Source organism: Panthera pardus, unplaced genomic scaffold (assembly GCF_024362965.1).
Source record: "Panthera pardus isolate Hobbes unplaced genomic scaffold, ASM2436296v1 HiC_scaffold_6, whole genome shotgun sequence".
NCBI classification, from domain to species: domain Eukaryota; kingdom Metazoa; phylum Chordata; class Mammalia; order Carnivora; family Felidae; genus Panthera; species Panthera pardus.
Window position 1 is genome coordinate 111633300 of NW_026526991.1, and position 576716 is coordinate 112210015.

General features: G+C 36.5%; 5 protein-coding genes and 1 long non-coding RNA gene across 12 annotated transcripts; 2 read left to right on the forward strand and 4 right to left on the reverse strand.

Annotated features, from left to right (window-relative positions):
- Positions 1 to 1386: 1386 nt before the first annotated feature.
- LOC128775067 (coiled-coil domain-containing protein 7-like) lies at positions 1387 to 26404 on the reverse strand. Its single transcript, XM_053895744.1, has 6 exons — positions 26340 to 26404; positions 22131 to 22241; positions 6806 to 6916; positions 5593 to 5703; positions 2598 to 2717; positions 1387 to 1606 (listed from the first exon to the last, which is right to left on the reverse strand). The coding sequence occupies exons 1-6, from the start codon at positions 26401 to 26403 to the stop codon at positions 1524 to 1526; spliced, it is 600 nt and encodes a 199-aa protein (XP_053751719.1). The 5' UTR covers position 26404; the 3' UTR covers positions 1387 to 1523.
- A 13960-nt stretch (positions 26405 to 40364) lies between these two features.
- On the reverse strand, positions 40365 to 57011 carry LOC128775008 (coiled-coil domain-containing protein 7-like). Its single transcript, XM_053895359.1, has 5 exons — positions 56899 to 57011; positions 56204 to 56314; positions 44067 to 44177; positions 43592 to 43729; positions 40365 to 40489 (listed from the first exon to the last, which is right to left on the reverse strand). Exons 2-5 carry the CDS (start codon positions 56283 to 56285, stop codon positions 40365 to 40367), a joined length of 456 nt encoding a protein of 151 aa, XP_053751334.1. The 5' UTR covers positions 56286 to 56314; positions 56899 to 57011.
- A 20067-nt stretch (positions 57012 to 77078) lies between these two features.
- LOC109276311 (coiled-coil domain-containing protein 7-like) lies at positions 77079 to 347192 on the reverse strand. Of its 4 annotated transcripts, XR_008419682.1 has the most exons (20): positions 346960 to 347191; positions 345685 to 345780; positions 341964 to 342295; positions 340691 to 340783; positions 335737 to 335820; positions 303844 to 303864; positions 303477 to 303509; positions 293690 to 293856; positions 291816 to 291877; positions 290688 to 290744; positions 277587 to 277662; positions 268408 to 268438; positions 267664 to 267753; positions 259938 to 260023; positions 256238 to 256292; positions 234228 to 234293; positions 218311 to 218529; positions 215154 to 215191; positions 212740 to 212837; positions 77079 to 77192 (listed from the first exon to the last, which is right to left on the reverse strand). XR_008419682.1 is itself a non-coding variant. In XM_019465186.2 (18 exons), exons 2-18 carry the CDS (start codon positions 342240 to 342242, stop codon positions 212831 to 212833), a joined length of 1464 nt encoding a protein of 487 aa, XP_019320731.2. In that variant the 5' UTR covers positions 342243 to 342295; positions 346960 to 347191; the 3' UTR covers positions 212529 to 212830. The 4 variants fall into 4 exon arrangements, 1 of the variants encoding a protein (XP_019320731.2); XR_008419681.1 differs by lacking the exon at positions 345685 to 345780; XR_008419683.1 differs by lacking the exons at positions 234228 to 234293; positions 345685 to 345780 and having other exon boundaries at positions 346960 to 347192.
- A 52172-nt stretch (positions 347193 to 399364) lies between these two features.
- LOC128775089 (uncharacterized) lies at positions 399365 to 408220 on the forward strand. The gene is made up of 3 exons (XR_008419731.1): positions 399365 to 399510; positions 399619 to 399711; positions 407791 to 408220. It is a non-coding gene; the product is annotated as an uncharacterized LOC128775089 (long non-coding RNA).
- Positions 408221 to 410385: 2165 nt separating this feature from the next.
- On the forward strand, positions 410386 to 504091 carry EPC1 (enhancer of polycomb homolog 1). 4 transcript variants are annotated; one of them, XM_019465194.2, is made up of 15 exons: positions 410386 to 410658; positions 472553 to 472712; positions 485314 to 485459; positions 485847 to 486053; positions 486433 to 486581; positions 487473 to 487632; positions 488884 to 489060; positions 489142 to 489231; positions 489314 to 489462; positions 491306 to 491658; positions 498990 to 499108; positions 499189 to 499275; positions 500125 to 500266; positions 500372 to 500735; positions 502711 to 504091. In XM_019465194.2, the coding sequence occupies exons 1-15, from the start codon at positions 410656 to 410658 to the stop codon at positions 502781 to 502783; spliced, it is 2379 nt and encodes a 792-aa protein (XP_019320739.1). In that variant the 5' UTR covers positions 410386 to 410655; the 3' UTR covers positions 502784 to 504091. The 4 variants fall into 4 exon arrangements, with proteins under 4 accessions (XP_019320739.1, XP_019320737.1, XP_019320742.1 ...); XM_019465192.2 differs by lacking the exon at positions 410386 to 410658 and adding an exon at positions 435633 to 435998; XM_019465197.2 differs by lacking the exons at positions 410386 to 410658; positions 500372 to 500735 and adding an exon at positions 435633 to 435998.
- Positions 504092 to 508810: 4719 nt separating this feature from the next.
- LOC109276379 (transcription factor BTF3-like) lies at positions 508811 to 509529 on the reverse strand. Its single transcript, XM_053895084.1, has one exon. It carries the CDS (start codon positions 509479 to 509481, stop codon positions 508978 to 508980), a length of 504 nt encoding a protein of 167 aa, XP_053751059.1. The 5' UTR covers positions 509482 to 509529; the 3' UTR covers positions 508811 to 508977.
- Between the last annotated feature and the right edge of the window lie 67187 nt (positions 509530 to 576716).

A 576716-nucleotide genomic window follows, 5' to 3' on the forward strand; every position in this document is an offset into this window, starting at 1 on the left:
CATGAATAGACATGGACATTTTTCCAAAGATAACATTCAGATGGCCAACAGATACATGAAAAGGTGCTCAACAGCACTGGTCATCAGGGAGACACAAAACTACAATGAGATATCACCTCATACCAGTAAAAATGGCTAAAATTATCAACACAGGAAACAATAGGTGTTGGCAAGGGTGCAGAGAAAGAGGAACCCTCTTACACTGTTTTTGTAATGCAAACTGGTGATGCCTTTTTATATACAATACCAAAAGCACAATCAATGAATAAAATAAAAATGATAAGTTAAATTAAAAGGAAAACAAACTTCTGATCTCTGAAAGGCACTGTTAAGAGAATAATAATACAAGACACAGACGGAAGAAAATATTTGCAGAACATATATCTGATAAAGAACTGTTATTCATAGTATTTAAGGAATGCTTTAAATCTCAACAATTAGAAAACAAATAACCCAATCACAATATTGGCAAGTGATCTGAACAGATACCTTAACAAATAAATCATATAGATGGCACATAAGCATCTGAAAAGAAATTCTACATATGTGTCATCAGGGAATTATAAATTAAAACAATGAGATACTATTACACACCTATTAAAATGGCTAAAATCCAAAACACTGAAAACAACAAATGATGCCAGGGATGTAAATCAATGGGAACTCCAATTCACTGCTGGTTGGAATGCAAAACACTAGAGGCACTTTGCAGATGGTTTGGCAGTTTCTTGTAAAGTTAAATACAGTCTTGCCATATGAGCCAGCAATCACACTTCTAGGTATTTGCCCAAGTTTACTGATAATTTATGTTCCCACAAAAGTTATGTAGATCCCAACAGGTCCTAATTTGGTTTGACACAACCAATTAATGAAGATATTGTTGGGTTTTTCTTGTGGGTTAGGATCATTATAAGAAAATACTAAGATGCTATAGGCACCATTAACTTCTGTCTAAAATCTTAAGAAAAAACTGTAAATACTTATCACAAGAAGGCATACAGCTATATTACCAAAAGACAAAATAAACATTAAGGCACAAAAATATTCCTAGAAAGAAAGATTATACTTTTAAAGAGACAAAGGCTCAGTTTATCAGATATAAATAACAAGTACAAATTTGCACACATTTAATAACCGAGTTTCCAAATACATAAAACAAACCGGAAAAACTACCAGGAAGCACAGAGAAGTCTGTAACCACAGTGGGAGAATTTAACATAACATCTCTTAGTAATATAGAATAGACAGAACTTCAATTAAAGAAGAATTGAACAACCCAATAAATACATTTGAGCTAACAGATGCATACAAAATACATGATTGATTGTAAGGACAAAGTTTTGCTGCTTTCTTTAATTAAAAATAAATCAGTGATATTGAAAATTGTCATACTACTTAGTGTTTTCATTTTAACAGGTATAAATTTCTTACTTTGAGACTGGCTTATTGACAATGTAACTTTATGCTTGAGTAAAAGATTTTCATCTAACATATCTACTTTCTGAGCTATAAGAAGAATGCTTTTAACCCATTAAGAAGACAATTTTATTCATTAATTTGTAATTCAAATACATACCAATTATCGAGGAATATTTCCTTTCATGTTCTGAAACATAATCAAATACCATATTGTTGAAATAGTGATGTCTACTCATTGTTGGGATAGTGATTTACAGAGTGACTATGTGAAATACAGAAATAATGGGAGTACTTTTCAAGAGAATAGTTTTATAAGGTATTCACAATTTAGGATTAAATTCAATATTTTTGTAACAGATAATCGGTGAGGGAATAAAGAAATGGTAAAGAATACATTCAAAACAAATTTAAAAGAATATCAAAAACACATCAGATAAGAAAGACAAAATACAAATCATTTACCCCCAACATATCAATACTTCCATTAAATGTAAATCTTATTAAATGTTCCATTTAAAACACAAAGACTGTTACATTGGATTAAAAAATAACCAACCACAATGCCTTTTGTTTTAAAGTTACACAACTAATTCATAGCAATATGAAAAGACTGAAAGTAAAATGATGAAAAAATTATTCTATGCAAATAATTACATTAAGATACTATGTAAATATTAGATAAAATGGACTAAAAGCACACAAAAAAGTTATTACAAAATGTCCATCATTAAGACAGAAATTTCAGTTCACTAAGAATATATAACATTTTAAAATTTGTGTATTTATTACATACATATGTATATATCTGCATATAATTTATATTTATTATATACAGTAAAAAAGCCTTAGAAAAATAAAACAAAAATTGCAGAACTACAAAGAGTAATAGAGAAATAAACAATCACAGTAGTTGGATTTAATATACTTTCCTCACAAATAATAAGCATAGAATCTCAATGAAATTAAGAAAGCACCAACAACATAATTAATCAACTTGACCAAATGGATAACATACATGCACACACATTACAGATGTAGCATATATATGTATATATGATACAGTATATAGCATGCATTTATGATTGAATATATATATTCATGAACTGAAGAAAGAAATATATTAAATATCTTTTAATAATTTTTTTATTTTAAATAATATTTTTAATAATTATACTTACTAGTAAGTCCCACTTTTCTGGTAGCTCCAAGTGTCTTAATTTGAGATGAGCCTTTTGAGATTAAAACTTCATTATCTTCAGGTGAAAGATTTTTACCTGCTTTTTCATCCATTTTCTCAGCTATAAAAATAGAGACTTTTAACTCAATAAAAAGTAAAAGTTAACTCTCTTTATTTTTAATAAGAACCACTTACAGTTTCTTTCCAGTTTTATAAAATTTAAGCAAATGAACACAATTTAAACAAATAATCAAACACTTCCCCCCCACACACACAAAACAAAACAAAACAAAACAAAACAAAACAAAACAAAACAAAACAAAACAAAATTCTGGTGAATTTTCAAAACAGACTATAAAATTAAATATGAAAATCATCACAGTGCTTTCCTGAAAGTATGTGAAGGTACTTTTGTTACTTTATACACACATTTAGAAAGTTATAATTAGACTTTATTGTACTAAGGGCATTTACATTTTTTAAATACTTAAAAATTTTAAAACGTATAGGATTGATGTAAAAGTTAGACTGATTAGAAAGTAATAATTCCAAAATAAGGAAATGAAATAGAAAGAAAGCTAGGTCAGGTAGGAAGAATACAGAGCACTCCAAAATAGAAATAATTAAATCCAAATGTATCAATAAGTACCATAATTATAAATGGATTATATGTTATAGGGATAGACAAAGACAGTCATACTAGATTTATAAATAATTTAATTATAGGTTATTTATAAGTGACACTACTAAATAATAATAATACAGAAAATTGGAAACTAAGTAGGTGAAAAAAGATATGTCATGTAAATGTAACCAAAATAAATATGCAATAGTTATGTCACTGTCAGACAAAATAGGATTTTGGTCAAAAGACCTTAATGGAGACAGAATAAAATGGCACCTTTCAGAAAAAGAAATCATTGAATTCATAAGAAATTATCTAACATTTGTATTTCTATGCACCTAACAACAGACAGTATAAGGAAAATTGGCAATATAATGAAAATAGTACTGCAGGAATAAATAGATAAGTCCGCAATCATAATGCGAAAATTCAATATGCATCTCTCCATAATTGGTAGGACAAACAAAATTCAAGAAAATCAAGAAATAGGAAATTTAAATAACACAATAAAAATCTGACTTAATAGATGTATGTAAGCTTGTAGCAGAATATACATTCATAAACAAAATTCTGTTCAAATCAATTGAAATTTTAAATAATTTAATAATCATAATTATCATATTCACTACTGAGTCTTTTCTTTCTAACAGTTTTAAGTGTCAGGCAAAATATTTTCATCTGATATCTCATCCATTTTCTGGGCCTCAAGAAGAAAGTCATAAAAGCACTAAATAGAGAACTGGATCTGTGGTAGAACTTTTGGATTTACAATATATGTTATTTATCCAACAATATGTTATGTCATTTTTTAATGATATAAGCAAATCCTGTCTAGTTGAAATATAAATATCATGTGAATATACTTTCACTTGTGTGTATGTAAGCAGTCTTGCTACTTTTACAGAAGCATTAAATATATTTAATTTAGAAATATTATTATAAACATTATTATATATACTTACATATTTAAAATGATTCTTTAGTTTTTTTAGAGTATTCACATTTTAGAATAAAGTCTAAAAATTTTTAATCAGATATGGCTAAGGAAAAACATATAAGGATAAAAAAATACAGAGAGTGAAAAAGTGAAAGAAAAGTAGGAAAAATTACCCAAGAAATGGGGTAATTAAAAGTAGAAATAACTAGATTATATATGATTGAGAACTACTTAAAAGACAAAGAACGAGCTGAATTTTAAGATATTTACACTTATAAGTTTCTTGCAAAAGATACAGCAAAATCACAAAGATATAAGAAACAGGATAGAAAAAAATATATGATGCAAATACCAACCAGAGGTTTATGGAGCTACATTAATAGTAGATAAAGTAGTTTTGGGGGAAAATAAATAAAAACTTCCTAATTAAGACAAAATGTTCTGTCCTTGAAAGATATTATAAATCTTAACTTTATATACCATAAATAATAGAGTGTTATAAGATATAAATCATAAGCTGCCACAACTGCAAGAAAAAATAAATCCCAAAGTAAGATTTAACACATCTAATTCAGTAATTTTAAAACAAAGAGATAAATTATTAATAAGTATCTAAAGTGTGATGGGAATCATTACCAAAGAGCATATGGTTGAAGACATATTCATAAATCCAAAAGTGTTCTCCTGAATTTAATTAAAAATAATTCATAAGATTTACATTTAATTACTTGCTATCAAGATTCATATTTCTAGTAGTTTCAAGTTTTTTACTTTGAACTTGGTTTCTTAAAAATAAAACTTTGTCCTCAGGAAATTGATTTTCCTGTGACATCATTTCATTGTTTTGCTTTTCAAGAGGAAATGCTAAGGAAAAAAAAAACATAAATGTTTGAAATGTCTGGATATGCCAAAAAATCACCAAATTTTCTTCCCATGGAAGAAAAAAATCATGTCAATAATTTTCATTAGTGTGCGTGGAAGCCATTTACTTAATAATTACTGACCTTGCAAATACCAACCAAACAGTATTATTAATTTTGCTTTTGTCTCTATCTTAGGATATACATGCCTTATCTATTTTTTAATATTTACTTATTTTTTGAGAGAAAGAGAGAAAGAGAGAGAGTGTGTAAGCATGGACAGGCGAGGGGCAGAGAGAGAGGGAGACAGAGAATCTGAAGCAGGTTCCAGGCTCTGAGCTGTCAGCACAGAGCCCGATGCAGAGCTTGAACCCAGGAACCATGAGATCTGACCAGAGCTGAAGTCAGACACTCAGCTGACTGAGCCACCCAGGTGCCCCAGGATATTCACACTTTAGATCTGAGTGTAAGGTTTCTGTAAAATATATGCCCAAAAAACATATTCATGAACCAAATGAAATCTGATGAGGTTAATTTAAAATAATTTAAAGTTTCCTATAATTACTATACTTACTTTTACGTCTTTCCTTTCTGGAAGTTATTTTTTTCTTTACTTGCACCTGGGATTTTGATGCTGAATCTTGACTCGCAAACATAAGATTTTCATCAGGTATGCCAAAATAAGCTATAGAAAGAGATAGATTTAGTCTACGAACTGGAAAAACAGATCTATTGTGAAATCCCTAGATTTCAAATTTATAACAAATGCACAGTAGCATTTTCCTTCATTTGTATAAGGTCATAAGTGAATTATTATAATGCTAGAACTGTTATGAAAATGGCTGATTTCAAAACTGTCTCATTATTTCATAAATAAACCTAAGTAACAAATACATTTTATGTTGGTCCTCAGGTATCATGGGTGATTTATACTTAGGCTAATACACAATAATAGACCAAGCAATGAAAACTCATATGCACAAGAGTATTCATTACAGCCTTTTTTGTAATTCCAAAGTACTTAAAACCATTTAAATGTTAAAGCATGGAGACTGGCCAAATAAACTGATACATATATCTCAACTACAGAACTGGTATAATATGAATACTTCTATAATGGTAGATAATTGTACATATGTATGTATGTATGTATATATGTATATGTAAGACATTCTTCACCCATCTGCACTGATACATTTGATGCTTGTCTGATGTCATTTTATGAAACACTGGTTGAAATACTGGTGGGCTGGTGCCCTTTTATATTTAGACTCTTGTTTATATTATCACAAGTGAATAAAGGCTTAATTGTGACTTTCAAATTAGTTTATTGTCTGAATTAACCAACTTCATAGCTAGCAGCTCTCTCTCAGTAACAAATGATGACAGTGTGGCCCAATTAAACCTCTCGCGTTTCTCAATTGGACCTTATGTCAGAATGACACTACTACAGGTCAGAAGTGCCCAATTGTCAAAATCTCCCAAGAACTGTAATCTCACAGATTCAGCTAAAAGATACTTTGAGGTATTACTGGAGAGTTATTGGGCCTTGGTGGATACTTAATGTGTGTCCTATGACTGTGAAATAGTCTTATGATTTGAAATTCCAGCCTGAGGATATTAATGCTTTTACTTTTGTTTTCTAGTTATCTTTGCATATTCACAATTTAGGTTAGAGTGTAAAGTTTCTATAAAACATATGCTCAAAAGTGTCTTCATGAACCAAAGAAAAAAATCTCCTGATGGATTTAAAATAATTTAAACTTATCCATAATTATTATACTTACTATGGCGCCTTTTCTTTCTGTAAGTTATTTGTTTCTCTACTTGCATTTGGGGTTGTGACACTGAATCTTCATTCACAAGCATTAAATTTTCATCTGGTACTCCAAAATGAGCTAAATAAAGAGATGCATTTAGTTCACTAAATGGAAAAGCAGATCTATGAAAACTTCAGATTTAAATTTATAACAAGTGTACAATAGCATTTTCTTTTTATAGCTATAAATAAATTGTCCTAATGGTTGATCTGACATGGAAATGATAAGAAAAGTTTTAATTGATACTACTGAGGCTGTCTCATTATGTCCTAAATATTCTGAGGCAACAAATACATTTCATAACAGTCTCCACTTTTGGGTTATTTATATACTAGGTTAATTGATAACAATAAACCAACCAACAAAAATGCATATGTACAAGGTCTATTCATTACAATATTGTCTGCAATTGCAAAATATTTAAAATCATCTAAATGTTTAAGAATAGGATATTGGTTGAATAAACTAAGGTTATGTTATAAATTATGGTATAGTATAATCTATGGCATATTACATGGTACAAACTGCTTTATGTATTTGCATAAAATTAATAAATATTTCTATAAACTGACAAAAAGAGCTAATGTTTAAGTGGAAAAACTCTTTAAAAAAGTGTATCTAGTATGCTAACTTTTGGGTCAGAAAGAAGTAATCAGAAACAAATAGAGAAATAGATATTAAATTCACAAAATAGAGGAAAAATAAACATGAAAATAATAGTTACTTACCTATAAGAAGATGGGATGGGAGAGAAGTCTAAGGAATGCAAAGAGAAGGACATATATCTTTTGCATAATATTTGCTTTTTGAAGCAGATTAATGCTCTCTATACATTCCAAAAATAAAATTAAATTAACAAGAATAAGAAGAGGAAACTAACACTGAATGCAAGTGAAAGGACTCTAGTGAAGGGATAAAAATAACAATACTAATCCAAATAAGTCATCAATACAGTGTTTGAAAAATACCCTCAATCTTAGGCAAGAATATAGGGGGCAGATTGCAAGAAAAATCACTAAATCATTTGAATAGACTTATTTTTGTAGTGGTATGTGCTGAGCAGTTCCTTAATGAAGTTGAAGCATTATAGGATTGAGCAACTACATGCTCAGGCTCTTAGCTCCAATAAAGATTCAAGATTAACACTGGAAGAAAGAATATACACATATGAAATGGAGGAAGGCAAGAATGAGACATGAGAGATTAGAATTGAAGGTGTCCAGGAGTCCTCATGATTTCTAAAACATGTATATGCACAATATGCATGTATATATTCACATGCACATGTATGCATGAATATGTGTGTGTGTGTGTGTGTGTGTGTGTGTGTGTGTGTGTGTATCTCAATATATATTAGTATAAGTGTATAAACTATGGAGTGCAGATCCAAGTTAAAATCCTATGTGTAATCTTTCAGGTTCAACCCATAGAAAATTACGAAGTTTTTAACTGGCAGTTATCATATGAAAAAGTCTCCTACTCCACACTAGGCCTAAAACACAGCTGGTGTGCTGATCTTTACAAGGAAGTACAATCATGTATTCAGGCCTCTCCAGGTCAGCATGCCCTAGACCAGCTGTTCCATTCATAGACTTCAAATGAGGCACTGTACTGTTCAGGTGACTCTGCTTAGGCTACCTTCCTGGGGAAGCCTTGAGGACAACTTTCTCCTTTCTGACTTAGTTTTCAGTACTTTTCCACTCCTAGCCCTCCCCAAGTCCCTCCATATCCTGGCGCCATAAAATGGCAAGAGCCTTTTGTTTGAGGATCCTTCAGCAGTGAGAGACAATCTCCCCTCTGCATTTGTGATGAACATCTAACACTCCCCTGGTTCCTTTAATGGGGAAAAATGGAACATTGTTAAAGTTGGCCCTTTCCTGTTTTGACTCTTGCTTATAAAATATCATAGTAATTAAAGTAATTAAATTACTTTCAGTTTGGCTTATAAAATATCATAGTAATTAGATAAAGTAATTAAATTACTTTCAGTTTGGCTTATTAATTGACCAACTCAACAACTGTCAGTGCTTTCTCTGACAAATTGGTGAACTGAGCAGAATGGTTAACAGAGTACACTGACTTTCTTTTTTTTTTTTTTTTAATTTTTTTTCAACGTTTTTTATTTATTTTTGGGACAGAGAGAGACAGAGCATGAACGGGGGAGGGGCAGAGAGAGAGGGAGACACAGAATCGGAAACAGGCTCCAGGCTCCGAGCCATCAGCCCAGAGCCTGACGCGGGGCTCGAACTCACGGACCGCGAGATCGTGACCTGGCTGAGGTCGGACGCTTAACCAACTGCGCCACCCAGGCGTCCCGAGTACACTGACTTTCTATCTAGAAGGCAAACACCCTCAACTTCCCATAGGGCACTTTTGAGAGGTATTAGAGAAATCCATCAGACACTCTCCAGTGATGTTAGTGGGTCATTTTCAAGAGTCTGAGAGTTCCATGGGTACTACATCAGCCATGCCAATAGAACTCAGAAAGTACTAGTGGATCCTGGGGGTGTTTTGGGTAGTGGTAGCAACTGGTTACATAACTTTTTCAGGTATTAGGGGGATCACTGGTGCTTCCCTTTAGCCTCTAATTCCTTGGTCAAACTCATATGGTGGTCCAAAATACAGATCCAAAAGAGAGACTCTAGGAAAGCTAGAGAAGTAATTCCCTAACTACTGATATAGTCCTTCAGTGATGACAAGAAAACTCCTCAGAGACTCTGAATGCTGAGTTGTACCCAGTTACCATTGTTAGGTGTAAATATGGTTCTGGCACCAAAAGACAGCCTATAACACAGCAAATTTTTGTTAAGATTCATACCTGAAATAAAAAAAGAACAAAGATCTCTTTGGGATCACTTTGTTTAGTAATCTGACGCTCTTAGAGACTTGGATAGTTTGCCTCCTTAATGAAGGGGGTAATCTTGTTAAACTTAGTGAGAGTGGCACCTCGAGGGTATGACGTTAAAGAACCCCACTTCCAGAGTACAATAACAGCAGCCACTTTGCCTAAGGAAAAACAGGAGGATGGCACTGGGTTGGAAGAATGCAAGCACTCAACACCATCTACATTCTCAGCTGGATAGTATATTGACTCTGAGAGATTTGGCCCACACATGATGAGGTCTTTGGCACTGAACAACATGGATGAATCATCCTTCCATGGATATAGTTTCCTGTGAGCCACCCTACTGGTCTCTTAGATGTACAAATGAGGTTTGTTCATCCAGTTCTTATGGGTTATTGAACTCAATTAAACCTCCTTAAAGGTCATGTTGATCAGTTTGAGACATAATCCAGATCTTCACTGACAATTATTGAGTTTGTAAAACATGGCTCCTGCCCAGATAGCAAAGACTGACCAGAAGAAAGAGTGATGTAAAAATGGTAAGGCTGTGTCCTCCCCTAGACCATTTAGGGTAGGGTATCCCAAAGAAATCTCTAGATCTGGTTACTCAACAGTAGGTTCCTAAAGAGAAGACTGATAAGCTTTGTTACCAAGGGACTCATGGTCAAGTAGTGGGTGGCCTGTGGCTCCAGCAGGCTGCTCAATTAGAGTCTTCAGGATGATCCTCTTATGATTAATACATGTGCTATTCTTTCTGTGCCTCCCAGAGAATCTAGGGCTGAATTATGGAGCCCTGTCAACTTTAAACAGATGTCTCAGCTTTCAAAAATATGCAAGACTAGGGGTTGGGCCAAGGTCCCAGAGTCCCTAGTGGAAAATAATGGTCCTGTACCAAGTTCAGAACTCAATTTATTAGGCCTTCTGGATATTGGTGCATAATTAGCTGTGATCTCCACAATCCTTCACACTATAATGAAGGGGTTATGGGGTAAAACTGTGCCCACTCCTGCCAAAAAGTATAGAATTCCTATCCCCGATTACTTCAGAATGTGACCTTATTTGGAAATAGGGTATTTAAAAAGGTAATCCAGTTAAAATGAGGTCATTATACTAGGCCTTAATCAGATATAAATGGTATCTTTATAAAAACAAGAAACTTGAGCACAGAGACAGACACATATATAGGGAGAACACCATATGAAGATGAAGGCACAGATCAGGTTGATGCATCTATAAGAGAAGAAATGTCAAATATTGCCAGAAAACCACCAGAAGGTAGAAAAGAGCCATGAAACAGATTTTCAATCAAGGTCTCAGAAGAAAACATCATGACCAACATCTGATTCTGGATTTTTACTTGCTGACTGTATGACAATAGTTTTTTGTTCTTTAAGCTACTCAGTTTATGGTATTTCGTTATGCCAGTTTAAGGAAACTAACACAGATTTTTGGATCAGGAAGTGGGCTACTGCTGTAACAAGTACAAAAAAATGTTGAAATGTCTTTGGAATTGGGTAATAGGTAGGAAACTACAAGAGTTTTGAACAGCATGATAAAAACAAAAAAACTAGGGGTGCCTGGGTGGCTCAGTCAGTTAATTGTCTGACTCAGTTTCAGCTCAGGTCAGGATCTTAGTTTTGTGAGTCTGAGCCCAACATCAGGGATTCTCTCTGTCTCCCTCTCTCTCTTGCCTTTCCCCAATTTATGTTACCTCTGTCTCTCTCAAATAAATAAACTTTAAAAAAAAAACCTAGATTACCTTAAAAAGATTGTTGGAAAAATGGACATTAAAGGTGATTCTGGTGAGGGCTAAGAAAGAAAGGGGGAGAACTTTACAAAAAGGTTTTATTATCTTAGGCAATACATATATCATCATGAAGAGAATGTTGTTAGAAATACGAATGATAAAAGAAGTTCTAATAACATTAAAAGGGTTATTTACCATATTCAAGTGGCATTTATTCAAGGATGGATCAACATCTGCAAATCAATCAATGTGACACATCACATTAACAAAATGAAGGATAAAAATCATATTACCTCAATAGATGCAGAAAAATCTTTTGACAAAATTCAACATCCATTCATGATAAAAACTGTCAACAGAATGCTTATAGAGGGAATGTATTTCAACATAATAAAGACCATATATGATAATCCCACAGCTAATAAGATCAACAGTGGAAACCTGAAAGGTTTTTCTCTAAGATTAGAAACAAGACAAGGATTTGTACTCTTACAACTCTATCAGAAAGAGAAATTAAGAAAATCCCATTTACAATAGCATTCAAAATAATAAAATACCTTGGAATAAATTTTACTAAGGAGTCAAAAGACCCATACCCTAAAAACTATAAGACATTGATGAAAGCAATTGAAGAAGACAAAAATAAATGGAAAGATATTCCATGCTCATGGATTGAGAGAATTAATATTGTGAAAATATTCACACCACCTATAGCAATCAAGAGATTCAATGCAATCCTTATCAAAATTCCAGTGATGACTTCCAGGGAAGATGGCAGAGTAGAAGGACCCTAAGCTCACATTGTCACAGATACAACTGGAAAACACTCACATCAGTGTTAATAACCCAGAAAATGACCCAAAGACAGTAAGAACAAACTCCACAGCTAAATGTAGAGAAGCTGTCACACTGAAAAGGGTAGGGAGGGCAGAGATGCAGAGGGGAGCTAAAGGGACCCATAGGACTGTCCACAGGAGCAAAGGACACTGCAGGTGAGGAGACGGGAGAGAAACAGCCTATCACACTGGGGAGCCCAAATGGCAAAGACAAATCCCTATAACATTTGGCTTGGAAAACCAGACGGGCTGAATTTTGTGAGTTCTTGTAAACAGTGGGACTTAAGACCTGAAACTTTAAAAAGTATTGGGCTCGGCTCTCTGGGAGCTAGGAGGATGAAAGGAAACTGAATCCCTGCCCTAAAAGAGACAGCACAGCACACAGCCCTGCATAAATACAGCATAGAAACAGCAGTTTGGAAAACACCTGGGCCATTAAGTAGGAATATTTGTTTACTTATCCCAAAGCATGTGCTGGAGGAGCAGAGATCCTTGGGAGACTCTCCAGGAACAAAGAACCTACCCACAGCCATTTCTTTTCCCACCATCTAGCCTAAACACATGGTCACCTTTGTGAACCAGCACTACCCTAACACTTGATTCCTAAATTGCTAACACCATACATCCTGTCCACAGGCTTCTGCAGATCTTCCCCCTCCAATATACTGTTGACCAGAGCCCATCCAAAGTGATGTCATAAGACTTTAATACGTAAGCAGCCCCGATTGGGGCCAGCACCACTCCAGTGACTCTTCCCCCTGAGGAGAGAACAGTACAATCCCAGCAGTGGGTGGGGTAGTCCGCACCCACCAATGAAAGCTTCACAGGAGACAACACAGGGAACATACCCTGCAGTTCAATGATACTGCATCTCTGATAAATGCCAGGTCTAACTCAACTCAAGCCTAAGGCAGCCCCAGACTGGATCACTAACACTACAGGGACCAAACACTGGCCACAACAGGTAAAAATTCATGTAACTTCTCAGCCACAATAGCAGAGCACATGCAACACACATAGGAGATACCTCTGAAGTGCCAGGTTCAGGTGAACAGAGGACACTGCCCTGCAGGGCACTATAGAAACCCTTCTTCATAACGCCACTACTTTCAAGTGTAGGAGATATAACTGACTTTCCTAGCACAGAGAAACAGACAAAATGAGGAGACAGAGGAATATGTCTCAAATAAAAGAACAGGACAAAATAGGTGGAGATTAAGAGTACACTTATCTTGAGAAGCACTGATTGATCTATAGAATTATTAAATCACTATATTGTACACCTGAAACAAATATAACAATGTATGCTAACATTACTGAAATCAAAATTCAAAAAAATTTTTAAAATTCCTATGGCATTTTCATAGAAATAGAACAAATGATCCTAAAATTAAATGGAGCCACAAAAGATCCCAAACATTCAAAGTAATCTTGAGAAAGAACAAAACTTGAAGCATCACACTTGCATATTTCAAACTATATTACAAAGCTATAGCGATCAAAACAATATAGTATTGTCATAAAAACTGACACATATCAATGGGACAGAATTGGGAGCCCAGAAATAAGCCTGCACATATACAGTCAATTAAACTATGAACAGAGCCAAGAATATACAATGGGGAAACACAGTCTCTTTTTATTTTTAATTTAAATTTTAGTTAATATACAGTGCAATATTGGTCTCAGGAATATAATTCCATATTCACCACTTACATACAACATCCAGTGCTTATCACAAAAAGTGCCTTCCCTGATACCTATTCACCCATCTAGGCCATCTCCCACCACCCCTCCATCAACCCTCAGTTTGTTCTCTATCGTTAAGAGTCTCTTATGGTTTGTTTCCCTCTCTTCTCCCCCACCCTTCCCATATGTTCATCTGTTTTCTTTCTTAAATTTCACATATAAATAGAAACATATTGTATTTGTCTTTCTTATTTCACTTAGCATAATACATTCTAGCATCATCCACATCATTGGAAATGGCAAGATTTCATTCTTTTTGATGACTGAGTGTATACACATACATACATATACACTACATCTTCTTTACCCATTCATCAGTAGATAAACATCTGGGCTCTCTCCATATTTTGGCTATTGCTGATAGCGCTGCTAAAACATTGGAGTGCATGTACTCTTCAAATCTGTATTTTTGTACCCTTGGGGAAATACCTAGTAGTGCAATTGCTGGGTTGTAGGGTAGTTCTATTTTTAGTTTTCTGAGGAACCTCCATACTGCTCTCCAGAGTGGCTGCAACAGTTTGCATTCCCACCAACAGTGCAAAAGGTTTCCCCTTTTTATGCATCCTCACCAACACCTGTTGTTTCTGGTGTTGTTAGTTTTAGCCATTCTGACAGGTATGAGGTGGTATCTCATCATGGTTTTGATTTTTATTTCTCAAATGATGATTGATTTTGAGCACTTTTTTAATGTGTCTGTTAGCCAGCTGGATGTCTTCTTTGGAAAAGGGTCTATTCATGTCTTCTGCACATTTTTTAACTGGGTTGTTTGATTTTTTGTGTTGAGGTTGATGTTTTTTGTACATTTTAGATACTAACCTTTTATCTGATGTCACTTGCAAATTTCTTCTCCTATTCCGTTGGGAGTTTTGTTGATTGTTTCCTTTAATGTGCAGAGGATTTTTTATCTTGATGAAGTTCTAGTAGTTTATGCTTGCTTTCATTTCCCTTGCCTCAGGTGACCAGTCTAGAATGAGGTTGCTCCAGATGAGGTCAAAGAGGTTACTGCCTGTGTTCTCCTCTAGGATTTTGATGGTTTCCTGTCTCACATTCAGGTCTTTCATTTAGAATTTATTTTTTGGTTGGTGCAAAAAAGTGGTCCAGTTTCATTATTTTTCCTGTTGCTTTCCAGTTTTCCCAGTACCATTTGTTTAAGAGACTGTCTTTTTTTCCATTGGATATTCTTTTCTGCTTTGTTGAAGATTAGTTGACCATATAGTTGTGGGCCTATTTCCGGGTTTTCTATTCCATTCGACAAGTCCATTTTTGCCAGTATCATACCTTCTTGATGATTACAGCATTGTAATGTAGCTTGAAATCCAGAATCTTGATACCTCTAGTTTTTTCTTTATCAGGATTGCTTTGGTTACTTGAGATATTTTGTGGTTCCATACAAATTTTAGGATTGTTTATTCTAGCTCTGTGAAGAATTGTGGTGTTATTTTGATAGGGATTTCATTAAATGTGTAGATTACTTTGGGTAGTATAGACATTTTAACTATTTTTCTTCCAATCCATGAACATGTAATGTTTTCCCATTTCTTTGTGTCCTCCACTTACTTTCACAAATCTTCTATAGTTTTCAAAGTACAGATCTTTTATCCCTTTAGTTAGGTTTATTCCTAGGTATCTTATTGTTTTTCATGCAATTATAAATTCCTTGATTTCTTTTTCTGCTGCTTCATTATTGGTATATAGAACTGCAACAGATTTCTTCACATTGATTTTATATCCTGAGTCTTTGCTGAATTCATGTATTAGTTCTAGAAATTTTTTGGTGGGGCCTTTCTGGTTTTCTACATAGAGTATCACATCATCTACAAATAGTGAAATTCTGCCTTCTTCCTTGCTGATTTGTATGCCCTTTATTTCTTTTTGTTGTCTGATTGCTGAGGCTAAGACTTCTAGTACTATGTAAAATAGCAATGGGGAGAGTGGGCACCCTTTTCTTGTTCCTGACCATGGGGGATAGTCTCTCAGGTTTTCCCCACTGAGGATAATATTAGTTGTGAATATTTCATACATGATCTTTATGATGTTATGTTCCATTTTTCCCTATTTTGTTAAGGGTTTTTTTTTTTTTACCAATAATGGATTCTGACAATGGATTTTGACAATAATGTCAAATGTTTCTTCTGCATGTTGACAGGATCATATGGTTCTTGTCCTTTCTTCTATTAATGTGGTGCCTCATGTTGATTGATTTGTGAATATTGAACCAGCCCTGCAGCCCAGGAAAAGTACCGCTTGATTATGGTGAATAATTTTTTAAGGTGTTGTTGAATTTGATTTGCTAGTATCTTATTGAGAATTTCTGCATCCAGGTTCATCAGAGATATTGGTAATTCTTTCTAGTAGGGCCTCTGTTTGGCTTTAGAATTAAGGTAACACTGGGTTCATAGAATGAGTTTGGAAGCTTTTATTCCATTTCTATTTTTGGAACAGTTTGAAAAGAATAGGTAATAACTCTTCTCGAAATGTCTGGTAGAATTCTCCTGGGAGGTCATCTGGCCCAGGACTCTTGTTTGTTTGGAGATTGTTGATTACTGATCCAATCTCTTTGCTCGTTATGGGTCTGTTCAAGTTTTCTATTTCTTCTATTTCTTCCTGCTTCAGTTTTGGTGGTTTGTATGTTTTTAGGAATTTGTCCATTTCATCCAGACTGCTCAGTTTGTTGGCATATAATTTTCATAGTATTTTCTTATAATTGTTTGTATTTCTGTAGTGTTGGCTGTGATCTTTCCTCTTTCATTCGTGATTTTATCTATTTGGGTTCCTTTTTTTATAATGTGGCTAGTTTTATCAATTTTATTCTTTCAGTGAATCAGTTTCATTGATCTTTTCTTCTGCTGATCTCTGCAACAGGGTTCCTCTGGAGTCTTCTGTGTTTCTTTCAAGCCCAGCTAGTATTCTTATGACTGTTGTCATAAATTCTTTTTCAGTTATCTGATCTCAAAACAGCTGTGTTTGAGGGACCAGGAATCTTTAGGGTCCCCCTACTTTTCCACCATCTTAAGTCCTTTGACTGTCTCTTTAAAAAACAGTGTTGCACCCCCCCACACACACCAAATTGCTTCATGAAAATGAAGAACATGTAGTTGAAAACTGGAGGAGAGTTAATCCTTGTATAAAGTAGTAGAGAATTTGACTGAACTGTGTTCTGTTGGGTAGAAAGTAGAACTTGTAAGCAATGAATGTGGATATTTAGTTGAATTTTCTAAGCAATGTGTTTAAGGCACAGTTTGATTTCTTTGTTGTTATAGGAAAATGCCAAAGGAAAGAGATAAATTGAAGAAAATATTTTAAGCAAAAAGAACCAGAACATGAATATTTAGAAAATTCTCAGCCTATTTATATTTAAAGCAAAAAGAAAGAAAGCATGCTTTGAAGTCACAACCCAATTTTCTGGCTAGACAACTGTTTTTATAAAGAAATTTTGGATGTGAGTTGTGGATCTAATCAACTACTACAGCAGAAACACTGCCAGCCTGGACCAAAGGAGACAGAGATAGAATAAAATGAAGGAAGGCTGTCAGACTTCTGTAAGACTTTTTAGAGAAAAAAGTGAATTGATAAAGCCATTCTATGATGAAATATGCTATTCTACAAGAAAAGGGAAGAATAACTCCAAAGGGTAGTTCAAACATCACTGGAGCTACCACTGCTACCAGAGGCTGAGGGCAAAGGCCAAAAGGTTAGGCTGTTGTCTCTTCTGTTCCAAGGAGTGGGGCTGCCACCCATAGCTAAAGTAGGGCCAAACTCCAGATTTCTAAGGGAATAGTGCATGAAGCTAATAGGAATTATTCTCAAGCCTTGAAATCTAACCTAATCTAATTCTCAAGATTTGAAAACTGGCTTAAGACCTATGGCCTCTTTTTTCCTTCTAATTTCTTCCTTTGGGAATAGAAATGCCTGTTCTATGCCTGTCCCACTATTGTATTATTGGGAGAATATAATTTGATATTTAGTTTTACAGGTTCTCAGATGGAGAAGAATTTTGCCTCAGGATTAAACATACTCCAAGTATTACCCATAACTGGATGACTTAGATAGTGATATTTGGGACTTTGAGTTGATGATATTTAGGTGAGATGCTGGAGTTAAAACTGGGGACCTAGGAATGAGATGAGTATATTTTGCATGTGGGAAGAACATGGATATTTAGAAACTAGAGAATAGATTATGGGTTGAACTGTGTTCTCCAACACCAAAAATATGTAGAATTCCTTACCACAAGCAACTCAGAATAAATACCTTGTCTTTATAAAGATAATCAAGTTAAAGTGAGGTCATTAGAGTGGTCCTTAATCCAATATGAATGGTGTCATCAAAACAGGATATTTGGAAAAGAGACATGCACATGGGGAGAACACGATGTGAGGATGAAAGCAGAAATAAGAGCCTCTATAAGGTAAGGAAAACAAAATATTACCAGCAAACTATCAACAGCTAGAACAAAAACATTAAACAGACTCTCAGTAACAATCCCTCAGATGGGACCATCACTGATGACACCTTGATATCAGAATTCCAACCTCTAGAACTTTAAGACAGTAATATTCTGTTGTTTAAGTTATCCAGTTTGTGGTCCTTGGTTATGGAAGCCCTGGGAATCTAATACAAAGGAGAAACAGATAACACTTTCTGTTTTGGTGTCTGAGTCCAAGACCACCAGCACCTTTACCAGATACAACTGTGTGTGAGTCACATTGGACCACTACAGACCTCCATTGTTATGACCTCTACTAATGAATATATATTGATATAGATGTTTTGTCTAAGGGTATCTCTGACTGAATTCACTCCCAAGCCATCAAGGAAATTACTGCAGTTAGAGCCATTTTATGGGGCATGTGAGGACCATGAACCTATTCTGCTAACAGTGCCTAGAGTGCTAGTGTCTACCCCCCAAAAATCAATTAACTAGGGGAGAAAAGATATAAATACCTTCATTTATGAACTTCATGAACCCAAAGTTTTCTGTGAGACTAGTTCTCCATTCAATAGTTCCGTCTGGCCTGTGTACATGGTCCCAGGTACACAGAGAGTCAATTGATTGTGGCTCAGTGACATAGTACAGCCCTGTGCACTAATAAGTAACTGATGATGGGACTGTCACAGAGGGTATTGCCCAAGATAAAGGAAATCAGTATACAATAATTGACTTCTCAGACTCCTTTTTCATCCTCACCATCCATATAGATGATCAGAATCATTTTACACTTCTATGGAATGAATCACAATGTACAACTAAAGTCCATAACTCTACCTATTCCCCCGCTATCTGTCATCAATGGATAGGGCATAACCTAGAAGAAATCCCACTCCTAGAGGGAGCATAAATTTCTACTATGTTGATGATGACATTTTCCTGGTGGGTCCAGACAAGGGCAACATAAAATGACTGCTGCCTTGTTGGCCTACATGTAGCAACACAGCTAGGCCATTACTACAAACAAGGTAGAAAGGCTTAAAATCCAGGATATGATCTAGAAAGAGGCACCACATCTTATTCCAGAGGAGGAAATTGCCAAGCCTTTGGTCTACTATATCTCAACATATACAAAGAGTCCCAGTGATTTTGGAACTACTCAGCTACTGGTTTATTCATATTTTCCAAACAGGGATCTAATGGCATCCATCTTGGGTTACCAGTAAGGCCACTATTTTTGATTAGTCCCCTAACCAACAGAATGTCTATTTTGACTAGGGAACTCCCAATGAGTAAGTTAGAATAATAGGTGATAAGACTGCTGACCAGAATCATATTTCTAGATTCACTTATGTTGGTCATGTTGATTATCAGTCTCAATCAAACCTCCTCATAAGATCATGTCAATACATCTACAACACAATCCATAGCTTAACTGACACATTTCAGGACATGGTAAAAGTGTCTATTGCCTAGAGAAAAAACATTGACCAATGGAGAGAAGGTCATGAAAATAGCAACTCTGATGAAAAATCCAGGCAATGGCCTTACAAAGTCATCTTTGAATCTAGTTGCCAAACAATGGGGTCTCTCAAAGGAACAAATTGGTGGGCTCTCTACCAACAACTCATGGCTAGGTTGTGAGTCATGAAGTTCCCACATAGTAATGGCTACTATGACTAATACAAGTGCTATTCCTTCCAAATATCCCAGTGAACCTTGAGACTTGTGTAGTTTACTTCCTTGATGAAGGGGGTAATCTTTTAAAACTTAGTGAGAGTGACACTTTGTGGGGTCCATCAATACAAACCCTTCTTACTTTTACCCAGACCTCTAAGCTTTCAGAAATGAACATGACCAGAAGTTAGACGTACTCAAGGCCATTATGTTTCTAGTGGGGACCTGAGGACCTATGCTAAGGTCAGAATACAAAGTAGAGGTGGTAAAAAAATTACATTCCTTGGGCCTTTTGGATACTGGTGAACAAATTACTGTGACTCCACAATCTCTGACACAAGGATGAGGAGGAAACATAATTCTGAGTGGTCTGAGGCCACCAACACCAGGTCTCTTTTCTAGACCCAAGTATGGATGAATTCCTTTGGGCCACCCCCATTATTATGGCTTTTACTGCCTAATACATCATTGGTACTTTCTATACCAACCAGTGCTTGCATTTACCCCTAACCTCTGATCAGATTTTCTGAAGGTAGGTTATTTTAGTGGGGTATATGTAAGATCATCACCTACCAAACTACTGGCACCTAGGACCACTGTCTTCCAAACACAATGCCAAAAGCCTAGAGAAGCCTAAAAAAGGGATAACTGCCCTCACTGTTAAACTTTAAAAAGCCAACAAAATTTGCAAATCATTTCTCTATCCAATGGTTCCACTTGGCCTATGTGCAAAACCTCTGAAGTCTAGGCTTTAAATTGATTAGGGCTATGCAATGTGTCAGTGCTGCCTTTGGAACCAGTTGTGACAGTTATAGAGGCTATTGCCCAAAGCGAAGGAACTTACTATACTACAATTAACATCACAAATGCCCTTTTCAGCATTCCCTCTCCATGCAAATGGTCAGGATTAATTTGTTGTATATAGAATGGATTGCATTATACCACAAATGTCCTTCCACAACACTCCCTAAATTCCCTAATTATCTGTAACCCATGCTTGAAAAAGTCCCTGGAAAAAGTCCCACTCCTGGAGGGAGTGCTAGATTTTCAATATATTGATCAAATCATCTCAGTAGGCCATTATTATCAACAAAGTACAAGGACCTAAAACCAAAGAAAAATGTCTGGGCATCCCAGAGAAGCCAATTGTCGTGCTTTGGGTCCACTGTTCCCTCCAAATAAAAAATAATCTGATCATTTGTTAGACTATTCAGATACCGCTACACTCTCACAGGGATAAGAGCACCCATCTGTCAGGTTACCATAAAGACCTTTGGCTGGGACTCTACTGGACAGGATCCCCTTGGAGATCCTTCAACTGACTATCTTAGCTTCCCATTTTCTGGGCCCCTCTGATTTCCATTTGCTGTTTCAGTTACAGATCTCAGCAACACCTAATTTTGCCTGCTAGAGCCTATGGAAGAAGTCACAACAGGTCACAGGCACCCCCTCGGACTTTGGGTCTACAAGCTGCCAAAAAAGTGCATATCCTTTATGTGACAATTATTGGTTTTGGTGAAAACTGAGAACACGACTTTGGTTATGTAATAATCTTCTGATAAGAAATTCGAACCAAAACACATTAATGTATTTCCTTTTGTTCTCTAGTTATATTAGGGTATTCACACTTTAGGCAAAGTTTAAAGTTTCTATAAAATACATGCTCAAATACATATTAACAAACCAAAGAAAGTTCTCATGCATTTAATTTAAACCAATATAGGGGTGCCTGGGAGGCTCAGTTGGTTAAGCATATGACTTCAGCTTAGGTCATGATCTCAGCTCACGTCATGATCTCGGAGTTTGTGAGTTTGAGCCCCACATCAGGCTCTGCATCAGGCTCTGTGCTGACAGCTCAGAGCCTAGAGCCTGCCTCGGATTCTGTGTCTTCCCCTCTCTTTGCTCCTCCCCTGGTTGCACTCTGTGTCTCTCTGTCTCTCTCAAAAATAAATAAACCTTAAAAAAATTTTTTTAAACAATATAAAGTTACCTGTAATTATTATACTTACTACTGATTCTTTCCTCCGTGGATTTTTTTTGTTTTTTAAATTGTACTTGGGTTTTTGACACTGAGTCTTGATGTTTAAGCTTAAGATTTTCATCCAGCACTTCATTAAGAGCTACAAAAAGAGAGAAATTAATAAGAAAACAGATCTACTGTAAAATCTCTAGATTTCAAATTTATAACAAAAGAACAGTAACATTTTCTCCCATTTTTATAAATTAATAAATAAATTATCATAATACTAGATCTAATAGGAAAATTCTAAGAACATTTTTAATGGATGTGTATTGAAGATGTTTCTTTATTTTATAAATATTCCGGACACCAAGTATGCTTATATTAGACTCTAATTTTCTTAGGTTATTTATACTTTAGGTTAAAACATTCAGACACCAACCAATGAAAATGCATATGCACAAGATTAGTCAATGTGGCCTTATTTGTAATTGCAAAATATTCAAAACCATCTAAGTGTTCAAACAGATTTGTTTAATAAATTGATATATATACCATAAACAATAGTATATGTAAATCAAACTATTATGCTATATACCTTAAACTTATACAATGATGTATGTCAGTTATTTTTCATTAAACTGGAAAATTCATATAGTACCAATTATGATACATTATGGTGTGCATATATGTTTGCGCATAAATATATAATATATATGGTATATAGGGAATGTAATGTGGTGCAAATAACTGTACATATAGTGATATATCCCCTTCCCATCTAAGCTAATATATCCAACCCTTGCCTGATATCATTTCATGGGGAAATGAAATATTGGCTGACACACTAGTAGAGCCAGTGCCCTTTTATGTTTAGATTTCTGCTTATATTTTATAATAAGTGAATAAAGCCTTAATTTTTACTTTCAATTTGGCTTGTTGTCTTAAGTTACTTCCTTCACATCTGGCAGCTCTCTCTTTGTGACAAATGGTGACAAGCAAGGTGGCTTAATTAAGCACAGTCTTTCTGGAAAAGTAAAAAGCATGAAGATACTCCAGGACGTTTTGAGATGTTAGAGAAGTCTATGAGATTTCTTGGAGAGTACCAGCTGATTATTTTCTAGAATCTGAGGGTCCAACAATGCACTTTGCCAGCCATATCAACGAACCACGGAATGTTATGGGCCACTCTTGGAGAGCACTAGTAGATTGATTATACACAATTTTTATGTTTGAGAGGTAACAGTGGTGCTTTACTTCAACTCCAAACTCCATGGCCAAAATGCCTGATGGGCCAAATTAGAGATTCAACAGAGGGGCTCTGGGAAATCTAGGGAATCAATTCCTTGGCTAATGTTACTGTCCTCCAATGATAAGATGAAAAATTGTTACACACTTTAAAAGTTTTAATTTATTTTTAATTATTTTGAGAGAGAGAGAACACACACACACAAGCAAGGGAGGGGCAGATCAAAAGAGGGAGACAAAGAATCCCAAGCAGGTTCTGTGCTGTCAGCGTTAAGCCTGACTCAGTGCTCAAATTCACAAACCACGAGATCATGACCCGAACCAAATCAAGAGTCACATGCTTAACTGACTGAGCTACCCAGGTGCCCCAAGAAGGTAATCTTCTTTAACTTAGGAAGGGACAGTGGCACTTTGTGGGGTTCACCACTATAGTACCCTCCTTCAGAATAGTCTTACCACAGAAAACTTGATAGAGACTGACCCAAGTTGTTTTTCTTCCTCAGCTGGAGCTGTTTGGGCTCTGACAGCTTTGGTCCACTCATGATGGGTTCCCTATGACTAAAATACATGTTTGGACCACGACTGCAGAGGCACTAGCAGCTCTGCAAACTACTGGTGGTCCCTTAGTTCTACAATGAGAGAGTAAGATTAGTGGATGATAAGATTGTTAGCAAGATTCTAGGTTCATTAATGCCACTCCTGCTGGTTATCAAGGTGAATTAAACCTCCTCATAAGGTCAGGTCAATTAGTGAGTGACATAACCCAGATCATAAATGACAAATTTTTGGACAGGGAAAAAGCAACTACTGCCAAAATAACAAGGAGCGACCATCAGATAGAGTGACATAGAAATAAATAATCAGGCATATACTCCTAGAAGATTTGGGTAAGAACTTTCTCAGAGATCTCTGGGTCTTGTTACTAAACAATGGGAGTCAAAAGAAAAGATAAATGAACTCTCCACTGAGAAACTCTTGGTCAAGTAGTGTTCTAATAGAAGACAAACAGCAGTCTCCCTAGAGACTGCCCAGTGATGGTACCTCTGCTAATACAAGTGTCCTTCTCCCGGTGAATTATAAAATGAATCAAAGAGCCCTATAAATTTTTACCCAAACTTTTTGGCTTAAAAAAAAGACTATAAAATGACAATGTCCTTATGTCCACAGTGAGAAATGGAGGCTGTATGCCAAAGTCAAATTTCAAAGTAGTCTGGGGAGAATTACATTTCTTGGGGCTTTTGGATAGTGGTATACAGGTAGGTGACTGTAACCCCCAGAATCCCTGGCATAAAAATGAAGGGGAAATTGATAATACTCACCGGTTTTCTGTCTGAAGCCACCCCCCCAATACCCTCACCTAGACTTGACTATGGGCATGGATCCTTTGGGGCTACCACATATCACCATTGTGATGGTGCCCACTCCTGAATGGATTTTTGTTATCGATGTATTGTTTATGTGCACCCCTGAATGCATTCACACTAAACCCTGAAGGGAATTGCTGCAGTTAGCATCATTTTAATGGGGCATATAGAAGACTATAAACTTACCAGACTACCAGCATCTAGTGCTTTTGTCTCTTAAAAACCATATCAATGGTCTTAGGGATAAAAGGAAATAATTGCTCTTATTGTTGTGCATAAGGAAGCCGAGGTTCACCATCTGGCTTTTGAAAAAGGCCTTGGGTGCCTGGACATAATCAATTATTGGTGGCTCAACTGTGTAGTACAGCCTTTGGCACTGGCACTACCTGACATTATAACTGTCATAGAGGCTAGTGCCCAAGCTGAAGGAAATAAGCATGAGGTATTTTATATTACAAATGTCCTTTTTTAGCATCCCTGTCCATACAGATCAGTTTGTCTTATGTGCAATGGGTTGCAATTCACCTTTAAGGCCATTCCACAAGACCATGAGCTGGAAAAAGTCCTATTCTTAGATGGAGCATTACTCTTCCACTATACTGATGACATCTTCCTAGTTGGCCCAGGCAAGGGCATAATCCAACAAGGACTGCATATCATGTTGACCACATAGAACAACATGCATGGGTCATTAATACAGACAAGGCAGAAGGACCTATGACCCATGTAAAATTTCTGAGAATAAACTGGGAAGGGACAGTGTGTCTTACTCCAGAGGAAGAAAATTCCAAGTTTTAGTAATGTTCAGGCTCTTAGCTCCAATAAATACAAAAGATACCCAGTGATTGGTGGCACTCTTCAGCTAATGGTGGTCACACATTCCCTACATGGCTATCTTGATGGTGACACCCACCAATTAGATTACCAAAAAGACTTCTACCCTGAGTGGAACATGACAACATGCCCTGAAATTTCTTCAACTGACCACATAGGCCATCCTTCTCCTTACTCCTTCTAATTCATTTTGCTTTTTGAGTTACAGGTCTCAGCAGCCTCTGTTTGCCAATTGAAATATGTCAGAGGTGCCCATTCAGCTTTTGGACCCAATATCCTGTAGTTTATTGAAAGTAAACATGGTTTGAGAGACTATTAACTAATTATTGGGCGTTAGTGGGCACTGAGCTCAAGAGCCATGACATGAAATCATCTTATAACTAGACATTCCAAACAAATGTTAAATGGTTTTTATTTTATGATATTCACATTTTAGGCCAAAGTGTAAATTTTCTATAGATTATATGCTCAAATACATATCCATGAAGTAAAGAAAAAAAAAAGATCTGATGAGGTTAATTTTAAAAAATTTGAAGTTATAGGGGCATCTGGGTGGCACAGTCCATGGAATATCTGACTTTGGCTCCAGTCATGATCTCGCAGTTCATGGGTTCAGGTCCCACACTGGGCTCGCTGCTGTCAGCGAAGAGCCTGCTTCAGATACTCTGTCTCCTCTCTCTGACCCTCCCCTGCTTGTACTCTCTCAAAAATAAATAAACATTATTTAAAAATTTAAAATTATCTATAATTATCATACTTTTTATAATTATTATAATCTATAATTATTTAAACAGAGTTGTTTCTGTACTTGCATTTGAAGTTTTGACACTGAATCTTGATGCTTAAGCATAAGACTTTTGTCTGGTACATCATCATGAGCTACATAAAGAGATTAATTTAGCCTCAATAGAAGAAACAGATCTACTGTGAAATCTCTAGATTTAAAATTTGTAACAAATACAGGTCGTTTTAATAACATTATAAGCAAATTACCATAAGACAGATGTGACATGAAAATTGTGAGAATACTTTTATTGGGTATGTGTTGAAGCTGTATCACTAACATCTCCATTATAATGTTTTAAATATAATGTTATACTATATATAGTCTCTAGTTTTCTTGGGTTATTTATACTTTAAGTTAATACATACTCATATAACTAAAAGAAACTGTATATGTACATGGTTATTCACTACAGAACACTTGCAATTTGCAAATATTCACAACCACACAAATTTACAAGCAGATTGGTTAAACTAAGGTATACACTACACTCTAACGTATCAATTATGGTAAATAATGTGGTACAAAAAGTGTACATACAGCTATAATATGAATGAAACAGATCTCTATAAACTGATTCCACTCAAGTGGATTTCTAGGAATAATGTTATATTAAAAAAACTGAAAAGGGGAAAACTTATGTGCTACCTTGGGTATGGAAGAAGGAAACATAGTAAATATATCTGAAAACAATGTAATGGTTACCTACAAAATGGCAGGGGAACTGGCATTTGTTTGAGCATACCTTTTGTATGTTTTTAACTTCTGAAGTAGGTTTAATGTTCTACATATTTCAAAATGAAATTAAATCAATAAGGGTAAGAAGGTGAAATGGAAACTGAAAGCAAATTAAGTCAGATTAAACTGCTGAAGGAAAAATAAAAGCACCAATTCATCAATACAATATTTAACATAAACACTTACTCTTGTACATGAGATTTGGGATAGGGAGGGGAAAGTCGACCACAAACAAATCATGAAATATTTTTGGCTGGTTTATTTTTCCATTGGTATATGCTAAGCTATTCTGAGACCATTTGAAAAGCATTGCAAGATTGAACAAATGAGTAAATGTGTTGATATTGTTCAGATATCAGCTACCCCAGCCCAGGAACCCATAAAATGGTAGGAGAAATTAGGTTGGGGTTTCTTCAGCTGTGACACCATTCCCCACCTCAGTATACACTAATGTATTTGACCCTTCTCTGGTGCTCTTCCATGGGGTAAAACAGAACGTTAGTGGAGCTGGTGCTCTCCCTTGTCTAGACTATAGCCATAGCATATGGTAGTAAGTGAATAAAGGTTCATTGTTACTGTAATCTTGTTATCTTAATAGGTCAATTCAAAAACCGAATCTCTGTGTAGCAAATTGCCACAATGAATGTGTGGTCAGTGAAGCAAAATACCTTCCTGGAAGGAACACTTTAGGAGGTGCTATGAGTCTGAAGGATATGATAAGGGGAAGGGTACTACTGGATTATTTGCAAGAGAGCCATAGAACACTATGCCAGTCAGGCAAATGTGTCTCAGAAAGTATGAGAAGATACCATGGGGCTCTCTAGAGTGCTACTGTATTGTTCATATAAGCTTTTCAGTTCTGTAGGAGAACAACTGTTTTTTTCTTTAGCCTCTGATTCAGCTACCAAGATGCCCAATGATTCAAATGAGAGACACAGCAGATAGGCTCTAAGAAAACTAAAGAAGTAGTTTTGTGGCTACGCATGGGTAAAAAAATATTGGAGACACTGCATACTGAGTTACATTCAGGGATTACTGTTAGCTCTAGAATACCCCTAGATATAATGGACAACCTAAGATGCAGTGAGTTACAGAGACTCATATATTCATGAAAAAGAATGTAGAGTACAAGGATTGCTTCGCCCAGCAACTTGAAGAGAACTGGAGATTTGGGTGGTTTGCATTCATGAAGAAGAAGGTAAATCTTGTTAAACTTCATGAGGGAGAGGGGCACACTGTAGGGTTTGATATTGTAGAACCCCTTCTTCAGAGAACCTTAACAATAGTGCCCATATTGCCCAAAGAGACAGAGGAAAAGGGGATTAAAGACATGAACATCCGACACCATTCTCTTTCCTTTGCTGGGTACTATTCTGACATACCATTACGAGTTCCCTGCCACTGAAAAACATATTTGGATCATTTCTTACAGAGGCTCAAATGGCTTTGTGAGGCCCCCTAGTGGTATCTAGGGTAGCAGATGGAGTGAGGACAGTAATGATATGATTTTCAACTAGACTGCAATTTCTAGTTTGTTCCAGGCCATCTTCACTAGTTACCTATTTCAATTAAACTTCCTTAGAAGGCTATGTCATTTGGTTCATGGCACAATCCAGATCTTAACTGACAAGTCTTCAAAAATGGAAAAAGTAGCTACAAACAAGATTTTACTGTTGAGCCAGTGAACAGAGAGACCTAAAAATGGAAATTGGGTACCTACTCCTGAACCATCTGGTAAGGGGTTTTTCTAAAGAAATCCCTAGGTCTAGTTACTCAATAATGGGGTCTCAAGGAAAACACTGATGGACTCTCCACCAAAGATTTCTAAACCAGGTAGTAGGCCATGGGTCCCAATGCACCTCACCACTAAAGTCCAAATTATGATGACCCTTGACTAATACAAGTGTTCTTCCCTTTGCTTCTCCAAGTGATATTGAGAGGAATCAAAGAACTATGTGCCACTTTTACTCAGACCTCTTAGCTTTCAAAAAAACAAAAATTAGGGAAGTGTTGGGTGAATATTCTTATGTCACCAGTGGTGATCTGAGGATGTATGCCAAGGTCAGAATTCAAAAGGGGGGTTGGGGAGAAAATTCATGTCTAGGGCCATTAGGATACTGGTATGTAGATGACCATGATCTCTATAACCTCTGAAACCAGAAACTAGGAGAAACAGATAATATTCTCTGATTTCTCATCTGAGGCTATCACCAAGGTGACACTTGGTCAAACACTACTATGAATGTATCCCTTCAGTCTACCATAAAACTGCATTTTTATAGCCCCCACTACTAAATTTATAATACAACAAAAGTATTTTCTATGTGCAACCCCATTCACATTCATCCCCAAGCCCTGATAGGAACTGCTATATTTAGGGCCATTTGAGTGGGGCATGTAGAAGACTGCAAACCTCCAAACTAAATATCACCTAGTACCTGTGTCTCCAAAAATAAACTCCTGGGAAGAAAAAGAAATACTCTCATTCCTGAGCCTAATGAAGCAAAATTTCCCCCATAAGACTATTTCCAATTTTAATAACTAAGTTGCCCTTTCACATGGCTTTGGGTGCATAGTGACTTGATTAATTTTTGCAGGTAAGTACTATAGTACAGCCCTGGGTACTGGGGGTACCTGAAATTGTAACTGTCATACAGTCTTTTCCAAACTGAAGGAACTTGACATATCCAATGGCCTCTGCTGTATCCTGCTTCATGCAACTTATGTGGAATGAGTTGCAATATACCATTAATGTCCTTCACATGACTACCAAATTGCTCCAATTTCTGTAACCCATGAATAGGTCATGACTTCTAAATGTCCTGCTCCAGAGGGAGGACTAGTGTTTTTTTAAAATATATTTATTTATTTGTGAGAAATAGAGCACAAGCGCAAGAGAGAGAAGAAGACACAAAATCCAAAGCAGGCTCCAGGCTCCAAGCACAGACCCTGACGCGGGGCTCAAACTCACAAACCGTGAGATCATGACCTGAGCCAAAATCGGAAGCTGAACCGACTGAGCCACCCAGGTGCGCTAAGAGGGAGGACTAGTTTTTAGTTGAATGGCCCCAGATAAGGATGCCACCCAAGAAGTACTAGATGCCCGCTTGACCCACTCGTAGCTCTTGGCTAGACTATTAGTACAGAAAAGGTACATTTACCTGGCACCCTAGTAAAATCCCAGACATGATTTCTAAAGGACATGACCTCTCATTCCTGAGGAAAAGATTGCCAAGTTTTGGCTCACTCAACTCCAATAAATAAAAAGAGGCCCAGCAACTAGTGGGACTCTTGACTATTACATTCTCATTTTCCCTGTGTGAAATCCTTGATGATACCATCTGAGATTACCAGAAATGTTACTTATTTTTAGTGAGAATACAACAATAGGATGCCCTAAAGGCCCTCCAACAGACCTCCTGGCTCCCCACCCCCAATGCTCTTTTGATCTCTATTTCGTATTTGAATTATAGATCTCAGAAATATCTGTATGCCAATTGGACCCTATGGCAGAAGGCCACTGCTACAGGTCAGAGGCATCCATTGGGCTTTTGTATCCATAATTACCTGGAGTTGGCTGAAAGGCACATTACTTTGAAGAAATAATTATTCACCTGTTTTGGGGCCTTGGTAAATTATGAGTGCTAGTCTTGTGGCTATATAATGATCATAAGACCATAAATTCCAACCAAAGTGTATCAATATTTTCACTTTTTTTCTCTAGTTATCTTAGGGTATTCATATTTTAGTCAAAGTGTAACATTTCTATAAAATATATGTTCAAGTATAAATTCATGAGCCAAAATAAAAAGATGTTATAATGAGGTTATTTATTTTTATTGAGAGAGAGGAAGAGGGAGAGGGAGGGAGAGAGAGAGAGAGAGAGAGAGAGAGAGAGCGCAAATGCACAAACAGGAGAGGGTCAGAGGGAGACTGAGAGAAAAATTTCAAGCAGGCTCCATGGTCAGTACAGAGCCCAGTGCAGGGCTTGATTCCATGACCCTGGGATCATGACCCAAGCTGAAAATCAAGAATCAGCTGCTTAATCAATGAGCCATCCTGGTGCCCCATCTAATGAGTTTAATTTAAAATAAAATTATTTGTAATATTATACTTAGTATTAGGTCTTTCTCCTTTGTGGCTTCTTTGTTTCTGCACTTCAATTTCTGATTCTGACATTGAGTCTTGATGCTCAGGTAAATTATTTTCATCTGGTACTTCATCCTGAACTACATAAAGAATCATTTTGTCAACTAAATGAAAAAAAAGATACAATGTGAAATCCCTAGGTTTTAAATTTATAACAAGTGTGCATCAGCATTATTTCTCATTTTTAGAAAGTTATAATTAAATTGCCATAATGCTAGATTTTATATGAAAACTGTGCTGTTGAACTAGTTCGATATTCACAAATCAATCAACATGATAAACCATATTAATAAAAGAAAGGATAGGAGCGCCTGGGTGGCTCAGTCGGTTGAGCATCCAACTTCAGCTCAGGTTATGATCTCACAGCTTGTGAGTTTGAGCCCTGCGTCAGGCTGCGTTGACAGCTCAGAGCCTGGAGCCTGCTTCAGTTTCTGTGTCTCCCTCTCTCTCTGTCCCTAACTCACCCACGTTCTGTCTCTGTCTCTCTCAAAAATAAGTAAACATTAAAAAAAATTTTTTTAAGAAAGGATAAGAAATATATGAGCCACTCAATAGATGCAGAAAAAGCATTTGACAAAATACAGCATCCTTTCTGGATAAAAACCCTCAAGAAAGTAGGGATAGAGGGAACATACCTCAACATCATAAAGCTGTATTCCAAAGACCCACAGCAAATATCATCCTCAATGGGGAAAAACTGAGAGCTTTCCCCTGAGGTCAGGAACATGAGAGGGATGTCCACTCTCACCACTGTTGTTCAACATACTGTTTGAAGTCCTAGACTCAGCAATCAGACAACAAAAAGAAATGAAAGGCATACATTGGCAAACAAGAAGTCAGACTTTCATTCCTGTCAGATGCCATGATACTCTACATGGAAAACCACAAAGACTCCACCAAGAAACTGCTAGAACTGATACATGAATTCAGCAAAGTCAAAGGATATAAAATCAATGTACAGAAATTGGTTACATTTCTATATACTGATAATGAAGCAGCAGAAAGAGAAATCAAGGAATCAATCCCATTTACAATTGCACCAAAAACTGTAAGATACCTAGGAATAAACCTAACCAAGATGTAAAAGATATGTACGCTGAAAACTATAAAAACTTATGAAAGAAATTGAAGAAGACACAAAAAAAAATGGAAAAACATTCCATGCTTATGGATTGGAAAAACAAACATTGTTAAAATTTTTATTCTATGCAAATCAATATACACATTCAATGTAATTCCTATCAAAGTAATGACAGCATTCTTCACAGAGCTAGAATAAACAATTCTAAATTTGTATGAAACTATAAAAGACCCTGAATAGCCAAAGTAATGTCGAAAAAGAAAACTAAAGCTGGAGACATCACAATTCCTGACTTCAAGTTGTATCACAAAGCTGTATCATCAATACAGTATGGCACTGACACAAAAACAGACACATAGATCAGTGGAACAGGATATAAAGCCCACAACTGGACCCACAGATGTATGGCCAACTAATCTTTCCAAAGCAGGAAAACTATCCAATGGAAAAAAGAAAGTCTCTTCAGCAAATGTTACTGGGAAAACTGGACAGCGACATGCAAAAAGAATGAAACTGGAACAATTTCTTACACCATAACAAAAATAATTCAAAATGGACTCAAAATGGATGAAAGACCTAAATGTGATATAGGAAACCATCAAAATCTTACAGGAGAAAACAGGTAGTAACCTCTTTGACCTCGGCCACAGCGACTTCTTACCAGATATGTCTCTGGAGGCAAGGAAAACGAAAGCAAAAATGAACTATTGGGACTTCATCAAGATAAAAATCTTGTGCACAGTAAAGGAAACAACCAACAAAACTAAAAGGCAACCAACAGAATGTGACAAGATATTGAAAATGACATATTGGATAAAGATTTAGTATCCAAAGTCTAGTCTGTAAAGAACTTATCAAATTGAACACGCAAAAAGCAAATAACCCAGTTAAGAAATATGCAAAAGATATGAATAGACAATTTTCCAAAAAAGACATCCAGATAGCTAATGGACACATGAAAAGATATTCAGCATCCCTCAACATCAGGGAAATACAAATCAAAACCACACTGAGATATCACCTCACACCTGTCAGAATGGCTAAAATTAACAACTCAGGAAACAACAGATGTTGGTGAGGATACAGAGAAAGGGGAACCCTCTTGCACTGTTGGTGGGAATGAAAACTGGTGCAGCCATTCCAGAAAACAGTATAAAGGTTCCTCAAAAAATTAAAAATAGAACTATCCTATGACCCAGTAATTGCACTACTAGGAATTTATTCAAAGGATACAAAATGCTAATTCGAAGGGACAGATGCACCCCAATGTTTACAGTAATGCTATCAACAATAGCCAAATTATGGAAAGAACCTAAATGCCCATCAATTTGTGTGGGGGGGGTGTGTGTATAATGGAATGTTACCTGGTAATCAAAAAGAATGAAATTTTTCCATTTTCAAAAACGTGGATGGAACTACAGTGTATTACACTAAGCAAAATTAGTCAGACAGAGAAAGACAAATATCAAATGTTAACACTCATGTGGAATTTAAGAAACACAACAGATGAACATAGAGGAAGGGAAGAAAAAATAAGAGACTCTTAAATACAGAGAACAAATTGAGGGTTGCTAGAGGGGAGGTGGGTGGGATGATGGGCTAAATGGGTGATGGGCATTAAGGAGGGTACTTGTTGGAATGAGTACTGGGTATTATATGGAAGTGAGGAATCACTGGGTTCTACTCCTGAAACCAATACTACACTGTTTGTTAAATAACTTGTATTTAAATAAATAAATTTGAAAAAAATAAAGGGAGAAAACTAGGGATGAAATGGTTGTTCTGTAAGTAATCTCTTGACATATTTTTTTTTTTTTACTTTTGTAAAAGGCGAAAAGATTTATACGATCTGAAGAGAAACCAGAGTATATATTTTTTTTTACTTTTGGAAGCAGGTTTGGGTTCCATTTACTTCAAAAATAAAATTAAATCACAAAATAGGAACTACAACTGAAAGCAAACTTAAAGAAATGAACATTGATAATTTAAAAGCATTAATGTAAATAACTCATCAATATAGTATTTGACACGGACCCTCGCTCATAAACAAGAGCATGGAAGAGAGACTATAAACACATGATAAAATATTTTCAGTAGGCTTGATTTTCTAGATTTATGTGCTAAGCAATTCCAAAAAAAAAATTTATGAGCATAATAAGAAGCAAATGAGTAAATGTGTTATGTTATTCAGAGTCAAGATTTACACAGCAGAAGAAAGGACACACACATGAAATGGAGGAAGGCAAAACAAAGCCCTGAGGGGATAGATTAGAATTGAAGGTTTCCAAGATTCATCATGAATTCTAAATATGTTTATGCAGGTTTACCTGCACATGTATATGTATATAGGCATATGAGTATGAATATATACATGTACATATAAGTATATGTGAATACACCCAAGGAATCTAACTCTAGGCCAGATCTTATGTGTGATGTTTCAGACACAAACAAAGATAGTTATAAAGGCATGGGAAAGAGAAGCTTCTCAATCCACAAAAGACTTGATACACAACTAGTCATGTCTCAACCCCTTCTTCTCCCATGCTCTTGTCAATACATAGTGCATTCTTACTCTAGTGGCTTCTAATTGGAGGCTTCCTTATGGTTCTGGGGAAGAGGCGCTTGACTGAAGTATTGTTTACGCACTCCCTCTGTGTACACCACCTCACTGAGGGGCACTTGAAGAAATTTTTCTCAGTTCCACTTTAGTCAGGACTTTTCTACTCCTACCCCTGCTACCACTACCTCCCAAGAACACAGGATCCATAAAATAGCAAGAGACTTTTGTTTGGGGATCCTTCAGCTGTGCGATGATCCTCCCCTATATCTCATACCAGTTTGGACTGATGCATCTAATATTCATCCACTGCTACTCCAAGAGAGGAAACGGAACACTGGTGTAGCTGGGGCCCTTTCCTGTTTAGACTCTTCTTGATACTATTGCATTAAGTGAATAAAGCCTTTTTATTTGTTACTTCTAATTGTTACTTTCATTTTGCTTTTTATTTTAATGGGCCAACTCAAAAACTGGCATATCTCTCAAACTGTAGTGCAGGCAAGGTCAATGAAGTCCAATGCCTTTACGGAAGGCACACTTTGGAAGATGCTAGTGAATCTGTGGGACGTTCTGGGGTTGGGTAGTGGGGTTCTATGAGGTCATTAGAAGAGTCTGAGAGGTGCCTGGGGCATTTTAGCAGTCAGGTCAGTATGTTTTGGACAGTCCTAGCAAACCATGTGGGGTGCTCTAGGAGAATGTGATTTTGGTTTTCACATAAGCTTTACAGTTCTGAGGGGGAACAAAGTTCTTTATTTTTAGACCTTGATTCATTGGCCAAGACACCTGCTGGATCAAATTAGAGATTCACCAGGAAACCTTTTAGAGAACTATGGAAGCAATTTGTGGCTACCGCTTATGGTTCACCAATGATGGGACCTAAAGTCACTGGAGACCCTGCATTCTAAGTTGCACCCAATAACTATTGTTAGCTCTAAGCATGCTCCTGGAACAGCATACCACATAGTGAATAATTAAGACTTGTACTTTAATGAAAAAGAATAAGCGCCATGGTATCACTTTCTCCAGTAACAAAAAAGATCTTAGAGACCTGCTTTCTTTGTCTCCATAGTAAAGGAAATAATCTTGTTAAACTGAGTGAAGGAAAAGGGCACATTTTTGGGCATCTCACTACAGAATACCATCTTCAGAAAGCCTTGACAGTAGCCGTATTGACTGAAGAGGTGACACTAAATGGAGGATGAAAAGAGAAAACATCTGAGACTAGTTACTGTTTTGGTTCTGAAAGGATGGCCCACCCGTGATGAGCTCCCTGCCACCAAAACAATGTTTGGATCACCATTACAGAAGTGACAGTGTCCCTTTAAGCCACACTAGTGGTCCTGATGAAGTGAAGACGGTACATGATAATATTTTTATTTTTTTAATTTTTTTAATTTTTATTTTTTAAGCCGTACTATTATATATATATATATTTTATTATTATGAAATTTATTGTTAAATTGGTTTCCATACAACACCCAGTGCTCATCCCAAAAGGTGCCCTCCTCAATGACCATCACCCACTTTCCCCTCCCTCCCACCCCCCCATCAACCCTCAGTTTATTCTCAGTTTTTAAGAGTCTCTTGTGGTTTGGCTCCCTCTCTCTCTCTTTTTTTTTCCTTCCCCTCCCCCATGGTCTTCTGTTAAGTTTCTCAAGATCCACCTAAGAGTGAAAACATATGGTATCTGTTTTTCTCTCTATGACTTATTTCACTTAGCATAACACTCTCCAGTTCCATCCATGTTGCTACAAAAGGCCATATTTCATTCTTTCTCATTGCCACGTAGTATTCCATTGTATATATAAACCACAATTTCTTTATCCATTCATAAGTTGATGGACATTTAGGCTCTTTCCATAATTTGGCCATTGTTGAAAGTGCTGCTATAAACATTGGGGTACAAGTGCCCCTATGCATCAGCACTCCTGTATCCCTTGGGTAAATTCCTAGCAGTGCTGTTGCTGGGTCATAGGGTAGGTCTATTTTTAATTTTCTGAGGAACCTCCACACTGTTTTCCAGAGTGGCCATACCAGTTTGCATTCCCACCAACAGTGCAAGAGGGTTCCCATTTCTCCACATCCTTGGCAGCATCTATAGTTTCCTGATTTGTTCATTTTAGCCACTCTGACTGGCGTGAGGTGATATCTGAGTGTGGTTTTGATTTGTATTTCCCTGATGAGGAGTAACGTTGAGCATCTTTTCATGTGCCTGTTGGCCATCTGGATGTCTTCTTTAGAGAAGTGTCTATTCATGTTTTCTGCCCATTTCTTCACTGGATTATTTGTTTTTCAGGGGTGGAGTTTGGTGAGTTCTTTATAGATTTTGGATACTAGCCCTTTGTCTGATATGTCATTTGCAAATATCTTTCCCCATTCCGTCGGTTGCCTTTTAGTTTTGTTGATCGTTTCCTTTGCAGTGCAGAATCTTTTTACCTTCATGAGGTACCAATAGTTCATTTTTTCTTTTAATTCCCTTGCCTTTGGGGATGTGTCAAGTAAGGAATTGTTGCAGCCGAGGTCAGAGAGATTTTTTTCCCCTTTTTTCTTTAGGGATTTGATGGTTTTCTGTTTCACATTAAGGTCCTTTTTCCATTTTGAGTTTATTTTTGTGAATGGTGTAAGAAAGTGGTCATTCTAGGTTCATTCTTCTGCATGTTGCTGTCCAGTTCTCCCAGCAACATTTGTTAAAGACTGTATTTTTTCCATTGGATATTCTTTCCTGCTTTGTCAAAGATTAGTTGGCCATACTTTTGTGGGTCCAATTCTGTAGTCTCTATTATTCCATTGGTCCATGTGTCTGTTTTTGTGCCAATACCATGCTGTCTTGATGATCCCAGCTTTGTAGTAGAGGCTAAAGTCTGCGATTGTGATGTGTCCCGCTTTAGTCCCCGCTATTTGGGGTCTTTTGTGGTTCCATACAAATTTTAGGATTGCTTGCTCTAGCTTCGAGAAGAATGTTGGCACAATTTTGATTGGGATTGCGTTGAACATGTAGATTGCTTTGGGTAGTATTGACATTTTAACAATATTTATTCTTCCAATCCATGAGCATGAAATGTTTTTCCATTTCTTTGTATCTTCTTCAATTTCCTTCATAAGCTTTCTACAGTTTTCAGCATACAGATCTTTTACATCTTTGGTTGGGTTTATTCCTAGGTATTTTATAATTCTTGATGTAATTGTGAATGGGATCAGTTTCGTTGTCTTTCTGTTGCTACATTATTAGTGTATAAGAATGCAACTGATTTCTGTACATTAATTTTGTATCCTGTGACTTTGCTGAATTCATGTATCAGTTCTAGCAGACTTTTGGTGGAGTCTACCGGGTTTTCCATGTATAATAACATAGTAAGATTTTTAAATAGACCCAGATTTCTTAATTAATTCATGCCACCCTCACAAAATAGCAAGCTCTATTAAATTTCTTCATAAGATCAGGTCATTGGGTACCATATAATCTGAATATTAAGTGGCAAATCATTACATAAAAATAGCAGCTACTGCTAAGGTAGCAATGATTGACCAATAGTGAAAACAATATAAAAATGGTAATCAGTCACTCACTTCTGGACAATCCAGGTCAAGGCCTTCTCAAAGAGATCTATGAGTGGCTATCCAATAATGGGAATGTCAGGAAAGTAAGTTGATGGACTCTGTACCAAGGCACTAATGGCCCGATACTAGGCAATGGGGTACCCAAAAGGCAGGTGAATTAGGGTCCATATGCTGATGGCCCCTATGACTAATACAAGTTCTACTGCTCAGCTCTTTCCACTGAATCTTGATATGAATCTGAGAGCCTATCAATCTTCATCAAGAACCCTTTGTTTTCAGAAATGAACAAGACTATGCATTAGACCAGGTCCCTTCACCATCAGTGGAAGACCTATGCTATGGTCAGAATTTAATGGGGAGGTAGGAAAGAATGGTGTTTCTTGGGCCTTTGGATACTGATGTTTTTGACTATGATCTTCACAACCTCTGATACCAAGATGTAGGGAAAACACACAATGTTCACTGGGTAAGGGTAAGGGATCTGGGTAACAATACCATTGGGTTTGAGGTCATCGTCAATGGGACCCTTACCCAGATCCAACTATGGATATTTCCCTTTAGATCACTGCAAACTTCCATTGTAATGGCCCAATTAGTATACATATTATTTATAGATGAATTGTCAATGTGAAGTCCCGCTTTGTACCAATTCCTCACCCCTGATGGAAATTGTTGCAGTTAAGTCCATTTTAGTTGGCATGTGGAAGACTGAACCTATCCGATTACCAGTTTCTAGTGCCTTTGTCTCCCAAAACACCTGCCTGAGGATGAAAAAAAAAATATAGCTGCCCTAATTGCTGAGCTGAATGAAATGAAAATTCTCCATAAGACTATTTAACTATCTAATAATTCAGTCAATCTGTGCTCACAACTTTGGGTGTATAGAGACTCAACTGATTTATGCAGCTTAATGTTGTAGTACAGACTTTACAACTATGGTATTTACATTGTGACAGTGCTACAGTCTATGTCCAAATTTGAGGGAACTTGGGATGCAGCAATTGCTATTATGAATGCCCTTTTGAGCATCCCTTTATTGTGGAAGATCATAATCAGTAGCCTTTGGGGATTGGGTTGTCATATGCCACTACTATACTTCCAAAAGGCTGTCAAAATTCTCTGAATATCTGCCATCAACACACAAATGGTGACATGAAAAAGTCCCACTCTCAGAGAAATCAATAGACTTCCACTCTATTGATGACACCTACCAACACGGACACAACTAAACAAATACTGATTGTCCTGCAGATCCACAAATGACAACTCAGTGAGGTTAGTATTACAGCAAGGTACAGTTACCTGGTACCCTAATAGAATTCCTCAACATGCTCTGTAAGGGGCATGACATCTCATTTCAGAGAAGAGTGCCCAGCTTTGTCCCTCTCTACTTTAACAAATGAAAGCCCAGCAATTGATGGGACAAGTCAGTTACTTACACTCTCATATTCCCCATTTAGGGTCTGTGATGGCCTATCTGTGGGATAAGTAGAAGGGCCAGTTCCTTTCAGTAGGGCCATGACCAAGAATATGCCCCAGAGTCCCTCCAACAGGTCACAAGTCTGCCCTTACACTGAGCCCCTCTAATCTCTTTGGCTCATTGACTTACAGAACTCAGGAAAATCTCTTCTCCCTGAAAGAAGGTAAGGCAGGCCACTGCCATAGGTCAGAAGTACCCCTTTGGTCTTTCAAACCCATATCTCCAGGAGACAGATGAAAGGTACACATTCTTTAAGAGATATTATTGGCCAGTTACAGGGCCTTTGCGGACACTGAGTGGTTGCCCTTCACCAAGAAATAACCATAGGATAGGAAATACCAACAAAGAATATCAATACTTCTCCCTTTGTTCTATAGTTATCTTAGGGTACTTAACTTTAGTCAAGCTTTGATTTCTATAAAAAATATACTGAAACAAATATTCATAAACCAAAGAAAAATGATCTTCCAATGAATTTCATTTAAAGCTATCTATAATTACCATACTTATCATAGAATCTTTCCCCTTTGGAAGCTCTTTGTTTTTTTACTTGCAGTTGAGTTTTTGACATTGAGTCTTTAGGATCATGATTTCCAGGTACTTTATCATGAGCTACATAAAGAGAGGCATTTAGTCCAGTAAATGGAAAAACAAAAATATTGTGAGATTCCAGGCTTTCAAAATGTTGACAAATGCACAGCAAAGTTTTCTCTCATTTTTAAAAAGTTATAAGTAAATTATCATAATTATAGGTCCAATATGAAAATGGTGGGAAGAGTTTTTAATGGATGTATTAAAACTGTCTCATTATTCCATTAACATTCATAGTTCTCAAATATGTCTCAATTGAGTTTTTATTTCTGTTAATACTTTAAATTAAAACATAATCATTGATGAAGGAATGAAAATATATATGCACAAGATTATTCATTACAGCATATTTGTAATTGCAAAATATTCAAAACCACATGAATATGCAAACACAGGAGATTGGTTCAATAAACTAAGGTATATACTAGAAACTATAGTAATATCAATTATGGTACATAGTATGATCCAAACAACTGTACATGCAACTCTAAAAGAAATGAAGAAAAGATCCCATCAAACTGATGGAGGAATGTCCAGGATATAATGTTAAGTGGAATAAAAAAACTGGTAGAAAGGGTATCTAGTACATTATCTTTTAGGAAATAACAGAAAGGAAATTTAAAAATAGATATTTACCTTTACAAAATTAAACATGAAAGATAAATCAGAAAAAAAAAGTAGTGGGGCGCCTGGGTGGCTCAGTCGGTTGAGCGTCCAGCTTCGACTCAGGTCATGATCTCGCAGTCTGGGAGTTCAAGCCCCGCGTCAGGCTCTGTGCTGACAGCTCAGAGCCTGGAGCCTGCTTCGGATTCTGTGTCCCCCTCTCTCTGCCCCTCCCCCACTCATGCTCCGTCTCTCTCTGTCTCAGAAATAAATAAACATTAAAAAAAAAATTAAAAAAAAAAAAAGTAGTTTTTTAGTTTTTTCCAAAGTCACTGTGGACGATGTTTGTTGAATTTTACTAAATAACTTTTGATAGTGCTAGGCATGTCCCTCGCACTGAGGAACAGTCTATGATGTAGTATATATTTGAGACTCATTTTTAATGAACAAGTATACAAATCCTTCAACATTGCTTTGCTAGTGAGCTGAGGAGAGCATAGAGTATGAGGTAGTTTGCCTCCATCGTTAAGAAGGTAACTCATGAAATTTAGTGAGGGGATGCATCACAGCAGACTCACTCATTCAGAGTGCCCTGACAGTGGCCACTTGACCAAGGAAGAAAAGGAAGCAGGGAAGGCAATAATGTAAACCCTAGACACACTTGGTCCTCAGCTCCTTTCTCAAGTCTGGCCCACCAATATTGAGTGTCCTTAGACCAGAAAGACTGTTTGGATCACTTTTATAGCCACCTGAAAGATGAGCCACAATGAGCTACTCTGATGGTCCTTTTGTTGAACAATGGGGGGCAAGCACAGTAAACAGATTAGGAGATTGTTAACTAGACTCAGATTTCCAGGGTCATTTGTACCACCTTTACTGGTTTCTAGCACAATTAAACCTCCTTATAAGGTGATGTCAATTGGTTCACAAGACAACCTGAATCTTCTTAACTGACAGATTTCAGGGCAAGGAAAAACCAGCTAATGTGAAATAACGATGTTTGACTAGTGAATGGAGTAACATAAAAATGTTAAGCAGGAACCCACTTCTAAACAATCTGATTAAGTGTTTCCCCAAGGAAAGTTCTGAGTCTGGTTACTCGACAATGGGGCCTCAGGGATGACATTAATGGACTCTCCAACAAGGATTCATGGCCAGATAGTGATCCATAGGTCACCCAACACACAGCCCCACTAGAAGCCAAATGATGATGACATCTAAGACTAACACAAGTGCTCTTCTTTCTGCACTTCTTAGTTTATCTTGGGATAACCAGAGGCCTCTCCTCCCCCATGACCTACTTTTACCCAAACTTTGAGCTTTCAGTATAAACAACAATGAGAATTAGGTCAAGATTCCTATATCTCCATCTGGGGATGAGGGTGTATGCCAAGGTCATGGTTCAATGGGAAGATGGGTGAGAATTGCATTTCTAGGCCTCTTGGATACTGGTGCATATATGAATGTGATCCCTATAATTACTGACACTAGGATGAGGGGAAAAGAGATAAGGTCCAATTGTTTTGGGGCTGAGCATACTAAATGGGACCTTTATCCAAACTCAACTATGGGTGTGTCCTTACAGGCCACTAAAAATCTCCACTGTTATGGCTTTCATTACTGAATGCATTATTTGTATAGATGTATTTTCTATGTACATCTCACTCCTTTCCTCCCCAAGCCCTACTGGCAACTGATGTAGTTTAGGGCCATTTTAATTTGGTATATGGAAAACTATAAGCCTACCAAGCTACCAGTGCCTAGCACCTTTGCCATCCAAGAACACTACTTAGGGAAACAAAAAAAATTACCTTCATTGCTGAGCTTAATAAAACAAAGTTGTCCATGACATTTTTTTCTCTATTCATAAACCCTTTCAGTCTGTGTGTAAGGCCTTGGGTAGCTAGAGACTCAATTTATTAACATCACTCAACACCATAGTACAGAAATGGATGCTAGTGTCACTTGGAATTGTGACCTTCATAGAAGTTTACTGGCCAAGGTGAGTGAAACAGGTATGCAGCAACTGGTATCATAAATGCCCTTTCTAGCATTCCTGTTCAACACCGGTAATTAGGATCACAAGTTTACCTTATGTGTAATGGGTTATAATATACCCTTGATGTCCTTCCATAAGCCCATAACCTGGAAAAAAAGCCCTGCCCCCGATCAAGTACTAACCTTCCACTATATTTATGACATTCTCCACTGGACCCCGATAAGAGTACTACCCAACAAGGACTGAATACTGTAATAACCCACATGCAGCAACACAGCTATACCATTAATATAAACAAGGCACAAGAACCTGATACTCATGCAAAATATGGGGGCAAAATGGAAAGGATTACATTGTCTCACTCCAAGTTCTAAGGGGTAAAGCTTTTTTTTCTCTCTCTACTCAAAAAATACAAAGGAGACCCAGTAATTAGTGGGATTATTTGGCTTCTGGAACTTTCACATTACCTATGCAGACATCTCAATGATACCCATCTATAATTTTACCAAAAAGGCCTCTACCTTTGAGTGGGTCCCAGCCAAACGGATGCCTTACGGATCCTCCAACAGGCCTCTCAGACAACCCTTCTAGTTTGTTCCTTTGATCCACATTTGCTTTTTGAGTTACAGATCTCAACACCTTATCTACCAATTTGAGTTCTATGACAGAAGGACAATGCCACAAGTCAGAGGTGACTGGTGGGTTACTGAACCCAAAATCTTCCTAAAATGTATACCCCTTGAGATACTACTGGTCGGTCTTTGGATCTTAGTGGATACTGAGCACATGACTTATGGATGTGAAATTGTCTTACAAGCAGAAACCAACAAAAGTTATGAATACTTTGACTTTCTTCTCCAATTAGGATATTCAGATTAAAAATCAAACTATAAATTTTCTACAAAATATATGCTCATATACATATTCATGAACCAAAGTAAAACAATCTTCTGATATGATTAATTTAAAATATTTATGTATGATTATTATACTTACTAGTGACTCTTTCCTCTTTAGCAATTTTTTGTTTGTTTACTTGAAGTTGGGTTTTTGACATTGACTCTTGAGGCTCAAGCACAGGATTTTCATCTGTTATGTTGTCATGAGCTACATAAAGAGAGGCTTTTAAATAACCATTTAACGGGGGGTTCCGGAAGATGGCGGCGTAGGAGGACGCGGGGCTCACAGCGCGTCCTGCCGATCACTTAGATTCCACCTACACCTGCCTAAAGAACCCAGAAAACCGCCAGAGGATTAGCAGAAGGGAGTCTCCGGAGTCAAGCGCAGACCAGAGGCCCACGGAAGAGGGTAGGAAGGGCGGCGAGGCGGTGCGCGCTCCACGGACTGGCGGGAGGGAGCCGGGGCGGAGGGGCGGCTCGCCGGCCAAGCAGAGCCCCCGAGTCTGGCTGGCAAAAGCAGAGGGGCCGGACAGACTGTGTTCCGACAGCAAGCGCGACTTAGCGTCTGGGAGGTCATAAGTTAACAGCTCTGCTCGGAAAGCGGGAAGGCTGGAGGACAAAGGGAGGGAGAGCTGCTGAGCCCTCGGACGGCAGAGCTCAGCTTGGCGGGGAACAAAGGCGCCAGCGCCATCTCCCCCGCCCATCCCCCAGCCAAAATCCCAAAGGGAACCAGTTCCTGCCAGGGAACTTGCTCGCTCCGCGCAAACACCCAACTCTGTGCTTCTGCAGAGCCAAACCTCCGGCAGCGGATCTGACTCCCTCCCGCTGCCACAGGGCTCCTCCTGAAGTGGATCACCTAAGGAGAAGCGAGCTAAGCCTGCCCCTCCAGCCCCCGTGCACCTTGCCCACCCACCCCAGCTAATACGCCAGATCCCCAGCAACACAAGCCTGGCAGTGTGCAAGTAGCCCAGACGGGACACGCCACCCCACAGTGAATCCCGCCCCTAGGAGAGGGGAAGAGAAGGCACACACCAGTCTGACTGTGGCCCCAGCAGTGGGCTGGGGGCAGACATCGGGTTGGACTGCGGCCCCGCCCACTAACTCCAGTTATACACCACAGCACAGGGGAAGTGCACTGCAGGTCCTCACCACGCCAGGGACTCTCCAAAATGACCAAACGGAAGAATTCCCCTCAGAAGAATCTCCAGGAAATAACAACAGCTAATGAACTGATCAAAAAGGATTTAAATAATATAACAGAAAGTGAATTTAGAATAATAGTCATAAAATTAATCGCTGGGCTTGAAAACAGTATACAGGACAGCAGAGAATCTCTTGCCACAAAGATCGAGGGACTAAGGAACAGTCACGAGGAGTTGAAAAACGCTTTAAACGAATTGCAAAACAAAATGGAATCCACGATGGCTCGGCTTGAAGAGGCAGAGGAGAGAATAGGTGAACTAGAAGATAAAGTTATGGAGAAAGAGGAAGCTGAAAGAAAGAAAAATAAAAAAATCCAGGAGTATGAGGGGAAAATTAGAGAACTAAGTGATACACTAAAAAAAAATAATATACGCATAATTGGTATCCCAGAGGAGGAAGAGAGAGGGAAGGGTGCTGAAGGGGTACTTGAACAAATTATAGCTGAGAACTTCCCTGAACTGGGGAAGGAAAAAGGCATTGAAATCCAAGAGGCACAGAGAACTCCCTTCAGACGTAACTTGAATCGATCTTCTGCACGACATATCATAGTGAAACTGGCAAAATACAAGGATAAAGAGAAAATTCTGAAAGCAGCAAGGGATAAACGTGCCCTCACATATAAAGGGAGACCTATAAGACTCGTGACTGATCTCTCCTTTGAAACTTGGCAGGCCAGAAAGGCTTGGCACGATATCTACAGTGTGCTAAACAGAAAAAATATGCAGCCGAGAATCCTTTATCCAGCAAGTCTGTCATTTAGAATAGAAGGAGAGATAAAGGTCTTCCCAAACAAACAAAAACTGAAGGAATTTGTCACCACGAAACCAGCCCTACAAGAGATCCTAAGGGGGATCCTGTGAGACAAAGTACCAGAGACATCACTACAAGCATAAAACATACAGACATCACAATGACTCTAAACCCATATCTTTCTATAATAACACTGAATGTAAATGGATTAAATGCGCCAACTAAAAGACATAGGGTATCAGAATGGATAAAAAAACAAGACCCATCTATTTGCTGTCTACAAGAGACTCATTTTAGATCTGAGGACACCTTTAGATTGAGAGTGAGGGGATGGAGAACTATTTATCATGCTCCTGGAAGCCAAAAGAAAGCTGGAGTAGCCATACTTATATCAGACAAACTAGACTTTAAATTAAAGGCTGTAACAAGAGATGAAGAAGGGCATTATATAATAATCACAGGGTCTTTCCACCAGGAAGAGCTAACTATTATAAATGTCTATGTGCCAAATACCCGAGCCCCCAGATATATAAAACAATTACTCATAAACATAAGCAACCTTATTGATAAGAATGTGGTCATTGCAGGGGACTTTAACACCCCACTTACAGAAATGGATAGATCATCTAGACACACAGTCAATAAAGAAACAAGGGCCCTGAAAGATACATTGGATCAGATGGACTTGACAGATATATTTAGAACTCTGCATCCCAAAGCAACAGAATATACTTTCTTCTCGAGTGCACATGGAACATTCTCCAAGATAGATCATATACTGGGTCACAAAACAGCCCTTCATAAGTTTACAAGAATTGAAATTATACCATGCATACTTTCAGACCACAATGCTATGAAGCTTGAAATCAACCACAGGAAAAAGTCTGGAAAACCTCCAAAAGCATGGATGTTAAAGAACACCCTACTAACGAATGAGTGGGTCAACCAGGCAATTAGAGAAGAAATTAAAATATATATGGAAACAAACGAAAATGAAAATACAACAATCCAAACGCTTTGGGATGCAGCGAAGGCAGTCCTGAGAGGAAAATACATTGCAATCCAGGCCTACCTCAAGAAACAAGAAAAATCCCAAATACAAAACCTAACAGCACACCTAAAGGAAATAGAAGCAGAACAGCAAAGGCAGCCTAAACCCAGCAGAAGAAGAGAAATCATAAATATCAGAGCAGAAATAAACAATATAGAATCTAAAAAAACTGTAGAGCAGATCAACGAAACCAAGAGTTGGTTTTTTGAAAAAATAAACAAAATTGACAAACCTCTAGCCAGGCTTCTCAAAAAGAAAAGGGAGATGACCCAAATAGATAAAATCATGAATGAAAATGGAATGATTACAACCAATCCCTCAGAGATACAAACAATTATCAGGGAATACTATGAAAAATTATATGCCAGCAAATTGGACAACCTGGAAGAAATGGACAAATTTCTAAACACCCACACTCTTCCAAAACTCAATCAGGAGGAAATAGAAAGCTTGAACAGACCCATAACCAGCGAAGAAGTTGAATCGGTTATCAAAAATCTCCCAACAAATAAGAGTCCAGGACCAGATGGCTTCCCAGGGGAGTTCTACCAGACATTTAAAGCAGAGATAATACCTATCCTTCTCAAGCTATTCCAAGAAATAGAAAGGGAAGGAAAACTTCCAGACTCATTCTATGAAGCCAGTATTACTTTGATTCCTAAACCAGACAGAGACCCAGTAAACAAAGAGAACTACAGGCCAATATCCCTGATGAATATGGATGCAAAAATTCTTAATAAGATACTAGCAAATCGAATTCAACAGCATATAAAAAGAATTATTCACCATGATCAAGTGGGATTCATTCCTGGGATGCAGGGCTGGTTCAACATTCGCAAATCGATCAACGTGATACATCACATTAACAAAAAAAAAGAGAAGAACCATATGATCCTGTCAATCGATGCAGAAAAGGCCTTTGACAAAATCCAGCACCCTTTCTTAATAAAAACCCTTGAGAAAGTCGGGATAGAAGGAACATACTTAAAGATCATAAAGGCCATTTATGAAAAGCCCACAGCTAACATCATTCTCAACGGGGAAAAACTGAGAGCTTTTTCCCTGAGATCAGGAACACGACAGGGATGCCCACTGTCACCGCTGCTGTTTAATATAGTGCTGGAAGTTCTAGCATCAGCAATCAGACAACAAAAGGAAATCAAAGGCATCAAAATTGGCAAAGATGAAGTCAAGCTTTCGCTTTTTGCAGATGACATGATATTATACATGGAAAATCCGATAGACTCCACCAAAAGTCTGCTAGAACTGATACATGAATTCAGCAAAGTTGCAGGATACAAAATCAATGTGCAGAAATCAGTTGCATTCTTATACACTAACAATGAAGCAACAGAAAGGCAAATGAAGAAACTGATCCCATTCACAATTGCACCAAGAAGCATAAAATACCTAGGAATAAATCTAACCAAAGATGTAAAAGATCTGTATGCTGAAAACTATAGAAAGCTTATGCAGGTAATTGAAGAAGATATAAAGAAATGGAAAGACATTCCCTGCTCATGGATTGGAAGAATAAATATTGTCAAAATGTCAATACTACCCAAAGCTATCTACACATTCAATGCAATCCCAATCAAAATTGCACCAGCATTCTTCTCAAAACTAGAACAAGCAATCCTAAAATTCATATGGAACCACAAAAGGCCCCGAATAGCCAAAGTAATTTTGAAGAAGAAGACCAAAGCAGGAGGCATCACAATCCCAGACTTTAGCCTCTACTACAAAGCTGTCATCATCAAGACAGCATGGTATTGGCATAAAAACAGACACATAGACCAATGGAATAGAATAGAAACCCCAGAACTAGACCCACAAACGTATGGCCAACTCATCTTTGACAAAGCAGGAAAGAACATCCAATGGAAAAAAGACAGTCTCTTTAACAAATGGTGCTGGGAGAACTGGACAGCAACATGCAGAAGGTTGAAACTAGACCACTTTCTCACACCATTCACAAAAATAAACTCAAAATGGATAAAGGACCTGAATGTGAGACAGGAAACCATCAAAACCTTAGAGGAGAAAGCAGGAAAAGACCTCTCTGACCTCAGCTGTAGCAATCTCTTACTCAGCACATCCCCAAAGGCAAGGGAATTAAAAGCAAAAGTGAATTACTGGGACCTTATGAAGATAAAAAGCTTCTGCACAGCAAAGGAAACAACCAACAAAACTAAAAGGCAACCAACGGAATGGGAAAAGATATTTGCAAATGACACATCGGACAAAGGGCTAGTATCCAAAATCTATAAAGAGCTCATCAAACTCCACACCCGAAAAACAAATAACCCAGTGAAGAAATGGGCAGAAAACATGAATAGACACTTCTCTAAAGAAGACATCCGGATGGCCAACAGGCACATGAAAAGATGTTCAACGTCGCTCCTTATCAGGGAAATACAAATCAAAACCACACTCAGATACCACCTCACGCCAGTCAGAGTGGCCAAAATGAAGAAATCAGGAGACTATAGATGCTGGAGAGAATGTGGAGAAACAGGAACCCTCTTGCACTGTTGGTGGGAATGCAAATTGGTGCAGCCGCTCTGGAAAGCAGTGTGGAGGTTCCTCAGAAAATTAAAAATAGACCTACCCTATGACCCAGCAATAGCACTGCTAGGAATTTATCCAAGGGATACAGGAGTACTGATGCATAGGGGCACCTGTACCCCAACGTTTATAGCGGCACTCTCAACAATAGCCAAATTATGGAAAGAGCCTAAATGTCCATCAACTGATGAATGGATAAAGAAATTGTGGTTTATATACACAATGGAATACTACGTGGCAATGAGAAAAAATGAAATATGGCCTTTTGTAGCAACATGGATGGAACTGGAGAGTGTGATGCTAAGTGAAATAAGCCATACAGAGAAAGACAGATACCATATGGTTTCACTCTTATGTGGATCCTGAGAAACATAACAGAAACCCATGGGGGAGGGGAAGGAAAAAAAAAAAAAAAAAAAAGAGGTTAGAGTGGGAGAGAGCCAAAGCATAAGAGACTGTTAAAAACTGAGAACAAACTGAGGGTTGATGGGGGGTGGGAGGGAGGGCAGGGTGGGTGATGGGTATTGAGCAGGGCACCTTTTGGGATGAGCACTGGGTGTTGTATGGAAACCAATTTGACAGTAAATTTCATATATTAAAAAAATAAATGAATAAATAAATAAATAAATAAATAACCATTTAACAAAACAGAACTATTGTGAAATTCCTAAATTTCAAACTTAGGAATAGTCTATAGCAGCATTTTCTTTCACATAAACAATTATAAATACATCACTATAATGTGAATTCTGACATGAATAAGGTGATAAGGGTTTTAATGGGTAATTGTTGGAGCTATCTCCTTAATTCAAGAACATATTTTGCATTAAATATTTATATTAGCCTCTAATTTTCTTGTGTTATTTATACTTTATGTTAATAAATATTAATAAAATTAAATTAAAAATATATGTACATTATCTCTACATTATTTTTAATTGAAAAATATACAAAATTACATAAATGTTCAAGTATGGATGACTGAATAAGATATAATTCTATGAACTATGGCATGGTATAAAATCTCATAAGTAATGTGATAAAGATCTTTATAAGCTGACTTATAAGAATTTCCTGGAGATAATATTACGTGGAAAAAAGAAACCAGAAATGGGGACAATGATTTTAAAAGAAGGAAAATAAAAAAAGAGAGAGCAAAATAGATACTTACCTTTAAAACAGAAAACACAGAAAACATGTAAGAAAAAATACAAATGATCAACTATAAGATGTGAGGGGAATAATGAGGAAGGAATGGTAATCTCTAAGTATACCTTTTTACTTATTTTCTAATTTAGAAGTACGATCACATTATGCATATTCCAAAAATTGAAATAAGGTCAAGTATAAGACAACTAAAATGGAAAGAAACCTTAGAAAGAAAAAGTACTAATCTAAGTAATTCAGCAATATGTTATTTAACATAAACCCTCATTCTTCAACAAGAGAGTAGGGGGCAGACTACAAACATATAACAGAATCTTTCAATAGGTTTATTTTTCTAGTGGCATATACTAAGCAATTCCGAAATAATTTCAGAAACGTTGTAGGGATGAGCAAATTAATATGGTTGTTCAGAGTCAGGTTCACACTATAAAAGAAAGAACATCTGCATATGAAAAAAAGGAAGGGAAGAACAAGTACTGAGGGGATGGACTGAAATTTAAGATGTCCATGAGAACTCATGATTTCTAAATTAATTTAGAAATTAGTTGTTACTTTCAATTTGGCTTGCTATCTAAATATGTCTCTGCATGTGTATATGCATGTATATGTGCACATATGTGTATGTGTGTAGAAATATGTGTATGTGTATATATACATATGTATATATAGGAATCCAACTCCAGGCCAAAATCCTACATTTGACATTTTAGGCCCAATCATAGACAATTACAAAGTTTCTACCTGGCAGTACTCACAGAGGGGAAGGGGAGTGGAATTTACCACCCACACCAAGTTTAATGCACAGCCTGTGAATGCCAGACACTTGAGGTAGTTGCAGTCAAAGACTAAGACCCATCCATGACATGCTCTTATGCATTCTGTTTCCATGCCAGGTGCCTCCATTAGAGGCCTTCTTGTGAAAAAGGGAGGAGTCAGCTAATACACTGTACTTTTTAGGCACTTCTCAATAGTCCACTTTACTAGGGATATTTAAAGATACCTTTCTGATTTCAACTCAGTATTTAGGACTTCTGTACTCCTAGTCATCCTACATCAATATTTGCAAGGCTCCTGGATTAAAAAACAGACCAGAACCTTTTGTTTGGGGCTTCTTCAGCTATGAGATTATCTTCCCCCAAACTTCACTCCCATCTGTACTGATACATCTGACCCTTTGCTGGTTTGGTTCTGTGGAGTAAATGAAAGACGTTTTCCTATTTAGACTCTTGTTTATACTATTGTAGTAAGTGAATAAAAGCTTAACTGTTACTTTCAGTTGGGTTTGCTATCTAAATTGATGAAGTCAAAATTGGCAGCTTTTTCTCTGACAAATTGGCATAGTCAACAATAAAGTAAAATTCTGGAAGGAGAACTTTGGGAGGTGCTAGTGAGTCTACAAGACTCTTTTGAGGGATACAACTGGATCATTCACAAAAGTCATAGGGTCCTACAGGGCACAGCATCAGACAAGACAATGTATCTCCAGAAGTGCTAGTGGACACTGATGGGGGCTCTCCAGGAGAGTACTATTGTATTATTTACATATACTTTACTATTAAATTCTGAGCATGAACAATGGTCCTTCTATTTACCTCTCAATTCACTGGCCAAAACACACAGTGAGTGGTCAAATTAGATATTCAACAGATGAACTCTAAGCTAGGGAAGCAATACCTTGGCTACTGCCTTTGGTCCTCTGGTGATAGGACCTAAAGTTATCAGAGATCTAGCATGCTGAGTTGCATTCAATGCTGTTAATTTTAAGAACCCCTCCTTGTAATAGTTAGCCTACGACTCATTAATTTATTGAGATATGTTCTTAAAGGGAAAAAGAATGTAGGGTCTTGAGGGTCACTTGATCCAGTGACCTGAAGAGACCTTAGAGACTGGGTAGTTCCCCTCAATAATACAGGAGATAATCTTTTTAAACTTATTGAGGGAGACTAGCATCTGTGGGGCTTGTAAATACAAAACTCCTTGGAGAGACTGGGCAACAGCCATGTTGCCCACAGAAGTGGGCATGGAATAGTTCTGTCAAGGTAGCAACTATTGACCAGCAGAAAAAGTGATATCAAATGGTAATTGGTCAGCTAAACCTGGACAAGATAAGCAAAGGTTTTCTAGACGAGATATATAAGTTCAGTTGCCCATCAGTGGGTTCTCAAATGAAGAGACTGAAGGACTCTTTACAAAGGTACTCATGGACAGGTAGTATTCAGGAGCACTCAAGGGTCTGTACCACTATGGTATACATGGTGACAGTTACTCTGACAAAAACAAGTGTTATCACTCTACTCCTTACAATGTTTTTTTCTCTTCCAAACTTTTATTTAAATTCCAGTTAGTTAACATACAGTTAATATCAGTTTCATGTATAGGATTTAGTGATTATCACTTACTTACATACAATACCAAGTGCTCATCACAAATGCCCCTAATCACCCATTTAACCCATCTCCCAGCCCACCTCCCCTCCAGCAACCCTAAGTTTGTTCTCTATAATTAAGAGTCTGATTTATTGTTTGCTCCTCCTTTTTTTTTACATGTTTATCTGTTTCTTAAATTCCACATATGAGTGAAATCATATGGTATTTGTCTTTCTCTGAATAACTTATCTCACTTAGTATAATACTCTCTAGCTCCATTCACGACATTGCAAATAGCAAGATTTCATTCTTTTTTATGGCTGAGTAATATTTCAGTGTGTGTGTGTGTGTGTGTCTGTGTGTGTGTGTGTGTGTGTGTGTGTTACATTTTTATTCATTCACTAGTCAAGCTGTAGTGATCAAGACAGTATATTCACTGGTGCAAAAACAAACACATAGATCAATGGAACAGAATAGAAAACTCAGAAATGAACCCACAACTATAAGGCCAATTAATCTTCAACTAAGCAGGAAACAATATCCAATCAGAAAAATAGTCTCTTCAACAAATGGTTTTGGGAAAACTGGAGAGCAACATGCAAAAGAATGAAACTGAACCATTTTCTTACAACACACATAAAAAAAATTCAAAATATATTAAAGATCTAAATGTGAGACATGAAACCATCAAAATCTCAGAGGAGAACACAGGTAGGAACCTCTTTGACATTGGTCATAGAAGCTTTCTACTAGATACATCTCCTGAGGCAAGGAAACAAAAGCAAAAATGAACATCAAAATAAAACGTCTCTGCACAGTGAAGGAAACAATAAACAAAGCTAAAAGGAAATCTACAGAATTAGAGAAGATATTTAAAAGTGACATATCCGATAAAGGGTTGGTATCCAAAATATATAAATAAATTATAAATGACAACACCCAAAAATGAAAATCCAGTTAAAAAATGGCCAGAAAACATGAATAGACATTTTCCAAAAATAGACATCTAGATGGCTAACACATGAAAATATTCTCAACATCATTCATCATCAGGGAAATATAAATCAAAACTACAATGAGATATTACCTCACCCCATCAGAATGGCTACAATTAACAACACAGGAGACAAAGATGTTGGTAAGTATGCAGATAAAAAGGAACTCTCTTACACTGCTAGTGGGAATGCAAACTGGTGTAGCCACTCTGAAAAACAGTATGGAGGTTCCCCAAAAAGTTAAAAATAGAACTAACTACTACTAGGTATTTACCCAAAGAAATAAAAAATACTGATTTGAAGGGATACATACACTTCAGTGTATATAGCAGCATTATCAACAATAGCCAAATTATGTAAAGAGCCCAAATGTCCTCCCAGTGAATCTTGACAGGAGTCAGAAAGCCCAGCCAATTTTTACTCTGAACTTTTGCCTTTCAAAAATGAAAAATACAAGGGGATAGGCCACATCCCAATATACCCAGTGGACACATGAGGACCTCTGCTAAGGAAGAAGTTAACTGGGAAATGGTAGACAAATGCATTTTTTAATGTCTTTTGAATAGTGGTACATAAGTGGCTGTAATCACAACTCTTGAAATCAGGATGACAGGATGACAGGAACACAAATAATGCTGTCTGGTTTGGGGTCTGAGGCCAACACCAATGGAACTATTATCCAGAACAGACAAGGTCCTCTTGGGTCAACAAAAAATTCCATTGTTATGGCCCCAGAAAATAAATGTATTAGAGATATGTGTTAGAGATATATTGTCTATAAGAAACTGCACTCACATTCTTCCAAGCCCTGATGGAAATTGTTGCAGTTAGAGCCATTTTAGGGGAGCATAAGAAAACAGTTAACCTACCTAATTGCCAGCACCTAGCACCTTTGTCTCCCAAAAATCTTCCTGGGAAATAAGATAAATAATTTCCCTCTTTGCTGATCTTAAGACAGCAAAATCTCCTGGAAACTATGTCCCCATTCAATAAATAAATTGGCTTGTGCATCTGGCCTTGAGTTCATACTCAACTGATTTTGGTCATTCAATACAAAGGACAGTCCTTGGTACTAGCAGTATCTGACACTGACTGACGTAGAAACTATTGTCCACAGTGTGGGAACTTGTTATGCAACAATTGATATTGCAACCCTTTTCAGTATCCCTCTGGCTGGGAATTATTAGTATCAGTTCATTCTTGTGTAGAATGGGTACAACTCATCACTCATATCCCTCCACAAATCTATCTAAATTTTTGATCTGTCACCAATGCATAGATCATAACCTGGAAAATATCCTACTACCAGAGGGAGGAATAGCTTTCTATGTTATTGATAATATCATTATATTGGTTCCAGACAAGGAACTAACCAAAACCAAGGGCTAGACACCTTGCTGATGCACAGGTGGTAACTTGATGGGCCATTATTACAAAGTTCAAGAACCTAGTACCCAAATGAAATTCCTAGGCATTATGTACAAGAGATATGGTGTCTCATCCCATTAGAGGAAACTGGCTTTGGCCCTCTATGCTACAACAATTATAAAGGATACCTGATAATTGATGGAACTATTCACTTACTTGCATGCTCAATGCCCCCTATCACTGGGATTATAAGAAAGGTCATTTACTTTTAATGGATCCACAACCAGAAGAATGACCTGGAAGCCCTCATACTGAGGCAACCCTTCCCCTAGGCTCCTCTGATCCATTTTGCTTTTCGAGTTACAGATCTCAACAATGTCTCTCTTTGTCAGTTGGAACTTTAGGAAGAAAAACACTGCCACAGATAAGAGGCATCTGTTGGACCTTTGAATCCATAATCTCTAGCAGTAGCTAGGTGAAAAATATACACCCTTTAAGAAATAATTAGTGGTCTATTATTGAGCTTCAGTGGATACTGACATATGACTCATGACTGTGAAATAGTCTCAATACAAGCAATTCCAACCAGAAGTTATCAATACTTTTGTTTTTGTTCTTTAACTATCTTAGGGTAATCATACTTTAAATCAAAGTGTAAAAATCTCTATAAAATATATGTTCAAATACATATTCATGAACCAAAGTAAAGAGATTTGATGAATATAACTTAAAATAATTTAGATTTATCTATAATTATTCTACTTACTAATGAATGCTTCACCTTGGGAAGTTTTTTGTTTCTTTACTTGCATTTCTGTTTCTGACTTTGAGTCTTGATGCTTAAGCATAAGGTTTTTATCTGGTACATCATCATTATCTACATAAAGAGATACATTTAGTTCATTAAACAGAAAAACAGTTCTATTTGAAATCTCTAGAGATCACACTTAAAACAAGTATATAGCATTATTTTCTCTCATTTTTATTACCATAATGCTAGACCTAGGATTTTATGATGAGAAGAATTTTAATATGTGTGTGTTGAAGTAGTCTCATTATTTCATAAACATTTCTTGTCATAAAAATATATTTTATATTAGTTCCTACTTGCTTTGGATTCTTTATAGTTTAGGTTAATATATATAGTCATAGCCCAAACAATATAAATGCACGCATACAATATTATTCATTACACCATATTTGTAATTATAAGATACTCAAAAGCACCCAAATATATAAGCATATGAGATTGGTTAAATAACAAAGTAATATCAACTATGATGTATAATGTGGTACAAAGAGTTACACATGTGGCTCTAAAGTAATTTTAAAAATTACTATATCCCAACTTTAAGGGATTGCTAAGAGGTAAGTTTATTTGGGAAAAAGTGCAAATGGAAGCTATCAAGTATGCTTTTAGGAAAAAAAAGAATGGGAAATAAAAAGAAAATATATACTTACCTTTAGAAAAAGAAACACAGGAAAGACAAACCAGAAAATAAAGTAGATTGTCATCAAAAGTTGTGTAGACCCTTCATGTAGATTGCACACAATGACTACTAGATCTAAGCATGTCTCTGGTGCTGATGACAACTTATAATGCAGTGAATTTTTCTCATGTTTAATGAAAAAGAATGTAGGACCCTCAGGATTACTTTGCCTAGGGACCCAAAGAAACCATGAATAGTTTGCCTCCAGCATAAAGGAAGTAATCTTATTAAATGTAGTTAGGGACAGTGGCACTTTGTGAAGTGTGTCACTACAGACTCCCTCATTCAGGAAGTCTTTCAGTGGCCACTTTGCCTAAGAAAGATGAAGAAGGGGTCAAGTGGAAGAAACAACATTAATACCTGAGACGCTCTCCTTCCTTAGTTAGCTACTATTTGGTCTTGAACTGGTTTGGTCCAAATAAGGTGAGTTCTCTACCAAAAAAAAAAAAAAATTGGACCACTTTTACAACCACCTACAAGGTGCTCTGCAAGCCACCTGATAGTTCCTTGGTTCAACAATTAGGAGAGAGCATGGTAAATGATGAGATTGTTTACCGGACTCCGATCTAATTTCATTCTTGCAACTCTCACTGGTTACCTAGCTCAATTAAACCTCCTTACAAGGTGATGTCAGCTGGTTCATGGAACAATCCAGATCTTAACTTAAAAACTTCCAAGCAAAGAAAAGGCAACTACTAGCAAGATACCAACTTTTCACTAGCAGCCAGAATGATGTACAAATGATAAGTGAGTACTTACTCCCGGACCACCTGGTTAAAGTCTTTCCCAAAGACATCTATGGGTCTTGTTACTCAACAATGGGTCTCCAGGAAGAGATTAAAAAGCTCTCCATCAGATACTTGTGACCAGATAATGGTCACTGGGGCATAACACAGAGCCCCACTAAAGTCCACATAGTCCCTCCAGGCCTCCCAGTGAATCTTAAGATGAATCAGAGAACAACCTCCTACTTTTACTCAGATCTCTCAACTTTAAAAAATAAACAAGACTATGTGTTAGGCCAAGGTCCCTATGACCCCATTGGTAACATGGAGGCATTTGGCAAAGTCACAGTTCATTGGGGAGGTGAGGAAGAATTGTATTTCTTGGGCCTTTTGGACCAAGATGAAGGAGTAACAGATAATACTCTCTGGTGTTGGATTTGAAGCAACCAACTATAGGTATATCCCTTCAGCCACCACCACCCCAAACCCTATTGTTATGGACTCCACTACTGAATGTGTTGTTGATATATATGTTTATATACCTGTGCATGCCCAGCCCCTCTCCCTTATCCCTAAGCTATGACAGGAAATCCTGCAATTGTGACCATTTCAGAGACCTCATGTAGAAAACTCTGAACCTAACAGATTACTACTGCCTAGCACCTTTAACTACCAAAGCAACTATTTGGAGGAGAAAAAGAGACAGCTTCCTTATTCTGAGCTTAATGAAGCACAAGTTTTCCATGAGACTATCTCTCCATTCAGTAGTCCTATCTAGCCTGTGGATTAAGCCCCTTGTGTCTGGAGATTCAACTGACTATTAGAGATGCAATGCAATCATGGAGCCCTGTGCAATGATGTTATTCAATATCATTACTGTCATGCAGGTCATTGCCTAAGCAGAGGGAAATATATATAAAGTAATTGATATTTCAAATGTCCCTTTCAACATTTTTATCCACATGGATGCTCAAGATCAGTTTGCCATATATGTAGTGAGTTGCAATACACATGTAATGTCTTTCCACAGGCCATGACCTGGAAAAAGTCCCACTCCCACATAAAACACTAGCTTTCCACTATACACTGATACCCTATACAAATACTGATACCCTCCTTTGAATCTAAACAAGGGTACTATCCAACAAAGACAGAAGGCACATGGATTCACATGTGGTAACAAGACTGGGCCATTAATACAAAAAAAAAAAAAAAAAAAGCACAAGGACCTGGTAACCAAGTAAAATCTCTGGGATTAAACTGGGAAGGGGCAGTGTGTTTCATTCTATAAGAGATAATTGCTAAGCTTTTAGTATCTCTAAGCCCCAATAAATACAAAGGAGGCCCAACAATTGGTAGGACTTTTCAGCTACTAGTGCTTTGGCATCATGATCATCATGTGATCATCTTGATGGAATTCATATATCAGGATACCACAAAGGTCTCTATCCTTGAGTAGGACATAATCATAGAATGACTCAGAGGCCCTCCAACACACCACCCACTCTGTACCCAGAGTGAGTTTTTGACTCACATTTGTGTTTGGGTTATAGTTCTCAGTAACCTCTCAGTTCAGTGTTTAGAGCCTATGGCAGAAGGATACTGCTAGAAGCCAGAGGTGCTCATTGGCCTTTGGTACCATAATCTTCTGGAGTCAGCTGAAAGGTACAATTCCTTTTTTTTTAATTCTCAAGTTAGTTAACATATGTGTAGTCTTGACTTCAGGAGTAGAATCCAGTGATTTATCACTTATGTGTAATACCCCATGCTCATCCCAACAAGTGCCCTCCTTAATGCCCATCACTCATTTTCCCCACTCCCATCAACCCTCAGTTTGTTCTATGTACTTAAGAGTCTTTTTTTTTAATTTTTTTAACGTTTATTTATTTTTGAGACAGAGAGAGACAGAGCATGAACGGGGGAGGATCAGAGAGAGGGAGACACAGAATCTGAAACAGGCTCCAGGCTCTGAGCTGTCAGCACAAAGCCCGACGCGGGGCTCAAACTCATGGATTGCGAGATCATGACCTGAGCTGAAGTCGGCCGCTCAACCGACTGAGCCACCCAGGCTCCCCATGTACTTAAGAGTCTTATGGTTTGCCTCCCTCTCTGTTTTTATCTTATCTTAACTTCCCTTCTCCTATGAAAGGTGCAATACTTTTAAGAGACTATTTTTGGCCTGTTATATGGTTTGGCAAATACTGAGTGTATAACCCATGGATATGAAATAGTCTTAAGACTAGAGAAAAAAAAAACAAAAGTTATTAATAATTTGTCTTTTATTCTGTAGCTATTTTGGAGTACTCACGATTTAGGTTAAAATGTAAAATTGCTATAAAATATAAGCTCAAATACTGATTCATGAATAAAAGAAAACATCTTTTGATGAGTTTAATTTAAAATGATTTAGAGGGTGACATCAGCAAGATGGCAGACTAAGAAGTCTCTGCCCTGAATTCCACTTAACACTGATTTAACAACCATCTATGGATAAAATACATTTATGAGAGCTCCAGAGTTTGGTTGAGAGGTTCCACCACACCAGTGAAGCATAGCATCCTAAAACAGCCATATTAAAAAGGGTAAGAGGAGCACCTGGGTGGCTCAGTTGGCTGAGCATTCAACTCTTGATTTTGGCTCAGGTCATGATCTCACAGTTTCATGAGTTTGACCACAACATTGGGATCTGTGCTGACAGTGCAGAGCCAACTTCAGATTCTCCCTCCCTCCCTCTCCCTCTCTCTCTCTCTGCCCCATCTATGTTCATACTCTGTCTCTCTTAAAATAAATAAAGTTAAAAAAATAATTTTAAAAAGGGCAAGAAAAATGACTTCACTTTATCTGTATCACTCCTCTACCAAGCCATCAGAGCTCTGCACTGAAAGAGATGCCTTCATTCACAATTTCTCCCATGAGGAAAAGAGAGAAGTGAGTTTCAGGCTTCAAAATCCTTTCATGATGATCCCTGAGGCCCACTTCTATCTCTCCTCACCTAGAACACTGAAGGAATAAGCATAGCTTGATTATTTGAAGGCAGCTAAAAGATCAAGCTCTCAAATAAAAACACTTAGCTTTATACTTGAAAGAACTGGAAAGAGAAAAACAAATTATGATCAAAGTTAGTAGAAGGAAAGGAATAATAAAAGTTAGGGCATAAATAAATAAAAATAGAAAAACAATAAAAAAATCACTAAACTAAGAGTTGGATTTTTGAAAAGATAAAATTGACAGCCAATAACTAGGCTAAGAAAAAAGAGAGGACTCAAATAAAATCACAAATGAGGACTATTACTTCTGATGTCACAGAAATTTTTTAAAAATTATAATGGAATATTATGAACGATTAAACATCAACAAATTGGGCCACCATAGAAGAAGTGGGTGAATTCCTAGCAACATACAAAATACTAAGGCTGAATCAAGAAGAAATAGAAAGCTTAAATAGGTAAGTAACAAATAAACGTATTGAGAGTTATCAAAAGGCACTCAACAAAGAAAATTCTAGGATCAGATGACTTCATAGGTGAATTTTACCAAAAATGTGCAGAAAAATTAATACCAACCCTTCTTAAACACACACACATAGTGAGAGAGGCAAGGGGTGTGTGTGTGTGTGTGTGTGTGTGTGTGTGTGTGTGTGTGTGTGTGTAAAGGGAACATTTCTATTTAAATCCATCTGGGCTGATATAACAAAATACCATGGACTGTGTAGCTTGTAAACAAGACAAATTTATTTCTCATAGTTAAGGAAGCTGGGAGTCTAAGATCAAAGATGCAGCAGGGTTATGTTCTGGTGAGAACCCATTCCTGACTCAGCTTACACCTTCTCACTATTCCTTACATGACAGAAGGGATGAAGGATCTCTGTGGGTCTCTTTTATAAGAACACTAATCCCATTCATGAGGGCGTTACCCTCATGACCCAAGCAATTCTCAAAGCCCTCACTTCTAATGCCATCACATTGGTGATTCGGAGTTCAACTTATAAACACAATCATTCACTCATAGCAAATTCTGAAATCTCTTTTTATGAGGCCAGCATTACCCTGATACCAAAGCCAAAGATCCCACAAAAAAACCCACAAAACAATAGGCCAATATCCCTGGTGAACATAGATGCAAAAATCTATAGAAAACAGAATTCAATGGCACATTAAAAAGATCGTGCATCATGACCAAATGGCATTTATTTTAGGGAGGTAGGGATAGTTCAACATATGCAAATAATTCACTATGATATGCCACATTAAAGAGAAAAGTATAAGAAAAATCACATGATAATCTAAACATGCAGAAAAAGCATTTGACAAAATTTCAACTTTTCATAACAGATTCTCAATAAATTAAGTATAAAAAGAATTCACCTCAACACAACAAAGGCCATATATAAGAAAAGCTCACAGCTAACATCATACTCAAGGATAAAAAGCTGAAAGCTTTTTCTCTAAGATCAGGAACAAGACAAGGACATCCACTCTCACCACTTTTATATAATGTGGTATTGGAAGTCTTAGCCAAAACAATTAAATAAGAAAAAATATACAAAGCATCCAAAACTGGAAAGAAAGAAATAACACTGTTTCTATTTGTAGATAATGTGATATTATATATGGAAAAGCCTGAAGCCTCCACCAAAAAATAGTTAAAACTAATAAATTCAATAAAGTAGCAAGATATAAAAACAATATACGAAGGTCAGTTGCATTTACACATATTAACAATAGAGTAGCAGAAAGAAGTAAAATTAGGAAAACAATGTCTTTTACAATAGCATCCAAAAGAATAAAGTTCCTAGGAAGAAATGTAACCAAGGGGGTGAAATACCAGTACACTGAAAATTATAAGACATTTATTAAAGAAATAGAACACATAAATAAATGGAATTATAGTCCATGCTCATGGATTATATGAATTAATATTGCTAAAATGTCTATACTACCAAAAGCAATGTAGAGATTGAATGCAATCCTTATCAAACTTCCAATGGTATTTTCACAGAAACAGAACAATCCTAAGATTTATATGGAACCACAAAACCTCAAATATCCAAAGCAATCTTGAGAAAGAACAAAGGTAGAAGCACCACACTTCCTGATTCAAACTATATACAAATTATAGTAATCAAAACACTATTGCTATAAGGACAGACACATAAATCAATGGGTCAGAATAGAGTTCCCAGAAATAAACCGATGCAAACATGGTAAATTAATGTATGATGAAGGAACCAAAAATATTCGATGTAGTCTATTCAAAAAATGGTGCTGGGAAAACTGGACAGTCATATGCAAAAGAATGAAACTGTGCCACTGTCTTTCACCATACACAAAAATAAAGTCAAAGTGTGTTAAAGACTTGAGTGTAAGACCTGAAACCATAAAACTACTAGAAGTAACCATAGGTGGAAAGCTCCTTGACACAATTTTTGGTGATGATTTTTGAATTTGACACAAAAAGTAAAGGTAACCAAAGGAAAAATAAACAAGTGGGACTAAATCAAGCTCAAAAACTTGTGCTTGGGGCGCCTGGGTGGCTCAGTTAGTTGGGCGGCCGACTTCGGCTCAGGTCATGATCTCGCTGTCCGTGAGTTCGAGCCCCGCGTGGGGCTCTGTGCTGACCGCGCAGAGCCTTGAGCCTGTTTCAGATTCTGTGTCTCCCTCTCTCTCTGACCCTCCCCCGTTCATGCTCTGTCTCTCTCTCTCAAAAATAAATAAACGTTAAAAAAAAAAATAAATAAATAAATAAAAAACTTGTGCTTAGCAAAGGAAACCATCAACAAAATGAAAAGGCAATGTATAGAATCGGGAAAAATATTTGTAAGTCATATATCATATGAAGGGTTAATTTCAAAAATATAAAGAACTCATACAACTTAATAGCAAAGAATCAAACAACCCAATTAAGAAATGGGCAGAAGATTTGAATAGATATTTTTTTCCAATAGAAGTAATACAGATGGCCAACGGGTACATAAAAAGGTAATCATCAGGTAAATGCAAATCAAAACTACAAAGAGATATCACTTCACATGTTTTAGAATGGCTATTATAAAAAAGACATGAAATAAGTGTTGGTAAGGATTTGGAGAAAAGGGAACCCTTGCATACTGTTTTGTTGTTTGTTTTTTGCTTTTTTGTTTGTTTGTCTTTTTGTTCTCAAGTTAGCTAACATACAGTGTAGTCTTGGCTTCAGGCGTAGGTTCCAGTGATTCATCACTTACATATGACACCCAGTGCACATCTGAACAAGTGCCCTCCTTAATGCCCATACCCATTTTCCCCACCTTGGACCCCTATCAACCCTAAGTTTGTTCTCTGTATTTAAGAGTCTTTTATGGTTTGCCTCCCTTTCTGTTTTTATCTTATTTTTCCTACCCTTCCTACCCCTATGATCATCTGTTAACTTTCTCAAATTCCACATATGAGTAAAATCATATGATATATGTCTTTCTCTGACTGACTTATTTCGCTTAGCACAATACCCTCCAGTTCATCCACATTGGTGTAAATGGCAAGATGTCATTCTTTTTCAAGATGAGTAGTATTCCATTGAATATGTATGCCAATTCTTAATCCATTCATCAGTTGATGGGCATTTGGGTTCTTTTCATACTTTGGCTATTGTTGATAGTGCTGCTATAAACACTGGGGTGGATGTACCCCTTCAAATCAGCACTCCTGTATCCTTTGGATAAATTCCTAGTAGTACAATTCCTAGTAGCGCAAATCCTAATAGTGAAATTGATGGGTCACAGGGTAATTCTATTTTTAATGTTTTGATACTCCATACTGTTTTCTGGAGTGGCTGTACCAGTTTGCATTCCCACCAACAGTGCAAGAGTATTCCCCTTTCTCCACATCCTCACCAACATCTGTTGTTGCCCGAGCTGTTAATTTTAGCCATTTTGACAGGTGTGAGGTGGTATCTCAGTGTGGTTTTGATCTCTATTTCCTTGATGATGAGTGATGTTGAGCATCTTTTCATGTGTCTGTTTGCCATCTAAATGTCTTCTTTGGAAAAGTGTTTATTCATTGTTTTTGCCCATTTCTTCACTGGATTATCTGTTTTTGGGGGTGTTGAGTTTGGTAAATTCTTTATAGATGTTTGATACTAACCCTTTATCTCATATGTCACTTACAAATATTTTCTCCCATTCCACCAGGGGCCTTTTAGTTTTGTTGATTGTTTCCTTTGCTTTGCAGAATATTTTTACCTTAATGATGTCCCAATAGTTCATTTTTGCTTTTATTTTCCTTGCCTTCTGAGACATGTCTAGTAAGAAGTTGCTGCAGCCAAGGTCAGAGAGGTTGTTGCCTGTTATCTCCTGTAGTACTTTGGTGGATTCCTGTCTCACATTTAGGTCTTTCATCCATTTTGAATTTATTTTTATGTATGGTGTAAGAAAGTGGTCTAGGTTCATTCTTCCACATGTTGCTGTCCATTTCTCCCAACACCATTTGCTGAAGAGACTATATCTTTCCATTGGATACTCTTTCCTGCTTTGTCAAAGATTAGTTGGCCATATATTTGTGGGTCCATTTATGGGTTCTCTATTCTACTCTATTAGTCTATTTGTCTGTTTTTGTGCCAGTACCATACTGCCTTGATGAGTACAGCTTTGTAATACAGGCTAAAGTCCAGGATTGTGATGCCTCCAGCTTTGGTTTTCTTTGTCAACATTACTGTGGTGAATTAGGTTTTTTTTTGTGATTCCATACAAATTTTCTGATTGTTTGTTCTAGCTCTGTGAAGAATGCTGCTGCTATTTTGACTGGGATTTCATTAAATGTGTAGATTCCTTTGGGTAGTATGGACATTTTAACAAAATTTGTTCTTCCAATCCATGAGCCTTAAATGTTTTTCCATTTCTTTGTGTCTTCTTCAATTTCTTTCATATGCTTTCTATAGTTTTCAGCATACAGATCTTTTACCAGTTTAGTTAGGTTAATTCCTAGGTATTTTATGGTGTTTGATGCAATTGTAAATGGGATCAATTTCAAGATATGTCTTTCTGTTGTTTCATTTTTGGTGTATAGAAATGCGACTAATTTCTGTACATTGATTTAATATCCTGCAACTTTGCTGAATTCTTGTAACAGCTCTAGAAGTTTTTGGTGGAGTGTTTCAGGTTTTCCATGTAGAATATCATGCTAAGAGTCAAAGTTTGACTCTTTCTTTGCTATTTTGAATGCCCTTTATTTCGTTTTGTTGTCTGATTGCTGATGCTAGGACTTGAAATAATGTTAAACAATAATGGTGAGAGTAGATATCCCTGTCGTGTTCCTGATCTCAGGGGGAAAGCTCTCAGTTTTTTCCCATTTGGGATGATATTAGCTGTGGGCCTTTCATATATGGCTTTTAGGATAAGGTATGTTCCTTCTATCCCAACTTTCTGAGGGTTTTTATTAAGAAAAGATGCTGTATTTTGTCAAATTCTTTTGCTGCATCTATTGACAGCATCATATGGTTCTTATCCTTTCTTCTATCAAAGTGATGTATCATGTTGATTGATTTGTGAATATTGAACCAACCCTACAGCCCAGAAATTAATCCCACTTGATCATGGTGAATACTTCTTTTAATATACTGTTGAATTCGATTTGCTAGTATCTTGTGGAGAATTTTTGCATCCGTGTTCCTCAGGGAACTTAGCCTGTAATTCTTTTTAGTGGGGTCTTTGTTTTTGGAATCAAGGTAATGCTGGCTTCATAGAATGATGGGGCGCCTGGGTGGCTCAGTCAGTTAAGCATCCAACTTTGGCTCAGGTCATGATCTCATGGTCCGTGAGTTTGAGCCCTGTGTCGGGCTCTGTACTAACAGCTTAGAGCCTGGAGCCTGCTTCAGATTCTGTGTCTCCCTCTCTCTCTGCCCCTCCCCTGCTTGCACTCTGTCTCTGTCTCTCTCAAGAATAAATATTTTAAAAATTAAAAAAAAAGAATGAGACTGGAAGCTTTACTTCTGTTTCTATTTTTTTTTTTTTTTGCAACAATTTGAGAATGGGTATTAACTCTGCTTTAAATGTCTTGTAGAATTCCCCTGGGAAGTCATCTGGCCCAGGACTCTTCTGTGTTGGGAGATTTTTGATAACTGATTTAATTTCTTTGCTGGGTATGGGTCTGTTCAAACTTTTCCTTTCTTCCTGTTTGAGTTTTGGTAGTGTGTGAATGTTTAGAAATTTGCCCATTTCTTCCAGATTTTCTAGTTTGTTTGCATATAATTTTTCATAGTATTCTCTAATAATTGTATTTCTGTGGTTGGCTGTAATCTCTCCTCTTTCTATCATGATTTTATCTATTTGGGTCCTCTGTCTTTTCTTTTTGAGAAATCTGGCTGAGGGTTTATCAATTTTGTTTATTCTTTCAAAAATCAGATCTTATATGCATTGATCTGTTCTATATCTGTTCTAGTATATTCTACTATATCATTTATTTCTGTTCTAATCTTTATTATTTCTATTCTGCTGGGTTTGTTTGGGCTTTATTTGCAGCTGTCTTTCTAGCTCTTTTAGGTGTAAGCTTAGGTTGTGTATTTAGTACCTTTCTTGCTTCTTGAGATAGACCTGAATTGCAATGTATTTTTCTCTTAGGACTGCCTTTGCTACATCCCAAAGGGTTTGCACTATCGTGTTTTCATTTTCATTTGCTTCCATATATTTTTAAATTTCTTCTTTAATTTCCCGGTAGACCCATTCATTCTTAAGTAGGAAGTTCTTTAACCTCCATGTATTTGGGGACTTTCCAATTTTTTTCTTGTGGCTGATTTCAAGTTTCATAGTGTTGTTCAGTGTTGTGATCTGAAAATATGCATGGTATGATCTCAATCTTTTTACACTTCCTGAGGGCTGTTTTGTGACCTAATATGTGATCTATTTTGGAGAATGTTCCATGTGCACTAAAGAAGAATGTGTATTCTGTTGCTTTAGAATGAAAATTTCTGAATATATCTATTAAGTCCATCTGGCCCAATGTGTCATTCAAAGCCATTGTTCCCTTACTCTCTGCCTAGATGATCTGTCCTTTGTTGTAAGTGGAATATTAAAGTCCCCTATAATCATGATATTATTATCTATACATTTAGTTATGTTTGTGATTGATTTATATATTTTGGTGTCTTACGTTGGGGCATAAATTTTTACAATTGTTGGCTCTTCTTGATGAATAGACCCCTTAATTATGATAGAATGCCCTTTTTCATCTCTTGTTAGACTCTTTGTTTTAAAATCTAGTTTGTCTGGGGGCACCTGGGTGGCTCAGTTGGTTAAGTGTCTGACTTCAGCTCAGGTCATGATCTCATAGCTTGTGAGTTTGAGCCCCGCGTCAGGCTCTATGCTGACAGCTCGGAGCCTAGAGCCTGCTTCGGATTCTGTGTCTCCGTCTCTCTGCCCCTCCCCAACTTGCTCTCTATATCTGTCTCTCTCTCAAAAATAAACATTTAAAAATAAATAAAATAAAATCTAGTTTGTCTGGTAGAAGTATGGCTACTCCATCTTTCTTTTGATATCTGTTAGCATGACAGATGGTTTTCCATCCCCTCACTTTGAATCTGCAGGTGTCCTCAGGTCTGAAATGAATCTCCTGTAGGCAGCATATAGATGGATCTTGTATTTTTTATTCATTCTGATACCCCATGTCTTTTATTGGGCATTTAGTACATTTACATTCAGAATGATTATTGAAAGATACAGATTTAGTGCCACTGTTATCTGTGGGCTTTGTGTTTGTGGAGATGTCTCTGGTCCTTTGTAGTCTTTGCTACTTTCCACTCACAGAATCCCCCTTAGAATCTCCTGCAGGGCTGGTTTAGTGGCCATGAACTTCTTTAGCTTTTGTTTATCTGGGAGAGCCATTATTTCTCCTATTCTGAATGACCACCTTGCTGGATGAAGGATTCTTGGATGCATATTTTTCTTATTTAGCACATTGAATATTTCCTGCCACTCCCTTCTGGCCTGCCAAGTTTCAGTGGAAAGGTCTGCTATTACCCTTATGTGTCTATCCTTGCAAGTTAAGGCCTATTTATCCCTAGCTACTTTCAGAATTCTCTCTTTATCTTTGTATTTTGCCAGTTTCACTATATGTCATGGTGTTGACCTGTTTTTGCCGATTTTAAAGGGAGTTTTCTGTACCTCTTGGACTTGAACGCCTGTTTCCTTCCCCAGATCAGGAAGTTCTCAGCTATAATTTGTTCAAATAAACCTTCTGCCCCTTTCACTGTCTCTTCTTCTGGAACTCCTATGATACAGATACTATTTCATTTCATGGAATCACTTAGCTCTCTAATTCTCCCTTCATAATCTAGTAATTTCCTTTCCTTCTTTTTTTTCAGCTTCATCATTTTCCATAATTTTATCATCTAGTTCATCTATTCTTTCCTCTGCTTCTTCCATCCTGTCACTGTATCTAGTTTATTTTGTATCTCATTTACAGTATTTCTTAATTCATTGTGGCTATTTCTTAGGTCTTTGATATCTTCAGCAATAGATTCTCTGCTATCTTCTATGCCTTTTTCAAGCCCAGCTATTAGTCTTATGACTGTTATTCTAAGTTCTTAGATATATTGTTTATACCTGTTATGAGCACTTCTCTGGCTGTCATTTCTTCCTGGATTTTCTTTTGAAGAGAATTTTTCCTTTTTGCCATTTTGGATAGGTTTCTGTCTTTTATATATTTTAATAGCTTGTTATGAATCCTGTGCCTGCAAGTACTACTGTATTAAGAAAGGGCCATACACTGTCCATGGCCTGGCACTTCAGGAAGTGTTTTTGGAGTGTGTTGCATGCACTCTGTTGTTATTTTATAGCTGCTCTCTCCCACTTGTCAGTCCTCTGCAAAGCTCCTCTTTGCTTGTAGTGGTGGAGTGTTTGTACCTTCCACCAAGTGTGTTTTGAAGTAAAGGAGGGGGGGAAGCTTGATCACATACAAAGAGAAAAATGAAAAGCAGACAGTAAAACAAACAAACAAACAAATCAGGCTTAATCCAGAGAGAGAGAAAGGAAAATAAAGGAGATACAGAAAAGGTATAAAAAGAATAAAGTAAAAATGCCTGATTAAAAAAACAAAACAGAAAAAAATATATTATGATAAAAATTGATCAAAACCAAATCAGAAACTGTAAGCCTGATTCCAACAGAAAAAAGAAGAAGAGGGTGGAAGGAAAATGAAAAGGAAAGGGAAAGAAAGGGAAGGGAGGAAAGGAAAGGAAAGGAAAGGAAAGGAAAGGAAAGGAAAGGAAAGGAAAGGAAAGGAAAGGAAAAGAAGACAGACTAACAGACAAAAACAAAAACCAATTATATGTTGGTAACTGGGTCCTGTGGCTGTGCTGGCTGGTGCAGTCTTCCTCCAGTAGATAAACAGTTGCCAGGCACAGAGGAGGGGGATTTGGTGTAAGTTGGTCCTGCCTCCACTGGGGCCCACTTGTGCTGCTCCCTGAAGTCTCACTGTGTTCCTGTTGGAGAGAAAAATAGCAACACCCCAATCTCTCTGCCTCAGACCAGATGTCTCAAACCACACTGTTCAGGCAGCCCTTACAGAGTAGCGCAGGCAGTGGGCTTACCCTGCTCCAACAGTCTCCTGTGCCTGCTATGTCCTCAGTTGGGATTCTAAACCTGACGTCTTAAAGGGCCCTGCACTATGTAGATCCTGTTCTGGTGGTGTAGTGCCCCTTAGTCCCGCCAATAAAAGGCCTTTGGCTGGCGCCTGCATTGTCTTTTCTCCTTGGGGAGGCAATAAACCCTCTTCCCACAGTACTAGAGGAAGGGCACTGTTCTCTCCCGGTGCACTCCTGAGATGGCTGCTGTCTCCCAAGGCTGGCATCCTCCCATCAGGCACAAGCACACGCAGTGGCTTCAGTCTGGAGAGTCATACACTTTTGACAACTCTGATCTTCAGCTCCTGAGGCTGTTTGCAAAATAGAAACTAGTACTCTCTGATTTCTTGTTCTCTAGTCGATGGTCGAGAGAGGTTTTCCTTACACTAACTCAAAACAGCAATTCCACAACCTCTCTACCTTTCCCTTTGTCTCTCCACAGAATGAGTTTCCTCCCCTCTGTGCCTATTCCATTTTCTCCCCCGATTCACATACATGCACCTCGATCCCACCAAGCTATCTCCCTCCACCTGTGGAGATCCTTCTGTCACCCTGCAGATTGATTTCCTGGGTGTTTCCGAGTGATGTGACCTCAATACAGCTGTGTTTGAGGGATGAGAGAAATCCCATCCCCAACTTCTCCACCATCTTAACTCCTCTCCTTGTGTACTGTTCATAGAAATGTAAATTGGTACAACTACTATAGAAAACTGTGTGGAGGTTCTTCAAAAAATCAAAAATAGAACTAGCATATGTTCCAACAATTCCACTTCTAGGTATTTTTCCAAAGGAAACAAAATAGTAACTCAAAAAGATATCTGAATTCCCTTGTTCACTGTAGCATTAATTACAATAGTTAAGACATGGAAACAATCTAAGTGGCCATCAATAGATGAATGGATTTTAAAACTGACTTACACATATATAGGAATATTATCCACACATAAAAAGAAGAAAATCCTGCCTTTTGTGACAAACTGCATGCAATGAGGGGTTATGCTAAGTGAAGTAAGTCAGAGAAAAAGACAAATACTATATGATTTAACTTATAGGTAGAGCTAAAAAAAGAAAAGGAGGAGGAGGGGGAAGAAGAAGAAAAAGGAGAAGAAGGAGAATAAGAAGAAGGAGGAGGAGGAGAAGGAGGAGGAGGAGGAGAAGAAGGAGAAGGAGAAGAAGAAGAAGAAGAAGAAGAAGAAGAAGAAGAAGAAGAGCACCACCACCACCACACAAAACAGACTGGTGGTTGCCAGAACCGAAACAAGGGCAAATGGGTGAAAATGGTCAAAAGGTGCACATGTCCAGTTATAAAATAAATGAGTCCTGGGGATATAATGTACCACATGGTGATTATAGTTAATGATACTATATTATATACCAGAAAGTTGCTAAGAGAGTAGACCTTAAAAGTTCTCAGCATAAGAAATAAATTGTATCTATGTATGGTGATAGATGTTAATTCTGCATACTGTGGTGATCATTTCACAATATACAGCTAACCCTTCAACAATGTGGGGGTTAGGGGCTCTGACCCCCCCATACAGTCAAAAATCAATGTATAATTTTTGACTCCCCTAAACCTGAACTACTAACACCCTACTGTTTACCAGAAGCCTTGCTGATAGCTAATACAGTTGATTAACAGATACCTTGTATGTTATACGTACTTTCTACTGTACTCTTATAAAGTATGACAAAGAAAAATGTTATTAAGGAAATAATAAGGTACATTTATAGTACTATATTTGAAAAAAATCTTCATATTAGTGGACCTGCATGAACATAGACCCTTATGATGTTCAAGAATCAACTGTACATATACATTGAATCATTATGTTGTACTCTTAAAAGTAATATAATATCACGTCAATTATATCTCAATAAAAAGAACCCTAAATCATAAAAGATAAGAATGGGAATTAAAACTGAAACTAAATATAAGGAAATAAACCTACTGGCATAAGTAAGAAAACAATAATGCAAGTAAATCAATAAAGTGTTTGAAATATACACTTACTCCTGCACAAAACAGTGGAGGGGTAAAGTGTAAACAAATCACAAATCTTGTTTAGTAGGTTTATTTTTCTAGTGTTTTCTCTAGTGCTCTGCATTCTGAAACAATTTAAGAAGCACTAAAATATAGATCAAATGATTAAATATATTGATGTTGTGTAGATTGATTCACACTTCAGAAGGCAGGACATACACACGTGAAATAGAGAAAGGAAAGAACAGGTCTTGAAGGGATAGATTGGAACTGAATATTTCTATGAGAAATAATGATTTCTAAATATTTCTATGAATATGCATATTCATGTATATGTTCACATGTATATGTACGTAAGCATAGGTGAGTATGGCTATGCATATGTATAATATATGTACATGTATGTTGATATGCATATGTGTTTACACTGAAGCATTTTTAACAGCCAAATTCCCATGTGTGATTTTTAGGCCCAACCTTAGACAATTGCAAAGGCCTTATCTGGCAGTTGTCATGGGGGGAATCTTCAGATTCCACGCTACACTTGATTCACAGCCAGTGAAGTGTAGACTTTGGCAGTGGTTGCAGTCAAAGACTAAGGCCCATAAAACTGGAAATATCTGCATTACTAATCCATGTGCCTCAATTTTGAGGCATTTTTATGCATGGAGGATTCAGCTAAGATACTGTACTGTTCATACGCTTCTACATAGTTTGGTTTTTCATTATCATTTCATTGTAGACATTTTTATTAGTTTTGATAGCTTTCACTTCTTTTATTCCTTGCCCTCCCACCACTAACTCACTTCAGCCTCCAAGTCTATACAACAGGAAGAGCCTTTTGTTTGAAACTTCTTTGGTTGTAAGATGATCTTCTCACAACCTACCCCTGCCAGCACTGATATTCTGACTCTCCAATGCTGTTCTATGGAGGAAAACGGAAAGCTGATGTAACTGGAAACTTTTCTTGTTTAGACTCTTTCTAATAAATTACAGTAACAGAATAAATGCTTAATTTCACTTTCAATTTGGCTTTCTATCTTAACTAACCAACTTAAAAACAGGTAGCTCTCTCCTTACAAATTAGTGCAGCCAGCAACGTGGTCAATTAAGCACAATTCCCTTCTAGAAGGAACATTAGTGAATCCTCAGGGCTCCATAAAGTGATACTACTGGGTCATGTGCAAGAGTCAGAGGGTCCCATAGGGCACATGACAGTTCAGGTCAGGGTGTCTCAGGATGTGCTAGTGGACTCTGGAGCATGCTTTAAGAGAGTGCTATTTTATTATTTATTTTTAATTTCTGAGAGGGAACAATGGTTCTTCTATTTATTTCCTTTTTTTTGGCTAAGATACCCAGTGGGTAGGTAAAATTAAACATCCAATAGAGGAATTTTGATAAAGCTGGAGAAGCAAGACCTTAGCTATTACTTATAGTTTTACCAGCTATGGAACCAAAAATTGAAGACCCTGCATGCTGAGTTGTACCCAATGACTATTATTAGTTCTACTGTAGTGGGAACTGATGGGCAGTTTATGATGCAGTGATTTACTGAGATTCATGCTTTAACAAAAGAATGTAGAGTCCTGAGAACCACTTTGTCCGGTGACCTGAAGAAACTTTTAAGACTTGGATAAGTCATCTTCATGTTTAAAGAAGTAATATTTTTAAAGAAGTAATCATGTGGTACTCATTTTTCTCTGACTTATTTTGCTTAGCAAAATGGCAAGATTTCATTCTTTTTGATGGTTGAGTAATATTCCATTGTATGTGTGTATATACATATATACATATATATGTATATATATGCGTATACATTTGTGTATGTGTGTGTACACACACACACACGCACACACGCACACACACACACACACACACACACACACACACACACACCATCTTCTTTGCCCATTCATTAGTCTATGGACATTTGAGCTTTTTCTATAGTTTGGCTATTGTTGATAATACTGCTACAATCATCGGGGTGCATGTGCCCCTTCGAATCTATTTTTGTATCCTTTGGGTAATACTTAGTAGTGCAATTGCTGGGTTATAGGGTAGTTTTATTTTTAACTTTTTGAGAAATTTCCATATTATTTTCCAGGTTGTCTACACCAGTTTGCGTTCATATGTGGAATTTAAGAAAGAAAACAGATGAACATATGGGACTGGAAAAAAAGTGAAAGGAAGCAAACCATAAGAGACTTTTAACTATAGAGAACAAAATGAGGGTTGTAGAGGGAGGTGGGTGGAGGATGGGCTAAATGGGTGATGGGTATTAAGGAGGGCACTTGTTATGATGAGCACTGGATGTTATTGTAAATGATGAATCACTAAATTCTACTCCTGAAACCAATATTACACTATATATTAACTAACTAGAATTTAAATAAAATTTTGAAAAAAAATAAAGTAGTCAAGTAATATTGTTGGTTTCCAAATACAAAAAAACCCTTTCTCAGAGAGTTTTGACAATGGATACATTGCACAAGGAGATGGAAGAAAGGGGTATGAAAAAACACAGACATTCAAGACTCTCTCCTTCCTCAGCTGGGTAATGTTTTGGATTTGACAGATGACTCATTCTTGCCCTTATAAAACATGTTTTAACTATAATTGAAGAGGCTATAGTGATTTCATGAACCGCCCATTGTACTTAGGATATACAATAAAGGTATGAGGATAGTAGATGATATTACTTTTTACCAGACTCAAAATTCTGGGTTCATTAATGCCACTATTGCTGGACATTAAGCTCAATTAAACAAAGTTTCAAGGTCAGGGCAATTAGTCTATGATATTATCTGGATCTTAACTGGAAAATTTCTGGACAAGTAATAGTGGATACTGCCAAAACAGCAATGATTGACCATAAGAGAGAGTGATATAAAAATGGTAATCTAGTAAACACTCCTGGACCATCTAGGCAAAGGTTTTAAAGAGATCAAAGAGTGTGTTTATCCAAAAACAGGCTTAGACTCAATAAGTAGACTAATGGGCTCTTCTCCTAGAACATTATGGCCAGGTAGTGGGATAACAGTGGTTCAACAGACCCACTACTTATGTTAATGGATCCTTTGATTAATACAGGTGCTATGTTTCTGTTTTTCCCAGTGATCCTTTCCAAGAATCAGAGTGCTCCACCAACTATTACCAAGATATTATGGCTTTCAAAAATAAATAAGACAATGGGTTGTTCCAGGCCTCATGTACCCACAGCGGGGGAGGCGGGGAGGGAATGAGAAGACTTCTGCTCTCATCATAATTCAGTGGAGATGTGCAGGAAACTTTCATTTCTGGGCCTTTGAGATACTGGTGCATAGAAGACAATGATCTCCACAACGTTTGACACCAAAATGAGGGGGAAACCAATAATGTTCATTGGTTTGGGGTCCAAAGCCACCACTAATGGGAAACTTATTCAAAATTCCACAATGATGTGCCCACTCAGGCCACCTCAAAACTCTACCCCCGCTACTAAATGTATTGTCAGTATAGAAGTATTACCTACATGAATGTCTAGTTGATTTCACCCTAACCCTTGGTATAATTTGCCACTTTATCAAGACAGGTGGAAGACTGTGAAACTACCCAACTATTAGCATCTAGTACCTTGTTTCTCAAAAACATCCACCAGGGAAAATAAAATAAATAACTGCCCTTATTGATGAGCTTAATGAAGCAAAAATTCTTCTTGTGACTGCTTCTCCATTAAATAACTCAATATACCTTAGGTATATGTCCTTGTGTGCATAGAGACTCCAGTGATTATTCATAGCTCGGTGATGTAGTACTGAGGCACTAGTTGTATACAATATTATGACTGTCATGGAAGTTAATATCCATAGTGAAGGAATTTGGTATTCTGTAATAGACAGTACAGATACCCTATCCAGAAACTTTGTACACATAGATGATCAAGATAAATTTGTCATATGTGGATTGGATTGCAACCCACCATTAATATTCTTTCACAAGGCTCCATAAATCTTCCAACTATCTGTGTCAATAAACAGTTGTGACCTAGAAATGTTCTAAACTCAGAGAGAGCACTAAGCTTCCATTCTATTAATACATCCAAGTGGGCCCAGACAAGGGCACAACTTAACAAGGACCAGACATCCTATAGACCTACATGTGGCAACATAGCTGGACCATTAAAACAAACAAGGCACAGTTACCAAGTACCTAATAGAAATTCCTGGGCATAATCTGTAAGCAGCACAATGTCTCAACCCAGAGAACAAGACTGCCCATTCTGCTTCAACGAATGAAAATGAGGCATAACTACTGGCAGAAATATTTGGCTACTTGCACTCTCATATTCCCCATGTGGGGTTTTTGATGACATTCATCTATTAGGTTACCTCAAAGGTCCCTCCTTTTCGTGGGGCCACAGCCAAGAGAATGTATTTGAAGCCCTCCAACAGGACTCGTAGGGTGCCTTTCCTCTAGGCTCCTCTGATCATTTGCTATATGACTCACAGTTCTCAGTAACATCTCTGTTTACCAATTAGAGTTGTGGTAGGAGCCTTCTGCCACAGGTCAGAAACATCTACCACATCCTGCTGAAAGGCTTGCATCCTTTGCAAGAAAATTACTGGCCCATAATTGGCCTTGGTGTCTGAGTGTAGAACTTATGATTGTGAAATAATATTACAACCAGAAATACCAACGAAAGTTATGAAAAATTTGACTTTTGTTCTCTAATTATCTGAGGGTATTTACAATTAAGGTCAAAGGAACTACAAATGTCCCATAAAATATGATCTGAAACATATACTCATGAACCAAAGGGAAAAAATCTTCTACTGAGTTTAATTAAAATAATTTAAAGTTATCTTTAATTGTACTTACTAATGTTTCTTTCCCCTTTGGATGTTCTCTGTTTCTTTACTTGCATTTGTGTTTTTGATATTGAATCTTGGTTTTCATCAAGCATAAGATTTCCATCTGGTACTTCAACCTGAGCTACATAAAGAGACACATTTAGTTGAATAAATATAGAAACAGATCTGTTGTGAAACCCCTAACTTTCAAGTTTATAACAAGTATAAAGCAGAATTTATCCTCATTTCTATAAAGTTATAAATAAATTGCCATAATGTCAGATCTGATATGAAAATAGGAGAATTTTAATATATATGTATTAAAACTATCTCATAATTTCATTAATAATCTTTGGCATCAAATGCACTTTATGTTAATCTCTGTTAGGCATTTTATGCTTAAGTTAAAATTTAATCATAGGACAAGACATCAGCAAGATGGGGACTAGTAAGGTCCAGGCCTTCATCCCCCCCCCCCCCCAAAACACTGAGTTAGCAACAGTGTACAAACCAAAACACCTTTTAAAGAACTCTAAAAACCAGTTTGAAGCTGCTTTGCCCAAGTGAATTACTTACCAAGAAAAACTGCACCAAAAAGAATAAAAAGGATTATGGCATTTTTCCCACTTTAGATGCACCCTTTCCCTGGTGCAGCATGCCACAATCACAGGGAAGGCTCCCAATTTCCAGCTTCTCTCTTGGGATGAAAAGAAAAAGGTGGAACTTGTATCTAACTTTGTGGAAAATCTGGGAGCACCTGAGTTACTGGTTTCGATCTTGCCTGACTTGAAATACTGATGGAAACAGCTGCATAGATAAATACCAGGTTGGAAGCTGCTGAAAACAAAGGTGAGTACCATGGCACATTAGAGGTATAGGATGTATGTAATTCTGCACATGACAGAAGAGCAAGAGATTACAGGCAGAAAAATACTACAGGAACCAAAACCAAAAACTCCTGAGAAGAAATAGGGGAGACCCTCTTAGGGAAATTATGAGAGTTAAAAGCAGCCATGAATAAAAGAGCATACACAAGCCCAGAGAATACACATTCCCCAGAAAAGGTTTGAGAAGTCTCAGAACCTCTCTGCAAGGCTGATTTGTCAAAGTATTTCCCTGCATGAAGCCAGTTTGTAAATACTGAGAGAGATGCTGTGCTTTCAAAATCATAAATCTCAACAAAAAATGACAAGACATACCACAACAAACAAACAATAAAAACATGTCTTAATGAAATAAGGAATATGATGCCTGAATAAAATTTAAATAGCAGCATTATCAACAACAGCCAAATTACAGAAAGAGCCCAAATGTCCATCGACTGATGAATGGATAAAGATTATGTGTTATGTATATATATAGTATTCCGTCATATATATATATATATATATATATATATATATATATATTATATACTATATATATAACATATATATGGAATACACATATATTATAATGGAATTATAATGGAATATATATACATATATATGCATATATATAATGGAATATTATTCAACCATAAAAAAGAATGAAATCTTTCCATTTCAATGACATGGATGGAGGCTAGAGAATATTATGCTAAGTGAAATAAGTCAGTCAAAGAAAGACAAATACCATATGATTTCACTCATATGTAAAATTTAAGAAACAGAAAAAATACACATAGGGAATAAAAGAGAGGAAAATCAAGAAACAGAGTCTTAACCATAGAGAACAAACCAGAGGGTTATCAGAGGGGAGGTGAGTAGGGGGAAGATGTATTAAATAGATGATGGGGATTAAGAAGTATATTTGTTGTGATGAGCACCAGGTGTTATATGTAAATGTTGAATCACTAAATTCTACACATAAAACTAATATTACATTTAATGTTAACTAACTGGAATTTAAACAAAAAACTTGGAAAAAATATCAACAAAGGTATAGAAACTGTTTTTAAAAATTCTGGAGCTGAGCAATACAATAACTGAATTGAAAAATTCACTAAAGGTGTTCAATAACAAATTTTCTCAGGAAGAAAAAGAATAGAAACCTGGAAGACAAGTCACTTGAAATTTCTGGAGTAAGGAGAAAAAAAAGGTGAAGAAACCATAAAGGATTTACCAGACACTATCAAGTTGACCAAGATACACAATATAGAAATCCCAGAGTGGAAGAGAGGGAATAAGGAGCAGAGACTTTATTTGAAGAAATTATGACCAAAAAAATCCCAAATTTGAGAAAAGAAATGGATGTACAAATTCAACCAGCTGAATGAACTCTAACTAGGAAAAACCCAAAAGACCAACACTGAAACACATTACAAACTGTTAAAAGACAAACACATGAAAAGATGCTCAACGTGATGCATTATCAGGGAAATACAAATCAAAACCACACTCAGATACAACCTCACGCCAGAGTGACTAAAATGAACAAATCAGGAGACTATAGATGCTGCCAAGGATGTGGAGAAATGGGAATCATCTTGCACTGTTGGTGGGAATGCAAACTGGTGCAGCCACTCTGGAAAACAGTATGGAGGTTCCTCAAAAAATTAAAAATAGATCTACCCTATGACCCAGCAATAGCACTGTTAGGAATTTACCCAAGGGATACAGGAGTGCTGATGCATAGGGGCACTTGTACCCCAATGTTTATAGCAGCACTTTCAACAATGGCCAAATTATGGAAAGAGCCTAAATGTCCATCAACTGATGAATGGATAAAGAAATTGTAGCTTATATACACAATGGAATACTACATGGCAATGAGAAAGAATGAAATATGTAGCAACGTGGATGGAACTGGAGAGTGTTATGCTAAGTGAAATAGGTCATACAGAGAAAGACAGATACCATATGTTTTCACTCTTATGTGGATCCTGAGAAACTTAACAGAATACCATGGGGGAGGGAAAGGAAAAAAAAGGTTAGAGAAGGAGGGAGCCAAAACATAAGAGACTCTTAAAAACTGAGAACAAACTGAGCGTTGATGGGGGATGGGGGATGGGTACTGAGGAGGGCACCTGTTGGGATGAGCACTGGGTGTTGTATGGAAACCAATTTGACATAAATTTCATATTAAAAAAAAGACAAACACAAAGAGAGAATCTTAAAAGCAGCAAAAGAAAAACAATTTGCTACATACAAGGAAGCCTCTATAACTTTACACCAGTAGATTTCTCAGCAAGAACCTTGTAGGCCAGAAGACATTGGGATAACATATTAAAAGTGCCAAAAGAAAATACTGTCAACCAAGCATACTATATTTGGCAAAACTGTCCTTCAAAAATGAAGGGAAAATTAAGACTTACCCAGATAGCAAAAGCTGAGGAAGTTCCTAGCACTAGACCTATTAACTAGCACTAGATACTATTAACAGGCAAATGAGATTTTTAGTCAAAAACTATTACAAAAGAGAGGTGCCTGGGTGGCTCAGTCGGTTGGGCATCCAACTCAGGATCAGGTCATGATCTCACAGTTCATGGGTTCAAACCCTGAGTCAGGCTCTGTGCTAACAACTCAGAGCCTGGAGCCTGCTTCAGATTCTGTGTCTCCCTCTCTCTCTGCCCCTCCGCCACTCATTCTCTGTCTGTCTCTCTCTCTCTCAAAAATAAACATTAAAAAAAAAACTATTACAAAAGACAAATTAAGACATCTGATAATAAAAAGTTAATTCTTCAAGAATAATAACAATAATAAATATCTATGCACAATACATGAAACTTCTAAATATATGAAGCGAACATTAATCAGAATGAATAAAAAATAGGAAATAAAACAAAAATTGTAGTACACTTCAATACCCCACTTTCAAATAATGGAAAGAACAATAAGGAAATCAGAGTACTTGAAAAACACTACAGACAAGTTGGACATTACAGATATATGTAGAAATCTCCAACAATAGCAGAATACACATTTTTCTCAAGTGTACAGGGAACATTCTCCAGGATAGACCACATGTTGGCCACAGGCAAGTCTTAACAAAATTTGAAAGACTGAAATCATGCAAAGTAACTTTTCTGATCACAATGAAAAGAAACTAAAAATCAACAGTAGCAGAAACACTGAGAAATCCACACATATATTGAAAATTTAAAATACATTCTTAAAAAACCAAGGGGTCAAACCAGAAATCATAAGGAAAATTAGAAAATATCTTGAGATATGGAAAATGAAAACCTAACATCCAAGATGTATGCAATGTAGTGAAAGTAGTTTCAAAGGCAAATTTATAACTGTGAACACTTACATTAAAAAGTAAGAGGGGAGCCTGGGTAGTTCAGTCGGTTAAGCGTCCAACTCTTGGTGTCACCTCAGGTCATGATCTATCACAGGTGGTGAGTTTGAGCCCCACATCCAGCCCCACATCCAGCCTTGCATCCAGCCCCGCATCAGGCTCCTTACTTGTCAGTGCCTGGGATTCTCTCTCTACCTCTCTCTCTGCCTCTCCCCTGCTAGCTCTCTCTGTCTCTCAAAATAAATAAATAAACTTAAAAAAAGGAAGAAACATCCCCCCCAAAAAAACAATCTAGCTTCACACCTCGATGAACTAGCAAAAGAAGAAAAAAATCCAGAGCTATCAGAATAAAGGAAATAATAAATATTAGAGCAGAGATAATGAAATGGAGAAGAGGAAAACAATAAATAAAATCAATGAAACCAAGAATTGGTTCGTTGAAAAAATAAAAAAAAAATTGAAACACATAGCTAGATTAGCTAGGATGAAAAGGAACAAGATTCAAATAATTATATAAAAAATGAAAGAAGGTATATTACAACTGATACCACAAGAATAAAAAGGATTATAAGAGAACATTACAAACAATTCCATGCCAAGAACTACACAACATACCATCTGAATCATGAATAAACAGAAAATCCAAAATAAGTAGTAATAAATAGTAAACAGATTAAATCAGTAATCAAAACCTCCCAACAAATTAAAGACCAGGATCAGATAGCTCCACTGGAGAATTCTACCACGTATTTAAAGATAATTTAACACATATCCTCCTCAAACTGATCCAAATAACTGAATGAAAGACAACACTTCCAAACTCATGTTATTAGGCTAGCACTATCTTATACCAAAGTCAAACACACTACATGAAAAGAAACTTACAGGCCAGTATCCCTGATAAACATACATAAAAAATCCTTAACAATATACTAGCAAACAGAATTAAAGAGCTTGTTGAAAGGATTAAACTCAGAGCTAAGTGGGACTTTTTTCCTGAAATGCAAGGATGAATCAATATATGAAAATCAATTAATGTCATGTGCTAATATTAACAGCATTAAAACACACAAACACACGCACACACACACGACCATCTCAACTGAAGCAGAAACAGCATGTGAAAAAATTCAACATCCTCTCATTATTAAAGTAAAAGACCAAACATTTTTCCTCTGAGATAAGAAAAAAGGAAAGATGAACATTCACTATTTCTATTCAACAGTACTAGAATTCCTAACCATAGCAGGTGAGTGAGTGAGTGAGTGAGTAAATAAATAAATAAATAAATAAATAAATAAAATTTATACAGAAAGAAGTAAAATTATTTCTGTTCACAGATAACAGGATCTTTATACATAGAAAACCCTAAAGGGTCATATAAAATGTATTAGAATTAATGAATGAATTCAGCAAAAGTTCAGGATACAAAATCACAGTACAAAAACTGTACATTTCTATACTCTATCAATGTAAAATATGAAAAGTAAACTAAAAAGAAAAATAAGTCTATCAACAATAATAAAATAAGTAGGAATAAATTTAACCAAGGAGGCAAAATATATGTACACTGAAAACTATAAAACACTACTAAAAAAAATTAAAGACAACACAAATAAATGGAAGACATCTTATGTTTATGGATTAGATAAATTAATATTGTTAAAACATTCGTACTGCCTAAGGCAATCTATAGATACAGTGTAATCCCTAAAAAAATTTTATGTGCATTTTTTGTAGAGATAGAAATTTAAAAATTCATCCTAAAATTTATACAGAATCTCAAAGAAATAATAACAAACTTAGAGGTCTAACATTTCCTAATTTTAAAACTTATTACAAAGCAAAAGTAATCAAAATAGTTTGCTCGTGGCATAAAGATACATAGACAAATAGAATAGAGACAGGAAAATTGTAGCAGAGTAGGAGGACCCTAGGCTCACCTCATCCCATAAATACAACTAGGAAATTATGAAATCATCCTAAATGCCACATAAATTGGCCTAAGACTAACAGAACAAACTCCAAAACTAAAGGGGGAGAAGAAGCCACATGAAAGAAGGTAGGAAGTGCAGAGATGTGATCTAAGGGCAAAATGGTTCCTAGGGGCTGCTGCAGAAGAGAGATAGCCATGCTTACAGAGAAGGGTTAAAAGAGAGAGAGAGAAGCACACAGGGAAATGCACAAAGAGAACCTGTCCCCATAGCCATTGGGTTGGAAAACAAGAGGCTGAATTTCATGAGTTCTTGCAATCAGGGAGGTTTAAAGTCTGGAGTATTAAAGGTCAGTGGGTTTGCCTGGGATAGACCCTGGAGAGCACTGTGCTGCTCTTAGAGAGAAGGCAGGCAAAAAACCAGAAGGCATACAGCATGGATATAGAGATTTGAAGAGTGCCTGGGAGTACCCAGTAGGGAGATTATTTGCTCTTCTCAAAGCATGTCCCTGAGAGGCAGAATTCACAGAGATACCACTCTAGGAACAAAGGAGCTACCCTGTGCCATTTCCCTCCCCACCGCTCTGGATAAACACAGAACCACTTGCAGGAAGCAGTGCAATGCGGACAAAGTCTGCCTAACTTCCTTACAATAACCACCATCCCCCCACACTTCATTGTAATTGCCCACTCAGTCATGCTTACCTCAGTCCCAGCATGGTGGGCCCCTCCCCAACAAGACCAGCACAAACCCCTGCCCATTCCATTTCTCCCAACTGCAGAGTTTCACAGGGCCTCAGTTCCAGTGGAGGTAATGACAGGTCTCATTTCACAAACAGACAAGAGCATGCCTGGTTAAAACTCACCACTTTCAGGCCAGGTGCCAAACACTGCCCACAGCAGGCAAGGAGAACCTCTGCAGATAACTTCCCTGAAGGATAGAGCAGCCAAAACACAACACCAGAGAACACACAACATACACTGTAGGCACTCCCTGAAGTGTGAGGCCCTGGGCACTACATGACCTCTTCTTCATAAGGCCAGTATTTTCAGGAGCAGAAGATATAACTGGCTTTTCCAACACAGAGAACAGGCATAAATTTAGATAAAAATTTAGAGAAAATGAGAAGACATGGGAATTTATACTAAATGAAAGAACAAGATAAGGCCACGTCCAGAGATCTAAGTAAAACAGATATAATAACATGCTTAATGCAGATTTTAGAGCAATTATCATAAAGGGGACACTTGGCTGGCTCAGGCAGTAAAGTATGTGAATCTGATCTCAAGATCATGAGTTTGAATCCCATGTGGAGGGTAGAGATCACTTTAAAAATAAAAAATAGGAGGAGGAGGGGTCAACATGGCAGAGAAGTAGGAGGATCCAAAGTTCCCTCCTCTCTCAAAGCAGAGTTGAGGCCAAAGGACTATGAACTCCAAGAGTCTGGGTGGCAAAGTGATAGAGATGCTTCTAGGGACCCACCAGGGCAATCTGACAGGCCATAGGTTCATGATTGCAAACTGGGAGGGATAAAATGAACAAAGGGGAGGGATCCCCTTCTGTGGAGAGACAAAGGGAAGAGAAAGAGAGGCTGGGGAAATGTAGGATGGTATCTGGACAAGAGAAAAACATGGACTGGGACAGAGAAAGATCCAATCTCTAACTGCAAGGCTCTCTTTGGACTGGGGCTGGCTGTCCTGTTCGCGCACGTGGGGAGAAGGGGAGCCAGCCCCAGGCTCTGTAACTAGTTCAGAGATTCAGTCTGCAGTGGGAGAAAGCAATCCCCTCCCTGGAGTGTTCTGGGAAGAAGGCATATATCCACTCAAAGGAGCAGCACTTCCCCCAAAACATGGGCAGATGGAGTAAGAACCTTAAAGACATCAGGGTTTAAGTCACAGCCGAGCACCAGGGAGGTGCAGGAGATGGTGGAAAGGGACAATTGCATGCAGGCCACTGTGAGCCAGCAGAATAGCTCTTCCCTGGAAGTAGGACAAATGGAGCAGGAATCTTTAAGACATCGGGGATTAAATCCCAGCCAAGTTCCAGGGAGGCATGGGAGTCATGGAGTGGGACAAACCACCTCGTTTGTGACTGTTGCACAGTGAAGATGGCTTGTACAGAGTGGTTTGGGACACCTGGTCCACGGAGAAGAGACTGGAGCATCACCATTTTTCTCCCCATCACCAACAAGGCTGGGCTTCAGGAAATGGATAGGGGGCCCACAGGAGAGGCAGGACCTGCCTACACCAAATCACTCTGCCCCATGCCTGATGACTGCTTATCTACAAGAGCGAGATTGACACTGACAAACCAGATATCCCCTAGTCCATACCAGCGCTGTTGCACTGCCTTATTTAATCCTCAGACAATTCTTATTATATATATGTATTCAACCTTCCATTTCTTGTTCTTATCTCTTTTTTCCTCTAGACTGGTTACACTGGTTGTTTGTTTAAGCAGGCATATGTAATCTATTCTCTTGATACATGTTCTACACCTCCTTCCTTATTTTCCTTTCTCTCTCTCTGGATTAAGCCCTATAGTTTCTCTGTCTGGTTAATTTTATTTTCTTTTCTTTTCCCCAGTCCCTGTCATTTCTCTCTTTGTATAGGATAAGGCCTCTTCCAGCAGCACTTCCTCCACCCTGTTGTTTACTTGTAGCTGGTGTTTCTGGGTTTTTTTTGTTTTGTTTTTTTGTTTATTTGTGCATTTGCTTGTTTTTGTTTTCTGTTTGTTTTTTTGTTGTTTGTTTTCCTTTCCAGGGCTTTCAAAGAAAAAATCAAAGCATACCTGGGGGAGGGTCCAAAACATGGTAGGGAGATAAAGTAATCAAAGTCACAACAATAGAGAGCAAGTAACACTCTCCAAAAACCACCTCCTGAAGGGCTAGGCCCTGGACAGTGTATGACCTCTCTTTAATATACTAGTGCTCATAGGTGCAGGGCACATAACAAGATTTTAAAACAAATAAGGGACAGAAAACTAGCCAAAATGATGACACAGAAGAATTCTCCTCAAAAGAAATTCGAGAAAGAAATGAGAGATAAAGAATTGATCAAAACACATGTAAACAATATAACTGAAGGAGAATTTAGAATAATAGTCATAAGATTAATCGTTGGGCTTGAAAACAGTATAGAAGACAGCAGAGAATCTATTGCTGCAGAGATCAAGGAACTAAATAATAGACATGATGAATTAAAAAATGCTGTAAATGAGGTGTAAAATAAACTCGAGACAGTGACAGTAAGGATTGGGGAGGCAGAGGGGAAATTAAGTGAATGGAAAAAGATGAAGCTAAGAAAAAGAGAGAGAAAAAACACTGAACCACGAGGGGAGAATTAGAGAGCTAAGTGACTCAATGAAACGGAACAATATCCATATCATAGGAGTTCCTGAAGAAGAAGAGAAAAGGGCTGAAGGTGTACTTGCACAAATCACATCTGAAACAGACATTGAAATCCAGGAGGCACAGAGAACTCCCTTCAGACATAATTTAAATTGATACTCTGCACTACATATCATAGTGAAACTGGCAAAATACAAGGGTAAAGAGAGAATTCTGAAAGCAGCTAGGGATAAACAGGACTTAACCTACAAGGGTAGACACATAAGGGTAGTAGCAGACCCATATACTGAAACTTGGCAGCCCAGAAAGGAGTGACAAAAATTTTCAATGTGCTGAATAAGAAAAACATGCAGCCAAGAATCCTTTATCCAGCAAGCCTGTCATTCAGAATAAAAGGAGAGATAAAGGCTTTCCCCAAAACAACAACAAAAAAAAACAATAAAAAAAACTGAATGAATTCATTACCACTAAACCAGTCCTACAAGAGATCCTAAGGGGGACTCTGTGAGTGGAATGTTGCAAGGACCACGAAGTAGCAGAGACATCACTATAAGCACGAAACCTACAGATAACACAATGATGCTAAACGCATATCTTTCAATAATAACACTGAATGAAAATGGACTAAATCCTCCATCAAAAGACATAAGGTATCAGAATGGATAACAAACAAGACCTATTTGCTGTCTACAAGCGACTCATTTCAGGCCTGAGGACACCTTCAGATTGAAAGTGAGGGGATGGAGAACTATCTATCATGCTACTGGAAGTCAAAAGAAAGCTTGGACTAGCCATACTTATATCAAACAAACTAGACTTTAAATTAAAGGCTGTAACAAGAGATGAGGAAGGGCATTATATAATAATTACAGGGTCTACCCATCAGGAAGAGCTAACAATTATAAATGTCTATGTGCTGAATATTGGAGCCCCCAAATATATAAAACAATTAATCACAAACATAAGCAACCTTATTGATAAGAATGTGGTAATTGCAGGGAACATTAATACTCCACTTACTACAATGTACAGATCATCTACACAGAAAATCAATACAGAAACAATGGCCATGAATGATACACTGGACCAGATGGACTTGACAGATATACTAGAACTTTTCATCCAAAAGCAGCAGAATATACATTCTTCTCAAGTGCACACAGAACATTCTCCAAGACAGATCACATACTGGTTCACAAAATAGTCCTCAATAAATACAAAAGAATTGAGATCACACCATGCACACTTTCAGATCTCAATGCTAAGAAACTTAAAATCAACCACAGGAAAAAGTTTGGAAAACCTCTAAATGCATGGAGGTTAAAGAACATCTTAGTAAATAACGAGCTGGTCAACTAGGCAATTAAAGAGAAAAGTCAAAAATATATGAAAACAAATGAAAATGAAACACAACAATCCAACCTTTTGGGATGCAGCAAAGCAGTCCTAAGAGGAAAATACACTTCAATCCAGGCCTGTCTCAAGAAACAAGAAAATCCCAAATACAAAATCTAACAGCACACCTAAAGGAATTAGAAGTAGAATAACAAAGAAACCCCAAACCCAGCAGAAGAAGAGAAATAATGATCAGAGGAGAAATAAACAATATCGAATCCAAGAAAAAGAAAAGATCAATGAAACTAAGAGTTGTTTTTTTGAAAAATTAAGCAAAATTGATAAACTCCTACCCCAACTTCTCAAAAAGAGAGAGGACCCAAACAGATAAAATCATGAAAATGGATTTATCACAATCAATCCCTCAGAAATACAAGGAATTACCAGAGAATACTATGAAAAATTATATGCCAACAAACAGGACAATCTGGAAGAAATGGACAAATTCTTAGACACCCACACACTACCAAAACTCAAACAGGAAGAAATAGAAAATTTGAACACACCCATAATTAGTGAAGAAATTGAATCTGTTATCAAAAATTTCCCTACAAACAAGAGTCGTGGACTAGATGGCATCCCTGGGAAATTCTACCAGACATTTAAAGCAGAGTTAATACCTATCCTTCTCAAGCTATTCCAAAAATAGAAACGGAAGAAAAGTTTCTGGACTCATTCTATGAAGCCAGCATACCTTGATTCCCAAACCAGACAGAGACACCACAAAAAAAAGGAGAATTATAGGCCAATATCTCTGATGAACATGGATGCAAAAATTCTCTACAGGATACTAGCAAATCGAATTCGACAGTATATTAAAAGAATTATTCACCATGATCAAATGGGATTCATTACTGGGCTGTAGGGCTGGTTCAATATTTGCAATTCAATCAATTCATACATCAAATTAATAGAAGAAAGGACAAAAACTATATGATCTGTCAATAGATGCAGCAAAGCATTTGACAAAATACAGCATCCTTTCTTAATAAAAACCCTCAAGAAAGTTGGGATAGAAGGAACATACCTTAACATCATAAAAGCCATATATGAAAAGCCCACAGCTAATATCATCCTCAATGGGAAAAACTGAGAACTTTCCCCCTGAGATCAGGAACACAACAGGGATGTTCACTCTCACCACTGTTGTTTAACATAGTGTTGGAAGTCCTAACTTCAGCAATAAGACAACAAAATGAAATCAAAGGCAGCAAAATTGGAAAATAAGAAGTAAACTTTTCACTTTTCACAGATGACATGATAGTCTACATGGAAAATCAAAAAGACTCCACCAAAAGACTCCTAGAACTGATACATGAATTCAGCAAAGTCACAGGGTACAAAATCAATGTACAGAAATAGGTTGCATTTCTACACACCAGTAATGAAGCATTAGAAAGAGAAATAAAGAAACTGATCCATTTACAATTGCACCAGGAACCATAAAATACCTGGGAATAAACCTAACCAAAGAAATAAAGGCTCTGTATGCTGAAAAACTATAGAAAACTTATGAAGGAAACTGAAGAAAACACAAATAAATGAAAAAAACATTCCATGCTCATGGATTGGAAGAATAAGTATTGTTAAAATGTCAATACTACCCAAAGCAATCTACACATTCCATGCAATCTCAATCAAAATTGCACTGGCATTCTTCTTAAAGGTAGAACAAACAATCCTAAAATTTGTATGGAACCACAAAATACCCCAAATAGCCAAAGTAATATTGAAGAAAACCAAAGCGGGAGGCATCACAATCCCAGACTTCATCATCTACTACAAAGCTGTAATAATCAAGACAGTATGGTGTTGACACAAAAGTATACACATAGATCAATGGAATAGAATAGAGAACCCAGAATAGGACCCACAAATGTATGGCCAATCTTTGTCAGTCTTTGACAAAGCAGGAAATAGCATTCAATGGAAAAAAAGACAGTCTCTTAAGCAAATTGTGCTGGGAGAACTGGACAGCAACATGTAGAAGAATGAACCTAGACCACTTTCTTACACCATACACAAAAATAAATTCACAATGGATGAAAGACCTAAATGTAAGACAGGAAACCATCAAAACCCAAGAGGAGAAAGCAGGCAAAAACATCTTTGACCTCAGCCACAGCAATTTCTTGCTTGACACATCTCCAAAGGCAAGGCAATTAAAAGCAAAAATGAACTATTGGGACCTCATCAAGATAAAAAGCTTCTGAGAGGAGAAGCCAAGATGGCGAATAGCATGAAGGGTTTTTTTGTGTCTCGCATCCATGAAATACAGCCAGATCACTGCTAAACCATTCTGCACACCTAGAAAACTGATTCAAGGATTAACGCAACATATATGCACAATCTGAACCACAGAACTCAGCAGGTACATGGTACAGAGAGGTGAACTGGGGGAGAGAAAAGCCACGGAGGGCAGGGAGCTGTTTTTGTGTGAGGAGAGAGAAGGGAGATGGGGTGGGGGAGAATACAGGAAATGCTCCTCCCTCCTCCAAAAACAGCTAGAGAGAAAGTGGAAAAGTGGTAACAGCCACAGGGACTGAACTAAAAAGGGAGAAAGGAGAAATAAGAGGGTTTCAATTCTACTAAGACTCTATAAACAGGGTGGGGGCACACAGAATCTGAAATCTGCAGCTTGATATCTGGCAGTGCTCTGGTGAGAAGGGCAAATCCCCAGGAGCAGAGTGAAGTCTGGGGGTCTTCAAGCCACATGAGGAGAGGCAGTTCCCCTGCTGGGAGGACATCTGGTAGAGTCTATGTGGCTTCCTCAAAGGCAAAGGCCCAAGTGGACCCAGGAGAACAACCACATTCACTGATGCTGAACAAGGTCTTTGGGGGTGAAGCCTTGTGCCAGATATGTGTTGTGATTTACCATAATGCCTGAAACACTGCTGCTACATGATCCTGTGAACTTTTTCTGGTGTGGGCTGGCACCCAGCCACAGTCTCTAGGCATCAGCAGCAGTATGGTCTGGCAAACATTCCTGGGTTTGGCCAGCACCTGGCCATTGCTCCTTGAGACCCTCCCACAGAGGGGCAAAAGGAATCAAAGTCACAGTCCCTCAGATATAAGGTTTTGGGGAAAACAGCCACATCTGAGATAAAACTCAGCAGGAGTTGCTGCCTGGGGTTTGGTCACAGACAGTGTCAAAGAGGGGAGTAGAAGCCAAAGACAAAGGACAGGTGCACAGTTGCAGATTGGGGAAAACAGAGTTCCAATACTAGAGACTGGGTAGCTGAGTGATTCCATTTTCAACCCTCCCGCACATGTGTATACACACCTATAAGCGCCACAATTCATACCAGTAAGCTAAGCAGTGCCATCTAGTGCAGAATGGAACCATTACATTAAGCCCAGCCCAACTGGGCCAACCTCAGTCTTCAGGAACACGTCTCTGCAAATGCTTAGTTTATGGACTATAAAGCACTTCATAGTTTGACTTCTAGGGGAAAACAAAGTAATTTCAAACGTATTTCAGTCTGTTCACTGGTCCATTTATTCAATTTGTTTTCTTTTTTCTCTTTTTTATTTCTTTTTTGTTGAATACAGAAAGAGAAAAAAATATTTTTATTTTCAATTTTTGTTAAAAATATTTTTCATTTTTTCTACTATAATTTTACTTTTTGTAAATTTATTCAAATTCTATTTAACTTCCATCATTTCATTTTATTCTATTTCAGTTTATTCATTTCTTCAAATTTTCAAATGATTTCTTTTTCTTTTCTTTCCCCTTTTTTCTCTAATCAAGCCCCTTTCAACACCCAGACAAAAACACACCTAGAATCTAGCATCATCTTTTTGATTTTTGTGTGTGTGTGTGTGGTTTTTAATTTTTTAATTTAAAATTTTTTTAATTTTAATTTTTTTAATTTTTTACCTCCTTAATTCCTTTTCTCCCTTCAAAATGATGAAACAAAGGAATTCACCCCAAAAGAAAGAGCAGGAAGAAACAACAGCCAGGGAATTACCCAACACAGATACAAACAAGATGTCTGAAACAGAATTTAGAATCACGACAATAAGAATACTAGCTGGAGTTGAAAATAGATTAGAATCCCTTTCGGCAGAGATAAAAGAAGTAAAAGCTAGTAAGGATGAAATAAAAATGCCATAACTGAGCTGCAATCTCGAAAGGATGCCACAGTGGCAAGGATGGATGAGGCAGAGTGATACAGAGGAAAAACTTATGGAGAACAATGAAGCAGAAAAAAGAGGGAGGCTAAGGCAAAAGAGCACGATTTAAGAATTAGAGAAATCAGTGACTCATTAAAAAGGAACAACATCAGAATCATAGGGGTCCCAGTAGATAAAGAGAGAGAGAAAAGGATAGAAGGGTTGTGTGGACAAATCATAGTGGAAAACATTTCTAACCTGGGGAAAGACATAGACATCAAATTCCAGGAAGCACAGAGGACTCCTGTTAGGTTCAACAAAATCCAACTATCAACAAGGCATATCATAGTCAAATTCACAAAATACTCAGGCAAGGAAAGAATCATGAAAGCAGCAAGGGGAAAAAGTCATTAAACTACAAGGGAAGATACATCCAGTTTGCATCAGATTTATGCACAGAAACTTGGCAGGCCAGAAAAGAGTGGCAGGATATATTCAATGTGTTGAATCAGAAAACCATGCAGCCAAGAATTCCATATCCAGCAAAGCTGTCATTCAAAATAGAGGGAGAGATTAAATTTTCCCAGACAAACAAAAATTAAAGGAGTTTGTGACCACTAAACCAGCCCTGCAAGAAATTTTAATGGGGACTCCCTGAGGGGAGAAAACATGAAAACAAACAAACAAACAAACAAACACCAAAAGCAACAAAGACTAGAAAGGACTAGAGAATACCACCAGAAGCTCCACCTCTACAAGCATCATAATGGCAATAAATTCATATCTTTAATTTCTCACTCTAAATGTCAATGGACTAAACGCTCCAATAAAAATACATAGGGTAACAGAATGGATAAGAAAACAAGATCCATCTATATGCTGTTTACAAGAGACCCACTTTAGACCTAAAGACACCTTCAGATTGTAAGTAATGGGGTAGAGAACCATCTATAATGCTAATGTTCAACAAAAGAAAGCCAGAGTATCCATACTTATCTCAGATAATTTAGACTTTAAAATAAAGACTGTATCAAGAGATGAAGAAGGGCATTATATCATAATTACAGGGTCTATCCATCAAGAAGACCTAACAATTATAAACATTTATGCTCTAAATGTGGAATAACCAAATATATCAATCAATTAATCACAAACAAGAAGAAACTAATTGATATTAATACTATAATAGTAGGGAACTTCAACACCCCATGTAAAACAATGGACAGATCATCTAATCAGAAAATCAACAAGGAGACAATGGCTTTGAATGACACATTGGACCAGATGGACCTAACAGATATATTCAGAACATTTCATCCTAAAGCAGCAGAATATACATTCTTCTCCAGTGCACATGGAATGTTCTCCAGAATAACCCACATACTGGGACACAAATCAACCCTCAACAAGTACAAAAAGATCAAGATCATACCATGCCTATTTTCAGACCACAACCCAACGAAACTCAAAATCAACCAGAAGAAAAAATTTGGAAAGTTTACAAATTCTTGGAGACTAAAGAACATCCTACTAAAGAATGAATGGGCTAACCAAGAAGTTAAAGATGAAATTAAAAAGTACGTGGAAGCCAATGAAAATGATAACACCACAACCCAAAACCTCTGGGATGCAGCAAAGGTTGTAGTAAGAAGAAAGTATATAACAATCTAGGACTTCCTAAAGAAGGAAGGTCTCAGATACACAACCTAACCTTACACATTAAAGAGCTGGAAAAATAACAGCAAATAAAACCCAAAACCAGAAGAAGACAGGAAATAACAAAGATTAGAGCAGAAATTAATGCTATTGAAACCAAAACAACAATAACAACAACAACAACAACAAAAAACACAGTAGAACAGATCAATGAAACCAGGAGCTGGTTCTTTGAAAGAATTAACAAAATTGATAAACCACTAGCCAGTTTGATCAAAAAGAAAAAGGAAAGGACCCAAATAAATAAAATCAAGAATGAAAGAGGAGAGATCATAACCAACACAACAGAAATAAAAACAATAATAATATTATGAGCAATTATATGCCAATAAAATGGGCAATCTGGAAGAAATGGACAAATTCCTAGAAACATATAGACTACCAAAACTGAAACAGGAAGAAATAGAAAATTTGAACAAACCCATAAGCAGTAAAGAAATCGAATTAGAAATTTAAAATTTCCCAAAAAACAAGAGTCCAGGGCCAGATGGCTTTCCAGGGGAATTCTACCAAACATTTAAGGAAGACTTAACACCTATTCTCTTAAAGCTGTTCCAAAAAATAGATATGGAAGGAAAACTTCCAAACTCTTTCTATGAAGCCAGCATTACCTTGATTCCAAAACCAGACAGAGACCCCACTAAAAATGAGAACTATAGGCCAATTTCCCTGATGAACATGAATGCAAAAATCCTCAGCAAGATATTAGCCAACTGGATCCAACAATACATTAAAAAAAATTATTCACCACGACCAAGTGGGATTTATAACTGGGATGCAGGGCTGGTTCAATATCCACAAAACAATTAACGAGATTCATCACATCAATAAAAGAAAGGACAAGAACCATATGATTCTCTCAATAGATGCAGAGAAAGCATTTCACAAAATACAGCATCCTTTCTTGATAAAAACCCTCAAGAAAGTAGGGAGAGAAGGATCATACCTCGAGATCATAAAAGCCATATATGAACAACCCCATGCTAATATCATCCTCAATGGGGAAAACATGAGAGCTTTCCCCCTAAGGTCAGGAACAAGATAGGGATGTCCACTCTCACCACTGTTATTCAATATAGTATTGGAAGTCTTAGCCTCTGCAGTCAGACAACACAAAGAAATAAATGACATCCAAATTGGCCAGGAGGAGGTCAAACTTTCACTCTTCACAGATGACATAATACTCTATATGGAAAACCCAAAACATTCCACAAAAAAACTGATAGAATTGATTCATGAATTCAACAAAGTTGCAGGATATACAATAAACTCACAGAAATTGGTTGCATTCCTATACACCAACAATGAAGCGACAGAATGGGAAATCAAGGAATCGATTCCATTCACAGTGGCACAGAAAACCATAAAATACCTAGGAATAAATGTAACCAAAAAACTATAGAAAGCTTATGAAAGAAATTGAAGAAGACACAAAGAAATGGAAAAAGATTCCATGCTCCTGGATAGGAAGAACAAATATTGTTAAAATGCCGATACTAACCAAAGCGACCTACATATTCGATGCAATCCCTATCAAAGTAACACCAGCATTCTTCACAGAGCTAGAACAAACAATCCTAAAATTTGTATGGAACCAGAAAAGACCCTGATAGCCAAAGCATCTTGAAAAAGAAAACCAAAGCAGGAGGCATCACAATCCCAGACTTCAAGATATACTACAAAGCTGTAATCATCAAGACAGTATGGTACTGCCACAAGAGCAGAAACTCAGATCAGTGGAACAGAATAGAGAACCCAGAAATGGACCCACAGACATATGGCCAACTATCTTTGATAAAGCAGGAAAGAATATCGAATGGATTAAAGACAGCCTCTTCAGCAAGTGGTGATGGGAAAACTGGATAGCGTCATGCAGAAGAATGAACCTGGACCACTTTCTTACACCATACACAAAAATAAACTCAAAATGGATGAAAGACCTCAATGTAAGACAGGAAGCCATCAAAATCCTTGAGGAGAAAGCCGGCAAAAACCTCTTTGATCTTGGCCACAGCAACTTCTTACTCAACACATCTCTGGAGGCAAGGGAAACAAAAGCAAAAATGAACTACTGGGACCTCATAAAAATAAAAAGCTTCTGTATAACGAAGGAAACAATCAACAAAACTAAAAGGCAACTGACATAATGGGGGAAGATATTTGCAAATGACATATCACATAAAGGGTTAGTATCCAAAATCTATAAAGAACTTCTCAAACTCAATACCCAAAAAACAAATAATCCAGTGAAGAAACGGGCAAAAGACATGAATAGACACTTCTCCAAAGAAGACATCCAGATGCCAACTGACACATGAAAAAATGCTCCACATCAGGAAAATCAGGGAAATGCAAATCAAAACCACAATGAGATACCACCTTATACCTGTCAAATGGTTGTGTGTGTGTGTGTGTGTGTGTGTGTGTGTGTGTGTATATATATACATATATATATATATATATATATATATGTATATATATATATATATATATATATATATATATATACAGGAATATATATATATATATATAGGAATATATATATATATATATATATATGAATATATATATATATATATATATACACACACACACACACACACACACACACAATGGAGCATTACTTGGCAACCAAAAGAATGAAATCTTGCCATTTGCAACTACATGGATGGAACTGGAGGGTATTATGCTAAGTGAAATTAGTAAGTCAGAGAAAGACAAAAATCATATGACTTCATTCATATGAGGACTTTAAGAGACAAAACAGATGAACATAAGGGAAAGGAAACAAAAATAATACAAAAACAGGGATGGGGACAAAACAGAAGAGACTCATAAATATGGAGAACAAACTGAGGGTTACGGGAGGGGTTGTGGGAGGGGGGATGGGTTAAATGGGTAAGGGACATTAAGGAATCTACTCCTGAAATCAGTGTTGCACTATATGCTAACTAATTTGGATGTAAATTCAAAAATTAAAAGGAAAGGGAAAAAAAGATAAAATTTTCTGCATCTCAAAGGAAAGAATCAACAATACTAAAAGGCAACTGATGGAATGGGAAAAGATATTAGCAAAGGACATATTGTATGAAGGCTTAGTATCCAAAATCTATAGAGAACTTACCAAACTCAACACCCGAAAAACAAAAATCCAGTGAAGAATTGGGCAGAAGACAGGAATAGACACTTTTCCAAAGAAGACATCCAGATGGCCAACCAACAGATGATACATTGCTCAACATCACTCATCATCAGGGAAATAAAAATCAAATCCACATGGAGATACTACCTAACACCGGTCAGAATGGCCAAAATTAACAACTCAGGAAACTACAGGTGCTGGTGAGGATGTGGAGAAATGAAACCCTTTTGTACTATTGGTGGGAATGCAAACTGGTGCAGCTGCTCTGGAAAACTGTGGAGTTTCCTCAAAAAATTAAAAATAGAACTACCCTATGACTCAGAAATAACACTGCTAGGAATTTATCCAAAGGATACAGGAGTTCTGATTCATAGGGGCACATGTACTCCAATGTTTATAGCAGCACTTTCAACAATAGCCAAATTATGGAAAGAGCCTAAATGTCCGTCAATTTATGAATGGATAAAGAAGATGTGGTTTATATATACAATGGAATACTACTTGGCAATTAGAAAGAATGAAATCATGCCATTTGAAGCAATATGGATGGAACTGGAAGGTATTATGCTGAGTGAAATAAGTCAGTCAGAAAAGGACAGATATCGGGGCGCCTGGGTGGCTCAGTCGGTTGGGTGTCTCACGGTCCATGAGTTCAAGCCCCGCGTCGGGCTCTGTGCTGACAGCTCAGAGACTGGAGCCTGTTTCAGATTCTGTGTCTCCCTCTCTCTCTGCCCCTCCCCTGTTCATACTCTGTCTCTCTCTGCCTCAAAAATAAATAAACGTTAAAAAATTAAAAAAAAAAAAAGGACAGATATCATATATTTTCAGTCATATGTGGATCTTGAGAAACTTAACAGAAGACCATGGGGGGAAGGAAGGGGAACAAAATAGTTACAAACAGAGAGTGAGGGAGGCAAATCATAAGAGTCTCTTAAATACAGAGAAAAAACTGAGGGTGGATAGGAGGGTGGGGGAGAGGGGAAAATGAGTGATGGGCATTGAGGAGGGCACTTGCTGGGATGAGCACTGGGTGTTGTATATAAGTGATGAACCATGGGAATCTACCCCAAAAACCAAGAGCACACTTTACACACTGTATGTTAGCCAATTTGACAATAATTTACATTTAAAAAAATAAAAATAAGAAATTAATAAAATCTAAAACAATGATCTTAATGATATTCACTGATGCTTGAGAAGAGACTGGAAGACATCAGTGAGTCCCTTATCACAGAGATGAAAGACTAAAAAAAAAAGAATCAATCAGAGATGAAGAATGCAATAAATGAGATTGGGAACATGCTTGTTGCAATGAACAGCAGGCTGGGAGAAGCAGAGGAATGAATTAATGACCTGGAAAACAAAGCAACGATAAGCAATGAAGCTGAACAAAAGAGAGAAAGAAGAATTGTGTAATACAAGAATAGACTTAGAGAACCCAATGATCCCATCAAACATAATAACATTTATATTATAAGAGTCCCAGAAGAAAATGGAGAGAAAAGGGGTAAGTATATTTATTTGAAGAAATAATAGTTGAAAACTTCCCTAATCTGAGGAAGGAAGCACAGGAGGCACAGATCCGGGAGGCAGAGAGAACTCCAATCAAATCAACAAAAGCAGGGCAACACCAAGACATATTGTAATTAAATTTGCAAAATATAGTGATAAAGAAAAAAATCTTAAAAGCATCAAGACAAAAGAAGTCATTAACTTACAAGAAAAAAAAACTCATAAGGCTAGCAGGAGATTTTTCAACAGAAATTGGCAAGCCAGAAGGGAGTGGCATGATATATTCAATGTGATGAATGGAAAAAATCTGCAGGCAAGAATACTCTATCCAGCAAGGGTATCATTCAGAATACATAGATAAAGAATTCCCCAGACAAACAAAAAGTAAAGGAGTTCATGACCACTAAGCAAGCCCTCCAAGAAATATTAAAGGGGATTCTTTGAGTAGAAAGGAGAGACCAAAGTGATAGTATAAACATAGGAAACACAAAAGCAAGTAAAATGAATATTTCTATAAACAATCTGAAAGAACTCACCAAAAAAGGATATAAAATATTTCCAAAATGTACAGAGCAGAGGAGAAAAGAAGGGGTTTAAACATAAATGACCACCAAATTAATATAGACTGCTATTTGTAGGAGGTTATATACAAACCTACTAGTAACCATATAGAAAACCTCTAATAAATATATAAGAATAAGGAGAAAGAAATCCAAATATATCATTAAAGAAAATCAGCAAAACATGAAAGAGAGAAAAACAAGAAAGGATCAGAGAAATTCTTCAGAAACAACCACAAATCAAGTAACAAAATGGTAATAAATACATATTTATCAATAATTACATTAAATGTAAGTGGACTAATCATTCCAATCAAAAAACATAGGGTGTCAGAATGGATTAATAAAAACAAGACCCATCTATATGCTGCCTACAAGAGACTCATTTGAAACCTAAAGACAGCTACAGATTGAAAGTGAGGGGAAGAGAAACATTTGTCATGCAAATGGATGTCAAAAGAAAGCCAGAGTAGCAATACTTATATTGGACAAACTGGATTTTAAAATAAGACTCTATACTATCAGACCCAAATATTCTTAGTCTCTCTGAAATAAAAATTAAAAAATCACAAACCCAAATTCAGTAATTAATGCTTTAGCATTTTATCTCATTTGGAAAAGTGCTAGATGTCCAAAAAATTCAATCCCATTTATCACGCAAGCAAAACTTTAGTTTCTGGTTACCAAAGACTTTGAAAGCCATCTTAATTACTCCTGAAAACTTACAGACAGAATTAAGCATCATTTTAAGCCATCTTTTTGCTAACAAATTGTAACAGATAACATGAGCTTATTTGACCTTCAGCAAACCTAGATAGAATAAGTTTCATATTTGGTGCTGATAACTCCAAAGACATGTCTATCTTAATTAAATGGTAAACATGCTTTGTACTTTATAACTTTCTGAGGTTTTTAAACAAACTTCCCCAAGATTTAAATTGTAAATGAAGTCCTTTTGATTAATTAGGCTTGTTTGGTATGTTAAGTTACTCTGGAAGCACCATTAAACAAATAGTAAGTCTTAGGTTACATTTGGGTAAATGCTTTATTCTAGAGATTATATGCAATTCTTAAAGTTTCAATATTTTCTGCTATAAGGCCATCACTTGATATCCTAACTATTGAAGTGTTATGTGCCACAGAAATAACTGGATTTCCTTGCCAGCTATACTGTAATCTCTTATCAGACCCTTAACTGTGTCCATTTTTGAGTCTTTGTGTCAGTTTTTGTGACTCTTATTGGAAAAATTGCTGGTTCTCTAATATTTGCTTTTATAGATTAAGGAACTTCCTCTTAAGAGGTCTGTAATATACAAAAATGTGATAAAGTTTTCACTTATAAAAAAACTAAAGTGTTTAACTTTTTTCTCTACCCGAACCCTCTGAAATTCACAAGCTCAGTGAGGGTTCTTTCTTCCATGGCAATCATACTTATTTGCATAAGTTCAATAAGAATCTTCTTCTTGTACCAGGACACTACTGGAAACATTGGTTATTTTGCCAAGGCTTTGACTGGAATGTCATATTTGAGAGATATGCATAGAATCAGATGTGACCATACAGCTTTCAGGAACTAAGGTTGACTTTATGAAGCATGTAGCCAATAAAGTCCCTTGGAAATATTGGCCTGATACCTTACTTACAGAGTTCCCAGCAGCCTTACCAGGTGAAAGAATGTCACTTTCTGGCAGGTGCAGGAAGATCAAGATATTCGGGGGACATTGTGAAGAGGAATTTGCCCAAATCAACAGGTATTGCAAGCATATCTGATGGCAAATACTTGGCTTAGCTTCTGGCCTGGAGAGGCTACTAAAAGTTCAATCTAGATTCCTTAGAAAAAGTTCCAGCAAAGCAAATTTTAAAGATCTATATGACCAATCACTATTTTTGCTATGCTTATGTGATTAAGCCAATTATGTTAAAACTGGATTTGTTTTACAAACAAATTGGTCTTTTTTTTAAATTTTTTTAATGTTTATTTTTGAGAAAGACAGAGAGACAGAGTGCAAGCTGGGGAGGGGCAGAGAGAGGGAGACACAGAATCTGAACAGGCTTCAGGCTCTGAGCTGTTAGCACAGAGCCCAACATGGGGCTCGAACTCACAAACTGTGAGATCATGACCTGAGCTGAAGTCAAACCTTTAACTGACTGAGCCACCCAGGCACACCAAAAATGAATTAGTCTAGGGGCACCTGGGTGGCTCAGTTGGTTAAGCATCTGACTTCAGCTCAGGTCATGATCTCACAGTTTGTGAGTTTGAGCCCCATGTCGGCCTCTGTGCTGACAGCTCAGAGTCTGGAGACTGTTTTGGATTCTGTGTCTCCCTCTCTCTCTGCCCCTCCCCCACTCACACTCTATCTGTCCGTCTGTCTTTCTCTCTCAAAAATAAATAAACATTAAAAAATTTTTTTAAAGTGAATTAGTCTTGATTTGACTATCTGGAAATGAGGGTAATTGGAAAAACTATGTTTCAATGACACAATTTTATGGATGTTAAATTCTGGTTCTGATTGTCTTTAGATATTTGTTGTTTGCTTAAACTAGACAACTTGAGGTAAACTTCAGAAAACATTGTCAAAATAGCATAGGTATGGACAATCTTCTTGCTTGTTATTCTGTGGGGGAAAATAACAGAATCTCATGGGCAGTGACTATTTAAACAATTGGAAAATGGGATCAATTCCTCCAACAATTGTATATAAAAATCCTTTTCTCATTGAAGACCTATCAATAGAAAAAGACTACAGTGCTTTATTAAATTATTCACTTGAGGCTGGGTTTATTCATAAATCTCTAAATGTACAAATCATATCCTCCCTAAACCTGATCTAGCAGCTACTAGAAACCTACCCCATATAAACCCAGTAGACCTGGTTTATTTAAAGGATTGGAAGTCTAATATATATCAGGGGATTTAATTCAAAGGTGGAAGGGCCCCTACTGGGTCATATTATGTACTCCCACTGAAGTAAAGTTAAAGGGGCACTCTTAATGGGCTCATATATCTAGAATAAAACCTATACCTCCTTTACAGTGGTGAGGGAGCATGGGGCAAGCTGAGGGCAAAGTACATATCAGCTAATAGTGCGTGCGCGCACACACACACACACACACACACACACACACACTCCTGCCCACATGGGATATGTGTGATATTCCTTGGACATTCCTCGCTACCCACAAACAAAGGAAAGGGGTTTAAGTGCTTGCTACATTGACATGGAAAACTAAGGCAAATGAAAAATTAAATTCTCTTACTGCCTACAGCCCATTAACAAGTCCTTGAAACAGGCAAAGTGACCTCCCTCTAGGAGCTCAGCTGCCTCGATAATGACACTTTGCCAGGGGCAAAAGGGTATCTTGGCTTAACATTATCCAGACCTCCCAGGGTCCTTTGAGTCTACTTTAGCATACAAAAATTCCTTCAAAACTTCCTTTATCTCAACACCCCAAGATATATGCTGGCAATCATACTCCAAGCTTATGGCCCCATGATATACATCTGAAGGGTCTCATGACTGAGGTTTTCCTAAATGATAACAAATGTCATTTGTCTTACACAGCTAGCTCCTCAAGGTCCTGGAAATCTTGCTTCCAAAGTACCTTAGAGACTTACTCTATCCCTAACCCCCTCCCAACCTGAGTGTACATAATCAGTTACCTGTCACAACCCCAGTGCAGCTCTTTCTGCCCACGGGTCCTGTCCTGTGCTTTAATAAAATCACCTTTTTGCAAGAAAGATGTCTTCAAGAATTCTTTCTTGGCCATCAGCTCCAAACCCCCCCATCACCCCAAAACCCAATCAACAGTAAATTAATGAGCAAACTAATGTGCATTCTTATTCCTGTGAACCTGTGGAAGACCTCAAATTCCTCTTCAAATCACAATAAAGGACTGGAGGAAAATTTTAGTTAACTAACACATATTTCTAAATATATCTGTGCATGTATATATACATATACATATATACACACACTATATATACATATATATACATATTTATTTATATTTATATACACATTATATAAATATATAATGATATGCCTCATAAGAGAAAGCTGCCTTCTCTACATCTGATAGCCAGTGCATTGCAGTCTCTGAAAGGAGTTATTGTCAAGGATTCATGTCCTTCTGGGCTATCCATGTTCTTACATATTTCTGCATTCCTATCCTAGACACCTGCATTCAGAGGGCTACTTATGAGAGGTGAATGGCTTTAGTGGAGACACTTTTCAAGTCCCTCTGCCAAAACTGACCTATTAGGGGACCTTGAAGATATTATTTATCCATTCTAACTCAGTATTTGGTTTTTCCCTCCTAGACTTTCTACCTCCTTTCCCTGGTCCCAAGATCCAGAGAACAACAGGACCTTTATGTTTGGAACCCCTTCAAAAGTGAAATGATCTCCCTTTCTACACTGATACAACTGTCCCTTTCTTGGTGCCATTCTATGGAAAGAAATGAACACTAGGGAGCCAGTTCCCTTTCCTATTTAATCTTTTAATCTAATCACAGTAAGTGAATAAAGCCTTAATTGTTACATTGAATTTGGCTTATTGTCTTATGTAACTACACAGACATCTGGAAACTCTATCTATGACAAGTTGGCACAGAAAACAGGATAGTCAATTAAGTGCAATGTTATTCTGGAAAAACAAAAATCCAGAAGATTCCATGGAGCCACTTTTGGAAGATAATAGAGAAGTCCACAGACTTCTGGTTTGCAAGACTTTGGAAGTCTGGAGGTACACTTCATCAGCCATGCCAGTGGGTCCAATGCAGTTTGGTCTACAATGCAGTTTGGTCTTGGAAAGTAGTAGCAAATACTTTCTGTAAGCATTTCAGTTCTGCGGGGTACCAACTGTCCTTCTCTTTAGCCCCTGTCTACATGGACAAGATGCCATGTAGTAGTCAAATTAGAGATTCAACAGAGGTGGCTCTGAGAAAGCTAGGGAAGCAGTTTTGGGGCTATAACTTATGATTATCCACTGATGAGATTAAAAGTCATCAGACAGTCTGTGAGCAGAGTTGTAGATGCTCTAAGCAAGTCCCTGGCACCAACGAATACCCATGATGCAGCTAGTTATAGAGACTAGTTTTTTAATGAAAAAGAATACAGAACCTTTCAGTACTGCTTTTCCCAGGTGTCTGAAGAGACTTTAGAGGCTGAGTAGCTTGCCTTCACAATGAAGGAGGTAAATCTTATTAAAGGAAGTAAGGGAAAGTGGTACCTTTTGGAGTAACTAACTATAAAATCCCACCTTCAGAATACCCTGAAAGGGGCCACTTTGCCCAAGGAAGTAGAAGAAAGGGAATAAATGAGAGGCAAACACCAAAGACCCTCTCTACTCTCAAATGGGTACTATTTAGGTTCCAAAAGATTTGACCCACCTGTAATGAGCTCCCTGTGACTAAAATATGTTTGGACCACTCTTGCAGAGTGCTTTAGCAGTCCCACAAACCATATTCATGTCACCTTGGTTCTACAAAGAGAGAATGAGAAAAGTCCATGATAAGATTATTAACTAGACTCAAACTTCTAGGTTCATTCATGCAACTGTTGCTGATTATCAAGCTCAATTAAACCTCCCTATAAGTTCAGGTCAATTTGTCTATACACAATTTGGATCATAACTAACAAATCTGGGGGCATGTAAAAACTACTGACAAAATACTAGATATAGACCATCAGAGAGAGTGACATAAAAAGGGTAATCATATACATACTCCTAGACACCCCAAACAATGGTCTTCCTGGAGTGATCTTTGGATCTTGCTACTTAACAATGTTTTCTTAGTTGAGAAGTAGATGGGATGTCTACCAAGGAGCTCAGGACCATAGCATGCCTTTGAGGGTGCAAAATGAAGCCCCTAAAGTCTTCAGGGTGATAGCTCTATGATTAATATTAAGTGCTATTTCCTTTGCCTTCCCCAGTAAATCTTGATATGAATGAAAAATCCTGCAAACCTTAAACCAGAACTTTCAGTTTTTAAACATAAACAAAACTATGTATCAGGCCAAAGGCTCTATGTCCTCACCAGGGAAAGAAGGCCCTATACCAAAGTCAGAGTTCAATGGGGACATGGAGAAGAACTGCACTGGGGGTGACCTTTTGGATACTGGCACAAAGGTGTTTCTGATATACACAACCTATGACACCAGAATGAAGGGAAAATAGATAATCCTTTCTGGCTTAGAGTATGAAGCCACTGTCACCAGGACTCCTATCCTAATTTGACTATGGGTAGGACCAGTGGACCACCACAGACCTCCACTATTATGGTGCCCACTACATTATATGTATAAATGCATTGTATAAATGCAATGTACAAATGCATTGTCTATGTGAACCTCTGCTTTCCTTGAAAGGAACTGTTTCAGTTAAGGCTACTTTAGTGGGATATGTTGAAGGCTGTGTGCCTAACTCACCTACCAGCCCCTGATGCTTTTGTCGCTCAAAAACAAATTCCTGAGGGAAAAAAATACCTGCCCTCATTGTGTGCTTCAGGAAGACAAAGTTTCACCAAATGACCTATGCATGAGATTTGCGGTTTCTGGAATCTCAATTAATTATAGGTAGTTCAACTTGCCTTCGGTGACATGTCTAGTAAAAAGTTGCTTTGGCCAAAGTCAGAGGTTGCTGTCTGTGTTCTTCGGTAGGATTTTAATGGTTTCCTGTCTCACATTTAGGTCTTTAATCCATTTTGAATTTATTTTTGTGTACAGTGAAGAAAGTAGTCCAGTTTTATCCTTCTGCATGTTGCAGTCCAATTTTCCCAGCCCCATTTGCTGAATGAGACTGTCTTTTTTCCATTGGATATTCTTTCCTCCTTTGTTAAAGGTTAGTTGGCCATATAGTTGTGGGTCCATTTCTGGGTTTTATATTCTGTTTCATTGATCTATGTGTCTATTTTTGCCAATACTATACTATCTTGATGACTACAGTTTTGTAATATAGCCTGAAGTCTGGAATCATAATGCCTCCAGTTTTGTTTCTAGCAGGATTGTTTTGACTATTTGGGGTCTTTTGTGGTTCCATACAAATTTTAGAATTGCTCTAGCTCTGTGAAGAATGCTAGTGGCATTTGATAGCAACTGTGTTAAATGTGCTAATTGCTTTGGGTAGTATAGACATTTTAACAGTATTTGTTCATTCAGTCCATGACCATGGAATGTTTTTCCTCTTCACTTTCTTTCATAAGTCTTCTATAGTTTTCAGATCTTTTACCTCTTTAGTTAGGTTTATTCCTAAGTATCTCATTGTTTTTGGTGCAATTGTAAATGTGATTTATTCCTTGTTATGCTGCTTCACTACTGGTATATATTAAATGCATTCTGCATGTTAATTTTATATCCTGTGACTCTCCTGAATTCGTGTATTAGTTCTAGCAATTTTTTGGTGGAGTCTTTTGGGTTTTCTACATACAGTGTTTGGTCATCTGAAAACAGTGAAAAGTTTGACTTCTTCCTTGCTGATTTGTATACCTTTTATTTCTTTTTGTTGTCTGATTGCTGAGGCTGAGTACTATGTTAAATAGTAATGGTAAGAGTGGGCATCCTTGTCTTGTTCCTGACCATAAGGGAAAGGCTCTCACATTTTTCACAATGAGGATGATATTAGCTGTGGGTCTTTTGCATATGACCTTTATGTTGTTGAGGTATCTTCCATCTATCCCTACTTTGTTGAGAGTTTTTATCAAGAATGGATGCTGCTTTTTGTCAAACGCTTTATCTGCATCTATTGACAGAATCATATGGTTCTTATCTTTTCTTTTACTAATGAGGTGTATCACATGGATTGATTTGGGTATATTGAACCAGTCCTATAGCCCAGGAATAAATCCCACTTGATCATGGTAAATAATTCTTTTAATATAATGTTGTATTTGATTTGCTAGTATCTTGTTGAGAATTTTTGCATCCATGCTCATCAGGGATATTGGCCTGTAATTTTCCTTTTTAGTGGGATCTTTATCTGGTTTTGGGATCAAGGTAATGCTGGCCTAAATAGAATGAATCTGGAAGCTTTCCTTCTGTTTCTATTTTTGGAACAATTTGAGAAGAATATGTATTAACTCTGCTTTAAATGTCTGGTAGAATTCCCCTGGGAAGTCATCTGGCCCAGGAATCTTGTTTATTGGGATATTTTTGATTACTGATTCAATTTCTTTGCTGGCTATGAGCCTGTTCAAATTTTCTATGTCTTCCTGTTTCAGTTTTAGTTGTTTGTGAGTTTCTAGGAATTTGCTCATTTCTCCCATATTGCCTAGTTTGTTGGCATATAATTTCTCATAGTATTCTCTTTTATAGGTTTGTTTTCTAAAATTTATTTTATTCATTTTGAGAGAGAGAGAGAGAGAGAGAGAGAGAGAGAGAGAAAGCATGCAGGGGAGGAGCAGAGAGAGAGGGAGAGAGAATTCCAAGCAGGCTCCATGCTGTCACTGTGAAGTCCAAAGCAGGGCTTGATCTCATGAACTGTGAGATCATGACCTAAGCCAAAATCAAGAGTCAGATGCCTAACTGACTGCTATAAAAGGAATGCAAAAGATCTCTACAAAATGAATTGGGAGGATTTCTAGAAGCTAATGTTAGGTGGAAAAAAACTGTGAAATAGAGAATACCTAGCATGCTACCTTTTGTAAAAGAAAGAAGGTAACATAGAAATAAAGAGAAGGGGAAGACAGGTTTTTTTTTTAATGAAATATTAAAGAACAAACTAGAAAACAATTTAATTGGATACCTATAAGAGAAGGATGAGGACTGAGTAATGTAAGGAAAAGAAAGATACTTTATATATCTCTTTTTGCATATTTATCACTTTTGAAAGTTCATTTTTACATATTCCAAAAAATAACTTTTAAATATGAGAAGGAAGACTAAAATTGAAAGCAAACTTAATGAACCTAATGATGGAAAAAACAAGGACGTACCCCAGTAATCAATCACCAGTATTTGACATACACCTTCAGTCTTAGGCAAGAGAGTGGGGTGTGTAAACATCCACAAAATTTTTAGTAGTTTCGCCTCTTTCTAGTGCTGTCAGGTAAGCAGCTGTGAATCAATTTTAGAAGTATTATAGAACAAAGCAAAAGTATAAATGTGTTCATGTTGCTCAAAGTTAGAATTCACACTGTGACTACATATATGAAATGGAGGAAGGCAATAATAAGTCCTGAATGAAGTAACTGGAATTGAAAATGTCTGTAAGAACTCGTGATTTCTAAATATGTCTATGTATGTATATGTATATGCATATGTGGTCATTTGTGTGTGTATGTAGGTCTCTTTGTTTATGAATACACACACGTGTGTTTGTATATACCAGTGTTCCAATTCCAAGTCAAAATGCTATATGTGATCTTTCAGCCTTTATCATAGGCAATTACAAAGACTTTACCTGGAAGTCATTATGGGGTAAAATTTCCTACCTCGCACTCATTGGATGCACAGCAAGTGCACTGAAGGCACTAGAGGTAGTTGCAGTCAATGACTAAAGCTAACACTTACCTCCACTTCTGGCTGACCATGATCTTACACATGAGAGATCTGCATTCTCACCCAGGCACCTCCATTCAGAGCCTCCTTATAGAGGAGTAATCCTTAGCTGAGACACTGTACTGTTCATGTGTCTATACCCAGACTACCTTAGCAGGTAGACCTGGGGGACACGTTTCTCTGACTCAGTATAACATACTTACTTACTCCAAACTCTGATCCTTCTAACTTTCCCTGGGCCCATGGTCCTTAAAACATCAGGGACTTTTCTGCATCAGGGGATGCAGAGAAATGTTTCCTTTCTCCACTCCTGTCTATGATGAGATACCTGACCCTTACCCAGTACTGTTCTGTGGGAAAAATGAAAGGTTGGTAGAGTTTCAGCTCTTTTTTTGTTTAGACTCTTGCTTATACTATCACAGTAAGTGGATTGTTATCTTAATTGACCAACCTGACAACTGGCAGCTCTCTCTCACAAATTCGTACAACTGAGCAAAGTGGTCAATGAAACATAATGCTTTTCTGAAAAAGCAAAATTGGCAAAGCACTTTTGGGAGTGTTAAGAAAGACATGGGTCACTCTTGGACCTTGCAAATAGATCATTGAAACGTCTGAGGATCCAATCAAGCACGTTGCCAGGCGTACCAATGAGTTTCAGAAAGTGCTGGTAGATGCCACAGAACACTCTCAGAAAGTTCTAATGGATTGCTAAATAATACTTTCAGTTTGAGGGGAACATTTGTCTTTAACTTTAGCCTCCAAAATTCTGGCTAAGTTACCCTGGTGAGTTAAATTAGAGATCTAACAGAGAGACTTTAAAAAAGCTAGAAAAGCAATTCCGTAGCTAATAATTATAAGACCAAAAGTCATCAGACCCTGCAAGCTGAGTTGTACTCTATGGCTATTGTGAACTCTGTCCTAACACTGATAGCACAAATCACAGCAAGTTTTTAAGACTCACACCTTTACTGAAAAAGAATGTAAAGGTCTTTGGAATAACTTTGTTCAGTGATCTGATGAGATCTTACAGACTTAAGTAGTTTGCCTGCATAATGAAGGAGGCAATCTTATTAAATATAATAAGTGATAAAGGCATCCTGTGAGGTGCATTACTCCCTACAGACCACCTATTTCAGAGTGTGCTGACAGTAGCCACATTGTCTAGGGATAAGGAAAAAAATGGAAAGAAATATAAAATGATGCAAAAAACTGAAATCATCTCCATCATCATCTGGGTAGTAGTAATAGACTCATTACTTGTTTGGGTCCACAAGTAATGAGTTTCCATAATGAAAAACATGGATAACTGTCTTCCGGAAAGCCAGGTAGCCTCTTAGGTACATAAAAGAGTGAGAAGAATATATGATCAGATTGTTGACTAGTTTCGTATTTCTAGATTCGCTTCCTTCAATACTATTGGTCGTGGAGCACAAACCTACTCATAATGTGTGTCAATCAGTTGTGACACTCAGATCTTAATTGACACATTTTGAAAATGCAAAATTTGGCTGTTGCCAAGACAAAGAGTGATGTAAAAATGGTAATAATGCACCCTCTACTGGATGATATAGGCAATGTCCTTGCTTAAGATCATTGGGTCTGATTACCACACAGTGGAGTCTCAAAGGAATAGATTGATTGTCTCTCTACCAAGGTACTCATGGTAAGATTATGGGCCATGAAGGACATAACATGTAAACTCACTAGTGTCTACATAATGCCACTATGAATACAAGTGTTATTTCCTCTACTATCACTACAGTGAATCTTGAAATGAATCAGAGAACCCCATATACATTCACCCTGATCTCAGCTTTCAAAAATAAATAAAACTAGGAGTTATATCAAAACGTCTATATTCCCAATAGAGATATAAAGACCTATTCCAAGGACAAAGTTCAATAGACAGGTGGGGCAGAATGACAATTCCATTTCTTGGGTCTTTTGAATATTGCTGTACTGGTAACCATGATCCCCACAAACCCTGGTATCAACATGAGAAAGAAATAGATAAAGCTCCCTGGTTTGGAGCCACCCAACACTAAAAACCAGACTATGGTGGATTCCATTATTATTGCCTCTACTAATGAATATATTATTGGTATACATAGATACATTATCTATGTGATCCACCACTCATATTCACTCCCAAGTACTGACAGAATTTTCTGCAGTTAGGGCATTTTTTTTTTTTTAATTTTTTTTTTTCAACGTTTTTTATTTTATTTTTTTTGGGACAGAGAGAGACAGAGCATGAACGGGGGAGGGGCAGAGAGAGAGGGAGACACAGAATCGGAAACAGGCTCCAGGCTCCGAGCCATCAGCCCAGAGCCCGACGCGGGGCTCGAACTCACAGACCGCGAGATCGTGACCTGGCTGAAGTCGGACGCTTAACCGACTGCGCCACCCAGGCGCCCCAGTTAGGGCATTTTAATGGAGCTTACGGAAGATCCTGAGCCACAGAACTACCAGAACCTAGTGCCAATATCTACCAAAAACAGGGCGCCTAGGTGGCTTGCTTGATTAAGCATCTGACTTTGGCTCAGGTCATGATCTCATGGTTTGTGGGTTCAAGCCCCGCGTCAGGCTCTGCGCTGACAGCTCAGAGCCTGGAGCCTGCTTTGGATTCTGTGTCTCCCTCTCTCTCTTCCCCTCTCCCACTCATGCTCTCTCTCTCTCTCTCTCTCTCTCTCTCTCTCTCTAAAAATAAATAAACATTAAAAAAAATTTTAATATCTACGAAAAACAATACTGACTGCCTGGGTATAAAAAAAAAATAACTGCCCTTGTTACTGAGTTTAAGGAGGCAAACAAATTTTGTAGACTGTTTCTCAATTAAATTGCCTCATCTAGCCTGTGCACAAAACTTTTGGGTGCCTAGAGACTGATTAAGGCTCTACAAAGCATTTGTACCACTGACATTGTGGTGCTGACACTGGCACTGTCATAGAAGCTATTACTGAAGATGAAGGAACTTGGTATACAGCAACCAACATCTTGAACTCCCTTTATAACATCCCTCTTCATGCTAATGACCAGGATCAATTTACCCTTGTAAAATTGGTTGAAATATGCCACTAATGTCCTTCCACAAGTCTCCTTAAAGTCCCCATCTGTCTGTCACCAATGTATAGGGCAGGATCTGGAAAAAGTCCCATTTGCAGAGGGAATACTAGCCGTTCACCATATTGATGACATCCTTCTGGTGGGCGCAAACAAGGACACTATCCATCAAGGACTGCATATCGTGCTGATCCATATGGGGCAATATGGCTGGGTCATTAATATAAAAAAGGTACAAGGACCTAGTATCCAAGTGAAATTCCAGGGAAGGATCTGTATGAGATAAGACATCTTATTCCAAAGAAGATGTTTGTGAATCTTTTGGCCTTCTCTTCCCCAAATTATAACAAGAGTTTGAATATTGGTGGGACTACTTTGACTACTGATACTTTCTACCCAAAGAGGTTTCATAGCACATATTTATGGGGCTAGCAGAAGGGCTGTTACCTTTGATGGAGACCCAGCCAACAAGATGTTATAGAGTACCTCCAATAGGCCACTCAAGCTGCTTTTCCTTGAACTTCTCTGATCCCCATTTGGTTTCTGAGTTACTGATCTCAATAATATATCTGTACACCCACTGAAACCTATCGCAAAAAAGACACTGACACAGGTCTGAAGAACCCATTGACCTTTTGGACTGGTAATCTCCCAGGTTTGGCTGAAAGGTACATACCCTTTGTGAGGCAATTATTGGCCTACTATTGCCCTTGGTGGGTACTGAGTACATGACGCATTGCTGTGGAATAGTCTTAATCAGAAATTCCAATCAATAATCTTGTTTTTGATCTCTAATTATCTTAGGGTATTCACACTTTTTAATTAATTAATTAATTCATTCATTCATTCATTCATTCATTTTGAGAGAGAGAGAACATGTGCAAGTATATGAGCAGGGGAGGGGCAGAAAAAGAGGGAGAGAGAAAATTCCAAGCAGGCTCTGCACTGACAGCATGGAGCCTGACATGGGGCTCAATCCCACAAAACTGAGCTGAAATCAAGAGTCAGATGCTTAACTGACTGAGCCAGGCACTGCAGGGAATTCACACTTTATATCAACATGTAACATTTCTACAAAACACATGCTGACCTATATTTTCATGAAGCAACAGAAAAAAACCCTCTGATGAGTTTAATTTAAATTAATATGCAGGTTTTTTTTTAATACTTACTAGCGAATCTTTTCTTCCAGGAGTTTTTTGTTTCTCTAATTGCATTTGGGTTTTTGACACTAAATCTTGATGCTCAAGCACAAGCTCTTCATTTGGTAATTCATCATAACCTACAAAAGAAATGCATTTAGGCCATTAAATAGAAAAAAAAAACCATCAGATCCATTATGAAGTACCTAAACTTCAAATTTATACAAGTGTACAGCAGAATTTTCCCTCATTTTGATAAAGCCAAAAATACCATAATGCAAGATATGATATGAAAATGGTGAGAAAAGTTTTGATGAGTATTTTTATACTCTTATTATTTCATAAACATTTATAGAAATTAAACATCAGTTCCAGTTTTCTTAAGCTAATATAAACTTAGCCTAAGATAAAGAGATACCAAACAATAAAACACATATGCACAGGTTACTTATAGCTTCACTTGTAACTGCATAATATTCAAAACCACCTAAGTGTTCAAGCATAGATTACTGTTTGAATAACTGAAGAAATATACTATAAACTATGGTATGACATAAACAATGATATATAATATGATACAAACAGCTGTACATACAACTGTATAATGAATAGAAAATTTCTCCAGAATTTGACAGGAGAATTTCTTGGAGAGAATGTTAAGTGAAAAATAAAGTAAAAAAAAGTAGATATCTAGTTTTTTACCTATCCATGTGAGAAAGAAGAGGAAATAAGGGGAAAAATATAGAGACATTTACCTTTACAAAATGAAACACAAGAATGATAAACCAGAAAACAACTTACTTAAAACAGAAGGGATAAATTGGGGGATGCAAGGGTGTGGCTTCAGGAAAAAAATCTCTCCCTCTTAAATATTTTCATTTTTGGAAGTAGGCTAATATTTCTATATATTCCTAAAACAAATTGTACTAACAAAAATAAGAATAGGGTACTAAAAATGAAGGCAACTTAAGAAATTAGTCAACTTTGGGGTGCCTGGATGGCTCAGTTGGTTAAACGTCCGAATTTGGTTCAGGTCATGATCTCACTGATTTCGAGCCCAGCGTCGGGCTCTGTGCTGACATCTCAGAACATGGAGCCTGTTTCAGATTCTGTGTCTCCCTCTCTCTCTAATCCTCCTCCGTTCATGCTCTCTCTGTCTCAAAAATAAACGTTAAAAAAAAAAAAACTAAAAAAGAAATTAGTCAACTTGGCGTGCCTGCATGGTTCAGTTGGTTAAGCATCCAACTTCTGCTCAGGTCATGATCTTGCAGTTCATGGATTGGAGCCCAATGCTGTGCACTGATGGTGTGGAGCCTGCTTGGGATTCTTCCTCTGTCCCACTGTCTCTGCCCCTCCCCTTTCTCTCTCTCTCTCTCAAAATAAATAAACTTAAAAAAAATTTTTTTTAATGAGCCAACTCAAGAAGAGGAAAAAGGGACTAATTTAGGTACTCATGATATAGTAATATATCCTCAGTCTTGGGTAAGAGAAATAAAATCATAAAATCTTTGGTTTGGTTTGTTTTTCTACTGGTATCAGCTACACAATTCTAAAACAATTTTAGGGTCTTCTAAAATTGAGCAAATGAGTAAATACATTGATGCTATACTTATACACACATACCTACATATACATGTTCATACATATGTATACATATTCATACACACATATAATTACATACCACAAATGTATAGATAGAAATACAGATATGCACAAACACAGACACACACACACACACACACACACACACACATACATACACCCCAGCACCAATGGACACCATTAGTTTTCAAATGTTCGTTTCTAGTAACATTTCCAAAAAAAAAAAAAACAAAAAACAAAAAAACAAGTCTACTAGGAAAAATGGCTGATTCTACCTATGTGCAGGAAATGTTTGAGATTGGCGTGGTACATCTTGTCATACTAAATATCAAGGAATTTCTCAATGTCTAGTGTAATAAGTTTATAGTACTTAACTTGAATAAAATCCCACTAGCCAATGCCATAACAATTTTAGAGCTAAAAAAGAATAGTATAAGCTATGAAACCATTGGAAGAATGGGAATCCATGATCTCATTCCAATAATTTTTAAAAAGGGGAAAAAAATATGAGTGAGGATAAGCCCTTACTTTCAAGAATGTCAGGTACCAATTGGATAAACATGGATATGGTATTAGAGTTGGGAAATAATCATTTTGGAACCTTCAAACTAGAGACTAGTTCAGCAATGTATTATGAATACATCCTAAATCTAGGAAATTATGATAGAGAATAGGATATTTGCATGATCTGAATGTATCTTCCTACAGATTACTTATTATCTGCTAAGGAGAAAATAGTAAGATGGAGGAAAACAGTTTGACCCATTGATCACTATTAAAATCACAAATTAATGATAGATGTACACAGTGTAGCTCTGGATGTGATACCCTAAGAACATCAGAAATATCCAAACTGAGGAAACTTTCTTTAAAGATACATTATTCTTCAAAGAATATAATGTCATAAAAGACAAAGAAGACCTAAGGAAATATCCTAGTTTAAAGAAGGATAGAAACATAACAACTACATGAAATACCTAATAATAAACTGGATTCTGCATGAAAGGGAAAAATGTTATAAAGAATAATATTGGGTTAAATGACAAATATTGGATTGTGAATGGTAGATTAGGAGAAAACTAGTATACTGATCTTAAGTTTACTGAAAGTATCAACTGTATTGTCACTACACAGACAACATGCTTAAACGTAGGAAATATATGTTTAAAGGGCTATGACATACCCAACTTACTCTTAAATAGTTCAGAAATAGTCCAAAATATGCCTTATAAAAGAGAGCAAAAGATAAAGACAAAAAAGCAAACAAGAAAAATGTTAACAATAGATGATTCTACATGAAGAATATATAGGTGTTCTTTGTACTGTTTTTTAACCTCTTTTTAAATTTAAAATTACTTACAAATTGAAACCTTTTTAAAGTCATTTTTTAAATAATGAAGAAAGATAAAATGAATGTGAGAAAAAGTAACAGATATTAAAAACAGACAAACATATGGATAATAAGAGTCGCTGAAGATAAATCAGGCCCTTGCACCAGGGAGCTCACATGGGGAAGACTAATGCCCTTAAAGTTTGACTTTAAAAACCAGAGGGGCGGAAGAGTGGGAAGATGGCGGCGTAGGAGGACGCTGAGCTCACCGAGTCCTGCGGATTACTTAGATTCCACCCACACCTGCTTAAATAACCCAGAAAACCGCCAGAGATTAGCAGAATGGATTCTCCAGAGCCAAGCATAGACGAGAGGTCCACAGAAGAGGGTAAGAGGGGCGGAGAGGCAGTGTGCTACACGGACTGACAGGAGGGAGACGGGGTGGAGGGGCCGCCCGCTGGGCAAGCAGACCCCCAAGTCTGGCTTGCAAAAGCAGAGGGGCCAGACAGAGTGTGTTCGGACAGCAAGCAGGACTTAACATCTGGAAGGTTACAAGCTAACAGCTCTGCTCAGAGAGCAGGATGGCTGGAGGACAACAGGAGGGAGAGTTGTTGAGCCCCAGACGACAGAGTGCAGCTTGGCGGGGAACAAAGGCGCTCCTCATTGCCATCTCCCTCGCCCAACCCCCAGCCAAAATCCCAAAGGGAACCAGTTCCTGCCAGGGAACTTGCTTGCACCGCACAAACACCAAACGCTGTGCTTCTGCGGATCCATCCCTTCAGCGGGTCTGACTCCCTCCCAGTGCCGCAGGGCCCCTCCTGAAGAGGAACTCCCAAAGTCAAGTGAGCTGAGCCTGCCCGTCCCACCCCTATGCACCTTGCTGATCCACCCCAGCTAATACACCAGATCCCCAGCACCACAAGCTTGGCACTGTGCAAGTAGCCCAGACGGGCCTCGCCATCCCACAGTAAATCCCACCCCTAGGAGAGGGAAAGAGAAGGCACACACCAGTCTGACTGTGGCCACAGCTGTGGGCTGGGGACAGACATCAGGTCTGACTGCGGCCCCACCCACCAACGCGAGTTATTCAAGACAACACAGGGGAAGTGCCCCGAAGTTCCGCACCACTCCAGGGACTATCCAAAATGACAAAACAGAAGAATTCCCCTCAAAAAAAAAGTCCAGGAAATAACGACAGCTAACGAACTGATAAAAAAATGATTTAAACAATATAACAGAAAGTGAATTTAGAATAATAGTCATAAAATTAATCGCTGGGTTTGAAAACCGTATAAAGGACAGCAGAGAATCTATTGCTACAGAGATCAAGGGACTAAGGAACAGCCAGGAGGAGCTAAAAAATGCTATTAATGAGCTGCAAAATAAAATGGAGAAAACCACGGCTCGGATTGAAGAGGCAAAGGAGAGAATAGGTGAACTAGAAGATAAAATTATGGAAAAAGAGGAAGCTGAGAAAAAGAGAGATAAAAAAATCCAGGAGTATGAGGGGAAAATTAGAGAACTAAGTGATGCACTAAAGAGAAATAATCTACACATAATTGGTATTCCAGAGGAGGAAGAGAGAGGGAAAGGTGCTGAAGGTGTACTTGAAGAAATAATAGCTGAGAACTTCCCGGATCTGGGGAAGGAAAAAGGCATTGAAATCCAAGAGGCACAGAGAACTCCCTTCAGACGTAACTTGAATCGATCTTCTGCACGACATATCATAGTGAAACTGGCAAAATACAAGGATAAAGAGAAAATTCTGAAAGCAGCTAGAGATTAACGTGCTCTAACATATAAAGGGAGACCTATAAGACTCATGACCGATCTCTCTACTGAAACTTGGCAGGCCAGAAAGGAATGGCAGGAGATCTTCAATGTGATGAACAGAAAAAATATGCAGCCAAGAATCCTTTATCCAGCAAGTCTGTCATTTAGAATAGAAGGAGAGATAAAGGTCTTCCCAAACAAACAAAAACTGAAGGAATTCGTCACCACTAAACCAGCCCTACAAGAGATCCTAAGGGGGATCCTGTGAGACAAAGTACCAGAGACATCGCTACAAGCATGAAACCTACAGACATCACAATGACTCTAAACCCATATCTTTCTATAATAACACTGAATGTAAATGGACTAAATGTGCCAACCAAAAGACATAGGGTATCAGAATGGATAAAAAAACAAGACCCATCTATTTGCTGTCTACAAGAGACTCATTTTAAATCTGAGGACACCTTCAGATTGAGAGTGAGGGGATGGAGAACTATTTATCATGCCACTGGAAGTCAAAAGAAAGTTGGAGTAGCCATACTTATATCAGACAAGCTAGACTTTAAATTAAACATTGTAACAAGAGATGAAGAAAGGCATTATATAATAATTACAGGATCTATCCATCAGGAAGAGCTAACAATTATAAATGTCTATGTGCCGAATACCGGAGCCCCCAAATATATAAAACAATTACTCACAAAACCTTATTGATAAGAATGTGGTAATTGCAGGGGACTTTAACACTCCCCTTACAGAAATGGATAGATCATCTAGACACACAGTCAATAAAGAAACAAGGGCCCTGATGATACATTGGATCAGATGGACTTGACAGATATATTTGGAACTCTGTATCCCAAAGCAACAGAATATACTTTCTTCTCAAGTGCACATGGAACATTCTCCAAGATAGATCACATACTGGGCCACAAAAAAGCCCTTCATAAATATACAAGAATTGAAATCATACCATGCATACTTTCAGACCACAATGCTATGAAGCTTGAAATCAACCACAGGAAAAAGTCTGGAAAACCTCCAAAAGCATGGAGGTTAAAGAACACCCTACTAAAGAATGAATGGGTCAACCAGGCAATTAGAGGAGAAGTTAAAATATATATGGAAACAAACGAAAATGAAAATACAACAATCCAAACGCTTTGGGATGCAGCGAAGGCAGTCCTGAGAGGAAAATACATTGCAATCCAGGCCTATCTCAAGAAACAAGAAAAATCCCAAATACAAAATCTAACAGCACACCTAAAGGAAATAGAAGCAGAACAGCAAAGGCAGCCTAAACCCAGCAGGAGAAATAATAAAGATCAGAGCAGAAATAAACAATATAGAATCTAAAAAAACGGTAGAGCAGATCAACGAAACCAAGAGTTGGTTTTTTGAAAAAATAAACAAAATTGACAAACCTCTAGCCAGGCTTCTCAAAAAGAAAAGGGAGATGACCCAAATAGATAAAATCATGAATGAAAAAGGAATGATTACAACCAATCCCTCAGAGATACAAACAATTATCAGGGAATACTATGAAAAATTATATGCCAGCAAATTGGACAACCTGGAAGAAATGGACAAATTTCTAAACACCCACACTCTTCCAAAACTCAATCAGGAGGAAATAGAAAGCTTGAACAGACCCATAACCAGCGAAGAAATTGAATCGGTTATCAAAAATCTCCCAACAAATAAGAGTCCAGGACCAGATGGCTTCCCAGGGGAGTTCTACCAGACATTTAAAGCAGAGATAATACCTATCCTTCTCAAGCTATTCCAAGAAATAGAAAGGGAAGGAAAACTTCCAGACTCATTCTATGAAGCCAGTATTACTTTGATTCCTAAACCAGACAGAGACCCAGTAAACAAAGAGAACTTCAGGCCAATATCCCTGATGAATATGGATGCAAAAATTCTCAATAAGATACTAGCAAATCGAATTCAACAGCCTATAAAAAGAATTATTCACGATGATCAAGTGGGATTCATTCCCGGGATCCAGGGCTGGTTCAACATTCGCAAATCCATCAACGTGATACATCACATTAATAAAAGAAAAGATAAGAACCATATGATCCTGTCAATCAATGCAGAAAAGGCATTTGACAAAATTCAGCAACTTTCTTAATTAAAAACCCTGGAGAAAGTCGGGATAGAAGGAACATACTTAAACATCATAAAAGCCATTTATGGAAAGCCCACAGCTAACATCATCCTCAATGGGGAAAAACTGAGAGCTTTTTACCTGAGATCAGGAGCACAACAGGGATGCCCACTCTCACCGCTGTTGTTTAACATAGTGTTGGAAGTTCTAGCATCAGCAATCAGACAACAAAAGGATATCAAAGGCATCAAAATTGGCAAAGATGAAGTTAAGCTTTCACTTTTTGCAGATGACATGATATTATACATGGAAAATCCGATAGACTCCACCAAAAGTCTGCTAGAACTGATACATGAATTCAGCAAAGTTGCAGGATACAAAATCAATGTACAGAAATCAGTTGCATTCTTATACACTAACAATGAAGCAACAGAAAGACAAATAAAGAAACTGATCCCATTCACAATTGCACCAAGAAACATAAAATACCTAGGAATAAATCTAACCGAAGATGTAAAAGATCTGTATGCTGAAAACTATAGAAAGCTTATGAAGGATACTGAAGAAGATATAAAGAAATGGAAAAACATTCCGTGTTCATGGGTTGGAAGAATAAATATTGTCAAAATGTCAATACTACCCAAAGCTATCTACACATTCAATGCAATCCCAATCAAAATTGCACCAGCATTCTTCTCAAAACTAGAACAAGCACTCCTAAAATTCATATGGAACCACAAAAGGCTCCGAATAGCCAAAGTAATTTTGAAGAAGACGACCAAAGCAGGAGGCATCACAATCCCAGACTTTAGCCTCTACTACAAAGCTGTAATCATCAAGACAGCATGGTATTGGCACAAAAACAGACACATAGACCAATGGAATAGAATAGAAACCCCAGAACTAGACCCACAAACGTATGGCCAACTAATCTTTGACAAAGCAGGAAAGAACATCCAATGGGAAAAAGGCAGTCTCTTTAACAAATGGTGCTGGGAGAACTGGACAGCAACATGCAGAAGATTGAAACCAGACCACTTTCTCATACCATTCACAAAAATAAACTCAAAATGGATAAAGGACCTGAATGTGAGACAGGAAACTATCAAAACCCCAGAGGAGAAAGCAGGAAAAGACCTCTCTGACCTCAGCTGTAGCAATTTCTTACTTGACACATCCCCAAAGGCAAGGGAATTAAAAGCAAAAATGAACTACTGGGACCTTATGAAGATAAAAAGCTTCTGCACAGCAAAGGAAACAACCAACAAAACTAAAAGGCAACCAACGGAATGGGAAAAGATATTTGCAAATGACATATCGGACAAAGGGCTAGTATCCAAAGTCTATAGAAAGCTCACCAAACTCCACACCCAAAACACAAATAACCCAGTGAAGAAATGGGCAGAAAACATGAATAGACACTTCTCTAAAGAAGACATCCGGGTGGCCAACAGGCACATGAAAAGATGCTCAACGTCGCTCCTCATCAGGGAAATACAAATCAAAACCACACTCAGATATCACCTCACGCCAGTCAGAGTGGCCAAAATGAACAAATCGGGAGACTAGATGCTGGAGAGGATGTGGAGAAACGGAAACCCTCTTGCACTGTTGGTGGGAATGCAAATTGGTGCAGCCACTCTGGAAAACAGTGTGGAGGTTCCTCAGAAAATTAAAAATAGACCTACCCTATGACCCAGTAATAGCACTGCTAGGAATTTACTCAAGGGATACAGGAGTACTGATGCATAGGGGCACTTGTACCCCAATGTTTATAGCAGCACTCTCAACAATAGCCAAATTATGGAAAGAGCCTAAATGTCCATCAAGTGATGAATGGATAAAGAAATTGTGGTTTATATACACAATGGAGTACTACCTGGCAATGAGAAAGAATGAAATATGGCCCTTTGTAGCAATGTGGATGGAACTGGAGAGTGTGATGCTAAGTGAAATAAGCCATACAGAAAAAGACAGATACCATATGGTTTCACTCTTATGTGGATCCTGAGAAACTTAACAGAAACCCATGAGGGAGGGGAAGGATAAAAAAAGAGGTTAGAGTGGGAGAGAGCGAAGGCATGAGAGACTCTTAAAAACTGAGAACAAACTGAGGGCTGATGGGGGGTGGGAGGGCAGGGAGGGTGGGTGATGGGTATTGAGGAGGGCACCTTTTGGGATGAGCACTGGGTGTTGTTTGGAAACCAATTTGACAATAAATTTCATATATTGAAAAAAATAAATATATATAAACATTAAAATATAAATAAATAAATAAATAAATAAATAAATAAATAAATAAACATTAAAAAAAATAAAAAATAAAAACCAGAGCGGCTGGGACACCTGTGTGGCTCAGTCAGTTAAGCATCCATTCAGCTCAGGTCATTATCTCACAGTTGGCGAGTTCAAGACCTTCATTGGGCTCTGTGCTAACAGTTCAGAGCCTGGAGCCTGCTTTGGCTGGGTCTCCCTCTCTGTCTGCCCGTCCCTGACTCACACACTGTCTCTGTCTCTGTCTCTCTCTCTCTCTCAACTAAATAAACATTAAAAAAAATTTTTTTAAACCAGAGGGGCTGAATTCTGTGAAAAACCAGTCATACATCAAGCCTAGAGCTTTCAAAGCTGGCTGTATCAGCATTGGGCAATTGGGGAGGGTGAGCGATGGCTCAGTCACAACACTGAAAGAGACAGAAATCTTCATGGAGAGGCAACATAAAAACAGCAGTTTACACAATGCGGGTGCATGGTGGGGAGCAAGTGAGAGATAGGTCTCCTCATACTGATTTCAGAGTATGTTGGGGGACTTCTCCAAAAATGAGGGAGTTAGAAGGCACCATTTTCCTCCCCCAGTACCCAACCCCCAGTATGAAAACACAGCCATCTTAGAGAAGCGGGGCTGCACAGACACCTGCTACTGAATCTACTAGTGGTGTGCTATGCCCATGAGTTCTCCTGAGAACTAGCCCACTCCAAAGCCTGCTAGTCCTGCAGAGTACCTTGCATGTACAGAGTACCTGTGCCCCAGCTACTGATACATGACAGACCCAGGCACATCCAGCCATTGTTGCACATCATATCCATCCTCAAGCCCCTGGCAGCCCCAGTACACAGCCCCCAAATGCAGGAAAACTTTAGGAGATCCGGCAAAGGACTAGTGACCCAGCACAGATTTTGCTAATACCACCACTCCATTCCAAGTTCCCTGGCAGGCACATCCCCTCAGAGCTGGCCTGCTTGGGGTTCCCCTAACATCACAGAAAGAAAGCACAGCCCAAAACAGGCAGAGAGTCAGAGAGACAATTGCACTAAAAGGAAAAGTGACTCAGACACAACAGCAGGGCATAAGCAACACACATAGGATACTATCCTAAGTGCCAGGTTCTGATGAAGGGGAGGCATTGCACTGCCAGGCACTCCAGGGCCACTTCATCATAAAGTCATTACTTTCAAAAGCGGGAGATACAGTTGACTATCTTAACACATAAACAGGCACAGAGAGGCAGACAAAATGAGGAAACAGATAAATTTATCCCAAATGAAAGAACAAGACAGTCTATATTAAGTTGATGATAACAATTAAGTTTGAACCCATTCTTTATCCCCTCCCCCATATATTAGGTTTAGGGTGTCATAACTTACATTACTTTATTTCCAGAATCCTTTCACTAATATTTATACATATACTTAATTTTAATGCTTTTGTAATTCTACTTTTCTTATTCCTATTTATGGTCTTTCCTTTCCACTCAAAGAGTCCCTTTTTACATTTCCTGTACAGCTTGTTAAGTGGTGATTGATTGCTTTAACTTTTGTTTGTCTAGGAAATTCTTTACCTCTCCTTCTATTCTTAATGATAGCCTTGCTAGATAGAGTATTCTTTCTGCAGATTTTTCTCAGTCAGCACTTTGAATATATCATACCACTCCCTTCTAGCTTGTCAAGTTTCTGTTGAAAAAACTATCTACTTCTGTTCTTAAGGGTTTTCATTGTAAGTTACTGACTTCTGTTGTCTTTATCTCTGCATTTTGCAAATGTAATTACAATATGTCTTGGTGTTGGTGTGTTTTTGTTGATTTTGATCAGAGTTCTCTGGGCCTCCTGGATCAGGATGTTTGTCTCCTTCCCCAGATAAGGGAAGTTTTCAGCTGCTCTTTTCTCAAATAAATTTTCTATCCCCTTTTCTCTCTTCTTCTTCTTCCAGTACTCCTATAAAGAAATGTTATTAGGTTCAGTGGAGTTACTGAGTTGTCTATGTCATTTCTTGGTTCCATAATTCTTTCTCCCTTTTGTTCAGCTTCCTTATTTTCTAATATTTTATCTTCTGTTGTAACTAATTTATTACTCTGCTTCTTCCAGCCTCCAGTTCATTGCATCAAGCCTCTTTCCGATATTGTTTTTTATGAATATAATTTATTGTCGAATTGGCTTACATGCAACACCCAGTGCTCATCCCAACAATTGCCCTCCTCAATCCCCATCACCCAGTTTCCTTCTCTCCCACCCCCATCCACCTTTAGTTTGTTCTCTGTATTTAAGAGTCTCTTGTGGTTGGCCTCCCTCCATCTCTGTTTATATCTATTTTTCCCCTTCCTTTTCCCCATGGTCTTCTGTTCAGTTTCTCAAAATCCACATATGAGTGAAAACATATATGTTTTCCTTCTCTGACTGACTTATTTCACTCAGCATAATACCTTCCAGTTCTATCCACTTTGCTGCAAATGACAGGATTTCATTCTTTCTCATTGCCAAGTGGTATTCCATTGAATATATAAACCACATCTTCTTTATCCATTCATGTGTTGATGGACATTTATGCTCTTTGCATAATTTGGCTATTGTTGAAAGCACTGCTATAAACATTGGGGTACACGTGCCCCTATGCATCAGCACTTCTGTATCCTTTGGATAAATTCCTAGCAGTGCTATTACTGGGTCTTAGGGTAGTTCTATTTTTAATTTTTTTAGGAACATCCACACTGTTTTCCAGAGTGGCTGCATCAGTTTGCATTCCCATCACCAGTTTCTCCACATCCTTGTCAGCATCTGTAGTTTCCTGAGTTGTTCATTTTAGCCACTCTGACTGGTGGGAGGTGATATCTCAGTGTGGCTTTGATTTTTATTTCCCTGATTGTGAGTGACATCGAGCATCTTTTCATATGTCTGTTGGCATCTGGATGTCTTCTTTGGAAAAGTGTCTATTCATGTCTTCTGCCCATTTCTTCACTGGATTATTTGTTTTTTGAGTGTTGATTTTAGTAAGTTCTTAATAGATTTTGGACACTAACCCTTTATCTGACATATGTCATTTGCAAATACCTTGTCCCATTCCGTTGGTTGCCTTTCAGTTTTGTTGATTGTTTCTTTTGCCTTGCAGAAGCCTTTTATCTTAATGAGGTACCAATAGCTCACTTGTGCTTTTAATTCCTTTGCCTTTGGAGACATGTCAAGCAAGAAATTGCTGTGGCTGAGGTCAAAGAGGGTGTTGCCTGATTTCTCCTCTTGGGTTTTGATGGTTTCCTATCTAACATTTAGGTCTTTAATCTATTTTGAGTTTATTTTTGTGTATGTTGTAAGAAAGTGGTCTAGGTTCATTCTTCTGCATGTTGCTGTCCAGTTCTCCTAGCACCATTTGCTAAAGAGACTGTCTTTTTTCCATTGGATCCTCTTTCCTGCTTTGTCAAAAATTAGCTGGTCATACATTTGTGGGTCCAATTCTACATTCTCTATTCTATTCCATTGATCTATGTGTCTGTTTTTGTGCCAATACCATTCTGTCTTGATGATTACAGTTTTATTATAGAGGCTGAAGTCTAGGATTGTGTTGCCTCCCACTTTAGTTTTCTTCTTCAATATTACTTTGGATATTTGGGGTCGTTTGTGGTTCCATACAAATTTTAGGATTGTTTGTTCTAGCTTTGAGAAGAATGCTAGTGCAATTTTGATTGGTTTTGCATGGACTGTGTAGATTGCTTTGGGTGATATTGAAATTTTAACAATATTTATTCTTCCAATCTATGACTATGAAATGTTTTTCCATTTCTTTGTGTCTTCTTCAATTTCCTTCATAAACTTTCTATAGTTTTCAGCAGACATGTCTTTTACATCTTTGGTTAGGTTTATTTCTAGGTATTTTACGGTTCTTGGTGCAATTGTAAATGGGATAAGATTCTTTATTTCTCTTTCTGTTGCTTCATTATTGGTGTATAAAAATGCAACCTATTTCTGTATATTGATTTTGTACCCTGTGACTCTGCTGAATTCATGTATCAGTTCTAGGAGTCTTTTGGTGGAGTTGTTCAGGTTTTCCACGTAGAGTATCATGTCGTCTGTGAAAAGTGAAAGTTGCCAATTTTGCTGCCTTTGATTTTATTTTCTTGTCTTATTGCTGAGAGTAGGAATTCCAACACATGTTAAACAACAGTGGTGAGAGTGAACATCTCTGTCATGTCCCTATCTCAGGGGGAAAGCTCTCAGTTTTCCCCACTGAGGATAATATTAGATTTGGGATTTTGATATATGGCTTTATGATGTTCAAGTATGTTCCTTCTGTCCCAACTTTCTTGAGGGTTTTTATTAAGAAACGATGTTGTATTTTGTCAAATGCTTTTTCTGCATCTATTGACAGGGTCATATGGTTCTCATCCTTTATTAATGTGATGTATCACATTGATTCATTTGTGAATACTGAACCAGCCCTGCAGCCCAGTAATGAATCCCACTTGATCATGGTGAATAATTCTTTTTATATGCTGTTGAATTTGATTTGCTAGTATCTTGTTGAGAATTTTTTCATCTATGTTTATCAGAGATATTGGCCTGTAGTTCTCCTTTTTTGTGGGGTTGGTTTAGTAATCAAGGTAATGCTGCCTTCATAGAATGAGTCCAGAAACTTTCCTTCCATTTCTATTTTTTGGAACAGCTTGAGAAGAATAGGTATTAACTCTGCTTTAAATGTCTGGTAGAATTCCCCAGGGTTGCCATCTAGTCTATGACTCTTGTTTGTAGGGAGATTTTTGATAACTGATTCAATTTCTTCACTAATTATGGGTGTGTTCAAATTTTCTATTTCTTCCTGTTTGAGTTTTGGTAGTGTGTGGGTGTTTAGGAATTTGTCCATTTCTTCCAGGTTGTCCTGTTTGTTGGCGTATAATTTTTCATAATATTCTCTGATAATTGCTTGTATTTCTGAGGGATTTGTTGTGATAAATCCACTTTCATTCATTATTTTATCTATTTGGGTCCTCTCTCTTTTCTTTTTGAGAAGTTATGCTAGGGGGTTATCAATTTTAATTTTTCAAAAAACCAACTCTTAGTTTCATTGATCTGTTCTACTTTGGGGTTTTTTGGATCCTGTATTGTTTATTTCTGCTCTGATCTTTATTCTTTCTTTACTTCTGCTGGGTTTGGGGTGTGTTTGTTGTTCTGCTTCTATTTCCTTTAGGTGTGCTGTTAGATTTTGTATATGGAATTTTTCTTGTTTCTTGAGATAGGCCTGGATTGCAATGTATTTTCCTCTTAGGACTGCCTTTGCTGCATCCCAAAAAGTTGGATTGTTGTGTTTTCATCTTCATTTGTTTCCATATATTTTTTAATTTTCCCTTTAATTGCCTGCTGACCAAATCATTCTTTAGTAGATGTTTTTTAAACTCCATGCATTTGGAGGTTTTCCAAACTTTTACTTGTTGATTTTAAGTTTCATAGCATTGAGGTGTGAAAGTGTGCATGGTATGATCTCAAATCTTTTGTATTCACTGAGGGCTATTTGTGAACCAGTATGTGATCTATCTAGGAGAATGTTCCATGTGCACTCAAGAAGAATATATATTCTGCTGCTTTTGCATGAAAAGTTCTAAATATACCCGTCAAGTCCATCTGGTCCAGTGTATCATTCAGGGCCATTGTTTATTTATTGATTTTCTGTCTAGATGATTGTTATAAGTGGAGTATTAAAGTCCCCTGCAATTATCACATGCTTACCAATAAGGTTGCTTACGTTTGTGATTGTTTTATATATTTGGGTGCTTCTAAATTCAGTGCATAAACCTTTATAATTGTTAGCTCTTCTTGTTGGATAGACCCCGTAATTATTATATAATGCTCTTCTTAATCTCTTGTTATAGTCTTTAGTTTAAAATCTAGTTTGTCTGATATAAGTATGGCCTCTCCAGCTTTGTTTTGACTCTCAATAGCATGATAGATGTTTCTCCTTCCCCTCACTTTCAATCTGAAAGTGTCCTCAGATCTAAAATGGGTCTCTTGTAGACAGCAAATAGATGGGTCTGGTCTTTTTATCCATCCTGATCCCCTATGTCTTTTGATTGGAGCACTTAGTCTGTTTACATTCAGTGTTATTATTGAAAGATATGGATTTAGAGTCTCTGTGTTATCTGTAGGTTTCATGCTTGTACTGATGTCTCTGGTCCTTTGTGGTCTTCACAATACTCACAGAGTCCCCCTTTGAATCTCTTGTAGGGCTTGTTTAGTGGTGATGAATTCCTTCAGTTTTTTGTTTGTTTGTTTGTTTTTCTGGGAAAGCCTTTATCTCTCCTTCTATTCTGAATGAGAGGCTTGTTGAATAAAGGATTCTTGGCTGTTTATTTTTCCTATTCAGCACATTGAAATTTTTCTGCCACTCCTTTCTGGCCTGCCAAGTGTCAGTAGATAGGGTGCTGCTAAACTTATGTGTCTACCCTTGTAGGTTTAGTCCCATTTATTCCTGGCTGTTTTCAGAATTCTCTCTTTATCCTTGTATTTTGCCAGTTTCACTATGATATGTCATGCAGAAGATTGATTTCAGTCTGAAGGGAGTTCTCTGTGCCTCCTAGATTTCAATGTCTGTTTGTTTCCTTCCCCAGATTGGGGAGGTTCTCAGCTATGATTTGTTCAAGCACACCTTCGACCCCTTTCTCTCTTCTTCTTCTTCTTCTGGAACTCCTGTGATACGGATATTGTTCTGATTCATTGAGACACTTAGTTCTCTAATTCTCCCCTCATGGTCCAGAATTTTTTTATCTTTTTCTCAGCTTCATCTTTTTCCATACTTTTATATTCTATTTCACCTATTCTCCCCTCTACCTCTTCAATTCTGGCTGTCACCACCTCTAGTTTATTTTGCACCTCATTTACAGCATTTTTAAATTCATCCTGATTATTTTTAATTCCTTGATCTCTGCAGCAATAGATTCTCTGCTACCTTCTATGCTTTTTTTAAGCCCAGTGATTAATGTTGAGTATTATTCTAAATTATCATTCAGTTATATTTTTTATATCTGTTTGGAGCAATTCTTTAGCTGTCATTTCTTCCAGGAATTTCTTTTGAGGAGGATCTTCTGTATCATCATTTTTGCTAGTTTTCTGTCCCTTATGTGTTTTAAAAGCTTGTTATGTGTCCTGCACCTGTGAGCACTACTGTATTAAAGAAGGGTCATACATTGTCCAGGGCCTGGCCCTTCAGGAGGTGCTTTTTAGAGAGTTACTTGCTCTCTGTTGTTGTGACTGTGATTTTTTTTTTTATCTCCTTACTGGTAGTGATGTTTCGGACCCTCCACCAGGTGTCTTTTGATTTGTTCATTGAAGTAGCCCTGGAAAGGAAAACAAACAAACAAAATCAAGCAGAAAATAAACACACACACACACACACACACACACAACCAGAAACAGCAGCTACAAGTAAACAACAGGGTGGAGGCAGTGTTGATGAAAGCGGCCTTATCCCATACAAAGAGAGATGACGGGGGATGGGGGGGGTGTGGGGAGGGGGGCAGGAGGAAAAAAAGGATAAAAATTGACCAGAGAAACTATATGGCTTAATTCAGAGAGAGAGAGAGAAAGGAGAATAAAGAAGGAGGTATGGAACATGTATCAAGAGAATGGATTAAATATGTCTGCTTAAACAAAACAACAACCAGAGTAACCTGACTAGAGGAGGGAAGAGATAAGGAGGAAAGGAAGGAAGACTAGATCTATATAATAAGAATTGTCCAAGAATTAAACCAGTCAATGCAACAGCACTGGTCTGGAGGAGGGGCTGGCTGGTTCATCATCATCAATCCCGCTCCAGTAGATAAGCCATTACCAGGTGGGGAGGGGTATGGTTTGGTGCAGGCGGGTCCTGCCTCTACTGTGGGCCCTTGCTATCCCTTCGCTGAAGCCCCACCTTGTTGGTGATGGGGAAAAAAATGGTGACACCCCAGTCCCTTCTCCTCAGACCAGGTATCCCAAACCACTCTGTTCGAGCTATCCTCCCTGTGCCATGGGTGCAAACGAGGCAGTTTGTCCCGCTCCACCAACTCCCATGCCCTGGCGCTTGGCTGAGATTCAAACTCCCACTCTGTGCACCCCAGTACTGGGGAGTAGAGCTCCACACTGCCCTCTGGCATGTGCTGCATGCAGTCTGCTGTTCTGTTCTGACTGCTCTATCCTTCAGGCAAGCCTTCTTCAGAGGTTCTCCTTGCTTGCTAATGGGCAGTTTTTGGTCCCTGGCCTGAATGTGGTGAGTTTCAACTAGATGTATTCTGGTCTTCTTGTGAAATGAGACCCGTCACTACCTCCACTGGCACTGAAGCCCTGCAAAATTCTCTGGTCAGGAGATATGGTGTGGGCAGGTGTTTGTGCTGGTCTTGTGGAGGAGAGGCCTGCCACACTGAGACTGAGGTAAGCATGACTGAGGAGCTCCACCAGAGTGCAGGGGAGAGGCTTGGTGTAAGCAAGTTAGGCAGCCAGTGCCTTTACTGTACTGCTTCCCACAGGTGCCTCTGTATTTATGCAGAGGGGTGGGGGAGGGAAGTGGTGCAGGCCAGGTCCTTTGTTGCCAGAGAGATGTCTCTGTGACCTGCCTTTTAGAAACATGCTCTGAGAAAACAATCATCTCTCTATGTTCCCCAGGCACTCTTAGACCAGGGTTTCCAAGCTGTATGCCCTGCAGTTGTTTGCCTTACCTTCTCTCCAGGAGCAGCACAGTGCCCTCCAGGCTCTATTTCTGCTAAACCTGCTGACCTTAACAACTCCAGGCTTTAAGCCCTACTGGTTTCAAGAATTCAACAAAATTCAGCCCCTCTCATTATCCAAGCCAATGGCTATGGGGAAATATTCTCCTCGTGCATTCTCCAGTGTGCTCTCCCTCTCACCCTTTTCTGCAACCATGGATCCCTCCCCTTCACAGCAGCCAGGATCTGTTTCTCCTCTAAACCATATCTTCACATTTTCTACTTTCTTTAATGTGGCCCCTTCTTTCTCTTTAGTTGTGGTGTTTATTCTGTCAATCTTCAGGACAATTTCTTGGGTTTTTAGGATGAGTTGATAGTCATCTAGTTGTAGTAATGGAACAAGGTAAGCCTCGGGTCCTCCTACTCCACCACCATCTTCCTGTCTCCCCATTTTGGCCTATATGGCATTTTAATGATATTAAATTTTCCAACCCATAAACATGAAATATCTGTTTGTTCATGTCCTCTTCAATATCTTTCACCAATGTGGGTTTTTGTTTGTTTGTTTTTTGTTTTTTTTTGTTTTTTTGTTTTTGTCTTGGGTGTTTGAGTACAGGTCTTTCACCTCTTTGGTTAAGTTTACTTTTAGATATTTTATTATTTTTGGTGCAATTGTAAGTTGTGTTTTCTTAATTTCTCATTCTACTACTTTGTTATTGGTGTGTAGAAATGCTGCCAGTTTCTAAGTATTAATTTTGTATCTTGCAACTTTACTGAATTCATAAATCAGTTCTAGTAGATTTTGGTGGAGGCTTTAGAGTTTTCTATGTATACTATGTCATCTGCAAATAGTGAGAGTTTAAATTCTTCTTTACCAATAGGGATGTTTTGCATTTCCTTTCCTTATCTGATTGCTGTGGCTATTTCCAGTACCATGCTGCATAAAAGCTGGAGTGGACATCCTTGTCTTATTCCTGATCTTAGCGGAAAAGCTCTGCTTCTCACCATTATGATATTAGCTTTTTTTCATATATGGCCTTTGTTATGCTAACCAGTGTTCCCTCTAAACTCCCTTTGTTCAGAGCTTTTATCATGAAAGCAGGTTAAATTCTGTCCATTTTTTTATGCATCTGAGATGATCATATAATTTTTATCTTTCATTTGGTTTGCAAATACTGAACCATCTTTGTATCCCAGAATAAATCCCATTTGGTTGTGGTGAATGAGCTTTTTAATGTGTTATTGTATGTGGTTTGCTAATATTTTGCTGACAATTTTTGCATCTGTGTTCATGAGAGATATTGGCCTATAGTTTTTTTTATGGTCTTAGGTTTTGGTATCATTATAACGCTAGTGTTGTAGAATATATTTGAAAGCTTTCTTTCCTCTTTTATTTTCTGGAATAGTTTGAGAATATGTATTAACTCTCCTTTAAATATTTGTAGAATTCACCTGTCCATCTATCTATCTGGTCTTGGACTTTAATTTTTTGGAATTTTTTTTATTATGAATTCAATTTCATTACTTGTAATCAGTCTGTTCAGATTTTCTATTTTTTCCTGATTCAGTTTTGGAAGACTGTATATTTCTAGGAATTTATCCATTTCTCCTATGCTGTAAAATTTGTTGGCATGTAAGTTTTCATAATAATCTCTTGCAATTCTTTATATTTCTGCGATACCAGTTGTTAATTTCCTGTCTCAGTTTGATTTTATTTACTTGGGCCTTTTCTCTTTTTTTTTCTTAATGAGTCTGGCTAAGGGTTTATCAACTTTTTTAATCTTTTCAAAGAGCCAGCTCTTAGTTTTATTGATATTTTTCTAATTGTTTTAGTCTCTATGTCACCTATTTTTGCTCTGATATTCACATTTCTTTCTTCTACTTGTTTTGGGTTTTGTTTGTTTCTTTTATAGCTCCTTTAGGTGTAAAGTTAAATTGTTTATTTGAGTTTCAGGGATGACTTGATATTTAGAACAATATATTAATTGATTATAAAGGTCTTATGAAAATCTCAGTTGATCTGCAAAGAAAATATTTTTCCATTCTTAATGAGTAATGAATAAAAGGAAATTTGCATTGGGCAAATATTAAAATCAATATGAAACATTATAAGTATTCCCATTAAAGTTGAAAACAAATAATAGTTCCTCCCCACTAACTATTTATTTAACATTATCCAAGAGATCTTAACTGATGCAAAATGACCAAAAAAAAATGAGGAAATAATATAAGGACACTAATGATAATTATTTACAATTGATAAGATTTTCCATCTAAATTTTTGAAGATAATCAAATATTAGAATTGATAGAGTTCAGTACAGTAGCAGGATCAGACAAGTAGTCAAATGTCAATTATTCTTCAGATCTGTAATATCCATTTAGAAAATATGATAGAAAATATTACCTTCAAATCACAATAGTGTTTTAAAAACAAGCAATTAGAACTAAAATTACAAAAGTCAAGGCAAAGATTTTTTAAATATAAACTAGAATGATAAATCAATAAAAGTAGTTAAAATCGCAATACATTGTTTGGTGGCACTTAAGCTAATTTAAGTTTATTCAAAAGAGTAAATGCACAACGGTCAAGAAAAAATAGAAACCTAGGTAAAATTAAGATCAAGGTATTCTACTGACACCAAATTTACCAGAAGTCTCAAATTTGTCCTTTTTGAACCAGGACAAGAATATACAAGTAGGTCAATGTAACTGAATAGTGAATCATGAAATAAATCTACAGATCTATTAAATCAGTTTCCTTTTGTGTCAGTTAAGAAAGTATTCAATAAAAGGTATTAAAATAGTCGGCTAACTATACAGAAGAAGTTAATAATAAATCTTCATCTTACACTATATGAGAATACATGCATAATCCATTACTACTCTCTCCTTTAGTAACAAAGTCCTGATTTTTAGCTTGAGTATATGACAGCCAGCTAAACTAACATATTTCTCAGCCTCCTTTACCCAAAAATATCCACATGACTAATTTTTAATTTAGAAAATGAAATGTAGTTGGAAGTGTATGTAGGAAATTCAAGAACTCTCACTAAAAAAAACCCCACAGTATTCTTTTTAAGACACTTTTATCTACCTTGCTAGAATGCAGATATGAGGCAGATGATAAGGTAGAAAAAGTAACAAAATATAGCTTGGCTCCTTATTTACTGTGAAACCACCAAACCTTTGACTACATAGTTTTAGAATTGTTTATGTGGGAAAGAAATTTCCAAATTGTTAAAGCCAGTATTACAAGAATATTTCCTGTTAAATGTAACCAAAACTAACAATAACTGATACAACACACACACACACACACACACACACACACACACACACACACACACAAGGAATGTAAATAAAGTTTAAAAAAAAAACAAGTTCTATAAAGAAAAAAGCTCTTAAGGCAACAACAAATTTTAGGATAATTATAATTTGTATACATATGTTTATATATATAAAATCTTGAGTTTGAGATAGTATTTCTAAGTCTATCATGAAACCAAGGAGACAAAAAGAAAAATTAATACACATTCTTCAAAGACACCATAAAAATAAAAATTTAAATAATAAACTGGGAAAAATTATTTATAACATATACAGAAAGCACAAAGGTCAATATCTACAACAAATAATTAAAAAAAAATAAAAGTTAGTATACATAAATGTTCAAGGACATGAACAAATATGACCCACAAAAATATGTATATATAATCAGTAACTGTACAGTGTTAAGTCCACACTCAGTACCTGACACAAAGTTGTACCCAATATTTCTTAAATATATAGAACTCATTCATGTTTTTCAAGGATAAGTAAAGCAACAAAATTAAATTTGGCTCAAATTTGACAGAAATATTAAAGGTTTATATTATTTCAGTGTGGAGAACAGTGATAGAAAAGGGAAAATTAATACATACTAGAGGGGAGGGTCACCTGGGTAGCTCAGTCAGTTAAGTGTCCCACTCTTGACTTTGGCTCAGGTCATGATTTCATGATCCCTGAGATCTAGCCCTGCATTGGGATGTGTGCTGATAGTGTGGAGCCTGCTTGGGATTATCTCTCCCTCTCTCTCAAAATAAATAAATAAACTTTAAAAAATACACATTTGAGGGTAAAATAAATTGATAAAACCTTTCAGAGGACAACTTGGCGATTTCTATCACTTTTTAATGTATATACATTAAGACCTAACAATCTTACAAAATCCTACAATACCACTAAGACCAAAAAACAATTAAATATTCACAAGGAACATATATTAATCATTGTTTGTAGTAAGGAAGAAGTAAAACCTATCTATACTTAAAAAAATGAAGTTGATAAATAAATGTCCATTGAAAACCATGATCTATATGTTGTAATGAAATGAAGGGCACAATATTTTGTTAAGCAGAAGAAAAAAGAGTCCCATTTTTTGATTGGGGAAAAAAGCTCTGTGATTGAATGGAGTTTGTATGCAAATAAAACACTTTATGATAGGATACACATTCAATTATCAACATGGGTATCACTTTGATATGAGTGGGGGGAAAGTAAAGAGAAGAAAGTCTCATTTTTCTTATACATTTTTGTATTGTTTGACTCTATTACGTGAACAAATATTACCATTAAAATTAAACATAAATATTTTTATTTAAAAATTTGTATCTTTGGGGGTGCCTGGGTGGCTCAGTGGATTAAGTGACTCTTGATTTCGGCTCAGGTCATGATCTCAAGGTAAGTGGGATCAAGCCCCATGTCAGGCTCTGCACCAACAGCATGGAGCCTGCTTGGGATTCTCTCCCTCTCTCTCTCTCTGGCTCTCTCCCTCTCTCTTTCTCAAATAAAGAAACTTTAAAAAAATGTATTTTTATAATCTCTGGAAGGAAGGAAAAATCAAAACAAGTAAGCATTATCCATATAACTACAAGGAATTCTTGAACAGAAAGCAGAAATAATATATATCAACCCTATTTATTTTAATAAACAAATAGCTTAAATTCCCTGTTCATAGACAAATGAACAAAAATATTTAAGAAGGGCACTTGTGATGAAAACTGGGTGCTATATGTAAGTGATGAATCACTAAATTCTACACCTGAAACTCATATTGCACTGTATGTTAACTAGCTGAAATTTAAATACAAACATGGGGGGAAATTTCATATTGGTTTCAAAAGTAAAATCAAACTACATATTGCTTAAGAGAAATGACTCATTGCTTAAGCAAAATGACTGGAGATTTAAAAACATACACAGGAAAATATTTAAAAGGTAACTAGAAATTTTAAAATGATGATAATATTCAGGTCATCCAAAGCAACACTCAAAAAAAAAAAAAAAAACTAAATTCAATGACACATTGAAGAAAGCCAAAAATCTACTTTTTAAAATTAATGAGAATACTGGTCAAATAAATCATCACCATCAACACTTTCAGAACTATAAGTTTTATTTTTTTTAACCTGGGCTTAATATCTTATTTATTTATTTATTTATTTATTTATTTATTTATTTTTATTTATTTATTTAAACTCAAGTTAGTTAACATATAGTGTTATATTAGTTTCAGGTATAGAATTTAGTGATTCATAACTTACATATAACACCCAGTGTTCATCCCAACAAGTGCCCTCCCACCCTCCTTAATGCCCATCACCCATTTAGCCTATCCCCCCATACAACTCCTGTTCAGCACCCCAGTTTCATCTCTGTATTTAAGAGTCACTTATGGTTTGCCTGCATCTCTATTTTTACCTTATTTTTCCTTCCCTTCTCTTATGTTCATCTATCGTGCTTTTTTAATTCAACACGAGTGAAATCATATAGGATTTGTCTTTCTCTGATTGACTTACTTTGCTTAGCATTATAAACTCTAGTTCTATCCATGTGGTTGAAAATGGCAAGATTTCATTCTTTTTTATGGCTGAGTAATATTCCATTATAGATGTATACCACATATTCTTCATCCAGTCATCAGTCAATGGACATTTGGGTTCTTTCCATAATTTGGGTATTGTTGATATCACTGTCATTAAAAACGGGGTGCATGTGCCCCACTGAATCAGCATTTTGGTATCCTCTGGATAAACACTTAGTAGTGCAATTGCTGGGATGTAAGGTAGGCTCTATTTTTAATTTTTTGCAGAATCTCCATACTGTTTTCCAGAGCAGCTGCTCCAGTTTGCAATCCCACCACCAGTGCAAGAGTGTTCCCCTTTCTCTGCAGCCTCCTCAACATCTGTTGTTTCCTGAGTTGTTAATTTTAGCCATTCTGATGGGTGAGATGTGATATCTCATTGTGGTTTTGATTTCTATTTCCCTGATGATGAGTGATGTTGAGCACCTTTTCATGTATCTGGATGTCTTCTTTGGAAAAGAGTCTATTCATGTCTCCTGCCCATTTCTTCACTGGATTATTTAGTTTGTGGTTATTGAGTTTGATAAGGTCTTACAGATTTTGGATACTAATCCTTTATCTGATATGTCATTTGGAAATATCTTCTCCCATTCCATCTGTTGCCTTCTAGTTTTGTTGATTGTTTCCTTCATTGAGGAGAAGCTTTTTATCTTGATGAGTCCCCAATAGTTCATTTTTTCTTTTGTTTCCCTTGCCTCCAGAGACATGTCTAGTAAGAAGTTGCTGTGGCTGAGGTCAAAGAGACTGCTGCCTGTCTTCTCCTCTAGAATATTGATGGTTTCCTGTTTTACCTTTAGGTCTTTCATCCATTTTGAATTTATTTTTGTGGATAGTGTAAGAAAGTGGTCCAGGTTCATTCTCCTGCATGCTGCTTTCCAGTTTTCCCAATGCCATTTGCTGAAGAGACTTTTTTTTCCATTGGATACTCTCTCCTGCTTTGTCAATGATTAGTTGGCCATACATTTGTGGGTCCATTTCTGAGTTTTCTATTCTGTTCCATTGATCTATGTGTCTGTTTTTGTGCCAGTACCATACTTTCTTGATAACTACAGCTTTGTAATACAGTTTGAAGCCTGGAATTGTGATGCCTCCAGATTTTTTTTCTTTCTTTTTTTTAATGTTTATTTATTTCTCAGAGAGAGAGAGAACGAGAGAGCACAAGTGGGGAAAGGGCAGAGAAAGAGTGAGACACAAAATCTGAAAAAGATTCCAGGTTCCAAGCCATCAGCACAGAGCCTCACATAGTGTCAAACTGTGAGATCAGGACCTGAACTGAAGTCAGATACTCGACTGATTGAGCCATCCAGATGCCCCCTGGTTTTCTTTTTTGAACATTACTTTGGCTATTCAGGCTCTTTTTTGTTTTCATACAAATTTTAAAATTGTTTGTTCTAGCTCTGTGAAAAATACTGGTGTTATTTTTATAAGGGATTGCATTGAATGTGTCAATTGGTTTGGGTAGTATAGACATTTTAACTATATTGGCTCTTCCAATCCATGAGTATGGAATGTTTTTCTATTTCTTTATATGTTCTTCAATTTCTTTCATAACCTTTGTAAAATTTTCAGCATACTGATCTTTTACCTCTTTGATTAAGTTTAATCCTAGGTGTCTTATGGTTTTTGGTGAAATTGTAAATGGGATCAATTCCTTGATTTCTCTTTCTGTTGCTTCATTATTGGTGTATAGAAATGCAACTGATTTCTGTACATTGATTTTGTATCCTGCAATTTTGGTGAATTCGTGTATCAGTTCTAGGTTTTTTTGGTGGAGATTTTTGGGTTTTCCACATAGAGTATCATGTCTTCTGCATAGAGTGAAAGACCCTTTGCAGACTTCTTCCTACCAATTTATATGCATTTTATTTCTTTTTGTTTTCTGGTTGTTGAGGCTAGGACTTCCAGTAGTAAGCTGATCAATAGTGGTGAGAGTGGACATCCCTGTCGTGTTCCTGACCTTATGGGGAAAGCTCTCAGTTTTTCCTCACTGAGGATGATATTAGCTGTGGGTCTTTCATATATGGCCTCTATGATGTTGATGTTTCATATATTTCTTCTATCCCTACTTTTTGAGGGATTTTATCAAGAAAATGTTTTGTATTTTGTCCAATGCTTTTTCTGCATCTATTGAAAGGATCATAGGGTTCTAATCCTTTCTTTTATTAATGTGCTGTATCATAATGATTGATTTGCAAATATTGTACCAGCCCTGTACCCCAGGTGAAGAATTCCTTTAATGTGCTATTTAATTTGATTTGCTAGTATCTTGTTGAGAATATTTGCATCCAGATTCATCAGGCATATTAGCCTGTAATTCTCCTCTTTAGTGGGCCTTTGCCTGGTTTTGGATTCATAGTAATGCTGGCTTTATAGGATGAGTTTGGAAGCTTTCCTTTCATTTCTATTTTTTGGAACAGTTTGACAAAAATAGATATTAACTCTTCTTTAAATGTCTGTTAGAATTCCCCTGGGAAGCCATCTGTCCCAGTACTCTTGTTTGCTGGGAGATTTTTGATTACTGATTCAATTTCTTTGCTGGTTTGCATCTGTTCAAATTTTCTATTTATTCATGTTCCAGTGTTTGTCATTTGTATGTTTTCAGGAATTTGACCATTTCTTCCAGATTGCCCAATTTGTTCGCTTATAAATTCTCACAGTATTTTCTTACAATTGTTTGTATTTCTGTAGTGTTGGTTTTGACTTCTCTTTCACTTATGATTTTATCTATTTGGGTACTTTCCCTTTTCCGATAAGTCTGGCTAGGGGTTTATCAATTTGTTAATACTTTCAAAGAACCAGCTCTTAGTTTTGGTGATCTGTTCTACTGCTTTGTTTCTATATCATTTATTTCTGCTCTGGTATTTTTCATTTCCTTTCTTCTGTCTACTTTAGAACTTATTTGCTGTTCCTTTTCTAGCTTATTTAGGTATAAGGTTAGATTGCATATTTGGGACCTATCTTGCTTCTTGAGATAGGCCTGAACTGCAATATACTTCCTTCTCAGGACTGCATTTGCTTCATTCCAAAGGGTTTGGACTGTCATGTTTTCATTTTCATTTGTTTCTACGTATCTTTTTTATTTCTTCTTTAATTTTCTGGTTAACTCATTCATTCTTTAGTAGGATGTTCTTTAATCTTCATAAATTTTTTGCCTTTCCAAATTTTTTCTTGTGGTTGACTTCAAGTTTCAGAGCATTGTGATATGAAAATATACATGCTATGATCTCAATCTTCTTGTAAGTGTTGAGGACTGATTTGTGACCAAGTATGTGTCTATTCTGGAGAATGTTCCTTGCGCACTCGAGGAAAATGTGTTCCACTGTTAAGGTGAAATGTTCTGAATATATCTGTTAAGTCCATGTAGTCCAGTGTGTCATTCAAAGCCATTGTTTCCCTGTTGATTTTCTGTTTACATGATCTGTCCATTGTTGTAAATGGGGCATTAAAGTCCCTTGCTGTTATTTTATTATTATCAATGAGTTTCTTGATGTTTGTTTTAATTGATTTATATGTTTAGGTGCTCCAAGTTGGGGACATAAATATTTACAACTGTTAGATCTTCTTAAAGGATAGGTCCCTTAATTATGATATAATGCCTTTCTTCATCTCTTGTTACGGTCTTTGTTTTAAAATCAGTTTGCCTGATATAATATGGCTACTCTGATTTTCTTTTCACATCCATTAACATGATAGATGGTTCTCCATCCCCTCACTTGCAATTTTTTGGTGTCTTTAGGTCTAAAATGAGTCTTGTATGTAGCATATAGACAAGCAGAATCTTGTTTGTTATCCATTCTGACACGCTGTGCCTTTCGATTGGAGCATTTAGTCCATTTACATTCAGAGTGATTACTGAAGATATGAATTTAGTGCCATTGTGTTACTTGTAGAGTTGGTGATTCTGGTGATGTTCTCTGGTCCTTTGTACTCTTTGTTGCTTTCGTCTTCCTAGTTTTTCTCTACTCAGAGAGTACCTCTTAACATTTCAGGGCTGGTTTAGTTATCACGAACCCCTTTTTGTGTGTTTTTGTTTGTCTGGAAAACTATTTATCTCTTCTTCTATTCTGAATGCCTTGCTGGATAAAGAATTCTTGGCTGCGTATTCTTTCCATTCAGCACATTGAATATTTCCTGCCACTCTCTTCTGGCCTGACAAGTTTCAGTGGACATTGCTGCTAACCTTATGTGTCCACCCTTGTAGATTAAGGACATTTGTCCCCGAGCTGCTTTCAGAATTCTCTTTTTACCTTTGTATTTTTCAAGTTTCACTATGATAGGTCATGATTTTTACCTGTTTTGTTGATTTTGAGTGTAATCTCTGTGGTTCTTGGACTTGAATGCCTGTTTCTTTCCCCAGATTAGCTAAATTCTCAGCTATAATTTGTTCAAATAAACCTTCTGTAAGTTGGTAAGTTGTGTTTTTTTTTACCACTCTTCTGGGATTCCTATGATATGGGTATTGTTTCACTTTATGGAATCACCAAGTTCCTTAAGTTTCCCCTTGTAATCTAGTAGTTTACTTTCCCTCTTCTTTTCAGCTTCATTATTTTTGTGTAATTTTATATTCTGTATCACCTATTCTCTCCTCTGCTTCCTCAATCTTTGTTGTGACTGTATCCAGCCAGTTTTTCATCTCAGTTATAAGAATTTTTATTTCAGCCTGACTGGGTTTTAGGTCTTTGATCTCTGCAGCAGAGTTTCTCTGGTGTCTTATATGCTTTTTACAGGACCAGCTATTAGTGTTATGACTGTTGCTCTAAATTCTGTTCAGATATATTGCTTTTATCTGTTTTGAGCAAGTCCCTGCCTATGCTTTCTACTTGATCCTTCTTTTGGGGAGAAATCTTCTGTCTTGTCATTTTGGCTAAGTTTCTGTCTTTTGTGTGTTTTAAAAGCTTGTCAGTTTCTCTGCACTGAGAATAATGCTATATTAAAAAGGGGTTATACACCACCCAGGATCTGGCACTTCAGAAAGTGTTTCTGGTGCAGAAAAGTTCCTTGCTTGCAATCGGGAGTGTTTGGACTTTTAACTAGGTGTGCTTTCATTTGTTTGTCCATAAGCCTGGACCTATTTCCACCAGAAATGCAGGTGTCATTTTGAAGCATTTGATTTTCAGTACGTTAGTGCATGCAAGGTCCTGCCACTGCTGGTCCTCTGGAGGAGAGATCCATGGCATTAGCTCAGAGTCAGTCTTGCCCCAGTAAATAAGTAATAGCCAGGCACAGGGGGACAGGTTTGGTGTAAGTGGGCCCTGCCTCCACTGGGGGCTGCTGTGCTGTTCTCTGAAGTCCCACCATATTGGTGTTGGGGGGAAAATGTCACAACCCCAATCTCTCATCCCCAGACAGGGGATCTCACATCCCCTGCTGTTCAAGCAGCCCTCACAGAGTAGTGAGGGCAGTCAGCTAGCCCTGTGCCACAACTCTCCACTTAGATTCAAAACATAAAGTCTTAAAAGACATGACACGGTGCTAACTTGACCCCCTCCTCTAGAGTAGAGCCTTTCCACACTGTGTCTGAAGTCCTTTGTCCCAGTAAAACAGTCCCATGCCTACACAGTGCACAGAATCTATTGTGCAGCACTGCTAAAAGTAGCAACAATGTTATATTCCCTCTAGGTGCACTTCTATCCCCTGCTGATGAAATACCTCTCACTAGTGCCTAAAGGGTCTTTTGTCCCTGGGCAGGCAATGTATCCTTTTCCAAAAGTACTCCAGGAAGGGGAATGTGCACTTGATACACATGTATATGCACTTGTGGAGTGTATGTAAGGTTGTATTGATATACAGTGATGAACAAAATTCCACTTAATTAAAAACTAATTAAATTAATTAAAAATAATTTTATAATATTAATAATTATATTTACTACTGAGCCTTTCTAGCAGCTCTAAGTGTTAAGCAAAATATTAACTGATATTTCATCAATCCTCTGGCTACAAAAAGAAAAAATTTTGGGGGCGCCTGTGTGGTTCAGTTGGTTAAACATCCAACTTCAGCTCAGGTCATGAGCTGAACCAGGAGGTTGGTGAGTTAGAGCCCCATGTCAGGCTCTGGGCTGAAAGCTCAGAGCCTGGAGCCTACTTCAGATTCTGTGTCTCCCTCTTTCTCTGCCCCTCCCACCCATCCTCCTTCCCTCTGTATCTCTCTCTCAAAAATAAATAAACATTAAAAAATAAGAAGAAAGATTTTTAAATGCACTAAATAGAAAACCAGATCTGTGGGGGCGCCTGGGTGGTTCAGTCGGTTAAGCGGCCGACTTCGGCTCAGGTCATGATCTCGCGGTCCGTGAGTTCGAGCACTGCCTTGGGCTCTGTGCTGACAGCTCAGAGCCTGGAGCCTGTTTCAGATTCTGTGTCTCCCTCTTTCTTTGACCCTCCCCTGTTCATGCTCTGTCTCTCCCTGTCTCAAAAATAAATAAACGTTAAAAAAAAAACAGATCTCTGATGTGAGGACTAGATTTGTAATATATGTTAATTACCCAACAATATTTTGTCTCATTTGCAACAAATGAGATAATGGTATAAGCAAATCACACTCTGTGTAATAAACTATTGAAAGACACTATTGAAGTATAAACCTATCTGACTAGATCTTTCACTATGCAAGCAGAATCAGTCCTGTCACTTTTCAGATACTCAGATATCAATAACTTTAATGATTTTCATTTAATATTAATATTAATAATTTAAAATATTTTCTAGTTTTCTTGGAAAATACATACTTTAGAATAAAGTTAAAATACTGGATATCAGATATATCTAAGGAAAAATACAATAATATTATAAAAATATAGAGCAAAACAGAGTAAAAGAAACTTATCAGGCATGGGCACCTGGGTAGCTCAGTTTGTTGAGCATCTGACTTCAGCTCAGGTCATGATCCTGTGGTTCATGAGTTCAAGCCCCACAACAGGCTCTCTGCTGTCAGCCCATCAGTGCAGAGCCTACTTTGGATCATCTGTCCCCCTCTTTCTGCCCCCCCAATTGTGTTCTCCCAAAAATACATAAATCTTAAAAAAAAAAGAAACTTACCATGCAGGAAAATAGGAAGCACAAAGAAAATGAAATAATTTAATCTCAAAATATCAAAATTGGATCGAGTGTGATTATGAGTGCTAATGAAAATACATAGATATCAGAATGAATTTGAAAAATATACAACAGTAAGTTTCACACAAGAGGTAAAGAAAAATAAAGATACAGGAAAGTTAAAGCAAAAAAAATAGAAAAATAATCTATCATGCATATACCAACCAGAAGATGATGGGAACTACATTAATAGCAGACATGGTAGCTTTTAAGGCAAACAGGAAAACCGAAACCATAAAAATTATAAAATCAGTCCCTTCATTAAAACAAAGGGGTCTGTCCTCTAGGGGTATTATAACTTTTAAATTTATATATATATGAATAAAATGTTATAATTTATGAAGCAAAACCTGATACAACATAAGAAATAGAGAAATCCATAATCGTAAAGGGAAATTTAACACATGTGACTCAGTAATTATGGAATAAATAGAAATTACTAATAAAGACCTGAGAATATGAGTAAAATAATTGTAGATATATTCATGAACTATGGGGGGAAAAAACCTTTTGAATTTATTTGAAAATAATTACAATGTTTTAAATTAATTACTATCAGAGCTTTCATTTCTGGTAGGTTTATGACTCTTGAGATAGTCTTTTTAAAATTAAAGCCATGTCTTCAGGCAATTGATTTGCAATAGATAATATATCGTTTTGCTGAGTTATAAGAAATGTTAAAAAAAATTAACAAACAGATCTATTATAAAAATTCTGGATATGCCAACTAATCAGCAAAATTTCTTCTCATTTGTGGAAAGGGAAGAGGAATGCAAAACTATAGCAATAAACTTTATTTATTTAAATAACAGTCTTGTTACATAGTAATCATTGACCAGCACAAATACCAAGCAAAAGGTATCAAAGCTTTTACTACAGTTGCCTAGTTATCTTAGGGTATTCACACATATCAAAGTGTAAAATATCTGTAAAGTATATGCTGTAACAAATACTAGCCTTAAAGCAAATAAAAATGATCTTTTTAAGTGTTTAACTTAAAATAATTTAAAGATATCTGTAATTATACTTTCCATTGTGTCTATTAAGTCTAGAAGTTCTTTGTTTCAACACTTGTATGGGGGTGTTTGACACTGCACCATTCCCAAGCATAATATTTTCATCTGGTCTTTATCATGAGCTACATAAAGAAATGCATTTAGTCTACTAAATGGAAAAACGATTGTAAAATATCTAAATTTCAAGTTTAAAACAAATGAACAGTAGCATTTTCTCTCATTTTTATAAAGTTGTAAGTAAATTATCAAAATGCTAGATCTGAAATAAAAATTGTAAGAACAGCTTTAATGAAGCTGTGTTTTAAGCTGTTTCATTATTTCCAGGACATAATGTTAAGGGGGGGTGGGGGGGGTGGGGAAGCGGCATGAGAAAAAGGATCTTCAGTATGCTCCCTATTGAGTGAGAACAGAGGGGAAATTACAAAAAAAAAAAAAAAGGTAGAGAGAAATAAAGAAACACTTTTACAAAATGAAAAACAAGAAAGGTTATTCAGTAAACTATATATTCAGTTACCTTCAAGGGAGTGGATGGTGGCCTGGGCATGCAAAGGGAAGAGATACAGGAGAAATGAAACTTCTGTAAGTATGCTTTTTGCTATTTATACTTTAAGAAGTATATATTACCCCCCAAAATTAAATGAACATGATAAGGAAAATAAAATAAAACTAAAAATAAACAAATGAAATTTCTGAAGTAAAAAATAAAGAATTAATCTAAGTAACCTAAGAATACAACCGTGCATATATCCTCAGTCTTAGTGAAGAGAATAAGATGCAAATAAAATCATGAAATCTTTTAGTATACTTGTTTCTAGCTCTATGTGCTAAGCAGCTTCTCAAACAAATGTAAAGCATTAAGGATATATCAAATGAATATAAGTGTTGATATAATTCAATCAAGTTCAAACTGTAAAAGAAAAAATTACACATACAAAACAAAGGAAGTAAAGAATAAAACTTGAGGGAATGGATTGTAATTAAAGACGTCCATGAGGACTTATGGTTTCCAAAGAAGTCTATTTATGTGTATATGCATGTGTGGATGTAAAAGTATATATGTGTATGAATATATGCCTAGGTGTATGTATATATATTCAGGAGTCCAGTTTCAGGCCAAAATTCTGTGCGTTATATTTCATGCCCAACCATAGACAGACAGTTACAGAAAAATATTTCAATAACAATAAACACTTCAATACCCCAATTTGAATAATAAAGCACTAAGCACTAGATCAAAAAAGAAATACAGTAATTGAACAACACTGTGAACTAACTAGACCTCTGTAAAAGCTTGCAGATATCTATAGCATACTCAACAAAAGCTGAATTCATGTTCTTCTCAAATGCATTTAGAACGTTATCCAAGATAAACAATATGCTGAATTCATGTTCTTCTCAAATGCATTTAGAACGTTATCCAAGATAAACAATATGCTATACCATAAATCAAGCCTCAATAAACTTAATAGGATTGGCATCATACAAAGTACGTCCTCTAACTCCTATGGAATGGACATTAGAAATCAATAACAGAAGGAGATCAAAGAAATTCACAAATGAGTTAATTTTAAACACACTCCTAAATGACCAATGATCCAAAGGAGAAATCACAAGAAAAACTAGAGAATACTCTGAGATAAAGAAAAAACAAAGACATACCATGCTAAAATTTATTGGATGCAGTTAAAATGATGCTTAGAGGAAAATTTATAGTTTTCAACAACTACTTTGAAAAAGAGAGACCATAATTAATGAACAAACTAAATGCAAAGCAAGTAGAAGAAAGCAAATAATAGAGACTAGAGCAGAAATAAAAAAAAATAGAGGGGGAAAAGAAAAGAAATTCAATGATCCCTGAAATGCTTGGTTGGTTTCATAAGCAAAAATGAGTCACTCAATGTACTGAGCCATATTATTAGAATAAAAGACAATATGTGATGGGGTTTCTGGCTAGGGCAATTTGGGCAAGAAAAAAAAAATAAAAATCAATATTAGAAATAAATAAATAAAACTATCTCTTCTTGCATGTGTACATAAAATATCAATACACAAAATTCAATTGTATTCTAATACACTAGCAATGAACAATGATAAAATGAAATTAAGAAAATAATTCCATTTATAATTGTATAAAAATAAAATATTCAAGAATGAATTTAACAAAATAAGTTAAGACTTGCACACTCATTTGCTTTGTTTCTTACATTCCACATATGGATGAAGTCATATGGTATTGGTCTTTCTCTGGCTAACTTATTTTGCTTAACATTATACTCTTTAGCTTCTTCCATGTCATTGCAAATGGCAAGATTTCATTCTTTTTATGGCTGAATGATATTCCAGTGTGTGTGTGTGTGTGTGTGTGTGTGTGTACATATCTTTAGTCATCAACTGTATGTGAAAAGGGAGAAAAACAGAGAGAGAAACCAAGAAACAGACTCTTAATTATAGAAAACTGATGGTTATCGGAAGGGAGAGGGTGGAGGGATGGGTTAAATAGGTGATGGGGATTAAGGAGTGCACCTGTTGTGATGAGCACTGGGTGATGTATGGAATTGTTGAGTCACTATATTGTATACTTGAAAACTAATATAACACTGTACGTTAACAGAACTGGAATTAAAATTAAAATGTAAACTAATATCTAAAACTAAGACTTGTACACTGGAAGTATAAAACATCACTGAAAGTAATTAAACAAGGTACAACAAATTGGAAAGCCATCCCCTGGTAGTGGAGTTTTAGACTTAATATTGTTAAAATCACAATATACTACAAATGATCTACAGATTCAGTTTAATCCCTATAAAAACCTCAGATGCCTATTTTATATAAATTGATAAGGTAGTACTAAAATCCATATGGAAATGTAAGGAACCTATAATATCCTTAAAAAAGTCTTAAGAAGAAAAAAAGTTAGAGAACTCCCATTTTCTGCTTTAAAAACTTAGTACAATCATAAAGATAATGTAATATTGATAATAAGCACAGGAATACAGATAAATAAAATATAGAGTTCAGAAATAAACCTTACATTTATGATGAATTGATTATTTTATTATTTAAGTATAGTTTACATAAAATGTTACATTAGTTTCTGGTGTACAATGTAGTAATTCAACTTCTCTATATATTAGGTTATGCTGTCCACAGGTATAGCTATTATCTGTCACCAAACAATGCTATTACAGTATCATTGGCTATATTTCCTATTCCATGCATTTTATTTCCATGGCTTATTCATTCCATACCTGGAAGCCTGTATCTCCCACTCTTCTTCACTCATTTTGCCCATCCTCCTACCCTTCTCCTCTCTGGTAACCATCACTTTGTTCTCTATTTATAGGTTGCAACAACCTGGGTGGACCTAGAAGGTATTATGTTACATCAAATAAGCCAAACTGAGAAGGACAAAAACCATATGATTTTACTTCCATGTGAACTAGAGGTTTCATCACTCACATGTCTGGCTTAGCTGGGACAGTTGATGGTTTGGGCTTCTTGAGATTGAGCATTCCAAAAGAGCCAGGCAAAAGCCATAGAGCATCACTTACAACTTATTCTACTCATGGAAGCATTGACAAGCCAGCCAGTCCAACAGGAAGGTACATAGACCACCCTCTTGATTAGAAGTGTCAAAGAATTTGGGATTACATTTTTATACTGCCACAATAATATATAAATTATAAAAGTTTATTTAAATTTAAAGTCATTCTGGATCAACATTCAATATCACACATTTGAGATTTAAATACAAGCTGTAATAATATTCATTACATGTGCAGTGACAAAAATTACATTCATCTTATTAAAAGTACTCTATTTGTTTTATATTAATTATATAGGAAGAAGCACAACTTATGAACAAAATTTTAAAGGTGTATATTATAATAGACTTTGATTCAAATGTATACCAAAGTGCAGATTGAAATTTAATAATATAATGTTGGATTAAAAAGATAATTTTGCTTTATGTACTGATATTTCAAATTCTTTTAAATGAACATAACAACACCAGATTATTTTTCAATGTTTATGTTTCATTTGTAAACAATGAGGTAAGTCAGTACATTTTATATTGCTATTTTAAAACATTTCTCTTCAACATTCAAAGAATATAATAGTGTTATTCTCAATAAGTGTAAAGCTAATCTGGATACAAATTTCATTATTCTTCCCCACTCAAACCTTGGTATTTATGTGCTAAATAAACTTACAATAAGAAAATTAGCAAAATTACTTTATACCCCACATAGCTTATTGTATAACAGTACTTCCAATTCTTACATTTAACTAAAAGCTATACTGAGAATACAAATCTAACTATGTACAATTGAGAAGAAAAGAACATTTAAGGCTGAAAAATGGGGAAGTGATATCAGTGAGATAGTGGAACAGGAGGTCCTAGTCCTTGTGCCCCACAAAAACAATAATTTAACAGCTATCCGTGACAAAAATTAGCACTGGGAGAACTCTGGAGGGCAATTAAGAAGTTGCAGCAGCCCAGTGGATGACAAAAAACAAAGATGGCCACATAGAAAAGTATAGAAAGCATTTTACTTTCATCACCCTATCCCCAGGCTGACATAGCTCAGAGTCCAGAGGAATACCCTCAGCTATTATTTTGCCTGTCCCCCACAACTGGGAAAAAGGCAAGAACAACCCTAGCAGCATTCACCACATAGGACCCCAACAACACTTGCCAACACCATCGACCCCCTCACACCCTGTGCTGATGAAGACCCCAGCTGACAGAATTACATAAAGCACAAGCTGCCGCGCTCCCCAATAGCCAGAGCCAATGCTGTAAATCCCATCAGAACCCATACCACTGTGCAAAATTCAGACCAGCACCACTACAAGTCCCCTTAGACTCAGTACTGCCACATAGCCCTTAGATAATTAGACAGATAAAAGAAATCAAAAGCATCCAAACTGAACAGAAAGTAATGTTGGCAGATGACATAATCATATATGTAGAAAACCCTACAGATTCAACAAAGAAAACTGTTAGAAATAAAGAACTCAGTAATTTGCAGGATATAAAATCAGCGTCAAAAATCAATGACATTTCTACACACAACCCTGAAAAGGAAATTTAAAAAATATTCCAACTCACAAAACAACAAAAAAAATAAAATCACTGAAAACTACAAGATATTGACAAAGAAAAATTTCAAAGACAAAGATAAATGGAAAGACATTTGATGTTCGTGGAAGAATTACTATTATAAAAATATCCATACTACCCAAAATGATTTACAGTCTCAAAGGAAATTCTTCACAAAACCAAATGGCACCCTTTACAGAAGTAGAAAAATGATCCTAAGATTCACATGAAACCACGAAAGACCCAAATAACCAAAGCAATTTTGAACATGAAGAACAAAGCTAGAGACACCTTCCTCGTGATTTCAAAATATATTATTTTGAAACTAAAGTATTAAAACATTATGGTACTGGCATAAAAACAGATATATAGGCAAAAGAAATAGAACAGAGAGCCCAAAAATAATCTACACATGTATGGCAAACTGATCTTTGACAAGGGTACCAGGAACACACAATGGGGAAAAGATCAGTTTCTTCACTAAATGCTGTTGGAAATGGATACCTACATGCAGAAGAATGAAATTGGGTCCTATTTGACACTATATACAAAAATCATTTGAAAAGGATTAAATATTTAAATGCAAGACCACAAATCATAAAAATACTAGAGGAAACAAAGAAAAAGTTTCTTGACATTGATCTGGGCAATGATTTAATGGATAGGATGCCAAAAGCACAAGCAACAGAGCAAAAATAGACAAATAAAATTGCATGGGAAAAAAAAAACTATTGCACAGCAATGAAAACAACAGAGTGAAAGGGCAACCTAAAGAATTGGAGAAAATATTTGTAAACCACACATCTGATAATTAGTTAATATCTACAATATATTTTTAGAGGAGCCAAGATGGCGGAACAGCATGGAAGCTTTCTGTGTGTCTCCCATCCATAAAATACAACCAGACCAACACTGAATCATCCTACACACCTAGAAAACTGATTGGAGGATTAATACAACAATCTGCACAACCTGAACCACAGAATTCAGCAGGTACATGGCATGGAGGGCTGAACTTGGGGAGCAAGAAGCCCCAAAAGGTAGGTGGAGAGAGGATGGAGACTGAGAAGGGGCGGAGAATACAGGAAAATCATCCCTCCCCAAAAGCAGCTGGAGAGAAAGTGGAAAATTAGAAACAGCCACAGGGAGGGGCGCCTGGGTGGCTCAGTCGGTTGGGCGGCCGACTTCGGCTCAGGTCATGATCTCGCGGTCCATGAGTTCGAGCCCTGCGTGGGGCTCTGTGCTGACAGCTCAGAGCCTGGAGCTTGTTTCAGATTCTGTGTCTCCCTCTCTCTGACCCTCCCCCGTTCATGCTCTGTCTCAAAAATAAATAAATGTAAAAAAAAAAATTTTAAAAAAGAAACAGCCACACGGACTAAACTAAAAAGGGAGAAAGGAAAAAGGAGACGGTTTAAATTCCATTAAGACTATAAACAAGGGGAGTGCAAAGGCTGCAATTCCGCAGCTCGATACCTGGTGGTGCTCTGGTGGGAAGGGAGAATCCCCAGGAACAGAGTGGGGTCTGGGAGGTTCTCGGGGCACATGGGGAAAAGCAGTTTCACTGCTGGAAGGACATTTGGTACAGACTGTTGAAGCCAGCTGGTCCCAGCAGACCCTGGAAGGTGGCCACATTCACTGGTGCTGGGGCAAGGTCGCTATGGGTGAAGCCTGGTGCCAGATGTGTGTTGTGATTTTCCATAATCCCTGAGATGCTGCTGCTACACTGTCTCACGAACATTCTCTGGGATGGGCTGGCACCCAGCTGCAGTCTCAGGGCACTGGCAGCAGCAGGGTCCAGTGGGCATACCTGGGTGCAGCCGATATTTGGCCATTGCTCATTTGGTCATTGCTCGGTGAGACCCTCCTGCAGAGGGTCAGAACGGGTCAAAGCTGCAGTCCTTTAGAAGTAGAGGGCTGGGGAAAACAGCTACATCTGATACAAGGCTTGGGAGAGAGGTGCTGCCTGGGGCCTGGTCACGGAGAGTGAAAAAGTGGGGAGTGGACGAGAGCTGAAGAAAGAGGATGGGTGAATGACTGCTGATCTAGGAAAATAGACTGGGTAGCTAGATGGCGTCATTTTCACTGCTCCCGCGCATGTGCATATGCACCTATGAGGCCCCACAACATCCACCCCAGTAGGCTAGCAGCACCACCTAGTGGAGAGCAGAGCTCTTACACTGAGCCTCACCCAACTGGGCCAGCTTTGCTCTTCAAGAACATAAGTCTCACAGCTGACTTAATTCATGGACTATAAAGAGCTACATAGACTGACTTTGAGGGGAAAACCAAGCAATTTCAGTCCTACTTCAATCTGTTAGCAGGTTCATCTATTCAATTTTCTATTCAACTTTCTTTTTTTTTCTTTTTCCTTTTTCTCTTTTACAATTCTTTTCTTTTTCTTGAATACAGAAAGAGGAAAAAAATCATTTTTATTTTCAACTTTTATTAAAAATATCTTTAATTTTTATTACTATACTTTTTACTTTTGTGTAAGTTTTTTCAAATTCTATTTTACTTCCATCATTTTATTTTAGTCTACTACAGTGTATTCACTTTTTCAAATTTTCAAACGATTTTTTCTTTTTTTATCTATTTCTTTTTCATTTTTTATTTTTCTTACAGAAAATGAAAAAATTCATATTTTTTTTTAATTTTTATTAAAATATTTTTCTTTAATTTTTTTCTACTATATTCTTTACTTTTGTGTACATTTTTTCAAATTCTATTTTACCCCCATCATCTCATTTTACTCTACTTCAGTGTATTCATTTTTTCAAATTCTCAAACGATCTCCTTCCCCGCCCTTTTTTTTCTCTAATCTGTCACCACTTTCAACACCCAGACCAAAACACATCTAGGATCTAGCATCATCTATTCGATTTTTGTGTGTGTGGTTTTAATTTTTAATTCCAATATTTCTTAATCTTAATTTTTTTATTTCAATTTTACTACTTCATTAACTCCTTTTCTCCCTTCAAAATGACAAAATGAAGGAATTCACCACAAAAGAAAGAGCACGAAGAAACAACAGCCAGGGATTTAACCAACACAGATACAAGCAAGATGTCTGAACCAGAATTTAGAATCACAATAATAAGAATACTAACTGGAGTCGAAAATAGATTATAATCCCTTTATGCAGAGATAAAATAAGTACAAAATATCCAGAATGAAATTGAAAATGCTATAACTGAGTGCAATCATGGATGGATGCAGTGGTGGCAAGGATGGATGAGGCAGAACAGAGAATCAGTGATATAAAGGACAAACTTATAGAGAATAAATATAGCAGAAAAAAAGAGGGAGATTAAGGCAAAAGAGCATGATTTAAGAATTAGAGAAATCAGTGACTCATTAAAAGGAACAACATCAGAATAATAGGGGTCCAAGAAGAGGAAGACAGAAAAATAGGGGTAGAAGGGTTATGTGAGCAAATCATAGAGGAAAACTTTCCTAACCTGGGGAAAGACACAGACATCAAAATCCAGGAAGCACAGAGGACGCCCATTAGATTCAACAAAAACTGACCATCAACAGGCATATCATAGTCAAATTCACAAAATACTCAGGCGAGGAGAGAATCATGAAAGCAGCAAGGGGAAAAAAGTCCCTAACATACAAGGGGAGACAGATCAGGTTTGTAGCAGACCTATCCACAGAAACTTGGCAGGCCAGAAAGGAGTGGTGGGATATATTCAGTGTGCTGAATCAGAAAAATATGCAGCCAAGAATTCTTTATCCAGCAAGGCTGTCATTCAAAATAGAAGGAGAGAAAAAAAGTTTCCCAGACAAACAAAAATTAAAGGACTTTGTGACCACTGCAAGAAATGACCCTGCAAGAAATTTATAATTTATATATATATATGTATATACATATATATATATGAATAAATACCAAAAGAAACAAAGATTAGAAAGGACCAGAGAACACCACCAGAATCTCCAACTCTACAAGCATCATGATGGCAATAAATTCATATCTTTCAGTACTCACTCTAAACGTCAATGGACTCAGTTCTCCAATCAAGGCATAGGGTAACAGAATGGATAAGAAAACAAGATCCATCTATATGCTGTTTACAAGAGACCCACTTTAGACCTAAAGACACCTTCAGATTGAAAATAAGGGGATGGAGAACCATCTATCATGCTAATGGTCAACAAAAGAAAGCCAGAGTAGCCATACTTATATCAGACAATCTAGACTTTAAAATAAAGACTGTATCAAGGGATGCAGAGGGCATTATATCATAATCAAGGTGTCTATGGACCAAGAAGACCTAACAATTGTAAACATTTATGTGCCTAATGTAATAGCACCCAAATATATAAATCCATTAAACACAAACATAAAGAAACTCATCAATAGTAATACCATAGTAGTAGGAGACTTCAACACCCCACTCACAGCAATGGACAGATCATCTAATAAAAAACTCAACAAGGAAACAATGGCTTTGAATGACACACTGGACCAGATGGATGTAACAGATATATTCAGAACATTTCATCCTAAAGCAGCAAATATACATTCTTCTCCAATGCACACGGAATGTTCTCCAGAATAGACCATATACTGGGACACAAATCAGCCTTAAGTAAGTACAAAAAGATTGAGATCATACTGTGCATATTTTCAGACCACAACGCTATGAAACTCAAAATCAACCACAAGAAAAATTTAAAAAGGTAACAAATACTTGGAGACTAAAGAACATCCTACTAAAGAATAAATGGGCTAACCAATCAGTTAAAGAGGAAATTAAAAAGTATATGGAAGTCAATAAAAATGATAACACCACAACCCAAAACCTCTGGGATGCAGCAAAGGTGGTCATAAGAGGAAAGTATATAGCAATCCAGGCCTTCCTAAAGAAGGAAGAAAGATCTCAGATACACAACCTAACCTTACACCTTAAGGAGAATGAAAAAGAACAGCAAATAAAACCCAAAACCAGCAGAAGACAGGAAATAATAAAGATCAGAGCAGAAATTAATACTATCGAAACAAACAAAAAAAAAAAAACAGTAGAACAGATCAGTGAAACCAGAAGCTTGTTCTTTGAAAGAATTAACAAAATTGATAAACCACTAGCCAGTTTGATCAAGAAGAAAAAGGAAAGGACCCAAATAAATAAAATCAAGAATGAAAGAGGAGAGATCATAACCAACACAACAGAAATAAAAACAATAATAATATTATGAGCAATTATATGCCAATAAAATGGGCAATCTGGAAGAAATGGACAAATTCCTAGAAACATATAGACTACCAAAACTGAAACAGGAAGAAATAGAAAATTTGAACAAACCCATAAGCAGTAAAGAAATCGAATTAGAAATTTAAAATTTCCCAAAAAACAAGAGTCCAGGGCCAGATGGCTTTCCAGGGGAATTCTACCAAACATTTAAGGAAGACTTAACACCTATTCTCTTAAAGCTGTTCCAAAAAATAGATATGGAAGGAAAACTTCCAAACTCTTTCTATGAAGCCAGCATTACCTTGATTCCAAAACCAGACAGAGACCCCACTAAAAATGAGAACTATAGGCCAATTTCCCTGATGAACATGAATGCAAAAATCCTCAGCAAGATATTAGCCAACTGGATCCAACAATACATTAAAAAAAATTATTCACCACGACCAAGTGGGATTTATAACTGGGATGCAGGGCTGGTTCAATATCCACAAAACAATTAACGAGATTCATCACATCAATAAAAGAAAGGACAAGAACCATATGATTCTCTCAATAGATGCAGAGAAAGCATTTCACAAAATACAGCATCCTTTCTTGATAAAAACCCTCAAGAAAGTAGGGAGAGAAGGATCATACCTCGAGATCATAAAAGCCATATATGAACAACCCCATGCTAATATCATCCTCAATGGGGAAAACATGAGAGCTTTCCCCCTAAGGTCAGGAACAAGACAGGGATGTCCACTCTCACCACTGTTATTCAATATAGTATTGGAAGTCTTAGCCTCTGCAGTCAGACAACACAAAGAAATAAATGACATCCAAATTGGCCAGGAGGAGGTCAAACTTTCACTCTTCACAGATGACATGATACTCTATATGGAAAACCCAAAACATTCCATCAAAAAACTGCTAGAACTGATTCATGAATTCAGCAAGGTCACAGGATATAAAATCAACACACAGAAATCTGCTGCATTTCTATACACCAACAATGAAGCAACAGAAAGAGAAATCAAGGAATAGATCCCATTTACAGTTGCACAAAAAAACATAAAATACCTAGGAATAAATCTAACCAAAGAGGTGAAAAATCTATACACTGAAAACTATAGAAAGCTTATGAAAGAAATTGAAGAAGACACAAAAAAATGGAAAAAGATTCCATGCTCCTGGGTAGGAAAAACAAATATTGTTAAAGTGCCGATACTACCCAAAGCAATCTACATATTCAATGCAATCCCTATCAAAGTAACACCAGCATTCTTCACAGAGCTAGAACAATCCTAAAATTTGTATGGAACCAGAAAAGACCCTGATAGCCAAAGAAATCTTGAAAAAGAAAGCCAAAGTAGGAGGCATCACAATCCCAGACTTAAAGCTATACTACAAAGTTGTAATCATCAAGACAGTATGGTACTGCCACAAGAGCAGATCAATGGAACAGAATAGAGAACCCAGAAACGGACCCACAAACGTATGGCCAACTAATCATTGACAAAGCAGGAAAGAATATCCAATGGAATAAAGACAGTCTCTTCAGCAAGTGGTGCTGGGAAAACTGGGTAGCGACATGCGGAAAAATGAACCTGGACCACTTTCTTACACCACACACAAAAATAAACTCAAAATGGATGAAAGACCTCAATGTAAGACAGGAAGCCATCAAAATTCTTGAGGAGAAAGCAGGCAAAAACCTCTTTGATCTTGGCCACAGCAACTTCTTACTCAACACATCTCTGGAGGCAAGGGAAACAAAAGCAAAAATGAACTACTGGGACCTCATAAAAATAAAAAGCTTCTGCACGGTGAAGGAAACAAGCAACAAAACTAAAAGGCAACCAACAGAATGGGAGAAGATATTTGCAAATGACATATCAGATAAAGGGTTAGTATCCAAAATCTATAAAGAACTTACCAAACTCAACACCCCAAAAACAAGTAATCAGTGAAGAAATAGGCAAAAGACATGAATAGACACTTCTCCAAAGAAGATATCCAGATGCCAACCAACACATGAAAAAAGGCTCTACATCACTCATCATCAGGAAAATACAAATCAAAACCACAATGAGATACCACCTCACACCTGTCAGAATGGCTAACATTAACAACTCAGACAACAACAGATATTGGCGAGATGTGGAGAAAGAGGATCTCTTTTGCCTTATTGGTGGGAATGCAAGCTGGTGCAGCCACTCTGGAAACTAGTATGGAGGTTCCTCAAAAAACTAAAAATAGAACTACCCTATGACCCAGCAATTGCACTACTAGGCATTTATCCATGGGATACAGGTGTGCTGTTTCTAAGGGACACATGTGCCCCCAGGTTTATCGCAGCACTATCAACAATAGCCAAAGTATGGAAAGAGCCCAAATGTCCATCGATGGATAAATGGATAAAGAAGATGTGGTATATGTATACAATGGAGTATTACACAGCAATCAAAAAGAATGAAATCTTGCCATTTGCAACTACTTGAGAAAGACAAAAATCATATGACTTCACTCATATGAGGACTTTAAGAGACAAAACAGATGAACATAAGGGAAGGGAAACAAAAATATATAAAACCAGGGAGGGGGACAAAACAGAAGAGACTCATAAATATGGAGAACAAACTTAGGGCTATTGGAGGGGTTGTTGGAGGGAAGATGGGCTAAATGGGTAAGGGGAATTAAGGAATCTACTCCTGAAATCAGGGAAATACATCAGGGAAGGAAATACAAATCAAACCACAATGAGATGTCACCTTACACTTTTTAGGTTGGTTATTATTAAAAAAGAATGACAAGTGTTGGTGAAAATGTGGAGGAAAAAAATGGAACATTGTTCACTGTCAGTGAGAATGAAAAATGGTAAGGCCATTATGGAAAACAATAGGAATGTTCCTCAAAAAATTAAAAATAAAACTACCACACAATCTGGCAATCCCACTCCTGGTTATTTATCCAACAGAATTCAACTCAGGATATGAAAAAGATATTTACAGTCCATTGTCACTGCAGCATTATTAACAATAACCAAGATGTAAAAGCAACATTAATGCCCATCAACAGTGAATGGATAAAGAAAATACAATACACACACACAAAATTGAATGTTATTTTGTCTTTCAAAAGTAAGACATTCTATCATTTGCAACAGTGTGGATGAATCTTGAGGGCATCAGGCAAAGTTAAATAAGTCAGTCACAGAAGGACAAATACTCCATGATTCCACTTATATGACATATCTAAAGTAGTCAAGGTCATAGAAGCAGAAAGTAGATTGGTGGTTGCCATGACTGAGGTTGAGGAAAAAGGTAAGTCTCTGTTCATTAGATATAAAATTTCAAGTTTACAACATAAAAATGTTCTCGAGATCTATTGTACAACGTTTTGCTACAAGCAAAAACACTTAAGAATTTGTTAACAGGATGCATCTCATGTGTGGTTTTTAGCCACAATAAAAAGTCAGTGAAGTTCAATTCCAAACATTCAGAAGGTGGAGAGACATAAATATTTGGAGAACAGCACTAATGATATTACATTAATATAAGTGCAAAAATCTAAAATAAATACAATAAAATTAAGTAGTATTTAAAGATGCATCATGTTCAATTAAAATTTAGTACTGATGCATAAATAGCTCCATATTAGTTCACTATATTAGTAAGTAATTAAAGAGAAAAATCAGATAAGAATCTGAATCCTAAAAGAGAATTTGATTTTTTCAATCTTAGTGGATAAGGAATAAAAAAGAAACTTGAAAAAGTCTTCCTAAAGTAAATATTACACTTAATATAAAGCAGTAGAATCATTCTCATTAAAGTCAGGAAAAAATAGGAGATACTTCCATAACTGCTATTATTTAATAATGTTAATATTATTTAATAACTCTTCCATAACTGTTATCATTTAACTATTTGCCTTTCTCTAAAAATTATAGAGAGGTGAACAACAAGTAAATGGAAAGATGCTCAACATCAGTAATCATTAGAGAAATTCAAATCAATATCACAATGAGATATCACACCATACCCATTAGAATGATTACTATTCAAAAACATAATAAAAAATAAGTGCTGATGAGGATGTGGAAAAATTGGAACCCTAGCACACTGTTGTGGGAAATGTAAAATAGTGGAATTGTAAAACTGCTAGAAAACAGTATGGACATTGTTCAAAATATTAAAAAAAGAACTCCCATATATACAGCAATCCTACTTCTGTGTATAGATCCAAAAGAACTGAAAGCAGGGTCTCACAGAGATATTTGCAAACCCATATTCATTGCAGCATGATTCACAAAGGTTGGAAGGAAACCAAATGTCCATCAATGGATGGATAAATGATATGTGGCATATACATACAATGAAATATTACTCTGAATTAAAAATAAAGGAAATAATATCACTACAACACTGATGAACCTTGAGGACATTATACTAAGTGAAATAATATAGTCACAGAAAGATAAACTCTGTATGATTCCACTCATATGAGATATCTAACATAGTCAAATTCACAGAAACAAAAATTAAATGGTGGTTACTATCAGCTGTGGATAGGAGCAATGGGGAATTATTGTTTAATGGATTTAGAATTTCAGTTTTGAAAGATAAGAAAGTTCTAGAAATCTGTTACACAGCAAGTTGTACATACTTAAAAACCAACTGTCCACATATGTTAGTAACTGCACACGTGGTTAAATGGTCAATTACGTGCTACATGTTTTGCCACAATTAAAAATTAAAAGATTCAGGGTGCCTGGGTGGCTCAGTCAGTTGAGTGTCCAACTTTGACTCAGGTCATGAACTCACGGTTCGTGGGTTTGAGCCCCGCATTGGGCTCTGTGCTGACAGCTCAGAGCCTGGAGCCTGCTTCAGATTCTGTGTCTCTGTCTCTCTGCCCCTCTCCCACTCAACTCTCTCTCTCTCTCTCAAAAGTAAATAAATATTTAAAACAAATTAAAAGATTCAAAAATTAAAAGAGTTTAGCAAAGTACTGGCTAGTTTGCTATGAGAAGTTAAAAGGAGCATAAGATCCCAGATATTCCTGTACTTCTGAGGTTTAAAATGTGGCTATTTATTATCAGATCAAATAAACTGACATTAAAACACACTTCAAGACAGGGGCACCTGGATGGCTCAGTCAGTTAAGTGTCTGACTTTGGATCAGGTCATGATCCGTGGTTTGTGAGTTAGAAATTACTTTAGTGTTACACTTCTTTACAGTATGTTCTTTATGGTAGCTTGTGGATTTGGTGTCTGTCTCGAAGTGTATTTTAATGTCTCTTATTTGGTGTAATAATAAACAGCTTCATATTCAACCTCACAAATAAATTAGAACATCCAAGGTCTTTATGCTCCTTTTAACTTCTGATTGTAAACTAGTCAGACTCAGAAAGATAAATCCCATATGATCTGACCCATTTGTGGAATCTAGAAAAAAAATAATGAAATAAATTTAAGAAGACAAAAATAAGTGGAAAGCTATCCTTAGTTCTTGGATTGGAAGACTTAATATGATGAAAATGTTCATTATCAAACAAAGAAATCTACAGATTCAATGTAAACCTAATCAAAATTCCAGCAGCATTTTTCACAGAAAAAAGAAAAACTGCCCTAGAATTTTATTGGAACCCCAGAATGCCCCCACATAGCCAAAGCAATCTTGAGAAAAAAGAAAAAATTTATAAGCATTACATTTCCTGATTTCAAACAATACTATACCATAGTATAGTATTATACTATACTAAGTAGTTCTACATCAAAATGAAGACCCCTGCTCATTAAAAAAAGACAAATAATCCATGTTAACAAATAGGCAAAGGAGCTGAACAGATATTTTTCCAAATACACACACACACACACACACACACACACACACACACACACACCACAAATGCATAAAGGTAATTGGAGAAGAGAAGAAAGATGGCAACAAAAGGATCCTAAACTCATCTCAAACCCACAAACCCAACTGGATAAATATCAACTACTTCTAAATACCCCAGAAATCAACCTGAAAATGTACAAACACCACAACTAAATGGAGAGAAGAGGTCACATAGAAGAAAGTAGGAAGTGCAGAGACATGGTTTAGGAGAGAAATGGATCAACAGTGCTGTGGAGGGGAGGGAGCCATGGTTGTGGAGAAGGGTGACAGAGAGAGGAGAGAGACAGGAGCACACAGGGGAATGCACAAGAACATTTACCTGAAGCCACTGTCCTGGAAAATGAGAGGGGTAAAATTTCATGAGTTCTTGCAACCAGAGGGGCTTAAAGCCTAACAATTTAAAGGTCAGCAGGCTTGGCTGGATAGAGCCCAGAGGACACTGCCCGGTTCCCGGAGAGAAGGCAGGCAAACAACTTGGGGGCAGATATCCTGAAAACAGTAATCTGTGTGTCTAGGGCATACAGGGGAGATTATTCCCTCTTCTCAGAGTGCATCCTGAGAGGCAGCATTCACAGATATGCCTCTCTGAGAGCAAAGAAGGAGGTTGGTGCCATGTCCTTCCCCACCATTCAGTATAAACAGAGAACCACCTGTAGGGAGCAGCACAGTGCAAGTATTCATTGCCTAATATGCTTACACAAAGTCCCACCTCCCTTCACTCTAGCAAGACTGCCACTCTCAGTCAAACCTGCTTCAATCCCAATGCAGTGGGCTCCTCCACCACAAAACTAGCACAAAACTCTGCCCATATCACATCTCCCAACCAGAGAGTTCTGCAGGATCTGAGTTCTCATGGAAGTGGTGTCAACCCCATTTCACAAGCACACCAGAGCACACTTAGTTAAAACACCACATTCAGGCCAGAGACCAAAAGCAGCCCATGGCAGGCAAGAAGAGCCTCTGCAGATGACTGGACTAAAGGATAGGGCAACCAAATCTTGCCTCTCTGATGGGCAGAGAGCATGCAGCACACACCAGAGACACTCTTGAAGTGCCAGGCCCTGGACACTATATTACTTCTTCTTCATAAGGCCATTACTTTTAGGAATAGGAGACATGACTGACTTTTCTAACACACAGAGGAAGGCAGATACTTAGACACAATAGAAATACAGAGGAATTTATCCCAGATGAAAGAATAAGACCATGGCCAGAATCTAAGCAAAACAGAAAAAATAACAAGCCAGATGGAGAATTTAAACCAACAATCATAAGGATGTTCACTGGACTTAAGAAAATAAATAGAAGACATCAGTTAGACCCTTACCACAGAGATAAAAGAGTTAAAAAAGAAACAATCAAGTTGAAGAAAGCAATGAATGAGATTGGAAACGGGCTTGAGGCAATGAATAGCAGGTTGGAATAAGTACAGGAACAAATTAGTAACATTAGAAGATAAAATACTGGAAAATAATGAAGCTGAACAAAAGAGAGTAAAAAGAATTATGGAATCCAAGAATAGACATAGGGAACTCAGTGACTCCATCAAACATAGTAACATTCATTACAGGAGTCCCAAAAGAAGAGAAAAGGGGGCAGAAAATTTATTTGAGGAAATAATAGTTGAAAACTTCCCTAATCTGGGGAAGGAAACAGACATCCAGATCCAGGAGGCATAGAGAAGTACCATCAAAATTGAAAAAGGCAGGCCAATACCAGGACATATTATAATTAAATTTACAAAATATAGCAATAAAGAAAAAAATCTTAAAATCAGCAAAAGGACAAAAGAAGTCCTTACTTACAAGGGAAGACCCATTAGGCTAGCTGCAGATCCCTCAAGAGTAACATGGCAAGCCAGAAGGGAGTGGCATGATATATTCAACATGCTGAGAGGGAAAAATCTGCAACCAAGAATACTTTATCCAGCAAGGCTATCATTCAGAATAAAAGGAGAGATAAAGTTTCCCAGACAAAGAAAAACTAAAGAAGTTCAATGACCCAAAACCAGCCCTTCAAGAAATATCAAAGGGGACATTTTGTGTGGAAAGGAGAGACCAAAAGTGACAAAGACAAGAAAGGATTAGAGGCATTTATTAGAGACAAACATTTATAAAACATGTAATAAAATGGCAATAAATACATAACTATCAATAATTACTTAGAATGTAAGAATCAGTACAGCACACCTCTCTGCCACAAGACCAGGACAAACCTGTTACATGCACCAAATCTAATGACCATAGAGTGCTGCAGAGCTTTAGCTCCTGAGTAAATTGGAAATTCTTTCTTTCTTTCTTTCTTCTTTTTTTCTTTCTTTCTTTCTTTCTTTCTTTCTTTCTTTCTTTCTTTCTTTTTCTTCCTTCCTTCCTTCCTTCCTTCCTTCCTTCCTTCCTTCCTTCCTTCCTTCCTTCTTTTGGACCTCTTCATAATGTAGCCATTACTCTCAGGAACAGGAATATAACAGGATTTACTAACAATCACCCCCCACACACACACAAACAAACACACACACACAAAACAGTGATCTAGACAAAATGACAAGATGGAGGAATTCACCCTAAAAGAAAGAACAGGAGGAAGTAAAAGATAGGGATTTAATCAATACAGATATAAGTAAAATGTCTGAACCAGAATTTGAAACAATTATAAGGATATTAGCTGGGCTTAAGAAAAGAATAGAAAACACTAGAGACTCCCTTGATGCAGAGATTAAAGAACTAAAAACTAGTTAGGCTAAATTAAAAAGTCTATAACTGAAATGCAAACTTGAATGGATGCCATGACAACAAGAATGAACAAAGCAGCAGAGTGAATCAGTGATATAAAAGATAAAATTATGGAAAATAATGAAGCTGAAAAGAGGGAAAGAAAGGTGTTTGATCACGAATATATAATTAAGGGAAATCAGTGACTCCATAAAGAGTAATAACATTCATATCATAGGAATACCAGAAGATGAAGAGTGAGAAAAGGGGGTAGAAGGTTTATTTCAGCAAATTATAGCTGAAAACTTCCCTAATTGGGGGAAGGAAACAGACACTGAAATCCAAGAAGGACAGAGAACTCCCATTAAATTCAACAAAAGCTTGCCGTAGTAGGACATATCATGGTCAATTTCACAAAAAAATAAATAGATAAGGTAAGATTCCTGAAAGCAGCAAGGGAAAAAAACTCCTTAATATACTTGGGAAGACAGATCAGGCTTGTAGCAGATCTGTCCACAGAAACTTGGCAGGCCAGAAGGGAATGGCATTGATATATTTAACATGCTGAATGGGAAAAATAAGTAGCCAAGAATTCTTTATCCACCAGGGCTGTCATTCAGAATAAAAGGAGAAATAAAGAGTTTCCCAGACAAACAAAAACTAAAGGAGTTTGTTACTACCAAACCAGCCCTGAAGAAATATTAAAAGGGACTCTTTGAGTGGGAAAAAAGGCCAAAAGCAACAAAGACTATAAAGGAACAGAGAAACGTCACCTGAAACACCAACTTTACAGGTAACACAATGGCACTAAATTTATATCTACCAATAACAACTCTGAATGTAAATGGGCTAAATGATTTAATCAAAAGACATAGAGTATCCTAATGGATAAAAAAAAAAAAAACAAAAAAAACAAAAAAAAAAAAACAAGACCTATCTGTATGCTGCCTACAAGAGACTCATTTTAACCTAAAGACACCTGCATATTGAAAGTGAAGATATGGAGAACCATCCTTCATAAAAATGGACAACAAGAGAGCCAGAATAACCATACTTAAATCAGACAAACTAGATTTTAAACTAAAGATGGTAATAAGAGATGAAGAAGGGCATCACATCATTATTAAGGGATCTATCCATCAAGAAGATCTAACAATTATAAATATTTATGCCCCCAGCTTAGAAGACCCTATATACATAAATCAATTAACAAAAAATATGAAGGAGCTCATTAATACAATAATAGTAGGGGACTTGGAACACCCCACTTATAGCAATGGATAGGTCATAGCAGAAAATCAACAAGGAAATAATGACTTTGAATGGCTTTGAATGGACTTAACAGATAATTCAGAACATTTTATCCTAAAGTAGCAGAACACATTTCAAGTGCACAAAGAACATTCTCCAAAACAGATCTAATACTGGGTCACAAATAAGCCCTCAACAAGTACAACAAAATATGGATTATACCATGCATATTTTCAGACCACAATGCTAAGAAACTTTAAATCAACCACAAGAAAAAATTTGAAAACACCAAAAATAAATGAGGGTTAAAGAACATACTACTACTACTACTACTACTACTACTACTACTACTACTACTACTAAATAAGGAAATTAAAGAAGAAAAATATACATGGAAGAAAATGAAAATGAAAACACAACAGTCAAAACTTTTGGGATTAAGTAAAGGTCATCCTAAGAGGGAAGTATTTTGCAATATTGGCTTATCTCAATAAGCAAGAAAATTCTCATACACTTAAACCTAAAGGAGCTATAAAAGGAACAGCAAATAAAGCCTAAAGACAGCAAGATAAGGGAAATAATAAAGACCAGAGCAGAAATAAATGATATAGGAACAAAAAGCCAGTAGAACAAATCAATGAAACTAAGAGCTGGTTCTATGAAACAATAAAACTGATAACTTCCTAACAAGACTTATCAAAAAAAAAAAGAAATGAATAAATTCATGAAGGAAAGAGAAGAGATCATAGCCAACATCACAGAAATACAAACAATCATAAGAAAATATATGAAAAAATATATGCCAACAAACTGGGCAATCTGGAAGAAATGGAAAAATTCCTAGAAACATACAAACCACCAAACCTGAAACAGGAAGAAATAGAAAATCTGAACAGATCCATAGCTAGCAAAGAAATTGAGTTAGTAATCAAAACCCTCCCAACAAATAAAGCCCAGGGAGAGATGGCTTCCCAGGGGAATTCTACCTGACTTTTAAGAATAGTTTTACCTATTCTTAAATTGCTCCAAAAAATAGAAATGGAAGGAAAACTTCCAAATATAAGGCCAGCATTACCTTGATTCCAAAACCAGACAAAGACCCCACTAAAAAGGGGAATTACAAGCCAATATCCCTGAAGAATATGGATGCAAAAATTCTCACCATGGTACTAGAAAATTGAATCTAACAGACATTAAAAGAATTATTAACCATGATCAAGAGGGAATTATTCCTGGGCTGTAGGGTTGGTTCAGTATTCACAGATCAATCAGTGTGATACACCACTTAATAAAAGAAAGGATAAGACCCATAAGGTCCTCTCAATAGATGCAGAAAAATCATTTGATGACATAGGGCATCTATTTTTGATAAAAAAACAAAACCTTTAACAAAGTAGGGATAGATGGAACAGACCTCAACATCTTAAAGGCCATATACAAAAGATCCACAGCTAATATCCCCAATGGAGAAATTCTGAGAGCTTTACTCTATGGTCAGGAATAAGACAGGGATGTCCACTGTAACCATTACTATTTAACATAATACTGGAAGCCTTAGCCTTAGTAATCAGACACCAAAAAATAAAAATAAAAATATAAACAAACAAATAAATAAATAATAATAAAATAAAAGGTATCCAAACTAGCAAGGAAGAAGTCAAACACTCACTATTTGCAGATGCGTGATACTCTACATAGGAAACCCAAAAGGCTCCACCAAAGAATTGCTACAATACATGAATTCAGCAAAGTCTCAAGATATAATATCAATGTACAGATATCTGTTGCATTTCTATACACCAAAATAACGAAGCAGCCAAAAAGGAATTAAGGAATCAATCCCATTTGCAATTGCACCAAATACAATAAGATACATAGGGATAGATCTAATCAAAACTCTGTACTCTGAAACCTATAGAACACCAAAGAAAGAAATTGAGGAGGACACAAAGAAATGGAAAAACATTCCATGGCCATGGATCAGAACAAACATTGTTAAAATATCTATACTACCCAAAGCAGTCTACACATTTAATGCAATCCCTATTAAAATACCAACAACATTTTTCACAGAGCTAGAACAAACAATCCTAAAATTTGTATGGAACCACAACGGAATCCAAATAGCTAAATCAATCCCGAGAAAGAAAAGCACAGCTGGAGACATCACAATTCCAGACCTTAAGCTATATTACACAGCTGTAGTCATCAAGACAGTATGGTACTGGCACAAAAACAGATACATAGATCAATGGGAGAGAACAGAAAACCCAGAAATGGACCCACAACTATATGTTCAATTGATCTTTGACAAAGCAGGAAAGAATATCCAGTGGAAAAAAAGACAGTCTCTTCAATGAATAGTGTTGGGAAAATTGGACAGCAACATTCAAAAGAAGGAAACTGGACCATTTTCTTATACAGTACACAAAAGTAAATTCCAAATGGGTGAAAGACCTAAATATGAGACAGGAAACAATTAAAATCTTAGAGAGAAAAGGCAGCAACCTCTTTGATTTCTGTCAAAGCATCTTCTTAGCAGACGTGTCTCTGGAGGCAAGGGAAACAAAGGCAAACACGGACTATTGGGATTTCATGAAGCTTCAGGACAGTGAAGGAAACAATTAACAAAATTAAAAGGCAGCCTATGGAATGGGAGAAGTTATTTTCAAAAGACATATCAGATACAGAGTTGGTATCCAAAATCTAAAAGAACTTATAAAGCTCAAAACCCAAAAAACAAATAATCCAGTTAAAAAATGGGAAGAAAACATGAATAGACATTTTCCCAAAAGAGACATATAGACACCTAACAGACACATGAACAGATGCTCAACATCGCTCATCATCAGGAAAATTCAAATCAAACTATGATGAGATACCACCTCACACCTGTCAGAATGGCTTAACTTAACATGTAGGGAACTATAGGTGTTGGTGAGAATGAGGAGAAACAGGAACTCTCTTATGCTTGATGGGAAAACAAACTGGTACAGTCACTCTGGAAAAGAGTATGGAGGTGTTCTTGTAACACAACTCTTGAGCTATGCCTGATGGGATGGAAGATTCCTAGTGAATTATAACTGTACTTCATTTATATTCTGTTTGGTTTCTCAATGTCAGGCACTTCACTAAGTATTGGCAATTTAGAAAAGATGAATCTCGAAGGGGCACATGCACCCCAATGTTTATAGCACCACTGTTGGCAATAGCCAGGGTATGGAAAGAGCCCAAATGTCCATTGACTGATGAATGGATAAAGAAGATGTGGTATATAAATACAATGGAATATTACTTGGAAGTCAAAAGGAATGAAATCTTGCCATTTGCAACAATGTGGATGGAACTAGAGTGTATTATGCTAAGTGAAATAAGTCAATCAGAGAAGGACAAATATCATATGACTTCACTCATATGTGGAATTCAAGAAACAAAACAGATGAACATAGGGGAAGAGAAGGAAAAATAAGATAAAAATAGAGAGGGAAACAAACCATAAGAGACTCTTAGGTACATAGAAGAGGGTTGCTGGTGGGATGTTGGGTGGGTGGGGGATGGGCTAAATGGGTGATGGGCATTAAGGAAAGCAATCATTGGGATGAGTACTGGGTGTTATACATAAGTGATGAATCACTAAATTCTACTCCTGAAATCATTATTACACTATATGTTAACTACCCTGGATTTAAAATAAAATAATAAAATAAAAGATAATAAAATAAAATGAAATAAAATAAAATAAAATAATGTAACTGGATCAAACACCTTAATCAAAATACATAGAATGAATGGACAAAAAAATAATTCCACTATATTCGGCCTATAAGAGGCTTAGATTTAAGCCCATACATATACTGAATTTTAAAAGATGAAAAAAATGTATTTCATGCAGATGGGAACCAAAAGAGATCAGGGTGGCTACACTTATATCAGACAAAGCACACTTTAATTCAAAAACCACCACAAGAGATAACGAAGGACAAAAATAAAAGGGTCAATTCACCATGATGATTCAACAATAATTTATATGCAGCCAACGTCAGAGCATGTAAATATTCAAGCAAACAGTGATATGGGTGCCTGGCTCTTGATTTAAGCTCAGGTCATAATCCCAGTGTTGTGGGATCAAGCCTCACATTGGGCTGCATGTTGAGCATAGAGCCTGCTTGAGTTTCTTGCTCTCTCTCCCTCTGTCCCTCTCTCCTGATTGTGCTCTCTCTCTCTCTCTAAACTAAAAAAAAAAAAAAAATAAATTAATAAAATAAAATAAAATAAGGCAAACACTGACAGAATTGAAGACAGAAATAGCAGCAATCAAATAATAGACGGTTCCAGCTCGAGATGTCAATGTAAGAGTGTCATGTACTCCTTTCTTCCTTTCTACAGCTATATATATAAAACAATTTCCTCTGGAAAAAAAAGCCAAAAGCTAGCTGAGCAACTCACACACATCAGGTGATGAGGAAAATATGCACATCAAAGTGGGTAGAAAGGCTGATACACAATCTGGTTGTAAACCCCACCCTGAGCATGGTGACTCACAATCTGGAGGGAGTTCAAAACCCAAGCTTCTCCCTGAAGATCAAAGTTTTTTAGGGTATTTTTTTAATGTTTATTTTGAGAGAGAGCGAGCATGATCATGCAGGGGAGGGGCAGAGAGAGAGGGAGAAAGAGAATTCCAAGCAGGCTCCATTCTGTTAGCATAAAGCCCAACAAGGAAGGGTCTTGATAATCATGAACCATGAGATCATGACCTGAACCAAAATCAAAAATCAAACACTTAACCGACTGAACCATTCAGGCACTCCAAAGGGTTTTAACTACACAACTGGCACTCCAACTTTTAAGACCTACACCTGAGAATTGAACTCAACCTCTTCCAAACTTCTGTTTATGTTGTTATTTTGACTTATTACCATGAATCACAAATGTTCTTACTGACATCTAGAATGGTGAGTCCTTTCCATAAGAGACTCAATTTACTTTGCCCAGATCCATAGAAGAATCACAATCTATGTCAGTGTTAGCCTTACAAAATGTACTTCTTATGTAATAATTCTTAAAGGTGGAAATTACTCCTTGATCTACAGGCTGAAGAATGGATGTGTTAGCAGGTGTGAAAACATTAATCTTTGTAAATCTCCACCAGAGTTTTTGGGTGATGAGGTGCATTGTCAATGAGCATAATATTTTATTTGGTTTTATATTTTGAAAGGAACTTTTTTTTCCTGGCACTAGGTTGCAACAGTGGGCTTTAAAATATACAGTAAATCATATTGTAAAAATATGTGCTGTCATACAGACTTTGTTGTTCCATTTACAGCATAAAGTGCAGGCAGAGGATTTTCAGAATGGTAAATAAGCATTGGATTCAACTTAAAGTCACCACCTGCATTCACCCCTAGCAAGAAAATCAGCTTGTTGTTTGAAGCTTCAAACCCCAGCACTGACTTCTCCTCTAGCTACAAAAGTCCTAAGTGACGTCTTCCAATAAAAGGCTGTTTTGTCTAATTGAAAATCTGTCATTTAGTGTAGCCACCCTAATTAATTATCTTAGCTAGATCTGGATAAATAGCTACAGTTCCTCTCTTAGCACTTGCTGCTTCACCCTGTGCTTTTATGTTATGGAGATGGTTTCTTTTCCTTAAATTTCATAAGTCAACTTCTGCTGCCTTCAGAATTTTCTTCTGCAGCTTCCTTACCTCTCTCAGCTTTCAGAGAATTGAAGAGTCTTAGGACTTTGCTCTGGATTATGCTTTGGTTTAAGTGAATAGCGTAGCTGGTTTGATCTTCTATTCAGACCACTAACAGCAATAAGGCTGTTTCACTTTTTTAGCATGGCTATACACTGAAGTAGTACTTTTAATTTCCTTCAAGAACTTTATATTTGTATTCAGAACCTGGCTGTTTGGCTAAAGAGGCCTAAGTTTTTATCTATGTCAGCTTTGATCATACTTTCCTCAGTAAGCTTAATCATTTCCAGCTTTTGATTTAAAGTGAGAAATGTGCTACTCTTCCTTTCCTTGAACACTTAGAGTCCGTTTTATGATTATTAATTGGCCTAATTTCAGCACTGTTATGTCTCAGGCCATAGGGAGGTCCAAAGAGAGGGAGAGAGATGGGGGAATTGCTGGTTGGTGGGGAATTCAGAACACAAAAAAACATTAAGTTCACTATCTATATGACCGCAGTTTGTGTCACTCCAAACAATTAGAATGCTAAAATCTAAGATCACTAATCACAGATCCTCATAACAAACATATGAATAATGAAAAAGTTTGATATATTGTGGGAATTAACACTATGTGACACAGAGACAGGAAGTGAACAAATGCTGTTGGAAAAATGGTGCTGATAGATTTGCTTGACACAGGGTTGTCACAAAACTACAATTTGTAGAACATAAAGTATTTGTGAGGCACAGTAAAGCACAATAAAATGAAGTATGCCTATAGTGGAATTAATGGATCATATAGTAGCTCTATTTTTAATTTTTTGAGAAAACTCCATGCTGTTTTCAATAGTGGCTTCTCCAATTTACATTCCCACCAACAGTGCATGAGAGTTCCCTTTCTTCACATCCTCACCAAAACTTATTTCTTTTCTTTTTGATAAGAGCCATTTCAACAGGTGTAAGGTGATATCTCGTTATGGTAGTGATTTACATTTTCCTGATGATTAGTGATATAGAACATCTTTTCATGTACCTGTTGGCCATATGGGTCTTCCTTAAAATAAAATGTCTATTCAGATACTCTGTTCATTTTTTAGTCAGATTCCTTAGCTTTGTTATTCGTATTGAATTTTAAGTATCTTCATATACTTTTAGATATTAGTCCCTTATTACATATATGATTTGCAAATATCTTATGCCATTCAGTCACTTGTTGTTGTCAGCTTCCTTCACTGTGCAGAAACTTCCTAGTTTGATGTAGTCCCATTTATTTTTGCATTTGCTTCCAATGCCTTTGCAGTCAGATTCAAAGAAACATCACTTAGACTTTTATCAAGGAGTTTATCACCCATGTTTTATTCTAAGAGTTTATGGTTTTATGTTTTACATTCAAGTCTCAAACCCATTTTTAGTTAATTTTGGTATACGGTATAAGATAGTGGTCCAGTTTTCCCAACACAACTTTTGATTTAAACTTTTGATTTTTGATTTAAAGTGAGAAATGTGCTACTCTTCCTTTCCTTGAACACTTAGAGTCCGTTTTATGATTATTAATTGGCCTAATTAATAGGCCAATTAGATAATTGAAGAAATTGTCCTTTTCTCACTACATATTCTTGTTTCTTTTATTGAAAATCCATTAATCACTTATATACATGGATTTATTTCTGGGCTTTCTATTCTGTCCCATTAATCTATGTGCCTATTTTTGTGCAAATACTGCACTTTTTTGATTACTTAAGATTTGTGGTATAGGTTTAAGTTTCTATTTTAATTCTAGTTACATAACCTATAGTGTTATATTAGCTTCAGGTGTACAATATAGTGATTCAACACTTCCATACTTCAACGTGTGCTCACATGACAAGTGCACCCCTTAATCCTCATCACCTATTTAACTCATCCCCCCTCCCACCTCCCCTCTGAGATTAGACAGACATATAGATATAGATACACACACACACACACACACACACACACACACACACACACACCACTTATCCATTCATCAATTGATGGATATGTTGGCTGATTCCTATCTGGGCTACTGTAAATAATGCTGCTATAAATAAAGGGGTGCATGTACCCCCTTTGAATTAATGTTCTTGTATTCTTTGGTTAAATACTCAATACTGCAATTGCTGGGTTGTAGATTACTATATTTTTAACTTTTGAAGTCAGTTCTACTTTTAACTTTCTTTGTTTTGAACTTTTATTTATTTATTTTGAGAGAGACAGAGAGAGACCGAGAGAAAGAAATGGAGTGCACCTGAGGAGGGGAGGGCCATAGAGAGAAGGAGAGAGAAAGAATCCCAAGCAGGCTCCACACTGTCAGCCTAGAGCCTGAGGTTCAAACTCACAAACCGTGACATCATGACCTGACCTGAAATCAAGAGTTGGACACTCAACTAACTGAGCCACCCAAGTGCTCCAACTTTCTACATTTTCTATTTTTAACTTTTGTTTTCCAGAGTGGCTGCACCAGTTTGTATTCCCACCAACAGTGCACAATTGTCCTTTTTCTCCACATCCTCACCAACACCTGTTGTTTCTTTTGTTCATTTTAGTCATTCTGGCAGGGGTGAGGTGGTATCTTATACTTTTGATTTGCATTTCCCTGATAAGTGATGATTAGCATCTTTTCATGTGTCTGTTACCCATCTGGATGTCTTCTTTGGATAAATGTATGTTCATGTCTTTTGCCCATTTTTTAATTGGATTATTTGTTTCTTGGGTGTTGAATTGTGTAAGTTCTTTATATATTTTAGATACTAATCCTTTATCAAATGTGCCATTTGCAAATACCTTATCCCATGCCATAGGTTTTGTCTTTTAGTTTTGTTAATTGATTCCCTCACTGTGCATAGACTTTTTATTTTGATATAGTACCAATAGTTTATTTTTGCTTTTGTTTCCCTTGCCTCAGGAGATGTGTCTAATAAGAAGTTACTATAGCCAATGTCAAACAGATTACTGCCTATGTTCTCCTCTAGGATTTTGATGGTTTTATGTCTCACATTTAGGTCTTTAATCCATTTTTAATTTATTTTTGTGTATGCTGTACAAAAGTGGTCCAGTTTAAATCTTTGCATTTTACTGTCCAGTTTTCACAATACAATTTTTTGAAAAGACTTTTTTTTCCATTGGATATTCTTTCTTGCTTTGTCAAAGATTAAATGACCATACAGGTGTGGGTTCACTTCTGGGTTTTCTATACTGTTCCATTGATCTATGTGTCTGTTTTTGTCCCAATACCACATTGTTTTGATCACTACAGCTTTGTAATTTAATTTGAAGTCTAGAATTGCTATGCCTCTAGCTTTCCTTTTCTTTTTCAAGATTGCTTTGGCTATTTGGGGTCTTTTGTGGTTTCATACAAATTTTAGGATTGTTTGTTTTAGTTCTGTGAAAAAAATGCTATAAGTATTTGGACAGATATTGCATTAAATGCATATGTTTGGGGCAGTATAGACTTTTTAACAATATTCGTTCTTCCAATCCACGAGCATGAAATGTCTTTCCATTTCTTGGTGTCAACTTCAGTTTCTTTCACCAGTGTTTTATAATATTCAGAATACACATCTTTCACCTCTTCGGTTAGGTTTATTCCTAATTATCTTATTATATTTTGATGCAATTATAAATAGGATTGCTTTCTTAATTTCTCTTTCTGCTGTTTAATTATTGGTGTATAAAAATTCAGTGAGTTTTGTATCCTGTGGCTTTACTTAATCCGTGTCTCAGTTCTAGCAATTTTATTGGTGGAGTCTTGCAAGTTTTCTCTATATAGTGTCATGCCATCTGCAAACAGTGAAAGTTTTACTTCCTCCTTATTGATCTAGATGCCTTTCATTTCTTTTTGTTGTCTGATTGCTGTGGCTAGGACTTCCAGTCCTGTGTTGAATAAAGTGTTTAGAGTGGACATCCTTGTCTTGTTCTTAACCTTAGGGGAAAAGATCTCAGTTTTTCCCCATTGGGTATAATGCTAGCTGTGTGTTTTTCATATATAGTCTTTATTATTTTTAAGTATGTTCCCTCTAAACCTCCCTTTTTGAGGGTTTTTATCATGAATGCCTACTGTACTTTGTCAAATACTTTTTCTGCATCTAATGAAATGATCACATTGTTCTTATCTTCTCTCTTATTGACATCAATGCATCATGCTGATTGATTCACAAATATTGAACCACACTTGTAACCCAAGAATATAACCCACTTGATCATGCTGATTTTTAAATGTATTTTTGAATTCTGTTTGCTAGTATTTTGTTGAGAATTTTTGCATCTGTGTTCATCAGGGATATTTGCCTGTAGCTCTCTTTTTCAATGGTGTCGTTATCTGGTTTAGGTATCAGAGTAATGTTGTCCTCATAAAACGAATTTGGAAGTTTTACTTCCTCTTCTATATTTTGGAATAGTTTGAGAATAGGTATTAACTCTTCTTTAAATATTTGGTAGAATTTGCCTATGAAGACAGCTGTTTCTGGACTTCTGTTTGTTGTGAGTTTTTTATTATTGATTCAATTTCTTGGCTGGTTATTGATCTGTTCAAGTTTTCTATTTTGTGTGTGTGTGTTTCAGTTTTGATAGTTTATGTTTCTAGGAATTTATCCATTTCTTCTAGGTTGTCCAATTTTTTGACATATAGTTTTTTTTATATATTTGCTTATGATCATTTGTATTTCTGTGGTGTTGATTATTATGTATTTTTCTGTCATTTGTGATTTTACTTACTGAATCCTTTCTCTTTTATCTTGTTAAGTTTCTCTAGGGTTTTATCAATATTGTTGATTTATTCAAAGAACCAGCTGCTGGTTTCATTGATCTGTTCTACGGTGTTTGTTTGTTTGTTTGTTTTTAGTTCTATTTCATTTATTTCTGCTCAAATCTTTATTTCCTTCTTTCTACCAGCTTTAGGCTCCATTCGTTGTTCTTTTTCTAGCTCCTTTAGGTGTAATATTAGGTTAAGATTTTTCTTTCTTCCTGATATAGGCCTGTATTGTGATATACATCCTTCCTAGAACCACTTTTGCTGTATCCCAAATGTTTTATTTAGACTGGTTTTTTTTTTTTCATTTTCACTTGATTCCATACAATTTTTATTCCTTGTTTATTTGATGGTTCACCCATTTATGGCTCAGTAGCATATTATTTAGTCTCCACATATTTGTGGTCTTTCCAGATTTTTTCTTACAGTTGACTTCTATTTTCATAGCCTTATACTCAACATACACATGGTAGTATTTTGATTTTCTTGAATTTATTGAGATTTGTTTTGTGGGCTAATATGTGAACTATTATGGAGAATATTCCATGTGCAATTGAAAATAATTCTGATGTTTTAGGGTGGAATGTTCTGAATACATCTGTTAAATCCATCTGTTCAAGTGTGTCATTCAAAGCCAATGTTTCGGGGCGCCTGGGTGGCTCAGTCTGTTGAGGGTCTGACTTCAGCTCAGGTCATGACCTCACAGTTCATGGGTTCGTGCCCTGCATCAGGCTCTGTGCTGACCGCTTGCTTAGAACCTGGAGCCTGCTTCAGATTCTGTGCCTCCTTCTCTCTCTGCCCCTCTCCAGCTCATGCTTTGTCTCACTCTGTTTCTCAAAAATAAATAAATGTAAAAAAAATTAATAAAAAATTTACAAAGACAATGATTCCTCTTTTATTTTCTGTTTAGATGATCTGTCCATTGATGTAACTGGGGTGTTAAAGTCCCCTAGTATTATTGTGTTATTATCAATATGTTCCTTTATGTTTGTTATTAGCTGTTTGTGTACTTGGGTTGTTGGATTGTCCCTTTTATGATAATCTAGTATCTGTCTTCTCTCTTGTTACAGTCTTTGTTTTAAAGTGTAGTTTGTCCAACTTCACTTCATGTCACAATCTCATGGTTGGTGGGTTCAAGCCTTGCATCAGGCTCTGGGCTGGCAGCTGAGAGCCTGGAGACTGCTTTAGATTCTGTCTCACTCTCTCTTTGCCCTACCCCTGCTCATGCTCAGTCTCTCTCTCTCTCTCTCTCTCTCTCTCTTTTTCAAAAATAAATAAACATTTAAATTTTTTCATAAAAAAAATAAAGTCTAGTTTGTCCAATATAAGTATTCCTACTCTAGCTTTCTTTTAACATTCATTTGCATGGTAGATGTTTCCCCATCCCCTCACTTTCAATCTGCAGGTGTCTTTAGGTCTAATATTGGTCTCTTTAGGTAGCATATAAATGAGTCTCTTTTTTTATCCATTATGACACCCTATCTCTTTTTATTGGAGCATTTAGTCTGTTTACATTCAGAGTAATTATTGATAGATATGTATTTATTGTCATTTTATTACCTGTTTGTGATTTTTTTTCTGAAGATTTTCCCTGATGCTTTCTTGTCTTTCTCACATTCATGTTTTGCTGATTTTCTTTAGGGATATATTTGGATTTCTTTTTATTCTTTGCATGTTTAGTTGTTTTATATATGGTTACCATTAGGTTTGTATATAAACTTTTTTGCATATAACAGTCTATATTAAGTTGATGGCTGTTTAAGTTTGAACTCATTATTTTCTCCTCTCCTCCCCACATTTTAGGTATGTATTATTATATTTTATACCCTTTTTGGTGTGAGTTCTTTGACATTTTTATAGAAATATTCATTTTTACTGCTTTTTTGTTTCCCAACTTTATATTGTCCCTTTTGATCTCTTCTTTCCAGAGTCCCCTTTAATATTTCTTGCAGGGCTGGTTTAGTGGTCATGAGCTCCTTTAGCTTTTGCTTGTCTGAGAAACTCTTTGTCTTTCCTTCTATTCTGAGTGATAGCCTTGCTGGGAATAGTAGTTGTGGCTGCAGATATTTTCCATGTGGCTTCTTGAATATATCATGCCTTCTGTCTCCCTTCTGACTTGCCAAGATTCTATTGAAAAATCTCCTGCTATCCTTATGTGTTTTCCCTTGTAAGTTACTGACTTATTCTGTCTTGTTGCTTTTAAGATTTTTTCTTTATCTCTGTATTTTGCAAACGTAATTATAATATGTTATGGTGTATGTATGCTTTTGTTTATGAGTCCTTTGTGCCTCTTGGATCTGGATATCTGTTTCCTTCCCCAGATTAGGGAAGTTTTTAGCTAGTATTTCTTCAAATAAATTTTCTGCTCCCTTTTCTCTCTTCTTCTAGGACTCCTATATTGCAAATGTTATTATGTTTTAGGGACTCACTGAGTTTCCTAAGTTTATTCTCATTTGTGTAATTGTCTTTTCTCTCTTCTATTCAAGTTGAATACTTTCCATTACTCTATCTTCTTGGTCACTAATTCATTTCTCTTCTTCTTCTCTCATCTTGTTCATTCCATCAAGTGTGTTCCTCATTTCATGTATTGAGTCCTTTATCTCTACTATGTTATTTCTTATCTCTGTGTTAAGGGTGTCACTCATGTCTTCCATTCTTTTCTCAAGTCTAGGGAGTATCATTGTGATCATTGTTTTATATTCTCTATTAGCCATGTTACTTATATTTGTTTCACTTAGAACTCTAACTGTGGCTTTGTCCTGTTCTTTAACTTGGGATAAATTTCCCTGTCTCTTCATTTTGTCTACATCTCTGGGTCTGTTTATGTGTGGTAAGTCAGCTGTGACTTCTTCTCTTGAAAGTAATGACTTTATGAATAGGAGGTCCTGGAATGCCCTCCAGTGCAATGTCCCCAGTTCACCAGAAACTGACACTTCAGGAGACAGTCCTATGTGTGTGGCTTTTTCCCTGTCGTTCTGTCTGAGTCACTGTTGTTTTTGATGCAGTCCTCTGCACTGATCCTCTGCCTGTTGTGGCTGTGCTTGCTTTCTATGTTCTTAGTGGGAATGCAGGCAAGCCAGCTCTGAGGAACATGCCCACCAAGGAACTTAAGAGCAGGGCAGAAGTGGTAGCAAATTTTGTGTTGGGCCACTAGTCCTATGCCAGATCCCCCAAAGTGCTGTGGTGGTTGGGGGATGTGTGCCAGGGTTGCCAGGAATGCATGGCTGGTTGTGGTGTGTAATAATGGCTTGAAGTGGCTTGGGCCAGCATATGATGATGGCTGGGAACATGCTGCATCTGATGTAGCAGCTGGGCCAGTCACATTGCAGCAGCTATGCACCTGGAAGTGGTCTGGGTGCACACACAGATTTAACAAGATTTGCCCTGAGTCCTGGGTGAAGGCAAAAAGTATCTGTGCAGTCCCAAATACTACAGGTGGCTCTGTGTTTATGCTGAGGGGTGGGAAGAAAAATGGTGCCTGACAGCACCCTCATTTTCAGTGAAGTCCCCCAACACACTCCAAAATCTGTATGAACAGATCTGTCTCCTGTTTGCCCCCTGATGTTGTGTAAAGTGCTGTTTTTATGTAACCTCTCTGTGTGCAGGCTGCTTGTCTCTTCAAAGACACTGACACAGCTGTCACTTTCCCTCCCATCTCCCAATGCTGAGTCAGCTTTTAAAGCTTCAGACTCCAAGTCCACTTGTTTTACAACAAAAGTTCAGCCCCTCTGGGGCTGGAAGAATAGACTTCCCCATGTGTGCTCCCTGGCGTCAGGGCCCATTTCCCTGCCCTCTCTGCATGTGCAGCTCCCTCTCTCCTGCTGGCAACCTCTCCCTGCTTTTCTGAATTTCCTAACCTTTCAGATGCAGTTTCTTCCCTATATTTAGTTGTGAAGTTTGTTCTGATAGCCTTTGGATCACTCCCTGGTTTTACTAACTTGGATGTGGATGATATGTAATTGTAAATGTGGTACAAGGTGAGGTCAGGGTCCTCCTACTCTGCCATCTTTGTAATTATGGAGGCTGAGAAGTCCCATGGTCTGCCATCTGCAAACTAGGAAACCAAGAAATACAGGGGTGTAATTCAGTTTGAGTCTGAAGGCTTGAGAATTAGAAGGCCAGTGGTATAAATCTCAGTCTGAGTCAGAAGGCCAGAAAACTAGGAGCACCTATGTCAGAAAGATGGATGTCTCAGCTCAAGGAAAGACTTTGTAGTATAGTTTAAAATTAGAAAGCATAATGTCTCTGCCTTTGTTCTTGCTCAAGATTGTTTTGGCCATTAAGGGTCATTTTTGTTTCCTTGAAAAATTTAGAATTATTTGTTCTAGTTCTGTGGAAAATGACGTTGAATTTTGATAGGTATTGAACTGAATCTGTAGAATTCTTTGGGCAGTATGGACATTTTAACAATATTGATTCTTACAATTCATGAGCACAGAATATCTACCCAGTTATTTGTTTCTTCAATTTCTTTCCTCAACTTCTTACAGATTTCAGTGTAGAAATATTTTATCTATTGGTTAAATTTATTCCTAGGTATGTTATTTTTTCTGATGCAATTGTACATAATATTGTTTTCTTTTTTCATTTTTTTAATGTTTATTTTTAATTCTGAGAGAGAAAAAAACAGAGCTTGAGCAAGGGAGGGACAGAGAGAGAGGGAGACACAGAATTTGAAGAAGGCTCCAGGCTCTAAGCTTTCAGCACCAGAATCTGACGTGGGGCTTGAACTTATGAACCACGAGCTCAAGACCTGAGCCAAAGTTGGACACTTAACAGACTGAGCCACCCAGGCACCCCTATAATATCATTTCTTGATTAGTCTTCCTGATATTTCATTATAAGTACAGAGAAACACAACAGATTTCTGTATATTAATTTTGTATCTTGCAACTTTAATGAATTCATTTGTTAGTTCTAATAGTTTTTTGGTGGAGTCTTTAGGATTTTCTATATGCAGTATGTCACCTACAAATAGTGACAGTTACTTCTTCCTAATTGGGATGATTTTTATTTATTTTTCTTACTTAATTGCTATGGCTAAGTCTTCCAATACTATGTTGAATAAAAGTAGGGAGAATGGACATCCTTATCTTGATCCTTATTGATTTTCTGTCTGGATAATCTATTCATTGACATAGTGGGGTGTTCCCTACTATTATTATATTGCTGTCAATTTGTCCCTTTAGGTCTATTTATATTTGCTCTATATATTTTGATGTTTCTGTATTAAATGCATATATATTTATAAATGTTATGCCTTCTTGCTGGATTGGCCCTTTTATTATTATGTATGTCCTCTCTTTGTCTTTTATTACAGCCTTTGTTTTAAAATCTTTTTTGTCTGTTATAGGTACAGTTACAGCATCTTTCTTTGTTTTTCCATCTCTTCATTTTTTGTATGTGTGTGTTTTTACTTCTGAGAAGAGTCTCTTGTAGGCAGTATACAAATGTGTCTCTTTTTTCCCCTATTCATTAACCCTATGTCTTTTATTTGAGAAATTCAGTTAATTTACATTTATAGCAATTATTGATAGGTATGTACTTATTAAGTATGGCTCCTAATCATAGCAACAGTCCACAATAGGATGTAGATGGGATCAGATTCAGTAATTCACAAAACTCCCATTGTAATGCTTCAACACAGCTCAAGTTTTTCTGTGATTTGTTATTACTTCAAATATTAGGACACCAAAATTCTGCAAACCATGTTTAAAGTTTTGAAAGTTACACAATATCTTATTTAATTTGCACTGCTAAAAGTAGTAATAACAGTGGCTGTAGGCCTCTCAGTCTAAATCATACATGGAAAATTCTCTTCCTGGTATATACGATATAAGACTTCTTTTTTCTCAACCATTTTTAAACAATTTAATTGTATGTACTTAACATGTACAATGTGATCATTCGATATACATATATATTGAAGAATGATTACCAAGATCAAGATAATTAATATTTCGATCATATCATATACATACTAATGGCAATTCTGGGTTTTTGCTTTTTGTTGGTTTTGATGAGAATGCTTAAGATCTACTCTTAACAACTTCAAGTTTATAATGCCATATTACTGACTATAGTCCCCATTTTGTACATCAGATCCTCAGAACATATTCTTCTTCTAACTGAAATATTGGGCCTTTTGACCTATATCAACTTATTTCTCTCTTCCCCAAGCCCATGTTAACCACAATTCTGTTTCTGTGAAGTTGAGATTTTTGTATTTGTTTTTTATATTCCACATAAAAGTGATATTATACAGTGTTTTTTCTCTTTCTGGTTTACTTCACTTAGCACAATGATCTCCAGATTCATCTATGTAGTCATAAATGGAAGGATTTCTTTTTTATGGAAGAATGATATTTCATTGTATATATCTTTATCACATTCTCTTTATCCACTCATCCATGGAAGAATATTTACGTTGTTTCCATATCTTGGATATTCTGATTAATGCTGCAATGGACATGAATGTACAACTTCTTGGGTGTAAAGTACTGATTTAATTTCTTCAGATATATAACCAGGAGGGGGATTGCTGGATCATATCATAAAAATTTAATTTTTAATTTTTTGAGGAGCTTCCATACTGTTTTCCATAATGGCTGTACTGTTTGATATTCCCACCAGTGGTATATAAGGGTTCCCTTGTCTTCACCTCCTTGCCAACATTTGTGATCTCTTTTCTATTTTTTTTTAATTTTTTTAATGTTTATTTATTTCTGAGAAAGAGAGAGCACACCAGTGGGTGAGCAGGGGAGGGGCAGAGAAAGAGAGAGAGAGGGAGACAGAATCTGAAGCAGGCTCCAGGCTCTAGCTGTCAGCACAGAGCCTCATGTGGGGCTCAAACTCACAAACTGTGAGATCATGACCTAAGCCGAGGTTGGATGCCCAACTGACTGTGCCACCCAGGCGCCCCTATCTCTTTTCTTTTTTACCATAACCATCTTAACAGGTATGAGGTGACGTCTCATCATGGTTTTTCATTTGCATTTCCCTGATGATTAGTGATGTTAAGTACCTTTTCATACCCCTGTTGGATATTTGTACATCTCTTTGAGAAATACCTATTCAAATTCATTGCCCATTTTTAATTTATGTTTTTTTTTTTACTATTAAGTTATATGAGTTCTTCATAATTTTGAATATTGGCCCTTTATCAGATGTATGGTTTGTGAATATCTTCCCCCATTCTGTAAGCTGTCTTTTCAATTGATTATTTTACTGTGCACCAAACTTTTAATGTAGTCCTGCTTGTTTATTTTAGATTTTTGTTGCCTGTTCTTTTGATATCTCATCCAAGAAATCATTACAAAGGCCAATATCAAGGTTCTTTTCCCTTAAGTTCTATAAGTTCTATGGTAAGGTCTTATGTTTAAGTCTTCGATCCATTTCAAGTTATTTTTTGTGAATAATGTAAGATAGGGTCTAGTTTCATGCATTTGCAATATGGATATTCAGTTGTACCAACATCATTTATTAAAGAGACTATACTTTCCCCCATTGTGAGTTCTTGGCACCCTTGTCAAAAATTAGTTCGACATTTTCACATGGGTTTATGTCTGGGCTTTCTATTGTATTCAACTGATCTATGTGCCTGCTTTCATACCAGTACCATGCTGGTTTTATTAATATAGATTTATAATAAAGCTTGAAATATGGTAGTGTGATGCTCTCAGCTTTATTCTTTTTCAGGGTTGCTTTGGTCTTGGGGGGGGGGGGTCTTTGGTGATTATATATAAATTTTAGAAAAATTTTTTTCTATTTATATAGAAAATGTCATTGGAATATTAATTGCAATTGATTTGAATCTGTAGATCATTTTGGGTAGTATGAATATTTTCATAATATTAATTCTTCAGGTACAAGAACATGTGATATCGTGCAACATGTTTGTGTCTTGCTCATTCTCTTTCACCACTGTCTTACAGTTTTTAGTGTATAGGTCTTTGATCTCCTTGTCAATGTTATTCCTAAGTATTTTTAATGCTATGATAAATGACATTTCTTTCTTAATTTCTCTTTCAGATAACTCATTTCATTGTTGCTGTATAAAAATACCACTCTTCTATATATTGATTTTGTATTCTATAACATTACCAAAGTCATTTATGAGTTCTAACAGTTTCTTGGTGGAGTCTTTAGGGATATTCTATATGTAAGATCATATAATTTGCAAACAGATAATTTTACTTCTTGCTTTCCAAAACGGATGCCTTTGATTTCTTTTTCTTACAAATTGGTATGGTTATAACTTCCATCACTATGTTCAATAGAAATGGTGACAGCGGGCATCTACATCTTATTCTTGATCTTAGAAGAAAGGCTTTTAACTTTTCACCATTGGGTATGACATTAGCTGTGAGCTTGTCATATATAGCTTTTATTACACTGAGGAACATTCCTTCTATACTCAACTCCTTGAGTGCTTTTTATCATGAAAGAATGTTGCATTTTGCCAAATGATTTTTTTTAATCTACTGAGATGATCACATGATTTTTTTCATTCTATTAATGTGGTGTATCCATTGTTGATTAATCTTTGCATCTTAGGCAGAAAAACCCACTAGATCATAATGAATGATCCTTTTACTGTGCTGTTGAATGTGGTTCGCTAATATTTTCTTGAGAAACTTTACATCTATATCTATCAGGGATTCAGGTCTGTATATTTCTTTGCTTGCATTGCTTTTGTCTATCTCTGATGTCCAGGTAATGCTGGCCTCCTAAAATGAACTTGGAAGTGTTAACTACTTTTCAATTTTTAAAATGATTTTAAAGTGGATTTGGTTAATTTTTCTTTAAATGTGTAATAGTGAAGCCCTCTGTTCCTACATTTTTCTTAGTTTCAGGATTTATGATTACTTCAGTCTTACTCATTGTTGATTCATTCAGATTTTTTTTTATGATTCATTCTAGGTAGTTCCTTATTTGTAGTGTGTCTCTATTTCTACTTTCTGATCAGTTGGTATTTGGTTTATATATTTAGTTGCTCTTATGTTAGGTGCATAAATATTTGAAAATGTTATATCATCTTGATGAAATGACCCCTTTTTATTATATAATGACCTCCTTTGTCTCTTGTCACATTCTTTGGCTTAGGCCTATTTTGTTTAATGTAAATATAGCCACTTCTCTGTTTGGTTCATATTTCTATGGAATATCTTTTTCCATTGCTTCTCTTTCAAGCCATCTGTTTTCTGAAAGCTGAAACAAGTCTCTCATAGGAAGCATATACTGGGGTTTTGTTTGTTAGTTTTTACCATTCAGCCATGCATTTTACCATTCAGCCATGCATTACTAGCCATGCAAGTAAAACAAATAACAGGGAACACATTACAAAACACAAATTATAAAAAAGATAGTAACAGACTTCTATGAACAATTATACACCAATAAATTGGGTAACCCAGAAGAAATGGATAAATTCCTATAAACATACAACTTCCCAAGAATGAATCATGAAGAAATAGAAAATATGATGAGATGAATTACTAGTAAGGAGATGAATTAGTAATCAAAAAACTGCCAAAAAAAGAAAAGTCCAATACCATATGGCTTCACTGGCAAGTTCTACCAAATATTTTAAAAAGAATTTATAGTAATCCTTTTCAAACTCTTTTCAAAAAATGAAGAGAAAGGAATACGTCCAAACTCATTTTTCCAATGCCAACATTACTCTGATACAAAAACCAGAAAAGGACACTACAAGAAAAGAACATTACATGCCAACATCTCTGATGAACCTAGGTGTGGAAATATTCAAAATATATTCACCAAAGTCAACATTACATTAAAAGGTCATACACCATCACCAAGGGGGATTTAGTCCTAGGATGTTCAACATATGCAAATCAATAAATGTGATATACATTAACAAAATGAAGGATAAAAACCATATGATCCTATCAGTAGATGCATAAAAACATCTGCCAAATTCAATGTCCTTTCATGGTAAAAACTTGCCAACAAAATGACCATACAGGGAATATATACCAACATAATAAAAACTATAAATGACAAGTCCAATGCTAACAGCGTATTTGCCAAAGAGAGTGGAAAGATTTTCCTCTAAGATCAAGAACAAGAAAAGGATGCACATATTTTCTACTTTTATTCAGCTTAGTATTGGAAATTATTGCCATAGCAATTAGGCAAGAAAAAATAAATAAGAGGCATATACATTGAAAAAGAAGAAAAATTGTTACTGTTTGAAGATGATATGATCTCATGTACAGAAAATCCTAGGGAAACCTGGGTGGCTCAGTCGGTTAAGCAGCCAACTTCAGCTCAGGTCATGATCTCACCAGTGGTGAATTCGAGCTCCATGTTAGGCACTGTGCTGACAGTTTAGAGCGTGGATCCTGCTTCAGATTCTGTGTCTCCCTCTCTCTCTGCCTCTCCTGCTCATGCTCTGTCTCCCTCTGTCTCTCAAAACTGAATAAATGTTAAAAAAAAATTTTAAATAAAAAAAGAAAATCCTAAAGACTCCAACAACAAACTGTTAGAACTAATATAAAAATTCAGTAAAATTTGAGGATACAAACTCAATATACAAAAATCCCAGCATTTCTATGCAATAAAATGAACTATCTGAAGAAGATAAATAGCACTGCCATTTCCAGTAGCATCAAAAAGAATAAAATACTTAAGAATAAATTTAACAAAGGAGGGTAAAATCTGTACACTGAAACTACTAAACTTTGATGAAAGAAATTGAAGAACACAAAACATTATTAAAATATTCAATGATTGTTTATTGAGAAAAATCAATATTTTTAAAATGTCTATTGTGCCCAAAGTGATCCTCAGTCAATGCATCCCTATCAAAATCCCAATGGTGTTTTTCACAGAAATAGAAATAACAATCCTAGTATTTGTATGGAACCACAAAAGAGCTAGACTAGCCATAGAAATCTTGAGAAAAAAGAATAGAGCTGGAGACATCACACTTCTTGAATTCAAACTACAGACTACACTAGTCCAAACAGTATTATATTGGTATTGAAGTGACACACTGATGAATGGAACAGAACAGAGAGCCAAGAAATAAACCCATGCAATATTATCAATTAATTTTTAACAAAGTAGCCAAGAATATACAATGAACATACAAAGGACAGTCTTCAATAAGTGATGCTTATTAAATATTAAATAACCACAAATTTAAGCATGAAGCCAGGCCACTATATTACACCATAAACATTGAATTCAAAATAGATTAAAGGTTTGGATATCAATAACTCAAACTGCAAAACTCAGGAGAAAATCCAATGTCTACCTGACATTGGATTTACTTATATTTTGTTTTTGATTTTACACCAAAAGTCAAAATTATAAAAAATAAACAAGTGGGACTGCCCCAAACAAAAAGCTTCTGCACAGTTAAGAAAGTCCACAAAATGAAAAGGCAACAGCATGGGTGAAAGTATTTCCACACACCACTTATCACAGAAGATATTAATATCCAAATATAAAAAAAGCCATGCAATTCAACAACAAAATAATAAATAATATAATTTTTAAAAGGTAAAATAACAGAAATAAACATTTTTCAAAAAAAAGACATACAAATAACAAACAGGTACAAGAAAAGGTACTCAACATCATCAGAGAAATACAAATCAAATCACAATGAACTATCACCTTGAGAATGCATATTAATCAAAAGGATAAGATATAAGTGTTGGCAAAAATGTGGAAAAACAGAACACTTTTACACCACTGGTAGGAATATAAACTGTTATATCCATTATGGAGAATAGTATGCAAGTTCCTCAAAAAATTAAAAATAGAACTACCATGTGGCCTAGCATTCCTACTTCTGGGCATATATCCAAAGGAATAGAAATTAGTATCTCAAAAAGACATTTTCACACCCATATTCACTCCAGCATAGTCACAATAGCCAAGATACGGAACCAATCTCAAGTGTCTATCAGTGGATAAAGCAGATGTATTCAGTCATTGGAAAGAAGGATATCTTGTCACTTGTGACAACTTGGATTATTTGGAGTCATAAGTGAAATAAGCCAGACAGATAAATACTGTTTAAAAAAAGTCAAACTCATAGGGGTGCCTGGGTGGCTCAGTTGGTTGAGTGTCTGACTTCGATTCAAGTAATGATCTCGTAGTTGACGAGTTCAAGCCCCACGTTGGGCTCTGTCCTGACCACTCAGAGCCTAGAGCCTCTATCAGATTCTGTGTCTCCCTCTCTCTCTGCCCATCCCTGCCCATGCTCTGTCTGTCTCTGTCTCAAAAATTTAAAAAAAAAGTCAAACTCATAGAAACAGAGAATGGAATAGAAGAAAAGATAATGTAGTTACCAGAGGGTGAGGGTGAAACACTTGGGTATCTCAGGTGTGTGGGACACTGCCAAAGAGAATAAGTTCTCTCTCACAGCATCCACAGTACTGAAGAAGGAGCTTCATGAAGAGAAGGAAGAGATCACAAGAGTGGCAGAAAGAATTCTCAGAGCACATAAAAGAGATTCAATCCCCACTGGTGCATCATAAATTCCACCTGATAATCCACACATGAGCTTCTGGAAAGCCTCAACTGTGGACCATGAGCACTGCTGGTGACCTGTGTACCTCACCAATACCTTCTCCCACTCTATAGCTGGATTCCCTATGTATGAACCCAAAGGCAGCCATGAAAGCAAGCTTTAGTGGTTGTATAGGATACAATGGCAAAAAGCAGACTAGGGTCTGTAGGTCAGAAAGAAAACACAAAATTGGTGGTGACGCCACCATTGAAAAAACAAGAGAAAGTTGTTGGCCTGCTGTGCTGTAGGAGTGAAGACATGCAAGCTTAAGAATTATGCGACAAGAGGGAGCAAGAAGCATGAAGCAAGTGTACCCATTCAAGGTCTGAGAAAGCCTCAAATCTCTAGTAGCGCTGACAAAACTTATTTGTCCCCTGAAAGTAGTTAGTAAAATTGGATGAAGGGGCAGCTACTTCTTATGCAAGTACAGCAATGCAAAACTCCAAGGGACATGAAAATTCAAGGAAACAAGACAGTACCGAAGTATCACAATAATCATCCCTTAACTGAACCTAAAGACTTCAAGATCTATAATCTATCTGATAAAGAAATCAAAATAGTTGTTTTAAGGAAATTCAATGACTTAAAAGAAGACACAAAAAGACAATTAACAAAATCATGAAACAATATTCAAATGACAAATTTAACAAGAGATAGAAATTTTAAAAAATTCTGAAGCTGAAAAATTCAATGAATGAAATGAGACATGCTATAGAGAGCATCAAGATCAGAATAGACCAAACACACAAACAAAAAAAATCCATGTATTAAAAGACAGGAACTTTGAAATTAACCAGTCAGAGAGCAACAACAACAACAGAAAGAATGAAATGGAGTGAAAAAAATCTAATGATCTGGAAGACTCCATCAAAAGAACCAATAGGCAAACTGTGGATCCAGAGGATTAAAAACGGCATAGGAAGCAGAAAGTTTATTTAAAGAAACAATGGTGGAGGACCTCCCTAATCTGAGTGGAAATGTGGACATCCAAGTTCATGAAAATCACAGGACAACAAACAAAATAACTTACAGAGATTCTCTCTGACAAAAATTATAATAAAAGTGTCAAAAATCAAAGAAGAATATTAAAAGCAGCAAGAGAAAAGAAGATTGTGACCTACAAGGGTACTCCCATGAGGCTATCAGTTAAATTTCTCTTGGAAACAGGCCAGGAGAGAGTGAAATAAATTCAAAGTGCTAAAAGAAAAAGAAAAAAGCAAACCAAGAATACTCTATTTGGTAAATATCCTTCAGAAATGAAAGATAAATACTTTCCCAGACAAAAAATAGCTGAGAGAATTCATTACCTCTAGACTTGCCTTTCAGGAAATGCTGAAACGAGTTCCTCAAGCTGATAAAAACATTTTAATCAGTAACATGAAAACATATGAACATATGGAACACAGTTGAATGACTATGTTGTACACCTGCAATTAAAATTACACTGTATGTTAACTGGAATTCATATAAAAACTTAAAAAATAAATATAAGTGACTAATGTAAATATATATATATATATTATCAAATTCAGAATACTCTAATACTGTAATATGTAATGTAATATTTAATTATAGTAAAAAGGTTAAAAGATAAAAGAAAAATAACTATAGCTACTATAAGCTGCTAAAGAGTACACAATACAAAAAGAATAAATTGTGACATTAAAAATATAAAAGGAGGTAAAAGGGTAGGTAGTCTTTGTATGCAGTTAAAGTTGTTATCAGCCTAAAATAGACTGTTATACCTATAAGATATTTTATGTAAGCTTCCTGGTGTTCTAATACAAAAACCAATGGTATATTCACAAAAACTGAAGAGAAGGGAATCAAAGCATGCCTCTACAGATATAACAAATTCACAAAGGAAATCAAAGAAAAGAAGAACAAAGGAAAGACAAAACAACCAGAAAAAATTATGATGAAATTACTAAGTCCTTACTTATGAACAATTACTCTAAGTGTTAATAAATTAAATTATCCAATCAAAAGGCAAGGAGTTGCTGGAGAAATAATAAAGCAAGACCCAACACTGCTGCCTAGAAGAGAATCACTTCATCTTTAAAAACATACATAGGCTCTAAGGGAAAAGATGGAAAAAATATTCCATCAGGTGGAAACTATAAGAAAGCATGGGTAGCTATACTCACAACAGAAAAAAAAATAGACTTTATGCCATAATGGTAACAAGAGACAAAGAGGCCATTATATAAAGATTCAGGGGACAATTCATCAAGAATATAAAACAATCATAAATATATACACACACAAAATCAGAGCATTTAGCATATTAAGCAAATAGTACTAAGGGAAGAAATTGACAACATAATGATAGGGGACTACAATACTTTCAACAATGGAGAAATCATCCAGATAGAAAATCATTTAAGAAATGTTGAAATTCAATTGTATTTTGAAACAAATGGATCTAATAGACATATATAAAACATTTCATCCAAAAGCAGAAAAATACACATTCTTCTCAAGCACACACAGAACATTCTGCAAGGTGGATCATACGATATGTCATACAAATAGTCTTAGCAGATTTAAGGAAATTGAAATCACACCATGTATCTTTTCCAACAACAATGGTGTGATACTAGAAATCAATAAAAGAAGGAAAATTGGAAAATTCATGTATAAGAGGAAATTCAATCACAGACTTCTCAAAAACCATGCACCAAAGAAGAAACCAAAAGGGAAGAATAACATCTTTAAACAAATGAAAATATAAACACAACAAATCAAATTCTAAAGTAGTTCTAAAAGGAATGTGGATAGCAATAAATACCCATATTAAGATTTATATAAGAGATTAAACTTCCAGGGAAGTGGCAGAAAAGGAGGACCCCAAACTTACTTTATCCCATGGATACAACTAAGTAGCACTCACATCAGTACAAACTACCCAGAAAACTACCCAAAGACTGGCCAAACTCCACAGCTAAATGTTCAGAAGAAGCCACACCAAATGGGTAGGAAGGGTGAGGACAAGGTGGGAATCTAAACCCAGGGTGTCTGACTGCTGGAGTGAGGGAACTGTGGGTGTGGAAAGGGGTGAGAAAGAAACTATCCCACTGAAGAGACTACAAGGGGAAGAGGAATCCACATAACATTTGACTTTGAAAATCAGAGGGGCTGAATGTCATGAACTACTACAACTAGTGAGACTTAAAAGCCTGGAATTTTAAAAATCATCAGGCTGAGCTCTGGGAGAGCCTGGAATGCAACAGGAAGCTGAGTTCCCATCTTTAAATAGATAGTACAGCAAATAGCCCATGGAGATACAGCTTGGCATCAGTAGTTTGGAAGGTGCATGAGCTTACAGGAGAATTAGTTACTGATCTCAAAGTTTCCTGAGGGACTATCCAGGAACAAAGGAGCTGGCAGGTGTCAGTTCCCCCATCTCCCACCCCCAGCATAAACACATAGCCACCTGTGGAAACCAGCACAATGGGCATTCAGTACCTAACTAGTTTACACCAAGCCCCACCCCCTCCAGCCAGGCCTGCCTCAATCCTGGGGCTGCAGATACCCTCTCCCAGAAGACCTACACAAATCGTGCCAACACTCCATTTCCTGACCTCCCACAGAGGATGCACACACCCTTTTAAAACTGCACACACCCCCTCCTGCATGCTTAGTGGAGCTATCCTCACTAGACCAGTCTCCACTGCAGCTATGCACATCCCCTATAGAGAAGGACACAGGAACACAGCTTGTAGCACTGTAACTCATTTGTGCACTCTTTGCAGAGCAGCCCTAGTTAGCCCCAGTCTCCACAGCAGCTTATATACCCTTTGGAGGAGGACTGGGGTGCCCACCTTACGGCACTGCTCTCCCACCCATGCCCATGTTGTGGAGTGGCCCCTGCTGGCCCAGTCTCTAGCATGGCTGCATGTCCCTGTGGAAGGGAACCTGCACCATCTAGTTAAAAATATATGTTCTATTCACTACTTTCAATAACAAGACATAGCTGACTTTCCTAAGACACAGAAACAGACACAGAGAGGCAAAATGAGGAGAGAGAGGAATAGATCACAAATGAAAGAACAGGACAAAACCACAGCAAGAGACCTATGCAAAACAGATATAAGTCACATGCCTTATAGAGAATTTAAAATAATGATCTTATAATCACTGAACTTGAGAAAAGAGTGGAGGATATCAGTGAGACCCCTAACACAGAGATGAAAAAGAACCAATCAGGGATGCAGAATACAATAAATGAAATTCAGAATACACTTGATGGAGTAAAAAGCAGACTGGAAGAAGCAGAAGAAGGAATGAATGAAATAGGAGACAAAGTAATGGAAAGTAATCAAGCTGAACAAATGAGAGAAAAAACAATGATGCAAAGTAAAAATAGACTGAGGAAACTCAGTGACTACATCAAGCATAGTAACAGTGTTTTTCTATCAGTACTGCCTCCACCTTGTTCTTTACTTGTAGCTGGTGTTTCTGGTTTTTTGCTTTTGGATTGTGTGTGCGTGTGCGTGTGCATGTGCGTGTGTGTGTGTGTGTGTGTGTGTGTTGTCTGTTTTTATTTCTCTGTGTGTTTGCATGTCTTTGTTTCCTTTTTGTCTGTTTGTTTTTCTTTCCAGGGCTACTTCAAGGAACAAACCAAGCACACCTCATGGAGGGTCCAAAACATCACTACAAGAAATAAAATAACCAAAGTCACAACAACAGAGAGCAAGTAACACTCTCTAAAAATCACTTCCTGAAGGGCCAGGCCCTGGACAGTGTATGACCCCCCTTCCCCCTTTATAGCATTGCTCGCAGATGCAGAGTACAGAACAAGCTTTTAAAAATCATAAGGGACAGAAAACTAGCCAAAATAATGAAATGGAAGAATTCTCCTCAAAAGAAATTGCAGGAAGAAGTGACAGCTAAATAACTGATCAAAACAGATATAAGCAATATAACTGAACAAGAATTTAGAATACTAGACATAAGATTAATCTCTGGGCTTGAAAAATGCATAGAAAACAGCAGAGAATCTATTACTGTAGAGATTAAGGAACCAACAAATAGTCATGATGAATTAAAAAATGCTATAAATGAGGTGCAAAATAAAATGGAGGTGGCCACATTGCGGATTGAAGAGGCGGAGGGAGAATAGTTGAATTAGAAGATAAAATTATGAAAAAGAGGAAGCTAAGAGAAACAGAGAGTAAAAAAAATCCAGGATCAAGAGGGGAGAATTAGAGAACTAAGTGATGCAATCAAACGAAACAATAACCATATCATAGGAATTCCAGAAGAAGACAAAGAGTGGCTGAAGGTGTACTTGAACAAACCATAGCTGAGAACTTCCCCAATATGGGGAAGGAAACAGACATTGAAATCCAAGAGGCACAGAGAACTCTCTTCAGACGTAACTTGAATCAATCTTCTGCACGACATATCATAGTGAAACTGGCAAAATACAAGGATAAAGAGGGGTGCCTGGGTGGCTCAGTTGGCTAAGTGTTCGACTTCAGCTCAGGTCAATCTCGCAGTTTGTGAGTTCAAGCCCTACATCGAGCTCTGTGCTGAGAGCTCAGAGCCTGGATCCTGCTTCAGATTCTGTGTCTCCCTCTCTCTCTGCTCCTCCCCTACTCATGCTCTCTCTCTCTCAAAAATAAATAAACATCAAAAAAACAAGGATAGAGACAGAATTCTGAAAGCAGCTAGGGATAAACCAGACTTAACATACAAAGGTAGAAGCATAAGGGTTGTAGCAGACCTATCTACTGAAACTTGGCAGGTCAGAAAGGAATGGCAGGAAATCTTCAATGTGATGAACAGAAAAAAAAATATGCAGCCAAGAATCCTTTATCCAGCAAGCCTGTCATTCAAAATAGAAGGAGACATAAAGGCTTTTCAAAAAAAACTGAATGAATTCATCAACACTAAACCAGCCCTACAAGAGATCCTAACGGGGACTCTGAGTGTAATGTTGCAAGGACCACAAAGTACCAGAGACATCACTACAGGCATGAAACCTACAGATAACACAATGATGCTAAACCCATATCTTTCAATAACACTGAATGAAAATGGAGTAAATGCTCCAATCAAAAGACATAAGGTATCAGAATGGATAAAAAAAAAAAAACAAGATCTGTCTATTTGCTGTCTAGAAGAGACTCATTTCAGACCTGAGGATACCTACAGATTGACAGTGAGGCAATGGAGAACTATCTATCATGGTACTAGAAGTCAAAAGAGAGCTTGGACTAGCCATACTTATATCAGACAAACTGGACTTTAAATTAAAGGCTGTAGCAAGAGATGAATAAGGGTATTATATAATAATTACAGGGTCTATTCATCAGGAAGAGCTAACAATTATCAATTCTATGGACCGAATATGAAAGCCCCCAAATATATAAAACAATTAATCGCAAACATAAGCAACCTTATTGATAAGAATGTGGTCATTGTAGGGGACTTTAATACTCCACTTACAACAATGGATAGATGATCTAGACAGAGAATCAGTAAAGAAACAATGGCCCTGAACAATACACTGGACCAGATGGACTTGACAGATATATTTAGAACTCTGCACCCCAAAGCAGCAGAATGTACTTTCTTCTTGAGTGCACATGGAACATTCTTCAAGATAGATCACATACTGGGTAGCAAAACAGCCCTCAATAAATATAAAAGAATTGAGATCATCCATGCACACTTTTAGACCACAATGCTATGAAACTTGAAATCAACCACAGGAAAAGTCTGGAAAACCTCCAAAAGCATGGAGGTTAAAGGACATCTACTAAAGAACGAATTGGTCAACCAGGATTCTTTAATATACTGCATATTTTAAATTAAAAGAAAACACTAATAGATATGCAAAGAATAAAGAGAAAGGAATCTAAGTATATCACTAAAGTAAACCATCAAACCATGAAAGAGAGAAAGAGACGAAAGGATCAGAGAAAAACTATATAAACAACCACAAAATAAGCAACAAAATGGCAATAAATACAAATCTATCAATAATGAGGTTGAATGTAAATGGACTAATGTCCCAATCAAAAGATCCCCAGTGACAGAATGGATAAAAAATAAATAAAAAATAAAAATGAAAACAAGACCCATCTATACACTGCCTACAAGAGACTCATTTTAGACCTAAAGATACTTGCAGATTGAAAGTGAAGGGATGGGTAAAAAATCTATCATGCAAAGGGATGTCAAAAGAAAGCTGGAGGTGCAATATTTGTACCAGACCAAATAGGATTTAAAACAAAGTCTGTAACAAGAGACAATGAAGGACACTATGTAACCATAAAGGGGACAATCTGACAAGAAGACATAACAATTGTAAATACTTATGTTTCCAACATGGAGGGACTAAAATATATAAAACAATAACAAACATAAAAGAACAAATCAATAATAATACAATAATAGTAGGGGATTTTAAGCCTCCACTTACTTCAATGGACAGATGATATAAACATAAAATCAAAAGGAAACAATGGATTTAACAGATAGCAGCATTTTCTACAATAGCCAAACTATGGAAACAGCCCAAGCGTCCATCAACTGATGAGTAGATAAAGAAAATGAAGCATACATACAATGGAATATTACTTAGCCATAAAAAAGAATGAGATCTTGCTATTTGTGATGACATGGATGGAGCTAGTATTTTTAAAAAAAAATATTTATATTTGAGAGAGAGAGGGAGATGAGGAGGAGAGAGAGAGAAACAGACTGCAAGCAGGAGAGGGGCAGAGAGAGAGAGACACACACACAGAATCTGAAGGAGGCTCCAGGCTCTGAAATGTCAGCACAGGGCCTGACATGGGGCTCAAACTCACAAGCCATGAAATCATGACCTGACCTGAAGTCAGACACTTAACCAACTGAGTCACCCAGGTGCCCCAAGACAGTATTATGCTAAGCAACATAAGTCAGTCAGAAAAAGACAAATATCATGATTTCATTCGCATGTGGAATTTAAGAAAGAAAATAAACAAGCAAGGGGAAAAAGAGCAAGAAGAAAACCATGAAACAGATTTTTAACTATAAAGAACAAACTGATAGTAACCAGAAAGTGGGGGGTGGGCAGGTGAGTGAAATAGGGATTAAGGAGAGCACTTGCTGTGATGAGCACTGGATGCTATATGGAAGTGTTGAATCACTATATATATCACCAGAAACTAATACTACACTGCATGTTAACTAATTGGAATTTAAATAAAACCTTTTTTAAAATCATAAGGAAAATGCACTTATGGCACTGTATTGTATTTCTTGAAAGAAAAATCTGCATATAAGTGGACCCATGTAGTTCAAACCTGTGTTGTTCAAGGGCCAATGGTTTAATAAATTAGAAAGATAGCAAATAAATGATCTAATTTCACACCTCAAAGAACTAGAAAAGAAGAACAAATTAAGCCCAAACATAGCTGAAGTAAGGAAATAATAAAGGCAAGAATGAAAAGAGATTAAATGGAGCCCAGAAAAATGATAGAAAAGATCAACAAGAGTAGGTTTTTTTCCAAAAGATAAACAAAATTGATAAAGGTTTAGCAAGACTAAGAAAAAAAAAAAAAGAATGATAAATAAAACCAGAATGAAAGAGGAGAAATTACAACTGACAGGACAGAAATTCATAGGATCCTAAGAGACTACTATGAACAAATATAAGCCAAGAAATTAGATAATCAGGACAAAATGAATAAGTTCCTAGAATTATACAACCTACCAGGACTGAAGCAGGAAGATACAGAAAGTCTGAAAGACCAATAACAAGTAAGGATATTACCATGTAATCAAAACCCTCTCAGCATAGAAAACTCCACAACAGGATTGTTTAACTGGTGAATTCTACAAAACATTCAAAGAAAAACTAACGCCAATCATTCTCACACTCTTCCCAAAATTTGAGGAGGAAGGAACACTTCCAAACTCATTGCATGAGTCTAGTATTACCTGATTCCAAATGCCAGATATGGACAGTACAAGAAAAGAAAACTACAGGATCATACACTATAACCAAGTGCAATTTAACCTCGGGATACAGGGATATTTCATCATACATAAATCAATAATTGTGATATATCACAATTCATTTGGCAAAATATAACCTTCATGATAAAAACCCTCAACAGCTTAGGTGTATAAGGTATGTAAGTCAACAGAAGAAAGGCCATATATGACAAACACATAGCTAATATTATACTCAGTGAAGAAAAATGTAAAGCTTTTCCTCTAAGATCAGGCACAAGACAAGTGTACCCATTGTCACCACTCCTATTCAATACAGTACTAGAAGTTCTAACTGGAACAATCAGGCAAGACAAAGAAATAACAGGTATCTAAATAGGAAAAAAAGAATTAAAAATTTTGTTATATGCAGATGATAAGATTTTGCACAGTTGATTCTTGAACAACATAGGTTTGAACTGCATGGGTCCACTTATATGCAGATTCTTTTTGAGAAATGCAGTACAGTACTGTAAATGTAGTTTATCTTTTATGATTTTCTTAACATTTTTTCTCTAGCTCACTTTATTGTAAGAATACAGTACCTAATACATATAACATATAAAATATGTGTTAATTGTTACATATTATTGGTAAGGTTCTGGTCAACAGTAGGCTATTAATAGTTAAGTTTGGGGATAGATAAAAGTTATACACATATTTTTGACTGCACAGGGGATTAGCACCCCACCTCTGCATTATTCAAGGGTCAACTGTCTATTGAAAATCCCCAAGACTAAAACCTGTGGAATATGAGCAATGAGTTTAGTAAAAGCTACAGGATGCAGAATCAATACACAGTTTCTCAAAAAGCTAAAATTAGAATTATCATATGATCCAGATATTACACTCCTACCAAAAATAATTGAAAACAGAGACTTAAACAGCTACTGTACACCACGTTCATTGAAGCATTATTCACAATAGCCAAAAGATGGAAGCAACCCAAATGTTTATCAGCAGGTACATGGATAAACAAAAGGTGATATATCCATGCAATGAAATATTATTCAGCCATAAAAAAGGAATAAAGTTCTGATACATGCTACAATATGAAGTTTGAAAACATTATGCTAAGTGAAATAGGCCAGACACAAAAGGACAAATATTGTATGATTCCACTTAATATGAAATATAATAGGCATGTTCATACAGATAGAAAGTAAATTAGAGGCTACCTGGGGCTCAACAGAGGCAGGAATGGGAGTTATTGCTTAGTGAGTTTCTTTTTGTGGTGATGAAAAGTTGTGGAAATCGATGTAGCAATGGTTGCACAACATCACGAATGTCATTAATGCCACTGAATTGTACACTTAAAGATAATTAAAATGGCAAATTTTATGTTATGTATATTTTACCACAATAAAAAAAATTAGCAGATTGATTAAACTCAGGCCAACTGCTGGTTAAAATTTGTAATAAAATTTTATTATTTTATTATTGAAAAAAGAAAACATCATGATCATGAGAATATTTATCTCAGATAACCTGGTAACATAAGTGAAACAGTAGAGATACTCTCATCTCAAAGCACAATAGAAGAGTAACTCTCCTGCCTGCCACATCACAACCATTTAATTTTGTTTTGAAAGTTCAAGCTAATCCAGTAAGATATGGGTCAATTATTAAAGTTATATATGTTGGTTAGGAATAACAAATTTATCATTGTTTTAAAACATATAAAATATATTATATAAAACACCTAAAGAATCTGGCTAAAATATTATTATTTATACCACAAATCATCTTTTTCTCTGCTATCCCTTGATGAATTTTTGACCTGATATTTTATGTTAAAAATTCATAATGCCAAATACTGTTATTTGGTTGAGGCAAAGCTATCACTTCTCTTTTACATAGATCTTAGTTGAAATAAACTCTTTGAGTAATATAATGTTAACTCACCAAATTAATTTTTACAGATTGGTCAATTTATTTATGTATTATGTGATGACTCTCCAAGGAGTTATTTCTATATTTAATAATGTTCTATATTTAAAAATGTCCCTCCATTTATTTGTAATTATAGAATGGGAAACACAATAAAAAACTCACAAAACAGAAAATCTTTTTACCTTGAAATTCTCATTTCTTGGTAAGTTTGTTTTTCAGTCTTACTTTATAATTTCTCTTCTACAACAGCAACCTTAATAATAAAAGTTATAATAAGTGATTTCAAATTATATATCTTGGAACTCTGATTACCATCTTCCAGAGCAACAATTTTTACTCATATCTACAATGTTATTGCAGCAATGTTTTACTTTTATATCCTGAATATAAACATAAAAAACATGAGAACATTAATGGATCTGAAAGCATTTGAGAACATGTGTGTGGAGGGAACCCAAACTATATTGTGATTCTCCTCATAAATAATTCCAAATAAATCATGTTAATTATGATCATGATTCTAGTTTAGATTTATATTTTAGTCTGATTCAATCTCTAGACTAACTCAACTGGCTTATGAAATTATTTTTAAGGCCACTCTAATAATTTCTATGATAAAAATATACTGTAAATAAATTCATATTGAATATATATAAATAACCCTTTTTATCATTTCTACCCAGGATTTTTGCTCTAAGATTTTCCTAATCAAATACTGTTTTAACAAAAGCAAGTCTAATAATGTTCTAGGGCTTGTTTAAGGTATATAAAATCATTTCAAAATAACTATGCTTTCACAATTACCTTATTGTATAAAAATATTTTTTCTAGATGAACCTGAAATGAAAATTTCCCTGTCTCAGTTAGGAATTGTATATCTTTTATCATTTTAACTCTAAGCCACAACTTCTTTATCGACACACCTTAGAATTTTTTGTTAAAATATTACTATGATTCTCAAATATTAAACATCCTAAATATAAAACAGATTGGGTTAAAAATGCATACTTTTTATTCCCTTTAAATAAGAACATATTAATGAGTTTTAATTAACATTTACTTAAAATATTAAAGGAGTCTAGCAATTCAAAGTAAACAGCTTTCAAATCATTGTACCTTTCAAATCATCTTACCTTTGATATGTCACTACCCATCGGCTTCCTTTTAGTCACAGGGGGTTAAATGAATGATTCTGTCACTGTTTCCTTCCCTTGAAGTGATGTACTGACAGACAGTAAATCTTCTATCTCTTTGATAGTAATCTTGTTAATGATTTATCATGGGTCTTTAATGGAGGCATATGGGATAGGTCTTTATCAGCTGAAACTTCATTTGAACTCCTTACAAAGTCTGACCCATCTTGAGAATTTAGGATCTGTGAAAGATCTGAAATAGCAGAGCTAGCTCTTTTCTTCTCTGAGCTTTAGAATTACAAAACATCTGGTATTAGATAATGTGAAGAACATTTTTTATTTGTAATTGAAGAATCATTTTCATAATCTATATGAATATTAAATAAGAAATCCTAATAATTAATTAATAGTAATGCAAATATGAAGTTGCTGCTAGATAGCTAGTTGAAGGTAATATATTTTCTGGGATTTAAAATAGAAGTTACACTTAAAATACTTAACATAAGAGCTATTCGAGGTCATAACAGGCCACAGAACAAAAAATATTTGGTCAAAGTTGAGCACAAGACATTTTGGAGGATGCCCTTAAGTACATTTATTTCAAAGTTGTTTTTCCACAATTTCATTTCAGAATGAAAATAAAAATAAAAATTTCTCTATAGCAGTTTTAATATTAAAAGATCACTGTCTTCCACAAGAGTCCATTTCCAAGCTCTGAGTTAGTTTTCTTCCAGGTAATAATCATTTATTCTTTACCATTTGGCAGGATCAGCTTATTAAGATTCCAGACCTAGGGTAACCATATGCCATCGTTTGCCTGTACAGTCTCACTTTATGCCTGCCCTAGCTTTCCAGGTTAGATGATAATTTCAATGGTCAAACTACCTGTGTTCTATAGAATTTAACATAGCTTTTCTATCCCTACCAAATACAACAGAGTTTGATGGCTCTTCATTTTATACAGCTATTACTCCAGTTAATATGATTTGCCTAAGATGCATTGCAATGTCTAAAAATAATTTAAATTTTAGTCACACAGATGTAAAACTTTACAATGTTAACTATTGCTGCCCATCTTAATCTTTCACTTAGGATGAATTTCAAACACCAGAGTTTGGATTATAAAAAAGACAGGTATGGAGGACAATTCTGAGACCAAAACGGTAAGATAATTAATGATTAAAAAGAAATATAATAGGGGTGCCTGTGTGGCTCAGTCAGTTAAGCAGCTGACTTCGGCTCAGGTCATGATCTCATGGTCCGTAAGTTCGAGCTCCGCACTGGGCTCTATGATGACAGCTCAGAGCCTGGAGCCTGCTTCAGATTCTGTGTCTCCCTCTCTCTCTCTGACCCTCGCCCACCAATGCTGTCTCTCTCTGTCTCAAAAATAAATAAACATTAAAAAAAGTTTTTTAAAGAAATATAATCTGACAAACAGATTTTTGTTATTTTTTTTTTCATTTTTTTTTTGTGAGTGTGTTATAAAATGAATTCCAATATTGAAGTAAAGAGAATAGGTGGCTGCCTGTCCTAAATTAAGGGTGATATCTCAAACTCAAACATGATTTAATACTTTTATTAGGTATTTCATTTTAAATGACTGGTTAGAAAATAGTCTAACACTCTTCTGGAAACTATTTTTGAAGATATGTCCTATAGGACTGTTGTCATTAGGCCACTGAAGCATAACAATTGTTCAAGTACATGATATAAATTGATGTTTTACAAACATACTGAAGCTATACACAAATCACCACTCCTGTCACTAATATTACCACACAGCTATAAGCAGAAAGCAAAATATTTTTAAAGATTTTGAAATGTTTATTAGGGGATATCATTAGTCACTTGATTCTACACAGATAAATGATCCTATTATAACAATAGACACAAAGTGTGGCAATCTCAAGAACAAGGCCTTAAATACAATACAAAGAATATAATACAAAGTTTATTTATAACCATACTTCCACATACAAGCATTCCCCACTTATACTGGCTCCCAAAATCATAAAGAACTATTGAATAACACCATAATAATTCTGCTGAGGGGAAACAAGAATGAAAAATACTATAAAGGCATGTAAGCAGTACTGTGTTCAAGCTCACATCAGCCAAACAGATAGCTCTAAGAAGTGGAGACAGGCATACCTTCAAGCCCTGATGTTTGTTTGGATTATAAAAGAAAAGAAGAGGAAAGGGAAGAAGAGGAGGAGGAGGAGGAGGAGGAGGAGGAGGGGAAAAGAAGAGGAGAAGAAAGGAGGAAGAGGATAGTCTATGGAAGGCAGCCTATATTCACATAGAATATAATAATGATTTGCCCTATCCCTGTTCTTTGGTAAATTATCAAAAAAATATATGTTATGTCTTGCTAAATTTGCATAATTTGTTGTCCACTTTTAATTAAGATTCTTTCTAGTTATTATCACTCCATGATAAAACACTACAATATAATAGTATATGTATGAGCACGTATTTCAACAGATATGATGTAAGCAGGTTGACAGTATTCTGCATTACAGTCTTCAATATTACTGAAGTAATATAAAGAATAAATCTCTTGGGGCACCTGGGTGGCTCAGTCAGTTGAACGTTTGACTCTTGATTTTGGCTTAGGTCACGATCTCACGATTCGTGAGATTGAGCCCCACATCCGGCTCTGCACTGACAGCAGGGAGCCTGCTTCAGATTCTGTCTCTCTCTCTTTGCCCCTTCCCTGCTTTCCCTCTCTCTTTCTCTCTATCAAAATAAATAAACATTTAAAAAAAAGAATAAATCTCCTCTTGCTTGCTAAAGCATCTGTTAATTCTGAAGATCTGAGCATTGCATCCTTTTCTCACCAAGCAAATAGATGTATAAAATCATAATCTGTTATGCATATCATCATAGACACCCTTTTAACACATTGTCATCCAGGCAAAATTAAAGATTTCCATTGAATTACTGCCCAAGTAAGATATTTTGTCTGTTTCTGTTCCAAGTCCTTCTTTTTTTCAGCTTTCCTTATTAACTCCATCCATTTTCTAAACTGTCAACACAATCCCCAAGGCATTTCCCTCCTTCCTTAGGAAAAAAAATTCTCTTGTAAGTATTGATATATACACTGAACTTTTAATTATCAATGGAAATATAGAGGAGGATGCATTTGATATTTTTATCTGCAATAACAGAAGATGTGGAATGCATTCCTATATACAAGGAAAACAAAAGATCTAGGATTCAAAGTATATAGTACAATCTTAAATGATTCTAAAAATTAACTTTATAGGAAAATTTCAATATAGCAAATGTAAAATTAACATTCAAAAATTATCAAATTTTTATAAAAAATTATAATTAGCATTGGTCAAATTCTTCATTGTAATTAGTTTCAGCTAGAAGGAACTAGAAAGGAACTCAAAAATTAGAAAAGATTCAGTAAAAACAAATAACTAAAAACCTGGAAAAATTAAATGTTAAGATACTAGAATTATTTCACCTGGAGAAAATAAGGCTGGTGGACTATTTAGAAATAGTTTGTAAATGCGTAAATATACCTTACACTGAAAATGTTGACTAGCTACAAATAACAACTATTGTTAATACTGAAATAATTAAAAATAGGACTTAAACTATAAAATAAGGAAATTATATGAAACAAAAAAGGGAAACTATTCTAACACTAGAAAAAACAAATGGTTGGCTAATAAGGATGATAAACATATTTTCTTTTGCATGGCCCTGGTAGATATTTCCCTTTCCCTAGTTGGTAACTTGGCAGAGATTCTCAAAATCTTTCACTGATACCTATAATGTTGGACGGTGAACTCCCTCCAGATGCTCTTTTATTGACATGTCTACTTTCCCTTCCTCAGGGAGTTTCATAGTTACAAAATCATCTATTTTTCTCTGCACCCCTCCCAACTTCTCTATAAATATATAAGCTAGAATGTGAATAGGATCCTTTCCCTAGAGTACTCTTATCTGTCAAGTTATCTCTAGCCCAAACATTCCTTGTGAAAATGAGTTTGGAATATTGCATGTATTCTGCTTCTACTCTGCTTGTAAAGTTTTTTTTTTTCTGATAAATACTATTATATTGTAAAAACATACATTGTGTACTAAGTTGTATATGACTTATCTGGATATTATAGCTTTTGAAAACAGAAATAGTTTGATTGGCCACCACTGAGGTGGGAAATAAACTCACTGGAAGCTTTACATCAAACTGTTGAGTTAGAATGGCCAATATCTCAGTGGCCATATTATATATAGTCACTAAAGCCTCAGAGAGGAAAATTACTTTGCCAAACTATAATGGCTAGAGCCCGCATAGCCACAGAGGTATGGGACACCATAACCTTGAAGTAGGTAGGACAGCCACATAGTCCATAGACCACTGAAGCCCAGAAATGGGGGAAGATTTCTTAGAAATCCTGGAGCCAATTTGCTATAAAAGAAAAATCTGGAGCAATAAACTTAGAAGTAGGTGGCTACAGCACCTTATTTACTAAGGTAAAATCAAAGAGGCTAGGTCAGCAAAGCCAATACTGAAAGTTAACAGGCCAATACTAAAGCCTGAAAGGGACTTAGAAAAATTGGATGGATAAGCTACTTTGTTGTTGGCCTCTCTTGAAACTGAAGGGAGAAAAACTATCGGGCTGATACAAAATTTGGAATGAACAGTTAACACATATAGGACAAACTGAGATGGTGCCCTGACCTTTCTGGCTCTCCAGAGAGTGAGACTCAAGCATTCCTAAACTGGCTATGTACTGAATCTTACATGTTGTGTAGAAATGAATTAACATAGCAGGGCTGAGACTTTTATCCTTAAATAGGCCTATTTATAAGATTGGCTCATGGCTGGCATCTAGGAAGCTGCCGGGGTTCCCACTATTCCCAGTACTGATAAGAGTGGCTCACTGTGCCAAAACTGTACAAAACAGTGTGCTTTATCCTGAACACCTGCTTTCCTTCTGGGAGTATGTATTTCTAGTATATTGTAGGCACAGGGTATCTATATGGCAAGCTACCAGTAAAAAAAACCTGGGTACTGAGTCTCTAATGAGCTTACCTGGTAGACAACATTTCATGTGTCACAATTTGTTGCTGGAGTAATCAAGCATGTCCTATGTGACTCCACTAAGAGAGGACTTTTGGATGCTTATACCTGGTATCTTCCAAACTTTGCCCCATATACCTTTTATACATACATATTTATATATATTTAAATATAATATTCAAATATTATATTTTATATATAAATATATTTATGTTATATATAAATAATATATTAAAATATATATAGATAATTTATTGTCGTTAGCTAACATACAGTGTATACAGTGTGCTCTTGGCTTCGTGATTCATCACTTACATAAAACATCCAGTGCTCATCCCAACAAGTACCCTCCTCAATGCCCATCACCCACTTTCCCCACTCCCCTTCCCAACCCCATTCCCTTCCATCCTCAGTTTGTTGTCTGCATTTAAAAGCCCCATATACTTTTCGCCTTTGATGATTTTTCTTTGTATCCTTTTGCTATAATATCATGATAATGACTATCTGCTGAGCCATGTAAGTCCCCCTAGTAAATCACTGTACCTAGGGATGGTCTTGTAGACCCCCAACACAGTTGGTATTAGGAGTGGTATTCACTAGAATGGCCTGCAGATGCACTAAAATACGAAGAAAGCATTGTTTGGGAAAAGAAATTATGAAAGGTTGGGATGGAATATGATTAATTTTAGGTGGCTATGAAGTCATCTATGGTATGAAGTAGCAGCTGAGAGGTAAAAGTTTACCTGTAGAATTTGAAAATAATACATCCAACTCCAGGAGAATTGGCTTGCTGGACCCCCTGGCTACTTTTCTGGTGAAATTAAGGGAAAAGATGTAGCCTGGGTGAAGTCTTTGGTGTTTGTTCTCTCCACCAAGTGGGAGGATAAAGGGCCTAAACATACTCAAAGGTGGGCTTTGGATATGCCAAGGGCTGTAAAAACCAGTTTGTAGTCACTTTTTCCTTCAGATGGAAGAGAAAAAGTTTAAATCAGCTCCTAGTGCTGAAGCAAAGCTTTAAAAAGACCAAAGGGGAAAAAAGTGGAGGTGGGGGATAGGGTTGGGGTGGGGGGGGGGGTCTCTAGTCTTTTCTTCAACCCAACCCTGTTAGTGCTGTAGCATTGCGCCCTTCCCCTTGCATTCCAGCTTAGATCTCTAATGTTAGCCCTGTAAATGCTAAATGTATTGCTAGTATACATTTGAAATGAGTAAAAAGGACAATATTTTTAAATGTTTATGTATTTATTTTTGAGAGAGAGAGAGAGAGAGTGGGGGAGGGGCAGAGAGAGAGATAGAGGGGGACAGAGAATCCCAAGCAGACTTCGTGCTGTCAGGGCAGAGCCTGATTGGGGGGGGGGGGGGGGGGGGGGACTCAGACTCATGACCTGAGATCATGTGAGATCATGACCTGAGCTGAAATCAAGAGTCAGATGCTTAACCGAATGAGCCACCCAGATGCCCCCCAAAAGGAGAATATTTTAATGGCTTTGTATTTTGTAACTACTGCATTGGTATATGATAAAAATTGATGTGAAATGCTATATTTTTTAATTTCATAAATGCTAGAAGAATCATCCTGATGAGGGAAATCTGCAAAGAAAATGTACTAATGAAATTCTGTTGCCAAGGGTAGCTTGGAATTTAAATTCTTTAGATATTGAAAATAGGTTAATATTCCATAATTCATGATTTTTGCCAATTGAAAGCTCTGGAAAAGGAAAGGCAACAGGGGCAAGAGAGGCAATCCCTAAATGAAAATACACTTTTGGAGTTTTAAATGGAAGCTTCTGGTTGCCAATAGGGTCTTGTAAAATCAGACATTTGACTCTTAAAGCATGATAATTTTCTGACCTGATGTGCATATTTTTGAGTGAGTCAGTTTGGGTTGTAAGACTGACAAGGAAGGTTTGGTAATGCCTTGATTGCCATTTGGACTTGTAATAGGGCTCTCTGTCTCTATAGCATCTCAGCTTTGCTACTAATAAAAATAAAAATTAATTAAAGAAAAAAAGCTAATTTGAAGATCCTGATTGCCTGGACCTGAAACCTGATACTGTCTGCTATAGGCTGTTCCAGCCTCAGCATGGGTTGTTCTAAAGAATGAAAAGCAGACATGGGCTTAATCAGACTCTGGGACACTTACAGATTTAGGACACCTGTCTTTTGAGTTCCTAAACTCTCAAAACATCATGTGTGTAGACTGGACCATCTGGATCACATACAAATATCCACAGAAAAGATCTTGTTCTCTGATGAAACCATCTTAAATTCAGCTGCTTATCTACTCTGTGTACAGAGACTAACTGCCTCCCTCACTTTCCCTGCTGAAAGTTGCAAGTTGGGAGAGGTACATCTCAAAGGACTGTGGCCACTGCATGCTCTTAATAGATCAAACTGTCACCTCCCTCTATCAATGTTGATTATTGTGTTTGACTTGCTAGATTAGTCAAGAGTCAATTTGCAACAATGGACTGATACTCTTACTCCACTTCTCTCACCTGTCTCCTCACCTGTGGTATACACACCTTAGTAAGTTGGTTTGACTATTAAAACAGTTGTTAACACCGAGGGATTGATTGTTTTTTCTAGGCTGCTCACTGGATAAGTGATCAGAACATCAGAGATGGGAGGTTATGGCAAATCCATTTTGAAATTTTTGAAAATTCAGAATTTGCCCTAATTTCCAAACATGTTGTATCTTTCTGGTTAGCACACACAAAAATGCTTTTCTGAAAAAATGCTTTTGTCCTTCTTGAATACAACTCTCCTTATCAAAAAATATGGATGAAAGTAGAACATGATTTGGGAAAAAATGTAAAGTTTTGATTACTAAATGAAAACACTGATTTTTGTAACACCTGACAAAAAACAAAACCCCAGCACCTTAGGAGGCACTAGAAAGGGGGAGGGTACTAATAACCTTTGTTTTTCAGAACTATTTCAGAAGTTTTCCCCTCTTTCTGAAGGAAAATGCCCTGTGCTACCTTTCCACAGTGCTGAGAGCACTCTGAATTCAAACTGACTGCTGAGACCTAAGATCACACCTGACAGTGCTGATTATGAGATAGCAGGGGGTGGCCCAAATTCTGCACTTCCCATGCAGAACAGCTTCAAGTGTCATGTACACCTTCTAGGTAGATTAACTGGTGTCATTCACAAGAAAGAGTGTTTGGAACTGACTGCTTTTGAGCAGTCCTTTTAAAACAGAAGGACTCAACTAAATCAATCCTAAGGTGGGAGGCCACCTGGGGGCCCTGTTCACCTCTACTGCCTAAACTAATGTAAGTGCATTTGGGGTGCTCTAACAATTATCAAGTCTTTGTTTCCAGAGGTACCATGTGTCTGGGATTTTATATTTCTTTTATGTGTGCCCTGACTGTCATGATAAAGTCTCAGTCCTAGAAAGCCTTCTTTCTTTCTGTCAGCTTCAACTTACTGGCCAGAGTTGGACAGTTCCTGAATTAGTGCTATAGGTAAGGTGAAGAAAAGATCAATATAGAAAATGCCACTTGGCATTCTAAGATGGGATTTGTTTTACTAACAGAGGCCAGGACTCCTAAAGGTTATAACTGAGACTAATAATACAGGTTAGTCTCACCCTAGAGGATGGGAACTCACTGATAACAATTTTACTGTAAAAATGTGTTGGCTACAGGGGTGTACTGCACAAAAAAAAGAGTGAGCCCAGCAGGATTAAGACTACTTAGAATTACCTGATTTCAAGGTTGAGTCTTGGCCAGCGTTTAGGAACTTGGATTTGGTGAGGGTTCCTACAATTCCAAGAACTGATAAGAGTGGCTCACTGTGTCAGACCTGTTTGTACAAATACTGTGATTCATGAGAGTACCTGCTTTCCCTCTGATAGCCTGGAATTTTAGTAACTGGCAGGTGGAGGGTGCTACATGATTAGTCTCAATAAAAACCCTGGGCACCGAGTCTCTAATGAGCTTGACATTTCATATGTATTGCCATAATTCATTGCTAAAAGAATTAGGAGCATCCTGTGTGACTCTGCTGGAAGAGGCCTCTTGGAAGTTTGCACCTGGTTTATTCCAAATTTTCTCTCATGAAACTTTTTCCTTTACTGATTTTGCTTTGCAACCTTTTGCTATAACAAAGTATAGCCATGATAATGACTCTAGATTGAGTCCTATGAGTTCTGCCCCTGATGGGAATGGTCTTAGGAACCCCTGACACACAGGGCTACTATTTTTGTACTCTATATTACAAACAATTTTGCTGCTTCTCTTAGATTATATAACTGACATGGAAGTTCTGAAATACTAAACCGAGAATAGATACACAGCCATGCTGTTTGGACAACTACCCTATTGGTCAAGTACCTGAACTTGGGATGAACTGTGCAAACCTACCATTCAATAATATTCCATATAAAAAAAGTAAGCATAAATTACTCTCAAAACAAAATTTGACGCATGCAGGGATGCTATGGAATGCCAATATGTCTGGTTAAAAAAACATTGGGCACCATAGTTGACTATTGAAGCTTCAACAATGAAAAAAACAACTGTACCCCCTACTCAAGTCTTTGTCATTACACCAGCTACTGAATACATTGCCACCACTACAGATACATGTTGTAGCAAAACATGCAACATACCTTTACTATTCCTTCTTGGGAATATTTGAATTCCTGACATACATTTTTAATAGATGGAATAAAACTAGCACAATGCTAACTGGTAGCAATTTCAAGACATTCTATTACATAGAGGACAGTGGCCCAACACTAAAGAAGTACTGCTTGTTTTCTAGGCATATCTGATTAAAGATAATTCTAAATGAAAACACAATCCAGGTCCTGTCATTCAAATGAATTTTGGGGAGGGGATCATTATTTGGACAGTACCAAGAAGACAAATTTATTGGCCCTGCAGCCCCCAGCCACAAAGGACTTTCTTCTTTAGGTACTGATCACATCACATTCTACACATAGTAACTCTTCAAAGTATCTGTATCACAGTAACTAATTTTAAATGGAAGCTCCCACATTAAGAAGTTATGGAAGAGTTTCAGGCATCACAAAAGCAAGTTTTAACTTTATATCTGCCATATTCTTCAGACTCATGGGATTACAGATACATGATGTAAGCTAACTTTTACTGACTGGAGCTTTTGGCAACAATACTTCAAATTATTTGTCAGCTCCTGGATCTCTGAACTCAATTACTTCTTCCCACTGCTAAATATCACATGCCTTTGGCCTATTACTGGGCCTTAATGTGGCACATTTTCTCACTTTTCAACCAAACATTCCTATTCCATGATGGATCTTCTCTAAAATCTCATAAGGTGGTACAAGTCTGGGAAAATTCTATTAAAAAGGCAACTGACTTAGCACATTCAATCAAGGGCCAATCCTAGTCCTTAAGACCTTGGCCAAATTAACAAAATATGTCCACACATTCACTAGACACAGAGATACTCCCCTGCTGTTTTAACCAAATCACTGACTTAGACCTCTGCTTACAAGATTTGCCACCAGACAAGAAAACGATTCACTGATCCAACAGCCTCTCTCAAAGATCTTAAAATCTAATGAAGTGCTGCATTTGTCCACCACAATAATGGTAAGTTGTTAAAATCCCATGAAATTGTACATTCTTCAAAACTAGGTGAATTTCAGGCATTGTTCATAGCCACAGAGTACACTCTTAGATTGAATTATACTTTCATTGCTAATGGTCTAGTTGCATGGGTCAGGTCATTAGGCCACCCAGGACAAAACTATTAAATACACATACTTTCCCTACATTTTCCCTGAGACGTTCCCTACACAAGGAAATAGGTAGAACAACTTAAGTAACAAACCCAATCCTTATTTTTTATGTGTACATTGCCCATGAGAAGGAACTAAATCTAAAGGAAAATATCTGAAATGAAAAAGCCAATCAAGAATGTATGACCATCATGTCTACTATGGACTTGGGGCCATCTTCAAATCTATACTGCCATGAAGGAATAAGATGTTTAATAGGGAATTTATCTAGAAGACAGAAAAGCCACTGTTGCCCATCAACTCCATTCTATTTGCCATCTAAGTCACTTTCTTTAAAAACAACCTCTGTAGCACTTGTCAATCCAGCTTCCCCTTGTTGTTTACAAGTTATAGGCTGCCATACCCTGTAAGGGCCTCTCTGCAATGGTTGAACTCCACTGCACTTTGGAAATAAAGAGTGAAAGAAAATGTTGTTTCAAGATAAATAATATATTCCCCTTCTTTTTTTCACTCCCTGCTATGATCTCAGTGGAATGGACAAAGCACACTGTTCATTTAAAAGATGGACATTGTGTTTGCATCATATTCTTCTGCAAGCATCCTCTTTTAACCCTGCAGGTGACTTCTGAGGGAAAATAGTAACTTTGGGGTCCCTGCTGAATTTATCATTGCATAACAATGACAACCTCATCTCTAGGAAGGAATAACAGATCTCAATTTGTCAGGTGTGAACATACCTGACCTTGGGAAATGGTTGGAGAGGGGATATCAAGGGAGATAATGAATAAATTTCTCTCTTACTGCAGATATTATATAGATATTCCAAAAGGGCCATTTTTGACCATTCAGGAAGTAAAGCTTATAATGACTCTGTGTGTTTGTGTGTGTGTGTGTATGTGTGTACACATGAGTGCATGTATGTGTTTATGCATCCATGCTGGTTTTGCACCCAAACCTAACCCACCGTGGACCTTACTGGCATCTTTCTCCCAAGCAATACTGTGGAAATCGTTATAAGAAACCGGTGTCAGCCAGACCTAATGAAAAGACGTATTAGTAAGACCCCAAGACCAAGAAGCGGACAGAGGAAAGACAAATCTCTGTTAGGGGATGGCCCTGGCGGCTCTCTCCATTCTCCCTTTTGGTTGTTTGGCAGAACTGGCTCACCAGGACTGTTGAATGGAAAAACAACTCTCACTGATACCAGTTATGTTAATATACAAATGCTTACTCCTCCAGGAGTTACCTTTTTCTAACAAGACCATTGCCCTAAGCAGCCCTAAGCACTGTAACATGATTGACTAGATGTTCTCTATCCCCTCCCAACTCCTCTATAGTTTTGTAGTGTTATGTGAGGAGGAAATCCCTCTCAGGAGCACTTCCTATGGAGAATTCAATGTGCTTTTCCAGGGAATAATGATAGTTTAGGAGATATTGTACCCCTCACTATTTCTTCATTTGTAAGATTTCCTCTATAAAATCTACCTTACACCTACAATTGGGGCCACTAGTAATATGTTTCTTGCACAACCATTAACTGAGGAAATTATAAAGTCTCCTTTAGAGTTTTTAAAAAGGTAAGTCTCTATTTTTAGTTTATTCTGGTAAAAATTGGAAAGGGGCAAAATATTTATTTCTTAATTAGATAATCTCTTTTCTTGATACATAATACCTTCCTTGATCACCCAATCTAAATTATCCTCCCCTGTGACTCTATCAGAAAGGGAGTTTTATTATCTTCATTTATTATTCTTTAAAGTTATCTTGTTTATGTATTTCCACTTGTTTATTGCCTCTCTTTCCCACTATAATGTAAACATCACAAGAGAAGAGAGCTTATTTGTGTTATTTATCAGTAAAATCCAATGTTCAAAAGAGTACCTGACATACGAAGGTGACAAAAATATTTGTTGAATGATTAAGTTTAGTGAATAAATGAATGAGTAAATTTAATAGCTACTCATCTAATCTATGAAGGAAAAAATGGACACATATTAATACCCTTTCTCTTTTGTATTTATGTTTTCGTGTTTAATAAATTTAATTAGTATTGGGGAAGAAAGTTGTAAAAAAACATTTAGAAAAAAGTTGGATGTGTAACTCTTAAAAATAAAACACCAAGAAATAGTTAACATTTTCATATCCAAAAAGTGTAAATTTCAACGCCATAAAACATTTAAGAAAAGCTAACACCACATATGATATGAAACATAATTACTAACATCTATTGTGTTGATTAAATATTTGCCATTAACTCATTCCCTAAACCAAAACAAAGTGCTCAATGCTGTAAAGCGCAAAAAAAAAAAAAATGTACTTTATTGTAATCAATACCATATGTCTGTTCAGGTGGGATCTCCTTGCTTCACTCCCATCCACTCTCTGAAGGTTTGGGAGACTTTTCCAAAGAATTTCAGAAATTCTATTAGGATCTAAGAAGTAACCCAAAATGAAGTTTGATGAATAATATTATGTCATGGGCTTAACAGTTTGAATTTTTATTATATTTAGCAATATTCAACCTACAGCTGTTAAGGGAAATGCTATAAAACCTATCAAGCTAAAGCAACCTATTTCATGTCCTATCTCCCATTTTCTACTCAGTTTAAACTTAAAAAAAAATTACTGGTCTCTCCCTGGCACACTATATAGATTCTAAACACCCTTGTCTTTGCTTCAACTGTTCAGTCCACGCATAACACCTTTTCTTCATATTTCCCTGTCAAAATCTAACCCAGCTATCTTTCTTAAACTAAATGCTGTTACTCTCAATACAGCCAGAAACAACTTTTCCTTCTTTTTGGTGCATCTCTTGGTAACTTTTTATTGAAGGCATCTTCTGCATTATAATGTACTTATTTATGTACATGTCTTGTCTGTCTTACTAGAATATTAATGCATTGAGGGCAAAGATGATACAGTTGTCATCTTTGTATTATATATATACATAATACCTAGCTCAGTGCTTTGCACAGCATGGACACTCAGTCCACATTTCCCTGTTTGAACTAAATTTAATGGAAATAATCTTCCTCCTGAAGTTAGGGAATACTGTATGAATTAACATTAATAAGGGAAAAAGCCATTTAAGAGGAATTTTTTGATATTCATTCTATGACCTTTTTCTGTTCTTAATGTCCTATATTCCCTATCATCCTCAGTCCACTATTCCCCATACAACCCTTCTTTCATTCTTCCACTTCATATTACTCTTAATTGTGACTTATTGGCCAATAAGTCTGGGCTGGCCAGAGTAGTAACTCAAAGTAACACTATCATAACCCTTCTTCAAGATTTTTCCAAAAGCTCATACACAGTATCTGAGACTGCCTTTACTATGCCTTCATAGAAAGTAGAAATTCTATTTAAAATAATTTCATTTAAGCCAATATTTCTACATTCTGAGATTCACCAAATGTATAGTCTATCAAATTCAGCAACAGCAACTAAGCATTCAATATTAAAAAAAAAAACTTATATGAAAAGTTATCACTTCATGTTCTTCAGGGTGACAAATTATTAGCTTTCCAACATTTTCAAATCCTATACTTCACCATGTGTCCACAGAAAAACTACAGTAGTATGCCATACTCTACCATAATCTTAACATGAATATAAGAGTATCATGCTTTATTTGTTTCTATTCCTACAGTTCATAAGCTGGTTAAGTTCCAATTAAAGTTGAAGACAATTATTAATAATTTTTCTTATATCTTATCACATAGTCATAATACTGACCATATATAATCATAATGTGAAGTAATAAATGACAAGAACTCTACCCATAAGTTTATAAAGCAACAAATAAATGTCTAATCTTCTCCTGATATATCAAAAAAATACTTTTAAAATTTAGTCGCTTCAGACATTAAACTGGACCTTTTCAAAACTTCTGGCCATTAATCATTAAATTTATTACCTAATTCTTGCTAATTCATCTGGGTCTGTAATCTAGAAACATTAAAAATAGTAATGAAGCAGAGAAATGCACACTACTGGATAATACTTTCTTCTTTTCTGTATGGCAGCCAAGGTCAAAATTAATAATTCAAGTCAATGACTGAAAAGAAATATTGACATAGTTTATTCTCATTGAATAGCTACCTAACTTATTGACAGAATTTGCTGTTTCACTAATCTATGTGGTTCAGGATTTCTGTTTCTTGACTGGTTTGTGAATAGGTCTGTGAATCATAACATTAATCAAACAGACTCACTCACTAGTGAAAACTGTAAGATTAATTGGATACATCAACCAACTCAATTATTTATGTGCATGCAAAAATGAATGATTAAGCAAAAATGAAATGCAAAAAAAATTTTTAAGTGAGTTGTTTCATGTACAGAGGTCATGATTCTGAATGAGGTAAGTAATCCCACTCATAAGTGTTTTTCCCAAGATAAAAAAAAATGTTCTTACACAAAAAATCATTTTTTTAAAAAGGGTCATGTTCAGTTTCTATATGAAAATTTAATTGTTGTTGGGGCAGGGGGCACGAGGGAAAATGGCTTTGTACATCAGATCTGGTCCTTAGCGTACATTTTTCACTTAAAAATTTGTATTTTCACAGTATCCAAAATTGTCAATCTTTGACAACATCTACAGTTTAGACATTAGTTTCAAAGAGTACAATATTGTAAGCAAAGATATAAATCAATGAGTTTTATGATACTGAATTTAGAATGGCTATTTTGCCATTTAGGCACATAAACTGACAAAGATTAAAAAATATTTTTAAATGTTTTACCTTTTGTCAGCTGGGCTTCCATTTGTGAAAATTGAGATCTGTAATAAAAATACTAAATTTAAATACACTAAATATGCACATCAAATGTTTACATTAAATTATTCAGAAAAATATCATTCAAAGCAGGTTTTGAAATATGACAATTTGTAAGATTAAGGTGTCAAAAAAGCTAAGAAATTACCATAGTTGGCATTGGAAGAAATATTTTAGAAGATGAACTACTACAAAAATTATATTTCTAAATGAAAGCAAAGAGGGCTTTATATTTATAGTAAATAAAAACTATTTAAACATATCCATTACATAATTAAATATATCCATCACATAATTGTTCAATCTTTTTAATATTCTTTTGAAATATTTATACTTCAAATGCCAATAGTATACTAACATGGTGATACTAACACATAGTATACTAATATGATAGTGCTTTTTTATAATTTAAAAAATTTGTAGGGGTACCAGGATGGCTCAGTTGGTTAAGCAACCAACTCTTAGTTTTGGCTCAAGTCATGATCTCACAGTTCATTCCTGAGATGGAGCCCTGCACTGGGCTCTGTGATGACAGTACAGAGCCTGCTCTCTCTTCCTCTCTTTCTCTGTCCTACTCCCCCCCGCCCCACCAAAATAAACAAATAAACTTTCAAAAAGTAAATAACTTGTAAAAGTATATTGAGAATCCATGCTCAAATCTGGATGGAACTGGAGAGTGTGATGCTAAGTGAAATAAGCCATACAGAGAAAGACAGATAACATATGTTTTCACGCTTATGTGGATCCTGAGAAACTTAGCAGAAATCCATGGAGGAGGGGAAGGAGAAAAAAAAAAAGAGCTTAGAGTGTGAGAGAGCCAAAGCATAAGAGACTCTTAAAAACTGAGAACAATCTGAGGGTTGATGGAGGGTGGGAGGGAAGAGAGGGTGGGTGATGGGTATTGAGGAGGGCACCTTTTGGGATGAGCACTGGGTGTTGTATGGAAACCAATTTGACAATAAATTTCATATATTGAAAAAAAATGAAGTCTAAGACAAAAAAAAAAAGAAACAAAAAAGAGAATCCATGCCCAAAATATGCTTATTGAGGTGTTTGATCAAAAATGTAGGAATCTAGAACCTCAAGAGTGTGATTTTATTAATAGATTACCTCTTGGGAAGAGAACATGTTTTCCTGTAGCATAATGGGGATACTAGATTTTATCCCAGGCCTGAATTTTACCTAACTCAGTTTCTTTCATACAGAGATTAGCTAGCTTTATCCTTACCCACCTGTGGCAAAGACTTCTGGTGTTCAACAAACTAATTTTCTTTTCTTAAGGCACATTACTAGTCTACATTTCTAAGTCCCTCCTGCAATTAAGTGTGGTAAATTAATTATGAGAGAAAATGATGTGTACCCCCTTCCGGCCTGGTCGGTGAAAATGACTCATGTCTGGTCTTTCATCTTCTTTTCTAGTAGCTGGATGTCTATGCCCAATATGGCCCAGCAAGCCAATGTAAGATGTCAAAACCTCCATATACCAGGATACCTGAATCAACCTATAGAGCAGGACTCCCTAACACAAACACACCTGAACTTCCCAGAAGTATTTACATGAGAAAATAAGTTTCTATTGTACGTGAGTCATTGCCTATATGTGACAAGAGTTGGCCTATATACTAAGTAATATACCACCGTGGGTTTTCATATGGCTTATGTAGATAACTAGACAGAAATAAATGATAATAAAGGCTAACATTCACATAGTCCTTCATGATATACAAAAGCATTTCATAAACATTATCCCATTTTATGCTAACATTCTTATACAGTATTATCATCCTCCATTAACTAAGAGTTTTATAGAAAAATATGTTTTGGGGCGCCTGGGTGGCTCAGTCGGTTAAGCATCTGACTTCAGCTCAGGTCACGATCTCATGGTCCGTGAGTTCAAGCCCTGCATCAGGCTCTGTGCTAACAGCTCAGAGCCTGGAGCCTATTTCAGATTCTGTATCTCCCTCTCTCTCTGCCCCTCCCCCATTCATGCTGTCTCTCTCTGTCTCAAAAATAAACAAAAAAAAAAATTTTTTTTAAGAAAAATATGTTTATATCCTGATACATAGAAATGATAATAGGTCTTACCTTAACCTCTGCTTTAAAAAAGACTACTACTACAATAAGCAGCTTTAGAAATAGGCATGAAAACAAAGAGGAACTACTTCTGACATATGTCATTAAGATGTAAATATGACAGGCCTTTTATGTATGTAATCTAATGTTCAGTGGTAGGAGTTCTAAATATTTTTCTTTCACTCCTTTTAGATTTTAAGTTTCTGTCACTAGTGGCACAGAGTGATAAGCTGGGAGATTCTGGCACACATACACATAAACTCTCATTTTGAAAACAACAAGGAAGAACACTAAAGAATATGAAATACTATTAAAGAAATGAGACCTGACAATAGCTATACTGCCACAACAAGGACAAGCAAAATTGTCTTCTCTACAACTTTGCTTTCTTTTCTTGAACTCTTCCCATTATTTACCAATAAAGTTGCTTCTGTGTAGACTGTTTTACTCTTCTAAGGCATGAATCTATTCTGAATCTATTATATTGATAAATCTATTGATCTACTATGAATCCACTACACAGCAGAAACAAAAATAAATTCTTCTTCAAGAGTTTTTTCTCCACAGATAATAGCTGTACTTGCAGTGAGCAAAGCATAACACATCTACTTAACAAATCATTATGTTGTATACATGAAACTAATACATTGTGTGTCAACTGTACTTCAGTAAAAAGATAAATGTGAAGAGAGCTTTTCCCCATAGTTTTGCATTTATATTTAATTTTATTAACTTATAGCAAATTCTCTTTAGTCTATGAACTCCTATTTTTTTCTGGCTCTCAAATCACAGGTGTTTATTAAATGATCATTCAAAACTAATACATATCTAATTTATAAATTTGTATTCGAGATAATGAATTGTAATAACCAAATGTAAAAGGCAAAAAGTCCAAGCCAAAACAAACAAACAAAAAAAAACAGGGCACAGGATTTTTTAAAAAAAACATATACAAATGGAGTAAACAAAAATATAAAAGACAAACTTCTTACAGCACATATTACCATTTTTCTTTCTTGTACTGTTTCCTCTATTTTGGGAAATTCCTTACCTGTGAATGTTCTTGGATTTTTGCATTTGTCTTTTGTCTACCTGAAGCTGTAACTAATGCTTCCCTTGTCTCTTTTTCCAATGGTATATGTTTTGAATCTTCAACTTTTATTTTGCTAATACCCATTTCCATTGTTGTCTTGGTCTTCTCTTCACTATTAAGTAATTCTTTCTCTTGATTTAGGAAACGGTCAAGTTGATGCTTAGCGCTTTCAGCTTCCTGTTTGTAAAAAAGTAACCACTTATCAAGCATTTATTTGTGACATTTTTCTGACAATATTACAACTTTCAATAATCTCACTATATTCACGTCCACATTATTTTTCAACTTTATTTGTGCTAAGTTGGAGGAAGCTAAATTAAACCATGGCTATAATACACAGTTTAATCCATAATTAAAATTAAAAACTGTGAAAACATCTTCCACTTTGAAGACTATTATTTTTTTTAAATACCTATTATTTTTTTAAAGCTCTAATTATTATAGAGGCATAATAAAGAATAAAAGGTATATATTATAAAATGTGATAGACTGTAACCAGGATAATTAATATCTATAATATCAAATAAAAGAAAATGTGGAAAATAATTTTTTCTAGAATATAATTTTTCTTTAAAAATGCCACTTTTAATAATTTTTTAGTTACTTAGATCAACAAAAATAAAGTTCACAAATAATCTCACCATAAACAGAAAACTCACTGTTAACATTTGATATATCTTTTTTCATTGTTTCTAAATATAACTAATACATATATGTATTTTTAAAATTTTTATCTATACTGGGTTCTACTATACATATACAATATGTTTTCTATTAAATAATGTTATAGATATGTTTCAATGACAATAAATAAACATCTAAATTAGAATAGCTAATGAAAGTACGTTTAATAGTATATTTTTATTTAGCAATATTTTTTATGAGTGGACAGTGGTAAATTTTTGCTCTCAAAATTTTTTATATTATACTTACTTGAACAAAACCACTTTACACTCTTTTCTTCTTTATGATAAATTTTTATAAGTGCAATGATTCAATGAAAGGCCTATGTCATCCTCAAACTTTTGCTGTGTATTTTCTTACAGAAAAGTATTAATTCATAATAATAGAGTAACGTAAAAGATTACTCAATTCAACATACATCCACAAATACTAGACATTTCTGTTCCTAAGATTTTTACCGAAATGGTAGATAAAAAAAAATTCTACCCACTATTATTTTAATTTTCATTTATTTGATAACTAGTGAAGTTGAATATATCCATAGGCATTTACTACCCTTTTGTGTTTCTAAATTACCACCTGCCTAATCGTGTCCTTTGTCTATGTAGGGGAAGGGCTACTCATAATTTTCATATATTTGTAAAAAATATTCATATAAAACATTTTCTAAAGAATTGCAATTCTCTTTATATCTCATGATTTTTTACCATATAAAAGTTTTAAATTTATAGTAGCCAAATACACTAACATATTCCTTTGTTAGTAACATAATGCTTAGAAAACTTTGCTCTAGCCAAGACCATATAACTGCTACCCAGTATTTCTTCTAAGATCTTCATACATCATTTATTAATTTTGATTCTTAAATCAACCTACAATTTATTTTGGTGTATCTCATGAATACATGAGAATTATTTTTTCATAGTGGTTTACTTTTTGTGACTATTTTACCTTTGTATGAAAAATTTTCTTTTTATTTATTTTTTTAATATGAAATTTATTGTCAAATTGATTTCCATAAACACCCAGTGCTCATCCCAACAGGTGCCCTCCTCAATGCCCATCACCGACCCTCCGCCACTTCCACCTCCCATCAACCCTCAGTTTGTTCTCAGTTTTTAAGAGTCTCTTATGCTTTGGCTCTCTCCCTAACATTTTTTTTCCTTCCCCTCCCCCATGGTCTTCTGTTAAGTTTCTCAGGATCCACATAAGAGTGAAAACATATGGTATCTGTCTTTCTCTGTATGACTTATTTCACTTAGCATAACACTCTCCAGTTCCATCCACGTTGCTACAAAAGGCCAGATTTCATTCTTTCTCATTGCCACGTAGTACTCCATTGTGTATATAAACCACAATTTCTTTATCCATTCATCAGTTGATGAACATTAGGCTCTTTCCATAATTTGGCTATTGTTGAAAGTGCTGCTAAAAACATTGGGGTATACAATCAGTGCTGCTATACATCAGCAGTCCTGTATCCCTTGGGTAAATTCCTAGCAGTGCTATTGCTGGTCATAGGGTAGGTCTATTTTTAATTTTGGGAGGAACCTCCACACTGTTTTCCAGAGCAGCTGCACCAGTTTGCATTCCCACTAACAGTGCAAGAGGGTTCCCGTTTCTCCACATCCTCTCCAGCATCTATAGTCTCCTGATTTGTTCACTTTAGTCACTCTGACTGGTGGGAGGTGGTATCTCAGTGTGGTTTTGATTTGTATTTCCCTGATGAGGAGTGACGTTGAACATCTTTTCATGTGCCTGTTGGCCATCTGGATGTCTTCTTTAGAGAAGTGTCTATTCATGTCTTCTGCCCATTTCTTTACTGGATTATTTGTTTTTCAGGTGTGGAGTTTGGTGAGTTCTTTATAGATTTTGGATACTAGCCCTTTATCTGATATGTCATTTGCAAATATCTTTTCCCATTCCGTTGGTTGCCTATTAGTTTTGTTGATTGTTTCCTTTGCAGTGCAGAAGCTTTTTATCTTCATGAGGTCCCAATAGTTCATTTTTGCTTTTAATTCCCTTGCCTTTGGGGATGTGTCAAGTAAGGAATTGCTGCAGCTGAGGTCAGAGATGTTTTCTTTCCAGCTTTCTCCTCTAGGGTATTGATGGTTTCCTGTCTCACACTCAGGTCCTTTATCCATTTTGAGTTTGTTTTTGTGAATGGTGTAAGAAAGTGGTCTAATTTCATTCTTCTGCATGTTGCTGTCCAGTTCTCCCAGCAACATTTGTTAAAGACTGTCTTTTTTCCATTGGATATTCTTTCCTGCTTTGTCAAAGATTAGTTGGCCATAATTTTGTGGGTCCAATTCTGGAGTCTCTATTCTATTCCATTGGTCTATGTGTCTGTTTTTGTGCCAATACCATGCTGTCTTGATGCTTACAGCTTTGTACTAGAGGCTAAAGTCTGGGATTGTGATGTTTCCCGCTTTGGTCTTCTTCAATATTATGTTGGCTATTCGAGGTCTTTTGTGGTTCCATACAAATTTTAGGATTGCCTGTTCTAGCTTCAAGAAGAATGCTGGTGCAATTTTGATTGGGATTGCATTGAATGTGTAGATTGCTTTGGGTAGTATTGATATTTTAACAATATTTATTCTTCCAACCCATGAGCACGGAATGTTTTTCCATTTCTTTGTATCTTCTTCAATTTCCTTCATAAGCTTTCTATAGTTTTCAGCATGCAGATCTTTTACATCTTTGGTTAGGTTTATTCCTAGGTACTTTACGATTCTTGGTGCAATTATGAATGGGATCGGTTTATTTGTCTTTCTGTTGCTTCATTATTAATGTATAAGAATGCGACTGATTTCTGTACATTGATTTTGTATCCTGCAACTTTGCTGAATTCATGTATCAGTTCTAGCAGACTGTCAGGTTTTCCATGTATAATATCATGTCATCTGCAAAAAGTGAAAGCTTAACTTCATCTTTGCCAATTTTAATGCCTTTGATTTCCTTTTGTTGTCTGATTGCTGATGCTAGGACTTCCAACACTATATTAAACAACAGTGGTGAGAGTGGATATCCCTGTAGTGTTCCTGATCTCAGGGGGAAAGCTCTCAGTTTTTCCCCACTGAGGATGATATTAGCTGTGGGACTTTCATAAATAGCTTTTATAATGTTTAAGTATGTTCCTTCTATCCCGACTTTCTCAAGGGTTTTTTATTAACAAAGAATCCTGAATTTTGTCAAATGGTTTTTCTGCATCGATTGACAGGATCATATGGGTTTTTTCTTTTCTTTTCTTTTTCTTTTCTTTTCTTTTCTTTTCTCTTCTCTTCTCTTCTCTTCTCTTCTCTTCTCTTCTCTTTTCTTTTCTTTTCTTTTCAATGTGATGTATCACATTGATTGATTTGCAAATGTTGAACCAGCCCTGCAGCTCAGGAATAAATCCTACTTGATCATGGTGAATAATTCTTTTTATATGCTGTTGAATACGATTTGCTAGTATCTTGTTGAGAATTTTTGCGTCCATATTCATCAGAGATATTGGCCTGTAGTTCTCTTTTTTTTGCCGGGTCTCTGTCTGGTTTAAGAATCAAAGTAATACTGGCTTCATACAGTGAGTCTGGAAGTTTTCCTTCCCTTTATATTTTTTGGAACAGCTTGGGAAGGATAGGTATTATCTCTGCTTTAAATGTGGTAGAATTCCCCAGGGAAGCCATCTGGTCCTGGACTCCTATTTTTTGGGAGATTTTTGATGACTGATTCAATTTCTTCACTGGTTATGGGTCTGTTCAAGTTTTCTATTTCTTCCCTTTTGAGTTTTGGAAGTGTATGGGTGCATAGGAATTTCTACATTTCTTCCAGGTTGTCCAGGTTGTTGGCATATAATTTTTCATAGTATTCCCTGATAATTGCTTGTATTTCTGAGGGATTGGTTGTAATAATTCCATTTTCATTTGTGATTTTATCTATTTGGGTCCTCTCTCTTTTCTTTTTGAGAAGTCTGGCTAGACTTCAACTTTGTTTATTTTTTCAAAAAACCAACTCTTGGTTTCATTGATCTGCTCTACTGTTTTTTTAGATTCTATATTATTTATTTCTGCCCTGATCTTTATTATTTCTCTTCTTCTTCTGGGCTTGGGGTGTCTGTGCTGTTATGCTTCTATTTCCTTTAGGTGTTCTGTTAGATTTTGTATTTGGGATATTTCTTGTTTCTTGAGATAGGCCTGGATTGCAATGTATTTTCCTCTCAGGACTGCCTTCGCTGCATCCCAAAGCATTTGGATTGTTGTATTTTCATTTTCATTTGTTTCCATATATTTTTTAATTTCTTCTCTAATTGCCTGGTTGACCCATTCATTCTTTAGTAGGGTGTTCTTTAACCTCCATGCTTTTGGAGGTTTTCCAGACTTTTTCCTGTGGTTGATTTCAAGCTTCATAGCATTGTGGTCTGAAGTGTGCATGGTATGATCTCAATTCTTGTATACTTATCAAGGGCTGTTTTTTGACCCAGTATGTGATCTATCTTGGAGAATGTTCCATGTGCATTCAAGAAGAAAGTATATTCTGTTGCTTTGGGATGCAGAGTTCTAAATATATCTGTCAAGTCCATCTGATCCAGTGTATCATTCAGGACCCATGTTTCTTTAGTGATCCTGTGTCCAGATGATTTATCCATTGTTGTAAGTGTGGTATTAAAGTCCCCTGCAATTACCACATTCTTATCAATAAGGTTGCTTATGTTTGTGATTGTTTTATATATTTGGGGGCTCCTGTATTCGGTGCATAGACATTGATAATTGTTAGCTCTTCCTAATGGATAGTCCCCGTAATTATTATATAATACCTTTCTTCATCTCTTGTTACAACCTTTAATTTAAAGTCTAGTTTGTCTGATATAAGTATAGCTACTCCAGTTTTCTTTTGACTTCCAGTAGCATGATAGATAGTTCTCCATCCCCTCACTTTCAATCTGAAGGTGTCCTCAGGTCTGAAATGAGTCTCTTGTAGATAGCAAATAGATGAGTCTTGTTTTTTATCCATTCTGATACCCTATGTCTTTTGATTGGAGCATTTAGTCCATTTACATTCAGTGGTATTATTGAACGATATGGTTTTAGGGTTTCTGTGTTATCTGTAGGTTTCATGCTTGTAGTGAGGTCTCTGGTACTTTGTGGTCCTTGCAACATTCCACTCAGAGTCCCCCTTAGGATCTCTTGTAGGGCTGGTTTAGTGGTGATGAATTCCTTCAGTTTTTGTTTGTTTGAAAACCTTTATCTCTCCTTCTATTCTGAATTACAGACTTCCTGGATGAAGGATTCTCAGCTGCATATTTTTTCTGTTCATCACATTGAAGATAATCTGCCATTCCTTTCTGACCTGTCAAGTTTCAGTAGATCGGTCTGCCACTACTCTTATGTGTCTACCTTTGTAAGTTAGAGCCTGTTTATCCCTAGCTTCTTTCAGAATTTTCTCTTTATTCTTGTATTTTGCCAGTTTCACTATGATATGTCATGCAGAAGACCGATTCAAGTTATGTCTGAAGGGAGTTCTCTGTGCCTCCCGGATTTCAATGCCTTTTTCCTTCCCCAGATCAAGGAAGTTCTCAGCTATGATTTATTCAAGTACACCTTCATCCCCTTTCTCTCTCTCTTCTTCTTCTTCTGGAATTCCTATGACATGGATATTTTCCTGTTTGATTGCATCACTTAATTCTCTAATTCTCCCCTCATACTCTTGGATTTATTTCTTTCTCAGCTTCCTCTTTTTCCATAATTTTATCTTCTAATTCACCTATTCTCTCCTCTGCCTCTTCAATCCGTGCTATGGCCACCTCCATTTTATTTTGCACCTCATTTATAGCCTTTTTTAGGTCCTCATGACTATTTCTTAGTCCCTTGATCTCTGTAACAATAGATTCTCTGCTGACCTCTATGCTTTTTTCAAACCCAGCGATGAATTTTATGAATATTGTTCTAAATTCTTGTTCCATTATATTGCTTAAATTGTTTTTGATCAATTCGTTAGCTGTCACTACTTCCTGGAGTTTCTTTTGAGGAGAGTTCTTTCGTTTCATCATTTTGTGTAGTCCCTGGGGTGGCTCCAAACTGCAGGGCACTTCCCCTGTGCTGTCGTGTTGGTGTGTAACTCGTGTTGGTGGGCAGGGCTGCAGTCAGACCCGATGTCTGCCCCTAGCCCACTGCTGGGGCCACAGTCAGACTGGTGTGTACCTTATCTTCCTTTCTCCCAGGAACAGGACTCACTGTGGAGTGCTGTGGCCCCTGTCTGGGCTACTTGTACACTGCCAGGCTTGTGGTGCTGCTTTGATGGGATCTGGTGGATTAACCAAGGTGGATCTATAAGGTGCACAGGGGCAGGAAGGGCAGGCTTAGCTCGCTTTGTGGTCTGTGGTCCCCTGTGGGAGGGGCCCTCCAGCACCGGGAGGGAGGCAGAATGTTGGAGGGATGGATCCCCAGAAGCACAGTGTTGGGCATTTGCGTGGTGCCAGCAAGTTCGGTGATGGGAACTGGTTCCCTTTGGAAATTCAGCTGGGGAATGGGAGAGGGAAATGGCACTTTCCAGCACCTTTGCTTCCCCGCCAAGCTGAGCTCTGTCTTCTGGGATACCTACCTGGTGTCCTCTTGCCATCTCCGCTCTCTGAGAGCAGAGCTGTTGACTTTTAATATTCCAGATGTTAAGTCCCGCTGGCTGTCAGAACTCACAGAGTCAGGCCCCTCTGCCTTTGCAAGCCAGACTTTGGGGGCTCTGCCTTTCCAGGTGGGCTGCCCCTCCACCACCCCGGCTCCCTCCCACCAGTCTGTGTAGCACACACCACCTCTCCACCCTTCCTTCCCTCTTCCATGTCCCTCTTGTCTATGCTTGGCTCTGCAGAGTCCGTCCTGCTAGTCTTCTGGCAGTTTTCTGGGTTATTTAGGCAGATGTGGGTGGAATCTAAGCAATGAGCAGGACGAGGTGAGACCAGCGTCTTCCTACACCACCATCTTCCCCTCTGAGTCTCAAGTCAGAGCTATAAAAAAAATTTTTCAAGGGCACCTGGTGGCTCAGTCAGTTGAGTCTGTGACTTGACTTAAACTAGGGTCATGATCCTGGGGTCATGGGATCCAGCCCTGCATTGGACTGACTCCCCACTAAGCATGTAGCCTGCTTGGGATTCTGTCTGTCTCTCTCTCTCCCTCTGCCCCTCTGCCTCTCTCTCTAACTTAGAAAAACTTTAAATAACTAAAACTATAAAATAATAAATTATTACATTCATTTGAATCTGTTTCTGGATTTTTCATTCAGTACCAAATCCAGTACCACATTGACTTAGTTATTATAGTGTTACATTACATATTGATTTTTGAATAACTAAATTCTTATTATTCTTTTGTATAATCACGTTTCATTTCTCAATATATCCTATAATAATTCTGTTAAGCTCAAAAATAATTCCACTTATACCTAGAAATAAATTGCTTTAAATATATATATCACTTTGGAAAAAATGGAACATTGAAATATTTATAATATTGAACCTTCGAAACCAAATATAAATTTCTATTTCTTCACTGTTCATCTATATCTCTCAGTAAAGTATATTTTTCTTCATATAAAACTCTGTATTTTTTGTTAAATATGCTACTGTAATATTATAAATAGAATTATCTCTGTCATAGTTTCTAAATGGTTGTTTTGGATAAAAATAAAAATTTTTTTTCTTTTGCTTTCTTTAGATTTTAATTCCAGTGTAGTTAATGTACAGTATTATAATAGTTTCAGGCATATAAAATGGTGATTCAGCAGTTCCACATATAACTCAGTGCTCATCCAGATTAGTGTACTCTTGATCCCCTCCAACTATTTCACCCATCCTTCCACCTACCTCCTTCTGGTAACCATCCATTTGTTCTCTATACTTAAGAGCCTGTTTTTTGGTTTGTCTCCCTCTTTTTTTTTTCTTTGTTTTGTCTCTTAAATTCCACGTATAAGTGAAATCATATGGTAACTGTCTTTCTCTTATTTTACTTAGCATCATACTCTAGCTCTATCCATGCTGTTGCAAATGACAAGATTTCATTCTTTTTTATGGTTGAGTAATATTGCATTATATATACACACGTATGTGTGTTATATTTAACATCTTTATCCATTAATCTATCAATAGACACTTGAGGTGCTTTCATAGTTTGGCTATTGTAAATAATGCTGCAGTAAACATAGAGGTGTATATATCCCTTTGAATTGTTTTTCTTTTAATTTAGTGTTTTGTATTCTTTGGGTAAAATAGCCAGTGTACTAGATCATAAAGTAGTTCTATTTTTAATATTTTGAGGAACCACCATACTGTCTTCCACAGCGGCTGCACCAGTTTGTATTCCCAGCTACAGTGTCCCAGGGTTCCTTTTTCTACACATCTTCACTGACACTTGATGTGTCTTGAGGATTTGATTTTAACCAATCTGACAGGGATGAGGTAATATCTCACTGTGGTTTTGATTTGCACTTCCCTGATGATGAGTATGTTGAGTATGTTTTCATGCATCTGTTAGCAATCTAGAAGTCTTCTTTTGAGAAATGTCTGTTCATATATTCTGCCCATTTTTTAATTGGATAATGTGTTTTTTGAGTGCTGAGTTGTGTCAGTTCTTTATATATCTTTCATACTAACCCTTTATCAGATATGTCATTTGCAAATATCTTCTCCCATTCATAGGCAGCCTCTTAGTTTTGTTGGTTGTTTCTTCAATGTGTAAAAGCTTTTTATTCTGATGTAGTCCCAATAGACTATTTTTGCTTTTGTTTCCCTTGCCACAGGAGACCTATCTAGAAACATGTTGCCATGGCAGATGTCAGAGAAATTATTGCCTTTGCACTCTCTTCTAGGATTTTTATGATGTCAGGTCTCACATTTAAATCTTTAATCCATTTTTAATTTACTTTTGTGTATGCTATGAGAAAATAGTTCAGTTTCATTTTTTTGCACGCAGCTGTCCAGTTTTCTCAGCACTATTTGTTGAAGAAACTTTTCCCCATTGCATATTCTTTCCTCCTTTTCCAAAGTTTAATTGACAATATAATTGTGGGTTTACTTCTGGGTTTTGTATTCTGTGCCATTGATCTAGGTGTCTATTTTTGTGCCAATACCATACTCTTTTGATTACTACAACTCTAAAATATAACTTAAAGTCGGGAACTGTGATAATCCAGTTTTGTTTTTCTCTTCAAGATTTCTTTGGCTATTCAGGGTCTATTATCGTTCCCTACAAATATGTTTGCTGTCCCTGTGAAAATGCTATCAGTATTTTGATAGAGATTGCATTAAATCTGTAGATTGCTTTGGGTAGTACAGAAATTTTAAAAATATTTGTTCTTCCAATACATGAGCACAGAATGTCTTTCCATGTCTTTGTGTCATCATCAATTTCTTTCATCAATGTTTTATACTTTTCACTGTACAAGTGTTTCCCTTCTTCGGTTAGGTTTATTCCTAGGTATTTTATTATTTTTGGCACAATTCTAAATGGGATTATTTTCTTAATAGTTTTTTCTGCTGCTTCATTATTGGTGTATAGAAATGCAACAGATTTTTGTACATCAATTTTGTATACTGTGACTTTATTGAATTCATTTATCAGTTCTAGCAGGGTTTTTTTTTTTTTGGTGGAATCTTTCAGGTTTTCAATATCATGTCATCTGCAAACAGTGAAAGTTTTACTTTTTCCTTGAAATTTTGGATGCTTTTTATTTCTTTTTGTTCTCTGATTGCTGTGGCTAGGACTTCCACTACTAAGTTGAATAAAAGTGGTGAGAGTGGACATCCTTGTCTTGTCCTGACCATAGAGGAAAAGCTCTCAGTTTTTCCCTATTTAGGATATAAAGTGTGGGTTTTTCATATAAAACTTGTTTCCTTGTTGATTTTCTGTTTATATGATCTATTCATTGATGTAAGTAGGGCGTTAAAGTTCCCTACTATTATTGTATTACTATCAACTAGTTCCTTTATGTTTGTTGTTAATTATTTTATGTATTTAGGTACTCCCATGTCAGGTGCATAAATACTTAAAATTGTTGTATCTTCTTGTTGGATTTCCCTCTTTATTATTATATAGTGTCTTTCTTTGTCTCTTAATACAGTCTTTGTTTTAAGGTCTATTTTGTCTGATATAAGTATTGCTCCTCTGGCTTTTTTTTTTTTTTTTTGACATACATTTGCATGATAAATATTTCTCCATCCACTTATTTTCAAACTGCAGGTGTCTTTAGGTCTAAATGGGTCTCTGGTAGGCAGCATATAGATGCATCTTGTTTTTATACCCATTCTAACATCCTATATCTTTGATTGGAGTGCTTAATCCATTTACATTCAAATTAGTCCATTTACATTCAAAGTAATTATTGATGGCTATGTATTTATGCAATTTTATTACTCATTTTGTAGTTGTTTCTGAAGACTTTTCTCTGATTCTTTCTTGTCTTTCTTTCATGGTTTCCTGATTTTCTTTAGTGATATATTTGGATTTCTTTTCTTTATTCTTTGCATGTTTATTAGTGTTTTTTGATATGTGGTAACCTTTAGGTTTGTATATAACCTCTCCTGCAAATAGTCTATATTAAGTTGATGGTTGTTTAATTTTGAACCCATTCTTTTCTCCTTTCCTCCCCACATTTCAGGTATATGTGTTATATTTTAGATTCTTTTTCTGTGAATTACTTGACTGATTTCTTATAGAAATATTCATTTTTACTCTTTTTATGTTTTCTGTCTTTATACTATCACTTGTGGTCCCTCCTTTCCACTCAACAACTCCCCTTTAATACTTCCTGCAGAGCTGGTTTAGTGGTCACACACTCCTTTAGTTTTTACTTGCCTGGAAAACTCTATTTCTCCTTCTATTCTGAATTATAGCCTTGCTAGATAGAGTATTCTTGGCTGCATATTTTACCCTTCAGCACTTTGAATATATCATGCCACTCCCTTCTGGTCTGTCAAGTTTCTGTTGAAAAATCTATTAGCCTACTTGGTTTTCCTTTGTTGGTTAATGACTTCTTTTTTCTCACGGCTTTTAAGATATTTTTCTTTATCACTATATTTTGCAAATTTAATTACAATATGTCTTGGGGTAAGCCTGCTTTTGTTGATTCTGATGGGAGTTCCCTATGCCTCCTGGATCTGGATGTCTGTTTCCTTCCCTAGATTAGGGAAGATTTAGCAATGCCCCCCTTCCTCTCTCTTCTTCTGGGACTCCTATAATATGAATATTATTACCTTTGATGGAGTCAGTAAGTTCCCTAAGTCTATTATCACTTTGTATAATTCTTTCACTCTTTTGTTCAGCTTCATAGCTTTCTATTATTTTGTCTTCTAGGTCATAAATTCATTCTTCTGCTTCTTTCAGCCTGCTTTTCATTGCATCAAGTATCTTTCTAATCTCACTTATTGTACTTTTCACCTCTGATTGATATTTCAACTGTCTTATTTCTGTGGTAAGGATCTCACTGATTGATGTCTTCCATTCTTTTCTCAAGCCCAGTGAGTATCCTTATCATTGTTGCTTTAAATTCTCCATCAGGCATGTTACTTATATCTGTTTCACTTAGATCTCTAACCATGGACTTATCTTCTTTTGTTTGGGATAAATTCCTCCATCTTTGCATTTGGTCTAAGTCTCTACCTTCTTCTGTGTACTAGAAAAGCCACTTATGTCTCCAGCTTCTGAAGGTATTGGCCTTATGAAGAAGAGGTCATGTACTGTCCAGGGCCTCGTGCTTCAGGGAGGGTCTCTGGTGTGTGCTGCACGCACTCTGCTGTTCTGTTCTGGCTGCTCTATCCTTCAGGCAAGTCATCTACAGAGGCTCTCCTTGCTTGCTACAAGCAGTGTTTGATCCTTGACCTGAATGTGGTGAGTTTTAATTAAGTGTGCTCTGGTTTCCTTGTGAAATGAGAACTGTCTCCACCTCACTGGAACTGAGAAACCTCCTTGGTTGAGAGACGTGATGTGGGCAGGAATTTGTGCTGGTCTTCTGGGAGAGGGGCCAACTGTAATGGGACTGAGGTAAGTGTGACTGGGAAGGGCAGTTGCACTGGAATACAGGGGAATGGGGCTTAAGGTAAGCAAATTTAGATTTCTAGTGTCCACACTGCACTACTTCCCACAGGTAGCTCTGTGTTTATGCTAAGGGGTAGGTCAGAGAAATGATGGCCAGCTCCTTTGCCCCACAGAGAGGTGTCTCTATGAATGCTTCCTCTCATTATTGCTCTAAGAAGAGCAATAATCTCCCCACTGTGTACCCCAGGTGCTCTTTAGATCACTGGTTCCACACTGTATGTCTCCAATTTGTTTGTCTGCCTTCTCTCCAGGAACAGTACACTGCCCTCTGGGCTCTATCCCAGCTAAGCCTGCTAACTTTTAAAACTCTAGGCTTTAAGCTCTGCTCATTGTAAGAATTCATTAAATCCAGCCCCTCTTGTTTTCCAAGCCACTGGGCTTTGGGGAGACATTCTTCTGTGCATTTCCTTGCATATCCTTCTCTCCCTCACCCTTCTTCATTACCACAGCTACTTCCCTTCTACTACAGTCAGGATCTGTTTCTCCCCTAAACCACATCTTTGCACTTTCTATTATCTTTGATGTAGCTTCTATCTTTAGTTGTGGAGTTTGTTCTGTCAGTCTTCAGGTCAATTTCTGGGGCATTTAAGAGTGATTCCATAGTTATCTAGCTACATTTTTGAGACAAAGTGAGTCTAGGGTCCTCCTATTCTGCCACGATCTCCCTGTCTCCTCTCTTGCTGCTTTAAAAAAATTTTTCTGTATCACTACTTTTTGCCATTTTGATTACCATGTGTCCAATCCAGATCCAGGAGAATCTAGATATCTATTTCCTTCCTCAGATTAGGGAAGTTTTCAGCTATTATTTTTTCAAATAAATTTTCTGCCCCCTTTTGTCTCTCCTTCTTCTTGGATCCCATACTGAAATTATTATGCTTGATCAAGTCACTGAATTCCTTAACTCTATTCTCATTTTGCATAATTTCTTTTTCTCTTAACTTGCTCAGCTTGATTGCTTTCCATTACTCCATGACTCTTCCAGGTCATTAATTTGTTCCTCTGCTTCCTCTAGTCTGCTATTTTGTCCGTCATGAGTTTTTTTTTTCTTTTTTTTTTTTTGTAATGTTTATTTATTTTTGAGAGAGAGAGAGAGAAGGAGGGAGGGAGCAAGGGAAGGACAGAGAGAAGGGGAGACACAGAATCCAAAGCAGGCTCCAGGCTCTGAGCTATCAGCACAGAGCCCAACATGAGGCTCAAATCCACAAACCGTGAGATCATGACCTGGGCCAAAGTCAGCCACTTAACTGACTGAGCCACTCAGGCACCCCGCCTTGTGTATTTTTAATTTCAATTAGCATGTTCTTGGGTCTCTGCTTGGTTCTTTTTTATCTCTTTCTTAAGAGTCTCACTCATGTCTTCTACTCTTTTCTCAAGTCGAATGAGTATCATTATAATCATTACTTTAAGTTCTCTATCAGGCATAACACTTATATCTGTCTCACTTAGGTCTCCTGCTATGATTTTTGTCCTATTCTTTCATTTGGGATATATTCCTCTGTCTCCTCATTTCACCTAACTCTGTGTGTCTGCTTTTGTATTTTAGGAAAGTCAGCTACATCTCCTGCTCTGAAAAGTGGCCTTATGAAGAAGAGATCCTGTAGTGCCCCAATGTAGTGTCCCCTGTCCCAAGAAACTGGTGCTCAGGGGTGTCTTCTGTGCATTGTATATACCCTCCTGTTGTGTCCTAGCCACTTTTTCCTTCACTCCAGTTATCTGCAGAGGTTCTCTTTGCCTGCTGTTGGCAGTGTTTGGTCCCTGGCCATGGAGGAGCACATTTTACAAGATGCACAGCAGTCTGCTTGTGAAATAAGACCTTCCAGCATTGCCAGGACCAGTGCTGTATGGGTGGGGTGCACAATTTTAACAAGGTTACATCTTGGGCTTCCACAGACCTGCCACCACTGCCAGGACCAATGCCCCACAAAACGAGCAGGCCAAGAGACAAGGTGTTGGTGATGGTTGCATGGGTCTTCTGGGGAAAGGGACCCACAGCACCAGGACTGAGGTAAATGTGATGATGAAGGTTGAGTCTGGTGAAGGGTGAGGGGTTGAGGCTTGGTGTAAGCAAGTTAGATACTGAATGTTGGCACCATACTGGTTCCAGCAGGTGGCTCTGTGTTTATGCTGGAGGGTAAATAACTCTCCTTCCCATATACTCCAGGCATTTTTCAAACTGTGCTTCTTTCTACAGGTTATTTGTTGTGCTGTCTCTTTAAGGGCAGGACTCAGCTTCCTAATGCCCTCTGGGTTCTCCCAGAGCCAACCCGCTAATTTTTAAATTTCTAGGCCATAAGTCCTGCTACTTGTAAGAACTCATGAAATTTGGAGCCTCTTGTTTTCAAAACCAAATGTTATAGAAATTCATCTTTCCCATGTGGGCTCCCCAGTGTGACAATCTGTTTCTCTTCCTTCTCTTCATCCATTGTATCCCTCCCTTCTTGGGACATGTCCTCACTCTTACCCTCTTCGATGTGGCCTCTGTTCTACCTTTACTCATGGAGTTTGTTCTGCCAGGCTTCACATTGTTTTCTGGATTATTTATGCTGATATAAGTGTTATCTAGCTGTATCTGGAGTGAAATATGCTTACAGTCCTCGTATTCCACCATTTTCCCAGCCTTCTTCTATTGCTTTTTTATATCTATTTTGTCCTCAGCCAGCTTTTTGAATTATATCATTAATAAATTTGTGTATTATCTTGCATTTTTCCAAAGGAAAATTAATATACAAATAATCATACTTTTGTCTATCCACTTATGAAAATGTTTGTAGCTTTTTCCTTTCTTTGATCATTTAACACAAATTTCAGTGAGTGGTAAAAAACCAGCATCCTAGTTTAATTGAGTTTAGTTGGAATGCCTGCAGGATTTCACATATAACAGTGTCTCAGCTTGAAATAGATTTATTTGATTAAGCAAGTTTACTTTTCTTTCTATCTAGTTTACCATTTTTAATAAGAATGAGTATTAAATTTTATTAATATATCCTAGTACATAAAATGAATATACTTTAAATCTGGCAAAAAAGTACAACACATAAACCTATTCATTTTCAAGGTCAAAATCATTCATTTAGAAGTTGTTTACAGATATTTCCTTCATTTGTTAACAATTTTAAAAGAACCTTTATCATTTACCTGTAAAGCCTGTTTCAATTTTTCCTGAAGGACTTTGTTCTCAACTTCCAGAGCAAATGCTACTTTCTGTGATATAATACAAAGGAAAAATATATTCATTTTAGTAGCTCTGTTTCTATAAATTGTTACAATTGTCATCTGTCTATAATCCACAGATAGCCAAGATGATGATTTGAACATACACATTTATTCACATATTTCTGTGGCATAATGGTGGATAATTTCTGCAGCTGTAGCTTCCTATTGATTTTGTATAGGAAAAATGACCTTGAATCTGGTAAATTATAACTACAATAAGCTAAATATTTCATATCTCTGCTTCTCTAGACCTGATATATTTAAATATAAACATTTCAAATTTTATGAAAAAAAGCAACTCTACTCTTAACAGAAAATAAACACAGTTCTGAGTTTGTGTGAATGAATGGACTCTGTTACACATGAAATGTATCAAGAATTCTCCATGAGATGGGAGACAGTTTGAGGAACCATATCTAAGATCCCCTGTTCTGCTTCTGGTACAGCAGAGAAAGTTGCTAGTGAACAGACCCTGCCACACATAAAAACTACAAACTCAAAACAAAAACAAACATCAACACTGAAGAGAAACCAAAAATAAGTAGATTATTGAGAGAAAGTAACACTTGGAAGAAGAAAAGAGTCCTAGGTAAAATTCTTATTTCCTGGCTTGTAATCTGAAGTCAAGCGCTACATGAGCCAGACAGGGCACCTAATAGCTGATAGAAAGCAATTTTTTAGACCTTATAAACCAGAGGAAGGAAATCACTGCAAAACTTAGGGCAAGTCATACAAAGAAGAGAGCTTGATTGAGATAAGGAGCCCGAAACTCTGTATAAACCCTGCCCAAATCTCACTCAAGCCCAAACCACATATGCATAGGGAAGACTCTAAGAAGCCTATCAAAAGCTAAAAGAACTGAATGCAATTTGAGCTCCTCCTAAACACAGAATTTTCATTTTGCATCCAAAAACATTATTTATATATTAAAACAAAACAAGACAAAAGTAGGACTAACCGTACTAGAAGAATATAGTAGAATCCAGAGCTTAAAGATGATATTCTCAATATTCAATAATTTATAATTACTTGACATTTGAAGAAACAGCAAAATGAGACTTACTCAAAAGATAAAAATAATCTACAGAGAGTGATCCTAAGACAGATTCTACTTTAAAGTTAGTGTAGAAGAATTTTAAATCAACTATTATTACAAAACCCAAAGTAAGAGAAAATATGTTCATAATGAATGAAATAATAAAAATCTTGGTAGATTAATACAAACTATAAAAATACCCAATGTAAATTATAGTAGAAAAAAATACAGCACCTGAATTTTTAAAAAATGTAATTGATGAGCCTAGGTAGGAGCAAATAGGATAAGACAGTGGGAAAAGTCAGGCCATTTGAAGATACATCAGTAGAAAATACCTATCTAAAGACAAAGAGAACAAAGATTTTTAAAATGAAGAGGGACTGAGGAACATAAGGGATACTATCAAAAATCTAACATGTAATTTTATTCCCATAAGGAAAAGAGAGAGTGATATAAAAAGTAATGAAATAATACCTGAAATTTTCCCAAATTTTCATCAGAGTGAAATGCTGAAAACCAAGTAAAATGAGAAAAATCTTAAAAGTAGACAAAGACAATGCCAAATTACACACAGAGAAATGATTATTTGAATGACTGTCTCTCATCAGAAAAATATGATCTCCAAATGAAAACAGAAAACCATCTTTAAAATAGAGAACAAATGTTTCTCTTCTGAAAAAATTATTTTTAGAAACTAAAAAATGTTTTAAATCTACATTTTTATTCTCATTGAAATCTGAGAGGACACAGTATCTATAAAAATAGAAACAGGTAATAATGAAGACAAAAACAACTCTTCTAGCTACTGCTCAAGAGCTCTCTACATATGATTTATGTGTTGAAAAAACTCACATTCATAAACAGGCATAGAAATATAATAAGCCATCTAATGGGATTAAGCAACTTCAGAGAGGGAGACCAAGCTGAACAATCCAAGGAGGCATCTCCATTAAGGCAGCTCTAAAGGGACAGACAGAAAATAACTACAAAAAAAAATTAGAACTCAGAGAGCTCTGATGGATGCAATTATTTTTTTAAACATGTTTTTAACTTAAAATGTCAAGAGGAAAGACTCTGTTGGGCTTCCTGGGAAGATGACAGAGTAGGAGGACCCTAAACTCACCTCATCCCACAGATACAACTAGATAACACACCAGTGCAAATAACCCAGACAAAGACCCAAAGACTAGAAGCAAAAATCCACAACTAAATGTAGACAAAAGGCTAGTACATCAAAGAGGGTAGAAAGGGCAGAGATGCTGTAAGGACCTAAATGGACAGCAGACCACCCATGGGAGGGAAGGATCTGTGGGTGCATAGAGTGGTGAGAAACAGACTGTCAACACAGAGAGCCTGAATGGGGAAGTTGAATTCCCGTAGCATTTGGCCTTGAAAATCAGAGGAGCCTGGGGCACCCAGATGGCTCAGTGGTTTGAGTGTTGGACTTCAGCTCAGGTCATGATCTCACAGTGCATGAGTTCAAGCCCTGCATACGGTTCTCTGCTGTCAGCACAGAGCCCACTTCAGATCCTCTGTTCCCCTCTCTCTCTGCCCCTCTCCAGCTGGTGCTATCTCTCTCAAAATCAATAAATAATTTTTTTAAAAAAATATGAAAATCAGGGGGGCTGGATTTCATGAGTTCTTACAACCATCAGGACTTAAACCCTAGAACTTTCAAAATCAGTAGTTCCACTCTGGCAGAGTCTGGAGGGCATGCATTAGGAAGCTGAGTCCCCAGTCTTAAAGAGACAGTGAAACATCTGGGAAGATATACAGCTTAGAAGCAGCAGTTGCAAAAATACCTGGGGCATGTAGGAGGGAGAGTTAGTAATCTCAGAGTTCACTGATGGACTTCTCCAGGAAAAAAACGAGCTGGCAGGTGATATTTCCCTCCCTCTCCCACAGTATAGTCACACAGCCACCTGCAGGAACCAGCCAGGCACTGGCATTCACTACCTAACCTCCCTATACCATGCTTTGCCCCCTCCAGCTGAGTCTACCTCAGTCCTAAAACTACAGGTCCCCTCCCCATAAAACTGGTGAAAACCTTGTCAATTGCATCTCCCAACCTCGTACAGAGGATGAACGCACCTCATTAAAATGGTAGCTCCTGAGCAGCCTTGGCTGTCACAGTCTCAGAACGGGCTGCAAACCCCTTGTGGAAGGTGACAGAGACAGCCTTGTTAAAACAGTGTCCCACCCACTACTTTCAAGAAGAAGAGTTGTAGCTGAGTTTCCTAAAACACAGAAACAGACACACAGAGGTAGGCAAAATGAGGAGACAGAAGAATATGTCCCAAATGAAAGAACAGGTCAAAATTATAGCAAGAGACCTAAGTAAAAAAGATGTACCTATTATGCCTGATAGAGAATTAAAAATAATGATTATAAGGATACCCACTGGACTTGAGAAGAAGAGTGGAAGACATCAGTAAGACCCTTAACAAAGAGATAAAAAAAGAACCAGGCAGAGACCCAAGAACACACTAATTAAAATTAAAAATAGACATGATGGAATAAATAGCAGGCTAGAGGAAGCAGAGGAACAAATTAATGGCCTAGAAGACAGAGTAATGGAAAGTAATCAACTTAAGCAAGTGGGAGAAAAAAATAAACAAAATGAGAATAGATTTAGGAAACTCAATGACTTCATCAAGCATAATATTTACAGTATAGGGATCCTAGAAGAAAGAGAGACAAAAGGGGGCAGAAAATTTGTTTGAAGAAATAATAGCTGAAAACTTCCCTAATCTGGGGAAGGAAACAGATATCTAGATCCAGAAGGGACAGAGATGCCTCAACAAAATCAACCCAAGGAGGTCCACACCAAGACACATGCTAATCAAACTGTTGTGACAAAGAAAAAAAATTTTAAAGCAGCAAGAAAAAAGAAGACAGTTACATGCAAGGGAAACCCCGGAAGGCTATCAGCAGGTTTTTCAGCAGGACCTTCACAGGACAGAAAGGAGTAGCGTGATATATTAAAAGTGCTAAAAGGAAGAAATCCACAGCCAATAATACCCTATTCAGTAAGGCTATGATTCAGAATAGAAGGAGAGTTAGTGAGTTTCTCAGACAAATAAAAACTAAAGGAGTTCATGCCCACTAGAACAGCTCTAAGAAATATTAAAGGGGACTCTTAGAGTGGAAAGGAAAGACTGTAAGTAAGAACATGAATAGTGAAAAACACAAAAGAAGTAAAAATAAGTATATATCTGTTCAAGGGATATATTTGTTCAAGGTATTCACAAAATAATTTAAAATATGACATTACACACCTTAAATGGGGGTGGAAGAGTAAAGAATGGGTTCCAATTTAAGTGACCATCAACATAATACAGACTGTTACATGCAGAAGATGTTATACACAAACGTAATGGTAATCACAAACCAAAAATGAGTAATAAATATGCAAGGAATAAAAAGAATGGAATCCAAGTACATCACTAAAGAAAGACAGCAAATGATTAAAAACAGCAAGGGATAAAAGAATCAGAGAAAACCTGTAGAAACAACCACAAAACATGTAACAAAATGGTTGAGCGTAAATGGACTAAATGCTTGAATCAAATGACACAGAGACAGAGAGAACTAAAAAACCAAGATTCATTCATATGCTTCCTACAAGACACTAATTTCAGACCTAAAGACACCTGTAGATTGAAAGTGAAGGAATGGAGAAACATCATGCAAATGGATGTCAAAAGAAAGCTTAAGTAGCAATATTTATGTCAGACAAAATAGACTTTAAAAAAGAGTTTAACAAGAGATAAAGAATAATACTACATAAATAATAAAAGTGGACAATCCAACAGAAGATACAACAATTTTGTATATATTGTACAATGTTGTAAATATTTATGCACTTAACATGGAAGCACTGAAATATGCAAAAGTTAATAACAAAAATAAAGGAACTAATCAGTAGTAATAAAATAATAGAAGAGGGCTTTAACATCCCACTTACATTTATGAACAGATCATCCAAACATAAAATCCACAAGGGAAAAACTGGCTTTGAATGACATGTTGGACCAGATGGACCTGACAGATATATCCAGAACACTCCATCATATAACAGTAGAATACACATTCTTTTCAAGTAAACATGGAACATTCTCCATAGTTGATCACATATTAGGCCACAAACAAATTCAAGAAATTCCAAGATATCATGGTCATACCATGCAACTTTTCTGACCACAATGCTATGAAACTAGAAATCAACCACAAGAAAAATATGGAAAGACCACTAATATATGGAGGTTAAATAACATGCTATTAAACAATTAATGGGTCAGCCATGAAATCAAAGAAAAAATTAAAAATTACATGGAGACAAATGAAATGAAAATATAAAGGTACAAAATTTCGGGATCCAGCAAAGTTTTAACAGAAAAGTTTATAGCAAAATATACCTACCTCAAAAAGGAAGAAAAATCTCAAACAACTTAACCTTACACCTAAAGGAGTTAAAAAAGAAGAACAAACAAAACCCCAAAACAGCAGAAGGAAGAAAACAATAAAGATTAGAGCAGAAATAAATGATATAGAATCTAAAAAATAAGAGAACAAATCAATGAAACCAGGAGCTGGCTCTTTGAAGAGAGGGACAAAATTGGTAAACCTGTAGACAGACTCATAAAAAAAGAGGTGGTACTCTAATAAAACTCTAAATCACAAGTGAAAGAGAAGAAACAACAATCAGCACCACAGTAATACAAAAAATATAAGGTAATATTATGAAAAATTATATTCCAACAAATTGGACAACCTGGAAGAAATGGATAAATTCCTAGAAACATATAACCTACCAAAACTGAATCCAGAAGAAAGAGAAAATTTGAACAGACTGATTACCAGCAAAGAAATTGAATCAGTAATCAAAAAAATCCCAACAAAGAAAAGTCCAGGACCAGAGGGCTTCACAGGTGAATTCTACAAAACATCTAAAGAAGAGTTAATACGTATTTTTCTCAACAAATAAAAGACAAAGAAAAACTTCCAAATTCATTCTATAAGGCCAGCATTACCACAAAAAAGAGAACTATCATCCTAGTATCTCTGATGAACACAAATGCAAAAATCCTGAACAAAACACTAGCAAACCAAATCCAACAATACATTAAAAGCATCATTCACCACAATCAAGTGGGATTTATTACTGTGATGCAAGGTTGGTTCAATATTCACATGCTATATAACATCAATAAGAGAAAGGATAAAAACCATATGATCATTTCAATAAATGCAAAAAAAGCATTTGATAAAGTGTAACATCCATTCATGATAAAAACTCTAAACCAAGTAGTTTAGCAGGAACATACCTCAAGTTAATAAAGGCCTTATATGAAAAACCACAGCAAACATCATACTCAATGGTGAATAACTGAGAGCTTTTCCCCTAAAGTCAGAAACAACACCAGGATGTCCACTCACATCACTTTTATTTAATATAATAATGGAAGTCCTAGCCACAGCAATCAGACAACAAAAAGAAATAAAAGGCATCCAAATTTGTAAGGCAGAAGTAAAACTTTCACTATTTGCAGATGACATGATGCTATACATAAAAAATCTGAAAGACTCCACAAAAAAACTACCAGAACTGATTGATTTAGTAAAGTCATGGAATACTAAATATACAAAAATCTGTTTAATTTCTATACACTAATGATGCAGTAGCAGAAAGAGAATTTCAGAAAATAATCCCATTTATAATTGCATCAAAATCAAAAGATACCTAGGAATAAACTTAACCAAAGAGGTAAAAGACCTGTACTCTGAAAAGTATAAAACATTTATGAAAGAAATTGACAATGACACAAAGAAATGGGAAGACATAGCACACTCAAGGTTTGGAGGAACAAATATTGTTTAATGTCTATAGTACATAAAGCAATCTACACATTTAATGCAATCCCTATCAAAATACTAACAGTATTTTTCACAAAACTATAACAATCCTAAAATTTGTATGGAACCACAAAATACCTAAAATAGCCAAAGAAATATTGAAATTGAAAAGGCAAAGCTGGAGGTATCACAATTCCAGACTTCATGTTGCATTACAAAGCCACAGCAATCAACACAGTATGGTACTGACACAAAAACAGACAAATAGATCAATGGAACAGAATGGAAGACACAGAAACACAATTATAATGGTCAATTAAACCTTGACAAAGGAGGAAACAATATGCAAAGAAAGAGACATTTTCTCCAAAAAATAGGGTGGGAAAACTAGACAGCAACATAAAAAAGAATGAAATTGGACCACTTTCTCATAGCATACACAAAAATAAACTCACAATGGATTAAACACCCAAGTATGAGACAAGACCATAAAAATCCCAGAAGAGAGCACAGGGTTTAATTTCTCTGACATTGACAATAGCAATGTGTTTCTAGATATGTCTCCCAAGGCAAGGGAAACAAAAGCAAAAATAAACTATTGGGACTTCATCAAAATAAAAATCCACTTCACAGTGAAGGAAACAATCAACAAAAGTAAAATGCAACCTATGGAATGGGAGAAGACATTTGCAAATAACATATCTGATAAAGCATTGTATCCAACATGAATAAAGACCTGATACAACTCAACACCCAAAAACCAAATAATCCAATTTAAAAATGGACAAAAGATATGAACAGATATTTCTCCAAAGAAGACATCCAGATGGCCACCAGATACATGAAAAGATGCTCAACACCACTCATCATGAGGGAAATGCAAATTAAAGCTACATTGAGGTATCATCTCACACCTGTCAGAATGACTAAAATCAATAACACAAGAAACAACAGGTGCTGTCAAGGATGGGGAGAAAAAGAAACCCTGGTGTACTTTTGGTGGGAATGCAAACTGGTGCAGCCCTTGTGGAAAAAAGCACGGAGGTTCTTCAAAAAGTTAAAATTAGAACTATCTTATGATCCAATAATCCCACTACTGGGTATTTACCAAAAACTACAAAAACACTAATTCAAAGAGATACATGCACCTCTATGTGTATTTCAGCATCATTTACAATAGCCACATTATTGAAGCAGCTCAAATGTCCATCAATAGGTGAACGGATTTAGAAGATGTGGATATATATATGATGGTATATTATTCAGCCATAAAAAAGAACAGAATCTTGCCATTTGTAACAACATGGACGGTTCTAGAGAGTATAATGCTAAGCGTAGTAAGTCAGTCAGAGAATGACAAATACCATATGATTTCACTTATGCGTAGAGTGTAAGAAAAAAAACCAAATGAATAAATGTGAAAAGAAAGAGCAAGAGAGGCAAATCAAGAAACAGACTCAACTACAGAGAACTATAGGTGGAGTCGGGTGAGGTGATGTGTAAAATAGGTGATGGGGTTTAAAGAGTACACTTACCATGATAGGCATTAAGTTATGTATAGAATTGTTCAGTCACTATATTGTACACCTAAAACTAATATAACACTGTGTGATAACTATATTAGAATTAAAATTAATAACAATTTTAAAAAGTCAAGAAGAAATAAAAAGGAGAAAGGCTACTTTTGAAAATTGATTTAAAACTATGGAAAGTAAACAAAATAAATATTTCATAGCACACACCTACACACACAAACATACGAATAGAAGCCAAGACCAAAAATATAGAAAACCTAAAGATTAGATCTAGGAATCATAATATTTAAATATTAGTCTCATAAGGGTAAGATAAAAAAAATATAAATAATAATGAAATAAGTATGACAATAAAACTTCCTTGATTAAATAAAAAAATTTAAGATCTGGTGAAATTTCTATACTTCAATGAGAAATAAAGGCAAGAAGAAGACTGGGTCCCAAACAACATGCAACTACTATACCCACCTGACACTCTTTACCCAAACCTTCCATGAGAAAAAAATAATATTCTATCATGTTTAAGATATTGAATTGTATGGGGTCTCTTTATATAGCAGCCTAATATATTTACTAATAAAGATACAGATAAATCTAGATACCATTGAATTTTATAAAGAGAGAAAGGGTGGGAAGAGAAAGGGAAAGAAAACATGTACTCCATATGGTAGAATACAATGGCCATAAATTGTAGTAGCTCCCCTCAAAAGATGGAGTCTATTTTTTCAACTCCTTAAAAGTGGGCTGGCCTGTGACTTGCATTGGCCAATAGGATACAATGCAAAAGACAGTATCTGAGGTTTTTTAGATATTGGCCAAAAGAAGTCTTTCCAGCTTTGTTGTGCTCTTACTATTGTAAATCCTTCTGTAAACCACCCAGGGCTAGCCTTTTAGAGGATATGAGACTAGGAAGAGGTCCCATCTGTCACAGATGTCCCACCTGGGACTGCATACATGTGGATAAAGCTAAAACCATCCAACCCAAGCCAAGCCTTCCCAAAGAACACTTAACCAGTCACTCTGAGAAATGACTATCTACTGTATTTCTTTTATTCTAGAGTTAGTTAACATACAGTGTAGTCTTGGCTTCACCAGTAGAATCCAGTGTTCATCTCAACAAGTGTCCTCCTCAATGCCCATCACCCGTTTTCTCCACCCCCATCACCCTCAGTTTGTTCTCTGTTTAGAGTCTCTTATGGTTTGCTCCCCTTGCTGTTTTTATCTTATTTTTCCTTCCCTTCCCCTATGTTCATCTGTTGAGTTTCTCAAATTCCACATTTGCATGAAATCATGTTATATATGTGTTTCTCTGATGGACTTATTTCACTTACCATAGTACCCTCCAGTTCCATCCATGTTGGTGCAAATGGTAAGATTGCATTCTTTTTCATCACTGAGTAGTATTCCAGTGTGTGTGTGTGTGTGTGTGTGTGTGTGTGTGTGTGTGTATTACATATCTTCTTTATCCATTCATCAGTTGATGTACAATTTGGGCTCTTTCCACAATTTGGCTATTGTTGATAGTGCTTTTTTTTTTTTTTTTTAATTTTTTTTTTTCAACGTTTTTTATTTATTTTTGGGACAGAGAGAGACAGAGCATGAACGGGGGAGGGACAGAGAAAGAGGGAGACACAGAATCGGAAACAGGCTCCAGGCTCCGAGCCATCAGCCCAGAGCCTGACGCGGGGCTCGAACTCACGGACCGCGAGATCGTGACCTGGCTGAAGTCGGACGCTTAACCGACTGCGCCAACCAGGCGCCCCTGTTGATAGTGCTTTTAAACATCGGGGTACATGTGCTACTATGAATTGGATAAATTCCTAGTAGTGCTATTCCTGGGTCATAAGGTAAATGGGCATCTGGGTGGCTCAGTCATTAAGCATATGACTTTGGCTCAGGTCATGATCTCACCGTTCATGAGTTTGAGTCCCACATCGGGTGAGCTTGAGCACTGCATAGGGTGAGCTTAAGCCCCGCTTCCAGTGATTCCTGCCTCTCTTTCTCTCGTTCCTTCTGCCCCTCCTGGATTCTCTCTCTCTCTCTCTCTCTCTCTCTGTCTCTCTCTCTCTGTCCCTTGCTCACTTATACCCATTCTCTGAATTATTTAAAATAAAATAATTAAAAAATATATGTACCACATCTTCTTAACCCATTCATCAGTGGATGGACATTTAGGCTCTTTCCATAATTTGGTTATTGTTGATTTAGCACTGTGATAAACATTGGGGTATATGTGCCCCTATGAATCATCATTCCTGTATCCCTTGGATAAATTCCTAGTAGTGTAATTGATGGGTCACAGGGTAATTCTAATTTTTTTTAAGGAACCTCCACATTGTTTTCCAGAGTGGCTGCACTAGTTTGCATCCCCACCAGCAGTGCAAAAGAGATCCTCTTTCTCCACATCCTCACCAACATCTGTTGTTCCCTGAGTTGTTAAGTTTAGCCACTCTATTATGAGGTGGTATCTCATTGTGGTTTTGATTTGTATTTCCCTGAAGATGAGTGATGCTGAGCATCTTTTCACATGTCTGTTAGCCATCTGGATGTCTTCTTTGGAAAAGTGTCTATTCATGTCTTCTGCCCATTTCTTCAGATTATTTGTTTTTTAAGTGTTGAGTTGGGTAAATTCTTTATAGATTTTTGATACTAAAACTTTATTCAATATGTCATTTGCAAATATAGTCTCCCATTCCATCAGTTGCCTTTTAGTTTTGTTGATTGTTTCCTTTGCTCTGAAGAACCTTTTTATCTTGGTGGGGTCCCAATAGTTCATTTTTGCTTTTATTTCCCTTGTTTTCAGAGACATGTCAAGTAAGATGCTGCTTGGCCAAGGTCAAAGAGATTGCTGCCTATTTTCTCCTTCAGGATTTTGATGGTTTCCTGTCTCACATTTAGGTCTTTCATCCATTTTGAAATCATTTTTGTGTATGGTGTAAGAAAGTGGTCCATTTCTCCCAGCACTGTTTGCTGAAGAGACTGTCTTTTTTCCATTGGATACTGTTTCCTGATGTGTCAAAGATTAGTTGGCCATATGTCTGTGGGTCCATTCCTGGGTTCTGTGTTCTCTTCCATTGATCTATGTGTCTGTTTTTGTGCCAGTAGCATACTGTCTTGATGGTTACAGCTTTGTAATACAAGTAAAAGTTGGGATTGTGATTTATCCAGGATTGATTTTCTTTTTCAACATTACTTTGGATATTCAGGGTTTTTTGTGGTTCCATATACAATTTAAGATTACTTGTTCCAGGTCCGTGAAGAATGTTGGTGTGATTTTGATTGGGATTGCATTGATTTCTGCCTATATGATCTGTCCATTGTTGTAAGTGGAGTATTAAAACCCCTACAATCCCAGTATTATCTATACATTTATATATGTTTGTGATTAATTGATTTATATATTTGGGGATTTCCACATTTGGGAACAATTTCCACAATTGTTAGCTCTTCTTGATGGATAGACCCCTTAATTATGATATAATGCCCTTCTTCATCTCTTGTTACAGCCTTTGTTTTAAAATCTAATTTGTCTGATAGAAGTATGGCTATTCCAGCTTCGTTTTGAATTCCAGTAGCATGATGGTTCTCCATCCCCTCACTTTCAATCTGCAGGTGTCCTCAGGTCTAAAATGAGTCTCTTGTAGGCAGCATATAGATAGATCTTATTTTTTTCAATCCATTCTGATACCCTATGTCTTTTGATTGGGACATTTAGTCCATTTACATTCAGAGTGATTACTGAAAGATATGGATTTAGTGCCATTGTGTTATCTGTAGGTTTTGTGATAGCTCTGGTCCTTTGTAGTCTGCTACTTTCCACTCACAGAATCCCCCTTCAGATCTCCTGCAGGACTAGTTTAGTGGTCATGAACTCCTTTAGTTTTTCTTTGGGAAAGCTTTCTCTCTCCCTTCTATTCTGAATGACAGGCTTGCTGGATAAAGGATTCTTGGCTGCTTATTTTTCCTATTAAGCACATTGAATATTTCCTGCCACTCCCTTTTGACCTGCCAAGTTTCAGTGGATAGGTCTGCTACTACCCTTATGTGTCTACCCTTGTAGGTTAAGGCCCATTTGTCCCTAGCTGCTTTCAGCATTCTCTCTTTATCTTTGTATTTTGCCAGTTTCACTATGATATGTCATGGTGTTGACCTGTTTTTGTTGATTTTTAAGGGAGTTCTCTGTGCCTCTTGGCCCTGGGTGCCTGTTTCCTCCCCCAGATTAGGGAAGTTCTCAGCTATAATTTGTTCAAATAAACCTTCTGCCCCTTTCTCTCTTCTTCTTCTTCTTCTGGAACTTCTATGAAATGGATATTGTTTCATTTCATGGAATGATTTAGCTAATTCTCCCTTTGTGGTCTAGTAATTAAATTTCACCCCCCCCTTTTTTTTAGCTTCATCATTTTCCATAATTTTATCATCTATTTCACCTATTCTTCCCTCTGCTTCTTCCATCCTCACTCTCACTGTATCTAGTTTATTTTGCATCTCATTTACAACATTTCTTAATTCATTGTGACTATTTCTTAGGTTTTTGACCTCAGCAACAATAGATTCTCTGTTGTTTTCTATGCTTTTTCAAGCTATTACTCTTATGACTGTGATTCTAAGTTCTTGTTCAGATATATTGTTTATATCTGTTGTGAGAAATTATCTGGCTATCATTTCTCCCTGAATTTTCTTTTGAGGAGAGTTCTTTCATCATTTTGGCTGGTTTCTGTCTTTTGTATGTTTTAGTAGCTTGTTATGTGTCCTGCACCTGCAAGTACTACTATATTAAAAAGGGGTCATACACTGTCCAGGACTGGCACTTCAGGAAGTATTTTTGGAGTGTGGTGCATGCACTCTGTTGTGCTTTGACTGCTCTATTCCACTAGTCAATCCTCTGTAAAGCTCATCCTTGCTTGTAGTGATGGAGTGTTTGGACTTTCAACCAGGTGTGCTTTCATTTGTTCACTCAAGTAACCATGGAAAAAAAGGAAAAGGTGGGGAAGCCTTATCCCATATAAAGAGAAAAATGAAAGGGAAAAAGAAAAAAAAAGCAGAGGGTCAAAAGAACTATAAGACTTAATCCAGAGAGAAAGTAAAATAAAAAGAAGTTATAAGAATTGATAAAAAAAAAATCAGAAACTATGAGCCTGATTCCAAAAGAAAAAAAGAAGAGGGTAGAAATAAAAAGAAAAGGGAAGAACAAACAAATAGAAGATAGAACAAAAGCCAGTTGTTTGTTGGTGCCTGAGACCAGTGGGTGTATAAGTCTGGAGGAGAGGCTGGCTCTGTTGGCTCAGTCTTCCTCCAGTTGATAAGCAGTTGCCAGTCACAGAGGAGGGGGGCTTGGTGTTAGTGGGTCCTTCCTTTACTGGGGACTGCTGTGCTGCTCCCTGAAGCTCCACTGTGGTGGTATTCGGTAGAAAAATGGCAACACCCAATTTCTCCTCCCCAGACCAGGTATCTCATACCACACTGTTCAGGCAGCCCTCACAGAATATCATGGGCAGTTGGCTTGCCCTGCTCCACAGTCTCCCATGCCCTCTAGGTGCTTGGCTGGAATTCTGATGTCTTAAAGGGCCCTGCACCACATGGGACCATGTGCCCCTCAGCCCTGCTGATAAAGGGCCTTTCATCCTTGGGGAAGCAATAAATTCTCTTCCCACAGTACTTGAGAAAGGGGACTGTTCTCTCCCAGTGTGCCCCTGAGATCGCTACAGCACCCTGGAGCTGGCTCCTTCCCTCTCAGGTGCGCCCACACAGCCAGCTCTGGTCCAGAGAAAGTCACACACTTTCGTACCTTCAAGTTTTAGCTCCTAAGGCTGTTTGCAAAATAGAAACTGGCACTCTCCATTTTTCTCATTCCTGAGTCCATGGTCCAGAGAGGTTTTCCTCTTGTGCTAACAAGATAGTAAAGCCCTCTCATTTTCTCTCCCTTTTGTCTCTCCACAGAAGAGGTTCCTTCCCCTCCATGCCTATGCCATTTTATCTCCTCCAATTCATATGCACGTACCTCATACCTCGATCCTGCCAAACTGTCTCCCTCCACCTGTGGAGATCCTTCTGCCACGCTACAGATTGATTTCCTGGATGTTCCAAGTGATCTGTCCTCCATACAGCTGTGTTTGAGGGATGAGGGAAATCCTGGTCCCCCTACTTCCCCACCATCTTTACTCCTCCCTGAATAACTATTGTTTTAAATCACCAAGTTTTGGAGTACTTTTGTCATTTAAGAAAAGTTCACAAGCATACTTTGTAATAGAAAATATGCATTATTTTATGTCATTAGAACATTTACAAAAATTTGATACTGTGTTTATTTCCATAATTGGCTACCAACAATTTCTCCTACTCTATGCCTTGTGAATATTGGCTAGCCTTAAGAATTCCTTACAGAATGTGATGGAAAAACTACAAAAGCTTTCAATTCCAGTCTCTAACAAGCCTTATGGGTTTTGCTCTTGCCAATCTGGAAAACTGATATTGGAAGCTGAAAAATAGGGGGGAGGCTCTGTTATATAGTTATAGAACAATAAACAAACTTCAGGCTTAGAATAACTTGCAGGGTTAAAACCATACCCAATAAACTTGTGGATCTGGCTAAGGAAATTTCCAGCCAGAATACTTAAAACACTATTTGGCTTATACTACTGATATGCAATAAATTTATTGCAAGAGAAATAAACTAAAGAAAGAACTGTTCAATTTTAAAGCAGAAATCAGAAAACATATAGAGAATCTGGGACTGCCCACAAAAGAAATTCTCAAAGTAAGAAATCACTAGGGCAAAGATCAAAGCCATAGTACTGACAGTAAAATGTAGTTTCAGAATCAAAGTCAAATCAAGGGTGTGACTATAAGGCTCCCTGTTAAGACCTCAGAAAGACTTAAATATTCTTTGTGGATCCTAGTAAGACAAAAGTGCTTAATAATTAAAGGTATTGTCCTGCAGAAGGCTGGCATACTTTAAGTAAGACGTTTATTATGGATGTAGCTTTGGGGTAAAAGAAGGAATCACAGTAACATACAAAGAAAACAAAGTTTTAAGAGAAACATCATCATATTACACTTAAAATGACAGACATTTCAAAATTAAAAGAGATCTCTAGGTCCCCAATAAGCTATGAGAAGGAAGCATGCTGAGTGAGCTATTCAGTTACAAACATGAGCCATTTCTTATGGAAAAGGAATGATGATTCAGAGAGGAAAATCTACATGCCACACTCCAAAATAAGGACTACTTTATTTTTGGATTAGGGAATCATTCCCAGGGAGCAAAACTAGACTTCAATCAAAGTACATACCCTACCCTGAAAGTCAGGAGAACTGGTGACGTGTGTCTGCTTGGATTTCATAGCAGATTTCTCAACTATGTGCTTTCTGTTTCCCCTCTATTTGAATAATAGTTTCTATTGCAATTATCCTATCCTTTTCTCAGTAGTATGTGTTAAGTATGTGTTGGGAGGAGTGGGGTACAGATAACTCAACTTTTTAGATAACAGATTTCCAGATCAAGAACAGCTGTGCCAAGAACCCACATCTAGACCTGGTACAGATGATAAGATTTCCCTCCCTTTAAGTCTTGGCTGGCCCCTAACCAATAAAATGTAATGGGAATTATGTTCTCAGGTTTCTGAGCCCAGGTCATAAGAGGACTTGCAGCTACTACTTTTGACCTATTAGATTCCAGCTGTCATGTAAGGATGCTTGGGTTTTACTACTAAATGATGAGTAATGACATGAGAGAGAAAAATTCAGCCCTTAGTCATTGCACCAACCACCAGACTTCTGAGGAAGCCATCTTGAACAGTCCACAGCTGAATGAAGCCACATGAGTAACACAGCTGATAAAACATGAAGCATAGGAATCATCCCACTGGGCCCAGCCAACCCCAAAATCAATTAGAAATAATTATTGATCTATTAAGCCTCTAAATGTTGGTGTAGCTTGCTATAGAATAATAGAAAAATGAAGCAAAAATATGCATTTGACCACAAAGAAAACCTTTAAAACATCCAGAAAGTAGAGAATTTGTACGTCTTATTGTCTGCTGTTAATTTTATAAAAAGGTAAACCAACAATAAAAAAGTAAACTACACTTTTTGAAACAAAGGAAACTTAGAACACCTATAGAATTCAATATTCAGTGAAAAATGTATAGTTTGAATAGTGTTTATTGTCATAAAATGAGTGCAAAAATAAATTACATATAACAACTAATGCAGATTTGAAAATGAATTAAAAATAAAGAAAAAAGATCAAATAAATTAACAAAGATGAAGATTAAAATAGTTAAATAGAAAACATTAACAGCAACAAGAAATAAAATAGTAAAACAGTTAAATAGAACATAAAATCAGTTAGTTGAAAGCACTTAAAATATACAATCTCCTAGCAAATCTGATTGAAAGGAAAAGAAACAAAAAGAGATACTTTTATAAATGAAAAATAAATGGGAAAAGATGTAGAAATAGAGATTCAAAAAAACAATAAAAAGAACACTAAGCATAATGTAAAATTATAAGCAATTTCAAAACCATTAAAAATGGATGAATCTATATTAAAATATAAACTACCCAAATACACACACCAATAATCTAAAAAGGAATTGAAAAAGTGGTCAAAGAAGTACCATTTTTGTTTAAAAAGGCTCCTAGGTGATTTTGTAGTTAAGTTCTATATAATCTTCCAATTATGTCTCCCTTATTAAAAAAAAAAAGGTCCTTTTTAAATTCTGATTAGAAATGCATTATTACCTTTGTTATATTAATTTGAAAGGATCAATATTTTTATAAATTTAAATCTTTCCATTTGGCAACACTGAAATTTACATTACAATATCATTTACAACTCCATCTTAATAAATTCATATAGCATAATTAGCTAGTTTATCACTGAGTTAAATTACTCCCAAAACTCTCTAATTATTCTTCCTGACTGCAAAATCCAATCTCTATCCCAAAATTCATCTTTCATAAAACTGGAAGAGTAATCTTAATTAAAAATACCAAATGGGGGGGCGCCTGGGTGGCTCAGTTGGTTAGGCGACCGACTTCGGCTCAGGTCATGATCTTGCAGTTTGTGAGTTCAAGCCCCGCGTCTGGCCCTGTGCTGACAGCTCAGAACCTGGAGCCTGCTTCGGATTTTGTGTCTCTGCTTCTCTCTACCCCTCCCCTGCTCACGCTCTGTGTCTCTCTGTATCTCAATAGTAAATAAACGTTAAAAAAAATTATTAAAAAAAAACATTAAAAATACCAAATGGATCAGTCTTAATATTCTTCAATAAGTCCCCATTTCTTATTCAAAATACAAATTATTATGCCATCCATAAATGGCCTCTATCAGGCATCCTACTATTCTTCTCCTCAATCCAAAAATCCTATCATACTCAAGAACTGGAATTTCTCTGAATAGTCTTTGTTCCCTCAAGCCTTTGTCTCTACACATTCTATAGAGATCCTTCCTGTTTTCTAACCCCATATTCTCAATTACTATATCATAATCCCATTTTATAGTACATTATGTTGGAATAGGGACATTATGTCTCAACTATGTGTTAAAAATTTCAGCTTTGAAATTAATGTTATATGTCAATTATATCTCAATTTTTAAACAAAAAATTAGAAGCCTTAGATTTAAAAAAAATCAATATTTTTTGTCAAGTCTGTCCCTCCTACATTACATTATATTATGATATGTGCAAGAAATTTTTTCAAGTACAGATGGAATGTAATTATAATTACTGTTTATATTTGTATTAAGGACTTAATATCCTTAATACTTAAAAGTATGTAATTTTAACAGAAAGAATTCATGACACTATACATAGAAAAAACTAAGTGAAGTTTCTATAAATTTTAAGAGTTGATGATCCTTGAAAAGAAACAGTAAATGGGAGATCACACTTGAATTTACACTTTTTAGCCCCACTGACAGGATCACTGGGCTATCCAGTCCAACCAGAGTGCATCTTAGAACTCTGCAAATCTGGTCAAGTTATTTAATATCTCAGAGTTTCCTTTTCTAAAAATTGAATATAGCAGTCTCCCATTATCCACAGTTTTGCTTTCTGCAGTCTCAGTTACCTATGGTCAGCCATACTCTTGACTATAGTCACAAGATCAATAGTAGCCTACTACGTCACAATGCCTATGTAATTTCACCTCACTTTATTTCATCATGTGTGCATTTTATCATCTCATCACAAAAAGGATGAGTACAGTACAATAAGATTTTGAGAGAAATCACATTCATATAACTTTTACTGCAGTAATTGTTGTAATTGTTTTCTTTTATTATTAGTAATTGTTGTTAATCTCTTACTTCACCTAAGTTATAAATTAAGCTTTATCATAGATATGTATGCATGTACAAGAGAAAATATAGGATATACAGGATTTGGTATCATCCATGGTTTCAGGCATCCCCTGACAGTCTTGGAATGTATCCCTCTGGATAAGGGAGGACTACTGTAATAATAATTACTGCTAAGCATAACAAAATATGCTGTATGTGATTTGACTCACAAAACATTCAAATATGTAAAATATTTCTATTTTCTAAAAAATATGTTTGTCCTCATCCATATGATTAACCTGCCAATTGCCCACTTAGTAGATAGTTGCCTAGAGTAAATACAATCTATTTTTCTAACAAATAAAATGAAAATCACGTTAATAGAATAACAAAATATTTTTATCACTTTATCTAAACATGATTTTTTTTAAGTACAACTCTGGCTACTGACTGCTAGTCTATATAATGTCTTTGATGAAAAAGGACCCTTTGTTCAGGCAAATGCAACTATTCAAGGGTATACACTTGGCAAACCATGGGTTAGATTTCAACACCCACTTGTACCTTAACCCACCCCCTTGTTTAAGGCATAATTTGTACAAAGTAAGGGCAACCTTGGGTCCAAATGGATTATTTTATCTACGTCCTTGAAATACGTTAGAATAATTATTGGAATAATGATCCTCTAAAAGGTACACAACAAACAACAAAAAGCTAGCTCACTTAAAAACTAAAAGTTTTATATGACTTGTAAAACACTTTAAAAGCATTATAATTACTTGAACAGATGGATAATAATACCAACTGATTCTATTATCCATGCTGCCTGAGGAAGCAAAACCAAATGTATTTTCACTAACTGCAAATGCCAAGTAGGGTTCAGAGAGCCATATTTTCAGTTCAGATTTCACTACTAATTTATTCTCTAACTCCAAGTTAGTCACTTTTTAGCTTCTATTGATCTCTGTAAAATGGCCTAGATCAGTGATAGTACAGAAAGGCATTTTGGAGGAAGAAGATAAATTCCTTTAAAATTCTCATTAAATCCATAGACCTTATCCAGAAAAAAAAAAAAATACACTTACATAGAAAATTTTGACCTTAAATTCAGAAAAGAATAATTTTAAATGACATTAGCTGCTACAGACTAAATGTTTGTGTCCCCCCGCAAAATTCATGTGTTCTAACCTAATCTCCAATGTGATGGCATTTGGAAGTAGGGCCTTTGGGAAGTGATTAGGGCATGAAGGTAATACCCTCATGAATGGTTTAGTGGCCTTATAAAAGAGGCTCCAGACACCTCCCTTGCCCTTTCTGCCATGTGAAGACACAGCAAGAAAATGGTCTTCTATGAACCAGGAATTGGGCTCTCACCAGACAACAAGTCTGCTGGTGCTTTGATCTTAGACTTCCCAGCCTCCAGAACTGTGTGAAATAAATGTTTGTTATTTAAGTCACCCATTCTTTGTTATAGAAGCCTAGTATGGTCTGAATTTTTGTGTCCCGCTTCCCTCCTCTCCCGACCTACAAATTCACATGTTGAAATCCTAATGCCCAATGTGCTGGTATTAGGATGGGGGCCCTCATGAATGAGATTAATGTCCATACAAAGGAGGACTGAGAGAATGCCTTTGCCTTTCCTGTCATATGAGAAAGAACATGAAGTCTGCAACCCAGAAGAGAGCCCTCACCCCACCACGTTGACACCCTGATCTTGAACTTCCAGACCCAAGAACTGAGAAACAAATTTCTGTTTTTTATAAACTACCCATTCCCTGATATTTTGTTAAAGCAGTCCAAATGGAATAAAACACAACCCAAATGAACTAAAACACTAACTTAAAAACTTCAAATATTAACTATATAATGGGATTATAATAATTTTAAATACACAAATAAATATACTGTTAAATATACTGTTCTGTATAAAATAAAATGTTAAGTATGGTAGGCAGAATTCTAATATGGCCAGCATGATCTCCATCCTTGTGGTTATGCTCTAAATAATCCACTCCTTTTGACTATGGGTGGGACCTGTGAGTTGATTCTAGCCAATAGAATATAGCAAAGTGATGAGATACCACTCCTTTTATTAGACTGCATTATATAGCTAACATGACAAGATATCATTCTCATGATCATGTTACATTATATAAGACGGTCAGCAAAATAGAGAAACCGGCCTTGAGGAAAAAGCAAGCTGCTGTGATGTAAACTGCCTATGGAAAGGTCTCATGGCTGAGTGCCTCAGTCCTAGGAAGGAAATGAAGTTTGCCACATCCAGTTGAGCTTGGAAGAGTAACTCAACTTACAGAATAGAATAGACCCTAGCCATTACCTTGATTGCAGTTTAGTGAGACCTTGAACATAAGACACAGCTAAGCCTGCTCAGCCTCCTAACCCATTCAAACTGTGAGATAATACAAGTTATTTTAATAACTGAAAAATTTATGGTAACTTGTTATGCAGGAATAGAAAACAAATACCATAAAGTTGAACACTTTATATTCAACATCTCAAGTGGCCCTCTCATTTTCTTCCCAAATTTATGTTACTTGATTCTTGAACTATTCACATACATTTGTGGGACACAACTCCAGCCACTCACTAAAATGAGTGGTGTGATCCTCTGACAAGTCATTATAAAAAATAAAAAAAAAAAGTGAACTTGTAGCAAAAAAAAAAAAAAAGTATTCCAAAGCCAAGATGAAATAAAGGTTACTTACCTTTCATTCGATCACATAAAAAAGAGTGGACTCTATAAGTCACAATTACTGAAGAGCTTTTTCTTATTTGATTCTTACACCTCATATACCTTTTTAAGATAAATAGATACCGTTTTACCCATTTTAGTAATCAAAAATATAAAGCTCAAGTAGGTTAAATGAACTTCCATTGTCACAGAACTAGTAAATCACTGTTATGACTTTCAAGATGACCTTCTTTCCTCCATGATATTGTCTATAATTGAATAAACCATGGTAATTTTCATAACCTTGACAGTAAACATGCCTGGATTTACCATTTTATTTTCTGAAAAAAAACTTACTGAGAAAGTCAACCAACAAGAAATATCTTAGAAAGAATGTTAATACAAAAATACACACAAATGTACACACACACACATATATCCCCATGTTCACATACATACTAATGTTATCTACATACATAATTATCAGAGTGACTATTAATTAAATTTAGATGCATAGAGTATGTGTGTTACCTGAACTTGAAGCAAATCTTCTTTTACTTTAAGCTCTTTTACTAGAAACTTCTTCCTGTTATTAAAAAAGGTTTTTAAATTTATCATAATATTTTAAATTGCATGACTACTTTGCTTTCTTATTAGTACTTAAACCATTTTTAAAGAAAGAAAATTTCTCAAAACAATCATATTTTTAAGAGACATAAAATCCATATAAGTGATAAATAATTGAATAACATTTCTCAAGCTAACTTCTCATTGTTATGATTAAAATATGCAAGGGAGATGAGGCAAGGATTGTCAAAGTACACTGGTCATTTTTTCCCCCTCTGGTCATCTTTTCTTAAGTTTTATTTAAAGTCCAGTTAGTTGGGGCACTTGGGTGGCTCAGTCGGTTAAGCAGCTGACTTCAGGTCAACAGGATCTCGCGGTTAGTGGGTCCGAGCCCCGCATGGGACTCTCCTGACAGCTCAGACCCTGGAGCTTGCTTTGGGTTCTATGTTTCCCTCTCTCCCTCTCCCTCCCCTGCTTACATTCTGTGTCTCTCTCTCACATATAAATTAACATTAAATTTTTTCTTAATACATAAAGTCCAGTTAGTTAACATACAGAGTTATATTAGTTTCAGATGTACAATACAGTGATTCAATACTTCCATATAACACCCAGTGCTCATCACAAGTGTACTCCTTAATCCCCATCACTTATTTAACCCATCCCCCCACCCACCTCCCCTCTGGTAACCACCAGTTTGTTCTCGATAGTTAAGAGTCTGTTTCTTGCTTTGCCAACAACACAAGAAACAACACATGTTGGCAAGGATGTGGAGAAAGGGGAGCCCTCTTGCACTGTTGATGAGAATGCAAACCGGTACAGCCATTCTGGAAAACAGTATAATGGTCCCTCAAAAATTTAAAAATAGAACTACCCTATGATCCAGCGATGGCATTACTAGGTATTTACAACGAGAGTACAAAAATACTAATCCAAAGGGATACATGCATTATCTACAATAGCTAAATTATAGAAACAGCCCAAGTGTCCATCAACTTATGAGTGGATAAAGATGATGTGATACCCCACCACCACCACATACACACATGCACACACACTGGAATAATACCCAGCCATTAAAAAGAATGAAATCTTTGGGAATACAAGCTGGTGCAGCCACTCTAGAAAATAATATGGAGGTTCCTCAAAAAATTGAAAATAGAACTACCCTACAACCCAGCAATTGCACTACTAGGTATTTATCCAGGGGATACCGGTATGCTGTTATAGAAGGGACACATGTACCCCAATGATTATAGCATCACTATCAACAATAGCCAAAGTATGGAAAGAGCCCATATGTCCATCGATGGATGAATGGATAAAGAAGATGTGGTGTGTGTGTGTGTGTGTGTGTGTGTGTGTGTGTGTGTGTGTGTATAAAATGGAGTATTACTCGGCAACCAAAAAGAATGAAATCTTGCCATTTGCAACTATGTGGATGGAACTGGAGGATATTATGCTAAGTGAAGTTAGTCAGAGAAGGACAAAAATCATACGACTTCACTCATATGAGGACTTTAAGAGACAAAACAGATGAACATAAGGGAAGGGAAACCAAAATAATATAAAAACAGGGAGGGGGCAAAGCATAAGAGACTTATAAATATGCAGAACAAACAGAAGGATACTAGAGGGGGTGTGGGAGGAGCGTTGGGCATTAAGGTAAGGGGCATTAAAGAATCTACTCCTGAAATCATTATTGCACTATATGCTAACTAATTTGGATGTAAAGTTTAAAAAAATAATATTAAGTATTAAGTTCAAAAAAAAAACTGATAGTGGCACCAGGAGATAACCAGATAACTAGAGGATCAAACATCTCAGAGGAATACAGCAGGGAGAGAGCTCAATCTATAACATGACACCTGTTTTCAATGCCATGATATCAGACAAGTACCTGTACATTTAGATGCAATCAAGGAAGGATGGAGGTAGGGCTGGGGAAATCTTAAATTGATAGGATTTAAATTAGAAACGACCAGGAAAATCTTGAAACATATCCATTTCAAATCTTGTAATGTCTAATTCTATGGCATTAGCTAGATTAGATTTTTTGGAGGTTACAAATAGAAACAAAGAGGTTATAATTTTGTATTCATGAGTCAGAGGATTGTAAATGCTATATCTTTGTTCCCACAACTTTTTCTAAATAGACTCAACATGTTGATTTTCCACGAGAAGTTAGCTTTAGGGGCTGGCTAGCCTGGACCATAACTGCAACCTGACAATTGCCTTTGGGAAATTTTTTTTTTTAATGTTTATTTACTTTTGAGAGAGAGAAAGAGTGTGAGCAGGGGAGGGGATGAGAGAGAGAGGGAGACAAAGGATCCAAAGCAGGCTCTGTGCTGACAGCGGGGCTCAAATTCACAAAGTAGTTTGAGACCATGACTTGAGCTGAAGTTCATTGCCTAACTGACTGAGCCACCCAGGCACCCTGCCTTTTGGGAATTTAAACCGGACCTCAGAGCATCAAGAGGGGATTTTTCCTTTTTGATATGGGTCCTCCTTTATCCAGAAGTTAGTCATTAAAATCATGGCAATGTTCTATTGTTTAAGAAGATGAAAAAACTGATATTTTGGTAACTAATATATCCCAGCACCTACAGCAGTGCTTCCACAAAACAAGCTCTCAATAAATCTATGTTGAATAAATTAAAAAAAAAGGAATGAAATCTTGCCATTTGCAACAATGTGGGTGGAGCTTAGTAGTATGCTAGGTGAACTAAGCCATTCAGAGAAAGACAAATACCATATGATTTTACTCGTATGTGGAATTAAAGAAACAAAACAAATGAGCAAAAGAAAAAAAAAGAAAGAAAGTAGTCATCTTTTCCTCTCTGAGACAAAGGTCAAGGCTACTTATCCAATGAATTTCTTTTCAGAATTTATAAAACTCTATAAAGATTGAATTCACAGTTCCTTTTTAAAATTATGTATTTATATTAGGGGTTTTTAAATGTTTATTTATTTTTGAGAGAGAAAGAGAGACAGAGCATGAATGAGGGAGGGGCAGAGAGAGAGGGAGACACCAAATATGAAGCAGGCTCCAGGTTCTCAGTTGTCAACACAGAATTCGATGCAGGGCTCAAACTCATGAACCGTGAGATCATGACCTGAGCGGAAGTAGGACACTTAACCAACTGAGCCACCCAGGCACCCCATATTAGGGTTTGACTAAAGCAAATTCAAAATGCAAAAAAAAAATTATATTACTAAAGAGATATTCACTTAAAAAGGCCACTTTACAATAATCCACATGCATAAAAAATAGATCATTCCTTTCACAAAATAAGTATAATCAAGAAAAAAAAAAAGAATAGCCCAGACTGAGGAGTTAATATACAAATCACAAATCACTAGCTAAACATCAAGGAAATAATGTAAATCCTCTGTCCCTAAAATGATTTACAGATTTAACTCTGTTTACTTATTCCTGACTATCTGGTTCATTCTCCTAACCTACCTTTAGTTCTTTGTTCTTCCTTTCCCAGCCCTCTTCCTCCGTCATATCCTGGTCTGCTTATAAAACTATGGTATTACATAGTGTTACATTTTTTAGAAACCTGTTAAAAGTTATGTTTATATGACCTCAAATTGTTTGTATAAAATGAAAATGTAAATTAACAAGGAAAAAATATAAACATGTAGCTTTATATCTTACTCTTCTGTATCCTCAGATTTTCTTTTGTCTTTTTTCTTCTCCATTTTTATAGTTTTCTTTGTTCGATCATATGTAGACTTTGCTTTCTGTGTAATTTTATATAAGCCAGAAACAAACAGTTAATGAGACAATAATTAGAGGGAAATAAAAGATAATATGCATTACTAAGATTTCCATTTTACTTTGAGAATCACTATACTATGTTTCAAGAAAAATTATCTAAAAAGAAGCACAACAAAATTAAGGATACAATCAGAACGCTTGTTATGGTACTCTACTGAATGTAAGTTGTATATAAGTTAATACATATCAAAAGAAGTAAATTCCCCTGACAAATTACAGCCAGGTCTTCTCTAATACATACATATCTTCCTGAAAATCATCTATGAAAACTCATGCACTAAAAACTGCAGGATATATGAGAGAAATGAGGTAAGGTGCCCAGCATGCAACAAACATTGTCAATGATACATTTTTTAAAAATAGAAACCTAATAAAAACAGTTCCATTTTACAAAGTTAGATGATTTGAGAAACACATAGTATGAGAAATATAGTTCTTTATTTTGAGAAAGACATGAGGTGTGTTTGTGGAAGTGATCATCGAATAGGTTGCAAATTGTTATCGTGTAGTTTGGGAAGAAGGATGATCTGAAATCACATAAAAAGTTGTAATGACAGATGTGGACTGGTGTGGTACACTACAAACATGGTGAACGAATACAGTGTGCAGAGTCTGCTTTCTCCTTTTACCTAGTACTCTTAGCAGATGAATTTGTGCATAAACACATGTAAAATTCATATTATGTTCAAATTGTTTGTGTTAGAACAAATTTGCATTTCAAAACAAATATTACAGCAGAACTAACCACATATTTTAAAGTATTATTGAATGACTATGTAGTAATAGATTATTTTATACAAGAAAGTTGAGAAAAAAATTAACAATTAGATTACTGAAATTTGTAGATGAGCTTAATAATAGAGACCTATTACGGCATTAGGTGTTTATTTCCTGTTTTATACAACAACTCCCAAAAGATACAACTTCACTATAGTGGTAAAGTTCTCACAAGTTAAACACAAAGTGTAATAATCCTCATAAAATATGAAAAAACCTGTATAATAATGAATTGCAATGGAATTCTTAAGGTCTCCAGGTAACTTTCTAGTTTAAATATGAGTTTGGGGATATATTTCTTATACAGAAAAATCTAATATACATTGGCCATCAAAAATACTTTAAAAATGAAAGGAAAAAAGACTAAAAGTAATGAACAGATCATCAGTTACTTGTGAGAAAACTTCAAGTGGACAAAGATACTTGTAATTTCAGTACATAATGGAGAGAAGAAGTGAGCAAAGAAAATAAATATTTGAAGAAACAATGGACAAATTTTACTTTCAAATTTGACAAAACTTTATGCTCACAAACCCACAAAAAATATAAGGAAAACTAGTTCTAAGACATGTGATAATAAAATTATAAGCAATGATGAGGATAAAATCTTAAAAGCAGAGGAGGAAAGCAGATTATATATAAAATAAAGTGGACAGCAGACTTTTCAGAAACAATGCAAGCCAGAAGATAAAAAAGAAACTCTTTAAAGTACTAGAAAAAAAGAACCAGCCAACCTAGAATTCTTTGTCCAGAGAAAATATGTTTTAAAACTGAATACAAAAGAAAAAAGTTTTTCAGAAATCAAAAAGTTGAAAGAATGAATCAGCTGCAGACCTGGACAACAATAACAAAAATTATGAAGAATCCTTTAAGCACAAGAAAAATGACACTAGACAGAAATAAGGAAATATACAAATTAAAGACCAACATAAATGATAATTAAATGGGTAAATAAATATAAAGACTGTTTTCCTTATTATTTAAATCTCTTTAAAAGGTAATAATTTACAGCTAAACTAATAACAATGTGTTGTGCAGCTTATACCATAGGTAGTAAAATGTATGAAAATAGTGGTACTCAGGCTGGAAAAGGACAAAGCACATTATCTTAAGGTTCTTAAGTACAGTCTTAAAGGTTCTTAAGTAAAGTTTTAAAACAAGACTGTAAACCCTTTACTATAAAGCAAGCAATTGAGCAGCAAGTTAAAAAGTAATAAAGATTTTGTTACCTGGAAGTGTGGTGCTATTGTAACATATAACTAAAAATGTAGAAGTGGTTTCAGAATTGGGAAGTAGGCAGAGGCTGAAAGAATTTTATGGAGCATGAAAAAAATATTTAGCAAATTATGAAAAGAAGAAAAATATTTTAACCTGATAAACAATATTGAAAGAGAAAGAAAGAGCAGGCAGAATGACCATAGAAACAAGAATATTTCCTTTTAAAATCAGGAACAAATGAAAAATACCTACTCTCATCATGTCTATTCAATATCATTCTAGAGGTCTTTGCCAGTTTAGCCAGGCAAGAAAAAGAAATAGTATTACAATTGGAAAGCAAGAAAATTTAGGCTATTATTAGTCACATATACTTTGGATACAAAATTAAGTAAACAAAATTTATTACACTTCTCTAATGACAGTTTGAAAATATTTTTAAAAGATAGCAATTAAAATAGCATAAAAATCTGAAACATTTATACTTTATACAGCAAGGCTGTCATTCAGAATAAAAGGAGAGATAAAGATTTTCCAAGACAAGCAAAAACTAAAGGAGTTTTGTGAACGCTAAACCAGCTCTACATGAAATGTTAAAAGGGACTCTTTGAGTAGGAAAGAGAGACCAAAAGCAACAAAGACTAGAAAGGAACAGAGACAATCTATAGGAACACTGACTTTACAGGTAATACAATGGCACTAAATTCATACCTACCAATAATGACTGAATGCAAATGGACTAAATGCTCCAATCAAAGACATAAGGTATAAGAATGGATACAAAAATAATACCTATCAATATGCTGCTTACAAGAGACTCATTTTAGAACCAAAGACATTTCCAGATTGAAAGTGAGGGTACAGAGAACCATTTTTCTTGCTAATGGATTTCAAAAGACAGGTGGAGTAGCCATACTTATATCAAACTCAATTTTAAACCAAAGACTGTAATAAGAGATGAAGAAGGGCACTACATTATAATAAAGGAGTCTACCCAACAAAAAGATATACCAATTTTAAATATTTATGCTCCCAACTTGAAATCAGCCAAATATATTAGTAAAAAAACACTTAAAGAAACTCATTGATAATAATACAAGAATAGTAGGGGACTTTAACAACACACTTACAACAATAGACAGATCATGTAAGCAGAATACCAACAAGGAAACAATGGCTTTGAATGGCATACTGGACAAGATAGACTTAAAAGATATATTCAGAGTATTTCATCCTAAAGCAGAAGAATACAAATTCTTTTAAAGTGTACACAGAACATTCTCCAGAATTGATCACATACTGGGTCACATATCAGCCCTCAACCAGTACAAAATATTGAGATCCTACCATGGGTATCTTCAGACTGCACAATGCTATGAAACTTGATATCAACCACAGGAAAAATTTTGGAAAGACCACAAACACATGGAGGTTGAAGAACATTCTACTAAAGAATGAATGGGCTAACCAGGAAATTAAAGAAGAAATAGGGGTGCCAGAAGGCTCAGTCAGTTGAGCACCCAACTTCAGCTCAGGTCATGATCTTATGGTTCATGAGTTTGAGCCCTACATCAGGCTCTCTGCTGTCAGCACACAGCCCACTTCAAATATTCTGCCCCATCTCTCTCTGCCCCTCCCCTACTCCAGCTCGTTCACTACCTCCCTATCTCTCTCTCTCTCAAAAAAAATAAAACATTAAAGAAGAAATTAAAAAATGCATGGAAGCAATGAAAATGAAAATACAACAGTCCAAAACCTCTGGGATGCAGCAAAGGTGGTCATAACAGGGGAGAATATAGCAATACAGCCCTTACCCAAAAAGCAAGAAAAGTCTCAAATACACAATCTAACCTTACACCTAAAGGAGCTGGAAAAAGAGCAGCAAATAAAACCTAAAACAAACAGAAAAAGGTAAATAATAAAGATTAGAGCAGAAATAAATGAAATAGGAATTTAAAAAAAAACATTAGAACAGATCAACAAAACTAGGAGCTAGTTCTTTGAAAGAATTAACAAAATCAATAAGTCCCTAGGCAGACTTATTAAAAATCGAGAGGGGGGGGGGGAGAAAGGACCCAAATAAATAAAACCTCAAAAGAAAGAGACATCATGACCAAACACCACAGAAGTACAAACAATTAAAAGAGATTATGAAAAATTATATGCCAACAAATTAGGCAATCTGGAAGAAAATGGATAAAATTCCTAGAAACATATAAACTACCAAAACTGAAACAGGAAGAAATATAAAATTTGAAAAGACCCATAACCAGCAAAGAAATTGAATTAGTAATCAAAAATCTCCCAACGAACAAGAGTCCAGGGCCAGATGGCTTCCCAGGGGAATTCTATCAAACAGTTAAAGAGTTAATACCTATTTTTCTCAAACTGTTCCAAAAAATAGAAACGGAAGGCAAACTTCCAAACTCATTATATTAGGCAGGCACTACCTTCATTCCAAAACCATGCAAAGACCCCACTGAAAAGGAGAATTACAGGCCAATATCCCTGCTGAACACAGATGCAAAAATTCTCAAAAAGATACTAGTAAATCAAATACAACAGCACATACAAAGCATCATTCACCATGATCAAGTGGGATTTATTCCAGGGCTGCAGGGTTGGTTCAATATTTGTAAATCAATCAACATGATACATCACATTAATAAGAGAAAGGATAAGAACCATATAATCTTCTCAATAGATGCAGAAAAAGCATTTGACAAAATAAAGAATCTATTCTTGATAAAAGCCCTCAAGAAAGTAGGGATAGAAGGAACACACTTCAACATCATAAAGGCCATACATGAAAGACCCACCACTAATATCATCTCAATGGGGAAAAACTGAGAGATTTCCCCCTAAGTTCAGGAACATGACAGGGATGTCCACTCTCAACACTGTTCAACATAGTACTGGATGTCCTCGCCTCATTTTCATAAAGAAGAAAAGGCATCCGAATTGGCTAGGAAGAAGTCAAACTTCCACTCTTAGCAGATGACATGATACTCTATGCAGAAAACATGAAAGACTCCACCAAAAAACTGCTAGAACTAATACATGAATTCAGCAAAGTTGCAGGATACAAAATCAATGTACAGAAATCGGTTGCATTTCTGTACACCGGTAATGAAGCAACAGAAACAGAAATTGAGAAATTGATCCCATTTACAATTGCACCAAAACCCATAAGATACCCATTAATAAACCTAAGCAAAGAAGCAAAAGATCTGTACTCTGAAAATTAAGGAACACTTGTGAAAGAAACTGAAGACACAAAGAAATGAAAAAATATTCCATGCTCATGCATTGGAAGAACAAACATTGTTAAAATGTCCATACTATCCAAAGCAATCTACACATTTAATGCAATCCCTATCAAAGTACCAACAACATTTTTCACAGTGCTAAAACAAACAATTCAAAAATTTGTATGGAACCGCAAAAGACCCCAACCATCCAAAGTAATGTTGCAAAGAGAAAAAAAAGAAAAGAAAGAAAGAAAAAGCAAAGTGGGAGGCATCACAATTCCAGACTTAAAGCTGTACTACAAAGCTGTAATCATCAAGACATTATGGTACTGGCACAAAAACAGACACATAGATCAATGGAACAGAATAGAAAACCCACAATGGACCCACAACTGTATGGTCAACTAATCTTTGACAAAGCAGAAAAGAATAATCAATGGGAAAAAAGATAGTCTCCTCAGCAAATGGTGCTGGAAGAATGGACCACTTTCTTACACCATACACAAAAATAAATTGAAAATGGATGAAAGACCTAAATGTGAGACAGGAAACCATCAAAATCCTAGAGGAGAAAACTAATGGTGTTGGGAAAACTGGACAGTGACATGAAGAAGAATGAAACTGGATCACTTTCTTACACTATACACAAAAATTCAAAATGGATGAAAGATCTAAATATGAGAAAGGAAACAAAGTCTTGGAGGAGACACAAGCAGGAACCTCCTTGACCTCACCCGTAGCAAGGTCTTAGTACACACATCACCTGAGACAACAGAAACAAAAACAAAAATAAACTACTGGGCCTTCATCAAGATAAAAAGCTTCTGCACAGTGATGGAGACAATCAACAAAACTAAAAGGCAATTTACAGAATGGAACAAAATATTTGCAAATGACATACCTGATAAAGGCTTAGTAGCCAAAATGTATAAAGAACTTTTATAAAACTCAATAGCCAAAATAAATAATCCAGTTAAAAAATGGGCAGAAGACATAGACATTTTCCAAAGAAGACATCCAGATGGCCAACAGACACATGAAAAGATGCTCAACATCCCTTATCATCAGGGAAATACAAATCAAAATTACAATGAGGTACCACCTCATATCTGTCAGAATGGCTAAAATTAACAACATAAGAAACAACAGGTGTTGGTGAGGATGCAGAGAAAGGGGAACCCTCTTGCATTGTTGGGTGGGAATGGAAACTGGTGCAACCACTCTGGAAAACAGCATGGAGGTTCCTCAAAAGTTAAAAATAAAACTACCCTGTGATCCACTATTTACACTACTAGATATTTATCCAGAGAATACAAAAATAGGAATTCAAAGGGATACATGCACCTCTATCATCAACCAAGAGCCAAATTATGGAAAGAGCCCAAATGTCCACTGACTGATGAATGAATAAGGAAGATATGGGGTGTGTGTGTGTGTGTGTGCATATATATATATATACATATATATATACATATACATATATACATATATATACATATACATATGCATACACATATATATACATATATATATATATATACACACACACACCCCATATCTATATATAGCATATCTATATGTATATCTATATCTATATCCATATCTAGATAGATATATAGATGATATAGATATAGATAGATATAGATATAGATATAGATATAGATGATATAGATATAGATATATAGATATAGATATATACAGTGCAATATTACTCAGCCATTAAAAAAGAATGAATTCTTGCCATTCAGTATTATGCTAAGCAAAATAAGTCAGTCAGAGAAAGAAAAATACCATAGGATTTCACTCATATGTGGAACTTAAGAAACAAAACAAAGGATCATGGGTTAAAACAGAGAGAGGAAAACTAAGAAACAGACTCTTAACTATAAAGAACAAATTGATGGTTACCAAACAGGAGGTGCGTACAGGACAAGTTAAATAGGTGATGAGGACTGAGCGCACTTGTGATCAGCACCAGGTGTTGCATGTAAGGGTTAAATCACTAAATTGTACAGCTTAACTAATATACTTTATGTTAAATAACTAGAATTTTTAAAAACCTTTAAAAAATAAAATATATTTGAAAAATCTAATTTGTTGATATTTTAATAAATAAATATTTGGCCTAGAAATGTCTTGTGGAATGTTTAAATTTTATGTCTGTTTTTCATAGTATCTGGTTTTAATAGCTAATATGGTAATTTAGAAAATAGCGTTATTTTACTTTCACAGCATAGCTATTATCTATAATTAATATCAAAAGTGTGTTATAAACATTTAAATATATCTTTGATGTCTGTCCTACAAAAATAAGGCTTTTTAGGTATTCTTCCATTTTCAGACACTAAAATTGAACTAACCTCTGTAGTCTTCAACTTTTGTAGTTCATTTTCCAGCACCAATTTCTCCTCTAGTAACACTTGGAAATTACTTTGCATTTCTTTGTATTTCTAAAAACAAAGAATATAATTTTAGTAATAATGAAAATCATACAGGGGCACCTGGGTGGCTCAGTAGGTTGAGTGCCAGACTTCAGCTCAGGTCATGATCTTACTGTTCCTGAGTTCGAGCCCCATGTTAGACTCTGTGCTGACAATGCAGAGCCTGCTTTGGATTCTCTGTCTCTCTCTCTCCAAATGACAATGACTCTCTCTCTCTCTCCCCCTCCCTCTCAAAAATAAATAAATATTTTTTTAAAAAGAAAATCATATGTTTCATCACAGAGAAGCTATTTGGGCACTTAATTATTAAAGTAAGAAAGTCTCCATGAACTCATGAAATAATGAACCATTGATATTAATCTGCATAATGAACTACAATTGGGGCTGAAAGAGGCAAAGGAGCTAGAAGTAACAATAAATGGAAATGTAGAAGAACATGGGGTATTATAGTTCAATATTTTAGAAGTGAAGTGTTTTTGAGTGACAATAAGGTCTAGTAAAATAAAAAAAGACAAAGCTTTCCAGCTCACATATACATAGAAATTTCTTGAATAAACTGAGGAAGCACTAAACCTTTATTGAAGATTATGCATCCTGACAATTTCTAGACTCTAATATTTTCACAGGCAGAGTGCAATTTCAAACTGAGAGTGCTATACTTACATCCTCTAACAAACCTTGATCATTCATAGCTCTGAAAAACAAACCAAAAATATCTGTAATGTATTATCATTTTACATTCATATTTTTATTTATGTAACATACTTATATATTTTCTTTGAAAAAATTAAAAATAATATAAATAATGTTAGAATACACTTTGACCATTATTCCAAAAATCCAGTGCTCTCTCTAGAGATATTATTAGATTTCTGTGTATCTTTTCAGAACCTGTTCAATACATTTATATAATACTACATATATCTATTTGATTCTATAATTCTTGTTAGTGGGTTGGGTGACTGCCTTGTTTTCTTTTTCATGTAAATTACAGCAATGTATATATTGTCCTAAACTTATTATTTTCACTTCACACAATGTCTGAGATCTATTTATATTGGTAAACATAGATGTATCTCACTCCTTTTAAGTACCACTTCTTATTCCATAGCAGGATTTAGCAAACTTTTTCTATAAAGAGCCAGATAGTAAATATTTTAGACTTTACAGGCCAGATGAACTGTCACCACTGCCCAACTCTGCAAAACCAGGCATAAATGATAGGAAAATGAAAGGACTTGGCTAGATTTGACTCATGGGCTGAAGTTTGCCAAAAACTGTTCCAAGGTATGGGTAAACTATAGATTTTTATTTTGGACAAATGAGTTACTTATTATAATCCAAATTGTATAAAGCTTTAAGATATAATTAACATACCATACAATTCACTCATTTAAAGTATACAACTCAATGGCTTTTCATATATTCACCAAGTTGAGCAACTATTACCACTATTTAATTTTGGAACATTTTGATTACCTCAAAAAGAAACCCTGTACCAATTAGCAGTCACTCCCTATTCTTCCCAACACTGTCCCCAAACCTGGCAGGCACTAATCTATTTCCTATATCTATAGATTTGCCTATTCTGGATATTTCATACAAATAAAATTATATGTGGTCTTTTGGAACTGGTTTATTACACTTAGTGTACTGTTTTCAAGATTCATCCATGTTGTAGCATATATCAGTACTATGTTCCTTGGTACTGCCAAATATTATTCCATTGTACACATTTGATTTATCCATAATCCATATAGGCATTTAGATTATTTCCACTTTGGGGCTATTATGAATAATGCTACTATGAACATCCATGTACAAGTTTTTGCTTGTACATAGGTTTTCCATCTCTCAGGTATAAACCTAGGAACAGAATTGCTGGGTCATATATTGACATTGTATTTAACATTTTAAGGAACTGACAAACTGGTTTCCATAGCAGACACACCACTTCAATTCCCACCAGCAACGTATAAGGGTCCCAATTTCTCTAAATCCTTGCCAACAATTGTTATTGTCATCTTTTTTTATTACAGCCATCCTAATCGATGTGAAGTGGTATATCATTGTAATTTTTATTTGAAATTCCCTAAAGGCTAATGATGTTCAGCATCACTTCATGTGCTTATCGGCCATTAGTATATCTTGCTTCAGAAAATGTCTTTTCAGATTATTTGTCCATTTTTAAATTGTGTTATTTATCTTCTTATTATGCAGGTATAAGAATTATTTATATACTCTGGATACAAGTTCCTTATCAAATATATGATTTGCGAATAGTTTTCACATTCTAGGTGTTGTCTTTTCATATGCTTAATGTATCATTTGCAGTACAAAGGTTTTTAGTTTTATGAAAGTCAACTTATCTATTTTCTTCTCTTTTGTTGGTTGTACTTTTGGTGTCCTATTTAAAAAACCATTACATTACTCAACGTCACAAAGATTTATTCCTGTGTTTCTTCTAAAAGGCTCTTTTGCATATAGATATCCAGTTGCCCAAGTACCAATTATTAAAAAGACTATCCTTTCCACAAATGATATATCTAATAAAGGATTAATATTCAAAATATATAAAGAACTTATACAAGTCAACACCAAAAAATATATAATCTGATTTTAAAATGGGCAAAGTACATGAATGACATTTTTCCAAAGACATAAGCATAGAAAACTGACACATGAAAAGATGTTCAACATCACTAATCATCAGGGAAATGGAAATCAAAACCACGATTAGATATCACCTCACATCTGTTAGAATGGCTAAAATCAAAAACACAAGAAATAACAAGTGCTGATGAGGATGTAGAGAAAAAAAAAAAACAAACCCTTGTGTACTTTTGGTGGAATGCAAGCTGATGTAGCCACTGTGGAAAACAGTATGGAGATTCCTCAAAAAATTAAAAATAGAGCTATCTTACAATCCAGTAATTACACTACTGGGTATTTAACCAAAGAATACACAAATACTAATTTGAATAGTAGATGCACCCTTATATTTATTCCAGCATTATTTACAATAGCCAAACTATGGAAGTAGCAAAGTCTCCATCAATAGATAATTTGATAAAGAAGACATTTGTATATGTACATATACACACATACAGTGGATCATTCAGCCATATAAAGAATGAAATCCTGCCATTTGCAACAACATGGATCTAGAAGGTACAGTGTTAAGTGAAAGTCAAAGACAGATACCATATGATTTTACTCATGTGGAATTTAAGAAACAAAATAAATAAACAAAGGGAAAAAAAGAGAAAGAAACAAACCAAGAAACAAACCCCTAAATATAAACTGGTGGTTACCAGAGAGGAGGTGGGTGGGTAAATGGCTGAAATAAAGGGGATTAAGAGTACCCCGAGTAATGTATAGAATTACTGAATCATCATATTGTACACCTGAAATATAACACTGTATTTTTATTATACTTGAATAAAAAATTAAAATTAAAATATTTTTAAAAGACTATGAAAAAATTAATTGACCATAAATGTAAGGGTTTATTTCTGGACATTCAAGTTTATTCCATTGATGTGTGTAGGTATAACTTTATGCCAATACCACATTGTCTTGATTACTACAGCCCTGTATGAAGTTTTAAAATTAGTTAAATGTGAATCCTTCAACTTTGTTCTTCTTAAGATTTCTTTGGCTCTTCTGGATTCCTTGTATTTCCACATGAATTTTAGGATCAGCTTGTCAGTTCATGCAATAAGAAAGCTGGCATTTTGAAAGAGATTGCATTGAATCTCTAGATCAGTTTGGGGAACACTGCCATTTTAAGATTATTAAGTCTAACAGTCCATGAAAATGGAATGTCTATCCATTTAACTAGGTCTTCTTTAAGTTCTTTCAATGATGTTTTGTAGTTTTCAGTGCACAAGTCTTACACTTCTTTTGTTAAATTCATTCTTGTTGTCTTTGGTGGTATTTTAAATGGATTTTTTTTTTTTAATTTCACTTTTGGAATGTTCATCATTAGTGTATTAGATTCCTGGGGCTGCTGTAACAAAGTATCACAATCTGGGTAACTTAAAACTACAAATATTTTATGCTCTCACAGTTCTGGAGACTACAAATCTAAAATTCAGTTGTTAGGGCCATGCTCCTTCTAGAACCTCTAGAGGAGAATCCTTGTTTGCCTCTTTCAGCTCCTAGTAGTGCCTGGTATTCTCCGGATTGTAGTAGCACAAATCCAATCTCTGCCTCCGTAACTTCTTCCCTCTTTCTATACTGTCTTCTCCAATTATTACAAGGATACCAGTCATATTGGATTAAGGGCCCATCCTACCCCAGTATGACCTCATCTTAACTAATTACGTCTACAATGACCCTATTTAAAAATAAGTTCAGGGGCACCCTGGTGGCTCAGTCAGTTGAGCGTCCTACTCTTGATTTCAGCTCAGGTCATGATCTCACAGTTGGTGAGTTTCAGCTCCACATCAGGTTCTGTGCTGATAGTGTGGAGCCTGCTTGGGATTCTCTCTCTCCCTCTCTCTGGCCCTCCCCTGCTAACTCTCTCTGTCTCTCTCTCAAAACCAAATAAACTTAAAAAATTAATTAATTAGTTAATTAATTAATTCAATATGAGGTGCTGGGAGTTAGAGCTTCAACATAATTTTGGCGGGGGGAGCAATTCAACCCATAACAGTTAGTATATAGAAATACAATTGATTTTTATTTATGAATCTGGTGTAATGCAAAAGATGAATTCATTTGTTTCTTCAAATCGTTTTTAGCAGATCCCTTAAGATTTTCTATACACAAGATCATGACGTCTACAAAAAGAAGTAGTTTTACTTCTTCCTTCCCAATATGAACACCTTTCACTCCTTGTCTTCTCTAATTGCCCTGGATAGAACTTGTACTACAATGATGAATAGATGTGGTGAGATGTCCTGTCTTGTTCCTGATCTTAGAATTTATTAAGTCCTTCACCATTAAGTATAGTGTTAGCTATGGGTTTTGGTAGTAGTTAGCCTAGATCAGATTAAGGAAGCACTCTTCTGTTCCTAGTTTGTGAAGTATTCCTACAATGAAATGCTTGGATTTTGTCAAATGCTTTTACTTTGTCTAGTAAGCTGATCATGTGATCTTTTTTCTCCTTCATTCAATCAGTATTGGGTATTACATTAATTGATATTTGCATTTAAAACCAACTTTACTGGGGCGCCTGGGTGGCTCAGTCGGTTGAGCGTCCGACTTCAGCTCAGGTCACGATCTCGCGGTCCACGAGTTCGAGCCCCGTGTCGGGCTCTGGGCTGATGGCTCAGAGCCTGGAGCTTGCTTCCGGGCTCTGGGCTGATGGCTCAGAGCCTGGAGCTTGCTTCCGATTCTGTGTCTCCCTCTCTCTCTGCCCCTCCCCCGTTCATGCTGTGTCTCTCTCTGTCTCAAAAATAAATAAACGTTAAAAAAAAATTAAAAAAATAAATAAATAAATAAATAAATAAATAAAACCAACTTTACAAAAAAAAAAAAAAACAAAACAACTTTACATTCCTGGGATAAATTCTACTTGCTTGTGGTGTGTAATCCATTTTATATAATACTGGATTCAATTTGCTAGTGTTTTGCTGAGAATTTTGGCATTCATATTCACAACATATTGGTCTACAGTTTTCTTTTCTTGTGATAGTATTGTCTGATTTTGATGTTACAATAATACTCTAGTAATTAGAATATAACATTCTTGTCTCACAAAATAAGTTGTGTTAACTCCTCTTCTACTTTTTGGAAAAGCTTGTGAAGGGATGGTATTAATTCTTCTTTAAATATTTGCTAGTATTCACCACTGAAGCCCTTTGGCTTGAGCATTTCTTGGTGGAAACTAAATTAAGTACTAATTAATTCTTTTCGATTCTTAAAGTTCCATTCAGATTTTCAAGTTCTTCTTGAATCAATTTAGTTTGTATCCTTCTAGAAATTTGCCCATATCATGTAAGTTATTTAATTTGTTGTCATACAGTTGTTTATAGTATTCTCATATAATCCTTTTATCATAGATTATTGGGCCATACTCCTACTAACAAAAATTGGAATTCTATTTTTTTGCTATTGTCACAAGCATATGATAAGTTCCTTTTTACATATGTCTCCTTGAACATATTCCTTTATCTAAGATAGATTTAAAACTCTATTTTTTAGTAAATTTTGCTAAATTGTCCTGGAAAATGGGCAATTCCTATTGTACTGATTTTTTAAAAGTATTCATTGTACTACATCTCCATCAAGATTTGTTATAGGAAAATGTTTACTTGTTGTTAAACCAATGGCAAAAAAAATACATCACTGCTGTTTTGCTTTGTATTTCATTAATCACAAGTCAGACTGAGTATCCCCTAAAACATTTATTGGCCACTTTTTTTTTGTTTCTTCCTTAAATTATCTATAAGCTTTGCCTATTTTTTTTTAAGTTTATTTATTTTGAGAGAAAGAGAGAGACACCATGAGTGGGGGAGGGGCAGAGACACAGGGAGAGAGAGAAAATCCCAAGCAAGTTCCACACCATCAACACAGAGTCCAATGTGGGGCTCTAACCCATGAAACCATGAGCAGAAACCAGAGTCCAAGGCTTAACCGACTGAGCCACCCCAGGTGCCCCTGCTTTGCCTATTTTTTAGGGTTTTTGGCCTTTTTTAAGAGTTATATATTCCTATTATCACTCCACTCTATTGTACATGCACAAATATTTTCTCACAGTCCACTGCTTATCTTTTAACTTTGATTCCTTTGAATAAGATGTTTTTAATTTTGATAGAGTAAAATGCCTTACCTGTATGTACGGTTTTGTTTTCTTACATTTAAGGCTGTACTCAACATTAGATTCAGTTTTTTGAAGGTGTGAAGAAAAAAGCTGTCATTATGTTTTGGCCAAATGGATACTTTTACCTTGCCAGTGCCCTGCCTGGACACTATGACTCCTTCTCCTCTGATATAACTACAACTACCTGTGATACATGTACGGGGCTACAGCTTGAAAAGCAAGACAGTCTACTACCCTTACTTCTGACCCCTATGTCTCATTAGAAAGAAAACCTCATGATGGATTTCTTAATGGGCCTATTTGCCTTCAGGACCACACATGATCCTGGCGATGGGCAATGTTCTCACCAATGTTGACATCCGCAACACTGGACACCAGCTCTCAGCACTCTGTTCACCAAAGAGGTATTATGCCTTCACAAACCGTCCTATTATCCAATCTCTAATTGGAATCCCAATTTTTCCCATAATTGAAGAAAGAACTTTTCAAGGTCCACTGGGTCTATGCTTGCTTTTCTACTTCCCAATATCCACAGAGCAACACCTAGATAGTGAAGTGACCAGACCCTGAAGAATAAGTCTATTAGCTTCCCAAAAGACCAGGATAATTGCCCTGTCATGCTAGTGTATAATTCACACACAATAATGAAATACACTCCTTTTTCCTATGTTATCCTATATTAACATGCTCATCACTGAGCATCTCAGTAGCCCCCGCCTCCGTTTTCTGGGAACTACCAGAATCAATATACCCCTCTGAATCAATATAATTTCTGAGAGAGCTCATAGGACCATAAGTCTTTAACTACAGTTGATTGGTCAGTTCAGAAATAGGAACCTGTCTCCAAGTTGCACCAATGATTTTCTCACCTAGGACTTTTAGATTTGGAAAATCCAAATACTATCTTTCAGAGTGACTGAAAGACTAAACCTTAGGAATTGCCAGCAATCATGGATTCCCACCTATAGGCAAAAAATAAACAAAAAAGAAAATAGAAAGAAAGAAGAGATCTGCACTAGAAGAAAATGAAGCTCATGTAAAGAGGAAAAAACAGTATCTTCAAAGTGTTCAAGTTCTGGTTTATAACTGTTTCTGAGATTGAGCCATAGTGCTGTTGTGAGGTTCAGTAAGTCTTTTGCTCGGACTAATCTGAGTTGAGATTTTGTCCCAAGCACTCAGTCACATGGTAGAAGTTCAACAGAGAATGTTCTAAAAGTTTTAGTATAGTTTTAGCTTTAATGACCTCAGAAATATAAATGCTACAGACTTACAAAAAAATTAAACCTTTGAAAGTTTAATTATTTCCATTTCTTTAATATACTGAGTTTTGTGAACTTTGAACAATAAATTAATTTGTTGCAGTCCCTCTGAATATGGAAAATGCTGACCTAAACAAAAAACTTTAACTGAAAAAAAAGTTTAATTATTATTCAGAATTTTTAAATAAGTGTGAAAGAAACATATATAATCAAATTTCAAAATGTTTTTTGAACAATTGTATCATTATAGTTCTGAAGTTATTAAAGTTTAAAACTATGCTAAGACTTTTGCCACACCCTATATTTAACAGAATTTTCAAGGATGTGACTGTAACAAGTTGTTAAAGGAAGCATTTACAGAGATCCTAAGCTCCCAGTAATAGTAATAGGTGAGGCAGATGACCATTTGCACTTAAAAAAAGTTGGCAGCCAAGAAAGTGCACTAAAACCTTTCACTGATATAGACAATATAAAAGGGTTAGGAAAGAAGATTTAGAAAGGGTATTTCTCTGCAGGTAGCTATTGGGTGTCTTGAGCCATATCCAAACCCTTGAGAGGAGAATATGCTTGCCCTGATCTCAAGCCTAGTGAGAGGCACTATAAGAAGAATGCTTAGAAAATTTGGTATGTATTATCTGTAATTATGGCAAAAGAAGGCAGTGACAGTCAAGTAAGACTTTTCCTATATACATTACCTTTATTTCCTCCCTTCCCAAATACATGGAGAACAGAAACTGTAATTAGTTAGTCAGAAAGGAGGTAATGAAAAAGAAAAGCTAATCATAACCCCCAGGAGGCACCAGCTGGGATACTGGGTAAGGGGAAAGGGAGAAAAGTCTTAACTTTGAATAAAAATTAAAATATTAAAAATAAAAATTAAAAAAAATTAAAATTAAAAAATAAAAATTAAAAAAATAAAAATTAAAAATTAAAAATTAAAAATTAAAATATTAAAAAATAAAATTAAAATATTAAAATATGTAATATTTGACATAGAATTTTAATTTCCCAATTTGTACAGTGTTTCTAAATTAAATTTAAATCAATTATTAGTTAAAAGTGATCAAAAAAGTCATGGTCCTACCTCAGTTTTTGTCCAGGAGCAGGAGGAAAATGAGCCCCAATTAGCAAATATAAATGAACCCAAAGTGTCCAAATAAAAATTTCTTTGTGATTTCATTCTACAAGACATGCTTTTTCAACATACCAGTTTTGTAACTAATATAATCTTAGCCACCTGAAAGAACTATAGGTAATCCACAGTGACTATTTCTGGTTCCTCATATACGTGAAATCATGTAACTTTGCCTTCTTGTGACTGGGTTATTTTACTAAGTATAATGTCCTCAAGGTTCATTCATGTTGTACCATATGTCAGAATTTCTTTCTTTTTAAGACTAAAAAATATCCCATTGTATGTATATATCACATTTTATTTATCTATTTACCTGTTGGACACTTGGGTTGCTTCCACCCCTTGCTATTGTAAATAATGCTACAGTAAACATGGGTGTATAAATATCTTTGAGACCCTGATTTCAATTTTGCAGGGCATATATCTAGAAATGAAATTACTGGATCATAGGGTAATTGTAATTTAATTTTTTTTTTTAGAAACTGACATACTGTTTTCTATTGTGGCTATACAATTTGAAATTCTACATGATTATAATTAAAAATTTTTAAATTATACATATCATAAAAATTTATATAAGAACACCAAACTTTTTTAATAATCTTGTTTCCAATTTTTTAAAATAAATGTATACTCATTTTCATAATTAGGAAAAGGAGTTATTTTAAAAGCTTACCTCTCCAACATATGTGACTGTTTTTCAAACATTTTCAACATGACATTCAATCGGTTAGTCAGTGAACAAGCAGTTTCTATTGTGAAAAAAAGGGAAAACATGCAAACGTATTACAAATGGCCAAATTTATACCTCTACGCTGATATAACTCACTGCTATATGTGTGAGAACTAGACAAACATGAAGACACAGCAAAGTCACATGTGTATCCAAAGAACAAAATGCTTACGATAAAAATAGTTTCCATTTTATTAAATACCCAATATGTCACTTTGCTACTTTACATTCTTTTAATCTTCAAAATAACCAAAAAAGAAGATATTCTTACCATTTTCAAATAAATAAATTGAGCCTCAGAGAGGTTAAAGCTATGATCAAAACTATGCATCTATTAAGTGACAAAATTGGATTGAGGTCAATGTGTGTGTGAACTCCTTATAACATTGCATAGAAGAGGACTCTAAGATTCTAAGAAAAAACTGCTTTGGATGATGCTGCTAAATCAATAAGGTCTATGGGAAGACCCTAACAAGCCTGTTAAGTTTTCCACCTGAATCAAATAACTCAAAAGTTTAACTAAAACGCTACTTAAAAAGAAACCAGCATAATGAGAATCCATATAATCAATGAACTCTCAGGGTAATAACACAAGATTCTTCAATCTTGTGACAAAAAGCATATGAGAGAGGACAGTCCCTTCATTAAGTTTGCTGCTAGATAAACCAAACATAAAATAAATATACACGGATAATGTTAAATAATATGGAAGCATTCCACAGTCCTAAGTATCAGTTATATTTATTTCTATTCCACACATCAAAATAGTGGTATAGAGAAATATAATAAATGTTTAGGAGCTGAGAAGAGAAAGGAGAAGGACAGAAATCAGCTGAGTCTTAAGGAAGGGACAGACCTTAATTAGTAGGAAGACAAGCAAACATCAGAAGTAAAGATAGGAAAAGTAGAAATGTGCAACATATATCATGGGAACCAACTAAGTCAAATATACAAAGAAAACAAGTAAATCAGAAACTGCTTTAGGAGGATCAATGCTCCTTAAATATTCAAAGGGTATACTGAAAGAAGTTAACTTTTGAAGAATCAAATTTAGAATTTTTTATAGGCAAGGGAGAATAACATAAAATGTTTCCATAAAATATTATACCATTTCACCTTTTTTAACTTTATTTATTTGAGAGAGACAGATAGCGTGCAAGCAGGGGAAGAGCAGAGAGAAAGGGAGAGAGAATCCCAAGCAGGCTCCACACTGTCAGCACAGAGCTCGACACGGGACTGAAACCCATGAACTGTGAGATCATGACCTGAGCCAAAATCAAGAGTTGGATGCTCACCCGACTGAGCCACCCAGGTGCCCCTACCATATGACTTTTTAAGGTTAATTTGCTAATAGCATAGGGTGTGATGTAAAATTATGCCCTGGATATGGTAAAGGATTATAAAGAACACAAACTGTTATTTCCATCACACTTCACAAGAGGGAGAATAGGCCCTGCTATGGGCCAATATTCATCTGTTCAAACTCTAATCTCCAATATGATGAGACTTGGAGGTGGGGCCTCTGAGAGGTAATTAAATCAGTAGGCATATGAGATATAAGAGAAAACAGAGTCTGCTTACTTTCTCTACTTTTCCATCATTTGAGGATACAGCAAGAAAAGAGCCATCTGCAAACCAGGAAGAAGGCTTTCACCAGAACTCAACCATACTGGAACACTGATCTCAGACTTCTCAGCCTTCAGAATCGTGAGAAATAAATTTCTGTTGTTTATGCCACTCAATCTGTGGTATTTTGTTAGAGCAGTCCAAACTAAGACAGGCCCCCATCTGTGACTCTACTAATTTCTACCCAGGAATTTCTACCCAGTATCATAGAATCTACGGATGCTAATAGTATGTTTCCATTACCAGGTGGAATAGCTTGAGTAATCAACCAATTGTTATTCTTCAAGTTCTTATTATGAATAATTTGAAAACCAAAAAAAAAAAAAAAATCAGGAAACCCATTTCTTTTATTTTTTAGATTTTTTTTATTTTTAATAATAATAATCTCTACACCCAAAGTGGAGCTTAGACTCACAACCCCAAGATCAGGAGTTGCATGCTCTACTGACTGAGCCAGCCAGTCACCTCCATTTCTAAGTCTTACTGACATGTTCCAGTGAAGATCCTCTTCCTGAGAAGAGTACCCTGGTTAACAAGGTGGCCTGTGAGGTAAGCTTGAGGTAGTTAAAATGGTAACAGGAGATTTAGCTGCATATTGTGGAGGAAGGGGGACCCCTTTTATCTCTTTTATAAAAGCTGTTGTATCTTATTAATGAATTGATAAAAATTGTTAATATTTAATGCATATAACTTATCAATGGATAGTTTTTTTCCTCTTTGGACGAGTTCTAAGAGATAGCATCTAGGATTCATGTACATAGATGGATTATAAAAATGGGATAAAATATAAATTAAAATGCTTTTATCTTGTATCCCCTTAAATCTCAAGGAAAATGTCTCTAAGAGTTTATGTAAAGCTATTCTTTTTAAATGCTATTCTATTTTTTAACGTTTTTAAAAATATTTATTTTTAAAAAAGTTTTTCTATTTAAAAGCCATTGCTATGAATGGACCATAATTCATTTAGCCAGTCCTAAAAATGCATGTTGTTTCCATGTTTATGTTTATACAAATATGCTAACAGGAGTTACTCCCTATAGAAACAGAAATATAGGAATTACCTATATGAACATCTATGGGAGAATTATAAATTAATACATAACCATAAAATAGAATGCTATAGTGCTGGTGGGAAAGCAAACTGGTGCAGCCACCGTGGAAAACAGTATAGAGCTTCCTCAAAAAGTTAAAAATAGATCTACCCTATGACCTAGCAATTGCACTACTATGTATTTATCCAAAGGATACAAAAATTCTGATTTAAGGGGCACATGCACCCCAATGTTTATAGCAGCACTATTGGCAATAGACAAAGTATGGAAAGAACCTAAATGTCCATCAACTGATGAATGGATAAAGAAATTGTGGTTTATATACACAATGGAGTACTGCTTGGCCATGAGAAGAATGAAATATGGCCTTTTGTAGCAACGTGGATGGAACTGGAGACTGTTATGCTAAGTGAAATAAGTCATACAGAGAAAGACAGATAGCATATGTTTTCACTCCTATGTGGATCCTGAGAAACTTAACAGAAGACCATGGGGGAGGGGAAGGAAAAAAAAAGAGAGGTTAGAGAGGGAGGGAACCAAAACATAAGAGACTGTTAAAAACTGAGAACAAACTGAGGGTTGATGGGGGGTGGGAGGGAGGGGAGGGTGGGTGATGGGTATTGAGGAGGGCACCTGTTGGGATGAGCACTGGGTGTTGTATGCAAATCAATTTGACAATAAATTTCATATTTAAAAAAAAAGAAATTAATCCCCTTAGTATTATTTTATATTTTATAATCATGCTTACTGAATCATACATAAAAATATATTTACATTTTAATGAATAATTACAAAGCAAGCATCCACCAAACCACCACTCAAGATCAACAACTGGATACCTGGGGTTGCCAATATCCTAGAAGCTCTTTATGTGTCCCTCCCTATTCACAACCCTTTCTTTCAACTTACTATCCTGTTTTTTTTTTTCTCATCTTTATATCTTTTCTATATTTTTTAATATCCTTAACCAACATATTTTCCCAGATTTTAATTTATAACAAATGAAAGCACTCCCTGTGTTTATGACTTGCTTCTTTCAATCAATATCACATTTCAAAAGTTAATGGTATTCTGAGTAGCTATTTTAAAATTTTTCATTATGGTAAGATTTTCCACTCCACAAATAAACCACAATTTGTTTATCCACCCTACTCTACAAATATTTAGGATCTTCAATTTGGGGGCTGTTACAAAAAAAAAAAAACTTGGTATGAAAATTCTTTCACATGTATCAAATGGCAGAGTAGGAGACCCAGCTTCCATGCTTCCACAAAGATCAACCATTAAAAAGTTTTCCACGAATGAAAACAACTCAGGGAGAGTTCCAGAGTCCACTTAAAAAACTTTAGCCACACACTGAAACAAAAAAACTTGAGAAAAATTAACTGCTTTAAAATGAGAGGAATAAAAGCTTCTTTTTGCCTACATCATCCTATCCCCCAAGCCATCATTACTTAGCACCAAACTGGGATTTCCCAGATAGAAAGAATTCCCCTGGCATGTAAAAAGAGAGTTGGGTTAGCATTTCCTCCACTCCATAAAGGATCTGCTTAGGTTTCACCCCACCCAGAGACAGATAAAGCTGGGACATATAAATACAGCTAGGAACAGGGAAAAAGAGCAGGTCCCACCAATATAAGCACACAGATGTGAGTGACTGTAGTTCCGTGACCTGCTCCACAGATGACCACAGCAGCTTTCATGACTGAAGAAACTAATGGCCAGCACAGCCACTGAGAACACCCCGCAAATTTCACTGGATTTTGTCCCACAGGTATTTGCAATGGCTAATGTCTCCCCCCAGTCCCCACCACACACACCTACTACCACCACCACTGGAGCCCAAGAACCACACAAGCAGCAAACCTAAGACTGTGTGGCTATGGGAGTGCAAAATACCAGCCTAGATCCCCGTGGCCAACATCCAATCACCATACGCTCATTCAGGGCTAGCCCCTCCATTCGTACATCTGCATGCTTCCAACTCAACCCATCACCAGCCTCTACTGCCATGCACATGCCCAGAGGGAGACTATGCAGTCATAGAAGAGCACTGCCAATAGCCAAATCTTCGCAGCTGTTTGCAGGCCTCTGTAGAGGAGGCTCTGTCTTCTGTCACTGTCCTGCACCACTGCATTCACCTGTAGCTAAACCCTCCAACTATTTATCCACAGACCCCTAGCCTATTACCAGCCTCCACTGCTGTATGGCTATAAAAAACCTAGAAGCCATAGTAGTGCACACAGACAGTCAGGTTCCCCAAGCTATCTGTGTGCCCACAACTGGCTTAGCCCTGGATGTCTTCCCTGGCCCCCACTGCTACCTATGTTTTTACAACTGGCCACTGCCACTACACACACACCTGCTGAGGCCCTTGGCCAAGACTGTGTATACCACCAGCTCTGGCCAAATCACTGATTGCTCTGGTTCCTTGCAGTTGACCCTAGAAACAATGCTAAGGACCTCAAGAGCCTCTGAAGTCTCTGCAGACCCCTGTAATATTTGCCAAAGACCATGAAATTGTTGATGCTGTGGGCTGAAATGGCTTGAGCTGGCAAATCGCAATACTTGAGACCTGGTTCTGCCACATGCCCCCTCATTTGCCCCACACCATTAGACATGGGTCATGACACTCTTCAGCATCCCCCCACCTGCAGTTGAAGATCTTTCCTTACTGAACTCAGTCCATGAAGTCTAAAACAGCTAACTGCTTCTTCAAATGTGTAGACAACTATGCAAGAATACAGGAACCACAAAGAATCAGGAAAACATGACTCCACCAAAGGAATATAGTAAATCCCCAGTAATTGGCCCCAAATAAATAAAGATATAGGACTTGACCAACAAAGAACTCAAAATAATTTTTCTGAAGATGCTCATAGAGCTACAAGAGAACACATATAAGCAATTTCATGATATAGATAAAATAATACAAGAGAAAAATGAGACAGTCAACAAACATATAAGTCATTTAAAAAATAGAAATTTTGGAGTTGAAAAATATCGTGAAATAAACAAGAAAAAGTGGGACTACATCAAACTAAAAAGTTCCTGCACAGCAAAGGAAAACATCAACAAAATGAAAAGGCATGCTATAGAAAGGGAAAAATGTTTGCAAACCATATATCTGGTAAGAAGTTAATATCCAAAATATGTTTTTTTAATCCAATAAAAAATGGACAGAACACCTGGATGGACATTTTTCCAAAGACATACAAATGGTAACAGGTACTTGAAAATGTGTTCAACAACATTAATGTAATGTAAATCATCAGGGAAATGTAAATCAAAACAACAGTAAGATATCATCTCACACCTGTCAGAATGTCTATTATCTAAAAGACAAGAGGTAACAGTTGTTGGTGAGGTGTGCAGAAAAAGAACACTGTGTACTGTTGGTGGGAACGTGACCTGGCATAGCCACAATGGAAGACAGTATGGAGGTCCCTCAAAAAATTAAAAATAGAACTACTGTATGATCTAGCCATCCTACTTCTAGGTATATATCCAAATAAAATGAAATCACTGTCTCAAAGAGACATCTGCTCTCCCACACCCACTGCAGCATTATTTACAATAGCCAACACATGGAAACAATCTAGAAGTCCATAGACAGATGAATGAATGAAGAAAATGTGAGGGGTGTGTGTGTGTGTGTGTACATACACATATACATTCAATGGAAGATTATTCAGCCATAAAAAGGGAAATTATGCCCTTTGTGACAACACAGATGGACCCTGAGGACATTATGCTAACTGAAATAATTCAGAAAGAGAAAAACAAATACTATATGATCTCTCTTACATGTGGAATATAAACTATTGAAAAAGAAACAGAATAGAATGGTGGTTTCCAGGAGCTGTGGCATGGGGGAAATGGGGAGATGTTGGTCAAAGGGTACACACTTTCAGTTATAATATGAATAAGTTCTGAGAATCAAATATACAACATGCTGACAGGAGTTAATACTGTATTGTATACTTGAAAGCTGCAATGAGAGTAGAGTTTTAATGTTCTCACCAAAACAACACCAACAACAAAATGGTAATTATAAGAGATACAGGATAAATAAACTACCCATATTGCAGTAAGCATTTTGCAATATATGTGTATCAAATCATTTTGATTACCTTAAACTTATACAATGTTATATGCAATTATATATCAATAAGGCTATGAAAAAAGAGTCTAAGGGTATGCACATCTGCAACTTAATTAAAGAAAAGCTACTTTGGGGCGCCTGGGTGGCTCAGTCGGTTAAGCGTCCGACTTCGCTCAGGTCAAGATCTCGCGGTATGTGAGTTCGAGCCCCGCGTTGGGCTCTGTGCTGACGGCTCAGAGCCTGGACCCTGTTTCGGATTCTGTGTCTCCCTCTCTCTCTGACCCTCCCCCGTTCATGCTCTGTCTCTCTCTGTCTCAAAAATAAATAAATGTTAAAAAAAAAAAAAAGCTACTTTTCAAAGTTATGCGTATGAAGAGTTCCTGTTGGTATATACCCTTATTAACACATGACATTGTTACACTTTTTAATTTTTGACAATTTGAGAGGTATGAAACAGTTTCCCATGGTGGTTAGTTTGCAATTCCTTGATTGTTCGGTCTCAGATATCTGGATTTATTATTTGGTTAAATTCCTACTTATCCAAAAGATAATTGTCATTTTTTCTGGATTTATAACAATTCCTTATGTCTTCTGTATGCTAATCATTTAACAGTTTCAGGTAATCAAAATCTCTTTTTCCACTACGATTTATTTCAAATTTTCCTGATGGTATCTCTTGACAAACAGAAATTTTTAATTTTAACATAGTCAATTTTATCAAATTTATCCCTTATGACTGGTACTTTTATGTCTAGTATTAAAAGCCATTCTCTTACCACACAGTAATGAGGATATTCTTGTAAATAATCCAAGAAAATATGTAAACTTTTGCCTTTCATATGTAGGTGTTTAATGACATGGAGTTAATTTTCGAATATGCTATGAGGGAGTGCTCCAACTTTATTTTCCCCATATACATATCAATTATCATAATACCACTTATTGAAAACCCCATGTTTTCTCAACTTATCTGTAATGCCACCTTTGTTACATATCACATACCTAAATGCATTATGTCTGATTTGGGGCTTCAATGCTATTCAGTTGGCTTACTTGTCTTTCTTTCCCTATCTTAACTATTACAGATATATAATAAGTCTTCCAACTTGGAAAAATATTTTTCTAATTTCATTTTCATTAGTATCCAAAAAAATGAAGCTCCTACAGATAAATTTAATGAAACACTACAAGAACTTTTCTCTAAAAACTATAAAACATTGCAAAAAACCAAGACCTAAAAATGGAAATATAAACTATTTTCATGTAATGTAAATATTGAGTTAAAAAACCAAACGTTCAATTTTGAATTTGGTTTTGTTTATGTTGTGAGAAAGTGGTCCAGTTTCATTCTTTGTGTGTTGCTGTCCAGTTTTCCCAACACCACTTGTTGAAGAGAATTTTTTTTTCCATTGGATATTCTTTCTTGCTTTGTTGAAGATCAGTTGACCATATAGTTGTGGACTCATTTCTGGGTTTTCTATTCTGTTCCACTGACCTAGTTTTGTGCCAGTACCATACTGCCTTGATCACTATAGCTTTCTAATATAACTTGAAGCCTAGAATTGTGACGCCTCCAGCTTTGCTTTTCTTTTTCAAGATTAGCTATTCAAGCTCTTTTGTGGTTCCATACAAATATATTCATCTGTTAAGTTTCTTAAATTCCACATATAAGTGAAATCATATGGTATCCATCTTTCTCTGACTTATTTCCCTTAGCATAATACCCACCAGTTCCATCCACGTTGTTGAAAATGGCAAGATTTGATTCTTTTTCATCACTGAGTAGTATTCCATTGTGTATATATACCACATCTTCTTAATCCATTCATCAGTTGATAAACATTTGGGCTCTTTCCATACTTTGGCTATTGTTGACAGAGCTGCTATAAACATTGGGGTGCACGTGCCCCTATGAATCAGCACTCCTATATCCTTTGGATAAATTCCTAGTAGTGCAATTGCTGGGTCATAAGGTAGTTAGTTCTATTTTTAATTTTTTGAGTAACCTCTACTCTGTTTTCCAGAGCAGCTGCACCAGTTTGCATTCCCACCAACAGTGCAAGAGTGTTCTCCTTTCTCCACATCCTTGCCAACACCTGTTTCTTGCATTTTTTATTTTGGCCACTCTGACTGGTGTGAGGACAGAACTAGAGTATATTATGCTAAGTGAAATAAGTCAGGCAGAGAAAGACAATTTTTATGATTTCATATTTGGAATTTAACACAACAGATGAACACAGGGAAAGGGAAGGAAAAACAAGATAAAAACAGAGGGAGGCAAACCATAGGAGACTCTTAAATACAGAGAACAAACTGAGGGTTTTTGGAGAGGAGATGGGTGGGGAACAGGCTAAACAAGTAATGGGTATAAAGGAGGGCACTTGTTGGTATGAGCACTGGGTGTTATACGTAAGTGATGAAACACTGGGTTCTACTCCTGAAACCAACACTACACTGTATGTTAACTTGAATTTATTTTTTTTTAATATGAAATTTATTATCAAATTGGTTTCCATATAACACCCAGTGCTCATCCCAGCAGGTGCCCTCCTCAATGCCCATCACCCACTTTCCCCTCCCTCCCACCCCCCATCAACCCTCAGTTTATTCTGTTTTTAAGAGTCTCTTATGGTTTGGCTCCCTCCCTCTCTAACTTTTTTTCCCCTTCCCCTCCCCCATGGTCTTCTGTTAAGTTTCTCAGGACCCACATAAGAGTGAAATTAACTTGAATTTAAATAAATTAATTTTAGGGGTGCCTGGGTGGCTCAGTCAGTTCAGTGTCCAACTTGAGCTCTGGTCATGATCTTGCAGTTTCATGAGTTTGAGCCCTGCTTTGGGCTCTGCACTGATAGTGTGGAGCCTGCTTGGGATTCTCTCTCTCTCCCTCTCTCTGTGCCCCTCCACTAGTCACACTGTCTCTGTATCTCTCAAAATAAATAAATAAACTTTAATAAATAAATGTTTAAAATTAGTAAAAGATCTGAACAAATGCCTCACCAAAGATGGCAAAAAAAAGTATGAAAAAAATCTCAACATCAGATATTACAAATTAGAGCAATGAGACACCACTAAAAACTTTTAGAATGGCTAAAATCCAAAATTCTGATAACACCAAATGTTGACAAAGATATAGGGCAATAGGAATTCTTATTCTCATTGCTGGTGGGGATACAAAATGATACAGTCCCTTTGCAAGATGGTTTACCAGTTTCTTAAAAAAACTAAACATACATTTACTATATGATCCAGCAATTGCACTCCTTGGTATTCACCCCAATGAGCTGAAAAACATGTACACACACACACACACACAAAATAATCTTTTAGCAGCTTTTCTTTAATTGCAAAAACTTAGAAGCAACCAAGTTGTCCTTCAGTAGATGAATGGATTAAACAAACTATGGTACATCCATATAATGGATTATTATTCATTAATAAAAATAAATCAACTATAAAACCACAAAAATCATTAAGAAGGAAATTTGAATGCATACTGCTAAGTAAAAGAAAGACTGTATGAGTCCAAATATATGACATACTTGGAAGGGCAATACTATAGAGACATCAAAAAGATTAATGATTGCCAAGGACTCAGGTAGATGGAGGGCGAAATAAATAGGTAGAACATGTGATGCAAGGCAGTGAAACCTGTCTGTATGATATTGTAATGGTGAATACATGACATTATACATTTGTCAAAACCTATAGAACTCTATAGCACAAAGAGTGAACCCAATGTAAGCTTGGAATTTAATTAATAATATTGTATTAGGGGCGCCTGAGTGGCTCAGTCGGTTAGGCGGCCGACTTCGGCTCAGGTCATGATCTCATGGTCCGTGAGTTCGAGCCCCGCGTCAGGCTCTGTGCTGACGGCTCAGAGCCTGTTTCGGATTCTGTGTCTCCCTCTCTCTGACCCTCCCCTGTTCATGCTCTGTCTCTCCCTGTCTCAAAAATAAATAAAAATGTTTAAAAAATTTAAAAAATAATAATAATATTGTATTAATATTGTATTGTATTGTATTGTATTGTATTATATTGTATTGTATTGGTTCATCAATTTTAACAAATGTAGCACACTAATGAAAAATGTTAATAAAACTGTGCAGAGAGTAGGCAGCAGAGAATGGGCATATGGGAACTCTGTACTTTCTGCTCAAGTTTTCCATAAACCTAAAACTGCTATAAAGAAATAAATTTCATTAATTATGAAATGAAGCAATATCAAAGTTAAATAGTATAAACACAGAGTGGAATACAAAGATAACTTTTGCCTTGTTGATTAGGCTATGATATCAAATTTAGAGAATGGGAAGAGAATAAAGTTTGGCCAGAGAATATGAAAAGGGTACACTTAGCAGAAAAAGAGAGCATATACAAGTAAAACTGAATAATACTGAGAGAAAGCATATTTATACTAAAGGAGCCCAGGGACTGAGGCAGCTGTCATGGAAAAAGATAGCTCATAGATACACAGAACATGTATGTGTGTTGAACATGTATATATGTATGTTGAATGGGGGGTGGAGGTGGGGTGGGAAAACTGGGTGAAAGAGGTCAAAAGGTACAAACTTCCAGTTATGAAATAAGTAAGTTATGGGATGTAATGTACAGATGGTGTCTATAGTTAGTAATACTGTATTGCATATTTGAAAGTTGCTAAGAGAGTAGATCTTGAAAGTTCTCATCACAAGAACAAAAAATTCTTGTAATCTAACTAGATTTATTGTGATGATCATCTTGCAAATTGTACAAATATCACACACTTGAAGCTAATGTAATGTATGTCAATTATACCTCAATTAAATAAATGAATGAAGAGACAGAGACAGACAAAAGGAGAACATTTTTAAGTAATCAGTAACACTTCTATTATATTTAATTCTTTTGGTTTTGTGGTTAGAGGATGTGTTCCAATCAGCCTATATGTGGGCATAGAGACTTCTGTTTTTGTCCATGAAGGAGCATCAGGGACTAGAATTATTCTTGGGGGAAAATATGTAAAACAGCAATATTCAGACATTGGAAAACAAGCAGAAGGAAAAGAAAGGAACAGAGCCCTTTGATAACCCCATCTTACTTCCTGAAGTTTCCAGGCCACAGCATAAGGAAGGGGGACCCAGAGTCTACTGCTTTCCTGGGGTTCAGAGACAAAGTTTAGATTTTTGGAAGCCCAAAGCAGCTAGAATTCACAGGACACAGTATTAGAGACAGCTGCACAGATTCAGAAAGACAGCCCTAGAGATGTGCAGAGAGTTTTCCTGGATGTAAAAAGAAACTTTCACTACCCACTCCAAAGCTCTAGATAGCTTTCTACTCATGTAGTCAGTCAGGACTTTTGGATCAAAGGTCTCTACAGAATTTGGGAGCAGTGTAGAATCAAGCTGTAGAATTAATCACTGTTGAATTAAAGCCTTTGGTTTAAATATGGCAACACTAGGGTTTAAAGCCGAAGTGGAAAGAGAACAGGATTCCTGTCAACCTTTTCTACACAAGTTTTATTTTCTAACTTATAATATAAATTGTACTCTACAGCATATATTACATCATTGTTTCAAAATTCTTTCTAGTATCTTGACATAAGCAAGGTAATTTCTCCTTTCTGTTGAAAAGTAGTCAGAAGTTCAACAGAGCAGTTCTAGCAGCTCTTTATATTCATGAAGCAATTGGTACTCAGCTGTTATCAAAGAATTAGTGCATATGAGATGATCTATAATTCACAGAAACAAAATCTACAAATGACCTTTTAAGTTTATTGCTGTTCCATCTCAAAGGCTTGGCACGCCTGAAACATTTCAGCAGCATACTCTAATCACAACCAAAACTCCTCCATCCCTTGGGGTGCCTGGGTGGCTCAGTCGGTTAAGTGCTTGACTTCGGTTCAGGTCATGATCTCAAGGTTCATGAGTTTGAGCCCTGTGTCTGACTCTGTGCTGACAGCTCAGAGCCTGGAGCCTGCTTTGGATTCTGTGTCTCCCTCTCTCTGCCCTTCCCCTGCTAATGCTCTTTCTCTCAAAAATAAATAAACATTAAAAAAATTGTTTTTAAATCTCTGTCCTCAAAAATGAGTCTATTTTTTGTAGCATGTAGCCTTAATTAGGAATTTCAATACTTGCTTGATAGTCAGTTCAACTGTATGGCTCCAAACTCCAGGGACTCTATGTTATTACTTTAATAATAACTTTAAATTATAGAAAACTATAGAAATTAATGCACTTGACAGAAGTTGTTAACACAATAATGTTTAAATGAGTGGAAACTTACGTGGATCAGTTGCAGAAACATCTATAAATTCTTTAGTTGGGTGGGTTTTTATGAATTCTGAAATAACAGTATATTTGTCATATGTTTAATATATCAATTATACATATTGAGTTTAAAGAAAACTCTAAAAAAAACAATAGAGCTCCCAACAGTGGAAAGCCTCCCAATCAGGCATCAAATGGTAATATCTGAATGAATGTATATAACAATTGAGTATTATAAACTCATCATTTTCTCAACAACACTTGTTCCTCTTACATTCTTTTAATTAATGTTACCATGATTTAATCTCCCTTCCTTTCATATCTAATCACCAAGTTTTCCCAATTTTACCAGTAAATTTTCTCAAATCTACCCCTATTCTTGTTTATTTATGCTCTCATATAAGAACTCATCACACATCTAAAACACAGCAATAACTTTCCTTCCCTATACCTAGTCCCCAAATATAGCTTCTACAATGTGGCCAGAATAATCTGTCTACAATTAAATCCAACCATGTCACTTTCTTACAAAAAGTCTTCAGTGATTCCCTAGCATATACGAGGAAAAAAAAAAGTTCCCTAGCACAGCATCCAATCCCTCTGACTAGGCTCTCTCTTATCTTATCCCTACCTTCTAGCTTCAAATTCTAATACCATTCAACTTGCAATTCCCTATTCATGCTCTTTGCTCATACTAGGTCTTCTTCGTAAAAAACCAGATATCTCCCTTCTTCATTTGACTAGATCCTATTATGTAAAGGATCCTTTGTCCTTTACAGTTGCATAAAATCTTTCCAACTCCCTCAGGTTGAACAAATTGGCTCTCTGTGGATTCACTGAAAATTACACATAACCTTTATCATGCATTCTCATGTATTACACTATATTAAAATGATACATAATGTGCTTGTGTCCTTACTACATTGTGTATTTTATGGTGGTAACAACCAAGGTTTATTCGTTTTGTACAACTCCCAGAATCTGAAACATAATAACTTTTATTGAAAATATCAAACTCACTATTGAATATATCTTTAAATTTACTATTATATAATTTTATGGATATAAATTTTTAAACTAAGTCTCAAATGTTAATGTAATATAGAAAAACTTATAATGCTACACATGTATAAAATATTATCACCTTCAATTATCTGCTGTATGGTTTCATAACTTTGCAATGCTCCTGGTAAATTTTCACTATGCCTGTTTAAATTTCAATAAATACAGCATGTATTTATTATCAAAGAATAAGAGTTTAAATTACACTTAATAAATAGAATATATGCTCTAGATATTATACAGTTTGTAAAATAAAATTTAACATATTTTTTAACTTTTATTCACAGACAATAAGGTAAATTAATTAGTACCAAGCAAATAAGTATAAAAGTCACATTATGTAATTCTAAAAATTCTATGTATTCCATGAATATAATTATGTATATCAACAACAATCTTAATAAAAACAGCAAAAGTAAATTGAATAAAAATAGGATATTTCTTTTAATGGTGAAATTGTTAAGAGCACAAGTTCTAGAGACAAGCTGCTTGGCTCAAAACTTGTCTTTCCCACTTACTAATTATATGACCTTGGGTAAGTTATTTAATGCCTCTGACTTTTAGTTTCTTCATCTATTAAAATTGGGATATTAGAGTACATATCTCAGAAAGTAGTGCTCTTCAGATAACTGTTTCCACGCTGTATGTCCACAGGCTGTTTGCCCTGCCTTTTTGCCAAGAGCAACCCCAGTGCCCTCTGATTTCACTCATATGTAGAATTTAAGAAACAAAACAGGGGCCCCTGGGTGACTCAGTCAGTTAAGAGTCTGACTTTTGATTTCAGCTCAGTTCATGATCTCCCAGTTGGTAAGACTGAGCCCCACATCAGGCTCCCCACTGACATCATGGAGCCCCTTGGGATCCTCTCTCCTTCTCTGCCCCTACCCCACTCACACTCTCTCTCAAAATAAACTTTAAAAAAAAGAAACAAAGAAATGGGAAAAAGGGGGGAAAGCTAGAAAGACAAATTAAAAAGCAGACTTTTAATTACAGAGAACAAACTGATGGTTGGAAGAGGAGAAGTGAGAGGAGGGATGGGTAAAATAGGTGATGGGGATTAAGGAGTGCATCTGTCATGATAAGCACCAGCATGGAACTGCTAAATCACTATTTTGTACACCTGAAACTAATATAATGATGTATGTTAACTATACTGGAATTAAAATAAAAAATAAAATAACAAAATAACAAAAGTTGAATATGTCAGACATCTAATGTATAGCATGCTGTTTACAGTTAACAATATTAATGTATACTTCATATTTGCTAAGAGTGAATCTTAAAGTGTTTTCACCACACACAAAAAAAGTAACTATGTGAGGTGGGAAAAAAAAGTCCTAAAAGGTATTCCATGATAATAATTTAGTCATCTATTAAATTCAAGACAGATAAACCTCAAATATCAAAAGTCAGATAATAGGAGTATCATTGTAATCAATCATTTGAATCTTTCTCCCATCTGTCAAAAAAAAAGGCTTTCCACAACTAGAAAGTAGAGAATTTTTCTTTAGAACATATCCCTGTCCCTATGAAATTTTTAATGATGCTGTTCATAAATAACTTTATCTTAGTTTCCTATTTACTATAGAAGCTACATAATCAAACTGAGAGAATATTTTAAAAGCCAGATATTTAAGCCAGCCATTCCAACAGAACTTTCTAGCAACAGCCACATGTGGCTACTAAGCATTTGAAATATGGGTAGTATGACTGCAGAATTGACTTTTTAATTAAATTGAACTGAATTTCAATTTTAGTAGCTAGATGTGACTAGTGACTACTGATTTGCCGGTGCCACTTCAAATTGTCAAAAATTTCAAATAGGAGCAAGCTGAGTAGACTATTTGATATGATTTAGAAATTACATACAGCACAATATCTGAACCATTACATTTGTTACTACTTTATACCCACTCTTATTGTTTTGAATTCTATTAACTCTTATATTTTACTTACTTGGGTTTAGACAACAAGGCTTTCAAGGAGTATAAAGACTCTTGTTTAAGACGATTTTTCAGTTCTTCTAGTTTTTGCACCTGCTTTACTACTTGAGCAAGGCTTAAAGTGACTGTTTTTTCAGGTGCTGGAAACTCTGTTTCTAAAAAATTTTGATCTTTACTTATCTAAAACATAAAATTAGCCAGTTACTTAGGAAATACCATTTTGCAACTATATCTCAAAGAAATTTCATCATTTTATTTACAAGTTAAATAATTTTTATATTTTATCTATAACTACAATGAAATAATAATATTTTATAAATATAATTTAAGAGTAATTATCTAGCAACAGAATTATAGCTAAGTGTTGACTTTTACATGTCAAAACTCAAATCCTTAATATATGAGAATTTTAAGCAAGTTCAATAACAATTGTAGCAGAATAATTAACGGTAATTCAAAATATTTACAAGAGAATTCTAAAGTAATTGATTTCCCAAAATCCTTTTTAAGAATACTCTTACCCATGATAAATATGGAAATACAGTAATTTGCTCTCAAAACCAATACTTTCTACTACTAACTCCCAGAAGTTAATATATAAGTCTATGAAACTGGCATTCTTCCATCTGTATGTGGAAAACTGAGACCCATTTGGATGTCTCAAGACTTTTTGAACAGACCAAGCTACAGAATAATGAGCAATCAGGAGAATCAGTAGGATCCATAGAATAAGATGATAGACCATAACTGGTATTCTAGACAATGTCTATTTAAAGAAAGTTCATCAAGATGAATGCCCCCCCATCCAAAAAAACAAAACAAACAAAAATAAAAAATAAAAAAAATGAAAGAAATATCAAACAGCTAACATGTGGAGACATAAGCAATCAGAGTAGCAATGGAGGTAAAAAAAAAAAAATTCAGAATAGCAGAGATCCACCCACATATATACCTCTGACCCTTATGATGTGAGGGGAAGCTAAAAAGAAAAAAAAAAAAAAGTAGTAGTAGTCAAGGCATAGTCCTAAAACCTAGCAAAGAGAAATTCTAGCAATGGGAATTTAAAAGAGACATTTTAGTAATGGCTACTTGAAATGGAATTAGGATATAACAGCAAGAAGTAAACACTGGGCAATGTTCTGGAAGTCTGAAACTGGGGGATACAGGACAACCGGAAGAGATGTATGGAAACTCTATGGACAACGGCACGATCCCAAAGAGAGGACATAATTTGGTATATAAGATACATTGCCAAATCATAAATGGAATCTAAAACCATCATAAATGGATCCAAAAAGTGATGTAGCAATCAGCCACAGTTACAATTTATTAACTCTCATCTAAAAATTCATTCTTACTATGAAAAATTATATGCCAACAAACTGGACAACCCGGAAAATGGACAAAGTCCTAGACATCCGCACACTGCCAAAACTCAAACAGGAAGAAAGAAAATCTGAACAGACCCATAACCAGCAAAGAAATTGAATCGGTTATCAAAAATCTCCCAATAAATAAGAGTCCTGAGCCAGATGGCTTCCCAGGGGAATTCTACCAGACATTTAAAGCAGAGTTAATACCTATCCTTTTCAAGCTCTTCCAAAAAATTGAAACAGAAGGAAAGCTTCCGGACTCATTCTATGAAGCCAGCATTACCTTGATTCCCAAACTAGACAGAGACCCCACAAAAAAGGAGAATTACAGGCCAATATCTCTGATGAAAATGGATGTAAAATTCTCAACAAGACACTAGCAAATTGCATTCAACAGTATATTAAAAAGAATTATTCACCAGGATCAAGTGGGATTCATTCCTGGGCTACAGGGCTGGTTCAATATTTTCAAATCAATCAATGTGATACATCACATTAATAGAAGAAAGGATAAGAACGATATGATCCTGTCAATAGATGCAGAAAAAACATTTGACAAAATACAGCATCCTTTCTTTATAAAAACCCCCAAAAGGTTGGGATAGAAGGAACATACCTTAACATCATAAAAGCCATATATGAAAAGCCCACAGCTAATATCATCCTCAATGGGGAAAAATTGAGAGCTTTCTCCCTGAGGTCAGGAAAATGACAGGGATGTCCACTCTCACCAATGTTGGGGTTTTTTTTAATTTTTTTTTTTACATTTATTTATTTTTTGAGAGACATAGAGAGAGCACAAGTTGGGGAGCGGCAGAGAGAGAAGGAGACACAGAATCTGAAGCAGGCTCCAGACTCTGAGCTGTCAGCACAGAGCCTGACACAGGGCTTGAACTCACAAACCATGAGGTCATGACCTGAGCTGAAGTCAGACGCTTAACCGACTGAGCCACCCAGGCGCCCCTCACCAATGTTGTTTAACATAGTGTTGGAAGTCCTAGCTACAACAGACAACAAAATGAAATAAAAGGCATCTAAATTGGCAAAGAAGAAGTCAACCTTTCACTTTTTGCAGATGACATGATACTCTACATGGAAAACCCAAAAGACTCCACCAAAAAGCTGCTAGAACTGGTACGTGAATTCAGCAAACTTGCAGGATATAAAATCAATGTACAGAAATCGGTCTCATTTCTATACGCCAATAATGAAGCATTGGAAAGAGAAATAAAGAAACTGATCTATTTACAATTGCACCAGGAACCATAAAATACCTGGGAATAAACCTAACCAAAGAAGTAAAGGATCTGTACTATGAAAATTAAGGAACACTTGTGAAAGAAATTGAAGACACAAAGAAATGGAAAAATATTCCCTGCTCATGGATTGCAAGAACAAACATTGTTAAAGTGTCCATACTACCCAGAGCAATTTACACATTCAATACACAATCAAAATAGCACCAGCATTCTTTTCAGAGCTAGAACAATCCTAAAATTTGTATGCAACCAGAAAAGACCCTGAAAAGCCAAAGTAATGTTGAAAAAGAAAAACATAGGGGGAGGCATCACAATCCAAGACCTTAGCCTGTACTACAAAGCTGTAGTCATCAAGACAGTATGGTATTGGCACAAAAACAGACACATAGACCAATAGAATACAACAGAAAACCCAGAACTGGACCCAAAAATGTATGGCCAACTAATCTTCGACAAAGCAGGAAAGGGTATCCAATGGAAAAAAGATAGTCTCTTTAGCAAGATTCTGAGAGAACTGGACAGCAACATGCAGAAGGATGAAACTGGAACATTCTCTTCCACAATACACAAAAATAAATTCAAATGGATGAAAGACCTAAACGTGAGACAGGAAATCATCAAAACCCCTACAGGAGAAAACAGGCAACAACCTCTTTGACCGCGGCCACAGCAACATCTTATTTGACATGTCTCTGAGGGCAAGGGAAATAAAAGCAAAAATGAACTATTGGTAGCTCATCAATAAAAAAAAAAAGCTTCTGCACAGCAAAGGAAAGAATCAACAAAACTAAAAGGCAACCAGTGGAATGGGAGAAAATATTTGCAAATGACACATCAGATAAAGGGTTAGTATCCAAAATCTTTAAAGAATTTACCAAACTCAACATCCAAAAACAAATAATCCAGTGAAGAAGGATGAAACTTATTCCAGGGAAGAAGACGTGAATAGACACTTTCTGAAGAAGACTTCCAGATGGCTAGCAGACACATGAAAAGATGTCCAACATCACTAATAATCAGGGAAATATATATCAAAACTACACCAGTCAGAGTGGCTAAAATTAACAACTCAGGAAACAACACATGTTGGCAAGAATGTGGAGAAATGGGAACCCTCTTGCACTGTTGGTGGGAATGCAAACTGGAAAACAGTGTGAAGATTACTCAAAAAATTAAAAATAGAACTACCCTATGACCCAGCAATTGCACTACTGGGAATTTATCCAAAGGATAGAGGAGTGCTGATTCATAGGGGCACATGTACCCCAACGTTTACCACAGGACTATCAACAATAGCATATTATGGAAAGAGCCCAAATGTCCATAAACTGATGAATGGAAAAAGAAGACGTGGTGTACATATACAATGGACTACTACTCAGCAATGAAGAAGAATGAAATCTTGCCATTCACAACAACATGGATGGAACTGGAGGGTATTATGCTAAGTGAAATAAGTCAGGAGAAAGATGGATACCATGTTTTCACTCATATGTGGAATCTGAGAAACTTAATAGAAGACCATGGGAGAAGGGAAAGAAAAAAAATAGTTACAGAGAGGGGGGGAAACCGTAAGACTCTTAAATACAGAAAACAAACTGAGGGTTGATGGGGGTGGGGGGGTTAGGTGGGTGAGAAAAATGGGTGATGAGCATTGAGGAAGGCACTTGTTGGGATGAGCACTGGGTATTGTATGTAAGTGATGAATTACAGGAATCTCCCCCTGAAGTCAGGAGCACACTGTATACACTGTGTGTTAGCTAACTTGACAATAAATTATATATAAAGAATGACCAAATAAGATAAGAACACATTATATAAATAAATTTTTAAAAAATAAATTAAAAAAATAAAGAATTCATAAAATTTAAATAAACATTTTTTAAAAAGAGGATTCTTATATATCTTCAAAAGCTTGACTGTCCAGTTTTGCTGTCTCCACTGAATAGGCTGGTAAAACAAGGGCTTCATAATAATATAATAAAATATATTGTACTAAAAAATAATAAAAAATAAAATAAAATAAAAATCCATTCTTGGGGCACCTGGGTGGTTCAGTCAGTTTAAGCGTCCGACTTCATCTCAGGTCATGATCTCACAGTTCATGGGTTTGAGCCCCACGTTGAGCTCTGTGCTGACAGCTCAGAGCCTAGAGCCTGGAGCCTGCTTCGGAGTCTGTCTCCCTCTCTCTCTGCCCCTCCCCCACTCACACTCTGTCTCTCTCAAAAGCAAATAAACATTAAAAAAATTAGGGATGCCTGGGTGGCTCAGTCGGTTAAATAACTAGCTCTTGATTTCAGCTCAGGTCATGATCTTGCAGTTCATGGGTTTGAGCCCCACATCGGGTTCTGCACTGATGGTGTGGAGCCTGCTTGGGATTCTCTATCTCCCTCTCTCTCTGCCCCTCCCCTGTTCATTCTCTCATTCTCTCCCTCTCTCTCTTTCTCAAAATAAATAAACTTAAAAAAAAATTAAAAATCGGGGCACCTGGGTGGCTCAGTTGGTTAAGCATCTGACTTCAGCTCAAGTCATGATCTTGCGGTTTGTGGGTTTGAGGCCCACGTCAGGCTCTGTGCTAACAGCTCAGAGCCTAGAGCCTGTTTAGGATTCTGTGTCTCCTCCTCTCTCTGCCCCTCCCCTGCTCATGCTCTGTCTCTGTCTCTCAATAATAAATAAACGTAAAAAAATTTTTTTAATTAAAAATCCATTCTTCATTGCTGTGCTTACAATAGTGGAACATTTCTGACAGGTAGCATGTTAACCTTTATCAATGGAGGGTTCTAGACACTACAAAAAGAAGCAGCTTTGTTCCTAGTTCTGTCATCTCTCTCTGCTTAATCCTAGGGCACTGCATAGTATACCTAGTAGAGCTCACCTCCAAAAAGTTACAATAGCACCACCCCATAGGTGTCTTCCTCACAAGGTCCCTGGCATGGCTCATTCCCTCAGGCAGCTTCTCCTAGAACTTCTTACAAAATCTACCAGTGCAGAAACCCCTTCAGGAATCTTTCCAGCATACCACCCTTGGAGACAGCAAAAGGAACAGCACCTCTCCAGAAGATGGCTTTCCCCAGTACCAGAGAGGATGGCTTCCCAATGTATCACCCTTATGACCAGCTTCCCAGTAAGTCCTGGTTCCACCACTATGGCACCCCAGAAAACTCAGTGATGACAGCTGCTCCTTCTTCACAAGTTCTGGACTTTAGCCCTGGGTTAGGGACAGGGTAAGGATGGGGGTATTAAGATTTGTTCCTTCTTTAAGTACTTTGCTTCCATCCTATCAATAGAGGCTGTTCCTTATATCTTCTATCCCTATATTCTTTAGAGTTGCCTTTACCTCTTGGTAGGGATTCTCCTATATTAGTAATTCTTTATATTGAACTTTCCCTATTCAAATTACAGTGTAGTTTTTATCTTTTGATTAGACCCTAACTGATACATTGCATTTCCTGTTAAGAATTCAATTTAAACATGAGTCCTTTCTGGGAGAAGAGATGATATCACAGAACTAAAGGAATATGGAATAGACAATGAGATTATCAGCTACAAGATTTCATCAAAGACACCTACTTGGCACAGGTTCCAGCAGAACCACATAGCCTATGTGCTAATCCTACATTTCTCTAGTGCAGCTCACCACACATTCTGAAGGCTTCAACATGTATCTCTGTTGATGTAACATGACCGCAGGCATTAGCCTCACCAGCATGTACTATCAATAAAATGTGTCAGCAATAAAAACAAGATTATTCCAAGATTCTCAAATGTTAGTATACATAATAATCCTCTAAGAAATCCTATTAAGGGGCGCCTGGGTTGCTCAGTCAGTTGAGCATCCAACTTTGGCTCAGGTCATGATCTTGTGGTTTATGAGTTCGAGCCCCACGTCAGGCTCTGTGCTGACAGCTCAGAGCCTGGATCCCGCTTTGGATTCTGTGTCTCCCTCTCTCTGTTCCTCCCCCACTCGCACTCTGTCTCACTGTCTCTCTCTCAAAAATAAAGAATAAAAAAATTTTTTAAAGAATTCCTATTAAAAAGGCATATTGCTAACCTATACACATACAAAAAGAACTTTAATTCAGGAACTCTGACATGGAGTTCTGAAATGGGCATTTGGAACAGGTATCTTGGGTAATACTTAAACATGATCCATCAAACATATTTAAGAAACCATTCATCAAAAGTCATAAGATAATACAAACACATTGGCAATGTATCTAATACACACCAAATTTAGTAATTATTCATAATAATTAATTATGGATTTAAAAACTGAAAAATTTGGAATTCTAGATCAGAAGTTTAGTTCTATACTAAAGGTTCCTCCTTGTGAATATGAATGCATACACCAGGATTTCAGAAATACTGGAAATGATGGTAACTGGCACTAAAGTGTAAATAGTAGATACAGAGAAAGATCAACATATATGAAAGCTATTTAGGACATAAAATCAAAAGGACTCAGGAATGTATTGAATATTAAGAAATCAAGTTGTCAAGGTTAATCGCCACATTTCTGTTTTACCCAACTGGATAGATATTACTACCATTCACTGAGACAGGGAACACTGGAAGAAGTGTAAGTTTAAGGGTAAAAAAATTATTGGTTTTGATTCATTGGGTGTGAGGTGAAATAGTCTAGTAGGCAATTATATACCCATCTGGAGTTCAGAGGATGATTTTGAGCAAGAAGTGTACATTTCTAAATTACCAGTATAAACGTAACACTTAAATTGAAAAACCAGTTGTGGTTGCCTAGGGGGTAAGTTTAAAGTAAAGAAAATAAAAGGAGGATATAGAATGAAATCTCAAGGCGCTCAAATATTTATTGGTTATAAAATAAAGGTGGTTCTAAAAAGGAAACAGCTAAAGAGGTAAAACAGTAGCCAAGAAAGCGTAATTCACAAAAGTCAAAGAAATAGTGTTTTAAAAATGACGAAATGATTGACAATGTCAAGTATAGCTAAGGTAAAGAAAATTCCTATTGAATTTGACAATATAAAAGTTTCATAGAACCAAACAGAATGTTTTCTTTATTATGGAGAGAGAATCTAATCAGGGTAGGCTGAGAAATGCTTTGGAAGAAAAGAGTATATATAATAAATTGATGCCAAAAAATGAGCTCTGAAGTTTCAAAGTATGGCCCTCAGCTAAACTGTTAAGTTTTTATAGAAAATCCACAAAAACCCCAATTATTTTTGATAGCCCTAGTTGGCTCTTTCAAGGAGAGAACATCCAGATTAACCTCTTCACTAGATGCCAATTTATCAGCTAATAATTTTTTTTATAAAAGACTCAACTAGTTTTATTGTCCCTCAACTATCTTCAAGGCTTTTCCTCTCCTCACTTTTATAAATCTTTGATTTTGCCTTTATTTAAAAAAAACAATAATTTTTTTAATGTTTATTTATTCTTGACAGAGAGAGAGAGAGAGAGAGAGAGACAGAGCGTGAGCAGGGAAGGGGCAGAGAGAGGGAGACACAGAACCCAAAGCAGGCTCAAGGCTCTGAGCTGTCAGCACAGAGCCCAACATGGGGCTCAAACCCATGAACCATGAGATCATGACCTGAGACGAAGTCAGATGCTTAACCGAGTCACCCAACAGTAATGTAATAACTATTTCCCTTATGAGTAAATTTGCATACAATTTTTTTTAAAGATTGGTTATGAAGGGCAAAAAAGAAATAGGCCAGTAATTGGAGGGAATGTGGCATCAAATTAGAGAGACATGAGTATATTTAAAACCTGAAAGGAAGAACACAATTGGTTAGGAAAAGTTTAATATGTGAGAATGATTAATCAATTTCTTAAGATAAGATCCAAAACAAGTAAAAGAATGAGTCTTATGTAAGAAGAGGAACAATATTTGTTTAATAAGAAGAAAGAAGAAAGGAGGAGTGAATGAGCATGGATTTAAATAAGCTGTTTGGTAATTTAGGAGTTCTAACCGGTGGCTTATATATCAGGCATTTCAAGTGACTCATTGAGAGTGTAAATGAAAATGGGACTGAGGGAATATAGGTTTGAGATGATGGCTGAAAAGGATTGAAATTCATTTCAGAAATGCAATAGAATTGCCAGGCAATATTCAAAATAATTATGTCTGAATAATCATGTCACTTTCTTCATCATTGTTTTACAACTAAGCTAAAGGCCCAAAAAGTAAATATTTGCATTTATTCAAGTTTAAGTTTTGTTAGACAAATGCAATGAAAAGAGAAAGAGGTAAACAATATTAGGAAGTTAAGAAATTCACTGTGATTAAGTACCTACTGTCTAAGCTAAAAAGAAAAATTCACTGTGATTAAGTACCTACTGTCTAAGCTAAAAAATACTGCAGGAAGGTAAAGGAATGAATGAACCAGTAGTCTTGATGAAGTCAAAGAATGGCCAGAATAGTATTTAAAGCAATAATTGATAAGTCAGAAATTTTTAGTTCAAGAATGAGTTTCCTGGGGGCGACTCAGTGGCTCAGTCGGTTAAGCATCCAGCTTCAGCTCAAGTCATGATCTGACAGTTCGTGGGTTCAAGCCCCACGTCTGGCTCTGCACTGACAGTGTGGAGCCTACTTGGGATTCTCTCTCTTCCTCTCTCTCTCTCTTCCTCTCCTCCACTCATGCTCCCTCTCTCTTTCAAAATAAATAAATAAACTTAAAAAAAACAGCATAAAGTCTTTCCCAAAATGGAATTAAAAACCCTTAAGGTTAGAGACCGATAGTTTTCAAAATGGTCATAAAACATCTGAAAATCTAAAGTATAAAAAAAATCATGAAAATACCATTAAATTTAAATAAAACCAATATAAAATTGTATAAGTAAGCATATTATAATATCATACATGTTTTTTAAATACAGGAGAAAGGTTTAAGCTGATATAAGTTTTTCCTTGTCACTTACTCTTTTACATAAATTAGGAAAGAATGATAATTAAATTTCCATTATTTATTTTTAAGAGAAAGAATGTGTCAAACTCAGAGCATCTCAGATACATGCAGGAATATAGTGCGTAATCAAGGAGAAACATTTTATTCTAACCTTTTGTTCCTTCTCTACCTAAGTCAAAAGATTATAAACAATAGTTATTCAAAAAATCTTAACTAATTTCAAATTGATTTTCAAATGAGACAAAATATCAATTTAATTCACAATTAAGAAATGTTATACTTACCTCCTCCATCTGATTGACCTGTAGCTGAAACCACTTTAAAAAAAAGAAAGAAAGAAAGAAAGAAATACTTATTGACAAGTTATTCAAACATGTGGGTGGGTACAGGTGTGTGTGTGTGTGGGTGGGTGGGTGTGTGTGTGTGTGTACTTCATCTATCAAATATTAGCCATGAACTAAACATCATTTATCCTAGGGTTCAGAATTGGGCTAATGCAACATACAACTGGAATATAACATTTTAAAATTTATATAGTTGCAAGTTTGGGAGTTCTTTTTACTTCCTCAAAACTTAGAAACCTCTTCTTCATTAGTGTATATTTCTGTATTATAATTTCAGTAGGCTTAAACTGTAATATATTGAACATACCTTAAAAAGAGATTCCAAAATCTGGAAAATAAAGTTTTAATTAAAACATTTAAATATAAAATTATTCACTATGTTATGATATGATAAACTATTTAATTCTCTATAATTTTCAATAAGAAAAATATACAAATTATTAAAATAAAACTGTAAATCTACAATCCAAGATAACATTTTTATAATTACAGATATAGTTTTTAGCACATCATGCATAGACAACTCAGTTCTAGAAAACTGTCCACCATTATAGATATATAGTATGATACCCAAAAATAATGTACATTTTTTATTTCATATATTAGTTAATATAAATAAGGAATAAAATTAAGATTCCTCTTGGAAGAGATTTTTTTCATAAAGCATAGAGTATAATAATGAAAAGCATTATCATAAGAACATTATCTCTTCAGTAAAACTTGCTCTGTTGAAGGGCCTAAAAATTGAGATACAAAATATTATATTACTACTTGATATTTTTAATAGGAAATGCATACAACTGGTCTGGGAGACTGTGACAGAAACTGAATATCCAAAATGAATCACACAATCCTAAATACCAATATTTACCACTTAGAAAATATAATGTTCAAATGATTACATTTGAAACACACCCACAAAAGGCCATTCTATCACATCCAGATAAAAGTTCTGAATTACATTGTTAAAAAAAAATTAGTACATTCATTAGAGCAGGAAAAAAAAGTTACTTAAGTGAAAAATCAGACTAGTCTAAAAATTTTTTTTGCCATACTAACACTAAATCAATAGTTCAAAAAGTGTAGTCCCCAAACCAAGAGCATCAGCATCACCTAAACAATCATATTTGTTAGTAATGTAAATTCTTAGGCCTCATCCCAGCCAACTGAATCAAAAACTCTGGGAGTAGGGCCAGCAATTTGTGTTTTAACTGGCCCTCCAATTGATTCCATTGCATGCTAAAGTTTGAGAATCACTGTGCTAAATAATAAGAAATCAAAAATCTAAGCAAAAAGGGCTGAGATCCTCAACAAAAAATACCAAAGTAAATAAATATCCATGTCTGAAGAGAAACATTTTTAGTTGCATAAGGATTTAGAAACTAATGTTCACTGAGGCACACTACCTTGGAATAAACTCATTCTTTCCACTATCAAGAGATTCCAAGGTTCTCAAAACCTCCTTTCCTATCTCAGAAGATGATAGGAAACCATCATATATCAATTCACTCATTCATTACAGCCAGAGTCCAACAATTATTTAAACCACTAAAAGCCCAGAGAACAAAGACTTTCTCAACTACTGAGGAAACCTACATCTTCAGTTTTAGTAATGCTGAACCTAGAACACTACTGATAAAAGTGGAGAATGAAAACTGACCAGAAGTGAGGAAAATCAATTTTACACAAACACTAAACAGAAAACGAAAATTCTATGAAAATGTAGAGGAACGTATATAAAGTTCCCAGGAAAAATATTAAACTTCTATTCTAATTTTATTTATCATTTAAGTGTGAAGCCAAAATGAAACTGTTTTCAGAAATTCAAAGGCTCCCAAATGATTTCACCACACATTCTAACCTAACAAACAACAATAAAATTTATTCTTAGAAAAGTAAATGTAAGAAAAAACTATAGGGAAGGTAATCAGTATATACCTTACTCTTTTGTTTGTTTCAAGTTTTTATTTAAATTCCAGTTAGTTAACATATTGTGCAATATTAGTTTCAGGGTAGATTTAGTGATTCATCACTTACATGTAACACCCAGTGCTCATCACAAGTGTCCTCCTTAATACCCATCATCCATTTAAACCATCATCACCGCACCCACCTCCTCTCCAGCAACCCTCAGTTTGCTCTCAATAGTTAGGAGTCTGGGATGCCTGGTTGGTTCAGTTGCTTAAAGAGAACAACCTTTGATTTTGGCTCAGGTTATGATCACACAGCTCATGAGACTGAGCCCAGCATCAGGCTCTGCACTGGCAGCATAGATCCTGCCTGGGATTCTCATTCTCCCTCTCTCTCTCTGCTCATGCTCACTCTCACTCTTTCTCTCTTTCTCTTAAAATTAATAAACTTAAAAAAATTATAATTGACTCTGTTTTATGGTTTGCCTCTTTCTCCCCCCTATGTTCATCTGTTTTGTTTCTGAAATTCCACATGACTGAAATCATATGGCATTCGCCTTTCTCTGACATTTCATTTAGCATAATACTCCCTAGCTCCATCCATGTCATTGCCAATGGCAAGATTTCATTTTTTTGATGGCTAATATCCCATTATGTGTGTGTGTGTGTGTGTGTGTGTGTGTGTCTGTGTGTGTATACCACAAATTCTTTATCCATTCATCAGTTAATGGACACTTGGGCTCTTTCCATAATTTGGCTAGTGTTGATATATTGCTGCTATAACATAAATATCAGGGTGCATGTATCCCATTGAATTAGTATTTTCATAGTCTTTGGGTAAATACCTAGTAGTTCAATCACTAGATATTGGGGTAGTTCTATGTTTAACTTTTTGAGGGACCTCTATACTGTTTCCAGAGTGGCTACATCAGTTTGCATTCCCACCAACAGTGTAGGAGGGTTTTCCTTTCTCTGCATCTTTGCCAACGTCTGTTGTTTCCTGTGTTATTAAATTTTAGCCATTCTGATAGGTGTATCTCATAGTTTTGATTCATATTTCTCTGATGATGACTGATAGTGAGTACCTTTTCATGTGTCTGTTAGCCATCAGAGTAAATACCCTACTCAAAAAACTATTAATGGGGCTGGCTCTCAATGCCACTGTAATAAAAAGCTTCCTAATGAAAAGATGGCATAATATTTTTTAAGTGAAATAATAAGCTGTAACTAACATTCAGATAGGCATAGTGTGTCACTGAAACCAAGAGAAGAACATTTCAAGAAGAACAAAATGTTCAACAGAGTTATATTTGCGGAGTTGTCAAGAGTCATGAACAATGAATTTAACACCATGGAGTTAGGGGGAAGCAGTCATTACTATCATTACAGGACTAGTTCATGGGACATTGGGGGCAGAATTCAAACTGAAGTATAAATGAAGGGGAGAAAAATTAATATAAGTATTAACAAGAGGACTATTTGGGAAAAGGTAGAGCAATATAGGAAAGCACTAGAAAAAAATGTACACTCAATGGAAGGGTTTTATAAAACTTTAAAAGCCAACAAACATTTTATTTTTTCCTATGAAATTAACATACCAAAACAACATGCCTTAGTTGCTAAAATTTTCTAAAAGGGTAGAATATATTTTGATATATTTATAGGCTATTTGTATTTCCTTCTGTGTGAAATGCCTTTTTATTTCCCTTGAGCATTTTCTATTGATTTATCTTATACTTATTATAAATAAATGTTATTTATATATTCTGGATAATCCCTTGTCACTTATATGTTATCTAAGCACTTTCCCCTATTTGAACCTTCTCTTGTACATCTCTTTATGAATCTTTATACAATAGAGGTTTTAATTTTAATATAGTTGGATTTATCCAACTTTCTTTTTATGACATATTTAATCTTGTAATTATTCATTTCTCTAGGTCATAAAGACAGTCTCTAAATATTGTTTCTAAATATTTTTGGTTTTTTCTTCTACATTTCGGTCTTTAATTCATCACAAAATGGTTTTTTTTATATATACTATAAAGTAGGGATCAACTTTTGTCTTTTCGTTATCCCAGAGCCATTTATTATACAGTAATCCTCTCCTTGCCTACAGTTTCACTTTCCAGTTTCAGTTACCTTTGGTCAACCACTGTCCAGAAGCAGATATCCCTGCTTCTGACATATCATCAGAAAGTCAACAGTAGTCTTACAGTATGTCATAATGCCTATATCATTCACCTCACTGCATCTCATTAAGTAGATATTTTATTATCTCAATTATAAGAGAAAGGGTTAAATACAGTATAATAAGATATTTTTAGAGACCTCATTCACATAATTGTTATTGTTATGTGCCCTAATTTATTAATAGTTGTTGTTACTCTCTTACTGTTCCTAATTTATAAATTTAACTTTATCATAGGTATGCATGTATAGCATAACACACAGCATGTATGTGTGGATGTATGTATATGTGTATGTGTGTGTGTGTGTATGTATGTACTATCCATGTAGGCATCCCACTGGGGATCTGAGAACATATCCTCCACAAATCCACAGATAATGGGGGATTATGTACTGTACTGGAGGTCATTAGTAACATATTCCATATATGAAAGGATCTATTTCTGAGTTTTTATTCAATTCCATTGGTCTATCTAGTCTTGCACCAAAAGTACACAATTATAATAAATATAGCTTTATAACAAGTTTTGATATCTGCTAGGGCAAATTGTCTCATTTTGTTCTTTTTCCTCAGACCTCATTTGTCTATTCTTGACCCATTGAACTTCTATATAAAATCCAGAATCAGTTGTAAATTTGCATCAAATAAGACCTATTTTGGGTATTTAGAGAGTGATGACAGCAAAAATGGTAGAATAGGGAACTCAAAGGGCCTATCCTACATGGAAACATGAAAACATGAGCAAAAACTGTCATGACCAAGTTTTCAGAACTCTGAAAAATAGTCAAGGCTTTACAGGAACCAAGTAATGCTGAATAAATTAAAATGTGACTTACACACTGTAGGAGAACTTTGTGACATTTCAACAGTCTTGCCCTCCCCTAGTACAATGGTAGTCATAAAGTTGACAACCTCCATTTCTGATTTGGGTATGTGGTTCTAGAGGAAACAAAGATCTATTGCCAAGGAACTTTGTTTGTCTGTTTCGACCTTTCTGAGGGTTCTCTGAAGGACTTGCAGCTTTTGCCTTTGTTTCATCTAGCTCAGAACTCTCTCATGGCAAAAAACAAACAAACAAACAGCTGAGTGGAGGGAATTACTCAAAAACACTGAAAGGAAAATGAACAAGCCACTGCTCCCTGTAGAAAAAGATTGCAGTTGTGGCAAATAATATACATGTCAAAATCCTAGAAGAAAAAGCTATAGCAACAGTAACTTTGGAAAATAAGGATTTTGAAAAGATCCCATATATAAGAGGAATCTAGTGAGCCACATACTTACCCTGGCCAGGATTCATGCTCACAAAATATCTGAGTGACACTAAACTTTCACCTCCGGCTTATCTTTAGCTCAACGCAAACAAAAAATGAAGGCTAACTCAAGATTTGTAAACAGCTTAGCTAAGTTTTGAAGGAGGGTCCCAACACAGATCTAAACTTAAAGGAACAGGAAAAATGTTTTTCTCCTTTTATTTTTTGTGGCTCAAGGCATATAAGAAAATCTTTGTCAAATATACTACCTGACCACAAGCTAAAGGCACAGAAACTTGAGAGATGAAATATATCAAAGAATACAGATCTTCAAGATAGTTTATTTTTATTGTTTTGTTTATTTTAGAGGGAGAGAGAGAGAGAGAACGAGCAGGAGAGAGGGGCAGAGGAGCTTGATATGACCCTGCAATCATGACCTGAGGTGAGTTGGACACTCAACCAACTGATCCACCAAGGCACCCCTCAAATAAATAGTTCAAATTTCTGATATCCAATCTGGATTGCAAGGAGTCATATCAATCACTCTGTCCTAACAATAAAAGCTGAATGAACTGAAAATCAACGATTCATCTTATGTCCATCACAAAATTGAGGTCACAGAGCAAATCACAGCATCAAAAATAGAAGAGACAGACAGGTGATACTGAGAATTATAAATTCCCAGAGCAGAAATCCCTAAGAACAAATCTCCCCAAATTTGACATGTAAGTAGGTATTTATATGAAGTAAAATGAACAAGAGATCTTTAATAAGATTAACAACTGTTTTCTTCTCAGAAACTATGGACATCAGAAGGTAGCGTGATGGCATATTTTAAATGCAATTAAGAAAAGAATACTATATGCCAAGTGTTACATACCTGGCAAGATTATACTTCAAAAATGAAGGAGAACTTAAGAAAAGATAATGCCATAATTAAGTGTAAGAAAATTATGGATAAAAAATTTAAAATATGACATCATATACATAAACTGCAAAGGAGGGAGTAAAAAAGAACAAAAAGAAGTTTTTTAGAATGTGTTTGACTTAAATGACTGGCCACTTAATAGAGACTGTTATGTACTTAAGATGTTATATATGAACTTCATGCTAACCACAAACCCAAAATCTATAAAAGATACAGAAAAAAAGAGAAAGAAACCAAATGTAACACTAGAGAAACTCATAAATCACAAAGAAAGAGAGAAAGAGAAGAATGAAGCAGAGAAGAACTACAAAAAAATTAAATAAATTTTAAAAATTAAATAAATATAATTAATTAATTAATTAATTAAATGACAATAAGTACATACCTATCAATAATTACTTTAAATATAAATGGCCTAATTCTTCAATCAAAGACATAGGGTGGCATAATGGATTAAAAAAAATAAAAGAACCATCTACATGTTGCCTATAAAAGACTCAACTCAGACCCAAAGACACATGCAGACTAAAAGTGAAGTGATGGAAAAATATTAACCATACAAATGGAAGCAAAACAAGAAGTAATATTTACATCAGATAAAATAGTTTTAAACAAAGACTAATAAAATACAAAAAGGGCATTACATAATAATAAAATAAAGAGAACAATCAAACAAGAGAATATAACAATTATAAATATCAATGCACCCAATATTAGAGCACATAAATATGTAAAGCAAATATTGACAGACATAAAGGGAGAAACTGATTATAATACATTAATAGGAGGAGACTTTAACATCTCACTTACATCAATGGATAGATCATTCAGGTAGAAAATCAATATGGAAACAGAATCTCTGGATGACACATTAGACTAGTTGGACATAACACATATATAAAGAACATTCCATCCAAAATAACAAAATACATATTCTTCTCAAGTGCACATGGAACATTCTCCAGAAGACATCATATTAACATATGACACAAAACAAGTCTGAATAAATTTTAAAATACTGAAATCATACCATGCATCTTTTTCAACCAGAGTGGTATGAAACTAGAAATCAATCATAAGACACTGAAAAGAACACGAACATGTAAAGGCTAAACAACAGGCTACTAAACAACCAATGAGTCAATGAAGAAATCAAAGAAAAATGTAGAAATATATGGAGACAAATGAAAACACAATTGCCCAAAATCTTTGGGACACAGCAAAATCAGTATTAAGAGGGAGATAGTTAGCAACACAGGCCTACCTCAAGAAACAAGAAAAAGCTCAAAAGCAATCTAACCTTACATTAAAATGAACTAGGAAAAGAACAAACAAAGCCCAAAGAGATTAAAAGTAAGAAAATAATAAGATCAGAGTACAAATAAATAACATAAGACTTCTTAAAAAGGAAAAGATCAATGAATGAAACCAAGAGCCGGTTCGTTAAAAAGATAAACAAAATTGATAAGCCCTTAGCCAGACTCATCAAGGAAAAAAAAAAAAAAGAAAAACTCAAATAAAATCAGAAACAAAAGAGAATAAACAGCTTACACCACAGAAATATAATGCAATATAAGAGAAAACGATGAAAAATTATACATCAGCAAATTGGACAACCTAAAAGAAATAAATAAATTCTTAGAAATTGAATCAGGAAGATAGAAAATCTGAAGGCCAATTACTAGTATACTAGTAATGAAATTGAATCAGTAATCAAAAAATTGCCAAAAAAATAAAAGTCTAGGACTAGACACATTTATAGGTGAATTCTGCCAAGCACTTAAAGAATAGTACTTATTCTCATACTATTTCAAAAAATAGAAAAAAAAAAAAAGGAAAGTCCCCAAATTCACTTTATAAGGCCAACATTATTCTAATATCAAAATCAGACAAGGACACCACAAATAAAAAAACTATAGGTCAATATCTCTGATGAACATAGATGGAAAAATCCTCAGCAAAATACAGGCAAACCACATTCAACAATACATTAAAAGGATCATTCACTGTGATCAAGAGGAATTTATTCTGGGGGTGCAAGAATGGTTCAAATTTGCAAATCAATGTGAAACTTCATATCAACAAAAGAGAAGGATTAAAATCCATATGATCATCCCAATAGGTGCAGGAAAAGCATCTGACAAAAATCAACAGCCATTGGTGATAAACTCTCAATAAAGTGGGTTTAGAAGAAACATACATCAACATAACAAAGGCCATATAGTTAAAAAAAAGGAAAAAGAAAAGGGAAAAAAAAAAAACAGGGCCAGGGAACCTGAGTGGCTCAGTCAGTTAAGCAACCAACTCTTGATTTTGGCTCAGATCATGACCTCACAGTTTGTGAGATTGAGCCCCGCATCAGGCATGGAACCTGTTTGGGATTCTCTCTCTCCTCTCTGCCCCTCCCCACTCTCAAAATAAATAGATATTAAAATTTTTTAAATGGCTAACATCATACTCAATGAGGAAAAATTTGGAGCTTTTCCCTTAAGGTCAGGAACAAAATAGGATGTCTACTCTCACCACTATTGTTCAACATAGAAAGAAGTGTTAGCTATAGCAATCAGGCAAGAAAAAAAAAAATGCAAGGCATCCATTTTGGTAAGGAAGAAGTTAAACTCATTATTTCCATATGGCATAATAATACACACAGAAAACTCTAAACTATTAGAATTATTAGAAATAAAAAATTAATTCAGTAACATTGTAGTGTATAAAAATAATACTCAGAAATCTGTTTCATTTCTATAAACTTATAGAAATTAGCAGAAGGAGAAGTTAAGAGAACTTACAATTATACCAAAACAAAAACTAAATACCTAGGAATAAATTTAACAAAGGTGGTGAAAGACATGTACTCTGAAAACTATAAAACACTTATGAAAGAAATGGAAGATGACGCAAACAAATGTAAAGATATTCCATGCTAATGGATTGAAAGATTTAATATTCTTAAAATGTCCATACTACCCAAAGCAATCTGCAGAGTCAACGCAATCCCTATCAAAATACTAACATACTAGCATTTTCACAAAACTAGAATAAATAATCCCAAAATTTATATAGAACCACAAAGACTGCAAATAGCCAATGCAATCTTGAAAAAGAAAAACAAAGCTGGAGGTATCAGAAGTCCAGATTTCATGATACACTACAAAGTGGGGCAGCTGGGTAGCTCAGTTGGTTGACCATCTAACTTAATTTCTGCTCAAACTCTTAATTTCTGCTCAGTGATGATCTCAGTGTTGTGGGATCGAGTCCCACATCAGAATCCATGCTGAGTATGGAACCTGCTTGAGATTCTCTCTCCCTCTCTCTCTCTCTCTCTCTCCCCCGCCCGCCCCCACCGTGCCCTTCTCACTGCTTGCATTCTCTCTCTCTCTCTAAAGAAAAAAAAAAAAAAAAAGATACACTACAGAGCTGTAGTAATGAAAACAGTATGATACTGGCAGAAAAATAGACTCATAGATCAATGGAACAAAATAGAAAATCCACAAATAAACCCTGCTTATATGATCAAATAATTCACAACAAAGAAGGCAAGAATATACAATAGGGAAAGACACTCTCTTCAATAAATGGTGCTAGGAAGACTGGAGAGCTATATGCAAAAGAATGAAACTGAATTTTGCACAGCTAGAAAATTGATCTGAGGATTAACACAACAATCTGCATAACTTGAGCCACAGAATTCAATAGGTACACAGCAGAGAGGTGAGCTGGGGGAGAGAGAAGCCACAGAGGATAGGGAGCTGTTTTTGCAGATAGAGGAAACAGAAAAGGGGGGAGAGTGCAGGAAAAGCACTCCCCCAAAAGTAGCTGGAGAGAAAGAGAAAGAGTGGAAATACCCACAAGTGACTGAACAAGAAAGGGAGAAAGGAAAAAGGAGATGGTTTCAATACCATTAGCACTCTATAAACAGAGGAGCACAGAGTCTGGAAAAAACTCCACAGCTCAATACCTGATGGAGCTCTGGTGGGAAGGGTGAATCCTCAGGAGCAGACAGTGAGGTCCGAGGGGTCTACAGCCCACATGGGGAGAAGTGGTTCCCCTGCCAGGAGGGAATTTGGTAGAAGCCACAGAGCCTGCCTACAGGCAAAGGTCCCAGCGGACCCCAGAGAACAGCCATGTTTGCTGGTATTGGAACAAAGACACCAGGGTGCTTCAGATGAAACCTGGCACTGGCTGTGTGTTGCATTTGCCATAATCTCTGAACCTCTGCTGCCATGCAATCACAGGAACTTTTTCTGGGGCAAGTAGGCACCATCCACAATCTCTGAACCACTGCAAAAGCATGACCACACAAAAGTTCCCAGGGGCAAGCCGGCAGCCAGCCATTGCCCAGCAAGGGCGTCCCCTAGAGGGTCAGAGTTGATGCTGCAGGGCTCTCAGAAGTGAAGGGTATGGAAACACAGCCCCATATGAGATATAATTCATGAGGAAGGTGTCACCTGGCAGGCTGACAGTTTGGATATGTACAGTGTAGAAACAGGAAGTGGATGGAAGCTGGAGACAAAGGAGGGGTACTTGATGACTGGTTGTTGAGAACACAGAGTTCTGACACCAGAGACTGGGAAGCTGGGTGACATCAATTAAACCTCTCCCATGCATGCATGCCACACCAATCCACCCCAGTCACCTAAGCAGAGCCACATAGTGGGAGAACAGAGCCATTACACCAAGCCTCATCCAACTGTGCCAACCAAGCTCAGGCCCTAGAGCACAAGTCTGTCTGCCTGCTTAGTGTACGAACTATAAAGTGCTTCATAGTTAGACTTCTAGGGGAAACTGGATGTAATTTTATTGGGATTTCATTCTGTTTGCTGCTCCATCTATTCATTACTTCTTTATTCTGTTTTCTTTTTTTTTGTTTCATTTATTTTTCTTTTCTTATTCTTGGATACAGAAAAAGAAAAAATTTATTTTTATTTTCTGCTTTTTAATTTTTTTAATTTTTACTATATTTTTTTATTTTTGGAAATGTTTTATTCTATTTTACTTTCTTCATTTCATTTTATTCTATTATATACTTTTCTAAAATTTTTAAACATTTCCTTACTTTTCTTTCTTTCCCTTTTTCCTCTATTCTATCAAGCTTCTTTCAATAACCAGATGAAAACACACTAGGATCTAGCTTCCTTTATTTAACTGTTTATGTTGTTTTTAATTTTTTAATTTAAATTTTTATGTTATTAATTCTTTTTCTTCCTCCAAAAATGACCAAATGAAGGAATTCATCCCAAAAGAAAGAACAGGAAGAAAGGACAGCCAGGGACTTAATCAACACAGATATAAGGAAGATGTCTGAACTAGAATTTAGAATCACAATAATAAGAATACTAACTGGGGTTGAAAAAGCATAGAATCCCTTTCTGCAGAGAAAAAGGGGTAAAATCTAGTCAGGACAAAATTAAAAATGGTAAAACTGAGATGCAATCTTGAATGGATGTCATGGCAGCAAGGACGGATGAAGCAGAGCCATGAATCACCAATATAGAAGGTGAAATTATGGAGAATAATGAAACAGAAAAAAAGAGGAAAACTAAGGCAAAACAGCACGACATAAGAATCAGAGAACCCAGTGACTCATTAAAAAGGAATAACATCAAAATCATAGGAGTCCCAGAAGATACAGAGAGAGAAAAAGGGGTACAAGGTCTATGTGAGCAAATCACAGTGGAAGCCATTTCTAACTAACCTAGGGAAAGACACAGACATCAAAACCAAGAAGCACAGAGAACTCCTGTGCTTCAACAGAAACTGACCATAAACAAGGCATATCATAATCAAATTCACAAAATACATAGAAAAGGAAAGATTTATGAAAGCAGCAATGGAAAAAAAGTACTTAACCTATAAGGGAAGACAGACCAGGTTCATAACAGACCCATCCACAGAAACTTGGCAGGCCAGAAAGGCGTGGCAGGATATATTCAACATGCTGAACTGGAAAAATATACAGCCAAGAATTCTGTATCCAGCTAGGCTGTCATTCAAATATTGCTAAAATGTCAATACTACCCAAAGCAATCTACACATTCAATGCAATCCCTATCAAAATTGCACCAGCATTCTTCTCAAAGCTAGAATGAACAATGCTAAAATTTGTATGGAACTAGAAAAGACCCCAAAAAGCCAAAGTAGTGTTGAAAAAGAAAACCAAAGTGGAAGGCATCACAATCCCAGACTTTAGTCTGTACTACAAAGCTGTAAGAATCAAGACAGGATGATATTGGCACAAAAACAGACACATAGACCAAAGAAACAGAATAGAGAACCCAGAAATATACGCACAAATGTATGGCCAACTAATTTGTGACAAGGCAGGAAAGAATATACAATGGAATAAAGACAGTCTCTTCAGCAAATGGTGTTGGGAAAACTGGACAGCTACATTCAGAAGATTGAACCTAGACTACTTTCTTACACCATACACAAAAATAAACTCAAAATGGATGAAAGACCTAAACATAAGTCAGGAAGCCATCAAAATCCTAGGGGATAAAGCAGGCAAAAATTTCTTTGACTTCAGCCACAGCAACTTCTTACTCAACATGTCTCTAGAGGCAAGGGAAACAAAAGCAAAAATGAACAATTGGGACCTCATCAAAATAAAAATCTTCTGCATGGAGAAGGAAACAATCAGAAAAACTAAAAGGTAACTGATGAAATGGGAGAAGATATTTGCAAAGACTTATCAGATAAAGGATTAGTATCCAAAATCTATAAAGAACTTATCAAACTTAACAGCCAGAAAACAAATAATCCAGTGAAGAAAAAGCTAAAAGACATGAATAGACACTTTTCCAAAGAAGACATCCAGATGTCCAACAGACATATGAAAAAATTCTCAATGTCACTCATTATCAGGGAAATACAAATCAAAACCACAATGAGATACCACCTCATACCTGTCAGAATGGCTAACATTAACAACTCAGGCAACAACAGATGTTGGCAAGGTTGCAGAGAAAGAGGAACACTTTTTCACTGCTGGTGGGGATGCAAACTGGTGCAGTCACTCTGGAGAACAGTATGGAGGTTCCTCAGAAAACTAGAAATAGAACTACCCTACAACCCAGCAATTGCACCACTAGGTATTTATCCAGAGGATACAGGTATGTTGTTTCAAAGGGGCACATGGACCCCAATGTTTATAGAAGTGCTATTGACAATAGCCAAAGTATATGGAAAGAGCCCAAATGTCAATTGACGGATGAAGGGATAAAGGATAAAGAAGGTGTGGTGTGTATGTGTGTGTGTGTATACATACATACATACATATATGTATGAAAGAGATTTAGACACACACACATACACACAATGGCAGTATTGGCAATCAAAAAGAATGAAATCTTGCCATTTGCAACAATGTGGATGAAGCTAGAGTGTATTATGCTAAGCAAAATTAGTCAGAGAAAGACAAATATCATATGACTTCACTCATATGTGGAATTTAAGATACAAAACAGATGAACATAAGGGAATGGAAGCAAAAATAATATAAAAGCAGGAAGGGGGACAAAACATAAGATGCTCTTAATTTAGAGAACAAACTGAGAGCTGCCGGATGGGTTGTGTGTAGGGGGATGGGCTAAATGGGCAAGGGGCATTAAGGAGGACACCTGTTGGGATGAGCACTGGGTGTTATATGTAGGGGATGAATCAATGGATTCCACTCCTGAAGTCACTATTGTACTATATGCTAACTAACTTGGATGTAAATTAAAACAAATGAATGGATGAATGAAACTGGATCAATTTTTTACATAATACATGCAAATAAGCTAAAATGAATTAAAGACCTAAATGTGAGACCTGAAACCATAAAAATCCTAGAAGAGAATGCAGACAGTAATTTTTTTTAATTTTTTTGACACCAATGATAGCAACATTTTTCTAGCTAGGTCTGCTAAGGAAAAGGAAACGAAAGCAAAAATAAACTATTAAGATAACAACCAAATAAAAAGCTTTTTCACAGCAAATGAACCATCTAAAAACAAACAGACAATCTACTGAATGGGAGAATACATTTGCAAATGATATATCTGATAAGGGGTTAATATCCAAAATATCAAAGAATTTATACAACTCAAAACCAAAAAGAAGAAGGAAGAAGCTGTGAAGGGGGAGGAGGAGGGGAGGAGGAAGAGGAGGAGGAGGAAGGGGGAGGAGGAGGGGAGAAGAAAGAGGAGAAAAAGAAGGAGAAGGAGTAGGAAGTAAAGGAGGAGGAGGAGGAAGTAGAGGAGGAAGAAGAGGAGGAGGAGAAAAACACAATCCAATTTAAAAAATGGGCAGACTGAATAGACATTTTTCCAAAGATGACATACAGATAGCCAATAGACACATGAAAAGATGCTCAATATCACTAATTATCAGGGAAATGCAAATCAAAACCACAACAATAACTTCACAGCTGTCAGAATGACTAGTATAAAAAAGAGAAAGAAATAATGAATGTTGGAAAGGATATGAAGAAAAGAAAACTCTTGTGCACTGTTGGTGGTATTGTAAGTTGGCGAAACTATTGTGGAAAACAGTATAGAGACTCCTGAAACAAGTTAAAAATAGAAATGCCAATCTGATTTTTGAATGCAGAATTTAATCTATATTTAATGTAACTACCTACCCAGAAGGATTTATTTCTGTCGGTTTGCTATTTTTCTGTATATCATACTTTTTAAGAAACTCAGTTCCTCTATTAATTCCTTTTGTTTAGTTTAATTTTTTTGTAATATACTGTTTTGGTGCCTTTCTCATTTGCCTTTTTTGTATATTTTAAAATTATTTATTAGTAGTTACCTTAGGGTTACAATGAGTATCATAAACTTTTATAGTGTGAATTAGTGCTAACTTAAATTTAAAATTATACATCTCTGTTCCTATACAGCTTCACCCTCCCCTTTTATTGTCATGAAGTAGGCTTTTACACATTGTGTGCTCATTAACATAGATTTATAAATGATTTATGTTTTTTGTCTTTTATATTATATGAAAAAAGAGGATTCAAAAACCAAAAATGTGTTATTTTTTGTATTTTATATTCAATTACATAGTTACTTTCTTTTTAATTTTTTTGAGTATATTTGACACACAATGTTATATTAGTATCAGGTATACATAGTGATTCAACAACTCTGTAAGTAATGCTACACAAATGTAGCTACCATCGATCACCATGCAATACTATTACAATACCACTGATTATATTCCCTATGTTGTACCTTTAATTCCCATGATTTTATTGATTCCATAATTAGAAGCCTATATCTCCTACTCCCTTTCACCCATCTTGCCCATCCTCTACCTCCTCCCCTCTGGCAATCAGTTTGTTCTCTGTATTTATAGATCCGATTCTGCTGTTTCTTTATTTGGTTTTTCAGATTCCACATATAGTGAAATCATATGACGTTTGTCTTTCTCTGTCTGACTTATTTTACTTAACACAGTATCTTCTAGGTCTATCTGTATTGCCAAAAATGGCAAGATCTCACTCTTTTTTATGGCTAAGTAATATTCCACTGTGTACATACTACATCATCTTTACCAATTCATCTATTGATGGACACTTGGGACTGCTTTGATACCTTGGTGATTGTAAATAATGCTGCAATAAACATACGGTTGAAGATATATTTTCAACTTAGTATTTTCATTTTCTTTAGTAGAATATTGAATAAACACAGAATAAATATTCTGTAGTAGAATTATTGGATCAAATGGTATTTCTAACTTTTTGAGGAAACTCCATACTATTTTCCATTGTGGTTGTTAAAGTATAATGAATCTGAACTAATTAATAATAATTTAGACATACCTTTTTATTCTTTTAAGTTGGGAGATATATTTGTATATTCTTGGTATTTAAGGACTATTTAAAATTAGAATGTCATAAAAAGAAATTTAACATTTTAGAATATGAGATTTAAGTATATAAAAAGAAATCACATTTTTTATTCCATTATAGTAATTGCAATTTTCATGTTACACGTTACACAAAACTACCTGGCAAAAAAAAAAAAAAATACAAACTTTCTACTGTTTATTTCTAAGATATTAATTTAAAAATTTGTTTAATAAAATGAGATTATAGATAATAAACCAGTAGTGGAGACAAAATGATATACTAAAAAATGATTCAAGTAAATTAAGTCAGGGCAAGATGTGGGAACAGATCCCCCCAAAAATGGCAATCTTATACCCAAACTTGTTAATTATTATACTAAAAAAAAAAAAAAAGGTTTGTCTATATGAAACACATTTCAAATAGAAAGATATAAATAGGTTAAGTAGAAGAGATATTATGACAACACTAATCATAAGAAAACTAGAGTAGCTATATCAATATCAGACAAAGCAGACTACAGGATGAGAAATATTACCACAGACATATGAACTACTATTTCATAATACCAAATGGTCAATTCATCAAAAGGGAGTAATAAATTATTGGATTCACCCAGTGCTCATCCCAACAAGTGCCCTCCTCAATGCCCAACACCCATTTTCTCCCCTCCCCTGCCCCTCCATCAATGTGGTTTGTTCTCTGTATTTAAGAGTCTCTTATGGTTTGCCTTCCTCTCTGTTTGAAACTATTTTTCCCCTTCCCTTTTTCCCACGGTCTTCTGTTAAGTTTCTCAAGTTCTACATATGAGTGAAAATATACGGTATCTGTCTTTGTCTGACTGGCTTAATTCACTTAGCATAATACCCTCCAGTTCCATCCACATTGCTGCAAGTGTCAGGATTTCATTATTTCTCATTGCAAAGTAGTATTTCATTTTACATATAAACCACATCTTCTTTATCATTTCATCAGTTTCCATAATTTGGCTATTGTTGAAAATGCTGCTTTAAACATTGGGGTACACATGTCCCTAGCATCAGCACTCCTGTATCCTCTGGATAAATTCTAGTAGTGGATTGCTGGGTTGTAGGGTAGTTCTATTTTTAATTTTTTTGAGGAACCTCCACACTATTTTCCAGAGCAGCTGCACCAGTTTGTATTCCCACCAACATTGCAAGAGGGTTCCCATTTCTCCACATCCTCACCAGTATGTGTTGTTTCCTGAGTTGCTAATTTTAGCCACTCTGACCGGTGTGAGATTGTATCTCAATGTGATTTTGATTTGTATTTTCCTGATGATGAATGATGTTGAGCATCTTTTCATGTGTCTGTTGGCCATCTGGATGTCTTCTTTGGAAAAGTGTCTATTCATGTCTTCTGCCCATTTCTTCACTGGATTATTTGTTTTTCAGGTATTGAGTTGGTAAGTTCTTTATAGATTTTAGATACTAACTCTTTATCCGACGTGTCATTTGCAAGTATCTTCTCCCATTCCGTTGGTTGCCTTTTAGTTTTGTTGTTTCCTTTACAATGCAGAAGGTTTTATCTTCATAAGGTCCCAATAGCTCATTTTGCTTTTATTTCCCTTGCCTTTAGAGACGTGTCAAGCAAGAAATTCCTGTGGCTGAGGTCAAAGAGGCTGTTGCCTGTTTTCTCCTCAAGGGTTTGGATGGTTTCCTGACTCACATTTAGGTCTTTCATCCATTTTAGTTTATTTTTGTGTATGGTGTAAGAAAGTGGTCTAGTTTCATTCTTCTGCATGTCGCTGTCCAGTTCTCCCAGCATCATTTGCTAAAGAGACTGTCTTTTTCCCATTGGATACCCTTTCCTACTTTGTCAAAGATGAGTTGGCCATACATTTGTGGGTCCATTTCTGGATTCTTTATTCTATTCCTTTGGTCTATGTGTCTGTTTTTGTGCTAATACCATACTGTCTTGATGCTTACAGCTTTGTAGTACAGACTAAAGTCTGGGATTATGATGCCTCCCGCTTTTTCTTTTTCAACATTACTTTGGCTTTTTGGGGTCTTTTCTAGTTCCATACAAATTTTAGGATTGTTGGTTCTAGCTTTGAGAAGAATGCTGGTGCAATTTTGATAGGGATTGCTTTGAACATGTAGATTGCTTTGGGTAGTATTGACATTTTAGCAATATTTGTTCTTCCAATCCATGAGCATGGAATGTTTTTCCATTTCTTTGTGTCTTCTTCAATTTCTTTCATAGGTTTTCTACAGTTTTCAGCATACAGATCTTTTACCTCTTTGGTTAGGTTTATTTCTAGGTATTTTATGGTTCTTGGTGAAATTGTAAATGGGATCGATTTCTTGATTTCTCTTTCAGTTGCTTCATTATTGTTGTATAAAAATACAACCTATTTCTGTACATTGATTTTATATCTTGCAACTTTGCTGAATTCATGTATGAGTTCTAGCATATTTTTCATGGAGTTTTTTGCGTTCCCCATATAGAGTATCATGTCATCTGCCAAAAGGGAAAATTTGACTTCTTTTTGCCAATTTGGATGTCTTTTATTTCAATTTGTTGTCTGATTGCTGAGGTTAGGACTTCCAACACTATGTTAAACAACAGTGGTGAGACTGGACATCCCTGTCATGTTCCTGATCTCTGGGAGAAAGCTCTCAGTTTTTCCCCATTGAGGATGATGTTAGCTGTGGGCTTTTCATACATGACTTTTATGATGTTAAGGCATGTTCCTTCTATCCCACTTTTTGAGGGTTTTTATAAAGAAAGGATGTTGTATTTTGTCAAATGTTTTTTCTGCATCTATTGATAGGATCATTTGGTTCTTATCCTTTCTTCTATTAATGTGATGTATCACATTGATTGATTTGCAAATATTGAACCAGCCCTGCAGCCCAGGAATGAATCCCATTTGATTGTGGTGAATAATTCTTTTAATATACTGTTGAAATCAATTTGCTAGTATCTTGTTGAGAATTTTTGCATCCATGTTCATCAGGGATATTGGCCTGTAATTCTCCTTTTAGTGGAGTCTCTGGTTTGGGAATCAAGGTAATCATAGAATGAGTCTGGAAGCTTTCCTTCCATTTCTATTTTTTGGAACAGCTTGAAAAGGAAAGGTATTAACTCTGCTTTAAATGTCTGGTAGAATTCCGGCAAGCCATCTGGCTCAGGGCTCTTATTTGTTGGGAGATTTTTGATAACTGATTCAATTTCTTTGCTGGTTAAGGGTCTGTTCAAATTTTGTCTTCCTGTTTGAGTTTCGGTAGTGTGTGTGGGTCTAGGAATTTGTCCATTTCTTCCAGGTTGTCCAGTTTATAGGTATATAATTTTTCATAGTATTCCGATAATTATTTGTATTTCTGTGTTGTTGGTTGTCATCTGTCCTTTGTCATTCATGATTTTATCTGTTTGGGATCTCTCTCTTTTCTTTTTGAGAAGCTGGCTAGGGGGTTATCAATTTTGTTTATTTTTTCAAAAAAAACAGCTCTTGGATTCATCAATCTGTTCTACTGTTTTTTTAGATTCTATATTGTGTATTTCTGCTCTGATCTTTATTATTTATCTTCTTCTGCTGGCACTGGGGTTTCTTTGCTGCTCTGCTTCTAGTTCCTTTAGGTGTGCTGTCAGATTTTGTATTTGGGATTTTTCTTGTTTCTTGAGATAGGCTGGATTGCAATGTATTTTCCTCTTAGGACTGCCTTTGTTGCATCCCAAAGGGTTTGGAGTGTTGTATTTTCATTTTCATCTGCTTCTATATATTTTTTTGATTTCTTCTTTAATTGCCTGTTTGACACATTCATTCTTTAGTAGGATGTTCTTTAACCTCCATGCATTTGGAGGTTTTCCAAACTTTTCTTCTGGTTTTCAAATTTCATAGCACTGTATCTGAAAATATGCATGGTATGATCTCAATTCTGTTGTATTTACTGAGGTTTGTTTTGTGACCCAGTATGTGATCTATCTTGGAGAATGTTCCATGTGCACTCGAGAAGAATGTGTATTCTGCTGCTTTTGGGTGAAAAGTCCTAAATATATTGTCAAGTCCATCTGGTCCAGTGTATCATTCAGGGCCATTGTTTCTTCATTGATTTCTGCCTAAATGATCTGTCTATTGCTTTAAGTGGAGTATTAAAGTCAACTGCAATTACCATATTCTTATCAATAAGATTGTGATTGATTTATATACTTGGGTTCCTCCAAATTGGGTGCATAAACATTTATAATTGTTAACTGTTTTTGATGGATAGACCCCATAATTATGATATAAGGCCCTTCTTCATCTCTGGTTACAACCTTTAGTTTAAAATCTAGTTTGTCTGATATAAATATGGCTACTCCAGCTTTCTTTTGACTTCCAGTAGCATGATAGATTGTTCTCCATCCCCTTGCTTTCAATCTGAAGGTGTCCTCAGGTCTAAAATCGGTCTCCTGTAGACAGCATGTAGATGGATCTTGGATTTTTATCCATTCTGATACCCTGTTTTTTAAATTTTTTTAATCTTTATTTATTCTTGAGAAACAGAGTGTTGGTGTGTGAACAGGGGAGGGACAGAGAGAGTGGGAGACAGAATCTGAAGCAGGCTCTAGGCTCTGAGCTGTCAGAACAGAGCCCAACGTGGAGCTCAAACTCATGAACCCATGAGATCATGACCAGAACCAAAGTAAACACTTAACTGACTGAGCCACCAAGGTGCCCTAGATACCCTATGTCTTTTGATTAGAGCATTTAATCCATTTACATTCAGTGTTATTACTGAAAGATATGGGTTTAGTGCCACTGTGTTATCTCTAGGTTTCATGCTTGTGGTGATGTCCCTGGTCCTTTGTAGTCTTTACAACATTCCACTCACAGAGTCCTCCCTAGGAACTCTTGCAGGGCTGGTTTAGTGATGATAAACTCCTTCAATTATTGTCTGTCTGGGAAAGCCATTATCTCTCCTTCTATTCTGAATGACAGCCTTGCTGGATAAAGGATTCTTGACTGCATACTTTTCCTATTCAGCACATTGAATATTTCCTGCTACTCCCTTCTGGCCTGCAAAGTTTCAGTGGATAGGTCTGCTACTATCCTTATGTATTTACCCTTGTAGGTTAAGGCCCATTTGTCCCTACATGCTTTCAGAATTCTCTCTTTATCTTTGTATTTTGTCAGTTTCACTATGATATGCCATGGAGAAGACCTAGTCCTGTTATATCTGAAGGGCGTTCTCTGTTCCTCCTGGATTTGGATGTCTGTTCCTTCCCCTGATTAGGGAAGTTCTCAGCTATAATTTGTTCAAGTAAACTTTCTGCCCCTTTCTCTCTCTCTTCTTCTTCTTCTTCTGGAACTCCTATGATATGGATATTATTACATTTCATTGAATCACTTAATTCTCTAATTCTCCCCTCATGGTCCAGTATTTTTTTCTCTTTTTCTCAACTTCATCATTTTCCATAATTTTATCTTCTATTTCACTTATTCTCCCTTCTGCCTCACCTCTTCTATCCTGTCACTGCATCTAGTTTGTTTTGCACCTCATTTACATTTCTTAATTTGTCATGACTATTTTTTAGTTCCTTGATCTCTGCAGCAATAGATTCTCTGTCTTCTATGCTTTTCTCAAGCCCAGTGATTAATCTTATAAGTATTATTCTAAATTCTTGATCAGATATATTGTTTATATCTATTTTGAGCAATTCTTTAGCTGTCATTTCTTCCTGGAATTTCTTTTGAGAATAATGCTTCTGTTTCATCATTTTGGCTAGTTATTTCTCCCTTATGTGTTTTAATAGCTTGTTTTGTGTCCTGCACCTGTGAGCAACTATATTAAAAAGGGGTCATATGCTGTCTAGGCCCTGACCCTTCAGGAGATGTTTTTGGAGTGTGTTATGTGCTCTCTGTTGTTTTGACTCTGGTTGCTTTATCTCCTTACTCATAGTGGTGGTTTGGACCTTCCATCAGGTGTGCTTTGATTTGTTCGTTGAAGTAATCCTGGGGAAAAAAAAACTAAAAAATGGAGGAGCTGGTGGTGGAAGAAGCCTTATCCCTTACAAAGAGAGAAATGACAGGGACAGGGAAAAAGAAAAGAAAATTGACCAGGCAGAGAAACTATATGGCTTACTCCAGAGAGAGAGAGGAAAATAAAGGAGGAGATACAAAAGAGAATAAATATGTCTGCCTAAACAAACCAAAACCAGAATAACCAGACTAGAGAAGAAATAAGAGAAAGAAAAAGAACAGGAAAAAATACACACACACACACACACACACACACACACACACACACACACATATATATATATATATATATTTATATATTTATATATACACACACACTTATAAATATATATATACACACATATATACATACATATATATGTGTGTATTTTTATATGTATATGTGTGTGTATATATATGCATATGTGTGTGTGTGTGTGTGTGTGTGTGTGTGTGTGTGTATCAAGAACTGACCAAGAATTAAATCAGAAAATGCAAAACTGCTTGGGTGCCTTGGATGCCTTGGAACCAGTGTCTGGGCTGGTCTGGAGGAGGGGCTGTCTGGTTGGTAAATATCAATCTTGCTCTGGTAGATACATAGTTACCAGGCACCAAGGGGCGTGGTTTGGTGTAGGCACATCATACCTCCACTGTGGGCCCCTTGTCCTTTCCCTGAAGCCCCACATCATTGGTGATGGGGAGAAAAATGGTGACATGCCAGTCTCTCCTCCCTGGATGGGTTGTCCCAAGCCACTTTGTTTAGGCCATCTTCACAGTGATTTCAGGGGCACGAGTAAGCCAGTTTTTTTCACTCCAGTCTCCCGCACCTCCCAGGTCATCGGATGAGATTCAAACCTCAATGTCTTAAAGGATCCCACTCCTCACTCCCTGGTTCAGGGAAAGTGCCACTCCACCCCACCCACAAAGGGCATCTGGCTTCTCACAATGCTGCGCCGGCACAAACAAGGTGGTTTGTCCTGATCCACAGTTTCTGGTGCCTCCTAGGTGATCAGCTGAGATTTGAACCCCCATGTCTTAAGGGATCCTGTACTGTGTGCTCCAGTTCCAGGGTAGAGCCACTCCACCTAGCTGATAAAGGGCCTCTGGCTGGCGGACACAAGCAGGGTCCTTGTCCTTGGAATGGCTCTTGTCCTCCCCACAGCACTCAAGGGAGGGGATTATACTCTCCAACTGCAGACTGTACCTCTGAGCTAGTTACTGAGCCCAGGGCTGGCTCCCCTGCCCCCCCAGGTGTGTGAACAGGGCAGCTTGCCCCAGTCTGGAGAAAGTCCCACAGTTAGAAATTGGAACTATCTCCATTTTTTCCAATCCCTGGTCCATGGTTTTTCTCTTGTCCAAATACAATCCTACACTTGTACAACCTCTCTTTCTCTTCCTTTTGTCTCTCCGCAGAAGGGGATCCCTCCCCTCTGTGCCTATGCCACCCTTTTGTCTCTTCCCATTCACAATCACACACCTATGAACTGCCAAGTTGTCCAATGGGCCCCTGGAGATGTCTCTGTCACTTTGCAGCCCAGACTCTTGGAATTCCAAGTCCTCTGGCCTCAACACTGCTGTGGTTGCGGGACGAGGGAACTTCAGGCCCTCCTAGTTCTCTGCCATGTTGACCACCAATCCTGTTAGCTTGTCTTTTTGATGATAGTCATTCTAACAAGTATGAGGTGATATCTCACTGTGGTTTTGATTTGCATTACCGTAATGATTAGTGATGTTGAGCACTTTTCCATGTACATATTGACCATTTGAATGTCTTCTTTGGAAAAAATGTTCCCCTGCCCATTTTCTAATTGGACTGTTTGGGTTTCCCCCCAGTATATATAGAAGTTCTATATATACTTTGGATATTAACACCTTATCAGATATGTGCTTTACAAACATTTTCACCCATTCTTTAGGTTGTCTTTTCATTTTGTTGATGGTTTCCTTCACTGTGCAGAAGATTTTTAGTTTGATACAGTCTTATTTGTTTACTTTTGCTTTGTTACCTTTGTTTTTGATATCACATGCAAAAGAATCATTGCCAAGACTGACTGACTTCAAGGAGCTTATCCCAAGTTTTCATCTGGGAGCTTTATTGTTTTAAGTCTTATAGTCAAGTCTTTAATCCATATTGAGTTGATTTTTGTGCATGGTGTAAGAGAAGGGTCCAGTTTTCCCAAAACCATTTATTGAAGAGACTATCCTTTCTCCACTGTATATTCCTGGCTCCTGTGTCATATATTAATTGACCATATATGTATGGGTTTATTTCTGGGCTCTCTATTCTTTCCCATCAATCCACGTGCTTTTATGCCAATGCCATGTCGTTTTGATAACTATAGCTTTGTAATATAGTTCGAAATAGAAGACTGATGCCTCCAGCTTTGTTCTTATTCTCAAGATTGCTTTGACTGTTTGGGGTCTTTTGTCACTTCTTACAAATTTTAGGATTTTTTCCTATTTCTGTGAGAAAATATCATTGGAATCTTAATATGGGTTGCACTGAATCTGCAGGCTGTTTGGAGTAGCATGGACATTTTAACAATATTATTCTTCCAATCCATGAACATCAAATATATCCCCATTTATTTCTTTCTTCAATTTTTTTTTATCAATATCTTATAGTTCTTAGTGTACAGATATCTCATATCCTTGGTTAAACCTTTCCCTAAGTATTCTGTTCTTTAATTCTTCACTTTCAACCCTTCTGTATTTTTTTTAATTTTTTTTAAATGTTTTTATTTATTCTTGAGACAGAGAGAGACAGAGCATGAGTGGGGAAGGGGCAGAGAGAGAGGGAGACACAGAATCTGAAGCAGGCTCCAGGCTCTGAGCTGTCAGCACAGAGCCCGACACGGGGCTCAAACTCACAGACTGTAAGATCGTGACCTGAGCCGAAGTCAGACGCTTAACCAACTGAGCCACCCAGGAGCCCCAACCCTTCTGTATTTTTATGCTTTAATATATTTCTAGTAAACATATAGTTTGAATTCATTTTTAACCAAATTTGTCCTTTAATTGGTATATTTACTGACATATTTAGATTTATTTCCATTATCTACTTTCTAATTATTTTTTCCTCTCTTTTTTTAGAATCTTTTGGATTTTTTTTTTGTCATTCAATTTTCCTCTACTAGGATAAAAATTCGACACATAACATATATTTTTTAAAAAGAAATTTTAATAGGAATACCTAACTTATTAAAGTCATTACTATTCTCCCAAACAAGGACCTTAGATTATATTTCAATTGCAATTAATTCCAAGTCTAAGTTCTCTCCTGATGTACGTGATAATTATCATGCATTTTTATTCTATCATATTTTCTAATCCATAAGATTTGGTTATTAATATATATTTATATTACACGCATATACATATATACACTTATTCAATATTTACTACATTTATCATGTAGGCTGCTCTACTTGTTACTCAGACCTTTCCTCTGGATTATTTTTATCTCTCCAAAAAAACATCTCATAGCATTTCTGTTTTTATTGAAGTATAATTGACACATGTTACATTAGTTTCAGACATACAACATAGTGATTTGACAACTTTATATATTATGCTATGTTCACCACAAGTGTAGCTATCATCTGTCACCATACAACATGATTACAGTACCATTTCCTATGCTTTAACTTTCATCCCTCTGACTTATTCATTACATAACTTAAAGCCGGAAACTCCCACTCCCCTTTACTCCTTTTTGTCCACTCCCATCATCTCTAGCAGCCACCTGTTTGTTCTCCATATTTATGGCTGTTTCTGTTTTTTTCTTTGTTTGTTGATTTGTTTTCTTCTCTAGATTCCACATATAAGTGAAATCATATGGCATTTGTCTAACTTATTTCACTTAGCATAAAACACTCAAAGTCCATTCATGTTGTCACAAATGGCAAGGTCTCATTCTTTTTATGGCTGAGTAATCTTCCATTGCATATAGATACCACATCTTCTTTATCTATTCATCTATTGATGTACATTGGGTTGCTTCTATATCTTAGCTGTTGTAAATAATGCTGCAATGAATATGAGGGTATATACATATATTTTTGAGTTAGAGTTTTTGCCTTCAAATAGGTAAAACTAGTAAAGGAAAAAGAAAAAAGAACTAATCCAAGTAACTCATGAATACAGAATTTAACATACACCTTATACTCAGTCTTGGGAAAGAGTACTGCCAAGGGATGAGGTAGGGGGATAGTATAAAAGAAATCATGAAATCTCTTTAGTAGATTTGTTTTTATAGTGATATAACAAGAAATCCTTAAACAATCTTGTAAGTATTATAGGGTTCAGAAAAAGAATAAATGTGTTGATGTTAAGAGTTAGGATTCTCACTATGGAAAGAAGGAGTATACATATGAAATTGAGGAAGGCAAGAACAAGCCCTGAGGTGAGAGACTAGAATTAAAGGTGTCTCTGAGATTTTGAGATTTCTAAATGTGTCTGTTCATGTATGTGTGTGTGTGTGTGTGTGTACATGTGCACTTTATTTTTATGTAGAAATATGAGCACATGAACTATGTTTATGGTATGTGTGCATACCTGTATACATTTCCTAGTTCTGTCTGCTGAAACGGCATAAAAGCAAAGACACTCCAGAATCACTGGGCATTTTTAATATCATTCCTCATTAAAGAAATAAGACTTTGTCAGCAAGATAGTGAATATGAAGCCTGAAACCCTCCTTCCCCCACAAAGACAGGGATTTTACATCAAACAAACCAAATGCCTCTGAGAAATCCAAAAACCAGTTAAACTTTAACGTTTCCTGTACCTTAGGCAAGGACAAGACCAACCACATCAACATCAAACACCACTTAAAAAAAAAAACTTATACTCTCAACATTAACTTGCCAGAGCCTCTCCCTATCCTGACACTGTAGCACAACTGGGAAGAAATCCCCAACTCTTGTCTTCCCTCTGGGGATGGAAAGGAGTAGAACACATATTCAACACTCTGATTTGGGAGCCAGGAGGTTGCCCAAATGGCCAGTTTCCCTCTTGCCTCTATCCAAGTATTGACAGCAATAGGGTGCCAGAATCTCTGAGAACTAAGACCATCAACCATTCACCAGAGTACATGAAGCACCAGAGATTGCAGTACCAAAAATAGACAGTAGGTGGAGTTCCTTACTGAAATTTATAACCGCACCACTGGGAGTACCTGCCTCAAAGATTACACACATAAACCCAGAGGGAATGCCTACCCAAAAAGGGCCTAAGAAGCCTCCAGTATCTAGGCAGGCTGAATGGAGAAAGTCTTCCCTATAGGAAATCAGACCACAAAGTCTGGAAGAGATGCCAAAATTCTAACAACAAAAAGTAACAAGACATAGAAAGAGGGAAACATGGCACATTCAAAAAAACAAATTAAATCTCCACAAACTAATCTTTTTTTTTAAGTTTATTTATTTTTGAGAGACAGAAAGAGCACAAATGGGGGAGGGGCAAAGAGAGAGGGAGACAGAGAATCCAAAGCAGGCTCCAGGTTCTGAGCTGTCAGCACAGAGCCTTACATGGGGCCCAAACCCACAGACCATGAAATCATGACCTAAGCCAAAGTGAGATGCTCAACCAACTGAGCCACCTAGGTGCCCCTCCAGAAACTAACTTTAAAGAAACAGAAATGTATGAATTACGAAGAATTCAAAACTGTCATCATGAAGATACTTAATGAGCTAAAAGAGAGCACAAGACAACCAAAGGAAATGAGAAAAACCATACATAAACATGAGAATATCAAGAAAAAAAATAAAAACTATGAAGAAAAACCACACAGAAATTCTGGAACTAAAGAATACAATAATTGAATTGAAAAATCCATTACAGGAATGCAACAGCTGACTTGACCAATTAGAAGAAAGAATCAGAAAACTAGAAGACAAGATCTTCAAAATAATCAAGACAGAAAAGGGAAAAAAAAAGAAAAGAATGAAGGAAAATAAAGAGAGCCTAAAGGATATATGGGATACCATGGAATGGTACAAAATATGAATTATGGGAACTGAAGAAGGAAGAAAAAAGAAAGCAGGCATGGAACTTATTTGAAGAAATGATAAAAATTCCCCAAATCTGAAAAGAAAATAGACATACAAATTCAAATAGCTTAAAGATCTCCAATTAGGAAAATATCAAAAGAAATCTACACTGAGATACATCATACTAAGCTGTCAAAAGTCACAGAGATAGAATCTTGTCAACAGCAAGAAAAATGTTCTACATTACATATAAGAAAGTTTATACCAGATCATCAGCAAATTTTTAACCATTAAGATTATGGGCTATTAGGGAGCACTGAAAGAAAACTGCCAAACAAAAATACTATATCTTGCAAAACTATTCTTCAAATATGAGGGAGAAATCAGGACTTTCCCAGATAAAAAGAACTGCTGAAAAGAATTCATTACCACTAGACCTTCCTTATAAGAAACCCTGAAGGAGTCCTAAAAGTTGAAGAGAAATAACAATAAACATCAACACAAAACCATACAAAAATATAAAATTCCCTTAAAAATATAAACATATCAACAAATATCCTGTAGTATTCTTAAGCAGGCAAATAAATCACTTATAAATTTGGTACAGAATTTTTTAAGATGAAAACTAATTATAAACTTAAGTTAATGGGCATACAATGTAAAAAGAGGTAATTTATGTCATGAATAACATAAAGTAGGAGAGGCAGGGATGTAAATAGTAGAGTTTTTATATGTAATTGAAGTTGTTATCCATTTAAAATAGATTGTTGTAACTTTAATAAGTTTTATATAATTGCAATGGTAACCACAAAGTAAATAACTATAGAATATAAACAAGGGGAAACAAGAAGGGAATCAAAATACATCACTACAAAAAAATCAACAAAACACAAAAGAAGATACCAAGAGAGAAAAAGAGGAACCAAAAGCTACCAAACAGAAAGCATAAACATAATGGCAATAGTAAGCATCTCCTACAAGTACTATATGCTGCCTCTAAGAGGCTGTCTTTAAATCTTAGAACTCACACAGGCTCAAAGTAAAAGGCCAGAAGAAGATATTCCATAGAAACAGGAACTTAAAGAGAGCAAGGGTGGCCATTCTTAGACAAAATAGAGATTAAGACAAAACTGTCAAAAAATAAAGAAAAAAGAAAGATATATATAATGATAAAAGGGCCAATTCACTAGAAATATATAACAATTATAAATATATATGCACCTAATATTAAAGCACCCAAATATGTGAAGCAAACACTAACAGAACTAAAGGGAGAAACAGCAACACAATAATATTAGGACATTTCAATATCCCCACTTTCAGTTATGGCAAGAACAGTCAGACAGAATATCAATAAGAAATGAAGGACTAGAGGCGCCTGGGTGGCTCAGTCGGTTGAGCATCTGACTTCAGCTCAGGTCATGATCTCGTGGTTCGTGAGTTCAAGCTCCGCTTCTGGCTCTGTGCTGATAGCTCAGAGCCTGGAGCCTGCTTCAGATTCTGTGTCCCTCTCTCTCTCCGCCCCACCCCTGCTTGTGCTCTGTCTCTGTCTTTCAAAAATGAATAAACATAAAAAAAATTTTTTAAGAAATGAAGGACTAAACAATACTGTAAAATAGATATACATAACAAACATATACAGAACACTCCACCTAACGACAGCAAAATACATGTTCTTCTCAAGCACTCATGGAACATTCTCCAAGACAGACTACATGTTAAGGACACAAAACAAGTTTTAACAAATTTTAAGATCAAAATCACACAAAGCATCTTTTTAAACACAATGGTATAAAATTAGAAATCAATAGTAGAAAGAAAACAAAAAAAAAATCCACAAATATGTGAAAATTAAACAACATGCTCTTGAACAATCCATGGATCAAAGAAAAAATCATAATGGAATTTAGAAAATATCTGAAGATAAATGAAAACAAAACACAAAATACCAAAACTATGAGATTTGGCAAAAATCAGTACTAAAAGTTTATGGAGGTAAGTGTTTACATTTAAAAAGATCACAAACTGAGACACTTGGGTTGTTCAGTTGGTTAAGCATCCAACTTTTGATTTCAGCTCAGGTCATGGTCTCATGGTTCCTGAGGTGAAGCCCTACATCAGACTTTGCACTAACAGTGCTGAGACTGCTTGGGATTCTCTATTCCCTTCTCTCTGTCTCTCTCTCTTTCTCTCTCTCAAAAATAAATAAATATTCAAAAAATAAATTAAATAAATAAAAAGATCACAAACAATAACCTTTTATCTAAAGGAACAAAAAAAAATTTGTTTAAAGCCAGAGTTTGCAAAAGAAAGGAAATAATAAATATTGGAGCAGAGATAAATGAAATAGAGATAGGAAACAAAAATGATACCAAGAGTTGTTTTTAAAAAGATTAACAAGGGGACGCCTGGGTGGCTCAGTCAGTTAAGCCTCTGATTCTTGATTTCAGCTTAGGTCATGATCTCACAGTTCGTGAATTCAAGCACATCAGGCTCTGCCTGACAATGTGGAGCCTGCTTGGGTTTCTCTCTCTGCCCCTCCCCTGCTCACATTGTCTGTCTCTCTCCCTCTCTCTCAAAATAAATAAACTTAAAAAATAAAAAAAAAGGGGGCACTGGGTGGCTCAGTCGGTTGGGCGTCCAACTTCAGCTCAGGTCATGATCTCGCGGTCTGTGAGTTCGAGCCCTGCGTCGGGCTCTGTGCTGACAGCTCAGAGCCTGGAGCCTGTTTCAGATTCTGTGTCTCCCTCTCTCTCTCTGACCTTCCCCCGTTCATGCTCTCTCTCTCTCTGTCTCAAAAATAAATAAACGTTAAAAAAAAATTTTTTTAAATAAAATAAAAAATTAAAAAATAAAAAAAAAGATTAACAAAAGTAACAAGCTTTAGCTAGATTAACTATGAAAAAAAGAGAATATTCAAATAATTAAAATTAGAAATGAAAGAGGATATATTACAGTGATGTCCACTTTGCTCAAAGACAAAAGATCATAAAAGACTACTATACACAATTATATGCCAAAATATTGGATAACCTAGAAGAAATGGATAAATTCCTAGAAACATATAACCTACTGAGGCCAAACCATGAAAAAATTTAAAAATCTGAACAGACCTATAACTAGTGAGGAAACTGAAGCAGTAATCAAAAACCTCCCAACAAAGAAAAACCCGGAACGAGATGGCTTCACCAGGGCATTCTATCATTTAAAACACCAACCCTTCTCAAACTCTCCCAAAGAATCAAAAAGGAGGAATTCTCCAAACCTATTCCATGAGGACTGCATTATCCTGATATCAAAACGAGACAAAGACACAAGAAAACTACAGACCAATATCCCTGATTAATAATGATGCAAAAATCTTAAACAAAATACTAGCAAACAGAATTCAAAAGCAAATTAAAAGGTAAAACCAAGTAGGATTTATGTCTGGAACATAAGCCTGGCTCACTATTTGTAATAACATGAAACAATGTAATACACCACATAAACAAATGAAGGACAAGAACCACATGATCATCTCAATAGATTCAAGAAAAGGTTTTGATAAAATTCAACTCCTTGATGGTTAAAAAAAAAAAAAAAAAAACCTCAATAAACTAAGAATAGAAGAAAACTAACTCAGCATAAAAATCCTTATGTAAACAGGCCACAACAAATTTTTGTTTTCTTCATGCATGTGTTTTTTAAAATTTTCATTAATTATGACATATTGCCTTTGTAATATAATTTACCTTATTAAAAACACTAAAATAAAAATACTCTTAATACTATATTTTCATCTGTAAACATGAAAATACCAATGACTCTATCAATGCTGTACTTAAAGGAAAATTCACAGATCTAAATGCCTATGTTAAGAATAAAAAAAAAATAATACTTTCTAATGCCTTTTGTAACTCATTAAGGCATTGTATCTAGACTAATATTGCTACATGATATTACATCCAAATTCAAACAACCAACATAGCTTTAAAATATTTTATCACTATAATTATTTTAATAGCAATTTTTAATAAATATAAAATGTATTAGTATAAAATTTATTAACAGTACCAATAATTTAAATTAAAACAATAAATGATATTTTGGATTCCATAATTTATGCAGAATACATACATGACGTTCTTCCTTAGCTGCTGCTTCTAACTGAGCTGCAAATTGTGAACAACATATCAAGAATGAATTCAGATCATCCCCAACCTTTTGAAAAGAATAAAACAAAGTTACTTTTAATTTCAGAACCCATACGCATACCCATCTATATTATAGTACATTTGTTTTTAAAAATAGTTTTTGTCTATAATTTATGTCCCTTCAAACATATAAGACAAGAAATTGTGCTCCAAATGCTATACTAGCAAATTCTCCCAGAAAGTGGAAGAGAGTACATTCTGGGGAGTGGCCCATGAATGACATACCCAACTATGCATCTCTTCTCATTCTCCTCTACATAGTTGTAGAAAATCAAGCATCCCAGATTTAGACTCCTGAAATTTATGAGCAGCCAAAAAAAGGTAGCAATTCTGTATATACCTTATAAATATCTCTTTGTGTTAGAAAATTAACACTAATTATAACTTCTGAATATAAGTATACTTATCAAGAGCTATAGTCTTTCACCCTCAATAAGCAAATGAAGACTTTGAGGAAAAAATAGTGACAGATTAAAATGTTACAATGACTTAAAAAAAAAGTCACAATGACTGAACCTTTTATAGTAGAGTGGTGATTTGTAAATCAGAGACAACCTATGATAAACAAATCTAGATGCTTATATACAGTTAGGATTCTCATAGAGTGTTCTCCATGAGGAATATGCTTATTCAACGTCACATTTTAAAACATACTCATACGCTCATATATTTTTTTTGTCATGGTAAAGATCTATACCCATATAGAAGAGTGGGAAAACTGAATTAGTCATTCAGGAGAGCAGGAAAATGAAGTAACTAGAGTTACTAATCATAAATATGAGACTATACACATGCTTGAGGACCATCTTCTATTCAGATTTAGAAGCCACAAATATAGGGATTGATTTGATGAGGGTTGCAGTTTAACAAAATAAAATCAATAAAGCATGACAGGGCAAGAGAGTTAAGTACTTATGTGTGGGAGCAATAATAATAAGGGAACATGGAATTTAAGCTAGGTAAGTAAGAATAGAAGAAGTATTTGGGACAGTAAAATGTAATAGGACCAATGGATTATAGTTCCCAATGGAATCAAAGGACTTTTGGAGTCAGAATATTAGACAGACTAAGTGGGAAAGATAAGAGGTAGTGACCAGAAATTAAGATTATTGAAACTTAAATTATGGAAAAGTAACAGTTATTGGTTATGACAAAGACTAAAGGATATCATCTTGTTGGTTAGTGGCTGACATAGAAGATAAGATCATTAGAGTGAATGATCATTCAGTGAACTAAGAGGCCACATTATTTGGAAAGATCTTCTACATGGATATTAAAATCATCAAAAATTATGACAACAGTGCTGTAAGACAAGTAGAATACCAGTATAATACAGACTGTTAGTCACCTACTAATTATTATGTTTTTCCTTGAGGATATTGAAAAGGAGAGGACATAAGGAAAATGTGATGAACTGAATTCTGCAGAACACTTTGCAGATGAGCAAAGAACCAAAGCCATATCCATACCTAAAGGGAGCATGGTGGAAAAAGAAGAGCACTTGGCCTAGTTGTGCCAAGTGTGCCAAGTCAGCCACGTCAAAAAGCAGGCCTACCACTGACAAACAGAATTCAGAGTATGAAGAAAAACCAGCTGAGCCTTTGACAGTCATTTAAGCTGGCAGATAGACTAGAATGAGAAAAGCTCCTAAGGCAAATCACTGAACCCAAACATTTTTCTTTTACCAAACTCCTCCCCATCTCAATTTTGCCATAAAGATGGCAGAAAAGGAGGCCTACGTACCCATTAGGAATGGTCAGAATTAAAAAGACTGACAATACCAATTCTGGTAAGAATGTGCAGCCACCGGAACTCTCATAGAGAGCTGGTAGGAACATACAATGATTCCGCCATGTTGGGAAACAGTTTATGAGCAATCACTCATAAAGTTAAACATGTATTTATAACTCACCAATCCTATTCCAAAGAAACTATCCACGATGAATAAAAACATATATCCTCACAAAGACTTGTACACAATGTCCACAGAAGCTTCACTCATAACAGTCAAAATAGTTACTGCATCCAACCACCTAAATGTTTATTAACTGGTGAATGGATTACAAACTGTGGGATAGTCATACAATGGAATACTCTTCACACCAAAGAAACTAGTGATATACAGAACAACATGGATGAGTCTCAAATACATGATGAAGTAGGGAAGGCTATATATATATATATATATATATATATATATATATATATATATAGTGACTACATATTATATGATTTCATTTATATGACATTCTAGAGAAGGTAAAAGTATAGTGACAGATTGACAGATCAGTGTTTGTCTAGAGCCAGGGTGGGAGGAAAGGACTGACTGTAAGTGGGATACAAGGAAGCTTTTGGGGATAACAAAATGTTTTATAGTTTGGCAATTACACAACTATAAAAAGGAGGAACTAAAAACCAGAGGAATCTCATCCTGCATGTTCTTGTGGTAATTGTATTTGAAGTTCTACCAGGAATGAACCAAAATGTGAACCAAAACTATTTAAAATCAGAGTTCAAACTCTTCCCTGCTAAAATACTTGCAAGATCAAATAAATCAACCCCTCAGGGGAAGCAGCAATATGTACGATTATGGGTTAGACAAACCATACAATAACTCAACTTAATTAAAATATGGATCAGTTCCTGCTCAAATCAGTTCTTAGAAGAATGCGAATGATTAGCTTTTCATGCTAAATGTCAGAAAGGAAACAGTAAGGATTCTCTAGAAAATAAAACATTGTACCACAGTTTCCAATATTTTTCTAAATATAATGCTTGGGATCCAACTAAAAAAAATCATAAAACATATGAATAACCAGGAAAATACAATCCATAATCAAAAGGAAAAATAGAAGTAAATACACTGATGATCCAGATACTGAAAATTAGCAAAGATTTTTAAAACTCTGTTACTGATAAAAGAATTTGCAGAAAAATATTGGTAGACAGGTAAAGAGATAGATAATAGCAGGAGAAATATAAAACTCCCTAAAAAGTAACCAAAAGATAATCTTAAATGTGAAAATTATGATATTTGAAATAAAAATTTCATTGGATAGAGTTTAACAGCAGATCAGACACCACAGAAAGGATCAGTGAGTTTGAAGATAGAATAACATATATTGCCCAAACTGAATCAAAGAAAGAGAAAAAACTGAAATGAATGAACAGAGAGTAACTTCTTATACAGTAACAAGCATTCTAATATATGTGTAATTAGAGTCTCATAAAAAAGGATCAGAGAGGCAGTAAAATATGTAAAGAAATAATGAATGAAAATTTCCAAATTTGATGAAAAACATCAACTCACAAACTCAGCTTGATAGACTGCAAATAGAATAAATATACATAAAAAATAATTTTGGACTTCTGGTCATCATGGACTAGGCCCATTCCTCTAATCACCCCTCCTACAGTTAAAATCCATAGACAATACAACAAACTAACACAGGCAAATTCTGAAAGGAAGAAAGAGAAAGGCAGAGATCTCAAAACTTGAGGAATACATGAATTCTTTAGGTTTTCTTTTTACCTACATATAAAATGGATGGGACACTGGAAAAGCCTGACTCATGGAACTTCCAATAAGCACAGACTTAAAAAAAAAAAAAAAAAAAGCACAACAACTAAGAAAAGCCAAAGGACTGTAAAAAGGGGGTCTCTAGCATAACCAAAATCTTTTTGACAATGCCTAATCCTACTTGAGCCAAACACCAAGAATAAGCTGCACCCACTATCCATGTGTCGATAGGACTAAAAAATAATGTGGCAGTGAAAATTAGCCATCCAATTCCCCCACCAGAGTGATGATGTTGAGACCAACCAGGGAACTGAACTTCCACTCTTGTCTGAAATTAGCAGTCATAATGACTCAAGGATATCTGCTCTCATCACTATTATTAAATATAATACTTGAAGCCAGAGCCAGCACAAGAGAAGGAAATAAAAAGCATTCAGACTGGATAGGAAGAAGTAAAATTGTCTCTACATGAAGATGACATAATTGTCCATGTAGAAAATCCAAAAAATCTATAGAAAAACTAGAATGAAAAAATACATTGAACAAGGTTGTTTAAGATACAAGATCAACATACAAAAATCAATCATTATTTCTATCTACTACTTACAAAATGTGGAAACTAAAATTTAATACAATGCCATTAAAAAGTGTTCCAAAAAACATGAAATATTAATGCATAAAATCTAACAAACCATGTACAGGATCTGTATGATGAAAATTACAAAATGGTGATGAAAGAAATCAAACAAGACTGAAACAAATGGAGAATCATACAATGTTCATGAATTGAAAGACTCAACATAGGTGTTTTATTACATGGAGCCAAACTCAATCCCTAACTAACAAAAATAATTATAAAATAGAAAAATAATACTCTACAAGTGTATTAAAGTACAGTTGAATATTATGAAACATGTAAAATAATTCATCTCATCAGTAGGTTAAAGGAGAACCACATACTTAATCACCTTAAGAGTTACATAATTTGTATATACCAGATATTTGTTAGAATTCAATAAATTCTTGGGTTTTTTTTATTTAGCAAAATACAAATAGAAGGACACTTTCTTAACATGATAAAGAATATACATCTAAAACCAACAAGTAACCAAATGTTTAAGAATTAAACAGAACAGGCACTAGCAATAAAAATACGTTTAAAATACAGATAGGTCTTAATTAAACTTTAAGATAAGTGTTAGCAGAGGATAGAAAAATCAATACTCTACTTTCAAGTTCCTTAACCAGGTCATTTTCATGGATGGGAATTCATTCTGAGAACATAAATGGATTCCAAAAGAAAATCTTAACCCTTTTCAGTGTTAAATGTTTCTACATTAGGATTATATACACTTACAGATAAAGTTAATTCTTCATGTTCAGGCTTCACAACTGATTTTTCTCCATCTACAATGCTAAATCCATAGGCTTCCTCCAAAGTAGAAACAACCTATGAGTAAATCAAAGCAAATTTTTATTTTAATAATTTTATGTAAATTATATGTAAATTTATTAAGTGTAAAAAAACACTTAATCAAACATGTCAGGACCTTCTTAGCAATAAGACTTCTTTCTACCAGTGCCATAAACTTAAACTTTCCATCTCACATCCCATCTTATATCACCCTGAAGAATAAGAAACAGTCCTCAACTCTACTCTGTAAGAAAGTCCCTATGACTCCCATTTCTGTGTTCATAGGCATGTAAAAGGCGATCTATGAATAGTTGAAGCATCAACTCCACTTATCACCAAAGTATTTCCTCAAAATCTGAGGGACTCAAATTTCTTCTTCGAAAAGAAGCGGACAAAATAGAAATGTAAACTAGAGAGCAATAAATTTTTTAAGGAAATTCTCTGAGCTAACCCTTCAAACTTTGAACAAACTTGTATTTTGGAAATTTGACAAAACTATATTCTTTTTATATTTGTGCTACCTCCCTCATTGTTCTCATTTGGTATGTGGTACATTCACAATTCAATTCTGGATCACTGTGCAAAGAGAAACTCAGAAAAAAGGAGATTTTTTTTTTTCCCAACACTAAGAGCTAAAGTTTCTAAAGTGCTGAGAAGAGTTAACATAGCAGGAATGAGCCAGAAAGGACTATCATTAGAAAGATCTGCTTTCAAGGTTGGCCTTAGACTGCTGCCTCAGAACTTGGATTTCATGAGTGTTCCCATCATTCACTGATAACAGTGGCTCATTGTCCTTAAACTGTTTGTACAAACAATGTGGTTTATGCTAAACATCTGCTTTCCTTCAGGGAGTGTGGAATTTTGGTACATGCTAAGCAAAATACCTAGATGAGCAACCCCCAATAAAACCCTGGGCACTGAGTCTCTAATGAGCTTCTCCAAAAGACATTTCACATGTGCTGTCATAATTTGTTGTTGGAGTAATTAAGCACATCCTGTGTGACTTTAAAGGAAGAGGAATCTTGGACCTAGTTTCCTCCCGACTTCACTCCATAAGCCTTTTCCTTTTGCTTGATTTTGCTTTGTATCTTTTCACTGTACTAGATCTTAGCCATCAGTAGGTCTATATTTTGAGTCTAGTGCACCTTCCTAGCAAATCTCTAAGCCTAGGGATGGTCATGGAAACCCTAAACACAGGGACCAACAAGTGTCTTACCATCTTTAGATGTTGGGTAATTTTTCTGATCAATTCATCTTCTGCTATTAACTCCTTTGTCTTACTCGATGCAATGGGCAAAGCATATCTTACGATGGATTCCCCTGCTGGTGGAGATCCTAAGACCATTGGTTCAAGTTTATCATGTACTAATTTTGCACTATGTTTTTCCTTTGCTTTAAGTGACAACGGTGCAGTAAATATTCCTTTTTTGTAAGTTAAATCTGGAACATTTGCCAATTTATTACTAGAGGCTGACAGATGTTTTGTGGACTTCATTTTGTTATTTTACTTCACTTCCAAATTACAGGTGAAAAAAATTGTATTCCTCCCTGTAAATAAAACATTAAGATTTCAGATTAAAAATTAGGGCAGGATTACCAATTGCCGTGAAGATGGTGAATACCAAAACCAGCACTGCAGAAATCACAAAATGGAGAGGAAACCATTCCTAACAATAACAACAAAAAAATTTTTAAAAAAGAAAAAAAGCCTGTGAGAAATCCTTAAAGGTGACTGAAGACTGATTTATGTATGAGTATTTAGGATGGGGAGTTTTATATCTATCATTATTTGCATAGGAATAATAGCCTAGACCCAGGGTAACAACAGAGTAATATCAAGGCAGCACCAAAATCATGCTGGGTCCCCCCAAAAAATATATTCAAGTTCTAACCCCTGGCACCTGTGAATATGACCATATTTGAAAATACCATTTTTGTAGATGTAACCAAGTGAAGATGAGGTTATACTAGATTAGAGTGGGCCCTAAATCCAATGACTGGTATCATTATAAGAAAGCCAAATGAAGACAAAGATACACAGATGTATACAGAAAAAGGTCATGTAATGATAGAGACAGAGACTGGAGTAAATCAGCTACAAGCCAAGGAACGTTAAATTTTCCCAGCATCCTTGCTAGGAAAAAGCAAGGGAAATTCTTCTTTCGAAACTTTAGAAGGAGCATAGCACTGCAAACACTTTGATTTCAGACTCTTAGACTCTGGAACTGTAAGAGAATAAATTACTATTGTTTTAAGCAACCTAGTTTGTGGTATTTTGTTATGGCAGCCCTAGGAAACAAATACACACAAAAAAATTTCCCTAAATTTGATGGGAGGGACCTAAACTGTGGCCTGTTTTTTGATCATTTCATAATAACAGATTACTAGACAAGAGTAGCTGACACTCCCAAAGACATATGAGTTCACAGGCAAAAATAACTTGACACCTGAAAAATACAAGCTTTGCAAAGGAAAGAAGAAAGAAAGAAAGAAAGAAAGAAAGAAAGAAAGAAAGAAAGAAAGAAAGAAAGAAAGAAAGAAAACTAAAAGAAAAGGTCCAGAGGCACCTGGCTAGCTCAGTCCGAAGAGCATGAGACTCTTGATCTCGGGGTTGTAAGATCAGGCCCCATGTTGGGTGTAGAAATTATATAAATACATACATACATGCATATATACATACCTATATACATGCTTTTAAAAAAAAGTTTAAAAAAGACAAACCAAAAATATACAAATACACACAAACAGAATATTAGCAACACAAAACAGGTACATGAGTATTTTTTTAAAGACTCAAGTAGAAATACTACAAACGAAAAATGTAATAAACATAACTGATCACAGAATAATACTGCTGAAGAATAAATTAGGCAAATGGAAGATCAGAGTGAGATATTCTGCCAGAAAGCAGCAGAAAACGATAAAGAGATAGAAATGAAAAAGAAAATAAGAGATACGTAGAAGAATTATACAAATATCAAAAACCAGATAAAAGAAGATCCAGTGAGGAAAAAAAATATGAAATGGACAGGAGGAAATATTTGAATAAATAATAAAGATAAATTTCTCAGACTTAAGGATAGTGGAAAGCACAGATCAAAAGTGTTCACAAAATACCAAAAAGGAAACAGATAAACAACAAAACATAATTAATGAAATAAATATAAAAGCCTCAAAAAGAAAAATTTGGAAGTTTTCAGAAGGAAAGAGCATATAACCTAAAAAAGAGGAAGAATTCAATTTTTAATTCAAGTTTTAAATAAAATTTCTTCTTAAAGGAATCTATATTTTGTCTAAATTGCAAGCTCTTTGGATGCAGTCTAGCTGAAGAATAAAAATGGATGCAAAGATTAGCAGCATTTATCACATATTCTCGAACATGAATAAAGTAAAATACACATCATCAGTAAGTATTAAAAATTAATATATTTTAAAGAATTTAAACAATTAGCAATCCTATGAAAATTGGGAAAATATAGGCCTGCATTTGTTGACAACATATAAACATGATTAAATTTTTGAAGAAGTAGTACCTAGCATAGAGAGGGTCATCTAATAAATTTTAATAGACTAATAATAGATATTTTTTTAATTTGGCATGGAAAAAGTCAATGGCATCCTGTTAGCACATTTATGCAAAATACAAATATCAACACCAAATAATAGACTATTTTAGGAAGTAAAATAAAAACCAAAAAATAAATATTATATGATACATTATAAATGAAATCAGTTACAATAACATTTTTACAAGCTAATTATTTCTCAATTATTTCGGACACAATCGCTAAGGTAAACCACAGAAAGCACATAAAAATTATTGATATAATTGTGGATTTCCAAAATGCAAATATTTCTATATGTGAACATGTATTAGGATTTTAACCAAGAGATGACACAGCTGGAGAAGAATCTACTGTTTAGATTACTTACAAAAAAAAATTAAAAAATATATATATCACATTATGTATATATATATATGTATATATATATATATATATATATATATACACACATATATATAACAGCAATACAATGCCTCAAATACGTATGAGAAAAAACAAACAGAAAATACTCAAAAATGAAAAATCTGTAATATTTTGCACAGTTCATCAAGACTTTTTTTTTTAACTTGGTAGTGAATGATAGAGCAAAAATATCTTCTGACAACACTGAAAATTTTTCATTCTCAAACTGTACAATTGCTTTATTGTTGTAATGAAACACTACATAGTTAACTGAAAACAGTTGTCAAACATAATTTTTATATCATAGTCAAATAAATATTGGGAAAGATTATTTGATGTCATGTCACTCAAAATTCATTTGAAGAATGCAATGGTTTTGGAAACTGTTGACAATAATAAATATATACATTGTAGAACATAAGCCAAAGTCCCCCGTTGGAAAATATATCCATTTATATTTTTCTAATATTAATAGTGGCATAATATTTTTTTAATTTTTTTTTAACGTTTATTTATTTTTGAGACAGAGAGAGACAGAGCATGAACGGGGGAGGGGCAGAGAGAGAGGGAGACACAGAATCGGAAGCAGGCTCCAGGCTCTGAGCCGTCAGCCCAGAGCCTGAGCCTGACGTGGGGCTCGAACTCACGGACCGCGAGATCGTGACCTGGCTTAAGTCGGACGCTTAACCGACTGAGCCACCCAGGCGCCCCAGTGGCATAATATTTTAAATAAAGGTAATGTAATAAGTGATACAGAAACTAAAATTTAATTTACAAAATTGAAAAGCATCAAAAGAATTTCAAAGAAATTATATTGCCAAAGACAATGCATCAAAAGCATCAGGTCTGAGAGAAAAGGACCAGCAAAAATGACTTAAGAATGATTGATCAATGAGCCAGAAGGTAAAACCAGGAGAGGATGTATTGAAAATAAAGTGAAAAACAAACAAACAAACAAAAAAAACTTACGAGTAAATGATGAACTGCGTTAAATGCTGGGCGGGTAAGATGAGGACTAAGAATTAACCACCGGATTTAGCGACAAGAAGGTAGGTCATTTGTGACCTAAAGGATAGCAACAGTTTTAAGAGTGACGGGAGGTGAATGCCTGAAATATGGGCAAAAGGAAGATTTTTTAAGAGAAAAGTAACATGTTTGTATGCTGTTGTAGGTTGAATTATGCCCTCTCCCCCCAAAAAAATATGTTCAAGTCCTAACCCCAGAACCTGTGAATGTGACCTTATTTGTTAATAAGATCTTTGTAGATGGAACCAAGACGGATTCAAACTGTATTGGAGTGGGCCCCAACCCCAATGGTGTGCTTCCTGGAAGAAACTCAGACCTCCAGGCGCATGGGGAGACCACCACGTGAAGACAGAGGCGAAGATGAGAGCAAGGAGTCTAAGGGACACCAACTGGCAGCGGCCACCAGAAGCTGGGAGGAAACACGGAACAAAATCCTGAGAGCCTCCAGGAGGAACCAGCACTGCCACACTCTTCAGACTTCAGCGTCCAGAAACAGAGGATAAATTTTTGTTGTTTTAAGCCACCCAGTTTGTGGTACTTGTTTAGGCAACCCTAGGAAATTAATACATATGCTGATGGAAATGACCCAGCAGAAAGCAAAATGTATTGATTGGTATGGAGGGAGACTGCTGGAATGATATCCTTGAGTAAACAAGGGGATATAGGTTTTAATGCATAAATGCTCCCGTGCACTTAAGGCAGGACCAGGGAAACTTCTGCGGTGACAGACAGGAAGGCTGAGACGCCCGCTACTTCAGGAAACCAATTGAGAAAAAGACGGGCCGCGCACCAGGTGCAACCAAACAACCTAATAAATGGACCCATGAAGTTCACACGCCTATAAAAATAAAGGTTACATGGACTAAACGCTTGTATTTACAAGAAATATTTAGGGATTTTACGTATTGTCTTCATTTAATCCTAACTATCCTAGGAGGAGTAGATCACCACAAATTTGCCCAAGTTTATCAGTCACCTTCTACCACAAAGAAAACGTTTTCTGGTCTCCCTTCAAGGATTCATCTCAAACGCTTTAATGATACAGTACACAACGAAATGGGGCAGGGGGCGACATAGGGCAGAGAAGCTAGGATTATCGTCTTAGATTTCGCTTCAACAGAGGCACAGCTGCCGCTTTTGCCAGAGAACACAACAGAAACCCTCACACTCCGCGGAGGGAAGGACCGCAGGCGCCTCCCCTCCCAGTGGCTAGAATACCTGCTGAGGCCGCTGGAAGCCAGGTTACTGGGCGGTTTTGCCTTGGCCAAGCGGGCTCTAAGGTGAAAGAGGTGGAAATGCCGAGCCTCCCAGACTTCCTTCAAGGCGGAAGCCTGCAAACCCTTCAGACTCCAGCCTTGCTATTTTACAAACTGACATTTGGGCGGAAAGGCCGGGCCTCTGCGCCCTGAGGCGGCGGCAACGACCGGCCCGGCGCTAAGCGGCGAGGTGGGCGGTTGACGCCGCGTCACCGACGCCCCCGCCGCGCGCCCCCGCCCCGAGAGACCCGCGCCGCGCGCCCCCGCCGCGCGCGATCCGCCGCCGCTCTAGGAGCCAAAGCCCGAACCGAGTCTTTCCCGGAACTGAAGGCTAGAGGATTTTCGGCAACTGTGGAGCCCTACGAAGTAATACAGTCCAGACTGCGCTTTCTGTGTTTCTTGCTCCCTGGGCTGTGTACCTCCCTCCAGGACGCTGCACAACTGAGATTCTTTTAGTCATTTGGCCTAAAGAAATAAAACAGGGGCCTCTTTGGTGCTTTGAGAACTTGGGCTTCATCACCAGCAAAACCTGAGCCCCAGGCCCTTAAAGTCTGCAGTTGTCTAAAGTTCTTTACAATCCGGGGTTTGGTAGAGTCCCTTACCAGACTTAAGCTCCCAGGGAATTGTGCAGCGGCTTCGTATTGTAAAAATAAAATGTACCAGAGAGGCATCTGGGTGGCTTAGTCCCTTAAGCCTTTTGAGTCTTGATTTCTGCTCAAGTCATGCCCTCACAGCTCCAGACACCAAATCCTGCTTCAGGGTCCATCCTGATAGCACCGAGCCTGCTTGGGGTTCTCTCTCTCTCTCTCTCTCTCTCTCTCTCTGCCCATCCCCTGCTTGTACTCTCTCTCAAAATAAATAAACTTAAAAAATAATTAAAATGGACTACAAAGTTGCATCATGCCACACAACAGTCTATTGCCATCAGTTTGCATACTACTTGCAAAAGATGTAATTTTCCAAGGTAGAGTTTTTTTGATAGTTTGACTTCAAGAAATGAATTTTTTCTTTTAAAAAATGAAAACTATTGATTTAAAACACTCTCCAAATAAAGTTTTGTTGCCCAAAGTACAATGTTTTAATATTTAAAAATACTAACTTGATATAATTTAATTTTTTAATAATGGCTTGTTTGGTTTGCTATATGAATATTCAAGTAAATAGTTCTAGGGCACCTGGGTGGCTCAGTTGGTTAAGCGTCTGACTTCTGCTCAGGTCACGATCTTGCAATTCACGGGTTCAAACCCCACATTGGGCTCTATGCTGACAGCTCAGAGCCTGGATCCTGCTTCAGATTCTGTGTCTCCCTCTTTTTCTGACCCTCCCCTGCTTGTTCTCTCTCTCTCTCTCTCTCAAAAATAAATAAAAACATTTTTAGAAACATAGCCCAGAACAAAATCTGAAACAAGAAGTACAAAAATGGAAGAGGGCTCCAAATTGAGACATAGAAGGATCCTGAACTCACCTCCTCCCCCAAACACAAGAAATTTCCAGCTACATATGGAAAAATTCCCTCTGCAAAGGACTTTGGAAACTAAGTGAACAGCACTTCTGCAACATAGGAGAAAAGGGCCACATTGAGACAGGTAGGAGAGGTAAAGACCAAGTCTTGCAAGAAACCTCTCCAAATCCCAGCAGACCCACAATTAGGAGAGATCTCATAACAGAAGAGCTAGTCCCTGAGGACAAAGGCTCCCCAACTCTTGGGATCTGCACCAGAGAAACAAGCCACAGAATGTCTGGCCTTGAAAAACAAGGCTTACTTCCAGGAGAACCATGTGGCTCTAATAACGGAACATCCACTCTTAAAGGGCTTGTGCCTAGACTCATTCACCACCCTTACCCTCCAGAGCCAAAGCAACAGTTTAAAAAGCACCTACATCATATGCAAAGGAGACTCATTTGCTAATCTTAAAAATATTTCAATTTATATTCAATTGATAATGTGGTCATTTCAAGGATCTGGTACAATTTAAATTCTTACAAAAAGAAGTGGAATTTCCTATTGACTCATTTTCTAATTTTCAGAGTTATATAGAAGGTATGTGATACAGTGATATATTTATTCATATATATAAACTAATATGCTTATATGTAACATAAACTTTCTATATATTGAGATATACACATTTAAAAGACAGAAAATATTTGTGTTTTATCCTTTCCTAGATATCAGCATACAATAAATGCTTGTTAAGTAAATGTTACAACTTTTTTTCAAAAGTGCAAAAATGTAAGAGATCCATGGAAAATTGTATCCCAATAGATGGAAAAAGAGATACCATGCTAACATTACTCAAAAGAAAGCTGTAGTTTTTATATCAATTACAGAAAAACTGGATTTTTGAGTAAAGATGATTACCAGGGATAAAATGGGTTATTACATAATGATAAATAAGTCATTCATTAAGAAGACATAACAATCCTAAACATTTATGAAACTAACAAGAGAGGATCAAAATACACAAAACAAAAGCTGATAGGACTCCAAGAAGAATAGACAAACCTACAATTAAAATCTACAATTAAAGTCAGAGATTTCATCATATCTCCCTCCATAAAATATGTAGACAGAAAATCAGTTAGGATATAGAAACTTGAATACCGCTTTCAACACTAACAACATTATCAACCAAATAGTAATTCATGTGTCAAAGAAATAGTCAAAATAGAAATTATTTTGAACTGAATGAAAATAAAAACAAATCATATCAAAATGTGCAGGATGCTGCTAAAGTAACATATAAAGGTAAATTCCTACACACCTGTAATAGAAAAGAAGAAAGCTCTCAAATAAATGACTTCAAATTAGAAAGGAAAGGCACTAAAAAAAGAAGAGCAAATGAAACACAAAGGAAGAATAAAGGAAATGGTTAAGAACAGAAATCAATCAATAAAAAATAAATATAAACTCATCAGTATAAACTCTACAGATGTCAACAAGATAATAAGGGACTTTATGAACAACTTTATGCCTATAAATTCAAAATCTTGGACAAAATGGATAAATTTCCTGAAAGACAGAAATGACCAAAGCTTATTCAAGAAATTGATATCGTGAGTACTATTATATGTACTAAAGAAATTGAATTTGTAGTTAAAAAATCAAGAAAAGTTTTCCACCAAAAGAACCCTAAGCCCAGATGGCATCATTGGTGAATAATATAAAACATTAAAGAATAAGCAGTAAAAATTTTATACAAATGAGATCCAGAAAATTGCAGAGGATCCAGGAATACTTCCCAACTCATTTTGTGAGGCAGCATTACCCTAACACTGACATCAAAAACATTATAAGAAAAGAAAACTACAGGTCAATATCCCACATGAACATATATGCAATAATTGTCAATGAAATTTTAGCAAATTGAACCAAACAATATATAAAAAAATAGTAGTCATGACCAGCTGGGGTTTATTCCAGGGATGCAAGTTTGCAATAACATATGAGAATCAATGCAGGGCGCCTGGGTGGCTCAGTAGATTAAGCGTCCATCTTCACCTTAGGTCATGATCTTGCTGTTCCAGAGTTCAAGGCCCCTGTCAGGCTTTGTGCTGACAGCTCAGAGCCTGGAGCCTGTTTCAGATTCTGTGTCTCCCTCTCTCTCTGCCTCTCTTTCTCTCTCTCTCTCTCTCTCTCTCTCTCTCTCTCTCTCTCAAAGATAAATGAATGTTAAAAAAGTTTTTATAAAGGGGTACCTGGGTGGTTCAGTTGGTTGAGTGTCCAACTTTGGCTCGGGTCATGGTCTTACGGTTCATGAGTTCAAGCCCCACATCACGCTCTGTGCTGACAGTGAGGAGCCTGGAGCCTGCTTCCGATTCTGTGTCTCCCTCTCTGCCCCTGCCTTGCTTGCACTCTGTCTCTCCATCTCTCTCAAAAATAAACATTAAAAAATTTTTTTTTTTAATTTCATAGTTACAAACAGAGGGGGGGGGAGGCAAACCATAGGAGGCTCTTAAATACAGAGAACAAATTTGAGGGTTAATAGAGGTGGGGGAGAGGAGAAAGTGGGTAATAAGCATTGAGAAGGGCATTTGTTGGGATGAGCACTGGATGTTGTATGTAAGCCAATTTGACAATAAATTATATTAAAAAAATTTTTAAAAGCATGATAATGTAATTCATCATATTTACAGGCTAAACACACACACATATGCACACAGATGATTATCTAAAGAGGGGCTGAAAAAAATAATTGAAAAAATCCAACATCCATTCCAGATTTTTCATAATCTGAAAACTTGAATTAGAAATTTTCTCAGCCGTGGGGCGCCTGGGTGGCTTGGTCGGTTAAGCGTCCAACTTCGGCTCAGGTCATGATCTCAGGGTCCGTGAGTTCGAGCCCCGCGTCGGGCTCTGTGCTGACTGCTCAGAGCCTGGAGCCTGTTTCAGATTCTGTGTCTCCCTCTCTCTCTGCCCCTCCCCTGTTCACGCTCTCTCTCTGTCTCAAAAATAAATAAAAACGTTAAAAAAATTTAAAAAAAGAAAAAAAAAGAAATTTTCTCAGCCTTATAAAACACATCAGTGAAAACCTATAGCTAATATCATACTTAATGGTAAAGATTGACCGCTTTCTCTCTATGATAAGGAACAGGACAAGGATGTCTGTTCTCATTACTTCTTTTCAACAATGTACTTAATGGAAGTCCTAACCAATGTGAAAGCCCAGGAAAAAGAAATGAAGGCATTCAAACTGCAAAGGAAGAAAAATGAAATTTTGATAAAGAGACAAAATGATCTATGTAGAAAATCTGATGAAATCTTCAAAAATTAACTAATAAGCATAACATGGTTGCAGGATACAAGACCAAAATACAAAAACCAATTGTGTTTCTGTATGCTCTTGATAAACAATGAGAAAGTAAAATACAATAAACACCACTTACCATGGTATCAAATACATGAAATATATATACATACTACTGAAAAAAATGTGCAAAACCTCTACACTGAAAATTATAAAAACTTGCTGAGAGAAAATAAAGATCTAAATAAATGCCGATATACTGGGCTCATGAATTAGAAGATTTAATAATGTTAAGATGTGAGTTCTCCCCTACTTGATCTATAAATTCAATATAATCCCAATCAAAATACCAACAGGTCTTTTCAAAGAAATGGTACTAAAATTCCTTTCAAAACGCAAAGGACATGCAATAAGCAAAACAACTTTGAAAAAGAATAAAGTTGGAGGATTTCAAACAAAAAGTATAGTCCTAGAGGAGTCCCTGGTGTCCCCGGGAATAAAGTCTTATTGACCATTTTTGAGCAACGCTCCCCTCCCCCAAGTGGCACCTATTGCTCTCATAAGTGCACACGTTGACAGTGGTTCCAACATGGCCTCCCAGCCACTGATACACCTTAGGTTTCTTACTTCTGTTCAACTAATTGAGAGTCCTTGTATTTGGAGGGACTATACGATGGCAGTCAGTCCAATCTGTCCTGTTTGTTTATAATAACAGTTGGGTGGGATTTGTCCATCCCATGAAATGCCTGAATAACAGGTATGAGAAAGTCTGTGAAAAAGACAACAAATATTTTGACAAGGTTTTGCATAGGAGGTGAAGAAGCTGGGGCCATTTGCTGCTACTTCCAATACTGAGAAGCAAGATTGAGAAAACAGCAATCAAATTGTAATCAAAGCCATACGGCAGAGAGCAATTCAGAAGTCAGTTACATTCAAAAAATATGATTTGCAAGACAAAAATAGATGGTGGCTGCACTATAGCCATTGTTAGGGATGATCTTGAATAACAGTGTTGAAGCAAATTTTTCCTAATGAGAGAAGTTGTGAGCAGTGCCTCTGTTTATCCACTTTGCAGGGAAGAAGTGGCTCAACATAAGAATATATATGGACTCATGGATGGTGGAAAATTGCTTGGCCTACTGATCAAGGGCATAGAAGGAAATAGACTGACAGGTCAGAGACAAGATCCTACGTAGAGGCATGTGGACAGACACATGAAATTTTCCATATCACATATAACTGCCTACTTAGAAGGCATCCACTGCAGAAGAAGCACTGAACAACTTAGTGGACAAAATCATTCAGCTAATTGATATTAGCCAACCTCTGTCTTCAGGCATACTGAACCTGGCACATTGGGCACATGAAAAAGTGGTCACAGTAGGAGAGATGGAGGCTACACATCAGTCCAAAACCATGAAGTTCCTCTTACCAAGGCCAATCAAGCTACTGAATATCCACCATGACAGCAACAGAGGCCAATAACCTAGTGTGACACCATTCCTTGAGGAGGCCACCGGGTCATTTGGGGGCAAGTTGATTAATTTGTGCCCATTCCATCCTGGAAGAACCAGTGAAATACATGGGTTTGGAAGCATAGGGATGGAAGCAGGAGATATCCCAGTTAGCATCATTCCCAATAACCACTAAAGAACTCTGTGCTTTTCTTCCTGCAACTCTGGACTTTGGAAACTTAAAAATCTAGGTCCCCAAAGGGAACAGCAAGTCTCCTATTGAACTACAAGCTACAGCTTCCACAGCTGCCACAGCTGCCACCTAGACACCCTGGGATCCTTGTATCCAGGAACCAGGATGCTGGAAGAGGACTGACCACTTGGCAGGCATAAATGATACTGATCAACAGGGTAAACTAAAACTAATGTTACACAGTGGTAGCAGGGAGGAATACATGTGTAATTCAGGTGACCCACCTGAGTGTCTCTTAGTACTCTCTTTCCCAGTTACAACTGTGAATGAGCAAATGCAGCAAACCTAGCCTAAGAACTGTGTGGGCCCTGGGGATCAGATCAGTCAGGAGTTTGGGTCACACCACCAGGTAAGCTGGGTGAGTAAGTTGGGTCATGACCAACACAGGGAATAGCTGAAGACAAGGAAATTTAGAACGGATGGTGGAGAAAGGACATGATAAGTGTGAGTTTCAGCCCCCAAATTAACTGCAGCAGTGGAGACTGTAGTTCAGCCCATAGACCTCCCTATTTTAAGTTTATTCTCAGAAAGAGAGGTCCACAGGAGAAACGTGTAAGAAGAAATACATGCAAAGCAGAGCGTGAACTGTGACAACCATGAAGACCTCACTGTGATGATCACATTTCCCTTCAAGAAAGAACCTGAAGCAAAGAGTATGGGTTGCTGAAAGCCTCTGGCTATGGATGCCATCAGGCTCTGTTTCAGCCTTTGAGATAAGTCCACTTGCCTCTTGGGCATTCCCCAGCTGATGACTAAGCACACAGCGATGTAAAGATTTGCTATTTCTGGCCATTGTGGGACTCCTCCATGAGCATTCTCTGTACTTGAGATCCCAACAGGGCTTTCCGAGACTTTCTCACCTATGCCATGGTCTGATCCTCTTTCATTCTCCCTCTCCTTTCACAGGTACCAGCTCAGCATCATTGTCTGAAAGCTTCCTCTGCCACTCCTGCTCCTTCTTCCCTTTACAGTGGTAACCCCTAATAAATCTCTTTCATTTGTAACTTCATCTTAGCACCTGCTTCCTGGAGGACCCAAATCAACAAAGAACTAAATGTAAAAACAAAAACCATAAATCTAAAAGAAAACATGAGAGAATGTATTCATGACCTTGGTATGGGTCTTAGACAAGACACAACTATAGCATCAGTTGACTAGTACTTAGTCAAGTACTAACTGTAAAAAAAGAAATTGATAAACTGGACTTCTTTCACAGTTAAAATGAATTATCTTTCAACAGATGAATACATAAACAAACTATGATGTGTCATTACAATGTAATACTGTTCAGCAATAAATAGAAGGGAACTATTGATACACAAAACAATTTGGATGAATCTGGAAAGCCATTATGCTAAGTGAAAGTACCCAATCTCACAAAGTTACATACTGTATCATTCCATTTATATGACATTTTCAAAAAGACAAAACTGTAATAATGGAGAACAGATTAGTATTTTCCAGGGGTTAGAGGTAGGGGAGTGTGTGATTATAAAAGGGTAGCATAAGGGAGTGTTTTAGCATTATGAAACTATTCTGTATCTATATTCACAATGGTTACATCCATTCATGTGTTAAAATTCACAGCAATGTACACCAAAGAAGTCAATTTTACTATATGTAATTTTTTAAATAAAAAAAAACAAAAATAATCACCCACATACTGATGCTTTGCTTAAAATTATTCAATGAATGAATGTTTAGGGCTGAAGTTGTTGCAGCATATGGTAGGTGTGTGTTTAATTTTGTCACAAGATGACAGGCTTTTTTCCAGGGTGTTTGTTCTATATCTTGATTGGGGTATGCACTTGTGTCAAAACTCATCAAACTGAGCACTTACAATGGCTGCAATTTATTTTATGTATAATATACTTCAATAAAGCTGATTAAAAAGAAAATGCTTTAAATTATCCTTACATATCAATAATAAAAGGATTTGAACAGACATTTCACAAATGAATACATAGCATCAATTATTCATTGATGAGCAACATTATTTCTCATTAAGATAATGCAGATTAAAAGCACAATGAGATACCACTACATAGCCACTAGAATGGCTAAATATCACTGAATACCAACTGTTCCAAGAATATAGAACTACTGGAATTCTCATACATTTCTCATGAGTGTGTGAAATGGTACTCAATTTTCAAAAACATTTTGGTCATTTCTTATAAGGTAACCATAATCTTACCCTCTGACTAAGCAATTCCATCCATATGTACACAAAAATACATGGACATGGAACATTTGATTGTAATAGTACAAAACTTAAACCATATAAATGTCCATTAAAAGGACTACGAGTAACCAAACTGTGTCATACTCATATAATAGAATGCTAATCAGTAACATGAGTAATAATCACTGCCACACACAGTGTCATAAATAAATCTCACAGACATTATAAGCAAAAGAAGATAAATACAAAAGTCTATATACTGTATGATTCCATTTATATGAATTTCAAAAAAAGTAAAACAAATATATATAGTGATATATGTTTGTCAGCCTCCAAGATGCCGTCAATGATCTTTGCCTCCTGGTTTTCATATCCTTGTGTAGTCCCTTCCTACACTGAATCATGTCTGGCCACGTGACCACTACAATATTGTAGAAGTGACAGTGCATGACTTCCAGAGTTAAGTCATAAAATACATTGCAGTTTCTGCCTCAGCCTCACTTGAATTGCTGACTCTGGGAAGCCAGCCACCATAGCACAAGGACACTTAAGCAGACTTGCATAAGGCTCATGTGAGGAAGAACTTGCCGGCCCTGTGAATAAGCCACCATTCAAACATTCAGATAACTACAATCCTGGGCCTTGCTGACATGTGACACAATCTCAAGAAAGGCTCTAGTGAAACCATCTAAACAATGGAGTCCCAAATTCCTGACCCACAAAACTTACAAAATGTAATAAGTATTGCTTAGTATTTTAAGCCACAAAGTTTTGGATAATCATTTATGCAGCAATAGATACCTAAGACATGATAAAAACCAAAACAATATTTGTGGGAAGGGGCATATTGACTGAAAAGAAGCACAGGGTAACTTTTAGGGGTAATAGAAATGTTCTATATCTTAATCCTGATGATGTTTATATGGATGTATTCATATGTCAAACTTTTGAACTAAATGCTTATGATCTATGCATTTTATTGCATTTAATACATATGAATAAAAATTAAACGAACAATAAAGAAAACATGATTCAGGAAAGAAAAAGTTCATTCATAATAGTAACTACACCATAAAATATCTAGAAACAAACATTAAAAATGTGCAAATTCATGGGCGCCTGGGTGGCTCAGTGGGTTAAGTGTCTGACTTGATTTCAGCTCAAGTCATGATCTCATGGTTTGGTTCCTGAAATGGAGCCCTGTGTCAGGCTCTGCATTGACAGCATGGAGCCTGCTTGGGATTAACTCTCTTGCTCCCTTGCCCTCTCTCTCAAAATAAGTAAATAAACATTTTTTAAATATGCAAATTCTATACAAAAAAAAAAAAAAAAGACTAACTCCTTGGAGAATAATATCAAGGGGGATAAAGACCTGAATAAAAAGAGAGACAGACCATGTTCATAATAATAAAGGTAATTAAAACGACTAACTTTTGTTGAGTGCTTTTAATGTAGCAGACTCTGGTTCAAGCACTGCACATGGATTATATCATATTATACCTTAAAATAACACATGAAGTTATTTCTATTTCATAGACAATGAAACAAATTGAGAGGTTAGGTCAATATTGTCAATATGTCTATTCTGCAGATAGCAATCCTTAAATTCAGTGTTATACCAAGCAAAAACTCCAACACCATTTTTATGAAATTTGGAGGACTAATTCCACAATATATATATATGGAAGAGAGAAAGAACAGTGACAGGGGGATATGCTTTATCAAATCATGCAAAGTATGCAAAATAAATAGTGACTTAAATGGACAAATTTGGAAAAGAAAAACATTAACAAATAAGTAGGGAAACTGAATATAAAGCCCAGAAATAGATCCATAGATACAAAAATTTCTAATTGTAAAAATACGATATTTCGAATCACTGGTGAAAGAATATGCAATTCAGTAAAATGGTTTGGATATATATCTACCGTCTGGGAAATAACCTACATTGAGTTCCAACTTCATACCATATAACAAGTTCTAAATCAATTAAAATATTAAATGCTAAGTAGCTACAAAGTATTAGAAAGAAAAGAAATGTAGGGGCACCTGGGTGGCAGAGTTGGTTAACTGTCCAACTCTTGGTTTGAGTCAGGTCATGATCTCATGGTTTGTGAGTTCAAGGCCTGTGTCACTCTCTGAGCTGTCAGCTTGGGAATCTGTCTCCCTCTCTCTCTGCCCCTCCTCCACTCATGCTTGAGCACTTTCCCTTTCTAGAAAGAAAGAAAGAAAGAAAGAAAGAAAGAAAGAAAGAAAGAAAGAAAGAAAGAAAGAAAAGTAATGTAAAATTTTATAAGCTTGGGATAGGAATAGGCTTACACTCAAAGCTCAAAATCCAGCAAGGAAAAAATGAAAAGATTTGATTACATGATTTTAAAATTTCTATTTATTGCATGATATCACGAGCAAAACTTAAAAGACATATTTGCAACATATGTAACTAACAAAGAATATATAAAGACCTTCTAAAAAGACACCTGGGCACTTCTAAAAGGAGCGCCTGCATGGCTCAGTCAGCTAAGTGTCCAACTCTTGATCTCAGCTCAGGTCTTGATCTCACTTGAGTTTAAGCCCCGTGTTGGGCTCCATGCTGAGTGTGGAGCCTACTTAAAATTTTAAAAAATAATAAATAAATAAACAGACAAGTCAATAGAAAAATTAACTTTAAATACATAGTTCATGCATTTTGAACTAAATTCAAAAATTTGAAATTCACGTAGGCAAAAAAGCATAAGAAAATATGTTCAGGGCACCTGGGTGGCTCAGTTGGTTAAGTGTCTGACTTCAGCTCAGGTCACAATCTCACGATTTGTAACTTTGAGACCCACGTTGGGCTCTGTGGCTAACAGTTCAGAACCTGGAGCCTGCTTTGGATCCTATGTCTCCCTCTCTCTCTGCCCCTCCCCTACTTGCACGCTGTCTCTCTCAAGAATAAATAAACATTTTAAAAAAAATTTTAAAGAAAATATGTTCAAATTTTCTAGTAATTGTGAAAATGAAACCTAACATGAGATGTCACCTTATACCATCAAAATGGCAAAAATTAAAATAGTGATTATATCCACAGTTCACAAGGATTTGGGGAAAGGAACAATCTTATGCATACTTCATGAGAAAACCAATTAACAAAATCCTTTTGTAAAACAATTCAATATTATTTTTCAAAGTTAAAATTTTACATATTCTTTGACAGAATAATTTTACAACCATGAATCTATCTTATAGAAATGTCCAAATACATGCACAAAAATATTTTAACAAGAATGTTTATTATAGCATTATTTATGATAGTGAAAATTCTTAAATAATACAAATGTCTGTCAAAACAGAGGTCACTTTAATAAATTGGGATATATCCAAAATATTTTGTAATGATATGCAGCTATTAAGAATAGGAACTTTGTATATCACTATGGAATAACCACTAAGACATGTCCATTGAAAATTGTATAATTATGCATAAATTATTATTTTATTTGTTTAAATAACCTGTATGTACTTCTGTAGATTATATGTGTATAAACATATATTAATGCAGCGAGAAAAATCTCAAAGGATACATATCAAAACATTTAAATTCAAGTTAGTTAACATGCAGTGTAGTATTGGCTTCAGGAGTAGAACCCAATGTTTCATCACTTACATATAACACCCAGTGCTCTTCCCAACAAGTGCCCTCCTTAATGCCCATCACCAGTTTAGCCCATCTCCCCAACCACCTCCCCTCCAGCAACCCTCAGTTTGTTCTCTATATTTAAGAGTCTATTATGGTTGCCTCCCTCTCTATTTTTGTCTTATTTTTCATTCCCTTCCCCTCTGTTCATCTGTTTTGTTTCTTAAATTCCACATGTGAGTGAAATCATATAATAGAATGTGTATATGTAAGGTGGAAAATGAAGATGAACTTTATTGCTCTATGTGTTCATGCACATCTGAGGCTTTCATAAAAATACAGTAATTTATTTCTATTACCTGTACAACAAAAAGTACAGAGAAATATAATCATCAAAAATCCATTCCACTTACAATGTACAGTTTATTCAATATAAGACTCTGTGATACTTTGGTAGGTATTATTGCCAACCTTTTTTATAATTTTCAACATCAATTTTTACATTTTATTCAACAAATATTTATTTAAGGTTACTAAGCAACAAGCACTGTGTTGGGTACTTAGACGTAGTAGCCAGAGAAAACACAGTCAACTGCCCTTATAGAGTTCACAGTCTATTTGGAAGTAGAAAAAATTAATAAGTAGTTAAATAAAATGCAATGAATGTTCGAACTAAGGAAATACAGGGTACAAGGAAGAGGAAATAATAAGAAAACCTGATTTAATCTAATCTAAAACTAAATCAAAGAGCACAGAAAGCTCTAAGAAAGGAGATACACCCCCCAAAAGAGATGATTACATTAAAACTGAAATGTAGGCTTGGAGTAGCCAGGCAGAATAGGAGGGAATGCTAGGGAAGGAGGGGAAAAGACCAAAATGAGAACATTCAGGGCAGAAAGAATTATCATATGCAAAGTAGGTATGGTTGGAACATAGCGGGTGAGGTTTGAGTGGCAAGAGGTTAATTTGGAGAGACAGCCCAGGACCTATCTGTCAAGTTTCTGATTAGCCCTGGTAAGAAAGGAAGAACTTTATCTAAAAGCCAATGGGAAGTCTGATGTGGAAACAAAGGCAAAAGAAAAAAATTAAATTCCCTTTCAGTATACAGCCCATTGACAAGTCCTTGAAGCAGACACAATGACCTTCCTCTAGGACTCAGCTGTCTCAGATGTTAACACTTTGCTAAGGGCAAAAGGCAATATTAGCTTAATATTATCCCTCCCCCAACCCCAGGACCCTGTAAGTCTACCTCAACATACAAAAATTACTTTGGAAATGTCCTTTTTCTCTAACCCCCCCAAGATCTATGTTAACAATCATCGTCCAAGCATATGGCTTACTGATATACATCTGAAGGGTCTCATGACTAAGGTTTTACTAGACAGTGGTAAATGACCTTTTCCTAACAATAACTAGTTCCTCAAGGTGCTGGAAACCTTACTTCCAAAATTCCTTAGAGACTTACACTAAACTTCACCTCCCTCCCAACTTGAAGGTATGTAATCAGTCACCTGGCACAACTCCAGGACAGCTCTTTCTCCCCAAGAGTCCTGTCCCCATGCTTTAATATTTTTTTTCTTTCTTTTATTTTAGAGAGAAAGAGAGAATGCCAGCAGGGGAGAACAGCAGAGGGAGAGAGAGAGAATCCCAAGCAGTTTCCTTGCTCAGTCTGGAGCCCAAAGCAGGGCTCAAACTCACCATCCAGAGACCATGACCTAGACAAAATCAAAAGTCAGAGGCTTAACCCACTGAGCCACCCAAGCACCCCTGTCCTGGTGCTTCAATTAAACCACCTTTTTACACCTAAGACAGCTCCTATTGGCTCCAAGCCCCAACATTTCCACATCAAAGTCACTAAACAGTTTAATGCAGGAGCCTAACAGGCTTAGGTTTATAGCACATTTTTGAAAGACCACATCAGATGATTGTGGAGAAAGGACTCCAATGGTACAAAAATGGAGACAGAAAAATCCATCAGAATGCAGTTTCAGTAAGCCAGATAATAAAGACAGAGATGTGAGTAGATTTGAAAGATATTCAACCCAAGTAATTCAGTGGGATCTAGCAACTAGGTGGATGTGTGAGGACAGGGAGAGGAAAGAATACAGAATACATTCCACCAAGGGGGTCGGACAGGGGGCCGGGCAGGGGCAGGGGAATAAGGCTGCAGGAATTGGTGGCAGCAATGAGGCAGGCTGCGCTAGAGGCAAAGGTCGTGCTGGAGGCACTAGTCTAAAAGAACATGAGGGAGCAGCCACTGGCCAGAGCAAGGAGGACTTGGTTGAGGTTTGTGGGCGGGAAGGAGAGGGACACAGAAATGGGAGTGGACCGACTCCTGGGCCTGGGCAGCTGCAGTAGCTCCAGAGGCCAAGTGACGTCATTCCGAAAAGACAAGGAGGCCGCCAAACTGGGGCTCTGAGTGTTTGTGCAAGGTATGCACGCAGCCTTTAGAAGCTGGAAATGACAATAAATAGATTCTCCACTAGAGCCTACAAAAGGAACACAGCCATGGCAGTTCCATTTTGGACTTCTGACCTGCAGACTATAAAATACTAAACTTGTATTGTCTGAAGCCACTAAATCTATGGTAATTTGTAATGGCAGCAATAATACAGGTGTTCTTTAAAACAGCGTATCAACCTGGGTTCTCCCATAGACAACAGGTGATTTTGCCTCAACAGCGTATCAACCTGGGTTCTCCCATAGACAACAGGTGAATTGCCTCAAGATAAGACAGAGGCAATTATTTTTTGATTTCTTGAATCCAGAGTTCTCATACACCTACAAACTTTGTGTACATGCATAACCTCCTTTTCATCAAACTAAGAAAAGACTTTGTTCTTTCTGAAACCTTATTCTCTTCACCTGTCTCTATCTTCTAACAACTCATTTTCACTGGGTCTTGCTCTATCAGTGATCTCTATCTTGTATCTTTACTCTCTCCCTCTCAACAGAGTCTACACATCAGTCTATAAACAGGCTCAAATAATAACCGTATTTATTGAGACCTTTTCTATATACCAGACATTAGGCTGTGGTCTACTTCATTATAGCACTGAATCCTCTGAGACTGAATTTGATGAGTAGTGGCAGATTTACAGTGAGGCCTTAAACTTAAACCTTAAACCTCAAACCTCAAAACATTCAACTGCACAAGTCATATCCAAAGCATATCTAATTTTGTATTTTAAGTTTTATTTATTTATTTTGAGAGAGAGAGAGCGCACATGTGAGCAAGAGCACAAGCAGGGGAGGGACAGAGAGAGGGAAGACAGAATCCCAAGCAGGCTCCACATACATCAGCACAGACCCTGACTTGGGGTTCAAACTCACGAGCTATGAGATCATGACCTGAGCAGAGATCCAGGGTCAGACACTTAGCTGACTACACCACCTAGGTGCCCCTTGTATTACTCTTCTTGAAAAGGCCCCCAAACTGTATGAACTTCAAAATTCCACAAAACCATGATCTATACCTGTCTATGCGGTAAATATTATTATTGTCCCCATCTTACAAATAAGAAAACTGCCATAGTGAGGTTTTACAATTCACCTAAGATTATATAAACAGTCAGGGACATAGCAATATTTCTACCTAATTATTTCTGACTCTCAAGTCTAGAGATTGCTAATTTGCCCATTAAATTAACCTGTTTCTTCAGGGAACTTCTTACCTTAATACATCCCTTCCTTTGCAACTTGTTTTCCTCTAGTTAGTATTTTATCTGTCTTGTTCATTTCATAATCCAAAGAATAATCTAAACTTACCAGCTCTACTTCCTTATCTCCCATTTACTTTTAACTCACTATAATCCAGTTTCTATCTACCCCCACTAAAATTCTTACTGTCTCCAACTGCACCATACTCAAACCATTCCTTCCCTCCTGAAGCTTTCTTTTTCCTTAGTTACTAAGACATACTTTCCTCTTTCTCCCTCTTTTTCTATGACTGCCTTCTTTTATTTATTGTGCTTCTATTTGTCCCACCTCCTCATCCCACTCTTTTTTTATCCCCTCTTTAAATATCAAATTTAAATTTTCTTGTATTTTTTATTGCACCCTTTCATTTCCTTACAGTGGTCTCATTTTCACACATCCTACAGCTTTAACTAGACTCCAATAGTCACAAATCTATACCTCTATCTTAGCCATGTATCATGAATTAAAGACCTATTAATACAATTGCCCACTGGACATCTCCATCTAGATAAACTGCTTCCAATTTAACAGATCTAAATCCAAATTTAGATCTAAATCAACTCTTCCTTCTGCTTAATTTATCTAGTCAATTAAGCCAGACCCTAGGAATGATACTTGAATCTTCCCATTTCCTCATATTCTATATGTAATCTTAAGCAAGTCATTGTGGTTCTACATTTTATTTCTCTTCTTCAACCCTACCGGGATTGCTTCAGCTCAGACTATCACTATATCTGACATCTTTTATCATAAAAATACTTATAATTTGTCTTACTAATCTGCATTTAACCTCCTCTACACACACATACATGTACATACACACACATGCACATACATACACACATACACAAACATACTCCTAAATAGTCACTTCCTCCAGGGTGCTTTTTTCTAAAATGCAAATCAAATCACATTACTTCTCCTGTTTAAAGCCATTCTCATCTTCCTATTGCAGAAGTAACCAAATTTTAATGTGTTGTAGGGCCATTATCTGTCCCTAATTACATTTGACCTTAACTTCCGAGGTTTCTGCCTCAAATCTGTACTTGAACCATTGTGAACTTTTTGTAGGAATTAAACCACGTTGTTCTACACTTCTTTCACACACCTGTAATTCTCTCTGGCAAGCTTCCATTTCTATTGTCCTCCATAAAAGTTCTACAAATTCCTTAGGACTCAACATATGTTGAAGCCTGAAGCCTTCCTTTCCCCCTCATCAGGTAAAATTGACTACCTCTTCACATTGTGCTTTGTTATTTCACTTTGTATACTTCTGTACAATATTTAATAATATGCAAAGATAGAATCTACAATATCTAAGATGAAAAACACACTGTATTGATTAATAATAAATTAGACGTTGTAGTAGAATAGGTTAGGGAACTTGAAGACCTAGAAAAGGGCACTATTCAAAACACAGAGAGAAAAAACTGAAAAAAAAATTACAGAGTAGCATTGAGCTGTGGGATAATTTCAAAAAACCTAGTATTATGGTACTGAAGATGCCAATAGTGGTTGGGAAAAGGGAGGAATTTGAAGAAATAATGGCCAAAAAACCTAAATTTGATAAAAACCCATGGATACAGGAATTTCAATGAACAACACACACACACACACACACACACACACACACACACACAGGAAACCTATACCAATACACACCATAATCAAATTAGTTAAAACCAGGGAATAAAAGAAAATCTTGAAAACAACTAGAAAAACAAGACATTACTGACAAAAGAACAAAGGTGAGGATGACAGCAGACTTTTTGTCAAAAACTAGGCAAACCAAAAAACAGGAAACCAACATCTTCAAAAGTACTGAAAGAAAAAATTGCCAATCTAGTACTTTTACTCAGTAAGATAATGAATCAACATCTTCTCAGTGAGATTTTTTAAAACAAAACAAAATAAAAAATTTTTCAGAGATCCATATTCATCAGATAGTGACATAAATCATTCCTGACTTCAGTCCCCTCACAAGAAGACTTCCTATCCATAGACAAGACAACATTGTGAAAATTCCAAAGCCCAGAGAGTGAGACTGCAGCACCACTCTGGACCACAGAGACTAAGAAGAAACACATTAGAAGGGTAAGAAGAGTGACTACATCCTGACTGCATCAGGCTAGCACAATCCTGCACTGACAGGGTCTCCATGGGCCTACAGTTTTTCCAGTGAGAAAAGAGAGCCCAAGGTGGACATCCAACTCACCCAGTGTTGCAGAACACTTCCTGAGATATCCCTCAGGTGTTGCTTCATGGTTGCTGCAGGGTTCAACCACTGGGGATCAGATTGAGATGGAGAATGGGGGTAAAGCCTACAGCAACCAGTGCTAAGATCTTGGTGGACAGCATTCCTGCTTACAGCAGTAACAGAGCAGAGAACTCTCATCTGCAAAACCAAGCTGGAGGCCCCATCTGGCCAGAATGCTTGGTGTGCAGTTCTGTCTTATTTGGATCCCAAACCAACAAGCAGAACTGACCGTGGAGTCTGTTCTACAACCCCACCTTGCCAGGAAATAAGTTCACAGCCCTGCCTAACTACTGAATGTAACTTCCAATCATGCCCGGCAGAAAGCCTGGCCAGTTAACTCAGGCAAACACAGACACCATCCTAAAGCCCTACTTCTAGAAGGAGCCAAGACAGCAGCCCTGCATAACTGTTAATTATAGCCACTGGTCCCACATAACCAGGGAACCTAAACAGTGACCCTGAGCATCCTCAGAGATCAACCTATGGTATCACCCAGGCAAGAAGCCCAGCCTACAGCCCTGCCTAAAAACAGAGCCCAGCCTATGGCTCTGATTGATGAGCATACCCCAAGGCCTGGTCCAGACAGAAAGCTCAGTCAGTGACCCTGCCTAATCATAGAGCATACCCTGAGGCCTTACCCAATGAGTGAGCACAGACAGCAACTCCACCTGACCATGAAGCACAGTGTCTAGCCCCAACCAGCTATGGGATACAGGTGGAGGCCCCCTCCCAATCAGGCACCGGCCAGAGACCTTATCCAACAGCAGAACATAGTGAACAGCCTACCTGATTGCAAGCTCGGTCTGAGGCCCCATCTAACCATAAAGCTCTGCCTATAGAACCACATGAATACAGAGTCCAAAATCTATCCTTTTTTAAATGGAACCACAGGGGACCCAGATTAGCCAAAAGAGTTCTGAGAAAGAAGGAAAAAACTAAAGACACCACATTCTTGATTTCAAACTATATTATATATACTATAATCAGAACAATGTGGTACTGCATAAGAATAGACATATAAACCAATGCAACAGAATGGAGAGCTCAGAAAAACAAACCCATACCTAGTCAACTAATATTTGACAAGCAACCCAAGAATACTCAAGGGAAAGAATAGTCTCTTCAATAAATGGTGCTGAGAAAACTGGATAATCACATGACATGCAAAACAAATTAAGTTGGAACTTTATCTTACACCACTCACAAAAATTAACTTGAAATGGATTATAAACTTAAATGTAAATCCTGAAACTGTTCCCAAGAGAAAACATTGGGAAAAAGCTCCTTGACATTGGTCACAGCAATGATTTTTGGATGATACCAAAAGCACAAGCAATAAAAGAAAAATAAGTAGGACTATGTCAAACTGAGAAGTTTCTACAATGCAAAAGAAATGACCAACAAAATGACAAACTACGAAATGGGAGAAAACATTTGCAAACCACACATCTGATAAAGGGTTAATATCCAAAATACATAAAGAACTCATACAAATCCATAGCAAAAAAAATAATCTAATTTTTAAAATGGGCGAAGACCTGAATAGACATTTTTCCAAAGAAGACATACAAATACCCAACTAGTACATGAAAAGATGCTCCACATCAGTAATAATTAGGGAAACACAAATCAAAACCACAATGGATATCATCAAAAAGACAAGAGATAACAAGTTCTGGCAAGGATGTAGAGTAAAGTAAATCTTATACAGTATTGGTGGGAATGTAAATTTGTACAACCACTATGGAAAACTCTCTGAAGTTTCCTCAGAAAATTAAAAATAGAACTACCATGTGATCCAGCAATCTCACTTCTTGGTATATATCTGAAGGAAAAGAAATCACTATCTCAAGGAGATATATATACCTCATGTTCATTTAAGCATTATTTACAATAGTTAAGACATGAAAATAATATAAATGACCATCAATATGAGTCAATAAAGAAAATGTGATATATATACATATATACACATATACATATGTGACTTTCTGTGCCATAGAACAAGTCCCAATAAATTTACAAAAATTTGAGTCATGTGAAATTGTTCTCAGACCTCAATGGAATAATATTGGGAAAATCCCCAAATACCTGGAAAAAAGTAATGCAAATCTAGAAACAAAAAGGTGTGTGTGGGGGGGGGGGGTGAAGGAAACAAAGAGGAAATTATAAAGTACTTTAAGTTGATAGAAAATACATATATAAAAATTTTTGAGGTACAAGAAAATCAGGGAAAAATAAAACTAATTAGATATATGAAAAAAGAAAATAAGTCAAATCAATGTCCTCAGTTTACACCTTAAAAAAAAATGAAGACCAAAATTAAAAATTAACAAAAGAAAGAAAATACTGACAATCAGACAGGAATCAATGAACTAACAAACCAACATATAGAAGATATTAATAAAACAAAAAGCTTGTTCTCTGGGAGGATAACAAAATAGACAAATATTTAGCCATGCTGATCAGGAAGAAAAGAGAGAAGACATAAATTACTAAATCAGGAATGAGAGACATGACATCACTATGGATTAGAGGGGAAATAAAAGAATTATAAGGGAAAGGTATAACTGTCTTTTTTTGTAAGTTTATTTATTTTGAGAGAGAGAGAGCACAAGCAGGAGAGGGGCAGAGAAAGAGAGACAGAATCCCAAGCAGGCTCCACACTGCCAGCACAGAGCCCAGCACAGGGTCTTGAACCCACTAACTGTGAGATCATGACCTGAGCCAAAACCAGGAGTCAGACGCTTAACCAACTGAGTTACCCAGGCACCCCAGTATAATTATCTTTATATCCAAAATTCAATGATTCGGATGAATAGATAAATTCTTTGAAAAGTACAAACTACCAAAACTCAAGTCAAGAAGAGAAAAAAAAATTCTTTACAAACTTACCTAGAAAATATATCTTAACTCATTCTTTCAGCCAGCATTACTCTTTAACCAAAACCAGATAAAGATACTATAATAAAAAAAAACATACAGACTAATATCCCTTATGAATATAAGTTAAATTTAACAGTATAGTAAGAGAATAATTCATCATGAACAAATGGGATTTATTCCAGGAATGTGAAGTTGGTTTAATATTCAAAATCAATCAGTGCAATTCACAACATAAAAAAAAAAACATATCATAATATCAATTACTGTGGAAAAAGAATTGCCAAGATCCAGCATCCACTCCTATTTTTTTTTTAATTCTTGATAATCCAGGAATAAAATGGGACTTTCTTAACCTGATAAAAGGCATTAATGAGAAAACTATCTTAATTTAAAGAATATCATTTGCAATAGCATGAAAAATATGAAGTGCTTAAGGATAAATCTGACAACAGGTGTGCAATACACGCACACTAAAAACTATAAACTATTGCTGAAATCAATTAAAGACTATGTTAGTCTACTTGGACTGCTATGACAAAATGCCACAGACTGGGTTACCTATAAACAACAAACATTTATTTCTCACACTTATGGAGGCTAGAGATGCCAACATCAGTGCTGCATTAGCAGTGGACCACTTTCTCCAAGAGATTTTGGTCAAAATTGGTTTTATCAAATGTTTGAAGAGGCAATTCAGAAACAGGGCATGATTGGCTAGAAGTCCAGGATTTCCTAATAAGGCTGGCAGGTCGAGGGTAAAATAAGCTACCTAAAGCTGAGTTGGTGGATTATGACTAGCATATGCTAAGTTTTCTTGACAGGTATTTCCTGTAAGTGCAAGCTGATGTAGGTTTAGATTTGTGATGTGAGTCAGGCCACTAAGGTGGCCTCCATTTTGTGGGTCCTGATATATGATTTAACTTCATCAGATTTCATACAGAAAGGAAGACTATATTATTGGGGAATGGAGGAGGAGTGACCTTTGTCATAAAGTGGCAAAGAACTTGGTTGAATTGTGTTAGTGTCCTATTCTTTTGTGGAAGATACAACTTGTGAGTGTTGAAATTAGATTATTTGGCAGAGGAAACATGCAAGCAAAGTGTGGAAGTTTGTGTCTTGGTTTCTATTGACTTCTTATAGTAAAATGCAAGGAGAAATGACAATTGCTAATCAAACTGGAAGCAGAACTTTAAAATTTGGGAAAATTTTATTCATATTGGGAAAAACAAGAAATCCTGTTAGGGAGAGAACAAAAAGTACACGGTCAAATTAGATAAAGAGATTATTTTGGATTATTATGGATAAGCTATCTCAACAGAAGCTAGGAGCTATTCATCAAGACAATGGGGAGATTAGTCAGCCATCTAAGTACAAGTCAGGATCTGTAGTCAAAAACCCCATAGAGATTTTGGAGCTGCCTTCCCGTCACAGGTCCAGAGTGGACAGGATCATAGAGAAACCCCATTAAGGCAATACCCAACAGAGCCTTGGAAGTAGGGTCACCCCCATAAACCCAGAGTAGTAGAGCCACCACCTGACTCCAGCTTCAGGGAGATTCAAGTGCTGTTGACCCAGGCACAAAGCTATCATGGAGGTGGAATCACTGCAGAGAATACCTGCGGGGGCAGGCCCAGGGACGCAGGTGCTCCCGGGCTGGCCACCCAGAGCCCTACAGGCAGGGCTATCCAGACACATGAAAAGATGCTCAACATCACTCCTCATCAGGGAAATACAAATCAAAACCACAGTCAGATACCACCTCACACCAGTCAGAGTGGCTAAAATGAACAAATCAGGAGACTATAGATGCTGGCGAGGATGTGGAGAAATGGGATCTCTCTTGCACTGTTGGTGGGAATGCAAACTGGTGCAGCCACTCTGGAAAACAGTATGGAGATTCCTCAAAAAATTAAAAATAGAACTACCCTATGACCCAGCAATAACACCGCTAGGAATTTACCCAAGGGATACAGGAGCGCTGATGCATAGGGGCACATGTACCCCAATGTTTATAGTAGCATTTTCAACAATAGCCAAATTATGGAAAGAATCTAAATGTCCATCAACTGACAAATGGATAAAGAAGATGTGGTTTATATATACAATGGAATACTACTTGGCAATGAGAAAGAATGAAACCTGGCCATTTGCAGCAACATGGAGGGTATAATGCTAAGTGAAATAAGTCAGTCAGAGAAAGACAGATACCATGTTTTCACTCATATGTGGATCTTGAGAAACTTAACAGAAGACCATGGGGAAGGGGAAGGGGGGAATAAAACGTTACAGAGAGGGAGGGAGGCAAACCATAAATACTGAGAACAAACTGAGGGTTGATGGGGAGAGGAAAGTGGGTGATGGGCATTGAGGAGGGCACATGTTGGGATGAGCACCGGTGTTGTATGGAAACCAATCTGACGATAAATTATATCAAAAATAAATAAATAAATAAATAAATAAATAAATATTTAATAAATAAAAATTAAAAACAAAACAAAGAAGTTCCTCTTAAGAAGGTAACAGACACCACCTACTCCCCTTCTGGTTTCCCTCAAGAATTTGACAAAAGACCTAACTAAAAACAAGTAGTAGACCATGAAACAGTACGACTCACAAAGATCGGTATGGCCATAGACCACCCCTCTTACAACGGAAAGCAGCCAATCAAAAAGGAATGACCAAGCATTTAGAGTTACCTAGCCAATAAGGGTAGAACCTGAGAAGAAACAAGGGAAAAGGAGCCCACCAAAACCCTATATAACAAAGTCCCTTGCCTATTGTCTCAGACATTTATTTTCAAATGCCCCTTCTCTTCAAAGAGAGATTTCATACTATTCTTACTTTCTAATCTTATACTCTAATAAACTTTTGCCTGCTGCTCATTTTATTCTTTGTCTACCTCTTCATTCTTCAAAGCAATGAAACAACAAACCCAGGTATTGAGGTAAAGAATCCTGCCTGCAACACAAGAGCAGAATGCTATGATCTGAATATTTCTCTCCCCCTAAAACTCATATGTTGCAATTTGATGAGGGACCATAAGACAAGCTGAGGACAAAGCACAAGCTAGCATACTTCCACACCCCAGGTGGGGTATGTGTGATCTTCCTAAGGCACTTCTTGCTGTCCAAGAACAAAGGAAAGGACAACAAAGGATGAGAGTCTCCATCAGTTTACAAATATCTTAGTACAATTACAAAAAAAGGGGGGGGGCAATCTTATTAATAGTCTAAAGCCCAGGAAATCCCTACCATCTTAATGTTAATACTTTGCTAGAGGGAAAAACAACCTTAACTTGACAATAGCTAGACCTCCAGTAATCTAGGAGTCTTCTTAAGCACACGGAAATCCCTTTAAGAAACTTCTTCTGGGGTTGCCTGGGTGGCTCAGTCGGTTAAGCGGCCGACTTCGGCTCAGGTCATGATCTTGCGGTCCGTGAGTTCGAGCCCCGCGTCAGGCTCTGTGCTGACTGCTCAGAGCCTGGAGCCTATTTCAGATTCTGTGTCTCCCTCTCTCTCTGACCCTCCCTCATTCATGCTCTGTCTCTCTCTGTCTCAAAAATAAATAAACGTTAAAAAAAATTTTTTAAAAAGAAACTTCCTCTTGACTTTACCTCCCCCAACTCCATAGTGTATGTAGTATATAATCAGTTACTCTTCACAATCCCAGTGCAGCCCTTTCTGCCTATGGCCCTGTCCCCGTGCTTTAAAAAAATCACTTTTTTGCACCAAAGACATCTTCAAGAATTCTTTCTTGGCCATCAGTTCTGAACCCCACCACCACCACAAAATCCCTCCAAAACCTACTCCCTGAAGTGATGGTATCAGGAGGTAGGGTCTTTGGGAGATGATTAGGTCATGAGGGCACAACAGAACTGTGAGAAATCGGTATTTGCTGTTTATAAGTGACCAAGTCTATGGTAGCCTGAACAGACTAAAACATGGACCCACATATATAGGGTCCCTTGAATTTCAACGAAGTTGCAAAAGGAGCTTCTTTCAACAAAGCTGCAAAAGCAACTCAAATTATGCTATAAAATTGAACATTCATATGCAAAAAAAGAACCTTGGAGAACTTTGGCCCATACCACCATCATATCAAAATAACTTAAAGTGGATCATAAAGCAAAAATGTAAAACTTAAAACTATAAAACTTAATGAATCAAGGAAGAAAAGCCTATGTAACTTTGGGTTGGGCAAAGATTTCTCAATACTATTCCAAAAGCATGATCCATAAAATAGAAAACTAGTAAACTAGACTTCATCAAAATTTAGACCTGCTTTCGGAAAAATACTGTCCAAAAATTAAAAACTAAACCACAGACCAAGAAAAAATATTTGCAAATCACATATCTGATGAAGGACTTATATCCAAAATAGACTAAAATACTCAAACCTTAATAATGAGAAACGAGCAATCCATTAAAAAATGAGCAAAAGATTTGAACAGACGCTTCACCAAAGAAGATATATGGATGACTAGTAAGCACCTGTTTAACATCATCAGTCATTAAGAAAATGCAAATTAAAACCACTACATTAGAATATCTAAAACTAAAAACATTGACTATACCAAGTGTGGGTATGGATGCAGAAGAACTGGAAAGTTCATATAATGCCAGTAGGGAAGTATACCCAGTTTTTGGAAGTTTCTTAAAAAGTTAAACCTACAAGAGTGCCTGGGTGGCTCAGTCAGTTAAGCGTCTGACTCTTGATTTTGACTCAGGTTATCTTCTCACAGTTCTGAGCTGACTGCACAAAGCCTGCTTGGGATTCTCTCTCCTCTCTCTCTCTCTCTCTCTCTCTCTCTGCCTCTCCCCTCATGTGCTCTCTCTCTCTCTTTCTCTCTCAAAATAAATAAATATACATTTTTTAAAAAGTTAAACATATGTATCATATATAATCTAACCATTCCACTCATATATACTCAAGAGAAATGAATGCTTGTGCATGAATATTCACAGTAACTTTATTTTAAAATGCTGTGTGAAACAAGCAACACTAAAGATGACACATACTGTATGATTCCATTTACATAAACTTCTAGGAAATGCAAAACCTGCCGTTCCAGAAAGCAGATAAGTTATTTCCTGGGATGAAGGAAAGGGCAGAGAGGAGAGGAATGTACTATTCCAAAGGGGCACAGAATATTTTTTGAGTAATGATTATATTCTTACTCTTAATTGTGGTGATAGTCTTATGGATATATAATTGATATGCCTGTGTGTGTTTGTGTGAAAAAAACAATTATATTCTTTCTGGCACCCTATTGTATATCAATTATATCTCAATAAAGATGTTTTAAAAAAAGAAATAAAAATAAACCTCTAGTCCCAAATCATAATTTTAAATCTAAATAAATGAACTATTATCAAAATTTTATGAAATTATTCACCCACTATAGGCCAAGCACTATGCCAGTTGCTTTAGAGGAACAAAAGAAAAATAGTAGAGTCCTTGCGCTTAATCACATAACCAAAATATTTGCAAGGTAGCATATATCAAGAGTATTGAATAGTTTTTGACTTTAAGGAATATGGCAGAGTAGGAGGATCCTAAATTAATCTCTGTCCTACAAACACACCTAGATAAGAGCCAACCCAGAAAATGACTCAAAGTTGGGCAGACAGACTTTCCAAAGTTAATGGTAGAGAGGAGGCCACATCAAAAAGGGTAGGAGAGGTGGAGACACCATTGAGAACAAAACACTTACTAAAACTAACCACAAACAGGAGGGACACCACAAGTACAAAGAAGGGAAAAGAGCAAATCCCACACCAGGCACTCCAACATGGGAAACCTGCACAGAGAAGATGAATCCCCATGACATCTGGCTTTGAAACACAATGGGACTTAACTTGGAGAATTTTTACAGCCAGCAGTGCTTACTTATGTCTGGGTACTTTAAAAAGCAACAAACTTAGCTCTAGGAGAGCCAGAGGCAATAGCACACTGAGTCCCTGCTCTTACAGAGACAGCATAATGAACAACACCCCCTTCCCCAAGATAGAGCATAGAAGGAGCAGTTTGAAAAACACCTAGGAGAATATGTGAAAATTTATTTACTAATCTCAGAATCAGTGCTGAAAGGTTAGAGATGTTTAGAAGATTTCTCTAAGAACAAAAGAGCTGGAAGATTCTATTTCTTCCCCTATACCCATCCTCCCACCCCTAGCCTAGCTAGCTTGGATATTTGCAGGAATCAACACAAACACTCTTAACTACTTTGCTAACACTGTGTGCCCCATCCCCACATTTTACAGAGGATGTGTCCCATCCAATCCACCCCACTTGGCAGGAATCCCTCCAAAGTGGCTCCTGCCATGTTTCATCCTACAGGCAGCCTTGGCAAGGACCAGAGACACTCCAAGTGACTCCTGCCCTGTGGGGAGGGGAAGATAACTACATACACCAGGTCAACTGCAGACCCAGGAAATGAAGTTTATAACTGGCAGTCCATAAAGAGTGCCCTGCCAACCAGTGCATGTCCAGCCTTGGCAATATCTGATCTAACATCTGGCACTGCTCACCAACAAAAACCTCTCAGGGGGCAACACCTGAATAGACATTTTTCCAAGGGCAACAGACACATGAAAAGATGCTCAACATCACTACTTATCAGGGAAATGCAAATTTCCTGTCAGAATGGCTAAAATCAAAAACACAAGAAATAACTAGTGTTGGTAATGATGTGGCAATACAGGAACATTTGTGCACCATTGGGAATATAAATCGGTGCAGTCACTGTAGAAAACAAGAGGTTCCTTAAAAAATTAAAAGTATAATTACCCTATGATCCAATAATTCCACTACTCAGTATTTACTCAAAGAAAATGAAAACACTAATTTGAAAAGATATATGCACACCCTTGTATGTTGCAGCATGATATAAAATAACCAAGGTATGGAAGCAACCCAAGTGTCCATCCATAGATGAATTGATGAAGAAGATGTGGTACACACACACACACACACACACACACACACACACACTGGAGTATTATTTAGCCATAAAAAAAAGAATGAGACCTTGCCCTTTGCAACAACATGGATGGACCTAGAAGGGTTATGCTATGTGAAATAAGTCACAGAAAGACAAATATCATATGATTTTACTCTTGTGGAATTTAAGAGACAAAACAAAGAAAAAATGAGACAAACAAAAAACCATACTGTTCATGTAAAACCAAAAAGCAAACTTGAGACAACTGGGAAAATTTATAAACTGACAAAATATTTGAATAGAAGAAAGACATATTTTAATTTTATTCCATTGGAAAAGAATCCAAATTGTTTATAAGTGAATACATGGGATTTTTTTTCCAAACTCTCCTTTGCTGAGTTTGGAAATTTTAAGAAAATTTTAATATAAATGGTATCCTCAGTTTAATGTTTATATTGCAATTCCTCAAAATAATTAAACATTACACATATGAATGGGGAAAAAACCCCATACTCTTAATACAAAGAAGAAACTGGTGGGTACCAGAGGGGAGGTGGGTGGAAAGAAGGACAAAATAGATAAAGGGGATTAAGAGTACTTATCTTGGGGTGCTTGGGTGGCTCAGTCACTTAAGCATCCGACTCTTGATTTCAGCACAGGTAATGATTCTTAGTTCGTGAGATAGGCCCTCCATTGGGCTCTGCATCGGCAGCGTGGATCCTCCCCTCCCTCTCTCTCTGCCCCTCTCCTGCTTGAGCTCTATCTCTCTCTCTCTCAAAATAAATAAATAAATAAATAACCACTTAAATTTTTTTTAAAAAAAGAGTACACTTACCTTGAAGGATATTGAAAAATGTATAGTATTGTTGAATCATTATACTGTACACCTAAAATTAATATAACACCGCATGTTAATTATACTTTAATATGTGTATGTATATACACATATATACATCTATATTTAAGGTATATATACATAGGCAAACATTCCTACACAATAGAGAAATTAAAAGGGTAATTATTCCCATTGTAGAGTAATATACTAGCGTTCTTTTAAAAGTACAGAACTTGTGGGGCACCTGGGTGGCTCAGTTGGTTAAGCGTCCAACTGTAGCTCAGGTCATGAGCTCACAGTTCTTGAGTTCAAGCCCTGTGTTGGGCTCTGTGCTGACAACTCCGGGCCTGGAGCCTGCTTTCGCTTCTGTGTCTCCCTCTCTCTCTGTTCCTCCCCTACTTGCACTTTCCCTCTCTCTGTCTCTCTCAAAAATAAATAAAGAGCAAACATTTTTTTTTTTACAAAATAAAAGTACAGAGCTTGCCTTTGCATTAAAATATTGTATCTATAATTTGCAAGTCTTTCAGGAATTGATCTCATATAAATTATAATGTACCTCCATTTAAATAGATTATTATAGAGAGCAGCTCCTTTTAATCAGGGGGAAGAACCCTGAAACAGGTAAGTTTTAGGTGAGTTTCAAAGGACATGGTATTAAGGACATGGTATTAAAGGACATTTAAGAAATGGTAGATGGGGACTTGGGTAAATTATTCCAGGTGAGGAAAATACCCTTAGTGGCAAGCTTAAAAGACAAATGAATTCAAAGAAAATGGAAACTGGGGAAACAGTAGAGAGCCAGGCTTGAAGGTCATTAATAAAAAGGGTTTTTGAAAATAAATTAGCTTTTAAAACTGGTGAATGTTACTCAGAGAAGCTATGGGTCTGAGAAAGTATGGAAATGGATAAGTGTCATTGGGTATATTTCCATAAGTAATGTCAACCCCTTTGGGGAATTTTCTGCATATGGATCATCCTCCTCCCCTCCTAATTCAAAATGGATAAAAGAGGGGCTTCTGGGTGGCTCAGTTTGTTAAGCATCCGACTTCAGCTCAGGTCATAATCTCACAGTTCGTGGGTTCGAGCCCCACATTGGGCTCTGTGCTGATAGTTCAGCCTGGAGCTTGCTTTGTGTTCTGTGCCTCCCTCTCTCTCTGCTCCTCCCCTGCTCACACGTTCTCTCTCTCTCAAAAATAAATAAATTTTTAAAAATGGATAAAAGACTTAAATATAAGGTATGAAATTGTAAAACTCCTAGAATAAAACATGGGGGTTAGCTCCTTGACATCAGTCTTGGCAATGATTTTTTTTTAGATATGACACAAAAAGCAAAAGCAACAAAAGAAAAAATAAACTAGTGGAACTACATTAAACTAAAAAGGTTCTGTACAGCAGAGGAAACATCAGCAACATTAAAAGGCAACTTATAGAATGGGAGAAAATATTTGAAAATCATGTATTTGATAAGAAGTTAATATCCAAAATATATATAAGGAACTCTTACAACTCCATAACAAAACAAAACAAAACACCTGATTAAAAACTGAATAGACATTTTTCTGAAGAAGACACACAAATGACCAACATGTACATGAAAAGGTACCCAACATCACTAATATTCATGTTGACACAAATCAAAACCACAATGAGCTATCACCTCACAGCTACTAGAACAACTATCTTGGAAAGTACAAGAGATAACAAGTGTTGGTGAGGAAGCAGAGAAAAAGGAACCCTCATGCACTGTTGGCAGGAATGTACATTGGTACAGCAACTATGAAAAACAGTATGGAGGTTCTTCAAAAAATTAAAACTAGAAGTACCATATGATTCAGCAATCCCACTTCTGGGTATAATCTGAAGTAAACGAAATCACTATCTGGAAGAGATACATGCACACTATGTTCATTGCACCATGACTCTCAATAGCTAAGACATGGAAATAGCCTAAGTATACATCAAGAGATGAATAGGTAGGGGCACCTGGGTGGTTCAGTCGGGTTAAGCATCTGCCTTCAGCTCAGGTCATGACCTCACAGTTCATGAGTTCCAGCCCCACGTCTGGCTCTGTGCTGTCAGATTCTCTATCTCTCCCCTCTCTCTCTGCCCCTACCTTGCGTGCGCTCTCTCTCTCTCTCAAAATAAATAAATAAACTTTTTAAAAAAATTCTTAAAAAGAGATGAATAGGTAAATAAAATATGGTTTTTAGATATATGTACACACACACACACACACACACACACACACACAATGGAGTATTATTCAGCCATTTAAAATGAAGGAAATCCTGCCAGGGGTGGGAAGTGGGTGAAAGTGGTCAAAAGGTACAAACGTCCAGTTATAAGATAAATGACTTCTGGGGATGTAATGTACAGCGTGGTGATTATAGTTAACAATACTGCTGTATATTTGAAAGTTGATAAGAGAGAAGATCTTAAAAGTTCTCATCCCAGGAAGAAAAGAAATTGTAACTATGTGAGATGATGGATGGTAACTAAACTTATGTGATGACCATTTTGTATTTATACATATTTCAAGTTATTATATTGAACACCTTAAGCTAATACAATATTATATATCAATTATAGCTTAATAAAACAAGTAGGGGGGAGAAATGTTGACCCCATTTATAGAATTCTCCACAGCTAGATCACCCTCCTCCATCACCCCCTACACACACACACACACACACACACACACACACACACTTCTTCCTGAAGCAGAGAGAGAAAAGGAATAGTTCCAACAGCTACAAAGGATAAATAATAGTTGTACCAGGTTGAATCAGAGAAAGTATTTTCTACTAAACACCAAGACTTCCTTCTGCCTGTTTCCAAGGGGCCAGCTATGGGGAAGTTAGCAGTGCATCTGCATTCAATGAAGGTCTTGGAAGAGACCCAAATCACCACATCGGAAGAGTTCCAAGAACTCTGCGAGGCTGTATGTTCCAAACAGAAAGAAAGAACACAGAAAGCAAGGTTTGAAGTGGAGCCCAGAAAGGAATCTAGTAACAGGAAGCAGGAGTGTGGAAAATGAACATTTTTTTTTTTTTTTTGAAAATGAACATTTTATTTTATTTTTTTTTTTATTTTTTATTTTTGGGACAGAGAGAGACAGAGCATGAACGGGGGAGGGGCAGAGAGAGAGGGAGACACAGAATCGGAAACAGGCTCCAGGCTCCGAGCCATCAGCCCAGAGCCTGACGCGGGGCTCGAACTCACGGACCGCGAGATCGTGACCTGGCTGAAGTCGGACGCTTAACCGACTGCGCCACCCAGGCGCCCCGAAAATGAACATTTTAAATTAAAGTTGCTCAGGGATTCTCAGAATCAATAGACAATATACATGCTTAATGTTTGAAATATGCTTTTTTACAGCATTCCTTTTTGTTCACTAAACTTCTTCATATGATTTTGAACAAGTGTGCTGACAGAGAACAAACAGCCCATGAAAGAGAACACTGGCTGATTCTGGGTAATAAATATTCCCATGTGTACATATACCAAAGAAAGTGCTATATTCATAAGGAGCATATTAGTGACGAGAGGATGCTTTCTAAGAACATATTTCACTTTTTAGGTCCACAATAATAATATGCAGTGTTGGGGCATCATATCCTTCAACACATGGAGAAACGTAATATTAAATGAAATCTAAGAATCTGGGCAAGTATCTTAGAAAATTCATTTTTGGGGGTTAAAAAATGCCACCCCCCCCCCCCCCCCCAGTGGAGTGTCTGGCTAGCTCAGTCGGTGGAGCCTGCGACTCTTGATCTGAGGTTGTGACTTCATGTCCCCTATTGGGCATGGTGATTATGTTAAAAAAAAAAAAAAAAAGTAAGTCCACCCAGAAAAACTCTGTCACAAGCTGCAACATGGATGAACCTTGAGGACATTATGTTAAGTGAAATAAGCCAGTCACAAAAAGACAAACATTATGGGGTGCCTGGGTGGCTCAGTCAGTTAAGGGTTCAACTTTAGCTCAGGTCATGATCTTGCAGTTCATGAGTTCGAGCCCCACGTGGGGTTCTGTGCTGTGTCTGCCTCTCTCTGCCCCTCCACCACTTGTGCTCTGTTTCTCAAAAATGAATAAACATTAGGGGCGCCTGGGTGGCTCAGTCGGTTAAGCGTCTGACATTGGCTCAGGGCATGATCTCACAGTCCGTGAGTTCGAGCCCCGCATCGGGGTCTGTGCTGACAGCTCAGAGCCTGGAGCCTGCTTCGGATTCTGTGTCTCCCTCTCTCTCTCTGACCCTCCCCTGCTCGTGTTCTGTCTCTCTCTGTCTCAAAAATAAAAACATTAAAAAATTTTTTAAAAAATGAATAAACATTAAAAAACATTTTTTTAATAAAAAAATGTTTTAAAAAGACATTCTGTGATCCACTCATACTGTTATCTATCTAGTCAAATCTACAGAAACAGAAAGTCAAATGGTGGTTGCCAGGAGCTGAGAAAGAAGTATATGAAAAATTGTTATTTAATGGATATACAGTTTTAGTTTTGCAAGATGAAAAAGTTCTGGCATTGGATGCACAACAATAAGAATATATTTTACAATACTGAACCATACATTTAAAAATGTTTAAGATGGGATATTTTACCTTATGCATGTTTTACGAAAGCTAAAAAAAATTTTTTTAAACAAGGGAAAAGAGTCAGTCCACCAAGTACACAGGCTTTCTGAGAAGCAGTTGCAGAAGGACTGAACAAACATTTGAAGTACATACAATGTAATATTTTTAAGTATGCAGTCGGAAGAAAGAATAAAGTAAAAGAGCATTTACTGGGTCTCAGTGCAGGCTCATCAATATTAGATCCTTCACATATGTTGTATTAAATTCTTACAATAATCCTGAAAGTAGATATTCTGGTCCAGATGCTGATATGCTAGTCCTGAAAAAATTGGGGTTTAGAAAGGACAAATATCTTGCCCAAGTTTCTGCAGCTAATAAGCAGCCTAGGGGAATAAGGTTGCCCATTACTGGAAGATAAGAGGGTCATTACAATGAAAGTTTAGAGAATTAAGAGAATTAGTTTTCTACCTGTCCCACTTTATTGTCACTTTTCTTTCCCACTTACTGAATCCAGAGAATAAATTTAAAAGCTAAGTTATTCTAGCATTTATGGAGGAAATTGCAGGGAAAAGCCTTGAGAGTTTCTTAATTATAGCATAAAATTTTGAAACTGGAAGTCGTATCAAGTTACCTGACAGAAAACAGTGCCTGGGAAAAGGATTCACAAGCCTAATCCCGTGAAGTGAGCCTCCAGGGGGAAAACAAAATATGGTTAGCAGCCATGCACATTTTTCACATATATATGTTTAAGTTTCTCTTGATATAAAGTGTGTCAGTCAGAATACCAGATAAAATTGAACTTCTCCACCACTTAATAAATACCTTTCGTAAAAGTGAACCAAGGACTTTGTATCAGTCAAGGTCATATCAGGAAACAGATGGCACACACAAACTCTGCAATTTGAGGAAAGTTTAATAAGGAGCTATTCATGAAGGTGTGGGCAGGATACAAGGAAATCACAAGGGATAGCACAGTACCTTGGGGCTAGTGACTTCAGGGGTTATCCTCCCCTCTCCAAGGCCATCATGGACTAAGGGAGTGCACTATTCCTGAAACGCAGAGAGAGAGCATGGTTGATGCTGTCTTTTGGCCACAGGATGCAAGCAGTTTGCAGTGACCCAGCAGCGAGAAACTCCAGAAATTAAATCTCTCTATTCCCACTCTCCTCTATTCCTGTTTCTGATCTTCTGTCAATGCTCTCCATTGGCTGCACCTTATTTAGGCCTTTTAAGGCACAGAGTAAGGTGGAAAAGAATGGAGAGTGCATTTGGAGAGGCAAACAAAAGGTATCCAGCAGAGACTGACTAATATTTTATAGCTCGTGTGTGAAAATAAGTTAAGGAAGAACTAACAACAAAAAACAAGTCCTCTGGGGTTTGTTTGTTTGCTTGTTGTAATAAAATATATTAGAAAACTTACCACTAAGTCTGAGAAATGTGTTAGTTAGGTTTTGCTATAACAATGCAGCATCACAAACAACTCCCAAATCTCAGTAGATTACAATAATAAACATTTATCTTTTACTCTCAGGTCTACAAGTCAGTTCTGGTTCAATTACATTTGGCTAAGTTAACTGGACATGTCTCCTGGCTGAAGGTTGGGATCAGTTGTGCTTCACGTATCTTCTCATTCTGGAATTCAGGCTAAATGGCCAATGATTACATAGAGCATGGCAGCTGGTAGGTGCACAAAGGGAAAAACAGAAACCATAACATCTGTTAAATCTGTATTTTTTACTGGGATGCTTATCATTTCCACCTTATTGAATCTGCCAACGGAAGACTTTTGACCAAGCCCAATGTCAATGGAGTGGAAACATCAATGTATCGAGAAGGGTAGAGTGAATATTTTCTAAACAATAATTAATCTACTATGCTTAGTAAAACTGCCTCTGAAAATATACCTTATATAGAAACACCCAGGCTTTATGACTACAAATAGATTTTTATCCCATTAACTGTTTTTTATATATATACTTTTCTTCTTATTAAAAGTATCCTCTGGGTGTGATTATGCATTCCCTGCCAATCACATTTACCTTCTATGTTACTGAAAGAAACTGTCTAGGTAAACACTGTTAACAGAAATGTTAGCCTAAAAGCACATTTATGCACCTTCACGTATAGGTATAGGTGTAGGCCTCTGTGTAATGCACCTAGAAAAAGATGAAAAGCACTAAAAGTTTATACATCACACCCTAGTAACTTATTCAAATTTCAAAGCTACTCATAGCCCTTCCTAAATCAGCAGAATTTTTAAAACATATTAAAGCTGATTTTTAAAGATTTATATGTTCAATGTTTCCTTGCTGCCCATCTACAGTTACAATGTTTTTTTCCAGCTTTATTGGGATGTGATTGGCATACAGCATTGTGTAAGTTTAAGGTATACAAATTGTTGAATTAATACATTTATTACCACTGTAGCCTTAGCTAATACTTTTATCACATTATATAACTGCCATTTCATTTTTGTGGTGAAAAATTTAATATTACTCTCCTAAAAACTTTCAAGTATGTAATACAGTATTATTAACTAAACTCACAATGCTATACATTAGATCCCCAGAACTTATATCTTCTAACTGGAAGTCTGTATTATTTGTCCAACATCTCTCCATTTCTCTCATCCCCATGGTAACCACCATTCTACTCTGTTTCTACCCGTTCACTTTTTTTAGATTCTGCATGTAAGTGATATCATACAGAATTTGTCTTTCCTTGTCTGACTTATTTTACATAGCATAATGCTCTCAAGGTCCACTTGTGTTGCTGCAAATGGCAAGATCTTCTTTCTCGTGGCTGAATAATATTCCATTACATATATATCACCACATTTTTCTACCCATTCATCCATTAACAGACATTTGGTTATTTCCCTATCTTGGCCATTGTGAATAATGCTGCAATAAACATGGACATGCAGATATCTCATCAAAATCTTGTTTTTGTTTTTGCATCTATATTTTTCAGGGTTATTGATCTGTGGTTTTCTTGAAGTGTCTTTGTCTGGCTTTTGGTATCAGAGTAATTCTAGGCTTGTAATTTTGTAATTTTGGAAATGTTCCCTCCTCAATTTTTGGAAGTGTTTGATTTTAATTTTTCTTTAAATATTTGATAGAATTTACCAGGGAAACCATCTGGTCCTGGATTTTTCTTTGTTGGGAGCTTTTTGATTACTGATTAATGTTCCTACTCATTATTAGTATGTTCGTATTTTCTATTTCTTCATGATTCAGTCTGATAAGTTGTATGTTTCTAGGAATTTATCCATTCTTCTAGGTTATCCAATTTGTCGGTGTATAATTATATATACTAATTTCTTATGATTTCTGTGTATTTCAGTTGCAATATCTCTTCTTTCACTTCTGATTTTGAGTCTTCTGTCTTGCTTAGTCTAGCTAAAGGTTTTCAATTTTGCTTATCTTTTAAAAAACAGCTCTTAGTTTTGTGATCTCTTCTATTATTTTTCTGATCTCTATTTCATTTATTTCTGCTCTGATCTTTGTTATTTCCTTCCATCTGCTAACTTTAGGCTTAGTTTGTTCTTCTTTTTCTAGTTCCTTGATTTGTAAAATTAGGTTATTTCCAAAGATAAAGAGAAGGAATCAGAGCATACTACCACAGAAAATCACCAATTAGCAAGGGCAGAAAGAGAAGGAAAAAGAAACAAGGAAACTACAAAAAAAAAGCCAAAAAATGATTAATAAGATGACATTAATAAGTCTTTACATATCAATAATTTCTCTAAACAGAATGAATTCTTCAATCACAAAACACATTGTGGCTGGCTGGATTAATAAAAGCAAGACCCAACTATATTTTGCCTACAGAAAACTCATTTCAGCTTTAAGGAAAACATGGGCTCAAAGTGAAAGGATGAAAAAAAGACATTCTATGCAAGTGGAAACCAAAAGACAACAAGGATCACTATACCTACACCAGACAAAGGAGACTTTATGCCAGAAATGGTTAACAAGAGACAAAGAAGATCATTATATAAGATAAATGGGTCTATGTGTCAACTATACTTCAAAAAAGTTAATTTCTTTTAATTAAAAAAAATAAAATTAAAAAGTTTTTTTAAAAGATAAATAGGTCGACTCATTAAGAGGATATAATCATCATAAAGGCACCCAACATGGGACCACCTAAGTATATTAACCAAATACTAACAGGTCTGAAGGACAAAATAGATAACAATACAATAATGGTAGGGTACTGCACTTGCATCAATGGGTAGATCATTCAGACAGAAAATCAGCAAGGAAACAATGGACTTGAACCATGCTCTAGACCAAATGGACCTAATGGACCTATAAAGAACAGTCCACCAATAGCGTCAGAATATACATCCTTCTCAAGCACACACAGAACACCATCTAGGATAGATCCTATGATAGGTCACATAACAAGTCTTATCAAATTAAAGAAGACTGAAATTATACCAAGTATCCTTCCAGCTACAACGGTATGTAACTAGAAATTAACAACAATAGGAAAGCTGGAAAATTCACAAAAGTGGAAATTAAATAACACACCCTTGAAAAACCAATGCATAAAGAAGAAATCAAAAGGGAAACCAAAAATTATCTCAAAACAAATGAAAATGGAGACACAATCTACCAAAATTTGTAGGATGCAGCAGAAGCAGTTCTAAGAGGGAAATGTAGAGAAATAAATGCATAAAGTAAGAACAAAAGAAAGATCTCAAATAAACAACCTGACTTTACACCTCAAGGAACCATGATTTTTTTTATCTACTAATTTATGTATTATGCATGAAAGAAGGAAAATCACAAAAACCTCAAAAAGGATTTAAGCAGTTATACAGGTAAACTTATGATCCTGTTTAGGAATTTTTTTCCCGTGTGCCTGACAAAGGGTTGTGCCACCTTTGATTAGATAGTTCTGGTGACAGACAGTCACCATCTAATGTGGTAGTCTTTTGGACACTCTCCTTTCGTTTTTTAATATTTTTAAAAATATTTATTTATTTTTGAGAGAGACATAGACAGAGTGTGAGTGGGGGAGGGGCAGAGAGAGGGAGACACAGAATCTGAGCTGTCAGCAAAGAGCCAGACGCAGAGCTCGAACTCACAAACCGTGAAATCATGACCTGAGCAGAAGTCAGACGCTTAACCGACTGAGCCACCCCAGGTGCCCCTTCGACACTCTCTTTGATGGAATGTTATAGTTTACTCATTTTTTTTTAGTAAATTCTACACCAAAATGGGGCCTAAACTCATGATCCCAAGATCAAGAGTTGCATGCTCCTCCAACTGAGCAAGCCAGGTCCCCCATTTGTTTTGTTTTTTTAATTGATCCCAAATCTTCCTTTCTTCAGCTTCCTCTCAATTGTTCCTAGGTTTGTCCTTGAGAGTAAAGCAAATGCATCCCCTCTTCTGTTAGGATAGTTGCTCCATATTTGGAAACAGCTAGAATGTGTGCTACTACCCTCCCTGTCCCCCACCTCTCACTCCACCAGAGCTCTAGTCTCTTAAGACAAGGGCTCTTTCCAAAAGTCTTCATATATCAGTGTCTCCAGAACTCTTCTCACCCTGTTTGCACTCTTTTAGATTACACTAAGAAAAAAAAATATTCAGGGAGATTTAATTTTATATTTTAAATATTAAGTATTCATGGGGTGTCTGGGTGGCTCAATCAGTTGAGCGTCCAACTCTTGATTTTGGCTCAGGTCACAATCTCATGGTTTGTGAGATCAAGCCACCTGTGGGGCTCTGTGCTGACAGCATGGAGCCTGCTTGGGATTCTCTCTCTCTCTCTCTCTCTCTCTCTCTCTCTCTCTCTCTGTCCCTCCCCTGCTCACACTCTCTCTCTCCCTCAAAAAAAAAAAATTAAATAAATAAATAAATAAATATTACGTATTCACATTCACTATGCCTTCCCCAAGCATCCAACCTAAAATAACTTTCATTATATTCTTTCAGGGTATCTTGTTCTATTCCTTTATAGTACTTATCATATATAAGTGATACTTACAAATCTAATTAATCATAAATACCTAATTTAGATAACACTTTAAATTATTAAATATTTATTTAATAATTTAATTATATCTATAATAATATCTGTCTCTTCCACTGGTCTGTAAGTTCTCTGAGAGCAGGAACTATATTTATTTTGCTCACCATCTTATTTCTTGTTTTCAGCATAATCCATGCTACACAGTATATATTAATAAGTATTTATTGACTGATTCTCAGCTGTTGAATAAAATGAAATTCACATTGTGAACATAATTAAAGAAAACAGAGTGTCATTGTCTTCCTACATAGGAAAAATATCCTGGAAGAAATTAAGAAAAAGCAAATTTTGAAGAAGACAAGGGTCCTGGATTGATGGAGAAAGCAGGGGAAAACACTCCAGCATGTAGCGCTTTATCTAACGTAGTAGAGAATGGTAACTGTTTACTAAAGTCCATATTCCCTTCTTCCTGGACATATGGTTAGGTTACATTTCTAAGCCTCCCTTCCTGTTAGACAACTCCTTTGCTGGTGACTAATTTATGTTCATGCTGGAACATGAACATAAGTGAGGGCTACTGCTTTTGCATTTCTGTTTTAGAAGTGTCTCCTTGCCCTTTTGTCTCTTCCCAGCCTCATCAATGCAGATAACAACAAGGCCACAAGTGGTTTATTCTCCATTTGGGGTGGAGCCACAAGTTGGAAGGAGCCTGGGTCCATTTTGGACTCCTCGGAGCAGAGCTGTCCCACTCACTTGGATTGTACATTTTCTATTACTGCATAGAAGAGACATAAACTTCTTTGCTCTTTAGGCTACATTATCAGTGGGTCTCTTCTTATAACAAGTTACCTTTGTGGGACACCTGGATGGCTCAGTAGGTTAAGCGTCCCACTCTTGATTTCGGCTCTGGTCAGGATCTCACAGTTCATGAGACCAAGCCCCACATTGGGCTCTGTGTTAACAGTGCAGAGCCTGCTTGGGATTCTCTCTCCCCCTGCTCCTACCCCGCTCACATGCACAAACACACCCTCTTTCTGTCTCAAAATAAATAAATAAACTTAAAACAAAATTTTACCCTTTGCCCTAAGACATCTGTCATTTAGAAAATGTTTGATCAATATTGCTTGAATTCACAGTATAGAGAATGACATGTGTGGCATAGTCTAAAAGAATCTAATCACAAACAGAGGAGATGAATATGCTTCAGACAAGAAGCTAATGAAGAGTAGTGAGAAATCGCTAACCAATTGTGGGAAATATTGGGGGTTATTATAAGCATATATTAAAAATATTTTTAAATAATATAAATTGTATTATTAAACTCTCATGTACCACTCCCTCAAAATGAATAAATGTCAGCATTTTTGGAACTCAGTTCAGATTTTTTTCATTTTTTTAAAGAAATAGTACCTTATAGCAGGAACTTGGGTGGCTCAGTCGGTTAAGAGTCTGACTTCAGCTCAGGTCATGATCTCACAGCTCGTGAGTTCAAGCCCCACTTAGGGCTCTATGCTGACAGCTCAGAGCCTGGGGCTTGCTTCAGATTCTGTGTCTCCCTCTGTCTCTGCACCTCTCCTGCTTGCATTCTGTCTCTCTCTCTCTCTCTCTCTCAAAAATAAGTTAACATTAAAAAAAAGAAAGAAATAAAATAGTACCTTATAAAAAATTACTGTCCCCTATAATTATCCTGCCTGGAGGAGGTTTTTCAACATTCCTCCCAAAGTCTGGTACCTACAGTTGAAACCCAAATAAGGACTAATCATGAGAGTACAGAGTCTATTACTCACTGGGATTGGGACGGTAAAGTTCTAATAGCAAAAACCACGATTGCATTTCTTACTTAACAAGTGCTTAACACTACTTGCTTATGTTAAAGTGGAAATTTACTAACACTGCCTAGCCATCTTTCACATTAACTACTACCACCTGTTCTCCCCTTTCTAGGCTAACAAAACTTGTGAAATTGACTTCTGACATAAGTGCACCACCCGACATTTACTACTTGTAATTGTTCCCCTGTTATTTTGGTCTATTGGTGACAGGGCATGACTTTTATTCAGGAGAATTTTTGGCATCTAGTTGCAGACATTGCCCATTTATGAGGACTAAAAACTCCTAGGTGGATCCTAGCACTTCCAATACTTTATAATAAGTTTATCACTTGGTTCCTTTCCCAAAACCGGTCAATATATCAGGCAGATACAGGTGCCTGGTAAAAGCAGGGTCCTATTTTAGTATTTCTGTTTTGTTTTGTTTTGTTTTGAATCTGAAGAGGTTTCATCTAAAAGTTGCTAGACATTTTCTGCCACAAGGAGTAGCGACATCAATTATTCCTTAGAACAGACTTCCTTTGTTTTGAAAAAACTACACGAAGGAGCCATTTAATTATATTTCCCCCAATTGTTCTGTGGATTGTTCTGTGGTGGCATGGAAGTTGTTTGCTTACAAGGGCAGACTGGGTGAAATTAGCCCAAGAGATTTCCAGATAGTATTATTGAGCAAGAAAAGTAAGATGCACAGAGATGTGTATGATTCCATTTATGTAAAACAAATGAAACAAAAATGTGAACGTGTATAAATATGTTTTTAAGTGGCTACATGATCATAGAAAAAGTACATTAGGCTACATACACCAGACTGTGAACATGGGATGGTTTTGTGGTACAAGGAAAAGCAAAAACAGGGAAGACAAGTAACAAAATAAATAAATAAAAATAAACTTTAAAAAAGATATTTTTAGAAAAGAACACTAAAAAGTAACAGTACCATGTAATATAAGTGAAAGATTGGACTTTGCTAAACTAGTTGAAGTCATCATTTTTTCAAATATAAAAGCAATGTGGTAACAGATTTGTGAGGGTTTAGGGACATATGTGTTTTAAGATGAATATCAAAACACAAAACAATAACAACAACAACAACAACAAACCCTTATGTACACTAGTAGAAAGATGATAGTAAAACCCTCTATGACAAAAGCAAGTGCAAATTATCTCAAGTGTTTCTGTTAACAGATTTTAAAAATGCAGTTTGAGGTTACAGTTAATAGCATCTTAAGTAGAGGGAAAAGAAATGCCAAATAAAGCAGATTTGATTCCAGATCATGGAATAAAATAGGCAGGCTATAATGGCTTGTTTCAGGTATGACTTAAGATCCTTCCACCAGTGGAGCATCTAGGTGGCTCAGTCAATTAGGTATCTGACTCTTGATTTCAGCTCACATAATGATCTCACGATTCAGGAGATAAAGCCCTGTGTCAGGCTCTGTACTGACAGCATGGAGCCTGCTTCAGGTTCTCTCTCTCTGCCCCTACCCCACTCGTTCTCTCTCTCTCTCTCTGTCTCTCTGTCTCTCTCTCTCAGTAAATAAATAAGCTTTTTTTTTAAAGGCTCCTCCACCACAGGTATTAATGTAACCATTTTACAGATGATGAAACTGAGTCTTTGAAAGTTTTGGCAGCTTTCCTAAGATTACTCTACTTGAATTTGAGCCCATTTCACATAATTCCAAAACCCATGTACTACTCACTATCATAATAATTGTCTCACTATAGAATGATATACTATAGATTTAAAATTCATTTAGGAGCATGACATACATATCCTGTATTTGCCATGGCAGGCTATATTGTATTCCAGAGTAGTGCCACCGAGTTCTTCTTTTCTTTTGTATCAACCCAAATGTTCTCTGTGTTTCCATGCCCCAATATATATATATTATCATTATCATTATCATTTAATAAGTTTTATATTTATTAGATCTGTATAGGCTCACAAACCTATATGATCTTCACACACCTCCATCTCGCTGACTTCTTCTGTCTTACTCCACTCCAGCCACTCTGGCCTCCTTGTTGTTCCTCAAACACAATAAGCATGTTCCTGCCTCAGTGCTTTTGTACTTGCTATTTCCTCTACCTGGAATAGTCTTCCTTCAGATGTCTACTTGATTCACTCTCCTCCTTCACAATGAATCTTTTCCAGATCAACTTACTTAAAATTAGAATCTTTGTGGCTAATCTGACTCTTGCTAAATGGTATCTCCTGTTTTATTTTTTCTATCACATTCATTATCATTTAATAAGTTTTATATTTATTTACTTTGTTTGATCCCTACCACAAAAATGTAAACTTCACAGGGCATTGATTTTCTCTTTTTTTTTTTTTTTTTTTTTTTTACTGGCATGTCACAAGCATCTAAAATAGTACTTGGAACACAATAGGTTCTCAATGTGTGGAACAAATGAATAAGTGCATTGCTGTTCTCCTTTCCAATATTCAGATCTGATAGTATGATGTTCATTAGATATGTCTTTTAAGTACCACATTCTGGTCATGCATCTCATGCTATAAATGTCTACAATTTCTACATGCCTGTGATTTCTAGAGATAAAAACAGGACTGAGGGGTCAGTGGTGAGACAAGTGAGTCAATAATATTGTTGAAGAAATTGTGATTGTATAATATGAAAATATAATTTTTATCTATGCCTATACTTTACACAAAAATGAATCTAGGTAGATTATATACATATTTTTAAGTGGTGCAAAGCTACAGAAATTCAAATTTTATGTTGTCATTAGAAGGGTAATAAACAGGGGCACTGGGTGGCTCAGTAGGTTAAGCGTCAGACGGCGGCTCAGGTCATGATCTCATGGCTCATTAGTTCAAGCCCTGCATCAGGCTCTGTGCTGACAGCTCAGAGCCTGGAGCCTGCTTCGGATTCTGTGTCTCCCTGTCTCTCTCTGCCCCTCCCTTGCTCATGCTCTGTCTCTCTCTGTCTCTCAAAAATGAATAAACGTTAAAAAAATTTTTAAAGAAGGGTAATAAACAATGTCAATATTGCAAAAAGAAATCAAACAAATTTATAAGAAAAAAGTTAAGGTTTTAGTGGCTAAAAGGGCAAGGTGTAAATAATTTATATAATGAATACACAATTTGTAAACAAACATGGAAAAACCTTCAATGAGTTAACAACAAATGCAAATGAAAACTATAATATGGTATCATCTGACATTTAGAAAGCAATGTGGTTAAATGGCTATCACAATGTTAAATGAAAAAGGCAGAATTCAAAATTATATCTGTCATGGTTATAATTATGTATATGGACATGGACAGGAAGGGAACCCAAAAGCTAGATGTAACTTGGTCTGCTGGTTTTATGAGCATACTGAAATTTAAAGTTTATTTTCATCCCTTCCTTACCCTACCCTATCCTATGTTTTGGTATGTTGACATTTGAGGTCAATCCTCACCTGGCCAGTTTTGGTTTTATTGTTGTTGCAGTTTTAAACTGAGAAATACTAATTTTCTATCTCTGTCACACCATATTTTTTCCCAGAGCATTAGGCTTTGTAGTTTTGAGAGCCAGAATAGTACAGAGGTTACAAGCACAGACTCTAGAGCCAGACTGCCCTAGTTTGAATCCTACTTTTTACTTGACCTTGGGCAAGTTACTCCAATGGCTCAATTACTTCACCTTTAAAATGGACATAATAATAGGGGCGCCTGGGTGGCTCAGTCGGTTAAGCGTCAGACTTCGGCTCAGGTCATGATCTCACGGTCCATGAGTTCGAGCCCTGCGTCGGGCTCTGTGCTGACCGCTCAGAGCCTGGAGCCTGTTTCAGATTCTGTGTCTCCTCTCTCTCTCTCTGACCTTCCCCCATTCATGCTCTGTCTCTCTCTGTCTCAAAAATAAATAAACGTTAAAAAAAATAATAAAAATAAATAAAATGGACATAATAGTAATCCCTCACTTGTGTGGTTTTTGCAAGGATTAAAAAAGTTCATGCATGTAAAGCACTTAGGACAGCACATAGCACTAGATAATAGTGACTATTATTATTATTATTTTAATTAATTAGTTAAATAATTGATTATTTTCTCTCTGTCTCTCAATATTCTCAATATTCTTGATTAGATTGAAACTCTTGTCAAGCAAGCTCGACAACCTTAAGAATCATAGGGTTCTTCCGTCTTGCACTGTTGGTGGGAATGCAAACTGGTGCAGCCACTCTGGAAAACAGTGTGGAGGTTCCTCAAAAAATTAAAAATAGATCCACCCAATGACCCAGCAATAGCACTGCTAGGAACTTACCCAAAGAATACAGGAGTGCTGATGCATAGGAGCACTTTACCCCAATGTTTATAGCAGCCAAACAATAGCCAAATTATGGAAAGAGCCTAAATGTCCATCAACTGATGAATGGATAAAGAAATTGTGGTTTATATACACAATGGAATACTACCTGGCAATGAGAAAGAATGAAATATGGCCTTTTGTAGCAACATGGATGGAACTGGAGAGTGTTATGCTAAGTGAAATAAGTCATACAGAGAAAGACAGATAGCATATGTTTTCACTCTTACGTGGATCCTGAGAAACTTAACAGAAAACCATGGGGGAGGGGAAGGGAAAAAAAAGGTTAGAGAGGGAGGGAGCCAAAACACAAGAGACTCTTAAAAACTGAGAACAAACTGAGGGTTGATGGGCGTTGGGAGGGAGCGGAGGGTGGGCGATGGGCATTGAGGAGGGCACCTGTTGGGATGAACACTGGGCGTTGTATGGAAACCAATTTGACAATAAATTTCATATTAAAAAAAAAGAATCATAGGGTTCTTTGCCAGGAGTCTGTTGTTTTCAAACTATAATTAATGGTTCAGGTAATGACAAATCTGATCTCTAATGCCATCTTTGTACTATGTAACCACAGAACACAGTCAGGCAAGTCACAGTTTCTCCAGGTGGCAGAACAGACTCGAAAGGGTTGGGATCTGGAGCTAAACCACCAACCATGTGGGACAGACAGAGGAAGAACAGATCCCTCCCTAGGTACTAGGAAATTAAGTCTTAACATTTGCTGAAATACGTGTCATGTTCCAGTTATTGTGCTAAGTCTAAAAGCAGAGTAGTCGGTAAGAAAAGCCATTGCTTTCATAAAGGGTAAAGACAAACATCAAATAATCACAAGTGCAATAAGTGCTACTCAGAGATCCAGGATTCTAGGGGAGCTTACAGTCTGACAAGCGGATATTCCAACCACATGATCACAGTCAACAGAACACAGGTTGATCCAGCATAGGCTGCTGTCAAAGTGAGTGGCAGTATCTGGCAATAAGGAATACATAGCAATTATTACTCAAAACTACAGGAGGCATGCTGGGACTCTTTATTCTGGAAGTTCCTGCCACCAGGCAACATCAAGGAGAGAACTCAGATACTCAGAAGATTAAAACAGATTGGCACATCCTGAAAGGAGGTGAAAAGAATGTACCGTATTCTAAAACTCCAAGTAATTCAGTATGGCTGGAGCCCAGACAGGAGGAGCCCTGGGAAGGGAGGCAGGAGCAGCAAGCAGGGACTAGATCTTGAGAGCATTTTCATACCACATGGTGGACATCTGCCAAAAACCTGCAGCCTGCTGGCTGGGGAGTACTATCAGGCTCAGTTCTCTTGCTCCTTTCCACCTAACAATAGCACCACACTGAGCCTCTGCCAGTGTGGAGAGAGGCATTTTCTAGCCGCCACATGAACCCAAATGGTCCAAACCCACATTCAGAAGGACTTGTAACTAATATGGGCTGTACAGTTGCACCTGAGAGCACAAACAAGGGGTAAGGCTCTCTTTTCCTTCTCTCTCTTTCTTCCTCCCTCTCTCTCTCTCTCTCTTTTTCTCTCTCCTGCTTTTTTAGGTTAAAGTCCAACAACTTCTTTTCTAATGAATAAATAGCTCAATGTTTATTTTGCCTTTTCCCTCCTATGTCCAAGGGAAATGATAACATAGTCCTTAATTTTTCTTGCTTTGAATGGGGTTTGCTGAAAGGGGGTACTAGTGTCAGTAGGTGGCAGCATGGAAGGAAGCTCTGCTGGGAATTCTCCATCCAAAGGGAAGAAACACCCACATGCCTACAGAAAAATAAAATAGGCCTTTTTATCTCATCTGTGAGTTCTTTCTCTGTGATCGTTTTTCTTGGAATCATGCTGATATTCACTTTGTTATTATTTTAAAACTATATAATTTTGGAACTATATTTGTGCTATAAACACTACATACTTGTACCACATAGATTACCTTTATGAAATAACTTCACATTTATAGAAGATTTGGCATTCTACTCTAAGAAAAACTTTCTCTCCTGCTTGTTTGCTTATCTCTGTATGGACTTGTGTATTCCTATTTTGTTCAATGCGTTGTAGTGTGTTACTGTCCTTACTTACTTTTATGTGCAAAATGAACCAGACTTGGCCAGTGGGGATCCCTTCAAGCTAGCTTCTATGTCCTTTGACAAGTGTTTATAATTGTTTGAGCATTTCCTTACTCTCTTGAACAACAGGTGATCCTAAATCATCTTGCATTTTCTTTGCCTCAGCTCTGGTACCAACCATTTCCAACAAATACTGGTTCCTTTTAGCAAATATCAATATTTAGAAACCAAGATCTAGGCACTCACCATGTTCATTTCTACTGAGCTGTCATTGCTTCTAAGCTCTCTCAGAGAACAGAGCTAGGAAATATATGCATGTATACACATAGACATACAAACACACACACATTTATATTTATCTCTATATGTATCCATGTATGTATATTTTTTAAACTCATTAGTTTACATACCAATACTTTTAATTCCAATTCAGCACTTCAGGTTCTCTCCGGCCTTCCTCTTTCCATATCTGTAAACTCTTTCTCCAACAGTGAGAAACCTGACTCACATGATCCTCAGTGTGTTTATTTATTTGTTCAATCTACCTGTATGTAATTGATCTATCTACCATGTTGGTTGTCTGCTTAGCCCCAGGCACTGCCATTTCCACAGCAACTGCCTCTTTCAGAGGAGGAGAATGGATAGAAAGAGTGGCTTAATGAGAGGAAAAGAAAAATGGAAGAAAGGAAGGAAGGAAGGAAGGAAGGAAGGAAGGAAGGAAGGAAGGAAGGAAGGAAGAAAGGAAGGGCCAGTTCCATCTTAAAGCTTCCCACCTACAGATTGTTCAAAAAACCAAGGGCTTACTCAAAGGCAAGTGTTCAATAGTGTTTCCAAATGCCAAATAGGGAAAGAAACAGAGAGTCTGATCAGCATTCAACTGTCTGTGCTTCTTGCAGTAACTCAAAGTTTCTGTCAATAATAATCTCAGAGAGTCCTACAGAGGCTTTTCTACAGACACTGTGATTATGGTTGAGGGTATTGCTGCCATTGCCATAGTACTGTCCCTATTTGGGCTCCACAGTTATATTTCTTCTAATTTATACTCACACACCTGTCCATGATCAACCACCATGTCATAATATCTGTGTTAAAAGGAGCCTACACACAGTGCTGAGACCAACCCTTCCCCATGGAAGCTTTTATATTGAAAGCTAAAGCTCTTAGAGACCAAATACAAAGACACAAATACTTCTATGAGGAGTTATCAGGCCTTTATCCTGCCTAGAAAGATCTTGATATTCTTTTTAGATAAAAACAGTGATAATTTCTGGCTTTTTCAGGATAGTGATGGTGCATAACAGGATCTGCAATTTACAAAATTCCGGGGCACACATACTTTTATTTAAGAAAAGGTAGGAAATTACCTTAGAGACATATGTGAAATATGAATATTTTATCACACTTAGAAGACCTCAGCAAAATTCCAATATATGAAGAATATTCTTCACTTCCTCTTAGAGAACTTGTGGCACCCTCTGATGATAAATCTGAATCCCTCCTTAGATAATAATTTATCCCCTTTACAGAAATCTCTAGTCCAGGTAGTAGTAAGCTTTCCTCAACAACATCACATTCAAGCCAACTTTAGAAATGCTCCTTTAAAGTCCAGAAGCTTAATTTCTGGGCCAAATCTGTCCAGAATGGATCAGAATAGTACCCAACTGTCCACCAACCATAGAAATGAGAAATAAATGATAGTATATTCAAAAGCAAAATATTACACAGCAGTGAGTGTACTACAACTATGCAGCAGCACTGCATCTCACAAACATAACCAAATGTGAAAGTAGGCATCGTGTATGATTCTGTTCCTACACGATGTCTACTTTCATGTTCAAATATAGACAAAGCCAGTACATGGTGCTACAAGTCAGAATTGCAGTCACTTGTGGGGGAATAGCTAGAAGAGGGCATAAAGGGGGTTTCCAGAATTCTAACACTATTCTGTTTCTTGATCTGGGTCCTATCCATTCTGTAAAATTTCATCAAGCTATACACTTAAAATTTATATATTTTTACTGTGTATATTAAATTCAATCAATATATATTTATGCCTCAAAAGGCTCCTTGAGTGAAACACCACTGATCCTTAAGGAAGGATCCAGAAATTTTCAGGGAAAAAGGACCATTCTTAGGTCACTTTCTAACATCTTCAGGAAAGGTCAGGATTGTTTTAAGTCCCCTGGTTATGACAGTAGGCTTCTCTTCTGTCTCCACACCTGCTTACTCTGACTGACCTTAGCCCCATATATTTGAATCAGACCATGTGGGTACCATTTTGTGACTAGAGGATTTTTGGAGGTGAGTGAAACTCCATGTTTATACATATATTTTGAGAAGGCTGACTCTCCCCAAGTCAAATTTGCCAATTTTTTTTTAATGTTTATTTACTTTTGAGAGAGAGAGAGAGAGAGAGAGAGAGAGAGAGAGAATGAGCGGGGGAGGGGCAGAGAGAAAGGGAGACAGAATCCAAAGCAGGCTCCAGGGTCTGAGCCCCAATGAGGGGCTCGAACCCACAAACTGTGAGACCGTGACCTGAGCCAAAGTTAGACGCTTAACCTACCGAGCCACCCAGGTGCCCCAAATTTGTCAAAATTTAATTGAGAGCCTACTGAACATCAAGTCACATTCAAGGCCTGGAGACTACTCATGCTGAGGTGGGGAAATCCAGTCATGACAGGTAAACATCTCTAGAAAGTAGGAAAATTTAATGATCTTCTTGAAAATGTTGAATTTAAGATTTCAAAGATCCAGAACCAGAAATCTTGAGCTGATATCCCATTTCTCAGTCTTAAGTAGTAGATAGTTTTGAAAGCTCCCCATACCCAAAGTGGTTCTTTGCCCTTCAAAATGATGTGAGCCTGTAGCCACATTTAGAGCTATGGGACTTAAATTGGTAGGGGAAATTGGATTTTTGTTGCTTTGGAGAAGAGAGAAAAAGACAAATAAAATGTGTGTCTTTATGACTTACTTTTCCATAGGATTCAAAAGATGTTAATCCATAAATTTGTGAACTCCCCATTTGGCTCTCTGGGAACCAATCTAATCTTAAGGTAACATATATGTAACTATTCCCTATGCACAATGAAGATATGCAGCTATTGAATATATTCACAGCAGCATGTCCCTGGAATAGTTTCAGGTTGATGTCTGGCTCTGCTTATTCTTACCGTTATTATCAGCACACCTATTCATACCCCAAATCTTGCTCAACTGATTTAAAGACACTTTCTAACTTTTTTTCATTGCTTCTATGTCATCTTTGCAGTTTTTTTCCTTTTTTAATTATTTGTGAACACTCCTTAGTCTCAGCCCAATTCCTAAAACTGCCACAATATCCAACTAACAATTTTCATTTTTTCCTCATATATTTTTTCCAAAATACATCATAACAAGTTATCCAAGACTTTAACCAAGTTATATTCTTGCATTCTTGGCAACTGAATCATTGAAAGAATGAGTCTGATAATCATCCCCAATGACATTTTTATCAGGGCTTTCATAAAATAATCCCTATATTGGAGCAATTAATAGTTTATTTGAATTTTTCTTGAAAAACAAATTATATTTAGAATGGTTCTGTAATCTGTGTACTTTTCCTAAGAGACTCCTTCTAGGTCTTTCTTTGTTCATCTCGTGACCAATAATATCCACAAATATAACTACCACCTAAGCAACTCAGGTATTTTATAAGCCCATAAAAAGGTAAAAGAACCTTCAGAATGTGTGTATATTTTCAAAGTCATTAGATTAATCTAGAAGTATCATCTGAAGCAGAATTTTGTTTAGGAATCAGGATGTGTAATTTTTAACACCGAGAACATATGCTCTCCTTTTTTCTTCCCCTCTTTATTTCTCCACTACTGTGATTCTTCCCTTCATTTGAACAGCTTCTAAGCTCTTTATTCTAAGATTGTGCCCTGTTTTTGCTTTTCTTTATTAATCTTACTACTCAAAATCTGAAAGTAGGATTCAGTAAACTTTCTAGTGAAACCAAAGGGGACGTTTGTCAAACTTGGCACCCTCTGGTTTAAGGTCTGTATCATGCCGCTGATACTTATAGTTTCCAACCTCTGTTGGCTCCTTTACAATCTAATGCCCTGTAGTCTCTACTTACTTTCTGGCATAGGAAATCTCTCCTCTTTCCTTACAGATAACATGGTAAATGGTTTTGAAGCTTTTTCAAATGAGGAAAGTGATGGCACTAAAAGTTGCATTGATCGTATACTATTTTATAGTTTATGAGATAGTTTACGGGATTGTTAGAAATAAATGACAGGCCTCCTAATTCCCAATCCCTATGTCTGGAAAGAATTTAATACTATTGTCTTACTCTCATTTTACTTAGTTTTAAGATTATCATCTATTAATAATAAGTGTAACTGTTCTCCCATTAATGATGGCAATATAAAGTCTTCCTTCCAAATAATTTATTTAAGTAAAAATGCCATTACATTAAAGAAACTTTAAATAAATAATAGCAAAGGTGATATGAGGATATGGCAAAAATCGTGAAAATCAAATGACTAAAGTTTGGGAACCATCACTATTTGGGAAACTATTTGGGAAACTATAAAGACTGATGTAGAATGATGGCAGGGCAACCGAAAGTCAAATGTCATTTACTCTGTTCTCTAGATGGTACTTAATGATTCCCGTGCTCTCTTATGACATCAGTTGAGGTCATAATGGCAAGAGACAATCCCAGGCTTTCCGCTTGCCTGACTCCAGCCAATAGCTGACTGGCAATTAGAGAAGCAATCCTATCACACGTTTGGAATAGTCAGAAAATGTGCTGATAGGAGCCAATCAGAGCGACAATCTTCAGGCCCTATAAAAAACATAAAACTGACCCAAGAAAAGAAATAGGTAAGTTGGCCAGTATCAGGGAGCATAGATTTGCATGCTACCTCACCTCTGGGGCACCAGTCTCTGATTTTTTTTTTTTTTTTTTTTTTTTTTTTTGGCTCTTTCTAGAAACTAGATGTGAATCCTGGGCAAGTGTACAACAGTGACAGAAAGAGCACTATGCTCTGGGTAACCCTAAAAGTTTACTAAGGACACTGTAAGGTGGGAACCATCTTTGCTTGGTATTTATGGTATTTCTATTATAGCAAATATTCTTTTTAGCTAAAAAATGATAAACATCTTGTTTAAGTGGCAAGTAGTTGGGATGGAAGTTTTGTTTTTGGCAAAGCCATAAGTGGGGGGGACAGGGCTAGGGAGACTGACACAAAGATCTTGCCCTAAACCCTTACAGGGGGACAGAAGTTAGAAGAGGAAGCTCATGCTTTTGTTTAAGAAAAATTTATAGGAACAAAAATTATAACAATATTTATTAACTTTAGGAAAATTTTAAAACTTTTATAAGCTTCAATGTCTTCATCTGAAAATAAAGAGAGCAATAACATACCTCATACTAATTATTGTGCAGATTACATGAGATAATGAATATAAATCACCAGGTCACACTAATGCTCCATAAATGTGACTTCTCCACGAAGGCAAAAGAACTGAGGTCAAGATCTGAATCTTACCAGTTATGTAACCATGGGTCAGTTTATTTATTTATGACTCAAAATTTTCCAAAATGTATATGAGGCAGATTATAAAAATTCCAAATAACAAAATAGTATACATAAAATTTCAGAATCAGGGAAAATATAAATTGGAATGGAAAACCAAGTGAAAAGAAAAAATATAACATATATGTTCAGACCATTAAGTCTTTTAACAAGTACTAATGTGTACTAAAGTATAAAGTTAGCTCTGGGCTTCCTAGCAACCCGAAAGAAGATGGGAAAATGTTTGAACAAAATATCCCTTCATTCTCCATGGGGAAGAAAAATATCAAATGCTCATGACAAACGTGTTTTCGAAGCTTTAGTCTCCTCATCCTTAAAATAATAAAAAATATTATCTAGCTTTCAGGTTAGATGTTGAAGACTAAGTGGAATAATGTATATGAAAAAGTACTTTTAAACTTAATGTGCTATATAAATGTTATTTATTATTCCATATACTTTATCTAATAGAGCAGGCTTCTCACACTTTGGGATCTTCTCTTAAGTTACTGAGCTAAATTACTTTTACCATAGGAATATCTAGCATCTCCAGGTACTATTCTAATTATTTACATGTATTCAATTCCTCTTGACAATAATAGTAGCTGATATTTTATTATCCCAAATCAGATGAAGAAATTGGGACACAGAGAGGTTAAGTAACATTCCCAAGATTACTCTGCTAGTATGTGGCAGTGGTAACATGAATACCCAGGAAATTTGGCATCTCAATACATGATTTTAACCATACTTGTACACAGTTACAACTAGGTATAAATTCCTTATACTCACAGGGCTTATGTAACTATAAAGAATACCCATCTATAAATTGAATATAAACCAACCAATAAAACCAATAAGTTTTAAATTAAAGGTCTTAATGTGATGTGACAGAAGATAATTGTTTTCCCCATAACTACTAGTAGCATGAATTTGATGAATTTGGTCAGGTTAAAACCAGGTAGTGCAAGACTACATTACCTCATCACTGTTTTTCATCCAAATTACTGTAAACCATTGTTCATATAGCTTATAGTGATATTATGTCTTTACTTGATATAAACACATCATTTACATATTAAGTCTGCTTTGGTTCTTTTCTCATTAGTTCCCTGATTAAAGTAGAATTGCTTGGTGCTAACTCAATTATAAAAACAGACTAAAATTGCAGAGTAGCACTTGGCCGTAGGGAGGTCATTCAGATGATGCACAATATGCTTCTTACTTTTAAATTATTGTTTAAATGAAAATTAAAAATTTTTAAATTCTCACGGAGAGCTCAGAGATACCAGTTTGAGAAATCCCACCAGAGACTATTCTTTAAAAAGCAGGTGACCAGACGATCTCTTTGTAATTTGATGTGCAACCCTATCCCACTCTGTTGCCAGAGAGGAAGAACTGAGCACCACCTCCTGCCAGTAAGAGAAGAAAGTCTCTAAGCAATGTCTATACTCCTCCAAGTTTCCACCTCTTTCTATCATGTACCCAGGGCTCCTTGGGGCATCTTGAGGTGGCGAGTCCAGCTAGTCTGAGTCCTATCAGAAAAGAGGGAGACTTTAGGGAGATTTGGCTACAATAAACCTGTTCTGATGGTACCAAGTGCCACATGCTAGCCCTAGTGGCCTCAGACTGACAAGGGGCTCTTTCGGGATTCTTTCAGCAATAGCCAAGTCCCAAGACCATGCTCAACTTGAATTCCAAGCCAAAAGGGTCTCAGTTCTCAATGAACAGTTCAGGCCCAGGGTGAAAGCAGATCCAGAAGCACTGCTTCAGGATCAGTTCAAAATAGATAGGAATTTAGCCTTGTTTCCTATTGTAAGTATTCTTCAAATTATGTTTTGCAAACTTACGTTTGATGTATTGGTTTCCAAATATGCACAATGGACACAGCATACTGATGTGAAGATACAAATAGTTTTAAGATGTCTGTTACTGAGGATTGCATATTAAAGACTTCTTTGAGGACAGCAAAAATGTTGCAATAATCTCTACAGAGAAGCAAAGACAAGAGTCCAGCATGCCAGTGTCTGGCTTAAAATTACCATGAAATAAAGAGCCAATAGCACGGATCTTTACTAGCAGTTCTGAGAATGAAGCCTGGACCCTAAAATAGAGTGACTAACTCAATCTCATGATGACTGAAACCTGATCTTGGCCTCATCAACATTTTACACTAACTCCTGGATAAGCAATCGCTTTAAAGAACCCCCAGTAAGGATAAATAACACCCATCTGGCATTTTCTTTTGCTAGGTGAAAAATGATAAGAGGTAAATGATAAACGATAGTAAGTCTGAAAATAAGGAAGGTCGTATCAACAACTTATCATATATAGAATAAGGTAGCAAACAGTTGGCTGCCACCAGGGCTGTAGGCTTATTTATAAAAAGTTGATCTAAAATGACCATATTTTCTGATTTTCCCTGTATAATCCAGGCTGTTGTACCAGTACAGTTATTAATAGCGCCATTTTCACTCTTGAAAATTTCTCAATTTTACTACAAATTATCTAGTCACCCTAGTCACCCTATCTATGACACCATCCCATGTTATTTTATACTCCGCCTCCCCTTCTGATCCTCTTCTCCCTCATCCCCTAGGAATCCCTTATCATCGTCTTTACTCATTGACCATCTTTCCCTGTTTTCCAAGTGTTTCATCCTCCAAAGTTACCCCTCTATTCAGTATTCACTCCCATGTAACCCAAATTCATTCAACTCAAATGATCCTGGGAAATGATTAGAAAGCAAGCAATGTGGTTATTACATGGAAAGGAGTTTGTGCTATCTGTGATTTTACAAATAATTTAGAACTATAGAATGGGGGGACAGTTATCTAATGCCTCTTGAAAATCTCTGCCACTTGTCAAAGTAGGGTGCAATTGTGTTAATTATGTAATCACTTCTGTCTGAGTTATTTTTGTGACTGCTATTATATATACACTTGTTCAGTTATATAATAGGGATCGCTGACTTGGCACCCTTTATTCTGAAAGTTTGCCAACACAAAAAGAAGTACAAGGAAAGACATTAGAAAGAGATCCAAAGAAGCAGGATTATATTCTTTATTACACATTTCCATATTTTCCAAGTGGCTTGAATTAAGTTTATATTACTTTTCACCATCTGGAAGGAAAAATGAATATAATAGAGGAGAATAATATGTAAGAAAAGAGTAAAGATCACTTAGGCCACTACTTATTCTTATCAACAAGAAAATATGAAAGCTAGCTTTGACATTGGATAATTGTCAGCTGGTTACAAACACATGTGTTTATATCACATATAAAATAAAGCTTCTTTCAGTGGTCAAAAAGTTAAAGTGAATCATCACACCAGCAATCCAGCTTTGCAAGAACTGCCTCTCTTTTATTAGTTACCCTTAACTGGCAAGATAAAGCCCCGCCCACCCCCCCACCCCCCCCACCCCCCCACTGCTTCCCACTGTGTGCCATAGCAAGGTGTTAACCAAGACAGACAGGAATAAGTCTTGTAAAAGCACATTTTTAAGGGGTGCTATTTCTTTGCACCACCTACTTTGAGCACCAGAATTTTTACTGCAATTGTCAGTTGAGGGCTATTCAAATTCCCAAATTCTAACTTATAACAATGCCTAAAGTGTTCTTTTAATGCAGAACAAATTCATTACAAATAACTGACCTAAATATTAAAATACAGTAACCACCTATGCAGATTCCTTCATTAAAATCAACCCCCATTCCCCCCACCCTAAGAAATTATAAGAAGCCTTAGCTAGATTTAGCTAGATATAGCTAGGGAAATTATTTACAATTTGATCCTGTTAAACTCTTCTTCCTTTGTCATCCTAGACCTGAATTATTTACTGACTTTTTCTTCCCAATAATAATTCATGTTCTATAACAGTAAATGATCTTTCTTGTATGGAAGCTTTAATGATTTCTCACAGAAAATTTTCATCTCTTTTTCTATAATTATTCAATCTCATACTTTAAGCAAGAAGCACCAAACGTGCTTCTGTTGCTGTGGTTATTCCAATTCCTCTTTGACCTCAAATCTACACAAGGGTTAAATTTTAAACAGGATAGTCTCTGTCAGTATACGATTTTTTTCATCACCAATTTGCAGGTGGGAGTGGTGGGGGTCATGGAGGGAAATATGTTCTATTTTTTTTAATAGCACAAAGAATAACTTTCATATTGAATACTAGAAGAAAAATTCCTCTTTTTCATATTTTTACTATGATACTTCCCATAGCATACTACAATACAAGAAAACTCCAAGCTAGGGTCTAGGTTTACTGTTTTAACCATTTCGTGTCCACAGGTCCATAACAGGTCAGTTACCACAGAGTCTTGAATTCTGATAAGCCATAGAGGAATGAGACGTTTGAGTAACAGCTGAGGTCACCCAAGATTTAGGGTTCAGAGGATGAAAATGGCTGCTGCTGGTGGAGGCATGCATATAGCTGTCAAGAATATAAGAAAAAGAATGTTGAGAGAGTGAATAGTGTTGGAATATGCAGTTCTAGAATACTTGCCAGCAACATGATTAAAGGAAAACATAAATATAGGAGAACCATTTTTTAATAAGAGAAATGAGTAGTTGTCTTAGGCACTTAGAACAGAGGTTATTGAATATTTTTTAAAGAATTATATCTTTCATCTTGTTCCTCACCATGTCTATTGCAAATTATCAGATCCCATCACTCTGTAATAATTAAAATAGCTTTCTTTTATTAAGAAATAACATGCATACAATATAATAGATTTAATGTACTAATCAAAGTATAGCTCAAGAATTTTTGCATATATGTGTACACATATGACATACATATATACATACAAATATGCATATCTTATATCTATGTAACCAAATGTAACCAAAACCCAGATTATAAAGTCCCCTTCTCAGCCTAGAATTATACAGCAATTTAAAAGTAACTGATTTTAACAGAGAAAATAATTTGAAGATCACTCACACTGATTGTACTAGAAAATGCATTAGTTATGAAGAAGAGACCCCATAAAACAGTGCTTTTAGACAAATTAGTGGTTTTCTATTTCCCTTATGTGAAAAAAGAAAATCCAGATGGAATGAAGGCTCCACAGAACCTAATGTTCTTCCTTCTATGCAGCTACCCCTAGCCATGAGCCATCCTCTTGGCTGTCACAGAGCTCCTGACTCCACCTAGGTGTGGTGACCACATTCCAAGCAGGAAGAAAGGTGAAGGTGAAGAGCAAAGGGCCCTGCCTGCTGAGTCAGGCCCCTATCAATGCTTTCTCAGAAACTCCACCAAATCACTTCTGCCTAAATCTCACTGTTTAAAACTGTGTGGCAAATAGTTTGGGGGGTAGCAAACCCAAAACAAAATTAGAATCTTTCTTTCTTTATTAGTAAGAAAGAAAGAGGGGCTGGATACTGGCTAGCCAACAGTCCCAGCCACACCAATGGTCACAAACTCCTCCCATGAATGACCTTTCTTGAAAATGCCACTGTGCTTAGATACATGCAATCTAAAATCATCCCACAATGGGTAATGAGTTCTGAAGTAAAACTCCTATAATCTCTGCCACAGATATAAAATTAAAACATTTGGAAAAGACTGGTGAGGTACTGCTTCAAAATATGTTTCCTAGAAAAGAATCATAACATTTCACTATTCTTAAGAAGGAAAATACAGGAAAAATATTAAAGGGTAAAATTAAAAGAATTTGTTTAAGACCACACAAATAACTAAAGAAATTTGATAACATGGTGCACATTAATTCATTATGGTCCACAAATGGAAGTTTGGCCATTTCCAAATTGTAACTCTTTTCATGATCATTTGGATTATGAGCTTTGATTTAAACTAAGAATGATTTTTTTTTAAAGAAACTGAATGGACTAGCATCTTCAGATGCACAGTCTCTTAACCACAATTATGAATTCCCAAAATTTGAAAACTAAAAACTTTTTTGCAAGTTGCAGTATCTGTTTGGTGACAAAAGCTGACTTGACTGATATGGGGCTACTTATAGTCTTTATTTACCCCCATTTAGTGTGATTGGTCATATATTTTATTATTATATTTGGTTATGGAATGCTGCATCGTATTACTGCTTTAAAATTATGGTAGTTCCCTCTCATCCATGGGCGATACATTCCAAGACCCGTAAGGGATGCCCAAAACCTCAAACAGTACCAAACCCTATGTATACTGTTTTTTTCCTACACATAAATACCTTTGATAAAATCTAATTTGTAATTTAGGTACAGTAAGAGATTGACAATAACTAATAGTAAAATTATAACAATATACTATAATAAAAGTTATGCGAATTTTGTGTCTCTCTCAAAACATCTTACTCTACTGTACTCACCCTTCTTGTTGTGGTGATGTGAGCTGATAAAATGCTACATCATGAGATGAAGTGAGGGGCATGATGCCGGCATTGTGACAGAGCATCAGCCAACTATTGACCTTCTTACAACTGGTCAGGAGGAGGATCATCTGGTTCCTGTGGAGGGTTGGCCATGGGTAACTGAAACTGCAAAAAGCAAAACTGTGGATAAGGGGGACTACTATGGTTTAAAACTCTGAATTCCAAACCATGTTTTCCTTCACCTCACAGTTTTAAGAGGTAAAGGTCTTAAAAACTGCATTACCTAATTGGTTCACAATTTGATTTGTTTAGAGATTCCTATTACTATCAAAGCTCATTCGAGGAATTACACATCATTGCTTTTAAATATTTTCTAAGTCTTGGAATCTAAGAAGTCGAACACATTTATTTCTGCCCAAGTGTACATAGCATTTTGGTTCAGTAACAAACAGTAAATTCAAAAAGGATAACTTTTTATTACTATTGTATTAGTTAAATTCTAGCTTTATAATAATGCTTTGGCTCATTTGTTTAATGTTTATTTATTTTTGAGAGAGAGACAGAGACAGAGTGTAAGCAGGGAAGGGGCAGAGAGAGAGGGAGACACAGAATCTGAAGTAGGCTCCAGGCTCTGAGCTGTCAGCACAGAGCCCAACGTGGGGTTGAACCATGAGACCATGATCTGAGCTGAAGTCGGACACTTAACCAACTGAGCCACCCAGGCACCCCTAGCTCATTTGTTTAAAAAAAAAAAAAAGTGTTAATTGAGCTTTGTGCAACTGATAAGAAATATAAGGTTTTTTGAATAAAAATATACCAAAATCAAACTTGAAAAGAAGCAGAAAATGAGGCAAATGGTTGCCTGAATTCTTCCTTTTCATTTTACTGGTAATATGTATGATCTTAGATATTTGTTTCTTATTCATATGTATTTATGAACTGAGTCATGGTCAATGGCTATAGTGATGCAGGCAAAATGTAGATTTTTAAAATATAATACCAAAACACTGTGATGCAGCTGTGTAAATTCACAATTTGCATGGAGTTTAGGTTTTTTCCTCCACTTCACCACAGCTTCTCTGGATCTCATCGTCACTAAAACTTCCAAAATCTCAAATTCCAACTTTCTACTCTCTGGATATAATTCACTTAGATATGGAACTCCTTTCTGTAGCTTACAAACCTCTGCAGAGACTAATTTCTGACCTCATCTGATGTCATTTTCCCTTTCTCTCAATAGGCTGCACAGACATTGGCCTCATTTTACTTCCTGGAATACTTCAAGCTCCATTCTGCCTCAGGGCATTAGCACATGTTGTAACCTCCTTCTGGTCTGCTATTTTTCATGTATTTTTCAAGTTTGGCTCCTTCTCATCCTTTAAGTCTAGTTTCAATGTCACCTTCTTAGAAACAATTTCTTTTAACACCTTATCTGTGTGTTGCCCTCCCTGTTACTAAGACTGCACTCTATGTCTTTAATAGCACTTACAATTTACAATTACATATTTATTTGCTTGCTTTCTTCTGTCTCCCCACTAGACTATGAACTCTTTGAAGGAGATGGTAAACTGTCTCTTGTTCATTAATATATATGTAGCACCAAGCATCACATCTGGCACATTCCAAGCTCTGAAGAACTATTTGAATAAACATGAGAATTATTTATCCTATGTCTTTCAGTAATTTTTTCTAAACATCTCACTCTACATTTTACCTTTGCCCAAGCAAAAGATGTCCAAATCTTGTGTATCATGAATGTTGGCTCAAAAACTCTGAAGAAAATTCTCCCATAAGAAAATATATAATTAGAAATATTAGAAGATTCTAATTTATAGATAATAAAGTATATACACACATGCACATCTACATATGTATATATGAATGTACATATATAATTATATATGTGGATGTGTGTGCATATAAAGGAGTGGTGGAAAGGATGGGAGAGAAAAGAACTAGACTAAGATCGTGGAGAGACAAAAGGACACAGTGAAAACGGCCTCTAGAAAATTGTTTCTATTGGAAAGAAAAGTGCTTAAAAATTACTCAAGAATGTTAGTCTACTCTGTTCATTAGATAGCTTTTTAAGGATGTTTTCCTGACTATAATCAAATAAATATCACAGAATTTTATTGTCATCAGGTCACTATTGATGAGATTACAAAATAATCTCTTTACCGCAGTCGTTCATTAAATATATTTGCATCCAAGTCTTTCGTCATCTACTCCAGTTGAAGGAGAGCAGGGACAATAGACATAGCCCAGAGAAGGGATCTAGTTAGGTTCTATCTAAATTGGCCTAGGACCCATGCCTGTAGGTGTCTGTCTGGCAAAAGCAAATGAATGCATGGTAAGCCGTACCTCCTGGTTTACCGTGGACAGTCCCTGTTTATTCCAATCATCATATAGTTAATAATATGTCCCCTTTCACTCTCAAGTGTCCTGATTAAAATGATGAATTATATAGTCACCTTAGCTATCGCTCCTTAAGAATGTTACCTATTAAATGCCAGGCAGGGAAAGGGATGCCAGACCAACAGGTATGTGCACAGGGGGAAAGGGATCCTGAAGAACTAGGCAATTCCTCACCCCTTTTCTTCATCCAGTTCCTTTAAACATTGCTCTATCCTTGGCTCATTAGAAGTTTAGCTGGAGAAGAATTTTGAATGTGTTCAATTAACAAATATGCAGTATTAGACACATTTCGATATTTGCTGGCTTTTTGACTTTACATTTACAATCATCATGTTGCATTCATTTTGTATTAATTTTTTTTTAAGTCTCAGACTTCATTTTTATTTAAAAGTCCAATTGGAACCACCAAATACCTGACTCAGCTCACAACTAGAGACAGAGCATCAAATTTCCCAGCCCACTTAATTTGAAAGCTTGCCAAGATAGGTGAAAGACCTTATAAATATGTAAAGCAGGAAGTTCAAATTACAGTCAAGTAAATCTCTAGTGATTGATGTTCTTTTCAAAACAATTAAAAAAAAAAACTCATAAAAGCAGCACATTTCTAAGACCCCCTTACCAGAGGTTTCACCAGAGTTCAGACTGGACAATGTACTTTTAGTACTCTATTTATTTTGGATTTTTACCACTTCCTGGAGGCCGGGAGGAGGCACAGTGGGAGGATCCAAAAAAACTCAGTACCACAGCCATTTTGTTTGTAAGGCAGAGTGGTAGAATTCTGTCAGCCAGTAAAGGTTTTTGAAACAGAATTTTTAAGGAGGAAAAAAAAAAAAGTATGTCTATTGTTTTAAATTTAACCACTAAAATCGTTTTATTTTTATTCTTTGCACAAATGGTAGTTATTGCAGCTAACGAGTTCTATTTTTACAAGGAATTAAATCTCTCTAAGCTACAGGAGTCGTGAATTTTGTTCAAGGAGGACTGCCTTCTTTAGGTACCTATGATGTGAAATCAACAATGTTTTGATGGAAATAGTTTTTTTTTTTTAATGGCCATATTTGTATCCAAATTACATATCCACGTTTGCGAAGTGATCAACGATTTGCTTAAGAAATGCGTTATATTCCGTTAAAACCCCCATACAGGAAATAAGAGGGTTCCTTAAGACGTTAAAAGGGCATTTTCCTGAGCTTACAGGCAGTCGTGGGTGCTATTGTTTTGCAGTGTCACTTAATAGCGAGCTTAGACTTTTGTCGTTTGGGTGGCTGTGCTTTTAAAAGCCCAGTGTAAAATGGCACACACACTGCATTTTTTTCCGAGCTGCAGGAGGCGGGGGGAGCGGGGGATAGTGCAGACTGTAGGGACACTGCCCTCCTAACCAATCAGAGCACGCCTGCTTGCCATCGCAAAGTTGTTAACCCCAGAGTCTTCTGGCTGCCGCTGCCTCCTCTGCTTTTAATCTTCCGTGGATATTTCTCCGATTTTTTCCAAACGCCCACAGATCCTGGGGGAAGCCACCCTATTCAGCCACTGATCATGGAAGAAAGTATTACTTTTTATTTACCAAATATTTTAAAGATGTTTGAAGATCCATATGCTGCCTGGAGGCTGTTGTTTCTAGGGACACAAGTATCCAGCCTATATTGTTACAATTATTTTTCAAGAACTGGCTTCTTCTTTGCCTACACTAATGGTAAGTTTGTATTTTTTAACATTTATTTCATTAAATCTTTGAATGAGCCACCAGATAAAGAGGATTTTCATTGTGTTTCTTCTAACAAAACCAATCTTTGTATTTTTCTTTAGCTTTGATCTCTGCATATTCCACCTAATCTTGTCTGGTTAATTTTTACTAAAAGAAAGAAAGATAGTTTTTTTGTTTTCATTATTAAAGCTAAATGTTTATAATATAAATTATACTTTAATTACTGTGAACTACAGGAGAACTCAGCTATTTCAAGATGGACTTGTTTTGTGCCAGCAATGTTGGTAATGCCAAATATGTGCATATCCCCTTTATAAAAATTATGTATTACCTAATTTGTCCAGGACTAAATTATCAGCAGGCAAACTATGGATGTAGTTTTTGTTTCTTTCTTTCTTTCTTTCTTTCTTTTTTAACTGGCCTATTGTGGTTTTCTTGATGGATTACTTGGATACAAACTACCGAAAAGCTGCCCTTGGTATAATGAAGGTGGAGATTGACATAACCGGGTTTATATTAAGTTATGGCTGTTACTAAATAGTGGGTCTTTTATTTGCTGATCAGATCTAAACTTGTATTCCATAATATTAATTCTTTGAGGCTCTTCATTAGATAATCTTTGTAGATCTAGCTTGTTTTTCTCCAAAAAGGTATCTTTGGGAGACATTTTGTAATTTTTGGCATTTTTCTAATTTTTTTTCTTTTTGCACACGGTGGGAGATCTTTTTTGTTTTGCATTGATCTGTGTTGGTGGCGCTGTCGTGCTCCTCAACAATTTATGTCAGTTTCACTAAAAGAAAAAAGGAGGAAAAAAAAAGAGGTGGGGCAAGATTTGATCTATTATCTTATCCCTTTATTTCCTTAAAGAAAGTTCAATTTGGTCAGAGGAATTATTCAGTTGTATGATTGAAATGTTTTTGTTTTTTTTGTGTACACTGTGAACTGTGGGTGAGAGCAGACATGTCGTCACAACCAGTCCAGGGAGCATCAGAGACAAGCATGCAGTTTGCAGTTGTGTTTTATCTGATCTGATTATCTCTAGATCAGAATTTTTCAGTAATAAGCTGTTGGTTTACCCTCTCTTTCCCCGGTAACATTTTGCATTTTCTTTATATCACAATACCATACGTATTCATGTTTTTTCAATGTAACAAAACATTTGAGTTTTAGTTCACTCAATGTTGTAAAAGTTTAATTTCGTTTTGAACCTAGAGATTTCTTAAATAACTATTCTAAGTTTCTCCTAGGAATTTTCTACTAGTTTGATGTACAATAATGCCTACATTATTATTTTGAAATGATACTTCAATTAGATTTATGTATATTCTTGTTTTGAAAAAAGCAAATATTTTGGAATAACATAATTTTTTGAGAATATATACACAACTGCTTCTAACTTTTAAAATACTGGTATTCATGTATCTAAATGTAGGTAAATGTTTTTCATCTTTGTTCTTATTGAGAATTATCTGATTAGAGAATATGGGGTTTAGGCCCAAAGCCTCCCAAGAACAAAATGTATACTATGATATGACATAGGTTATACCCGTCTCTGTGGACATTTTAGTTGTTTATGAAGAGTGTAAGTATGTCCTTTATTTACAAAGAAAGTGGGAGGGATCAATAATTGTACCTAAAAACATAATATTTTTCCAAATAAAGTAAAAACAACTGAAATATTACCCTAGACTACCTTACCATATGATTGAATAATTTCTTGAGAGAGTGAAAATTTCTGGACATATTGTCTTTATTCACTTTGAAATATGTAAATGCTCATTTCACTGATCATTTAAAATTCTGAAGTAAAAACGTGTTAAAATGACTAGGAATAGTATTTCTGATTTTTGTGTCCCTATAATTTACCTGTATAGGACTCTTTCCTTGAACTTTCACAAATAATTATGTATTATGTCTATATTTTGCTTATACAATGCTACAAAAATTTGAAACTGTCCACTGTAACATTTTATTTCTTTATAAAATGTAAATGCCCCCAGCAAGACTAGTTTTGACATTATAGATTATTTATAGAATGAAATACTGCAGGTGTAAATATATTATCTAACCCTCTGATTATTCTGGAGAGTTTAGTTCTCTGAAGTTGATCTACTGAATAAAATAGACTTCCCAATATGTTTGTTGCTAAAATATTCTGTTATTCAGCTGGTGATATATTTTATTTTAATTTGTAAAAACTAAAAAGGTTTATATATTGTAGCCCCCCTTTTAAAAACAAACTGATGCTATGAAGTCCATATGTAGCTATGCAATGCTCTTTGTTCTCCTATATCATTGACTATTACATCATTGATTATGAAGTAACCATTATAGTTAAATTTTCACTTTTTAAAATCAACCATATTATATTTATATTAAAGATAGTCTTTTATGTATGACTCTTATATCACTATGTAGGTAAGGAGGTTTAAATCTAGGAGGCAAAAACAATTTATTATTTTATATTATTCTCCATTTTTAAATCCACCTTGTACCTCATTTTAGCTCTGGATTCTATGGACATTAATTCTTTTTTTAATTGACAACATTTTTGTGGGCATTTAGTTCATGAGTTTGGTGTGATTTAGATTAGAATTGTTATAAACTATAATGTTTCTCTCATGAAAAAAAATCTTTATTTATTAAATGAAGTCTAGAGAGAACTCAGTTTTCCATAGTAACAGTTGCCAGATCACGAGCAATGAGAAAATAATTTTTTTAATCCTGAAATGTCATTTTAGTTAATAATTACACATTTATTTCTTTTTTGCATACCATTTTATCAGAGATAGGAGGAAATAACAAAATTGACTATATTAAAATGGCATATCATATTTTTTACCCTGCTCATCCCTCTCATGGGGGGGAGGGGTCAATGAGTAGTGAAATAGCCAAAAACAGGTTGCAGAAAAAAATGAATAAATGATGCCAAAGACACGGAGAATCTGTAAATCAGATTCTAAACAATAAACCTCAGAAAAATGAACTTGAAATTATGGAGTTCAGTCAATAACAGAAATAATCTGAAAATTTTATTAAGACTTAATGTAATGAACCAACACAATGTCCCAATTTATTAACTCGTATTCATTAGTATTGCTAAAGTTTGAGGAAATTTTCAGGTTAGCCATACCTATTAGGAAAAATGAAATAACAAAAGGAAGAGATATTAAGACAACCTAACATAAAATGCTAAAAATATTAGCCAAAACCAATCTAATATTCCTTGGAATGAACTTCTGGAGAAGAAGGAAATATAGCTAAAAATTTAGCTCTTAGAAAACCAAATTCAATACAGGCCTGAAATCTCACATTTCCAACTCCACCTACTTCTTGTGCATATTGACCTCTGCTGTTTCTTGGACATATCATTACTTTCCATAAGACCATACAGATTCACTACAGTCCTCAGCATTTTTGTGCAAGGAAAGAGAGGGGGAAAGTAACAGACAAAATGGGTATTTGTGGTATAACTTTTTTTTATCTCTCCAAAAAGATTCTTAAATGGAGAGTCTAAAGAGAAAGTAAAACAAAGAAATTGTTTGTTTATGAAAAAGATGAAAGGGTTGTACTTTATACATGATTTGTTCAACATTTTTAAATTTTATTTTATTTTTAATGTTTATTTTTGAGAGAGAAAGAGCTCGAGCTTGTGGGGGAGGGGCAGAGAGAGAGAAGGAGACACAGAATCCCAAGCAAGCTCCAGGCTCTGAGCTGTCAGCACAGAGCCTGACTCAGGGCTTGAACTCATGAACTGTGCGACCATGACCTGAACTGAAGTCAGACACTTAACTGACTGAGCCACCCAGGCACCCCAATTTGTTCAACATTTATTTTTATTTGGGGATTTATTTGTTCTAGATTTTCCTACATATTATGTGCCAGTGTGCTAAGATGCTGGGTATAATATTAAGAAGAGGCATGCATCCCTGCTCTCATGGAGTTTATAGTCCAAGAAGGTTCAAAGTTCTAATCTAAGGTGTTAGATATTGGTAGGGTGGGAGAGGTCCCATTTGGGAATAAAGGCCAAATAAGATTTCTGGAGTAAAAAAAAATTGTGTTTAATTTAAATATGTTCTTATGGGGATTTAACAAGTGTCCTTCTATTGAAGAATCATTATTTGGGCACCAAATAGTCACACATTGAGGGGAAAATAGCCCTTAGATTTTAGATACAGCCCAAATAGATGCTATATAAATAGACAGTTAACTAATCCAAATTTCTCTTGCAAAGTGAGAAATAAAACATAAATTTATTGGGGCACCTGGGTGGCTCAGTTGGTTAAGCGTCTGACTCCGGCTCAGGTCATGATCTCGCGGTTCGTGAGTTCAAGCCCCGCATCGGGCTCTGTGCTGACAGCTCAGAGCCTGGAGCCTGTTTCAGATTCTGTGTCTCCCTCTCTCTCTCTGACCCTCCCCCATTCATGCTCTGTCTCTCTCTGTCTCAAAAATAAATAAACATTAAAAAAAATTTTTTTTTAAAAACATAAACTTATTTTCTTGAAAAGAGAGATGGAGAAGATCACTCTGGTAGTACTAATTTGGGGTGTGTCCTTGTGAGGTCCATTTAACGAAAACTTTTAAATGTGGTAGAGCCCGATTTTGTACATTTTGTACATTTTATTCACATTGTCATGAAATAAATGTCTGAACTTAATATAAACTGTGAAATGAAGCAGGGAAATACAATTGCAGTGTTAAAGGATTATATCAAAATTAAAATATTTATTTTTATTTTAAAATCTGTAATAGTTTTAGTGGTATATATAACAGAAACTTTTTAAATAAAAACAAATATTTTAATCTACAAAAGTAACATAATTACACATTTGGCTAATAGTTAATTAGTTAAGCACATCAGATATGGAGCAGGAAATTAAGACCACTGTTATGGGGCACCTGGGTGGCTCAGTCGGTTAAGCACCTGTCTCTTGACTTCGGCTCAGATCATGATCTTGTGGTTTTTGAGACTGAGCCCCACATGGGGCTCTGCAGTGACAGTGAGGAGCCTACTTGGGATTCTCTCCCTCTCTCTCTCTGCTTCTCCTCCTCTCTCTCTCTCAAAATAATTAAATAAAATGTAAAAAAAAAAGTTGTTTAGAAAAAGACTGTTGTTATATGCAGATGATATTGAGCAGAAGGCTCTTCATTAAGGATTCTCTATATATGGTTTAAGATGACCTCAAGAATAAAGTAATAAAATTATTTTGCTATAGAGCCAATTAATCCACACTAGCTAGATGTATTATGCCATTTAGTTTGCTTTTGTACTAACATAGAACCTTACTGACAGCGGCATAAAAATATGGACATTTATTATTTCAACTAAATCATTAACAGGAAGCAAGCCTGTTCTAGGTTTCGTTCAATGGCTTAACAATGTTACCAAGCTCCTTAGCAGTTTACATTTTTTTATATTGCCACAATGTCAGCAATGTCTTTCCTCATAGGCACATTATGACTGCTGCAGCTCCAAGCATCATAGCCTGATATTACAATTTCCAAAGGGAAGAGAGTTTCTCTTAATGCATCTTTTTATAAGGGAAGAAATTCTTTCCCAGAGGCTCATAGCACCATGTTTCTTACAGCTCATTGACTAGGTTTGTAGGATGTGTTCATACCTTACCCAGGCATGATAAAGAGATGAAATTTCTCATGATTGGTTTGGCTAGGCAAGAGCTCTTAGAAGGATGAATACCTTCTCAGTATCCAGTGCTCAATATGGTAGCTTCTATTTGCTTTGTATCAATTTTAACTGCTTTGTGTGAACTTCTTGAATGATAAAACTTAAATATCTGTTTTCACAGAGACCAGACTGGGCACAAAGACAGCTAATTAAAACACACACACGCACACACACACACTGAAAACAAACATTTAATCAGAGCCTACTTTGCTCCAGCTTCTATCTAAATTCTACTTTTTTGTTATATCCTTAAATTCTCACACAAACTTTGGAAATAGGACAATTGTTATACCCATTTTCCAGAAGAAGAACCTGAGGCTTAGAGATTTGGCTCAGGTTACCTAGTAAATGAAAAAGCTGGAGTTTGAACCTGGGAAGTTTGAAATCAGAGGCTGTGTACTTACCTATTCTTCTATACTATCACATTAGACATTTGTAAAATTTATGTTATGTAAATGGACATCTTTTAAAAGCACTATATGATGTCACTGTTTAAATAAATCTAGTAACATTTTCGTTAAAACAGTAATTGGCCACCTAACTTACCAGCTGTGTATATATCTGATTTTTGTACGTTGAGTTTGCTGAAGGCACACTTGTACCACATCTTGTCTCTTCAGGAATATCTCATGAAATTCTGTCAGAAGTTGGGTTTTTATAGGGAAGAAAAAGATCAAAGCCTAGAGATTCCGTGAGGCTTAGTTGCAGTGGGTAAATACATCATTCATAGCAGTATGTCCCAATAGAATTTTGGCATCTATTTCACAACTTCCAAGTTCAGTTTTATGTACAGAATGTTTCAGTCTTAACCACGTTGGGGATGTATGGAAGTTTACCCCCTGGGATATTTTGGGGGGATTCACTGTACTCTAGATCAGTGGATCTCAAACTTTAGTGTGCCCAGAATCACTTTAAACACAGATTGCTAGACCCCACACCTAGGGTTCTTGACTCGATTGGTGGAGGTGGAGCCTGAGAAGCTATATTTTTGGCAACCTCCCAGATGCTGCTGGTGCTGCTGATGCTGTTGGTCCCCAGGGACCACCCTTTGAGACCCTGCTCTAGAGAGTTGGATGGTACCTGCCGTGATAAATAGTTTGCCTTTGAAATATGCCAAACTTAAGAGGATGTCATTTAATACTTGGCAAATACATGAATAAACACACATTGAAATATTCAATAGGGTTGTCAGGATAGCCTCACTGAAAGGGTGAGAATTGAGCAATGACCTAAACGGAGGAGTCTTCTTATGCCTCAGCATGAATATCACATTTCAGATTTATTTGCCAACAAATCATATATGTGTGTATTTTTAGCCTTTTTTAAGCAGCAATCTACAATTTACAAATTATTTTTAAAAGTAGGTAAAAATAGAACTTAGTTGTGTTCAATAGCAACTTACATCTGAGAAAGACTTCTATATCCATGGCATTTTTCTGTTTTTTCTCAAGATTTTATCCCACCAGCCATTAATGGCCCACATTCATTAATAGGACATGGTTTCGATGAGACTGAGAAAGAGGCTGCCATGCCAATGACCTATATTTAGCTTTGAAACTCAGGCTGCTGCCCCAATCCACTGGAAACTCTCCAACCTCCAAGACAAAGGTCACAACCTCTAGTTGAAAAACACTATCACATGCCAAGGAGCAAAGACGACCTTTGCAAAGAGTTTAATTGCTCCAGTGCTTTGACACTTAAGAAATTTTTATTTCTGAAGGCCTTTGCTCGCTTTTCAGTAAAATAGAAAGTCCAAGAAACAAACTGCCAACATAAATGAGTAAAAGGCAGATTCAATGTCCTTAAGATTCCCAGAAGCCGATGTAAACTTTGAGCTATCCTTTCAAACCACTAGAGGCTTCATCAGGAAGCTAATGTGAAGTACCCTGAAGAGACAAGAGTAGTAAGGGTGGACTGGTGTGGTCCACTATCAAAAAAGAGTCATTCAGCATCCATATGATGATAAACTTAGAGCATTTTAAATGGTCTGAACCTGACAAACTGTGCTGTCCAACACGGTAGTCAAGAGCCTCCTGTAACTATGTAAGTTTAAATTAGAATTAAAATTAAAAATTTGGTAGCTACACCTGGCTGGTGGCTACCATATTGAGCAACAGATTCATGGAACATTTCTATCTTAGTCTGTTCAGGCTGCTATTACAATACCATAGCATGGGTAGGTTATAAACAAGCAAACAAAAACATTCATTGCTCATAGCTACAGAGCCTGGAAGTCCAAAATCAAGGTGCTGGCTGATTCAAGGGTCCAGTGAGGGTCATAATGTCCTGGTCCATAGATGGCTGTCTTTTTGCCTTCTGTGTCCTCACGCAGCAGAAGAGGTAAGGGAGCTCTTTGGGGTTTGTTTTACAGAGGCACAAATCCAATTCACGACATTTCTACCCTCATGACCTAATCACCTCCCAAAGACCCCACTTCCAAACGCCATCACATCAGGATTTAGTATTTCAATATATGAATTTGGGGGGACATAAGCATTCAATCTATAGCAGTTTCCACGATTGCAGAAAATTCCGTTGGACAGCACTGGTTCTTCAGACTATGGCAGGCTCACACTGTTGCACGAGTGCTTCTCAACTCCTCCTGTAGTTAGAATCATCCAGAAACTTAAAAACAAAATGCCTGCACCACATCCCCAGAGATTCTAGTTGGTCTAAGATCAGATCTAGGCATAAGCATTTTCCAAAAGTGACTCACAGGATTCTGATACACAGCTGGGGTTGAGAATTGCTAAGTTACTCACTCTACTGAAGTAAGCCCTAAACCAAACATTTAAGAGGTTAGTAGATTTAGAACTGCTACATCTCATCTTAATATTTCAAAAGCTATAATCCATCTCATGTAAAGTGAGGAAGGTTCAAACCAAATTAAAGAATAACTGGACAGTCAGGCCAATTCTGTGGGATAAAGCATTGACTGCCTAATGAACACAACATCAGCTGGAAGAAAAACGGCCCAATAGCCACTGTTAGTTTTGCATACTAAAAGACTATTCTGAAATTAATTTGAGTTTTTAAAAAATAATGCGAAGTTTATTAAAGTTAATATCCAAGGAAGCTCTTCCTTATGTTTTAAATTTAATTTACAAATCTTATCATATTTATAAATCTTGCAAGTTTTAGAAATCATGGTCTTTTAAATTTTGGTCTTATTTATAGTATTACTTAAATGCTTTCCAACTCTTTATTCCCCTTTATACTGCACTTATAAACTTACTGCGTAAACATTTTCAAGAAGTTAAGAAAGTCTTACATATCTAATAAATTTAACTTCTAAGTATGGTGACTAAGTTCTCTTTAATGTTTCAACACACATATAACTTTGTAGGAATTATACTTAAAAGTCTAATAGGCTGAGCTCTTACAAAACACTTTTGTACTTATTCTACATCTTTCTGGAGTTTAAAGAGTCTTACCTACTAAGAATGTCTTACCTACTAGGAATATTTTAACCCCAGAAAGATTTAGAATGAGTCTAACAAACCAATTATGTCCTACCAAAAAATTTTGGAGTGATGCCTTCCCAAGTGAAAATTTTTATCTGCCTTCTCAGCTTATTGTGGTGCCTAGATGAGAAGAGGTTTTGGCTGCAGCACACTGTATCTGTGTCTGAGACACTAATGTAATATGCTGAGCCTTATTTATATTCATTGTATCAAAAAAAAGTAAAATTATTTGCTCAAGATATTGAGTCATACCTTTCTGGACCTTTTTCCAAGTCAGGTTAGGATCTTTGATCCACACACACGCACAAGTGGCTACAACAATGAACAAATATTTATAGGTTGTGCATTTCTTAATCCTTTAGATATATCCTTTAGATATAAAGGGTTTTATCTAAAGGTTTTATCTATATTTATATCTAAATCTAGACACCTTTGAACTTGGCAGAATCCTTCACATACTGTAGTATAGGACAATCAACTCTTGGATATACTAAGAGTTACTTAATTGACACAATCTCTTTCATGGCTTTGTCTGAATATATGATCACAATTTCCAAGCATATTCTACTGACAAGGTTGTTTTTTTTTTTTAACCCTCACAAGAGCTGACAAGAGGCTTCTTCATACACATTTCTATTGAAGACATATGAGAACAATTTAAGTACACAGCTTTTCCTGATCTGTTTGAGTCCTAGCTCTGCCCTTGACTACATGTATAACCTTGGGCCAGTTACTTAATTGTGCAGACCCTCAGTTTCCTCTTCTATGAAACAAGGTAATATCACCTACCTCACCTGGTTTTGTGAGACTACAATGAGGGAAAGCACTTAAAGCACCAAATATAGCACCTGACATGTCTAAGCACTCAGTATATGCTCTATGTTCATTTTTTCATAGACCCCCCCCCCTTGATGTCAGTGATCAAAATAGGCTTTGTGCAGTGTGTTGGGAATTAAAAAGATAACCCCATTCAGGTGTATGGATATCGCAGTATTAGGGAGGCTCTCATTATCCTCCACAGTTACTCTTAAAAGTCAGTAAATCCCAGTAAAATGTCAGTAAAGTCAGAGATCCTTTTCAGTGTAATGATTAAGGTTCCTTTGTTACCTGCATTTTGTTCACTAAATATATCTCAATAAATTTATTGAGTTTCTACTGTATTAAAAACAACAGCAACAACATTGTGCTGAGCCTTAGAGGATTAGGGAGAAGAGAAAAGCCAATGAGAATTGGGGTAGACTTCATGGAGAAAGATACTTTTGACTAGGGCCTTGAAAGACAGTAGGCTTTAACATGTAGAAACTGAGAAAAGACATTCCAGGTAAAGAAAGCCATGTGAGCACAGGCAAGGAGGAGAGAAAACACATGGCATTTGGAGATGCCAGCTAGAAGTCCAGTGTAGGTACAAAGTAAGCTATAATTTGGGGGGGGGGGTGCAGAAACTGGGAGAAATGGACCTGTGATGGTAGCTTGGAGCCATCACAAGGAGGATTCGGAATCCCAAGCTAGGGAATCTGGATGTCCGTTATTGCCAATAGAATACCAATTCAAGTGTTTGTAATTAGCCAAAAAATGGTGATGGGATAAATAGGAGGAAACTGCTTCTTTCTTACATCACTGTTTGCCTATTAGCCTGAGTAGAAGAAAACTTCAATGGTCTAGATCTCTGGCCAGGTAAGTTTTGATGGGGGGAATAAAGAGGAATAGAAAAGGTTGAAAAATGTGGGACAGTTTTCAGTAAGTGTGGACACTGGGCAGCAGGGGGCAGCATGAGGGCACTGAAAAGTTAAAAGAATGTGTAGGGCATTTGCTTCTGTAATATTTCTTGACAATTATGAATTTGCATCTATAAGGCTACTTATATTAATAATAACTTAGTGTTCTTTTCCCAGAAATGAATAAATTAAAAGAGAAAAGAAGAAAAGTAACAGGCTGGCTGATGGCAGAATAACATCACTGTTTATTTAAGAGCATAGAAATAAACAGTTGTCTATGTATTATTTCCTTTCAGAGTTCATATAGATTTGAAAATGTCTAAATTTCAATTTGAAAGCAATTGGTTTTCGTTTGAAAAACCTTTATGACTCTTAACTATTTTGCATTTTTTCAAAGTACCCTTGTTCAGCTACACTGTGTCTAAAGGAACTAGTAAAAAAAAAAAAAAAAATGAGAAAACACCTGAAAATAAAATTTTAGTTAAATAATGAATACAAATTTTAATATACATTCTATTTTACACACAAATATATGGAATTTTAAGTTTTGGCCTTTTATGACTGTGATATTTTGGTACTTTCAAATGGAATTTTTCTTTCTATATAAAATTTGAGACTATCCTAAATTTCACATTTTTCTGGTGAAGTTCACCTTTTTACTAACCTTTTTAGAAGTTTGGATGGTTCGTGATAGGAAGAATAGAAAATTAGAAGTTTCCCTTTAGATTTTTTTTTTTTTTAGCTCTGGAATTTACCATTGTGAATGCTCCATTACACCCACCAGAAAATCTCTCTCTCTTCCGTTGTATGAGGAAGATGGTGTAATACTGTTCATATACCACACACTTACAGAGAAACTTTCTTTGTTCCTTCAAGATTCTCTCAGTGCCCATCACACATGTTTAGGAGGCTGTGATCTCTGCATGGATTGCCCTTCATGTCCTGCTTTTTATTGCCTCATTTCACCTTTATGTATGCTTCTTTCCTTGTATTAACATAATACGTTATACTTGTCACTTGAAGAAAATTTTTAAAATTTTTTTAATGTCTATTTGGTTTTTTTTTTGGGGGGGGGAAGGGACAGACAGAGAGGGAGACACAGAATGTGAAGCAGGCTCCAGGCTCAACTGTCAGCATAGAGCCTGATGCGGGGCTCAAACTCACGAACCGGGGCTGAAGTCTAATGCCCAACCGACTGAGCCACCAAGGCACAAAAAAAATTTTTTTAATGTTTATTTATTTTTGAGAGAAAGAGAGAAAGACAGAGCATGAGCGGGGGATGGGAAAAGAGAGGGAGACACAGAATCCAAAGCAGGCTCCAGGCTCTGAGCTGTCAGCACAGAGCAGTGAGATCATGACCTGAGCCGAAGTTGGACGCTTAATCAACTGAGCCACTCTGGCACTCCTATACTCGTCACTTTAAATGGCCACATAAACTGGGGGCTGACTATTCCATAATTGTTGAATATTGATTTCCACCTTCATTAAGGAAAATTTGAAATGATGAATAAGTGTTCAGTCCTTAAATAACATGAAAGGAGATAAAAACAAATAGCTTCATAAGTTTATGAACCATTTTCTCTATATTTCATTTCAATCATTTGTAAATTTAAAAATATAAAAATAGAAAATTTTTAACATTACCTTTCAAACCAGGATACACCAGTATGTACACACAGGACATACCCTGTTTGTTTTTACAGGAACTAAGTCCATTAAAGGAAATAACATCTTTTTCTTTTGTATCTCCCATGGTTCATAATACAATGCTTGCACAGAGGCAGGGGCCAATAATTCAAACATTAGGAAAATTTATTAAAGTGTATGAAACATAATCTAGTTTTTTGATGTAAAGATTTAAATGTACTCTTTATACTTCTTAAATTGTTAAACTGGTTAAATTGTTACTATTATTGTTCTGGTTGTTTCTATTTGGTATTTTTCTTAGTGCCAGGATAATAGTATTGGGTTATTTTCTTGATTTATTACATAGAAATTCCCTGTACTTTTCCAGTGAGAATATCAGACTAATTGCAGCTCTATTACTAGATTTAATTATTTTGATCATTTCTGCTTCAGCTTTTATTTTGAACTTTGTCTCTTTCTTCAGATAATAATTCTCAATCCTTATTTTCCAGTTTTAATGATATCTTTATAAGCTACATGGATTTCTCAGATCACATTTGACCATAGTTATGGCAAAGCTACTTCTACTAAGCATCCTTTTGTTTAAGCATTGAGTGTTACTAATTACCAACTAGCAGAGGATTACATCTTTGACTCACACAGTGAAATCACTCGCCCTCTAGGGCATAGCTTTCACTTTATTTGCTCTTACACTCTTCGTAAGGGTTTTCTATACTATGTAAACATATAGCCAAGAAATACGAAAGGCATAATTACTATGAAAATCATATATCTCAATTTTAATTATCTTAAACTTTTACATTTAAAAAATTTCACATATCCTCATTTTTTTTCTACCAACTATAGAAAAGGCAAGATGTTCATACAGTTTGACAGTCGGAAAGTTGGGAGGGATCAAGTCTTAGTGCTTTTTTTCAAAGTCCATTTTTTTCAAATGGCCCAAGGACATTAAGATCAAGATTACACAGCTAGTTGGTGTTAAGAAGCAGGATTAGAACCTACATCTTTTAACATAAAATGTTCGTGAATAACTATTTAATACAGATGAGATAGCCAAGCATGAGTTATTTTTTAATTCATTGATGACTCAATTATAAAATGTAACATGGCTTAAAAACCTTTTCTTTCTTTCTAAAAATAGTCTTAAAAACCCACATAACAGAGGCACTGCTATTATTATAAAGTTAGATTCTTTTCTCTATACTTAAAATTGTTTTGTTTTTTATTCCCACTGAGAATTGAGAAAACAGAATTTTAAGAAAGACCATTAGAATGTAGTTCAAAATTACTCCTGAAGAACCGTTAATTTTCAAGTAGACCATGAAAGTGTATTTGAAGAAGCACAGATTCTGGAACAACCCAAGAAAATAAAGACAGAGAGTTCTGCTAAGATGGAAGAACAGAAGACACACAGTAGTGTCTGCTACAAACCTGATATAAGGGTGTGTGTGTGTGTGTGTGTGTGTGTGTGTGTGTGTGCGCGCGCGCGCGCGCGCTAGCATTTTTGTGACTACAAGGACAAAAGATAGGGTTTAAAAAATTGGGGGAGGGGCGCCTGGGTGGCTCAGTCGGTTGAGCGTCCGACTTCAGCTCAGGTCACGATCTTGCGGTCCGTGAGTTCGAGCCCCGCGTCAGGCTCTGGGATGGCCCAGAGCCTGGAGTCTGCTTCCGATTCTGTGTCTCCCTCTCTCTCTGCCCCTCCCCGGTTCATGCTCTGTCTCTCTCTGTCTCAAAAATAAATAAATGTTAAAAAAAAAAAAAAAAATGGGGGGAGAAGGAACGCTTTTTTATTCAGATAACATTTCCTTCTTTTTAAGGTTTGGGCTTTGAGTATTTCTGTTTGAAGAAAATAAGGACCGAACAGCTAGTGTATACCCCGTTTAGTATTTATATTAAAATGAAGGTAATTAGGACTTGGTTCAGCCTACTCCAGGGCAACCAACTTTCCAACCTATACTGGAAACTATTCCTTATCTGTTTTTAAGAAAAATGCTCATCTTTTTTGGTGAAATAGTATTATCTAATAATTCTTATTGGAATCTTACTATAATAACAGGCACAGAAACTATATTGTAAAATTTTGTTGGAATTAAATGAGATAGTGCAGGGGAACCTGGGTGGCTCAGTCACTTGGGCATCTGGCTTCAGCTCAGTTCATGATCTCATGGTTTGGAGTTTGAGCCCCACCTCGGGCTCTGTGCTAACATTTTTTTTTACAAATTAAAAAAAAATTTTAATAAGAGAATGCATGTAAAGCAGCCAGCCACAGTAAGAACTCAGTAAATTTGGTTACGTGGTTTCTATACCAAACAATATTTGGAGGCATGAACTATGTCCATGTTACAGAGGAGAAAATTGCAACTCAAAGAAGTAATAATTTAAGTTTACAGAGCTAGGAAAAAGCAGAGTTGAGAATCAAACCCAAATCACCTCTGATTCTGGCGTTAGTATTTTAACCACTACATATTAGCCATTTGTTTTATTGGTGTATCATCTGCTAGAAACCTTAAATGCTGCTTTTTAAATGGGGGAAATTGGGCTGCCTGGGTGGCTTAGTCAGTTAAGCCTCTGACTTCAGCTCAGGTCATGGTCTCACAGCTCATGAGTTTGAGCCCCACATTGGGCTCTGTGCTGACAGCTCAGAGCCTGGAGACTGCTTTGGATTCTGTGTCTCCTTCTCTCTCTGCCCGTCTCCTGCTTGTGTTCTGTCTCTCTCTTTCTGTCTCTCTCTCTCTCTCAAAAATAAACAAATATTTAAAAAATGCTTTTAAATTAAAAATAATAAAATGTGGGAAATTAGTGAGCAGAGAAAATTCAGGGAAAAACATTTTTATTAATTTTCTGTTCTAAATGGAGTGATGATGAGAAAGAGGAATTTTTGAGAAAAATATATTAAAATTATAAAAATTTATAATTGTAAGAATTAGAATATAGATACATTTCTTAGAATAATTCAAACTTACGATAGGTTTTAAGGGGCAAAAAAAGATTATTGAAAAATAAATGAAATGGGTGAATTTGGTATTGTGTTCAAGATTTTCCATTTAAGGAAATGTCCAAAGCCCCCTCAGTCTGCCAACAATCTTCTGTGATCAACTGCATGATTTGGACAGGTCATAGATTTTCTGTTCCAATATGCTATTTTGGGGCAAGGGTATGTGTATGCCCTTCCTAACCACTACAGTGAAATTGAAATAATAAATTTTTCCTTAATATTTGTTTAGTACTTTGTAGCTGTCAAAAATTTTTCACTACATTACCTCATTTGTTCTTCATACTGGCCTAAAAGAGAGGAAAACAAGTATTCTTTAAACTAAGTATATGAGATACTTAAGGCTTAGAAACTAAATCATTTCTATGGGATCATACTGCTGGGAACTGGTAGGTATTAGATTAGCATCCAGAGCTTTAAACATGGATGCCAGTATTCCTTTTAGCACGTGATGCCTCGACTGACTTACTGTACCATGTTGCTACTCGGAGTCCAAAATGTTACTTATCCTTTGACTGTTTTTACACAAAGCACTCAGCCTAAGGGAAACAGTAGCAGCTTGTACAGAGAGGCTCTGACCCCCTGGGGAGCTTGCTTGACCAGATTTGGAGATTGAGTAGTCACTGACTTCAATGAGTCATTTGTCAATGGGGGGGAAAGGTGCACCAGAGCTCCTTGTAGATTTAAACCTAGGAATGATACAAAGTTACTAAAGGGAAACAAAACAAAAAAAATCTAATTTTTTTTGATGTTTTATTTATTCTTGAGAGAGAGAGACAGAGACAGAGACAAAGCACGAGTGGGGGAGGGGCAGAGCAAGAGAGGGACACAGAATCCGAAGCAGACTCCAGGCTCTGAGCTCTCAGCGCAGAGCCCAACGTGGGGCTGGAAGTCACAAGCGGTGATATCATGACCTGAGCCAAAGTCTGACGCTTTACGGACTGAGCCATCCTGGCACCCCAAAACAAAAAAAAATCTAGATGAATGTAATGTTTTATCTAAATTAGTTGTGTGTGTGTGTGTGTGTGTGTGTGTGTGTGTATCTTGTTGGACTTTGGTTTCATGTGAGGACTTTTTTAGCTTGGTTTTGTTTTGTGTCCTTAGGTAAGAATTTTGAAAGTCTTTACAATTCATGTTGTATATGTATATATATACATGTATGTATATATATGTATACATATATGTATATATACATGCAATACATGTATGTATATGTATACTATATATACAGTATTTTATACTGTATATATAGAAAAAAAAAGCTCTGAAAAATAAAATGACCTATGGGATAAAATAGAATTAAAATGTCCTTTAAAAATCGCTCATGTTTATTGAGCATTACTTTTGTGTCAGGTTCCTGATAAACTCTTTGCATTAATGATTCTATTGAATCAATGTATCAACCTACATGGCAGATTCTGTTGATTACTATTTCACTGATGGAGAAACTGCAGCTCCAAGAGTTTTAAGTTAGAATAGAAATCTCTGAATCAAAGTGGTTCACCATGTTCTTTTTAATAGAGAAAGTTTTAGGCAGAAACATAGCTAAATATTTCGGTTTATTTGGTATTAAATACCCAATACATTGTCAAAGTATAGCAATCTGCTAAATTCTGTGTCAGAATTCTGTTCATTTTTATACTTAAATGTCTTATTTTACACTGGTTTTAGCAGGATAAAAATCTTAACTGATAATAAGGATAATACTTTACATTTATAAGATCGTTACGCTTTTTTCAAAGTTCACATGTCAGACTTCTCAAGTAATTAAAGGAATAACTTGATCAGAAAAAAAGCTTTTATTTCCTTGAATTACCTAGATTAGAATTTCCCAAAGTGTGTGTTTATAGAACTAAAGGTAATAATTGATAGTACATAGTAAGGGGTTGCATGGTCAGATAAATTTGGAAAATACTGTAATAAGCATTTGTAAAAGATTTCTTTTCTGCAGTTGTCCTGATCCTTTGCCTTATGAGCCTATACATTTTTTAAAAATATATATAATAGTATTTTTCTAACTTACTGCTTTTTTTTTTTTAATGTTTATTTATTTTGATGGGGGTGCACAGAGAGAGAAGGAGAGAGAGAGAATCCCAAGCAGACTGTAGGCTGTCAGTGCAGAGCCCAATGCAGGGCTCAAACTCATGAACCACGAGATCATGACCTGAGCTGAAATCAAGAGTCGGACAGTTAACTGAGCCACCCAGGTGCTACATATGTGCTACCACAGTGTACCTGTGTTTAATTTTTGGCTTATGAGTCTAGTGTTTGGGAAACTTAATTCAGAAGAAATCTTAAGATCTGGATATGACTTATGTCCTTATTAGTTACTCATTTAAGCAAATTGGGTTGGTTTTTTGTTTACTAGTTTCTGCAACTTTAAAGATGGAAGATAAGTTTTACTTCCTCCTGTAATTAGGATTTTGTAAAGACTTGTGAAATAATGGAATGTATTCTCTTTTAATGTCTAATGTGGGAGGTGCTGATGATGTTAGCCACGCTGTGTCCCTGGCTCTGTCCTGAAGCAAAGCTGATTTTTGGCCTTGAGGTGCTCTCACTCCTGTGGGCAAGTAACAAGAAAACTATCACAGAAAAAGTATTGGGAAATCACTTCAAAATTTTACTTGGCTTTGGCTTGCCTGGTAAATGATTAATTAACATGCTTCAGGCACCACTCAGCCTATGACTCCTCCAGTTCACATCTCAACTCACCAGAGTATATTTTCCGCCCACAGTGTCCTATAGAAATCTTGCTGGCTATGATCTCCAGTGACGGCCTCATTCTTTTTGGTCTTCCTCATTAATCTTTTTGGTCCTCCTTGAAACATTTACCTCACCCAGCTTCTCTCTGTGCTTCTCCCAGCCTCTTGTCTCTCCTTCTCTGTTCTTTTCCTGGCTCTTGTCCCTTTGCTGTCTCCTCGATGTTGGTATCTCTCCGGCTCTGTTCTCCATGCCCTTCTCCTACTCCATGAATCATTCTTCACACCTATAATCTCAGTCCTTGCGGTTGAAATCGTCACTTTCCCTTCCCTACTCCGGAAGAGAGGAGAAACTGGATTTAGAGTATTTATCTAACTAATCGGCACAACAGTTGCTCAACGTATCATAAAGAATACAGTGAAAGTAAAACTTTAATTTCACTAATACTAACTTATTAGATGATAGAGAAGATAATTCTGTGCCCCACGTTTCAAAAGGAGAATGATTTCCTGCCTTGAGTCATAAAAGCAATAATAGCAACTCAAAAAGTCTCTCTCTCTTGAAAGCCCTCTTCTCAATCTTTTTTGGTTTTTGTTTACCACCCACTAATAAATTTGATATAAACCTTCCAATATGAATTTCTACTTCATGAACAGTTTTTCTCTTTTCTCCAAGTTTCATTTCTTCACCCTATGTACCATTTATACCATACTGATTTGTTTATGTTGCTTAGTAAAACTAAAGCTCAACTATAGTATGTTTTATGTGCTCAGACTGTAAGACACCTAAAAGGTTACTACATTCCCTTTCCCTCCCTCCCTTTTCCTCCTCCTCTCCCAGCCCGCTCCTCTCTTCTCTCCTAACTTGCTCATTTTTATGTCTTTGCTCCTTACAACCTTGGACTAACACCTGGGCTGTACACAGTAGTCTGTCAGTGAGTTCCACTCACTGCATTAAATGAGTTAACACTAATTTAACAAAATTCAGTTTAGATAAATACTACCAAATATGATATATATGTTTTAGTTCTTCAATTTCCTTGTTTTCTAAGGCGGACTTTTATTCTTCTGGCAAATTAATTGTTGGAATGTGTGACATTCCTCTAAAGTACTAAATTGTTATTCAAGTTTCAAATGATTTCCTGTTTATAACTCCCACTTATGCATCCAACTGCCTCCAGTAGTCTAGTGTTATCCTCACTAAAATAATGCCACAGAAGTCTCATCAACTGCCTACTAGGACTGGGGAAGAAAAGCTCAGATCATGTGTGGGACCTGGGAATTAAGGAAGCCCAGTCCTCAAAATGGTTAAACTTACCTAATCACCTTTTTTCTTTCCAGAGAAAATTTAGACCATTTTGGCAAAATCCTTGCTGGGTTCATAATAGATTTTCTACAAATTTAGGATTTTATATTTCACAACAAGATGTATTATTTTTTTAATTTTTAAATTTCAATACTGCTGGCACCATTTTGCGAATTTTTAAAAATATTCTAATTCATTCTCAGGCCCAATTTGTTTGAGTTGTGTTTCTTTTTCTTTTCTTTTCTTTTTTTTTTTCCAGTTAAAATTTGTATTGGAGATAAAGGTAAACTGAAATAACTTTGAGTCCATCCTGCTACAGTTTGCTAAGATTAATATTTTCCCTTTATTCTTTTAAGGTAGAGATAGATTATTTCTGGATATATTCTGAATATTTTATCAAATATAGATCTTAAATATTCCATACAGAATTCCATGTATAAATCAACTCTGTAGAAGAATCAGTTCAGATATTATTTCTTTGACACCCTATTAAATACATTACAAAACAATTGCAATATTTACTTTCCAATATTTCCTTGAGGGGGGAAAAACACATCATGAAAGCATTTCCAGTTTTTATTTTCCTAAATGTTATGTTGGAAGAATTATTTGATGCCATTGCTTTATATAGCTTATCGTGAAAATAAGAAGCAGAAAGTTAGGAAAAATAACTTTAAGTGAAAATTTAGTGCTTTTGCACAATGCTCCCTTATAGCCCTATATCATTTTCTCATGTTGAGATCATTATTATGCATTCACACATTTTAAAGAAATTAATTTCACTTTTTCTCAGTTAAATGTAAAAGCAATATCTCACTTTATTATTAACTCTATGAGGCTATAGGGATCATGCAGATCATTGTTCTGCAGCACAAACTGCTTTACCTAGTTCTTAGTAAATATCCAATCAATATTTGTTGAATGCTTGAAGGAATGAAGAATCTAGACTCCTGCTAGCAAAACTGGCATCATGGTTTTTTAAATCTTATTGTTTAATCAAAGAGAGTGTAACTTCTTTGCATCACCATCCATTCTTGCCCTCTTTCCTTCCTGCCTCAGAAGACAATTCTAACATTAATCAATTTATACGATTCTTTGTTTTCAGTGTACAAACATGCCCACATCTCTCCCACTTTCAAAAACAACACAATCTGTGACCCAAATAGCTACCCCTTTGTCTCTGCCTCTCCTCCCTTCATTGCCAAGCCTCTTGAAAGGGAAGGCTACATTCAACATCTCTTTTTTCTGACTTGTAGTTCACTCCATGCTTCACTTTATAACCTGGATATGGGGGCTTCACTCTGGAATCAGACACTAGGGATTTCAATCTCAGCGTTGCCCATCATCAGCTTTGTGACCATAGGCAGTTTCTGCAACCTTTATAACAGGACAGATCTCATAGGACTCTCATGAAAATTAAATGAGATAATACATTTAAAATGTACTTCTGCATTGCCTGGCACATAGTAAATGGTAGGTATTATTCTTACTGATTGGAAGTGTAATGGGAGTTCAGAGATGAGAAAGAATGGTGCAGACTTAAGAAGAATTATTTTGAATTCACATAACCACTCACTCATTCTTCATATTAGGAAATTAGAACCCAGAGAGATTAAGTAGTCACAATTTCGTGGAGGGCATGATATTTGATTTGGATTTTGAGGGATAATAACAATAGTTTATAATTACTGAATGTTTACTGTGGGCTAGAGACCATTCTAAATATTTACATGGAATGTTTTATTGAATCTTCAAAACATTCCTGTGAGGTCGTATTTCGCATTTCGTTAGCTAGAAATATACTGTCAGTCAGGGAGAACTGAGAAAAAGGAATGAATAAAAATCTGGAGGCAGGAAAGACATGCTGATTTCTAAAGATGGTTATGAGACATACCAGCCAGAGTGAAGAGCTTGTCTTAGGCAATAATGAGAAACGATGTTGGACAGAGTTAGGCAAAGTTATGAGGCCTTAACAACCATACCAAAAATAAAAATTTTTTTGGCTTTATCTAATGGGCAAAATAAAGGGAAGATATAAATAAGTGACTTGGGGAAGGGAGGATACCCACGGAATGGGGATTTAGGCACACCGGTTGGGTGGCATGAACTGTGAAGCCCTGAAGGGCAGTTTGTCCTTCATATACCCAGGAACCTCTACCAGCCACTATTAGTTACCACTAGCCACTAAGAGAGTACCTGCAGCTTCCTGTTAGGTAGGTGGTTAATAACGGTTTCTTGAAGGAAGGAATGAATATAATTATGAATTCCCACTTTCCAGTTGGGAAGTGATGAGAGCTGGCACTATGGTTAAGGCAATGGGAATGGAAATAAGGAGACAAATCCTAGATACAGTTTCAAAGAATAAATAATAAGACTTGGGCACATATTAGACATGAACTAAAATTTAGAACCATACTTCAGGTTTATTATATATAGCAAACTGCAGTGTTAGAGCAGTTGCATTTCACACATTCTTGGTTGTGTTTTCAGCAGAATTTCTGTCTTTGGTGTAAACTGAAATGAAGCACATTTCAGCATGATGATATGAGTAATTATTATTACCATTAAAACTTCTATCTCTTTACTTCCTACTCCTACTCCCTCAACCCAAGAGCTTACCACTTTTACCACACACCTGGTTTGTTTTTGGAGTCTTCTACTGAACTCTGGCCAAATAAACCTCACCTTCACACACCTGGCAGTTGCCTTCTCTCACTGTTTTGTTCATACAGTTGCTTTCTCCCATGAATACCTTTTCTTCTACCAGTTCATTGCCATTACCAGCTGGAATATTAGTCATCTTTCAGAACCAAATCACATGCTATCTTCTCCATGATGTCTGATCCGCCCAGGTGAAACTGACTTTTCCTTCTGAACTCCCATAGCAATGCACTTCACCATACTGCCTAATACTCGTCATTTGGTTTACTGGGTATCCCCTTATCAGAATCTTACTTGTATTCCCTGCATTTAAGCCTGAACCTTTATTTCTGCACTCCTGGCCCTTAGGAGAGAGGGAACTGAATTGAGTATGAAGCTTGAGACTCCGGTCTTTGGGTCCTTGAGAACCCAGTAGGACCTGGGAGTCAGAAATCCAGGTCATTGAGATGGATGGAGAGTCGCTGCAAAAAGAAAATGTCACTTAGCAGGCATATTATCTGCGAAAAGGCAACCTTAATTTGTAAGCATATCTCTGAACCTGCCATGGAGGATGATTCTAGAATTTCTAGAGAACAAGGAACTGATTTGTACAGTATCCATAAGGGATGTAGAAAATGTTATCCATAAGCTGTTATTTTCATGAAGTTTAAAAATATATATATTTGTTTCCGTGGTGGTTCATTCATAACTTAAGATCCTGTTTTGTTCTATAAAGTCTGTAAAGACTTTGTGCTATGAAGTCTTCTATAAAATCAATGGAATTCTACTTGTGGGATTTTTAGAAATCTAATATTGTAGGTTGCAGAGGACTACTAGACTAATATTGAGCCAGAACTCTTAAACTTGGCTAAATAGGTGTCTATTTCACAGTGTGGTTGGCAATTCTGGAGGTTCCCAGAATATGATACGGGCTCTCGTGGCTAATTCTTTGCACATGCTGCTTCTCTTGCCTAATATACTTTTCATTTTTTTTTTTTTTTTTTTGGCAAGGTTAACTCATACTTATCCTACACAATTTTGACTCAGATATCATCTCCCCCAAAAAAACCTTCCCTGAATGCTTTCATTAGAGCACTGCCTATGGATTGGGTGCCACTCCTGCCTGTTCCCACAATAGCCTGTGCTTTCATTATAACACTTACTTCAGGTGTGGCAGTTTTCATCTACAGGTCCTTCTGCTCGAGCTCTGAGCTCTGCCAGTGATAAGTCATCAGCAGCATACTTAGAAGGCCACGAGGGCTCATAAATGTTTGCTCATTGAATAAATGCACAGTATTAGTATAGAAAATGTGGATGAAAGTCCCTCTGCCTCCCAGAGGTAAGTTGTCAGTATGAGAATTTTAGGGTAATTTTTGAGAACTGGAGTCTGTGTGTTCCTTTTCTTCTCCCCACCTGGTAGAGTGTAGCTAAACCAGCCTGGAAGATAGCAGTTTCCTATGTGCCTTAAGCAAGTTAACAGTTCCCGTCCAACCCAGTATTTAAGAATTGTGATTATTTTTACTGTGTAGCCCCCAGGGAGAAAAGCAGACTTATAAAACATTTTTCTATCCCAGTGAACTTTTGAAATTTTGCTGCCAAACCTACTAAACCCACCCTAACAGTCTTTCTGGTTTTTGTTTAATATGCCACCGGAAAGAGCTCTCTGGATACCTAGTTTCATGTATAATATAAAGCAAAAATTAATATATCAGTTCTTCCCCTTTTTTTCTGTTTTGATTTGGCAGGAGCACTACAGGCTTTATATGATTCAATCTTATAAAGTTTTTCAGAGAACAAATGATAAGTGTGAACCCATGACTATGTTATAGAAGCAGCTTTTTCCTTCAGTGCAAACAAAATCATGAGCTACATATAATGAATTGGCTGTGCAATCCTGAAGTAGGTCGCTTAAAAAAAATTTTTTTTTCCCTTAAGGTCATAGTGCCCGATAAGAACTCCTTTTGCTTCAATTACAATAAAAGTGTGAATATGGGTACATAAAATGCAAGATTAAAAAAAGACCTATTTTGGAGCGGAGAAGGATGCGTACCGTTTATACTGAGTTCAGTGGATGGCAACTGACCAAAGATTTGCTGCGGAACCTGTCAAATATTATAATCCAGAATTTCATTAGATGCAAAAATAATCGCTGGTAAAAGTTCACCCAAAGTATTATTTTGCCCGTAATTTCGTTTGTATTTTTGTTTTAAAGACCTAAAAAGCCGCGATAACTAAGACATGCATTCACCCACTGAATTTGCCATCGGTGCGCAGCGCCGTCTGGAGCGCCCCTCCTAACCCCCACCGAGGGCGGCTTTGGCCCCCCAGAGTCGCCCCCGCCCCTTGCGCTGGCCGCTGGCGGGGGTGACAGGTGCCGAGCCCGCCCACCCCCGAGTATAGCACCACCCCGCAATTCTCCCGCCGTTGCCTTTCGCTAAGCCGGCTTGCGGCTGGGTAGTTTGCCTGCACCTTTGCCTGTCAGAAAACGGCGCGGGGAGGGAGCGAGCGTGAGAAAGTGAGCGTGTGCGCTATAGGAAGGAACAGGAGGGTCGAGGCGTCGGCTCCCGGCGTCCGAGCGCCCAGTCTGCCCCGTCCCGCCCGTCCGCCTCCGGGCCTGCGGAGGGTGGGGGCCGCGAGCAGCGAGGCCGGCGGGCGCCGGGGGTTGGCGGGACGCGCGCTCCGTGCCGGCGCCCGGCCTCGAGCCCGCGCTCCCCCCCCCCCCCGCGTGCCCGCGCCGCTGCGCGATGCAGTGTGGGGAATGGCTGGGGTTGGCTGAAGAGCGCACAGTGGAGTTTTAATGTCCGCCATGTTGGCCATGGCGTATTGAAGAGAGCGAGCGAGAGAGGAGCGGAGCGGCACAGCCTCCCACCCTCCCGGCTGGTGTTAGTGCCCGGACGGCGGGCTCTGCGCTCCGCCCCTCAAGTCCCCGGCAGCGGTAGGCGAGTGGGGACCGAACCCCCGGTTCTCCATGATCCCGCTGGCCGGGGCCGTTTCCCCAGAGCGGAGAGGTATCTGCTGCGCCTGAGATGAGTAAACTGTCGTTTCGGGCGCGGGCGCTAGACGCCTCGAAGCCACTGCCGGTTTTCCGCTGTGAGGATCTGCCCGACCTGCACGAATACGCCTCGATAAACCGGGCCGTGCCGCAGATGCCCACCGGAATGGAGAAGGAAGAGGAGTCGGTACGTGTTAACTCCCCTGTCCGACCCAGCGCCAGGCCCCGCTCCCTCTGCTGCCTGCGGCGGCGGCGGAGCAGCATACCCACACAAAATGGCCGCCATCTTCTCTTCGCCGCCGACTCTCAGTCGCCGGCCGGGCCTTTACCCCGCCTCCCCCGGCCTCGACCCCCGGCCGCCGCGGCCCGGCGGGGCCTCCTCTAAGGCCACCCGCCGACCCCGGCCACTTGTACCCGGGTCCCGCGGAGTTCGGGAGCCCGAAAGGCACAAAGGGGTCACGTGACGAAGCTGCCGGCAGCCATTTTGTGGTCTTAGTTCTTGGGTTGGGCCTTGTGCATCCGGAGAGGGGAACGGGCTTGGGTGGCGGTGGGGGTGCGGCGAGCCGGGAGCCGCGGAGGACCCGCCTGCAGCCCTCCCGGCAGGCCGCTGGGTGGCGTTCTAGGGCCACCTCGGCCTTCGCGCGCTGCGGGCGCTGGGGAGCGCAGGTTCCGTGCACAGTGGGGGAATTTCGCTTCCCGATGGCCTGGAAAGGTGGCTGGGCTCTGTGCGGCCCCCACGCGGAGCCTCACTGGGGCATGTAATGTTGACAGCAGGTCTGTGAGGCTTGTAGTCCTTTTACCCCCTGCAACAGAGTGTTGAGAGTACTGCGTGTTTGCGCGGATGACTTTTATAGAAGATAAGGTTCATTTTCTGTATCTTTGGGACTTTTGCATTCATTCCTCCCCAATTCTAATTAGTCGAAGGGTAATAAACTACTATCTATCCCTGACTTTTTCTTTGATCTTTGAGACTATGTTGCAGACTTATTTTGGAGTACGTAGCTTTTCTAAAGCCTGTAACTTTATTAATAGCTTTTTTTTTTTTTTTTTTTTTTTTTTAAGTGTAAGTCTGCCTTCTTTCTGGTTTCTCAACATAGGGGAAGAAAAGACCCAATTTAAGAAGATGTTATAGATCTAGATTTCGAAAGAGGGTCCTTACTTATCGATAACCGAACTAAAGTTAAGTGAATTCATTTTACAGAAATCTTCACATTCAGATGTTTTATATCGGGTGGGTTTCAGTATTTAACTATTTACAGCAAATAGACATTTTATCATAGCTATGGCTTTACCTTGTTGTGGAAACTGGGTTGAGACAGGGATAATAGAATCTTCCTCTCATTTCCCCCAGATTCTTGACAGTATAACTTGATGACTTCTAATCCTAAGGAATTGCATACTTTGGTTTTCAGGTACAGCCATTTTAAACAGGGTGCAGTGTATTGACAGTTCAAGGAAATCAAGGAGTCGCAAGATTTGTGTGCTACAATTTTGTTGTGGAAAATTGTACTGTAATACTTCTATTTGGTACTGTACGAATTTTAAATGTAGAAATTATGCTCTGTAATGTTGATTTTGAAAATAAAGCTCTTCAAATTGTTTGGGTTATTTAACCTTTTAAAGTAAAATAGTTCTGACAGTTGAATGTTATTTTTGAGAGTAGTGTTTTAAATCTAACTTTACAGATAAGCTAAGTGATAAGTGCATGTAGTAGTTGAGATTGTCTGGTGTAGCACTGACTTTCAGCACTTATCAGACAGAACCTCTCAATTTATTTTACTTGTGTCAACTTTAGAGTAGATTGGTGCCATTTATTTTTTAATAAGTGATTTGTTTTTAAAAATTAAAGTGCTTGTGACTGCAGAATCTTGTCTTTTGGTTTTATTTTTGTTTCTAAGTTTTACAGATCATACTTTCAAGTTGGCGTGTTGGTGTTATACTGCCTTGGAATTTAATTTGTAGTTCTTGTTTTGCAGCCAGGGAAGGTGGGGAGATGCTTTATAAAAGCAAGGTAGCACTACAGTACATGTTAGACATTTAGTTAAGTCTTGCTTCTGAGTATTTTGGACAGTCTCGAGCTACAACCTGAACTCCGAGCTGAACTCAACTAAAGTATCAATGTTTGTTAAATTTTATAGATAATTTTGTTCACGGAAATAATTTTGACATCTTATAGTGCAATGGATATCATTAGTAACATGTGCAGTCTCTCTGAGGAATGTGAGGGATTTTTATTTCCCTTTAAGCTACCTTTTTCCATCATCTGTTTAGAATTTGTTTCAATTTACATCCAGCCAAAACTATGATCAGTGAAGCATAGACATCAAGAATAGATACTGAATTTAATAAAAGGATGTAAGCACTACCAAGTAAATTGCTGCTGTACAGTCCTGGTTCATGTTGTCAGTAGTAGTAGGCCATATAAGTCACAATATTGAAAATAGCATGCTACACAATATTGAAAATGTAGGCTAAACATAGAAATAATTGAATTCTGAGTTAACTTTAGAAAAACAAAAATATTTTGATAATTTGTTGAAGCATGATGTACTTGTAAAGGTGAATGGTTAAAACAAACTTTTGCCTTGGACATTGAGGGTCTAGCTAAAAAAAGTATAATGGTATGTTGATCATGAAAGATGGGGCAGATTTAAATGACAGTTTTGTATATACCCCCTGATTAAGAAAGCATTTCATGATCAAAATGTATCTGCAGTATTGTCATGTGAACTGTCTGGTAATTGTTACCATATTTTGTTTCTGTGGTGAAGGACAGACAAATTCTAGGTCTTACCACTGAGAAAATAAAACTTACTAATGTACTCCTATTTAACCAATTTTAATAATATAAGCTGAACACAATTAGGCATGCCTCTTAATTTTTAAGAAACAACTTTAAGCAGAAATTCTCCCCCCCACCCCCGTGGCTTTACTCAATTTTAGAATTTAGTTGTTATTTATTAGTGTAGTTGGATTGAAAAATAACTCCAAAAATTGTAATAAATTGAAGAACTTGACTGAGTCTTAGATGTTTAGGGATTAAATGTTTGAATTGGTACACTGTCATACATTGTAGCTTGCTAAGTCAAAAAACAACATTTGATGAAGTCTTGGAGTTGATGAATTACAGAAGTAATTTTCAAATAGGAAGTCAATAGACTGTCAGTTCTAAAATGAGATAAATGAGTCCCTTTGGGTTTAAAAAAGAAAAATTTGGGTAAGTTGAGAGGGCAGATGTTTGCACCATTATAATATTTTAACATTTTTGTTAAGATTATAATCTTAAATTTGAGATCTTAACTTTGAAGTTAGAAATGTTGAAATACTAAGTCTAGTGCCACGGCTTCTCTTTTAATTGAAGGGATAACTTTGCAAGATGTTAGTACTATTGGTGTGTTTTTAATAAAATTGATTTATGTTGGTTAGAATTGGAGCTTTACATTAAAGTATAATTCTGCTAGGAAAGACATTCTGAAAACATTGGTTTTAAAGTGATAATTAATAAATTGGAACTACCTGGTTCCTATAGTGTAACTTTTTCATTGGGATGTCCAGGGTGTTGTGGCTCTATTATGAGTGGAGAGTTAACCTTTCTACTCCTATTACCTAGTCTGATTTGGGTAGAATAGGTGATGTAATTGATACTACCCTACACAGCTACCTTTGAGACTGTTAGAAATAGGGTCTAGCCATTATAATCCAGCACCTTGTTTTAATTGGGTTCTATCTGGACAAAATGGTCTCATACACCTGCCTTTCTCTCCTCTTAGAACTACCATCCATTATTAGGTCCTGTATATAATGTTATTAGATCCAAGTTAAGGACTAGTTATAAAGTGGACGGGTTTTTGTTTGTTTTTAATTAGGGATAAATTAGAAATATGTATATATCTCTGAAATGAGGAAAAATAAATGTTACATTTTCAAAAATTGATAAAAGTCTAGTTTTTCTACTTTGATCAATTTAAATGTTTTCTCATTTTTTGAAATAAACCAAAAATCTTTTTTTTCCCCTTTAAAATTTTATGAGCTAAGATTTTTTTAGTCCTTGTATTTGGAGCTGTAAAATTAGATTTCTTCCTTCTTTCTTGGAAGTGAAGAAAAATATGTGAAATCTCAGTTACAGTAGAAGCAAAGTTTAATTTTTACAAATAGTTTGAATTAGAAAGGACTCGAGAATTTTTTTTTTTGCATTAAGTAGCCAATAACTAGTCTATTTAAAATGAAAGATAATTGAGAAGCAATAGTAAAATTTAGTTTCCAATTTCTACCTGAAGATATTTTTTTAATTTATTTTTTTAGGTAAGCTATATGGCCAGCATGGGGCTTGAACTCATGACCCTAAGATCAAGACCCACATGCTCTACTGCCTGAGCCAATCAGGTCCCCCCCACCAAGATATTTTTGAGAAATTTCTAAGTTGTAAGGACTGCATGGAAATTATTCTGGAAGTAGTGAATTCCCACGATATGCATATAAAATTTTGTGATGGTATATTTTTCTAGGAGAAAAGTTCATATTTGTCCATCAGTTTCTCAAAGCATTGGTAACAAATTGGAGCAGAAAGCTCAAGATTAAGGGCTACTAACTCTCCTAGAAATTTCAAGTGAAGTCATTTTGGTTTTATTAGACTTATTAGGAGAAGGATAATTCTATCCTTAGCTATAGGCAACTCAGGAAGAGACGACTCTTTTCCACCCCGCCCCCCCTCCTTTCTTTCTTAATTGGCTTAAGGAAGAGACTACTCTTAACTGCAAAAGGAACCTCTTGAAAACTATGGTTCCTAGGTGCCTAAAGAGCTCTTGTTTCGGTGTACTATTTGATATTTAAAATTTTGGATTAATACCATTTGAACTTAGAGTTCATTTTCTTATAAAACAATGGTAATGAAAACTGACAGGCTTACATTATCTATCATGTTTTGTAGAGGCTTTGTGATCTGTAATGGAGTTTGTGCTGAACTACCATTTCTTTCTTTTAATCAACAGTACTTAATTAAAAATACTGTCTAAATGTAAGGTAGCTAAATTTTGTAAACGAGGAATAATCTGTACTCACAGGTTCATGAATTTGTGGGTAGATTAAGTATTAAACCAACAGTCCTAAAAACTAGGTTTTAGTTTTATATTTTGCATACTACTACATCACGGTAGTAAAAACAGATGAGATAGAAAGATTTGGAATCTAATATATATGATTCAGTTTTCCTAAAAAGTTAAGGTTATTTCTTATCAGCGGTTGGTTAAAACAGCAGTTTTAAAGCAAAAGCTAGCATTTAAATGTATATTTATTTGATAGAGAGCACATGTGCATGCTCATGCTCTTGAGCAGGGGAGGGGCAGAGAGAATTTCTAGCAGGCCTGACATTGCCCTGCGCAGAGCCTGATGCAGGGCTCCTATCTACTGACCATGAGATCATGACCTGAGCCAAGATCTCAGTTGGCTTAACCAACTGAGCCACCTAGGCACCCCCAAAAGATAGCATTTTAAAAGTAACAGTAATACCATGGGATGAAGACATAGTTTGTAATTCTGCTTCTTAAGATAACCAGCAAGGAAAAGAGAATTTTATATTGTAATTTGGGAGTGAAATGAGTTGTGAGTTTCTAAGTGCAAAGTGGTATGAAAATATGAAATACAAAGACAGGAGTAGAGTATGTCTTTTACTTTTTAAAGTAAATTTTTGAACCCTCAAAGTATGATTTACGTTAGTGTTTTGTAAATTTTTTGTAAGAATATATCAATTTATTGGGAAATCGATGAGAAATGATTCAAATATTTTAAATAAGTTGCTAGAACTACTTTCAATGAGTTGCTTGAAGCTTTGTCGTCTGCAACACATTTGTAAATTTTGGCAGGTCTTGATCAAGTTTATGTAACTTAAAGCCTGCGATTATAGGAAACGATTTTGAGTTATTGAGTGTTTTAAACATAGTGGAGACCCAACTTTAAATATATATGAAGTGAATTTCATCCACCAACCCCAGTGTAGTAGGTAGATGAAAAACAAAAACATGTAGTTAAATCTATTATGACCCATTATTTGAGTTGTAGCTTTGATGAATGGGGATATAATCAGTTCTTTGAAAGGTTTCGGTCAGCTTCTGTTAATGCATGGTGACAAGTTTGCTGAATTTTTAACAGATTATTAAAGCAGATTTTGGTTGAATTCACTTCAGTATAGAGTTCTGGCTGAAATGACATGGCCTTAGAGTGAATCCAGGGGTAAAGATAATGTGAGATTTAAAACATCCCATCAATGATTTAATAGTTTCAATTTTTTTTATATATTGGGATGAATTATTTTCAGTATTTTAGAACCACAAGTAGCAGTTGTATATTCTCTGAGAAAATGTATTTTGGCTTTTGTGGCTTACTTACATTTACACAATCCCTTGTATTTGGGATTATCCAATATGAATGTGTTAGATATGTTTTTTGTCCTTGTAGCGTTGTATGTAGTTGCAAAAAGTGTGTCTTTAAATTTGGGTAATAATTTGAGAAAGACAATTTTATTTTTATATTTTTAAAAATATTTATCTTTGAGAGAGAGAGAGAGAGAGAGAGAGAGAAGGAGACACAGAATCTGAAACAGGCTCCAGGCTCCAGGCTCTGAGCTGTCAGCACAGAGCCCGACGCAGGGCTCGAACCAACGAACCATGACATCATGACCTGAGCCGAAGTCAGCCACTTAACCAAGCTGCCCAGGCGCCCCAGGAAAACCAATTTTAGACTCAAGGCCTCGTGCAGCTTCCGACAGTTGAGTGTATGCACACCTGCTTCCACTCACCCAGGTTTTCTTAACTGCAAAGTGAAGTAAGGCTATAGTAATTTCCTGTTGTAATGAGTATATTATGGTCTGTTTCCAGAAGTATTTTATGTGTTTACAGAATAGTCATTCCATCTTGAATTAGTTAATAATTTCATTTGCATATTATATAAACATAATTTACATGGAAATGAAGGTAGTCTGGGTGCAGGGATAATTGGTTCCAGTTTAGTCCAGAAAGACTCACAAGTTCTAAAGGATTTAAAGAACATAAACTGGTGCTGTAGTCACAAAGCTTTTATTGTTATGAGAATTTGAAATTAGAGCCAGAATTGTGTAGTTGTGGTTGCAAATTTGTGTTTCACCTGTAAGAGTGTAAAGGGAAACAGAATTTGTGTTTCACCTGTAAGAGTCTAAAGAGAAACAATATAAATATGGCTGTTTTGAAGCCTGAAACAAGAATTTGATCATTATTCTAATACATAGGTGGAGATATTTGAGATGAGGTATGTTGTACACAGACTGAGAAAATGTAGATTAGCCCATTTTCAATCACTTTTGTGGCAAATACTTGTGCATTTGCTTTGAGGCAAGGATTGTTATAGTTCCCATGGTTACAACACTGAACAAACAGGGTTCCTTTTTTCATGGGTCTTACATTCTAGAATATAGGCTGTATTAGGGCAGGAATTTTTGTCTTGCTTTATTTCACTGATGTGTTTTCAGCACCCAAAAGAGTGCCTGGCATGTAGTAAGTGTTCAATATTTGCTTCATTGAATGAATTCTGTAATGGGGAAACACAAAAAAGGCAAATGACAGTAAAAACTATAACTCTTATGTTCCGCTCTTAACAGTGGAACAAGTTAATTTCAGATGGAAGGAGGAAGATAGAGTTTTCTTGGCATAGATGGTCAAGGAACGTTGGATCTGAACCTGGACTGGTGGGAACGAGCCAACCCTTTGAAAATCTGGGTGAAGAACATTCCAGGCAGAGAGACCCACAGATGCAGAGAATATGAGGTAGGAATAGAAGGCAAATATGACCAGGGCAAAATGAAAAAAGGTCCTCTGAGACTCAGGACCCAACGATAGTCAGGAGTCTATATCTGGTAAGGTATTATAGGCTACTACAAGGAGTTTGGATTGTTCAGAAATGAAGTAAGCCATTAGAGAATTTCAGGCAAAGGAGTGCCATGATCTGAAGTCATGTTTTTCAAGATTATTCTTGCTATCATATGGGAGAATGAGGCATATTGAGCAAGAATGAGAGTTGGTGACTTTAACTAGGGTGGTGGTAGTGGAGATAAAGAGAAATGGATGGATTTGAGGTATATTTTAAAGGTAGAACCAGCAGAAGTTGCTGGTGGATCTGAATGTATTAGATGGAGAGAAAGAATCAAGGATTAACTCTTGATTTTTACCTTGAGCACCTGGATGGTAGGTGATTAGGCCACTTACTGAAATAGGGACAGAGAAGGGAGGATACAGAAAGAATGGATGTGTTTGAAGTGCCTCTTGTCCATGTTTAACTGGATATGTAAGAGTGTAGTGAATTAGAACAGTCTGCACTGGAAGTGTATGTAATATTTTAAAGTCATGGGTTGGTGCTATAAATTGGCAAGTCTTTGGGAGATGGCTTTTAAAGCTGTGCCTTGTGGCTCAGCTAAAGGAGGAGCTATTAAAGAAGTAGGAAGAAAATTATCAAAGTGTTTCAAGAAAGGAAATTGGTTAACTGTGTCCACTGAGAAGATGAGTAGGGGAAAGTGATTGTTTAATTTGATTAGATGTGTGCCATTGGCCTATTTTGGTGGAGTAAGTAGGAAGGAAAGCCCGGTGAGGATAGAAGAAATAATGAGAGATAAAAGAATCATGGCAATTGTAGACGATGCTTTGCAATAGTTCTGCTATGAAAAGGAACAGAAAAAACAGGACAGTGGCTGAAGTAGGCTGGGAGATCAACAAATGATTTCTTTTAAAAATGAGTTACATTGGGTGTAAATGTAATTAATTTAAAAAATAATAAAAATGAGTTACAGAGTTTCAGCAGACACAAAGGGAAGGTAGGACATAAATGAGGGAAGCAAAGCTAGTCCTCAGTTTCCCCATCTCTACCCACCTAGTTTCCAGGCTTCGAGCATATGTAGAGGAGATCCCAAATAGACCCTGACTGACAGCCTCCTTGAGTTGGAAGAGAGAAAATTCAGAGTTTGGGGAAGCTTAAGTGGCTTCAGGTCAGGGTATCAGACACGCACAGAGAGCTCCAGAGATTCCCTTGAGGGTGCCTGAAAACTGATCTGAGCCTGTCTGAGGAAACTTTGAAGGCTGAGGCAAAAGCAACTGTAAAGAAGTAGGAGGGACAGTCCTGGGAGCTCACACAGGACTAGGAATGTGTTGTGTTCTCACTAGCCAGAGTGGAAAGACATCCTAATAACATGGGGCATCAGGTAAGATTTCTCAGAAGAGTTACTTCCTTAGTTTTAGGGCCAAATTAGCTCTAAAGACTGTTCAGGATACAGCCTAACAAAGATTAAACACTATTCTCAAAAGGATCAGACTAATTACAGGTAACTTAACTGTGTCCCAGAATAATGCTGAAAAATATTCAAAAGAATACTAAAAGATCCTACAACATAAAACTTAGTGTTTAGCATCCAATAAAAAAATTACCAGGTATGCAAAGAAGCTGGAACATCTAACTAACGACTAAGGAAAAAATACGGAAGACACAGAAGTAACCCAGGTAATAGAATTAGTAGACCAAAATGTTAAAAGAGTCATTATAAATAGTAGACTTAGTGTAATAGTTGGAATGATGTTGTTAAAAAGGATAAAATAATCCTGTCCCCTCTTCCACTGGGGACTTTGTTCCTAAAAACTATTTCCTTAAAACTGTCTCTCCTGGATCAATTTCATAGAGGGGGTTGGTCGCTAATTAGAGCAGAAATACTTCTTCCTCTTTAAAAGTAAGAAAAAAGGCAGATGTGAGAAAAAAAACTCAGTTCAGTTGTTAGAATTGACAGTGGGAGAATGAGGTAATTTATTCTATGATTCTATTTTCTCTGTGAAGTATGAGGTGAGGTCATCACCTCAGAGTGAGGGGGGGTGGGACCTTAAGACAGATGAAGGTATGTGTGGGAAAGCTGACTTACTAGAGAAATGTGGTATGATTGATGGATGAGCTGAGGGCTCAATATTTGTGATCATTTAAAGTGAGACCTGTCAGCTCACTTCAGCAGTTGAATGCAAGCATTAAAATTGAGTTCAAGCACCAAGTAGGTATATGATAGGGGTTTTGGGGGGTTAACGTTTGCCCAACAAGTACAAAGGAAGAAGAGAGGGATGAGAAGATTAGTGAGGTAGATTGTCATGATAGACCATGGAATCTAAACTGGGTGAGCAGGGAAAGGAGATATCAAGAAGCTGATGAATAGTGGAGAAGTGGTAGGAGTCATTGGCATAAAAGGCTTTGTGGGAGGCAACTGCTGGAATAGGTGAAACTAAATCATGAGGGTGGTGGTTAAAAAGTGAGACGCTTGATTTTGGATGTCAGAGGTGGCACAGTTACTAGTGAAGGCAAGAGCTAGAATATAATCACAGGAATGGTGGCTAAGGTGGAACACAGAAAAAGATCAATGTGGGTGAGAAGGTCATGATGGCAGAAGTGTAGTTAGTAGTAGTTGAGAACAAGACTGGAAGCTCTGTGACTCGACCAAGAGAGTGTGTATGACAGCTTTGGGGAGAATGATGTTCTGAATTTCTGAGGGGGTTATGATTTTTGAAAGGAGAACAAAGAAATGGTATGGGATTGGTGGTGGAAAGCAAGGAGGATGAATACTTAACCCACCTCTAAGTAAGTTGGACATGGGAAAATAAATAGCTGCTTCTTAAAAGGGCTATAGGGAGCACTATTTCAGGAAGACACTGCCAGGCTTCAGTCAGGGCAAGAAGTTGAGGGAACAATGAAAGAAATTTGAGAATTTTATGAAGAGGATATCTCTATTCTAGATAACTGAGTGGAAGAGTTTGGGAAAGCAAGGAAGTGTGGAAGATTGGATCACATTAGGTGATGTTGAGGTCAGAGTGATGATAAGAGCCAGGGAAATGCTATTAAGTTTTGGACTCTGTTGGCAAAGAGGTTTATCCAGCCAACTTCAGATGCACAAACGGTTCAGGATACCTTCCTAGTAGATACTCTGATCTATATGAGCCATTCCTGCAGCTACATATGGTGTGATAGCCTGAAGGATGTGCATCCCCACTAGGTAGAAACTGGCTGCTTGAGGAACTCCAAGGAATATCTATCACTCCTGCTGCAGTTATATACAGGCATACCTCAAAGATACTGTGGGTTCAGTTCCAGGTCTTGCATAGCGTGAATACTGGAACAAGGCGAATCAAATGAATTTTTTGGTTTCCCAGTGCATTTAAAGTTAGGTTTACACTATACTGGAGTCTATTAAGTGTGTAATAAGATGTCAAAAAAAAGTACATACCTTAATTAAAAAATACCTTATTGCTAAAAAACGTTAACTATCATTTGAGCTTTCATTGAGTCATAATCATTGATCACAGATCACCATAACAAATATAATAATGAAAAAATTTTTGAAATATTGTGAGAATTACCAAACTGTGACACAAAGATAGTAGTAAGCACATGCAGTTGAAAAAATGAGGCCTATACACTTGCTCTGTGCAGAGTTGCCACAAACCTTCAATTTATAAAAAAACACACTACCTGTGAAGCTCAATAAAATGAGGTATGCCTGTAAATATCTTTACAATAAAGGATTTGGGTACAGTATGCTTGTTTCAGGATCCAGCAAGTGGATATTTGAGGTTGTTATTGAGTATCTGAGAACTCTCCTTTCTCTGCGTGGTTCTCCACCGGGACTATACTATTCTCTCATCTTCAGGATATTCTGGAAAATTGTGGAAATGCTTTTGATTGTCACAATTTTGGGGAGATGGTCTTGGGGTCAGGAACAGTATGAGTTCCATCATGCAAAGAGTAGTCCTGCAACACAAAGAATTGCCCGTGGGACTTTTGACTATCCCACAGAACATCCTAGTAGGTGAAATTTCCACTTGTAAATTTTCTGAGTCTAGGACCTAAATGTAAAGTGTTTTTGTACAGTTTTTATATATACTAACATTTCTAAGATTGCTACTAGTATATAAAATAAGAGAATATTATACTGTGTTTTGTTTAGAACTTTTGTAGTGAGTTGTTACCATTTTGGAAATAACTTCATCAACATCATTTGTAGTATTTGAATCAACAGACCTAAAGCATAAACTCTGTTTTTTTTTAACTGTCACATTCACAGTGATTCTTTGTAGACGTGTAGCATCTGTGATTGCTTCATTTTGTCTTCCTAGGTACATACCCCAATCATTTACATGTTGAAATACATATTTGATTGTAAATTACTTTCCTTTTATTTCTACTTTGTTTTGCAGTAGGTTCTTGGATTGATTTGAAAAATATGTAAAGCAGAATAGTGAAGGAATTTGAAAAGAAGGAGCATTGGATCTGATAGGATTGAAAATAGCTACTCTACTGGGCTCAAAACATGAGCAGTGGAGTTAGGTTTTATTTCAAGTTCTGGTTGTCCTACTTAACCCCAAGTCTGGTATAATTGAGATCTTGTGTAAAGTTTTTAGCATGGTGCCTTATTATGCAGTAACTGCACAGATCTTTTTAGTTTACTGTTTTAGTTTCATTTTTAATCCTTGAAGGATAGAAATGTGTTTTTTAGGTTGGTTTTAAAATTTTCAGCAAATTTCCATTATATAACAAGTGATTTTTGTTATAGAGTGTTTTGATAGTACTAATTTTGATACACATATAGTTGTATTCATGATAGAATGTGAGATACTAAGCAAGGTGTCAAAGAACATGGCCTTAAGTAGACAAGTATATCGACCAAATGGATTGTTTTCTCTCCTTAAATACAGGCTTGGTTTCCCAGTGGATGCTAAGATGTATACAATATGTTTTGAAGAATTCATCAGCTGAAAAAAAAAAGATTTCTGCACTTTTTTACAGGTTCTGTACCCTTTAATGATCTTCAGTTTTTAAGGCTGCTCCTTCACGTAAACCTACGCTTTTCAATCTAAGAATTCCTTAAAACGATTAGTCTGCCTTATTCTGAAAGGTTTATAATTGCTTCTTAATTGGTCTCACTATGGTTTTCAAATTTATAACCCCCTCAAAATTGTCAGCATACTCTCTAAAATTTGAATATGGCTGTTGCTTTGATATCTAAAATCTTTTAAATTGTTCCTTTTTCTGATAGAGTAGAATGCAACAACTCTTCAGTGGAGTTTATTGGGTTCTGATGATCTGACTTACCTCTATTTTCAGTCTCTTCCCTGCTTACATTCTGTATTAGTTATTAATTGCTGCACAATAAATCACTCCCAAACTTAGCAGCATAGAGCAGTAAATACTTAATATCTTACACAGTTCTTGAGGGCTAGGAATCTAGGAGCAGCTTTTCTGAACAATCCTGGCCGAGGGTCTTTCATAAGGTCCCAGTAAAGCTCTTGGTTAGGGCTGCAGTCTTCTAAAGGTTTGACTGACTCTGGAGAATTTCACTTCCACACTCCCTCACATAGTTGTTAGCAAGCTTCAATTCCTTGCTGACTGGAGGCCTCATGAACTTCTCCAGCAGGCTTACCCCAAAGATAGTGATCCAAAAGAAAAAGAGCACAAGTAAGAGAGCACAAAAGACCAGAATAGTAGTCTTTTATGACTGACTTTGGAAGTTACATATATGGTCACACAAACCAAGGCAGGTAAATGTAGGAGGAACTACAACAAGGTTGTGAATGCCAGGAGATGGGGACCATTGGAAGCTGACTACCACAGTAGCCACATGCAGAATAAATGCTCTCCCTTTCAAAGCTGCTACAGGTCTCATCCCATTATAGTATCAGCTCATAATCCAGAATCCCATCCAAATTGGTTTCAGATACCTGTTGTTGCTCCTCAAATTTCTCTCAGCGTGTTAAGCTAAAGGGGAGTATCCACCCCCTCCCTCACACACCCAGTATGCAGTACAGGGTAAGGCTTAGGAAAATCCTTTAAACCATTCCCATTCAGAGCAGGAGGCAGAGGGTAGACAGTAGTAGACAGAAGACGGTTGGTTCCTGGTCCAAAGCATATCTGAAATCAGTCACACAAATTATGATAGTTCCTTGGTTGAATGTCAGTTCATGAGTATAATTCACCCAAGGCTCTCAACTTTGTCTTTTGGGCATTTGGTTCTGCCCTCTGCGCACCCTTTCTTTTTCATGAAAGGTAGAACATGTTTGTTATTGAGTTTTCTTAGCTTTCTTCCTGCCAACATTTTAGGATTCTGAAGACCTTTTTTCATTTTATATTGTTTCTTGTCTCATTAGTTCAAGCTGGCAGTGTTTCAGAATATGTAATTCTTAAAAAAAAAAAAAACTTGTAGGTCTTCTATGTACTTTATGGGGTCTATTTCATTAGTTAAATGCCACACCGTGAATATATTTAAGAGAAGCCTTTTACTACCGAGAGCTGCTGCTGAGATACCACACCCTTAAGCTTCCTAAAAGCCTTATTGTTTGAGAGAATCTGAAGAGAGTTGTTCTCTTTACTAGGCCTTTTGTCTGGCACAGTCTTTGATCTTTCTGAGGTTTTAACAAAAGATTTTATACTCACTCCCTCAGCTTAGTTTTAGACCACGTTTTTTCCATTGGTGCCCTGGATTTGATATTGGCTCAGAGACCATTTCTAAATTTTAGTGTTGTTTGCATCCTGGAGAAATTGCACATTTTCAAAACCCTCACTCAAGTCCCGGCTCTTCTTTAACAGTTCTTCATTTAGTTTGTTTTTGTCTTTGTCTTTGTCTTTTTTTTCTTTTTTTTTTTTTTACCATATAAAGCCAAAAAACAAGGCAGCACTTTTCAACTCTCTGGTTTAAAAATCTCCTTAGCTAAATCACCCAGGTTATTAGGTAACATTTTCTACTTTTCACATAACTAAAGGTAACAACAGTGTTCTTGAACTTTCTGTACCCTTCCTAACAGGGATACCCTTCCTGTAACATCTACCTCACTTTTCTGCCCTCATTGTAGCCTTATAAAATGCCATGAAGCTTTTATTAACAGTTTCTCCACTAATACTGTCCTTAGAGGCCATGGTCTAGTTCCAAAGCCATTCCAGCATTTTAGGTTTTTGTTACACCATGAGGACTCTCGGTACCAATATATGTGTTAGTTATCCCTTGCTGCATCACTACTTATCCAAACCCTAGCAGCTTAAAACAATCTGACCTACCTTTTCTCAGGATCAGGAATCTGGGAGTTGGTTTACTGGGTGATTGTGGCTCCGTATCTGCAGAAAGCTGTTCAGGGTTGCAGTCACCTCAAGTGGAAAATGTGCTTCCAGGCTCACTTATGTTGGCTAGAGGTTTCTGTTCCTCATCACACGGGACTCTTCATTTACTACCTATTTGTCCTCCTCACAAACAGACAGCTGGCTTTCCCCAAGCAAATGATCCAATAGAAAGAAACAGTGTGCTCAACTAAGAGAGTGCCTAAGACAAAAGCTGCAGTCTTTTGTAACTTAATCTTGGAGGTGATTGAGACACCATCATTCCTGCTGTATGCTACCGTAAGCCCTCTGCTCAATAAACTGAACTACTTATTGCACTTAATATTCTTTTAATTGCTCACCTCTGCCTTTCCTTACACTATCCCCTTTTACCCCAAAAGCCTTTTCTTTCTTTCCACAGGGTCACTCAACAAACTCCGGTTTGCTGTCAACTTTTATGAAGCCTTTATTGACATACCTTCCCAAGCCCTGTCATATATAACCTAACTTGTAGAAAATAAACTCGTTTATGTGATTATTTCCTAGTATCTAAAAGCCCTTTGAAAGCAGAAATAGTGTTATATCTTAACCACTTAATATTGTTCTGGCACCAATGTTTAATTAATGATTAAATGATTCTGAGAAAATCTAGGTACTTCATGATTTTTTTGTTATCTAAAATGGTAATCAGATACCTGTTTTAAATGCCTGTGAGCTTTTGGAGTGAAACTAATAAAGTAGGATTTAAGCTATAATTTTTATGTGTTTTTGTAAGATTAGGAAGAACATGAGACATTCTAATAATGATTATGCCAAAATTTTAAGCCAGAAAAAATGTCATGACCTTTCTAAAAATACATTTTGTGAGACACTGTGCTAAAAGTACTTATTTTATATTGTGTAGATTTATCAAATATGAGTAAGCTTATACTTACAAAGTGTAATGATAAATATTATGGGGTCTGTAGACATGTCTTTTCCTTCAAAGGGTTCATAATTCATATGATAAATAAACTATAATCTGAGGCAGTCTTTTTAAGTCCCTGTTGTAAAGATACTTACAGAGTGTAATGATAAATATTATGGGGTCTGTAGACATGTCTTTTCCTTCAAAGGGTTCATAATTCATATGATAAATAAACTATAATCTGAGGCAGTCTTTTTAAGTCCCTGTTGTAAAGATTAGGAATACATACCTATTTTTACTTTGGGTAGTTTATCACTCCAAATATAATAAGGGGAGCCTGGGTGGCTCAGTCAGTTAAGCACTGGACTCTTGATCTCAGGGTCATGAATTCAAGCCCTACGCTGGGCTCTCTGGACTGGGTGTGAAGCCTGCTTAAAAAAAAAGTCTAGTAAAACCTCGCAAACCAACTTCTAATGTTAAGTCCTGAAAAGTCATCTTTTTTGCCCCATTTGAAGTAAATAAAGTAAAAATCATGCAAGATCAAAATCAGTTATTTTACTCTAAAGTGTTTATATTAAAATACCTTTTCTTTGATGTGAAAGAGTTTTTGAAAACCAAGATTTTGGTTGTAAATACCACTTTATTTGCAAGTTTCCTTTTCCTCTACCATAGTGACATCTTGACACTGTATATGAGAATTCTGTATGAATGCTTTTCCCTTGGTTAATTTTTCCTTTGCAGTGCAGTACCAATAAAATAAGAACAGTTTGTTTTGTTCATTTTGCATATCAGTAAATGTAGAATCCACTCCACAAAAATACATTATTTTGTTTTTGAGTTTTTCCGTGCACTATCTAAAAACATTTATTGAACTCTGTTTATTTTTTTGTCTGAACTTTTGTGTTGTGATTTAGTAAAATACACTTGAGAAATTTCTAACTTTTGTAATAATGAAACAACATCTTGGTTTTTTTATTTTGTTTTGTTTTGTTTTTGAAGATGGGATAGAGTAAAGAAATGTTTGAGAGGATTAACGTTTCCCCCTGGTCTTTGTATTTTTTAGGACTGGGTATTTTCATATAAAATTTCTCAGTTGAACCTTGGTTCTTGTTCATATGTAGAACTCTTATTTCTCAAGGATTCCTAATAATTTGTATCACTGGCAAGAAACCAGTTAAATTACTGTAATGCCCCTTTATTTCTGCCCAGCTACCTTAAATCCTTCCTGGAATAAATCTTAAGTTTGAATAAAAACCATCTGTAATTTCTAAGATTTGGATCTAGAAAGCCTTATCGGTTAGGAAATAATGGAATATAATCTAATGTTTACTGTATAAAGTGGCATGAAATAAGATGACCACTCATTCCTAATAGCTGTGTATCTTCTACAAGTATGGGGGTGGGGGGGAGCTGTTGGAAAGGCATCCTTTTGATATAAATATGTTATGCTACCCATAACATCTTGGTGTTATGCTGTCCCTTAAGTTTAATGCATTCAGATTTATTATGAATTACAGTGGAGAAATTAGAGAATCAAGAGGAAAGTTCAGGTAGGGCAGCAAGAACTTAAAATACCCTGAATAACAATTCCTAAATAATTCAGATGTTGTCTCCATTGCCACTTCCCTAATTCAAAGTACTATCATACTCTTGCCTAGACTTAAGTATTTTCCTAAGAAGTCTTCCCAAGACTGCAATTACTGCCTTCCCCAGTATTAGCAAAACCAGTGGTCCATTGAATACTGTGAAATCTCATTGTGTCGCTTCCTGCTGAAAACCTCTGAAGAGCTCCCATTGCTCTTAAAGTGGCTTATATATTAGGCCTTATGTAACCTGGCCCCTACCTTCATTTAGTTCCTCCAAATCCTTTGAGGTCCCTCCATCCACAGGAGGATCATTTATTGCCATGTGCTGATACATTATTTCTCTACAGGTTGGTTTAGTAATCTCAGATCTCAGCTCCAGGTCACCTCCTTCGGTATCTATCCGTTAGGATAGGTCTGTTACATTCTCCCATAACATAACTTTTTAGCAATTACTGTTACAAACTTCCATCTCATTTATTTGATTATTTGCTTAGTCTTTACCATGTGATTCTTGGGTCCAAGCACCTTTGGCATTTGAGCTTAAATTTCTTCATTATTTGTTGAATAAATGGGTACATTATTGGCCTGTTAATTTATTCATATATCTCTAGTTCAGTGTATCCCGAGTTGTGTTTAAAGATTAAGAGCATAAATCCCATTATAATTTAGAGTTACAGGACAATAGTAGTATTTCCATCAAATTTTTTTACCATGTGGTTACATGTGATTAGACAGGTCACTTAACTACTAGACCTCACTTTTGTCATTTGTAGAAGGAACTAGTTGATATGTAAGCTTGCCTCTGACTCAGATGTTCAGTGGTGTTAATGGTTTCCCTTCATCAGATGGGACAAAGATTGATTTCTAGCTTCATTGTCCATTAGGTTGATTTGGAGGTTCTGTTCCACGTGACTCCAACTCTGGGATTCAGCTGAAAGAGCAGCCTCCATCCTCAATTTGGCTGGATGCTGTGATAGAGGAAAGAGCTCTGGAAGATCTCTTATCTTGGATCTTAATGCTCTGGCTGGAAATTACATGTCACATAGGCTCACAGCTCATTGGCCAGAAGGAGCCACATGGTTCCACCTAACTATAAAAGGACCAGTAGGTACAGCCCTACCATATGACCAGAAGGCAAAGAAAAAATATCCGGCAAACAACACCAATGACAGATCTACCCTTCTCATCAACCAAAGATTTGAATCACTGTCTTTAAAGCAAAATATACTCTTTTCCTCTCCCAGTGAACCCGCCCAAAAGTCCTAGCTAAACTGCGTCAAGCTTGAAGTCTTAGGATTTCCAGGTGATGTACATAATTCTCTGCATCCAGTTTGGATGTGTTTTTTTCTTGATCTGGAAACGTGTGAATGAAAATACTATCTCCGTCACTGCCTGCTACCACCCCCCCAACCCCCCCCCCACTGTAAATACACCCAGTATACATCAGATATATATTGTGGTATGATAACCACAATAAACACTCCCATTTGGATAATGAGAGGAAAACATAGCACTCCCTAATCTAAAGCAACTCAAAAATCTCACCAGGCTGACTTTTAAAAGGGTCCCTTTCCTCTGGATATGGGGAATATTCTTATTTGGGTACTAAATCTGCTCTTCTGGAAGGTCTCTCCAGTCCATTGTTTGTTGTGGCTCTTGGCATTCTTTAATTCTCCATCATCTTCCCTAGCCTCATCTGAAGTAGGTATTAGAAAATATTAGGGAAGGTAATGCAAGTATACTTCTAAATCAGTCAGATTTTAATATGGGCTTTTGATTTTTGTTAATTGGCAGCACAACTTTGTAGTAGGCTTCTAATGTGTTTTCATTTAAGCTCAGTATGCTAGTAGCCTGTATTCATAGTTCTTTATCAGATGCCAGTCTCCTAATTGCTAGTAGCATAAACCTATTAACTTTTGCTGGAAAAGCTACACCCTTAATGTCCTTTCTTTTTCCTCAGAGCTGTTTTGTTCATCTGAAAGCATTAACACAGTTTTAATTGGGTCTCTGCTTTTGAGACTCTAATCAATTCAAGTGTTTTACTCTGAGCTGAAACTTACCCTCAAGGTCTGCTGCTCTTCCTTTGTTAGTCAATAGCCTTCTTGATTTTTACTTATGACTCAGATGGAGAAACATTCTTCAAATGCTACAAGTCCCTGTCATTCTTGTTTTACAAACTAATCCGTTTTTTAAATTTGTTACTTACAATACTGAACACAGAGCAACCAGCACACCGTTTTGGTGTTTTTTAACCTCTTCTCCTAAAACTACAGCTTTATTAAGTACATTATTTGCTTTTCAAACTATAACTGCCTTTTATTTCAAATAATTTGTACTCCCTAATATGGATTATCATCCTTCCATCCTCTGAGAAGTGTCCTTCCTGCTTGGCCCCCAAACTAATGGAATATATTTTAGTCTTTGCGTTACAACAGTATCCCACTTCTGGAGCCAATTTATGTCAGGATCAACTAGGTTCTGATGTGATAAGAAGCAGCTTCAAAAGTTTATTTCTTGTTTTATGTAACATTTTTTCATGGATCAGGTGGGGAACTAGGCAGATGGCAGCAGTCAACATCTCAAGTATGGTGACAGAAGGAGATTGCGAGTGTTTCACCAGCAGCAAAATACTCTGGCCTAGATACAGTAAGTCACTTTGATTCACAACTCATTGGCCAGAATTAGGCACCTAGTCCCACCAGCCACAGGAGAGCCAGAAAGCACAATATTACTGTGTGCCTGGGAGGCAGCCAGGAATAATTTGATGAACAGAACTAAGGGCTATCCATTACACTTTCCGTATTTCTCTTTGTGTGTTGGGAAAAGAGGATGAAGAAAGGAGGGTATTTGAAGACATTTGTGAAGACATAAAAGGTATACCTTCAGTAAGCTATGTTCTGAACCTAAGGTTTTTAACCTATCCTCCTTTAGTCCATTTAAATCATAAGTTTTGCATTCTTACCATGGTTTGGTGAGATTATAATATAAATATCTCTTACTAGAAGGTATACTTTGGTTGGCATCATCAGATTGAGATAAGCGTAAATTTCTAATTAAGTACAGGTGTTTAACATCAGCCCTTTGGTGGCATTTATTACTGGAAAATTTGCCTTTATGGGGTTAAAAAAAATTGGCAGTGTCTGCCATAGTTTGCTTCTTTAAAATGGGATCATGAAAGTATATTACTTTTGTTTAGGTATAGAAGAGTCAGTTTTATTCTGACCAAATTTAATGCAGCTTCTAAGATAAAACTTAAAAGCATGATTTAATTAATGCTTTTGTAATGCTTTAAATATTATCTCAAAGCTTTAGTTATTTCATCTCTTTCTGCTATGAAATAAGAGAATTCATGCAATGTTTATATAAGCCTAAAGACCTTTGCAAGAAAGAATATAATTTCCCTTCTCTTATGAATATAAATACTAACTAGAGAATAATTCAAATGTGAAGATTAAATCTAAAACTGCTGTAGGTATGTTGTTCAAGTTTTGCAACCATTTGCCCTTCCCAAATAAAAGTTACGCATTTTTCTCTTCATAGGAAAGAGAAAACCAAATTTATTTCAGGTAGCATAAATTAGTTTTAAAATGTTCCAGTGAGTTATCTCATATCCATTGTAGGATAAGATGAGTGGTGAAAATAATCTTTGAAGTGAATTACTGCCATGAATTTAACTTGATCAGGAAAGCTGAGAGAACAGGGCTTCCTTATGACTGCAGTGCAGGTTTTGGTTTTTTTTTTTCTTTTGTACTTTAGAGTGTATAGAGTTCTCGTTCTTTTGTAAAAGCTGAAAAAGTGAGTGGAGTTACTATAGTAATGTACCTGAGTTTGTCATATAAAGTTCTTGAAGTTTACAGTGAGTGAGATTTGACAGTCTTCGGAAGTTAGGATTGTTTTTAACAATGACGGACTGCCAATAAAAATTAAGAGGTTTAAAATGTCCTTATTTATAGGATTAGTTAGAAAGGACCTCATTTAAGAAAACACGGGTAAATTTGAACTTAGTCTTATCAACTTATTGATTCACATATAGCTACAGTAAAACAATGTCTATTAATAACTTAGCCATTTATTGAAATTTGCTGTTACAATAATACACCAGTTTTATAGACACAGTTTCACTTAATCCTCAATGCAGTTTTTATAAATTAGGTAGCATTTTCTGCCCTTTAATGATAAGGAAAAAAAGGTTAAGTTGGTATCATTATTTATATTATTAGAAGCTAGTAAGTATGTGCTAGGTGCTATGCTGAAAGGTTACCTGCATTTCTTCATTTTATCTTTATAATGGCAGTTACCTCATTTTACTAAAAAGAAAATTTAGGGTTAAAGAAGTTAAGTCACAGTTTAAGTGACACAATTGGAATTCCAATCCAGGTTTCTGACATCAAAGTGTGTGCTTTTAAATAGTATACCTTGTAAATGTCTTCCTATTTGATAAAGGGTATTCTAATAAAAAATTAATATTAAAATCAAATTTTATTTCCATACAATATGTTTTGTAATTTATAAGAAGATAATTTGTGACACAAAATAACATTAAATTAGAATGATTTGGGATTAAAAATACTTATTTTCGTCCACCACTGTGTTTAAATAAAGGGGGAGTGAGTTTGAGTAAGTAAAGGAAACAGACATATAATTTAAAAAGAAAGTTTTGAGACTATCAGAGCACCTTTTATTTTTTAGCTACTACAAGACACAGCTTTCAGAAATTATCACACTGGGAGTTTAATGGTTTTGGTGAAACCAAGGGACTTGGTATTAGTTAAGAAAAGAAAATTTGTGAGATTAGTTTTAGTGTATGAACTTCCTATACTTTCTTTGTATACTAGCCACGTTATAGTGTTTTCCACAGTTACTTAAACATGCACAAAACTTAGCATTCATACAAACCCTGAAAGTTTATACTTTTGATAGGTAAAACAAAATATTAATAAGAACAATATAACAGCAGCTAAGTCTTGATTGCTACATCGACTTGCAGAAAAATACAAGAGATAAATCTGTTATTTTTGATGGAAGAACAAGTTTCTAACGAGTCTGTTTCATTCTTCTTAGATCCTTATCTCTCTAGGGTGGTAAATCACTTAGTATCCTCTTGACTTCTTTTATGGTAGATTATATAATAATACCTAAATAAAATACTTTAAAGCCAAAATGAACTCCTTCCCAATTAGCTGTTAATTCAAAGCTTATTCTCTTTTTGGAGGAAATCTCATATTACTATTTATTTCTGTAAAGAAATTACTTTGTTTCCACATTTGGTAAATGTGGTATCAGAGATATAATAAAGTGTCCAGTATAGTAAAAATTTTAGTGTAAAATAAGTATAAATTTTAATGTATTTCTATGGTCTATTCAGCAAGGTAAAACAATGCTTATTAGAAGAAAACATACTTTATACTTTACTGTGGACCTGTATGTATGTAGGGATGATAGATGATTAAGAGTAGTTACACAGGAAACATACGTACCTGGTCTTGGTTCTCCTAGGACTTACTCTTGCTCTGCTCCATCCTTCATATCCATGGTGCCTGGGTACTACCAGCAGTTAAGCTGTTTGAGCATTAATTTAGTAAAACACCTCAAAGAGAATCCTGTAAGAGAAGTTGGGGAATTGCTGTTATTTCCTTATCTGGTTGTAGCTTTCCACTGATCCTTGTAGCCATGATGCTGTTGTTATCTCTTCATCTGTTTAAAGTCCTTTCTGCTTCTCTCTTAGTATTCTGAGTCCTCCCCTGAGTACCAGCCAGAACGCAACCGTACATGGGGAAGGCAAAAGAAGACAAGAAGGAGGAATTAAGGCACAGTAGAAAGACCATGGGGTTCTGGAGTCAGACCTTAATCCAAATCCTTCTTCCACCACTTCGGGCAAGTGACTTAATCTTACTGAGTTTCACTTTCCCCGTAAAATAGGTATAGTACTACATTTTAAGAATGAAGGTTAAGTATCTAATATAGGGTCTAAACATAGAGATAAAATTTTACTTAATAAACTTAACTTCCCCCTTCTTACTGTCATTTTCACCATGTAAATAGGGCATGCTTTCGTGTCTGTCAGTGATCCACCTTACCACAACCAGACTGCTAAATCTTCAAAAGTAAACAGTGTAAATAACTACCAATATTAAGAGTCTCCAAATTTTATAAGAGTCAGATAGTAAATATTTTAGGCTTTGCAGTTCTTACAGTCTGTCACAACTACTCAGCTCTGCTATTGTAGGGCACAAGCAGCATGGGCAATATGTAAATGAATGAGTATGGCTATGTTCTACTAAAACTGTTTACAAAAACAGATGGTGAGCCAGATTTGCGCCCCCCCCCCCCCCCCCCCCCCCCCGGCTATAGTTTGCCAACTGCTGGTCTGTACTACTGTCCATAAAAGGGAGTTCTATTGTCAGAGATTTCATAGTCTAAAAACAGCCCCCCCTTTTTAAAAACAAACAGTGAAAAATACCTCAGTATGAGTTAACAGTGAAGTCATAAGGTTATGTTTCCCGAAATTGATAGACTTTCTTATTGTAGAAGAGAATGGTTTTTATATGCCACAGTTTAACATATAACTTTAATGCTTACCATACTTTTTAATATGATAATGCTTACCATACTTTTTAATACTGAAAATTAAAGGTTTGGTCCCACCAAACATTTAGATGAATTACACTAAATGGTCAGTAATAATTAGGATATATTGACTTCTGTATTACTCATTTGGAAAATCATAGTGCATTTTAGTATATGTAAAACCTGTGAAGATTCTTCTGTACAGAAACTGTTCAACATTATTTATCCCTGTCCATGCATTTCTCAAAATGAATCACACAACTCTTCACATAACACTTAATGCTGTCTCTAGAACTATTCAGAAGACAGTATTCTGATAATATCTAGTTTAGGTAAGGAAATTAATTTAAAGAGCCAGAAAACTTTCACTGACATGTGATCAGAGATAGTGCAGTTACTTGGCAGTAATTCTGGAAGAAGTACTTGTACCTCTTCCTCTGGATTTCAAGGAGTCTTGTTTTTCTCTCTTTTTACTCTTTTTTTTTTTTTTTTAAGCTATTATTGGGAAATAATTTCAAGTTTACAAAAAAGTTGTAAGAAAGAGTAGTACACCCATACATACCAATTGTTAACATTTTGCCCAATGTGCTTTATTGTTTGCTTTTTCATATGCTATCATGTATTGTATGTGTTTGTATAACACATGCACATACATAATATATTTTTCCAAACCATGTGAGACTAAATTGTCTACATCATGGTCCTTTATTCCTAAATATTTCAGTGGGTATTTAATCTTTTATGGTACAGATAGTCTTTGAAGATTACAGTCTCTTTAATTTTTTTTATTTTTAACAGAGGATCCCATTTTGAGTTTGATGTTTTCTCAATTAGATTCAGGTTTTGCACTCCCAGGTAGAATATTACATAAAGGATGTCATATTCTCATGGTATCACATCTGGAGGCACATATACCTATCTGCCTCTCATTGATAATGTTAGTTTTGATCACCTAGTCAAGGTGTGGACCAGTCTCTCCACTGTATAGTTACATCTTGCATCTAATAAGCAATCTAATAAGCAACTGCATCTAATAAGCAATCTGAGGGGAATCTACATCTTTTGGGGAATTAATATAATGAAGTTGTTAAGAGTTCATACTAGAGTCACAGCTGGGTTTGAATCCAGCTAATTGAATGAACTTAGGCAAGTTTACTGATACGTGAAATACGTGAAATACGTGATGATAGTTGCCACATCTTTTTCTGTGTGTGTATATAACATACATTGTTATGAGCTTTAAATGAAATAAGATATACGAAGGCCTGGCATGTAATAAATGTTCAGTACATGTTGGCTATTACTATTTTAGTTCTGGAAAGATGAATTAATAGACACAGTAATAAATTCTAAGGCTTTATACCCAAAGTTATAAAGGACTTCACGAAGTTGTTTCTTCCAAGTAGATTAATATTTTATCTGGGGCACCTAGGTGGCTCAGTCAGTTGAGTGTCCAGCTGTTAGCTCAGGTCTTAGTCTCAAAGGTCGTGAGTTCAAGCCCCACATTGGGCATCACGCTGGGCGTGAGCCTACTTTAAAAAAAAGATTAATATTTTATCCAAGATGAATGACTTTTTAAAAATATCTTATTATTGAGCTTGTTCTAATTCTTGGTATTCTTCCCTACCTATTGTGCTCTGTCCCTTCTGGTATGTGTGAGGCAGGTAGTTTAAGGGTGAAACCCCTATCAGGAAGTTTTTTTCTGAATTCTTACTTGCTTAGTTTTCAATTTCATGAGGATTTTAATTGAATTTTTATGAAACAGACATTTTAAAAATCACCTGTATCTATTTTCTATTCTACCACTATGAAAGTGTCATGTAATAGTTGTAAGAGACTTTATGAAAGGGGTAGATATCCTAGTAGAAGTATAAGGAGTAGAGAGAGGTTTAGATGGACTTAAAGACAGGGAATATCACATATAGGTATCACTAACAAGTTCTTTTAGGTGTTCCCTGTGGTTGGAGTGTGAAAATCGGTAAAAAGTAATAAAGTGTTAGACTGGAAGAATTAGCTAGAGCTAGATCATGCCAAGAAGTTTGAATTTCATCATGAAGGCAGTAGACAACCAAGGGTTAAATGTCAGAGTGATGGGATCTAACTTTTAGAAAGGCCCCTGGCAGTAGCGTTAGAAGGGAATTAGAGGATAGTGATACTAGAAGTAAGAAGGCTAGTTGCTGCCTGAACTGTAACAATAGGATTAAAAAAAAAAAAAAAAGCTGAATAATTTCTAGACATAAAATGAATGAGAAATCTATAGGATCTGATGGCCTTATTTGGAAATGGGGAAGTAGGAAGCAAGAGAGAGATGGAAAAATCAAGTCTCCTGACTTGCGTGACTAGATATATGATGGTGCAATTCACTGCATTAGGTATTACGAGAGCAAGAACAGATTTGGAGAGTCAGCAGGTGGGGATGTTCATGTTCGTGTTCTGTGAGGTATGTCTGTGGAACGTATAGTAAGAGGTCTTTATACATGTGCCTAGAGTTTAGCAGAAATCTGGGCTAGAAATTAAGGTTTCGAATCATGTCATCAGCATACAAATGGCAGTTAACGCCATGATCATGGATGAAATTGCAAGAGTGAATATGTACAAGGGCTAAGGACTAAATCTTGGCATAGCTTTTGTTTGTATTAGATTATATAAACACATTTAATTTTAGACAAGTTTAAATTTGATTATTCAATACTGTTGATTTAGGGTAGTAACCTCCCAAAATGAGAAACACCGTTTGTATTTTATTTGACTGTGTGAGTTAAAAGGTATTAAATAATGAGAGATGACTAGCTAGCTCTCCAGGATATGTCAGAGGCTTAGAAGTCATCAGCATAAAGATTATAACCAGAAACAAGAGATTTTTGAGCCTTTTTACATTTAATTTTTAGGGAAGCATTCCAATTAGATTGTCACTTCTGTGGGACGCCTGGGTGGCTCAGTTGGTTGGGCGACCAACTTTGGCTCAGGTCATGATCTCACAGTTTGTGAGTTCGAGCCCCACGTCAGCTCTGTGCTGATAGCTCAGAGCCTGGAGCCTACTTCAGATTCTGTGTCTCCCCCTCTCTCTACCTCCTCCCCCCCCCCCCCGCCCCTGCTCATGCTCTGTGTCTGTCTCTCTATAATAAATAAACATTAAAAAAAAATTTAGATTGTCACTTCTGTGAGAGTAGAAAGAAACTAATTTCAGTCCCTTCCCCTTCACATGCCAGTCAGCACATTGGGCATGCAGGCTCTTAGTAAATACAGCACAAGCCAAGTCTAAAGGGATGTAAGGGGTGCAAAAAGGAATGAGAAGGCAAGCAACAAAATTGAGCTTAATTTTGTCTGGGGCTACCTTTGACCATGTTACATAATACTTTATGTCCTGAATATTTTGTAAGAAATGGACTAAGTTGACACTATTTCACACCGCAGAGAAGAAACAACACTGGACTATTTTACATGTACCTTAGCAAAGGTCTTATTTTACTGTTTTATACTCTAGAAATAAAGTAAATTCAGAGTATTGATCTCTAAGTGGGAGAAGGGGTAGAGGGTAATAGTTTTATGTTCTTTTACCATTTATTCCTTGTAGAAAATAGTAAGAATTGAATTGTTCTTTTTCATCCCAAATAATCCATATGTTCAACTATTTTAACTATTCACATGAGTATTTTAAATACAAAAGCCAAATGTGTTTAAGCCTTAATTTGTTTCTTTGCTTTTATGAAATTTAATCTTAGTTTTTTTATGAAGTCTATTCCAAACCAGAACAGTTTGTGGACCTTAAATAATTGGCGCAATTCACTGGCTCATCTATTCAATAAATATTTCTTCGGTATTTGTGTTAGGCACAGTTCTAGACCTATGGCAGAGCTAAGCAAAAAACAAATTCCTACCTTCATGGATCTTATATTTTAAGGAGAAGGAGATAAGACAAATAAAACAATAAGTAAATTCAGTAGTCTGCAAGGAGCTAAGTACTATAGAGGAAAACAAGGGGGTGGGATAAAGTGTTCTAGAGTTAAGAGATGAGAGAGATTTCATATTTTTTTGCAACATTTTATTATGAAAATTTTCAAACATATACAGTGAAGTTTCAAGAATTTACAGTGACGACCTGTATACCCACTAGCTAGTTTCTACTGTTAACATTTTACTCTACTTTATGTCCTATCCATCCATCTCCCCATCCATTTTTTGATGCATTTCAAAGGAAATTGCAGACATCAGTGCATGATTTCCTAAATATTTCAACATACATGTCATTAATACAGTTCAGTATTTACTGTTGTTTTCTTTTGAGGTAAAATTCACATACAAAGAAATTCACAAATAGTATATGCTAGCTGAATTTTGACAACTCATATACTTTCATAACCCAACCCTCATCAAGATATGGAGCATTGTTACCATCATCCCTGAAAGTGTCTTCATTCCCCTTCCCAATTAATCCTTACCCCCACTCCCCAGAAACAAGTACTGTTTTGATTTTTTTTCACCATAGATTAATTTTGGCTGTTTTAAAATTTCACATAAATGGACTCAAAGAATGTGGACTCTTTTATAAAGCTATTTTTACTTACCTCGGTGTTTTGGGGATTTACTCATATTGTTGCATGTATAAGTAGTTCCTTTTTGTTGCTGAGTATTATTCCACTACATTACTATACCGTGGTTTGTTCATCTGTCCTATCGATGGATATCTGGGTTGTGTCCACTTTGGAACTACTATGAATAAAACCATATGAATAGTCTTATTCACGTCTTGTTGTGGGCTTGTGTAAATTTAACCTACGAGTGAGATTACTGGGCATGTGGAATGGGTATGTTTGGTAAGATCTTCCATACCTTTTTCTCAGTGACACCGTGTATGCGAGTTCTAGTTATTCCACATCCTCACCATCATTTGGTATTGTCAGCCTCAAGTTTAGATATTCTGGTGGCTGGCAAAGAATGATCTTTGTGCAAAGATGACTTTTGAACAAAGACTTGAAGAAGGTGAGGGAGCAAGCTATTTAAGTTTGAAAAACAAATAATCTAGTATGGAAAAGCAAAGTGAATGAAGAGGAAAATAGTGAATGATGCCAGAAAAGGGGGAATACAAATCATTTGGGACCTTGTAAGCAGTTTTAAGAACTTTGGCTTTTATTCTGAATGAGGTAAGAAATAACTGGAATATTTTAAATGGAACAATGGCATGACTTGCATATTAACAGATTGGCTATTCTATGAAGAATGGTAAAAAATGGAAGCAGGGAAACCAGTCAGAAAGTTCTTCTAATGAGCCAATCGTGAGTTGGGTGTTTGGATGTAGAAAACTACACAGTCCTTGCTGAAGCCATGTTCCTGAATAGGCACTGATGTTTAGTTCTTAGAAATGTCATCAGAGAATAGAAGAGAAAGTAATGCAGCTCAGCCTTTGTGTTCAAGTAGCAGTGGAGTCTAGCTCTACATGCGTAAATAATCAGGGGTTAAATTTCTCAAGTGGCTTTTTATAAATTAGTAATCACTTATTTCCCCATAAGGAATTTCATATATTGTTGCTTATAATAGCGTGTTTTAATTTCTTAACCCAGAGGGTCTAAATGTGGTCCTAATTGTTGTTACGTCTAAGTGTTAAGGTCATTATTTGCTTAAACAAAAACTTAATAAGTGAATATAATTTAATCTTTATTTAGGAATTTGTACAAAATGACCTTAAATAGCTCTTTTCGGTTTGCTAATATTTATTAGATATTATAAAACAAAGTATTGAGTGCCTGCAATAAAGCAAAATATAGTACTAGATGCTGAACAAGTTACAAAGATAATTGTATTTAGTCTTCATCCTTAAAAAAAATTTAGAGTCCCCAAATAATACAAGAGAATACATCTTTTAAAGGAAAAAAATTGAAGGTTAATTAAACATAGTGTCCACATTTTAGAGACCAGTATATATACAATTACAACACAATTTCTAAATAGAGAATGTAGTACTATAGAAGCACAAACTGGGGAGCATTTGTGCTAAGATGAGGCAGAGGAAAGATAATTTTAAAATAGACCTAGAAGAACAAGTGGGAATTTTCCATGGAGGAGCGGGGGCATGGTGAATGGTAATGTCAGCAGAGGTAGCCATTCATCCATGTGAGCAAAAGCACAGAGCATATGCTTAAGAGACCTTTGCAATACTGTCCCTTCAGATAATTTTTATCTACACATAGCTAATGTCAGTCTCATTTAATCAATAAAAATGGTATTTTCTGACTTCTCAAATGTAAGTGACATGCCCTGTTTAGAACCAGTTAACCCTTTCACATTAACTACCAATGCATTTAACAAAGAGACCATAAAAAAGCACCCGAAAGGGCAACCTCTTTCTAGGGATAAGCAAAAGTAACAAAGAGGAGAGTAAAAGAAAAAAGCATTAACTGCGTGAGAGAAGAGAGGGAAAGTTGGGTAAGGGGGGGAAAAAACCAAAATAATACAAATAGGTAGCAAAGTGACTTGCTGGACTTGGAGTCTATGAGGAAGCTAGGATTCTTACGTATTCTTATGTATTCTTATTCTGTCTGTAAAACCCATGCTCTTCCTGTGTACTAGGTGGGCTGAAGTAACATGAGTGAATACTTACGGAGCTTAGTGTCATGATAGCAAGTTTCATGGACACATGACGATGTGCCTCTGAACTTTCTAAAGATTATTGTTCAGTCTTTCCAGATCTTTTTTATTGTTCATATTGCTATGTATAGAAAACATAATTACTTGCAGTACAAGAAGCTTTTTAAGTTATTTGCTTAATCATAAGTTATAGTTAACCTAACTCCATTTTATGTGGGATCAAATATTAAAGAATTCTTTAGATCATTTAATTTTATTTACTTTGTTCCTTGTAAAACCAAACTTGAGAATTTATGCCTCTGTTATTTTATGAAAAATTATAATTGTTCTTGATATTTTGGTAATTAATTTTTAGTTGCAACTGTGCTTAATATAAATACAGTATAAATTTTACCTCCCCACTGTGTCAAATGTATAAGTAGTCTTCAAACATAGTTATTCCCTTTTTTTTTTTTAAACAGTCTTTTAAGTAACTCCCATTACTGCAGATGTTAGCTTTGCACAAGTGAAAATGATACTGTCCTTGAAATCCTTTTCCTATTTATGTTTACAATAACACATTGTACTTTTTCTTCATAGCACTTACCACACTGTACAATTTATTTTTAAGACTATTGTATTAGTATCTGCTCTCTAGTAGAGTGTAAGCTTTACAATGTTAGGAACTGTGTGTATTTTATTTACAACATTGTGTTCCCAGTGCCAGGCACATGGTTGGCACTCGATAAATATGGACTGAGTTAATGAACAAATTTAATCCTAGATGTTCTGCTCTGTATCTCTAGTTTTTGTTCTCTACCAGCATTTCCCAAACTATTACAGAAGTTCTCCATGAGCTATTAACAGATATTTTCTGAAAAAAAAATGATTCTGTGGTCATAAGTTTGGAAGGACTGCATCCCCGTTCTTGAACAACCCCAATTTCCATTAGTATGTTAAGACCTCTCAGAAGTCCTAAAGTTCAAAAAAAAAAAAAAAATCTAAGGTTAGAATCCAGCATTTTGTCTTTTTTAACTGTCATACTCTTTACTAGACTATTTGAAATTATTGGAACACAGCTGACCTATTTAATGTTGCAAGTAGATGTATTCAAAAATTTCATTGACAGATCTTATCTTCAGTGAATATCTAACTTTCTATATAAATTGTAATTGAAAATTGGATTATCTGTCTTAGGTATTTAGTCCAGGCATTCAATAACTTATTGAATTGAATTCAGAACTCATTCTCATTTATTCATTTGTTACTTGGTTTCACGATTCTACATCTTCCTACTCAAATTAAAAATCTCATTTTCACTTATAATGTGATGTTACTGTAATGTAATTTGTTCTGTTTCCTAGAAATAGATGTATATAGTTTTGGGTTTTAAAAATACTTTCCTAGAAAGCTGCAAGTATATTTTACTCTTGAACTAAACTAACTTAAATGGGGAAGGTTTTACTGAACCAAATAAATTACGTCTTTTACAAATCAACACTGTTTTATAAAATCATTTAGTGAAATGTACTCAAATATTTTTTTGTCCAAAAGTATTATAGGTACATTTTAGAAAATATAGGAAACAACGTACAAAAGAGCATTTCAAAATTGTACCACTTAGAGATAATTTGTTAACTCTTTGGTGTCTATACTTTGAAACTTTGTGTGTGTGCGTGCATACATGTGTGTGCATATGTGTATATGTGTATACACATACATACATACATACATATTTATTCAGCAAATATTTAAGCACTATGCTTTGTGCCCAGCTCTTGTTTTAGGGTGGCTGTTTAACAGTGACCAGAATAGACAAAAGTCCCTGTCTTCATGCTGCTTAGATTGGGGTGGCAGAGGAGGGTGAGGAGAAAGGGGTGACAATAGTAAACGGGTATATGAGATGTCAGAGGATGGTAAGTGCTGTGAAAAAATAAAGCAGGGAAAGGAATAAAAGAATATAGAGATTTGTTTTATATATATGCTCATCTACTTTTAGACTTTTTTGTGAATGTGCTTATGTTCAATTATATCTTTTTATTTTAAAAAAGATTAATTACTACAAATATCCTGAACATACAGTTTTTACATCTTTTTAAAAGATGTAAAAAGATTTTACAACTTTTTAATAAGTTGTTTTTTTTCCATATTAAATATTATTCTGAGCCATTTAAAGTCTGCACATATTCCATTTTATAGAATATGGTTTATTATCTACGTAGCAACCAAGGTGATCTTTTAAAACCTTTCAGCCACTATTGCCCTTAGTAAAAGGACAGATCCTTAACATGACCAATGACTGTGCATGATTTGGTGCTAATCCCCCGAGCAGACAGCATCTGTTATTCTCGCTCACTCACCATGCTCCAGCCATAGTGGCCTGTGTTTGGTCCCCTTCCTGTCTTAAAGTCCTCATACATACATGGGGAAAGGGAAAATAGGGATATATAAAGTTATAGCTATATCCCAGTTGTTGAGGAATGCTTTGAAAGACTTAGAACTTAACCATAAGTCTTTTATACTCTACACAGTTAGGGTCCTTCGTACCCTATTCTTCATCTAACTTTTTATTATAAAAATTTTCAAACTTAGAGAAAAGCTGAACAACCTAGATTCCAAACTTGTTAGTTTTGCAGTTTATTTTTTACTCTATAATAAAATGTATCTATAATTGAACCATTCAAAAGTATATTGCACACATTATGACACTACCCCTGTAAGCCATGTATTAGGGGGAAAATATTTTCTTGACTGTTAAAGATAGGAGGAAATTGTGGGAAGTATTTTATTTAAAAAAAAAAAAAGGTTTTTTAGGGCAGGAAGTATTCACTCTAATATTAATAAATAAAAATTTGGTTTCATAGTTATGGAAAATAGATAAAACCATAAGGAAAAATCTACAGGACACTGTTCAAGCTACAGAGACTATAAATGGTAACTGTTAAGCATATAGAACATTCTTTAGTTTTTCTAATAATAAAAGATACATATTTGCTACCATATGTTGAATAGTATGTTTCATGCATTTTAATCACAATTCCATAAGGTAAGTGCACAATGTACACTTAGAGATAATAAAACATGCTGGGATAAATATCTTGTCTCAAGTCCTAAAGACCTAGAGCTAGTAAACCATGGAGCCAACATTCAGATCCAGAGCACTCTTGGTTGCCAAAGTCCATGTTCTTAACCGGCATACCATATTGCCTATAAAAGTCAAAACATTTTAAGGGTTCTATTTCACACCTGGAAAGTAATTTTCTTTATGGTTCATCTAGAAAAATAAATGAGATAGCCAGGAATATTCTGAAAAAGGAATTATGAGGGAGGAGTTGCCTTACTAGATAATGAAATGTAGTATGAGGCTACACTATTAAAATCAGTTAAATCTGGCATAAGGGACAATTGGATAGAGTAGGAAAAAAGTTTAGGAATACTCCCAAGTGCAAGGGAAATTTATTCTAGGATACAGGCACATTTTTTTTAAGTTTATTTATTTATTTTGAGAGAGAGAGGTGTGTGTGGAGGGGAGTGGCAGAGAGAGGGAGAGGGCGAGAGAATCCCAAACAGGCTCCTACTGTCAGTGTGGTGCTGGATGCTGGCCTTGATCCCACAAACCATGAGATCATGACCTGAGCTGAAACCAAGAGTCGCGTGTTGAGCTACCCAGGCATCCCAATACTGGCACATTTTTAATCATAAAGAGAATAGATGATTTTATGCATGACATTAGGAAAAGTGGCTTGCCATCGTCTGTCCTTATACAAAAAAAGGAAAAGACCGTATGTCTCATGTTCACCTCCACAAGTGATAATAGATTAACTGTTCTAAATTAGGAACAAAATGCAAATTAAGAGTAATGTGCCTTGCTTCCCCACTCCCTTCTTGAGTTTGGTATAAGTATGCAGGGCAGAGGTCAAAGAAAATTTTTCTCAACATTTAAGGGAATCTGAGAATAGAAAAAGTATACATGTGACTGACTTCCCAGCTGGAGCTTACAGAAGCACCCTGTGTCAATAGATAAGGGCCAGTAGATATGACAACAAACTATACTAAAGTATAAAGATACAATTAGCCAGTAGGGAACCTAAATCAAAGATCAAATTGAATTATAAAAAAGAATTTGTGTACACCCTGGTTTGTGACTATACAATTTATACCTCTTATTAAACATGACAAAACCATAAAGGAAAAAGATTAATAAATTTAACAGAACGTTCTTGCATGGAAAAAATAAAAACAGAAGTCAAATTTAAGGAAAATACTTGGAAAATGTATTACCTGGAGCCAATTTCCTTAATATTAGAAAAGAAATAATCTATTTAAATGTCGAGAAAGAAAAGCACTTTTGAAAATGAGCAAACAGCAGCAAAATTTAAGAAAAAGTTAATCATCCTTATAAAGAAATTAACCTAAAATAACTAGATGGATGATTTTAAAATTTAAAAGTCTCATTAAGATGCTGCAGGCAGTATTTTGTTGGAACCCCATGTGTCCTTTGAGGACTTTCATTTGCAGTGCTTTCACCAAGCCACAAAGCTGTCTTGTATGTAACAGTACAGGAGTGATTTTTGTAGCATTCAGGGAAAAAGGTAGGCACTTAGGTTGTTTCCAGGGTTTGGTTTTGTTTTGTAATGTTTTTTCCCTATCAGTTGGTGTCTGGTTAAATAAGTCAGGTACATCCATATAGTAGGACACAAGGCAGCTGTTGCAAAATTGTAGTAGAAGTGTCAGTGTGGAAAGATCTCCAGGATATATCAAGTGAACCAGCGCCCTAGAAATAAAGCTCTGTGTGTTGCATAGGAGAATCCTATCTGAATTTTAAATCTTACCTGAATATGAGGACTGGAATTCTCTGTTTTCATACCATTGGAATATTTTTTTGTCCTTAAACTTGTATTTTATATATTTTTTTAAAAATCAGTTTAATGAAACATTTACCAAAATTCAGTGATGATACATGGGCTGGGTGAGAACAGGTATTTTTATGGCGCTGGTGGTATCACAAACTGGTAAAATCTTTCTGTGTGGTGACTAAATCAAAGTTTATTTTTAGTACCTGTTATATGCTATATGCCACACATTATACTAAACATTTCAGGCACATTTATGTTACTTAAACCTCCAACCAACTCTATAAAGTAGATTATTTTTCTCTTTCTGTAGGAAACAGATTTAGAAAACTAAAGTATCTTTCCAGGAGTCACAGACTCTGAAGCCTATGCTTTCAACCCCTGTCCTCACTCCAGTATGATTCAAAAGGGATCTGGAAATTCATAAGGGGTTATAGAGACAAAAGACCAGGTTTGAATGTGTCCATTTCATAAACTAAAAATGGAGATAATAATCTCTTTCTTTTAAAAGATATTAGTTGATGTATATGAAGGTATTTTTCCACATTTATGAAGCATTCTATGAAAAAGGAGATTAGAATAATTTTTTATCCATATCTTTCTTCATACAAATTTAAATGTTTTAACCCTTTTTCTTTGAATTTCATCTATAAAATGCAAACTTTAACAGTTTAGTCAATTTTTTGGAATCTTTTGTATAATTTAACTCAATTTCAGTGTAATACCTTTCTTAAATTGAGAAAGTATACAGTGTATTTAACAAAACCTTGTTTCTTCTTAATATGTTTTTACCACTAACTGTATTGTCAGCATCCTTTCAAAGCTATTAAAATCCTTCTTTTTATTTTTCTTTAATTTTTTTAATGTTTGTTTTTGAGAGAGAGCACGAGTGGGGGAGGGCAGAGAGAGAGGGAGACAGAATCTGAAGCAGGCTCTAGGCTCTGAGCTGTCAGCACAGAGCCCAATGTGGGGCTTGAACCCACAAACCATGAGATCATGACCTGAGCCGAAGTCTGACACTTAACCAACTGAACCACCCATATGCCCCTAAAGTCCTTCTATTTTTAAAGTAAAAACCTCTTCATAAAGTATACGTTCTGTTGGCTATTTTAAAATACATAGACTTACCTATTTTTTCCTCTTTTAGGAACACCATCTTCAGCGGGCTATTTCAGCACAGCAGGTGTATGGCGAGAAGAGGGATAATATGGTCATACCAGTCCCAGAGGCAGAAAGTAATATTGCTTACTATGAGTCTATCTATCCTGGGGAATTTAAGATGCCAAAGCAGCTCATTCACATACAGCGTAAGTAATTACTCTTTTAATAATTATATTTCCTATATTATCTGCTTAACTTGACATGTTTTTACTTTTACCTGTTCAAGGCCTTCTTAGGTATCCATTTCATTGACTGGCATCAGCTTAGAGAGTTACTAGAGCCCATTTTCGACTTGTTTGTTTGTTTGTTTGTTTGAGAGAGAAGGCACAAGAGGGGCAGAGAGAGAGAGAAAATCCCATGGGCAGAGGGAGAGAAGTGGTGTTCACCCAGGGCTCGTGCTCTCCCAATGCAGAGCTTGAACTTACAAACTGTGAGATCATGACCTGAGCCGAAGTCAGATGCTTAACGACTGAGCCACCCAGGAACCCCATTTTCAACTTTTAAAATTGAGATTTCTACTTGACAAAAAAAGATGGCATTTTCATCCTACGTTTTTAGTTTCATCTCAACATATGATCTTATGCTACTTTCAGATAATGAATATACCTAAGATGTGGAAATGGTTTTCTTACTATTGAGAAATAGTAATATGAGTAGCCTTAAAGAACTTCTTAGTATAAGTCAGGAATCACCAAACTTTTTCTGTAAAGGGTCAGATAGTATATATCTTAGCCTTTTAGAGTCATTCAGTCTGTCACAACTGTTCAGCTCTACTGTTGAAAGGCAAAATCAACAATAGACAATACATAAACAAATGGGCATAGCTGTGTTTCAATAAAACTTGATTGACAAAAACAGATGGCAACCCAGTATTGGCCCTTGGACCATAGTTTGCCAACCTCTGATCTTTAATTCTATTTACTTTTTAAAATTTGGTGGATTTTGGGGGGTTGTTGTTTTAATTTGAGACAGCTCACGAGCTGGGGAGAGGGGCCCAGGGGGAAAGGACAGAGACAGATAGAGGGAATCGTAAACAACCTCAGCGCTGAGCGAGCTCGATCCCACAATCCTGGGATCTCCCTGAGCCGAAATCAGGAGTCCCATTCTCAAATGACTGAGCCACCCAGGCATCCCTAAATTTAGTGTTCTAATTGGTAACTTGTTTCACTTGATAGTGATAAGTTCTTCATTAGCAATAATCCTTTGATAGCTATCACATTTGATGATGAACAGCTGAGAGCTTGTAAACTTAAGAGACTTAAATTTCATTTACTCCATCCTCAAGTAGTTGACAACTTAAAAACATAGTTGAAAGTTTATATAGGTAAAATTTGTACAGCTTTCATTGTTATGTTGTTGACCTTTATGATTAAGACATTTTTCCAGCAGAATGTCCAAACTTTTTTTTTCTGTCTAAGCCTTTTTCAGGACCATATAAATCTGTGTTGTTTTTAGAATAATTATTTAAAATTAATTTTATTTTCCTCATTTAACCTTTCCTCTATCTGATCTAGTTTCTGTCCTAAATTCTAAACATTTATTTTACTATTTCTTAAATGTGAAAAAAAAAAACAAAACACATAGTGTCTATATTGGCTCTTATCAGTACTATATTAGCATTTGATATATTTTTTTTAATTTTTCTTAATGTTTCTTTATTTTTGAGAGAGAGACCACATGAGTGGGGAGGGGTAGAGAGAAGGAGACACAGGATCTGAAGCAGGCTCCAGGCTCTGAGCTGCCAGCACAGAGACTGATTAGGGGCTCGAACCCATGAACCGTGAGATCATGACTTGAGCCGAAGTCAAATACTTAATTGATTGAGCCACGCTGGTGCCTTTTAACTTGATGTTAAATCTAACTTGTATGTAACCTTCTTCATTTCCTTTAGGAAAAATAAATACATATTTTTTCCAATTTACTAAAGGTTACTTTGAACCAAATAAGTGGCATGTGCTTTCTTGCCCACTCACATGTTTAGTTACATTTATGGCACAGACATTTTAAACAAATTTGATCAGTATTAGAACCTAAAAATTAGTTCTCTGAAAAATCATGGGAGTTTGAAAATTATAGATCATCATCAGATCTATATATGTTAACTGGGGCCACATTGTATTCCACAGCCACAGGTAATATTCATATGAATGTATGTGTTTGGGTTAAAGCAGGATTAAGTAAAATAAAATTATATTAATCAATTTACATAAACATTACTATCAGAAAAAAATTTGGAATGCATGTTTTACAAATAGCTCATTGATGACCAAAACCCACAAAACACATTTTAGTGGTAACTAGTAGATTAAATTACAGTCAGAAGAGTCAAAAGGTGCAATATTTATAAAGGAATTGACCTTGCTGTTGTTGTAACCAAGTAATAGTAATAAAATGGCAGCAGAATTGTAGCTTATTTGGGAAGAAACTTTTTTAGTCAGTACAAATTTGAAGTATGTTGTCTCTGGAAAGCTGTATACATTGGAATATCAATCAAGACAGTCTGCTAATTGGTGTTAGCTGCCATTGAATTTCTTTCAACATTTTATTTTGGGTAATTGTAAATTCACAGGATAATACATTAGTGTTAGATACTTCAGTCAAGATACTCAACTACATGGGAATGCAAGCTGCTGCAGCCACTCTGGAAAACAGTATGGAGGTTCCTCAAAAAACTAAAAATAGAACTACCCTACGACTCAGCAATTTCACTTCTAGGCATTTATCCACGGGATACAGGTGTGCTGTTTCGAAGGGACACATGCACCCCCAGGTTTATCGCAGCACTATCAACAATAGCCAAAGTATGGAAAGAGCCCAAATGTCCATCGATGGATGAAAGGATAAAGAAGATGTGGTATATATATACAATGGAGTATTACTCGGCAATCAAAAAGAATGCAATCTTGCCATTTGCAACTACGTGGATGGAACTGGAGGGTATTATGCTAAGTGAAACTAGTCAGAGAAAGACAAAAATCATATGACTTCACTCATATGAGGACTTTAAGAGACAAAACAGATGACCATAAGGGAAGGGAAACAAAAATACTATAAAAACAGGGAGGGGGACAAAACAGAAGAGATTCATAAATGTGGAGAACAAACTGAAGGTTACTGGAGGGGTTGTGGGAGGGGAGATGGGCTAAATGGGTAAGGGGCACTAAGGAATCTACTCCTGAAATCATTGTTTCACTATATGCTAACTAATTTGGATGTAAATTTAAAAAAATAAAAAAACAAGTTAATAAAAAAAAGAAGATACTCAATTATATCATCCCCACAGGATTCCATGTCGTTACTCCTTTATAGCCAAACCTAGTCCCTGGCAACTGCTAATGTGTTCTCCATCTCTGTAATTATGTTAGTTCATGAATGTAACATAAACAGAATCATGCAGTGTGTGTCCAAACTTTAGAGAGTGGCTTTTTTCACTTAGCATATATCCTTGGAGTTCATCCAACTTGTTTCATGAATTATAGTTCTTCCTTCTTATTGGCAAGCAGTAGTCCATAATATGTATGTACCACAATTTGTGTAGCCACTGACCCAATGAAAGACATTTGGGTAGTTTTCAGGTTTTGACTATTATAAATAAAGCTGCTGTGAACATTCATCTGCAGGTTTTTGTGTGAACTCCTGGGATAAATACCTATGAGTGCAGTTGCTGGGTCCATTTTTAGTTTGACAAGAACTTCCACAGTATTTCCCGGAGTATCTGTACCATGTTACATTATCAGCAGCAGTGTATGTGTGATCCAGTTTCTCCTGTATTCTTGTCAGCATTTGGGGTTATCACTTTTTTATTTTAACCATTCTAATAGGTATGCATTGATAGACCTCAGTATACTTTAAATTTGTATTTCACTAAATAGCTAATATGTTAAATACCTTTTCATGTGTTTATTTGCCTTCTATGTATCCTCTTTGATGAAATGATTGTGTTTGTGTTTGCCTGTTTTCTAAGTAGATTGTTTTAACATTGAGTTTGAGGATTGTTTTATTTATATATTCTAGACACAAAGTCTTTGTCATATATGTGATTTAGACATATTTTCTCTCAGTATATAATGTCTTTTCATTCTCTTAACTGAGTCTTGTCACAGAACAAAAGTTTTTAATTTTGATGAGATCAAATTTATCAGTTACATGTAAGTATATGATCAGTTTTGAGTGTGTGAGGTTTAGGTCAAGGGTTTTTTTTTGTTTGTTTGTGCTTTGTTTTGGTTTTATTTCTGGATGTACAATTGCTCCAGCATCATTTATTGAAGAAACCCTCCCTCCTCCATTGAATTGCTTTTGCTTCTTGGCCAAAAATTAAGCATATTGATTTGGATCTGTTTCTGGGTTCTATATTCTATTCCACTGATTTCCATTTATTTCAAGATGGTACCACTGTTTAGATTACTGCAGCTCTATGATAACCTTTGATATCAGGAAGAGTCATTCCTTCTTTATTTTTCTTTTTCAACATTATTTTGGGTATTCTAGGGCCTTCAATAAGCTTGTCTGTATCCACAAAGAAACTTGATAAGATTAGATTAAACCTATAGATCACTATAGGGAGAATTGACATCTTTAATATGTTGAGTCTTCAGTCCATGACCACAGTGTGACTCTGCAAGTATTTAGTTCTTCTTTAATTTCTTTCATTGACGCTTCATAATTTTCATTATACAGATCCTGTACACATTTCTTTATTATTTAAAAATAATTAATGTTTATCTACTTATTTTGAGAGAGAGAGAGAGCATGAGCTGGGAAGGGGCAGAGAAAGAATCCCAAGCAGGCTCCATGCTACCAGCACAGAGACTGACATGGGACTCAAACTCATGAACCGTGAGATCATAACCTGAGCCGAAATCAAGAGTCGATGCTTAACTGAGCCACCCAGGCACCCCAGATCCTGTACACATTTCTTTAGATTTATACCTGAGTGTTTTATTTTCTGTGGAGCAATTGAAAATGGTATAGCATTTTTGATTGGTTTCCACCTGTTCATTGTCAGTATACAGAAATGCAGGTAAAATTGTTTGTCTTATGTACTGTGGCCTTAATTGAAATTGCTTGTTCTAGGAAATGTTTGCAGATTCTTTGGAATTTTCTACATAGAAAATCACACTGTAGTCTGCAGATAGAGACAGTTTTATTTTTCCTTTTCAATCTGTCTTATTTCTCTTTCTTGCATTAGTATAGTGTCTAAAACTTCAATACTGTGTTAAACTATGTGATGAGAGCAGGCATCCTTGCCTTGTTCCTGATCTTAGAAGGAAATAATTAAGTCTTTCACCATTAAGTATTATGTTACCTGCAAGTGTTTTTGTAGTTGCCTTTTATGAGATTGTCATATATGTGATTTGGAAATATTTTTTCTCAGTATATATAATGTGACTTTTCATCCTCTTAACAGAGTCTTCCAAAGAGCAAAAGGTATTTTTCTGAGATCCAGTTTATTAGTTTTACTCTTATGGATCGTGATTTTTACTCCTAGTGTACTGAGAGTTTTTATCATGAATTGTGTTGAATTTTGTCAAATACTTTTTCTACACCAATGGATAGCATCATTTGATTTTTCTTCTTTAGTCTGTTGATGTGATAAGTTATTGATTTTCAGATATTGAACCATACCTGGAATAAATCCCACTTAGCTGTAGTGTATTTTTTTTTATACCTTGTTGGGTAGAATTTGCTAAAATTTAATTGGGGAGTTTTGCTTCTACGTTCATGAGAGATAATGTTTGTGTATGTGTGTGTGTGTGCCATGTGCACGTGCCCTGTCTTGTTTCTCTTTTTTTTAATCTTTTTTTTTTTTTAATGTTTATTCATTTTTGAGAGAGAGAGAGAGAGAGCACGTAAGTGGGAGGAGGGGCAGAGGGTGGACTGGAGACAGGATCCAAAGGGGTCTCTGCCTGACAGGAGTGAGCCTGGTGCCGGGCTCGAACTCACAAATTGTGAGATCATAACTTAAGCTGAAGTCGCACACTCAAACAACTGAGCCACCCAGGCACCCCTGCCTTGTTTGGTTTTGGTATCAGAGTAATAGTGGCTTCATAAAACAGGTTGGAAAGTATTCTCTCTTACTGTTTTCTGGAAGAAATTGTGTAAGATTTATGTTAATTCTTTAAAACTTGGTATTGGCTTTTAATATAATACAATAAAAATAATTATGGTGTAAATTTCTGCAAAGTTAAAATTGAATTTTGACTACAAGGTGGTCTAGTAAATTACTTATGAAGGGTACATTACCTTGAACTATATATATGGACTGGTTCATTGTAGTTCCCCTAATTCCTATTTTGTAAAGCTCTTAAGCTAATGTTACACAAATTCTTCTTGGGAGTTGTTTGTTTTTTGTTTTTTTTTTAATTTTTTTTGTTTATTTTTGAGTGAGTGAGCACAAGCGGGGGAGGGGCAGAGAGAGAGAGGGAGACACAGAATTCAGAAGCAGGCTCCAGGCTCTGAGCTGTCAGCACAGAGCCCGACGCAGGGCTCAAACTCACAGACTGCAAGATCATGACCTGAGCCGAAGTTGGACGCTTAACCAACTGAGGCACCCAGGTGCCCTACTTCTTGGGAGTTTTTCAGGTGATAGATAATTAGTATTCCCTAAAAAAAGCAACGGTCAAACATGTTTGAGAATGATTACATATTGTATTCCCCTATCATAATGTATAGTATCATTTTTATAGGCTCTGGGAGTCTTGTGGCTAAAAAAAAAAAAGCTTCTTTTAACGCACCATTTTCCAATTGTGTGTTTGTTACATGTTCTGTTAACATTTCTTTGAACTTTAGTTTGGAAAAGTTCATCTCTGTCCTTGTCTTTGACTGGCTTAGGGAAGAAATCAGAATTTTCTCCCTTTTTCCCTAGTGGGAGCTCTGAAGGAAAAAAACCAATGCTAAAACCATTATCCGCTTCAGTCTTTAGGTACTCTGTAAGGTATTTCACTGAGTGTTGGCTACTCAGCATCTCTTGATCCAAATATCATGTAATGTTGTTTCTCTTTTGATTAGTGACCTGTAAAGTTTCTGGATTACACAGCTAGGACTTCTTTCCTATTTATACTGGAAGAAAGGACAAAACAGTCTGACCAGAATGAATAGACAGGAACAACTCTCTCTCCCCCTTCCTTTTGCACTTGGGTCTTAAGACTCTCCTGTTAATCCTGAAAGGAAACTTTTTTTTTTTTAAACCTTATTTTAGAGAGCACAAGTGTAAGCAGGGAGAGGGTCAAAGGGGGAGAGGGATGGGGGAATCTTAAAACAGGCTCCATGCTCAGGGCAGAGCCCAATGCAGGGCTTGATCTTACTATCCTGGGATCATAACCTGAGCCGAAATCAAGAGTTGGCTACTCAACCAACTGAGCCACCCAGGCACCCCAAGGAAACCTGTTTTTAAAGAGCAATCTTAATGTACATTTATATAAGTATATATGTGTATACTTAGGTATATATATTTATAGCTCTGTCCACTGGAAAAACCAAGAAGCAAGATTAAAGCAATGGAAAAATTAAGAATAACATGAATTATAAAGCATTGAAAAATGTAGGAATTCGTGAATCCATACTGATGATAAAAAATGGTGAAGAGTCGTCTCCTGCTTTTGTAATATAAAGCCAAAAGCTGAATGGTACACTGTGAAGAGAGTGCTAGAGTTACAAAGTCATTTTGCAGTTAATCATGATCAAGATTGAATCATGTAAGAATCATCAGTGTGTTCTCAATAGAAGAGGAAATTTTGAAAAGGAGCAGAATATTTGCATGGTCTTAAGCTCTCCCTACAAATTGCTTATTACTTACAAGAGGGGGAAAAAAACAAACAGTAGTTATGCAGTGGAATAATTGGGTAATTTCTTGACTGATGAAAATTATCATCACTTATGAGGAACAGATGAACACTGTGTGCCTCTAGATGTGATACACTGAGAAGGACTAAGACAGTTGAGTATTGCAGTATGCCATCAGAGAGTGCATAGTCTAATCACAATGGGAATAATAAGAAGAAAGGTTCTGGGGAGAGGTGTGTATTCTCAAAAATATTAGTGTGTAAAAGACAAAGACTGTGAAAATGTTCCAGATTAAAGGAAGCCAAAGAGACAGTAACAAAAATAATACCTGATCCTAGACTGGTCCTGTGCTGGATCAGCTGGCAAAATTGGAATATAGGCAGGAAATTAAATTGTTGTATGAGTGTAAATTTATGAGGTTGATGACTATACTGTGATTATATAAAAGAATCTAAGGAAATACACTCTGAAGTGTTTAGCAGTAAAGAGCAATTGTGAATGTTACTTACCCTCCAATGTCCCCCAAAATAAAGTATGTATGTATATATCGATATAAAATAGAGAATGCATGCAAATGATAATAAAATTTAACAGGTGAATCTGGGAAAGGATATGCAGGTATTCCTTATACTCTTTTCATTTTGCAATTTTTGTAGGTGTGAATTTCTATATGAAAAGGTTTTTTTAAAATAGATCTTTGTTGAACCTACTTTCTAAAGTACCTCTCAGCATGGATGTATCCTGTCTTTATGCCCTGATTCTGAAAGATTGCATTTTCTCCTTCCTTTGCCTACCTCCCCATCCCCCTGCAACACTCCATCTTCCCCCATTATTCTTCTGATACTATGTTCTAACATATAAAATCCATAAAATCAACCACAGAACTTTATCAAAAAGGATTTTGTATCTGTGATTTAAATCTTTCAAATCTGGGATTCTCTATTCATTCTCCTCAAGTACATTCTGGAAGTGACTCTAAGCTCTGTTTACTTAGAAATATAAAGAAGTTGAAGACTTCGATGATCTAGTTAGCCAATGATAGCTTTGTCTTCTTAGGTCTAAGGCAAAGATGTCAAATACTACCACACCATAGTAAATATCACTATTAACAATATTTTCTCCTGCTCAGCATTTATTTTAAGAACTTTGCAAGTTGATATTACCAATCATTGAGGGTTAGTGCTTGAGTTGAAACCCATTTACCATTCCTGGTCTGACAAATGTCTCCTGAACCTTGGATGGTGTGCCTTCTTTTCAATCAGGGATTACATTCTGTTTCTAATCCACAATTTGTGCCATTTGATGGACCCAAATATCCTTTCACTATTTGCCTCTTGTAGTTTTATTTTTTTATTACTATTTTTTTTTTTAGTTTATTTCTTTGGAGAGAGAGAAAGAGAATGGGCGTGCACATGCAAATGGCAGAGGAGCAGAGACAGACAGAGAGAGAGAGAGAGAGAGGGAGAAAGAGAATCCCAAGCAGGCTGTACACCCATCGTGGAGCCCAATGCAGGGCTCAGTTCACAACCATGGTATCATGACCTGAGCTAAAATTAAGAGTTGGACACTTAAACCAACTGAGCCACCCAGGCGCCCCTGCCTCTTATATTTTTAAAATGCTGTTTAGTGTTATGGTCTGAGTTATATATGCCATTTGTTATATAAACATTTATATACATTTCATCTCTATTACTTGACTCTAAGCATGAGACTGTGGTTTGTACTACTTTGTATTTCCTTTAAAAATAATCAATTTATATGTACTATTATGTTCTTGCTTAGATTTCTTTACTGCATTTTCTCCTCCATCTGTGTATTTTGTTTAACCATATACATATCTGGGTTTATCCCTATCAAAATATTTTAAAAGGAGTCAGCCTCTACAATATGGTTCCTGTTTTTAAGCAATTACTGGCTAGCTAGGTCTCATTTTAATTGACAACTTAATTACAAGATGCAATCCATTTGCCTGTTTCTCTACAGACCCTATTTTCTATTTTGAACAAACTCAGTAACATGGCCCAGAAAGTTTGAAGATACTCCTATTTTTAGGACCATGATAAATACATTATATCTTTATCAGCTGCAGTTGAGCTAGCATTTGGAAGGGACAGGTTTGGCTGAAGCCAAATTACACGTTAAACATTGGCTTTGGTTTTTTTGGTCAAATGAAATCCTAAAGTGAATTTTTACATGTTAGCATTTTTCTAGGATATTAATATTTTTATATCTGAACAAGATTTGGTTCTCCTTATATTTTAAGATCTTACATGTGTTTGCACCAACTATAAAAGGAAAGTTTCTTGCAGAGGCAAGAGCAGTCTGACCATCAGATACTTGTTAACTTCTGTAAAAGGCAGGAGCACTCCTAGGATAGGGATCTTCCTTTCCAGTCTTGATTGCCTTCCTCCATATGTTAGATGAGACTTGTCATTCATGATATAATGTATGTCAAATATATTTTGGTAAGGCAATAATAAGGTGATAGTAGATGGGTTTGTTTAATTTTTGTGAATAAGTTTGGTAAGTGTGATTTGATCTGAAAAATTATTTTATAGCGGAGGATGCCAAAGTAATATATAAATGAGACCCTAAAAATATATAAAAATACCCTTAAGAAGCAGAACATTGCTGGTTGGTCCGTATCAGTTTGGCTCTTTGTATTATCAGGATCACCACTTTTTAATAGAACTTTCAGTGATGATGGAAATATTTTATAATCTGTGCTTTCAGGTATAGCACTAGCCACATGTAGCTATTTAATACTTGAAATGTGGTTAATGTGACTAAGGTACTAGATTTTTAATTTAATCTTATTACTTTAAATTGGCTAGTGGCTATCCTATTGAACAATACAGCTATGGATTGTTTTGGTTAGGGACCCAAGAAAACAAGTATTTTTAATCTAACAGTGTTTAATTTTAATCTACTTCAGAATCTCCAAAAGTTCTGTTTACATAACAATAACAAACAAATAGATCATGGAAAGTCATTGGAGGGCCAAGGGTTATAAGAAACATGGGTGCTGAGATGATAATGTATAGAGTTGTTGTTTTTTTTAAATTTTTTAGAGAGCACTCTGAGCAAGGGAGGGGCAGAGAGAGGGAGTGAGAGAATCCCAAGCAGGCTTCAGGCTCAGTAGGGAGCCCAATGCAAGGCTCAGTCTCAAAAACCATGAGATCATGACCTGAGCCTAAATCAAGAGTCTGACAGTGAACCAACTGAGCCACCCAGGCACCTCAGTATACAGACATATTTAATGAAGGAGTCTAAATATTTTAATTAGGAATGTTACAGAAGTGTAATGTAGGTCAAAACGGAAAATGAACAATGCTATGTAATATGTTCAATTCTACAAATATTTATTGGATTCCTATAGGCCAGGTACTATTTTAAACTTAAAGCAAGGATGTAGATTTCAGGCAGCCAAAGGACCCCCTCTTGTACTTATCACGGATATCACTAATGGATGACTACATACTTTTTCAGGGTTTTTTTCCCCACTTGAATAGAGGCAGTATCAGTATGTTTTTCAGTAGGGTACAGCAAACAGTTGGCATACAAGATGAACATGTTTACTGTCTCTGCACTAGAGGTACAAAGATACAATGAAGTAAATTCACAGAGGTAAAGTCACAATGCCTCCTTTCAAGGAAATCAGTCATATTCTAATACTTATCAAGTAGATTATAAAGTATGTGTAGAAAATAGTACAAAAGAAGGGCATTGATCTAGAACAGGAATTTTTAAGCTTGGTACCACAGCTTTTAGGGATATTTGAATTGCTGGTGGTTTATGCAGAATGTTATATGTTCACACAGTCTTTTTTCTGGGGAGAGGGTTCATAACTTCTAAAAAAGCAAAAAGTGACAAGGAACCATCTACTAGTTGGGGGGGCAGTCAAGAAGGAATTCCACAGGACTTGATGTCAGGTTGGATTTTGAAAAGATTAGTCGTTTGCAGTCATTTGCTAGGTGGGCAAGCAGAAAATAGCTAATATAAAGACATGAGATAGCATGCTGTATGAAATACATAAAATTTGAGAGGCACCTGGCTGGCTCACTCAATAGAGCACACAATTCTTGATCTCAGAGTTGTGAGTTCAGGCCCCACATCAGGTGTAGAAATTACTTAAAAAAGAAATACATGATATTTGCTACGGCAAAAAGTACTGATGAGATTGGAGAGACTCGGTCAAAAAGGACCTCAAACAGTCCTGAGGATTTGGATTCTGAGATGATGGGAAGTTAAGGAAGGGAAAGGTGTGAGACATTTTGATATCAAGCTATTTGATATTTTATTTATATTATCAACCTAGTTTAATATTGGGAAGTATTGAAGGACATTTGATAATATAGTATAGAGCAGTGGTTCTTGGCCTTTTTTTTCTAATCCTAACAAATATAGAAATACATCACATTTCTATCACCATGACAGTGATTGTCATAAGGAAACAAACCTTAGCAGATGTGCATTCATTGAGTGAAAGCTATTACTGTTATTGGCAGTGGCTGCTAACACTTCAGCTTTAAATACCACTCCCTAAGCATTTGGTAAAATAGTTAAATAATTTATTAGGTAGGACTTAAATATTCTAGAAACAATCTTATTTAAAGACCTTTTCCTTTTATATTATGTCAAACCATATGAAATTGCCGATATTACATCATTTTTAAGCTATACGATTTTCATATAGTACAATACATTTGATAATCTCTTTCTGTTCTTAATGGCTTCTAGTTTATTTGCTTTTGAGGTGGGAGGAAGGGTTCACATCCATTGTCTTTTATGACTCATGTCTCTATTAACAGTAAGGATAGTCTCCTTTCTTAAACTTTAAATGTGGGAAACATACATTTCTTATTTTGTTAGAAAATCTAGATCTTGTTTTTATCCAGACATCTGTGAGAGGTTTTTGTCAGTGGATTCACATAGTAAATGATTGCTTATGGTTTCTTCTGTCAGCTTTTAGTTTGGATGCTGAACAGCCTGATTATGATTTGGATTCTGAAGATGAAGTATTTGTGAATAAACTGAAAAAGAAAATGGACATCTGCCCATTGCAGTTTGAGGAGATGATTGACCGTCTAGAAAAAGGCAGTGGTCAGCAGGTAAAACTTCATTGTATATGTAATAAGTGTGTGTTTCCATACCTATATGGAAATAGGATAATGTTGAGGTTAGGATAAGTGAGCAGACTCTGGAGTTAACAAGCATGAATTCATATCCCATATCTGCCCAGTACTAACGTGCATAATCTTGAGTGATATGTTTAAATTTCTCCACGCCTCATTTTCCCCCTCTGTAAAATAGAGATGATAAACATGATAAGATTGTTGTAAAAATTAACTAAAATAAAGCATCAGTGGCTGACATGTATAAGGCACTCCACATTTGCTGTTATTAATTATTGCTGTTTTGATTGTCATTAAAGTTGGAAGTACTTTTGAACCTTATGTATGTATTCTATGAAAATGACATAATGATTTTACATTTAGCCAGTCAGTCTGCAGGAAGCCAAGCTACTGCTAAAAGAAGATGATGAATTAATTAGAGAAGTTTATGAATACTGGATTAAAAAGAGAAAAAACTGCCGGGGGCCATCTCTTATCCCATCAGTAAAACAAGAGAAGCGAGATGGTTCCAGCACAAATGATCCTTATGTGGCTTTTAGAAGGCGTACTGAAAAAATGCAGACTCGAAAAGTAAGTGAATTTGGAAAACTTCTTTCGTAATTTTTTTTTGATATAAGAAAAATTATTTATACTTACAAATATCTCAGTATCTGAAGGTGGTATTTTAATTTGTGTTTAAATAGACTTTCTATACAAAATAATGAAAAGTATTAATTTAAAGTGAATCAACCTTAGGATTCATTACATAGCTATTAATGATATATTTTAATGTTAAACTATTTAAAAATCCTATATATAATTGATCCTGGTGATCCATATTCCCTTTCAGTATCTTTAAAATTCTAACTAACCTATCAAATATATCTATTCTTATATGTTAGTAGTGGTGTTCAGAATGCCACTAGTTAGAAATGTTACTGACATTCAAAAAACAACTCCATATTTGCAGAATCGCAAAAATGATGAAGCCTCTTATGAAAAAATGCTTAAGCTGCGTCGAGATCTGAGTCGGGCTGTTACTATCCTAGAGATGATAAAAAGAAGAGAAAAGAGTAAAAGGGAGCTATTGCACTTAACACTGGAAATTATGGAAAAGAGGTAAAGTATACTTTAATAGGAATACTTCAATAGGAAGTATGGTACCATTAGCATTTTATATATTGAAGTATGATACCTAAGCAGTTAACCCCAGAAATACCTTCTATTAATAAGTAGAGACTATATAAATGCGTGATATGGTATACTTTGTTTAATTTTACATGTGTTCCTCTATTTTCTTTAAAAGTGACTGGGTTCAGTAAAATTAAAATATGCCAAGTATAAGCTTATTCTTTTGTCCTTAGTTGAGTGCAAGGCTGGGAGGGAAAGAACATTTGTCAGTCCTACAGCTTTTAATTTACTCACTAGATGGTACTGATTTTTTTTTTTTTTAAACACATACTGGGTTTTTGTTTTTGTTTTTTTTTTACAGACAAGTGTAAAGAAGGGAGGGGGAAAGGCCCATAATCTCAACATTCAGTCATTCAGGAAAGTACACAATGAAAACTTTAAGCCTCACTCCCCTATTTCTCAGTCATTATCTCCAAAGAAAACCACTATTAAATTTCTTATAATTTGTTTCAGGAAAATTAGTTTTATAGTAAAGCACAAAGCAATTCAAATTAGCAGAAAGTTCCTCAACACCATTTTAGGCATTAATTTCAACATCTCCACCAAATCTTTCACCAAAATTGGTAAGTTATAGTTCGAGCCTTTTTTTTTTTCCAACAGTCATCTACTTATGGTGCCAAGATAAAGTTTTAAGCCAAAACTAAACAGAAGAAACAAAAGGAATTATGTAATCTTTAATAAGCATTCAGCAAATAGTCAAAGTTTAATTGTAATCTTAAATCTAGTCAGTGTTTATAATTATGTATCAGGTATTAATAGTTATGTACAGAACTAACTTTAACTTTCTAAGCTTTTTTTAATTTTGTTTTATAATTTCAGGTATAATTTGGGTGACTACAATGGAGAGATCATGTCTGAGGTCATGGCACAGAGACAACCAATGAAACCTACCTATGCCATCCCCATCATCCCTATTACTAATAGCAGTCAATTTAAACATCAGGAAGCAATGGATGTGAAGGAGTTTAAAGCAAATAAGGTAGGGGCATCTGGGTGGCTCAGTCAGTTAAGCATCCAACTTCGGCTCAGGTCATGATCTCACAGCTCATGAGTTCAAGCCCTGTGTCAGTCTCTGTGCTGACAGCTCAGAACTTGGAGCCTGCTTTGGATTCTGTGTCTGCTCTCTGCCTTTCCCCCACTCACCCTCTGTCTCTCTGTCCTTCAAAAATAAATAAACATTTTAAAAAATGCAAAAAAAAAAGCAAATAAAGTGATAAAAATTTTTGTGATAACAATAGCTGATAATGGAATGGTATTTTATCATTAGAGTGAAGAAAGAAAACCCATATAAATCTTACTATGAAATATGCCACAAAGTCAGGTTGTGATTCAAGGCTAGCCTGTCGATACAGCAATAGGAATTGTAAAGAGAGATACCATATAGATTAACTTTTTACCAATTAACTTTTCCCAAAAAAACTGTAATTGAAACTTGATATAAATATTTAGCATATGTACATAACCATGCTACTTGTCATGACTTTTTCTTTCTGACAAGGATTATTTTTTGCCTCTAACCTTTCTTGCCTATTGAATACTTCATACTTCTCCTAGCCTTTGCTGTTACCTGCCATACATATTTCTAAAATCACTCAGTGCATCAGCTCATTCACTCTTGCTTTTGTATTTTATCCTGCGTTGCCTCTGTTTAATGATTTCATCTCTTTATCATCTAAAACTGCTCAAATTCGCCACTCCACATAGCCTTTATTGTTCAGCTCTCAAATCCTTACCACTCTATTTTTGTGACACCTCCACATTATAACTTTATGTCCCAGTATGGTAATAGTTATCTGAGGTTTGCTTTGTGTATCTGTAAAATTATTTTCATTATTATTTTCCCAAAATTGATTTGTTAATTCTTTAAAATAAAGACTAGATCCCCCTTTTTTAATTCTCTTCTGGATTTTTCGTAGAAAATTAAGAAAAAGGTACAGGAGCCAATGGTAAATACTAACTGCAGGATTTCAGAAGCTCAAGAATTTCTATTCTGTTTTAACTGAAACAAAATATTTTATGAGGTTGTGTTTAGGTTGTAGGAACATACCCATGTGTCACAGAGACCAACCTCTAAGATTTTACAGTAAAAGATGACAAAACATAAAGTCTTCTATCTCTTCTGAGTATGAATGACTTCATTATAGCTATAAATTTCTTTTTAAAATTACCCAAACTGTAAGTTTGATGAACATGGTTTCTAGAGTTTGATTAATATATGACTTTATTGCAGCAAGATAAAGCTGATCTTATCCGACCTAAACGTAAATATGAGAAGAAGCCCAAAGTCTTACCATCGTCTGCTGCTGCTACTCCTCAACAGACGAGTCCTGCCGCACTGCCAGTCTTTAATGCTAAAGATTTAAATCAGTATGACTTTCCCAGCTCAGATGAAGAACCTCTCTCCCAGGTAAATATGAGAAACTCTCTATGAATATAGAGGAGGGATGTAAGAAGTCACGTGTTTTGACTCACTTCATTTTATTTAAAGGTTTTGTCTGGCTCTTCAGAAGCTGAAGAAGAAAATGATCCTGATGGTCCCTTTGCTTTCCGTAGGAAAGCAGGCTGTCAGTACTATGCTGTAAGTTTCAGGTTCTCTTTTTCAATAATAAACTGTTCACCTTTAACTGACAAAATGAAATAATTTGGATTTTTTTTTTAAGCCTCACTTAGACCAAACTGGCAACTGGCCTTGGACTAGTCCTAAAGATGGAGGATTAGGGGATGTACGATATAGATACTGCTTAACTACCCTCACCGTACCCCAAAGGTGTATTGGATTTGCACGAAGACGGGTTGGGCGCGGTGGAAGGTAAGGCATTTCTGTACTCCTAGCATAGGGATATTTTAGACAGTAGGGAGTCAGATCTAGAGCTGAAAACGAGGTAATCCTTCTCAGTAGTTCATTTGTTCCCATTTGCTGTTCTTAACTGATGTTTTTACTAAAATCCTTAAAGAAACTGCAAAAAGTTATTTCAGAAGTTCTGGGAGATATTAGGAGAAAGGATTGAATAGGCTAGGAATGTCATAAAACTTGGGGCACTTGGCTGGCCCAGCCAGTTAAGCATTCGACCCTTGATTTTGGCTAAGGTCATGATCCCAGGGTCATGAGATCAAGCCCCACATAGGGCTCCATGCTGAGAGTGGAGCCTGCTTAAAATTCTCTCTCTCCCTCTGCCGTTCTCTCCTGCTCACACTTTCTCTCTCTAAAATAAAATAATTAAAAATCAAACAACAACAACAACAAGAAATGTCATATAACTAGTATACTAAGTCGTTTAACTCATCAGTGAAAAGGATCCAGGATCAATGCATAACCTGACCCTGACATCCCAGTTTTTCTGGATCTAATCGCTCTTCTTTTGTTTAAACGTGATGGAACCAACCCATGTATATTCTAGATGCCTTTATGTAAGAATCTGTGTATTTGTGCAGGAGGCAAGAAGGAATTACAGAGCACATAAAAGTGCAGAAAAAGAAAATTATTCCTATGTTGGTGAAAAAAAATATGTAAGACAGAACATTAAGGTGCTTTTGGGAGAAAATCTAATGATGTAATTTATAGTGAATTATTGCTTATATATGTGTTTCTTTCATTTTTGAATCTTAATTTCAGTTTTTAATCACTTAAAACGTAAGTTTAGAGTTGTCTGAGCACTGAAATATATTTTATTTAGTGCTTTTCCTCACATTATTGTGTTGACATCAATAGTAGTCAAAATTCTCTATGTTGGCTATATTTTGTTCTGTACTAGCATTTATCAGTGGTAGCATTTTAAGATAGAATCATTTTTATAAAGTTTATATAAATAACATAAAAGTATATCCTCTAGAGTAGTGGGTATCAAATACTTTGTCTATAAGAAATTTTAATGAGGGGTGCCTAGGTGGCTCAGTTTGTTGAGCTTCTAACTCTACTTTGGCTCAGATCATGATCCCAAGGTCGTGGGATTGAGCCCCACAGGCTCTGCACTGAGTGTGGAGCCTACGTAAGATTTTCTTCCCCTCTCTCCCTCCCTCTCGCTCGCTCTCTCTCTCTTCCTCCCTTATTCCCTCTGCCCTTCCTCCCTGCTTGCGCGCACGCTCTCTCTCAAAAACATAAAGACAAATAATTTTTAAATAAAGAAATCTTAATGATGTAAAATATCCGAAAGATCGTATACTTTTTATTGCACTTCTACCTCTCCCCTACCCCTGTCAAAAAAAAAAATGAAGTGTTTGCTTAATAGAGAACAGGTATTTTATAACATATTTTGGTGCTTTGTAATGGAAATAAAAACCTTTGGTTGAAAAGCAATTTGAAAAGAAAAATATTCTCATGTTTTATCAGTAACTTATACTAGTAGACCAACTCCTAGAACTGTTGAAAGACTCTTACTGATGTAAAATGAATAGTATACGTTATTCTTTAAGGTGGAGTACTCTCTTTAATCAGATAATTATAAAGTAAAAGAACTTTTATCAGAAGTTGAGAATTTTTTAAAAAAAGAAAAGAAATTGGGAGTTTAGCCTATAGGAGCCAAATACTGAAATAATCAAATTCATAGCTTTTAAACATTTAGTCTGAGATGGCTTTGGGGGAATTGAGTGGGTCTTTTTAATATAATTTTTGAATAGCTATTTTACATGTATGTTCCCTGCCTTATTTTTAATAGGGTCTTACTGGACAGAGCTCACTCAGACTATGACAGTATGTTTCGCCATCTGGATTTGGAAATGCTTTCCTCTCCACAACATTCTCCAGTCAATCAGTTTGCCAATACCTCAGAAACAAATACCTCGGACAAATCTTTCTCTAAAGACCTCAGTCAGATACTAGTCAATATCAAATCATGTAGATGGCGGCATTTTAGGCCTCGGACACCATCCCTACATGACAGTGACAATGATGAACTCTCCTGTAGAAAATTATATAGGAGTATAAATCGAACAGGAACAGCACAACCTGGGACCCAGACATGCAGTACCTCCACGCAAAGTAAAAGTAGCAGTGGTTCAGCACATTTTGGTATGTGTTTTTGTTATGATGTACATTTCTATAGAAATGTCAGGTTCATTAATTTTTTGAGTGTGTGGTCTATTTAAGTTTAAAAGTCCTTTTCCCTCAAAATAATGAGAGAAAAAAAGGACTTGGTCAAGTATTCATTTGAATTCTGTTTGTACATGTGTTTCTCATTTAAATAAACCCACATTACAAAGGTGAATTATTACTATTTAATATATGACATTTGTTTCCTGGGTACACTCTGTGAACCACAATTCCTGATTCAGCAATTATATTTTCAAATAATAAGAAAAGAAAATGGGCTGTTAATTGTTACTATTTTATACTTGGACACTTCTCTAGTCTTTTTTTTAAACTGTAAAAGTAGACCAGCAAGTCAGTAGATATGCAAAAGCCTTACCTAATGATAGTAATGCAGAACAATTTATAAGAGGGAAAATAATTTTTCAGAAAACAATATTTAAATATTTAAAGGATTATTTTAATTTTATAGGATTGTAATTTTGGAAACATTTCTAGATAATATCTGCTTTAGCATTATGGCTATATTGTGAAATGTGTCTAAAATAAATGCTGTCTTAAAATATAGTCCTAAGATTTTAGCTTTCTATTTTAAAGCATAAATCTGTGTTATACGAAGCATGTAGATTATAGAAATTCACTGTTAAAATTATGTTACCACAGATTTTTGTAAAGATAATTTAAATACTCATTTTGAAGGGACTGTAAAGATATTTATTGCATCGCCCCAATTATCTGGTAAGGTACAGCCAAACCTTCTAACAAATACGAGAACGTGCTGCTTATTGTTAAAGACCTCCAGAAAAGGTTCTATAAACCAATTTACTTTGTGTCTAGAAAACAAGTACTTCTGTGAAATGGAAATCCTTAGTTCATAAGAAAAATAATCACATTTCAGAAATCTAAATTATTCTGAGGCCTAACAGAGTAGTATAGTTCCATTAATTTCTGAGTGTATATATATATCATGGAAAGTTAATCTTCCCTGCTATTACAGTCTTAAAAATCAAAATAACTTTTCAATATGAAGGAAACATATAGTGTGGGGTGTAAACATGTAATATGTTTTCCCTGATAGATTTTTAGGCTCTATAAATTCCTTGAGACTTCTTGTAGAAAATTGGCATGTTCTGTCAATCCCCATCTTCTCAGTCCTTAAATAGAGAAGTTGAGGGAGTGCCTGGTGAGCTCAGTCGGTAGAGCATGAGACTCTTGATCTCTGGGTTGTTTGAGCCCCACATTGGGTGTAGAGATTACTTAGAAAAATAAAATCTTTAATAAAAAAGAATAGAGGAGTTGAATTTTATAACTATCCTAAGGATCTTTTAATGATCTTTTTTTATGTAAATTGTTTTGCTATACTACGTAAGTAAGCATTGATATTATGAAACTTACCTGATTTGTGTTTGCCAAAGAATATTAAAAGGTGAACTTTGAACAGTAGTAGTATTACCAAAAGTTTAGCTGAAAAAAAATTTTTAGTAACTGTGATTTTCTTTTTAATCATTTCCTTGCCCATATATACAACTTCTAGAAAATGGGTTTATCAGTTTTTTGTCATTGCACTTAATTGTTTTCAATTTTCCCTTAATTTTTACTAGATCTTTTGTATACTTAGAGAATAGTTGCCTACAGATTGCTGTAGGGAAATGCTTTATTTTTTGCTATTTGTGAATACTCAAGAAACCTAAAGCTCTTCTCTTTATGCTCTATAAAGTATATTATAGTAGAATCATATCATAAGTACATTTAACTTTAGAAATTCAACTATAGGCCCCTGGAGAAAAAATAAAATTTTAACAGTTCAAAAAGTATATAGGATTATAAATACAATTCTACTGAAAGAATATAGTCTCCAGAATTGGCCACTCTGGCAATGGCAGAAGTGAATCTGTTGTTTCTCACAGAGTGTCAGTGCCTCCTGAGGTGCCACCTTCATTCATAGGTGAAGCATCTCACCTCCATCAGTGTAATTATAATTTTAAAGATAAATTTTTTCATACAGCATGGCCCCCAGATACAAGCCAAACTATTTCATCTGGTACTCAACCACAAAAATTGATCTCATCTGATGCAAAAGGAAAAACTGCTGAGCTTATTGAAAGAGATAACATCCATCATGGCACACTCTAAAGGAATTTTCAAGGCTTAATTTTTACCATACTGACTTTGGAACTTAACTATTAGATAAGATAGGAGTCAATTGATATATACTTACTTGCCTACTGCTTAAGCCAAGTATTTTGATTTAGCCATTTTTTTCTGTCATTGTTTTAAATACCAATATTTATTCATATGTTGTGGCATAGTGATACACCCTCTGAACTGATTGTCCTTTTCCTAAATAATCACCTACAAGAGCCTATTTCTTCTCATTTTCAAATAGGAAATTCTAAATGAGGATTATCAAGAGTCCATTATTTTTAGTAAAAGGTATGAGCTTTATTTAACACCAACTTTTATAGTTTCTGGTGCTCAGAATTTTTTTGCTTGCTTCCCAGTCTTGGCCATTTTGCATAGTTGTGTGGCCAGATGGGTAACCTGGTTAGTCTGGCATTAGGTAGTCTGGTTAGTCAGGTACCAGAGTGCTTGGTCCACTGGATAACACACAGCAGAATGACACAGTGCTGAGGAACTTGGGAAGACTTAACTATAATGCGTATTTAGAATTTCTAGGGCTAGATCTTAGTATGTATGGCTAAATTGTGTATCTTAATCTTCAGTTAATATGTGATTTGGACAGTTTCCAAATACAGTATTGTTTTTTTTTTAATCTATAAAAGTACCTTTGAAAATGTTTGTTCAGTGACTAAGTATTCATTTGCATGCGTTTGAGTTTCGGGGATACAAGATATCAGAACTAACACCGTTTTTTCATAATTAGAAAGGACTATATAATTTTGAAAGACTGTAAGTAGAAAAGTGGTTTGTAAACCACCATTCTATGTTCAGGAGGATTTGAATTCCTAGTTCCCACTGAAATTTCATCAGCATTCTACAGATTAGGCTTATTTTCATAAATTAATAGGATATATGTAGCTGGAATGATGTTCTAAGTCTTAGGATCTGTAGCTTACTTAAATTAGTGCAATTTACTTCATAAAAATTGTAACATAAAATTTTAAAAGGAACTCTAGTTTGAACCTTAAATATTTTTATGGTTAGATTTTATAAAATTGTAGGACCTTAATCCTTATCCAAGCGTGTTTCACAGTTCAGAATTACATCCTCCGCAGGGTCTGGAGTAGCACCCATAGTAAAATTAATAGTTCTCTCTATGCTGAAGTAGAACAATATTCACAATAAGGGGAAGCTTGGGCCACAGATAATCTCATGTTCAAGTAATTTGTGGCCCAATGAATTCAGGTTCAGTCATGTTTGGCCATCTATGGCAATATACCATGTTTTTTTTTTCAGGTTGGATTTCTGGGTGGCTGACAAATGCTTAGGAACCGTAAAACTTTCGTTCAAGCTTGCTGACTTAGGGGATCATACTTTAATACTTTCTAAAGTCATTTCATTTTATATTTATTTATTTAAAGTTACCTTTTCCTGTATTGAAATAATTTTCTGACTACTGCTAAAAGAAATTTCTAATTGAGGATTCTCTTTTAAAATAGGTGTTTGGGTTTGTTGTTGGTGGGTTTTTTTGTTTTTTGTTTTTTTGTCTTTGTTTTCACAAACAAAACGACATACATTTTGGTAATCTTAAATCTGTCTTCTCAAACTGAATTTTCAAATTATTAACTAAGTACCTGTCATCCTCACTACTCCCACTTCAGATCATTTCAGTTGATCTGCTCCAGCTGCAGGAATGTGACTTAAAGAGCAACAGCTTGAGCTATAGGCTATTCCAGGTGCTGGGTTACCACATAATAGTTTCTTTGTCCAAGTAGACTGGTAACATTTTAGATTATTTCATCTAAATTCCTACCCCAGAGAATTATTAGCAGCTACCAAAACAACAGTGGTCGTTGTAGACCTTTGCCTAAACACCTCTAGGGAGGGCACATTCAGCAGTTTTCAGGTTATTCTAGAGTTCGGAATCTTGTTTAGAAAGTTCGTCCATATATTAAACAAAAGCTGCCCCCTTAAATTGAAATCTACAGATTCCTCTTTTACCCTTAGAAGCATGCTGAATAAGTTTTCTTGCTTTCCAACATCATAGTATCCTTCAAATATTTGACGTCTTACCATGCTTCTTCCCTCTTCTCAGCTTTTAATCATGTCCCTCACGTGACTCCTCTCCCATACCTAGACTCCTGTCAGGTGTTCTATATATGAGGCTGTTTGTTTTTTTAAAGCACTTGAGTCACACTGTTGGGTATATAAAAAGTTTGATTATTTCTTGTAGATAGTATTAAATCTAAAACTTTTATCTATTTCTTTTCATATTTAAAATCTCATTGGTTTGGGGATGGATTTTCCCCCTTCCACTGTTAACTATCTTTGTGACCTCAGATGAAAGTTTCTTCATCTTTAGTGTGAAGTGATAGGAGGACATCACCAAGGATGCCACCTAATCTAAAAATTTGGAGTTCTGTGAAACGCTTCTGATTCTAGGTTTGGTCATCTGTTCATGAAACCATCCTGTCCATCCTTAAGTAAATTGCAAACCTGACTACCACACCCTGTCTGGAGGTAGACATACAACCTTAACACCTTCTACCTTGATAGGGATTATGGTCATTTTTATTTATTTACACTTAGCATTTGGTTAAACTTTGAATTAGAATGCCATCTGAAGTCTTCTCAGTTTTCTGTATAAATAACAATATAAAACCTAATTTATTTTGTTTTGCCCAATTTACTACCTTACCTTTGTCCAGGCTTTTCCTACTTATTCATATAGCCTTTAGAATAGGATTAGAAATTTATTTCTCAGAAGAAATATAAAATCCTTACATCGCATGGCTGAAAAAGGCTTTAGTGATCACCTAACTTAGTCTAAGTATTTTGGATGAACATACTGAGCCCTAAAAGTTCGGTTACTTGCCTAGGTATACTCAGATAGTTACGATAGAGCCAAAAGCTGGGGAAAAAAAAAAAAAAAATCAAGGTTTCTTGGCCCCTACACCTATGGTTTTTATTACCTTCACTTACAGCTTATATGTTGCTTAACATATGCATGTCTTTTAGATCATTTATTTAAAATGGGGAAAATTTCGTAACTACTCCAGAGGTGTAATAATATCTAAGCAATAGATTGACAATACTGATCTAAAGTCATGATGAGTGTTAGGTGCATTTTTATTCCTAAATCTGTATTAGGAAGAAGTTAACAGTTGTTTAAAAGTGAAATTCAGAGACCAGGATTAAAATGTTAACTTACATTACCGCAAAAATATTTGGAACCTTTATTCAAATGAATTTTCCAATTTATTATTACTAAATTTTTTATCAAAGTGTACACAAATACAAGCAGAGTTCTGCAAAAGAATATTTTCATTCATATAAATGGAGTGTTTTATATACAGGTCTCCAGTGAATGCTAAATTACTGTTTTTCTAGATATGTAATGACCTGACCTTGCAGAAATGATCCTTTCTTAAAATATTTATTGAGCATCCCCTACTAGGGAATTCAAGACTTAGGCAACTCAATCAAATTTAGGAAGTTAAAACATAAATCTCAAAAACATACTAGCAAAACTAATAAATTAAGTTGCTTTTTACGGATTTTTTTAAACCTAAAGATAAATGTTACAGTAATTATAAACCATCTTTCAGGGCAGCATTAATTTTTATAAATTTTCTTCAAGTTTTGATTCAACACATTTCTATTGTATGGAAATGAACATTTTGACACAAAGTTACTTTATGTCCATATTTACAGGTTATCCTATTACCAGTAAAAGTCTTCCCTGTAGTATTCAGATCTGAGAAATACAACATAGTAGGAAAAGAAACTTATCAAGGGACAGATATCAACGAAAGTTTTTACAAGAAATTATGTTTTTGTTCTTGTAGCCTAAGCACTTAGTTCAATTCAAGTGTAAATAAAGCCTATGTAGACACTAATAACTTCTGAGGTTTTCATAAATATTATTTCATAATTTCCTGATCCATTGAAAATATGGTAGAATTTCTACCTGAACATTTTGTAGTGGTACTAGGCAGAAAGGCTGTATCCTGGAAGATAAAGTTTCTTTATGAGTTACGAGTGAAAATTATAAAACTTGTTAAAGTGAAACTGTCTTCAACTAAATTACTAAAATGCAATTAAAGACAACAGGAAATTCGGTGGACAGTGTTTTGAAAACATTAAACTTTAGATTGAGGAAATTTGCATTGCATGATTTATAGATTCCCTGGTATTCAGGGATGCATGATAACCTTTTTTGTGTTTTGAAATAATTTCTTACCCAAACACCACAGGCTTCTTAAAGAAGCCTTTAAAGTCAGATGTTGTGATTGTATGTACCCTTTTTTTTCCTTTTTTTAATTGGCAAAAAATAAGAAAAAGAAAAAGGTTTCCTTTTTAAAAACTGCACACACTTTTTTGGGGGGTAATAAATGAACATTTTTTTGTTTGTTTTTTTTAGAACTGAGCTCTCCATAGACAAACATAAGTAGCATAACACAGTGTCTTTCCTCAGACATCATTCTGTACAGTAAATCAACATAAACAACTCCGTTCTTATTGACTGGATTTTTTCCAGGTGGGTTAATTGGGTGGGGAAAATTAATTAACCTTAACATTTGGAGCCTCTTGTCTTCCTGCTAAAGGATGAGTTCTTTAAAAAATAAAATAAAAAAGGTAATAAACCAACAACCTTATATTCCATATAGAGGGAATGTTTGTAATGGCTAAAATTAGAAAATATGTAGAACAATTAGTATTTATACACAGAACTATTAGGGATCATCTGAATGCATTGGGACAGTGATATGAGTAAACTAGAAACCAAATGGTAATTACCAGATTTCTTCTCAAGCTCCATGCCAAGTTGAATTCTAAATATGTAGATTTAAAAAGCTGGATTACCTTTTTACACTGTCTAGCACAAGTGTCACAGCTTATAAAAATAATGGTTCTGAAACTTGAGAAGTGAGCATTTCTCTTTCCTATGTTGTTATAACTCAGGAAGTTTATAATTTTGTTTTTCTTTAAACTCCAGCCACTCCTGATAAATGTGGTTGTAAAAATGCTGAATTTTTCATATGGAAGTGATCTTTAGCAGGATCATCAGCCTTTGTCAAATGCTTTAATTTTACACAAAAATTTTCTTAATGCTGAAATTTGTTTTAGTATTGTAAGATATGTGTGGTATCTGTGTGTTTTTATAAAGTATTTCCTCGTTTTATGTTCAGCATTTACAGCCGAACAATACCAGCAACATCAACAGCAACTGGCACTAATGCAGAAACAGCAGCTTGCACAAATTCAGCAACAGCAAGCAAATAGTAATTCCTCCACCACCACTTCACAGGTGAGGGATTTGTCTGTCTTATGATTATCCCTCATTGTTTCCCACCAGAGTTCATCTCTAATTACCAACTGTTGTCATAGAACCTTGCATCTAACCAGCAGAAAAGTGGCTTTCGCCTGAATCTACATCATAGCCATTCTATACAGGGTTTAGAAAGAACATTACAGGTGAGTATGGAAGCTGTTGCCTCTGCTCCCTATTTTAAAAAGTAAAGCTAAAAAACATAGTTAAATGCGATCAAGACACTGTCTTCCAAGTCTGTCCTATAGTCTGTGAATTTTCCTTGTTAGTATATGATCTCACCCAGCTCATTTTCTTAGTTATTTTAATTATTATTAAAATTTATCTTAAATTACATACTAAACCTCTTTGACTATTAAATGAAATCACTTTTAAACCTCAAGGATGATAAATGTTTGCCATTGAAACACATTTAAAGCTTGAAGGCTGAAATTTTAATCTAAGCACCTTGGAGGAAAACTCATTTAAAAAAATTCAAAGGGCCTCTTAATTTCTAGGCCAAGTTATGATGTGATGTTTTGTTACTTCTGTTCTAAAAGGATAGTTATCCTCCTGTCCCAGAGATACCTTTGGGTGGGTGGGTGGGTGTGTGTGTGTGTGTGTGTGTGTGTGTGTGTATAAGTTAGGTTAAAAAAAGCTTACATACTCATTTTTCATTATATGTATTTGCAAATCACTGAAATGTTTTACTAGCATATTTCTTGTCTGACACTTTGTGTTGGAGGTTTACTGTTTCCACATTCTAGAAGGTTTATTTTTGTAGTTGATTTGTCCATATTACGTACTGTCACATGTGAAGATCAAAATTCATAATCCCTGAGTTCTTATATTGTTTGAACACTCTTCAAATTTATGACTGTCAAAAGAGATGAAGATATTTCAGTGGTTTGCCACTTTGGTTTATATTCAAACTGATTTTGGTATACCTGTGTAACTTTAATGTTGATTTGAGACTAAGTGATGCTGATTAGATTTGTTTTGTATTTTCTTTTTAGGGTTTTGTTTCCAAGACTTTGGATTCTGCTAGTGCTCAATTTGCTGCTTCTGCTTTGGTGACATCAGAACAACTGATGGGATTCAAGATGAAGGATGATGTGGTGCTTGGAATTGGGGTGAATGGCGTCCTTCCAGCCTCAGGTAAGCATAAAGACATTTAAATTGTTCTGATATTTGTAACCTATATCTCTTATTAATAAACAGCAAAGTCGTACATTGTTTAGATGCTTCTTTCTTTTTCTCTAGGAGTATACAAGGGCTTACACCTCAGTAGTACTACACCAACAGCACTTGTACATACGAGTCCATCAACGGCAGGTTCAACTTTGTTACAGCCTTCAAACATGACACAGACTTCAAGTTCCCACAGTGCACTGAGTCATCAAGTAACCGCTGCCAATTCTGCAACAACTCAGGTTCTGATTGGGAACAACATTCGATTAACTGTACCTTCATCAGTTGCCACTGTAAACTCTATTGCCCCCATAAATGCACGACATATACCTAGGACTTTAAGTGCTGTTCCATCGTCTGCCTTAAAGCTGGCTGCCGCAGCAAACTGTCAAGTTTCCAAGGTTCCATCTTCATCTTCTGTAGATTCAGTTCCAAGGTCAGTAGTTATTTTAAGCCTAAAATGTTTGAAAAATATGAGCCCTAACTTAAATCCTCTAGCAGTGCTCTCTACTTATTGGTGTTTTTTGCTCTTTCCTTATATACATTAAAAATGTATAGGGGCATCTGGGTCTCTCAGTCGGTTTAGCGTCTAAACTCTTGATAGTGGCTCAGGTCATGATCTTGAGGTCGTGGGATCCAGCCCCACATAAGGCTCTGCACTGACAATACGGAGCCTGCTTGGGATTCTCTGCCCCTCCCCGGCACGCACACACACACGTACGCGCGCTCTCTCTCTCAAAATAAACTTAAAAAAATGTATAGATGAGAATTCCTTATTTAGTCAAGACTTAAACAGATAATTTTTATAATTCAGTACTGTTAACAATTTGAACTAAATGGTATACTGAGTATTGCATATATGCTTTGGATGTCACTTCCTTAGTATAATAATAGCTTATAATGCTCTTGTTTTTCTACCTTTGCATGGAGGGAGTTCTCTTTAGAATGTTTCTTTTGTTTTCTTCCACAGCTTCTTGTGTAAAGAATTGATAGAACCCACTGTGGCTTGTATGCTAAGCTGCTGTTAATAATGTAAATAATGTAAAGGCTTACAGTATTAATGCCAGGTCAACTTTTATTCAAACCATTATTTTTTATGCTAATTTGTCATCTTGGGTTTCAGTAGATTGTTTAGAATGTTTGTTCAGGTTCTTCTCTGTTTTAAATATTAATGGTAATTAGAATCTTACTATTTACAAAGTACTCTGGGGGAAACAAGAGAAAGACCAGGGGTTTTCAGTTTAGTTAAAAGACAAGCATAAAAGTGTAAAAATTAAATGCTGTTAATTGTGAGTAATAGCTGGAAGTCATTCTTGTATCACAAAGCATTATAGCCTTGTCAGATTAATTGTGTAAATTATGACTATAATTTCAATATAAGGAGTGATCTTTTCACACCAGGGGTATTCTGGGAGAGTTCTACAAAATAAGATCAGATTTGTTCTTAGCTGGGCAGAGAAGAGGATGAGAGAGTTGGAGAAATACAAATGTGTTCAGAAGCTAACAACTAAACTAATTTGTCTAGAGGTTTGGGAAGGTTAGTAGTTCAAGTTGAAGGGGTAGGAGGTGGGCACACTTTAGAACACCTTGGATGCTAGACTGATAGGTAGACTTCCTCGGCCAAGCGTGGCCCAAGAGGGAAGAGCAGGCTTTGTAGCAACAGACTGTATAGCCTTAAGTTTCCAAACCCATGCATCCCTGTCTGCTTCTCAATTTAAGTAATAGTTATTGTCTGCTCCATTCAGGTCCATTCTTATTATTCTGGGTCTAGTCATAACTAATCAATCAATTAGAGTTCTTACCTAAATATATAATACATGGTTTTCACTGTTACAGAATTATATAACCATGAAACACTGGCAGTGTATGGTAAACTTTCGTATCACTTATTTTAGTCCCTTCATTTTAAAAATGAGGGAAATGAGATCCAGAGAAGCTGATTACTACAAGCACATTCAGGTGTTAGAACAACTGTGACCCTGGTCTTCTAATTACCAGCTCAGTAGCTCTGCTACTCAACTGCACATATAGAGCACTGACAAAAGTCCTGACTTGAATGACTTTTGTTCACATTTGTTACTTTTTTGAAAGAGGAGGAAAGTGAAATTAGAGACTAAAAGTTAGGAATTCTTTATGTTTTTTAACATCTGGGTTGCTTGGCTGCCACTACGATTTTATTGGTGATATAGTTGACCATGGAATTTATGGTGGACAGAAGAAGCCTGACTTTTGGTTGTATATTCCTGATAATAAACTATAAAGGTTCATACTCCTCTACTTGTGTCTTATCCCAAAAGTGTCACATTTCTTCCTATTACTAAAAATACTTAAAAATTTTTTTATTGGGGAGATAATCTTGATTTGTTAAATTTGTTGCAGATAAGTAATTTAATTAAACTTTATTTCAACAGGGAAAATCATGAATCAGAAAAGCCAGCACTAAACAACATAGCAGACAACACAGTAGCGATGGAGGTGACGTAGCTTCCTCAGGAGTGAAACTGCAGCCTGGGGACTTGATTAGGTGCTATGCATCAGTAGCATTTTGAATGCAAGGGATGATGGAATGCAGCACACGCGTTTCGGTGGCAGCTGTGGGGACTTGACAGCAGTGCTCATCTCTCATGCTTCAATTTTTCTTTTCTTATTGTTAATAGGAAAAAAATCAACATCTGTAAATTAAGAATACAGCAATTATCTGTACAGTACTGCATATTTGTAATACCCTTGTATATATGTTACTTGAATACAGAAATGTTCATTTGTGATGCTTTGCACTTGGGGGTGGGGGGGGTGGGAGGGAAATAAATTGCAACAAAGAGTGTGAGATGTGAGATTGTATAGAGATGAAGTGTCATCACATCATGTGCATGGTGCGGAACCTGCTGTTTTATCTATTTATTGTGCCGTGTTTACAGTTTTTTGTACACTGTACCTTCATTGGTTCCTGTGCTGTAGTAAATGTGTTAGGTAGCTGTGGACTCCTTGGTATTTTGTAAATGGTATAACATAACTTGGTTCCCCTCTGGGTCCCTGAGTTTTCTGTGTATCATGTGAAAAAAATGGTGACATACATACAGAATTTTACAAAAAAAAAAAAAGGCATCAGTTTTTAAAAAATGGGGAATGTACTGTTAAATGGGGATCTTCCTGGTCTACTATCATTAGGACAAGTAACAAGCTAAAAATGAAGTCTCTTGAATCTTCCCATCCCCACTTGCCCACAAAGCTGTGGGCAGTTTCTGGTACTTAAAGCACTAATGTTATGTTGCTGCTCTACAAACAGCCCAGTAGTCCCATTTCCTTCCACACCAAAAAGTGTTAAATCAAGTATGCAAATGGAGTCCTTACAACTGGAGTTTATGTTGTCTTGCCCTTTTTTTAGCACAAAAAAAAAAAATTGTACTTTTTTATTGTCGAATTGTTGAAAAGACTTCATTCTTTACTTGTTCTTACAAAAAGGATATAAGGGAGAAGAATGCAGTAATTGCTGTACGTGTATCATCATTCCAGTTTCTAAAAACAGCCAGCCAGCTTTTTTCCTTTTCAGATTCTCCAGAAGGCTGCAAGGCCAGAACCACAAATATCGGGTGCCTTCCTTTGGAAATATTTGACCTCTCTTCTGTGAAGAGAATGGTACTTAACAGACTACTACCAGTGCTTTGTCAGTACCGAAGTCTGAATGCCCAGTCCAATGGCATACATGATCCTTAAGGTTTTTAATCCCACCTGGAAAAATTGTGATAGAATTCTCACAAAATAAACCCAGGGCATTACATGTTGACAAACTAATGTGTAGTGGTCTTTTGCTTTTATTTTCAACCCAAGAACTCCTGTGTACTTTAATTGAAATTACTCCATAAAGGGGGGACTTGGGAATGGGAGTGATGACTTTAAGTTCATTTTTTTCAACAGTTATTATTGAATAATCACTAAGCTTAGATCCTAGAACAGTGGAAAAATGCCTGCCCTCGTGGAGTTTGTAATCTCATTGAGGGATAAAAACAAAAGAAGTAAGACTTAAGTTGTATTAGGGGATAAATATTTTAGGGGGAAAAGTAATGCAAGGAAGGGGGAGAGGGAGAATCAGTGCTAGGGGAGGGTGGAGGGTTCAGTTTCAAGTGAGGTGGGCAAGGAAGGGTTCACAGACCATGCTTCCATTTGATCAGAGACTTGAAGTTGGGCGGGTAGAGCATTCTAGGCAGAGAGGATAAGTACAAAGAACCTGGGGTGGCAGTGTGCCTGGCTTGCTAAAGGAAGAGAAGTGTGGCTGTGCAACGGAAAGAGGAGAGTAGGGTAAGTCGAGGAGTAATGAGTCTGCTCACAGAGGAGCTCCAGGCAGGGCTTTATAGGGATTTGTGCTGGAGGACAAGGTAGAGAGCACAAAGGAAAGAATCCTCAGGCTGACTCCCCAAGGAGAGATTAGAAAGAGTTTTTTAAAGATAAATTTGGGTGGGAAGAGGGTGACATACAAGCACATAAAGGCAGGGTTTTATTAGCACCTGTGCATTTAAAGATCATGCTTCTTCATGCATCACATGTCTGATATATTAAATCTCCACTCGTGGGTGTGGTTCTTAGTATTATAATGAGGGGGAAGGTTGGTGAACTGTCAGCTCTGGGGTCCATCTTGGCACAGACTGGTTTGATCCGGTCTTTGCCAGTCTTCGTAGTAAGCATCCTCCCTCCACATTCCTGCAAGATAGTCTACCCAGGAGGTATAGAGTTGTAGCTTTTTTTTTTTTTTTTTTTTTGGTCCTTATGAAGGCATCCTAGGAATGCTGGATTTAACAGGTTTGAGGGGACCCAAGTCCCTGCTCTGTGTCAGTAGTGAGAAGTAGTTGGATTCTGTTTGCATTTTAAAGGTCAGCCCGGTAAATTTTGTCCATTTTGAATAGATGTGAGGTACATGAGAAAATGAAGATTTAAGGATGACTCCCAAGGTTTTAGCCTGAGCAACTGGCCACAGTTGGAGAGCACTGAGGAAGAAGTGGGTTTGGGGAATCTTGGTTTCTGGGCCGTTAGAGATCCATTAGACATCCAAATAGAGATGTTAAGCAAGGAGTTACATACAAAATCTGGAATTTGGAGGAGAGGTCTGGGCTGGAGATCAAACCTTAAGAATCATCTTCGTAAGATGATGTTTGAAGCCATGAGTCAGTGAGATCTCCAAGAGAATGGGATTAAATCTTGGTATAATAAATACAGCTATCACTGGTGGAGTGTTTTAAGAGTTATTCTTACCTTGAAGAGAATTCCCTGTCTCGAATAGACTTCCAATTTATATAAGTACTACCTGTCTTTATTCTATTCTACAGTCTTTAAGGAAAAAGACAAAAAGTTGCCTTTCAGTGCTAATGGCTGGTAAGTGTGACTAAAATTTAAACTGCTGGTTTAAATGTACTCAAGAATAATTAGGATTAGGACTAAAATTTCAAAATAAAGTCCAGCAGGTAGAGTGAGGCCTGAGCTCTCTTAGTAATGCCGAGTCTCTTAGTAATGCCGACTGTTCACAAGCAAATTTAGAAATTGATTGAGGAACAAGAAAATGAGTCTTCAAACATACCCAGTTAGGAATTTGAAATGAGTCTTGGAATGGGGCAGAGACATGGCAGATAGACTAGTAATCATCAACATCCATGTGGTACTTACTCATTCCCTCATTTTAGCATACCAACTCTGAGATTCAGAGAAAATACTAATTTGTATCATTCACATTTTAAAATAAGGGAGTTCATTCAAAATGGAGTCATCAGCCTCTAAATTTCTTGCTGTCTTCCATATACTCCATTACCAAGGTTATAATAGCCGAGAGTGAAGGACAATACAGAAGAACAATTTAAACATGAAGGTCTTAGAGAAATAGGTCATCAAGGGAACTTTGACAGCTAGTGTAGCTAATAACTATCATTATTTACAATGTAATATCTTATGCATACTAACTATCTCATTTATTCCTTAGAATAATCCTTTTATACAGATACTAGGATTATCACTTTTAAAGGTGAGATTACTTCAAAGTTATACAGTGAGTGGCAGTCCAGGATTTGAACTCATCTGCCAAATTCCAAAGCTGTTGCTATTTGCTTCCCCCTACTTCGTGAATAAGCCTGGAAACAAACATTTCTAACATAATTTCTTAGTAACCTCTGTTCTTGTTGTGCTCTTAAAGAAATTGGTACTGCTGATTCTGTTACCCTGGTATTGTTCTACTTTTGTCTTGAAGTTTCCGGAGCAGAAGCCCAAAAAACGCCCCAGACTGACTTTTTGCCCTAGATACAAGTTTTGTTTCTTGAAAAGGACTATGTAAATAGTGTCTTCTGGACTCCAAATTTAGGAGTTTTGTGAATATTGTAACAATGTGTAGTATCCTATAATATTAATGTATCATATGTTACAGACAGGTAAACAGGATTTCACACTCCTCACTAAGAGCAGATCTACTTGTATCTATTTTATATATTGATGTTCTTTATAAAATACAAATTCTTTAAATAAAATGATTCTGCTGTTTTTAAAAAGTTTGAAAAAAGCAGCAATAGAGATATACACAAATAGCACATTGATTCAACAAGTATTTATTAACTGTGCCAGGCATTATGGTTGGTGACACAGCAATGACATTCTCATAGGATATACATTGAATAAAAGGCTAGGCAAAATTAAACATGATATTAAAATCAATATTAAATAAAAATGTCTAAGGAGTCATCTTGAGATTTTTAAAAATACAACATTTAGCTTTGGAAATTACCTGTGGAAAACATCATTGGAAGAACCAAATGACAATTTCTTATTTTTTCACGAGGGTATATTCTGAACCAATTAGGCACACACACACACACAAGAGTTTCACATAGGCAAATGTATAACCATGCATTTCGAAAGAGAATCCAGTCTTAGAGAATAATCTGCCCTACTTTTGTAGTCCTATGAAACAAAAACGGGTTAGTATGTAGGACTATTAGAATTACAGAGCATTAGTCTCCACTGAAGACTTCATTTCTGACCACCTGTATAGTTACCTGTGGCTGCAATAATAAATTACCAAATGATGGCTTTAAAACAACAGAAATTTATTCTCCCATAATTCTGAAGGCCAGAAGTCCAGAGTAAGTTTTTTGCTGAGCTGAAATCAAGCTGTCAGCAGGGCTCTGCCTTTGGATGCTCTTTGGGGAGAATCCATTTCTTGTGCCATCCAGCTCCTGATGGCTGCCTGGCTGGCATTCCTTGGTGCATGGTGGCAGCAGTCCAAACTTTGTCCATCTCTGTGTTCACATTGCCTTCTCTCAGTGTGTCTGAAAACTCCGTCTTCGTTTTATTGTACACATGCAGTTGCTCTGGAGCGCACCCACATAATCCCGGATAAACCTTTCAAGACCCTCAATCTAATCACATCTTTTGCCATATAAGGTAATATTCACAGGTTCTGGGAATTAGGACTTGGACATACATTTGAGGCCACTATTCAACCCACGATACCATGATACTTCTGTGGCTCCAGATATCCAGCCAAAGGGTAGTAAAAAAGCAAAACAAAGTTTACCCTTGTAATAAGCCATTGTTGTAAGTAGCTAGAATTCATTGTTTTAATTCTGGTTTGTCTACCTCAAGAAAAAAATTCTTAAGTTTACAGAAAAAGCAACCAGAATGATCATGGATATAAGAGAATTGTGAATAGACTAAAGACATTTGGTCTCTAGTCTGGAAAGATGAAACAAGCTATGACCAAAGTCTTGTAAGGGATATACAGAGAGTGAACACTGATTTTGTTCACCAAATTTTGAAATTCTAAAAACAAGAGAGCCTCCCTACCTCACCCACCCACACACACATCTGATTCTGGGGAAATATTTATGATTAGAGGAAGAACTACTTAAGTTTACAGTGAGTGATTTAAGGTATTGACTGGGCTTAGAAATCAGCTAAAAAGTTCACAACAGGTTTAATGTATGCAATAAAATTGATATGCTGTTATGGTCAAACTAGGAATTCTCTAATATTAATCTTTATTCCAAGATAGCCAGCATAAAACCATCTCTAATTTCCCTTAAACTAATATGATTTTACTCATCAGATTTTATTATTTATCACTTCACCTCTTGACTCTAAACTCTAAGCCTCTGCAGTTCAATATGCTAAGTACTAACCACATGACAACTTAAATGTAAATTAATTGAAATTAAAATTAAAGATTCAGCTCCTTAGACTAGCCATTTTAATAATCTTCAAAAGCCATTTGGCATAGTAGCCACCATATTTGATAGAACAAATCTAGGACACTTACATCACTGCAGAAAGTTCTTATTAGACAGTGATGTTCCATATATATGTAGTGTGATTGTTTCCACTTGGATGTAAGTAACACATTTCAAACTCAATTTGTTCCACATTAAGGTCATCTTTCCTCTTCCCCTTCACCCCATAAAGAAGCCACATGTGCAATTTGGTTCTTCTCTAGTGTTCTTTTTTTTTTAATCTTGTTTCAAACTTATTCCCAGACTTCTTCAGCTTAATTAGCTGCAAAGAATGAATTGTGTATAAGCAAAAACTGAAAAGAGCTGCAGTGTCCAAGGGGTTGGGGCTTAAAAATATTAGAGATCTAGATTTTATCAGATCCATGAACAAAATTTTTAAAAAGCAGTCATAATATAAAATAACAGCTGCCAGTAACTTCTTCAAGCTTTATCTTCTTCAGAAGTTGATTCAATTCTGTTTGCTTCCTTCTTGGAAGCTTCATCAAAATTCTCCACAAAATCTGGAACTTCATCATCCTCCTCCTCTCCGGTAGCAAGTGGTACCTTTCCATCCACAGATTGTTTGGGCAGAACTTCAGCCAGCCTTCTTAAACTAGTCAGACTGTCTGCACCAAGTTGGTTTAAGATACTGAGTAGCATTTCTGTCAGATGCTTCCTCTCAGCATGGCCTGTAATGGTTAAAGTGTTCGCTGCCAGGGATGCCTGAACTTTACGGTTGTTAAAGTGGATCACCGTTCCTTGGTTTGTGAACATATTCCCTTCTTCAATACCAGAGATATTGTTTACCCCTGACTTCTTTAAGGAGAACTGAAGGTTTTTGTCATCTGCTATAGCTGTTCGATGAACCACCTTTTTTCGGCGAGCCGTTCCTTTCCCACCAATGCGCACTTGCGCTTGCAGTTTGACGAGTTTCTCCTGCTTCATGGTAGTTGCTTTCACCTTGTTGGAGAGGAAATGGGGCCGCGCCTGGGACTAGGGTTGGCGCACAGGGGGTCTCGGGTGGACCATCTGAGATTAGGTGCACACACGGCGGGGACACAAGATGGCAGCTCTAGTGTTCTCTAAATAAAGGACACCACTATTTACCCATCTCACTGAGCAAGAAACCTGAATCATGCTCATTTTTTCCCCTCCTACCTAACCTCCCACATTCATAAGGCAAAAATGATTTTTTTTTTTAATTCCTCTATGGGGCACCTGGGTGGCTCAGTCGATTAAGCATCCCACTCTTGGTTTCGGCTCAGATCATGATCTCACAGTTGGTGGGTTCAAGCCCCTCATCAGGCTCTGTGCTGACAGCACGGAGCCTGCTCGGGATTCTGTCTCACTCCCTCTCTGCCCCTCCCTTGCTCTCTCTCTCTCTGTCTCTCTCAAATAAATAAACTTAAACAATTAAAAATAAAGAAATAAAAATTCCTCTCTGTATTGAATTGGTATACTTCTCTCCATCTGCATCACTGCCACATGTGTTCAGACCACCATAATCTCTTCTGAACTACTGCTGTGGTTCCCTAACTGCTCTCCCTGCTTCCAGTCTTAATTCTAAACCTTTCCCCATCTCATTCTGTTGCCAGAGCATTCTTTCGAAAACTCAAATCTCACTATATTTAATGTCCCCGGGGTGAATTCCAAACAGTTATTGAACACTTACCAAGTGCCAGCACTGCTCTAAGCACTTCACATTATCTCACGCAATCCTCATAACCAAGGCCACTGGGTATGGCTGTACAGGTTCTGCTGCTATTAACTATGTGGTCTCGTGTAAATAGCACACTCTCAAACCCCCACTCCACAATTTACAGATGAGAAAGCAACCTATCTATCTCAAGTGAAATTAACTACAAATCATTTTAATTTCTGAGTCCACATATGTAATTAAAGGCCATATTTTTTTTTCAATATATGAAATTTATTGTCAAATTGGTTTCCATACATCACCCAGTGCTCATCCCAACAGGTGCCCTCCTCAATACCCATCACCACCCTCCCCGCCCTCCTACCCCCCCATCAACCCTCAGTTTGTTCTCAGTTTTTAAGAGTCTCTTATGCTTTGGCTCTCTCCCACTCTAACCTCTTTTTTTTTTCCTTCCCTTCCCCCATGGGTTTCTGTTAAATTTCTCAGAATCCACATAAGAGTGAAAACATATGGTATCTGTCTTTCTCTGTATGGCTTATTTCACTTAGCATAACACTCTCCAATTCCATCCACGTTGCTACAAAGTTAAAGGCCATATTTTTAAGTAACAGTCTATCTTTAGTGAGGACAAATGCAAAGTATTACATTTGTGGATAAATAATACTATATGTAGAAGATTGTACTTTCAAAGCTAAAAGTTGTAAAAACCAAAGAGGCTTCACTTCTAGGAAGAAATACTCCCTCTTTCTTCATCAGATTAGAACATGGAAGAAATTCTTAAAATGATCCACCCTTTTCTAAAGTAAAGCAGCAAATCTTTGTGTTACTTGTTGGCCATTCCAAGAAATTTGATGCATAAGGCATAAATGACATCCTAATAGGTTGATTATTATGAATTTTGTGGCTGAATTTGTGAAAGGCAAAAAATAAAGAAGATATAATTATTAAATCTCATTTAGTAAAACCCAATGTTATGTTTGTGTAGTCTTAAAAATTTTGTGGAAATAATAAAGTACTTGATCTATAAAACCAATGTAGGACATCCAGAGAGTTTAAAATTAGAAGAAAAAAGATCTTAATCGTGTACAAATGAGTATTCTTAGGTCATGGTAATATTAGAGTGAAGGCAAAGCTGGTGGTAAACCGATTAATTTGTATAAAAATTCAATTATTCAGCAGGAACATTATATGAACTTTGTTCCAATACACATTATAAAATTTGTATTTCTAAATAAAACTGTTATATTATTTAAATTGTACTTAAAAACTCTGAATGTGAACTTCTAATTGTGGCCAAGATGGAGTAACAAGGATCAGATTCACTCTGTCACCTAAAACACAAAACTGAACAAAGTACATAAAACAGTAATTTTTAGGTATTAGACATAGGCAACAGAAGATAGCCATAAGAGAGAGGAAACAAATGAGGTGAGTTCTGAGGGTGCAGTGCAGGGCAGAGGAACTCAAAGCCTAGCAGTCTCACAGAGTTGAGGAAGTGAAGCTAGGAGTCGCAGAGGTTAAGGGCTAGAGTTCACAGAACAAGTACCACAGAGTTCTGAAAAGAAAGAGAACTCCATAGATTTGCAGGAGTCCTCTTTGATTATTCAGTTGTAAACTTAATGCATATGTGTGAAGAAACAGCACAAAGATGAGGAAAAGCCACCAGAAAGATTTAGAGGCAATAATTCTCAAAGCTTAGGGTTGCAAGCAGTTTTTATACTTACTGGACACAGAGTGGAAGCACTTAGAATTCATGAGGCATCAGGTAGAGTACTCAGAAGCATATTGCCTCAATAGTAGGGCAAAATCAGACTAAGGCTGCTCTGGATCTGCCTAATAAAGCATAATAGCTAACTTCAAAAGAATCAAATCATTTCCAAGTAATTTAAGTACTTCTCAGAACAAAGCTCAAGAATTTTTTAATACAAAAAGTAAAACTCACAGTTTCTGGCATCCAATTCAAAATTATCTGGCATGCAACAAAGCAGGAAAATACAACCCAATCATGAGAAAAATTAATCAAGTGGAAGCGTTCTTATTTTTTTTTACATTTATTTATTTTTGAGAGAGCACAAATGGGGGAGGGGCAGAAGGAGAATTAAACACACAATCCGAAGCAGACTCCAGGCTCTGAGCTGTCAGCAGAGAGCCCAACACAGGGCTCGAACCCACAAACCATGAGGTCATGACCTGAGCTGAAGTTGGACACTTAACTGACTGAGCCACCCAGGCGCCCCTCAAGTGGAAGAGTTCTAAATGGCATGGATGAAAGAGTAGGCAAAAATGTAAAATCTATAACTATATTTTATACATTAAGAAGTTACAGGAAAACTTGTACATAATAAATGCAGACATTGGAAATACTAAAAGACTCAAATAGAACTTCAAGATGTGAAAAATCAATGTCTAGATGAAATTAAGAGATTAGATACTATTGAAGAAAGATTGGTGAAACTGAAATCATGACAATAGAAGCAATCCAAAATAAGACATGGGGAAAGAAAAGATTGAGAAAAACAATCAGTCAACTATGGCACAATTCCTAATATATATGCAATTAAAGTATAAGGAAGACAAGAAAGAGTCGGGGGTGTACTTAAACAATGACCAAAAGTTTTACAAATGTGATTAAATCAATTCACAGACTTAAGAAAATCAACAAGCCACAACGACAAAAAAAAAAAAAAAAAAAAAGGAAAGAAAATTCACCAAAGTATATCATTAAAAAATTGCTAAGAATGACAGCAAATATTCACTGGAAGAACATGCAAAAGACAGTGGAGCAATATCTTTATTGAACAACAGCAACAACAAAAAAACTATCAACCTAGAATTCTATATTTAGCAAAATTATCTTTCAAAAGGGAAGGTGAAATTTTTTTTCAGATATACAAAAGCTGACAGACTTCATCACAAGTAGATATTCACTATCAGAAGTATTAAAGGAAGCAGATGAAAATACGAGATAGAAATCTAGACATATACAAAGAACATCAGAAATGGTAAATATGTATATACATATAAAAATCCCTTTTCCTTATTTTTAAAGTCTTTTTAAAAGATAATTGACTTTTTGAAGCAAAAATAACAAGTGTATTATAGCACTATAACATAAAGGGAAAGAAAATTTATGACAACAGCACAAAGCTCATGAGAAAGACAAGACTGAAGGGTCTTATGCTATATTTGAAGTGGTATAATATCACTTGAAGGTAGCCTATGCTAAGTTAAAAATGTACACTAAAAGTCCTAAAGTAATCACTAAAATTACAAAACAGAATTATAGCTATCAGCCAGGAAAAAAGATAAAGTAAAATCATAAACAATATTCTATTTATCCAGAAGAAAGTAGAAAAAGAAAAAGGAAATAGGACAGAGTAAATAGAAAGCAAATGATAGTTTTAAACCTAACCCCGTCAATAATATTAACTACTAACAATATAAACAACCCAATTGAAAGGCAAAGATTGTTCAACTGTATAAAAAAGAAAAATCCACCTATACATTGCCCACAAGAAACTCACCATAAATCTAAAGACACAAACAGGATATAAGTAAAAAGATGGAGAAAAATAAACCATAATCAACAAAAAATCTAGAGTAGCTATATTAATATTAGACAAAGTAAATTTCAGAATAAAGAATATGGCCAGAGATTTAAAAAGGTCATATTGATAAAATAATTGATTTATCAAAGCATAATAATTCCAAACATTTATGCAGTCTAATTAGAGAAATCCAAAATACATGAAACACAAGTAATAGAATTAAAAGGAGAAATAGGCAAATATATAATTACAATTAGAGATTTTGATACCACCTTTCAATAGTTGATAGTATAAGTAGGCAGAGAATCAGTGAGAACTTGGATAACATTATCAACCAATTTGACCTGACATTTATAGATCACTTTATCCTACAATGGTAATTACACATTTGCTTCAGATGCACACGAAACATTCATCAACCTATACCATACAATACCATAAAACATACCACACCATAAAACAAGTTGCAATAAATTTAAAAGGAGTTAAATCATGCAAAGTATTTTCACTAAACCACAATGGAATTAAATTAGGATTATTAACAGAGATAGAAAACCCATAAGTATTTGGAAACTAAATAAAAAACTTCTAAATATCATATGCATCAAAACAGAAATCAAAAGAAGAATTAGGACATTTTGAACCAAAGGAAAATGGAAGTACAAATATCAAAAGCTGTGAGATATAGTTAAAACAGTGCTGAGAGGAAAATTCATAGCAAAAAAGAAGACATCAATCAATGACCTAAACTTCTACCTGTATAGGAAACTAGAATAAGAAGTGCAAATTAAATCTAAAGCAGACAGAAGAAAGGAAATAATGAAGACCAAAATAGAAATCAAAGACATTTTTAACTTAATTTTATTTTATTTTTTTTATGTTTTTATTTATTTTTGAGAGGGAGGGAGGGGTAGAGAGAGAGGGAGACACAGAATCCGAAGTAGGCTCCAGGCTCTGAGCTGTCAGCACACAGCCTGAGGCAGGGCTCAAACTCACAGACCACAAGATCATGACTGGAGCTGAAGTTGGACGCTTAACCAATTGAGCCACCCAGACACCCCAAGGAATTTTTAAAAAGTAAAACAATACAGAAAATAAATGATACCAAAAGCTGATTCTGTGAGTAACTCAATAAGATTGATAAATCTCTAGATGGACTAATTAGGATAAAGAGAAAGAAGTATGCAGTATGAGGAGTATAAGAGGAAACATCACTATAGATTCTACTGAAATTAAAATAAGAAAATACTAAAAATTATATGCCAATAAATTTGACAACTTAGGTGAAGTGGAAAAATTCCTTAATAGACACAAATTACCAAAGCTCCCTCCCGAAGAAATAAATTAAAAAAAAACAAAACTACAGTACAATACAAAAAACAAAGATCAATACAAAAAAAAATCTTTTAATAACATTTTGGCAAATCAATTGCAGTAACATATTTGAAGAAATCTACATTATGACCAAGTAAGAACCACCCCAAAAGTGACTATGTGGCACATCTAAGTGACTAACGCCTGAGACACTTACATATTTCCCATGGTCCAGGTGTGGCCTTGTAAAGTGGCTGAAATTTATCTCAGGCTTGTAAGAGGGTGTGGATAGAACTTAGATGGAGCCAGAGCTATAAAGACTCTGTATTAGAAGACAAGGAACACATTTATATATCAACAGCCCACAATCCAATGGGGCAATTTATAAACTACCATGTGTCAATGTAGGATCAGATGACAATTGAAACCCAGGCAGTTCTAGTTCAAATCCTGTCTGTACCACTAATTAGTTGTGTGACTTTGTGTGAGTTACTTAATCTATCTAAACTTCAGTGTCTTTATCTCTAAAACGAGGGAAATAATAGTAGCTACTTGTTGGGAGAATTAAATGAGATCATGCAAGTACAGTATTCACTCAGGCCAATATTAAAAAAGACAAAGAGAGAGACAGAGAGACAGAGAAATTCTATAGTGCCTTCCTCTGAAAATAGTTGAGTGTTATGTCGTCAAGATGATGCAGTCAGATAGGGACTGGGAAAACAATTTATAACTCAATACTTGTTCTGGATTTTTATTTGTTTGCTAAATAAGTTGACATATAGATGTACTCTTTATTTCTTGCTCTTCCTATTATTATGAGAAATTAAGTGAGTCTCTCAATTCACTGTGCCCCAAATTGCAAAAGGAAAAGAAACACAAACGTCTAGCCAGTAATGTGTTAGAACCGGTTTACATTGGCTCATGAGAATCAATTGTTAAATTTTTAGAAATTTTATGACCTGGTTGTTAAACAGTTATTATTAAAAAGTAAATTATATAAGGTTACAGATTATTAAATTATATAATAACAAAGATAATACAAGAAAAGTATAGAGCAATATCCCTGATGAATATTAATACAAAATTTTAAACAACATTCAACAGAATTCAATAGCACATTAAAAGGATTATATACCATGACCAAGTGAGGTTTATTCCTGAAATGCAATGATGGTTCAACATATAAAAATCAGTCAATATAATATACCACATTAACAGAATGATGGGGAAAAAAACACATCATCTTACTTTCTCATGATGAAAACATTCAACGAACCAAGAATAGAAGAAAACTATCTCAGGGTGCCTGGGTGTCTCAGTTCATTAAGTGGCCGACTTTGGCTCAGGTCATAATCTCCCAGTTGGTGGGTTTGAACCCATGTAGGGCTTTGCATTGACAGGGCGGAGCCTGCTTCAAATTCTGTCTCCCTCTCCCTCTGCCCCTCCTCTGCTTGTGTGCTCTCTGTGTCAAAAGTAAATATTAAAAAAAAATTTAATTGAAGAAAAGAAATAAAAGGTATGCAAATTGGAAAATAAATAGGAAAATTATCACTGCTCACAGATGGCATGACTTTTTATGTAGATAACGCTACAGATTCCTCAAAAAAATTGTGAGAACTAATAAACAAATTCAGCAAAGTTGCAGGATACAAAATCAACACAAAAATATAAGTAGTGTTTCTATATACCAACAATGAACAATCTGAAAAGCAAATTTTTAAAAACACTTCCATTTACAATAGCATCGAAAAGAATAAAATACTAGGGCACCTGGGTGGCTCAGTTGGTTAAGCGTCTGACTTTGGCTCAGGTCATGATCTCGCAGTTCATGAGTTCGAGCCCATGTCAGTCTCTGTGCTGACAGCTTGGAGCCTGCTTTGGATTCTGTCTCCATCTCTCTCTGCTCTCTCTCAAATATAAATAAATATTAAAAGAAAAAAGAATAAAATACTTAGGAATAAACTTAACCAAGGAGGTGAAAGATAAATACACTGAGAACTACAAACATTGCTGAAAGAAATTAAGAGGACACCAATAAATGGAAGAATAGCCTGTGTTCATGGATTGGAAGACCTAATATTGTTAATACTGTTATTGTTCAATCCAAGGTGATCTACAGAATCAGTGCAATCCTTATCAAACTCCAAATGGCAATTTTTGCAGAAATAGATTAATCCATTCTGAAATTCATATGGAATCTCAAGGGACCCTGAGTAGCCAAAACAATCTTGAAAAAGAACAAAATTGGAAATCTCACACTTCCGGATTTCAAAAGTTACCACAAAGCTACAGTAATCAAAACTGTCATGCTAGCATAAGGACAGACATATAGACCAATTGAACAGAATAGAGTACCCAGAAATAAACCCTCACTTATATGGCCAAATGATCTTTGACAAGAGTGCCAAAACCATTCAATGGGGAACGAATAGTCTTTTCAGTAAGTGGTGTTGGGACCTTACACCATATACAAACATTAACTCAAAAGGATTAAAGACCTACATATAAGACCTAAAACTATAAAACTCTTAAAAGGAAACACAGAGGGAAACCTTGATGACTATGGATTTAGCAGTGATTTCTTGAATATGACACCAAAAGCATAGGCAACAAAAGTTAAAGTATATTGGACTACATCAAAATCAAAATCTTCTATGCACCAAAGGATGCCGTCAACAGAGTGAAAAGGCAATCTATAGAATGGGAAAAATATTTCCAAATCATATATCTGATAAGGGTTTAATATCAAGAATATATACAGTACTCCTATATCAACAACAAAAAACAACTAATTCAATAATAAAAAAAACAGGAAATGAATAGATGTTTCTCCAAAGAAGTTATACAAATAGCTACAAGCATATGAAAAGATGCTCAACATCACTGATCATTAGAGAAATACAAATCAGAACCACAATGAAATACCACTTTATATACATTAGGATAGTGACTGTTAAAAAAAAAAAGATGAGCACCCAGTGGCTCAGTCAGTTGAGCGTCTTCAGGCTCAGGTCATGATCTGCAGGTTTGTGGGTTTGAGCTTCACATAGGGCTGTCTGCTGCCTTTCAGCACAGAGCCCACTTCAGATCCTCTGTCCCCCTCTCAGTGCCCCCCCCCACTTGCACTCTGTCAAAAATAAATAATTTTTTTTAAACAGAAAATAAACGTTGGTGAGGAAGTGGAGGCATTGGCACTTTGCTGGCAGAAATGTAAAATGGTGCAGCTGTTATGGTAAATAGTATGACAGTCCCTGAAAAGATTGAAAATGGAATTACCATATAATCCAGCAATTCCACTTAAAAAAAAATTCCGATGTAGTTAACATACAGTGTTATATTAGTTTCAGGTGTACAAAATACTGATTCAACAGTTCCATATATTATTTAGTGCTCATCAAGATAAGTGTACTCTTGATCCCCTTCACCTATTTTGCCCATCCTCCCACCCACCTCCCATCTGTGTGTTCTTTATAGTTGAGTCTATTTCTTGATTTGTCTCTTTTATCCCCCTTTGTTCATTTGTTTGTTTCTTAAATTCCACATACGAGTGAAATCATATGGTATTTGCCTTGCTCTGACTGACTTATTCCACTTAACATTATACTCTCTAGATCCATCTCTGTTGTTGCAAATGGCAAGATCTCATTCCTTTTTGTGGCTGAATAATATTTATATATATATATATATTTAACTTCGCATATATTTCTAGAAGTGAGAGTAATCTTTTAAATTTGACCAAGCTCATCTTAAAACAGGTTGAACCATCTTAAAATCTGACCAGGGCTGCTTTACGCCAAGACATTGAGTGATGAGCTCTGTGGGCTTTTGTTTACATTGTGGGTTTGCTCTGGCTCCTGAATCAGCAGAATCAGGCCCCTCATGCATGAGGACAAAGCCACAGCTGACTTTTCCCCTTGCAGGCCAGCCCAAGGGACTTCCAGAAGCCTGGCCTCAAGGGGCTGTAGATTCACAAGCATTAGGTAAGAGGTGGGATCAAGGTGGAGGTCTGGGCAAACACCCAGGTGGGAGACAGCCTGACCCTCCGGGGTTTTGCAGGCCTCCCTCCTTTCCTTTCCTCACACTCAACATGTACAAAATCAACCATATGTGCAGGCATGAAGGGAGGGGGCAGGAAAAGAGAGAAGGGGAGGGAGAGAACAAGGGATTTGCCCATCTGTCTACATATACCCGGAGGGAGATGGAAAGCGGGAATTTACTCTTCCCTTGTCGGTGTTCGTTCCTGCACACGTCCTGGCAATGAAGAGAATTCTAGAGTTTATATCAGTCTCTCCTTTTATGTAATTAAAAAAAAAAAACCTGTAAGCTGTCTTATAGGACACTGGAAATTACTGGATATAGTGTGCACATATTACTGTACTGGGTACAAACACAGATCCCCTGTTCTGTTTACATGGGTGATTTAAGGGCTTTTCAAGGGCTTTTGGGGACTATTTTAATTTGTTCCTCATTCTGAAGCAGCAGCATTTGGACTATGCTATTTGAAACCATGACTGGATTTTGCAATGAAGCCACACATCCATCCCTGGGGTTCTTTTTTGGCTTATCTTCTGAAGCAGCAGTGGCTTGAGCGAGAAGTTCTGTAACTGAACAATCCAATATATAGGATATATACTATATCTTCTTTATCCATTCATCTGTTGATGGACTCTTGGGAAGCTTCCATAGTTTGGCTATTGCAAATAATGGTGCAATAAACATAGAGGTGCACGTATCCCTTTGAATTAGTGTTTTTGTATTCTTTGAGTAAATACCTAAAAATGCAATTACAGGATTGTAGGGTAGCTCTAGTTTTAGTTGTCTGAGGAACTTCCACACTGTCTTCCACAGTGGCTGCACCAGTTTGCATTCCCACCAATAGTGCAAGAAGGTTCTCTTCACTAACACTTGATGTTTTTTTGAGTTTTGGGGGGTTTTTTGTTTGTTTGCTTTGTTCTGAATTTATCCATTTTTGAGAGAGAGAGAGAGAGAGAGAGAGAGAGAGAGAGAGAGAGAGAGAGAGAGCACAAGCAGGGGAGGAGAAGAGAGAAGGGGAGACATAGAACCCAAAGCAGGCTCCAGGCTCTGAGCTATCAGTGTAGAGCCCAACATGGGGCTTGAACTTATGAACCATGAGATCATGACCTGAGCTGAAGTCGGATGCTTAACCAACTAAGCCACCCAGGTTCCCCTTTTGAGTTTTTTATTTTAGCCATTCTGATAGGTGTAAGGTGATATCTCATTGTGGTTTTGATTTGTATTTCCCTGGTGCTTAGGGATGTGCATCTTTTCATGTGTCTTCTTTGTACAAAAGTCTGTTCATGTCCATTTTTAATTGGATTATTTATTTTATAGGTGTTGAGTTGTATAAGTTCTTTATATATTTTGGGTATTAGCCTTTTATCAGATATGTTATTTGCACATATATTCTCCCAATCAGTAGGTTGTCTTTAGTTTTGTTGGTTGTTTCTTTTCTGTACAGAAGCTTTATATTTTGAGATCATCCCAATAGTTTATTTTTGCTTTTGTTTTCCTTGCCTCAGGAAATATATCTAAAACATGTTGTTATGGCCAATGTCATAGAAATTACTGCCTATGCTCTCTGTTTCAGGTCTCATATTAAGTCCTTAATCCTTTTTGAATTTATTTTTTGTGTACAGTGTAAGAAAATGGTTCAGTGTCATTCTTTTGCATTAACTGTCCAGTCTTCCCAATACCTTTTGTTGAAGACACTGTCTTTCCCATTGCATATTCTTTCCTCTGTTGAAGATTAATTGGCTATATAATTGGTTTATTTCTGGGTTTTCTATTCTGTTCTGTTGATATATGTGTCTATTTTTATGCCAGTACCACACTATCTTATCACAACTTTGTAATATAACTTGAAGTCTAAAATTTTGATACCTCTAGTTTTGTTTTCTTTCTAAGATTGCTTTGGCCATTCAGGGTCTTTGTGATTTCATACACATTTTAGGATTGTTTGTTCTAATTCTGTAAAAAATGCTGTTGGTAGTTTGATAGGGACTGCATTAAATCTGTAGATTGCTTTGGGTAGTATAGACATATCAACAATATTTGTCCTTCCAATCCATGAGCAAGGAATGTCTTTCCATTTCTTTGTGTCATCTTCAATTTCTTTCATCAATGTTTCATAGCTTTCAGAGTACAGGTCTTTAACCTCCTTGGTTAAGTTTATTCCTAGGTATTTCATTTTTTTTGGTGCAATCATAAATGGGATCATTTTATTAATTTCTCTTTCTGCTGCTTCATTATTAGTGTATAGGAATGCAATGGATTTCTATATATTGCTTTTGTATCCTGTGACTTTACTGGATTTATTTATTAGTTTAGTAGTTTTTTGGTGGAGTCTAGGGTTCTCTATATATAGTATCATGTCATCTGCAAATAGTGAGTTTTACTTCTTCCTTATCAATTTGGATGCCTTTTATTTCTTTATGTTGTCTGATTGCTGTGGTTAGGACTTCCAGTACTATGTTAAATAAAAGTAGTGAGAGTAGACATGCTTGTTCTGTTCTTGACCTTAGGGGAAAAGCTCTCAGATTTTGCCCATTGAGTATGACGTTTACTGTGGGTTTTTCATATAAGGCTTTTATGATGTTGAGGTATGTTCCCTCTACACCTATCTTTTTGAGGGTTTTTTATCATGAATGGATGTTGTACTTTGTCAAATGCCTTTTCTGCATCTATTGGAATGATTATGTGCTTTTTATTCTTTCTCTTATTGATGTGATGTATCATATTGATTGATTTGTGAGTATTAAACCACCCTTGCATCCAAGGAATAAATCCCACTTGATCACGATGAATGATGTTTTTAATGCATTTTTGGATTCAGTTTGTTAGTATTTTTGTGAGGATATTTGCATCTATGTTCATGAGAGATAATGGCTGTGGTTCTCTTTTTTTGTAATGACATTATCTGGTTTTGGTATCAGAGTGATACTGGTCTCATAGAGTGAATTTTGGAGTTTTCCTTCCTCTTATATTTTTTTGGAATAGTTTGAGAAGAATAGGTATTAACTCTTCTTTCAATGTTTGGTAGAATTCACCTGTGAAACTGTCTGATTTTTGTTTCTTGGGAGTTTTTTTATTACTGACTCAATTTCTTTGATGGTTATTCAAATTTTCTATTTCTTCCTGTTTCAGTTTTGGTGGTTTATATGTTCCTAGGAATTTATCCATTTCTTCTAGGTTGTCCAATTTGTTGGCACATAATTTTCCATAATATTATCTTTCAATTGTTTGTGTGTCTGTGGTGGCAGTTGTTATTTTAAAAGCAAACAAACAAAACAGAAAGTAACAAATGTTGGTGAGAAACTGGAACTCTTGTGCACCATTGGCAGAAAAGTAAAATGGCGCAGCTGCTATGGAAAACAGTATGGCAGTTCCTCAAAAAGTTAAAAATAAAATTAACATATAATCCAGCAATCCCACTTCTGGATAGATACATAAATTGAAAGCAGTATCTCAAGGAGTTATTTGTATACCCATATTCATAGCAGCATTATTCACAACAGCCAATGGTGGAAGCCACCCAAGTGTTCATCAACAGATGAATGGATGAAGAAAATGTGTTATATACATACAACGGAATACGATTCAGTCTTTAAAAAGAAGGAAATTCTGTCACATGATGCAATATGGATGAGTCTTGAGGACATTATGTTAAGTGAAATAAACCAGTCACAAAATGACAAATACTGTGTGATTGGCACTTATATAAGGTACTTATTTATAAGGTATCTAAAATAGTCAAACTCATAGAAACAGAGAGAAGAATGGTGGTTGTCAGGGGCTAAGGGAGGGGGAAATGACTTGTTTTGGATATAGAGTGAGTTTTGTAAGATGAGAACAGTTCTGGAGATTGGTTGCACAACAATATGAATACTTAACATTACTGAAGTGTATGTCCACTTCGTAATTATTGCAGTGGTAAATTTTATGTCATGTGTGATTTACCACAATTTAAAAATGTTAAAAACAAGGATAATAAAGACTCAAACCCCATAACTTCCTAGTTATTTTACTGTATTTACTCTAATATATAATCTTGGGGTTATATCTATTGTATTTATGTGGTAAACATACTCTATACAGGTGGGTTCTGCATATCCCTTCCCAGCTCAGCATTTAAAAAGATCATATTGATAGCTTGAAATTAGCCATGATGAAAGTATTTGTCCCCACAGAAATAGATGAACAGTAAAAATAGTTAGTTGTTTGTTTGGAGTGCTGGTTGTTAAACATTTACCTGCACACCACTAGGTCTGGCATACATGTAGATTTGGGCCCTTTCTGCCACTGAAAAATACACTAATCACCGGCACTGGGGGACCCTTCTTTCTAAGCCCCTTTGACAGTAATAGGGGATGATCAGGGTGGATATTGAAATCACATGTAGAGTGTTATTTTTGTTCACTGGCCTCAGGGAGAAAGAATGTAAAGAAGATCACCAGGATTTGATGGGGAAAGTGTCAAACCTGCAATTCTTTATCTGAGCATCTACATTATTCACATCTATCCTTTCTGCCCAACACTGCCTTGACCAAACCCCTCAGGCAGAAGTCCCCAGGCCCAAGCCAACCTTGCACACCCTGCATCTCCAAGCAAATCATCTCTTTGTTTTCAATGGAGCAATGGCCCAAAGTCAGTAGTTCTGGGATCCATCCTAAGGTATTCAGAGGTGAAAAGATCCAGATCTTTGAGGCCATTGGGAGTAAAGTCTGGCTGATGAAACATCCATCTTCCTTCAAAAACTTGTTAATTGCCTGCCAATTTGGCAACTTTGATTAGCACTCTGAGTACTAGGAGGAAGTCACTGGTGCCCCCTCGTGGCAAACCTTGAGGAGGAGAGAACCCAGAACTGCCCAGAAAACATGGAAAACCAAAGGACATGTCAGGTGACAAGCAAGTGCAAAACAGGGCACACTGTTGTGCTTCCCTGTCTGTTATGAAAGGAAGTGGGGTTGGGAAAACAGATTTATACTATCTCTAAAAAGGTTATTATATCAGTGTAATGCTTTAAAAATACTTTAAAGAAATGGAGACAGCTTGTCCTTGTATCAGGAGAGATCACACAGCAAGTGTTAAGAGAAGCAGTGCCAGCCACTCCTGAGCAATGGTTTCTCAAAATCTGGTCCTCCGACTGCCTGCATGACAGTCACCTGGCATGCGGATAAAAATGCATCTTCCCAAAGATCAGCCAAACCTGACAGATTTCGTTTCTCTGGAAGTGAACATGTAAAACAAGCTTATAAACACGAATATTTGAGCCCCAGGTGAATTCAGAGATGAGTAAGAAATTCAGTGGGTTGTTATTTTGGTGTAGCTGTCTCTCACTGAAAGTCTCTCATGTAATCTCTCCCATATCAAAGGAGACAGAAGAGACAGGATGATTAACTATGACCTGTGACCCTGAATGGATCCTTGTCCAGAAAAAAGTCATTAATGGGGCAATCGAAGAAATTAGAAAAATGTCTGAAGATTAGTTAATAGTTGTTAGTTGTTAGTTGTTAATAATTGTTAGTTGTTAGTTAATAATTGTTTCAATGTCAATTTCCTTGTCTTGATAATTGTACTATGGCAAGGTATTAACATTTAGAGAAGTTGGGTAAAGGGTCTCTGGGAATTTTTGGTACTGTTTATTTTTTAATTTTGTGCAAGTACAACATTATTTCAAAATTTTAAGTTAGAAATTTAAAAAGAAGCTTGGGTCTCCCATTTGATAAGTACTTTATATCCTCCCTACCTGAAGCATGGCCCATGGACAAGCTGCTCCTGGAAACTTGTCAGCAAGGCAGATTATTCACAACCCCAAAGAAACTCTGAACCAGAATCTGCAGTTTAACAAGATTCCCAGGTAATTCCTATGCTCATTCAAGTTTGAGAGACACCAAAGTTGACGCACATTACCCCATTAAATCTTCCAACAACATGACATGACATAAGAGTATCATCCCCATTTGACTGATGTGGGGGCTGCAACTCACAGAATCATCTCTTGCCCTATGTCCCATAAGCACATAAGTAGAAAGGTCAGATTTGAACCCAGGTCTCTCTGACACTAAAGCCCATTTTCTTCAAGTGCTAACTGCTGTCTGGTTGCAGATATAAAATTTACTATTATATGCAAGGCTAGGACTCAACTCAACTTACAGATCCTACTTTCTGGCTTCTATTGTAAAGGCAGATATATTTGAGAGAGCACTAAACTGTGACACCAGAGTCACAGTCCTGGTTCCTTTTTGCCCATTCATTGGTTTGCAATGTCAGGAGTTCCCGAGATGAAATCTGAAACTGCCCCCCATACATGGAGGGCAAGAAGAGATGGAGGAGACAGACTGCTCCAGATGGGTGGGTGGCCATTGTAATGAGCAAAGGAACTTGCACGTGGGGCTTGTGTTGAGTAGCTGCAAGATGAGTAGATTTTTGCACGCACTCATCAGACTCCTAAAGATTCATACAGAAGCCTTGACTGATTTCCGTCATGCATTCAGTCCAGATGGTCTCAACACCTTACTCTCTCAAGGCTATGTCCTTGAAGCAGCTGCTAGTATGGGAATAGCAGGCTGAACATATGTTCCAAGGACAAAGGAGGGAGTGAGGAGCCTCTGGTTGCCCGCATCCAGCTCTCAGGTGCACTGGAGGTCATGTCCTCCCGATGACCTCCTCCAGCACACCTCCACTGAGGCTGCCTGGCCTCTCAGGGTCGCAGGATGCTCACATGTGGAGTGAATGTGAGAGACAGATACTGTGCATCCAGTTCCAGCATCCAGTTGGCTTTCTGTCACCTTTACCCAGGCTCCACAGCTAGTTGGAGTGGTTGGTGACAAACACATTGTCATTGTATCCCTTCATCTAAGCCTGCCAAGGCTGGTCTTCAGAACCCAAGAAGCAAGTGACCTCTCTCACTGGTGTCCTTCCCCCTCTGAACCACGTGCCCCCAGTGTATCCAAATTCTTCAAGCCCCTCTCTTCCCAGGCTCCTGGTCTTTATCTCAGGCTGATAGGATTATGCCTGGCTCTGAAAGACCTGCACCGAGAAATCCACTTTGCTGTGTTAGCTGACACAGCCTGTGGAGTACTGCTCCGAGGATGCATGTCTGTGCCCCATGTGAAGCACAAAGTGACCCTCAAATGGTGACACAGACAAAATTGCAACCTGGTGAGAGACCCTGCCCAGGCTCCTTAGGTCTCTTCACACACATGGGTCTACTCAGAACTAGCCCTTTGAGGAAGAAGCTGCCAGGTCATGAACATTCTTGCACAGAGTGGGGAGGGGGAAAGCAGTCAGGGCCACCTGAGTCCTGATGACACATAAGGCTGCTACACAGAGACAGGTGCGCTGGAGGGTCTGAGCCTCATGTCAGTTTAGAGTTTATCCCTGAGAAGATTCATGTGCAAATGTTGTCTTCCTCTGACCCCCTTTCCTATCTTAACCCCATTGTGTGTGTGTGTGTGTGTGTGTGTGTGTGTGTGTGAGAGAGAGAGAGAGAGAGAGAGAGAGAGAGAGAGAGCAGGGGGGAGAGAAATTGAGATTGAGAAAATGGAATATGCCAAAGAAACATCCTTAAAAATTCATTCAAACTTGTGTGGTGTCAAAGCCTCCTCAAACCCCACTAGCACAGAGAGTCCCCCTCCCACTGCATGTTTATTGAGAAACCTCACATTCTTAGAACTATGACTACCAAAAGGAGGGAGTTTTTGGGGGGTGGTGGAGAGTATCTGAATTATCTGAGTAGCTTTTTGAATTCATTTTTTCCCCAGAACTACAGCAATGGTTCTCAAGCCAGTATGCCTAAGAATCATAATTTTCATGGGTCTTGGGCAGGACCCAGGAATATGCCTTTTTAATAAGTATTCCCAGACAGTTTTGCCAAGGGAGTTCAAAAGACCACCTCTGAGAAACAGTGCTCTATAGCAATGCTTCTCAAACTTTAATGAGCATTCCTAGAAATTGTGTTAAAATGAAGGTAGGTGGTCTCGGGCACTTCTAACAAGCTCAGAGAATATGTGAATGTTGCTGGTCTGAGAACCCTCTCAGAGTAGCAGGGCTCCCTAGTTTGAAGGTTTTTTAAATCACTTGTAAACTCTGATTCGGGTGTTCTTCAATAATCTGTGCTTTGCTCTGTTATAAGCTTCCTGAGTTATCAAAGTTACAACTTGATCTAGGAAAGATAGGATAGTAATTTTGCATATCCTCCTGCTAAAAAAGTATTGTGTGATGCTTGAGCTCAGATAAAATTGTGTTAGACAACCTCACATAACTAAATCTTGCCAGTCAGCTAAGAATTAGTCTATTTTTGAAAACGGTATAAAATTCAATAGAAAGTCTGCTGGGACCAGGTGTTTTCCGGTCTTTGGAGACAAAACTGCTAATTCAAGCTCCAGCTGCAAACATTTTTTTCTTCTCAATGTTTCTTTCCCTCTCGGGAACAAGACTTTTAAATTCAGTGACAGCAGAGCTCTCAAGCTCATTTAGGACGAACTTAAAATGTTCTCCAGTTTGTCATCTGCTGAGCTATGTGATTCCAGAGGCCCTGGTAAAAGCACATCTTCACTGTGCCTATGGCGAGGTGATGGGAAATGATCATGCAGAATTGGGGTTTCAGAAAGGTCGTAAGATGCCTCTTCCATTCTTTGTTGTTGTTGGAATTTTTCCTCCTATTAAAAAAAAAACAACTTACTTTTTAAGCTGTGGTAAAATATGCCTAACGAAGTTTACTATTTTGACCATTTTCAAGTTTTTATTTACTGATTTATTTTGAGAGAGAGACAGCGTGAGTGGGGAGAGGCAGAGTGAGAGAGAGAGAAAGACAGAACCCCAACCAGGCTTCACACTGCCAGCGCAGACCCCCTTGTGGGGCTCAAACTAACTGTGAGATCATGACATGAGCCAAAATCAAGAGTCCTATGCTTAAGCGACTGAGCCGTACAGGCACCCCTATTTTAGCCATTTTAAGTGTATAGTTCAGTGGTATTGAGTACATTTGAATTGTTGTGGGACCATCACCACCATCCAGAACTTTCTCATCATTCTACACTAAACCTCTGCACCAAACCCATTCCCCACCCTGCCCTGTGTCAGAGGGTGGAGGAGCGTCAGTAAAGTATCCTTCAGACCGAGAAGGCACATTAATACCGAAAAAGGAAGCAAGCCGCGCTACACTGAGTTTTGTTGTAACTTACTGACAGGGGCAATCGGGCTGGTAGATGGATGGACAATCCAAGTGGTACTATGCTGACATTCTCCGCCCGGTTCAGACCTCAGCCCACAGCTATTATGAAGGGACACGGAGGTAAGGTCACTGGGTCATTATCTATAATGGCACCATCTGTGCACCAGGGAGGAGACCAAGATGGAGGGCTGAAGATGGAGTCAGCGCAGGCAGCACTCCTACACCTCCCCGACATCTTTGGGGCACGTACAATCTTTGCACACAATTCTTCCACAATGACCCCAGAGCCAGGTATCTGGGGGTAAGGACTTGCATCCCCTATCCCTTTGCTATCGCAACAATATAAACATCAACATGAGATTCCTCACTTGTAAAAAGGTCTTTTCCTCAGACCCAACAGTCAGAGCAATTGTGAACTTCAGCGTAAGCTATGGCCCCTGACAAGAAGACGTTTCACGATGAGACAGGAAGGAACGTCAGCAATGCAAGGCCAGAGAGGATAAGGCAAATGGTTTATAGGCAATATATATGGCAAATCTTCGTTTAGGAACAACACAGTAGAGGTTTGGTCCCATGAGCCAATGCCACCTCTGGCTTAGGTATTTTCCCTGGGGGTTGTTACCATGTAGTTTGTTCCTTAATATCACCAGGGGATGTGTCTATATTGTACATAGCATTTCGGTTGGCACCCATCCTAACAACCCTATCTCGGTGCCTGTGTTGGGCCCTGATCATTGTAGAACAAGGGGTTAATACCAGATATAAACAAGAGATTAGGATACCAAGCCACCAAACTAAATTGCAACGAATTAAAGTTTTACCATGTGTGAGATCTCATGGCAATTGCAAAATAAGCCCCTCCTCCATCAGACATATCCTGACAGTACCTGCCCACGGAGAGTAAGCTGAGGGCCTGTGGTTGGTTAGATGTTCATATGCTGATGTCTGTCCTGCTCTGACAGTGGTAGGGAGTTGAATGGTCTCTGTTAGTCTTAGAGACCATCCTTTGAGACAGGTGTCTGGTGGATCTTTAAGGTGTTTTTTATCAGTCAATTCATCCTTTCCATTAGGCCTGCAACAGTGGGATTGTATGGCAGGTGGAAAATCCGTAATATATCCTGGGACTCCACCTATTTTTGGAAGTCATGGCTAGGAAACTGTGTCCTTTGATCACTATCTGAGTTGGCATTACGGCCCTCTAGTTTTATTAACCCCTTTGTAGTTGCAGCCTGATTGGCTCTTTCACAGGCAAAGTCTTGTGCAAGTCCTGTAGACATGTCACACAGGTCAGTGTATATTTGTGTCCTTCCAGTACCAGCAAAGGGCCTATATAGTCTATTTACAGTGAGAAACAGAGCACATAGTCTGCCCACTATGCCCCAGGTGTAACACATCAGCCATTGCCTGAGGTTGCATCGAGGGCACTCTTTGTCAGCAGCTTGCAGATTTTAGAGGCAAATGTAATCTTTTTATTACTTCCCAAGTAGTGTTGGGATCTCAGTGTCCCGATTTATGGTGGGCCCATTCTGCTACATCAGATGGGATCAGCTTTTCCTCCAGCAGAAGGGCTCAGGCTAACTCACCTGCCTTGTGATTGCCTGGCAGTGTGGATGGGGAAAGAGCGGACAAGTGCCTTATTTGGACAGCTGCATCAGGTTTAGTGCTTACTTCCCAAATACCTTTCCATAGTTCTGCTCCCTGCAGGGGTCTATTTAATATAGCCCAGTCTTCTTTCTGCCATTGTAGGCATCCATGTTGTTAACCCTTTTCACACTGCCCGGCTGTCAGTGGCCAAATCTATGGGCATAGGTCAATGTGTCAACACAATCCATACTGCTTTCAATTCTTCTCACTACTTTTAGTTCCTTCTTCCAAGCAAAGTACTCTGTCAGTGACAGAGGAATGTCACATAGGCAGGTTTTCTGGCAGCTACCATCAGTGCACCATGTGTTCCTGGAGGCAAGCCTACTCCTTCCCTTACTTGGGGCAGGGAGCCATACTGTTGGCAATTTCTGGAAGTTGGGCTGGGTTGGCATAAGTGACTGGCTCTAGTAACCAGTGCAGTTCATGGGACAGCAGGCTGGTCCTGGAAGTGCTCCTCTGCCATTTCTGTAAGGTGGGTATCTGAGCACAGGCACTAAGGCTTGCTGAACATAAATCCACCCTGCTATTGGCAGAGAGGTTTGTATCATCATTGGCAGGTCAGTAGTCAGCCTTTCCATTGTTGTGGTGCAAGACATGCAGCTAATAGTTGCTTCTCGAGAGGAGTATACCTGGTCTCTGTTCCTTTCCATAATTGAGACCAGAATCTTAATGAGCTTTGTTTTCCATTTTGTCGGTGCCACAAGCCCCAGCCAAACCCTTCTGGATATGAACTCACATCTAATTCACAACTCACATCTGGCATCAATACCCCCAAGGCCCATGCTTTTTTTTTTTTTTAATTTTTCTTTTATTTTTAAAAATTTATATCCAAATTAGTTAGCATATAGTGCAACAATGATTTCAAGAGTAGATTCTTTAGTGCCCCTTACCCATTTAGCCCATCCCCCCTCCCACAACCCCTCCAGTAACCCTCAGTTTGTTCTCCATATTTATGAGTCTCTTCTGTTTTGTCCCCCTCCCTGTTTTTATATTATTTTTGTTTCCCTTCCCTTATGGTCATCTGTTTTGTCTCTTAAAGTCCTCATATGAGTGAAGTCATATGATCTTCATCTTTCTCTGACTGACTAATTTCACTTAGCATAATACCCTCCAGTTCCATCCACGTAGTTGCAAATGGCAAGATTTCATTCTTTTTGATTGCCGAGTAATACTCCATTGTGTGTGTGTGTGTGTGTGTGTGTGTGTGTGTGTGTGCGTGTGTGTATATATATACCACATTTTCTTCATCCATTCATCCATCGATGGGCATTTGGGCTCTTTCCATACTTTGGCTATTGTTGATAGTGCTGCTATAAACATGGGGGTGCATGTGTCCCTTAGAAACAGCACACCTGTATCCCGTGGATAAATGCCTAGTAGTGCAATTGCTGGGTTGTAGTTCTATTTTTAGTTTTTTGAGGAACCTACATACTATTTCCCACAGTGGCTGCACCAGCATGCGTTCCCAAGGCCCATACTTGTTTACTACTATCTTTGTCTTTAAGAAAGCCTCTTGTTGGTTAACAACCCAATCCCACCTGCTTCTCTTCTTAACCAAGGTGTATAAAGGTCTTAATGTCTGCTCTAGATGGGGAATAAAAGGTCTCCAGTAACCCAATGAACCAACAAAAACCTGTAATTCTTTTACCATTTTAGGGATTGGGAAAGCTTGTATCTCATCATTGACTGCCCTTGCCATCACTTTGTCTTACCCAACTCTGTGAAACCAAGGATCTTTTTTTTTTTTTTTAATTTTTTTTTTTAACATTTTTATTTATTTTTGAGACAGGAAGAGACAGAGCATGAACAGGGGAGGGTCAGAGAGAGGGAGACACAGAATCCGAAACAGGCTCCAGGCTCTGAGCTGTCAGCACAGAGCCCGACGTGGGGCTCGAACTCACGGACCGTGAGATCATGACCTGAGCCGAAGTCGGCCGCTTAACCGACTGAGCCACCCAGGCGCCCCAATGTGACACCAAGGATCTTAACTGATTGGCCCAGCCCATGGATCTTGTCCGTATTTACTTCCCATCTTCTTGACTTTAAGTATGCCTGTAATGACACAGTTACTCAAGACAAGGAGAATAAATCAGCACAAGTTAACATGACATTATCTGTATGATGATAAAGTATCATCTCCTTGGGCAATATCCATTTAAATCTCTGGCTATCATCCTGTGACCAGTTGTGGGACTATGGAGATGCCCTTGAGGGCAACACCTGACAGGTCCACTGTCTCCTGTTTCACATGAAGACAAATCGGTCTTGGGATTCAAGTTCTAATGGAATGTTAACAAAGGCTAGATAGGTCCAGTACATGATGATATGTCTTAATGGATGCCATGATTTTCTTCTAACAAGGCTATATTAGGCACCTCTGCATGGCTGGACAGAGTAACTTTATTGACTTCCCTAAAATCTATTGTCATTCACCAGGTCCCATTAGATTCATTTATAGGCCAAACTAGACTAATAAATGGGCTTTAAGCAGGCCTGATTACCCCTGCCTTTTCTAATTCTTTAATGATGGCTGTAATCTTGTCATGCCCCCCACCACCCCATAGCTTATATTATTTTACCTTTATTACTCTCTGGGAATCAGCAACTGTATAGGTTCCTATGAAGATGTGTTTCACTCCTCGATACACCACCTGAATTCACCTGTCATTTTAGTTAGATTCAGACCTTGTAGAACATCTACTCCCAAAATATACTCAGGAATGGGTAAAATATGCACTAGAAAACAGCAGGAACGAAGCTTGCTGATCTGTAGGGACAGACTAATTTGTATAACCTTGATCATTTGTCTCCCATAAGCATCAGTAGCCTTTATTTATCCCTGAAATTTTCAGGGGTTTCCATAGATAAGTGTTCTTTCAGCTACGGTGTCCATTAGAACTAGTATAATCTGTTTGTACTAACAAACAAGAAATGACCAAGAAATGGTTGATTGAATGTGGGGCACCCAGCCACCTCCCACTGCAGGCACTAGAGGGCAACAATGCTGGCCTAACCCCATCTCTAGGAGTAGGGGATATCCAACCCCGAAATTGCTCCATTAGTGGAAAAGTGGTGGTGACACACCTGGATTTTTTGGGCCTTCCTTCAAAGGAGAAACTGCTTTCTCTTAGGCAATGCTTTCCATAAGGCTTAGAGGACCCAATCCATTTGTTTGTCTACATTTTCTCTGGGAGTTCCAGATAATATTAGATCCTGCCATAATTGTTTATGAGAGACCTTGATGGAGCCCCTTTCCACTATTTTACTGTTGGTTGGATCTTTTGTTTTTCCCTGTTTTTCAATCTGTCTATTTCCCTTATGACAGATTCTTTCTGTTCCACTGAAGTCGGCCACCATAGCAGCTGTTCTAGCAATGGGCACATTGACCACAGCAGTAAGGACAGATCTTAAAGTCCTGTATGTGCCCCCAAGGCTGAATGTATGATACTATCTTTCATACCAAAGGAAACTAATTCTTCATCTGGGCCTCTAAAATGCTAGGCTTAAGTGGAATGCTTCATTCCCAGTCCAGGTGTAATTTCCTGTAGTTCTTCCATAGAGGTTCAGGGTAATGGAGGGGAGGGAGCACTCCCTTTCGTTAAGCCAGGTTGTCTGAATGCTAAAATTTATCCATTCAATCCAATTAGCTAAGCATCCGTGATTCTCATCCATGCCTGTGGCACACGATCTCTGTCCAAGGCAGATCAAGCAGCAACTGAGGCCATGTCTAACATCTCAAGCCCATTTAACATAGTACCAACTCCCCCAGAATCCCATTGTTGTAACGCCCAAGCTGCCATCCCTTCTTGGCCCCTTTGCTTCAAGCGAATCATTAGCTCCACCAGTTCCATGCACAATGGGCTTTCTCCCAGCAAGAACAACAGGCATTCTCCAAACACTGCCCCTTTACCCACTCGTGTTTTGTTTTCCTGTAGCTTGCTGACTACGCCAACTGCTAGAAGGTGAAGGAGAGGGGTGGCACTTGGGTGGCTCAGTTGGTTAAGCATCCAACTTCAGCTCAGGTCATGATCTCATGGTTCATGGGTTCAAGCCCCTCCTCAGGTTTTGTGCCGATAGCTGACAGCTGGGAGCCTAGAGCTTGCTTTGGATTCTGTGTCTCCCCCTCTCTCTGCCCCTCCCCCATTCATGCTCTGTCTCTCTCTGTCTCAAAAATAAATAAACATTAAAAAAAAATTAAAAAAAATAAAATTAAAAAAAAAAAAAGGTCTTTAAGCAACAACATTACAGGACATTGAACATATCTAATGTCTATTTCTTGGTTTCTAAATACCACTTCCTATTAAAAAGAACCAGAGATTCTTGGAGAAATTAGGAATCCTCTGACTTACTCCAGACCCTGAGGCAGGGAAAGTCCAAGGTAAGCATAAAACATCAACATCTTGTTCACAAAAGAAGAAAGGGCTGAAAGACTAATGAGGTGATATCAAAAGGGCAAAGAAGTCAGTTTGAAGGAGATCCTACAAGCTAAATCTGAGACAGTTTGAGAAGGAAGGAAGGAAGGGAGGAAGGAAGGAAAGAAGGAAGGAAGAAAGGAAGGAGGGAAGGAAGGAAAGGAAGGAAAGAAGGAAGAAAGGAAAGAAGAATTAAAGCTATGGATTATAATTTATTGAACTTTAAAAATCCATGAATCCATAATGAGAGTCACAAAAATAAATACAGAAAAGGGGGGAAAGAAAGATTTTTTTCTTTACTGAATGCCAGCTAATAAATGCAGGAGGAATGATAAAATACAAAATCATCATTTTTAATTCCCAATGTAATATCAATGGATGCTAAAACCATCAGGTAGAAAGTTGAAAAACAAGATTCACATGGCTTCAAAGAATAATCCCACAGATTATGTATTAAAACAAAGGGGAAATGTGTTTTACAGTGGATTATTTAGACATGGCCACTAAAATTCCCTTCCCTGTATTCAAATCTATCAACCATGTGACTTGTTTTGGCTAATGGACAATTGCTCATGTTATGGAGCAGAAACATGAAGAGTTTGTGAATTGGGAATTACTTTCTTGCTGCTGGTAATATTTCTACTACCATAGCATCAAGCTTATGCTAACTTGATGGAAGATGAGAGACTGTGAATGAAGGCTCCAGAAATCCCAGTTTCCCAGTTATCCAAACCATGCCAGACACACAAATAAGCCCAGCTGAGAACAGCCAAGTCTGGCCCAAACCAACTTAGCTACAGTTGCTGACCTACAGAACTGTGAGCTAAGTAAAATGGTTATTGCTTGATGGCACTAAGTTTTGTGGTGTTTGTTATGCAGCAGTGAATGGCTGCTGCATAAACTGGTACCAGGGGTGGTATGCTGTTATAACAAAAATTTTAAGTGTATGGCCTTGAGACTGAGCAGAGGACAGAGGCTAGAAATGTAGTGAAGAAACTCCTAGTGGAGTTTAAAATGGCAAACAAACTGTTCATGGGAGCTGGAGAAGCAGTGAGAAAACTGCTATATAGCAGCAAGAAAAATGGTGACCTATGTTAGGCAGCTGCTCAGCAATCAGCCATAGTGTCTCCTACACTAACTTGAAAGGTACAGAAAGCAAGAAATCATCTAAATTGTGTTTAAAAGCACAATATAGTATAGAGGAAATACAGAGGAGCCAGGACTTGCTGGGTTGGAAAGTAAAAACATTACATCTGACAAAGATTTTCAAGAAAGAAATAATGCCTTGAGTGTAAAGAACAAATAAAACATATGGCTTTAAGACCCTTTGCTGGGGCGCCTGGGTGGCTCAGTCGGTTAAGTGTCCGACTTCAGCTCAGGTCATGATCTCACGGTCCGTGAGTTCGAGCCCCACGTCAGGTTCTGTGCTGACAGCTCAGAGCCTGGAGCCTGCTTCGGATTCTGTGTCTCTCTCTCTCTGACCCTCCCCTGTTCATGCTCTGTCTCTCTCTGTCTCAAAACTAAATAAACATTAAAAAAAAAAGACCCTTTGCTAAGACCTCAAGAAAATTTAAAGTGATGTCTAGTAGATCCTCTTAGCTTGATAAGTGGATTTTCAGGCTTTTTATGAATATAAAGTTGTGTCTTATTGTGACCTTAATCTGTATAGCCTGATTCAGTATATTTCCATCTATTCCTTGAGTACTCATAATTCCTTTTCATCTCTTATCACTTTAGAGAGGGGAATGTCCTCCAGGGAACATGATGAGCTGGTGGGTTTTCTGGTCCTGCATGATGGATTCATTCTGGCATGACCAATTTTCTACACCTTCTGAACTCTTCCTACTATACTGTCGGGGAAGTTTTGGCAGCTCCACTTTATTGTGGGCCATCATGATCTCCAAGTTTCAAGAAGCCATTCTCACAGTATGTTAGGTATCCTTGCCAGGATGTCAAATCATCAGTCATGGGAGACTCATACCGATGTAAACTCTTACATCAATAAATCCCCATATCAATAATCTCTCCACCAAGATTTGTATTTCATTCCCTGCCCTATCAAACAACACCTTTCATATCAGGTCCCATATTTGCTCTCCTGGTTCCTGCCAAGACCTGCAGGTTTGGGGATGGTGGAAATAATCCATTTTCTCTCACTACAAGGACAGTACTTCTCTCACTACAGGGACAGTTCAGGTCATTCTGAGACTGAAACCTAGTTCTTTGTCTAGCTGCAATGAAGATAAACAAAGGGACATTTGAGAAGGGCATGAATCATCTTGTAATGCATTTGCTTCAGGTGAGAACTTCGCATGATCTACAGGCAGTGGGGGTCTTCTCTAGCAAAAGAAAGGGTCTGCTTCTGTTGGCCAGAATGTTGAAGAAACTCAGATGTTTTAATATTTTAGACTGCAGATGTACACATCCCACATCTCTGGATCCTCATTTTAGCCAAGGAGACTTTCTAGGGCTATGAATTTAGTTACCCAAGTAACTATGCCACACTTAAAAATTTTGAACCTGATTTTTAATATAACCTTTAGCCACCAGAGGGGGAAATGAACAATACTATTGCCAGAACAACAAAAATAAAAAGGACAACAGAATTCTCATCAAAACCTATGCAGATAAGAAAATGATAGAGCAACATTGAAAAATATTTTTAAAAATACAGACTTATAGAGAATGACAAATACCATATGATGCCACTCATAAGTGGATTTTAAGAAACAAAACAGATGAATATAGGGAGAAAAAAAGAGGGGCAAACCAGAAAACAGACTCTTAACTATAGAGAACAAACTGAAGATTGCTGGAGGGGAGGTGGGTTGGGGGAGTGGGTTAAATGGGTGACGGTTATTAATAATAAGGGCACTTGTTGTGATGAGCACTGGGTGTTGCATATAAGTGATGAATCACTAAATTCTACACCCGAAACTAATATTACATTGTATGTTAATTAACTGGAATTTAAATAAAAACTTGACAAAAGAAAAAATAAAAAATATAAAAATAAAAAATACAGACCTTGAATTCTATAACTAGAGAAAACACCTTTCAAATTTGAAGGTGAAATAAAGAATTCTCAAATAAGCAAAAGATGTAGTAATTGATCACCAGAAGATCTTCACTACAGGAAATGTTTAAAACAAGTCTTTGGACAAAAGGAAAATAATTCCATAGGGAAATCTGAATATAAACAAAGGAAATGAAGACCATAAGATATGGCAGATATATGAGTAAATATAAAAAAGATTTTTTTCTCACTTTTAATCTCTTCAAAAGATCACTGAATATTTAAAGAGAAACAATAACAATGTATTTTTGGATTGTAACATGTAGAGAGAGGTAAATGACATGAGAGCAATAGCACAATAGATAAAGAAGAGATAAAATATGCTGTTGGAATATTCTTTCACTATATGTGAAGTGATACAATATTAGCTGAAGATAGACTGTGATTAAGTTAAAGATGTATATTATGAGCCTTAAAAAATAAAGAGGGATAAAACTTCATAAGCCAATAATGGAGATAAAATTATATTATAAAAATAAATGATCCAGAGAAAAGGAAGAAAAAAGGAAAAGAAACAATAGAAAGACGGTAGATTTAAATCCAACTATATGAATAATTATGTTAAATATAAATTGTCTAAACATTCCAATTAAAAGGCAGAGATTATCACATTGGATAAAAAAAAATCAAGACCCAATAATATGCTGTCCACAAGAAACTGACATTAAATATAAAGGCACAGACAGATAGGTTAAACATAAAAGGGTAGACAAAAATCTACCAAACAAAAACTAATTGAAAGAAAAATGGATGGCTATATTACTATCACACAAAATAGAAGAGAGAAAAAGAAATGTTACTATGGGTAAAGTGACAGATTTTATAAGGATAAAAGGCTTGATTCATCAATCAAAGTCAACAATCCTAAATTTATATGCATTTAATAATAGAGTTTCAAAACACATGCAGCAAAACCTGATAGAAGTGAAAGAATAAGTGGACAAATTCTCCAGGACAGTTGAGATTTCAACACTTCTCTCTAAGCAGTTGTAAACAAATAAATAAAAAATCAATAAGGACAGGGGCACCTGGGTGGCATATTTGGTTAAGTGTCCAACTCCTGAGCTTGTTTCAGGTCATGATCTCACAGTTTGTGAGTTCGAGCCCTGCATCAGCCTCTATGCAATAGTTCATGTTTGCCTTTGTTTCCCTTGCCTCCAACGATATATCTAGTAAGAAGTTGCTCTGCAAGGTCAAAGAAACTGCTGCCTCTGTTCTCCTCTAGGATCCCGATAGTTTCCTAGCTCACATTAGGTCTTTCATCCATTTTGAATTTATTTTTGTGCATTGTGTAAGAAAGTGGCCCAGTTTCATTCTTCTGCATGTTGCTGTCTAGTTTTCCCAACACCATTTGTTGAAGAGAATTTTCCCACTAAATATTCTTTTCTGCTTTGTTGAAACTTAGTTGACCATACAGTTGTGGGTCCATTTCTGGGTTTTCTATTCTGCTATTGATCTATGTGTCTGTTTTGTGTCAGTACCATACTGTCTTGATGGCTACAGCTTTGTAATGTAGCTTGAGATCCGGAATTGTGATGTCTCCAGCTTTGCTTTTCTTTTTCAAGATTGTTTCAAGATTGTTTTCAAGATTCAGGGTCTTTTGAAGTTCAGTAAAAATTTTAGCATTGTTTATTCTAGCTCTATGGAAAATGCTGGTGGTATTTTGATAGGGATTGCATTAAATGTGTAGATAGTTTTGGGTAGTACAGATATTTTAACGATATTTGTGCTTCCAATCCATGAGCATGGAATGTTTTTTATTTATTTGTGTCATCTTCAATTTCTTTCATCAGTGTTTTATAGTTTTCAGAGTACAGATCTTTTACCTTTTGGTTTGGTTTATTCCTAGGTATCTTATGGCTTTTGGTGCAATTGTAAACGGGGTTGATTCCTTGATTTCTCTTTCTGCTGCTTCGCTATTGGTGTATAGAAGTGCAACAGATTTCTGTACATTGATTTTATATCCTGCAACTTTGCTGAATTCATGTATCAGTTCTAGTAATTTTTTGGTGGAGTCTTTAGGGTTTTCTACATAGAGTATCATGTTATCTGCAAATAGTGAAAGTTTGACCTCTTCCCCACTGATTTGGATGCCTTTTCTTTTTGTTTTCTGATTGCTGAGGTTAGGACTTCTAGTACTATGTTAAATAACAAAGGTGAGAGCGGACATCCCCATCTTGTTCCTGACTGTAGGTAGAGGAAAAGCTCTCAGTTTTTCACCACTGAGGATGATATTAGCTCTGGGCCTTTTGTATATGTAGGCTCCAATTCCTGACAGAGGGTCAGAGAGGCAGGAAATTTCAAGAAACTCATGGCCCTAAGGCTACCGCACAGCAGTTGGGAGCAAAGTCTGCTTGGGCCAAGTCCTGATTACAAGTGAGACACAAAATCTTCAGAGACACCAAGGCTGTGTGGAAGGGGACAATGGACCTCTCAGGGTACCTTGCGTGAACCGATGAGACCCCACCCAAAGCCTTTACATTTTGTAACAAGCCCCAGGAACTTTAATACAAACTAAAAATGGCTGTGACTTATTTCCCACCAGTCCAGCAAGAATGGGTTTCAAACAAAAAAGAATTGTTAAAAAATATCTATCTATCTATCTATCTATCTATCTATCTATCATCTATCTATTTATCTATCTATCTATCTATCTATCTGTATTTCTTATACACTTGAGGTTATGAGCTGAAAGATATATCCACTACAAACATAGGAAACGACATAAAACAATATTAAGAGGAAAGCATCAGGATGAAGAAAAATGCGTACAGTGTATCTTGTAAACTTTGAGACTCTATCTCAAAGATAAGAAAAAATGATCTGGCACAGATCTTACCAGAGAGGCAGGAAAAAGAAGAGAGGAACTGGTTATGTACATAGATGGAAATAGAAATAAACTACCAAGTGGAAAATGTACTGCTTTTATTGAGTAACCCGGAGGCCAGCTGAGGACACCCACTCTGCTTTAGGGTTGTGCATAAGCTATAACTCTGGATCACAAATTTGCTTAATATCAAAGACTTCCCAAGACATCTGCAAATTCTGGGTAGCATGTATTTTATAGCCACTGAAGCCAAATGAACAAGTCAACTCACCAGCATCTAGTTACCTAGAAGATAGCTTCTAGGACTGTCCTCTTCTCAAACCATATACTATATCATTAAAGCTTTTGACTTAGCAAAAAGCTACTTAATACAGGGAGAAATTATGATACTTCTTTAGAGGCAAACGGGAAGAGTCAAGTAGCATTCTTTTCTCTCTGACTCACTAACAAAAAATATTTATTCTCAAAAAAATATATATTTATTCTCATCTTCCTTTCCTCATATCAAGGACCCACACCATCTGACTATACTGCACCATCTTCCTTTCCTCATTCTAGACTCCTGATCACTTCCACCCCAACTTTAGACATTATCCTGGATGTTTTCATGTAAATGTCCCTTCTAACACTCTAGCTAGCCTCTTTGTTCTCAACCTCTTTTTTGTAGCTGTGGCCCAGTTTTATATTGTCAGAGTACTAAATAAATCAGCAGCAATTTCAAGGCCAACATGACTACTGTATATCAAAGTCTCATAATTTCCATAAACATCCACAGTTGTCACAGTCCTCAGTGTGAGGCTGTTTGAGTGGAACAGTTTCTTGCCCTGACCGATGTGCACACACATCACATCCATGGTTTCTGAACTCAGCTGTATCCTCAGCACAACTCAGCAATCCTACTTCCTGTTCCTACTCAGTGGCTTCCCCTCTGCCTCATGACTCTTCACCAGTTTAACCAGAATTTAGCTCTCATTCCCAGAGAAGATGGAGTCTCTCTGGCATGAATTCTAGTTCTCTACCCCCCACCCACAGAACAGCTTGTATCTGGACCCAACATTCCTTCCCTCCCTAAAGTGCCCCACCTCCATCAAAGGGTATTTCTGTCTCTTGTGCTCTGGATCCATTTCCCCATCTCAGACATGTTGCTTTTCACATATTCTCTCCTTTTCCTATATCTTTAATCTCTCTATTGCTGTTGGCTTCTTCTCTTAAATAAACAAACCTGCTCATATTTCTTAGATTCTAAGGGAAAAAACCCTAAATCTTTCCTTTTATAGCAAACTTTTTTGTTTTTCATCCCCATTTACTCTGTTTTTCCATTGAAAACAATTACTGCTTCTTCTGACTACTAAAAATATATTTTTTTTACTGCAGAACAGCTTTTAAATTAGCCAGAATTATACACAGCCTACTTTGATTTTCCCTAACTTGGCTACATGTACCAAATGTATCAGACTCAAGCCCTTATAAAAGGAAAGAGGCCAATTTGTTAGGAACTGTGAACAAAATATTGACAGATTCAACTACCAGTCCTTTCCTTGCCCCTTTCTACCCCTGCTCTCCTTCCCCTAGTCCCAAAGCCTAGCACTGCCATAATCTGGTAGGTGTGGCTGAGGACAGCTGAGAATTTCAGTGGCTCCTCTGGTCCATGTCTTGACTGTTCTGCACTCCTCACCTCCTGGGGGGTGGGGGTGGGGGATGGGCAACCAGATCACAAGGGTGGAAGTGAGTAAGATGGATGGTTGACAATATTTCTTTAAAAAATACTTCCATCCCCTCAACTTCAGTTCATCCCTTCTAAAGCTATTACTTCAGGTTTAGCTGGCTTATTTTCCTCATAAACTAAGAGGAACAGGGAGTGGTAACTACTATTGATTTAATTATTTTACTTGGTAATAATTTGGTAATAATTGGAAATAATTAGGAATCAAAACATTCTTTTGGCCAAGTCTCATAGACCTACACAAGTCATACCTCTGTGATCATTCATCATTGTCACATCTCTGGCCACAGCCAGGAAAGTTTCTCAACTTTTAAGGACTCATGGGATTAGATTGGGCCCACTCAAGTAATCCAGGGTAACTTCCCATTTTATAGCCCTTAAACTTAATCCCATCTGCGAAATCCCTTTATCCAGATAAGGTAACACAGTCAAAGGATCTAGGGATGAGAACGTGGACATTTTTGGAAGTTCATGATTCTGCCTATGGCACATGATACATTTTAAACCTACAATAACTGAAACTCTTGCCATAATTCTTTACAAGGATTACAATTCTTGCCACGATTCTTTACAAGGAGAGTGTTAACACAGTGGGTCCAGCTCACTAGTGTGTCAGTGATCACATGTTGAATGCATATAGGGCTAAAGCCAAGAGGACTCATTTCATCTATTCAAGCTACTATTCCAGATGTTAAATCTAAAATCTATGCACTGTTAGAAACATAGAGAAGCTCTCAAATGTGTGAAGATAAAGGGAAGTACTTAGGTATATTAAAAAGTTGTTTTCGTCCTTTTAACTGAATTCTCAACTTTTCTTCAGTTTTGTGTGAAGAAAGGCAGTAACTCCAAAGAGCTACTGTTTGACATTGAAGCTTTTTGGTTTCCCCAATGTCCATTCAAACCATGAGGACAAAGTCATTCTGAAAGAAACTTTTATTCTCAAAGTTAATATCCATGATTGGATAACTTTGCAATTAGAATAATCTCAGTTACATTTGGTCATCTGAACAACTTGAATTTATTTCTACAAAGCAGGCATTCCACAGGAGAGGCAAAATGTACACAATGGCCATAAAATTAGATGCAGGGAGGGACACTCTTTGATTATGACATACTTGGTCCCTTTTGTTAGTTGAACAAATTGGTTTTGAACTCAGCCAAAGATCTTGTCAAGAAATTTTTGAAAAAGATTCTCAAACAACTTAACACTAATAAAAAAAGATTCTCATAAGTGTTTTTCCAATCTCACTGCCAGCCTCGAGTGAATAAGGAATGTTGTTTTTTTTTTCCCCATCATTTTGGGCATCATTACCAAATAACTCAAAACAAGTACAAATTCTGGCAATCTCTTCAGATGGCTTCTTTTAACTAAAATTTGTCAAACAAAAATCGCTTACATCACTTTTGTTAGAAACTATCAAAAGAGGAAATTATATGTAATCACCTCTCAAGCTATGAATGCACGTGAATTAGAAATCTTGGCTCAAGTTTACATCAAAACTAAAACATTCTCATTAATGTAGATCTTCATAAATTTTTCTTAAGCTATGTGAAATTGAGCTGAATATCCTTATTTCCTGACTGATCTTAAACACTTTTCTTCTTCTCACTGGAGCACATTTTGGCGAATTGATTAAATATACTACTGCTTGTATTACATAGTTTACTTCTTTATTTCCATTTATGACAGTAATATTAGTTTTCCACATGCGGTAGCAATATCAACTTTTCTTTTAAAATACATTTATCTTAGTAAAAAATGAGTCAAACTAAGTAAGATAGTATGCACTGGAATTTAGGAAACATGTAACAAAATTAAAAATATTTGCCTAAGCATCTGGTAAAATAGTAAATACATGATGAAAGATAGCTACTATTTTAAAAATATTTTTCTTATTTTTTAGTTAAATTATTGTGAAAATTTACATTTATATTATTTAATTTACAATCTAAATTTCATTCAACAGATAGGTATTGCTCATGACATGCCAGGCCCTGGGAATTCAAAGATGTAAAGGAAGGGTATGACCCCTGCTTTCAAGGAGCTATCATTGTAGTGGAGAGAGACACTAAACAACCAGCAACAACATAATGTTTTATTTCTTATTATGAAGCTACACTACAAAGTGCTGTATGAGCACAGGGGAAGACTCTCTGGGTCTGCTGGCAGCTTCAGGGAATTCTTTACAGAGGAAAGCAATTGAGCAGAAGTGTGAACAGCAAGTAAAGGGAACCTCCAGAGGATGGAGCTTATGGAACAGAGGGAGATGAGGCTTACCAGGAAGGCAGGGACAACCCTGATAGTCTTTGCCAAGGACAAAAGTTTTGGTTCTATCATGTGGCTAGCAAGCAGGGAGCTGCTGAACAACTTTGATCAAGGAAGTAAAATAATCATATTTGTATGTTAGAGAAATCACTCAGGCAGCAAAAATGTGGACAAGTCATTGGAGGGGACAAAGCTAGAGGCAGGAGGGTGGCAGGTAGCTCTGCAATACTCCGTGTGAGAGCTGATGCAGGCCAAACCCAGCAGAAGCCACAGAGAAGAAGACAGGCAGGAAGCACTGATGGCCAATGGCTGGATGGAAGTGGCAGCTGGACTTGGTGAAGGATGGGACTTGGAGGGGAAGGGAAGGCTCTCTCCAGCTTTCCCCTCAATCTACCAGATTTTTAGATGATCCTGCAGCCAGTTTCATTTTCTTAGTCAAACCAGAACAGCATTCTTTGCAGCCACACTCTGATACTGTCATGCAAAATAACAGGAACCATTTTGTTTCCAAATCAAGCAACTGTTGATTGCCTTGTCTTTGGAAATCAGTATTCCATTCACAATACTGCAAATGACTGCTAATGAATGTGACTTGAACAGATGTTAAAATAATGTTTTGAGTAACTAGGGTGCTCTATGAACAAGGTTAGAATCTTCCCATTATAATTTTCCAACACCACACACCTGGCATCTTTGCTAATTGAAACTGTTAGATATCATTCACCATAAATCTTGCTTATATGGCTAATGTAGCATGAAATTATGCCAACTGAAGCAAAACATAATGCATGATAAACATTGGCAAAACCAGTGACTATGTTAGCAGCTTTGCATACAGAGTACAAAATCAGGTTTTCTTCTTGGAACATGTGGCCAATTCTTTTTTTTTTTTTTTTTTTTAATGGAATGTACAAAACAAAATAAGGGATGTTTATTAAATTTGCATTGTAAAGCAAAAATTCACTGGTGATGAAAAAGGCAATGAGGATCACAAAAAGGATCCTATTCAAGGGTTTTTGCGGTTTGTTGTTGTTGTTGTTGCTGTTGTTTTTTGATTTCTGAAAGGTGGTTTTGACAACTTGGTTTCTTGAGAGTGCGTGTAGATCTTCATCAAATACTCAAGACAAACCTGGCTATTCAGGGCCAATCACTAAAGATATCAAATTATCCCATCCTCTGCAATGTCTCTCCATTTCTTTGCCCTCACTTAACCTAAGGATTAGGGAATCCTTAATAATAATAATAACATTTATTGAGTGCTTGCTAGGAGCCAGATACGTTCTAAAATCTTTACATATATTACCTTAATTAATCCTCTCGACAGTCCTGTGAAGTAAGTACTATTACTCACATTTTTTATCTGAGGAAACCAAGGCACAGAAGGGTTCACTAATTTGCTGAAAGTCAGACAGCTAGGAAGTGGCAGAGACAGGATTCAGACCTCAGGACTCCTAACGGCTTTGGGCTACTGTCTCTAATTGAGGGAAGATGCTTGGTGACCTCAGGGCCTGGAGTCATATCTTGGGTTTATACCTCAAGTAGAATCTCCTGCATGAGAAACCAGAAAATCTACCACACTCATTTTATCAATGAAATACAGCTAGATAATTTAATTTAAAAGTAAGATTTTATTTACAATGTATGACCCACACCACCATCAAAACGAGACTCAAAATACTTGGGCGTTAATTTAACTTGGGGACCAAGAGAGCTAATCAATGAAAACTACAAAACCAAGGTGTGGACTTAAATGGGGTCCCTCAGCATTAAAATACACAGAAATATTTTATATTCTTTCTGGGTTTTCTTCTTTCTGGATATACCTCATCACAAATTTATAAAGTCTTAGAAAATATTTTTTGAGAATTTTAATTTAAGGGGATATTACAGACAGGAAATTACTTTAAGATCATGATAAAAACTAAACAAGACTCTTCAGAAATTAACTTCACCAATTATATGAACTTAATGAATTATAAACAAGCAGTAGTACAGCAGAGGGGAAAAGGAACCTCTATCTATTAAATGCTGTTGGAATACGTCTACAGCTGGATTCCAGATGAGCAAAACAGAGTAAACTTCCCGAACTGCAAACTATTACAAGTGGGTTAAAAAATTAAAATGTAACCAATCTCTCAAGCACCAGCTTATCCAGCTGGGAAAGAGAAATAAACTTGGGAATGAAAAAATGAAAGATATTGTCCATTCTAAGATGTTGGGATATTTTTAAAATTTATGATTGCATAATGAACATATTTTGTACATGTCAAGAAAAACAACAGTCAAGAAATTACATTTGTGTGGGGGTGCCTGCGTGGCTCAGTCTGTTAAGTGTCTGACTTTGGCTCAGGTCATGATCTCACATTTCATGAGTTTGAGCCACACACCAGGTTCTGCACTGACAGTGTGAAGCCTGCCTATCTCTTTCCCTCTTTCTTTGCCCCTTTCCCATTGGTGCTCTCTCTGTCTCTCAAAATAAATAAATAAACTTAAAAAAAAATTACATTTGTGTGAATACAAGTGACAAATGCTCTGTTAAGAACATACAAATAACAGAACCAAAAGTGTTTATTAAATGTCCAGATTTCATTCTGGGAGTGATTCAGAGTAGAAGAATTAAGAGTTTACATGCAGGGAAACAGAAAGACAACACCCATGTAAGCACTTAGTTTCAATAAAAATTAAAAGAAAGTTGTTTAAAATAAATGAAGGTACTATTACCACACACAATAATTGAGAACTTCTTAATTTTCTTCGTATTTTTTTAATGTTTATTTATTTATTTTGAGAGAGAGAGCAAGAGGGAGGGGCAGAGAGAGAGGGAGAGAGAGAATCCCAAGCAGGCTCTGTGATGTCAGCACAGAGCCCGATGAGGGGAACTGCGAGATCATGACCTGAACCGAAATCAAAAGTCGAATGCTCAACCAACTGAGCTACCCAGGTGCCCCAAAAACCCTTAATTGTCTTTGTAACTCTAGTCCTTCCACAAGGAAGAAAGTGATAGGTAAGACACGAAAACTAGAAATATGCAAAGATTTCTAAGTGTTTTTTCAGAGTAGTGCTGGGTTTGCATCTTTGATTGTATTGACTGGGCTATTTTCAATTCCACAGGGGCAGATTCACTGTGAATTTTTGTCTGGTAAGGATGCAAATAATTTCTGTCCAGTGTCAGAAGCAATACCACGGATTAGTTGATGGCCTTGTAGGATACTAAGCTGCTTATAAATTGGCAGCTCCTCCAAATGCTCCTTGAGACATTTTTAAAATCTTATCCATTCTCTCATCAATTTATTGGTTTAGTGTTTATTTTATATTTGCATGACAGTCAAGATTTTACCTTCTTGAAAATTTACTTTAGCACTTTCAGAGGTCATCACCTCGAGACATCCAGATGGACTTACCTGACTGACCCAATTTAACTGCCTTGCTTGAGATGTGCACCCATGTGTTGCTTATGCCCAGATACGTCTTTTCTTGGTTTCCAGAGTGATTCTCAAGCAGTGATAAAACTAGTGATTTTGGTGGATTTTTTTTCTTCCTGATTTTCTGATTTTGTTTTTGTTTCTGGTTCATATAAGGCCAATCAATTACTCCCTACTAATGGCAGCAATGGCTAGAAATTTGCTGACACAGCCTAATGATTTCAGTTGTCTATAGAATGGATAATGAACACTTATTCTCTATAGATGACAGATGAGAGAGACTCTGGCTTGTCTTTTTGTTTGTTTGTCTGTTTGTATCTCAGTGAGCTCAAGTCAATCAACCAAGTATTTGATGTCTACTGGAGGGAGTTCTGAGATTACAACAATTGAGTTATTGAATTTCTGTGTTTACTTTGATCTGTCACTATGGTCATAAAACTGAAGCTATAAACTATGTGTTTATACACCTGTGTATCTACAATTTAGAACAGCCTTTACGTCTAATTGTGCAAGTGTGAAATATTTCCCTACATCCAAAGGTTCTTAATAATTACCTCTCTTAAGTTAAAGGAGCTCTAATTGTTTATAGGCATAAGTAAGTGCCCAGAGAAATAAAATACTCTCAAATTTTACAGAAAATAAACTGTAACTTTAATAATTTAAGCATGCTAAACTTTTATTTATTTTTTATTTTTTTAAATATATTTTTGCAAGGTTTAGAATTGTGGCTTACAGTTTCAACATTTCTTTTTAATTTTTAATTTTAGAAAGGGAGAGAATGTGTAAGTGCATGTGTGCAAGCACAAGTGGGAGAGGGGCAGAGGGAGAAAGAAAAAGAGAGAGAATATCTTAAGCAGTCTTGAACCTATGACCCCGGGATCATGACCCTAGCCAAAATCAAGAGTCAGACACCCAGCTGACAGAGCCACCAAGGTGCCCCATAAATGTGCTAAACTTTTAGGGAAAAAAAATCATTCTTACAGAAACTGCTAACTCAGAAATGTTTTAAAAATCTAAGCTTAAATAATTAAGGTGGATCTTTGCACAAATCAGACTGGTTTGACAATTTTGGTTTAAGAAAGAAAATAAATAGTTTTATGTTTTTTTTCTTGTTTATCAGTAATAAGTAATCTAAAACATACAGTTTGCTCTTTCATAAGATTTAGATTTATTTTCGCAACAAGATATTAGTTAACATAAACTCCATAAATTCATTATATAGGTTACCTATCAAATAAGCTAACATGACTCCTCTGTGATATTTAAATGTATATTTGTATTCAACTAAATTGAGTCATAATTTCAACTAGTGTTTTATAACAGTAATTATGTTTTATAGTGGTTTAGTTTAAATAAATTTCCAAAATCCTTAGGTAACTTAAAAACTTGGATTAATGACACATCAATTTAATTAATAAATAATCTTTTGATACCTGAATAATTTCCAAGACTGAATATTGAACACTGATTACTAAGCATGATTTTAATTTTGTGTTTTCCTTTTTTTTTTTTTTTTTTTTAATACACAAGTGATTATATCTTTAGGTCATGTTAAGAAATGCGTTCATTTTTTTCACTCTTGTGTGGAATTTAAGAAACAAAACAAATGATCATAGGGAAAAGAGAGAGAGAGAAGCAAACAAAGAGTCTTTTTTCTTTAATTAATTTATTTTGAGAGAGAGACAGAGAGCAAGCAGGGGAGAGGCAGAGAGAGAGAGGGAGAGAGAATCCCAAGGAGGGTCCATGCTCACAGCGCAGAGGCCAAACCCATGAACTGTGAGATCATGACCTGAAGCGAAACCAAGAGTCAGACGCTTAACTTACTGAGCCACCCAAGAAACAAACTCTTATCTATAGACAACAAACTGACAGTTACCAGAGGGGAACGGGTGGGGAGGGGAGGGGTGAAGTAACTGATGGGAATTAAGGTGTGCACTTGTGACGAGCACTATGATGTATGGAAGTGTTGGATCACTAAATTGTACACCTGAAACTAATATTACACTGTATGTTAACCAACCGGAATTTAAATAAAAACTTAGAAAAAAAGAAAAAGAAATGTGCTCATCTTGCCCCTTAAGGTATGAAAGAAGGTGTAAGTGTGTGGCTGTTGAGGGGAGTTTGTTAGTCTGTTGAAATGCTTGTATGTAACAGACAGTTCTCAATTACCTGCCTCCCAGTTTTCTCTTTGAAATATAATTTAGTTACTTTGGCTAAAAGTTAAAATTAATATGCATGGTTAAAACTATACTTGCAGCAAAAATGATAGAAAATTACAACTGTAATGACAAGTCGTATACAGTGGACTGAGTTTTCGTTTTCAAGGAAAAAAGAAAGTAGTTTTGTCCTAACATAAAATACAAGTTTGCTTCAGAATGTACAAGAGTAAAATGAAAGATAAAATTCAAGTAGATAGCAAGTTGCTGAGGGTGTGAGGGAAGCAGATTTTATTTGCCTTAGTTTACACTTGGCTGAGTCAGAGATGCAACCTTTATGTATGATCAATTCTTTTTCTTTTTTTTTTTTTTTAACATTTATTTAAGAGAAACAGAGATAGAGCACCAGCAGGGGAGGGGCAGAGAGAGAGGGAGACACAGAATCCAAAGTGGGCTCCAGGCTCTGAGTTGTCAGTACAGAAACCAACACGGGGCTCGAACTCACGAACCAAATCATGAGATCATGACCTGAGCCCAAGTCGGACGCCCAACCGACTGAGCCACCCAGGCGCCCCTATATAGATCAATTCTAACCAAGTTCGCCAGCTTTGATAGGCTTATTCACTACGTAATTGTTTACAAAAGGGAGAGGGACATTGTGAAACATTTATTTCCATGTACTCTACTAGTGCAAAACTAGAATGTAGCTTTCTCACTGATATATGACAGATTGGTCCTAGAGCTCTTAACAAGCAGTGGTTGAAAGTTATCCTTTACCAGGGTGCCTGGGTGGCTCAGTCAGTTGAGCATCCAACTTTGGCTTGGGTCATGATCTCACCATTAGCAGGTTTGAACCCTGCATCGGGCTCTGTGCTGATAGCTCAGAGCCTGGAGATTGCTTCGGATTCTGTGTCTCCCTCTCTCTCTGCCCCTCCCCTGCTGGCACTCTGTCTTTCTCTGTCTTTCAAAAATAAATAAAAAATGTTAAAAAAAAAAAAGGTTATCATTTATATTCTTTGAAATCTGCACAGATAACAGAGATCCCATAGTTTACCAGAATAATGTCCTTGATTATTCAAAACAAAACACATAATGTTCCTCACTTGTGAAAGAGCTAAGTTTCCTTACAACCCTGCTGCTTTCTCCCATTTATCTTAAAATATTTTTACATTGGTTAAATAAGTAACCAAGTATTGATTCCCAGACCCCCTATTATCCTATTTTAATCAAGTATCCAAATATCCCCTGATTATTCTTTTGATTTTGTCTCTCCAAAACCAAGCTTTCAAATTTAGGAAAAAAGGGAGGGCCTGTCTTTTAAACTTAAAGTGTCTTTGGGAGCACCTGAGTGGTTCAGTCAGCTAAGTGTCCAACTTTGGCTCAGGTCATGATCTCATTGCTCATGAGTTTGAACCCCACATTGGGCTCTCTGCTGTCAGCACAGAGCCTCCTTCAGAACCTCTGTCTCCCTCTCTCTCTGTCTCTCCCCCACTCATGTTTTCTTTTTCTCTCTCTCTCAAAATAAATAAATATAAAAAAAATATGGGGCACCTAGGTGGCTCAGTCGGTTAAGCGGCCGACTTCGGCTCAGGTCATGATCTCGCGGTCCGTGAGTTCGAGCCCCACGTCAGGCTCTGTGCTGACAGCTCAGAGCCTGGAGCCTATTTCAGATTCTGTGTCTCCATCTCTCTGACCCTCCCCCATTCATGCTCTGTCTCTCTCTGTCTCAAAAATAAATAAAACGTTAAAAAATTTTTTTTAAAAAATAAATAAAGTATCTTTGAAATTTCCCAGAGGGCCCTTGGAAATTGCAAAGATGTATTCTTTTCACCTTTTAAAAGGAAGATGTTGGAAATAATTGGGTTTGTTTGGTATGCTATGTATTTCTTTTTTCGCTCAACACTATTGTAAAAACTGCATGTAAAAAAACTGTCAAATCAGAAGAGATGCTCAGCCTTCCCTAGGTTGTCTGTAATTGGTAAAATGTTATAAATATCAATATTCTAAAATGTGTATATGTTATGAAATGATCTTAGAGATTATAAATGCTCTCACTATTTGTAATATATTCTTACTTTCAAGTAAAACATTGATTAAACCCTAAAGAAACAGTTATGTACTGATCCCAATAGAGAATTCTACTTTCTTCCATTCTGATACTATTGTCTACTATAATAAATAAACCGCAACTATTCAGTCTCATGATCATACAGGTGTGTGGTTGTCTGAAGGTTGTGGACTAAACTAGAACCTGACTAAACAGAACTCTGTACAAAAAACTGGGACAGGTCCTTTAAACTGTTGATACTTCAAAGAATAGACTCCTGTGTACGGGTGAGTTGACATTGCTTAGATAACATTCAGACTATTCCAGTGAACTAAGTGGGGATTTCCAGGACTCTTTTTAGACCAGATGCAGACACGCCTCATGAAAGCAGATTGCTGACCCAAGATCCAGCCACACGACAATCAATTCCATAGGATTGAATTGAGGGAAATTTCACTGTGGCATTTCATTTGAAATATTGATACTATTTCAAGTACTCTAGTTTTCATGGAAATAGGAAGCCCTTTCTCTGTCTCTTCAAGCTACTTATAGCTCACTTTCAGTTTAGTGGCCTACGTGTTGTAAACTGATATAGAAAACACTTAAAATTGTATCTGAGGCACCTGCGTGGCTCAGTCGGTTAAGCAACTGACTCTTGATTTCAGCTCAGGTCATGATTTCACGTGGGTTCGAGCCCCGCATCAGGCTCCATGCTGACCGTGCAGAGCCTGCTTGGGATTCTCTCTCATCCTCTCTCTCTGCCCCTTCCCCACCCATATGTGCATGCTCTCACTCTCAAAATAAATAAATAAACCTTAAAATGAATTAATAAGTAAAATGGTATCTGATTCTCACTGATCCCTCAGAATTCCAAAAACAAACATTTTTACTGAATCTCCTTACTTTTAATAATGATGGAACTATTTGTAGAGATTTAATAATAATTTGTCCCCCTTTTACCTAAAAATAATGGGAAAATAAACTGTGCAAGACTACATCTGGAGTGTTTGAAAATGATTCCTATTTAGGTCTGAATAAGTAATTCAGGTAAAATCACATAAATACAGCACCTTGGGCTTGGTAGTGGCCCAATAATGTATGGTTCTAGATTTGCAGAGCAAACTCAAGTTGTCCCAGTGGCTAATTAATTAATTTTCTTGCTATACCTATGTAAACAATCAAACTAACCAAATCGTATGAGACCCGTCTTCTTGTATTGAGAATAGTCTTTGGAGGTTATTTCTGATTTCTGAGCAAATGAGGGAAACTGTCAGAATAGTTATGCAAAATGTGGAAAAAGGCAAAATAAATTTCTGGGTGTTCATTCAGGGAAGTGTGAGGTTTGCCCTTTGATTTACTTCCTATCGACCAAGCTATTTTACAACTTTGTAAAGGTTAACCTAAAGAGGTCTGGTAGAGATGCAAATAAGCTGTCTGGTGTAAAATATAACCACAAAAGTTACAGTTTATTGCCCTGTGAGATATTAGACAGTTTTTATCTAACCGCGCAATCTTATCCTGACAATCCTTGATTAAATTTCCTGTAAGTGCTCAGCTCTGCAAATGCTCTTCGAGCCAGTATTAACATCTTCCTGGATCCCTCATTAATTAATGGGTTGGATAAAATCTTTCAAATGTACTCATTATGTATTTGTATGAAAGTTATGATCTAATCTATTTTAGCAGAGGTTCAAAATGTTTGTTAAATAAATACAGAGCCCATGGGTGAAGATCCAGAGTGTGCACTTTAAAGATGAGAGAAGGTGGCCGAAATCTAGCTCACACTCCACCCACAAAGCCTCTGCCCTGTCATGGACCCATGTCCATCCAGAGGAAGGGAAACTTTTTCCTTTATATGAAGGTGCCTGTACACAAAGATATGCCTATGTGGCTGCTTTCTTCCCACTTGCACCAAGGCACTGACAGGCTAGTTGTGGCCCTAAATGTATCTGTCCAAGTACAAAAATATTTTTAAATTATGAAATCCAGTGAGATAGGTACTGCATGAAAACTAGTATAAATATTTTGTGTACTATTTTGGGAAACCAGAAAATATTTTCAGTCTCTGAAAGGAAATCTTTCAATATATAATGAGCTATGAAATTCACTATAATTTGAATTCAATGATTCTATTTTGGGGTATATAGCCCCAAAAGATAGATTCTCCTCCCCACCTCCTCTAAAAATAGATCTGTATACAAAGCAATACATGAATAACATCAAAAAATTTCAAACCCTGTACATGGTTACACAATGAACTCTGTCAATGCCTTGGAGTGTTTCTATAAACTACTAGTATGTAAAAAATAGCAGATTAAAAAAACGTAACCTGCTTGATGTCAAGATAATATATTCCCCGACCCACAGCACCTGGCACATGGCAGGTATGGTGCTCCCTAAAAGTGTGATGGCAGAATACATCCATCTAGAACACGTACACCTAACAGGGTATTGTAATATTATAATGCATGTACAGCAATCCAGTTCCAACGAGGCTGGAAAAATTAGAGTCATGTTGTAGAGGCTATTGAGTGCCAGACTGTGAAGTCTGAACTACGCTGTGGCTAAGGAGAGCTGAATAATGGTTTTCAAGAAGTAATGGGGGCACCTGGGTGGCTTAGTCAGTTAAGCATCCGACTTCAGCTCAGGTCATGATCTCGTGGTTTGAGAGTTCGAGCTCCACATGGGGCTCTGTGCTGACAGCTTGGAGCCTGGCGCCTGCTTCAGATTCTGTGTCTCCCTCTGTCTCTGCCGCTCCCTCACTTGTGCTCTGTCTCAAAATTAAATAAACATTACAAAAAAAAAAGAAGTAAAATGACTAGGGCGCCTGGGTGGTTCAGTCGGTGGAGCGTCTGACCTCAGCTCACGTCAGGATCTCACAGTTCATGGGTTCAAGCCTCACATCGGGCTCTCTGCTATGAGCACATAGCCCACTTTGGATCCTTGGTCCCCCTCTCTCTTTGCCCTTCCCCCACTCTCTCTCTCAAAATAAATAAATAAACTTAAAAAAAAAAGCAACAGGATGAAAACAGTATTGTTGGGAGTAGTTGTGACTATCTGGATAAAGGTTAATGTGGGGTAAAGATGGGTCTGGCATTCCCAGCCTGAAGGATGGCAGAAGGTTAGAAGCAAAAGATTCTCCATTTGTACATGGTAAAAGCGGGTTTTAAGTAATATAAATAATAAAGAGCTTAATATTGATTATTTTTCTGTAAAGTTGTATAAATTTCCAGTTGATTTAGTATTAGTAATTTTATCATAATTTCTTTTAAAAAATCTTAGTTGACCTGGTTCTGTTAAAGAAACACCTTGGATTTCCATGGGATTATCACTAGAGGGCAACCTAATCACATCCACCTGACTGCTTTGGAGCCTGACTGCTCAACTGTAGCCCTTGGACCTGCATCATCAGTGCCAACCGAGTGCTTATTACAAACGCAGATGGTGGGGTCCCCTGAGACACAGTGGAATCAGAATCTGTACTTTAACAAGCTCCCCAGTGACTGGTGTGCACATTTAAGTTTGAGGAGTGCAGCCTGGAGCACACAGATCTCTGCTACTTTTTTGTTAAGGATGGCTTGGCATTTCTTATCAGGTACCCAGTCTCAATCACTCCTGTGCAGTCTTAGTCATCTCCATTCTGTTCCTCCATGTTTTCCTGTGGTCATTGTCCATTTTCACTTTTACCCTACAACCGGTGGAATATACACGTGGAAAAGCAGGACAGAAGTAGATTTCAAAGCCTACCCAGCAAACCCCACAGCTGCTCAGCTCCTTCCTAGTGCTAGCACTTTTTAAGGCCAACACAGAACAGCTGTTTCAACTTTCTTGCATTTCTGCAGGATGAGGAGACAAATTCTGTTTTTGATTTACCAAAACAGAAATAGAGGACAGCTGCTTTTTAAAGTGTGTTTACCACTGAGGTCACATTTAAAGTAAGATTTAGCTCTTGAAATCAACCTCCCCGGAAAACCAAACAGCATAAACAGCCTGCCCTGACTCTGCCAGCCAGGAGGAAGGGGGGGAAAGGAAGTTGGTCTATGGAAGGGGCTGGATTGGATCAGTAGCCTCCCATGGGAGTGGCTCCAAGCATCTCTGCAATTATTCCTCCCCACAAGTGCGTGGGCGGGTTTAGGGCAACAAGGTAACTCTTGGCTTCATTTTTGCCTTTTATGCTAATGGAATTCTATCAGCCCACGTCTATTTTCCACCATCTTACTGCTCTCAAAGAGTTAAGCCTTGGCTTGCCATCAGCGCAGGAGACAGGATTGCAGAGAAGATGTCTTCCAGGAAGTAGAAACAGCACATTCTTAGGGGGGACAACTATAGCCTTGACCCATATCCTCAATTACAGTTCAACCATGTTCTTTTTTTAAAAAAAATTTTTCTTTGCATTTATTTATTTTTGATAGAGAGGGAGCACAAGTGTGGGGAGGGGCAGAGAGAGAGGGAGACAGAATCCAAAGCAGGCTCAGGCTCTGAGCTGTACAGGGTTTGGACTCATGAATGGGGAGACCATGACCTGAGCTGAAGTTGGACGCTCAACTGAGCCACCCAGGCACCCCTGTTGTGTTAGACTTTTAGAACATAGTTGAACTGTGGGGTACCTGGGTGGCTCAGTCGGTTAAGCGTCAACTTCACCTCAGGTCATGATCTCATGGTTTGTGAGTTCAAGCCCCACGTTGGGCTCTGTGCTGACAGCTCAGAGCCTGGAGTCTGCTTTGGATTCTGTGTCTCCTCTCTCTCTGCCCCTCCCCCACTCACACACTCTCTCTCTCTCTGTCTCTGAAAAATGAATAAATGTTAAAAAAATTTTTTTTAAGTCTAACACAACAGTCCTCAAATTTTCCAATGCATCAGAATCCCCCAGAGGGATTGTTAAAACACAATCCCTGGGCCCCACCTATGAAATACCTGATTCAGCAGGTCTGAGGTTGGACCTGAGGTTTGAACTTCTATGTTCCCAGTGATGTTGATATTGATTCTGATTGGTGATCACACTTTGAACATAATTAAGATGTCTTAAAGCATTTTAGAGCATGGCTATACATTCCTGTAATGAGTTGAAAATTGTTGTGGCAGGCTTGGAGAATTTTGTAGACGTTAGTCAGTGCTTTTGGTTTTTGTTCCCCATTGAAAAGTCCATTTTAAACTGCCTACAGAACTGAGCACAGATTGAAATATGACCTGATTTAACCCAACCGCACCAAGGGGCAGATTTATTCTCTGGCTTTCAGTATTGTTTCCTAGGCAAACAGGCCTCCTGCTAAAGAACTACCTCTTGCCTCTATACAACGTGTGGGGTAGGGCTGCTGGACCGCACAAAGAAGGCTGGGAAGATCCCATGATACAAGGGCATCAGTAATGTTTCTAATGTTTCTAAGTAATGTACCAAGAGCATCTTAACTTCAGGTTAAAGACTGTAAATATTTTAGGTTACTTAAACCAACCAAGAACTCCTGATGGTCCTGTGGGGAAAGGAACCCCACAAACTCATTAATTTCTTCCCACCTCTTCATATCAAAGTTTGCAATTAATTTTTTAAAGGTAAGGTGTTGTTTCTGTTAAAATGTAAATAATCTCAAGGGAGATAAACATTATCAGTTATAAAAGTTTGAATTAGGAGCACCTGGGTGGCTCAGTTGGTTAAGCGTCTTTTGGTTTCAGCTGAGGTCATGATCTTATGGTTCTTGGGTTTGTGCTCCAAGCTGTGAGCACAGAACCTGCTTGGGATTCTCTCTCTCCACCACCCCCTCTCTCTCTCTGCCCCTCCCCCACTTGAGCTGTCTCTGTCCTTCTCAAAATAAATAAATAAACTTTAAAACAAAGTTTGAATTAGGACACTAAAGTATTTCATAGTTTGGTTATAAGAGAGGGAAGACAGGTGGATTCAAACATAGAAATCTCAGCTGAAGATGGACCTGATCACTGGCAGTCCTACACACCCTTCCCTTAGCACTCTGAGGAGCTGAAGGGGTTTTCTATGATCATTGCCCCCAAGAATATCACTTTTAACAGCCACTCACAGATGAGAGTAACTTTGTGGGAGTCTGGGAGTTTAGCAGAGCAGTTTCAACACACCACTGGAGCAAAATATGGATGTATTGAAGCAGATAGGAAGAATGGTTTCACTTTATCCATGTCACCCCTTCTCTAAGACAGCATATGCCAAGAGAAACCCCCTCAGCTTGCACTTTTTCTCACAGGGGAGAGTGAGAGCATAGTGAATGAGTGTCTAACTTTCCTAGCTGTGCAAGACACTGCCCAGGAGGCTCAATTCTTCCTTGCCCCACCCAGAGTACAGAAGCGAGCAGCAAAGCTAGGAGGTTTAGAGAGGTGAGAGCACAGAAGCAAGGGCTCAGAACTCATAAAAGGGCCATGTAAGCCTTACAGATTCCATTAAGAAACAGCCTGAGCTGCTTGGGACACCTCACCTATGGACCCCTCTCACTGTTGCACAGGCACCCCCAATGCTCCTTATGCTTCACCTACCCCTTGTGTGCCCCCACAGCCTGCAAGAGAAGCCTTTGCAGATGGCTCTCAAGCACTGCAGAAAGCCAGCCCAGCTCTGCAAGTATGGGAAAAGGAACACAAACTTGAACATTTCATGGCATTGCTGTGGGGTAAACAAACAGAAGACTCTCAGCATTGGCCTGACTTTGTGGGGTTGAGACAAGGTATAAAATCTTAAGAATTCCCCTCAAGAAGAGGTATGAAGCAAGCATATCCATAGGCAAGGTCTCAGGGAGACTCAGAATCCCAAACCAGGCTGATGGTGAAGGTCTTTCTCTCCTGAAGCAAAGCAGTAAAGACTGGACACAATGGCTGTTCTTTAAATGTAAAAAAAAAAAAAAAAAAGGCAATGTGAGATGCCAAAGAATGTGGAAAGTTGAGGGAGTAAGACACCACCAAAGGAATACAATAATTTTCCAGCAATCAATACCAAAGAAATGGAGATCTGTGAATTGTCTCAAAAAGAATTCAAAATAATTGTTCTCAGAAAGTTCAAGAAGCTACAAAAGAACATAGACAACTCACTGAAATCTGGAAAATAATGCATGAACAAAACAATAAGTTCAACAGAGATATAAATAATAAAAAGAACCAACAGAAATCCTGGTGCTGAAGAATACAATGAATAAAAATTTTTAAATGCTATAGAAAGCATCAGTGAAAGATTTGATTAGTGAGAAGAAAGAATCTGTGTACTTCAAGACAGGCCATTTGAAATTATCCAGTCAGAGGAGAAAAAACAATGAGAAGGAGCAAAGAAAGCCTACAGAGTTTATGTGGTATTAACACAAGAACCAATATTCTTTTTATGGGTGTTTCAGAAGGAGAAGAGATAGAGAAAGGGGCAGAAAGTTCATTTAAAGAAATAATGGCTAAAAACTTTCCAAATCTGCAGAGAGATTTGGACATCCAGGTACATGAATCTCAAAAGTCCCAAAACAGATTTAACCCAAATTTGTATTTGTATCTCTTCACAGAGATGCATTGTAATCAAGCTACAATAAATCAAATTTGAAGAAAATTTTGAAGCAGCAAAAGAAAAGACACACATCACATAAAAAGGAACTCCCATAAGGCTATGAGTGAATTTCTCACCAGAAAATCTCCTCTCCTTTCAGTTCAGGAGAGGGTGGGATGATACATTAAAAGTGCTGAAAAAAAAAACAAACAACCAATCAAGAACACTTTACCCAGCAAACCTGTCCTTCAGAAATGAAGTAGAGGGGGCGCCTGGGTAGCTCAGTTGGTTAAGCTTCCAACTTCAGTTCAGGTCATGGTCTCATAGTTCATGAGTTCAAGCCCTGTGTTGGGCTCTGTGCTGAAAGCTCAGAGCCTGGATCCTACTTGGGATTTTGTGTCTCCCTTCTTCTGCCCCTCCATGCTCATGCTCTCTCTCTCTCTCTCTCTCTCTCAATCTCTCAAAATAAATAAACATTAAAAAAAATTTTTTTAAAGAAATGAAGTAAAGATAAAGAATATCTCAGACACAAAAAAGACAAGACAGTTCATTACCAATAGATCTACCTTATAAGAAATGCTCATGGGGCTTCTTCAAGCTAAAATGAAAGGACACTAATTAGTAACACAAAAACATATGCAAGTATAAAATTCACTGGTAAAGGTAAATATATAGTCAAATTCAGAATACTTAATACTATAATGGTTGTGTATGATATAAATCAGATTTAAGTCTAGTATAATGATTAAAGGAGAAAGCATTAAAAATAACTATGATCATTTGTTAATGGATACACAATATAACAAGATACAAATTGTGACATCAAAAACGTAAAACATGGGGGAGGAGTAAAAGGGTAGAGTTTTTGTATGTGATCAAAGTTAAATTGCTATCCACTTAAAATAGACTGTTATAAGATGTTTTACGAACCTTATGTAACCACAAAGCAAAACTACCATAGATACACAAAAGAGAAAGAGAAAGGAAATAAGCATACCACCATAGAAAATCTTCAGATCACAAACGAAGACAGAATGAGAGGAAGAAAAGAAAAAGAAACAAGAAAACACCCGGGAAACAATCAACAAAATGGAAATAAGTATGATTGCAAGGAGACAATTGTTTGTGAACATAAAAGTGATCAATTATTAATAAGTACCTGAAAAGCTACCTTCAACCTAACACTCTCATAACTCCTAGTTCCACTAAAAGCAAAATTCAAATTAAAGAGAGACCTAGGTCAAATTAAAAGAATTTTCTGATTCAGACACTAGTAAAATAGCTACATATGTTGAAGTTCTATAACATTAGCTTTCAGAAGAGCATTTCTTGCCTTTTGGCAAATGGAAATAAGCAGAGTTCCATTCCTTGGGTGTCCAGGGGTACTGGGGTGACTTTCTTGCCCAGAAAATGAGGGAATGGCACCTGTTGGGTGGGGCTGGCTCACTAGACCCTGGCTCTGTCCCCTTTTCCCCATTGTGTTTCTCCTCCAAAGAGATAATGAATCTCTAATTTTTCCATAGCGATTATCAATAATAGATGCCCCCTGCAAAAAATATAAGATCTTTAGTGAAGGAGATATTTTACCTAAATACCATAAGTGCACTTTGAAGCTGAACTGTCTCTCATAACATCCTGTAACTTGGTGTTATTGAATTCGTCCACTTTTTAAAAGATGTTCATTTATTTATTTGAGAGAGAGAGAGAGAGACAGGACACAAATGGGGGAAGGGCAGAGAGAGAGAGAGGGGGAGACAGGGAATCCCAAGGTCCCTGTAGAACCTGATGCAGGACTCGAACTCACAAACTGCTAGATTATGACTGAGCTTAAATCAAGAGTCGGATGCTTAACTGTCTGAACCGCCCAGGCGCCCCATAATCTACTACTTTTGATAACAATATTTTGTGACATTTCTGGTTTCAGAGACTGGTTAGCTTGCATATTTTGTCTCAGCCATTGAATCGCTGCTGTGCCCAAAATGAAGCCTCGGTATTGAATCAGTTACAGAAAGTGGGTTAAAGCTTCATCCTGTCACAGCCCCCCACTGTCTCCTTCAGTGTCCCAGAGGCAACGATCCAGAGAGAAGGAAAAAGCCCTTGGATAGACCAGGGAGAATTCCCAGATACCAAGGAGACTTTATAGGTAACTGCCAGATGCCAAAGATTAGTGAGCTGAAGGTAAAAAGAGGTGTGTGACAGATTATATTTTCCAAAGATAGCCACAACAATTTCTCTATCCCAGATGCTAATTTACAGTGTGGCTTTCTGTATTTAGGAGTTTATGTGCCCTTTACTTAAACCTGGGTGCACTATGACTCCTTTGAACAACATGATACAGCAGAAGTGACATTCTTTGTCTTCCAAAGTCAGTCAGAAAAGGTGATGTAACCCTTATGCTTGGAGTCCTCAGCCACCATTAAGAACTCTGACTACCCTGAGGCTCCATGTTGTAAGGAAGCCCAACGTGCAATGGTTACATATAGGCTCTCCAGCCAGCAGTCCTTGTCTTTCAGTAGTCCTAGCCCAGGCACCACAGAAGTAAGGTGAAGGAGCCTTTGGATGATGCCAGTTCCAAGCTGAGGCCCCAGACATTGTGGAGCAGAGGCAAGCCATCCTGCTATGACCTGTTTGAATTCCTGACCCACAGAATCCATGAGCAAAATCAAACCTGCCAGGTTTGGAGGTAATTTGTTGTGCAGCTGGAACAGGCGGAAAAGTGGAGAGTGAGAAAATGGGTATTAATCTAGATCTCAGAGGGCTGGAGGGAGACCAGAAAGCCAAATTTACCTATATATCCTAAAGAAAGAGGAGAAATTTTAAATTATATATATAAATATATGTACACTTATATTTATATATACATACATATATAAATACATACGTATATGCACATATACATATATTTGTATACATGTGACTGTATGTGACATTTGGCAATTATTGAATCTTAGCAAGTAAGTGTTTTAAGTTGAATAGATTATCAGAGTGTGGGCAGCATCAAAAGTTATCTCTTATCTGGTGGCATGGCCTTTGGAGAATCCAGACTTGGAGTTGAGGTCTAATTCTACCCTTTACTAGCTATGAACTTGAGCAAGATACTCCATATCTCTTTGCCTCCATTCCTTGCCTGTAAAAATGAAAATCATAATACTATCAATTTTATAGGACAACCTTATTTATTTATAAGGAAATAAAGAACTTCAACAGCACTATAGACCAATTGAACCTAACAGAATTATAAAGAATGTTGCACCCACCAATAGCAGATTACACATTTTTCTCAAGTGCATGTCCAAGATACATCATATGTTAGACCATAAGACATTCTTAATAAACTTAAAAAAATCATACCAACTGTCTTCTCTGATCAGAATGGAATGAAATTGGAAATCCATAGCAGAAAGGAAAACTAGAGAATCCACAAATATGTGAAAATTAAACACCATGATCTTAAACAAGTAATAGCTCAAAGGAGAAATCACAATGGAAAATAGAAAATATATAAGACAAATGAAAATGAAAACACAACACACCAAAATTCATGGGATGCAATGAAAGCAGTGTCACGTGGGAAATTTATAGCTGTATTACATTTAAAAAGAAGAAAGATCTCAAATTAACAACCTAAATTTCCACCTCAAAGAACTGGAAAAAGAACAAACTAACCCTAAAGCTAGCAGAAGAGAGTAAATAAAAACGATTAGAGAAAGCATAATGGAGGATATAGAGAAAATCAACTAAAGCAATAGTTGGTTCTTCACAAAGATCAACAAAATTGAAAAACCTTTAATTAGATTGACTAAATAAAAAAATGAGAAGACTCCATTATCTAAAGTCAGAAATAGGGGCGCCTGGATGGCTCAGTCAGTTGAGCATCTGACTTTGGCTCAGGTCATAATCTCACGGTTCATGGGTTCAAGTCCTGCATTGGGCCTATGCTGACCACTTGGAGCCTGGAGCCTGCTTTAGATTCTGTGTCTCCCTCTCTGTCTGCCCCTACCTTGCTCACACTCTGTCTCTTTCTCAAAAATAAATAAACATTAAAAAAATTTAAAATCAGAAATAAAAATGGGAACATTAATGTTAATTTACAGAAATAACAGCTATTATGAGAGTACTGTGTACAATTATATGTAAACAAACTAGATAAACCGGATTAAATGAATAAATTCCTAGAAACACATAATCTACCAAGACTGAATCATAAAGAAAAAGAAAATCTAAACAGACCTATAGCTAGTAAGGAGATTGAATTAATAATCAAAAAACTCCCAACAAAGAAAGGCCCCAGACCAAATGACTTCTCTGAAGAGTTCTACCACACACTTAAAGAATTAATGTCAATCCTTTTCAAACTCTTCTAAAAAAATGAGGAGGAGAGAATACTTCCTAAATATTCTATGAGGCCAGAATTAGCCTGACACCAAAGCTAGACAAAGATACTGCAAGAAAATTACAGACCAATTTCTCTATGTATATTGACACAAAAACACTAGCAAACAGAATTCAACAGCTCATTAAAAGGATTATATACCTTGACCAAGTTGGAATGCAAGGATGTTTCAATCAATCAATGTAACACATCACACAAACAGAATGAAAGGAAAGAAAATCACATGATAATGATGCAGAAAAACTGATGCAGAAAAAGCATTGACCAAATTACTGAAAAAAACTAATGAAAGTAAACAACTTCAATGTAATAAAGGTGATATACAAAAATCCCACAGCCAACATACTAAGTACCGAAAAGACTAATAGTTTCCCCAAGGATACCTGCTTTCTCCACTCTATTCAACATAGTACTACAAGTCCTAGCTAGAACAATTAGGCAAGAAAAAGAAGTAAAAGCTATCCAAATTGAAAAGGAAGAAAGAAAACTGTCACTATTTGCAGATTACATGATTCTATATATAGAAAACCCTAAAGACTCCACAAAAACTGTTAAAAAAAAAAAGAGGTTAGAGTGGGAGAGAGCCAAAGCATAAGAGACTGTTAAAAACTGAGAACAAACTGAGGGTTGATGGGGGGTGAGAGGGAGGGGAGGGTGGGTGATGGGTATTGAGGAGGGCACCTTTTGGGATGAGCACTGGGTGTTGTATGGAAACCAATTTGACAATAAATTTCATATATTAAAAAACATAAAAAAATAAATAAATAAATAAAACTAATAAACAACTCAGCAAACTTGCAGAATAAAAATTCAACATACAAAAAATCAATTGCATTTCTATACACCAACAATAAACAATCTGAAAGGAAGTTTCAATTTTTCTTTTATTTGAGAGAGAGAAAGAGAGAGTGAGAGCAGGGAAGAAGGGCAGAGGGAGAGAGAGAGGGAAAGAATCTTAAGTAGGCTCCATGTTCAGTGCAGAGCCCTATATGGGTCTCAATCCCACTACCCTGGGAACTTGACCTCAGCTAAAATCAAGAGTCAGAAGCTCAACTGACTGAGCCACCCAGGTGCTCTTAAAAAGGAAACTTTTAAAAATTCCATTTACCAAAGAATAAAAAATAAAATAAGATAGTTAGAAATAAACTTAACCAAGGAGGCAAAAGACTTGTGCACTTAAAAGTATGAAACATTTGCTGAAAGACATTAAAGAAGACACTAATAAATGGAAAGATGTCCTGTGTTCAAGGAAAAGAGGGCATAATATTAAGATGTCAGTTCAATCCAAAGTGGTCTACAGATTCAATGCAGTTTCTATAAAAATTTGAATGACATTATTTACAGAAATGGAAAAGTTCTTCCTAAAATCTCAAAGGACCGGGAGCCTGGGTGGCTCAGGTGGTTGAGCATCCGACTTCAGCCTAGGTCATGATCTTGCGATTTGTGAGTTCGAGCCCCATGTCAGGCTCTGTGCTGAGTACTCGGAGCCTGGACCCTGCTTCAGATTCTGTGTCTCCTTCTCTCTGTCCCTTCCCTGCTCATGCTCTGTCTCTCAAAAATAAATAAATGTTAAAAAAAATTTTTTAATAATAAAATAAAATCTCAAAGGACCTTAAATAACCAATCTTGAAAAAGAACAAAGTTGACATCTTGTACTTCCTGATCTCAAAAATTACTCCTAAACTAAAGTAATCAAAACAATGTAGTAATGGCATAAAGACAAACATATAGACCAAATGGAATAGAAGAGAGAGCCCAGAAATAAACCGTCACTTGTATGGTCAGATGGTTTTCAACAAGGATGGCAATACCATCCAATGCAGAAAGGATGGTCGTCTCAATAAATGGTACTGGGGAAACTGGATATCCACATACAAAAGAATGAAGTTGGATTCTTCCCTTATGTCATATATAAAAATTAACTCAAAATAGATCCATGACCTAAATGTAAGACCTAACAAGATAAGACTCAGAAGAAAATGTATGAATAGCTTGATGCATTAGATTTGGCAATGATTTTTTGGATATGATACCAATAACACAGGAAACAAAAGAAAAAAGATAAATTGGACTTCTGTGCATCAAAAGATATTATTAACAGAATGAAAAGTTAACCCACAGAATAGGAGAAAATCTTTGCAAATCATGCATGTAACAAAGGCTTCATATCCAGTATATATAAAGAACTCCTGTAACTCAATAACAATAACAACAACAACAAAATCCTATTAGAAAATGGGCAAAGGACTTAAATAGACATTTCAGCAAAGAAGACATGCAAATGACCAATAAACATATAAAAAATATTCAATATCACTGATCATTAAGGAGATCCAAATCGAAACCACTATGAAATACCACCTCACTCCCATTGTGATGGTTATTTTTCTTATTTATTTATGTATTTATTTATTTTTTTATTATTATTATTTTTTTAATTTACATCGCATTTAGTTAGCATATGGTGCAATAATGATTTCAGGGCTAGCTTCCAGTGATTCATCCCCTGTGTAGAATGCCCAGTGCTCATCCCAACAAGTGTCGTCCTTAATGTCCCTTACCCATTTATCCCTTCCCCCACACACAACTCCTCCAGCAACCCTCAGTTTGTTCTCCGTATTTAAGAGTCTCTTATGTTTTGTTCCCCCCTCCTTGTTTTTATATTATTTTTGCTTCCCTTCCCTATGTTCATTTGATTTGTATCTTAAAAAAATTTTTTTAATGTTTATTTTTGAGAGAGACAGAGTGCAAGAGAGGGAGGGCAGAGAGAGAGGGAGACACAGAATCCAAAGCAGGCTCTAGGCTCTGAGCTGTCAGCACAGAGCCCGATGTGGAGCTCACACTCATGAGCCATGAGATCATGACCTGAGCCAAAGCCAGACGCTTAACTGAGCCACCCAGGCACCCCTGTTTTCTATCTTAAATTCCACATATGAGTGAAGTCATATGATATTTGTCTTTCTCTGACTAATTTCCCTTAGCATAATGCCCTCTGGTTCCATCCATGTAGTTGCAAATGGCAAGATTTTATTCTTTTTGATTGTATATATATACCACATCTTCTTTATCCATTCATCAGTCGATGAACATTTGGGCTCTTTCCATACTTTGGCTACTGTTGATAGCACTGCTATAAACATTGGGGTGCATGTGCCCCTTTGAAACAGCACACCTACATCGCTGGATAAATACCTAGTATGCAATTGCTGGGTCTTAGGGTAGTTCTATTTTTAACTTTTTGAGGAACCTCCAAACTGTTTTCCAGAGTGGCTGCACCAGTTTACATTCTCACCAGCAGGACAAAAGAGACCCTTTTTCTCCTCATCATCACCAACATCTGTTGTTCCCTGAGATGCTAATTTTAGCCATTCTGACTGATGGGAGGTGTATTTCATTGTGGTTTTAATTTATATTTCCCTGATGATGAGTGATGTTGAGCATTTTTTCATGTGTCTGTTAGCCATTTGGATGTCTTCTTTGGAAAAGTGTCTATTCATGTCTTTTGCCCATTTCTTCACTGGATTATTTGTTTTTTGGGTGTTGAGTTTGAGAAGTTCTTTATAGATTTTGGATACTAAACCTTTATCAGATATGTTATTTGCAAATATCTTCTCCCATTCCATTGGTTGCCTTTTAGTTTTGCTGATGGTTTCTTTCGCTGTGCAGAAGTTTTTCATCTTGATGAGGTCTCAATAGTTCATTTTTGCTTTTCTTTCCCTTCCCTCTGGAGACGCGTTAAGAGGTTGCTGCAGCCAAGATCAAAGAGGTTTTTGCCTGCTTTCTCCTCTAGGATTTTGATGGCTTCCTTTCTTATGTTTAGGTCTTTCATACATTTTGAGTTTACTTTTGTGTACAGTGTAAGAAAGTGGTTCATTCTTCGGCATATCGCTGTCCAGTTTTCCCAGCACCACTTGCTCAAGAGACTGTCTTTATTCCATTGGATATTCTTTCCTGCTTTGTCAAAAATTAGTTGGCCATACGTTTGTGGGTCCATTTCTGGGTTCTCTATTCTGTTCCATCGATCTGAGCAACTGTTTTTGTGCCAGTACCATACTGTCTTGATCATTACAGCTTTGTAATATATCTTGAAGTCTGGGATTCTGATGCCTCCAGCTATGGTTTTCTTTTTCAGGATTGCTTTGGCTATTTGGAATCTTTTCTGGTTCCATACAAATTTTAGGATTGTTTGTTCTAGCTCTGTGAAGAATTCTGGTGTTATTTTGATAGAGATTGCATTGAATATGTAGATTGCTTTGGGTAATATCGACATTTTAACAATATCTGTTCTTCCAATCCACGAGCATGGAATATTTTTCCATTGTTTTGTGTCTTCTATTTATTTCATTAAGCTTTCTATATTTTTCAGATTTTTAACCTCTTTGGTTAGGTTTTTTCCTAGGTATTTTACGGTTTTTGGTGCAATTGTAAATAGGATTGATTCCTTGATTTCTCTTTCTATTGCTTCATTATTGGTGCATAGAAATGCAACTGATTTCTGTGCATTGATTTTATATCCTGCAACTTTGCTGAATTCAGAGATGAGTTATAACAGTTTTTTGGTGGAATCGTTCGGGTTTTCCATATAGAGTATCATGTCATCAGTGAAGAGTGAAAGTTTAACTTCTTCCTTGCTGATTTGGATGGCTTTTATTCCTTTGTGTTTTCTGATTGCCGAGGCTAGAACTTCCAATACTATGTTGAATAACAGTGTCAAAAGTGAATATCCCTGTCATGTTCCTGATCTTAGAGGGAAAACTCTCAATTGTTCCCCATTGAGTATGATATTAGCAGTGGGTCTTTCATATATGGCTTTAAAGATCTTAAGGTATGACCCTACTATCCCTACTTTCTTGAGGATTTTTACCAAGAAATGATGCTGTATTTTGTCAGATGCTTTCTCTGCATCTATTGAGAGGATCATGTGGTTCTTATCCTTTCTTTTATTGATGTACCACATTGATTGTTTTTGCAAATATTGAACCAGCGCTGCATCCTAGGTATAAATCCCACTTGTTGTGGTCAATAATTCTTTTAATGTATTGTTGGATCTGGCTGCCTAGTATCTTGTTGAGGATTTTGCATCCACGTTCATCAGGGAAATTGGTCTGTAGTTCTTCTTTTTAGTAGAGTCTTTGTCTGGTTTTGGAATCAAGGTAACGCTGGCTTCATAGAATGAGTTTGGAAGTTTTCCCTCCATTTCTATTTTTTGGAACAGCTTCAAGAATAGATTTTAATTCTTCTTTAAATGTTTGGTAGAATGCCCCCTGAAAACCATCCAGCCCTGGGGTTTGATAAAAAAAACCCAGGTTAGGGGTTTATCAATTTGTTAATTCTTTCAGAGAAGGATCTCCTGGTTTCATTGATGTGTTCTACAGCTTTTTTGGTTTTGAAAGCATTGATTTCTACTCTTACCTTTATTATTTCCTGTTATCTTCTGGTTTTGTGTTTTATTTCCTGTTCTTTTTCCAGGTCTTTAAGGTGTAAGATTAGGTTGTGTATCTGAGACCTTTCTTCCTTCTTTTGGAAGCCCTGGATAGCTATATACTTCCCTTATGACCACATTTACTGTGTCCCAGAGGTTTGGGGCTGTGGTGTTATCATTTTCATTGGCTTCCATGTAGTTTTTAATTTCCTCTTTAACTTCTTGGTTAGCCCATTTATTCTTTAGTAGGATGTTCTTTAGTCTCCATGTATTTGTTACCTTTCTAAATTTTTTCTTGTGGTTGATTTCAAGTTTCATAGTGTTGTGGTCTGAAAATATCCATGGTATGATCTTGATCTTTTTGTACTTGTTGAGGGCTGATTTGTGACCCAGTATGTGATCTATTATGGAGAATGTTCCATGTGCAATGGAGAAGAATGTGTATTCTGCTGCTTTAGGATGAAATGTTCTGAATATATCTGTTAAGTCTGTCTGATCCAGTGTGTCAGTTATAGCCATTGTTTCCTTGTTGATTTTCTGTTTAGATGATCTGTCCATTGTTGTAAGTGGGGTGTTGAAGTCCCCTACTATTATGGTATTATTATCAGTAAGTTTCTTTATGTTTGTGATTAATTGATTTATATATCTGGGTGCTTACACTTTGGGGGCATAAATGTTACGATTGTTAGATTTTCTTGGTAGATAGACCTCTTGCTTATGATATAATGCTCTTCTTCATCTCTTATTACAGTCTATTTTAAAATCTAGATTGTCTGGTGTAAGTATTGCTACTCCAAGTTTCTTTTGACATGATAGATGGCTTTCAATCCCCTTACTTTCAACCTGAAGGTGACTTAGGTCTAAAATGGGTCTCTTGTAAACAGAATATAGATAGATCTTGTTTTCTTCCCCATTCTGTTACCCTATATCTTTTCATTGGAGCATTTAGTCCATTGACGTTTAGAATGAGTACTGAAAGATATGAATTTATTGAGATTATGTTGCCTGTAGAGTTGGAGTTTTTTATGGTGTTCTCTGGTCCTTTCCAGTCTTTGTTGTTTTTGGTCTTTTTTGTTTTGTTTCATCTTTTCTACCCTCAGAGAGACCCCTTAAAATTTCTTACAGGGCTGGTTTAATGGTCACAAACTCTTTTGGTTTTGTTTGTCTAGGAAATTTTTGTCTCCTATTTTGAATGACAATCTTGCTGGATAAAGAATTCTTGGCTGTATATTTTTCCAATTCAGCGCATTGACTATATCCTGCCACTCCTTTCTGGCCTGTCAAGTTTCTGTGGATGAGTCTGCTGTGAACCTGATCTGTCTTCCCTTGTAGGTTAAGGACTTTTTTTCCCTTGCTGCTTTCATGATTTTTAACTTGTCTGTGTATTTTGTGAATTTGACTATGATATGCCTTGTTGATGGTCAGTTTTTGTTGAATATAATGGGACTTTACTGTGCTTCCTGGATTTTGATATCTGTGTCTTTCCCTAGGTTAGGAAAGTTTTCCTCTATGATTTGCTCACATAAACCTTCTACCCTTATTTCTCTCTCTTCCTCTTCTGGGACCCCTATGATTAGGATGTTATCCTTTTTTAATGAGTCACTGAGTTCTCTAATTCTTATATCGTACTCTTTTGCCTTAGTTTCCCTCTTTTTTTCTGCTTCATTATTTTCCATAAGTTTGTCCTCTATTTTGCTGATTCCCTGCTCTGCTTCATTCATCCTTGTCGCCAGGGCATTCATTTGAGATTGCATCTCAATTATATCATTTTTAATTTTGTCCTGACTAGATTTTACTTCTTTTATCACCACAAAAAGGGATTCCATGCTTTTTTCAATCCCAGCTAGTATTCTTATTATCATGATTCTAAATTCCAGTTCAGACATCTTGCTTGTCTCTGTGTTGATTAAGGCCCTGGCTATCATTTCTTCCTGTTCTTTCTTTTGGGGTGAATTCCTTCATTTGTCATTTTGGGGCAAGAAAAATAATTAATGTAATAAAAAATAAATAGAAATTAAACAAATAAAAACAACACAAAAAGTCAAATAAAGGATGCTAGATTCTCAGTGTGTTTTGGTCTGGTTGTTGAAAGAAACTTGACAGAACAGAGAAAAAAGGGAAAGAAAAAAAAAACAGAAAAAAGGGGCAGGGGAAGGAAAACATTTGAAATTTTTAAAAAATGAATATGGTAAAATAGAATAAAATGAAATGATGAAAGTAAAATAGAATTTAAAAATTACAAAAAAGTAAGAAATATAGTAGAGAAAATTAAAGAAAAATCTTTTTTATAAAAATGGAAAACAAAAATAATTTTTTCTCTTTCTGTAGTCAAGAAAAGGAAAAGAAAAGAAAAAGAAAAAAATTGAGTAGATGGACTAGTGAACTGAATGAAATATGATTGAAATTACATCCAGTTTTCCTAGAAGTTAAACTATGAAGCACTTTATACTCCGTAAACTACGCAGGCAGAGAGACTTGTGATGTTCCTCTAGAGCACGGCTAGCACAGTTGGACGGGGCTTGATGTAACAGCTCCATTCTCCACTAGATGGTGCTGCTTAGTTTACTGGGGTGGATCATTGTGGCATGCTTAGGCGTGTATGCACATGTGCAGGAGGGGTAAAAATGGTGTCACCCAGCTACCCAGTCTCTAGTGTCAGAATTCTGCTCTCCCTGACCAGCAATCAAGCATCCCTCCTTTGTCTCCGGCTTTGTCCACTCCCCACTTCTACATTGTCCACAACCAAGCTGTCAGCCTGCCAGGTGGTAAGTCCCTCCAGAATTTTATGTCATATGGGGCTGTGTTTCCAAACCTCTCACTTCTGAGGGCCCTGTGGCTTTGACCCACTCAGACCCTCTGGGAGAGGGTCTTGCTGAGCAATGGCCAGGTGCTGCCCACCCCCAGGAACGTTCACACAACTGCTGCTACAGATGCCCAGAGACTGCAACTGGGTGCCAGCCTGCCCCAGAAAAAGTTCACAGGATCATGTAGCAGCAGTGTTTTAGGGATTATGGCAAATCACAACACACATCTGGTGCCAGGCTTCAACCTTAATGTCCTTGTTTCCACACCAGCAAATGTGGCTGTTCTCCAGAGTCCACTAGGACCTTTGCCTGTGGGGAGGCCACAGCCTCTACCAAATGTCCTCTCAGCAGAGAACTGCCTCTCCCCATGTGGTCAGAGGATGCCTTGGACCTGGCTGCTCCTGAGGATTCACCCTTCCCACCAGAGCTCCTCCAGGTATGGAGCTGCAGAGTTTCAGACTCTGCACTCCCCTGTTTATGGAGTCTTAAAGGTATTTAAACCCCTCTCCTTTTTCCTTCTTGTTAAGTCTCTTATGGTGTTTCCACTCTTTCTCTTTCTCTCCAGCTGACTTTGTGGGGAGTGCTTTTCCTGTACTCTCCCACCTGTCTCTGTCCTCTCTCTGCAAGCAAAAACAGCTCCCTACCCTTGATGGCTTCTTTCTCCCCCAGTTCCCCTCTCTGCGCCGTGTACCTGCCAAGTTCTGTGGTTCAAGTTGTGAAGATTATTGTGTTCATTCTCAGATCAGTTTTCTAGGTGTACAAGAAGGTTTGGTGTTGATCTAGCTGCATTTCAGGGATGAGAGAGGCAGAAAACTTCCATGCTGTTGCACCATCTTGGCCCCTCTCTGCAAGGATGGCTACTATTAAAAATAACAATAACAGAATAACAATAACAGAAATAAGTGTGGGCAAGATTGTGGAGAAACTGGAACACTTGTGCACTGTTGGTGAAAATGTAAAATGGGGTAGCTGATATGGAAAACAGTATGGTAGTTATGGTAGTTCCTAAAAAAATTTAAAAAAGAATTGCTATATGATCTGGGACACCTGGGTGTCTCAGTTGGTTGAGCTTCTGACTTCAGCTCAGGCCATGATTTCGCAGTTTGCAAGTCTGAGCCCCATGTCACAGCTCAGAGCCCGGAGGCTGCTTCAGGTTCTGTGTCTCCCTCTCTCTGCCCCTCCCCGACTCATGCTATCTCTCTCAAAAATAAATAAAACATATTTAAAAAATAATCACTATATGATCGTATAATTCCTCCTCTAAGTATGTACCCAGAAGAATTGAAAACAGGTACCTGAAGAGATGTTTGTATAACCATGCCCACAGCGGCATTATTCATAATAGCTAAATATGGAAGCTACTCAATTTTCATCAATGGAAACAAATGTATGTGTGTGTGTGTGTGTGTGTGTGTGTGTGTATAGGATTATCATCCAGCCTTAAAAAGGAAGAAAACTCTGACACATGTTACAATATGGATGAAACTTGAAGACATTATGTTAAGTGAAATAAGCCAGTCATTAAAAGACAAACATTGTATGACTCTACATATGTGAGGTAACTAAAGCAGACAAATTCATAGAGACAGAAAGCAGAATGTTGGTTGCCAGGGCCTAGGAAAGTAGGGGACAGAGGAGACAGTGTTCAATGGGTACAGAGTTTCAGTTTGGAAAGATGTTGGTTGCACTTAAAAATGACTAAAATAGTACATTTTATGTAGGTATATTTTACCACAATTTTTAAAAAAGAATAATGAGTTGGAAAAATAGTAGAAAGTTTTGTATTAAAATTGCCTTTCATTACCAAAAATTTTAACAGAATAATGTTTGCTGTAGGTTTTTTTCAGGTGCTCTTTACCAAATTAAAGAAGTTTCCTTCTATTCACAGTTCACTACAAGTTTTTCCTTTGAATATATGTTGAATTCTGTCAAAGACTCTTTTGCACCTATATTAGAAAATTATATAATTTCCCACTGTTATTATCTTAGTACAGAAAATTACATTGATTTTTCAAATGTTGAACCCATGTTGCAATTTTGGAGTAAACATAAATTGGTTGAAAAAAATATAATATCTCCAACTTATCATTGGCTTACAATGAATAGTCTTAGCATAATAACTGGCACATAGTAAGTGCTCAATAAATGTTTTCAAACATTATTTATTACAAACTTTGGAGAAAATCCCAGTTTCCCCACAAAATCTTGTTGAAGTTCCTGTACTCTAAATTCTTAGGGAAAGATATCTGAATGATCTCTGGCAGCAAACTCTCCAACAGAATTATCTCAAAGAGTATATTGCTGCACATATGGATAATTTTTTTAAACATTTATTCATTTTTAGGAGTGAGAGAGACAGAGAATGGGTCAGGGAGGGGCAGAGAGAGTGGGAGACACAGAATCAGAAGCAGGCTCCAGGCTCTGAGCTGTCAGCACAGAGCCCGATGTGGGGCTTGAACCCACGAACAGTGAGATCATGACCTGAACCAAAGTCAGATGCTTAACTGATTAAGCCACCCAGGCACCCCTACTCTGACACTTTAAAAGCCACCATAAAATACAGATGGAGGGAACCCAAGAAATAGTTTAAGGTATGTATTTGTCTGTAGTTTTTAGACCAAAAGTCTGCCATCTAGTGGCACAAATGATTAGCACAGATAAAGTCTAACAGGTTGCAAGGAAAAGGATATTTTATCAAGTTTATATTTATCAAGTTGCATGCCAAAGATTGCAATAAGTCCTTTATTTCTTTACATCTTTTAGTTTCCTCTAGTCTTCTTTGTCTTCACTTCATGAATATGTCAGTGTTATAACTCTTCACAAGCAGAGGATGAAAAACAAAAGAGAAGCTTCTCTTAAATTTATATGCAGGTACAATAGGAAAAAACCAAGGGAGGGGTACAGAATTAGGAAGTTCAAAGACTTACATATGTGAGCACCTGTTTCCATGACCACGTAACTTAAATGAATCAACAGATGTAAACATTACCTAGAACATAAGAACTCCATTAAGGGTAGCTATAATGATGATGATAATGCTAATTATATTATAAGGTCCCTCTACATTCCCTTGCAATAGGAAATTACAGCTTCCTGGAGGGCCAGGAATAAAAACATACAATTAATTTAGAAAAAATAATATTAGTATAGTGTTCTGTGAGGCCCAGAGTTCACAGGCAATTAGCCCTGCTGGAAGTGCCCTGGAAGACTTTCTGGATGGGAGAGAGTCCAATCTAGGACTTTAAGAATGACAGTGCAAAGGATCAGTGTTCTGGGAAAAGAAGACAGCACAATACAAGGGCAGTGACACTATTCTCTATAATATTATTATGGTAGATCCATGTCATTATCCATTATACATCTGTCCAAACAAATGTGCAACATCAAGTGTAAACCTTAATGTAAAATTGGTGGATAATGATGGGTTGATGCAGGTTCGTTGATAGTAATACATGTACTAGTCTGGTTATGGATGTTGATAGTGCAGGAAGTTGTACCGGTGTGGAGGAAGGACATCTCTGTACTTTCTATTCAATTCTGTTGTAAACTTAAACATGCTTTAAAAATAAAATCTACTAAAACTGAAAAGCGTAAGACACTTAGCCTCTTGAAAGAATACAGTTTCTTAAGTGAGAGGGGAAAAGAAACAGTCAATGATCACCATGTTTATTTAGTGAGCAATCAGTATGGCCCGGCGTTGTGTTAGATGGCATGAGGGATATAACTGATTGTTACAATAATATCCCTGAAGACTCACTGCTGTATCCATTCCCTGTGAAGTCCTCACTCACATTGATTCTGGGCTTCTCAGGGTCATTTGCTTTGACCAACTGGATATTAGCATAATGTGTTGCTGACAGAGGCTTGCAAAACTCTTGCACATTAGGCTTACACTCTTGGGCTTACAACTCTTCTGACTATGTGAGGAAGCCCAGGCTGTCCTGCGGGAAGATGAGACACTACAGGAACAGGGACTAGCTGTCCCGGTCGAGACCCTAGCTGAGAACAACCAGCCTGACAACACCCAGATATAAGGCAGAAAGCCATCCTAAGGTGTCCAGCCCAAGCTGACGTGCCAGCTACATATAATGAGCCAAGGCAGTCCAGTTCAGAATCACCACCTCGCTGACCTAGTATTCTGCTACTCACTCCTGCTCACTCAGCTCTAGCCACACTGGCCTGCTTGTCATTTGTTCCTCAAACTTCAAACATGCTAGGCATGCTCCCACCTCATGGCCTTTGTACTTGTCCTCTCTAACTCAGATATCCTGCACATCTTTGCTTAAATGTGAACTTCAATAAGACCTGCCCTGACCATCAAAGTTAAAATTCAGTTCCTAGCCCCTGACACTTCCTATAGCCCATCCCTGCTTTGCTTTTTCCCAATGCCTTGATCAACTTCCAATAGAATAATATGATGGATTATTTTTTTTGTTTGTTTAGCTTCTGTTTTCTTCCACCAGAATCTTAGTTCCAGTGAGCAGGAGCTTTATTTTGTTCATTGCTGTATCTCTAACATCTAGAACCATATTTGGCATTTTAGGTGATCGGTAATTATTTGTTGAATAAATAAATAGGAAATTCTGATCACTGCAAATTTAGAAATACCTCTGCCAGACTTTAACCAAATTATCATAGACCAATGTGGATGCCACTAAAATTATAAAACCAAGTATGGGGCTATTTAAATCCCAGAAAGCACACTGAAATTGGTAAGAGGAGAAGCATATAGAATTAGGGGTCAGACCCAACCCCCTACCACTCTACCGGTCAGTTGTCAAGATCCATCATGGTTCCATATAT

Bases quoted from the DNA above. Each gene is read 5' to 3' on its own strand.
- LOC109276311 (XM_019465186.2), bottom strand. From the start codon at position 342,242: ATGAAGTCCACAAAACATCTGTCAGCCTCTAGTAATAAATTGGCAAAT. The intron at 335,821-340,690 runs GTAAGTGTATAT...TCTTTTCAAAAG, and splicing joins ATGAAGAATTAACTTTATCT to GTTGGGGATGATCTGAATTC. The intron at 215,192-218,310 runs GTAAGGAATTTC...TTTTTATTACAG, and splicing joins AAATCCAAGAACATTCACAG to ATCTCAATTTTCACAAATGG.
- EPC1 (XM_019465192.2), top strand. From the start codon at position 435,846: ATGAGTAAACTGTCGTTTCGGGCGCGGGCGCTAGACGCCTCGAAGCCA. The intron at 472,713-485,313 runs GTAAGTAATTAC...TTCTTCTGTCAG, and splicing joins GCAGCTCATTCACATACAGC to CTTTTAGTTTGGATGCTGAA. The intron at 500,736-502,710 runs GTCAGTAGTTAT...TTATTTCAACAG, and splicing joins TCTGTAGATTCAGTTCCAAG to GGAAAATCATGAATCAGAAA.
- LOC109276379 (XM_053895084.1), bottom strand. From the start codon at position 509,481: ATGAAGCAGGAGAAACTCGTCAAACTGCAAGCGCAAGTGCGCATTGGT.
- LOC128775067 (XM_053895744.1), bottom strand. From the start codon at position 26,403: ATGATGATGTACCAGACAAAAGTCTTATGCTTAAGCATCAAGATTCAG. The intron at 2,718-5,592 runs GTAAGTATAGTA...CTATTTTTATAG, and splicing joins CAGAAAGGAAAGACGTAAAA to CTGAGAAAATGGATGAAAAA. The intron at 1,607-2,597 runs GTAAGTATAATT...ATTATGTTTCAG, and splicing joins CAGAAAAGTGGGACTTACTA to AACATGAAAGGAAATATTCC.
- LOC128775008 (XM_053895359.1), bottom strand. From the start codon at position 56,285: ATGCTTAAGCATCAAGACTCAAAGTCAGAAACAGAAATGCAAGTAAAG. The intron at 43,730-44,066 runs GTAAGTATAATA...CTTCTGTCATAG, and splicing joins TAAAGAGGAAAGAGTCACTA to AACTCAAATTGGTAGATAAG. The intron at 40,490-43,591 runs GTAGAGGCCTTT...CTCTTTATGTAG, and splicing joins TGGCTGGGACCCACTCAAAG to CTCATGATAAAGTACCTGGA.